We start from the raw sequence: 423276 nt of genomic DNA, 5'->3' as shown, positions 1-423276 counted from the left end.
GCAAGGCACCAGTTACAGGGCATAACAATTTAAGCCAGATAAAGCTTAGCTGGCAATTCAAGCCTTCGCCTTGAATCTTACCTGCAAACTCATTTCTTTTCAAGTCATTACATTTCGCTTTCTGTGAGCCCTTCTCTACTTTGCACCTTTGATCAGCAGAATAAGAGTTCGCCTGGCTTTTGTAGTGGATGGAAAAGCAAAGCACATTGCCATCAATTATCATCCTAAATTCTTGAGTTTTAGAGTTATGGCAGTTTGGGTTGGTTTTTTCTCCCCCTTTGTTGTTGCTGATCTTTTAAGCAGAAAAGTCCCAGAGAGGAGCTGGGTTCTTATTACAGCGAGGCAATTCAGTCCTCAGTACAACTCCACAGCCATTGGAGATTACCTCAAAGACTTTTAAGTCTTTACTAAGGTATATTTCTGTCCATGATAAATTATTCAGAGTTTGGCTAATACTACAGAATTTGTTCTGAAGCTATTAAATACTGCTGCCAAAGACTAACCAGCCAGGGCAATGTTATGGGCCTCTCACACATCAACATCCGTGGGAGGCAAAAGCAGTAATTTCTTTACCTTGTCAGCACAGTTTGTGGAAAGTGATCCATGTGGTAGGGAAATAATACTGTTTTGCAGGACTCTTCTCCCACTCATCCCTCTGTGTCTCACAGCAATGAAAAAATCTTTCAGTGGCTCCAGGAAAGGATCCAAGACAGAAATGTTTGTTTTCAGCGTTAGCTCATCCCACACTACTCACACATATCCTTCCCTTCAGGTTTGGAGGCTTGACACATTCTGACATTTCATGCTTGGAAACGTGCCATCAACAAATCCATTTTGTGTTCCTGAATGACTGTTTGGCTGCTTGTACTTCAGCCCATCTGTTTGGATGGCACCAGGCCTGCTTACAAGGTGATCTTCCAGCTTCCCTTCCCATCCAGAGACACCAGCCAATTTTGGGCACTCGGCACAATACCTCTCCTGCCCTCACTTTGCTACAAAGCCCTGCTGACTCAGAAACACTGCTTCTGTGCTTTATTTGTTGGCACTTGTGTGGCTCTGACCACCGGAACAGCAGAGGAAGAAAACTGGAGTTGTCAGCGCTGGAAACTGCCAAGTACACTTGTTGCTGTGAAGCCAGGGGAATGTTGTGAAGATCAATGACATTTCAGAGCATGAGAATTTTAATTGCAAACACTCTGCAAAGCCAGGTTCACCATAAGAAGAAAGACAAGGATAGTAAAACTGAAGAGACAAGCCACAAACATGGAAGATACAAGCATGTAAAAAAAAGCACTGAGCTCCATCTTGCTGTAATGGCTCCTTTAAAAAATGGACAAATACTAGGACATATTTGTTTTGTGTAACCTCTAACTTTTATCTCAGATCACAGTGCTATGGTTTATGCCATTCACTGAAAAATCATACCAGGCTGAAGATGCTTCTTTGCAAAGTTCTGAAGTGTGTGACCAAGCTCTTCCAGAGCAAGGGACCACTTGTCAGTACGCTTGTTTCAGGCTGGCCTAACATCAGTGCTTCATCAGCCACCTCTTGTGTGCTGCCTCTGGGTACTTACTGCCAAAAAGGGGAGACATCTGCAGGAATCCAGACGGCTGGAGCCTCGAAAGTGGAGGAGGACATCATCTGCTTGCTACATAGCTTGGCCTTGGCCCATATCAGAATTCTACATTTTCCTTAATACCCCCTTGAATTCCTCAGTGAAACAGAGATGAAATAGTGAAGCATTAAACTAGCTTTCTTAACTAGAGAAACTTGCAATAACAAGAGTAAGTCAGTGGTACATCTCACTAATGTTCTTTCCCCTTCTGCCTCCCTTTAAGAAGGCAGTAACAAGCCAAGGAAAGCAAAGACAATCTTTCAACATACCATGTCAGCTGTCATAATGTTTTAGTTCAAGAGTTTTGGTGAAAAATTCTCTTTCTGTGGTTTAAAATAATGTGACAAAAAATTCCAAACAGGCATTCTGACACCTGAAAGAACAGTTTCTTCTTCTTGTGCCCTGTGTTTTTATTAAAGAAATCCTCGGGCTTCTTATGACATGATATATTTAAAAGGAAAATAAATTTAAACACTTTCACTTTACCTAGGAATGAACCCAATTTCTACCAAAACAATGATCATTATGTGTTCAGAAAACAGCAAACAACAGAGGCTATACCCCTCGGCTCTGACATGGCAACTATCCAGTATCAACAAGGACAGCATTAACTTATTTGTCGATCTAAAGCATATGGTATCAGTCCAAGTGAGTTTAACAGCTCCCACACAGCACTTAGACAACCCCTTCCCTGTATTAAAAAAAAAATCTTTAATGATAGTAAAAAAATATATCACTAACATCCTAAATCTACGAACAGCATCCAGATCCTGTTGTGAGGTAAATAATTCTCTTTTCATTGAGTGAAAAAATATAGAGAAATATATGCATCTTCATATGTGTATGTGTGTAGCCATGTAGATACATATACACATACATACACAAAACCCCCACCCTGTAAACACATTTAATAACGAGCTGATCGACAAACACAGACTTTGTCCCACTACTCCCTGCAAGCTGCTAGTAGCTGGACAGGTAGCAAGATGTAACTCTTGCTCATCGTGAGCTGTTTTGTCACCTTCTCCTATCACCCCAGTGGCTCAGCCAGAGACCTTCATCTTCCAAAACCTTTCATTTCAAAGTTCCTTGGGTCAAGACTTCTCTATTCCAATGAAGCCATGGCTTTTGGATTCTTTAAGCATATCCTATGTGCATAAAGCAAGTATTGTGGTTTGGATTTGTGTACTGTCAGAATAAAAATTTTCTTCCTCCCCTGTCTCCCTCCACCTTATTGCTTTGATAAATAACAATAATGCCAGCATAGCTGTTAGTATAAGATTTTCAACTAATTTAATTTCCTGTTCTTGAGAGCAGGATATATTAGTTCAATTCTAGTTAAAACTCAATCCAGTTCCTTTTTTATTTTGAATGATGCAAACTCTATCTTCAATATGTATCACTGATTTAGATTTTCTAAGATTTTAATGAAATCGCATATTTTTAATTCCATGTCCATTTACACGCTCCCCAGTATAAGACAGACATGGGTGTACTGGAGCAAGTCCAACAAAGAGCCACAGAGATGACTAAGGGACTGGAGCACCTGTCATGGGAGGAGAGACAGAGAGCTGGGACAGTTCAGCATGGAGAAGAGACGGCTCAGGGGGATCTTAATGTGCATAAATACCTGAGGGGGTGGAAACGAAGGAGAAGGAGCCAGACTTCTCAGCAGTGCCTCGTGAAAGGACAGGAGGCAATGGACACAAACTGAAATACAGGAAGCTCCATCTAAATATAATTATTTACTTACTAATCCACTGTAATAGTGGTGAAGCACTGGAACCTGCTGCTCAGAAATCTTGTGGAGTCTTCAGCCTTGGAGATATTCAAAACCTTACAATCAGTCCTCAGCAGTCTTCTCCTTCTGACTCTGCTTTGAGGAAAGGTACTGTACTAGATGACTTCCAGGAGTCTCTTCCAACCTCAGCTACTTTATAATTCTGTGAAATTACAAGCTATTACTATAAAAAAGTCTTAAGCATATGCAAATGGTATCATTGATTCTGCATAAAAATAAGTGCTTTTTAAAAACAGAAGATACAGTTAAAAAAATGTCACCGGTAAACTGATTCCCAAATGTACAGATTCATTGTTGGTGTAGTGCCAAATTATAATATTCAGTTTTACTGCAAGAAAGAATTTACCCGAGTTTTCATAATGCTTCACAAACATAATACAGTACTTTTGTGTAGAGGCATTCACACAGACACATAAATAACTATATATACGACAAGGTATGTTGCACATAGCTTATTTGGAACTGTTTGACCAGATAACTGATCTGTAACTCCTCCTAGACACCAAAGTATCTTGAGGGTTTTTTTTTTTTCTACCTCTCACACATGCATGAAGCAGTTTTCTTTCCTCTTATCTTCCTAGAGACATCTCCTTTCCCAAGAATACCAAATCATGAGAAGCAACTGTCTGTAATGGTACCTCTGCTTTGCCAGGGCCTCAGTCTAGATTAACTCAGTCTTAGAAAAGAAAGACCACAGCTCTTTAAAAAAAACCCAATAAAACAAACAAACAAAAAAACATCAAAAGCAGCACCGATTTCTCAAAACTTCTTTCCTTGGTTACGTTATCCATGTTCACCAGCCTTCTGCAGCAATCAGAAGATACTGTTTTGTAGATGGTAGGAATAGGTTCATTAAATGGTAGGCAGAGGCTGAGACTTCTACACTTATGTCCTGTGACATTTTCCATGACCAAAGCAGCTCCCTCCCATTGCATTTTGCCAAGTTCAGGAACACAACAGAAGTTCGCATCAATAGACCGTATGCAGGGTGCCTGATTAGGTGCCACACGGCTGGGAGGTGGATGGTCAGTGGAGCACAGTGTGCTCATGGTCCTCTCAGAGGCTGTGTACACATCTCTATCCACTCTGCATCACTTTCAGGAACTTATTCCTTTACCATCTAACCTTGAAGTCACAATTAAAGAGTTTATTTCACATGGATAACAGGTTGAAGCCTTACACTTGTGTTGCCACACCAGAAACACAGAATAGATATCCTTATGGGCACCGTCCTACAAATAACCTGCCTTCTACTCTCTGTACAGCCAGGAAAGCTATTTGTCTTTTTAAAGCTCCATGGTACTGGGATTTGTGCCCCATTTGTTACCCACTCTCCTAAGCTCTTCTCTGCATTACCAACCTCTAATCAGTAGCCTTGCATTTTATAAAGTGTCACCCTCTAGTGCATTAACATTTATCTAAATTAAAATCTCACCCTATTTAAAATTTGCCTCTTACTCTAAAATCTCTTGATCAATCATTCTGTAGCTACAGCCTGGCCTCTACAAATTTGATCAATGCACGCTTCATTTTATCTTCCAGATTGTTTAATAGAAACCTTAATTAGTGTTTTCATTAATTAATACCAGACCCAATACTGATCCAGAGATGTCCCCTTTGATAGCTCCCTTGCCACTGGTGTTTCATTGTTCATTATTCTGACACTGTAGCCCAGGCAATTCTGTATTCATATTACAGGATTATGAAGCACAGAAAGGCTTTTTTCCTACCAAATTCCTCCTGAAGGAGCTTCCCACACATAGCAACAAGAAGCCATGGTAGAGTTAGATAACACAAATCCACTGTATTTTGTCTACTAAACACATAATATACTGCAGACTATTAACTTTGAATAGAAAAGATCAATTAATTATTCAAATATGTCTCAAAGGAGCATGAAAACGTCTTCCTCACTGTACTGATGGACTGTGGGTTAGTTTTACGGTGCTTGGCGGAGCAGTAGGGCTAGAAAGGCCAGGCTGAAGTCTGCTGCTGCTGAACCTGGCAGCCAGCTGAGCTTTTTCTCACCTCTAACTCTTTTTCATCCAAGGTCCAACATGTTAGACCCTCACAGTCTTGTCTGCCTGACACAAGTGATTTTCCTATAGAGTTGTTGCACAGTAACTATCCTCAGATTTGGCTTCCAACACAGGAAATCAGGTAGGCTATCCAAAAACCCACTAAGCTCCTAGCCAGCAGAAAATGCTTGAAGAGGGGGGGAAGAAGTATTGCAAGGATGGGGGCCTTTTCTCATTAGCCTTCCTTTTCTCAGACACACAGATCTTCCAGCTCTGAAGAGGGCTCATCTGAATGCTTTCCATCTCTTACTCCAAAGAGTCCTATGCGAAGGCACTTTCACAGGAGGTTTACCTCAGGTGGAGAACACTTACAGTACAGTCCTCATCTTTAATGGGCCCACTTCTTGAAGACATAATTGGAGACATACAAGGTCAGATTACCGAGAAAACACTTTTTTATTCAAGTACAAGCTTTATAGAAATTGCATACTGGACATCAAGGACAAGATCTGCAGAGGTACTTAGGGATAAGAGACTCATTCTTTCTAGGAGCTACATAAGAGTCTTTAGATTTTTTTAAAAAACTTATCAGAAGAGATGTAGTAAGAGCCAAAAGTGCTGCTTGCTTTTGGGACATCTGCCTCTTCTTCACACCTAAACAAGAGGAAGGTCTTTCTCAAACTGAGTCTGATTCCAGCAATTCACCCTTAAAAATTTGGCACTGGCCTTTTGAAATATTTCCTACATAACACTAGAGAAAGATAACAAGGAAATTCAACATGCATTCTGCCAGACTTGACATTCAACTTTCTGCTTGAAATCAAGAAGACACTTCACTAAAGTCCAAGTAGCACCTTCTAGCAACTCAATTTTGCTACTCAAACTTGTTGCACAATATACTCTGCTACATTTCCTTATGGCTTTATATCTATGTAAAACTTTTTTCTTTATAAACATAGCTACCCATCTGAAGATAATTCAACAGCTGAGAAACACAACTAACCTTTCTTCCCATCTTCTCATGGCCTGTAATTCTTCTTTTCTGGAGCCCTTCCAAATGTTCCCATGGGAACACCACATACCACAGAACAAAGGAAGGTGATTGCAATACTGCCTTTATGAGGGCTCACTTTGGGGCTTCTTCCTCTCCCTTAAAGAGAACTAACCTAGTCTAGGGCTTAAGGAGAGAGCTGCTACGTAATTCTAGATTTTTTCCTCTTGTCTTTGTGAAGATCTCAGATTTAAGGCTGGTGAAGTAAGCAAGCAAGGATAAGAGATATTGTGAGTGCATGAAATGCGACTTTAGATCCTAGAGTGGAGAATGAAAATCCTGCCCATGACACGGTATAAAGGATGTAATTGAAAGCATGTATGTAATTTGAAAGCTCGTGGAAAGTAAGAACCAAGTGCTTGGCACCTGAAACTCCAGGTGCAATTAATAGTTCAGCTACTTAACATCTACTGAAAAAAATATATCGTACTTTGTAAGAGACTCCATTTTTAAAAGGTCTGCCTCCCAGACCAGTTCATTTATCTATTGATCAGATAAAAAGAAGGATGTGTTGGAAAGCTACATACAACTAAAAGGAAGAATCAGCATGATAGTTTGGAACAAAAGCTCAGCCAACAGGCTGTGAATTTCATGTAGTAAATTGGCAAATGCCTGACTTGAAGCATAGTATTTGAAAGGAAAAAGACACTGAGAAAATGGATTCTGGAAAATTATGTCTGGTTTAGACTTTATCTGTTTATATATCAAAGGACCCTCCTCCTAGTAGCTGCATGTCAATCTGTTCTTTCTGCTTTGTACACTCTCTAAAAATTATTTTAAGATTGAATTAGCTGTCACTTTTGGATAGCCTGGATCTCTGGTGCAGAGGATATACAGCCACTTTAAAGACATCAAGCAGAAGGTTTTGCTAACATTATGAACAGATGATCAAAACAGTATGCCTAGAGAATGAGATAAGGCAGTATTATTTTCTATTTTAGAAACGAAGGATGTGTCTAACTGGGAGCACCCATAGCTAGGCTTATCATCATCTCACAAAACATAGCTGCAAAGACAGGAGACAGACAATAGTCATGAATAGTCATACAAAAGCTTTTCTATTAAGAAGGATTGAAAAGATGCAAACTGTTTAGAGCAGGCAGGAGACAGACACAGAGGGAAATAAAAGACAGTCCAGAAGAACAAGGTACAGCAAAGAAGGGCTGAGCTCTTATTTGCTTTTACCCTACACAGGGGAAGAACCAAGCCACAGCACATCTGAAATGCAGGGAAGTGGGGGGATTTTTGGTTTGGTTTTGTTTTGGTTTTAGATTTTCTTTTGAATAAAATAGGAAGTGATTAAAAGCTGGAATTTTTTTGCTGCAGGTCACCTCTGAGATCAAATGTTACTCAGATTCAAAAGAAGATTGGACAAGTAGGCATATAATGGGAGCATTCATTAGAAAGGGTACGGGCTGGGATAGCAAACTGTATGCTTCAGGGCATAAGTCCCTCGTCAACTCCAAGGAATTAGAAACCAGACTTTTTAAAGCAGTTATCCTGGCAGACAGGGAAAGAGTTGTCGATTTATTTATAATGCTTTTGACCCAAAACACAAGAGGAGGATACAGGCACAAAAGGAAATACAAATAGAATTAGCAAAAATACAAATGAATCAACGTGATTACTTAAGGGGAACAACCCCAGCTTACTCTTTAGAAAAAAGAAAGGGATGAAACTTCAATTAATCAGCCAGAAACAGAGCAAGGTTCTGAGGTTAGGCCCAGTAAGATGGAAATATGAGCAGACAGGAAAAGTGCTCCAGATTTTTGAGTGGAAGAGAAAAATGCATCACAGTTACAAAGAGGGTGAAACAGAACTGCAGCATATTGAAGAGATTAATAAATGCATTTTTTATTAAAACAAAAATTACAGTGAACCACATTACGGAGCAGATGCAATACTAAATGTTTATAAGTTTTGTTTATATAAGTTGATGGTTCTCTGAGGGAAGAAATTTGTCTAAATGATTTTCTATATTTACTTTCTCATCCTGAGCCTGGACATGGTTCAATTCTAGCACAAGCGGAAGGTAACGGAGAAATTATTCTTCCCCAACAGCGCTGAAACTTGTTGACAGGAAAGGGTGATGAAACTTGAATTACATGTTTTGTGCACAGAAATGATAATTTGTCAGGGTTGCTTGACACTATCTTCCTTTGACACTGAATTCTCAAGGAAGGAAGGCAGGAGGAGAAAACCTGCTACTTAATTTCTGTCTCATGAGACAAATTTGATGAACAGATTCCAATTGCAAAGTATGCTGTGTTATTAACTTCTCTCAACTCTGAACACTGCATATGTTGATAAACAATCTGTTGATAGCTGGAGTGTTCTTCATTACCCTAGAATGGCCTCAAGCGTGCCATAAACCATCTTTCAGCCCAGGTAATTTTATTATCTTCTCCTGTTTGAAGTCGAAAGAACCCCTTGGCAAACTTCTTCTATAGAACCCCAGCAAGATATGCCTTATTCACTTTACCTTCTCTTTACCACCATTGCTGTAGTTTATTGAGCAGCCATGTGCGTACATACTCCTAACCTTTGTGTTAGCATGGTAACCTTCAACTTTGTAAATTCTTGGAAGAGAATTTCTGTGAAGATGTAACCAAACTATAAGATCCATGATGTGTGTGATCAAGCACAATATGTCAGACCTATCACTTTTTCTCCCGGTGTGTGGGACCACGTGTGCTAGTTTCACATGGCAAGAAGGCAATGGGATGGGAGTGACCGCTGGGGTGGTGTGCCTGTGCCCCACAGCGAAAGGTGCACAAAAGATGTAGGTGCACAAAACACTAACCTTTCATCAGCTACTCTGTGCTTAATGGTCAATGGATCACAGATTGGGTCAACGACCTGGGCATGGCATATCAGAACTCAGAGTGGGCTACAGAAATTGGTGTGGCACAGCAAAGGAGTGAGATACAAAGCTAAGAGATGGGTATCTGTGAGCCATGGGGAAACTGCGGGCCAGGGTGACATGGCCTGCATGGAGAGAGCAAGGCAGCCCAGAAGGGGCAGCCAGGCAAAGCCTGCAGACCAGGTCACCAGGCAAGTCCACAGGTGATGAGGCAGGTCTGTGATCAGGCTGGGAAGCAAGTTCATGGGTCAGGGTCAGTGTGTGCATCAGCAAGATGCAGAGCCAAGCATAGGCATGGCTGTGGCGAGGCTGCAGTGTAGATTGGTTAGGACCCACGGAGCCAGAGCCTGAGCTTAAAACCAGACCCTGGGTGAACAGGGCACCAGGAGGGACCTCATGGAGTCTTCCCACCTCTCTCCCTGAGACCACCAGCTATGCCACAAGGCACTAGACTAGCCCTGAGCCCAGGCAGCCAAACCCCCAGAAAGGGGGCCCTCAGGGTCCTTACACAAGGAGGGAGACTGTCCTCAGCCATTTCTGCCAAACAGGAGTATTGTCATGTTCTTGTATCACAAGTTACAGCACAAGGAGATCTGGAAGTTTTCTTTGTAGGTTCCACTGTTTGCCTTAAGCATTTTGTACGAGCAGCCATGCCCAGTCAGAGTACATGTCCATTGAGACTTTCCTGCAATGGCCTGTAGAAATGCACGAAGAACCAAACAAGAGCAGAGCAGGCACACAGTGTCGCTTCCCCAGGGTCCTCTCATCAGCTTCTACAGGTCAAGGATTTCCTGCACCAGACGTGGTGTCTTCAGGTGTAACAGCCCAGACAAATATTTTGTTCATGAATTTGTCTAATTCCTCTAAGAGCCCATAAAAACTGCTGGTGTCCACAGCATTCTGTAGCAATGAGTTCTCCTTCGTAGCTTTCCTCCATCTATCGAATTCCTTTATGAATCACTCTAAAAAGCAAACACTACATATATATGTAGCTAAATAACTGCTAAATTCTTATGGGTAACTGAGAACAGACCTTGATCTGGTATAGCTATAGAACTATCAGTCGCTTTGAATGATTCAATACTACTGTGTTCACATGCAAATATAAAATTTCAGGCTCAGAGATACTAGTAAAAGGATTCTTGGGAAGAAATGATACAATGTGTTTGGGTTTTGTAAAATCTGGTGGCCCAATGTTGAGCTGATTAAAAAGGGAAGTAAAGGGCATGTTAGCAAAAATTTGATTGCATAGAGGTACCCCCAAAGACTAAATAAGCAGAGCAATCACGGTGTCAGTGCCATTTATCACAAAGAGAAGACTCTGCATTCCCACTGTAACCTTGTGCTTCTATGGAGAAGGCCTTCTCTTGGCTTTCTCCCCATTCTGATCAATACGATACACTGAATACACACAAATGCTGTTTCCAACTCAGTTGAGTTTTCATGATAGAGAAACAATACACAATTTGCCAGTCAGAAAAGAAAATTACCATACAAATACTGTATTAGGGTTATTCAGTGCAGCATATAACTGAGAAATGCTCTCTTAACTCTATGGATTATGGAGAAAACTTGAGAAGTAACGTTGCAGAACTGGGACAGATCAGGACATCAGCAGATTGTCATCATCCAATGCTGGTATCAAACACAGAGACTTTTCCCTGTGTCTCTGCAAGGGGAACATGCACACTGGGGATGAGCATACTGCACTGTTACACCTTTGTTCCATTGGCTTTTGAAGTGCAGGAGAATTTGCTCCATCCCTGAATATTTAAAGAGTTAACGTTTCATGCTCTCAGGAGATCATTTCAAGACACAGTTTCGAGTGGAGTTGGTGGTGACACTACTGGAGTTGACAGGGCATCTCACCCCCCTCTTCCCATTTTGCTATTTAAAGCCCACATTCAGCACACGGGTCGCTCAATCACCCTATAGATGTTTACAGCACATGTGTAAGACATAATATTATTCTCCTTCCGTTTGTTTTTCCAGAGCATCCCATGAAATAATCTGATACCATTGCCTCATGATTTACTACTATTCCCTTTTGCTTCTCATATCTCTCCATTCCAGAGCAGAGGAAGCTAACCTCCTGCTCTGTTGTCTCAATGCAATTTCCCTTATCACCTCATGGGAGCTAAGTCCATATCTGCTTCATAAGTCCTTGATTCTGCTTTAAATAACAGTCTTCAGACTGACTTCACAAAAAGCACACTGTACTCCCTGCTGTCAATACAATGTTAGAATCTGTAAATAAATGTATTATGACACACTTAACAAAAAATTGTTAACAGTGCAAGAAAATAACATTTGCCTAAACTGTCAATTAACCACCTGGGCAGCCTGCATATAGGAAACCTCTGCATTTATTTTTACTATATCAGAAACTGATTCAACAGTACTGGATTATTTCACTCTCTTGATTAAATTGGTGCACAGAGTGCCTGTTAATGGAAATAAAATACATGCACTGTGTGAGATAGGAGAAGGTTGTGGGGACAGAAACAAGCACTTTTAGTGAAAAGGAAAGCAGTCTTTATATCATTTTTGTGTCTCAGGTAGAGTATTTGTGCATAATTTACCCAATGCATTTGCAAGGAGTTCTCTTACAAGACAGGAAGCTCTGGCAGCTGGAAATACAGGCCAAATCTCACCTAAGAATACGAGGTTCTCTAAGTCCCAGTACCCAGTCAGTCTCCTCATGGCCACTATGACGAAGTGAACATTGATATTCTATAAAGTGGATTTTGCCATCACTGATTCATTGCATATTGATGATAGAATAGCCATATTTAAAAAAAAACCAAACCAACATTTTCTGTCCACTGTCCTTTTTTAACTATTAAAGGTTTGGTAACTGAGCTATTTGAGCTTTTCCTACATATGGTGTAGGACATAGACAGAAGAGACGTGCTTGTCTCCCAGACCTTCCAAACCAAGCCTTACATGACTTTATTAGAGGTACTCTGGATTTACATCAGAGCAAATTCACTGGAAATTGTCCTCCGATACCTCCAGCTTGAACATTCATGTTATTTTATAATTCAATAAGATAGTTATACAAAGAGGCATTAATGTTGGCTGTAGCAAGTAAAGCCTTTTCAGCCAAGATGTGACATGTGCAGTGCTCTTGTAAAATGCCTGGTTTACCTTCTAGTGTCCTTTCAGCTTTTGGTAGAGAGGATCACAGCTGAATCTAAGAATGGAGGTAAGGCTTGGTTTTCATGCTTTTCATGGAAAATGCATCTGGTAAACACTCCCGTTACAACTGTGCCTCATCTATGCTACGTGTATGTACATACTCATCGCTGGACAAAATACATGAGGTAGTTCTGCAGCAGACAGCAAGTGGCTGAAAGATGGAAGCAAGCACATCCTGAGGGTTAATAGCAGACATTCAGAATGATTTGGTTTAAATGTTGAATAGCAGATGTAATTTGCAACTATTTATTAGATCCTTAGAGCACTGCAGGTGTGTTTAATATCCCAGCTAGTCAGTGTAACCATTTTGTGGTTACTGAGTGGTTATTTACCAGGAAGATGGGGAAGCAACCAGAAGAACGAGTCCAAGGAGCAGGTTTGGGAGACAAGCACGTCTCTTCTGTCTATGTCCCACATCATATGTAGGAAAAGCTCGAATAGCTCAGTTACCAAACCTTTAATAGTTAAAAAAGGACAGTGGACAGAAAATGGTTTTTTTTTACATGGCTATTCTATCATCAATATGCAATGAATCAGTGATGGCAAAATCCACTTTATAGAATATCAATGTTCACTTCGTCATAGTGGCCATGAGGAGACTGACTGGGTACTGGGACTTAGAGAACCTCTTATTCTTAGTTTTCCATGAGGATACTATAGGGTGCCATTTATGAACACGGCCATAAATTCACAGGAAAACACTTGTGACTCTTGTGGTATCATTTTCAAGGTCCCAAAACACCTATACAGAAGTTCACTTAGAGTACTATCCTATTTCACTCAAAAGCATATGTATTTTCAGAACTGAAGGACTCCCTCAGTACCTTTTAAGTTCTAAAATGGCGACAATGAGCAACGATCAGCAACACTCACATGCTCTTCCAGCCACAGGACAATTCAATCATTTTACCTTAAATATCATTCATCCAATGGCACAACTGTCCCACTGAGTCACTTCCATCAGGTAAACAGAGCAAACAAAGATTATGCTATAGAACAATGTGTTATGAATAAATATTGTCAACACCCACAGAGTAATTTGACTGAAATGAAAACCAGAAATTCCCTGGCACTAGAAAAATAACTTTCTAGGTAAATCATGGGCATATGGTCTCTACTGTCAGGGAAGTCACTTTGAAATTACATTCCTCCTCTTCAGCATGAAACTCTGATTGGACTCGGTATAATGGAAATGCCCTTCTCAGTTTTCCTGAGACAAGGTTTTCAGCCCAGTCTTTTTAAAGCATTAGTCCAGAATAGATTTGCTAAGTTATCCCGCTTACAGTCTCCCTTCAGAGCTTGCAGGTGGGTGTGGAGTTCTTTGCCCTCGCTTCACCTACATCCCCCCAGGTTGTGAGTCAGAGTTTCCATCTGGAGCAGCTGAGCTATTAATAAAAGTTAGCAAATCACAAAATTCAGCTCAAATCACAAAATTAGAATAGTGGTCTTGCTTCCAGTGCAATGAGTTGTTCTTCTCATTTCACATGAGATGGTGGGCTAAGGTCAGACCTCTTGCCACCTGTGTAACCACTCCTGAATTTTCCCAAGTCTTCTCAAACTCTCTGGCCAGTTTGAAGCATTAACCCTCTGCTAGGCAACAGAAAGGACAGGTTGGACACACCAATGTCAGTATGCATCATGGCAAGTTCCCCTGAGAGCTTTATCAGCTGTTTATTAATGATTGAGGAGAAGGTTGATAAAAACCGCTATGCAGGAAGATTAAATATGTTTCCCGTGCTGACATTCATACTGACTCAGAGTTCACAAAAACCTCATAAAATATTAGCTGTAAAGCAGTATCTATCTAGGCTGGTCTTTAAACAGATTATACTTCATTTTGCCAATCAAGACCTTTCATCAGAAATAAAACAAGTAGAAGTAAATGAGAATTTATAGACAAATCACTCGCCTCAAAATTTGCTGCTTTTAGAAAAATTACAAACAGCTACTACAAGAAAGGTCATGGGAAGAAGGAAATTTGGATGAATGGACTGCAGACAGCAGCAGTAAACATTTCTGTTTGCCTTGGTAGCTTAATGTTGAGTGTAAAAGGACCAGAGGAATGCAGAGGAAGATCTCACATCCTCACTCTTACTACTCCAGAGTGAATGGTGCAAGTTGGGTGCCAGGGAACACCTACTTGCAAATGTCTGGGTATCAAAAGAGTTGTAAAGCAAATGGATAGAAAGGACCTGCAGAAGTTACCTGGTTCAATACTTCTCAACAGGTTTTCACCACTGGTTCATAAGATCTTAGATGGCACATTCACCGAAAGATTTAAAACCTCATAATGTTAGCAAAATATATAGCCAAAAATTAGTGTAAGTGAAGAAATTAATAAAAATCACAGTAAAAAACCTAAAGCATGAATGATCCCATTTCAGCCAACATGATGTTAGTTACATGATAAAACAATTATGACAAAACTAAATAAGATATTTCTTCGCTTAAAGTTTGGCTTGTTCTTCAACTGAAAAAGGCTAAGAAACATTGGCATAGACTACTGCTCTGTCCTAAATTTTGTGTACGCTGTTCCTCAAAGTGTTTGCTCTGTAACCAAAACTTTCAAGGATGTAAATTACACAACTTCCCTGAGTGACATATGAAGCAATCTAGTGGTCAGTTGAGTTGACTGAGTAATCTGTTGGTCAAACTCTGGCCCCTGTGATTCGTTCATCCAGCAATTTCTTAAGAAAATTAAAATAAGAATAGAAAAACCATGTATGACCCATGTTCTTTCATTCTTTGCTGGAAAAGAACACTCATTTTCAGAGAGAATTAAACAAGGAATAATTAAAAAAAAATAAAAGAATGAAATATTGAAAGTCATTAGTTCCTGAGACAATTTTAATGACTCAAAACTCCCCTGAAAAGTCTATAGAAATGTTGTGGTACTAGGATGTTAAATAAAATACTCAGGAACTAGCATTATATGATACTATGACATTATAAGATATTATGATAGTAGCCTTTCACATTTCCAGATCCTTCTTTACTCACAAGCTCTGGAAGGCATTTTCACAGTATTATTGTAGTCCCTATCTATAGGTATCAGAGAAAAACGACTGTTGCAGTTGCAAAGCTGCCTAAGCCCGTTCAGAAAAGGCTTGGCATGGGAGTCAGAGTGATGCTGTACCTCAGGAATTAGGGATCACGTGCTCCTGTTACCAGCCCATGAAATCGTGCAGCAAAATGTTACAACACCTGCCTTCTACTCTTAAGCACAAGCCCAGGCGTCCCATCTGGTTTGCCAAGCCAGCACAGGGATCTGTGCACTGCTGCGCTAGAGCTGCCAAGAAGTGCAAATGAAGGTGTGGTACGTAGGAGGTACGTGCTGCTGGTGAAAAAGCAATTTGCTCTATGGTAATATTATTCCTGTAATGATGCAGTAAAAGTAGCATAAACAGTCATCTCTGGGAGGCAATATTGTGCTATAAAAGCAAATCTTTTACTCTCCAGAGAATATAGCTCATCTTGCCTGGTTACCTGAAGAAGTCCATTAGTCTTTTTGCTTAATTGTCAAAAGCAGCTGTGAAGTTCTTGGTTGCAGGCATCTGGGTTTGAATGTCTAGAGGCTGGGAAGGGGCACAATCAGCGGAGATTCCTCCTTCTGGAATTCATTCTTCTCGTCTAACATAGTCCTGGTGCTTTGACTGGAGCAGGCTGTGAAAGATAGATTATATCAATACAGTTTTAAAATATGTGTTTCTTTGTTGTGTGCACATGAAGTAATAATTTAACATGCTTCAGCACTAGTGGAAGCAAAGATTTGTTACTCGGAGATTCTCTGTGTGTAGGTAAGGACCAACTCTTACTCTTCCTTTTATATAAAAAAAGGAAGATAATTTTCTGTCAGTTTAGCTTAGTGGATATGAGATGAAAGATAAGCAAATGGCTGGTAATTAAGGATGGTTAAAAGGCAAATTATTAGATATGAAAAACATTTTTTCAAATAATTCTCTGAAACGCCCTTCAGTGCAAAGCTTCAAGACTGAACTAAAGGTTGCTTTGCATTCTGTGTAACCTTAGTTTGTGAACCTCAATTAACCAAAAATCTTTCTTAAGCAAACAGGTTAATGTTCCCAGATGCCAATTAAGTACATTGAAAACTCCCTCAAGCATCAAGTCACTTTGTTATCTGAAATTGTTCTTCGGCCACTTTCTGCATACAGGTAGTCAAGCATATGATACAGTACAGATGTCAGCTTGTTATTTTACCCAGTAACTCCAGAAACCAGCACTAAATTGGAAGGAATACTGTAACACAATTAACTACAGTTATAGATAAAATGAAAATAATTTCTATCTTCAAGACCATGCTGCTCCTAATGACCATTTTAAATTATTCCTTACTCCTCATAAGAAATGTCTGACCTACAGAATTGCCACGGTAGCCGTGACACCGTAGGCTAATTAGATATTAAGCATAACAGCTCAAAAAGGAAAAAGCGTTCCTCCAAAATTAATTCTTGAGAGGACCATTTGAAGAATTTGTATGACAAACTGTTCTTGTGCACAGTGCTCAGAGGAAGCCAGAGAAACACCAGCATTGCAGATAATTTGCACTCCGCAAGAGAGCCGAGCACTCTGAAAATCAGGATTCTGCCAAACCTCAGTCTGCAACAGTCACGCATCTCTTTCAGAGAAACACCTGTATCAAACAGCAATGCCCAGAGACCATGACCATTTTGCTGACTTAGCTGAGAAAAGCAATCTGCTCTGTCCCAGGAGATGCTGGTGAGGAGATGCTTCCCTGCCTGCTGTCCTGAAGAATAACTACAAATTCCTTCTCTTAGCTATTGCGCTTGCTTGCCTTTTTTTTTTTTTTTCCTGTTACCATTATATTATTTGTATACAATTGCTGGTATAGTACAAACCCTTTATCTAGGATAGTCTTAACCAGGACATCTCCATGGGTGCTAATTTAGGACAATTATACTTAACGACAGTGAAACTGCCTAACAGGGATGTAGTCATTCAGTGACACAGGGAGTTAAGTATTAGCGAGCTCTTAAATCAGCGTGAAATGCCAAACTTGACTTCCATCACAAACAGAGATTCCAGTAATAAGAAGGAAATAAATGGCAACGAAAAATGAAATGCTGTGTATAATCTCCTTATTGCTGTAGTTTTACTTTGGTGGGTGCTTTATGCCATGGCAAGTCTTTTCAGAAGCATTTTTGTCTTTCCTTATCTGGGTAACTGTTTAATTGACTTGGCTGTCTACCAGTTCAGAGGATTCTACTGAATTAATGTTCAGATTTGCTTAGATTAAGCTAATCACATGTGCAGGTGTGGTGTTCCTGCAGGTCTTTCAATCAGAAAAATAAAGCTCACATGTTGAAGAATATAGGGTAGAGCAATAAAGAAGATATGTTGCAGATATTATACATTCCTTAGTGTACCAGACTGCTTTTCATTCTTTTAAATTTTATATCACTTTTACAAGTCACTATTGGAAGAAATTTATGGTTTCATCACCTTACATGATTATATATGTATAAACGGATGTTTAGATTAAGAAAAATAAAATAACAAACTAAGAAAATAAGTCCACGGTCAATAAGGGGAAACTACCTAAATCATTATTTAAATTGCCTAGCAGCTAGGATGGCTGTATTTTCCAGAGATACACCGCCAATCCAAATCACTCTAGAAACAAGGGCACAAACTCAATTTCCATTTATCCCTGCAGGTTATCTTCATGCCACAAAAACGGAGGAAGAAGTGTCTACTGGATAAAGGAAAAAAAAAAAAGAAAAAGACAAAAAAAAAGGAAGAAGAATAAATTAGTTCTAGAAAGGAATTATACAGTTAATGAGTAGCTTTACTTTAAGCAGCCCACATATGATTTTAAGACCTAAAGCCAAACCTGGCTGTTCCTGTGGAGATTTTTAGGGTGTGCAAGAGCAGGATGGTCCTCATCTTTCCTGAAACACCCACACCTGCCCCAGGGTGCACGGGACTCTGGCTCTTGTACTGAAAGTGTGAGGTGAGAGGGTCTCTACTGCCATGGCCAAAGCTGAAGTGGACATAGTGCAATAAAACCCTGCCTGTGTCATTGTCCCCCACTTCCATGCCCACCCCCCGCTACAGCTCCAAGGAAAAGGCACGAGGTCTGTGCCTGGACACAAACCCTTTCCTCCGAAGTTCTCCCCCTGCCTCAGCAATCTGCTGTATTTAACTTTTGAAGGTGTATTTCAGATAAAGAAAAGGACTGGGAGAAAGGGATATGCCATCGATACTTTGTTTTGTGTTTTTGAACCTCAGAGTTCTTTTTATTTTCTTCTTTTATGGTAGATACTTTGTTTTCCTCTTTTTCGTCACTATACTCTTCCAGTGAGGATATGGAACTTACTTCCTACACAGGGATATCTTGTCTTTTGGCATTTTTTCAAGTAAACCTGCAGGCCCAGCTCTGCATCACTCAGTGAGGCTCTTAAGGTACCACCACCTTCATCAGATAATGGCCTGTTATTGCTGGCTACATCACATAGAAATATTTTTTTAAGCATGTTGAAGCTAGAAGGTAAGTAGCTTTAGTTACATATTTCTGTGTGTTACTGTCTTCAGAGGAGGTATAGGATTATTTTGGACTCAGGCTCTCCAGTCGCTTAGGAGTTGGTTGTCTGCTCTTCACACCTGACTTTCATATTTCTTCCCTTGTTTTGCCAAGGCTTCTTTTAGGACCCACGTTGAGCCAGACCGCTCCTGAGAAGAAATTTACACCTTGGCACATCAGCTCCAGAAGCTGCGAAAGTGTAACAGCACTAATGGAAATGTCTTGCTTTCTCAAGTACACAGCAAACTGTGTGCATTACTTGAGTAAAAAAGATTCCAGCCTTCCTGTAGTGATAGGACAAGGGGCAAGGGTTTAAAGTGAACAACAGAAGATTTAAACTGGATATAAAGAAGAAATTTACTATGATGAGGGCAGTGAGGCACTGAACATTTGCCCAGAGAAGTTCTGGATGTCCCATCCCTGGAAACATTCAAGGCCAGGTTGGACAGGGCTTTGAGCAACCTGGTCTAGTGGAAGGTGTCCCTGCCCATGGTAGGGAGGTTGGAACTAGATGATCTTTAAAGGTCCTGTCCAACCCAAACTATTTTATGATTCCTGTTACTCAGATCTTATTTCAGAATACTTACAGTGTGTAAACACCCCAAAGAATTAGATAAGTATGACTTTCCTGCCTAATACAAAATTACAGAAACTTTCTATTAAAATTGGAAGGCTCATGTACGAAAGAACAGCATGGAATCTTAATATAAAGTATATAGGATCTCCTGAATATTTTCTTCAGCTGAGTTTCTGAACTCCCTGCCAAGCTCTTAATAATGTAAAGAATCTCAAATTATGAACACGGTTCCTGTTGTTTGCAGAAAGAAAACGTGATTTATTATTTACTAGAAGATCTAGCAAATAAGTACTAGACGTCAAGTCATGGGTAGTTTTGTCCATACTGACAGGTTGCTGAGGGTATATACACCAGTTCTGTTCTTCAGTTTATCCTGGATTGACTTCATTCATAACTGACAACTGCATTACTTTTTAAAAATATATTTGCAATAACATACTGTGCAAATAAAATTTGGGAGTATATGTGCAGCAAATCTTGTATCAACACTGACTGGCTGCCAGATTTAGAATCGATTCACTGATTAGTTTGAGAGTGATTAATGTCAGTGCCTAATTTAAATCCCTGGTTTAAAAACACTTATGGAAGGAGAACTGACAGCATAAATAGCACTTCAAAGTACTACAACCGTTCCTTCCATGGACTCTGCTCTCGTGAAGTGTGTGGGTAAATTTTTGCTCAGGTACACCATGCCATAAGGCAACGATGTTCAGATGCCAAATTTTTAAGCCCTTCTTGCAATAAGAAGTGATAATTGCTACCAGGTTTTCTGAAGAAAAAGTGGAAGAAAAAACACTTTTTTTCAATGGAGAAGAACATCAAGAGATGGCTGAATAGGGTACAATGGTTGAATTTTTTATAAACCTACACTTGGAATTTCAGTGTGCCGTATGTGCACTACTTCTTGTCAGGACATGACAAGTAAAATTGCATTTTGGGTTCAGATAATAAAAGAAGTCCCTGCAGAGAGTCCAATGCTTTGCTGGTACAAGCATTAACTTGACTAGAAGTTTCTCCCAGCACTGTCATGTCAGACCTGGCGCTTTCCCTCTCTGTGGACCTCTGCCCAATACACATGGGAAACTCATGGTCCAGGTCCAGCCGTGGCCTTCCAGGCTGGTCTGCTGTCCTGACTGCTTTTGCAGTTCTCCAGGAGCAGTACAGGAGGGATCCTATATCGTGATCACACTAATAGCCAAATGTCAGGGTTAAAGCTGGAAAAGAAGGGGTTCTTGACACTAGGTCTTATTTTGACATTATGAAAAAAAAAAAGAAGTCACAGCATTAAAAAGTGCTCTCTTGCATAGATTATGAAGGAAATAGCCCTAGGAGATAAATTCAATTATTTCTTTTTATTAGAACACAGCTGCATGCTCCCCCTTGAACAGACTAATACATATCCTCTTGCATCTTTGAACTCATCCAATTTTGGTTGTTTGCCATGGAATACTGTGTTCTGATCCTTCTAAGGCACTTCCTTTCTCAAAGTCAAAATCACTGCAGCATTTTAATAGATAATTACTGGAAGCTCTCATGTCTTAATTTATGTACATATACTATCATTGTTTAGTTGACCCTTTCATCTGCTTAAATCTGCCTGGACATGCTGGAAGCAGCCAGTTTTTAACGGAAAATGACAAATGCCCAACTGCATTATAGTTTTTTTTCCATTCTCCAGCTCCTTTGGGAAAGATTTATAAGCTAAATCCACCATGCATGTAACACTGTTCACAAAGATCCAACATCTTGTGTTTCCCAGGCAGATTTCCCAGATATTTGGAAGATACACAGTTCAAACCTGATGTTCTCCTTGGCAAATTTCTTTTTCTGAAGTGCCTTTATAGTCTGTAGCAAATTCCATTCTGTTTCTTATGGGCATATGCAACATGAATAACAGTATAAATTTGTTGTGCTGCTCTGCCTGTACCTTTCTAGGTAAGAAAAGAAAATTGCCTCTTTTTCCTATTCAGTACTTCAGGCTGCCAATAAAAATGAAAAGTTGCAGTAACTACCTATCATGATTTAGAGAGATTCTCATTGTTTTACAGAAGTCAGGCAACACAGAGCTGACCTAAAGTGGTCAACATTAACCTGGATTATATTCAAATAAACAGCTGAAGGGAGAAATCCTTCAGACCTCATCATTAGTCTCTACAAAGCAGCTCCACCTTGGTTTGGAGTGAATTGAGCCCTACGGAGTTGGTATGTAGAACCAGGGGGAATGGATTCTGGCCCTTTATTGCCTTCTGCCAAGGGAAAAAATTGATTACAATGTTAATACTTGACTAATGGGCACATACAATAGTGTAATTTTGCTGGTCTTATTCACTGTTCTTCAAAAACACAAAAAGCACAAATTCTTGTTCCTTAAAAGAAAAAGGACCAAAAAAAAAAAAAGAAGGAAATTGCTCTGCAAAAACTTTTTCTTCATCTTCTGAAATAAGCTCATGGCAATCTGTCTTCATTTAAACTGTGAGGGATCTGGCTTGGGTCCTGGAATAGACTCCGGTTCCTTTTAAAACAGTGAGATAGCTCCTAAATACATTGAGCTGCTTTTTGGAATTTATGAAGCAGAACACAAATCTAAGAGCTGGCAACATTTAATGGTAATGAGGCAATTCTTACATGAGAGAGTTCATTACAGTATCAGCTCATGATATTTTCCAGCAGCTGGAAAATAGAATCTTTTGCAGGCTGGGAATGAAAAATCTTGCGGTAAAATTATCTTGTATATATCCCAGTACAGAATTAGTTTAAAATGGCAGCACAGCAGAATTCATCCTGCTGCTTCTAATGCAATGGGCTTTTTATGGACGGAAGAAAATATGTTTTCTTCATACAGTGCTGCTGTGCCAGCTGAGCTGCAGCACATGGCAGAGAGTGGGTCTTGCCTGTGCCTTGCTCCTCTGCAAATGTATTGAGATGATCAACATTGCCCTTGTACAAGGCAAAAGCTGTCCTTGTATTCCAAGAGCACAAGGACAAGGATTGTGCCTGGCTCCGTGGTGCAAAGAAGAGTCATTTCCTTACAAAGGCACATTTGTTAATCATAGAATAATTTGAGTTGGAAGGGACCTTCAAAGGCCATCTAGTCCAGCCCCCCTGCAATGAGCAGGGACATCTTCAACTAGATCAGGTTGCTCAGAGCCCCGTCCAGCCTGGCCTTGAATCTCTCCAGGGATGGGGCATCTACCACCTCTCTGGACAACCCATTCCAGTGTTTCACCACCCTCATTGTAAAAATTTCTTCCTCATGTCAAGCCTGAATCTCCCCTCTTTTAGTTTAAAACCATCACCCCTTGTCCTGTCACAACAGGCCCTGTTTAAAAGTCTGTCCCCATCTTTCTTACAGGCCCCTTTTAAGTACTGAAAGGCCGCAATAAGGTCTCCCCAGAGCCTTCTCTTCTCCAGGCTGAACAACCCCAACTCTCTCAGCCTGTCCTCACAGGAGAAGTATACCAGCCCTCTGATAATTTTTGTGGCCCTCCTCTGGACCTTCTCCAACAGGTCCATTTTTGCCATCAGTTTGCTTCACAGCAAAATTATGGCCCAAGAGGAGCCTGAAGTCTCTTTCCACTCTCATAGCTGGAGCGAGGTTGCCAGCATGGAGCCCTGTGCTGCATCCTAGGACGCAATTCCTATCCCCAGCTCACTCTTACTCTTCTTTCACTACTCAGATTTTGACCAGGATGAGTTGTGATATGCTGTTTCACAAACTGACTATATTGGTCGTCCAGTGGATGCTACTACAGTAAATAAGTCAGTTGTTTAGTTCCTCATTTTGCATTTTTTTTTCTGGTGGTCTGCAGCGTGTGTGCTGAGAGATTCTCTAAGTGATCTAGGGCTGCAAACACAATCAGCTCAAAACGTTCAAGTCCCATGGGAAATATTTTCCCCTCTAGGTTGCTCCCTGCTGCTCTGCAAAGTATTATTTTCCAAAGATGCTAAGGGGACTGTTTCACTTTACTTGTTACCTGAATACTGTCCCCAAGTTTAAAAGAGACATAAATCAGTTAAAAGTGACAGAGGGACAAAAAAATTTCCTATTCAGCCTCCTTTAAAGACTGCAGAAGCCCAGAGGACACCTAGCATTGAACCTCCCTGGAGGCATCGAGTCAGTCTAAGTCAGCTGCAGTTTCTTACCAGCTACAGAGCTGGTTCCCACTGTTGATGCTGGTGTAGAACGGGATGGTGGAGACCAAGGACAGAAGCTGATTCCCCCTCTTTAGTTGAGCACTCAGTTCCCCAGCTGGCTGTGGGAACTGGCTGTCACCACTATCTCCCTCCTCTCCAGCTGGGCACTATGCAAGGCTCAAATATGCCTTAAGCACAAGGCCACAGAAAGCACGGCTGGAGCATCAGGAGGGGCATGGGGAGAGAACAGAGATGAGGGATTTTTAAAAGATGGACCTCTATCAGAAGGAAATGCACATACTGTCTTGCGGAGGACTGCAAACCTTCATTAGCAGCCTCACTGAAGTCAAGAGATATGCAGCTTGGGCACAAATAGCACTGTCAGTCAACACTAGCAGTTATCATCACACTCTTATTTGTTGTCTCAGAAAATGAATTATAGAGAACTACATAACTTGGGCAATAAGCAGCATTTTTTAAAAACAGGTGGATTGCACAAGCAGAAGTCAAAGAAGCTTGAAAACTCTTGACTGGAAATAGTGTTGAGGAATCACAAAATAAGATGTTAGACTGCAGAACCAAGATACTTTTAGCTTCAGAAAGAAGATGTAAAAGGAAAAACAACCAACAAACCAAACACAAACAAAACAAAACCAACAAAACCCACCAAACAAACAAACAATTAAAAAACCCCAAACCCAAACAAAACCGCAACAAAAACCAACCAAACCAAACCCAAAAAACCACCACACACAAATAAGCTGGCAGGAAAAGCAGCAGGTATCCCAGCTGCAAAGAAAGCCAAACTGTGAGCTAGAAACAGATTGCTGAAGGAAGACACTCAAGTAAGTCAGCCAAGTATTTATCCTGATTTATACCAATGCTTGGCCCAAAGCCCCAAACACTTTAAAATACACTAGACGAATAGTAAAAGTATGAATGAAAATGCAACTTCAGCTTCAGATTCATTTTGTAGCAACTTAAAATTATTGTTTTCCTTTAAAGAGCAACCATTAATGGTTTGGATTTCAGAGACAAGTGAAGTAAGGAAGAGTAAGCTCTGAATGAGATGTAAGAGATAGAAAGAGAAAATATCCTCCAATAAACCAATACCAGTAGCTTTCCTGGTTTGGGGTTTGGTTTTTTTTCTTGGTTATTGAGACAAAGAGGCTGCGATTCTTGGCCTACAGTTCGACCAAGACGTACAAGTTTGCAGCAAACTTCTGGCTGGATTTTTGCCTCTCTCTACAAGAATTCAAACTAGCTGGTAGCAGCAATTTCTGTCCTGAAATCCAATCTATAGCTCTAAGAGACTATTATGTTGTCATGGCTCAGTGAGACCAAAAAAGAATTTCACTGGTGTTTGCAAATAGAGTGATATGGCTGAAAGCCTGGGTATGCTCTTCTATGCTGGAGAAGATATAATTTAACACTCTTGGACCCAGTTTTACCCTTATTATAGGCAACCAAGTACTTCTCAGTGAAGTCGGTGGGCAGAAATCAGACTTCTTACTGTGAGCTGACAGATAAATAGTAATCTGTTACATAGGAGAATGTGATTTACCCTGCATATTAAAAAAGTGATTTTAATAGCTCTATAACATCAGGGATTCTTTAAAAATATAGGATTAGCATATTAAGATGCATAAACAACAATGCATCGATACGAAAAAAGCCAAGAGCTCAGAAAAATTGCAAAATCTTTTGCTGTACACCCTCCCACTCCTGAATGCATTAGAGGTGCTTTTCTTGAAGCAGCGGAGAGAATAGAGCAAAGGAGAAAAGCCTGAAAATGGGGGAAGGGAAGCAGGAGAGGAAGTTTGCCAAAGATGAATCTGCTATTATTTTTAAGACCCCTTTATTATCACCAGCTTAATTATAACTGGATTTGTTAGAGAGGATTCTGTTGTACATAGTAGCACTTAGCCTTGCTCTTTCTTACTCTGTCTCTGTACCCAGAAATGGCAGAGATGTTGCAATCCTTGAAGTACGTGCTCGTAAAAGCAAAACCCATAGGGAAGCCCGGTGCATTTCTTTCAGCGTGCTTTGTGTGCAAGGAGTGAAACCGTGGTTAATTACCTGCCTCCAGCCACTCCTTAAATCTGAAGAGCTTTTCTTTGTATTTGTATGACTACAGTAGCCATGGCAGCTGCTCATTTATTAGTTGCAGGATACGTTAAAGCAGGCTGGGTAACTAGATTGTGTGGAAGGTGAAGATGCGTGCAAATTTCTACTAAAAATAAAAAGCAGACAGTCTGTTTACTGAGAACAGGTAATGGAGAAGCTAATCAAAACCAGAAACTTCCTTGTATTTCACCATAAAGCAAAAATTACTAACAACCTAATACTGCACTGATGTTCATAATTACGCATCTGGTATGTCTAACTATCCCAGGCATCTGGTAATAGATCATTCACTAAAGATGGGCCTGAATCAACCATTTTCCTCTCAAATTTGAATAACCAAAATCTTTGACAATATTAGATGTTGCATTCAGGCTGGGATTTAGAGCTAAACATAATCACTGGCTCCAGTGAGACAGAAGATGCTAGGAGTGGATTTCCCTGATATTTTAGTGTTTTGGTGAGGAAGGGTGAGAGTGGAGGGGCAAGGGCAGTGTTTGATATCACAGTATAAAACATCATTGCTTCTGTCTCTGCCGGAAAGCTGTTACTGAAGGAGCAAGATGCAACCATTTTTAATCCTGTATGTCCACATGAGGAAATAATGAAGAGTAGCGATTCTGTTCTCGCTCTTTTCTCATGGGGACAAACCCAGTGTCTCAGTGGTTGCTCTCACACATGGGTCTGGAGGGCAAGTGTCATACTCACTTATTGGGACCAGCCATGATTATTTCACTGCCTGCTTCCCTGACATTCCCATAAGTAACACCGCTGGTCAACCAGATGTTCCTGCATCACCTCCCCAGACGTTGCCCTCCCAATTCTTCTGCCAGTCATGTGACTCTGCTTTACAACCAAGGCATCTCAGTAGGCTTTCTCCAAACTGTATCTGTTCTCCAAGAGTTCATACTCAGCATCATTTCCTTTGCAAGGGAGGAACCACTTTTAATTTGATCCAGATTTCAGAGCAACCAGGACCTGCTTGCTATTCTTTGCTTGGCAATTTTATGTTCAACCCCAGTTATGTGCTATCTTTTGCCTCTAAACTCCGTCAAAGGATAGTTTAATAAGCACATGCATTTACAACATAATACTCGGCCTTTTTTTTTTTTCAATAGACGCTTGTTCAGTCCCCTCTGTCTCTTGGTAAAATTATTTCCTGCTGAGACAGGAACCAGTGGGGCACGGGAAGCCAAAGCTCTGGAAATGGTGAGTTATAATTGTTTTTGGAAGGTCTCCACTTCCCGTAAAATCCAGGGACTTCCAAACTGTGCTAGCCACTCTGTTAGTCCTTCCCAAATTCTAATCTGCGCACTGAATAAACAGATGAAACACACAAAGCCTCTTAGCTTCCAGCAGAGGTCCGCTTGCTTGAAAATACTTAGTATTTTAGCCAGGTCGCAGCCAGACAGGAGCCCCTGAGCCCTGGGCTGCGGCGAAGCATCCGCCCGCCCCGCCGGAGCCGTGCGGAGGGGGAGCGCTGCCGCCCAGCGGCCACCCCGGGCCTAACGCCTAGGCCGCGCCTAACGTTGGGCCGGGCTTAACGCCTGGACCGGGCTTAACGCCTAGGCTCGGCTCCCTCCGAGGCTGAACCTGCAGGTTCAGATCTTGCTAAGATCAGCTCATTTAGCAGAGAGCTGGGATTTTTATTGAAGGACACATTAAGTATGTATTCAGGGACACACTGGCTGAGAGCGCTGTTTTGGTTTTGTACCCAGGATTTCTAAGGAAAACTAAATAGTCATAGTAAAATAACATAACGTAACGTAACCTAACGTGACGTAACGTAACATAACATCGCACAACATAACACATAAAGTGTTTGGCTGTCATTGGAGCTGACTTAGCCCAAGAAAAGATCATAGAATCATTTTGGTTGGAAGAGACCCTCAGGATCATTGAGTCCAACCATAACCTAATTCTAGCACTAAACCATGTCCTTAAGAACCTCATCTAAACACCTTTTAAACACCTCCAGGGATGGTGACTCCACCACTTCCCTGGGCAGCCTGTTCCAATGCCTGGGAACCCTTTTCGTGAAGAATTATTTCCTAATATCCAATCTAAACCTCCCCTGGCACAACTCGAGGCCATTTCCTCTTGTCCTATCACTTGCTACTTGGGAGAAGAGACCAACACCCTCCATGCTACACCCTCCTTTCAGGTAGTTGTAGACAGCGATCAGGTCTCCCCTCAGCCTCCTTTTCTCCAGGCTGAACAGCCCCAGTTCCCTCAGCTGCTCCTCATCAGACTTGTGCTCCAGGCCCCTCACCAGCCTTGTTGCCCTCTTCTGCACTCTCTCTAGTACTTCAATGTCCTTCTTATGATGAGGGGCCTAAAACTGAACATAGATGGCCATTAACCGACTTGTGGCTAATACAGGAGAGCCATTTCTGAGACTCAGGCAAAGGAATCAAATGTAGCAAGGTGGAAAATTACATAGGTTAGTCCTTGGCGTGAAAGAGTTACTAGACTTCCACTTGAAGCTCAAAATGGGCTGACATTTCTCCCCATGAATTTCCATAGTTCTGTAAAACAAAAAGCAAAACGTTCTTCCCACTCTACTTTCAGTACCAGGGGATGGTTGGTAAGCACTGCTGACAGCTTACAGGAATGTTTAGGGTGTAAAAGTGCTTGGCTTTACAATTTCCCGCTTTCTCTTTTTAATCCCCAAAGTTAAAAGTAGCTGCAGACACAGAAGATAAGTGCACTGTGCACTAGTGTAACCTAATGGCAGGAATGTGTGCTAGTACAATTTAACTCACTGTGTGGCAGAAATACTAAACTTGGCCTGAATGAAACATTAATAGAAAAGTGGGTATAAGTATCACACGTCTTGGTGCTTCTAAGTACATGGTGTGGGAGTGCAAGGGAGTGACATCTATAACACAATGTGTTAGTGACTGAAATCAACTTTGTTTAAAATAAATATCACTTTTTCCTTCCATATGGTCTCTCACTGAGTTTTGTGAAGTGAATTTTGCACATGCTGCTTTGGTGGAAGTATCCAGGAGCAAGTGATTCTCATTCCAAAACAATTAGCATATGACTAGGGAACAAATCTGTCAGTATGGCAGTCTGAAACTAAACACACTAGACTTCAGACAATTCTCCTGCTTTAGGTGCTTTTCAAGAAAGTATTCTGTAAACCATTTCTCTCACTCATTTAAGTCCCTGGGATCACTGCCGTATCTCGTGTGGTGAAATCATGCTAAGTCAGCAGGACAGACTGTCAGAAGATTTGACAGAACAGAATGGTGCTGCAGAAGGCTTTAAAATGTTTACAGATACTAATCAAGGGTGAGATGGATAAATCTCGAATCCCTCTGCAAATTAGTAATGAGAGAAGTGCCATTCATACAAAGTCAACTGATAGATCTATAAACCTTTTTAAAATTAAAAAAACCATCCAAAACACTGACATAAAAATAATTTCAATGAAAACTTCCTGAGACCTTTTTAGTACAACATATGAATTTGAGAGCTTCAGCAGCTCTGTTCTTATTCAAAGATGCTTTAGAGTGGAAATTCATTAAATCAATTTTTTTTTCTTTCCAAGTAGTTTTGGTTTCATACAACATGAATACCTCCATAAGCCCAGGAATCAGTGACATGGGGTTTCCTACAGAGTTGTGTCTCCTGTATCTTTCCCTTCATTGCCTAATCTTGCCCTAGCTCTACTTGTGGTTCACAGACAGAACTCTTCCCACTGTTGCAGACAAACTGCTATTTTTAAATAATTGGAATGTTGACCTGTTCCCACTCATTTCTACATATGGGGTAAATTCTTGGTACTGGGGCAGGAGTGTTAGAGGTCTATAGGACACAACACTGAGCAAAATGAGTTTCCAGGCTATTTCTAATCCTCATCCATGTTTTAAATGAGATTTCTGGTGTGACAAAGTTTTTGCTTTTCTGTATCTAAGCTCAGCTCTGCAGAAGCACCAGAATTCTGACATTTCCAAAATATGATGAAAGGCAAAACCATTTGTGTAGGTACCCATGGAAGTTTGCTTTAGAAGGGAATCAGATTTGGGCGACAAGGAAGAAGATGACAATGCATTTGGCAGCATATTTCATTTCCATTAACTTCAGCATGGTCAACAGCCACTGCTAAGGGTCTCTTTTTACTTCTTGTATATATCTGAATTAATGCTGACCAAAGATTCTCCAGTGAAATGATTGGTTTTCCTTTCTATTAGTTTTTTATTTGGAAGAGCACCTACACAGTATGTAAGTTAGGAAAGGGAGGAATGGTAGGAGGAGAACATATATACGAGTTGCTCTTTTTTTCTATTTTATTGCTCTGAAGCCACAAATGCACCCTTTGCATTTGTCATGGGCACTTTAGCCCAACTAGGATTAACTCCAATGACAGTGCATGAAAATGTGCCACTGCTTCTGTCTCAGCACCTCTGCCCGCTCATGCTGTACGCCTCGCAGTACTGCAGAGGCTGTCACCCCAAGACAAGTGGCTGAAAAACTGTCTTGAACTGTGACCTTAGCCCAGCGCAACCATGTGCACAGATAATACGTCTTAGCTAGGAGACAGTAACTACTGGCTTAGCTGGGAGCAAAATCTGTGTATGGGAGTTACAAAAAGCCCTCAGTATTAAAAAGCCCTACCCTCTTTTGAACTGAACTTACCTCCTTGAGCAGAGGGAGGAGAGCACAGCTAAGCTGCAGGGGCTGACAGATCCTCCTCTCCAGCTAAGTCTGGAGCTTGGCTACGCGGTAGCTGCTGTCTCTTCATGACTGAGAGGGGTGCTCAGTCATGGGGGAAGCATAAGCACCCATGCACTCTGTTTTGGGAGGCAGGGGCTCTTGCATTGTTAGCAGCAACATTTCCTGTTCAGAGGATGAGAGGCACATCACCAGCGTGGGCTGACTTTCTTCTGATCAAACCCTGACAGTGTCAAAACTTCAACTAGGGGCTGCTCTAGCTGCAGTCATAGTTCAATGATTGGAGCAGGAAGTAAGTCACAGCACGGACACAGGTTCTGTTCTTCACTGAACACAGCCAGAGCATAATTAAAGTCACTTTCATGGGATTTATGCTTAATGAACAGCCTCATATACTTTCTTCTGAACTTGTACTCCATGCATCTGATTCAACTGAGAAAATCCTTCTGCTTTAAATCCATTCACTTTTTCTGCTAGAGGGAGCAACACCTATATACACAGTGTTTTGTTTTGCAGACAAGCCAGTGGAGATTTTCTGATTACCCACTTGCTGACTTACAAGACAATCAATGTCCGGCTTAGCCACAGGCTTTCAGCAGTCACTCAGTTCTCTCCCCACACAGTTGTCTCCACCCATGTTATGCCCTAAAAAGAGGGGATGATATTTTAGGTGATTGAGTGTGATCAGAACAGGGCACCATTAGCTTACTGTCTGTTTCAATGTCAAAAAGGGAGCAAAGGGGTCACAATTCACTATTCCCTTCTCTACCCACCATGACAGGAGATAAACAGTGGTGGTCAAGAATATCAGTGTTACAGCATGAAGCCAACCTGCCAAGCCACAAGCAGAACAGAAAATTGACTGTTTTCCTTCTCTTCCAGATCCCCTTTGGCAGCACTTGATGTGCACTCCGCCTGCCACTCCACCTGTGATACAAGCAAAGGTGTAGCAAGTGGAACAGTTATGTCCAGTTCATGGCATCCCAAGGGGGAAAAAAAGGGCATAACAGCAAGCTATGACTCTAGAAGGAACCATGCCTAGGCACTGATCTAACGCCCACAGGTTTCCTTCTTCGCACTCTTTTTACCTTAGTCCTAGTCCTAACCATAACCCCAGGCCTAGGCTAAGAGTTCTGCCCTGGGACACAGAATCATAGAATCATTTTGGTTGAAAAGAGACCCTAAAGACCATCAAGTCCAACAAACATACTGAACCTCCAGGTGTCAGTTGTTGTTGGGAGAGTCCTGCTGGCAGGAAGCCCTCACAAGCACAATCTGAAACACTTTGGAGACAATTATGTGATTAAGTGACCTCGTGTGGTGATAGAAATAATGTGTTTGAGTAAGCTTTGGTTGTACAGGCAGTGGTGTAGGGGACCCAAACATCATTTTTAGTAATGTGTTAGAGGTAGCAAAGAAACAACATGGAATTGGAAGGCTGAGTAAATGCTGCCTTGGGCGTCTCCTTGCTCTCAAGCACTTTCACATCAAACAATAAGAATCAGCCCCTTTTTGTTTCACTCCCAGTGCGCTATGAAAGGCCTCTGTTAAGGAATATACTCATATTTCAGATACATGAAACTCTAGGACAGACCTAGTAGTAATGTAAAAAACCTTCTCCCCACAGGCATCTAATGCTAAGCATCAGGAGGGGAAAGCATGGCAGCTGTTCTCCTGTTTGCTTGGCCGAGAGAAGCTCCTGCCTGATGCTCCTATGGTTCTACCAACACATCCGATCTCCTCCCGGCACCTTCTGATCCCCGCAGATCACGCTGTGCCAGCGCCAAGCTCACAGAACCAGAGACGCTGCATCCCGGTCAGTTTTTCCATGACATTGCTGGACGAAGAGACACAAATAAAAACAGAGACAGCATCACTGCTGCTGCTACAGATGAATATACCCTTCCAGGCAACGTAACCACGAAAAGTAACAAAAAAAAAAAACCAAAGTTAATCCGCAGCAGAGCAGCCCGGACGGCAGCGAGAGCCCCCATGAGCTCACCCCGCTGGCAGCGGCGGGGCCCGGCGCAGGATGTGAGCTCACGGCGCCGCCCCTTCCCCCGCCCGCCGCGCCGTGCCGGTTCCGCCGCGCCGAGTCCCGCCTCGCTGCATCCCGCCGCCGCCGCCGGGGCCGGAGGGTCCCGGCTGTGCCTGGGCCGGGCGGGCCGCGCCGGTGAGTGCCGCGGAGGGGGATCCGCCATCGCGGCTCCGCGCTCCCCCGGGCCCGGCCCCGCGCAGCGCTGCCCCGGCGGCGGGGCCTGGGGAGGGCAGGGGCGGGAGCCGCGGCGGCGGGGCCCGCTCGGGGCGGGGGCCCGGAGGGGGAGCTGAGGGCCTGGGGGAGCGGGGAGTGCGCTGCGCGGGGCTAGGGGGGAGCGGAGCGAAGCCGTTTGGGCGGCCGGTGTGGAACAGGCGCTGTGTTTCCCCGCAGGCCGACGCGGGAGAGCCCCGGTGCGGTGCCTGCGCCCGGGGGGAGGCGGCGCCATGGGGAACCAGCTGGCCGGCATCGCCCCCTCGCAGATCCTCTCGGTGGACAGCTACTTCTCGGACATCCACGACTTCGAGTACGACAAGAGCCTGGGGAGCACCCGCTTCTTCAAGGTCGCCCGAGCCAAGCACCGGGAGGGGCTGGTGGTCGTGAAGGTGTTTGCCATTCAGGACCCGACCTTGCCCCTGACGAGCTACAAGCAGGAGCTGGAGGAGCTGAAGATAAGGTTGCACTCGGCGCAGAACTGCCTTCCCTTCCAAAAAGCGACCCTGTCCGAGAAGGCCGCGATGCTTTTCAGACAGTACGTGCGGGACAACCTTTATGATCGCATTAGTACGAGGCCGTTCCTGAACAACATCGAAAAGAGGTGGATCGCTTTCCAGATCCTCACCGCGGTGGACCAAGCGCACAAATCTGGAGTCCGCCACGGGGACATTAAAACAGAGAACATCATGGTGACCAGCTGGAACTGGGTTCTTCTAACTGACTTTGCCAGTTTCAAACCAACTTATCTTCCTGAAGACAATCCCGCTGACTTCAATTATTTCTTTGACACATCACGGAGGAGAACGTGTTACATCGCTCCCGAGCGCTTCGTTGATGGCAGTATGTTTGCTACGGAGCTGGAGAACATGCGGGACCCTTCAACTCCTTTGGTAGACTTGGCAAATAGCAACCAGCGAACAAGAGGGGAGTTAAAACGTGCAATGGATATATTTTCCGCAGGTAGTTGGAGCCATCAGGAGAAACCATTGGCTTGTTTATGGTCATGTGTCAGGGTGCAGAAAAGCGTAAGACCCAACCCCAAACCTTTCAGTCACAGAAAATGTACAGATACAATGCAGTAAGCTACATAACTTATGTGCATCACCATGTTATCTGAGGAGGGAAATCACAAACTGTTCTGTTATGGCTCAGCTCTGCCCTGGGAAAGAGATGGTTCTGCAAGCCATAGGCCATCATCTTCTCATGGCTGAGGTTCTGGCGACACATAGCATGTGCCTCATGGGACCCAAGAAGAGGAACCAGTCAGTGGTTCTCCTGAGGTGCAGCTGCCTGGGACTGAGCCAGCTTTCAGGGCAGTTTGGCAATACTGGCTTTAGAAGTCCCTTCTCATTTCATTTTCCCCACAGGGAGGAAGTTGGATAACTAAGTAAGCTCCCGTCATAGTCCCACTCGCAAGTACTTAGTAGAGTCGGACCGTGAGAGCCTGTCTTGAGTCTTAGAGTTGTCTTGAGCAGTTTGAAAGGCATAAGTCTGGCCTTTTTTTTTTTTCTTAAAGCGATTGAAAAATCTGAATTTCAAGGTAACAGTTACTTCATTTTACAAGCTGCTTTTATGGCCAAGCTTCCAGAGCACCCCACTGCTAAAGCAAGATGCTGACCGTTGGGAGCAAACTGCAGGAGTGGGACCTTTGAAGAGAATGTGTCATGTACAGAACAGATGGGGGTTGTGTTTGGCAATCATGTTATTTCCCACTGTGCTTATGAGCTTGTGTGAGTGAATATGTGCTGTCTCCCAGCATCGCTCTGGAAATAGAGGTTATTTCTTTACCTTCTGTAAAAGGGCTGCTTAGTTTTGACCTACTGCCCGATCCATGCTGACTTCTGCCACATGACAGTGATGTAGGTTCCTTTTCTGGTGGTGTATTTTCCAGCTGGCAGGTTGCTGAAGTCACTGCCTCGTATTTCGTAATTGCAAACTCGTCTGCTGTTGGCATGTTTGAAATAAAATACTTGGGAGATATTTCAGGGATCAAGTGTAAAAGCCAGTTTTTGGAGCTTGAGATGCTATCTGCTTTCCACAAGTTAATTTGGAAACTCATTTGTCTTATTTTTGAGCTAAGAGTTGCTTAGGGTTTATTCTTGTCTGCATATTGAAAGCAAAGTTAAAGTGTCTGTTTATAATCCTCTGACGTGTTTGACTTTTTTGTTGTTGTTCCCCAGGCTGTGTAATAGCAGAGCTCTTCACAGAAGGTGTCCCCTTGTTTGATTTATCTCAGCTTTTGGCTTACAGAAATGGCCTCTTTTTCCCTGATCAAGTCCTAAACAAAATTGAAGACCGCAGTATCAGAGAACTGGTAAGGATGGGCTACAGCATTAGAAGCATTTGTGTGATCTGTTTGTAGTTTATTTCACCTGCCTTGGTGACAAATTGCTTATTATTTGGGTTTGTTTTATTTTTTGTATTGCAAATGTCTAAACCTTTAATCTTTCTCTCCCGCTCCTTCCTACTTCTGCCTTTCTCAAGGTCACTCAGATGGTCCATCGCGAGCCAGATAAACGTTTAGCAGCTGAAGATTATTTGAAACAGCAACGTAACAATGCATTTCCTGAAATATTTTACACTTTCCTTCAGCCTTACATGGCCCAGTTTGCCAAGGAAACGTTTGTATCGGCAGATGAGCGTATATTGGTCATACGTAAAGATCTGGACAACATCATTCACAATCTCTGTGGGCATGATCGCACAGAGAAAGCCGAGGGAGAGACAAAAGAGAATGGGCTGGTTATTCTAGTGTCTGTGATAACTTCCTGTTTACAGACTCTCAAATATTGTGATTCAAAACTGGCTGCTTTGGAACTGATTCTTCATTTAGCACCAAGATTAAGTGTAGAGATTCTTCTGGATCGTATTACTCCTTATCTGTTACATTTCAGCAACGACTCTGTGCCCAGGGTGAGGGCAGAATCTGTGAGGACACTAACTAAAGTTCTTGCTCTCGTCAAAGAGGTGCCACGCAATGATATTAACATTTACCCAGAATACATTCTGCCAGGCATTGCACACTTGGCCCAGGACGAAGCCACCATCGTCAGACTTGCATATGCTGGTAAGAGGAAATCCAGTCAAAACTCCAAATCCTGGGCTTTTCTTTATTTCCTTAACTGGTTTCTCTGCTCAAAATCATCACATAGCTTGCTGTTTATATTTCAGTAAATCTCCCCAGTTTATTTCAGTAAATCTCAAAATGACTGCAGGTAACAACACCTGTATTCAGTTAAGCTAACTGGTGCAGGTGGTAGCAGCAACCTAATAAAATTAACGAGTTGACTTATACTAAGAGATGAGTTTCCAGTGTAGATCTGTACCCAAAGTAAATAATTACATTTTAAATAGTTGACAAAATGTGTCTCTGCTAGATGAATTAACTTTTTAAAAAATAAACATTCATTCCTCTCTGTAGTTCTGCATGTAAAAGCAGCTTGCAGAGTGTGTACACGTGCTTTGGGCTCAGGCCTGGGTGTAGCACACAGCAAGTCCGCCCACAGGTAAAGGCAGAGTTGAGAGTCTCAAGCCCAGGGATGCAGCCCTGGCTTTATTCCCTGGATAAACAAGAGCATAATGAAGAAAAGTACTTGTTCAGGTGGTCTTTGTGTAGCTAAGTATGTGAACAGGCCTTCCTGAGCTTGCCCACCCTTTGCTGCTTTTATTAATTTATCCTAATTGCCATTTCGTTAGCTCAGATTGTTTGCTTAGATTGGCTTGGTTGAACTGAATAAATAGGAAACTAACTTGAAGCATCACTGTGTTGCTATGCTTCAGAGTTCTTTTCCCACAAAATGAAATTTGATATTCAGGGTCTGAAATTACATTATTTGCCATGTAATGACTGGCTTATACTGTAGCAGATGTTTTCTTTGTACATTATTCAGATATATGAGTACTGCCTGGTTCAGGAAGAAGCTTTGTAGGCATGCCCATATTTGCTATTTACTATGTATCCTTATTTGCTATGACTAGCATATTTTTAAGTGTGGTGGTGGTGTTTTGTTTGGGTTTTTTGTTTTTCTTTGTTTGTTCGTTTGTTTTTTGAGTTGTAAATGCAGAATTCAATTGAAAATGTCCCAGGTGATGTTTTTCTTTTGTTTGCTAAGTAAGCTGATAGAACTAATTATTGAAGACAATGTATAGTTAATGAATAGGACCAATTGGTTTTGGTCACCTTGATATTCGACATTTTAGGGCTTTATGAAAGAACCATTTTTTCATGCTTCAGTTTTATTTGTAGATTAGGAAATAAAAACAACCAAAAAACTCCCCAACAAATCTTGTAAAATCTGTTCATGATTATTTTAAAATCAAGTACTATAAAGCTGAACTTGTTCAAGAAGCTGAAGTGGAAGAAACAAAATGAAATCTATTTTTCTGCAAGTGCAAAAAGGCTATAGGTCTTAGTAGCCATAGACTCCAGTTGCATTTGCTTACACAGAGATTCTATATTTGACTTTATTTTCAAACTGAGTACAGCTAGAATAATTTCTGAAATTTGACGAGGTTATTCGAATGGTAGATGGTTAAATCTTGTTAAGTGGCCTTGATTTCAAATAGCTTTTGTGGTAAGAAAACAATTTAAATTTCAAATATATATCTATACATATATATATTTGAAGGTTGTCTAATACCCGAGTTAACTTGTGTTACTATAGCACACTTTTTGGAAGAGGTCAGACTGGTGACTTACAGGATTTGATCTGGGCTGTGGACTGGCTCCCTTGGCACACTGATATTGTCTTGAATGACACTCAGAATGGCTGCTTAAGTGGGACTTCTGCCTTGACGGGATTATTCCTGTGCCAGCAGTGCCTTGACCCATATAATATAGACTGAGTTGCTTCAGCAGCCTCCAAACAGTGCTGAACGGTGCCAAATCGTGTGAATAGATATGGGGACAAATGTTCTAAAAGTGGAATCCAGCCCTCAAGGGTTAACCGTGCTGTTATTTTCTAGGATACATAACCTGGTGTGGTGGCTTGTTGTTTTGTTGCAGTCTGCCACGTGGGGACATTAGTTAATTCAGGTTAATTGGCCTTTAAATTCTATCAAGTTATTTAGTCATTAGCCTGGGATTAGATAGCATTTAGGGCTAGGTCTAGAAGACTGAAATTAGTCTTTGTTACACTCGCTATCCTTACGATTTTTCCATTTGTTTACATGACAAAAGTACTGTGTGATTTGGTGTATTTGGTAGCTTCACTGGGGTCAAGGTCAACAGAAGCTGGTTGACCACAGCATGTTATATAATTTCAATCCCATTTGCCTATTATAACTGATATTGTCAGTCGTTATAATCTCTCATCAGGGGGATGATCAGACTGCTGTAAATTGGCAAAGTAGAACAATTCTTAACCAAAATGTTTTCCTTTACAGAAAACATTGCATTGTTGGCAGAAACAGCTCTGAGATTTCTGGAGTTAGTACAACTAAAAAATCTGAATATGGAAAACGAACCAAATGGTGAAGAAATGGATGAAACATCTCACCCTAGTGATAACTATGACACAGGTAATGTCACTTCTACTTACCTTGCCTGCTTATAATAACAAATCATGGGCCAAAGCTCCTAGTAAGCATTTGTCTTCCTCATCTCTTGAAGCTTAGTCTTCCTGTTAAATAGGATGAATGCTTTGCCTTGACCAGTATCAAGGTGTGTTACATTACAGATTCATGCAGAAACCAACACCTCTGTCCTGAACATTGTGAAAGACAAAAAAGTATTTAAGTGAGTGCACTTTTCTTCTCCAGAAGCTCTCAAGGTATTTGACTGTGATGCTGGCTGCCTGGTTGCATATCCAGCTTCACTCATAGTCCTGTAAACAAGTCAGCTGCGAAAACATGGCTGTGTTCCAAACATCGTTTCCGTTGAAGTGGCAGGCAGCGTTAGCTTTGGAAAACCTGTCGAATTCTCGCTTAGTCATAGCACTGCATTTTTCAGTCGTTCTTCCTTTTCTGTTCCTGTGCCTGGCAATTCTTGTCTATCTTTTTTGCCTGAAGATGCTCAATGTATGGATGCCACAAGGCAGTGATACCGCTATCTGTGCTATTGTAACTGCAGCACAGAGAATGAGTTAAAATCCTAAGGATGGCTTTTCTTTTCTTTCCCTTGGGAAGAAGGGATGCTAACAAGTGACCTGTGTGTCAGCTCCAGTGCTTTTTACTGATGCACAGATTTCTGTAACAATTCCAGGCAAGTCCTCTAAGCTGGGAAGAGTTTGTGGTTAAAAACCATCATTCCTCTTTTGGGCTAAGTGGAACAATCTCTGACTAATCATAATTGGTGAGCATCCCACACATACTCCATTTGGTAGGGAAAAAGGCATGTTTCAATTAACTCTTAACTAGTTGCAGAATGATACTTAAAAAAAAAAAAACAAAACCAACTATGAAAACCAAACACGATGAATCCCCTTCAAGTTCCTTCACGTAAGTGAGAGAAAGGAAGCCCCATCACACCGGCTGTATTTCTAAAAAATACTGTCCCCTATCCCTTGAAATAGCTTGGAGATGAAAGAAGCAGCACAAGGGAGAAAGAAGTTTGAATAGTTCTATTCTTTTTACCCTTTTAGACACCAAGCATGTGAAATTTGAACCCAGAAGGCAACTTTTTCATGTGACTGACAGAGTCATGCTAGAAAGAAAATTAGCTGATCTTCTGACTGCAGGCAAATGGTAATCGCCCCTGCAAAGCTGGGACAGCAATAGCTGAAATTTTTGTTCTACTTGTTTGAGAACCTCCCTTGTACAGCTTTCAGTAATAGCCGGTGCATTAGTAATTCTGTTATTTCCATTCAACAGAGATATATTTTTAGTTGCACCATGGAATAGAAACCATGGACAAGATCATCTTCAAATTTTTCATTGGTATTGTTAGGGTAACTGCTGATATTTAGTTAAAATTGGAAGCACTCACTTTTTCAAGTATTGTTGATTCCTCCCTGCATCCTTAATGAAGCCAATCTGTCTACCTAACTAAAAATATACTTCTGATCTCTTGTCCACAAATTTTGAAACTGATAGTTTAATAAACATATCAAACCAGAATTGCCTTGAAGCATTTTGTTTGCTCTTGTAACATTGCTGCTGACTCATTCTGATGCTTCTTCACATCTGCATTTCTCCCATATATATATATAATTAGCTTAGTTGAAGTTATGACGAGTTTAGAATATATTGTGATCTGGTATGATCGTCTCACATTTCTATACTCTTCGGCTTTGCCACCACCTTGTGCTTAGTGTGAAGTCTTTGGTAAGGCTTGTGTTGTCCATCTTACCAAGTTGGGTATTCTTCAGGATGACCCATCAGTGAAACTCCTTCAGCAGCACGTAGTACACATGACATATGGCTTCTCACCTACCCAAATGTTCACTTTGTTGTCTCTTGCAGAGCTGCAAGCCTTGCATGAAATGGTCCAGCAGAAAGTTGTGACTTTGCTCAGTGACCCGGAGAATATTGTGAAACAAACACTGATGGAAAACGGAATAACGCGTCTCTGTGTCTTTTTTGGACGTCAAAAAGCCAATGATGTTCTTCTGTCTCACATGATCACTTTCTTAAATGATAAGAATGACTGGCATCTTCGAGGAGCTTTCTTTGACAGCATTGTTGGTAAGTGTTTGGTTTCAGCCAGACAGAGTAGAGAGATAATAATGTAAAGAAATTAATTTTTGCATCACTTGTTAACAGTCATATAAAAGTCCTTTCTTATAAAGATTTCTATAGTTTACAGGAAAAGACTTTGCTTATTTATTGAGTGTAAATGTTTCTTTAGAGAATGAAACAATGTAAATAGAAGTATCTTTTTCTTTTAGTCCAAATATTTAATACAATTGAGACTGAAGCATTTAAGACTATGTTAGATTAACATAAAAAATAAACTTTAAATGCTATTTATTTTAACTTTTTTTGAGTCTTTGCTGAAGCCACTAACTGAAAAAGCCAAAATTATGATAAATAAATGCTAATATTTCTGCAAGCTGTGTCTAGTAGATGCATCACTTCGTGGGTGTGTGTCCCATTAACTTCAGTGGACCTGTTTATACAATGAAAACTATGCCTCTGTGTAGGTTAAAATTATAATTGGAAAACTTTTTTAGTGCCTTAAAACGTCACTTAAAGATTCTTGTCAGGTCAGAAAACTTAATGATTTTAAAAAAATCTTACCAGTAGCATCATGGCTTTTTGTATCAGCTGTTTAGTATAGCTGATGTTCCATGTATGTTGGAAATTATTTCACATGACTCTTGCTGAGAGGCACTGCTCACGATTTGCAGTTCAGTAAAACTTTCTCATAGCAGACTGCAGTACCTGGGAGGGGCAAAAATGGTATATCAGGTGCACGGCACAAAAAAGGAGCATCATCAAATGTCCAGCAGGGCCATTGCAGCAGGCACATGTTCCATTATGACTGGAAGCTGTAAAATGCAGCGCTGGCAAACCCTGCCAAGATATGATGCCGATAACTTGTCAGAATTCGTTTAGAAGGAGCAATGGGGTAGCCAAAGCACAGGTCACAGTGTCTTGGCTTCTTGCAAAAGGCATGTAGAGAGATGTATTTTTAACTCCTCCTCTCCCAGTGCCTGTTCAAAACCTCCACGGAAGAATTCAGATAAAGTTCAATATTTATATTTTTGTTTTACACTGTTTTACACATCTTTACACATCTTTAAAACTGAGCTCTCTAACTGGTGTTTAAGTATGTGCAGGCACTGCTGCCCGTGGCTGTGGGCAGATGCCCTTCTGTAACAGTGGCACTGAGGGGATTTCTCTTACCTGTGCCATTTCTCTCTTCTTCCTCTCTTCCTTTTAGCAACTGGTTGCAAAGCCCAGCATTAATATATGAGCAAGTATAGTGCTTGTTACCTTATTAGAGTAAAAGTGATAAAGTTATTTTATGTTTAATCTTGATTCTGATGGGAAGATATTGAATTTTCTGGGATTTATCAATCCCAAATAACTGGGTTAGAAGCAGAGGAGGCAGTTATGGTGTATGCTGCGTGCCATGTATGACAATAGCAATGATAAGCCTGAGCTATTCAATGAAAAACTGTTTTTTCTCTTGAGAACGATCAGAGGAGTTACCCAGTTGTTTGTGAGAGGGAATGTTAGCCTGATGAATGTAAAAATAGAGGGAAGATCAGAAATTCAACAAGGTTCATCTTCCTGACCATTGCCAGAGATTAATTGTTGTAGTTGGGTCATCTAATCCAAATAAGCAATTTCAGATGATGATTTCCTGTGGACACTGATTAGTTTTCATGTGGGAAAGGAAGAAGAAGAGGAAAGTTTCTTTACTAGAATGCAGTTGATATTTTTGTGCAGCAGCTTCAAAGGAATTACTTTCATTTTGCTTTCGATCTTGGCTTCGTTCTAAGATTTTGTAATATATTTAAAAGTTGGATTTACTTTTGAAACTAGGGACAAGATGGCTTCAGGACTGCAAATAATTTGAGACTAGTTAAGTAAACAGCAAATCTTGCAGCCATTTCAGACTGGAAGAGCTTTAGAAGATTGTTCTAAAAGTTCCTTTTTGACTACTGGTGACTCTTGTGGATACGTGAACGTTTGTTGTAGACTTTGCTTGCTGATAATTAGTCCAGTATCCAGTTGAGTCTTTTCAGGAATCTGAATGATGCTCAGATTACCATCACTGCTAAGCTAATAGACAAAATCCTGCCAATAGAACCTTTCCTTGTTTCTCTTTTGTCCTTTCCGTGTGGGAATGCAGGCACTGCATCCCCTGCTGGTGGGAGCACTGGTGGCTTTGCCTGGCTGTTTCAGACTCATGCTGGCCACCTGTGTTCCAACATCTGTGCCTGGCAGCTGGAAGAACCTCTGCAGGCACAAGGGTCTGCTTTTGTCAAACAGTTTTCAGAATATTGGTCTTAGAATGGAAAGCAGCTTCCTTTCTTTTTAATGACTAATTATCTGGTTTGAGTTGTTTCTGTGGGATAGTAATTTTAAGCTTTAGTGAGGAAAGGCAAGGAAGCGCTACTTTGGATTTTTATGTGTTCCTTTTATGTTTCAGGTGTTGCTGCTTATGTTGGCTGGCAAAGCTCATCGATACTGAAACCTCTCCTTCAGCAAGGTCTCAGTGATGCTGAAGAATTTGTCATTTATAAAGCCCTCAATGCTCTTACCTGTATGTGCCAACTGGGGCTCTTGCAAAAGCCCCATATTTATGAGTTTGCTTGTGATATCGGTAAGTTGGAATACTGGAGAATACCTTGTTTTGCTATTTAAGAAGAGAAATCTTAGTACTACATAAAACTTCACAGTCAGCTTAGCTGTCCAACATGCAAACTTACAGTACTGGTTTAGAATCTACATGAAATTATGTCAATGAACAGTTGCTAGATGGATTGTGTTAGTGCTCGGAACTCTAATCATTTTGCTCCAACAAATTGGAAGCATCTTCTCTGAGTTTACATAGGACAGCAGCAAACAACACTTAGCCTTGAGTCCAAAACCCTTTTGCTTTACGATCTTTCCTTGTTCTTCATGTCAATCTCCAATGAAGAAAAACTCTTGGTTGTTTCTGGAAGTCGATTAGGCCCATAACTTGCAAACTCTTACCCATCAGCCTTTGAGGAAGGGGGGAATCCAGTCCTTCAAACAATATGTGATCCTTTCTTATCCTGTTTCAAACACCATACAATCCTGTTTAACTCATTCACAATCTGTAATAGAACCTTGAATACAGAGTTGATCTCTCTTTCCTCATCAGGCTTATCAGCTTAATTTAGACCTGCCCTACACTCACCAGCTATTCGTGGAAAAGACCAACTGATATTTTGAAATGTAGTCTGCCTCTTCGTAATGTTATGACTTTTCAAATGCACTCAGAACTTGGGGCAGATGATCTGTGATTATGTCTCATGACTGGGTACACTCCCTTGATTACAGCTTCTTAAAACCCACATAATTGAGGTGGACTTCTGAGTCTGATAGATTTACAATATAAGTAGTGACTATTCCAGAGAGAGAGAGGAAGAAGGAGGGAAGGAATAAAGTTTTTACTTAAAAAGAAAAAAAAAAAATCACTGCTATTAGGATTTTCCATAACTGTCCAGAATAACGTTGAGATTTATTTCTGGATTAGTCTCCTTTTTAAATCTGGAGTTGACTGTTAGGGACTGAAATGAATAAACAGGAAAAATATGCCTTTTGGCAACAGCAAGGAAGCTGAGCAGCATAGGCACAGTGAAGTCCGTGAAGTAATTTTCTCAGTGTGAGTGTTTTAACCTTGGTGCTCTGCAGGAGGGAAGGTTCAGTTTGGGCGTAATTCTAGGAGAAGGAATATACAGGATGATCCCCTCTATTTAATACGAATCATGTATTTAACAGCCTCATTTTCTTTCAGCACCTTTCTTGTGTCATCCTAATCTTTGGATACGTTATGGTGCAGTCGGATTTATCACTGTGGTAGCACAGTATTTGAACATTGCTGATGTCTACTGCAAGCTAATGCCATACCTCCATCCTTTTATCACACAACCAATAATACAGGTAATACTTCAAATAATATTAATGTGAATATATCTTCACTAGTCATAATACTGAAGTCTGTCTTGGCCATGGTCCTGGCTATAAGAATATTAGAAATTTTTTTTTTTTTTTCAGTTAAGGTTAGAGGCGATATAGTTTTTTGATCTGTACTGGCAGACATTGACAGAATGGCCATTGCCTTTCATGTTTGAAGGACTTGTCTCAAATTTGTTGCAAATTGCAGAACATTTTTTACAGCCTAAAATCAACAGGTGTTTCTTTGGTTCAAGGCCTTCCCTGCCTTGTTTACAATCAAACTCTTGCAATATTGTGCTGCTTTATAGGAGTCTAAAAGACACAAAAAGTTGGCTGTGAAACAAGTGTTTCTACGCTTTCAGGTCCAAGACTGAGTATTCCAGTCCTGCCCTGCCAACACATTGGACTGTGGGCCTGACTCTCTGAAAACATGAGCAGTTTGTTAGGTCACGATTACCGTGCTTGTGATTTCAGCAGTGCTACTCTTGGGTTTTGGTGCTTTGCTGAGGGTAAGGGCAGAGTGCTCAGCATGAATGAGTTCAGTAATTTTATAACAGCACATGTGTAGGAATGACCTGCATTATGCTGGTAACGTGACCATAGAGGGATCTTTGCATATAACTTTAGGACCTGCAGAATGCATCTCTCAGGTGTTCAAATAGATAAGAAACAGTTGCAGTACTTACCTTGAAAATGCATCATGATTTAACATTTTCTTGTATACCATGCAGGTGGTAACGTCACTAAAATAATATTTTTCCTTGTTCACATCTCCCTAGACACCTTGTGCTGTATTTTAGGCATCGATTGATACATTTCTGCCTTGTTCATATCCTACTTTGTTTTAGTGTATAAATCTTTCTTTGCTATGCAACACTAAGTATAGCAAGCAAGTGGGGGGTAATATTGAGTTGGACTGTAATAGAGAAAGCCTCACTTCAGCCTCATTTTGAAGTTGGTTTTCATGTAGACAGTCACGTATGAGAAGCACATTATAGAAATGAGGTCTTCTGACACTGTTGTGAAGGAAGATTTGTGGTCCCACACCCACCATCTCCCATTACTTATTTTGAGTATTCTAACTCTTATACAAGCATTTATGTCATAATTTTGGGCCAAATTAGGTTTGCCATTTAACTGTGGGACTGTAACTGGGGTCCTATTTAATGAATATGGCTTGCCTTTCCCCCACCCCACCACCTTAAGACCTAATCTTGAAACAGCAAAGATCAAGTACTAAAATAAAAGTATAGACTAAAAGGAGTGTTGGGGCTGCAAGTAGTCTGGACTGTGTACAAGACCTGTTTGTCCAGACACATTCTTTGGACACAGACACTGAATCACCACCTGGGAGAATAGAAACTTGTTTGGGTTTTTTTCTATTTTAATAGTAATGAACAATCTTTATAGGGACTGCCCTAGTTAATGACTCTAAATTATGCCTTAACTCCATGGTTTCTTATGACTGTTTACTAATGTCCCAATACGCCTTTGAATATTACTTAATTACACGCTTGTGCATCCTTATTCCTTTGTATACATAGGAGGAAGCTCAATAATCTGACTGACATAGGAGAAGAGCTCTTGTAGATGGTATTTTTACAGGGTAAATGTAGGACGAAGACAGATGAAGTCTGAAATATCATTGTACTAGTAGTAGATTTTTTAATCCCATCTAGCAATGCCAAGTTAATGTTCCGAGACTGTTGGGAGAACAGGGAAAGAGAACAGAGAAAATCTGATGTGACCAACACAAGGAAAGATATTCTTTTCACAAAAGGAGAGAAGTTCAGTTGAGATTATTGGCACAATCATGTGCAATAATTTTGAAGTACGACATAATTTTTTGTTACTGTAAGTTTGAAAGCATCTTTTTGGGACTGAGCTAGAAACTGGCTTTTAGAACATGCCTTCAGAGCAAGAGATTGATTTTTTTATATTAATATTTGCAGTTGTCCGGTTACTGACTTTCAAGCTAGGGAAAAAAAAGTGCAAATATTGTAGAGATGAGATGACAGCATTTACTGCTAGATTTCCCCATGTCTATACAGATATCATCCTCCTCCATGTTGACTGGTCTCTTTTTGAATTGCAGATAGATAAAGAAATAGTCCTGCTAAGTGTACTTAGAGAGCCTGTCAGCCGTTCCATATTTGATTATGTCTTAAGATCGAAGGATATCACAAGCCTCTTCCGACATCTTCAGATGCGTCAGAAGAAGAGGAGTGGTGCTCTGCCTGACTGCCCACCCCCAGAGGACCCTGCCATTGCACAGCTGTTGAAGAAGCTACTTTCACAAGTAATTGCTTGTTATTTGTACTTTGAAAGTCAGGTTTGAGATTCTTGGGCCCTGTATGTCTCCACAGATCCCAACCTTGCAGTTGCTGCTCTGAGGGACTCCCAGTCTGAGGTTCTGATCCCGCAAACCATTGACTTTATTGATTTCAGTATATGCTTGTAGGACAACGAATTCAGAAGTTAAGGAAGATTTTTTTTTTTTTTTTTTAATAGATCTGCCAGAAATAGGGGAACTGTGTGTCTGGATTTCCTGAGTACAACCTAAGTCTTTAAAAAAAACGATATACGTCTCAAATTTCTGACATATCTGTGATGTAGCAGCATTACAGTACACACGCTGTGTATTGTGTTGGGTTGAGGAGTATGGATTTGTTGAAAAGACAGACATGCAGCACCAAAACCAAACTGAGCTGGAAAGTCTTGAGGCTTATATGTGAAGAGGGGAAGACTAAGAATCACCCACACTAAGTAGAAAGAACTGGGAAGAGGAAGGAGTGCAACTGAGTGTGTTTGGTTTTACCCTGTGACTTGTGGGCTGTATGCATGACCTAGGTGGCAGTTAAGCAGATTGCACCAGACAGTGATCCAGTATTAAATGCTGTTCTGCCCTTTTGCTATTCCTGAGGAGGAAAGATATACTACAGCAGCTTACCTACTGTTTTGTGTGAGTGATAGTCTGATGTCTTGAATTCTGAGGATGTTCTCTCTCCTTTCGCATCTGAGCCAGTTATTAATTTTACTGCTTCTTACATCTTCATGCCTTGATGTGTGTTCTTCTTCAAAAGTAACTAATATTATCTTTTATTCTACAGGGGATGACTGAGGAGGAAGAAGACAAACTGTTAGCACTGAAAGACTTTATGTTAAAATCAAACAAAGCTAAAGCAAATATAGTGGATCAGAGCCACCTGCATGACAGCAGTCAGAAAGGGGTGATTGACTTGTCAGCTCTGGGAATAACTGGAAGACAAGTGGATCTTGTTAAAACAAAGCAGGAGCCTGATGACAAACGTGGTTGGTATATTTTGTGGTCTATATAGATAAAGTATGGCCTTTATTTTAGGGTCAGAGAATTAAGTCTTTAATTTATTCAGCAAGTGTTCTCAATAATTCAGCCCACTTGACTATCATCATCCTCACTGAGTTTGCAATAAGAAAATTACTGCTGTTGTTTGAAATGTAAGGTGTCAGAATGCTCTCTGGATCAGTCAAAGGTGGGGATGTTTTGCCCCGAGAATATTTAAATTAGTTTGGCTGCATTTGCAGTAGTAATATGCACCAATTGTTTAGCTGGTTGTGACAAACAGGACTCTAATGAGCCGTGGTAGTGGTATAAGTTATGAAGGCTACATTTCTGCTCTGTTTCCTCTCAAGAAGTGATGACCTCTTTAGCCTGAAAATCCAGGATGTTTTCTTGAGGTAGCTTGGAGGAACCTGAGGCCTAGGCTTGTTGCTGAAACAGGCTGGCACTGAGGAGGCCCAGCTGTTTTTCACCTATCAAGCACATGCTTTTTTGCCTTAGGGTTCTTCAGCTGCTCATCCACCCCTATTTTACTTTTTTGCCTTCTCCTCTTTCAGCTCAAAAAACCTCTTACATTTCCTTGTTCAGCTTTGAAATCCACTTGCAGCTAACTCTATTCCAAATCTCTGTATCCTCAAACTTATTTTCTTCCAGACCAGTGTTTGAGCTGCTTCTCTGCTCTCTCAAGCTTGTAAGTCCCTCCTCTGTTACACCACTGATAGGTTCTGTGGTTTTAGATGTAAAAATACAGAAATAGCTGAAAAACATGCAGCTATTGCCATCTTATTTCCAGAATTAAAATGCTTGTCTGCAGATATTTTGCACATCATTTTAAAGGAAGGTACGTAACTACAGGATTTTTCATTTTTTTGAATCCTTTGGAGTCAAGAGTGGACAGGATTTTAAAATTAGTTTATGTGAAGTCTCTATCTGAATTTGTTTATTTCACCCAAAACTGTCACCACGGAAGTCTTCACATCTTTAACTTTTTCTTTACTGACTTGGTTAAATTGTTCCATGTTTTTATGGTCCCTTTCAACCCAAACCATTCTATGATTCTATAAGAAAAAAAATTTTCACATGGAGTCTAATCCTGCAGCCTTCTAGATGTAAACTTTCCCTATACTGGAATGATTTATTGCATGAGTCAACTGTAGGATTAGGAAGGTGTGAACACACATGGCAAGTGCTTTGTTTTGTTTGCCTCATAAATCCCTGTCAGCTGACTTAAACAATCTAGCAGTAGGGTTTTCTATATATATAAAAATAATAAACTGGTATGTAAACATTGGACCTGTGTATAGTCTGAAAGTAATGACCAGTCTGAGTGAATGTTGTTGTGATAATGTTTGTTTGGTTGGTTTTTTGCCCCTCCTTCCACCTCCTCCCTCCCTCCTAACTGCTTATAGCTAGAAAACATGTAAAGCAAGATTCAAATGTAAACGAAGAATGGAAAAGCATGTTTGGGTCCCTGGAACCAACGAACATCTCCCAGCCAATATCCAAAGGACACGGGCAAACTACTGATCCTGAAGCCATCCAGGCTGGGAAACCACTTCGTTCAGAGTCCTCAGCTGGTATTTGTGCCACTTTGTCATCCTCTCCACAGGTATTCCTGAAAAATACTATCTTCTTATTAATATCTTAAATGTTTCAATTGTTTTAAGACAAGTGGGACTACAGGGATGTGGCGTTGTTGTTTTATTTGGAGGTTATTTGACATTGGTCACGCTACTCCCTGGTTTCTTTTCCAGCAGAGTAGCTGACTTTCAAGTTCCTAATTTTAAAACAGGAACTGAGGGAGGATGGAAGTAAGTTTAGTCACTTGAACAGAAGAGCTTCATTAACAAACAGATGTGTTGCATGAAGGGATGAGGCTTTGTGGGTTAGCCAATTGTTAGTTAAGCTGTTCTGGCAAGAAAGACTTTTTCCTCAAACTGCATGCCCTGATACTTGTTGTGAGGAAGAGAAGTCATGATTTTAACTTGGAACTGCTGTATCACATCATAGCTGCATGTAGACATCCTGTACCTGTAGTAATTAAGTACTGGCTACAGAAGAATGGGCTGGAAGCCCTGCAGGCTGTGGAGGCATCTCTTGACACTGAACACTGCCTTCTGTTTCATTTCTAGTTGGAGATTCACTTTTGCTAGCTTTAAATGAGTGTCCACTCTGAACGAAGAGGGAAACACTTCACACTATTTTTTTTTTAAAGACCAATATAAACAAATAATCATTCAAGAGCTAACCTGTAATGCTGTCAGTCTTGAGAGCAAGAACTGCTTCTGTAATGATCACGTTAAGAGGTGTGCATGGCACATTACAGTTTCTACAAATAGAATACAGAACACATTAGGCAAACATGGTAGAATAAGTGAATGATTAAGCTTTTCTATAAATAATAATTTTCACTGTTTTAAAGTTTTTTTTTTTCATGCAAGCATGATTTTTTTTAGTGTTAATTCATTGCTAATTGATTCAATAAAAAAGATTTTTACTTTTTTCTTCAGTGTGACCCAGTAATCTTAAGAGCAGGATTTATTTGTATGTAGAATGTAAGGCATATATTTTTAAATGCTTATCTCTTACAGGCATCTGATGGAACAGTTGTTCAGCCCAGGAAACCGACCATGCAGGTACCGAGCAGTACAGCATCCCCATTGGCACACCAGTTACGCATCACCACTTGCAAAACTGAACTTCAGCAGCTGATCCAGCAGAAGCGAGAACAGTGTAATGCAGAGAGACTCGCCAAGCAGATGATGGAGAATGCTGAGTGGGAGAGCAAGCCTCCGCCTCCAGGTAAATCACAGGCCAAGTGAGGTGGTTATACAAAAAAAGCCAAACATGATTTGGGTCAAAAGATCATCGCCTCAAGGAAAAAATGCAAAAGATGAGGAAAAGAGGAAATTAGTAGTTTAGGAAATGTGCCTAATATGTGGAATTTCCCATTCCTGTAACAGCCTGTGGCTTGGTTTGGGCAAGGGGAGAAACACTATGTTGGGAGGTGAGAAATGCACGTATTTTGCTTGGGGTGACTCCAAATTTTCAGCCATCCTGTGAGTGTAGTAACCTCTTGGCCAGGTTTTCTTACCCAGTGGCATGCATACTGGGGCGGGCTGTTTGAGCTGCCCTCGTTTACAAGGGAGCCTGTCCCCTCCAGCAGTGGCGACAGCAACACAGTGCCCATCCACAAAGAGAAGATGTGCATGCCCATACTACGCTGTTGCTTTCAGAGGGGAAGGAGAGACATTTTTACCTCTTTTCTTTACCAGAAAGGAGCAACACCAAAGTTTTGCTAATGAGGGCTCTGGCAGCCACTCTGGGAGAAAACAGTTTTAAATCACCATCATCTTCCTATAGCCTCAAATTTTGAAGCTCTAAATTGAGATTGGGATTTACCCAGATTAGTCTTCAGTATTTTCTGCTGGTGTTCTCCACTCCATGGACTTGTTGCTGGGTGTCCCGCATGGAGAGTCCTGACTGTCCTCTACTAATAGCAGCTCATGTGCTTAAACTCCGGATGTTGAGAGCAGAGTCTGTCCCAGTGAGGCTTGCAGTAATCAACATGGTGATGCTAAAGTCTTTTGGTAAATCTAGCATAAATGCACACACCTGGGCATATACAGCTACCATGTCAGTTTAAGGGAAGGAGTAGAAAATCATCAGGAAAATGGTCCAGCCAGGTAGCATTTGAATATAGCTAAGCTTGACTGAGCTTGGCTAAGCTGTGTGTTTGTCTTCTGAAGAGAGTTTTACAAGCTATGAGATAACATGTTCCAAACTAGCAGCTGACCTGCTCTGCCAGAAAAGTGATTAAGTGCCAGAAAAATGTTTATATTTAAAGTTTGTGTCTTATTCTGAAATTTACTGTGGTCTGTCCTTCATTATCTTAATCTCCTGTTAATCCTTCACTAAAGTAGATGCCTGTTAGAAGCACAGCCATGTACTTCTGCATTTCTTATTTCAGAGGAGGAAATGTATCACACATATGTTGGCGATTCCTTGGCAAGAGTTATTGCATGGCAGGTCAACTCCTCAATTTATTTTTGAAGTTCTGAAATAAACTTTCTATGAGATTTAGAAAAGCTGCTATTCCATTTTATTAGGTACATAAGGCTGGCAATGTAGCACATGGTGCAACACTGAGCCTGTCACTTCAGGCACTCTACAGACAATCAAGGAACTTAAACACTCTTCAAATATGTTGCTCATGTGCATTTTGGGCCTTTATGGATTTGCCATTTACAGCACAGCAATCTGCATAGGCTGACAGCAGGAGAACTGTGCACCAGTATCTCTACAAAGTCTACAAAGAAGGGCTCTTTGTAATTTCACTGAATGTACCTGGAACCTGTCTAAAAGAAAACTCTCACCCAGATCTGCCAACAGGGTTTAGATTAGAATTGAGCAAGCAGGCTTTTGTCGTTAAAATGTGTTAGCTTTGTGTTTTCAGTGCGTTCTATGCTTTGGAGTTGTGGTGACTCTACCCCAATATAGCTGTTGGTGGATGAGATCAGGGGGATTTTCCTGTTCCTATTAGGTTATGGAATCAACACCAAACTTCATGGGTCCTATTTAGGTTATGGAATCAACACCAAACTTCATGGGTTTGTTTTTCCCGGCAGGATGGCGACCCAAAGGATTGTTGGTAGCTCATCTCCATGAACACAAGTCTGCAGTGAACCGCATTCGGGTGTCTGATGAACACAGCATTTTTGCCACTTGCTCAAATGATGGCACAGTGAAAATCTGGAATAGCCAAAAAATGGAAGGAAAAACCACTACAACCAGGTAGCTTTAAAACTCACAGGATTTTGAGGCTGCTGTTTTAGAGTACAAAATAAACTTGAGCTGAGAGCAAAATATGAATCACTTGAGGGTATGCTAAGGATTTCAATAATGAAATGTTGTTCCTCTTGGCATGCAACTATAAAGTATTAGATTGCGTTTGCTAGCATTTTAAAAAATTTATTAACTAACTGAAACATCAGACCAATTTGCAATTGTAGTAATTACAGGCTTTTTTATTTCATTTCTATACATACATAAAAATATTCTGGTGCTGCTGTTTAAAGCCATATGAGTTTTTTGGAACAAATTAGCTTTATGCTTAGCTGTCTCGTCCACTGACAACTGATACAGAAAAGCTGTATTACTGTTTGAAACATGGGTGGTATGGGGCTGATCGTCTCTGAGAGAGATACCTGGGAGAAGAGGATGGCTGTCTCAAAATACTTTGAAAAAGATGTAGTAGATTGCAGTGTCAGTTAAATAACAGTAACTACAGCATGCTACTTTGATACAGATCTAGGTTAGGCTTTTATTTTACCGTTAGACAAATGCAATGTGCTTCTGGAGTTGGAGGCTGTCATAACCTAGAGGCTCAGAGATAGAGAGTTAAGCTTGCAGAGGCAACTCAGGCTTTGTTGCTTTCTGGCTTTCAAATGCTTAGAAAATGTTATTTTCAGAGCTCTCTCAAGAGTGAAGTAACTTTTTTTGCCACAAAAAAAATTATTCTTTTTCTCTCCTCTCTCTATACTGTTTAGATCAATTTTGACATACTCTCGGATTGGAGGACACGTAAAGACACTTACGTTCTGCCAAGGCTCGCATTATTTGGCTATAGCTTCAGATAATGGTGCCATCCAGCTCCTTAGTATTGAAGCTTCAAAGCTCCCTAAATCTCCTAAAATCCACCCCATACAAAGCAGGTATGTACTTAGAGCAGTTAAATCTCACCACAGAGCTCAAGCTGTTAGTATATTCCCCGATTTGCTCTAGGCTTCCTGCTGGCTGAGCCAGGCTGTACTGGACAGCTGTAATCCATCATCTTATCCTGCTTCGTAAAGAAGAGTTGAAAGGCAGCTGTGCAGGGCTGAGGATTGATGGCTTTAGGTTATTGGCACCTCCTGTGTCAGTGGACTCATTATGAGCTTGAAACAATCAGTCTGAATAATTCTCAGTTCTTCTATTTATGCACTGGGATTGGTAGTTTCTTACATCTTCCGTTAATACATTAATACTTATGAAGTAATTTTGGAGATTCTTTTACAGGTCATTAGAGAAATGATTACAAATGTACAACATGTGATTTGGCCTCAGGCCTGCGACTTTTTCTCTCAGGCTTTTAACGTGACTAAGGTGGCAAAGATATGGGGGATGGGATACTATTTAGGGGAGTCTTTAAAGATGGTTTAGCTGTTTCTTAACTCTCCGTATGAGCAGTTTTTGAATATTTGGAAGTGATTCAACAGCTCAGTCTTCCTGCTTGAGCGAGGGACATGTCTAGGCCTCAGCAAATCTGGCAACCATCTCAAAGACCTCTTTTCTGTCCAAAGTAAAAGTAAGGTATCTGTTTCAAATGTCTTCTCATAGCTCTGATTAAATTTTCCCTTTTGGTATACGCTGCATTTATGACTGAAGAAGGTGTCCATTTGCACACTGCTGGCAGTATAACATGGAAAGGGGTGCTCTTGCCTGTAAACTGGGTAGATGAATATCTGATAAACACAGAGCATGAATGAGAGAGAAATATCAAACATGCTGAGAGTCCCAGAGAACAGAACCATGTTTATGCTTACGAAGAGCTGCTGACAGCATTTTACTAGCCTGTAGAAGGCTTGCAGGTCCTATTGGCAGGGAGACTTGAGAGAGCATAAGTGTCTGTACTCAGAAAGTTGGTTTTGGCAGATGACTTGAGAAGTGACATGAAGAGGAAAATGCTGCTCAGCATTAGCTACCGGAAGGAGTCTTAAACATGGAGGGAGTTGTATCTGCTTCTAAATTCATTCGTTCTTTTAACCCAGATCCTTAGATCTGAAGGATGATGGCTGTGTGGTAGATATGCATCACTTCAATTCAGGAGCCCAGTCAGTACTGGCTTACAGTACAGTTAATGGATCTCTAGTTGGATGGGATTTGCGATCTAGCAGCAACGCTTGGACACTGAAACATGATTTGAAATTAGGCCTCATAACTTCATTTGCTGTGGACATACACCAGTGCTGGCTGTGTATTGGTAAGTCTGTATTTCTTGGTAGCTTCTCCCCCTGCTCCCCGCCCTTTTGGTTTTCTTCTACAATAACTATATCTCAAGCTTTTGCTTGATCAGATTGACTAGTATATGCTTTTCTCAAACAGAGGGAGAGAAATACCTCCTGATCTCTTTGTGGGAAGTATTCTGTTCTTTAAGTACTTGAGGCTGAAGTCCCAACCTCCCTTGGAACAGAGCCCAGCAATATGGGCAAAACCCCATGTGTTTGTCCCTCTGACTGTGGGGAGCTTTCTCTCACCAGGAACAAGCAATGGCACCATGGCATGCTGGGACATGAGGTTTCAGTTACCCATCTCCAGCCATTCTCATCCTTCGAAGGCCCGAATCAGACGCCTGCTCATGCATCCTGTCTATCAGTCCTGGGTAATTGCAGGTAAAAGATGATTTAAACTTACTTCCCAGTTGCCAGAGGTTGGGATCAAAGCAGCTTCTGTTTCAGCTTTTGCTTCAAGACCTGGGGGCTTTTTTTTTTTGTTTTTTTCTCTTTTCCCTTGTATTTTTTTTTTTTGTGCTCTGCTTGGGGAGAAGAAAGGAAAAAGGGAAAGTTCATACTTGTGTTCTGCCACTGCTCTTCCTGGCTTTTTGAAGTTGAAAAAGAGGAGTAGTGGGATGAAGTAGTGTTAGGCCGTTATGAAAATGACGCTTTTAAAATTCTCATCATCTGAGCATTACAGCTCTCATGAGGGCCCCTCCCTGTGTGCTGTCTACCACATCACTTAAGGGCAAAATGTTATGAAAGACAAAACCCAAACTCATGACATACATTGAAGTTGATGGGAATTCTGCCACTGCCTTTAGTGCCTCTGTAGAACAGAGACTGAAAGGTTGCCCCATTCCAGTTCCCATCTAACCCAGATGTGTTATAGGTTAGAGCTTTCGAAAATCTCTCAAGATTCCTCATCTGGTATGGTCAGAGCTGCTTCATCCTCACTGCACATAGTACTGTCATAAATTTTTAAGGGTTTGTGTCAGGAACACGTTCTGAAATGGACATGTAGCTTAAACTAATCCTACAATAACAAAATTGATAAAAGTTCCTGTAAAATTAGAGTAATTTGAGTTTCGTGGTTTACTTGCTTCTTAGGCTTCACTTTGTATTTTAGTTATTAACCACCCTGGGAGATAAATTTATTGAAAAACCATACAAATACAGCAAGCTTCTCTGTGCTTTCTAGTTTGTTTCCTGCCTGCTAAAGAATAAATCAGTGACAAAATTAATCACTTTGGAATATTATTAAGAAGTCCCTGCATGCTAGGTTGATGCCAGCCGTGTATACAATCCCTTGAACAGAATTCTTTGCCTGTCTACACTAAACATGGGTGTGGAACTTCACTGTAGCTCCTGAACTCTGTCATTTTGGATTGTTGTCTTACCTGCCCAGGAGTAATCCCCAATGTCCCCGATGACCATGCTGAGCAGACAATCCATCCTTCTCAAAGAAGAATGAGAAGTTATCTAGGGAGGAAAGTGAGATTTTAATACCTTTAAAAAAGGTTTGGAGATTAAAGCAGGTTTCATTTAAACTCTCTTAAACAAGGCACTTTAGTGAAGCTTCTGCTGAGCGGTAAAACCAATGAAACACATGCATGGCTTTAACTGCTAAAGTAAGACTAACACAAATGCTGCAGAGAGCAAGTGGAGAGCATCTCTATGTTATACCCTCTGAATCATGTCAGTAGGACAGGTAGCAAGAGCCAACCGACCTGTTTTACATTTTTTGCATTGCAATATCTTTCCTGTAGCTGTTCAAGGCAATAATGAAGTTTCCATGTGGGATATGGAGACTGGCGATCGACGCTTCACTTTGTGGGCCAGCAGCGCACCTCCTCTTTCGGAACTGCAGGTCTGGTCTTTTCCTATTTCTTTTTTGTAGCTGGGGCTAGAACAACTTGACTCTGTGCTGTGTGTCAGTATGGTTACCTGTCTCCCTGGCCTTGCCAGTTTGGCACCAGGAGCTTGCCCAGGGATTTATTTTGGCACCATAACTGTTCTGCTGTCAAAACTAAACCCACTTTGTAAAACAGCAGTGTAACCTGAATCTTCATTGGTATCTTCCACTATCTATGGAATGTACTTGTAACACTCACTTGCTGTATCCAGTCATGTTCTTAGAAAACAAGTGAGCTGATCAAGCGTGTAAAGATCATGGTAAAGGCAAAATTCATGGTATAGCATCTTGCACTTGCATTTACTTGTTGTTTCTGGGATTGTGTATACTCTGTATGCATATGCTCTTTTGTGCATTCTTTCTGTAATATAATGCTACTACTACCCTCAGTTGTATCTTCAAGGAGTTAATTGGGGAAAGACCAATCTGGAGTATCTCTCTTAAAACACACATACATACACAAAAGTAGCCACAGCTGCTTCCTCTAAATGTTGTCAATGCAGATCTGGAATCTACCTAAACTTGGATTTGTATATGCCGCAAAGATTGCATGTTCAATTCATTTTGGTCACATGCTTTGTACACAGGGAACTTGTGATTCAAGCTAGTTTTCTGTTACATGTCTGTCCCTTAATACCTTCATAGCATAAAAAACCGAGCATCCATGTGCTTTTAAGCATGATTCGCCTGCCTGATTCTGTTAGAAACAATCTCATTTTCCATCATTGATAATGTGATTTCCAAGATTCAAAAAAGCATTTTGCAGACTTAGATCTGTTGCAGTACTCTGTGAAACATAAGGAATAAAAGGAATCAATTTATATATAAAGACGTTAACAAAGTAATTTGGCATTTGTCAGAAACATTTGGAAATTCGATGGATGGGTGGATAAATGTGGTAAAGAATGCATTCCCTTTGTGATGCATGGCAACAGCTATTGATGATAATTTATGTATCACTTTTCCCCACTAGCCTTCTCCTCACAGCATCCATGGAATATACTGTAGTCCAGCATCCGGTAATCCCATACTCCTGACAGCAGGCTCTGACATGAAAATAAGGTAATAAAACCAACAACATTTTTGTTTGACACCTTCCCCTCCATCCCTGCCAGTGTACTAAATTTTGCCAAGCATTGCCTAAGTAAGCTCCAAGAAGTCAAAAGAATAATGCTGAAGATATGTTCATCAGTAAGCATCAATGAGCTAAGAGAATGCTTCTCAGCAAAAATAGTGCAAAATGCAGTGCTTCTCTGAAACACAAAGTGTACCCTTCTGTACAGTTCTTGATAGGCTGTGTGACAAGAAACAAAACGATAACTCATGTAAGGTAAGCTTGATATGAATGTTGATTTCTCTGCATCACACTCTTCGATTAGGTGTAGAAAGCACATAGCATTTGTGCCCACTCATTTACATCCTAAGAGCAAGACAACTTTTTAACTTTTATCAAGCTAACATCTCAACTTGATTTTTTTTCTTTTTGTTTAGGTTTTGGGATCTAGCCTACCCTGAGAGATCATATATTGTTGCTGGCAGTTCTAATTGCCCATCTGTTTCCTACTACAGGAAGATAATTGAGGGCACGGAGGTGGTTCAGGTATTTTGCATTGTTTGCTAGACACCTATTCTGCTTGCTTTTTGGATGTTGCTATGGGTTGCATAATTGCATTATGACTTTAATTATAACTGTCTCACTCTTAGCTTTTATGAATGGTGTCAGCATTGCATTTTCAGGCAATTAAGAAGAAGTTATTTTAAATGAAAAAAAATCCGTTGCTTTTAACAGAATTAGACTTACCAAATAATACTTACATGCAGAAGTCAGACTCATGTTTCTTTTGGGATTTGGCATCTAGCATCTTAACACTTTTGATTTTGATCATCTTTGGAATTTCTTTTGTGTAGGATCTTACCAAGGCAATGTGAGATGCATTGAGACCAAAATAATATCGTGGCAGAACTCTGCAGTTTTTATTACATCCTTCAGAGTGACTTTTGGAACTGGCAGTGTTGCTAGTTGTTGAATAGCACAGGGGGTTTTTTTGGTACAATTGAATAAATGCTACTTCAAAGGTAACTCTTAAAAAAAAGTTCAAGTCAGTGAGGGTCTACCTATGCCTTATGATATTTGAATTTTTCATGTGAAGTTTTAAATTATATTCATGCTGTTGAACCATTTTTATAAAACCCTTGGGAAACTGAGATGTATGTGTTGCTGCAGCTTTTTTTTTCCCCTCGTAGGACTATAAAATCTTAGTGGTTAGTGCCATTGAAATAAATATGAGAAAAAAACCCCATTTTTTCCCTAATCAGAGAGCTGTCATATCAGTACAGATTAAGATTTAGGTTGTGCGTGATAAAATAAATGAACCAAGGAGTAATGCTAAGAAAAGCATCAAAGGGTGGGAGATTTTAGGTTTGGTTGGTTGTTTTAAGAGGTTTTTTTGATCTTTTTACAGCCTCATATGTATGACGTGACGATTCCCCTTTGCAAATGCTTACCTTTCTGTAAACAGTACTTCTCACTTTCTTTTTGTACAGGAAATTCAAAACAAGCAGAAACTGGGTCCCACTGATGAGACACCTCGGAAGGGTCCAGAATCTCTCCCCGTTGGACATCATGATATTATCACAGATATTGCAACTTTCCAGACCACGCAAGGGTTTATAGTAACTGCATCAAGAGATGGAATCGTTAAAGTGTGGAAATAAAAATTGTGCTAATATATAGTATGTAAATATTTGTAATAAAGAAATAGTGTTATAATGAAGTTTTCAAGGACTGTTTCCAGATCATGGAATAGAATGGACTTTAAAGACTATAAAGGCAATGATAAAATCTGTTATCTGTATCCTACCACCCTGTTAGCACTTCTTAATCACTTCTTTTATTAAAGATGCTTGGTATCTATAGCATTTCCTTGAAATACCAAGCAGTCTATGAAGAAATCATTTAGCCTGGTTTTGACTACATTGCTCTTCAAGGCTCTTTCAAAAAATTATTTAAAGATGTCCCACATTACACATTTTCAATGTGCAAAAAGCAAAGAGCTGGTACAGGTACTTCAGTGTCTGACTGCTCCTACACTGAATCTGAGAAATGAGATGTGCACTAATGTCCCTGTACATTCTAATAACTACAATAAAGTCCACTTGAACTTCGCTGTTTGGTATTTGTCTCTTTGTATCTCTTGAATCACTGCAGTGGAACAATAGTCTCAGCTGACAGAGCCATTGGGCTGTTAATTATAGTTTGAGATCAGCTTAACCTTGTGTCAGATCCTCAGCTGCTTTAAATTTGAGTCTAATGTTAAGCTCTGGTCTCCTGGGAACCTAAAGCAGCACCACCAGGATGGTGTTCTCTTTCATTTGGTGTGAATATCAGAAACAGCCAAAACACAAGCTTTCAGCAGGAAGCATTTTTTCATCATGCAACCAATATGAGAAGCAGTTCTGGAGGTCAGAACAGGGGTAGTAAACCTTCTCAAAACTCTTCCACTGTCTGATCCATATTTTCAGATTTCCAAATTCTTTTTCAGTCTCCCTGTGTTAAGCTTTATGCTATGAAGTAACATTCCTTATCCAGGTTCTTCTTTACAGGGGCAGAATGTTATTTAGTCCTAACACAGGTGATTCACCCCCTCTCCATGGATGGACTCAGAAGGTCACTGACAACAAACATATTTTGAGCATGGCTGGGGAGAAATGGAAGCCTGCTGCTCTACAGAGGGTCTGCTGGGAGCAGGGAATGCTCTTAACTTGTGATTTGGGTCCTCTGAGAAGACAATGTGAGAAATGTATGACTTGTTTAAAAAGAGTCTCAGAATTCACGGGAAAAAGCAACTTGACTGAGGATGACTGCTTTTAGAGACTCCACCTGCTTTTCACTAGAGACTGCCTTACTTGGATAATTCAGTGGAGCAGGTAGAGCTTGAGAACAGTGTGACATTTCTGTGCCAGGCCTCAGGATTTCTGCTCTCTGTTGCGCTAAGCAAAGTTTTTTTCTTTGCTTGTATAGAGGAGCTGATACTTGTACATGAGATTAAATATTTCGCCTCTTTATGTTGTATGCATTTAGGCATGAGGTAGGTTTTCTCAGACCACTTAACATTGCAGAGTAGCAAGGCAAAGGGTGGCAGCTTGTACTACTGTTGCATCCATTTGGTGTGCAGTTCTAAATGTTTTTTTTTATACCTGAGAGGAATCACCACTTCAGCTGCATTGGTTGGTTAATGGTTTTGCATTTTGACGAAATAGTTTGATGAAAGAAGTAGAACAGGTTTTATTTTCAGGTATTAGAATGCACTGACACCATATGAAGCTTGTAAGATATTTGAAGTAGTATCAAACATAGGACTGTTTTTTATGGTGGCTATAGTATAAAAAGAATTTGCATTATAATCTTATCTCTATGATGTTAATATATTTTCTAGTGATCATTAAAATTTATAAACTGGGGCAAGCAATGTAGAGTCATAACCAGTAAACTCTACGTCTGAGTGTGGCTTTTGCCCATATATAGTAATGTTGTGGAGTAAACAAATCATTATGTCCATTCTTTGACAAGATTTCTTCTGACTTCAGTGGGACCACTTGTAAGGAAATGAGCTTTTCCCCAGTCATTAGAAATGTCGGTATTGTCAGGCAGCACAATGGTTACAGTTCCAGTAGATCCTTTTTCTGAGATGCTTTAACATCTTTTACAGACTTTTGACTCGGCCTTTTTACTTTTATTTTTTATAAAGAGTTCAGAGACATTTTGTTTAGGAGATGTCAGACTGTTACTAATATCTACATCAAATATGAAGGCTTTTAAAAATATTGTTAGTGAATGCAGACATGGTTGATTCAGATACCTGCTGTTGGGCATGCTCTGCTATCATGAAACTAGCCTCTTGGCTCCAGTAAAACAATTCATACTAATAGAACCACTTGCAAGGATTTGGAAAACTGGGTCAATGCACTTAAAAGCTGTGTGCTCTGAAGGTGATAGTTTTTATTCCCAGTGATTTTATGGTAACCTTTTGACACTTCCTGTATATAGCACAAATATACATAAGGGAAGAAATTCTGTCTCTCAGCACAATCAAGAAACTTTTGGTCACTTCATCAACTATGCAATGAAGTGAGGAAGGGATTTTGATTGTTTCCTATCTGTTTGCAGTATCTCGTCTTGTTCAGTTCAGTGAACTGCTATATAGAAATATTTTCCTCTTCCCTTTTTTTGTATATTTACCAGAATATATCACGTAATTTTTTAACCACTTAAACTCAGAGTCTTTGTCTTACTAGAGAGGCGTTTGTACGTGTGTACAAAAATTCACTAAGCTTTTCAAGAAAAGACTACTAAGAAAAATCCAAGTAAATGGAAGTCACATAGCAGCTTCCAAGGGGTTATGTAGATCCAAACTCCCACGATGTCTTAAGACTATCGAACTATATTTCAAGAACTCAAACTCATACATGTTTTATACTGTAAATTACTAAGTGCTTTCCTCATCCACTTAAGCCAAAAGAGCATACTATGGCTACATCTAGATGTATATATTTTAAACCAAAACTTGTTGTATTCATTGTATTATACGAAACAGAGAAGGAAAGGAAAGCTCATACCCACAGTACTTTTCCTTTGTTGAATGTGCATGTGCCCTCTTAAACCATTGCTTTATTTATCCTGAGTCACTTTGCTGAATTGCCAGTCATTCTTCACAGAAAAAAACACATAGTTATAGGACAATTCATACTCAAGATTCGAATGCCTGCCAAACGTCTTTCAGAGAGCAGAAAGTCAGGTCTCTGGCCAGAGGCAACTCAAGGTTTTTCAACACTATGGGAAAGCATCAGTTATGCAGAGGCGTTTGGGAACTGTGAGTAGTGTTATGCAAGTTAAAGACATCTCTCTCTGTCTCCCTCACCAAGTCAGGCCTCTTCCCCTCCTCTTCCTCTCCTTCAGGCTGCACCCTGGTGGGGCCTCCTCTCCAGCCCAGCTCCATTCCTGTGACCCAGAGTCTGCTTCTCCTCTCTGCTCCCCAGCACTAGCAAAGGTCTTGCAGCTCCTGGGATGCAGGAGGAGACGGAGAAGGAGAGAAAGATGAAGGTATGTTAATGTTGTGGGGGCAGAGAGGGTAAAGAGAGGAGCATGGCTCTCTATGCCTGCTGTCAAAAAGAGGGGTTGAAGATGCCATCAACTGCTGCTGGGAGAGGTGGCCTCAACAGGGTTAAAAGCTGCTCCAAACACCCTGCTCCCCATTCTTGGCAGTGGCTGAAGTCGGGACAAGTCAGCAGCTGGTGCTGACAGAACGGAGCCTGTCTCCTGTGCCACGGGCAATGGGGCTGCTTGGCACATGACAGCCATTTCCCACCACAGGCAACTGCCCACTTTGCCCACAGTCTTAATGGGCTTTTATGTTTCCTGTTCCATTTTCTCCCACCAGAAGTAAACGTAGTTCACCATGAAGGGCCCTAGTGTAAAAAGAACAGCGCCAATATGAAACGTAAAGTATGAGTCAAATCAAGAAGACGAATATCTGGACTCACGAAAGCCTTGAGTCTGTTGGCTAGAGGTCGGGTTGCTGGAGGCTGTGCTGTGCCTCTCGTTAACATTTTTCTGTTTGGTGACTGTTGAAAGAGCCTGTCAAGAAAACAGAACAAAGAAATTAAGTTTACCATCAAATGTATCATTAGAATTTGAACTCACTTTCAAAGGTTTTGATTTTATAGTGTTCATAACATCGATACACTTAAGCTTGAGCAATAACGTGTGCATTTCTCTATTACTTGTTATTACATCGCTCAAATTGCTCTCTTTCTCAAAGTTATCATCTTCCTGATAAATTTAAAAACAAATTTTTTTATCTGCACGCACGGCATTTCTACCACAAATTATTTATACCCATGGGAAGCAATGGTTAGCAGAGCTACAGTTAAATTCTTAATGTTTGCCTAGAGAATAAACTTTTTTTAAAAATTAAAAAGTATTTCTATTCAATGTCAATTTGCTAGCCAGCAGAGAGCTAAGGTGCTGGGTCAGTTACAGTATGTTATTTCCACTGAACTTATTCTATCAAGAATCTGCTGGGCAGTAGATATTAAAGAGTTTTTCTCCTATTTATACATTCTTCAGACCTCTTTGTGGCTTGTGCCATGAAAAGCCTTCTCTGAGATCTTTTTATTAACATGTTACAGGGTCAGCAGTTTCTGTTCATGAATTAAAAACAAATACAAAACCAAAATACAAACAGATACCCCTGGAAAATGGAAATGGAAAAACAAATTACACTTTTAACTGGACTTCACTGGATTCTCCAGCAGATACAACAATGATGACCTTGCAGTTTCTCTGACCGGTAGCTTTTGGGAAAATATTTTTAATTGTCCATTTTATGGCCAAGCCAACAACAGTCTCTCCATTCAGCTGTTGAAGGGATTCTGTAACATGCAGTCTCATGAATTCTTTAGCATTGTAGCTTACAAGATCAAATTTCTAATTCCACTTGGTTTCTCTTTGCTCCTGGAAGACCATGATGGCTCATCACAGCTTCTCTACCTCCACTATGCTGGCAGGAGATCACCAGAGCATCAAATGTTTTGTTCAAGAGGTCTCTGACTTTTTGGAGTTCGTTGCTGATAATTTTTGATGACCTACCTAAGATGACAGAAGCATTTGCGTATTTCTGGAGTGGAAAGCACCTGTGATGTTCACAAGTATAGAGATCTGGCTTGCACTTGTCTCTAAAAGAACATAAATTAATTAGCACTTCTCTGTATAAAAAAGGTTAAAGTACATTAAAATAAAACAATGAAGAAAATGATTTTGCACATGCTTAGTTTCTGACAAGGTTTCGTTATGTTTAGATCCACCCCTGCAAACTAATTCCAAGGGATTAGCTACATTCTGGGCTGTGCCCCCTCTTAATGTTGACATAGGGCCAGAAGCCACATCCACTGAAATTAATGTGGAAAACACTCTCTGAGGTAGTCACACTTGATGGGCAATTACACAATAAAGCATTGCAATTAAAAGACATACCAAATGATGCTCTAACAGCAACCCTATACTGCAACGCAGAGGATCGTTCTGGGAATGGCTCAGAACTCACTGCAACTAAACACACCTGCTGCAGTTTTGTAATTAGTTGTGTTCATGGACTTGTTGACTGGGAAATGGCATATTTAGTAACACCAAGTAGCACTGAGGACTGAATAGGTCTTAGATTGAGCAACACAAAAGTTATGTGTCTAGGCTGAGAGTCTGTAGTTAAAGCAAGCTTCTTCAGTCGGTGATAAATCTGTGCCGACTATAGATGGAGAGTATAAAAGTGTATACTTCATGTTTAGACAGGTAGAAGACAAGATCTACTCCTGATCCACACTGAGCTCTTTCTTTTTGCTACCTGCAGAGGTATTGTTTGAGATTTCTATCTGCAAAGGAAGTGCTCAGCCAAAACCTCCACAAAAGCGAAGGCTCTTTACAAAGTGATGAGGCCCATTAACTTGATGTTTTTGCATGGAAACCACATCAGCTTCACTAAAAGCTTAGCATGTGTAGTGGTTGTGGAATGAGCCAGATGTGCTGAAATGAGCAGTCTGGTATGGTAGGTAGCTTACATCTCTAAAATAATCCTTGTTCCATCAGTGCCGTGTCATCACGTCACACTGCTGACAATGAAACAAATTCATTATCACCTTTCCTTTAGGTACAGATGCTGATACTAAAATCCTGTATGAATAAACTTATTTTGCCTTTCACAGCTAGGAGTAAACTAGCACTGAAGTGAGTTGTGAGGCATAATGTTTTCAATAATCTATACTCTGATGGCTGAGAAATACTGAAGAAGTAACTGAATTACTGTAAGTGAGCTACTAGAGCTATCACAGGAGACAACAGCTTGAAATAGTTCAGTTTTTCAGGAGAAAATCTACTACTTCTGCATGTCTTTGCAGGAAAATACTATGTGCAATACAAATTCTAATGCAGTATTTTGCACAATTTCACCATTATTTGGTAATCTCTGTGAGTCATATATTTGTTTCTCTATTGTATACAATTTTTTACCTAACAAAATCTGATCCAAAACCCACACATCATGCCCCCATTTCATCTTCAGGTAAACCTCCTGTTACACCACTCACACCTAGGATGAATATGGTTCCCACAGTTTATAAATGATATTTTAAAATAAACGATTCTCACCAGATGTTAGATATCCTTTCACAGGAGCTAAAACAGAAAAGAAAGTGGTAATGTGGAATTACCCTATAGGGGCAGAGCTCAAGGTTGTAGGACAAATAAATGTAGGAAAAGTAAAAAATACACTCACCCAGCGAGCAGCCGTGAATCCCTGCAGTACTCAGGACAGCAAATAATTCAAGGGACTAATTTGAGTTATGAGAGGTAGTCAGAGGACAAAGGGGTTTACATAACCCTGGAAGAATTGGCAGGAAGTTGTTAAAAGACAAGGATTGCGAAAAACCTCATAAACACTGTTGTTAACCCACTAACACACATCAGAATTGATTAGGTGTGAGTAGAGAGAGAGGAAGGCAGGCAAGCATGAAAAGAAGCAGTGGGAAAACCACGATTTTTTTTTTTTTTTTTACAATTAAAAGCTTTGTTATTTACTCATACTCTCAACTATCCATAAGGAGGCAGCCAGATTCAAGATATTATTTACCAGATTCCTTACACGGCTTAAGACTTCTTAACTATTGATTCCCAGATTCAATATTTTTGATCCTAGTAATGCAATAGAACTAATTCTGAACAGAAACTTGTAGTTCTGCTCATAATCTCTCCCTTTCCACTTGCACATTGCTTTGTTAAACTGTCAAACCATCCTCTTCTACATCTTTCTTAGCCTGTGTAGGTCTTTTTATTGACTTCTAAAAAAAAAAGTAAGCAAACATTACCTCAAACAGTTTCTCATTGCTGGGGATATCATTAAAAGCAAAAACAACAGGAAAAATATTCAATTCAGCCTACTTCAGGTCTGCGGTCTGCAGTGTTTAAAAGAAGACACATTTATGGTGAAATCTGACTGAAATACGCAGCTCTTTCTTCTGTTAGGACCTCAGACAATTCACTTGAAGAACTTGCTGGCAGAAACCTCAGTGCATTGCCAATATTACATCCACTTGAAGATCTCTGATTTCAGATTTTTATGACCCTTGAGGTGTTTATTCTTGTTGCAGGACTCTGACAAGCAGACCAGGTTGTGGACAACCAATGTGTAGGAGACAACAGTGACTCTGGTTCCTGTAGAGAAGACATTGTTTCTGATTTTGGTGACAGTGACCATTACAGTTACAATTTCTCTCATTCTTTCAAATATTTGAGGTGTATCTTCTGTGTGAAAGTCCGAGGCAAACACCAAGTCAGTTGGAGGCACAAGGCGTGCTGACATACCTGAAACACATGAGCAGAGAGTCATAAATCACAAAGATTAATAAAAGTAGGCATTATTCTTGCATGTTTAATACCATTTTGATCCAAAGACTCACAGATCCACAGTATACTTCAGTGTGGATTCATTGTATATGCTAACATAATACAAAGTGTCCAGATGGGCTCTTAGGAAACCTGGAGAGGGCCCAGTAGTTGAATAAGCTGTGTGGACAGCTATGACAGATTAAACAATAGGAAAGATATTACGGAGTCAAAATTTTGGCTTTTAAAAAGGAGGTAAAGGGCCAGGACTGGCACAATAATATTTTCCAAAGTAGTTTTCCAGAATCATGCACACTGCCAGAAAGAGATGATGTCTTGATGGGAAAATCTTGGAAGGAGGAAGAGCTGAGATTCAGTGAGTACAGGAGAAAATTTTGTAGCTTCTTCAGGAAAGATTGTCTTCCTTTAAAATAAAATGATACCACATTGCTGACAGTTAATATTAGGCAGGTTTTGGCAGAATATTTAAAGACCAGAGGAGTGTAGAATGGATATGAAAGAGTGTGATATTTGCAGCGACATTTCCTCTGGTTTGATGTCAATAAAAACTTTGTATACGCAGATTAAGCCTGGGGCAGAAGTTGGCAAAGCTCAAAAGGAGACTGAAGGGACAGAATCCCATCAAAAGATGAAACAGATTTTCTTTCCAGAAAGGTGATGCCATCTGTGGTGTGTTAAAGGCAGTTACAGAGGCTGCAAAAATGGAAAGCCCAACAGTGAAAGGCTCCATTTAACTACCATGATGATATCCTACTGTTCTGTGGCATTTAAAGATAACACTTTTAGATCTCACATTCACACCAGCATATGAAAGGCTACTGTGAGGTAAAAGAAATCTTCCAAAAGGCGTAAGTTACAGTAAAATGGAAAACAGAGAAAAAGAAACCTTGGAAACCATATGTAAAAATACAAGAAAGTGAGGCAAAATATAGTCTTGGGTAAAAAAAAGTCTGCAAGATATAAAACCAAATAATAAGCACTTTTCAAAAATATCAGGAATGAGAATCTAACAGAGTCCGTATGGCAAATAATTGATGAATGTGTACAAGATTTCAAAGAAAACAAGGCTATGGCAGACAATTAAATGGGTACTTTGTATCTGGGTACACCATGGAGGAGTTCAAGGAGGTTCCTATGCTAGAATCCTGTCCCTTTTCTGCACATGTAGGTGATGTGCAGAGGATCTGCCTGCCTGAAACATCTGCCATGTTGGTAGGAGAAGTTTCAAGCAGTAGTAACTAGCCAAGAGCAGAAAATACTCATCTAAAGGGTGACATGTTTTAAAGGGCATCAGGAATGAAAAAGTTGAAGTGCTAACTATGGTTTGCAGCCTCTTGCTTAAAACTACTGTAGTACCAGAAGGATGAAAATTGGCAGAATTGACATCAGGTCTTACAGAAAAATCCTGGGAAGTTTATAGACCAGCATAATGTATGCAGTAGGCAAACTAGTATGAATTATATTATAAAAAGAAGCAGAGTTGGTAGAGACATCAATAAATGTGCTCTACTGAGGAAGAGTCAACATATAGGGCCAAGTCTTTTATCATAAACCTGCCTTTGAAAGAATCACTAGCCATGTGGGCAATACAAGTCTGCCTGATTGTCCTGGATTTCCAGAAGGATTTTGTCAAGTTCTCTGATGAAAGCCTTCAGAAAATAATTAACATCGTCACTTGATATAAAAACTTCTCGCAGATTAACGTTGTTAAATACAGTTATTAAATTAAAAACTATTTAATACTATAACGGATGAATGATTTAGGGTCCTGCTTGCCGCAGAGCAGTGTTTAGATCACTTAAAGAAAAGTGTGACTTAATAGAGTTTGATGGCAAGGTTCACTCTAGTACTTACTCCATGGAGGAAATATGCCAAGCAGAATTGGATGAGTTGTTTTAGAGTAATTTCTGTGGGGACAGGAGATGTGAAAATGTAGAGGGAGGTCCTCCCATTGAGCCACAAGGTCCAGAATGGACTCCCTTGCTTTCTAAACTCCTTCTCAGAGAGGAGTCTAGGTGCAGCTGGATCCAAACTTAGCCCCAGACTTGATCAATGGTTCATGTCTAAGAGACATAGAGGGTAAGGGAAAACAGGTAAGGGATTATATTTATTTATGGCCAAAGGAATATGTGTGTGCACCCAATTACTTATATTGCTTGGCTAGGATTTCAAAGTTTAATTATTCTGCATGCCAACCTGCTTGCCTCCCATCCAAGGGCCTAGTGTCAGGTGACTCCAAAGTCTGGATCCTAGGTCTCTTGAATCAAACTCTCAGGCATCAGAGTTTGCAGAAATAAATAATTTAATGGAGCAGAACAGCAGCAGGGTTTGCTTGAACTGGGTGCCTTTGCAGAGGTCCCAGCCAAGCACAGAAATCCCTGGGTCTTTATACCCTTACAGACTATTTACCCGCCCGTCTCACCATGATTCAGTCCAACAGCAACATTTGAGTCTGGGGTCTTCTTGCTTCTCACTGGATCCTTTTCACTGACCTCAGACGGGCCTTCATTGTGTTTAACTGTAGATATTTTTCACAGTCAGTAGCGGCTTTGTGCCAGCCTTGAAGGTGTTGTTTTGTCTAAATGAATCCTATTTGTTCAGCAAAGTGCAAAACAGGTCTTGCAGGTGTCCACAATGGTCTGCCGCTTCCTGCTGGCCTTGAAGGCGTTATTCTTCCTGAGTAAATTCTGTTCTTCCCAGTAAAGTGCAAAACAGGCCTTATCTTGCAGGTGTTCATGATGGTCTGTGGCTGCTTTTGTTTTCATTAAGTAGATACAAGTTTGGTGAATATGAGCAGAATTCTACAACATACAGCTTAAGATTCCAGCAAATTCAGCTAAGTAACGTGAGGCAGACAATATATTAAAAATCGCACCACCTTATAATTCTAAGTATTAATTCTATTAATATGCATTTACTTAAGCTAAATGATTGATATGAAACTTAAATTGGGCTCATCCAGAGGTCTGTGAGCAGTAAAAGATCATCACCATACAGCCACATTTGTTTAACAGAGAGAGCTCAAAGCAGGCTCGTCGAGGCTGTCACATTTATGGAATAAAGTGGTTGACTTGCATACAGTGGGAAAGGTCTGCATGAGACTCCCTGCACCCACAGTTTATCACTGTTCAGTGTGTCGTTCTGCTTCCTCGTGGGTTTCCTAAAAGGAGTTCTTGGTCCGGCTGCAGCTCAGGCCATTAACTCTTCTGGAGCCCGTACCAAACTGCTGATGGTTTGGTTGGGGGGGAGTCAAGTGCATCTGTCACAAATACTACTTAAAATATGGTAAATAAGATTAGGAATAGATCAGCTTTTGCAGTGGAGGAAAGCTGTCAGTAGAGACACATGGATTTATGCTTAGACCTGCGTTGTTCACGATTATCAGTGACTTAGAAAAACAAAGGGAACAGTGACATGCCCAAAGTGGCTGAAGACAGCAAGTTACTTAGGACAGTAGGAATGAAAAATGACTGCAAATATGTTACAGAAGGATTTCATGATAGTGGATGACTGAATGATCCCATGTCAAATGAAATTCTTTGCAGGTAAAAGTGGTGCACTTGGCAAACACAGCCCAGTCTTAACTTTGTTTACAATGTGCCTCCTGAGTGAGTCCTGAATACCTTAGGGAATACAGGGAAAAAAAGGTTGGAGTTATAACAGACAGTCCTATGAAAACACGAGCTCAGTGCTCGACATTAACACACAAGCTAGAAGTGATGAGGCTCATTGCTTTGGGCTGTTGTGAGCACCAAAGGTTTGCTGTATTCAAAGAATACTTAAATTCAGAGAAAAAAAAAGAATCCACTAAGGGTTATTAATCACAAAATTGCTATATGCAAAAATGGCATGTTGGAAATTAAAGATGTGTTTTGCAATAACTCTAGCATGAATTTTCTGACAGGGATGGCCTTGAAAAAAAATCATTTTACTTGTGTTCACAGGTTTCTGTACAATGGAAGAGAAAATTATCTTTTTATTTAAACAGCTTCTTGAATGGAATTCAGTCTTTCATCAAAACAGAAGTGTTTCAATGTTAACAAGACTGTTATGAATTACCTGACTATTCTGAGATTTTAAAAATCCAGCCAGGATCACAAATCCCCTTGCCTTCCAACTTTAAATTCTCATGAGGGAGTACATCCTGACCATAGAGAAAGCAAAGAGGCACCTTTGCTCAGGTAATTTGCTTCTTGTCAAAATTAGACCAGCTGCCATAAGGTGGCCAGGTGCCATTGATTCTGGAAAAGAGGGCCTCCCAATGACCAAGTGTCTCTCTGCATTCATCATAATTTTTCATAGTAGATACTACTAAAATGACTTCTCATCTAGTAGTTTTTAAAAGAGACATCATCAGATCATGATTTCAGCAAATATTGCTAATACATTCTTAAGGGACGCTGAATAGCAGAAAATCACATGTGAAAGCCATTTTGTCTCTTCATGGTACTGACGATTTTCTTCCTACAATATGGTTATCTGTGGCTGATATTCACACCTCAGGAAGGGCTGGAAAGCTAGAAAGAATTCAGGAAAAAGTTATGAAGCATGGCTTAACATTTGATTGCAAAAACCCAACCCCCATTCTCAGGAAACTCAGTTCAAGAAAAAGTTAAGAATGATTTGCAGGGCTTATTCCAGAACAAGGTCTGCTTCTTCTAGCTAAGCACCTACTGACTATTCTGATATCTGCTCTGCAGTTCAGTTTGAGTTCACTGGAATCCTGGGAATAGCATGGAGCTGAAAGAAACCAAAACACAGCACTACACTGGCTAATAGGAAGAAAATTATCTCTATCCAGCTGAAACCAGGACACCTCCCAATATTCACATAATTGTGTAATGGACTTACACGTCTTTGGCTCTGAAAGCGGAGTCCACTACACTTTCCCTTGAGCGATTCTGGTGGGTAGTTTTTCTCACCTGTTCAGAAGACAGTAACAAAATTCATCAGGTTTGTGGGATTTAGAAGATTTTGGCAAAGCTTTACCTTTTATCCAAGAATAGCTACAAATCAGACAACTCCATTAATTTTATACACATATCACAAACACTACATATAGAAAGATGAATGCTATGGTGTTCTGATTTTGCACCTACCAATAGGCAAAAGCGCAATTAACTTGAACGAAATAATGAAGGACCTAAGTAAACTTAAGTTTAGATGAATGTGCAGATTATATTTATACTTTGTTTTTTTATTTCCTTAGTAGGTTGTTCTGACTTTTTAGCTAAAAGCCACTAACAAAGGCTATGAATAACATAATGTTTGATGTCTTTTTATGTGGTCTCTATTCACAATTTAACATACTTCGTAGAGGATACAGACAATCATTAGACTGTTCTCATTTTGACAGACAGATTTTATATTTTTACAGTAGCAAAAAAGTTAGGTCTTGGGTTTCCAAATCTGAGTGACGAGGCAGAAGTACCTCGATCCCACTGAAGGTCATCTGGAGTTGCTCACTAATAGGAGCAGGGCACTTGTCAGTATTTCACTCCAACACAGAGCATTTAGCTTCACAGTCAATTTTCCCCTCTAACTTCCTGCAGTGTAGCAGGATTTCCATATATGCATTATAAAATGAATTGTGAACTCAGTTCCCATTTGCATTCTCCATTGACCTGTATTTAAAAAACCTTGATGATGGCTGATTTCCTCCCTAGCTATACGTTTTCCTTGCTGAATATACAATATATGATCAGGACAAAGTCACTCGAAGAACTGCACTGGGGATTTTCTATCCTATTAGAAGGGACAGGCCTCAGTGATGTTAAAATCTAAAGGCAATGGAAAACCTTAACTATCTGTTGGTGAGAGTACTCTGCATGAAAAAGTTAGTGGTGTTTGTGCTTTTGAAAAGAACATTTTTATAACCAAATATTTATTTCTCAAAATCAGGGATATTTCTGGCCAAAGAAAAAGCAGCCATGCTACATGGCAATGGCAATCTTAGCAGAGCTTCCTGCAGCATCAAAGCCACATCCATTCCATCAGTTGTTCCTGGCTAAGCTCTTTGTGAAACTGATAACAAAAAACAGGCCCTTGGACGTCAGTCACCAAAATAAAGACTCCTGGAATGAAGGAGGATGGATATAATCCCTGATTTCACCCAAGAAAAAGGCTGAAGACCTCTGTGAAGGGAGAATGAATATAACCTGCCCAGCAACGCACATCCACAAGTACACCCCAGTCTTATCCATCCAGCACTTTTGCAGAATACTGAAAATTCACAGGGAAACAAAAAAAAAGGATAAAAACCCCTGACACCTATGATGTGATAACTTACTCCTGAGGAAGCATATGAATGGCTTCAGAAACCTCATTACATAGTCAAGTTCAGGCTTGTGGATTCTTCCAAGCTGAATCAAATGTTGTTCCAGAGGAATGCTTGCAAGCTCTTCCAGTTCGTTTCTGTCATAGGACTTCCCTAGTGAAATTACAAGTAGAGCATAGCCTTGGCACTTAGCTTGCAGGGAAATATTTTTTAATGTTTTTTTATCCCATTGGCTTGTTTTTCCAGCAGATATAATGATGATAAATTTGAGAGGTCTTGGATTGGGAGCCCCTGAGAAAACATTACCAATTGTCCATTGTATGGCATAACTGACGGCAGCCTCTCCATTCAGCTGTTGAAGAGATTCTTTAATATATCTTCTCATTCGGTCTTTACTGCGGTAGGTAACAAAGTCGAACTCTTTCTTTACTGGGCTCTTCCCTGTGCCCGCTTTGAAATCTGGTAGTGCGTGGCTTACCACAGCTATTCTATCCCCTAAAACAGATGTTTCTGGATCTGAGGAAATGTTGAATGCAGTGACTGCTCTGCTCATAAAGTCTTTGACTTGCTCAAATTCAGCACTACTCAATTTCTGTGAACTATCCAGAATGAATGCAGCATCCACATATCTCCTCGCTAAACGGGGTCTGGGACGTTCACAAAAAGCATCTGGTTTACATTTGTCTGAAAAAGAATGTAAAATCAATTAGCCTTTTTTTAGACAAATCAAAAAGCAAACGTGTAACAATGAATGTGATCACAGATCTAAAGTGTCAGAATAGCCTTTTTTTTTTTTTAAGGAAAAAAAAGAACAAAACCACTAGAAAGACCTCAATGCATGTTAGGAAAATAAAGGCTGACTCAAAACACATAATTACGCAGCAGGTTCTGCAAGGCAGTTGTTGCTCTATTTCCCATTAAAACAAAAAAGATCACAGGAATAGAGTTAATTACATTATGACTGTTTATTTTTGTACAAGTTTTTTTTAAAAAGCAAGATTTAGAAAAAATGGGAGATCAGGACCTTACTTCCCATTAAAATCAATAAAAACCAAAAACTCTCCTGTTTACCTCAGTATGTATTTGATAAGGTATTTAATTTTTTTTGGTTATGACAGAGACCACTACATACACCAATTGTAGCAACTTTTTCTCATTTGGGCAACATATCAGAATGTATTTATGTGGCTATCTAAATAGAAGTTTTATTCCTAACTAATACAACTGCTGGAAGCTTTTAGAGGACACCTAAAATATTACGGCACTAAGAGGAGAAATCAATACTTTTTGAAAAAGCACTTTGAATCAAGAAGAGAAAATGGCATTTTCAGAATTGCAATTTCTCCCAGTATTGCAGAAAGCACAAGGGTCAATGTTCACAATGATGTGCTTCGCAGAATAGAGTCTTTGTAATATTGGTGACCTTCACCAAACTGTTGAGGACTCTGGTCAGGAGTCAAAGTTGGTCAACATTGCAAAAATTGCAAAACAACTGCAGTCAAGACTTTTAAAATATTTGCTGACCTCTGAAACTATTATAGTTTCTGCGAAAGGTAAATCCAACTCAGACCCAGAACATACAAGTAGGTTGTCCATATTCCAGCAGACTAACAAGCCTTTCTACCAAGCTGTTATGTGCGCTATTGCACAGATAAAGAAGTCAGAGGACCTCACATGCCATGAACGTCAGACCCTTAGCTGAGTCACAAAATGAGATACTCCTTGTTAATACTTCATCTGTCTTTCTGACCACTGTGCGTCCCAGTAAGAATACATAGGGGTACTCTCCAGCTTCACATAGTGATGGAAAGATCAGAAGTTACTTTCTGAAGAATAAGGAAAAGGAAGGAGAGAATGATGTAGGCTCTATCCCTATTACCTGTCTTCACCAGTCTGGGAAGATACTAGCTTCACAGAAGAAAGCGTATGATTATTGCTGCTACGGCTTCTTAAAGGTTAGTAAACTTTGTCATGCAGAGGTTTTAAAGCTGAAGGGCATTGGTAGCCTTGCACTGTTACATTTAATTAACACTTGCTTTTAGGATGCAATTGAAGTAAGTGCGTTCTTTTCAGCCAGGCATTCTGGTCAGACAAGGATCCAAATACCCCAAAATAAAAGAATTTGCTCATGCTAGGTAGAAGGTCCCAGAAAGACAAGAGTAAGGAAATGGCTCTAGATGTTTGACACCACATTTGGTGAAACTTAAGATGGACAAACATGTTCTTCCAACTTAAGTATTTTCCTTTAAAATGGATCTGGCAGCCATGACAATACAGGTGATAGGTTGCCAGTAAATAATGTTAACTGAAAACAGTTTCAGCTTTAGGAATCCAACACATCAACAAGAAACAAGGCCAAATCATTTTGCCAGAGGAATGCCTCAGCTCTTTTGCTTATCTCATTGCTCTTCACTAGGCAATGCTACATAATACTGTATTTCTCCCTTAATGCCAATTCAAAATACTGTATTGGTCTTACCATAGCACAAAGTGCAGAGCTGAAATCTTCGTAATGCTTCATTGTATTGTCCACCACGAACATTTAGCACTTGAAACAATCCAGAATCATCCATCTAGAATCAAAAAATAAAGACACCAGGTGAGTACTGCTGGGTAAGTGCTCTATGATTTCTTTCTGTTGATCAAGTGTAAATTTATTGCATGAACTTGGCCCAGAAGACTGATTGCCAGGGGTTGTTGGGAGTAAAGAGATGCACTGCAGACAATCAGTGCACATATCCCAGTTGTGGCATTTTCATGTAGATTTGTTCCTAATCAAGCCCTAAAATGAGATAAAACCATTTTTCTAGTGCTAATGTCCAAATCCACAAAAGCTCCATGCTTTCTTGTGTCCTTGTGCCAAGACAGAAATCCTTCAATGAGTATGTCTGCCTGGGTTCTCCCGCAGTTTGAAGGAAAGGACAGTGATAAGCAGTGATAACGAACAGTCAGCTTTGTCCACACCAATGACTCCTTAAGAAGTTGTGACTTTAGGGAAGCAACTTCCTTCCTGCCTTCCTTCCTGCCTGCCGTCCTTCTTTCCTGCCGTCCTTCTTTCCTGCCGTCCTTCTTTCCTGCCTTCCTTGCCTGCCTTCTTTCCTTCCTTCCTTCCTACCTTCCTTCTTTCCTTCCTTCCATTCCTTCCTTCCTCCTTCCTTTCCTCCCTTCCTCCCTCCCTCCTTTCCTCCCTTCTTCCCTCCCTTCCTTCTCTTCCTTTCCCAGTATCCATCATTATAGTTCACATTTCAAGAGTTACTTCAACAAGTCCTCTCTTCAGAATAAACAAAGTAAGCATTTTTGTATTCACTATCATAAATACAGGGAATGTGATGACCAGAATACCATCTCTCTGGGCCAAACTCCCTGGGAGGCTCCCAGGTCATTTTGGTACCAGCTTTTTGGATCACTTTCATCCTCGTTTATGAAGTCTGTGTCCGGACAAGTGTTGTTTTTCCTTACAGAAACATCTGAAACTGCAAACAGCTCTTTGTTTTTGCCTATGCCCTACTGGTGTCTGTCCTCTCACACTACTTGCTCTACTCTAACAGATGCATCTTGAAATGAACTTCCTCACATTTACAGGAGGAAGAAAGGCAGTGAACTTCCTATCCGCCTAGGACATGACTCTTCTCATGGAGAGGAAGCTGCAGCAGTGATCACTGGCACCTTGTGGTGATTTTGCAAGGTGAACAAAGTTTAAATCTGTGATGGATCCCAGAGTATGTATACCTTAACTATACTACATAATATTTTATAATGATATTCTAAAGCGAATTTTTTAATTCATTGCTTTCAGAAAGAAGTGACACCTTTTTGGGTGAAGACAATGAATGCTTTAGCAAATAAGTAAAATCTAGTGAATCTGAAAGAAGTGACAGGTCAGATCCTGCTGGGTTTGCTCTCATGAGGAGGCCTGAGACATATGCACAAGAATAGAGATTTTCAGTAAGTTTCAGTTTCTCACCTGTAAACCCCTAAGCTGAGCATGACAGTTGAGGAAAAGGAAGAGGTTTCATTTCAAATAACTAATCTGCAATAGAAACCACAGGAATGGGACTAAATAGTTCAGTCTTAATGAGAAACACAGTCTGCCTTTGGGGTTTTCCACACAAGTCCCATGGGGCTGAATATGGTCTCTTAATAGACTATGCATGGCGTGGAAGTCTTTTTCTCAGATAACATTAACTAATTATGAAAGTTGGAATAAAAACCAAATAGGCTAAAATAATCTTGGGCATTGCTCCATGAGTTTCAACTGCATGTTAGATAAACACAACCTAATCAATTTTAAAACAACAGTTTTACTGGATAAGTTAGGGAAGAAAGGAAGAAATACATCTTTTAAATTAATAAAATCCTTCATGTGTAGCAGTATTGTAATTTCTGCAAGGTCACATTATTTTTGGTGAGCATTAACACAACATAAATCAATAACTCCCTTTTATTGACATAAAAATCTTCCATGTCTTGCTCACAATTATTTTTTTCATATATCCCTTCTGTCATTCCTCATCAGACAGAAAAATAATTTACTCTCAACACAAAATGTATAGTTATCGCACAATCTTTTCTACATAATTCCATAGAAATACACCCTCACACTGTAACATATTCTTTAATGCCAAGTTAATACCTCATCAATGTTTATAAATATGTAAAGGGTGAGTGTCACGAGGATGGAGCCAGGCTCTTCTCGGTGACAACCAACAGTAAGACAAGGAGTAATGGGTTCAAACTGGAACACAAGAGGTTCCACTTAAATTTGAGAAGAAGCTTCTTCTCAGTGCGGGTGACAGAACACTGGAACAGGCTGCCCAGGGAGGTTGTGGAGTCTCCTTCTCTGGAGACATTCAAACCCGCCTGGACGCCTTCCTGTGTAACCTCATCTGGGTGTTCCTGCCCTGCCAGGGGGATTGGACTAGATGATCTTTCGAGGTCCCTTCTAATCCCTAACATTCTGTGATTCTGTGAAGTTTATGTCATTGAATTTGGACCTGTCTAAAATGCAATTGCACGATTTCCTAGGACATTTATAATACGCAAATCACATTTCCCTGTAGGACCACTTGGCAAGTATTAAATGAAGTGCTGCAGTTACTAAATCCTTTCTAACATTTTTTCTTTACAGCAAGTGACCTGAGTATAACACCCTTTCAGAAACTAAACAGCAGAATAATAAAAATTAATCCATGCTCCAGTGAATTTGCAGTATACAGCAATTTATTTTAGAGGATAAAGTCTACCTGCAGCACTTGTACAATATGCCCTATTAAGAGCGATGTGACTACAAATAATTTCAAGCTTTATTATTTAAAATATAAGAGAAAGGTAGAAACCACGTCAGAACAGGTTTTGAATTTTCATTAGCTGCTCTATGGGCACCAACGATTCACCTCATACTTTACAAGAGAAACAGTTTGTTGGCTTGAGGATTTTGAAGTCTTCAGTGATAAGGGCCATCTACCTTAATAATGTAACTCTAATAGTTGATTTTGCAACAATGGATAGGAGGGATTTGCAATGTGGGCCACAAGATCCAACTAAGAAGCCAGGCTACTCAGCCAAATGGTATCTTGCACCTCCAAAGACTTCCTATGCTCATGCAGTTTCACAGTTTCTCCACTGTGAAAATGGTGGATGAATTGTGTCAGAGGCGCTGCCTCACAGTATGCCATTTCCCAGTGTCTCTCCCTGCACTGTGCTCCCAAGGGAAGAGGGCAGAAGCCCTGTTATCAGCCTTCCAACCATTTTCTTTAGAGAAGTGTCAGAGAAAGGGCAATAAGATCACAAGAGGAAAGCACATCGGGTGGCAAAGTGCTACTCAGGCTCCCGATAACTTACTTTGTAAAGTGAGTGCGCATTCACTCATAGGTAAAAGTGGGACAGACACATCTGTTTATGAGAAGATTGCTCTGCACCAGAACAGACAAGTGGAGGCATTTTACAGTTTTTCTCTTGAAGCAAAAGCTCCACACTGCTTCTTGTAACAAGGAACCTCACCCAATACGATGCAGCACAAAGCAAAATAGGACACCTGCCAGGCACACAACCCTGAGACCGAGTACCCTTTTAAAAGGTTTTCAGAGTGATACCTCATACGTTTAACTTCCTAGAAGCCCATGAAAGAAGAAGGGAGGGAAGAATTTAGCACCATTCTTGATCATGAACATCTTAATGAGTGATAGATTACACTGGACAGAGAAGTACCTTTGAGATGCACATCCCCATATGTCACTAACGCTGGCCTGTTTTATACATTTTTTATTAAACATCTACCTAAAGATCTTTAGCAAAACAGTACTGTGCTAGTAAGCCAAGATTTTAGGAAATTATCCCTTCTGCTCTCACAGAGTTCCACACACATTGACCCATAATGTTCTTGCAGACATTTCAGTGTTTATAGGGCACCTCCATGATAAACACGAAGAAGAGTAGACACCTTGAACTGCTATAGATATTTATGTGACAAAACTCCAGCCAATGTCTGCCATATTCCAGAATACTGAAAATGCAATCTACAAACACAAGTCTACGCCTAACTTTGTGTCTCCAAGTATGTGTTCTCATTTAATTGTCGAAGTGACTGTGAGCACAATTGTTTTGCAATTAGGGAAGGAACTTGGAAGGAAAGAGATAATGGAATAGGCAAAGAAGAATCTTATTTGCATTGATCCTAGGTAAGAAAGTGAGATTTAAACTTAAATATAAGCAGCCTCAGAGATAAAACCAGCAACCTCATTTCAATGCTATTTCATAGAAAAACAAATTCCAACACATGAACCATTTTCCACTGAAAAGAAGAGAGAGCTTCTGAAATACTTTTCCAGGAAAGCACAACATCCAGACCTTGGAAGAGATGACCACATTCCTTTACTACTCAGACTGCATTTGTTTCTAGGAAAGAGCATTCCAAAAGGATGATTAAAAGGAGCCTCAGTAAAAGCTCTGAAGTCACACTGGCCTAGAAAACAAAGCTTGCCTTTTAATCTGAGAAACTGGTTTTAGAATCTCTAGCATCCTTGGCAGTGAAAGTGGATGCCCTTTACTAACGTTGCATTTTTTGCCTTGATGAAGATCATTTACATCTAGTAACAGGTCCACAAGAGGGAGGTGGCCTCCCGGTGCACTGGAAGAATTGTCTTCTTCAGAAATCTCCAGTGTTAAAACAGCACATTTTTATCCTCACCAGAGCTGACTCCTGAAGTCCAGGCAACAGGAAAACCACAGATAGTTCTTGCTATTTTAAGTATTCCTGTGGTTAGTTTTCAAAAAAGCTTAGCATGGAAACATACCAATATCAGACTAGCGTTTTACCTAGCGTTCAGTATTTTAGTTCTTTGATTGTTTTTCCTTTCTATTCATTACTACACATATTTCATATACATTAAAGCTATGGAAATGCTAGTACAAAGAATAAGGGGGTTTAAAAGTTTAAAAACTTTTAATCACTTATTATGCATTAGAAGCATTTTCCATAATTCCACTCTTTTTTGATAGCTTCTTTGCCAAGTGATAAAACAAGGAATTTGCACTTAGCCATTTACTGTGCAAGGCTTGCTGATACATTGAAGGTTTTCCTACTAAACACATTCTGTGAGTTTTTACTATTTTAGAGTGAACCATCTAGAGAGCTGAGAATCTGCTGTTCGATGATCTGCTTCATAGGACTACAAGTAGATGGGAATAGTTCCAAAGTATTAGAGTTGTAACAGATGCTTTAATCAGAAGGTTATTGACCCGAAATCTCTCCTCTATAAAGTTACTCATGTATTTTATGGTGTGCACACATTATCTTTATTGTCATCTGCTAAGGTATTCTTACAAAATCTACAGTATTTCCACACGTTTCATTAGCATCACTAAAAATTAACTGACAGGTACTGGTGAACAGAACTTGGACCAAAGTTTGTTTCAGCTGAGTCACTGTGCTCAAGAGCATTACATGTGTGATTAGCATCACCTAATACATCTAATGTTTCTTGTTTTAAACTAATATTACTGAGCATAAAGAAGAAAAGTTTAGTAAATTTCTTACCAGGAAAGCTTGGGAGATGTGGGGCGTGTTTTCAAAAGCAATAACTACTGGAACGACTTCTACTGCCCTCATCTCCAGGACAGCTTGTTTAACGGAAGATGCATCTGTGGCTGGTCCATGGCTGAAAACCACAGCTATTTTTCTCACATTAGGACCTTGTAGAGTTCTCTTGAAAACGTTCTTGGCAATGAATCTCATCGCACCTCCAGTGTCCCGTTCACTGGAGGATGTCTGGTAAGAAATATTTTTTAGTGCATTGAGTAGCTTATTCTTCTTGTGAAACTCTGAGAAGCGGATCAGGTGGTGGGTAACGGAATTGTAGGAAACAACAGCAACTCTGGCTCCCACTGGGCAGTTGCTGTCTCTGATTCTGGCGTCACTCACTATTGCTATCATAATCTCTCTCATCAGTTCAAATGTCTCAGGAGTGAGTGTCCTAGAGGTGTCCAAGGCAAACACCAGTTCTGTTGGGTATACTGGGCATTTCAGTTTTCCTAGGAAAAAAAGAGCAAAAGACATCCCCAAATTATTTTGTTCTGTTGCATCTCAGGCATGGACAGTAATGCACATAAAAGCCATACATAAAATGATATAATGCTAAATTACATCCTGCACTTGACACATGCACAAAGAGAAAGAGACAGACAAAAACCTGCCCAACTTATACTGAAGTGAGGCACAGAAGAGTAGAAATTGCTCATTCTTATGAAGAGCTTTTACAAAGATATTTGAAAAATAGTGCTAAAGTATATTAGCACAATTTTACAGTTGGAGAAGCTGCAGCACAGAGAGTAAAAGCGGCTTTTCCAGTATCGCCCAAGCAGGACAACAACAGGGTCAGAGCAGAAATGATCTTGGGTTTTGTCCAAATTCTGACAGGCTCCACATTCACCTGCACTCTGAACCAGTGGGATGTGAGTCTGCTGCAGTCTGTGCGCCCCTTGATGGGTGTGCCTGCACAGGCAGAACCTTCACGACCCATCTTGGAGTGAGCTCGCAACAGTCTACATTGAGTTGCATAGAAGTATTCTGCATTTCCAGCACAAAATATTCCCTTTTATAGCTCTTCTTGGGCACAGTGTGGACATACAGTAACTCAGGTACTGCTGTGTGGCTCAGATACTGATTTGATGCTATTATTACTATATTATTCTCAGGAGCACTGCTAAGATTTGATAATGCATATGACACTGGAGTAAAACACATTTCATCTTGTAATTACTCCAGCCGCAATATTACATCTAAAAGCAGAAATTGTGTTGAAGAAAATCTGTTGCAGCATGAAGAAAAATGTAATTTAAAAACCACAGGCTATAGCAGGTAACATAACTACAGTAATAATAAGGTCATTTATCTGTCACTCATGAAGAGAGGAGATTACTGACTCACCATTCCAGCCAAATTCAGTGTAGGACAAAAATTCCATTATCATTTCCTATACATAACTGGCATCAGAAACATTTTGTCATGGAACACACTAAATACTGAGGGATATTGTGCCATAATGGAAAGAGGATGGTTAGGGAGAAAGAAAAAACAAAAGGCAAAACAAAGGAGAGCAGTATTGAAACCAGAACAAATAAAGAGGAGAAATTGTAAATTAATAGGTGTGATAAAATTATTTGGCAGCTCAGTGTAAAGCAGTGGAGAAACTGGTGGGAGTAAAGTTAAGAACAGAAATGAAGGTCAGAAAAAGGACAAGGAAGAAAATTATCTGCAGTGCTCAAACTGCAAGATAATTAGAATTATGAAGGGTCAGAGAAGGATAATGCTATGTCTCTTTGGGACAAGTAGAAGTAAACAACAAAAAATAATATGCACAGGAAAGGAACACATAGATAATAGGGGAAAATTACAAATGAGGAACTCATGCTGTTTTGGTATTGTCAATAAGACTCTTACCAATGGAGTTAAATCAAATACTGCTGAAACAAAATTATACAAGGTACTAAGAAGCCCTGTGAACTGTTATTGCAAATAGAAATCTGCGATATATATAAAAGATTCAAAGGAATTGCATCAAGTTCAGTTTCTCCTACCTACCTTCACATGAACCATTCACAACACATTGTACCATCCAAATACATGCCAGCACATGCACAGAGTATAAAACAGGGACAAATATGTCAAGCACCATGTTAATGTGGGAGAATCTTCAGCTGATCAGTATTACACCTACTCTTCAGGGGATGGAAATGAGAGTCCTACACGCAGTAGTGGTTAAGATAATCACCACTATTGGCATGAAACAAAAAGGCTAGGCTAAGTTTTGAAACTCATAGCAGTCAAGCATATCCATGAGAAATTTATCACAAGTAAGGAAATCTGAGCTTTTGAGAAGTTTTACAAAACAGCAAGGTAAGGGGATAGGAGAAAAAGTTTAAAAATAGAAGGTAAGTGAATAAATAAGACAAGTAAATAACATTTATTTTTGGAAGAAGAAGGAAGCAGATGAATTATATGGCTCAGCATATCTGATTTAGGACTGCAGAGTTTAACTTTTTGCTCCCCACAGATTCCCTAGGCTTAGCATTTCTATTTTGTGCTGCTCCACCTGCAGAATGGGAGTAGAACTTACCTAGACGGCAAGAGCATGTATGTGTAGCAGGAGAAATGTCTCTGTTACAGTGTGCACACTTCAGAGCATATAGAAGCTATGAAGCCCTAGTTTGCTTAGGCTCAGTATAGCCAATCACAGAGATGTGCTATTTGAAACCGAGCTAGTGATGGCCAAATAATATCTGATGGTTTTAATTAAGAACACCTACCACAGCTGTGAATATTGACGTGTTCAGTGTCACTGAGTCATTAGTGGAGAGACACAAACTTCAAAGGAAGCATGTGATGACTAAACACTTGCATTATAGATAGCTAAATTAAAAGGGGATATATCCTATCCTACACATGGATTAACAAACTAAAGCTCCAGTTCAGTAAACACCTAACTCTTGATAAAGGATTTAACCCCCATGAAGGAACACACAACTCAGAAAGCTTGGTTGAGTGGAGCCTAATACTACAAAGGCAAAACAGTTCACAGCTTATGAGATCTCTGCTAGATCAGTTTGACAAATGAACTCGACCATTCTGCCTGTCTAGTAACAGTAACATAGGAATAAGTAATACTCACCATCCCAGCAAGCTAAAGAAAGAGAAAAAGAAAGATTAATTGAAAAAATTTGCATCTAAAGAAGTTTTGGTTTTTGTTTGTTTGTTTGGGGTTTTTTTTGGGGGGTGGTGGTGGTGGTGGTTTTTTGGTTTTTTTGTGGTTTTTTTAAGCTGAAATAATTGGTGGAACACACACTGAATTTTGTTTCCCCAGTTCTACAGATTTTATGCGCACATTATTGTCTTCCACTGCTATGTATGCTTGCAAAACTCCCTTTGGTTTTACTGGAGAATGGAGTAAAAGGACAAGCAGGACCTGGCTCTGCTCTAGACCAAACATCTTCATTGAGGGGTTTCCACCAGAGTTTAGAGATATAAATATACCATCAGCTTTAGAAACTCCCACTATTTTGCATAGTCACTTTCTAAGGAATTAGGATAGATCGACTAGGAAAAAATAACGCAAACTTACTTTATGGTAACAGGAACCACTGGATACCAAGACACTTAACATTTCTAAGAAATTACACTACAGTAACTTTGGCAAAATAAATTATTCTAAACAACAACAACAAATTGCATTCTGAGCCCTAACTTCATTTTTCAAGCACCTGCCTGCTAAGTCCATGAATTCATAGGCATGCTGGACACAGAACTAATATGATATTAATAAGACACGGAAGAAATAAAGTGGTGATACTCAGGCTTACTATATCAAAACAAGACTGAATGCTTACGGCTGTGTTTGCGGATGTAGTCAATGAGTTCACATGGCTGTGGACAAGAACAAAAAAGACATACATGAGCACATGACTATCCAATGAGATGGTGCATTGTTTGTGTTTGTAACATGGAGTGTATTAGAGATACGTACAGAAAATAAGGCTTGTCCGTTTGGTCCTTTACTCCCCTAAAAAAAAAAGAAAAAAATTACAGTAATGTTATCCTCATCTCACCCAATTGATCAGATGTTTTACTAATCACAGGGAAAAAAAACCAAAAAAAACCCAATCAAGGCTAAGGGCTGACTGTATTACACATTTTAATATATTTTTTTAAATGTCCGCCATGATTTGGGGATATGGAAAGTCTATAGTAGAACTGAATGTTTCCACTACCTGTTATCTGTGTACCTTTTTATTGCAGTAAGGGTGAGAAAAGATCAGTATTTTTGTTTGCAAGGACAGATCTCTAGTACTCTGAGAAATTTTTATACGTGCCTGTTGCAACTAATTTCAGCTACAAGCCTATTTTGAAGCTGTAAGAAATTCACAGTATATCATTTTATATCTGACAAAGATGTACAGGGAAACTCTCAGCTTAGTATGAGCTGCAGACTTCTTAGCAGTGGTAACAATTAATGAGAGAAAAACGAACCCAATCTCTCTTTTATACCATGTTGAATTTGCAAAGCTGAAAGTCAAAGAGGAAATCAATATTTCTAAAGGGGGCATCTTTCATTTGAGACTTCAGATACACACTGCTGAAGTCCCACAATGGCAATTCTAGAGGGTTTGTTAGAAACACATAATTGCAAAATGTACTGTGCTACTGATAGCCAAAAAATACAGTAAGCGTTGTCCTTTGCATTAGTGAAAAGAAAAAGCTCAAAGTATGAGTCAGGCACACTTTCCAAACATGCAGAAGGTGTGCATTTAGATGGTGACTCTTGAAAACTACATTTATAGGTATACAATTAGCCATTTGCATTCAGAAGTACCTGATTTGTGCTTACATACAGATGAACTCACAATCTTTATTTAATAAAATATTTAAGTTCACAGTGTAATACAATCATGCAATTTACAATATATGCACAACACACCAATGGCAGTCACCAGAACCTTCAGAACATTGCACATATTACCACGCCAGACCATCATAACAGGAAGAAAATGTTTTGCTTCATTCCTTAGTTTCCTTTCAAAACTAAAAGGAAAAAATGTATTTTCCAGTACCAGCAAAATATATGGAGTCTAGGTCTTACCCTGCGTCCTGGAGATCCCCGGTCTCCTGGGTTGCCTTTCAGACCAGCAGGTCCTGGAACACCCTATGGAATAGTAGCATGTTACATATGTGGTATTCAAAGAACATACAAAGGCGACATGAAATTTACATTTTCTATTGGAAATCAACAGATTTCCTTCCTTCTTCCTTTATTTGCTACATGCTTAAGTTCCACTGACTTAAGCGGAAATGAGAAGAAAGAAGAGCATCAGGTCTGACATAATTTTCACTTTTAAGAGATAAAACAACATGGCACCAATTTTCCTCTAGTAGTTCAGCTCATTTTTGTTCAGTGTGTTGTTCATCCAACATGTTCTAGAACCATTTAGAAATACAATTCTCAAAAGATACTAGCACATGCACATCTTTGCTTTTGGTGGCAAGAGCCTTGTTTAATATCTGAACTTTTTGAAAAGAAACACTGAGTTAAAACAGTCCAGTGGGACTGAACTCTTCCCAGTTTGTTACCATTCACAGCTACCAGCTCTCTTTTCTGTAGGGAGCAGCCAGTGCCTCATTAGCCCTATCACAGCAGAGGAGATCTGAAATTAATATTCAGCCATGGAAAAGCTTGGGGAAAAAAGGGAGAAGAAAAACACAAGCAGCCAGAAAAATCAGGGCAAAGAAGTTAATGGAGAATAAATGGGATCATCACGCTGCTTTTAAACCAGCAAATTTCTTCAACAGCAGTTTTTTATCTAAAAGGCACAAAAGGCAAGCGAAGTAGAACAGCAGGTAAGACATTCAGAAATGGTCGTTGTTCTGTTCAGCGTGACATAAACAACGACAGAGCACGACAAGAATTAGCAGCCTTTGAAAATTACAGATATAACATCTAAAAATCAATACAGGTGTGCAATCAGCAAATCAAGGAGGAGCCTATTAAAAAAAAAATCCATTAAAGGACAGCAATGATAAGGTACTTGCCATTCTGCCTCTATATCCTTTTAGTCCATTTTCCCCTGTAGTTCCCTTGTCCCCTGCTTCACCCTAGTTAATTGGAAAAAAAAAAGTAATTAAAATGTGAAAATAGGCTCTTCTGGTAAAAATGCAAACTTCTCAAGAAATAATGACAACACTCTCTCAATGAAACACAGGCATATAAAAGGTTGCACACAAAAAATTAGTCATGTGTTCACAAACAAAAAACCAAACCAAACCTGTACATTGAGCAGCCAATGGGTTTTTTTTTTTTTTAACCAGGGAAAAAGAAAATGTGATGCAGCTGTTACTTTAATGTAGCATCGCCAAATAACAAAAGACATGCAACATATTGTTTCACACGAGTGAAAGAACTTCTCCCTCTAATCTGCCAAAACCATACTGTTGACTATGGTGCATTCTTTCCAAATAATACCTTTTAAGGCAGAAGTGTGCTGCTTCCAAAATGTGATTTACCTACTTGTTTACTAAAGCACACACTGATTTCCCATGGGAACAGTGAAGAGCTGGCAGTTCAATTTATTTATCAAAACTTCTGATCACTCCCTAATTACTGTGTAAGTAAAAAGATCGGAGAAAATATTAACAGGAAATTTCTGTGCATAGAACATCAAAAATGTCCAGTGATATCAACCAGAACAAGCCCCTGTCAGATTTTCTACATGTATGGGGGAATGTATATCAGTCAGCAAACTATCAGAACATGAGGTGCTCTTTACTCTTCTTCACACCACACACAAATGGTCATTTACCAGGAAGGTTTGGGTCAGAGATCTGGCACTCAACTTGCCCACATTGTCTCCAAGCCACAATGTTCAGAAGAATGACTCTACTTTTGCTGTGGCCACAGTTCTGCGTCCAGAGAGTATAGATGTTAGGCATCCTTATTAGCAGAAGCCTGATGTATAATACCAATTTCACAGCTCAGTCCTATTTATACAATCTGATCATCTAGCATTTTCATTGTTTTTAGAACTGGTTGAGGCTTTATTGTTCATAGTCAGCTTGGGAAAAAAAAGGCTCAGTCTTCTTCTGAAAAGTCTGATTTTTAATTTTGTGATCCTGAGTTGGGACAGAACATTTTTTGTTTCACTGAATTGTCATTATTGTATTACTTAATATTGTATTACTTAATACATTAACTGAAGGAGATTCTCCACTTGTAATTTTTTGAGCAATCAATGATTTCCTATTAGGGAAACAGGTCCTATAAAAAACTTCTATAAACACCACTTTTGTTTTGCAAAACAGTGGAGGGACAAGAGATTTTTTTCCCAGCTAAATGTATTTTGGCATTTCAACACAAGAAATATCTGAGTTACACCTGTATAATCACAATGCAGTAAAGAACAGATTATTTAAGCCTACATATATGAAAGTCAGAGAACTGCTGAGGTAAAAAAAATAACATATACCTTCTGTCCAAGATCTCCAGGAAATCCTTTATTTCCCTATAACATAGAGAGTGGAGATAATTAAATTTACAGTGTCACCTCAGTGGTTTTTTTAAATTGGCATTTGAAAGTAATATACCGGTTTGTATGTATATGTATGAATACTTACATGATATGTATAATATACACGCTGCATATGTAAAATATATGGAAAGATACATACACACCTGCATAAAAAATACTGCCAATGAGGATCTACTTATAGCTTTTATTTGTCTAAGTCATGAATAAAGAGTGAAATTGTCATTACACTGACAGCTATAGGGGACCAATCTTAGCACATGAAAATTCTTGAGGTGTTTTTCTAGTAAATCAGATGTAGGGCAGATGCTGGTATTTGCTGGTGATGATATGCCAAGCTGTATTTTTCATTTCCAAAAAAGATACCAGCAAGAGCTCGGTGTTGGCCAAGAGACATTGTCTTGTAGGGACACAATGTGCCATACGAGCAACATATAAGGATGATAACAACTCCTACTTTTTTGAATTCAAGGGACAGGCTCACAGCTCATTCAGCCAGTGCTGGATCCAAAATCTCTTTCCAGTATTTCTCAGGACGAGGCCAATAATGCTTCTGTCAGTGTGGAGGATGACCATTTCTCCAGTTTGCCTTTTCCTTCCTGCACATTCCTTGCTCACAGTTTCACCAACTACTGCCAGAGGATCTGGCTCTTCCCAAGGAAACTGCCAAGGCCACACTGCTCACTTCTCATCACAATCTTGCTGATGACTTTTTGAATGGTATTACTTGTGTTTCAGTTGTTTGCATAAGGAGCTTAATGTCTCCTTTAGACGTATTCTGAATAAGAGACATTTTTTACAGCCAGCAGCTCTTACATATTGTAGGAATGTACAACTAGAAAGAAACTTGCTATGTAATTTGCCTGGTGTTTCTGCCAAAATATCATATAATCCTGCTTGTGAAAGCATCAAGATTCAAAGCTAGTGAATTAGTCATAGTGAATAATTATTAGAAATAAAATCAGTAGTTGTGTAGGTTAGAGTCCTATCCCATAAACCTTGGAAAGAAATTCAAATAGCTATAAATGGTGCCTGTTGTTTGCATTTTGCCCCGCTTTCCCTCTTGTTGTAAATCACTTCTAAATAATGGAGAAAATAGCAATTTCCTTGTGATTCCTCTTTCAGTTTTACCTTTATTCCTTTTTCTCCAGGTGGGCCATATCCAAAAGCACCATCTTCTCCCTGTAAACAGGCCATTTTTATTTAATTATTTGCATTTGTACTCTTGCACCTACCCACACCTCATTTTACTGACCAGGTGTTAATTCAAGTGCCTTGGAGTATGGAATCACAGGAAGTCTGATGTAAGGAATTGCAATACATTGGGGAGGAGCAAGATGACTTCCAGTCCATTTCACCTCATACATATAAAGCTAGACATGAGGAAGAAACTTTTTACAATGAGGGTAGTGAAACACTGGCACAGGTTGCCCAGAGAGGTGGTAAATGCCCCATCCCTGGAGACATTCAAGGCCAGGCTGGACGGGGCTCTGAGCAACCTGATCTAGTTGAAGATGTCCCTGCTCATTGCAGGCAGTTGGACTATATGACCTTTGAAGGTCCCTTCCAAATCAAACTATTCTGGGATTCTATGATATGCACATTGTGCCCCATAACTGGTCCAAAGAGAAGCAAAATTTCTGCAGCCCGTGGGAAATTAAGACCTTAAAAGCAAACACAAAGGTAGAAATTGGTCCTAGCTTGACCTGCAAAGACAGGAGGGATGGTGGGAATTGCTGGGAATATGTACAACATTGTCTCCGAAGCTGACGCAGTCTAACAGAAGGGAAGGTATTATACACAGAGGAAAAAAACAAGTCCACAAAAAAATTCCTCCTGCAATCATTGATTGCTCTGAAAATACTACTGCACTGTCTCTAACTGCACCTCACAGCAAATCTTTAGAAAATCCAGACCCAAAAGAAACTGCATTTTTATACTGCTACCAGAAACCAATCAAACTCTTGTTTCTCCTTTCTTCACAACCAGCACAATTAGAACCATATTCCAAAATCTCAGACAGAAAGTTTCAATTTCAAACCCTGAAGTACCTGTTAATTTTCAATTACTAACTCAAATAATATTTCTTCAAATACTATTCATAGAAACATTGTATTATTACAGTAGAATGTACCAAAGGTTTGGGGTCACATCTGCATTTGTAATTCACACCTGTATTCATCCAGAATAACTCTAATATAATTGTTAGGTGACTCACAGCAAAAAATAGTTTAAAATTTATACTCTCACAGTTATTCTGAAGGAAAAAAGTTATATTCTCTCTGTTATTGCACTTAATATTAGGTCTTAATTGACCAGACTGAAATTCTTCTTGAGTTATACGTCTTTTAGGACAGGACAGGCCTCCTGCTTTAGGTCTAGTGTAGTCAAAATAAGCAGCATAAGGATAAAAGTAAAAGTACAAACCTGCCTTCCCCGCAAACCATATGGACCTCTTTTTCCTTTTGGTCCTGGATCACCAGGTTGTCCCTATTAAAAAAAAATAATTAAGTAAACTATTCGCATACTCATTTGAGTCATGCTTGGGGACACTGTGAATTTCAAAATGAGTTTCTGCAAAGGAAAACTGAAATATTGTATTGGAAGTCCTTCTTCAACTCTCTAAATACAGGTTGAAAGGAAGATTTTCATAATATGGGCAGACAACCAGATTTTTCAAAGAATATATTATTTCCAAACCAAAGAACAAAACATTCCTAGTGTCAGGTCAAATGGCCTCTATTAAAGGATGAGAAATTATAAGTATTAAAGGGGTAAAATCACTGCTCCAAATAGTCAGTTTACAGGCTAACAATTCAGTTTCAAAAGGTATGGAAGAATTTCCTTCATCCTGTGGAATAACTATCTGACTATACCAGTTGACAAACCCCACACACGCATCCACAAATATGAAGGAATTTGACTAATCTGAAAGAAGATATGACAACACTATTACCTTCAAACTACTTTCTTACAATTTATAAAATCACATAGGCAACCTCAGGATTGCAGGCAAAATAGTCCCTTAAACCCGACTTTTATCTTGAAAGCCACTTTGCATTTATCCTTTACTTAGATGTGCAAAAGCTAGACTGAGTGATCTCACCCAAAAGAAGTTTTCTGTATATCCTGAGACACCAGAATTTATGCCTACGGAAATTATGATTGTTTACTTTTGAGATACCCTACACATCCTAAAATGCATAAATAAAGCATTTCAAATATTTTACACTTTTTCACCATAAAGATTGTTACTCTTAATTTTGTCAGGCATTTGTTTTCTGGAATCTCGGCTTCTCATTATTCTGAATGTTTGAGTTAAAAGGGAATACTGAAACTCTATTATACAGTAACACCTTTATTGGAATAATCTTTTGATGTCTGGTTATGTGAAGCCTTCCCCCCAGACTCTCTAATAGCTATTTTAGCCTGGCTGGGAGCTTACAATTTCTTTCAGGAAGAGTAAATCAAATAAACATGAACTGCTAGGTCCTAATTGAAGAAATACACAACATGGTTTACCATGTAGATGACACCAGCCTTGTGAAGATCTTACAAACAGTTGATCCATTTACAGAATTAACAAACTACCCAGAGGGTTAAAGTTACATCTAAAGGTTTAACAGATGAAATGGAATTCATTTAAAATTCTGCTTTCCTGAACTTTCTACTCCACATTTTGGCAGAAAGAGGCTTTTCAAATAAGAGAAAGTCCAGATTGAAAAAGCTTACATTTTAAAAGCTCTGTGCAACTGTGGCCAGAGCCATCACCAACATGCACACTGTGCTGGCTGTGCTTGCTTGTTTTTTTTCAAAGGAATTTAAGTACCATACAAACTGCAATCCAAAAAGAAACATGATAAAGCTTATTTAAACTTCAACACAAAATCGCTTTTCAGATCAAGAGACTGATCCTGCAGACATCCCCTGAACCTTTGCCTGGGAAATAGTTTCAGATATGGATTCCAATAACAGAATAGGGAAGGCTTCAACAACATCAAGGGAGGGAATGAAACAAACAAAAGGGAACCTTACTTTAATTCCTGCTTTCCCAGGAGCTCCAGGAGCCCCTGCCGGACCCACAGCTCCTGGTTCATTCTGAAACAAAGGAAAGGAGACAAATACTAAGGTGTAAAATATGAAAACAGAGAAAACATGCAGATTCTTTCTAAGGTTGGACCTATATTTTATAAAAATTTACTAATGCTATAAAAGTTGTAGGCTACATAACCACTACCCCTCCTTACAGCCCTCCTCTAGAAAGGAGTGCTCAAGGTTCCAGGAAAAAGATTGGTCTTCCAGGTAACACAAGATGACATACTGTTAAGATCAGCTTCTTGTTTGATTCTGGGATTCATCTCCAATCCACAGTTGAACAGAATGACTAAGAAGGAGGAAACTAAATGGAAGAAAACTGTAGGTGCAATTCTATTACTTGTAAGTTAAAATTAAGGATATTGATAGAATTTGTCTTGAAAGTTGGTTAGAGAACATGATCCTATTTTCTTCAGGATTTTAATCCAATGTAGTTATTTCTGGTATAACAAGAGTTTGGCTTAACCAAACTTTCCCACAGCCTTTAGTATCCTCTCTCTGAAATATTTGGCTGCAGAATGACAATAACCAACTGATATAGTACCAATGAAATGCTTTCCTCCAGACATTTGGCAGGGCTTAGTCAGCCAATAATAAAACTTAGCTTCCTAGTTGTAAAATAGCACACTCCACTTCTTCCTTTATTCTGCCTTAAATTGCGGAAGCTTTAAAAACACAGAGGCCATTTTTACTTTTATTGGGATAGCTCATTTTTTCTAGTCTTCATCATGCCAATCTTTTCTTCTGTCAGTCCCAAACAAGTACTGTTATTTGACCGTATACTCTATATTTAGCCAAAATATTTTAACAAAGTTGCTAGCAGCTGTGCATCACCATGGCCATTTAAAAACTTGTGGGGGAAAATACCAACCTTTGTTACAAGAAAGCCTCAGTATTGCATCAGCAGCAATGGGAACTTCGCTTGAGAAAGCCAGGTTAGCATCTTGGCCTCATTTGTAGCCAAAGAGCAGCTGCCGCACTATTCTAAAGAAAGCCACACTATTCTAAATATTTTCTGGAGAAAATCAACAGATGTGGGATTTGGATGATACATCAGAGCAAAGGCAGATCTGCTCTCCCAGCCTTGCACAGCTGGTTTCCAGAGGTTGTGACTGACACCTTCTGTTACTGCGTGTGACCACAGACCTTTGTATGTAACAGATCTTAAAGACCAAAACTAATGTGCTAAGTAAGGCTCACAGCAGTGAGGGTACTGTAGCTAGGGATACTATCCATAAAGCTGTCAAAACAACTTCAGTAAATTTATTTCTTTTACAACAACAACAACAAAAACCCAGCAACACAGAGTGGTGTTCAGTGGACTTGGATGAGGATCTGAATGGTGTAACTTAAATATTCTAAAACACAGAGTAGAAATATTAAAAATTCTCTGTATCTTGTAGATCACCGAGTTGTTAGGGGAAAGGACATCAGAAAGGGCAATGCTTTCTCCAGTACCCAGACCAGCATATCAGATAATACGTGATACAGAAATAAAGACTGGAACAGTCAACTTGAGTGAAAAGATTATAATGACCAGAGATTAGAATCATTGCAGATAATAATGTCATGAAAATAGGAGAATAAAATATCTTTCTGTAATTGTAATTTCAACTGATATGCTTCAAATGACAGTGTAGCTAGCATGGACTATTTGAGAGTATGAGGAAATTAAATATTTTATTTCCAAACAAAAGTAAGTTGATATGGTCAGATAACAAAAGTATTCTTGACAACAAACAGCTTTATAGATGTGATACGGAACTGCACAACCCCATTTCATAACCATGTTGCATTCATTTCTGGGGAAAAATGATATTACCAGAACAAGAGGCAGTTTCTTTGTGGTCAATTATAGTAGGAAAGAAAGTGGGAAAACACAAAGTCTAATGGATTAAGAGATTTTAAACAAACAGGTTTTTCTGTTAATGTGGTTCTGTGACCTGCTCTGTGTTTCTGGGAAGGTCTACCCCTTGGTTTCTGCTTCTGCCTCTCCTTCCTCTGCTACTGCTCAGCCCTGGACTAACTATTTGGATCTCAAGTGGTTTTTCTAACAGGGTATGACTGCACTTCCAAGAATCATGGCACTTCCGCTAAGGGAAGGAATCTCTAGGGACATCACTAAGAACAGAATGGCAATCCTGGGTGTCATGTGCCAACACACAATGTCTCGTATAAAAATATTCTGATATAAGATTTCTTTAAGAAAAGGTTTTCAAATACTGGGCAAGGGAAAAAAAGTGGTCAGAAGTGATTCCCAGTCTCTAGTTGGTGGTTATGACCCACCTCACACAGCATGATGAGTTGAGTGCTAATTGCAAGACAGGAAATCAATTCCCTTTTGGTCACTGAGCACCACACTTGCAAGTAAACACAACATTAACATCTACACAGCGTGTTCAATCAAAATACCTGGGACTGGTCGCAAACCACTGAAGACAGTGAGAGAACTGGACACCTTTTGGACAGAACTGACAAAAATATGTGAAATTCAATCAAGAGATGTGCTTCATAAGTCAAACTGAAGCCTGCTCAGCTCACTATTGGCAGAGAAAGACAAAAATAAGCAGTTTGTTCCCATGGCAAACTGTTTGCTGGGAAACATAGATTTAAATAAGACTGCATATAAAAAATTAATTACCTCTCACATCAATGAAGCATTCAAGATGTCTTTCCAAAATAACAGCAAGCATTCCATGCCTGCAGAAAATTTTGCTTTAAGAATCTTGTTCTCAAGAGAAAAAGACATCTTTTTTTATGGATAAGCACACAACAGAAAAAATATCTAGACTTGAATGTTGAATGGGCTCTGAAAAAAAGCTAAAATAGTTTTCATTTTCCATGAAAATCTTGGAATTTGGCACCAGAATAGCAAAGAGGACATATGTGAGTGATCTACAGGACTTTCACAGTTCAAAAGCAGTTTGTTCCAAAGTTAGTGCTCACATCAGAAACAGAGTAGGGCATGATAGTACCAGTGTATTATATTTGATTCTAAAAAAATCTTTATGGAGGCCACAACTTTTGAATTCTACAGGATGATGCTCTAAAAAATCAGTCATTAATTTTGTGGAAAACACAGATATTAGATAGAGAGCAGCCTTCCACTCTCATCAGTATGACCCCTCCCTGTCATATATGTAATTATATTTTCAACACCAAAGTCTCAGGGAACAACGTTACAATGAAAACAAGACTGATCTCCTATGAGCCACTAACCGACTGGCATTCCAACAAACTGGAGCAACATAAGCAATTTATCTCATACTGCCTCATACAGAGCAACTAGTAGTTTCTCTCTTTTTCACTGTAAATCAACAATTTGTTTGAATCCTGCCAGTATTTATTTTCAAAAGGACAACAGGAAATAACGAAGTGAAGGAGATCTGGGAGGGCTGTCACAGGTAGGAACTCAGTATCATCTCCTTAATTTACCAGACAGCTACTGACCTGAAAAGGGGAAAATTTCTGTGGGCAGGGGCTACACAAAAGAGCTGGGTGAAAAAATGCCTGCATAGAGTAACATCCTTCACTCCTCTCCTGCTTTCCACTCAGTAACCTCACTAGTGAGTTCAGAGCAAGGGCAATCAGAGCCAAAAGCAGGAGGTTGAGCTGGTTTCATGACCGTTGATCTGCTCAGTACAAAAGGCAGCAGCTACACTTCCCGTTAAAGATGTCTGAAGCACAAGGGAAGGCAGCTCATAAAAACATGTGGCTGTGTGGGAGACGGGAGATATTTAGTGGTTGCAAGAGGAGTGAATGGTCATTTCAGAGTAAGAAGTGAGTCAGCAAGGGACTCTTCCTGGGATCTGGGTGTTACTGGGAAGCCTATCACCAGGAAGCCAATAAGAAGGCTTATGGGAACACATATATATTAGTTCATACATACTACTTAATGTGTTTAACCATCAACTTTGAGCCTGTCCAGCCAAATTATTTCACTGGATTGTGAAAAACAGTGTGTTTACTTTGCTGTTGAATTACAGTATTCAACTCCAGTTATACAGATTGGTTGATAATGCACAGGAGGTTGCAGGAAGTCAGAGCATGGACAACAAAAACGTTAATACACTCATAATAAAACATCCATATCATCACTGCTCTTAAAAGCAACCCCTTACAAAAAAAACCCCAAACACACAAACAAACAAAAAACCCCCACAACAAAACAAAAAAACAACCACCGAAACAATCAAAAACCAACCAAACCAAACACCAAAACCCTCAAACAAACAAAACCCCCAAACCAACCACAACACCAAAAAAACCCCCACAAAACCAAAACCAAACCAAACCAAAAACCAAAACCAAACTGAAAAAACCACACCAAGGCAAAATAACAGAAACCGAACTGCTACAGCACTTAGAGCAGGATTTACACCCAGAAAGAAGGAGACTAAAGAGCAAAGGCAGAAAACCTCTCTAAGACAGATTTTTGCCAATGAAAGAACTAGAATTCCTATGAACCAAAATTAAATAAAAATAAAGTAAAATTGTTAGATTAATAACATTGATTCATACTTGATAGTTTCTGCATGACCAAATATGTGACCTTTCTTCTCTTTTTCTGTCTTAGCTTACTATAATAAAATTGCCAAGTCCTTTGTTAATAGCTTGTCATAGATAACTACAAAAATATATTGGGTATAATTGCGGAATTTATCACAGCTTGGAAAAAATACTGATGCAGGAAAGGCGCCTTACACTATCACTTTTTTCTCCATTATTGCTAGCAAGGTGGCATTATTAGAAAGCTAATATTTTATCAGTAATGATTAAGTTTTATGCATATTTGTTATTGCTTTTGTCTCTTAGCAATATGTACCTCATTTTCTGGACAATATCATGTACTCAAAATAAATTTTAAAAATGAACGTAATTAAAAACATTCAGATTGCAATCCTCATTTGTTTACACACCCAGTACCTTACAATTAAACAACATGGGACGCTTTCAGTATATTACTTACTGGAGGACCCTTAGGTCCTGATCTTCCTTTCTGTCCTTTTTGACCATTAATGCCTTTTTGTCCCTAAAAAAACAAAGTGTACAAAAGAGTTCAGTTAACACACACAAACCATTAGTGTCGTGTATTTTTTTTCCTTTTGTGAATAATAATAATAATGTTTACCTGACGTCCTATGTATCCTTGTTTTCCTTCCAAGCCATCCTGACCAGGCTGTCCACGATTGCCCTGTTTTTGAATGACAACAAATCTTTGTCTTGTTAAGGTTCTCTCATGTGCCCTAACAGACAGTAATATACTGGAATTTATTTTATTTAAAAGATTTTTTTTCTTTACGACTTCCTGCTATGGATAACATATCCTCTTGCATTTACAGATGTCAGGAAAAATTCCAGAAGAATATCTAACCAGCCTGATTTCAACATGTTGAACACTGCAGACCCAGAATGAACTAGTAATCAACACAGCAAAACCAATCCAAAGACAGTACTCCAAAACCACACAGTGATAATGTTCTTGAAATGAAATCTTGTGTGCGGAAAATATGCAAGGCATTAAAAATAATTTCATATTGTAGTCTCTGGGAAAGATCACTAAAAGCAGCACCTTCTGCATTTGAATGCCTAATGCCGAAAATTGATACAAACAAATAAGAAAAGAATTTTGACGTATCTAACAGTACTTACATGCAAACGATAAATACCTAAAATTTGCAGTTTTATCTGTACAATGTATGGAACATACTCCTGCAGATGTTTTAGTGTAACAGAATGAAGCATACACATTAAAGTCCGGATGAGGCTCCTGATCAATTAAAAACATGTTTCTCAAACAAATCTAGCACAACTACTTTGAATTCTCTTTCTCAAAATTCTTGATCAAGATCCTACATGGAAAAGGGCAGATGAGAGAAAAGAATCATTCTTACCTCTGGTCCCCGTTGTCCCCTTTGTCCTGGTATTCCCTAAGACAAGGTAAAAAAAATGGTCGTGAGGCCAAGTTAGGTATCATCTGAATGCCGTTAAAAGTGGATAATCTGTAGTGATTGCTTCATTAAAAATTTCCAGTTGAAAGATTAAAAAACCACAACATTTAAACTTTTTTACAAAAAAAAATCCTTACAAAAACAGTAGCAGTTTTGGCCTCCAGCGCCATTCTGAATGTTGCTTAGGAAAATATATTTTTATTTCACAATAAGAGTATTGCTCTTCACCAAATTTAATATTGCTATCAACAGTGCATACAAGGCATAGGATTTTTAGCATTCTCCCAAAAAATCAAGCCCAAGTGTGGGGGACTACGGTGGGTCTGTGGATTCCCTGATGGAGGGTATGGGAACAGAGACTGGCCTTGAAGATATTAAGGTGTATCCGTGAGAAAGAAGGGAGTAAAGGAGTATCTGGAGATACTAAGGTGTACCCATGAGAAAGAAGGGAGTAAAAAAGTAACATTGACGATAGCAAAATTAGCCAATGATATGTTACTATTGCAGCCTGTAACCAATAGCAAAAAGACACTCGAGCTAGTGAAGACTATATAAAAAAGTGTTTGTGGCAATAAATGGAGACTGCTGTTTGTACTTAAGAACTTGGTCTATGTCGTTTGTCCATCCCAACCGCGACACCCAAGCAAATTAAGAACAACTTTTTATTTTCATTGCGTACAAGCGTCCTCAGTTAAAGGAACTTACCGGGTTGCCTGTATCTCCTGATGAGCCACGTGAGCCTTTTTCTCCTCTCTCACCCTGTACACATAAAATTTAATTTTCTTAGCATAATTGCAATTTCTCGGTTCCTCTTTCATTGATTTTCGCATGCCAAATTTTTAAGTCTGTGAAAAACTGTCTTGTGGGACTTCCCCACAACAACATTCTCTGCCCAAGTCTTTCAGTAAATAGCATCGACCACCAAAAGCAACCAGCTACACATCTCTGAATGGGTCTGGCTGATAGCACAACCTAAGAACTGGCAAATACCATTATAGCTCTTCCCAGAAAGACTCCTGAAGGCCCTTTTTAAGAGCACAGACCTGGGGGTTAGAGAGCTGGCAGACTCCTGGTTTTGCTTCTAGCTGGCTCTTTGATAACTGGGAAGTTACTTGCTTGTTCTGTGCCTCACTTCTTTCATTTGTTGCAGTGAGAATAATGACACAGTCTGCTTGTGAGGGCATACTCTTGCTGGGAAGTATTGCACAAGAGGTAAGCATTGGTACTATTGTGTGACAGAATAAAAGGCTCACTCAGTCTTTTAATCTCTCCCTGAAAGCAGTGAGGGATCTACATCAGACCATTTTCTCAAGTCTCTCGTCCAGACAATCAAATCTGGTTTTGCTTCACTCTAAGTGCAAGTTGGGCTGTTCCTTCTCCCTGGAGGCAGCTGAGCTTCCCCCCTAGCTGATTTCTTTAAGGAGAGTATTCCATTCCCTTGCCAACAGTCCAGCCAATAGATCTTAGATGGATTTAGAAGCTATGCTGACATCCAAGAGATCTGTGAATATGGTTGCACTTGAAAATTTAAACAGTTAGGACATGTTCCTCCTCCAAAGAGGAGGAACAGGACTTTACTATCTGTACATATGTTTCACACGAGTTCTGGTAGTGTTATTTGTAGATGCTGCTAAAGGCAGTGCTCTGTGGTAGTCTGTGTGTCTGACTGCACTGGTGTCCTCTATTAATATATCTCTCTGGAACACAGGCTGAACCTCGATACTGGCCAAACCTGCAAACAGGAGCAGCAGCATCCATTGGACTGGGACAAAGACACCTCCTACGCTTTAGAGTGCATTTGATGGGGCTTCAGTGGTTGGGGAGGAGTCTCCATGTCCCAAAGCCCATGGAATGCAGTGGCTATCATAACGTCATCTTTTAAAACTGGAAGATTTAAATGATTGGCACATTGAATCAGCTGCTTATCATTGCCTTGTGGGTTTGATGCTGACAGTGGTAGTAATTCCTTTTCAGTGGTATTTGTGATTAGAGACCTTTAACACCTGTGTTAGCATCACATTTGGTAAGTATTAAGTTCCCATATCTTTGGCAAAGATATATTTAATATAGTGCAGATAGGAGGAGGAAACCGTATTACTGGTAAGCAGAGATTTACAGAAATTCCACATATTTCTAAAGAATTACCTCTTGCCCCCTTTCTCCTGCAAACCCTTTTGCTCCTGCTATTGCACTGTTCAGTCCAGGGCTGCCCTGAAAAAAAGAAACACCTCCTAGTAAGAATTCTTATTCTTACAAAATCTGGGATGTTAAATAAACAAGTCAGTCCTTAGTCAATGTATATGATGACTGTAAACATTAGAAGAAGTTCTGTTTAGAGAAAACAGATCAAGGATTTGGTGGTACTAACTACTTAAAAACTGTAAACATTCTTCTTTAGCACAACAATAGAGAGATTTACATATACGAAGGGTCAATAAAAAGCCTATGTACATGTTACAGTCATTGTAATTTCATGTGAACGCACCGGACAAACATCTCAGTTTTGCCCTGGTGCACAGGAGACTACGTGTAAAGTCTTATGAGTACATATAAGAAGACAGTCTGCATCTAGAAAACAATGATGCATTTGAAAAAAACATACAGGATCTCCTTGAAAGCCCTTCTGGCCACGATCACCCGGGGGTCCTCTTGGCCCTGGACTTCCCTGAAAGCAGAAGATACCTCAGTAAGAACCTGAAGCGCTACTTTCATGTAGGAATTTCATGCAGGATAGGCCCAAGTTCCAACCTTTCAACCTTCATTTTTAAATACTCTCACCCATAGCTTCTTCCCCAATCCCACTCCCAAAAAAACAGAAACCTGGGGGTTCTTAGACAGGAAGCAATATAGAAACAGCACTGTGCTCTACATTTTGTCTATTTTTATTTTGGTTTTGTTTTGTTTTTTAACTAAAGAATGATTTCAAAATACATCTTGCAACAAAACAGAAATTATTCCAAATATCAAAGAACTTTGTTTGTAGACTACATTTTTGAAAGGTGCATGCTAACATACTTTTCATGTTTTGAATGTAATGGTGCCTCATCTATGAATAACCAGAGTCTTCTGAGTAGCAATAAGGGCAGAAAGGGTAAGACAGTTTCTTTTGGAAGTGAGGCACCAAGCAGTTATTTGGGAGTATTGTTTTCCACACTTGAAACAGGTATCCAGTTGCTGTTCCTGCAAATTCAAATGTTCATGCACAGACTTGCACAGTGGCCACCCCCCAGCCTGCCATCCCTAAGAGCAGGCATTGAATTGTGGTGGCTAAACTGTAACCAATCACCTCACCTGAATTATGACCTTGGATCCCACTAAGTATTGTTTTTATTACATGGACCAAGCCAAAATGTTCAGTGCCTACCAGGCTGGGGTTTTTGCTTCAATTAGCCATCCTACAAATGATGTCTCATCAGTGAAAAGACAAACGGTCAATCCTCCAGCTGTCTACTGAAGCTGCCACAAGGCGGTATCTCTATTTACCATTTAGAGTCCTCAGTCACACCTTGTTTCAGACTACAAGGTAACTGGAAAGGCAAACAGGCCTGCTCCATGCTTTATCAAAAACATGTTACCTGACCTTGGCAAATACAGGTAATAAAACAACCTCATCTTGTGTATCTGAACCTGCCAGGGTACTACACAGGTAGGTGGCTTCATATCTATCTTTAGCCCAATAAAAATTAGTCATATGCATAAATTACTTGATCCCTTAATAAATATGAGAAAATGCCCATCTAGAAGACTGTAAGGTACAGATCTAATTATTCTTCAAATTCTCTTTCAAATGGAAACATCCTACAGACCAACTATTTTCTGGGTATATACCCTATTTACAAAAATACCTGCCAGCTATTCATCAGTAGTTTGCTCTTCTTCAGATGTTGGAAGTCCCATAATACCTCTCCTGATAGGAATTCAAATAAAAAATGCGCAAATAACTTTGTGGTACAAGGTCTACTTTTTGTGCTTGAGAGTTTATTAAAGACATTGCTCACAGGGACAGTTTCATGAAATAGCCATACTATTGTTCTTAAATCCAAACCCTGACCAAGAAAAGATAACAAAATATTACCGGATATCCAGCGTCACCCTTTTCTCCCTTCTTTCCAGGAATTCCAGGAGGTCCCTGAAAGACAAAATATGGTATATTGATTCATTTCTATCACTCAGTAACTTTGAGGTCAAGAAGGCAAAAGGAAGAAAATAACGTACCTCTTCTCCTCTAATTCCATCAATCCCATCTTCCCCATTGTCACCCTGAAATAATACAAATATTCATAAATTTTTCACATAAACAAGTGCACATTTACAAACTCTAGCAAGAACAGAGTGACACAGACCAAGATTAAAACACAAACAGACAAAAAAACTCCCAAACCAACAACAACCCCCCCCCAACAACAATAAAACAAACCAAACAAAAAAACCCACAAAACAAAACAAAACGAAGAAAAACGAAACACATGAATGAATGCCTGAAGTTTCGTTTCTTGTATGTTCCCTAGGCACAACCATAAACTGGGCATTGCACCAGACATCTGCAAAGCAACTTAAAAAAGTAACATTGACTTAACACTTGCTGACATCTCTGCAAAACTTTTGAAATCTCCATTTAGTGTAGGACAAAGCCCTAAAGAATACTGCATTCACAAACTCAGACTATCATACTGTACCTTTTTTCCAACAAATCCTCGAAACCCCTGAAAAGAAAAAGGATTGCAAAATTTAGAATAACATGTAATAACAGCATTGAAGGATTATTCTAAATCACAATGAAACAGTATTTCAGAATTTTTGTTCAACCTTTAGACCTCTTTTGCCTGGACATCCCACGTTGCCTTGTCTTCCTTGTGATCCAGGTGGTCCTCTTGGGCCCTGAAAGAGAGAAAAGAAGAATTCAATTTTTTAAATTTCTGTGAGGTTTACACAAGCTGGCAACTAATTTATCTGTTAGAGAGATTTGGTCTTTTATTCCTGGAAAGCCTTCTTCTCAAGAATGGTAGCACCAGTAAAGTCCCTGGTTACTGCAGATTAAAGACATTTCAACAACAGAAAAATGTGTAACTGCAAGATCCTCATAATTCAGTGACCTTCTATGAAAAATCAAATATATCAGCAGTATCTTAGCAAATGTTAAAATATTTTTAGTCTCTCTTGCTATACTTTTGACTTCTTTTCAGCCGTCTGCATTGTTCTGCTAATATTCACACTACATTTAGAATACCAAGTCTTCAGCTACCCTTCTGACAAATCTGACTCCTGTAAAAAAGCATCACTATAGCAGTGCATCTTAAATTTGAAACTACATACAACTACAAAAATATCACAGAGCAGAACCAATATTTGTGGCTCTGGCTAATAGGACTTCCATGAAAAACTTCTTCCTGCGTAGTAAAGCAAATACAATGTGATGATGCCATTACACACCTGCAGGCCTGTTTTTGAACTACTACATCCTGTCATATGAAGATTTGCTCTTGAGTGAGCAGTGATCCGAAGCAATACCTACAAACCATTACAACCTGCTGCCAACACCAACAGAACAGTTACTGCATCCTCCTGAGGACAGCTTAGGCCAGGGTCCTCTCTAATATCCATTACACTGCTATGATACTTTCCTACTGTCACCATAGTGCTTTGAGTTTCCACAAATGGGTCTTTGCTCATTTACCATTTTTTGTTTGTTTTTTAAATTTGAAACGAAATCTATATAGATGAAAACTGTTTGCTCTTTTGGGAGCAAACAAACGTATCCATCAATCTGAGAGGTGGACATAGCCTTGCAGTACACTTCCCAGTCTCTTTCCCTTTCATGTTTTTGATTTCAGCAACCTACCAGGAAAAAAAAAAAAAAAGCATCTGGGTCAAATTAAGAGGATGCTGTTTGGGTGGCCTTCAAAAAACACATCTAATTTGGATACAGTCAAAAATATCTAAAAATGGATGCCTAGGATCAAAGAGCTGGTGGCTTACTAACAGTTTATTCTGCAGAAAATGGCTGGGTTTCTCTCTCCCTTTGTTTACTTCTAGTTTCCCCATACAAGACTGGTTTTGATTTTTCAATAACAACTTAGGAAAGTATGAAAATAAACAAAGAAAACAACAAAAAAATGCTTTTTGTAGAGGTCTTCTACAGGATTAAAAATAAGTTACCAAATAGCTTTGCTGTGTAGGCACCTACCCAGCTGCACATATGTGCTAAGCAGGTTGTTGCAATGTATGTTCATTATATTCCAAGAAATGCTACTGAAAATTTTATGATCTTGTCTCTGTTTTATTCAAGTGGTGCAAGGGAGTTCTCACTTTAAAGGTAATACAGCTTTGTAAGTCCACTATCCAGCTAGTTTAGATGGTCTTTTTTTTTCCCTGCTCAAAATTTTAGTTTTCCCAAACACAGGTTTTTAAGGTGTTATAACTTACCGGTTCTCCTTCATCTCCAGGATATCCTGGGTTGCCTTTAACACCGTTAGGTCCCTGAAGTTAAAAGAAGAGAGATAATGCTATAATATGTGGTCAACCTTCAGAAACTATTGGGAAATTCTGGAAAAACTAAATGGGCCAATATATTCTGTCCCTCTGCTTAATCTGGGCTTCAAACACCGTTGAAAACTTGAGTAACAACTTCTTTACTGATAATTTTTCTCCTAATGTTTCCCCTAATGTTACTAACAATTTAATTTATCACTAATGCATTATTTGTCCCACATGTAAATTTGAAGGTGGCCCAAAGATGCTTCAGGGTGAACAATCTTCTTTCACTGTAGGCTCCAGAAAAATCTCTTTCAAAGTTCTGAAGTGTCTCCAGCAAGTAATTACACATTTCAAGACAACATTGAGATATATCTTAGTTACTGAATCTTTAAAAGCTGATAGAAAAAAAGAAAAAAAGAAAATCTTGTACAAGATTCACAATCTGTCATACATAAATGCTTATTCTGCATTTTTATGATTAATGTTTCACTGGTTTGGGTAGAAAACAAGTGTAATTTGCTTATTCTGCTTCAAATAGTTTCTTTTTTAATGCCTTTTTAATCAAAATCAAAAATAGTAATCAATTGCTCTTTTGTCTTTGCTTTTTGCTTGACTAGATGTTCTTCAAAGGTCCCTTCCAACCCAAACCATTCTATGATTGTATGATTGTATCTTCTCCACACTGGCATGAGATTAATGACTGCACATTTGTCAGTCTGGATGAGCAAGAACGTGTGTTGAGGATGACCAAAGAACAATTGCCACCAATAGGACAGAACATGCCTTCTCCAAGTCATTATTTTGGAAGGAGTTCATGTAACATATCTATATAAGAGTTGAGGGTGCACTGTTCACCCTGGCTTGGAGGCCAGGAGCAAAGAAGGATACTAGTAAACAAGTTGTGGGGATAAAATCTTAAAATGTGTATGACTGGCGAGAACTGTTTTAGGAGAGATCTAATCACCAAAACAAATCATTCTGAATCCAAGGTGGGAATTTCCATTGGCCTGTGATTCCACACAGATGAAAGCTGCACCAGGAACAGCTGTCCTGGGCTTTGAGTCTCAGCACAGGCTTAATGAGTGTTCCTAATTTTTCAGTATTAAATGACCCTTGTTGTGTAGGGTAGAGGATAAGAGAGAACATTCTTTCAGTCTTTCATTCCTGTTCTCCTTATTCATAGGGCAAAAAGAAGCTCCTACTTGAATTCAGAGGCCTCTTTTGCAACAGGATGTTTGGAGAGTGAAAATCTAGCCTGGCAAAACAGTCATTATACTGAATTCTGAGGTAGGGCTTAGTGTAAGTGGTTGTTTTCTTCTGTGTGCCTAGAGTATGCTGCCAGGCAGGGGACACACTGACCCTGGCACAACATTTCCTGAGAGCTTTTTGGAAAGTGAAAAGCCTTCATATATACTCTCTCCCGAGAGAGAGATGGCTAAAAAGAGAGTCTGATCCCCCAAATTTTACCCCACTTAGTCATCAGCATTGCAAAGTACTACTCTGAGAGGGGTTGCTTTGTACTTTGTCTTTTGGAGCACCAACGTTTGTTCTGGTTGTAAACTGAGGCTGCAGAGGAGCACTTTCCTTTACGGTCATTCAGCTCCCTGCAAAAACTCACAGCATTAAGCAAAATATCAGATCACAGATGACATGCTGGCAGGTGACAGAGGCTGTAGTTTGCCCTGGCAAGGCAGGAATCCACCATCTGGCCTGGTAGAGCATCAGAAATAGCAGCAGGGCATAGCTGTCCTGCAAGTGCACCTGCAAACCTATCTTTGACTTTGCTTAATGTTTCTAAAGAAAGAAGAAACGAGGGCAGAAGAGATGATGCTGTGCAGAGCCCAAGATGACCCTGGGAACTACAGACCTGTCAACCTCACCTCTGTGCCTGGGAAGATCATGGAACAGATTCTCCTAGAATCTATGCTAAGGCACATGGAGGACAGGGAGGTGATTAAAGACACCAGCATGGATTCACCAAGGGCAAGTCCTGACTGACCAACCTAGCAGCCTTCTACAATGGAATAACTACATCAGTGGACAAAGGAAGCGCTACAGATTTTGTTTATCTGGACTTCCGTAAAGCCTTTGGCACGGTCCCCCACAACATCCCTCTCTCTAAATTGGAGAGGTACGGATTTGATGGGTGGACTGTTTGGTGGATGAGGACCTGGCTGGATGGTTTTACCCAGAGAGTAGTGGTCAATGGCACAATGTCTGGATGGACACCAGTGACAAGTGGTGTCCCTCAGGGGTCCATATTGGGACCAGCACTGTTTAGCATCTTGATCAATGACACAGACAGTGGGACTGAGTGCATCCTCAGCATCTTTGTGGATGACACCAAGCTGAGTGATGCAGTTGACACACCTGAGGGACGGGATGGCATCCAGAGGGACCTAGACAAGCTCAAGCAGTGGGCCCATGTGAATCTCATGAGGTTCAACAAGGCCAAGTGCAAGGTCCCGGCACCTGGGTCAGGGCAACCCTAGTATCAATACAGGCTGGGAGATGAAGGGATTGAGAGCAGCCCTGTCAAGAAGGACTTGGGGATACTGGTGGATGAAAAACTGGACATGAGCCAGCAATGTGTGCTTGCAGCCCAGAACGCAAACAATATCTTTGGCTGCATCAAAAGGAGCGTGGCCAGCAGGTCAAAGGAGGTGATTCTGCCCCTCTGCTCTGCTCTGGTGAGTCCCCACCTGGAGTCCAGCGCCGAGCTCTGGAGCCCTCTGTACAGGAAAGACATGGACCTGTTGGAGAGGGTCCAGAGGAGGCCACAAAAATGATCAGAGGAATGGAACAGCTCTGCTGTGAGGACAGGCTGAAAGAGTTGGGGTTGTTCTCCAGGGAGACCTTATTGCAGACTTTCAGTACTTAAAGGTGCCTATAATAAAGATGGGGACAGACTTTTTAGCAGGGCCTGTTCCAACAGGACAAGGGGTAATGGTTTTAAACTAAAGGAGGGGAGATTCAGGCTGAACATGAGGAAGAAATGTTTTACATGAGGGTGGTGCAACACTGTCCCAGGTTGCCCAGAGAGGTGGATACATGCCCCATCCTTGGAGACATTCAAGGCCAGGCTGGACGGGGCTGTGAGCAACCTGTAGTTGAAGATGTCCCTGCTCATGGCAGGGGGGTTGGACTAGATGACCTTTGAAGGGCCGTTCCAACCCAAGCTATTCTATGATACGCAGGAAGAGACTCAAGGGAATTTTTACTCCTGGAAAAGCAAAGAAAAGCTACAGGACTAAATAAAGCTAAGAGTGCTCAAAAAATGTATATGAACTAACACTATATAAGCCTGAGCTTCCCATTTTGTTAGCTGTTGGAGGCAGAAAATCTGAATCCTCCAGCAGCAGTGTTGATGGCTGTGGAAACATACAGGTGAGAAAATACACCCATTACAGAGTGACCAGTCAACACGTTTGTCCACAGGGACACTGAGACTGTATACAAAGTGATGTTTCATTTATACAGGAGACATTCTTCTAACATATTTGCACTCCTGATGGTTTGAAAAAGTATATTCTTCAAACACCTACATGATAGAGCATGTTTTTATTTAGATTTAGTGCAGACATTTGACACAACTCTCAATTATTATGGAAGTTGTCAAAGTTTAAAATTGAGTGGAATTACATGTTACACTACCTAGGTACAGTACAGAACTTCCCACTATTTCTTAACTACATCAAATGAAAAGAAGATAAGAGAAGTCAAGATTGTCTGAGGTTTAGAAGGGCTCTGTTGCACTCCTTAACTGGACATCTAGTAGGTAAAAAAAAAATCAACAGACAAATAATTTTGCTTAAAGTATGTTTTGCTTGTTTGTATGGATTAACTTCTAATTCCCCAGCCTGTAGCATTTGACTGGCATCTTTCCACTGACTTTAGTGGAAATCTTGACTACCAAAATGGAATGCAATATTCTTGTGAGATTTTGGTTCTTTCTAGAATCCCTGCAGAAACAACCGATTGCTACCCTATGTTGTTCCAAGACTGTTAAAGAATGCAGTCATTAGGAACTTCCCAAAGTCTCAGAATCCCGATCTCTGAAAGACACTTTCTAGGGAAAGGCCAGCAAGTTGCTAAGCAAAACTAGTATTAGAATCTTTAGATTAGCTCATCAATTACAAAATGTTCCCCCACCTGCATACTACTTATAACTGATGACTGATTCCTCCTCCTGCATCATTGGACAGAGGGCATATTATGATTTTGGAAGATTTACTAAAATCATGCTATAAAACTTAGGCAGATAAACATCTTTACATCATGATTTACAACTCAAACTTAGCAATACAAAGCTATGATATACTCTTACCTTTATGCCTCGCTTTCCCCTATCTCCGATTTCACCTTCTTCCCCAGTACATTTGCAAGACAAACAGCAGCAGGTTCTCTCAGCAATATTGTTCTTAAAAAGAAGAAGTTACTGCAGGTGAAAATGTATTTTCCAAAAAAAATTCCTCATGGCTCTGCTCCTGCTCTTACGGGAAGCACTCATGATAAGAATACAACTGGACTTTATGCTCTATTAATAGCATGACTCCTTTGTTAGTCATATTTACCGAACTTGACATTTATGGTCTGATTGTGCAGTTCTTTCACCCAAGATCTTACTGTGTACATTTATCAAATAACTTACCAAGAACTTGGATAGCCTGCTAGCGATATCTGTCATGCCAATATCTAAGTGAGTTCCGTAATCAAATCCTTTTCCAAACTCAATGGATTGGAGGTTATGAAAATTGGAGGCTCTTTCCAGAACAACAGTTATAAGACCATCCAAACCTAGTTATAATAAATACGAACATAAATATCAGTTCCACTGAAAGCTGTTTTTTGTATCTTATATACACATGCATCATGAAGAAGGTGAATTATATCTATTAGAAATGCCAGCTGTAAAAGCCACACTTTCGATGGTGTACAATTCCATAAGTGATTCAAATGAGGTGCTAGTGACAATGAAGAACCAATAAAAGAATCAACACAAAAATCTTCCTGTTTGAATAACGAATAATGATTCAAGACCATATGGTTGATTTGGTGTCAAAATAAATATTCACTTAATCATTTAGCTCTTTGGAAAAATGGAATCTTTAGGTTCCACTTCTTTTTACATTAAAATAATAACAAATATTGCTGGCTCCAAGTCATCATTCCATCTGCTACAACAGCAGACCTAAAGCTGAGGTAGACATCAGTGAAATTACGGATCTGAATTCTCTGTTTCTCCGGCCCGGTTTTGCTGTAAGAATGCATGTCCTTACATTAGTCTAGAATGACACCAGTGTGAAATTAGAGTAAGCCTGTGGTCGCAAGACAATTCCTCAGGCTGCAAAGCAAGAAGCAAAGATATATCCTATGCAGTAATACCCTGAAGTTCTCCCCTTGAACTCAGATTATTCAAAGAAAGAATGGGGAAAAGTTTGTTTCTTTTTGTAAGGCGAAAAAGCACAGTGAGGCAACAATTCAGTTGAAAATGCAGTTACATCGGGATTCCAGGTCAAGACTTGGGGAAGGAGCCAAACACACAGACAAGTATGCTCATCATGGCAACAGCAACAAGCAGTACTTCTCCAGGCTTCTGGCTTGGTCCTGGGTCTCTGTTATACAGTTGTACAACACAGCTGGCAATATCAGCAGATTCAAACAAACTGAATTTAATCTGATTTAAGTTCTCTGAATCTAGCAGACAGATTCGTGACTCAAACAGAGATCAGAGCTGTCTCTAGCTGAATGCTGCTGCACAGCCCCAGCAGATGAAATTTAAAAAACAACAAACATAAAACCAGTATGTTTTTAAAAAACAGCAAACATAAGACCAAAGATATTTTAAAATGTATTTTAAAACGTAATCCAAAATCACGCTTCAACACCTAATTTGCTTATTGACACAGGACCACTGGCCAACAATACACAACATCGCAAGGAATACAGCCTTCAGTACAGTTGAGTGAGCTGTTGTGCATATCTGTCTATCTTGTCATCTTTCCCATGTGGCTGCCATAGTGTCAAAAGAAGCCTCATGTTCTCCCCATTGTTACTGCTCTGCAGTTAACAGCATCTTTGCTACAAGGACTGTTACGCTCCATTTTACTGCCTGCACTTGCTACCCTTGTACTCCACCAGAGCTCTTCTTGTCACTTGCCTGCTGTTCAGAACAGGGAAAAGAGAGAAAGAGACAATGGACACGAGACAACAGATGTCTGTATGGGAGGAGGCACAAGCACACACCAAAGGGACTGGTACCAGCTGACAAGCCACTTGTATCTCCCTTCAGCAAATCTAGGTTTTTCATCTCCAGTTCTGTTTTTCACTGTTCTTTGCATGGCAGTCTCCTGCACACATCAGAAGAGCTTAGCCTGTGGCAGCTTCGCCATTCCTCCTGCCCTGCCCCACTGACCCTGGGCTCATAAAAATCTCTAAATGGGGAAGTCATTCCAAAGAAGCACTACTGTTTACTTAGTCCTGCTACTAGTTGTTTTCTGGAACATCCACTACCAGCCACAGACAAAGATAAGGTGCAAGCTAGGAGGGCAGTCTTATCTGACATTGTCAATCTTACTTCAATGGAGCTAAGTGGGCATCTGACACTATAACTCCTTTTATTTGCTGCCAATCTCCCTCTGCTCTTGCTGCAGAAAAAATTAAAAAGCTCTTCTCACTCCTTTGCTAGGACACCTGAAAAATTAAACATTCTGTCTTTTCTGAAATACCTTTCTTTTTAAGTTCTTCAGATTTTTGTTCGAGTGCTTCTAAGTCATCATCCACACCATCTGAGAATATGAGTAATACCTACGAAGACATAAAAGAGAATTTAAATCACACAGAAGCAAATAACAATTGTATTTCAATCTTTCTTATATAATTTGATCAAAGGATCACATTACCTTTTGTTGGGTCTTATCCTCGTTCTGAAATGTTTCCCAGAGTGACTGCAAGAATTCAACATTAAGATGGGATGGTCTCTCGATCACAGCATCAGAGAGGTTACGCAGGACAGATTCCTTGTCAATATAGAACTTTGCAGATATTGGAGTAACAGTATTCTTCACGTAAACAGCCACACTGCTCTGTGCCTTGGACCCAGCATTGCAGCTCACATCCCTTAGAGACAGCAGGGCTTGCAAAATGTCAGGGAAATGCTTTTCCAGTTTGGTCTGTCCGTAAAATAAGTGGTGGCCTTCCCTTTGTGACGAGATGTCAAATCCCACAGTGATGTCCACAAAGCAAGCGACTGTTGGGAAAATCATAAATAAATGCGTCAAACGATGTTCATTTCAGGTAAAGAAAAGCAGAAGACAAAAAACTCAACAAGGGGAGACCAATGCACATCAGCTAAGTTGGCAGGAGCCTCTGGAATCTGTCATCTCCAAGCTTCAGCTAAGATTATCTAAAATGAATCTTTAGGTCTCTAATTCAGTGAGACATTTTCATCTTAAACCCACCCAGATGAATTCTTAATTTCTAGAGGAAAAAATGTGGAAATGAAAACCACATTGGAAGCTGTCAAAAATCCCTAAACGCCTTTAACTGAAAATGTGTTCTGTGATTATCCTTATGTAAAAAATCTGAGAACCCTTCTTAACAGCAATGTCAGCATCAGTTTCAGAAATTATTTCACTGGAGGTATTTCTCAGTATTTTCTCAGTTCAGCAGTTTTTGTCCCTTTTTTCCCCTTAATTCGCCAGCAACAGGCAATTGAGCAGGTATAATTTAGAAGATTAGAGGGCTGTTTGTTTTCAACATGTTGTGCTGGAGAGTTAACACACAACTCCTGTAGTATTCTCATTACTTTAAAAGTAATGCTATGTCTAATATTTAAGATTTGGGATGACAACAAATATCTTCTCCCATCATCATGCTTTTTACCTATGCCTGCACATTCAATGTGGCATGCACAGCTCTGCACAGTTAGCAGACAAAGCAGGGGCACCCAACTCTGAATATGCATTTAAGCATAATTTCTCACTGCATGTGAGGTGATGGGAAAACCAGAACTGAAATGAAAGTACATGCCACAAAATGAGAAGTACTGCCACCATGTTCCTTGTTCAATTAGATCTCAGGTTACTCTAATCTGTAGTATGACTTAGTCACTGCATGAGTATTCTATGAGATTAATGTCTTTCTCATTATTATTTCTGTCTGTAACTCTGGAGAAGAGAAAATACACATTTTTAGAAGTACACCTATTGCTAGTAGTACTTTATTTCTGCTCTGCAATCATTGTAATTTCTCCTAACTTTCTCAAATTAGTGTTCAGTTGATACGGCTGTTAACTCAAAAGAAAAACTTATTTGAAAGTGCTAAAGCTGTACTTTGAGTAAGGATGTAGATGAACATTATACACTCTAAAGCTTGGATAGAAATTTAAACAATTAAAACTAACATCCTCAAGCCTCAGTTGTGTTATCTCAATCAGTTCAAATCTGCAGAAATGAGAACTCAAGTACACTTATAAGTTAATGAGGTGTACAGCAGGGCATGAGCTTGCAGTAAACTTGCTAAATTCACAATAACTGTCCACGTGTGTCTTTTACCCTTTCTGACAGGGAGAAAATGGAAACTACCTTACGTACCAGAGAAGGAGAGTATTTGCCTGGGCAGCAAGGGCAGCTAACACAATGTAAACTGACATGGGTGGTTATTTATCAGCTCATATCCTTTATTCTATGGAGGGAGCAAAGAGAAAACACCCAGGTCATTCCTTTCAGCAATTTTAGAGAGACTGGATGTAGCTTATTTGTTCTACAGAGATCATTATCTTCATGCGAGTCAGAAAAATTTTTCTTTTCTGTTTCTAGAGCGTTGCAGAAGATCAGCCCAATGTATTCTAAAGAACCACTCTTAACTGGTAAGCATACTTAAAGCAGCACACAACAATGCTAGAATGGTTTTGGGTTGGAAGGGACCTTAAAGATGAACTTAGAACAGTTTGGTTCAGTGATATTTACCTTTTCTATTATTATCCTCACAAATAACATCAACTAGTCTTTTTTTTATGGTCTTCAAGTTCGAAAAATCATCAACAGCATATTTCCTACTTGATGATCCAGTTATCTGTGTTAGCTGGGACTGATCGACATTTCCCACACCTATGGCATATATATCAACACCTTTCTTCCTCAGGTTTTCTGCTGCTCTTGCAGCTCTACTGGTTGTTCGTCCAGCAATGATTACCAGCAAAATCTGTTGGATATTTTCCTGTATTCTGCTACCCTTTTCTGGTTGGAAGTTGACTTTGACTTTCTCAAGTGCATTTGCAATATCACTTTGGTGTCCTTTAATTTGTTTGATGCTTTGAATTTTCAATTCTAGTTCTGATCTGTTTGGAAAAATGCCTAGTTGGAACTCTTCTTTATAGACACGACCATACAGTGCTAAGCCAATTTTGGTATTTTGAACATTAACAGCTGGTTTGATTACACTTCTCACAAAGTCCATCATTATCCTGAAGTTTTCTTCATCTATGTTTTTGGAACCGTCCATTAGGAAAAAAACATCTGCTTTTGCTGGACAGGCTGCAGAAGATAAAGGAAAAGATATTATTTATAAAGTACACAATTCTATGTCTATCATTAGCAATCCTGTCTCTACCTCCCACTTCCTATTAGTCATATTGAAAAAAAACCCAACAACAACCAAACGAACAAAACCAAAAACCAACAAACAGATCTAAAAAAGAAAGTTAAGCACATAAAATGTAATGGACACAGAAATTCAGACATCTAGTCCCAGAACACGAACCATGCTCCTGTAAGCAGCTATGTTGCAGAGTAACCATAGGTGCATTTTCCTCTTGCCTTCTGAGCAAATAAAGTTACATTGGCCTAAGCAAATGTGCACAGGGCAAGGGCACATTTCACCTTAGCCTCATGCAAATGCCTAAAGAGGTCAGGTGACTCACACACCCAAAATGCCTGTTCCTCTCCATACTGCTTTGAAAGGGGAAACTACAGTGACTAGACATGACAGCTACAGCCAGCTAAAGTTAAGCATGATAAATCCTGTCATATGTTTATATACAAAATTGACACTCTCCAGGCCTCACTGATGAGGTGTCTCCCCTCTCTAAGAACCAAATTGTTCTCAATATGGTTGCCATAGACCCAAAGGACCAACTTGCAAATAAAGCACAGTAACCATAGCTACTTCCAGAAAGATGGCAGAAGGAGAAGGTAGGAAAGAGCAGCTGCTACAAGAGCTGAATGAACAAGCAAGGAACAGAGATGACTGTAATTTAAATCACGTTAATCAGAGCAGAGTATGTTGTTGGTATTGATCTGATAGACGCCTTCACAAGTCTTTCCTTCAAACACAATTGTAAGGGAAGAGGAAGTTGAACACAACAGCCAATAGTGAGTATAGACTTACCCCGTACTGAAATATCACAAATATCATTTGTTATATTTGCAGTTAAGTTCTCAAGTCCTTCAAAGGTATCCACATAGAAACATTTGTCCTCTGATCCAGCCATTGTCAGAAGCTCATTTCTCTTTGCTCCTTCTACTCCAACTGCATAGATGGTAATTCCTTTGTTCCTTAAGCCCTGGGACACATCACCCAGCTTGTCTTTATCATGGGATTCCCCATCAGTTATCACTATCAGCACTTGGGGAACACCTTTGCTCTTTCGGCTGCCATGTTCTTCGGTGAAGAACATTTCAGAATGGACTAGTGCCTCTGCTGTGTAAGTTGTTTGTCCTAGAGGGTCATCTTTCTGGATTGCCTCAGTAATCTCCAGTTTTGTAGTGTATTTATTGAGGTAGAAGAGCACAACTGGTTTATCAGAATATTTTAGTGCTCCAAACTGAACTCCATCTGGGCCGACATTAGACTGTTTCACCAGGGCAATCATGAAGTCTTTCATGGCCTGGTACTGTGAGGAGCTTATGCTTCCAGAGCTGTCCATAACAAATACAATGTCTAAACGTTCCACTCTTTTGCATTCTGTAAAAGCAAATTGAGAAAAGTGAAGTTTTCACGTGTAACGTTATGCAGAATCTTACTGATTATTATAACTCAAGTTCATTTCTCAGAGTTCTATGCAATGTCTGTATAACTTTGCTAACTGCATAGATAACTGTCTTGCTACTATCAATAAGTTGCACATATGACGGTAAATGTTTTCATAGTTATAAAAAATGCTGTCCTTTTGCTCTGGATACCAGAGTACAGGGCTTATAAAGCAAACAGAAATTGTTGTATTTCAGAAATATTTTTATTAGGTTAAAATACCTAAAACTAACCTTCCACAGGGTATGAATATTAGCTGAAATTTCCCCCCCGCTTGCATACAGCGCATTTTGTCGGTTGACACTTAACATCTAGCAGAAAAAAATCCAAACTTTTATTTAATATCTGAATTAAACATAGCAGTGGGTTTGCCTCTTACAGTCTCGGTATTGTAAATTATTTCTTTGAAGAGCTGGGCTAACACCCTTCCTGCAGTTTACTCCCTGGTGGAAGAACAGTCTGGCCCCTCTGAAGGGCAGTGTTGTCCCAGTTGCAGACATGCAGAGCAGCACAGATGATAGCTGGTGACTTGTTATATTTCAGGCTTCCCTGATCATTCTCACTATGTAAGCTACTGACGCCTTTTTCAAACCCATTGAGAAGAAAAAATGATGCTTAGCATCTTTGCTAATTGTAGTAGTACTTAAAAACTCTCCTTATTTACAAGTTTTGTACTGCAGTAACACAAAGCCTGAGCCACATGTCTGAACACAGATTGGTTGGATCTCTTAGGACTGTGAGTAAATCACCATTGAGTGCCCTACGCTTTGCTCTTGTCCCCACTCTCCTCCTCACCCCTTGGTAAAGAAAGGGAGTTTTGAAAGCTCAGAAGCTGGATGCTGGGTAGAATTCAGTACTGAACTCAACAGTTAACCTAACCCCTTTTAAATGTATGCAATTTCCATGATTGAAGCGGCAGCTTTGAATCCAAGTTTCAGCAAGATTGCTCATGCAGTAATAAATTACTGAAAGTGATCATACTTACTATCATCAGGAGATCTACTGCAAATGTCAAAAATGAGGTTGCTTATTATCTGGCTTAGAATATCAAAATTTTCAACATAGAACACCATATCACGCTTCCCACTAATCTCTTCAAGCTGAGTTTTGTTTGCGTTAAAAACTCCAACAGAGTAGATAATAATGCCTTTATCTCGGAGCACTGTGGCAGGGCCTTTAACTTCATCTTGCGATTCCCCATCTGTGATTAGGATGAGGACTTTTTTAACTGCATGACGTGAACCACTACTGGCTTGAAAGTATTTAAGCATGAACTTCAGTGCTTCTCCTGTCAGCGTGGTGGATTGAAGAGGAGATATCCTATCGATAGCATTGAAGATATCTCTTTTGGTGATGTAGGTGTTGAGCTTGAACTCCTCCTTTGGTTCGTGGCTGAACTGGACAACACCAATCTGCACTCTGTCTGCACCAACATCTGTTCTGTTCACCAGCTCTCTCATGAAGTTTTTCATTTTCAGAAAATTCTCATCTCCAATACTTCCAGAACTGTCCACTAGAAACATGACATCGCCTTTCATTTCTTTGCAGACTGTCAAGGAAAAAGAGATTTTTAAGCTTACGGGTTTTTTTTTTTTTTTGAGAAAGAAACCCAACAGCTTAAACAGACAGAATAACCTCAGAAACAGAAAAAGAAAAAAAAAATCCAGAACAAGCCTTTTCAAACTCTAGATTTTATTAGTTCATTGATAAGTTATGACCGTGACTACAATACCTTACCTGCTCAGATCTGAACAAGGACATTATTAATTTTATCAGTTTGCAATTCAAACAGTCAGCATTAAATCACAGCCAAGCAACTGAAGCAGCATCTTAAGATCAACAACGAATTTCTAAAATAAAAATCTAAAGCCTGTTGCTGTTTTAGAGCCTGAGAAACCTGAAAATTCTCTCTCCCTTTTCAGTGTGGTAGGAAACAGCAGCTTATTTTACAGAAAGAGGTGAGCCAAATTATAGATAGGTACAAATGGACACCCTGCACACTGGTGGGTCACATTTAAGCACATTTTTTCATTAATGTTTTATAGGGTTGTAAGAAATAAACTGGGGGTGGGGTGGACGTATTAGTACAACACAACCTTTGCTTGTTTCCTGGTGAATGCTGGCCAGAAAGCTACCATTTAGAGAATGCTTCTTACTGTATCATTACTTTAAATTGTAAAACTGTCTTATTTTGACTTCAGAACATTTCGATTCTAGAATCCTATTTGAAGGATATGCTGTGCCTATCTACACTTGATAAAAGAGACTGGCTTGTTTGAGATGAGGAAAACAGGCTCAAGAGCTAGCTTTAAGAAAGATATGTTCAAAATTAGATACATTCACAGACCTAGTTCTACAGTGGTATGTGATTTTGGGTGTCTGACATTGGTGGCTCAATTTCATAGATTCATGGAATCATAGAATGTTTTGGGTTGGAAGGGACCTTTTAAGATCGTCTAGTTCCAACTCCCTGCCATAGACCGGGACACCTTCCACTAGACCAGGTTGCTCAAAGCCCCATTCAACCTGACCTTGAATGCTTCCAAAGATGGGGCATCCACAGCTTCTCTGTGCAACTAGAGAATAAAGTCTGTAATATACAGGAAATAGATGCTTGGAAATAAGACCTTTTCATGGTATTGCCCAAAATTTAAGCAACATAATAATCACCATCACCCTCTGAAAACTTCAGCTGACTGTGAAATTGTTCAAGCTAGAAAAATGTACCTTACATTATTAATGAAATAACTTCTCTATCAAATCAAAAGGAATCTGATTATTTTCTGTGTTGTCAGGACAAAGTGAAAGCATGGTCTTACCTTCTGTGGTACAGATCTCTCTGGTAACTTCATTTTTTATATCATTCAGCAAGTCAAAATCATGTACAAAGTACACTCTCTTTTTCACTCCTGCAATCTCATAAAGCTGAGTTACATTAGCTTCCCTCACACCAATAGCATAAATGTTAATCTGGTCTTCCCTGAGTTTCATGGCTGGTTCCTTCACACTGTCCTGTGACTCTCCGTCTGTAAGAACAACTAGATGGCAAGGCACTGTAACTCCTCGCTGCCTCCTGGCCTTTTCAAACAATGGCTTCATGTAAGCTAGAGCTCCCCCTGTGCTGGTATTTCCATGTATTTGCCGAATATTTTCAATCCCTTTCATCAAATCACTTGCTGAAGTATATTTATCAAGTTCAAACTCCAGTTCATTGAAATGTGAGAACTGCACGAGTCCAAGTCGAACTTTACTCATTCCTATGTCAAACAACTTAATCATTTCCTTCAAAAAATTCTTCATATCCACAAAATCCGCGTAGTCAAGACTTGATGAACCATCAACAAGAAAATAAATGTCAGCTGCTTCTGTGTCCTGGCATCCTGTGTGGAATGAGAAAGTCTCCGTTACATCGCCATTGTGTGCAAGGACAGATCAACTACCTCCATTCCTTTTGTAATACATAATAAACTAATACACGGATTAAGTCTTCATCTGGTAACAAAAATTTGGCAAACTTAACCTGCTAGGTATCTTAGGTACGGCACCAAGAAACAGAGTACTCTTTATTCATCGTTATATGACTGCTGGGAAGAACAAGAGCTTGGAGTTGTCAGACACATCTGAAATGCTTTTAAGCAACAACCTCCAGTGATTCCCAGACTTCAACCATCAGAATTCATTATGCACCATTACATAGCCGTGTTAAACATTTAACCAGTATGACTGGTTTTACTGTTGCAAAGGTTTCCATGGACCAGCAGCAGTCCACAGCAGGAAACCACTGATTTTTCATGCTCTTGGGCATAAATCCACAAGTAATTTTTAATGAAATATCTAAGGTTACTCCATTGTTATTACTACTTTCAGATGAGTATGAAAACTTCAGACACTTCATTTTGCCAGGACACACACCCTGATGGCTAAGATCCCCATGATGTACACTTTCTTGTCTATTTTCTAGGTTTTATCAAAATAAAGGATAGACTGACTGGAAGGTTAACAATTCCTAGGAAAATCTTGTTCAGATCCAGCATCTTCCAACAGACCAAGCTCTAATGGTGCCTTAAAAGGTTTTTAACTTGCTCTCTAACATGAACAGTTGATGTTTCTGCCAGTTTTAGTCCTTCTTCTTAAATAATGGTACAAATAAACAATCTTTTAATACTACTAAACTTTAGCAGTATGCTAATGAGTAAAATGTGAATCCATGCTCAATTTTAAATATAAATTCCTCTTCTCAAAGGTTCTAACTGAGAAGTTCAATTTGAGAGCATGAGAAGGTTCTCACAACCTCAATCATGGTTGAGTCTATAGTTAAAACCCCTTAACCTGGAAAGAACTAAAGTTATTTGGAAAGCTTTACCTGTTTTGAGAATAATTTTTCTTTCAGGTTGGACATAGAGCTTATTATGTATCTGATTCAATAGCTTCTTTCGAAAAACTGTATTTTGCCTTCGCAGGTCAGAAAACTCTTTGAGACTAGTAACATACTGCTCTTGAGGATAAGAAGCTATCTGGACCAGCTGTGGATCAGAAGCATCTTCTACACCTATGGCAAACACTGTCACACCACTTCTCCGCAGATGAGTGGCAACATCACTCACGTTGTCTTGAGAGTGTCTGTGGGTAACCAGAACAGCTATTTGCTCCACTCCTTGCTTCTTTCTGCTCCCAGCGCTTTCAGTAAAGAGTTTTAGCCTTGTGGCATTAATAGCTGCACCAGTGTTGGCTTTTCCTGACCCAGCAGAAAGGTCCTGTATTATCTGCAGTATTTCAGCTTTGTTTGTGTCTGTGTTCAGATGAGACACCACTTCTTGTCCCTCAGTGTACATCACCAGGCCAATTCTTATGCAGTTCTCCTTCACATCAAATGAGGATGTTAGGTTTTGCAGGAATTTTTTTAGTTCTTCAAAGTTTGACTTCGAAGTACCATGATCAACTGTAAACACAATGTCAGCAACCAAGTCTCCATCACATACTGCAGTGGAAAAAGGATGAGAATAAAGCAATGTTAATGGCCATTTTCCATGCTGTTTCTAGAATTAACTATGGACTGTCGAGTGGGGTTTTTTTGGTGCTGTTTTCTTTTTTTTTCTAAGACAAGCTTTTCTGCTTTATTTAAAGTAAAACAAGTTTGTAAAAATGCTTTTTAGCCAAAGTTGACAGGCTTCTGAAAGGCAAACTGATAAATCCTCATTTTAAGTTAAAATAAATGACCAAAAGATCAGAAAAGCTGGGAGATATAATATCAGAAGTGTTTATAGTTTTCATATGAAGCATATTCTTGTAACTACAACCCTTGCCTGTATTTTCTAGTATATTGATCGAGAAGGTACAAATCTAAGGTTATTGGTCGGACAATGCATGCTAAAAAACCTCAAGTACAGGGGTTTCTATTTATTTTTTAGTTACTCATCTGATATATATAAGAAAAATCCCAGTACACCAACCTATTTTCAATATTACATGAAGAGTATCAGTTTATCAGCTGTACCATTAAGGATTTTATAATGGAATCTCTAATATAATTCATCAATTCATACTTGCCAAAGGTCCTCAAAGACTATTCATTAATTTACTAATTGTGGAGGGTCCATAGCCTCACAAGGAATTGCAGTTCATTAACAGATACTAGTTGTATCTACTACCAATGTGTAAAAGCAAAAAAAGATTACTTCTTCACCTCCATTACTTTTAGTATCAGAGAGTACAAGTGCCTCATACACACCCACACATGAAAAAGCACCAAGTTTTAAGAATAATGACAAGCACAAAGCTTCTTGGGCATGAGACTATGTCCATCTCATCCATATTCCTATTTCCCTATTTTAAAAGATGCTAAGGTATTTAAAACTCCAGCTAACATATCCCTATTCTTCGTTTTTCAGCAGCCGGTGTATCTTAAATGTCACACAAGTTCCTGGAGATGAGAAGGTACATGAGGCCTAGCATAACTAGCATCAGACTGAAGGTCTCAGTCCTTAAACATCTCCCGCATTACCAATTTTCTTACCTTCTGCTTCTTTAATGCTCTCCATTTGGAACTCTGCAATAATATTGGAGACATTTGCAGAAAACATAGGGAGGTCCCATTCCTTAGGAAAAAAATAAGAGAATGACTGCGTAGCCATCAAGTTCAGTTGTTGTATCGCAGCTTCATATATCCCAAGGGCTATCACTTTCACTCCATTGTCTTGTAACATCTTCACTGGCTCTTCCACATCATCTTCAGAAGGTGAAGAAGACAGGACCACTAAAACCCGATTTCTATCTCCTCCATTAACTGGTTCTTGGAAATACCTTTCATAAACATAATGGAGGGCATTGCCAGTGTTTAGTGGCCCATCTTGCAATGTTTGCATTTCTTGCACATGCATCAACATTTCCTTCTTTGATTTGTATGTGTCTAGTTCAAACTCTTCATGAACATCATCATTGTACTGAACAAGTGCAATACGGTATTGGTTAGATTCCAGTGGCAGATTGTATATCAATTTGCTAATAAAGTCTTTCATGTAAGGAAATATATAATTTTCTGTGTCCTGTTGGCCAGGAATCAACAGGACAACATCTGTAGTATCTGCAGAGGTCACAAAAAAGCATAGTATTAACAATTTTTAACTGTCTCCAGACACAATGAACACAATGTTGAGGCAATAAAGTGACACAGTGCTCATTCAGCAACTGTCCTGGGACAGAAATAGAAAAGCTTAAAGAGTTTCTATACTTAGAAGCTGGTCTACATAGTTTTTAGTTTTTTAAAAGCCCTTTCACTATTAGAACATTTAACTAATGGGGTTCTAGACAAAGGCTGACTTGTCCAACATCTGAAATTTTTGCTGACTTTAACAGAGGCTGCCACATCCATGATTCCTCAAGATCAGACTGTAATGTGAATTTGAGGAAAGACTGAGGTCTTACATTTCTTATTAAGGAAATTAATTATTTACATTACTCCTAGTAAAAAAAATGCTTTCAAGTATTCAATTTCATTCAGAATTAATTTGAATTCTTGAAAGCAATTTCTTTCCTGTGCCTTCTTTCAGTTACAAATATCAAAGGCCTGGATTTAGTTCATATTTAAAAATATTTCATATTTTGAAATATTTCATATGTCAAAACACAGCACAGGAGTTCTGCTCCAACTAAATCTTCACAGACCCTTTAATGCCAATTGTTATGGAAATAGAAACAAATTTTTCAATGAATGGAATAAAATGCACAACAAAGCTGCAAAATACATCATTTGGAAGTTGGCAGGTTCAGAACTGCTTGTCAGTGTCAATTTTGCCACCTGTACACCCTGTTCCTGCATGACACAGAGTCCCCATGGGAAAAATCAGAAAGTCATTAAAGACAAGCCTGCAGTTAACATGAAAGTTGCTCAGGAAACTTTCGGTCTACACTTTCCTACCAGCGATGTTTTTTGCGACCTTAACTTCCTCTCTGCGTGATGTTTGCCTAATACAGGAGAATTCATAGTTTCACTAAATATGTTTAGAGTTATCTGAAACACTCTGCTGAAAGTTCAGTGATTTTTTTAAAGGAAATCCTACACATCTTTTTTCTACTGTAGCCCTTTCAGATAGGGTGGGGAAACAGCTTTATCCCACAGAAATTTTATGCTGATTTAAGAAATTCATATACAGCTAAAAATTAGTATTTCTTTTACCTTGCAGCTCTCACCAAGGAGAGTTTAGGCAGCTGGATGAAACAACTGCCAGCCAGAAATGCTCAAAGCAGTAAAAGTCACATTCTCCCCAGAGCAGCACAACTGCACAGGAGTTCCCTGAAATGGGACATGAGATCACTTTCTGTAACCACTCTCTCCTGTAACAAATCATAACTGTTCCTCTCCTTCCCTTCCTAATGTTCCTCTGGATGGTAGAAGAACTCCAGGAAAATGATGTTTATTCCATGCAGGGAATACAGAGTTTAGGACCCACTATCTGACAACTATTTTAAAACTAATAAGAAGCTGCCCTAATCACACAGTAATATCTTTTACTTCCCTGCAAATGCATTCATCCTGTGGAACTCTAGTAGTGTAAACTGAAATATGAAAATTATGCACTCTCATAATATCTGTAAGAAGTTCCCTACACCAGCAAGGTCTGATCTTCAGCACAGAAATTTAGTGTGCTGCTCAGGAGGCCACATGCCTGTTGACTCTCTCACAGCTCTCACTGAGGATGCAGTTAGGGTTGCACCAAAGCTCCTGTGCAGAGTCTACTGCATACGCCAAAACTGTATTTCAGAAATGCAGTATACACACTTAAAAAGTAGGAGTCTAAAGAGTGGATAGAAAAGATTAAGACTACAAGCAGTCTTCTCATTTTATCTGCCACAGAGCTATTGTCTTAGTCCAGCTAAATGGTAACGAGTCTACTCCATTAAAGAAAAGCCCACAGGTGATGTTGTGCTCTTTCCTCTTCTGTCTCTTCCAGCTGCCTTTCTGTACAGACCACACGATATACATTAAAGATCACAAATGCAATATTGACATCTAGCCACAAGCCCAGATTAAATATTTGCTAGCTGATGTTACTTCTTTAATGCTGCACAAAAGTTATCTTAACATTTGGAAATACAATGCAATATAGTCCAGTTTTTCTGATGGATTTTTTTCATTAGAATGCTGAAAATGATCATTACTCTCTATGGGACTGACATGAAGTAGCACAGCTTACCTTCTTGCACAGCTAGGTCACTGAAATCAAGTGTACTTATTTCCATTAAGTCGCTGATGTTTACTTGGATGATATCATCAATGATCTGTGGCATATATTCTGAGAATTTAGGCAGCTCCTCTATCACTGGATTTTTGTAATGAAATGGTGGGGTGGCCATCTCAAAAAGTTCATTATATGAAGCTTCTTTTGTCCCTATCGCTATTATCTTTACTCCAAGACTCTGCAAGCTTCTGGCAGCTTCTTGAACATCATCTTCTGAGGGTGCTGATGTTAAAATCACAATGATGTTTTGCTTTTCTTTTTCATCTGCTGACTTTTGGAAAAAGGTTTCATAAGCCTCATTGAGGGCATCTCCAATTTGCACTGAACCCCCACCCTTAAGTGTAAAGTAATTCCTGATGTGATTCACCATAGGACCCTTTCTTCCGTAAGTGTCCAGCATAAATTCAGTGGACAATTCATCACTATACTGAGCAAGTGCCAGCCGAACTTGGTTAGGCCCTATTGGTAGGCTGTCAATCATACGGATCAGAAATCTTTTCACATACGGGAGAGATGAAGGTTCCATAGTGTCAGAGCTGTCAACTAAGAGGACAATATCTGTAGGGACAGAAACACAGAAAACATAGTTTGCTACATAGCTTTTCTCTTCTGGATCCATAACGTAGTCAGACATTGAAACTGTCAAAAAACGAGACTTTGAAAGAAATTCTGCACCTCAGTTAAGTGTGCTAGTGACCACATAGAAAAATAGATGCCTGCAGACAGGGAAATCTCTAGTCAACTGCACCATGACAAAATTTGCCAGATACTCCATCAAGTGTAGTTTCACTTAGCAACCCAACAACATGGAAATAAAGGAGAGCAGGACTAAGATATAACCTCTACCTTTCTGTTTTGCCTGCTTACACCTAAGTCAGTCTTAGGGAGTCCCTCTAATGCACAAGACCATTATGTATGTAAAATTTTCCAAGAATGGGAGAGTTCACTGTTTCAGAAGAAACATTGAGGAACAGGCTATGAGGTAGATTGCCAGAATGGGAAATTCAGCAAAAAGGGCCACAGCAAACCATGTTTACACATGCCTGATATTGGGAAAACTGGCAGCTACACTATCTGCTGGCATGTCCGTGGGGATGAGTTGCAAAGTGGGGTCATGGCAAGGAGCAGTCTCCTGCAGCCCATTCCCAGGCAAGGCTGCACTCTGGGAAATGGCCAGCCTCACCTCAGCCTTCCTGTCCCCTCAGTGTCTCACTTCATATCTCACCTCATGCTTCAGCTCACATACCTCAGCCCTCACTTCACACTTCAGCTCATATCTTGAATTTCACCTCACCCCCAAAATCTCAGCTCGCACCTCACCTCACACTTCAACTCGCCTTTCAAACCTCATCCCTCAAACCTTACCTTACACCTCACACCTCACCTGAAACTTCACCTCAAACCTCACCTCACAATTTGTTACCTCACACGTCACCTCCCACATCACATCTTACACCTCAAACTTCACCTGTTGCCATACAAACTCAGCTTTGGCTACTCTGTATAGAAATTTCTTTAGCCTCTCAAGCTTCTGGCCAGCATTTAGTGCAAAAATGGTGAGCAAAGATGTTTTTTCCCCACTATGAATTGCATTTAAAAAAGAGATAATAAAATACCTGTGTTCTGGGAAACAGACATGTGCATCTCAAAGAAGATGAAGAACAAAGCCAGCAGCATCTTCATCTCAAGGCAGAGTCCCCTGAGCATCCTCTCTGAGGGAGGTGAAAAGATTGGCCACAGTCAGAATGTTAAACTGCTCTTTAACCACATGTGTGTATCAGGAAAAGCCAGCTCTATTGAGGTCCAGATGCATCCTGCTTTGTAATTATTAAAAATTTGGATGAAAGTCAAAAGCACTTAAATAGCCACTTGTTAAACAAATGGTAAATACTGCTACAAAAATTATTACAAAAAAGTATCTTGTGAACAGCTATTAACCCTTAATGAACAGGCATGTTTATGATTTCAGGAAGGATGGGTATCTTATATTGAAATACTACTATCTTCCATCAAAAGCTTTTTTTTTTTTAAAGCAATGTATAGTGAGAGGCTTTTTACACAATACTGAAAGATGATCCAGCTTTTGCTGATTTTAGTGGGAGCAAGACTGCACTCCAAGGCAGTGTGAACCTTTTTTAGCTGATATTCAGCATCCATTGGGTAATAGCATCCAGATGCTGAAAGCTTGTGGAAATAAACTAATAACCAAAGGCGTGGTAGCTCTCCTGAATTTTGCTCCTGTTCTTGATACGCAGTAGGAAAGGAGGAGGAGAAGTCCCATTTAACACTGAGCTTTTCTATTTGCACTACACTGAATTTAAAGAGCTGCAGGAGTAAACCTATGCCAGATAAAGGCTATTTCAGTCTGGCCTGTGTTGTGCTTTCAGCCCTGCATGTAAACCAGAACTTAAAACATCTCTGAGGGATCAGTCACTCTGGATCCTTTCTATAAAGTGAAGCTGCCTGCATGTCAGTTCAGTTGCCAGCTGGCAGGATTTTAAAAGCAAAAAAATATTCACAGAAATAATTTTGAGTCTTTCTTAGGAAAGTTATCATGTAAATATTCACCCCAATCTTAGGCTATCATCTGTCCCTGCCTGTAAACATCCTGCTTTATGGAAATACTCTGCCCACAGCTGCTCGTGCTTGGAGCCAGAGCTGGTGCCAGCAACACTGTGGACTGGGTCAGGCTCCTGGGAAAACCGCTCACCTGTGGGGAAAAGCTGAGTAAGAAAGGTCCTGGACAAGCCTCACCTGGATCCTCTGCCCTTTGCCTCTGGGGGCTGCACTGCAGGGTGGTCTCTCACCCTCAGTCCATCCCTGTGCTGCACTGGAAGCATGGAACAGCCCAGCACCGTCCTCACCTGGACCCCAGGCCAGGACAAAACTGCCTGGCTCAGCCTTGGACCAATCAGGGACTTGTTGTGCTGCTCTAAGTAATTTGATGCTTTTGCCCCCCAAAATCCTGGAAAGCCACGTTTCCTCCTTTTTCTGACAGCATTGATAAAGCAGTCTCTTGCAGGACAGTGTAGGAGAGCTAGCTCTCAATCCCTGTCTTCTAAGGAGAAACACTGAAAAACCTGATGTTGACAGATCTCTACCATCAGTGGGAGCAGTCCTTGCCCAGAACCAAAGGGAAATGGGCATCTTCAGGTTGCAGGTGATGAAAGTTTTGGCAACTGGCTCTGTAAGAAATCTTTGCTGTCACTTCAGATAGCTGAAATGGGATATTGTGTTTGTATGCCTTGTTATTCTTGTCTTTTATGGCTATTTCACATATGTGGCAAAACTCCAGTGATTCTCCATCATCCTCCATAGATCTGCTCTTGATTTACAGTATAACTGAGAGTATTGTTTGGCCCATGCTTGCTCTAAGGATGTTTTAGTATCAATAAAATCTGAAGTAACAGCTGAAATAATGAGTATAAACTATGCTTCTTTTCATTTGTTTTCATTTGATCTGACAAGTCATAAATGTTCAATCTATTTAATAAAAAATAATAAGCTTATTCATTTAATATCTGATTTTAAATTTTGCTCTCAAGCATAGCAGAGGAAATGCAGGACTATTAGAAATACCTTCAATTTTTTATCGTCTATGAACTAAGGTAATAGTCAAAGTACTCAACGAATTATGCCACTGTAAAACTTCAAAATACTTGTACACAAATGGCTAAAAAGTGTTAATTCATTTAGGAATGTCTGCCCATCTGAATGGACACATAAACAGTGTTAATTCTATTGTTCTTTTAAAAGCTTCTTGAAGGAGAAATTTCATATTACTGAGCAATGCTTTTAGGTACAAGGTAAACTGGGATGAAGAAAGGGACATTTGTTTCTTAAGGGTTACTCTTAAGAAGAGTAAACCCAAAGAAAGAGAAGGGTGAAGGCACACACATGCTCTGAAAGTTTAGAAATCACAGGTTCATACTGTATTTAAGGGTGCTGTTTTTAATCTCTAACTTAGTCCTTCATCCTTTACGTCATACTTTATTTTCAGGGTTATTAGTATGTTTCTTACTAAATATGTATATATAAACACATATATATGTATAAGAATGATTAGGAAACAATTGACTTAACTTGGAAAGCAAGCAGATTCCCCTTGCAAGGGTGCAATAAAATAAGTTAGTCAGGCCTAAGTCACTGTGGGAGGAGAAAGTGATACTCTGTTTCTGCACAACTGAGCTGAAGTTCTCCGCAGTTTTGCACAAGGAATTTCAGGGAGCTCTGGTGCTGCATTCAGGACGATTCTTCCCCTGACAGAGAGGAATAGAAGCAAGAAGCACCATACCTGTGCTGCTCCGCACCTCTGCAGGGGCTGGGTCCGCTGGACAGGACTGGAGAAAGCAACTCCTCCAGAGGGCCAAAGAAGCTGGGAGATGCTCCCTTTTTCAGGAACACCTTAGCAAGCAGGCAGGTAGCTGTTTAAAAAACCCTACTAGTCAGAGACCAAGTCTTTGTGAAGCCCTGTCAGCCACAAGAGAGTACAGGTCTCTATGAGGCATGTTCAGGATGACACCACCAGTGAAGGACATTCTACATAACCTACTCTGCTCTTACAGTGCCCTTGGAAGCAGTATTTTTTCCAGACTCTCCCTATATAATATTATATTTAAGGTTCATTGTTCATTGCTACATTTATATTTGTCCTTTTACAGTTTTTCAGTCAGATATCCTGGAAAGTGATACCCACTACTGATTTCCATATATTGTCATTACATAGACTATTCCTTGTTCCCCCCACTCACAGAACTATTTTTTTTCTATTTATCAAATCTAACTGAATTATCTTTCAGTTACATTTTAAATATTTAAATTTTCAAGAAAAGGATCACCCAGCATTGTCCTCATAGCTAGGCCATTACAGCAAACATTATTAATATCAGTGGATATCATTCATCTCCTGTAATAACATTGCTTTTATTAAGTGTTGGAGCTATGTAAGATTTTACCACTATTCACGCATAACTACATCAGTGTGTATAATATTAATAAAAACTGAAAGACTTCATTTACTAAAGTCACCACCCTTTCAAAATCCTCAGTGCATTGTGTTAGCCTGTGTCTGTATGTGTTCACAACTAAATATGAATATATATGCATAGTACAGGGGGAGAAAGAGGAAAAAAACCCCAACCAACGAACAACCAAAAACCACAAGTGCAATAGCTTTTAGGGAAAATCAGTAGTAATTTCAGAAACTCAAATCAAAGCTTTTGCAGAGCAACATATTAGCAAATGAATACAAAGAGACAAATTTCTCAGAAGGAGAATTTTTTTGTTGCTTTTTTTTCAAAGTAATCCTTTTCTGATAAGCAGAAGAGACAGTTTATAACACTTACCAGACAAAGGGAAAGGTGTCTGAATGGAACATTTCAGATAATCAGGGTCCCTAAATGGCTTATGGAGACCGATATCCTTTTATAGGGTTTCAATTAATTTGCAATGGAAAACTCCTCCCACAATGGCATTACATAGATAACATTCTGGTGGTTTGGAAGCCTCGTAAAAAATACGTATTTGCTGTTTTGCCCTCCTCCCATCCTTTCTCTTCCCTTCTTCACCTCCCACCCCTTTTTCTCTGGCCCAAACGCCAAGCTGACCTTCAGGGCTGAGCTGTTTCAGGCACCAGGAGCAGCAGCTCTGGAATTCACATCTGGCTCCTCCACGACATCTATCTCCTCCATGACATCTGTCTTCTGGGATTTTGGCAGGGCAGTCTCCCACAGCTTCCCTCAGCCCTGTACATCCACAGCAGTGAGGCAGTGGCCAGCAGCTCCTCCAGGGTCTTCAGCATTGCTGGTGCCCTCTTCCCTAGCTGGGACTAATATCCTAACACTTCCAGTCACCATTTTTCAAGTTTTGACCAAAAATGGGGGATGGGGCATTGACACAGTCTCATTGGAATACACCAGGGAAAATAAATGGGCTACTACAGAGATTTGTTGGCTCTGAGTGCCTCATTTCACACCATGATACTTCCAGCCTTGCTATCCTGCACTCTTGGACTGCACTTTCATTGTTTCACTTCTCGAAATTCAATACATCTGTAATATCGCAGTGACTTGTTGGAATTTAAAAAATAGGCTTAGTGTATAGACGATGGTTAGCCAAAAGCTGTAGTTGCTCTGTGTCTATGTAACATATAGAAACCTGTTCATTTTAAGCCTAAAATTAGGTGCTGTAAGAAGAAAAATCCAAATAAAGCCTTATAAATCTATCTAGAGTCTTTGAGGCTATCTGAAAATATTTGTAGACTTGTAGAGTGTTCACAGGCAACTGGAATTTTTTTTAATGCAATTTGTTGTTCTCACGTTTATTTCCACTTCGTGTTGCTAGTGGATGATATTGTAGGACATAGGAAATATTATTTTAAAATAATCCCACAGGCCGATGGGCCTGACAGCGCTAACTACTTACCTCCATTGATTTCAAAGGAAATATCACCATGAGAAGAATTTAATAGCAAATTAAAGCCTTGATTTACCAAAATCCTGAAATGCTTTCTCAATCCAGGGGCAGCCAGTGTACAAGCAAAAAGCTGCATCATGTTCAGCCATAGACCTCACCTCACAAATGGAAATGCATGGAAATATTCTCCAAGATATTTACAGAGGAGATGTAGGTTGTGCTGTGTTTCACCTTCACAGGGCTTACTCCAGCTTCCTTCAAAACCACAGGAGTATTTTGGGCTTGCTCTTTTTTTTTTTTTTTTTTCTTTTTTGTGAGGGACATCAGTATATCAGTCTCACGAGATGCTTGCAAAAACAGCTGTCTCTGTTCCACCTCTGCTGAATGAATCAGTGTGACACAGACTGGAGTCTCTGGGACTCAGAGATCAGGTGTTACAAATTCCTGCCTCCCTTTCACAACATACAGGACACTGACACTTCTTCCACAACAACATGGGCCTCCAGCAAGATCAGCTGGTAGATGTAAATCACCTGGCAGAAGCTGAGCCTGAACAGGCCAGGTATAATGCAGATGGGAGATAAAGGTATCTGGAAGAGTTTGTATCTATGATTTAGTTTTCTTGGATTGACTGTGCGCACCCTTCTTTTTTCAATGCATTTTAGGAATATTTTGGGACTCTTCCTTATCGACAATAAATTCTGATATAACAGCATTTCCTGGTAATGGTTCCTTTCACTACTGCTTGGCTAGGAGACTCTGCTCTGAGCCAGCCAGCTCTGGACAAACTCTGGTATAATCTACAGCAATGCAATATGTATGGATGTAAAGCCAGTAGCTCGTTTAAAACTCCAACAAAGTTACAGCCAAGCACTTCGTTTCCTCAAGAGCTCAGGCTCTGCTAATTTACAGAGCCCAGCAGAGGCTACTGCCCTCCATCACAGATACTGGGGGTAAGTTACTCACAGCTGAGATACGGAGACAGGACCAGAACAGGGATAGGATAATTGCAACGTGGTCTTTCACTGCTAGGACATCTTCTTTGACAGCACTGGCAGTCCTGCACTTCAACAGTAATTATCTAGACAGTTGGCTCCTGATGGCCCTTCAGACCTGCCCTTGGGGCCACAGCTGCTAGCACAGCCTTGTCTTGGGAATTCTGTGGCAACTTAAGAAACTTCTTGTCACCAAAAATGCAAAGAAAAGAGAATCTTCCAGAATTTAAAGCTGTGGTTTAAATTGGCCAAGAAAACTAATTAAAGAAGAGGAATCATATGTTATTTCCCCCTTAGATTCCCCTAGAGAACACTTGATCTTTTTCTTCATATCACTGTTGTGGTAAGCCCTTGCCCCACCTTGCTGTAGATCTGAGTTAACTGGTTGTTCATGTGTTCTCAGCTATTTGTATAGGCTTGCAATAAATATCTGGAAAGACGTAATACACAGCTTCTACCTAACAGATGTTTTAATTTGATAAAGACATCAAATAGTCCCTGGGTTTCACAATCAAACACCATATTTCTCAAATGAAATGGAGATACCTTCCGTTAGACACACTTTGGAGCTAGCAATAAGATTATTTTTTTTTTAAAAAGGGGGGATGGGATTTGGACGTAAGTAATCCTCTGTTTTCCCTAAGGTCTTGAAAACTGCCAACAGATATCCCTGCAGCGTGAAACACGCATTAACCCAGAAAGAAAGCAAGCAGCAGTCTGGACAAAAACAGGTCATACAAGATGCTTCACAATGCTACTTGACTCCAGAAAATAGTGGATGTCTGTGGTGAAGGTGGTCCAGCAGGTGCATTCAGGTTTGATGTGAGCTGGAATCATGCCAGCTGCCTCTAAAGTCATTGGGATCTTTCCTTTGGCTTCAAGTGAGAGACAGTGATGTACATCTGCTAATAGACTGACCTGCAGAGTTGTTGGAGAGGAGCACTGCTATGGGGCTGCCAAGAAACTTGCTATAGAGGTTCGGAGACCATCTGGACTCTGCCTTCTCTCTTCTTTCATTTCACAAGAAAGAGCAGGTCCCAAGAGCACAGCACATACCATGTAGAAAACAGCACACAGATCAGTCTGGAAAGATAAAACAGGCAGCAGACACTGACCTTGCACAGAGTAGAGGTAATACTAATGAGCAGAATGTGGCACCTGGATGGATTTGCATCTGCAGAGAAACTTCCTTTGACTAAAGACCCCAGCGTGGTGTTACTTTGTCAAATCAGCTTCGCGGTTTGTGAAAACTGGATTTGTCATTGATGGACAGCCTGATACAACATTAACATCATTGCCAGGGGCTGGGAAAGTGCCTTCACCTGACAGACCTGACAAAGATCTGGACTATTGCAATATCCAAGCATGAAATTATCAACTTTTTAAAAGTCTAATAGAGACTGCTACCATGTTTCCACAGTAACACAGGCTCTGCTCAGAGATATGGCCCAGCTGAGGGGGAGAAGAGACAGGAAAGAATGTCTGATGACCACTATTGTTCTGTATTCAGTGGCGGCCATCATCATGTATAGAATATATGTCATTATCTCACTTTGTTTCTTCAGTAAGAAACATTTTGTGTGTGATTTTTACAGCTCTTTTTCCAGTTTATTTTTTTATCCAAGGAAGCATTAAGAAAGCTGCTGCTGGATCTACTATAGAATCATAGAATCGTTTAGGTTGGAAAAGACCTTTAAGATCATCAAGTCCAACTGTTAATCTAATACTGCCAAGTCCACATGTCTTTTAAACACCTCCAGGGATGGTGACTCAACCTCTTCCCTGGGCAGCCTGTTCCAATGCCTGACAACTCTTTCAGTGAAGAACTTTCTCCTAATATCCAATCTGAACCTTTCCTGGTGCAACTTGAAGCCATTTCCTCTTATTCATGTAATTTCTAGTAAATCAATGAGGTCACACCTACTACTAATTCTTTTGGCATTACACTTTGAAAACAAGTTTTCCGAAGAAGTGAGATTCAGTTCTTCATTCCTGAAAATGAAACAAATTCAGACCAACTGTGTTCTTAAATGCCCTTTTTGAGATGTCTCTTACTAATTTGTTCGTATTTCTTCTGCTCTTTCCCTCAGTGGCATACCATTTGGTATAACGCTGCTCTGCTGGGTCATCAGGTTTATAAGCACATGGTTATGAAAATGGAATCGGCCTCAGTGCAAGTTAAATACTCTTCACTTCTGCCACTTCCACCACACAACCAATAACCCATCACATTCCCAAGGGATTCTTGCTGCCTTTAGGGAAAGCTAAGGTTTGCCATGGTGCTAGTGGCATTGCCTCAACAAGTACAGACTGCAACAGCTGCACTGCCAAAGTCACAAAGACTTTGTTTTGGCCACCACAAACCATAGGAAGAGATCAGCCTCTACATCTCTCTTCCACTCCAGGGAAGTGTCTCACCCTGCAAGATCTACCAGCTAAATTTCTTACATGACAGCTCCTGAATCCCATCAGGTAAAATGTTCAGGCTTAGCCCTGAGACTTGCTAAACTTATGTTTAGTTTTTTTCCCAAACCAGGATTATTTTGTCAGAAGCGGGTTACATAACCTTAATATCAGCAGCTACATCAGCATATCTGAGAAGGTGAACAGACAGCAAAGGAGAGGCAGTGACCTCCCAGTTAGTACTGCTACCAAAAGACGTGCAAATGACAGGCAAAACAAAGGTTAAGGTACTTCAGGCACTACACAACAATTTATTTGTAGAAAAGGAAGCTTTACACTTGCCCTTGCAAAGGTGGAAGCAGGCAGGGGGGGCTGGTTCAGCAGCCACAGCACTCCCATGGGAAGACAAAGCTACTAAGCAGAGATAAATCATGGGGAAATCTGCCTTCTTTGCAGGAGTCAGTCACGTTCCTCCATCAGACTCTGAGTTTGGCTATAGATAAAAAATAAAACATGATGTGTCCAGCTGTCCCCTGTTCAGAGTTACAGAAAACGCTGCTAAAGCTGGTTGCTTTTGGCAAGATATGCAGAGCACTTTCTGAGTGAAGAGGAAGCAAGTAATGTAAATGTTTTGCTAGTTATAAACAAAAGGTTTTAATTAACAAGATACTTTTACATAACTTTTATGACAGTGGCTGGATACCAGAACGTGCAATTGCTGCTGGAAGCCCGTTTTCCAGCTGGATTCACTTAGGAAAACTAACTGCAGGCAGCAGAGTTATTCTGAAGCAATTAAGAGCAGGGCTGGCTAGGAAAGTCAATGTTTGGAGCTTACCTGTATTTGTACATGTGTTATATATATGCATGTATGATCTGTTAAAAAGCAAGGGTGGGTGGTTGTGTTGCACATCCTTCTTAGCACAACACAAAGTAACTTAATCTTGAAAGCAAACACAGCTCCCTCCAAGCTCTCAGTTTGCTTTACAGGTCTGGGCAGGTCATTCAAAGCAGCCTCTGGATGACACTACCTTGTTCAGCCTTAATTCAATGTACTTGCACATGTTATGGAAGAATTTTACTAGAATGTCCCAAAATAACAAATGAAGCTCTTTCACTCCATTGTAGACATGAAGGACCAGTCATTAAGTAGAACGTATTAGCTTAAGCCTCAGTGAAAGAGGTAGCAGCAGGAATGGCTAATGGGATAAGAGAATGGAAAAACAAGACATAAAAAGGGAAAATATTGAGAACCCTTGTGGTAAAGAGAAAAGGGCTTCCTGACTGCCACACACTGGTAAGGGCTCTGTGTCCAATTAACTGCACAAACTTCTGCTAATGGTTTTGTGCCTTTTTTTTTTTAATGCAAAAATTTCTAATCACAATAGCTGGTTTGCTCTCGTGGCAAATTGTTTCACTGTCTCAACAAGAGATAAATTGCTGTATATTTTGGCAGTTAGCAGAGCTCCCACAGAAGCAGTACCTACACAGAGAACCACAGCATGGCTCAGCCTGAAGGGGACCTCTGGAGGTCATCTGGTCCAACCTCCCTGCTGGGCCCAAGCAGGATCACCTAGAACCAGTTGCCCAGGACAGTGTCCAGATGAGTTTTGAACATCTCCAAGGATGGAGACTCCACAACCTCCCTGGGCAACTTGTGCCAGTGCTTGGTCACCCTCACAGTAAAAAAGTGTTTCCTGATGTTCAGAGGGAACCTCATCTGTTTCAGTTGGTGTCCATCGTCTCTTGTCTTGTCACTGGGCACCTCTGAAAAGAGCTTGGCTCTGTCTTCTCTGCACCCTCCCTTCAGGTATTTATATATATTGATAAGATCCTCCCTGAGCCTTCTCTTCTCTAGGCTGAACGGTCCCAGCTGTCTCAACCTTTCCTCTTACGTGACATGCTCCAGTCCCTTCATCATCCTTGTGGTCCTTTGCTGGTGTTGCCCAGAACTGGACACAGTACTCCAGGTGTGGCCTCACTACTGCTGAGTAGAAGGGAAAGATCACCCCTCTCCATCTGCTGGCAATACTTTAACTAATGCAGCCCAGGACACAATTAGTATTTGCAACAAGGGCACGTTGCTGGCTCATATTCAACTCTGTGTCCAACAGGACGCCCAGGTCTTTTTCTGCAAAGCTGCTTTCCAGCTGGGTGGCTCCAGCATATATTGGTGCAGGGAGCTGTTACTCCTCAGATGCAGGACTTTGCACTTCCCTTTGTTGAGCTAATGTTGAATGGAAAATGAGAAAGGAGTTCTTGAAGTTGTACTTCTTGTTGAATTTCATGAGGCTCCTGTCAGCCCATTTCTCTAACATGTCCACATCTCTCTGGCTGGCTGCATGACCCTTTGGCATATCAGCCACTTCTTCCAGTTTTGTGCCATCGGCAGACTTGCTGAGCATACACTGCCCCATCATCTAGATCATTAATGAAGATGTTAAACTGGACTGGGCCCACTACTGACCCATGTGGTCCACTGCTAGTGACCAGCCTCCAAGTAGACTTTGCACCACTGATTACTACTCTCTGGGTCCAGCCCTTCAGCCAGTTTTCAATCCACCTCACTGCTCATCAAGCCCACACATCAAGAGCATGTCTATGAGGATCTTACGGGAGCCAGTGTCAAAGGCCTTACCGAAGTCCAAGCAGATGATATCCACTGCTCTCTGCTGATCTACCAGGCCAGTCATTCCATTGTAGAAGTTTGTTGAGTTGGTCAAATATGACTTCTCCCTTGGTTAATCCATACTGATTACTCCTGACGATTTTCTTGTCTTTCATGCACCTGGAAAGGTTTCCAGGATGATATGCTCTGTCACCTTCCCAAGGATCCAGGTGAGGCTAACTGGCCTGTAGTTCCCTGGGTCCTCCTTCTTGCCCTTCTTGAAGAAAAGAACGACATCTACTTTCCTCCAGTCTTTGGGCACTTCTCCCAATTGCCGTCACTGATGGAAGATTATCAAGAGTGGCCTTGCAATTAAACCCTTCAGCTGCCTCACAGGTGCATCCCAGCAGGGCCATGGACTTACATACGTTCAGTTTGCTTAAGCATTCCCCAACCTGATCCTCTTCCACCAAAGGTAGCTCCTTCTTGCTCCATATTATCCCCCTGCTCTCCAGGACCTGGGATTCTTGAAGGACTGTCACATGCTGGGAAATAGCACCAGGCCACTACCAGCAACGCTGCAAGCACCAAGGGTCTATGGGTCAGCAAAAATAATAACATTGATTTCTTACGCATTGATAACTGCCAACCCCATTAAAATCCTGCACATGCATCACACCTTGCCAAGATGCAATGGCATTCACCTCATGTCTTGAGGAAGAACATAAGACTTACATTCCATTTATACAGGATCCAAATGATATCCAGGACATGTACCAGCCTTGTTACAAAAGGTAAAATTTAACCCTTACTTGTTTCAGAAGAGCTGAGCTCGTTCCTCATTAGAAAAGCTGGTCAATTCACCTGTCAGATACGCAGACAAATTCTGCAATAGGAGCTAGAAAATAACACAAAGCCAGAAAGCTGGATGTTTTCCCTTAAAACGCTTCACATCTTTCCTTGCTCTAAACCAAGCTGGTCCCATTAAAATAATTAAGATACGTATCACTGGGTATAATTAATATAAGATGCAATCTGAAAGCTTTTACAATTTAGTACTAGATTATGAGCATTTTCACATCATTATAACCCTTATAATAAAAAAATAACCAAATAAGCAGGGGCAGTAAATTTACTCACTCTGATTAAGCAGAACTCAGAGGCAGTGTTTTGGTCCCAGGAACATCTGTTCTCTTTTCATCACCTTCCTTTTCAGAGGACTGGGCCTCACAATTCAGCTACTCTGGATTACAAAACTCTATTACAAAACAGAATATGTGCATTTGGGCTGACATATTACAGTAGTAGCATTAAGTCTGGTATATCTACCTTCTTGCACTTTTTAAATGACAGATTATCTTAACTAAGACCCTCACCAGCATGAGCATCAGACACAGGTTTACTATGGCAAAACTAAATTGCTCCCTAAATAGATTTGTGCATGGCTTGACTCTAAATAGAGCCTCTGACAACATTCATAAAGAAGCCACTTCCTTGTTACTTCTGAGAGGTTCGTGGTTTTTTTTATAGTTTGGGAGGAATTTGGGATTGAGCAGGGAGGGGTTGTTCTTAATTCACCCAACTGAGCAGTGGGTGCATCTTCAGAAGACTGCTTCCATTAGAAGACAGAACATTGCCAAGGGTTCAAAATATGTAGGTACTAGGTACTCCATTATCTAGAGCAATGTTCTGAAGCTTAAGCACCCACAGCACCAAAAGTACATTATCAGACAACATATGAAATTCAGCACCTAGATTTCTCACAAAAGCCTGTTAAGTCATAGGAGCAGCAACACCAGAATATTTAACTGGCATTAGAACTTGGTATTTCCCCCAAACATTCTACCATTTGCTGAACACAGATGTTTCACAACTCAGTGAAATGCAGCAGTCAAAGAAGTCTGGTCAGTTGCCTGCAAAATAATTCTTTTCATATGATACCTTGTGTAACTGATCTGAATTCCTATAATACTCCATATGTCTGAAAAGGAAAAAAAAAATGCCTGCAAATGCTGCTTGTTTGACCTTCTGACACAACCAGAAGGATGAGGGGGTAGACAAGACCCATAAGCATCCTGTGGTAGCTAGCAGATTCCTCCCTTTGGAAAAGAGCCCAGGGGGTTTATGCCAGGGATGAAAGAAGAAGGAAAAACAGATTAGGGCTTTGAGAGTCATTCTTCAAGAGGGGCCAGCTGGCCGGTCTTCTCTTGCATTGCTCCAGGAAAAGGATCCTCAACCAGTCTCAGATAAGAATCACAGAATCACAGGAGATGGAAGATGTTTGTATAGAAAGCATGAGCCAGTTAGTTCACACAGACACAGACATTTCTCCTTATCGAGGAGAGAGGGTCCCATGCAGTGGGACTCATCTCTCAGTGAGAAACTGTAAGTTTGAGCCAGCAGCAAGACTAGCCCCAGATAACAAGGGCCACCTGAAAGAGATGGATTGCAGGCAGCTGAGATCCATCAGGGGACTCAGTGTCTCCTGGGCCAAAGCGAATCCAAGATACCAAAAATTGCTTCTGCTACAAGAACAGACATGTTTGATTTTTTTTTTACTTCTCCCTTCCAAGGAAAATAATTATTTATCTGAACAAAATGAGAACACTGAAGTTCTAAAGAAAACAGGAGATCAAACTGCCCAGCTGTCTTGTCTTAGAGACAGAATTTCTGTGAATCTTATGTAAAAAACAACCTAGTTCTCCAAAAAAGGCAAACTCACTTCTCATGTACACCTGGCTTAAGAGGAGGGAGTCATTGATTTTGAAAGAGGAGAGAAACTACTGCCAACTGGCAGCATCTGTGGAGAAACAACTATAAGACACAGAGAATAGCATTTTGGAAATCCAGATATTAATCACTTCGGAATTAAAAACACTGTGTATATTGTAGTAAAAAGCAAACCCAGGTTCCATTTATTGCTATACCAGTTCTAGCCCCAAAACAGATGGGTAAGGTGCCCTCCTTCAAGTACCACTTTCCAGACACACATGTAGAAAAAGAAGAGAGAGCAGGATATCTCCCACTCCATGGCAGTCTCATTCCATCACTTGCAAGAAAACCCAAAGCTGAAAGACCAACAGTTTCATCAACTCACCCATCCCCACTCAGAGTTTGGGTCAGCAGCAGTAACCCACGAGACATTTTGGCTCTTCCTCAGCTGAGCACTGCCTCAGGTGGCACTGTCACCTTTAGCAGTGAGTTGCTCAGCATTATGACAGCCCTGAGGCTGGCAGAGCCTCACAAGAATCCACTCTGTTCAAAGCCACTGCTCACAATAGACTCCCTCTGGGTGAACCAAAAGCACCAGGCTCTGCAAATCCAAGTTCACGTATGTTCCTTAAAAATTCGTTGAGGAACACTTATCCAGCAGTCTATGCAAATTCATTAAAGATATTTTATCTATTTTGTTGTAGACAAATAAAGAGAAGAACAAAATTCCAGGTGAGTACAGCCACCTCTAAAAAGAGTGGCCCAAGGTGACAAAGTTAAATGCACCATGACTTCTAAAGACATAAAATGGGCAACAGCAGAGTTTGGGTGAGTCAGCGGGGTGTGAAAGCTTAGCTAAGTCCCACCCTTCTGCAGGGCATTGCATTTATTATTTCTAATCAGATGACGTCCTCAGGATTTTTTCTTTCTCTCAAGAGCAATCACAAAAATCTAATGTTCTAAAATGAATTCACGTGTCCAACCTTTAGTAACATGGGAAAGGGACCAATGCTTATTTACATATGAAAAGCGACACTATAAGAATATGTTTACATCTGTTTCAAGAACTAACAGCAGAAGTGAACTATTTGAGAATGATTGATTTTATTCACATCTTGGATTATTCAGAATAATTCAAAAGCCAAGAATGACCCTATAGTTTCAAATCCTCTAAATCAAAGCGAAGTAAGTTCTAGTAAGTCTATATCATTTGAGAGCTAAATGCTTTTGGCATTTTCTATAAGCAGGATAAATGCAAGCAAATGTATAAAAACATGTTGACATTAGTCTCTCGCGTCCAATGTCATTTCATGAAAATCTCTGAGGTGTTGTTTTATTTTATTCAGTACATTTAAAATTGCACATTTTGGTGTTTATGGAAGAAAGTAAAGTTCCAATACTTTTATCCCTTTTAAACAATACCTTGTTAGCTAACAAAAGTTTCTCAACATTCAACATACTATATCAGATCAACTGAGGAATAGTTTTATTTTCACTATTAAGTTACTAGATAACTTCACAAACAAGTATTTGTTTAAACTGAAATGTGGGAGCTGAGTAGCTGTATAAAGCTTTCTCTTTCAACAGGATGGTTATGGTTGGAAGAGACCTCTGGAGATCATCTAGTCCAACCGCATCACCCTGATAGCGTAACTGAAGAATTAAAGTAAATTTAGCGTCTGTGCACTAGGAAGACTCTATGCACAAGAATCCACACTCTTCTTGCGTTTCAAATCTATTTTTATTGCCTCCACAGCCCCCATACCAGAACTGACCACACACTTTCTGCTCTTTGTTGTAGTACCACTTCAGAATGTAATTCTGACATTCTCCACTATCTTGAACAAGGTCACATGCATCTGGAAAAGGGAAATAAGAGACAAATTTAATGAAAGATCCACCTTTCTCAGCATTGTAATTTCAAGGAAAAGTAATGTTCAGTGCAAACTGGCAGATGAAAGAGGTAGCCAGTGTTTAAGGTCTTACAAAGATTCATTAAGTATTCATCCACAAACCCACAGTGCTAGTGTGGTGTGAAGCCCCTCTTCTTATGATTGATTTGACCAGAATGTCTGAAACAACTGGATTCTCCATGGCATAAAGAATGTTTAGTCTTCTGACATAGACTTTTTACTAAAATTATTGAAAAAATGATTTTATCTGGTCTATAGAGACTAGGTAAATAAAGCTTTTCAGAACATCCACTTCTATTCCAACTTGTTATACTGGTATCCATCAGTAAAATTTAATAAATGAACATGCATAAATGGTTAAATTGTCCATGATAGTCTCTTAGCTGATTTCCGGAGTAATATAGATTTAAATTTAATAAATTAGCCCCAAAGTAGGTGAGAGTAGAACACTTCATAGCAATTTCGTATTGAGTAAGTACAGATCTAATCAGCTTTCACCAATGTAAATTCAGAGTTACTCAAATTAAGTCAGAAGAACAGCTCTAGACTTTGGTATCTGTAGAACACTGAAGGACAAGCACTGAAAAGTAAAGCAAAATACTGGTACAACTACCCAACCTTCTCCTCCTAATCAACTGAATAATCTCAAGAAATAGATCAGTACAAAATATATCATAGTTCTGGAACCATGCTACATGTTTTTAGAAGAGAACTGTTGGGTCACTAATTACAACTCAGGCTTGGGAGTGGTATTTCATATGTCTCCTATAAGCGGCTTAGGTCACTGCTCACAATATCAGTGCAATGACCCTGACGACCTCCTCACAGGAAATATTTCATTTGTAAAGTATAAACAATTACATATCATCATGCTACTGAATTTTCTGTGACCACAAAACTGGTTAATGCGAGCACTGATTCAAGACTGTACACATGCAGTTAGGTGACGGGTCCAATTCCACCTGTGCAGAGCAAGTCTGTCATGCACTGTGGACGTATGGCATTCCCAGAGGTACATTAGCTCTTAAAGATCCAATACTTAAACAGTTTTGCAAAAGCACTGGTCCTCTCTCAATAGGGATGGGGCCACCAGAGATTCCCACAATAATTTTTGAGGGGAAAGGGATGAAAAACAAAGGGGTGGCACCTGTAGCAACAAGCTACACACCCAAAGCTATGCAGATACCATTGCATTTTTTTTCAATTAAATTCTCTCCAATTGTAGTCTAAAGAATAAAAACACTCAATAGTATTAGAAGAATGTTGCTGACAAACTATCTCACAATCAGCTTCCCATATCTATCGTATCAAATGGCAAATGTGCAAAGAAAAAGGCATAATTAGGAAGCAAAGTAAAAAATATGAAGATTTTTATAGGATACCTCTGCTGAGGGATCCTGTTCTTCCTACAGGAACAGACTGTAGCAAAGACATATTTAGTTCCTCCATGTTGAGCTAAGTTAGCAGCAGGAGTAACTCAGTAATTATAGTATAACTTGGGGATTTAAAAGGAACAGCTATTCTAGTAAGGAGGGTTAGAATTTTATATTATGTTATTACAAAAAATTACAAATCAAAGCTAAAGTCACAATGACACCTTCAGTTCAGCCTTTAATTACAAATTCTTACTGTGTGGATTTGGACTGAATACAGACATATGGTGACAAAACACTTTGGAAAATGTAATCAATGGTAGTGCTTCATACTATGTGAATATTCAACTGAGCCCTTCACAATTTAGTGTTTTTTTACTAAATTAAAAAATATTTTCATATTGCAAAATCATACCATAATCACTATAGGTAGCTCTAGTTTCTACTGTCGCCTTTAAGTTTCCTTCATTTTCCTTCTGAGTTTCTCCATACTCTTGTAGCTTTTCTCCTTCAGCACCTTCCTCTGTGAAATACTCATTCTCCTCATAAACATATTTCATTTCTGGCATTGTGTATACAGGTTCTGTGGTGGTCTCTCTAATATTCTCCAGGACTCTCCTTTCAGTTCTTTCAAGGTCTTCTAAACTATGATCATAACCAGTTTCATCAGTTCCAGGAAAAGGCATCCTTCCAAAGAGAGGAAAAATAAACGAAGTATTTAAGCACCAGTATGGCCTAGAAAAACACACCTGAATACCATGAAAAATTTTTTTGATCGTGATCATGTTTCTATGAAAACTACTTTGAATATAACTACTAACCCAAAGAGGGAAATCTTATGTTTAAAGATACACACTTAAAAAGTTTAATAGGCAATTACAAACCTTTCAATAATAGACACTTGCTGTTGTGCATCTCCTCTATCTAAGTTTTCACACTCTTGCTGAAGTTCAGGTGAAGGATAACTGTTCATTTCTTCTGTGGGGAAAGCACAGATATCACAGGTGAGTTTTAAAGTCCTCCAAACCCCAGTATGTTTAATAAAAAGCACTACATGATTTTTCTCTTGTGAATTGTAGTTTGCATCCTTCAATAAGTAACACACTGTAGAATGACTCACATTATGACCAGTAAAACGAAAATTATGTTAGAGATCAGCTAGACGAGAGCAACTCCTGAACCAACCTTTTATACTTTTGTCTTGCTCTGTAATACCGTATCCTATAGAAACTTTGACATCTCTAAGTACATGCTTCTCAGGAAGATTTTAAATCAGTGATAATTTCCTTCTTGATATACTCTTGTTTGTACTTCAAAGCACCTAAGACCTGCTAACATGCATGAATGTGTTCTGAAAAGTGAAGTTTTTTCTCTGCTCTACAGAGGAGGAATAACAGCAGAGAGGTTAATGCCAAATCTGCTAAATGTTTAAACTTCTGTCTGCTCCAAAGTCCAAACAGGCATAAACAGCTCAATAAATCTGGAGAAATGTAAGCCTAAATCAGGCATATAACTGTGGACTCTTAGATGAAGAATGGCCTTTCTTTAGTGAAAGGAAAATCAACAAAGCCACTCATTAAACACAAACTTAAGAGAAAAACACTACTTGAGACTTTGGCCTAAGGCACCATCAGAATATAACACTGTTCTGTCATTACTGTCCAGCATCTGCAGCAAACTCAAGATGAAAGACTGGCTAGCTAAATTATGACTAGGAACTGAATGACAGCACATATACCCTGCCTTTTTCTACACAGCATTTCTCTTTCTGTCTGTAACTTAAGCAAACGCCATTGCATGCTACTTACGTTGTAGAAGATTTAGAAATGCCCGACTAAACTTCTGAGCATACACCATCTCAGACATTGAAACCGTTCCCAATGTCAGTAAATGCTGGTCTGTGGGGGAGCTTGACAGCTCCATCAGCTGATTGTCACTCACATCACTGCCAAGTGCAAGAGTGAACAAGGTGAATCCTTGGCACTTGGCTCCAAGTGAAATCTCTCTCAGCTTCTTTCTGTCCCACGTGCTTGTTTTACTTCCAACTATTGTAAATATGACCCTGTGTTTTCTTGGCCTGGGGGCTTTAAAAAATACATTTTCAACTGTCCACTGTAGGGCAGAAGCAATGGCTGATGGCCCTTCCAGTTGATGAACAGACTCTTGGATATGTTTCTTCATCAAATCTTTATTGCTGTGTGTGACTAGATCAAACTCCAGAGCCACAGGGGTCTGGTTTCTGTCAGGTAGGAAGCCCCTGGGAGCCTGCTGCACCAGTGCCACTCTGATGCCTCCATATGTTTCGTTTGGCTGTGAGGAAATGACAAACTGATCTAGCATGTTGCTCACAAAGTCTTTGGCTCTCTGAAACTGTTCACTGCTGATGCTGCGAGAGCTGTCCATAATGTAAGTGATATCCATATCCATCAGAACAGGGGGAGAAAAGGGCACCTCGCAGTTGGTCCTTGGTCTGCATTTATCTAGAGAGGAAGAGCCAATAGGTAGAAAACTATTTAGCAATACAACAAAAGCAATAGTCTGGAAAAAAATTCAACAGTTTTATTAATCTATTTTATTTTTCTTTAATTTTGATTTAAAAAAAAATCAATTTGATAACTTGAAATCTTGTTGTTCTAGTAAGGAACAACAGATGAGTCTTGCTGAACAAGGTTTTCAGATATCATGGGAAATTATTCAGACATGAGAGCAAAAAATGTTCATAAGTTAAAACTTAACAGACAAGAGTTCCCTTGAGAAATTTTCTTCTGTGGAAATCTGAACACTGTTAAGGACACTGGAACAAACCCTGTTTTTCATCTCAGACCATTGTTCAGCATTCTGAAATATTATAATTTAACAGCTCTTCCTTCCTCACAATACAGAATTTACAGTAAATGAGCCTGGTTTCCCAGAATCATAATGCTATTTTAAGTGCATTTCTGTTAAAAAAGAAATGCTAAACACAATAATTTATTTCACATGGCCGAAGCAGCCACTAATTAAACAGCTTTTTTGTTTTTGAGATTCTAATTCTTACCATTCACTGAAGGGGAAATTCAAATCATAACTTCTCACCAGTGGTAATCTGTAACCAAGGAATGATCTGGCATGGAGGGCAAGAAAGCCCAACTGCAGAAGGGATTAAATTGGCTAGAAGTAAGAATGCCAGGGACAGAACAACTCCCTCTCAGGGAGTGAAGTTTCTCTTGATGATAAGGAGAAACAGCTATAGCATTGTCTTGCAGCCATCCTGGAATGCGAGCACTCACGGGCCAGCTCTGAGCAGCAGAGCTGGGCTGAGTGACCCCATGCAGCCACTCGTGGCATTGGTGCTGGTGCACGTGTACACGAGGAATCAGCTCGTAATGCATCTTTGCAGACTCCTGCAGAACCACTTATGGCAGTAGGACTCTACCCAATGCATTGTTCATCAATTATTATTTTTTATATCTAAGCAAGAACATGTTTAAGAGTTACCAAAAAATTCCCCAACACCACACTGCAAAATAAAATCTATAGGATTTGTTATTGAAAGGGTAAAAAGACCAATGCAACAGCTGGAATTCGTAAAATGTCTTACCAAAGCAAAGTGTACAATATGTGATGTTATCCAAACTTTGATCTTCTTGTCTTTCCCAAACAAAGAATTGAAATCTTCTAGTATCATCAATCTGTGTTTTAAAGCAGACACAAAAGTAACATTAAACAGATAGGTAAAACACAGGTAAAAGTTTGGGTTTTTTTTTTTGCCAGCAAATGGCTATCATTTTTATTTTCTTAGTAGTGTGCTACAGAAAAAAAGGCAGCATCTCCTGTCTCAGCTCGTTCTGGGACAAAGAAAAATCCTCCACAGTGAAGTTTTCTTAGGAAAGAAAATTCTAGCATTAGAAATTCTAGCATTAGAAGAACTGATGTGTTGCCTGTGATCAGCTGAAGAAAGACAATCTTCCACAGTAGAAGATTTGACCACAGAAATTTTTGAAGAACCCTGAAGAAGTTCCAACAACATCCTACAATTTCACTGACCATCTGACTCCATCCAAATGTGATTCAAAGGAAAAACCATTTCCTTGCAGACTAAGATAAACAAAAAAAGCTGTAAAATATCATAACATTGCAGGAAATTAACAATATAGATGGATAACCTAAATAGTGAGAAAAGAAATAAATACATCTTGCATTAAACTTAACTTTTTCTGTGTTATACACAACACAATTAACTTCTGATTAATAGCAGTAAAGGATCTTACAGATAGCACTCTTCAAGGGAATTAGAATCAGCAATTACTGTTTATGTCATCTCCAAACTGAGGCTCCTAAAACAAACTAACCCAAGCCAGTAAGTATCTGTGACTACAGGCTGGTAGGATCATGAAGATTGAACCACCTCTCAATTGCAAGGGCAGAAGTCCATTTGAAAGAAAAAGGGAGGTTGTATCTTCTTGGGGGGTGGTGGTGTGGTCAGTTGCCTTCCCATCCCTGTAACCATAAAGGAGAGCTGGGCAGTGAATTTTTTGCCTTTCCCCCTGCTAAGCGGCTTTTTAAAACTTTTCTACTCTGAAAACTCATTTATGGAAAGCAGGCACCTTTGTAAATACCATTTGGATTCACAATCCGCTTACACTAAGTAAACAAAATACTTGTTTATCCTGTGGAGCAATCCAGTGAATAAAATATAAGCTTCCTTCTCATACACCAGCAGAATTTTTTCAGTCTGCTAAATTAACATTTAGCAACGCAAATATGTGTGTTGACTAATGGATATGATGCTGCATGAGACTAAATGTAACACAAAGATTAAAGGGCTGACTTAGATGCTACTAGATCAGAACTTAGAGTCAAAGTTTTGCATTTTTTGTCACATGTAAGTAAACATAGTTTCCTTCTACAAGGATAATTTTGAAGACACAGCAGCTGGAAGGAATTCTATTTCAAAAAAGTTAAAATTGAGCACAGATGATACAAAAATGAATAGAAAAGAGAGAGAACACAGAATTCACATTATGAAACCTTAAAGACACGTAGAATTCTTTTCCTTTGGTACCTGGTAAAATGGATTGCTTATTTTTGTTTACTACCTCTCTCTATATGAAGCCATAATTTAAAACAAAAGTTGTTAGTCTTCTCCTTTGCTAATGGCAATACAGCTACCAAAAGGGGTTTTGCTTAATTTAATTCTCGTTTGAAAAAAAACAACCAACCAACAAAAAAACCAAACTGGTGTACTTGAAGCCTTCTACTACTACTTTTTCTAGAAACTAGGGCCACAGTTTGTTAATTAAATGGTTAGTACACATCACAACTTTAGATGAGAAACAGCATATCTAACTAAGTGAAATTAACATAATGTTATTGAAATTCTGTGATTTGGCCTAAGACCACAAGTCATAAATAATTAATGTGAAGAAAGAGGTCAGATGGTGATCATTATGGTCAAATGAATCAGTGTTTCTTCATTAAAATAGTAACCTTTTATATACCCCTTTCTAATAAGGGATTGGACAGTTCCTGTAGAACTTCCTGGCTTGAGAGCACACTTAACTCAAACGCTAGTAGATACCAACCAAATGGATGACTGCCTCAATTTTCTATAATCTATCTACTTACTGAGAAAGCACGTCTGACATTTGGCACTTCACTGAAGGCAATAACCACTGGAGTGATCTCCAAGGCACTCAACTCAAGCACAGCCGTGTTGATGGCAACATCATCCTGCGATGGACCATTGGCAAAAAATAGGGCAACTTTTCTTGTGAGGATGCCCTGACGAACACGTTTGAAGACATTTCTTGCAACAAATCTCATGGCTGTCCCAATATTACGTTTTCCAGTGGATCTCTCCAGCGGTATTCTCTGGACTGCTTGCAGCAGCAAGTTTCTTTTTTGGAATTCTGAGAAGCGGATGAGATAGCGCGTATTGGCATTGAAAGAAACAACAGACACACGAGCGCCTGTTGGGCAATTGCTTTCACTGATCTTAATGATCTTCAGCAATAACATAACAATGTTCCTCATTCTTTCAAATGCAGCTGGCGTAACATCTTCAGACATATCGAAAGCAAACACCACTTCAGTTGGATAAACTGGACATGTATCTGCATATTGAAATAAAAAAATGGTGTGAAAACCTTTCCATAACTCAAACATTGTTAGGTTTTTCTTCAAGTCTATAAAAGAATGGACACGCGGAGGCCGAAAGAGCTTACCTGATGAGCAAGCTGGAATGAAGAGATGCAGAGTGAATAAATATTCATTAACATAGTGACATATCCACTTGCTTTCACTAAAAAGCCTGACCCAAAGCTCAGATGACTGACAGAATCTGTCAGTGAGATGACAGCACTCTTCTTCCACAGTTAAATACTCAAAATAGTGCAGTTTTACTGGATTAGAATTAAAGAAATTGTTCTGGTTTCTGCTGAGCACACAAGTCAGAGAGAGAATGAACATTCCAAATGTGGAGGTCAGGTGATATACAAATAATATCTTCTCTCAGAGAATTCCCCAAAGGGAGTTTGCACAGTGTCAAAGAATTAATTTAATGTTAAATGAGGAAAAGAGGCATTTGTAACAGTTTTTGTAATTAAGAGACAGGAAAAACGAGCAAAAAGTGTAAGCTGGTTTCATAAATCAGCTGCAAACCTCTCACATGACATGAGTCATCATCAAACTGAACCCAGATAGACACTAGTAGTCTCCAGGGTTTCCACTGGAGCCTATTCCATTTAAGAAGAGTGACTGGGTGGAATCAGAGGTAAAAGATGCTCCCTACTTACGGCAATTTTTTCGTGTAAAATTCACCAGTTCACAAGGCTGCAGGACCAAAACAAAAAAGCAATTAATGGCAAATCTCAGACCATCCCAGACTGGAAATTCTACCAGTGGTCTGAGCTGAAGGTCATATCTCAGTTCCTGAACTAAGTCTCACAAAAGTAAATCCAGAATCACACATTCCAGTTCCTCTGTATTTCAAACAGTACAGGTGCTCTGCCCCTGCTGTAGAAACCAAAGGTTTTTTAGACATGCTCTGCTGGCATTTAATCGTGCTCTGGAGTATTAAGCAACCATTTACCCACTTTTGATTTTGTGTAATAATCTGATCTAGGAGGTCACCAGGCAATGACACGTCCACAGGAGAAGGGGCATTTCAACAGCAACTCACAAAGGAGGAGAGAGGTCCACGAAGGAGGAGAGGACCTCCTCAGGACATAGAACACATTTGCAATAGGATTGCGTGCAAGTAGCTGTCCATGGAAGGGCAGCGTTTATTTTACATGGGATTAGGATTCTGAAGAAATCGTGCTCTGCTATTCCCAGTGAAAACAGTTTTTGCTGAGAAAATGCCTTCCTCTACAAGAAGGTGAAAAATAACCCTAAACCTGAGCTGGTGTGCAAACTGATCTGTATGAAGAAATAAATAAAGGAATATTAATGGTCTGACACTTTGTAAATGTTTGGACATGGCATTAATCCATATACATAACTGTTTCTCATTCCTTGATTATTTGCAGAACAGAACAACCCACTGCACTTTGACAAGTATTTGAAAAGGAAACTGTTTTGTAACAGCTAATTGTGCTCATTGCAGTCAGTGCTTAGAAACAGAAGACAAAAACTGTTAAATCCATGCAGTGTGTAGTTAGCTAGCTGTAAGGTGATTACTTACTTCTATTAAAATGGTGCCCATTGGTCCCTTGGCACCCTGAAACAAATTAAACACAGGTCCAGAAAATCAGCCCCCGATAATGCATTACCATCTATGACTCTCTAGCCCAAAGAAAATGCAGGCACTGTAGTGTTTCCCTGACAACCATTTGTGAATTTGAAATATGAGGAGACATCAGTTCCCAGCACAGATTTCTGTGGACCTTTTCCAAACAGAGTTGCAGACTGCTTCTCAGAACTATTTCTTGGTCCATTTTCCTTAATGGTTTTATAAATGTTCATACTTGTTGCCCTTGAGGACCAATATAATTTGGAATTAGATTTTCCTTCTAAACAGTAATTGCTCTGCTGTGGTTCTCTTATCTGCACCTTAAATCCTTGACAACCTCTGATGTTTAACAGGCTTGTCTTCTTCTCTTGCAGGGTAAAATCCCCACAGTTCTATCTCAAGAGATCCCACAGACCATACACACATCCCGACTGTCCAACCAGTCTGCAGCCTTCTCCTTGGGAGCTGTGAGCAAATGCCAGGATTCCAAGCATCTTTTTTCAAAATAAAAGTATTATTTAATCATTATAACAGGAATAAATACAGGGAAAATAACTTACTTTTTTTTTTTAAGGCAGCTTGAGAGTTTTCATCATGTGTGCAATACAGATGCATAGCAAGCCTACTGAAAATTCTCACTTACTTGCAGGGGGTTGCAGTGAGATATATCAGAAAAATCTGAACTCCACATCCCACAACCTTTACCTTAGCATCTCTCTACCACAACATTACAGCTTACCAAAAATCATATGTGCCCAAATTACAACTCCGTGTCCAGACTTTTTTCCTTCGCCCTCCAATTAACCTTCCATTCCTTCATCTTCTGCCTGAATTACCTTCCTCATTATCTCTGCTGTCTTGCTGGTAGCACCATCACAGCCATTCCATGTTTTTACCTTCTTACACTTCCCATCAGGTCCTAGTTCTTCGGTACTGTTCAGCAAGAGTTAACTGTGAATTGCCTGAGTCCTAATGAATGCTACTTGCAGCAGCTTAGTAGTGGTGACTGAGCTGTGCAGACTTGACGCATACAGATAATCATGCCATCAAGTTAGGAAGGATGGGTAAAACAGGCCTGTTTTGGCTGGCCATGCCTACTCCCTGTACCTCTTCCTGCATCCCTATCTCTTCCACTTCCCACAGAGTTCCCACTTTCTCAGTTCACTGATGCACTGCTACTACAATAATCCCACCAAGCCCATACCTCCCAAGCTCCACTCAGTTCTGTATCTGAAAAGAAAATCTTGAGCTTGAAATCTCTCTGAAGGCTTCTTAGACCATGGATTGGCAAGGCCAACAGCTATCTGGCTCATCAGCACACTAGGTCCGTCTGTCTGTAATGTATGTGAGCAGCCAAGCAGCAGGGAAGCAGAGAGGGCAATGCATTCCAGCTGGTACTCTTGGCCATTCTTGTGCCCAGCATCATAATATAAAGTGGGCCAGGTACATTCACTGACCAGCACAGTCATGGCAGTAATGACAAAACCCCCGTTTTCTAGGTTGTATGTACCTGGTGGGCCATGTTATACAGGTAAATACATCGTTATCAATAATGGTCCACATTTAAACTAAAAGTGTAAGCTTTAGAAAGTCTAACAATAAAATAGTCAGTAGGGATTGTTTCTGGTCACCATGGAGCTGATTTGCAGAACTGCTGCAGTATAGACATGCACAGGGATTTTCCTAACTGCCTACAACGTTAGTTCTAAATCCCACTGAAATCCATAATCCTTTCTCCTGCTTAGATAGAGAGTAAACCTTTTCATTGTATAAAATGCAGATCACAGATACTGGAAAAGGACATCAAGATATCTACTTGTATATGGCGATTAACAGGTTACAGTCAATTTAAGCTTTAAGTAAGTGCCTACAATTGCAAGTCTGACTTTAGATGGCTTTTCTTTTAAAATGAAAAAAAAAAATCAGCTTTCAGCAGAACAATCCAGTTACAGAATCACAGAATCACAGAATGTTAGGGATTGGAAGGGACCTCAAAAGATCATCTAGTCCAATCCCCCTGCCAGAGCAGGAAAACTTAGGTGAGGTTACACAGGAAGGTGTCCAGGCGGGTTTTGAATGTCTCCAGAGAAGGAGAATCCACAACCCCCCTGGGCAGCCTGTTCCAGTGTTCTGTCACCCTCACTGAGAAGAAGTTTCTTCTCACATTTAAGTGGAACCTCTTGTGTTCCAGCTTGGACCCATTACCCCTTGTCTTACTGTTGGTTGTCACCGAGAAGAGCCTAGCTCCATCCTCGTGACACCCACCCTTTATATATTTATAAACATTAATGAGGTCACCCCTCCGTCTCCTCTTCTCCAAGCTAAAGAGACCCAGCTCCCTCAGCCTTTCCTCATAAGGGAGATGCTCCACTCCCTTAATCATCTTTGTGGCCCTGCGCTGGACTCTCTCCAGCAGTTCCCTGTCCTTCTTGAACTGAGGGGCCCAGAACTGGACACAATATTCCAGATGAGGTCTCACCAGGGCAGAGTAGAGGGGAAGGAGAACCTCTCTGGACCTACTAACCACCCCCCTTCTAATACACCCCAGGATGCCATTTGCCTTCTTGGCCACAAGGGCACAGTGCTGGCTCATGGTCATCCTGCTGTCCACCAGGACCCCCAGGTCTCTTTCCCCTACACTGCTCTCTAATAGGTCATTCCCCAACCTGTACTGGAACCTGGGGTTGTTCCTGCCCAGATGCAAGACTCTACATTTCCCCTTGTTATATTTCATTAAATTTTTCCCCGCCCAACTCTCTAGCCTGTCCAGGTCTCGCTGGATGGCAGCACAGCCCTCTGGCGTGTCAGCCACTCCTCCCAGCTTGGTGTCATCAGCAAACTTGCTGATAGTACACTCAATTCCCTCATCCAAGTCATTGATGAATATATTGAACAGTATTGGTCCCAGAACTGACCCTTGAGGCACTCCACTAGATACAGGCCTCCAACCAGACTCCGCCCCATTGATCACAACTCTCTGGCTTCTCTCCTTCAGCCAGTTTGCAGTCCACCTCACTACCCGATCATCCAGTCCACTCTTCCTCAGTTTTGCCGTGAGGATGCTGTGGGAGACGGTGTCAAATGCTTTGCTGAAGTCAAGGTAGACCACATCCACTGCTCTGCCATCGTCAATCCACCTTGTTACGTCAGTTCTACCTTTTAGTACTCTCTTCTTTTTTAATTAGATATTTACGAAACCTTAAGAGATTTCCAAATACTGTGGAAGAAATTCTGCCCTGCACTGTATCATCGCAGTTCCATTTCCAACAGCAGATACTCTTGTTCACACGTAATCACAGGCAAGACATAACTCTCTACAACTGCCAGGCTGTGTAAGCATAGTTTACCACGTGAAACATTATTAAATATTCCATTAATCTAATAGCAAGTTTAAGAGCAATCGAACAGTTGGTTTTTTAAACAAAAATATATTACCATAGGTCCTGAAGGCCCTTGGTCCCCTGGATCTCCCAGGGAGCCTTGTGTGCCAGCATTACCCTAAAAATAGAAATACAAGTTTTATTCTTTCTAATTGCACACATGGGTGCAGAATTTCAGTAGAGAAAAACCTCTGTAACTATATTGTGAGTTGGATCCTGCATTTTCGTAAAGACAGACTACTACCCCTAAGAATTATTAGCAACTAACATCTCTAAAGACTTAGAACTGCATTTTCTCAAGACCTCTTACGCAAGGTTATGGCAATAAAAGATGGGAGTGGAAACCAATTTCAAAACTTTCTGGTGAGGAAACATTTATGACTTAAGGTCTTTACTTATAGAACTCTTCACAGAGTTAGCAGATTTATCATTCTTACTCTTCTACCCCTAACTCCTTTGGGTCCTTCAGCTCCTGGAATGCCCGGATCTCCATCTTCTCCCTGAAAATTAATGAAATCCAGAACTTTATAGGAAAGGAGGAGACAGGGAGAAAGACAGATAACCACTTCCAAACAAAAATAATTTAAAGAGAGACATAAAGAAGGTAGACATGCCCATTTATTCATACCTCTAGACCAGGATATCCTATGAATCCAGATTCTCCCTACCAAGAGAACGGACAAAGACTTCACAAGAGGCTAGAACATTGTGATCTGCTTAGTGTTTGACGTCTTTAAGAAAACAAACACCCCCCCCCCCAAAAAAAACCCAAACAAACAAAAACCCCCAAGCCCCAAAATTATTCTTAGTATTCCAACTCATTCAAGTAACTGTGGCTACTATTCTGGTCTCAAATGACACCATTTTAGACTAACACATTGTTCATCTAAAGGAAGAACATTTAAAAAATTCTGAATTTTCAAGAGCATTCAGTTCTCAAATAAGTGCTTTATCAAAACTTATTTATGCCTCCTAGTAACATACAATGAAATTCATGTTCAGTGATCGTAAGTCTAAAATTGAGAACTCAGTGTTTGAATGCAGTTTCAAAATGTTGTACCCTCCATACTAAACAGTGATACTGTAATATTTTGCTGGCACATTAGAAGTCACTTCACTCAATATTTTCAGTTACTTCAGTTTTCAGTGTGTTCTTTGCGAATATATGAGAAATATGGGAACTTTCACAAAGACCAATAGAATTGAAGTGTATCTTCCCTTGACATTAGAATAACTATTAGAATTCACACGACTTATGTTCTTGTTTTAAAAGTTCTCATGAAAGCAGACATTCTTGTCAAACATCGTATGACTTTATTCAACAGCCTCCAGAAAATAACATGCACATAGGACCCACATTACACCTAAGAAAGTGTAATGTAATTGTGAACTCATATAATTGATAGTAACCTTAAGTAAAACCTATACTAAAGGTTCTCTTAGCTATCAGAGCAAACCAACATTTTCTGGATCACTGTTCCGGGGTGAACTGTTTTCTTAATTTGTTTTTAACTGTCGTAACTCAAGTCTGCCAAACCTTGGGCAGACACATCAGTGTATAAGAAGGGCTTTAAGTCAGTCTTTTAAAACAACGAATGACAACAAGGTGATTTGGCAGAAACCTTTCTTCCTCATTTCTTGTAACAAGGAGGATGTCCCCTGAAATGACTAAGTGGGAGATTCCAAGAGATTAAAAGAAATAGTCTTGCATGTACCATGTGTAACCTGTGAAACTCTCCCCTCAAAAGAAATTGTTGGGGCTAATAAGGTAAGAAAATGGATAAGATAATAAGAAGCATCAAGAGTCATTTAAACAAAAAGCCATTTTAGAAAAAGGAGCTCATCAACTGGAGAGGCTCCTGAGAAGCTTTTCGTATCTTTTCTGCAGCTTCTGCAACATCCTGCTTCTCCTACAAAAAGGGAGAGTGAACTAATGGGCCTCCAGTGAGATCCACTGAACCACTTCTGTTGCACAAGCAACGGGGAAGGACTACAAAAACTCCTTGAAAGGAGGACTGCAGCTGTTCCCAACATCCTGACCACTTTGCTCATGGACTGATCCACTGGTGCCACGATTTTGATCTATTCTTTCTGTATACTTTTTATTTCAGGTGGATTCTTATATGTTTTTACAGAAGTAGGCATTTCACTGCTATTTTTTCAGGGCTCAGGGCTCTGAAGGGAATGATAAGAATTTCTAAACATGCAGCAATTCAGAGGTTAATCCTCAGATCTCATTGCTGACCACAGGAGCACAAGGAAGAATACTTCACATTAAACCAACAAGGATGTTTGGAGAGTTTCATCCTCACCTTGGTAGTCAAGGAATCCTTCCTCTGAAAGAATTAAGAGAGTCCAAGGTGGTTGATCCACCAACACTTGCCAACAAGAGTAGCTAGTCAAGTAGACTGAAATGGGGAGAAAGGACTGTGTGCAAGAAGTACAATCCCCCATACCCATACAGACACACACACATCAAGTGAAAGAATAAGAGAGAGTGGTTCTCAAAAGAATATAATATTGAAGAATTTCTCACAAGGATGGTTGTAGAAAGTCTGAGCCTCTTAATGAATCTCAGAAAGGCACTGTGGCCATGTCTTACATTTCTTCTGCGTCAAACGCAAATGGTCATGTTTGAGTTGACACTGCAGAATGGAGACTGTGAGACCTCCTAACTCTAAGCACTCACCTTTACTCCTTTGCTTCCTTCAAGACCATAGGCATCTCTGCCATCCATACCCTTCACAGATTGAACAGACCATGAGTTAGCTTTTAATAAAGGATTAGACTTACATTCAATTCCATTTTGGAATTAAAGATATCCCACTACAATGAGGTGCCCAGGCTGTTAAGACTGATGAGTAGGGCAAGCTATCACAACACAGTCTAAAAACACTAGGTGGCAAAATCTGTACAGAGAAAACAAGGATTAAGGCCATAGTTCCTCTCCACTGTGTGCCCTACCTCTAGCAAATTTCTGCCTCTCCTAGACAATCTGAGGGGAAAGATATTCTCTCTAGCCCACAAGGAATCTGGTGTCCATAAGGAAACCAAGAACCAAATGCAAAATCATTTTAATTGTATCAAACACAGAAAACAGAAGGGAATGAACTGTACTGATTCAGCCAGATGGGTATTGAACTACAGGGGCCCTGAATTAGGGTAGAAAGACTCACACGCATGCCCCTCTGTCCAGCTGGTCCCACTGGGCCCTTCTCTCCAGGGTCACCAGGTTCACCCTGTTATAATCAAAACATAAAAGGCATTATTTGGGTCATCCAGGAGAATTCTTTCTGAGATATAAGCTTGTCTGCTAGACTGAAGTGTGCTTATACATTTTATAGACTTCTTTATGCCAGTGAAAAGCACTCCATTACAGACCATGTCTCATGAAGTTCCTTGTGGTGGAACTGGAAAGTACTTGGCAAACCAGATTATGTTGAGCATTCATGTAGCTAAACCCAAAAGGCCTTTGTTCAAAAAAGCTCTCATTGTTATACAGAATTACCAGTGAAAAGAGTGTTTTCTGGAAAAAAAATTATATTAATAGTAGCATGATATAGCCTGAAATTCTACCAGCCTGAAGCATCTTTGATAGCAGACAATATTTATCAGGCTGGTTGTCTTCACTGTGCTCTTAGATCTTTTGCAAGTTCTCTTCAGTTTCTCTTTCGGTTTTCACTGTATTAGTGAACTTGCTTCTAACACGAACCCCAATATTAAACAGCACACAACCAGGGTGAGAAAATGTAATGTATGATGGATTAAATTCCTGTGTCTATTCCCAATTTTTGTCACTGCTTCACTGTGTTTTCACAGTGACTCTTTTCATAGTAGCACTTTGATCTTCTGATACCTCTGACACTGAATGTAATAATATACTGAATGTAATAACTCTTCAAAGAGACTGAAAGGCTTAATTAACTGGTATTTTTATGCCTTTTAGATTCAAAGATGCAACAATCCCTAGCATAAGTTATTTTTATTTAAGTCTCCCATATCAACACACGTTAATAAAAGGCAGAGATAACATTTATTATATGTAAGTGAACCATAATGTGGACTACCTATTAGTATAAGCCTTCCTCTTTCACTTCATGTTGATTCAGTTCATCTCAACATTTTCATTCCTGTATAACAGACATTGTAACAGTCAAGGTTCCTTGGACTGGTTAGTAATCTTTAGAACAAAGAGGTTAAAATAAGCAGCTATGCTTCACGGAACTGGAAAGTTCAGATTGGACATGAGGAAAAGGTTTTTCACTGGGAGGGTGGTTGGTCCCTGGAACAGGCTCCCCAGAGAAGTGGTCACGGCACCAAGCCTGACAGTGTTCAAGGAGTGTCTGGACGACACTCTTAGTCCTATGGTTTAGTTTTAGGTTGTCCTGTGAAGAGCAGGGAGTTGGACTCAATGATGCTTATGGGTCTCTTCCAACTTGAGATATTCTATGACTCTGTGAATAACTGGTACATATTTTCAGTGGATTAGACAGATTCTAGGAATCATAAAACAAACTCAAAGGTCAGCACTGTCTTAATCCTACTGTATTTTGTGAGAAGCCAGGCCCCAGTGAGAACCATGACCACAACCGCAATTAGAACAGCAGTCACAACAACATGAAAAACTTCTTAGTATACCTCTGACACTTGTAAGATTACCTTGAACACATGACTTGCCTTCACATGCCATCTAAAAATGTCTATAAAACTTAACATTCTTCACATGTTCCATGGGAACAACACAAGTGTTAGTTCATGCTTCTTCGGTCAGACTCTTAAATGAATTATATTGTTAGAATGCTGCAATCAGGCTCTTTAAAAATCTTTACCTTTGCTCCTCTTGCACCTAACCTCCCAACAGAGCCAGGTGAACCTGGGGCCCCCAGAGTAGCCTGTAATCAGAAGTATCAGTTAAAAGGCGCACACTGAAGAAATCAAGGGCTCATTGCACTCAAGGATTCATTGCCACTTGAAATTCTTACAGAATCAGTATAAATATTAGCACATTAACAGGCTTTTAAGGTTCACAGTAAGAGTTACTGGTCAAGCTATCATTCCAGTTACTTTCGGTTTCCTGTAAAACTGCTTTAAAATTCTCAGAATGTTATTAAATATGACATGAAGGCTATTTTCTCTCTACATAGATACCTAGTGAATACATGCATATGTGCACAAATATTAATATATATAAGCACAAATACACACCAGTGCATAAGCATGAGCATCATTACAAGACTGAAGCAGATGCCCAAGGCTGACAGAGTAGGATGTTCCAGTCCTGAGTTACACCGGTGGAATTCCAGAATCAGAACCCCCAAACATCAACAGCACAGCACAAGCGAGAAGCTCAGCAGGCAGTTTTCATTGGTTACAACCTCATCATATCCTAGCATTAAGTCTCACAGGCCAAACTGTAATGAAATCACTGACCATTATCTAACTTTGCCCTCAACTACACCACTGTACATCTGTATTTATACATGCTGCAAGCCATGTTATTACTACAGAACCGAGAGCTGAATCTAGAGCTAAGGCTTTTCATTGCAATCATGCAAAAGCGTGGTAACACTGAAGTTCACTTCCTATTCACCCACTTAAACTTACTTTCATGGCTGTTATTTTATCTACGAGGCTGTGAATCAGTTTCCTTAAGTACTATACTGAAGAATCCTCAGTTTCCTCTTTCTGTAAGTTTTTTTAAAACTCTTTGTGAGAACAATATCAACACTGAGAATGAAAAGCCCTAATGTACACAGCAGGAATGTATTATTTAACACTAACCAGAGGGCCTGGCATGCCTTGTGGTCCTGGAGGTCCTCTGATCCCTTGCGGTCCTCTTGGGCCCTGATGTAAAAAAGCCATTGAAAAAAAAAAAAAGTCATTCCAATGTCGATAGCCCTTGAACGAAGATTACATTGCTGCAATGACCAGAATCCAAGTGCCTGTTTCACAAGCCTTAATACACAAGTGAAATTTCTCAGTCTTTAGTTGTAAGGATTTGCCTGTGTGAAGCAGCTGAGATGGTCACTGCCCGAGGGCCATATTCAGGAGAGCCACTGAGGTGCCTAAGATACCAAGGGAGCCATAAGCAACCCACTATCAATTAGGCACAATTTCTTCTGATGCCTGTGTCTTAAAACTTAAAATTAATAGCATCTTTAGAGCATCTAGGAGTTTCTTAAAACTGGAAGCTACTCTAAGCTGTCTACCACCATAATTCTCTTCAAAATGACTCCACTAAGCTAATTTTTAAAACACAAAGCTTTCCTCATTGGTTTTGTCAATCGGTATATAAATTTCAGCATTTTAATGCACCCTGGAAACACAGTATATTCAAAAATACAATAGATTTTATGTACTTATTGCTAGCAATTTCTAAAAATTTCATTTTGAAGATAGCTGCTTGATAATATCCTGTAAGCTAGAGATGTGCTGGTTAAACTACTTATTTCTGCTATTGCCTTTCATCTTTTCTTTTCACTAGAAGCTGCACCCACAAAAACCGAAAGAGAAACTTGGCACATTTAATTCCTCAGGGTTACAGAGGAGACTTTCCAAGGAAGAATCTTACTCATAATATTCATGAGTTGAAGTAAACAAAGCATTCCAAAAGAAAAGCAAAAGATCAAGACTGACAACTCACCTTCTCCCATAGCTAACAAAAGAACATCTCAAAAGTTCTTTTAGTTACCTGCGGGCCTGGAAGACCAGGGTCTCCTGGGTAACCTGCATCCCCCAGGTCTCCTTGCTCACCCTGCCAAAAAAGAAACCAAAAATAACCCCAACAACCAGACCAAACAAATTAACACCGGTCATATGTACATCAACAGACAATTTAATATGTGCACAGAGTATCAATTGATAGAATGTTTTTCAATGCTCCCAAACAGCTTTCAAGCACCTTCAAATTCCTGTTGAAGAAAACTCAAAAGGCAAAAGAGTTGCATAGCTTTTTTTGTTGTTTAGGGTGTGAGATGATTATAAAATCTGCAGCACAAGAGGTCAGTTCGATCAACTACTTCTACATTTACTTTGCATTTTGCGAAGTGCTTTTTGCACCACGGTCTCAGTAAGTTTCCTGCATTACCCTTGTCCACTGCAGAAACCATGAGAAGTCAAAGCCAAGGCCACATGGGCACATCCTCTTCACCCTTATCCATGGAAAACTACTCTGAGGGGGAACCATGACTTCACAATTCATCCTAGAATTAGATGTCTTTATACTCCTCATCTTTCACTCTGGTTACTCAGTAAGGCCAGTCAAATCTTCCTGGATGATGGGAAAAAATAAAACAAAACAAAACCCCCCAAAAACGCAAAAGTCCTCAAACATGTACTATTCCAGCTCCCATTTACATAAAGCTGTCATGTGAGGATGAGTCAGTTTAACTGAGTAAAATGGTGATAATTAGCACCACGATATTCCAGGACTTGAAGATCTCTTTTCACAGGAGAAATTACAAACATATGTCTGAAGAATCTCAGCAAACAGATGGTTCTGGAAAGAATCTCCTGAGGAAAAGTGCATTCAAAAGGCTGAACTTCTGAACTCCCATTTTCTGCTACATGAATGAAATTAAAGATAAAAATAGAAAAAAAGCATTTCAGCTAGTTTATTACCACACTGTAACACGGAATATCAATTCGTAGACTGATGCTAGGCTTATGACAGATGTAAAAAAATCAAATAGATTTCCACAAAAATCACTTTGACTACAATGAAAACAGACAAATTCCTTAGGCACGTTCTACTAGAATCCAAAACCAATAGAAAGTTTTCAGCTACTTAAATTAACTTTGAATCAAACTCAGAGGAGTTATTTTTTTCTTTTCTTCTCTCTCATGCCTTTCTTTAGTTTATTCTACTTTCCATCTTACTATTTTGCTTTGCTTTCGGATTACTTCTTGTCCATGACAAACTCCTCTCTGAGGCTACATCACACCTGCCGCTCCTTCTGCCCACTGACTAGTTCTGATGTTAAGAATGGCTAGCTGTGCTTCTTTATTTTTTTTTTTAACTGTTTCAGAAAGTTTCCCTTTTATCACAAAAAGCAGCAGATATTTTGAACGAGAAGCACCAGGAAATTGTCCTTTTCAGGATATGGTGAAAAGTGGTGTGTTCATGCTGACTGTAAGGGAAGTTAACAACTTTGTTGACGAGGCCATTAGTTCAGTGACTTCTACCAAGAGCTAAACCTGCTACAAGTCCTTAGGCATTAGCTAGGTGAATTCTGGCTCACTGCCTGTAATTTGATTATTTGTCCCTGAGTATGTCACTACCAATATTTATCTTCATCTGAAAGCAGGATTAATTTCCATTCTGTTCTATTTCAGCACAAAACATTCCTCTACCAGGAGAACTGGCCATATCATATCTCCTTACAGAGTCAGATCCTGTGGTCCACAGAAGTGCCCTTGAAGATCTTGCAAACATTAAGACTACACATCTCTGCTCCCAGGCCCAGGGACACCAGGAAGGCTGTACAGAGAAGTTCTCACATCTTGTGCTGTGCTCTGTGGCAGCTTTGCAGTTCCCTGCCATGCAAGAGATCTTGGTGGGAGGACACAACACCCAAAATCTCATCCAAGGATGGATGCCAGTGTCAACTTGCAGGGTTTACTATTCCATCTAGTTCCTCCAGGAGACGCAGAAGACAGATGAAGGTAATTCTCTTTGCCATTTGCTTTTTACAGCTCTTCAATGAACAGGTTATTTACATAAGCTGTGCTCTGAACATGAGCTGGGGCCTAGCTTTTGATGACTACTGACCAATGCAAAGTTTTTTGTTATACTATTAGAACTCAAAGCTGGTCATCAAGTAATTAAATGAAAACAGTCTGGAAGTTCTCTGTTGCTGTGAAGTTCAGTCATCTCCCTCCTTCCTACCATATTACAAAAGGGTGGCCTCATCACTGGGGGAGTGGCCCCCATGGAGATGAAGAAGATTGTCTCAAAAGGTTCAACTAATTCTGCACTCTATGATTTTACTACACAAGTTGAACATTTTTATTTGCTAACCACAGAGTTCTTGTGCTTGTTAGTTTGTATTTTATACCCTGGGACAAACAACTTTTCTTTTCCAAGAACATTATCTAAAACTTCATTTAAGAGAAGAGAATTTACAAATTACATCTCAAGAAAGTTTCCTTTCATTCTGGCTCCCTGGAGTATAGGTCTAGGAAAACCAGGGCTACCACCTAACAATGACACGAGAGAATTTTCCACCAGAGGATGTTCCTGGAACGATCAATCAGCACACACTGGAGTTGACTAGGGCTTTTTGCTGCAAGAATGCAGCCTGACTACTCATTCTCAGCATCTTTAGCAATATTCTCTTGTCTATTTACATTCCTGCATTTGCATTAATAATAAAAGTAGCTGTCCTTTTATTTCAATGAAATTTCCTTTCCAATTCTAAATCCTTCAAGTCAGGAGGGCCTCTAGTACATCCACCTGAGATCCAAAGGCTGCCTTGGCTTGAAATAGACTTTTGATTGTTAAACACTTGTGTCTGGGATCACACTGAAATTTCTCCCTTAAGAGCAAATGCTCAGGCTGGACATGTAGCTGCATATCTAACAGATCAGTAGCAGCAGTGTCAGCCACTCACCTTCATACCTGGGGGGCCTCTTCGACCTGCTGTCCCCTAGGAAGGAGTGACATGAGGGATTACATGCAGAACACTGAGCAAAATGTGAAACAACAGCTTGTAATAGAATACCTTATACATACAATCACAACAAATAGAGCTTATAGAAAGCAAAGATTATTTCTAAAGAAAGGTTTAAGGTACAAACGATAAAAGAGTGGATTGGGAACAGAAATTCCTACACAAGTAAGCCTTATGAAAAGAAAAAAAAAAGGCTTTAGACCCTTAGTGAGTGCAGAGGGAAGACACCTCAACAAAATTCTGGGAAACGTATCCCCAGTCAGCTGCCCCTTGGTTTAAATAACAGCCCTCTTCTCTGCCTCTGAGCTAAGAGGTCTGCACCACTTTCCGCTGCACACTGCTCAGCAGCACTAGTGAATGTTACTGTTAAACTTCACATCATTAGGGGCCTTTAGCGTGTTTCAGCAGCCTGACTGAGGACCAATCATCATTCCAGACTCTGGCATTAGGTACCTTTCTGACAGACTAGAAGAGGTGTCTTCATAAATTCCAGTCTCTAATAGATAAAAAAGAGCAGCTCACCTGCCAGTGAGTTTATATATAGGCTTGAACAGGCATACAGAACTTGCAGTCATGAGGAGGAAGAAGGGATAGATTTATCTATGGTGAAATTATGAAGCAATTAAGGCTCATAGAAAAGGTTGCATGGAGTTTACGGCCTGTGACTTCACATGAATCAGATCTGAAATCAAAGTGACAGCAAATTCCTGATTTTAAAAAACACAAAACACATTGCAATACACATAAGACTCTAAATTTGAAGACAATGTGTTTCATTATGAAAATTTTAGAAGATTTTTGTTCCCTCTCGTTGCAGCACTTAAGTGTGGGATAAAAGAAAGAAAAGTTGGTTTTCTCAATGGCAACCCCATTGTATCTTGTATCAGTTAGTTCCACTCTGTATTGATTACTATTCTTACATCAGGGCCAGCATCACCCTGCTCTCCTTGGAGTCCATGTGGTCCTGGGTCTCCCTGCAAAACAAAGTAATGAACAAGCTCCTTTAAACAGTCTGTCTTTTTCTTGTACTTACAAATTCTTCTTTATATGTTCCTTCTTTGTTTCTATTAAGTAACTTCATTGCAATTAGCTGTATCATGCTAAATGATTCATATTTCCTGAAATCATTTACAATCAAAAATTATAAACCAGAGGTATCAGGCTTGCTTTGAATTTCCAATACCTGTTACTAACAGCTGATACTTGGTCAAGGCTTTTGTGAAATCATTTTCGTTTACTTCAGCCTTTCACTTTTACTTCTTGAGAAAGTTTGATGAGGTTTGTTTCCAAAAAGTCAGCAAAACACAATTATTCTCTGAAAAGTGTCCTTCATGGTTTTTCTACTGTTTTCAGCACACTCTGCAAAGGCATATATGCATACACATGTATCTGAACATGTGCACACAACCCAACTTGTTCAGACAGAATCCAGCTTCTAAAACAGTGGATTTTTCTCACATGTTGCTAGTTCTCAACCTCAAGCTTTCATCCACCATCACTTATATACTACTGTCCAACTACTTATCAACTTTGCTTATTCTTTCCAAAATGTGACAGTAAAATGAGCTGTGCTTTTTGTTATGTTTCTTTTCTTGGAGTATTGCTCAAACACCTCTTAAAAATTCAGACATCACCACATAAGCGCACATCCCAGCTTTTATATTTCAGATACAGGTCAAAATGGAGTTTAACCACCACCCTGAGGAAACAGCAGTTCCATAGTAAAATGAGTAAAGCCTTTTGATACCCAATGTATTTTTTCCCGGCAACCTGTTACTAGAAGCCTCTCAGGTTGGTAATGTAAATTTGTGGTAAAATAATATATTTACACTAAATCTATATTTTGCCTTAGCTCTATACTATGAGAATATTTCCACAGTATTTGTTAAAGTTTTAAACTTTTTTTTACAGTACCAAGTACTTCTCAAAAGCTTTCTGTGTTGCAAACATACACTAAAGGCAAAATACAAAGTAAAAGAGCTGCTTAGTCACTGCACAGCCAATAGAACTTAGCAATTACGCAAATCCTCTCTCCATAATATAGAACGACCTGCTTACCTGCTGGGCTTGGTTTCCCTTTTCACCTTTAGGACCAGGAACATTACTGTTAGTCCCAGGATCTCCCTTGAAAAGTTAAGCAGAAAGCTCAGCATTTTCAGCAACCACATCTTTATTACTCTGATTACAGAGGCAGGATATGAAATAGGATTAGTGAGATTTGTCATTGCAGCCAACAAGAAATACAAAGGCTATTTTAAATGAAGATGCTTATAAGAACACTATATAGGAAGTTCTGTGAAGTCCACGGGTTTCTTTTGCAAAAAGATGAAAAGTATTACTAATGGGCAACAAATTCAACCCTGAAAATGTGAAGCTGTTCTGGTGGTTTGGGTATAGTTAACTAAGATCATAACTACTTAGTGAGTTCTAGATTGGGTTACATTTAGCCACTTCATGCTAGACACAGGTGAAATCCTGATCTCTCAAAGAGGCAAGTTAACATTACACCTGTGGGAGTTCTGGGGGTGGTTTTGTTGTTGTTTTTGTTTGTTTGTTTGGGGTTTTTTTAGAAGCATTAGAAGACAAGAGTCAACACTATATTTAACTCTTTGGAACAAAGGTCTTTGAAATATGTGTGAGAAGGCTTAAAGTTAGGATACAAGAAGTGTGGTGTCTCCACCAAAATTTTAGTCCTCAGGAACTGCATTTATACAGGGCTCTGGAGCATGCAAGGAAAAAACTATCAGAATCAAGTAGTAGCATGCCTTTGCATCATCATAAATCGCTAACCAAGAGTCAGTGCACAGGGTTTTCAAGTGATCCAGATATTTCTCTGTCATGTGGGAACCACCAGGGAGGACCGAGTAGCTCCAAAAGGAGTTATGTTGCCCATTGTAAAAACAAACACATGAATAAAACAAAAACATGAGGAACAAGGAGATGACCTGAGGTTTAAACATCTGCTTCCAAGCCACATATCAAAACACAGTCCATCTGCATCTAAAGAGTTCAGGACTCCTGGAACATGCCATACTACTTGCAGAGCACTGCATCATCTAGGATTGTGAAAACCTCTTCAAATCACATATACTTCAGGCAGTTCCATCACCAAATGCGAACACAAATCGGAGCAATCTAGCAAAAATGAAGGAATACACTTACATGATCTCCTCTTAGACCAGATTCTCCTCGTTCACCTGGTTCTCCTCTGGGGCCTTTTCTGCCCTAAATTCATAAAAAGAGCACAAGCAATTCAGGTACATGTTAAATAGTATTGTGTTAGAGGAAGGTCAGATAAGAGAACACAGATTTGTCTAAGTCACTGGACCTACACTAATCTACAGCTAGCACCACATCATATTAGAGAACAGGCAGCTATTAAAAACAACTCATGGGCATTACAGATAGCATTACACTAAGATGGAAAGATGTTCCCATAGAATCTAAACATTACTATAAAGGATACTTCACCTGTTCTCCTCTGTTGCCTTTCTCCCCAGAAGGTCCAGGAAATCCATGTTCTCCCTAGACTCACAAAGAGGGAGGAAAGAAGAAAAAAATTAATGGATGTTCTTTCTGATAAATGTGGTTCCCAAATTTTGCCTGGCAGAATCCAACTTCAATCTAAATTTTAAACTCTAAACAAGTAAACACACTATAAACAACAGCATTTCTGTGCTGGTTTAAAGCCCATTCAAAATGAAAAAAAAAATCTGTACTTTTGAATCCTGAGGTAGGTGTATTTAATTGTACCGCACATTTAAAGCAATGATTACCTGCTCTCCATTAGTGCCATCAAATCCACTCTGACCGTGTTCACCCTGTAGCAATAAGCAAAAAAACCCCAACTCTATTAGCATCAGTTCACTTGCTTCTTTGACCAAGGGAAGAAGAGTTCACCATATTTTGGACACTTGAATAAGAACAGTGGTTTTCAATGGCTAGCAAGAATAATTAAGAATAATAATTATAAACAAGAACTAATAATTCAGATATTTAAGGAATTAATAACTTTTAAAACAATTCATAGTTAAGAACACTGAGTAAGAGCAATGGTTACTAAACTACAGATCTTCATCAGGATTTAAGTTCTGCTTTTTCATCTGTTAGTTTCCAAATCTCTTTCCCAACAACAGCACCTTCAAAATCTCTATATATTCCAAACAATAACTACTAGTATCTGATATAACATGCTGATAATCTCATACTTCTGGTGTCAGCCATTATATGTGTTTGTATTGTGCCTTTTTTTTTTTTAAATAGTTGTATACCATGAACAGTGTATTGAAAAGCTAGAAAGAATAACCATGATAAAAACAATTACAGAAGACTGATGGTAGGCTTTAGGACTTATTAAAGAAACTTCATTACTGTTTCAGCAATGTGATGCTTGCTACATAAACAGCAGTCACATTCCCATTCAAACACACACTGCTCTTCTCTTCCCTTTGTCTGCAAAAACAAATGACCATATTGCAACCATTTATAGAAGCCATTTTCTCACAAAACACCCATGCCAACCTTAGGGAGTTTGCGATGTTACCTTGTTGTTCAGATGAAGAGTGAGGCTGTTGAGCAGAGTTATTAACTGTAAGAATCTTATTGCATTTGTGTATGCTCCACAATGTTTCAGACCTGGTCAAATAACACACTCAATTCTTAAAGGATTTTTTAAGTACTTCAACTGCCTTTCTTTACTAGAATAAAAATGGCGGAATTAACTGCAAAGTTTTTATTTCTAGTAAGAAATGAAATTAGCAGAGACCATTACCCTGGAAGCCGAAAGGATGTGCAACAAGTCACTGAAAGTGGCACAAGAGCATGTTGTAAATGCTACTCAAACCAACAGGAGTCTCACCCCGGTAGAGAAGGCTGATACAATCGCTTTGTAGGTTTTGACGCCAAATTGACTTTTAAAACCACCTAGTCAAGGTTTCTGAGGAAAATTTTCATTCATTTGTAACAGTTTTGTATGTACTACCAGAAAAAATAACTGGCTGTATATTTTGATAAGATTAATACGTCACCAACAATAATTTATTGAATAAGTATTCCAGAAAAAATATTGAGCACTAAGCAAGCAATTTTTCCTCACTTATTTCCTACCTCGGAAAACCTGAGCCAAATTCATAGTCTTAAATATTCAGGATTGCATTTTTTCTCCAAATACCTTTGCAGGCTTTGATAAACTGCCTCAGTCTTACTAAGTTAGCAATATTGAATCACATTTTTAATGTGCTGAAAGTTTCATATTTTTAGTTAAAATAAAATTAGTGGATATAATGACACAACATATGAAGAAATTCACATATTAATTGGATTTCAGCAGGGTTTGTGCTCCTGATAAGTCCTACTGTATGATTCAACTTGGACAAATCAAAATTGTCAGCAAGCACTTTCTTCTATAATGAGATGTTTCAGATACTTAAAGGACAAATTACTCCGGGGAACATAGCAGAAAATGGGAAAAGGAAGAACAACACATATGAGAATTCAAAAAGTCAGAGCTGTACTTTAAATAGAGCTGATGTATCAGAAACATTCTCTGAACTTTCTCACATGTAGAGCTGCTCAGGTTTGGAATTTGTATGGAAGAATTCAAATAGTATTGGGTGCTATTTTAATTGCTCTGGCTTGGGAACTAATAATGCCATTACAGATCATTATCTTCAAGGCTCCACATTTTATTGATGAATTGGTTACAATATCTCTTTGATGAACAAGTATGTTTGAAAAGTTAAATAAACAGAGTTGCAAGATTGGCGGATGACAAAAAACAGCTGAAGAGGTCTGGATATTGAAAGTGTCAATAATGATTCAGTGAAAATGCTGTCCAAATCTGCAACAAATATTAGTCACAATCTTTTTTTCCCCATTCTGCTCTGCATCCTCAACCATTACAGTATGAGATTCAGCTACCAGAATTAACATCTTGACAGATTGTTAATATAAATAAATTCCTTTCCTGTCAATTAGACTAAACCAACTATGACTGCAACCATGCTAAAATACAACACAAGGAAGACTGCTGTTTTTTAATAATGTGATACCTAACAGCTCACTTAAATCCATTCTTATACAACCATAGCAAAAGTACATTAAATACTCTCAAGTTTTTACACTGTTTTCCTTCCTTGTTGATATTTTCATCTCAAAAGGCAACATGATTTTAAAAAGGAAGCAGAACACTGTTCTCAAAGAAAATCGATCACACACAAATACACATACCTGACTTCCTCTATAGCCTCTGGCTCCCTGAAATTGAAAACAAACATAGATCAAATTTGGTGAAAGTATTTTTATTGAGCTTGAGGAGCAGGGCGTGATAGCTTGCTGTGCAGAGGCGTGCTGGGCTCAGTATTCATGGTCCCTACTATAAAATCTCCTACTGCCACAGATGGCATTGACCCCTTCCCTGTGGGAAGACAGTACAGCCTTTATTTTCATTCCTGTTCTGTAAAGCTTTACAACTTTACCTAAGGGCAGTCTGGAGAGGGTGGTGGAAAAGCCACTGGGAAGTTGCTGAGCCAGCAAACTCCGTAGTCATTTGACCGTGCTTTGGTTACACAAAGTACCTCTCAAAAGGAGACAGCAAAAATTGTCTGCTACCCTTAGAGCTGGGTCTTGCTGTCCATCCATGCTTCAGGAAGACACAGGGATTTGTCCTCAGTATGGAAAACAGGTTTGTGAGAAACAAAATTAGGAAATGCTTCGAAGTGACATACTTGCCTTATGGCCTCTAGCACCTGGACATCCCCTGTCTCCTTGAGTCCCATTGAAACCAACTGGTCCTCTCTCCCCCTAAGAAACAAAAGAGAATGTTCCAACTCATCCATATAATGATGGGTACTGATTAAGTCATCATATAAGATTAAAGCAAGACATAATTATACCACCATTCATTACACTAAAGACACAAATGGAAGTCACCTGGAAATTTTCATTCTGGCCATAAAAGAACAGTCAGTCACTAGTTTGAGTTGCACCTGATTCTCTGCTCTCACTATCATGCCAGGTTTTAGACTGCACTACCAATCTCTGATTGAAATCTCCGTACTTGAAGGTAGGCCTTTTGGTGGGTTGTTTTTTAACTGAATATTGAAGTCACTTGTAGGCTTCACACAAAGGAGATGGAGAAAGTTTCTGAAAGTGTGCCATGACTTCTTCTCATCTTGCCACAGAAAAGGGGCGAGAATATTCAGAAACAAGTCTTCTGTAATATATCTATTCTAGAAGATTATTCTCGATTCTCAGAAGGTCAAAACCAGAAATTCAATTTCATAGGCAAAAACAAAATCAAAATTGTTTTCACCCTTTCACCACTTCAAAAAAGGCAAGATTTAATATATTTCAAACCAAAATGCTGCGGTGAAAAAAACGGAGGCATCCCATTTCAATGTGTTCAAGACATTTCTTGTTTTAAAACACTCTCAGGGTTTGAATTTTAGCTCCTACTTATATCATGTCATTCATATCTGTGAAAGGATGTGAAAATAGTTCTATTCCTGAGCAACATACATAAGCCATTCTAGAAATTGATTATATGGAATTTCATCCTATTGCTCAGCAAATCAGGCCATGTGAAAAAAAAAATTCCATGGAAACTGCTCCAGTAGTTACAGCCAGTGATTTCCAAAGAAACTGTAAAATCACCATTACAATGCACCTTTTTGATAATCCCATATGACAACCGTCCTTTCCCCTACTGCCTTTCTCTGAATAGAATGTCATAGAATGTTCTCAGTTGGAAGGGACTCACAAGGATCATCGAGTCCAACTCCTGTCCCTGCACAGGACAACCCCACAGTTCACACCATGTGTCTGAGGGCATTGTCCAGTCTCTTCTTGAACACTGTCAGGCTTGGGGCCATGACACCTCCCTGGGGAGCCTGTTCTAGTGCTCTACCACCCTCCACCTTTTCCTCACATCCAACCTAAACCTCCCCTGGCACATCTTCCTGCCATTAATAGACAGTGGGCTTGTGCCAGGCTGACTCACCAAAGGCAAATTCAGGCTGACCAATCTACTGTGAGAACTGTAACTACTCCAACGTGGATTCTGCAGTTATATACAGAGATTAATCCTTGGGTGGTTCTTGGTTTGCAGGATTCTCCCCTGTATTTAGGAGTAATATTCGTGTCATGGGTGAAGTGTTGTAAACCCTGTTCTGTGCTTATGGTGCTAAGGAAATTATATCTTATTAATTGTGGGAGCTGTTTGTTTGTTTCTAGACAGCAAAAGAAGAAGAAATACTCCTACTGGGTTGCACTATGGCTTATACACATTAAGTTCAAGTTATGTCAGGAACAGCACATCACAAAGGGTTTGGAAATTACCAAAACACACTACAAAATTTAGCTTTGTTAGCCAGTCATAAGATATTAATTCATGCTAAGAAGGGAAAGGATGGCAATTTCTGTAAGAACTAACAGCATAGAATCTGGTACAGTCTGTCACAAAAAGTGAGTATATGAGTTGGTCATAAATGTACCACAGAAGATGCTCTTGTGTGAGTCCTTCTAATTCACTCTGTTTCTGCATTAGAAGTTGTTACTGTTAATAACTATGGTGAGGTGCAGATGCACAGAGGATCAAGTCCATTTATTTACCTTCAGATACACATTGCTTAAACACATTTCAGCTTAACAGTCATGAGCACTGAGAGATTAAGTGCAAACAGGTTCAGGCACCAGCCAACATAATCTTCGCAGGAAGGAATAATGTTTACTTACATCCCCACCTTCCTCACCAGGATGGCCAGGAGATCCTCTGTAACCTGTACTTCCCTGAAAAACAGGAACTTAAGAGATAAGTAAAGCTGTTCTCCAAGCACACTGAGTTCATTTCTATCAGATTACTCTGCACATGGAGAGAGAAAACATTTCCTGAAAATTAGATCTCATTATGTTGAGGAGGGCAAGCTTCATCAACTACATTTACACAGACACTGTGAACAGTCCTACATATTCGACATGGCTGTGAAAAAACAAAACAAAACAAACCACAAAACACATCGTCCCCCCCCAATAATGTTCAATATAAAATTTCAGTATGTTACTTCAGGAAACTGCCTGATCGGTTAAAAAAACTCATTGGGATATTTGGTCAAATTAAATCTCTTCCTTAGTGATTTGGAAAAGGAAGCACTACAGTAATGGAATTCTAAGGTGAAATGAAAAATATAAGGAGTTGAAGACTTGTTAGGACAAAGATATTGCAATACGTCACAAAGACTTTTAGGAATACTGCAACTTTGTATTTGAAGTGATGCAAACCTCATACCCTCAGGCAAAAACTTGAACAACTGAAACTACAACAAACAAAATTTCTAGGAACGAAAATGAACAAAAATGAGACATGAATTCATGCTGCAAAAACAATGCTTTTACAAATGTAGGCTGTATAAGCCAGGCATCATATCTGTCTGCAAAACAACCACATCTACATTCTGAACACTTTTGTCTAAGCACATTAATGGAGACATTTAAATAAAGAAGGGAGGTGTAGAAAACCAACAAGAGTAATACAAGAAATCAGTAAATTGCTTTATGAATAAATATTAGAAAACTATACTTTTGCTAAGAGAGAACCAAAAATGCATTTAACTGTAGCTACATAACTGAAGAGTGTGAACTTCAGATATAATTTACTTAGCATTTTACTGGAATAAGTAGAAATAACAGAATAGTAGTCAAATGGAGACAACATAAGCTAAAAACCTTAATAATGAAGTCTACTAGCATGCTGTTGAAGTGGTGATATCCGTAATACTCAAAAGGCTTAAAACAGACAATATAAAATCTTAAAGGAAATAATGTAAATTAGTACTGTATTGGATCAGAAGAAACTTACGGAAGAGGGTATTTTGAATAACCAGAGGCACAAAAGGATAATGCTCACACTTAGTGATGAAGGATTATTTTCTACTCTCAGCTTGTCGTCTGGAAGTTTCTCATTCACAATAGCTAATAAGCCTCTTGGTTAATCAAACAATTTTTAAATCTCTCTCTATTTTCCATTGAATTGGTGAAGGAGAGTGCTCAATGACTTCTATAGGTATGAATGATTTTCATTACAAAACCACTTTTGCAATATGAACATACAGCAAAGAAATGGTCACATTTCATGTTTCTCCTTCATATGCCCTAACAGCAAAGGTCATGGGCACATGCGTGCTCTGAAATACTACAGAAAGTGAAAACACTTCAAAAATAAAGCAATTCTTAAGTAATGTCTATCTTAGCTCTCCTACCTTCCTTCCAGTACTCCCCTGGCCACCAAGATCACCATTTTCTCCAAGGCATTTACAAACAACCTTACAGCATTTCCTTTCTGCAACAGTATCCTGAAAAATAACACGAAACATTTCAATGTATATTAATAATAAAACAAAGACTGATTTTTCCCCCTTTTGTTTATATCACAGAAGGACTTACAAGGTTTCTCTGCAAGATGCTTGTGATCTCTGCAAACCCAACACTCTGAGGTTTTTTGTATCCAAACCCTCTGCCAAACTCTATTTCCCGAAGTTCAGTCAAGTTCTGTGTATTGTCCAGGCCAACTAATAGAAGTGCATCGAGACCTTCAATATAAGCATATATTTAAATTAGTGAATACCTGAACTATATTATTTAACCGACAATATTTAACCAACTGCTATTTAGTGCCCAAGTAGAATTGTAAAACTGTTTTCACCTCCAGAACTCGGAGTTGGACGTCTAACCTCTGGTGCTACACTCATCAGTGAGAGAGGCTGCCCTGAATTGCCCCAGGTGCTGGAGCTGGACTCCAGAAACCAGAACCATCCCAGGCCCTCTGCACCCCTAGGCATGTTTCTGGCATCATCTGCCAAACAGTGACAAGCCATCATGTACGCTGGTTCACATGGAGAAGCAAACGCTCTCTCAGTGACTCCTGAGGAATGCCATATGAACATAGAAAGGTAATGTTATGCGTAAAAGCAGTGGGGGAACAATACATTGGGCCATTGGTAGCAGGAGGCTGGAGCATCAATGCAGTCCTGTAATACCTTTAAAGCGAAGGGAGTCAGCTGCTTTTCTGAGATCTTCCAGTGAGTCATCCAGCCCATCTGAAAATACTAACAGAACCTGTAGGGAAAGGGAGGACTGACAAGTCAATTGAGAAGAGACTAACAGTTAAGTCTTCGCAAAATGTACAGTTTGCACTGAAAACTGGCTATGAGGTAGGTCAAACTGTACTACACTGTGGTAGATCTGAAACGTGCTGGAGAAAGTGCTGAGGAGCAAGGAAAACAGAACACAGAAGTGACTCTTCCATGACCGCAGTCCCATTTGAGGGATTCATCTTGCTTACCAGTTCACAGCATTGCTATTAGTTATATCTGTCATCTTAGAAAGGTGGAAGGTCAGTTCTCTTGTGACTTATACACTGAAGAGCCTTCTCTGATGTCAGAAGAGTTCTCCCATATCTGCAAGTTGAACTGAGAGCAAACAAAAATTTCCCTTTTTGCAAGAGCAGCTCCAGTTGGCTGTCATCTGAGCCACACTTCGAAGCACATCCTCTCTCAGTCCAATTCTACCTCCCTGCAGATGCTTACGTCCCCTTGTCCTTTCCATATATGCAGTGCGCTCCCCTGCTCCACTCTGCCATATTTTTCCTTGTTAAGACATCAAGCTTAGTGCACATAAGGATGCTAATCATGACCCTTTGTATTGGCTACATTCCCACCTTTTCAGGTCAATATAGTTAAGACCCTTTCAGGGCTCAGGAAAGCACCATTTCTTACAGTTCCTCTTCAAGCTACCAGTCTCTTCCCATTTCTCTCCTCACCTTCCCACTTCTAACCAGCAGAAGTCTTCTCAGGCCCCACTCATCCAGTGGATTAGGTTTCCCGGAAAGAGGCTGCACAGGTCAGCTGTCTCCTGCCCCCAACAAGAACGATTTTAAGTCCTCATAAACTCTCTGACCAACAAGTGGACAAGCACAGCTGGAGCTCCTCCCCTTCCATCCTTCTTATTTTACATTCCCTATACAATGCACAGCTTCAAACAGTGCAAACTCTAGAGAAATACTTCTGTTAAGGTGCACTCTTCCACAGGTGAAAAAGGCAAATTAAGGCACTGTCACACCAAACATCCCACTTCTGTGCTAAAGCATCAAGGAGACCAGAATTTAAGAGCAGGCAGAGTTAACTGGTTCTGGTGGTGTAAAGTTCCCAATCATCCAAGATGGAGGCACTGGTGCTGATTCTATGTTTGCTCAAGCAGAGTGTGATGCAGTGGGGAGCTGAACCATGGATGGAAAAACACACCACAGACTGTTAGAAACCACACTGTAGGCCTGGGCTCGATGCATTTTTTGGCAATCCTTTCATTTTAAAAACATGGAGCTGAGAGAAGCGTGGGGTGTTAGTGTGGGCATTATATACGTTTACAAAGCTTTCATTTATATACACCTCTTGTTGGTACACATCTGAGGCTTGTTTTGTCAAAAATGCTGGAATTAGGTCCATCTCTTTTGCTGAAAAACAAACAAATGATAAATAAAAGAAGAAATGCAAATAACAGAGAATCACTATCCCTGATGGTGTTTACAACTAATAATCTTTACAGAATAAGCATGTTATTACTCAGGATCCAAGGGAGATTAAATTATGATTTCATGTGCATTCTAAAGACTTGTGTTTTCAACTTGCACATTATCAGTATCAGAAAGGAATATTAATCCACTGGAAAAGTGCTGAGATATGCAGCACGTTTATTTCTAGTAATAATACATAAGCAGAAAGAAGCCTTGCTTAACTCTAATCTTCAACAGGATCTAACAGAACTGGCAATTAGGAGGAAAAAAAGCACTGCTTTTACTTGTATGTCACACAAGTTCTCTCTACTGAGGCCCCAAAGAAGCAAAACCATATGTGGTAATGTTCCCCGTTCAGAATAAAATTACATTTTAAGAAATCTTTAGGGAATAAAATAGTATTGAATATGCACCAAATTACCACCTACATTGGCAAGCTGTATCTATATAAATGCTGTAAAAAACCAAAATGCCAACTTTCACCTGAAAGCAGGGGAATTTGTAACAATTTTTCGCCACACATCTGTGATAGTGATGGTATGCACCTCGTTATGCCTTAAACAGCTGTTTTTTTGCAGCTACTGGCAGGAGGAAGAGATGAGCGCCGTGGAGAGAGGATGTATCTCTTCCTTGAGGCCTTCCTATTTGCAAAATGAAGGCCTCGTTAACGGTATCTCTTCCTTGAGCCCTCATTAATTGGGCTGGAACAAAGGCAGGGTCATTGAGCAATCACTGACCAGCTAGGGGGAATAATGATTCACCAGCTGCCCCTAGAGGACCAAACAACTCATTTCTCAGACCACCAACCCATTTCTGGAACAATCTCCTTAATTAGTACAAGGAGCGAGCAGAGGGAGGAGATGAGCCACCCTCTCCTATCTCACATGCAAATGAACTAAAGTATAAAAACTCCTCACTTGGAACACTAGTAGTGAAGTTTCATTGTGCCCACCACCAAGAGAACTACAGAGATTATCGCTGGATCAACTGACCTTTGGAGTGGTGAAATCTTACTTTTCTTCTGATACCTTAATCTATCTCTCTCTATCTTTATTCTGGGCACATTAGGGTAATATCATTACAAGTTTTGCTGTTGAAGTCTTGTTAAGTTTTATGATATAGCTACAAACTTTTGCCAAGCCAGTATTCATTGTAATTCCACTGAGTTTTTAGTAAATTTGTGATTTAATTGAAGCTCTCAAGTAATTGTCATTACTCCTGGTTACCGCACAGAGTATTTAAAAGCTAACTCTGCCCTCACCCCACCGACTGGGATGGGACAACATCAGACTACAATTAACATCTTCTAAAAGTTAAAATAAGCTCCATAGAGGGAATTCCTTATGTATTTTGCAAGGGCAAACCTGTCCTCTTTCATAAGGAAGATCTTCCTGCATGGAGATCTTAGTAAGGAATAATATTTAAACAGCTACTACAGGACATGGTCAGTGCTTTACTGAGTCAGTGTCTTAAGAAAAAAACTGCCAGGACAATAACCCTGAAACACTCCAATGAGATTTAACTTTCTTCCACCTAAGTGGAAAGACTCCCCGCATTTACTTCAGAAGAGATCAGATCAAGTCTTATGCTTCTCCCTTCACCTCACTTCAAGATGGAGGAATTAACTGCAGCATCTATGCAGATTTTCTTGATCATAAGATCCCTGAGCAGAACTCAGCTTTGCTACTGGAAACTATTTGACAAGTTAACTACACAAATAAACTTTTGTAAACAAATTTCTTGGATGATGTTTGTGGTGACTTCCGCTTAGAGCTATCATTATGGTGGACAGAGATTCAGGATCAGGATTTAAGAGTTTCTGAAAGAAAACTGTTTCCACTACTCGAAGTACAAAGTACATGGCAGATATAAGGAGGTCTTCTGTAAGAATACTTATGATCATATGTATTAACTGAAATGTTCTGGGCACCATCTCACTGCAAGAGTACTCAGGGAATTGGAACTGGTATATGCAGTCACATGAATGAAAGAACAGGAGCCTCTATATAAAGAAACACTTTTTCACCACGAGGATGACTGAGGACTGTCACAGGTTGCCTAGAGAGGTTGTACAGTTTTCATTCTTAGAGATACTCAAAAGCCATCTGGACATGCTCCTGGACAGCTTACTTTAGTTGACCCTCCTTGAGCAGAGGTGTTGGACACAGTGGTTCCTCAACCATTCTGTCTATTGGACTGACCAATTCCTGAACTACCTTTTTGTCTCCCCGGAGTACTCAGCATCAGACTGTAAACATCAAACTGCATAATTTTTCCAAGATGTACATTCATACCATTAAGTTACCTTCACTTTAGCAGAGGTCACATTGAAGAACTTCTCCTCAAGTGCCTGTAAGAAGTCTGCATTCAGGTAGCTGTTCACAGTGGTCTGTGCATCTAAGAACCTCTGGATGATCTCTTCATTATAGTCTTCAAAATCAGAGTCAAAGATGAATTCTTTGGTCTGTGTGAATACTTGGAACTTGAATCTAATGTTGACTAAAGAGCCAGCATTACAGCTAGTATTTGGCAGTGATTTCATCTGGAGTAAAAGCTTGGGAAGGAATGCTTGCAATTTCTGTTTCAGAAGCAAGGTGGATGCTAGCTGCATGTGCCTTGATATATCAATTGCTATAGAAAGATCTATGTCGCAATCTGAAAAAAGTAGAAGAAACAGGAAACTATAAGCATACACTATTTGTGATCTTTTGTCAGAATCATGGGAGTGGGACAAAATCAAATATTGTAGATTTAGAACCAGAAGTCAGAATGAGTGAGATAGGTTTTCCGTAAATATAAAATACCATCAAGCCCACCAGTTTCACTGGGGCTATGTGAACTTGCAGGTACTAAGGTCTACATTACTGGTCACTGTTCCCCAGCTGCAAAATGTCCTCAAAGGGTCTATTCCTGCAAATGTTTCCATGAGCTTTGCTACCAATGGAGAATGTGCAACAGCTTGATGGTTGGCTGTGCTTTATCGCTTTGTCACCAGACCAGATGATACATGCAAATGTAGAATAATAGGCCAAAGAAACAAACATGAGATAAAGAGGCAGCAGCACTGCCTACATGCAATGTTATAAATCCACTGTGAATAACAGCTGTTGTAAAGTGAGGGCTGCCTCAGTTATGCTTGCACAGCTCCTGATAATAACAGCAAATACTGCAACATGGTTAATTCAACCCCCCTCCCCAACCACCTTGTCCTCATCAAGCAGCTAAACTACTTGACTTGTTTTGTACCTCAATTTCTCGTGTGTCATGCTGAATTTTATTCTGTGCCTCTAGATGTGTTATCATCCATTGCTGTACCTCTGCAAAGATGTCAGAGGCATGCAATTTTATCTGCGAAATAGCTCTCTCCCTAATTTTGTTCCTTTTTTACCCATTGACTCTGAAACACCAAACACAAAGCTGTTTTCCATGTTTGCTAGTTTGGGCTATTTCCTATAAGACCATTATTCCATATAGGCTTCATTAGGGATTTCTGGGTTTTCCCTCATATAAAAGATGAATGTGTTTAGCTCTTTAACCAAATAAATCCAGAAATCCAGAAATAATTTCACCTCTGAGTGGCCATCATTATGTTTCAGTATTTTCACTTGCAGCACAAACTGCCCCCTAGAGGGTATGACTTGCTGGTAAGCAGCATGAAAATCTTTCCGTGTTAAAAGATCACATTGGATGAGTTTTTATGGCTAAAACAGCCAACACTCAAGCCTCAGAGCAACATAAGAAATCTATACAGGTTTTTTGTTTAGTCAACAAGAAAAAATCTCTCTTAAACAATTAAAGATATCTATATACACATATGTCTACACATACCCCACAGTCACGCCCCTCAGCCAGGTTGTGAGGTTGTAGATCTGATTTCAAGATTCACAGAACACCTGTGATGCAAAGGTCATCAGCAGTTCAGCTAACAGCATTTTTCTAATTGTGAGGGATGTTTCCGATTAAACATTTCCATGAACAACAAGATTTATTCGATATTTCTTCCAGTATGTGTTCATGTCCAGCACACACAGAATATGTTTTCACAATGAGATGTTTCTGAGATCTGCGTCTTTTCAACCACATAATTTGAAGGGAGTGCAAAGGGTAACCATGGACTCAGCATTATAGCCCTGACAATCGGCCAGACACATTGCATAGCTCTTAAAAAACATTCCCTGCCAACTCCTCCGTATAGCAGCAATAACACCAAAATGGCAGTAAATTATTCACTGTAGTGCTACTGTGTTCTGCATGAGAATATGTAAAACAGCTTCTGGTAGGTACTCTATACTCTTTTGATAATCTGTATTTATTTGCAGGAGTGAACACCTCTGTGTAGCTAAGCTCTTTTTCTAATCACCTTGTTCTCCCACATACATCCACTTTGTTAAACTACCCCACCTTACTGCTGCAAAGGTATATTTTTACCCTGTTGGCTTATAAAATCACAGAACAGTTTGTGTTGGAAGGGAACTTGAAGACCACCCAGTTCCAAACCCCTGCCATGGGCAGGGACACCTTCCACTAGACCAAGTTGCTCAAAGCCCCATTCAGCCTGGCCAAGAACACTTCCAGGGATGGGGCATCCACAACTTCTCGGGGCAATCTGTTCCAGTGCCTCACCACCCCACTGGGGAAGAATTTCTTCCTTTAAAGCCATTGCATCTTGCCCGATCACCACATGCCCTTGTAAAAAATACCTTGAATGCAGTTTTTTAAATCTGAAAAATCTGGCAGTTTAAGAGACAGTGACAGGAGAAAGTGGAATTAACAGATTTATTACAGAAAAGAAGGTCAGCAAATATAGGAAAACAGATGACAGTATAAGATAAAACAGGCTTCACAAGAAGTTAGTTTTTGTTGTATGAGACAAATATATGCAGAACTTAGCAATAAATACATGCATCGGTGCGATCAAAGTCAATATGCTTTCCTTAACTTCTCTCTCTCTAAACAAGTGTGCCTGTATATACGTTTACCGCAGTAACTCCTGTTAAATCTACCTGTTCTCTGGCCATGAAACACCAGGAGGTGCTACTGCACTAGCCACAGTCACACTGTTGTTCTTTGGCAGCGGACTCCAGTTCCACAGCAGCCTCCTCTCTCTGCTTTCAGGCCATGCCTTTTCAGATGGAGGTTTGCTCAGCTTTTGGTGGAAAAAACAGGGGGTGGGGGTGCAGAGCTCATAATGAAACAAGCCCAGCTATTCTCCTCTCTGAAAAGCACCTGAGCAGATATAATTTACGTGGACAGTAGCTTCTGGCTTTAGGAGGCAAGGCTCAGCTCTTTGTTTTCGCTCCCAACACCTCACAAACACCAACCAGTTCTGCTGTGTTTAAGAGCTCAGGAGCCCAAGGTGCAGGAGAGGCAAAGTTTTTTGTTCAGCCATTGTTATGAAAAGCCTTAGACAAGCAGTGTGGTCACCCCAGTGTTCCTTTCACACAGTAAGTTTCTGGTCACTAAGGGAATGAAACCTAGAGAACTGGGTACAACCAGTTTTATGGCATAACAAAGATAACAAAGAGCATGTATCCAACACATGTAAAAACATCACCTATAAGGTGAAGACACAAGGAAGATAACACGGAGCTTTAAAGTACAGCCACAGTCCCTGTAAGGACGGGCACAGAGAGAACTGCTCCAGCAATTGTCTCTTCCTGCTATCCCCAATCAATGCCATCCACTTAAAACACAGATCTCCCTTACCTTCAGCAGAGGAAGTGCTCTGCCTTTTCATTTGTCATTCACCACATTTTTCTTTTTGCAACTTAACAAACACATCTACAGTATTATAACTGGCAAGAATATGTAATTTTAAAGAGAAGTTGTTTATGTTTTCTGCTTCAGTCTTCCCACATGACAAGGTGACTGATACCGCAGCATGAAGTCGGAATAAACTCAGATACAAAACCAGCCTCTGGAATCTGATAAAAGTTGCTACATTCATCAAAGCCAATACTGAACCTTTATTTTCTCTGGAGTTGGGAGCCCCTCAGGCTGTGTGGCGTCCAAGCTACCACTGCCATCACGAAGATGTAGTAAGAGACAGCACGTTCTGTTTCTTATATAGGGAAAGCTTTTGGGTAGCATCTCAGCTTACTGTGGATTTGCTGCTCACATCTTTCCAATACCTCCCACATACACAACGATGGATTTTCTCACAGCCCCTCTCCATAGTGCCTCTGTGAGACTTAAGTTTTGTCAACAGTTGCTGCTGACAGTCCCACTGAAGCAACATGGGTCAGCTGTAGATGACAAAGCTAGGTTTTTGGAAGGCTCTTTTATAAATATCACTGAAATGTCTGTTTCTCTCTTTTGATTAGGATACCTTGGGCACATCTGCTCCTTTCAGACACTGAGGAGCTATGGATATGAATGCTAGATGTGAAGCACTGTCTCACTTCAGAAGCTATTTACCATACTAAAGAGTGTAGTGGCTCTTGACTGAAGCCAGGTACAAGTCTAGAAAGTTGCAAGATTGAGTAACCTGAGCAGTATTCTTTGGTAAAACAGTTGCATAGCTGTCCAGCTAGCTCAGGTACTTTCATCAGGAACTGCATGTAGCCATGTGGATATTTGTCATCATGCACCCAACAAAATGTTCAAGTTACCCTGGCTAGGAGGATGTTTGGATTCACAGACCTGATTGACAATACTCCTCTCAATGGTTTTCAGTGCATCAAGGTTTTCCACTGGTAACAATCTCCTTGCAGCACCAGCAACTCAAAGGAATTGATAAGCCCTATGCCAACTGCAAAGACATGGATCCCGCTGCTTCTCTAAGCCATTGCTGCATCCTCCACCCTGTCAGTAGCGTTTCTGTCTATAATCACTACGAGGCCCTTGTAGCCTCCATTGGCAGGCTGAAAAAGGCTTTGGACAAGCTTCAGCCCCTTGCCAGTGAATGCAGAGTACTGCAATTGCTCGATTCTGTTGATCTGTTCCTTTATCATGGTGTCAGTATAGAACTCATTAAGAGAAAGTTTTTCTGAGACTCTTGGCTGTACTGGACTACTCCAACATGTACTTTGTCCCTAGAAATAACAAAGCTGTCCACAACTTCCATCATGAAGGTCTTCAAGACAGAAAAGTTGCTTTTTGGTATGCTTTCTGATTCATCTATCAGGAATACCAGATCTGCCACCTGACTGCAGCAAATGTAGGGAAAAAAAGAGGGGAAAACAAAAACAGGAAAAAAACCAAACCAAACCAAAAACTAGTGTGGAACATAACCTTGGCAGTGTTTAACTCGTTCCTTTCTTTCTGCAGTGTGAAGCTTTAGTCACAGAAGCTGTTCACAGCAAGGCCATGCAAGGCCAACCCATCATCTATCCTACTTCAACTCAGAGTTTCCATGCATAGACAAAATTCATCCTTTTCTGCAATTAGTTTGTAGAAGAAATAACAGATCTTAACATACCATCTAAAAGACCATCTGGGGGAGTCATAACAAGACAGAGCTTGTAACCAAAATCAAACCTTCAGCTGAGGTACCAATGAACCCAAGTCAGATTAACTACCCCACTCACCACACTCATTCTCTTGCTACCTGAAGGGCCACTGTGAGGAAAAAAAAAAATACTCAAACTGCATGACTTCTGCGGAAAAAACCAGCATGTTGGTACCCCCGAAACAGAGAGAATTCTTCCTGTTATTCTCATTGCAGAAGCAAGTTTCCTACCTTTTTTATTGGCAAGTGCATCATAGCTCTGTGCAAAGAGTAATCTTTCTTGACCTTCAGTAATTTCTTCAAGTTCTGCTTTGCTTTCTTTTTTCACTCCAACAGCAGTTAAGTTGATTCTACCTCCCTTCAAAGCTTTTATGGCCCTGGGAAGGCTGGCTCTATCCAATGGTACAGTTGGTTCTTCAGTAAGAATGAGGATCCTGGTGACAGCAAGGAAAGACGCACACCCACACCAAATCTCTGCCTGGCAAAGCTCAAAGTTCTTGCTGTGAAGGGCTGGCCTGGCAGAGGCTTCAAGTTCAATACTGCTGCTCTACTCGGAGATTTGGAGGAGCATTAATTCAGTGAGAAATACATTTCCCACTTTGAGCTACAGACAGAAACACCAAAGTGAACTTTATTCACCCTAACCACTGAGGCATTAACTACTGCTTTTATGAGCCACTTCACATTTTGGAACTACAAGTATGAAATACCAGATGATCCACGCACTACACAGGGGCTATGCGACCCCTAACCGTGACCTCTGGCTGTGACCTCCAATACCTGAGCCTGACCCCTGAGCCTGGTTCTAAGCAGGGCAGCTCTTCCTCTGATGATATTTGGGTCGATCACCACCAGAACATCATAAACGTCACTAAAACCCTTCTGAATGTTAATTTCCTCTTGCATTAATTTCCTCTTGCAGATGGTGCACACACCAACAGCAAGCCTGACAGCAATGAAGTGACAATTATCCGTGTACTTCTTACCTTTTTTCAAACTTATCAACTGTAATGGGACTACAAGCATTTTTGTCACAATTTCATTACAAAGCCCTTTCTTTATTTTTCCATCCAATATTTGACAGCTGTAGAAAAAACTTCAGGGTGGTGACATGTTTCCTTGGGGGATAAGTTGCAATTTTATCAAGTTTGCTACTCTCTGATGTTCTGGATGCCCACAGCATAGACAGTAACATCTTTACTTCTTAGTTTAGATGCTGGTTCAGTGTAATCATCCAAGGACTGGCCATCAGTGATCACCATAGCAATGTGCTGTACTCTTTGTTTTTTCCTGCTGCCTCCTTCTTGAGTTCTTCAAGTAATTCTATCCTTGAACATGCCCAGGGTGAACTCTAGCCTCAGCTCATTACTGTACGGCACTAACCCAACTATTACATTACTTGGACCAATATCCAGGGCATCAAGAATTTTTAACAGAAAAAGCCTAATCCGCTGGAAGTTGTTTGACCCAATTTTGCAGGATTTGTCCACAAGAAACACAATGTCTGCAACATTCGCACCGGAACTCACTAAAAGCAAAGTAAACATAAGGAAGATAAGACAAATGTAGGTCATACCATGCGATAACTGGTGGGATAATCAGAAAAGGTTGCTACAAAAAAGGTTTCTCTCAAGGCAATACATAAGATGGTGCTACAACAAAACATGAAATCTAAATCCCTATCAGTGCTGAAGAGCAGATTTTCACAGTAAAAGAAATCCCTGAAATAAACACTATACCTTAACTGGCCCCTTGCCCACACTACAGGAAAGTCTGCTAGACAGGTGCTTTTCTCACTCTCCTGCAGACTGACTCCTTATCAGGACAACCCAGGATATTAGGGAAGTTGTTCTGTGGTTAAATACAAACTCTCCTATTGCCATTTTCTACAAAAAAATTCAAGGTAAATTTTTCTGTCAGTCAGAACAGGCAATTCCACTGCAGCAAACCCCTCAGACCACTGCCCTGCTCCTCTTGGTTAGTACAGATAATTACAACAAACTGTGCATAGGCAAGTATTGCCACCACGCAGCCAAAGGTGGTAAATATTTTGTCCATATAGCACCCCTGTAAAAGCACAGGTGCCAGCCATTTGCACTCTGTTCTTCCCTCACAGCCACCTGAGAAGATGCTCTGGATTGCCGGTGAGTTAGAAGTTACTCAGGCTGCTGGTTTTGCTCTGGTGATAAATTGTACCTGCAAGCACACTTAGATCAAGGTCACAAGGCTTCTGACATGAGGCTTCCATATCATGGAAAATGTTTTGCTGGAGAAGGAATTAAGAGTTATCAAAAGCATAGCTTAATCAAGAAATAATTCTCTGTTCAACTGTTCAATGACATAAAAATGTTTTCTAAAAAAGGCTCCACCAGCTCTAATGAGACAAAACTGAATGTACTTCATAGAGTCTGTGAATCTGACCCTGATTTTCTTCGCAACACATTAAGGCTCAGCTTATAGAGCATAGGTTACCAAGCTTACCAAGCATAGGTTTGCCTTCACATTTTAACAATTAAACCTCACTGATTTCAGCAGACACTGGAGTGTGTTAAAAAGAACAGGAACATTACCCTGAACTCCAAGCTAACAAAAAATTAGCCCCATTGCTTTCAATCACGTTACACGACAGTAATGCTGATGTTAACAACATCAAAACCAGAACCACTTTTCTACAACCTAATTACACACTTACACAGCATGAGTAACTGAAATGGCACAAGTATAAGGACAACTTCTTACCTTCTCTCTGACTTTCAACTGCAAAACAAAAGTTATCCCAAAATCTTGTGGAAAGATCTTGAAGGTCATGAAAATTACCAGCACTATACAGATATACAGGCTTGCTGGCTGTTTGTTGAAGCTCAGCTGTATTCTGGACACCAATTCCAACAACATAGAGGGAGATGCCTCTGTTGCTCAGTTTCCTGGCAGGCAATTCAACTTCATTACTGAATTCTCAACCAGTGATGAGAACCTGTGGGACACAGCCCTTAGCTCTGCTACCAGCAGGTTCAGTGAAATAACACTCTGCTGACAAAATCCAGAGCTCTCCCTCTGTATGTTTCTCCACTTCTGTAAGGCAAATTCTCAATCTGCTCCAAAACATCACTTTTCAATACATACTGATTCAGCATGAATTCGTGGTAAAACTCACTGTGTTGTGCCAGCCCAACTTGGATTGCATCAAGACAAACAGGAAGACATGCAACCAAGGTGGAAAGGAAGTTCTTCACCTACTGAAAGTCTTCCTGGCCAATACTCGTTCAAGTACCCACTAAAAAGACAACATCTGCCAACAAGGCTTTTCACAAGCTGCCCAATGAAGACCATATAGAAGAAAGAATTACTGCCGCTTCTTCTCTAGCTTTGCTCATGGTCAAGGAAGAACTGACTGCACATTTTATCGTTTATGAAATACATTACAACTGTCACGTGTTTCTGCCTTCGCCTTCCTCCCTACACCTTTCCCATCTCTCACCATTATTTTGAGTATTTTAAAGGTAGACAGGTACTCCAAATTCATCACAGTTATGAGCCGATATTATTGAAAGCTAGTTAGCAATATATGGAAGATGAAAAAAATTAAAACCTGTATTTTGGCAACACAATGCAATTCCATGTACTTCATCTATGAATAGGAAAAAAAATAAAGCTGGGAAGAAAACAACTCTTGCAGGACATATCATGGGCAACATGGGTGACTGGTCCAGCTATCTCCTCTAGCGTAGTACAAGCATCTGTAGAATACTATGAGAGTGTCCCTGCAGAGAAGCAAAATCTTCTACTTCATAGACATGCTTATCAGCTGGCTCACTAGTTATTTCTCAAAGCTCAGACGAAGTAGAACCTTTAACACCTATAGCATACAATGTGATGCCAGCATCCTTGATTGCTGTGGCTGGGTTTTGAACATTATCTTCAGCCTATCAATTTGTAATTACCACAGCAATTTGAGGAATGCCTTCTTCCTTTTGGCTACCAGCATTTGCTACAAAGTGATTCTCTAGCATACACTGGAGGTTCTGCCCAGTTTTGGTGCCTCCTCCATTGTTAGCTGAATTTCTGTAAGATATCATTCTTGTTATAGTAAGTATTCAACAAGAATATGGTATATGGCACATCAGTATCAAAGCAATTGACCACTGTGTACAAGAAGCCTTGCAGAATCCAGCTACCAGGAGGACGACATCTGCCACAGAAGCCTTCATGCAGACTGAAGAAACACTTTGTAACTTTCCCATTTTCCTATGGGACGTGTAATCTAATGGAAGAGTAATTTTGTCTCCTGATTGCTTATCAGAATCCAGGACCTACTGGCATTTTGCAGAAAAATCCTTCCACCTAACCCAGTAAATTCTCAGCGCCCACTAGTTCCTTCTTTTCCTGTGTTCATCACGCAGAGGGTCAGAGGCTACATACTTCTGCAACACCATTCTTAGGCAAATGAAAGATGCTGAAATTCACACCGACACAACTTCCATACACAGCCTACTCAGAACCCATTTGCAGTAAATGCATATGGTAATTGTTGTACACACTTATGTATGTGAACTACAGCTGTAAGAATGCATTGATCTGCTGTCAAGTGAGCTCAAAGGAAAAGTTACTCGTGCACTTTGAGCTTCATTCTGCAAGCATACATTACGAAATATTTATCATCTGAGGGAAAAAAACCCACCACACCAACTTAAACAAGGCTAAACACATCTACTTGTAGTAAATAATAAACTCATGTGTTTCCACACCTTTCAGAAGCATATCACACTAGCAGGGCAAGTAAGAAGCAGTTATTATAATATTCCCCTACCCAACAGTCACGCACTAAACATACTGCAACTGTACAGAATACTTTCTCAAGCAGATTTTCCAGGAGACTTGACTAGTGAAATAAAAATGCTAAATCCCATGACTTATCTCACTCTTGGTGGTCTTACAATTGTGAGTTTTTAATTGTTTTTGAAAATAGAGAAGCTCAACACACATGAACAAAACCAAATTTTATTAAGCTGTTGCATTTAAATTTGCTTTTTTTTTAGGAAAACTCTCCTATCTTAGTTTAAATATCTATTTCATAAAAATAGACCATGTTATCCCTAGTTATATAAAGAATAAACTGTAATCAATTCTTCAACTCTCTCCAGCATTGGGTATAAATGGAAAAAGTTAGTTTTGCTATCAACTTGAAGAAGAATAATTTATTTAGTGTATTACCAGTCTGCTGTGCATCTACAGAGCAGAAGGTGGAAAAAAAGAGAAGAACAAGAAGTGATTTCCAGTCATCCATTTTGAAAACCTCCCTAGGAAAGAAAAAAAAAATAAAGACAGTAAGAAATACATGCATAATTTCCTTAGAAAGATATATTTAATCATGGGAGAAATCAGTAAGTGCGTTTTATTAACCACATGGAGGTTTTCTAGCTGTATGCAATTTAAAGCAGCACTTTACATTCATATTTTCTTTCCTCAGCTTTTAACATACAGACTTTGAACACAGCTGTTAAGATTTTGACACTGATGTACAGCATATAACCAAAATGAACTGCTCACTGCTCAGCTCTCACACAATCATGCCTTGTTCTGATTCACACAGCTATACTTACTATGATCCAAAATTCAACTATTAATACAAGCAAGCTATTCACAATGTAAGATTAATGGGAGTTACGCTTCTAAGATTCCCCTCTAGCCTTAAAATTCCTCACCCACACATGTATTCAAAAGAAATTTGGTGGTGGTATCTACATAAAACAGGCACAGATAAGAACAAGCACTCATTTACAAATGAAATATGCTAGTTGGCCTGTAACAAAGACTCTCTCTATACAAAAGTACCAGAACTCAATGCTATGGGAAATCAGAATGAAAATCTTTCAGCAAGAAAGTAGCAAATTTAGCCAGGCTGAGCTTAAGTACACCAAGCAAGTGAGAACAAAACATTTTTGAAAAACTTTCAATTCTAGAACACACGTACACTAATTAGCTTAAAGAATAAAGAGAAACAATAAACCAGAGCCTTGGAGGCCAAGCATGCAAAAAAGGACAAATACGAAAACATTTCATATAATGTTGAACCTTGAAGCTGCTCCAGTTATCTTTCTGTTCTGACTAGCTCCAGCTGCTTTCCTCCTAGTTCCACCCTCTCATTCTGTCCCAGGTCAAAACTGAGCTATATAGCACAACACTGATGTCAGCAGGTGGAAGAAAAGATTTATGGTAAAATTTATGAATATAAAGGCCAAAGCTTCTGCATGGTGACATGAGTAGCAGAGAAGCAGGCTGGCTGGGCATGTCCAGCAGAGAGGATGAGAAAATGGGGTATAGTGCTCACTTATTCTACAGCCTTTGGTTATTCAAGTATTTAAAACAGACAAACAAAAGATGTCCTCACTGCATTTCAGCCAGCCTTCTCACCAGCCCTTTGTAGCTGGCCCTCTGCCAACCAAGAGCATATCTCTTCCCATCCTAGGGGAACCAATAGCTTGACAGAGCTGCTGTCCAGGTTGGACTGCTTTCGTGTGGATGTGCATGTCAGAGGTAATGTTCAACACTGTGTGCAGTCTCTTCCTCAGGCCTCCAAAACACACCTGTTAGCAACAAAGATTCTGCAGAAATTATACTGAGGAATGAGTCGCTGAGGAGGCTAAGGTAAAATTCGGCAACGTGACATAACTAATATATTATGCTTAAAAGCTCGGTGACTGAAAAAGACATCCCACTGGGGCTACCCTAAGAATCTTATATTCACACACTGCCTAAGTTAGGAAAAGTCAGTAGCCATGCATCTTTCATGCGCCATGACCTGTTTATTACCAAAATTTTATAGAAAGCACTGTTAAACTACCAGTAATATAGAAAAAGCAAAATACTGCTCTGTCTCAGGCCATCTTTTGAATCTGCTGTTTGATCCTGGCAGATGCTAAGATCAGAAGAAAAAGATAGCTTGAGCCACTTATAGTCCAGGCTTGGGTTCGACCCAAGAGTGCAACCTCAGGAAACCGAGGATCCTGGCTCGTCATTTGCCCTGCCCCCATTCATTCACCCCACTAAAAAAAAAAAAAAAAAAAAGGTTTCAGGGCTTCCGGAACTCAGATGAGAACAATCAGTCTACAATTTCATTTTGGAGATGATTTGCATACAATTTCCCCAGTATGTGTCTGCTGTTGCTTAATGCCTAATAATTACATTTTTATGAAATTGCCTAAACTTACAAGTAACAGAGAAGGAAATGTATGTGAAGACACACAGAAGCAATCAGATAGAGGCAAAAAAACAAACTAGTTTTTCCTTCCAGCAACTAGAAGGCTTCCTGAATATGCTTCTTGGATCCCAGGAGCATGCTTCTAAGAATCACGCAGTCTCAGACACAGGTAAATTCCTCTCGCAGAAGGATGTGGAACTGAACCAGTGTAGTGGGAGAAGATATCCAAGTGATGGCTACAGTGCAACAGGTTGATCCACATATTAGTCTTTTCAGTATCTTGAAAGTATGTGCTAGGGGCAGGGTATCTACCTGTACATGCAGATGGTTCCTCTTCTGTCACTTTTGTTAAAACTTCCCTTTGCCACTAGTCACCAAAAAAGTTCTAGCAATCAGAACAAAGGTCCATCTTGCCTAATCTCCTATCTTTGACAATGGCCAATAGCTTACGGAAATAGCATGAAAGGAAAGTTAAGGAATGTAGGAATCTTCTCCCTTCCATACAGACTGATTTAAAGGTTGCTTCTGGGTGAAGACCATACTTCCATAAATTACTCTCATTTCTTTTGAAGCCAGCTATAGTTTTATATTAAAATCACAAACCAATTAGATTGTTTATCACATTGCAAACATCACTTACATTCTACTGAAAAAGCAAGCCAAGTATCTGTGAAAATACAGGCTGAGGATCAAATGCTGCTGTTAACAATTCATTACACTGGTTTGAAAACTGTATCTTGGATCTGCAAAGACAATATAGTGGAAAGGTTACAGCTGGTCTACTGTAGCACAGGGTTCGGTTCCAAGCTCTTAGGGTAACAGTACATAATATTACCCTAAGTTTTGTAAACAACAAAAAGCAATTAATAGAAATCTGCTTGACTATATTATACCCTCAGGCAACAGCAAAACTTCATTTCCAAGTATTACCACACCAAGCCTCATTGTAGCTCTTGAAGGGTTCTTTGGAACCTTCTCCTGTGGGAAGAAAAAAGCCACACTTCCTATATTTCAAGACATGTATCGCATATGGGCACTCTTTACTATTATTAGTACTGCAGCAACACAGATTCCAGATGTAACTGGGGTCCTTATACAAGAAAAGGGGTTCCAGCTACTATGAGGTCCTTAAAAAGGTGGCAATGCTACCGTTTGTGCATTGTGGAAACCTTCTTCATGCCTCTACGCATTACAGCTTTTGTTTAATAAGCACTTATAATGGAAACTGTGGTATGTTTTATATGAAACTATAGCAAATAAACATGTTCTGCAGCCATCTTAAATGGCAACTTCACAAATAAATTTTGTCTTGGATTTAATTAATTTTTCTGTATATGTTCCTGATAGTTACTGAACATTTTAGGAGCTCTCCTTGATCACTTTGACAGAGATTTGATTTCCAGTTATCTGTTTTCACTACTATGCCTCATGATGTCAGCCTCTTTTAGACGTTAATAAGCAAAAACTTTATACTGAGACATAATATTTTAATGTTATTAAAAATAAAAATAATCACAATTACTAAATTTCATTACTGTATTACGCAGTACCTACTTTGATAATGCAGCTATAGTGCCAGAGGAGCTGCAAGTGTCCTGAACTATCTGGTTTTAATAAATTGACACAGATCTCTAGATGAAGCTAGAAACATACATATTCAAAGGCAGATAAGTAACATACCACCAGTACTTCCAAAACCTCTAGTTATAGTGGTGGACATTTTTAGAGCAAAACACTGAGCTTGTGAAAAACTCAAGGACACCAATATCACCATGAGTCTGGGGTGTATGCGGTTGCGCACAGTCAGATGAGCAAAATATAGTTGCTGTTTTAGCAAGGGGCTAGACTTTCCTCAGTAATGTAAACATTAGAATTTCGTAACAAAGCCTAGCTCTTACTGTTATATCATACACAATAACCAGTCACTACTGAGCTATGCAACTATTTCCATACCTCCTAAGAGCTGCAGTCTCTGTGCCTCCTTCAGCTTCTTTCAGCCTCACGATTCAAGAATGTTCCCTGGTCATAGGGTCAGATACCCTACACCTGCAAAATCTCTCCCACTCTTTCTAAACAGGGAGTGCAGATGGGAACGTATTTCCCACTTGCTCTTTATTTTTCCCTTCAGCAGCCTCTATTGACATCAAGCAGCTTCTTTAAATACGCAGTGACACTGCAATTTAAAAATGTGTGCTGACTAGTTTCCCTACTTGTAGCATTTATTTTTCCCTATCTTCACATTGGAAATTCCAATCACACACTACAAGCTGCATAAACAGAGGTACTTTATGCCTTCTACAAGTATTGTCCATTATTTGCTAAAGTAAAATGAAAGAAGTAATTTAATGGAAAACTCAGGTCATACAGGTTATAGATACTGCAGATCAAAGCCTAAATAATCTCACTCAAACATGCAGTGTTACAGAGCATTAACAATTCTGCATATTAAGCTAGCAATATGTTAATTCCAAAACTTATTTGAACATAAAACAGTATATACAGGCCCTAGCATAAGTTACTTAAAGATGCAGATCTGTAGTTGTTTATATAAATATATATATGCATAATCTGTGTAAGATGCTAAGACAGCAATTCTCAAAAACCTAAGACTTCTTTCCACTTTAACGCTATTTTAGGAGACAACAGTATGAAAAATATTAAAAGCCCTTCGAAAACAGTATAAAAGGATACATATTTTAAAGCTTATTTTACTGCCAGCATTTTTCCTTATTTGCTCCCAGAGACCCACCAATATGTATACAATAACTCTCAAGGCAGAAAAAGATCAGCAGTACTCCTGAATTCTGTAAATGCTTCGCAAATATTGCTTGCATCTATTTTTTTTCTTTTTTAACCAACTAATGTCCCAATTTTATCTTAAGCTGCTTCAATGTTTTACACAGCTAAAAGAAAGACATTCTGTAGATGTTTGCTGCCAGAGCAAAATGCACAGTCAAATGTTAATAGACTTCTTAAGCACACTATTAAAAGTGTGGAGATTTTGAGGCAACATCTGTTTTTCACCTATAATTTATAACTATGTTGCACGCAGGATTTTCCTGCAAACCCTGGTTTGGGGACATTTTCCCTCTTCAGTTCGTATATACTAAGAGAAGGAAGACAATCTTTCTTATGACAACTTCAAATCCCATTTCTACCAGTGCAAACAAATGTGATCATGCAGATTTCTCCTACCTAATGAAGAACTCCAGTTAGATTTCTTCCATTTTTACATGCTGATTTCATTCCTTCTGAAGTCTTTAGAAAAAGCCCAAGCCCTGGAGTGTAGCAGACAGACAGCTTCAGCTCACATGCCCCAGTTTGTTATCCCTTTCCTCTGCCACCCCCTTTTCTCTCACTAATGCAAATTTAAAGCCTGGATTTCATCTGTGGAACTTCCTGATTTCACCAAACAGTAAAACCAGGAGAAATCCATCCCACCCTCCCACCTCATCACTCTCCTCTTATGTCCATATACTAAACTTTCACCACTGAGACATATTAATACAAGAAGGATAAATGTTCCTGTAAAAACAATGTAAAATATTTTCTAGGTGTCAGCTTTTTCTGTAAATTAATAAATCTTTTTATCAGTTATCTCCTCTCTACAGGCATATTTTTTCCTACAATTACATTATCTTTTTGTTAGCACTGAAATGTCTCAGGAAGAAATTTGCAGCTTTACTTGCAGCAGGTTTCTCAGAGAAGTTTCCTAATGTTTCCAGGTACAATCACATGGCCAGACACTGACTCAAGCAAGGAGACCCTGGGTGACTTACCTGACTTAGGAAGCCAATGTGATCAACATGAGGTTCAAGATGTTCCAAAGAGTTGTTTCATTTAGAAGGGCAAGCAGCCACAGCTGGAAAGGACGTGGCCACAAGGGTAGGAACAGCCCCACATACGGACACACGTACATACAAGCACACAACCAGCCCATTAGGTGTCTACACCCAGCCTTAAATGGAAATATTGACTGACATTGAAAGTCAATTTCATTTACTGTTAATTTAGTGTCTGCCTGTCTGCAAGCTAGTGGGATGGATGTTTACACTTGCTGACTTGATTTTAAAGAATGGACATAACTATTTTCCATTTCAGTATTTGGTGCACCTTTTATAAGTTTATTGTCTATTTTTCTTTTCTGAGTAAAGCTTTATAATTGGCATGTTGTTATTCTGTAAGCCTTAAACATTCATTGTCATTCATACTCGCATCTCCCTGCTGGCTTAAACAGCGTAAATTGCAATGAGTACACATTAACAAAATCTAGAAAATGGACTCTTGGTATCCTCACAGACTCAAACAGTTCTCAACCTACCCTGAAAGTAAAATCAAACTATAGTTTCTCTCTGCAGTCAAGAAGATCCCTCAAAACCAAAGCATCTGTCAGAGAGCCCAGTTAATTATGATGTCTCCATAACTAAAGTAACCATACCCATGTAGTCCCTCCTGAAGTCAATTGTGTTGAATTTATTGAGTATATATTTATATTCCCTCAGGATCAGGACGTGAACTCTCAGCATCCTTTAACCTGCTTTATCTACTCACCTTCCTCTAGCTTAGCATGACCACTTAGCACTTCCCCCATTGCTTTGTAGTCTCTCCTTCCCAAGGAGCAGATAAAGCAGGTAGACAAGTGAAGCTGTCCTGGCTGCCTGTCAGGTATCAGAACTAAAAATTCCTCAAGATTCAGATAACAGAATTTCTGAAACTGCTCTGCTGCCTGCCCCAACCCCCAGTACTTTTCTTTTGGGAAATCTTCAGTGAGAAGTCATTTCTCCCCCCACCTCCGAAAGCTAATCTTTATTACAGAACAAAATAAAACAGTTTAAAACCCAATTAGTTGAAAAGAAGATCTAACCTGAATACTTATCACATCTACCTAAGACTACAGCTGGCTATTCTGAGAGCCTGACAAGCTTTCACTTCTTCACTTTGCACACTCTGTAAATAGATATTTATTAATCACACCCTATCTTAATTGATATACACAGCTGAAGTTTAAGTTTGCCTTTAAGCATATGAATTCAATGAGACTATCCCATGTAGTCATTAAAATATGTACAGTACTGCACTCAGGACCATGGCTTTAGACTTTTCTCCTGGTTTAGTTTCTTCGAGAAAGAAGTCAGGCACAATGTTACATTTCCCCTTTCATCCCAGATGGGGGAAATAATTTGAAAATCAAACCCCATAAAAGGAGTTGTGAAGCTGAAGAGCCTCTTAACCTTGTTAAACAAGTTCTTACCTAGTAATGACTCATTCTGACCCAGAACAACTTTGCTTTCAAACTCCTAACCATTTTGCTCTTTGGCATGAATAAAAGAAGAGTGGAAGGGGACCCCATATTATAATTTGAGATCGTAATCAGTAACATGTATACTTATATATTTCACAGCAAGGTGAGTTTGCCTCCTACTAAGGGATTTGTTAAAAGAGAGTAAAGGAGGTCCAAAGAGATCCTTGGTATGAGAAGTACTTTTCCCAAATCAGAAAGTCCTTACTGAGCAGGAGATACATTTGCTATGATTCTTCTCTCTCTCCTATCAATCCTGGCTTTAGACCTACTTTGCATAAGGCACATAGCATCACGTCAGTACCAAGGATCAAGTTTGTTTGCTTACAGAAAGGAATACAAAGGTGATCAATAAAAAACATTAAAGCAGGAAACCAAAGCCTTTTGACAAGTCTTGTAAAACGGGCCAACAAAATAAACCCAGAGGATGATACAGGTAATTCATCATTTTCTTGCCAGTTCCTTTGACTGGAAAGTAGACAAATGTGAACAGCACAAAGGCTAAGAATATCAGCCTTACCCATCTGTGCTTCACTGACTCATTTGGTAAAGGATATTAAGCAAACTAAACACAAACATTTCATTCATGAAAGCAGCTTCTCAAAGCCAAAACTGCTTACGAAAGGTAGCAGATGTGACTCTCCTGCTCCTAGGAATACTGTGTGGGAAACCATCCTATACAAAGGAGTAAGTACTTAAACCCATCTCATCTGGAACAAATTATTGTTATAATAAGTCTTGCTTTAGAATAAAAATACTGTAAGTCACCTCACATGGAATTACCACAAAATGGGGAATTCAAAATTGATGGCAACAGTTTACACATAATGTTACAGAAGTTTTCGAACCAGCAGTACATTATCCACTAACATATGCTAGACATACCTTTGAAATCAGACTCAAACAATCTGAGCTTACTGGTGGTGGCAAGATGCAGGTTCTTGTTTCATGAAAGCTTTATAGAAGAAAATTGTGACCTTGCAACAGTCATAGATGTAAAACTTCTGCTAACATCACTTGGCTAAAAGAACCTAATTGTCCTCTTATTTTTAATGCTGGAAATCATGCACAGTTTTACCAGAATCTACTACTTTCGACAACAGGAAAACATGAGCTAGAAAGAATCAAGGCTTTTGCTTGTGAATATCTTCACAAGATCTGCCCTGAAAATAACTGGAAAACTCTCATTTTGTAGCTAGGGATGTGAGGTATATCTCCTCTTTCTTGCCACTTCTAGGCATTGCTTATACTAGTCTTTTAAAGAAAGTAAGTAAAATTTAAATCAATCTTTCACTAAGATGCAAAATATATATATATTGTAATAGGAAATAAACAAAGCAGGATGCTGTTCACTTTAATGTCTCCTCTGAAACTTTCCAGTGCTTTTCTCATTGCCATAAGTCTTGGAAAACTGAAAAAGCAACATCACCTTTTCTCATCCTATCTTTCCTTACCGCAAACCACTAAAACCATCTTTTCAACTACAGCTGTGTAAAAAGCAATGAAAATTAAGCAGCATATTTTATATATTGCCCCATTGTGAGAACAAACCAAAGTAAATGCTGTAACTATGGAAACCTGACACTTTCTCAGGTGTCTAGAGTACTTAGGCAGGTAACTTAAAAAATGCTTTCTGTAACACTCGCCATGCACTAGATATAAGGTCACCATGCATTAGATATAATGTATATAATGTATAATATGCAAACATTCATCAATAATCCTCAGACACAGTATCACTATATTAGAGTTCTTTAGAACTAGAGTACTAGTAGGAAAGACAGTTTTGCAAGGAGCTAAGGAACTTCAAAATGTGGCTTCACACTGAACCAAATTAAAAGCCCAAAATTTCAATTTCTCCTTGAAGGAAAATCAATTTGAAAATAATTTGGCATCCCTCAAAGTACAGCATTTTTCAAAAAGTAGTGTCCACTGGTTTTTTGGAAATACTGCATTACCAAGCTTTTAAACACTGAAATGAACTATAACATTATTTGCAAAATGAAGGTGCTTTTGCTTCATTTTACAGAGGGAAGCCAAGGAACCAAGTTGTTACAAACACAAATATCTGCTAATACAGTGTACTTCAGATGTGGCATTTCAGAGTAGCTAGCACTCAAAGCACAGCTCTTCTCAACCTCAGTTAAAAAAGCTAGACTCCAGCATTAAGAAGAAGAGGAGAAAAAAAAAAATCAGGCGTGCAGAAAACAAAAACCCCAAACTCCTAGAATACTAATTAATTGGAGAATACCTGTGAAAAGTTTGTCATATATGATTAGTCTGTATTACACAGGACTACCTTGACAGATGCAGGAATATCATCTGAGTCTCTAGAGTGGCACTGAAGGTGCTGAGTTCTCTTCCTTCAAAGTCCTGTCACTTTTATCCCAATAAATCCAGCAAGAATCATGCACAACCTCCTTTACATTTTTTTTAATCCAGAAAGCCAGTTCTTCATGCACACTAAAAAACCTATGTAGGAAAAATACTTTGAGATATCATACAACTAAACACTGGTTCATACTGCACATGCACAGGGAGTCAGTGATAGCATTTGGCCTCTACAGCATCATCTACAAAAAGAATCCTCTGTTTCCTTAGGACAACACAAAAGAAAACAACAAATATAGCACCAGTGTTTATTCCCTGAGCACTACTAAGATTTCCTGGCCAGTGTTTCAGTTCAAGACTACCATATGCCTTTATTTACCAATTGAATTCATACATGAGCGATTATGTTTCACATTCTAATTTTGCTTTCAAAGGTTCTAGGTTCAATTCAGTTAAAAAAGGACTTCTAAATAAATGCTTTTACTTAATCTGGTGTCAAGAAAGTTAAAAAAGTAGAATCTTACACACTATATTATCCAACATAATGACATTCAGATAATTTAACTGCAGTTCAGTCCCTTTTTAAAGCACGTTAATTACTTCCAAACACTGAAATCAGAGCTCTTGGGATCCTCTGAAAGCTGAGGATGGAAGTGGGTCCCAGTACCACCTGGTGATGCTGGACTCAAGAGATAGTAAATATCCCTTCAATGAAAGGGAGACAGCAGCAACTATGTAATCAAATCTATTTGGACTTGTTCTTGGTAAGAAAAATGCCTGTACATGCTGCAGAAATGTTTGAGATGTCTCAAACTTAAATTGGAAGGAAAATGCTGAAAGCTCCCTTGCCCAGATCAGAGATAACAACTAAGGACAAAATTCCTTTAGATTAACCAAAGGGGAGACTGCACAAAACCAAATCCTAAGGAGAAAAAAGTTACTTTAACTTAATTAAAAATACTTAACCTTGTGTGGTATTAAAAATAACAAGTCTTCCTAGGTACCTTCTCACTTACATATACAGTACACCAAGCTTGTGCTCATCAGCTATATATAGCACAGCTACATCTGGTGACAACTTCTCTTTCATGAGCACGGCTAGAGCACTTACTGGTGAAGACCAAGGCAAAAAAGTTGTTGAGTACCTCAGCCTTCTCCACATTGGTTGCAGCCAGGTCTCCGATTTCCCTCATTGGAACCAGGGGGTGTACAGTTTCTCTCTTTTCCTTTGCAGTCTTATGTACCCAAAGAAACCCTTCTTGTTATTTTTCACATCCTTAGTCAAGTTCAGGTCCAGTTGTGCCTTGGTTTTCCTGGCCCCTCCCCTGCACCTTGACTTTTTCTCTTTAGTTTTTCATTTTATTTTCAACATGCTTTAACCTACAGCTGTGTCATCTTTTTTTTCCAGAAAACATCTTCTATGTACCACGCAGTCTCAAAATGCACTTTTTGTTCTCTTCTGTTTTATAGCAATCAGCTGTTTCAGGAAAGACAGGTCACAATTTTGCTTTCTTTCATTTTATTTCCTATCCAACATATCCCTTGGGATATGAACCAGTAAAGCACCACTGACTTCAATACCACAGTTACAGTAGATAAGGATCTGGCATACAGATGAGGCTTTCATTCTGACCTCTCCAGTAAACTCTTTCCTTAGAAGGAAAAAGAAAAGCTATTGCACTTTAGACTGCCTGGCATTGGCACTGGCCAGCTATTTTAAGAGTGATTCTAATGGCCACACTATTTCAAGGTAGTAGAGAGATCTTTTGGTTCATTTCCAGTGAAAGAGAGAAAAGTCCATCCCTTCTGAACACAGTAACTGAAGAAGGTGTAAAAAACATGGCGAGATGCAGCCATAATGTGGATGAGCTAGTAATACCACTGTAAGCAAGGCTAATGCTGGAACACAGATCACATAGTTCATGTTTCCAGTGAATCTATCCCTGCTCCCATCACAAGGAACTCTACACAGTGTGCACTACAGCACACTTTTTTTTTTTTTCTTCTAAGAGAAGACATAGTGGTTTTAATGTAGAAAAATGCATTCCCTCCAGTTTGCTGGCAGAAGCATGATAGTCTCTGCAAGATGACAAGTGATATCAAGTCTTCTACTTTTGGATTATGGAGATGCAAAAGAAATAAATTTCTTATGAGCCAGAAAAAAAGCAATAAGTCAAACCATGGTGTTCACTGCTAGCAACAGATTGTGAAAACAATCCTATCGCAACACTAATTCCAGGCCCCAAATTTTAAGTTGTCTTTCTTCATAACTCTTCTTTTATTCTGTACACACTCAGTTCATCAAAACTAGTGCTGTTATCACTGCCAAATTAAATTTGGAAATTTGCATGCCATGGGCAAAGCTACTACTAAACTTACAATCCTGAGGGCTGGCCATGAGAAAAATTAGCTAATTCACTTGCAAAATTTAAGAATGCAGTGAGAAAGGACTAAATGGCAGCAAATATACACTATCTCTGATTGAAACATCCTTCTCATGGCTGCACATTCTTACAAACGCACTTCCGCAAGTCTAGTATTTTCATACTTGATTGACACCATCGTATTTTGTCATGAGACTGCAGATCTGTGATGAAAACAGCTTTCAGGGTAGACACACACAAACACCTGTAGTACATATACTCAACAATGTACATTTAAGCAAGTTTTTGTGCCTTCTGCAGTTTTTTTTTTTCAACAAAAAAAAAGTCACAGCAAGTGAGGTGAATCTGCTCAGGATTCTGCTAAGAAGTTTAATATTTGACTTAAGGGACACTAGTTGCCCAACACTGTTTAGGATCTGCATCAGAACCTTTAACTCCAGCGTGTACCTTTAAATGCCTTTCTTTTTTTTCCCCCAATGGACAGGATGAAAACACATCAACCCAGCATCTTAAAGTGATAAATCATACACATTTTAAGTTGGATAGAAGTTGTCTCAGTTTACCTGACAATAAGCAGAGATGTGAACAGATTAATGAAGTAAAAATTTTGTTACTAACTTCTACATCTGCCTCGGAGGGCAGCTTTTGTATGTTTTGCACCATGTATGGTGCAAATGCATGTAAAGACAGGGGCTGTCAGTCTGCCACAATTGCTTTGCTTTGAACATCTCAACCTTAACATGAACTTTAAAGTATCACCAAGACCATCATTAAGCTCGCCTAACAAACTCCACGAGGTATAGCTTCTACTATAGTTTCGTCTCATTAATTCTATTTATGGAATAAATAAAATCTTGGATAAATTAAAGGATAATGGAAAAAAAAAAAAATCTTCCTTTTCCTGTAAATTAGAAGTACCAGTCTGTCAGAGGTGGAGAGGTAGGCCTATAATGCATTCACTAAATGCCAGTTTCCTACAAAACAATGAAAACACTGATACAGATTTGAACTGCCAACACTACAGTGAGATGTAAAGTCTTCTGAATGCTAATTTTAAATTAAAGAATGGATGAGAAGAAGTAAATTATAAGAAACTAGGCAGGGCTGACTCCCACCCTTTCTAACACAGACAAGCTACCATGCCAACACTCTGATGGCTTAAGTGGCTACCTGTTTCAAGTAGAAGACAAAAGACAGTCTCTTAGTTTCAGAGGTCTGAAGCCATCATATGAATATCATTAGAGGGAGCTTTAAATCTGCTTTGCAGAAGACAGAAAAAGGTGAATTAATACTCTGTATTAATAAAGTGAACATATTCTTACAAAACAAATTATTAAAATGTTCACTCACAACCAAGTCCTAGGACTAAACCCATTCCAGTCTAACAAATCACTGCATCTGTATACCCTTTCATAATTAAGGAATAAAGACTGACCTTGCATTTAATTAAGTCAAAGCACAATATTGTTTTCTGGGTCAAAAGAAAACTACTATATAATTGATTTTCTTATGATGAATAGCAAAGCTTTTAACTACATCTCTCGGGAGCCTGGTTTCTTTTTGCATACATTGCTGGAAACATTAAGGTACTTCATAGACAGAAGCAAAATGAGGAGGGGAGAACCAATAGGCAGGCTTACTTTGTTGTTAGGTTTGAGCCCAATGCAATTTTTGTGTGATTATTTGTGAAGGGATCAAACTCCGGCTTATTGTGAAAACTCAACTGCCCTTACTTGCGCACTACCATGCTGCCCTTGCATCATTACATTTTCATTCCAGCTAATTAAATCTTCATGGTGTCTTTAGGATCTTGATCTGAACGCACATGCACTGTCTAGAAGAACACACATTGAGCTAATAAACTAAATTTCCACTTGATTAATTTTGTGTCCCACTACATATATTGAAAAGTCTGAGTATTTCAGAACAGCAAGTATAAAAAGTAAAACCTCTACAGCTTTAACAGTGAAAAAGTCTTCTAAAATTTATGGGTATACATTCTGTATGATCTCTAAACTCTTGGCTTTTGACATAGGTAATTACTTAAGTCAAACCTTGCTGTGGCAATTTTTGGTATGTAGTGACAATAAGAGGGAATTCAACCAAAGGACATGTAAAGAAAATACTCAAACACGTCCCCACCTTTTACCAAAATATGATTTCCTCCTCTGGCAATCACTACTTTTCATACAAAAGAAAGGAAATTAGAACATCTGGCAAAATGACCTCTGCAATGTTCCTAAAAATAGTTTACTGAGCTCTCTTATATAAACTGGAATACTTCCCTCTTGATTGGTACATAAAGATGAGATCAAGTTAATAAAACATTCACAACTACACAACCTTAGTTCCTTTTTCATTTCCCTTTAGTGTTTCATAACCTGTATCATCCTCACCTAAACATTTATTTTCCTTGGTTTTTACTTCTGTTCTTGTGATACAGTTTGGTTTTGAAATTTTGATGTATTCAAGAGCCTAAGTTTATTGAAGGTTGTCTTATGAGAGAGAAAGAAGCAGCAATGTTTGCACAGTTGCCTCTAATTACAAGAGAACTTGACTGGACAACTCAGACCTTTCAAGCCCATGTATTCTTTTTCCTGCTCTTTTTTTTCCTCCCATGCTATCAAATCCCCATGTCCTCATTGAAGTATTAATAACAGTAATTTCAGAGACCAGCAATAACTCATCAGATTAATCCAAGCACACAGCAGGGTAAAAGGTCTAAATGAAAGGTATAGAAAGACCTCTGAGTGTAAAATGACTATTTGGTCTAGTGGAAAAAAAGGCAACTGAGTAATGATATGACAGATGTTTATAAAGCCATGAGCAGCTTGGAGACAATATCTCTTCAAAGAAAGGACAGGGCACCAAATGAAGGTAGATGGTGGCAGATCCACAGCCAGCAAAACTGGAGGCTTATGTATTGGGTGCTTATGTTGTGGAACACTTTGCAGCAGGATGTCGTGAATGCCAAGACTTCAGATAAGCACAAAGGAAGAGTTGAGAAATTGAAGATAAAATATACCAGAGGTCATTAAATATAAGGATGTCACCTTTTAGCTCTAAGAGTCCCTGATCCTCAAGTATAATCACATTTCTGCTGTGTTCTTGTACTCTTCTTTCTATAGCTGCATTTGTTTGTCAGGGACAGGATAGTAGCTTAGAGGGACATTTGGTCATACTGACTGTTGCCATTCACACTTTCACAGCTAACAAATGCTAACACTGCCATAGAAAGATAAGCAAGCCACTCTACGGATGAAGTACAGCCCTGTTGTAGGATTTTACTTATTGCCCCTGAAAAACAAAGATTATGCCTGTTAAAGAACAACACTATTTTTTACCAAATGACACTCATACTTGCCCAAGGACAAGAGCTCTTCAAGCAGCACATCTCTCACACAGACTTCCAGGGAGGAGAGAAAAATAATTTGAAAAATTTTTGCTAAACCAAGGATCTGACAAATTTATGATAATAGAGAACACAAGGATTCTTCTCAGAACTCAGGTTAAAGATCATTGCAGAGAGCCTAAAGTTAAGCTCTAACAGTAGGATCCACTTTATAAAAGCACAGGCACGAGTTGCTTGTAGAACAGAGCAGAAACACAATTTCCTGCAAAGAACACTGGGGATTTTGTCCTAAACAATTATAACTTCCAGTCTGCTCCAGTTCCAGCTCTGAACTGCTCCTTTGTCTGTTTCTAGGCAGCAAAACAGGCAAAGGAGTGTTCATCTACCAATACTGCTAGAGGTCCCAGTTCTGGTTTCCAGATCACGTTCATTGCCAACTTCCCTGCTCACAGCACTTAAAAAATAAACAAACTGCAAGAATTGTCTTAGTTCTGAGGGACATTTCCATCATCAGCTTTCCATTCAGTCTTGCGAGGTAGACATTATTTAACTGAAAACCAAATGAATATCCTATTGGCTTTAAACTTAAAATATTCAATGCATAAGTAAAAAAATGAGACAGTCATGTGCAAAGCCACCACCAGGTGGAAAGGTTAAAAGATGACAGCCAGACTGGAAATGACATTCTCAGGTAATGTCTTTCAGTCCTTAATTCCTTTCAATTGTACTCACTCGTTATATTTTGGTAGTTCAGAGCAAACATCCTGTAACAATGAGGATAAAACCCACTACACACTAGAGTCTACTCAGTGTTATTTTATCACACAGTTAAATACTGCACAGTTGTCCCACAGGACTAAACTGAGGCTCTGGCTACTTACAGAACGAAAAAATAATAGGTGGCTTTTCACTTGAAAAATTGACCAGATTTTTTGGCATGCTTGCTTTATTAATAGCTGTAGAGTTATAGCTAGGTTAAGGGATTCAAATGTAGTGTATATATAATTCCTTTTTTTTCTGGCTGTACAAACGCTTATGTACACGAACAACTTAATCCTAGTGAAATTTTCAAGGATAAAGTTTAGAATATGTAACTGAATGAAATCCACCTTTGGATACACATTTGTGCCCCCAGGACTTCAGTGTCATTATTTTTTCTGTTCCACTCCTATGTAGTGCAAATGGCATTATATTAGCAGACGTTGTAAGATCTGCCTGCTGCCTGTCTACTTACCAGCATACAATAGTGTGTCTGGCCTCCTGCAAAAACACAGACTCAAACAAATCATGTCACTTGCCTATACTTAAAAATGGAAATATTCTATAGTAAAAAACCAGTGTATTTATGCACACACAAAAAGACTGAGGAAAGCTGAAGATGTAGGCTTAATATTTACTCCAAATTATATCAAATTAGTTCTTTGCATTGATTCATGACGGCAAACTTTCTCAGTAGAGTGACGATTACCAAGATATGTCAAAAATGGTCTTGGAGCAATTCCTAGGCATCCTCCCATTACAGTTATTCCGAGCAGTTCTTCCTCATTCTCTCATATACTCTTCCTCATTCCTTTCCACTTAAACTTTACAGCATGAGGACACGAAAATGTTTTTACCAAAAAGGTATCTCCAAAATTAAGTGGAATGTCATCAGTACAGTAATGAAGTTCATTCATGAAGGAAAAAGATCTTCAACCATCCAATGTCTTGCTCACCCTGGAAGACAGTAATAAAGAGTGTGGATATTTGATGAAATCCTGCAAGAATTCACTTTATTAAGAAGCAACCTTTTAATTAAAGAAAAAAAAATTGTTTCTTAATTAGACTAAGCATATGTCACGGTCCATTCAGTGACGGACTCGTGATGGTTCGTTTACCTTGATTTCGACGCGCAAAATTAAGGCGACCAAAATGCCAAGGGGTTATAATTCAATCAAACACTGTAACTTTATTATTTTGCCCATAAAGTGGCACGCGATAGAGAAAGTGAAGAAAAAAGAAAGAAAAAAAAGTGAGGAAAGAGGATTACAGCTACCACCACAGGTCCAAAGGCATCCCTATGGTCCCAGGTCCTGAACAGCATCCAGCTGGTCCTCCATCATGCTCCATGCTCCTTTGGTGGGGAGATCTCTCCAACATTTGGTTAGGAACCATCTTTTATGCTAAGCAACAGCGCTTCACCCCTCCTCTCTCCCACGGATTGAGGCCAATCTCCACCTTTGTTTCACAATCCAGACTTAACTGCGCAGGCCCAAAGAGTCCCCGCTTCGCTTGCCAAAACTTGTCTGCGCCTGCACCGCCTCACGTTCAGGGGTCTCTTACTTGTCCGCTGGGTGACCTCAAGACCCTCTGCGCATGCTCCTCTTCATTGGCCTTAGTAACATGGAGGAGGTGGGGCAAGTTTGGCTGAGGCATCAGGTGAAATCCATTTTCTGGGCAGCAGCTACTTGTAGTCCCAGGTCAGAGAGTTCCTGTAGCACACAGTTCTTTCTCTCAGGTCATTTGTTTCTTGGTATTTCTCCAAGTTCCTGATGGCGATGTTGAGGCAAATACTGTTCTTCGGACCGACTCTTACAGCATATCAAGCAAAAAACATCAAGATGTTTACAAGGCAATGTTTATGGATCAACTTTATCATCAGTATCAGCAGGAGGAAAAGCTACTTGGTCTTCTATCAAACCTGCTTACTTGTGATCCACAGAGTCCATTAGTGTGATCCCAAGGATTTCCCAAGAAAAATCAGTCTCCCCAGAGTCCACTCAGCTGAGCTTTTAAATTAAGTCAAAGTGTTGTGAATTTTCTTCAAACCTTCAACATTGATGGGCATTTCCATGCCTAAATGAAAGTTGAAATTCAACCCATTTTGATATACCTGCAATCTATCAGGAGTGTTGAACATGCTATCAAATCAGAGACAGTGATCAAAGCCTGAGCGCTACATGAGATTGGTCTCTTCCTAAAAGGATATGATACCAGTCTTGCAACTGGATGTACATAAAACAGACCAATGAATTCCACCTGCCCAAATTCCACTGAGCACTGTGATTTTATATATATATATATACATACATATATATATATGCATAAATAGCACATGAAGGTCTTAGTTAATGCAATAGCTCATGGTGTCATTGGTGCCTTCCACTCAAACTTATTTAATATAAAGTTTTATTCCATTATTAAGCTTCTTTTCCCAGTCACCACAGTCAGAAGAAAGAACCTGTAGATGTACTTCCCAAAAGACGCATGCTTACTAACAAGGAAGGTGAGGAATATTGTTTCTACCAACACACATTACTCACTTTTCTTCCCTCTTTCCATGGTTAGGATCACAGTCGTATCAACATGACCATTTGCTTCCACACAGATGCCGCAAATTACTAAAAAGTTGAGAATCAGTTTTTTAACTGTGTAAGGAGGAACTCTTTACTTTTATAGAATCATAGTACTTTTCATAACAAAATAATTTAAGAAATTTTAGCGGACTGCAATAATCTCTGCCAAAAGAGTGTTATTCAATTAAAAAATTCAAAACTACGGTAATGTGATTCTGTATTTCATACTGCTATTTCTCTAGTCTTCAGGGTGCAGCGGGACTCCACATTTTTGGCCAGTCTGGATACTGGATGCTTGCAAAAAAATCAAATCTAAATCTCTGTGACTGAGTCAAGAAAACTTCAAAACCAAAATGAACCAAAGTACCTTCAACCACACTTGTAACTAAATCAGAGCCAAACTAAGAATGTATTTGTTCAATTTCTGGCCTTTTAACCGTGCAAAAACTTCTGTCTTCAATCTAATAGTAGATGGACATCTAGTGGTGTAATATAATGGACTACTTTTTTCAAGTAGCTTCATATATTCAAAGCCCTATCAACGGAAGTGCTTTCCAGCATATAATTAAAATACCATATATGCACTAAAAGGCTTTATTTTCAGCTGTGCTTTACCTCCCTTCTTAATTTCATAAAAATACCATCAGTAGAAATCAGGGATCTGGTTTCAGATTCAGAAGTCTTCAATCAAGGAAAATTTCATTTTGTAGTGAAAAGAGCTTAATATAATCAATAGCTAAATGTTCAGCCCTGAAAATAGTTAAGTACTTGATGTAACAATAAATTGTTGGTACTTAGCATAAAAATAGGTCGAGATCATATAGTCTAAGAAAACATCTTATGAATTAGAGAATTTATATATAAAAAGTCAAATCATCTGTTAAAACAGATTTGCTCTTAACAGCCAAACGAAAGCAGGCCCAGAAATATAGATATAGAGAGTCGGTGCTACATAGCTGACAAAAATATAGGCAACATTTCATTAAATTATTGTGGAAACCGTTTAACAATTGTGTATACAGATTCAACAACTTAGTGATGAAACAGGTATTCATTTTCATCAATGTTCTGAACGAACAGCAGTCATTGTTTAGTGAGCTATTTGGCCTTCCTTAGCTTCTTGTCACTTTGTTGTATGCCTCTAAGCCTAATGCCTGCCCAGGTCTTTAATATATCAACCACTCCATGTCTAAAATAATTTTACCTGGTCCTTACTGTACTGAACCAAGCTGGATAACACAAATCTGTAATCTTTTACTGTAGAAGATATTATTCAACATACTTAATATGACTAAAATAATAAAAATGACATGAAAGGAGGGGGTCCAATATCATAATTAATTTTATTATTTATTTTACAGTAGTAGCAGCTATCATAGTCATGCTGTACTTAGAACTGTAAAAATAGAAGGAACCTATAGTCTCACTAGACATAAAACAGTACAGTTCACAGAAGCTATGAGATAACACTGTCCTGGCTAACCAACAGGCTCAGTGTATAAACAGTATCTTGTGTACAAGGTTTTGAAATCACCTTGTGAATGAAAAGCACTAGGGAAAGGATAATCTCTTACATTGTTCATAAGAGACTAAGAATTTGGAAGGCAGTTCAATACAGAGGGAATTAAAGGTTCCCATACAGTGCCCTTCTTTAACAAGGAGATGGAGGAAAATGTAATCATTGGCAAAATATCTGGGATGCCAGTTCTTAAAATGGCAATGGGGGCAGTCTCTGTAGAACCTGAACACAGCATACCCAAGTTTTATTTCTGAACAAAGTGGTCGACTACTATAAAAACCCAGAAGTTATCTGAATATGGCAGAAAACAAAGAGGTGTGCCAGTGACACAAATAGTCTCATTTGGGAAAGGCTACTACAGAAAGTTGTGCAAGGTTCTCATACCACTGTGTATGTAATAAACAGCCTGTGAAATTAAATGTTGTTAAATCACAGGGGAGAAAACACAACATTAAGTACATAATGGCAGATGCAAAACTATCCTTTCTCGGGAAAGATGAGTCATTCTGGAGAGTTCTCAGAACATCACACAATGCTCAGGAGTGGTTAAAGGGACAAATACAGTGTTAGGAGTCATTATGAAAGAAACAGAGTAAAACAGTACACCAGGATACAAAGTTAATGATAAAACTCTAATACTGCACACCATTCTGATCACCCCATCTCCAAGAAAACACAGGGGAGAAAGAAAAGAACCTCAAGGATAAATCAAAGGTATCGCAAGGATTCTGCTCAAACAGAGATTAAATGTACGAAGAAAGAAATAACTGAAGAAAGAGATAGCAAAGAAGAACACAAATTTATGGGCAACCTAAAAGATGCATGAGATGTGATTGTAATTTCTCATAAGCAAGGGAGAGGAGGCAAAAAAATTAACTGAGCAACAGGGGGTTTTGGTTTGGTGGTTGTTCTTTGTTTTGGTTGCGGGGGGCGGGGCAATGCTGGTGTTTGTTTTTTCAAAAAGGGAAAGGTCCCATACAACGAATTTTAACTATAGAGCACATTCCCACAAAATGTTTTGAATGTCAATATCATAATGTGCTAAAGAAACAATTAGTCTAATTCACTGAAAATAAGCACAGCAAGAGGCATCCAAAGCAATAGTGTGAGTTCAATCCACAGGCTACAGGAAGCTGAGCCAAAATACTATACTGAATTTGCCCTATTCTTGTACTCTTTCCACAAGCAGCAACAAAACTCCAGGCAGAGGAATACAGGACCAGAGTGGCGGAATACAGGACCAGAGTGGCCCATGTTCTGACTCTGTATTGCCATGACACACAGAGGGCAAGTAACCATGGAGGAATTCAAGCACAGACACCTGGTAGCAATCCACATGGAAGACCAAATTATATCAAAGTTTTGGGTCTTTGTTTTTTAATGCCTAGGAGCATTAAAAGCTATGGCCGTAGTCAAATGAAAACAGGTAAGGCAATATGCAAAACTTGGGTAATAATCATCACCAACATGCAAATGTCTACTCCTACAGCATATATATGGAAAAACAAAGAGAAAAAGAGGCAAAGTAGCAAGAATCAAAATCAAGAGGCAGGAAGAGGAGCTGGAAAACAGTAAATTATAGCATTATGGGAGATAAAAGGAAAAAAAGGGATGAAAACATCTCAAAGAGGAAGGACAAATGACAATGAGCTGATTCTGCCTAATTAGCAGCAAAGAAGTATGAAAGAGAAGCAGAGACCTGAGTTTCTTCATCCAATATTGCCTCTGCAAAAAAACAAGAGCTGAAGGGAACAAGATAGAGACTGAAGCAACGAAGCTCCTGCCCATCATCATCAGCCCTAATAGTGTTTGTCAATTTCCTATTACTGCCTTTGCACAAATAACAACATCATGTTATATTTAACAACCTTAACCACTGAAGTAATTTTCTGCACAGTGTCTTGGAAGATGAGAGTTAACCATAGAAGCAAAAATTTAAATGCCTGGGATACATCAACATGGACGGAAAGAACTGACACTTCTTCAGTTAGAAACAAAAGGAGTAAATTTTAATATCTAGCGGCAAAACTAAAATGCTACTACAAACAAAAAGCAAAAAATTATACATATGAAGTCTAAGCCATAGTCAAGAACTAACTTACTCCATTTTGTGTACATTTAAAAGCTTGTAGAATTTTAGAGCAGATTCATAAGAAACACATAAGTACTATCTGAAGAGAGCCAATCACTAGTGACTGCTAATTAGTGAAAAACTAATTATCCCAAGTGACATTTCTGAAGCCCAACTGGCTAGAAGAGATGTTAGTTTATGTTACAGAAGAAGTGTTTTTGACATGAAGATTTAAATAAGGAATTATATTATTTTGTCATTCTGTCCAGTTCAGTCTCCTTTTCATTATGCATGTCACTCTGGATACTTCAGAGTTGCACTTGATCTGTAAATGGTTTCGTCTGAGGCCATGATACACAAATTAATTTTAGGCTATACAATTTATGCCACTAGTCTGAATATTAAATTGAAGCAGACCTTGACTGAAATTCCTTGTTCATCTTCACAGTATCATTAAGGGAATGTTGAACCAATATATCTTTATTCAGAAAAATCCTTTAGTGTAATCTGGATCTTTCCTGAGCTCATATAAGTAGCATAATACATACTTCGAAAAATAAGCAAACAGAACCAAGCAGCCTTATCAGTAGCACAACCAAAATCAAAGCTATGAAGGTTACAAGAACTTCCCTCTACATAGCAGATCACAAAGGCCAAGTCACCTTTTACACAGAATATTACTGCATTTTATATCAATGCAGTCTATAAAGCACAAAAGAGATAAGGAAGAAGACAGAACAGGAACACTAGCTCCATACATGAGAAAAATCAGAGAGGGAAATTTGTACATTTTAGTATTTCAGTACCTAGCACTTCTGCATTTAGTTGTACCTCTTCCTAAATCTACCATCAGAAAACAGGTTGAAGAGTCACACACTCATAAAAGTGAGCTTCAGAATAAGTTGCCAAGCAGTATTTTTACATCTCATGAAAACAATGTCTTGCAATAAGTTGTGTTTTCAGGCTGAAATGAAAGCCTGTAGAATCTCAGAACTGGCCAGGCGGGACCTCAAAAGATCTCCTGGTCCAATGTTGCATAGCAAAAAGAGCATAGAAGAGATTATCTAGTCCCCAGTCCAACACAATCTTAAAAACCTCCAGCAACGGTGACTCTACCCACCCCTGGGGATGTTGTTCCAATAAATGGATGTTCTTACTATGTTTCTTTTTCTTATATAAAGATTAAACCTTGCCTGGTGTATCTTGGACCAATTGCCCCTTGCCTTCTCCATGCGCCTCTTTGTGGAGACACCGCGCCCCTCCAGTTAAGTGGAAACTCGGAAAGCATAAAGATATAGCTGGACTGGTTTTCACACTAGTGTCATTCATGAATTCACAGACACAACCCTTCTAGGGCAGATCGCTGAAGACACTGCTTCCAGAAGGCTACAGACAAGGCCTCCCAGCCCAGGGCTCTCAGAGCAGCTCAGCCTCAGGAATTCATCCTGCAGCACAAGCTGGGGAGAAGGGAAAGCAGTGGCTATGATGCAAAAAAGAAATAAAGCACTGGCAGCCACCTCCCCATGACAGCAGTTTGCCCCTAAACTGCACCTGAGGAAAGAACAAAAAAAATCCTGAACATCCTCGATAAGAGACCTAGGTTACAAAACTACCAACCTAAAGCACACCAGAAGCATAGTGGTTTTGTTTGGTTGTGGTTTTTTGTTTTTTGTTGTTTTTTATGAAGGGGCAGTAGAATACACCTTTTCTATTTGCTTTCTACTTCACAATTGTATGACACACAGATATGCACTGAAAATGCTCTAAGGTAAAAAAAAAAACCAAAACACAACTATCCTCATATGAGTAAGGACTAAAACACCTGCCTCTATGGCTTAGGACTCTGAAGAAGCTACTAAGTAGTTCAAACACCTCTATTAAAAAGTGAGAGGAAAACAAACAGACAAACAAACAAAACCCCAAAACCAACCAACCAAACCAACCACAACCAAACCCCCAAAAGCCCCACACGACTTTATTTTAAAATACAGCAGTAACAACATCCTTGGGCTTTCCCCTACCCGTCCGGCGGCTCAGCTCACCTCTCCAGCGCCTCACAATCGCGACAGAGGCGGGCTGGGGGGGGTGGGTAACGACCGTGCGCGCGCTCGGCCTTCAACCGCCACAGGCAGGCACGCGCACCCGCCAAACGCGAGGACCCCGCCCTCTCACGCGCCCCCGAGCATGCGCAATACAGCCCTCGCACCTGCCCGGCATGAGACATGCGCCCACACCTTTTAAAAAAAAAAAAAACTGCGCGCGCATGCGCGCTGGGCCACGGCGGCGCCGGGCGGGGCGCGGCCGGGCGCGGGTGTCGGGGCAGCCGCTGTCAGGGCAGGGGGGGCGTGGCCAGGGGAGAAGGCGGCTGGCATGGGGGCGGGGCCGGCGGCCGGGTCAGGGAGGCGGCGGAAGCGGCCCGGCGGGCGCGGAGCCGACGGCGGCGGCGGCGTGGGCTCAGAGAGGCGCGGCTGCCGGTGGCGGCACCTCAGCGGGAAGCAGCCATGGACGCCACCACGCTGGAGCTGGACGCGGTGAAGTTCGCGCAGCTGGCGGTGCAGCGGGACCAGAGCGGGCGCTACCAGGAAGCGGTCTTCTACTACAAGGTATGGGGGGAGGGAGGAGGGGGTGCCGGCGCATCTCGGTTCCCTCAGGGCGCTGGTGTCCCCTTCCCCCTCGCCGTCCTGAGGCCTTTTAGCTACCGGTGGGTTTGCGCTGCTCCTCTCAGCCCCGCCGAGGGCCGGGGGAGGGAGGAGTGGCCCTGCCGCGCCCCTGCGGGCCGGCCCGGCCTCACCGGCGGAGGGAGGTGCGCTGAGGGAAGCGCTGCCCCCGCCGCTCCCCCTCTCCGCCGGTGCGCTCCGCAGACGGAGCGCTGCTCGGCCCCGGGGAAGCCGTGGCGGTTCCAGCCGAGAAGAGAGCCGGAGGCCGGGCGTGCGCGTACGAAGTTTGTCTGTCTCCGGAGGAGCAGCGTCCACCAGGGCAGGTTGCGAAATGTATTTTTCCTGCGTGTTATTTTTAGGTGGGAGCAAGCACCGCCCGTGCGCTGCTGTGTGCTGGCGGGCTCGGAGGCAGCGCTACAGCTGTGGTACTTAAAAAGTGGGTACGGGCGTTCTTCTTCCAGCTGCTGGAGACGCAGCCCCTTCGGTGCTTCTCGGGAATCATCAAATCGTTTGGGTTGGAAAAGACCTTTAAGATCGTCGTGTCCAGCTGTTAACCTGGCACTGCCAAGTCCACCTCTAAACCATGTCCCTAAGAACCTCATCTACACATCTTTTAAACACCTCCAGGGGTGGGTGACTCAACCACTTCCCAGGGCAGCCTGTTCCAATGACTGACAACCCTTTCAGTGAAAAAATTTTTCCTCATATCCAATCTAATCCTCCCCTGGAGCAACTTGAGGCTGTGTTCTCATGTCCTGTCACTTGGGAGAAGAGGCTGATACGCACCTTGCTACAGCCTCCTTTCAGGGAAGCTTCATTGTAACCTAAGAACGCCTCTGACCTACTGGTTCTTCACTTTCATTCCTGGCCTCTCCTCTACTCCTGCCAGGCCTGAAAGCCTGTTCAAATTTATGTTAAGAGATGCAAGCGCTGGGCATTTTGGAGAACTGCAACTGGAAACAACTTGGTGTATAATCAATCATCAAATAAGTAGAGAAGTACATGGGGAAATACAAGATGCTCAGCAATGAGCTAGCTTCAAATCACAAGCTACCAGTGACACGTTTTTAACCACATATGAATATTCTTTCTGTTAGCGATCTGATTATATTATTTTGGTACAACTTTGTGTTGGTGTAACCAGGGGTGTGATGAGGTCAATTCAATGTCTTGCTCAATATTTACAGACTTGCTACTGGTATGTAGTAGCATTAGTGCGACCATTATGCATTTTTCTGCCTGTTTAAGTTGTCTTATTTTGTTGGATTTATATTTTGCAAGGTTACATTAAAGTTCCCTATCCCACTGGCTTTACTGCTAACCCGCGAGAAGGGATTCCTTTGAAGCCTATGTTTATCCTTGTTGCAGTAATCATTCCACATATTGCATTATCCTGCCAAAGTAATTCTCTTCCATTAACTTGCCAACAGCTCTGTAGTTGGCCATTTACTTCCTGAGTACGAGATGTCTTTGAAATATGTAAAAAGCATAGTGTTATTATCATGGTGGTCTATGCATGTAAGTGTGAAAGAACAGGAAGAGGAGTATCTTTTTTTATGTAATTGCTAATGTAGGGTGAGCTAAGTTTATATATGTAAAGTATATATATGCAAAAGTTACAGTTACCCATAATAATGCTGATAAGCCCTGTGCTTATCAGCAACAGCATGCGCACATGGTCTGATAGCTGTGTGCAGTACTACTTTATTACACTACATTTTTCAGTATATCTGGAAGAAGTTATCAAATGCTCTTCAGAAGAAAACCATCTTTTTGTGCAAATAATCACTCTTGTACACTTTTGTACAGTGTACGGAAAATCTTTTTCACTTGCTGCATATGGGTGATATCCGCATGAAGTGTCTTGGTGCACTTCAAGCTACACATGACAAATAATGTAATTTAGAAAATGTCTTCTGGTACGCAAAAGCTAAGCCACAGAGCAGCATGATTATGGACACTCTTTCGTGCGAGGAAAGCTTTGTATCAAAACTCTGCAGGTAGGATTTTTGGTATTCGGACAGGTGACTCTTGGCAGTCCAAGATTAGGTATCGGCTCTTGTGTCAGATTGCATGTGAAGTTGTTGGTTTTCAAACCTATTGTGATCAGGAGGAGGGAGAGGAAACTTGGCGGATATTGTTAGAGCAGAATTGTTTCTGTATTATTTGGCCTAGATAGGTTTGGCTTTCTGGATGTTGCCTGAAGAATCACTGTCAATGTTAGATTAAACAAGAGCAGTTACAAAATGCCATCTACTATTTTGGGGATACTTTACGCACTTTTTGGACAGTGCAAGTAAGCTCTGGTCTGTCACCAACTTTCTTACCAACTCCTGTAGGCAGTTCGGAGCCCACTGGTGCAATTAATAAGCATGTGGGAAAGCTGAGTGCTGAACTGGATTCTGCAAGAACTTGACCTTAGGGCTGAAGCATGGGAAATGCTGCTGTTTGTTACAGATAGGCGACAAACAGGCCTGTCTGAATGGAGTTTCTAAGGCTGGCAAGTGCTGTTCGCTTCCTGCTGTCACGTAAGGTTTATAGATCCCTTGAGGAGAGCTACATGTGAACCAGCTGAGAGTAACTTGCTAGTGGTGCTCTACAGAAACATCAGGAACATATTTGGGCACCTGAGGACTTCAGCAAAACTGCTGAAGACTGTTGCTAAGTCCGACCAGCACTTAGCAACTTCCAAACTGGTGACCAGTAGTTAGCTTAGTGTGACTGTGGCACACTACTCATGCTCAAGAACAGTAGTGGCGTCGAAGAGATCATAAATACTAGCTCTGAATTGCATGTCCATCTTGTTGCTGGAAGCAGCTGGCATGCTGGCTTTGCAGACAGTTGGTCAACTGCTTCAGTCCCTTAGAGCCTTAATTTCTAAAGGACTGTTTTTATTATATCTCTTTTATCTGTTTTTATTACATCTTAAAACCAGGCAAAATAGTTGTGCTTGAAATCACAGAAGCAACAACAGTTATGCGTTGGTTTTGCTGTACTGGTTTGAAAATCTACATTCATTCTTTGCGTCCTATGCATATACATATATGTATATAGCACTTGTTTTGTCAACCTGTACTTGATGTATGTCACAGACAAATACATACATCCTTTGAACAGCTATCTGTAGTGCATGTTTTTCCCCCACAAAAAGTAGTTGTATGCTAGACCTTAATGGTAGGTAATTGCTACGTATAGACGGGACAAGACTTCTTTTTACCTTTCTGTTGCTGTGGACACTTTATGTGATGTAATATGGTGATGGATGTTGACAGGGAGTATATGGTACTTGGTATTGTGATGCTTGTCAGTGAAAATTTATCCTGATAACAAGTACAGGCTGTATCAGGATCAGTTTTAAGCTTGGGCGAACTGGGCAGATGTGTACGGGAGCAAACTGCTAAGCTCGACAAAAATGATGGTCACGAAGCACACAAGAGACCTGCTGGCCATGGCCCTGTGCCTGCCCTCTGCAGAGCAGCCTCTCCGAGCACCATCGTTGTGGAGCAGCTCTCTGGTTATTGTTCTGCTTCCCACATACTCAGCTGCTATGTCACCACCACCTTCTCTCTTCTGCTGCTGCTGGGAAGACGAGCACTGCCACAAAAGTGTGGTTTAAGTGTGTTTTGGTTCTGTTGTTGGTTTTTTTTTCTTTTTTTTTTTTTCCATGCCAATAACAAGGACAAAATAAGGTTTTTAGCTGCGTTTTTCTGAGTGACAGATTGCAGTTCTCCATGTGCTTCTGAGACTGTCAGCTCTGTTTATTACAGCCCTGCCAAACCTTAAATGTTTTTCATAAATTTAGTGAATGGACAGGCAGCTTATGAAACTGAAGGCATTTTTTCTAATAGATTTCTGCAGAACAGAAAAAGTCTTAATGCGGATAATATACTGTGCTTCTGAGCTGGAGACCTAAGCTCCCTCCTGGAAGTAGACTTTCCTCAATAGCCAGTGTTTTGTGTACACAAAAATATGTAAAAAACAAAGTTTGAGGAGCTAGGAAACCTTAAATTTGTAGACTTTCCAGTTTTGATAGCTTTATGTGAGTAATACTAAAAGAAAAGGCTTTCTAAATCAAAAATCTATGAATTTGATTTTGAAAAGCTTTTATATTGGTTTAATATCATTATTATTGGCTTAAATGCGTGTAACTTGTGAGTAGCTTTTTTTTTTCCTAACCTTAAATCTGCAGCTTTAAAAAGAAAAGGCAGTTTGTGGCTTGTGAGCTTTATTTAACTGATTTCAGTGCATGCTTGAAAAACTTCACTTAAAATCTCCTAATTCCATGCATTACTATACAGACAGACCTAAGATCTGGCCTTATATAACCTCAAAAGGCTTTTTATAGTCTTCTAGGTTGTCTCATGTGTGAGAAATTGGACATGATCTCATTTATAACTTGAAACTTATTCTTTCCAGCAGAATTTCCCTGCAGCCATGGAGTCTTTGCAGATGTAGGAGCTTGCTTTCATGCAGCTCATGGCTGCTGTAGGCCCTCTGTTTATGGAAGGTAATTTTCTAGGCAGCAAACATTAACTTTGTCTCAAATTCTTTTCCCTGCAGGAAGCTGCACAAGCCTTGATTTATGCTGGGATGGCAGGGTCCAACTTGGAAAATATTCAAGAAAAAATAAATGAGTACTTGGAGAGAGTTCAAGCTCTCCATTCAGCAGGTGGGTAAGGAGCCTTCTAATTAAACCTCTGCTTAAATTAATTGAGTGGAAAGCTTTTCGGTGCTGTGAAATATGTATCGATGATGTTTGCTCTGTTTTTCATTAATCTAATTTTCTTGTACTTTGTGAAGGACTACAAATTCAATGAGCACATCGGTGTTCTGAATTCTGAAATACATCAGAAGTGAAGCAGAGACTTACTTCCTAAGGACTTGGGTGTTTTTATTCTATCCTTTTAAATATTCTTAGGAACCACATCTGCAGAGCAAACCTGAAAAAGTAATGAAATATAACAATAAAAATTGATCAGGAACAAATCAAAACTTAAATCTAAGCCTCAGCTGCAAAATGGATTTGAAGCAAGTGGGTTCTGGTATTAATGTAGTATTAATGTACTAACTTTGAGAGGGCAAAGAGTTCTCATAAGGGTTTCCTTGTATGATCCAGTTTCAGTGTTTGTGCTTCGACCAAAATCTCAGATTTTTGCACTCCTGCAATTGTCAGTTAGAATCATAGAATCACTTGGCCGAAAAGGGACCTTGGGAGGTCTATAGACCAATCTCCTACTCAAAGCAGGGTAAACATTCATTTTTGTGTGAGGTTGCTCAGGTGCAGTTGGGTCTTGAAAACGCCTAAGGACAGAAATTCCCCAGGGCCTCTGGTGCAGTTGTCTTTCTAGTGTTTGGTTTTGTGGTTGTTTGTTTTTGTTTGTTTGTTTTAAATATACCTAGTTGGATTCTCTCCTGTTTGAATTCTCGGCCACATGGCTCTCATTCACTTTTTTTTGCACCGCAGTGAAGAGGCTGAATCCATTTTCTTGATAACCTCGCAGTTACTGGCACGTTGCTATTAGATCCCCTATTAGGTCCCCCCAAAGCCATCTCTCCTGACTCGACAAGCCCTGCCCCTTCAGCTTCTTCTCAAAAGGTCAAGTCCTCCAGCCCCAACCATTGCTAGGGACCCAAGATTGGTTGCAGTATTCCAGATACAGTCTACTAGAGGATGGTTATTGCTTCCCCCATCTCCTGGCTGTGCTCCTGCTGACACAGCCCAGGGTGCTGTTAGCCTTCATCACTGGCTTGGGCTGACCTAGATGTCCTCCAGGACCCCAGGCTCTTCTCTGCAGAGCTATACCTTGCAGGGTTTCATTCTGTCCAAGATTTGTCCTGGTCGAATTTCCCGAGGTTCCTGTCAGCTCATTACTTTGGCTTGTATATGTCCCTTTGAATAGCAGCTGTGTCCTTGAGTGCAATGGTTTGGTGGGGTCTGCAGCCTTGATGAAGGGGCACTCCATCTTCTCCTTCAGGTCGTTAAGGGTATTAAATGAGGTAGACACCTAAGGAACTTGTATATTGCAACAGGTGATGTGTTTTCAGATATGATGCAATATTTTACATAATTAAACTGCCTTGTTCTTAGTGTAGTATGAAAGAGATTTTATGTATGTTATTTGACAGGCTGCCCAGGAAAGTGATTGAGTCACCATTCCTGGAAGTGTTTAAAAGAAGTGTACGTGAGGTTCTTAGGGACATGGTTTAGCGCTAGAGCTAGGTTATGGTTGGACTCAAAGATCTGGAGGGTCTTTTCCAACCAAAATGATTCTATGATTCTATTCTAAATAGCCGGAGAGTGTATCTCTGCTTCAGGGGGTGGGAGTGTTTTCTTGTCCTTGCGAAGATGTTTTTAGCAAAGTTTAGAAAGATTTGCTTTCCAATAAAAAAGTAGATATTACCTATCTGATTAGAACCACTAGTGTTTCAGTATCATGTTAAAAATGTTTTTACATGTCTGCTGCTGTAGAAAGCTAAACACTTTCTTCTTCATTTAGTTCAGTCACAGAAAACAGACCCTCTGAAGTCAAAACAACAGTTGGACTTGGAGCGTGCTCACTTCCTAGTTACACAGGCTTTTGATGAAGATGATAAAGGCAACGCAGAAGAAGCTGTAGAGTTGTACACAGAAGCGGTGGAACTCTGTTTGAAAACAGTATGTTAAGCTACAGGTTAACTTGGTAGAATTACGTGATGGTAAGAAATTCTTCCACTTACACAAGTGACTGACCCTTAAAGGCTGGCTAAAAATGGAGTACCTGTATTTCTAAAAACTATTATTTTAATCTTTTTTTCCATTGTTGTTTTTTGGGGGTTTTTTAGTGTTTCTTCCAGTCTTTGTTATGTTGCTGTTCAACACTAAATTTATGGGGACTTGCGATTTATGTTTTTCCTGAACTGGATTATACTAAAAACTAGAAATATTCTGGAACCTTTTTCACGTTAATTTTTGCCCTGGAGCAAATGCAACACTAAAACAGAAATTAAAACCAGTTAAAACTGAAGATGACTTGCTGCTGTGTCAGCTATATTACTTTCTGACTACATTAAAGGAAAATTTTGCGTGTAACACTTTCTGAAAACATAATGGTGTGCTGATGCCAAAACTAGTAAAAATGCTACTATATTATTCAGTGCTCAACAGTAAAGCTGTTACAAGTGAATTAAATTCACACTGGAATTGACGGTAAGGATGAATTGGCCATTATATAAATGATGGAGAATATAATTACAGGTACTGCTTTTTTCCCTTAAGTCCAGTTGCCTTAACTAACTCATTACAGGAAGAGCTCACCATCATAATGTAACTCCACCAAGCCTGGTTTTCTTTTTCTCTTCTCTTCCCTTTTTATAATATAAACAGATGGGGGTTCTTGGGAGGGGATTGTTCTTTTATGACCTGCTGGAGTAAAATATTTTCTCTGAATTCTGTAAACTGGTTTTATGTAGGCTATAAAACCCTGGTGATACAGTGTAACCAGACCAAGAGAGTAGAACTGCTCTAGTTTTTCCACTTGAGCTGTGGGAGCAGAACATCTTCAGCCTATTACATAAATCTTACTGCAGCAACGTGCTGTTTTTCCTCTGTGGTGTTCCTCCTCCTGTTCTGTCAGTGCATGCAAATATTACTTACCTATATTGAAGTTAGCCTGAAATTAGCTCATATAAATAACTGCTTTTATCGCGTATTTCATTAGGTACAGATCCTGCTGAAGTTTCATTTAATCTTGACTCATATATTATTTTATTGAGATGACTGTAGGCTTTGTCCCTTGGGGTAATCAAAAAGTACCTTCTTCTCAGGATGAAAGAAGATTGAAGAAACTCTTCTGTCTTGAAGCTTTTCTTCTGTCTTTCTCCTCAGTATATTCAGGTGGAGAGATTTGTTTCTTCTTTACCCTTGAAGTATTCGTAGAGTAGCCTTTACTGCTTTTCTGTGGCTGGCTCCTAGATGAGTGTGCTGGTGTTCCATCTCCACTGCTTACCTTCATACATCTTTCAAAGTCTTTCCAACTGGGAACGCCACACTGTAATTTATTTGCAAATGAAAATAGTTGCTTATAGAGCATGTTCCTAGTTTTGTTTCTTGGGGTGAAAGTAGCTTGCTTTTTTTTTTTTTCTCAGTTGACCTAGCTGACCTCGGAGAATCAGTCAAGGTACAAAGCTAGAACCTGAAACCTGCTTGTGGGTATTGCAGAAGAAGCCACACCTCATGTTCTTCCCCTTGCAGATTGTTTAGCTGCAGTAGCCAGGCTTCATCTATAAGGAAAACAGAAGTGTAAACTGTCATAGTGACCTCCCAACTGAGAATGGAAGTTATCACTCTTGATCTCTGTTTTGATGCCCTGTCATAGATTATTTTATGCCTTAGATGTGCAAGAACAAGATTTTTAACATGCAAGATATCTTCTTGGTTTGTATTTTATGAAAGTGATTTTTTTTTCCTAAGTTACCATGATTACTTTTTATTCATTTGAGGAAAAAATTGGAACACATCTGTTGCAGTTTATTGCAGGGCAACAATAAAGTGTGGCAGATGCTCTATACTGACCCCCCCCCACCACTAAGGAAAGGTTGGGACTCCAACTTGGAGACCGCAACAAAATCAGGACAACATCTAAGCTCAGTAGTATATGTAACATTTGCTTTTTTGTCTTCTTGCTGCCCGTTGTGGTTTAATATGGTTAATACCTCTGGCAATTTTTTTGTGTATACAGTATTTCACATGCTGAAGAATTTTAAATATCACATTTGTTCCATGAACATTCACTAGAACAGGAAAATTATATTTGCTTACTAAGTATGTTTTTTTTATGCTGAGATTTAAAAAAAACCTCATTTGCTCATTTCAAACGAGAACTGGAAAAAATAGCTAGTTACTGTTCCTTGTAATGTATAAGTGTGGAATTTGACAAACTGAGATTATAAAACCTGTGGGGTTTTTGGATGCGTATCTCTTTCTTTTATTTTGCACTTCAGGCTACTGAAACTTCAGAAGCAGGTCTCCAGTCAAAACTGAAACAACTGGCTCGACAAGCACTAGATAGGTGAGTATTGCCAATGTTAATAAACATACTTACTGTCAGGTCTAAGTGCGCTCTTTGAGTAGGATTTTCGATCTAGCGTCTGTTCTGTACTGCGTGGATTCTGGGTAGACCTTGCTCCTCTGGAGTTCTCCTGGCAGATAGCTGCTACACCATTGAATATAGCAGCTGTTGTGCCAACCCTCTGGGAATTTTGGGAAATGCAGAATTAGGAAAGGACTGTGTATTCTTAGTACTACTTCAGTCTTCAGAGATATAAATCAGAGTACTACAGTGTTTGGCTTCTGTAGAAAGGCTGAATTCAGGCCAGCACTATGTCAGGGTGTCAGCATCCCTTCATAAGGAAGACAGGTTGGAAACGAGGAAATATTTATCTTGATGGTAGCAATTTAATTGTATGGGTAGATCTAGTGGAATGGAGTCTATATCTGAAACAAGTTACATGAGTGTAAGTTCAGTTTCTTCACGGAAAGAGTTGTCAAGCGCTGGAACAGGCTGCCCAGGGAACTGGTTGAGTCACCATCCCTGGAGGTGTTTATTATAAAATACCTAAAGACATGGGACTTAGTGACATGGTTTAGTGGTGGACTTTGCAGTGTGAGGTTTATGGTTTGACTTGATCTTAAAGATCTTTTCCAGCCTAAATTATTATATGACTATGTTGAGCTAAGTTTCAGTGTAAGCTGGTTTTCAGCACTTCTCAGTCTGTGTTCAAAAAAAACCCTGTATTTTGCATATGTGTGAGCATTCAGCAGCAACAAAAAAAGAAGGCTCCTGAATACACAGTCTTCAAGCAGTTGAAATGTTGGGTTGTGAGAACGCTAGTGGGTTTTCACTGCTATTGCAGCTGGTAGACAAATTAAATCCTGAAGGTATGAGAGGATGCAAATCAGTCTTCCCTCTGTGTTTCAGTGATATTGTTCTGAGGTTCCAGATAATGAGCACTTACACAAATTCTCCTATTAGCATAATTTATAGGCAACAACAGTCTAATGAGTTCTGCCAAAAGTAGTTCATATATGAATTGCAAAAGTATTTTAGTGGGTTCTTGAACAGGAAAATAAAGAAATGCTGGCATCAGAAATTTATTTTTCATAGGAAAAGTATTGGCCAGCTTTGGTTCATTCGATTTTCACATATGTAGGAACATTTACCAAGCAAATAAATAATTGAACTATAACTATATTTTTATCATTGTCGTAAACAAAATGCATTTTTATTTGCTTTAGAGCAGAGGCACTGAAGGAATCTGTGTCAAAGTCATCTCAGAAGGAGAAGTCAACTGCAGCTAAACCAAATCAGCCAGTCAGAACGTTCTTTCCATTGGGACCCGATTTTTCTTTAAATGATAAACCACAGACAATCAGAGCAGTACAAGCGAGTGAACCTCAAGGTCAGAGATACACTGCAGAGGAGATTGAAGTACTCAGGTAAGTTGAAGACAATTTTTTTTCCAAAATGTTATCATTTGTGCTCACATCCTTTGTGCGTCTTACGCAGTAGATTGAAACAGCTGAAGCATGAGGTATATAAACAGAGGGCTGGAAAACTCTCTTACAAACCCTATCGCTAGTGTTACCTACACATTAATACATTGCTGCATTCTCTATGGTAATTTAATTAGTGGCTTTTATTCACAGAATATATTTTCTAGAATATACTGAGAAGACAATTTCTTGTAAATGACCGCCAGGATCATTTTTCATAGCATTATTTTTTATGTTACACATAACGTGCCACCTGAATGAGTTCATGAAAGATCAGAGATCCCAAGGTGCAAAGACGTTTTTGCAGGTTATACAACTACTACTTCACTGTAAACTGAAGAAGCATAATATGTTGTAGGGTGGTGACTTCTGTTACATGCAGTTCCTTTTGCTTTGCTCTTTTTTTATAGGTGGAATAAGCTAAAAGTAATTAAAAAATCCATAAAACCTTCAGTCAAATTCATGAATTTTGTAAACTTTCAAATATATCTTTAAAAAAAAAAAGCATTGTCTGATAGGTATTTCAACCTTCCTCCTCCTCCCCATACAATAAAAAAAGATTGTGACAGAGGTGATGCTCAGCACTGTCCAGGATTTGATCATAAAACATTTAGTCTGCTTGTTGGCTTTAGGGGATTTAAATGGACTGAGCTGCTGAAGATAGACATTTATGTGTGTTTGAAAAGTTGCAGAGCATTAAGAATTGCTTTATTAAAAATTCATTTTCTTTCTGTTGTAGTGGTTGTGCAGTAAATGTTTCTGGTTTTCTGGATGGTTTGGGGGTTTTTTTCTTCTTTGTTTTTTTGTTGTTTGGGTTTTTTTAAGTCTTACAAGAGAACCTCCAAGTTTTTTCACATCTTTAATCATAATTTTATTTGAAAGCACCTCACATAGCTTTTTCAGTAAACTCCTTGTTTGAAACTTAAATTACATTCACATTTAAATATGATTCTTGTTTTTAAAAAAGTGTTCTGTGCATTTTAGTAAAAAAATTACTGATAAACGTGCAGTATTTTTTTATTGTTGTTTGACAAAGCATTCCAAAATACTCCTCCAGTTAGATGAAATCTAAGTGTTGCTAAGTTAAGTGCTGTCAACTTATGCTAAGACTCTCCTAAATGAGAGGCTTAAGGGACTTGAGAAATTCTGTTTAGACAAACGTATTTTTAAATGTGACTTCTAGAACTATGAAGAGGTTTGTGGCTGATAATAATTTCTATTCTGGTACGGTGACTTGTCCAAAGGTACATACTTGCAGGATTAGTGACTGAGCCATAATGTACTGCGCATTTCAAACCCAAATAAATACAGTGGTTGTTTCATTTTCAAGAGGTAGTAATCTTGTTTTCAGAAGCACTGTGTATTGTTAAGTTTTAAAAACAAATTTTGTTGTTGCCTTCTTGAACTTAATCTTTGAAAGATGGTAGATAGGTTCGTAACTATATTTTTTTTTTCTTATGACTTGCAGGAAGACTTCAAAAATTAATGGCATCGAATATGTACCTTTCATGAGTGTTGATCTGAGGGAACGTTTTGCCTTCCCTATGCCATTTTCGTAAGTGTGATTCAATTATTGAACTTTACTTCTTATTTCCAAAGCTTTCCCAAATTTGGTACTTCTATGTTCTCTTTTTCAGGGTTTAAAATTGTTTAAGTAGGCTTTTAAGCATATTTCAGGCAGTGATCTTTAAATACTACCACATTCTTTTTGTAGTCTGATCTTAAAACTGTTCAATGTAAGCTGATCCTGCTCTGCAGAGCTTTTGCCAGTTGTGTCTTCTGGCCTATAAGGGCAACATCACATTTGGCTTTTTGGAGTATTGGGCTGGGTTGGCAACTTGGGTCCATTTCCTGCTTCTGCTGTACACTAACGTGTTTAGCTCCCTCTGCCTTAGTTAACTCTAAAATGAAGGTGACAGCCATTTCCTCTTTAAAGAACCATTCAAGAGCAATAACAATATGTTAGGATTACATAGCCATAATAGACAAAGACACCTGGGGTTGGTTTGGGTTTTTTTTTTTTCAATTTTCCGCGAAAGGCTTGTCTGATTGACAAGCCTCAATATTTTCAGAACTAAAGAAACTGTTTATTATTAGTTCATCATATTGAAATAAGGTGAAGAATTGAAGTTTCTGCTGGTCTAGATGGCTTTTTGGAATTCCTCTCTCCTGTTCAGTCCTGTATGAAGGAAGCTCTTGGGTTTTATTTCATGTTTTTTAATATTTCTGCTTTTTTTACCTAAAAATCACAAACTTAGCAGTAGTGTTCTTTGAAATTGTTTTACAGCTCTGTATACAAAGGTGTGTAATTGTTCTGCACATATTTTGTACCATATATCAGAGACATATGAGATTGGACATACCATGAAAAGCTTTTCTAAACTGCTATTGATTTATTTCTACCTTTTTCTCTCTTACATCCAGTGATAAATGTGGGAAGTTACCATTATCCCCTAAACAGAAAGCAATGTTTGCCAAGTGGGTGCGACCAGATGACATAACAAATAACCCTACGATGATTTATACTGTATCAAGTTTCAGCATAAAGCAGGTAAATTGTTCTTGAAGAGAAGTGTGTGTTGCTAGCAGGGGATGTAAGACCTTCTTGTTCAAAAAGGAATTCCCAAATGTGAGAGTCCTTTCCTTGGCACTAATGAGATTGAATAAAGAAATAAATAGTATCACTTCAGAGTCCATGCAGAATAAACAGGTGTGTTAGCAGTGAAAGTGAAAAACAGAATTTGAATTCCAGCTGAAAGTCATATTTTCCAGAAACATTGGTACGGTTAAAAAGAAAAAAGGCAAGGTGTACTCTGCAGCCAATTGTTCACTTAATTTACTGCATGGAAAAAATAATGGGCAAGATTTTAAAATTTTTATTTGACAGGAAACAGCGTGTCCCATTGAGAACAGTGGAAATGTCTCATTCAGTGTCAAGTTGCAGGTGGCCCAAGCTATTCTGAAATCAGCAATAGATTGTGCTATTGGATGTGGTTTACATTACACAGCATGTTTTGGGGCAAAGGGAGGAAGTGCGAATGAATGCTGAGGTATCTGCACTTGCGCCTGATTGTCATTTATAATTGTAACTCTGGCTTGCTCTCTAGGGGCCTCATGTTGATCAAACATACGTTTCCTGCCTTTTAGTTGTAACTTTGCTTCTCTTGGTTCAAAGACTTTCCCTTTTGAAGGGAATTACTAACTGACAATTTTCCTTCCCTCCACACACCCTGTTTGTCTTTCACTATCTAAGTTAGTAAATGTCCTCACTGGTTTTCTTTTCTTTATAGACAATAGTGTCAGATTGTTCTTTTGTGGCATCACTAGCTATCAGTGCAGCATATGAAAGGAGATATAACAAAAAATTGATCACGAGGTAAGTAGCTGTTGTTTTTGAAGATCTCTTCAAACTTAATACTGTTAAGCTTTTGCAAAACGTTAGATGACAGTTGGACACAGTAAAAACTAGCATTTGTCCTGTCTCCCTGGGACTTGCGTGGCTTCAGCACTTCTGAGAGGGAAGCCAGCTTTGTATAGATATGAATACAGACATTGGAGTCTAACTTCAGATGTGCTTTGAGGAGTAATAAATAGTTTGGAAGGTTTTGTGTTGTTTTTAATAGAGATTTTACTTACAGTACTTTAGAGGTTTGTTGTCCTACCTTGTTATGCCGACTGCTGTGCAACAGGTGGTCCATCTCACATCTATGTCATTGTAGAATTGATGTTAACAACACTATCTTAGTTCTACTCGACTGGCATCCTGTGATAAATTGGGCATGGAGCCCATTGCCAGACCAGTGTGTGATCATTGTTCCTGGATTTTCTAATTTTAATTTATACTCGTTAGAACTGAACTTACATTCTTCTCAAGAGAGGGAGTTTTGCACTGTCTTCTCCTTCTTCAAGTGTTTGACTTGTCATTCAGGCAAATACTGTATTTATACTACAGATGTGTAAACACTATTTGCTTAATGGTAAGATAAATTTGTTTGCCTTGCTTCTGTTGGAGAAACTATTAGGTTACTTATGTTCTTTTTTGTTGCTACAATAAGCAGAGACCTGCAGCAAGATCCAGGCCTGAAAAATAAAACCTATTTTAACATCGCCGTCATTTTTTTTAAATTCGAGTTTCTCTTTCATAAAAAATTCCATATTTATGTTCAGTGTAAATTCCAGAAACAGGCTGTGTTAATCACAGAATCACAGAATGGTTAGGAGATCATCTAGTCCAACATATAATCCCACTTTTATTGTTATCAGTGTATATACAGCCAAGTAATTTAAGTCACAATTTAATCTTTTTTTTTTTAAACAGTATAATTTATCCTCAGAATAAGAAAGGAGAACCAGAATATAATCCATGTGGCAAATACATGGTGAAGCTTCATATCAATGGTGTACCTAGAAAGGTAAATGGTTTTGAAGAGACTTCATGCTTTTACTGTTTAAGTCATATATTTTAAAGGCCTGATCTGCTTCACTGTGAAGCTATGCTTGCATAGCAAAAACTTGGGATATGTCTTGTTGGAAAGTGGTTTCTAATTGCTAAACCTGTTGGAAAGTGTGTAATGGAATGTAGTTATTTCTTCTACAGAGGTTCATGAAAATAGCCTTGCTCACATTAAATTCATTAAAAATCCTTACATTGCCTAAACTAATTATGAAAACCATACAAGAACAAAATTATGCATCCTGTATTTATGAATAGGATGCGTCAAATAATCCACTTTTCCACTCTGTCTTACAAAGGAAGTTGCAGAACTGAAAAGTAGAGAGGGGAGCATCCAGGAAGAGTATAGGCATTGCATGACCATAGAGGAATAACTCAAATGACCACAGATATTTAGTAAGGAGAGGAGATGCCTGAAGATATACGGTAGAACTTTGTAAGCTCACAAACAACTTCATTTTCTTTGCAGTGCAATAAATAAGGACATAAAATAATGTATTTCTTCATATAGTACTTAACTGTAGCACCAATTACTGCAGATTATAGTGTCTGGTGGATGTCTATGGAGTTCAAAAGTTGAGTGGTCATATTAACAGGGCAGGGGAGTAAGGGGGAAGTCCTCAAGGCTATTAATTGCTAAAATGCAACCTCTGGGTCAGGAAGTCCTTAAATTGCAAAATTCCAGAATCTGAATGTTTCAGGAAAGTATCCTTTGTGTGCTTGCCTTGCTCTTAATAGTCTTTCCAACATATCTCCTAATGGCTCCCTTTTCTTAGGATGAATGGCCATTTGCTCTTCTATGAAAAGGGTTATTCATTCCACAACAGATAAGATTTGACCAGAAAATGTGCTGCGTTGGTGGCCTGTATCCGTAACAGGCTAATGCCAATGTGAAACTGAAACATCCGTTCTGGGAAACTGTTTCAGATGGCTACAAATACTGCACTAACAATCTGTAATAACACCAAATGTATTCTACCTAATTTAAATAAGAAGCATTAATACTTTCACAACTGCTGCTTTGCGTTGTTTTTCCTTTCCAGAGAGAAGAAATTTAAATCTGGAACTAGAGACTGTGAAAGTAATTTGACATAGTTTGAAGACAATAGTTTGTTTCCTTATACATAAATAACTGTTTATTTTTCTGCTGGCTACCAAGCATAGTCCACGCTGTTTTCTAATTAGGTGAGGAAAATTGTTAGGCTTTTCTTCACTTTTTTTGCTGGTAATTACACTGAATTTTTCTGCAGCCGCCTTTTTCAATATATACTAGACAATTTACAAGAGCATACTGTCATCATCCCCATTTTACATAGGGAAAAGCGATGCGGGTGCTCACCGGTCGCCCAGTGGACTAGTGAAAGTAGGAGCTGGCAATAGAATGTTTTTGATCACTTGGGCAAACTGCTGCAGGATTGGTAGAGATGTCCACGTGTGAGAACGATGGTCAGGTCTGACTGTGTCTGAGAAGCTGTATAATAAGAGGTTTGTTTTATTTTTTAAATACTTCCCAAATACTTTATTAGCTTTCTGATGGTCTTTCATTTGTTTCTTTTATACAGGTCATCATAGATGACCAGTTACCTGTTGATCACAGTGGGGAACTTCTCTGCTCGTATTCTAACAACAAGAATGAATTATGGGTATCGCTAATAGAAAAGGCTTACATGAAGGTCATGGGAGGATATGATTTTCCTGGATCAAATTCTGTGAGTACTCGATTATTTCTAAGAGGCAGAAATTCCACTTAGATAATCTTGGGTCAAATAATTTTCCTTCTAGTGCGATCAAAGTGAATTGCTTGGGGAGACAAGTATCGGGTTTGCAGTTTTTTTAATTTTTTTTTCCATTTCTTTCTTTCTCAAATATGCTTAGCTGTACATGATGAGATTTATTCCATCAAAATGGAATGAGCAAGACATCTTGATGGGCAGTTCTCTGACTGCAGGATTGCCACTTATGGTTGGGAAGTATATAGGTTGTATATAGAGTCTAGATGAAAGTGTTGGGTGAAGTAATAAATTTTTTTGCCCATATCAATACTGCTGATTTTGGTTTCTAACTGTCGTTCAATAAACAGGGCAGTTCTCCCTCCTTAGGTAGGGGAGTCATTTTGGAAAGGAACAGGCTAGACATTTAGTACATGTATATCGATGGGGCAAGTACTTTGATCTGTGGAAGTTTATCAGATTGTTCCACTCATTTACATCAGTATGTAATGGTTTCCTACACTGTGGTTGCTAAAGGAACAGTCATCACACAGCAGCTAGGCTGACATGCAAATTATTCTTCAAAAGAGGGAGGGTTTACTGAAATGATTAGCCCACACAATCTTCATTTGTTACTTAGGAAGCATTTCTGATTTTAATTCAAAATTCTTCAAAATTTTAACAGTATATTTTTTTTTATTTCATGATGCTGTTTGCATTCTGTTTCATGTCTTGATAATTGCTTGTTTGGAGGGGTAACCTAGTTAATCATCACCTTTTGAATAATCATTATGGAGACAAATGTGGCTTTGTATAAGGGGTAAATGTAGCATACACTTCAGCATGTGTTATGTCAGTGTTGGGCTGCTTTGTTTTGGAGGACAGAAGCTGGTGAGAATAGCTGTGTTTTATTCCCATGGTCATCCTCTAACTTGCTATCTGGAAAACCAGCTTGATTTGTGACATTTCATCTCCACCTTTCCTGCCCCCTCTGCTTTCAAGTGTATTGTAGCTTCCTGCCTATAATCAGGGTTACTTACTGGCAGCGTTGTACTTGTAATTCCTCAAGTTCCCACCCACCAGTGCTGGTTACTGACACTTCAAGCATTTATAGTCTCTGCTTTTGCTTTGAGGAGTACAAAGCAAAAGAAAAAGGGATAAGCAATATTTCAAGGAGATGAAACAGGGAGAATAAAGCCTCTTTTTATGGAAAGACATGTCAGTGTCAGCTTCATCAAAAAGAATAAAAAACCCAAACCCTGAGCCTTAGAAGTGAAACTTAAATTATTTAAAATGCATATATAATAGCAAAGTTCCAAACAGTGCTTCTGAAACTGCAACAAAAGTCTGTGAATCAACGAAATAGAATCATAGAATTGAGCACAATTGATCACTGTCTGAGGCCTCCACTCTGTTGCTCTGAAATTCTACTTTGTTTCATCAGTTCACTTTCCAGCCTCTTTTTTTTTTTTTTTTTTTTTTTTTTTTTTTTGAGAGAGAGAGGCTGTTTGGAAGTGTTGTCCTAAAATAATCAAATAAGTTTTTATGTGTTTGGGTTTTTTAATATAGTCTTAATCTTGAGCCTTTTATGTGTAGAAATATATTGTTAACTTGTGTATACTTGATTTCTTTGAAGGCACTTTTATAATTTGTGTATAGGTGTTGTATGTTTATAGATGGATTATCTATTCTAATTTCTTTTGAATGCTTGTATTTCAGAATATTGATCTCCATGCACTGACTGGTTGGATACCTGAAAGAATTGCTATGCACTCTGACAATCAAGCTTTCAATAAGGATAGTACTTTCAGAATGCTTTATCAGAGGTAGAAGTTTGTTCTTTCCTAAGAAATTAAAATGCTTGCTGCATTACCACTGTAAAAGCAGTACAGTCACCACAGATCCTTCAATAGCACTTTGGTACTATTAAAAATTGTGCTTTGTAAAACCTCCATGTGCTTTCTGGAAGATGAAGGATTGAGGTATTGGTGGCTTTGATAGAACAGAAGAGTAAAATATTGATTTTGTTTTAAGTGATTTTTCTTTTTCACATTTGAGGAAAAAAAAATAGCCCATTTCTTGGTGAAGAAAATAAAATACAGAGTCAGAGAAGAGCAGCTTGGAACCAATATACAAATTAAAAGTGTTTAAAAAGTAGAAGGAAATGTGTTCTGTGTTCCTGCGCAGTGCCTAGGACTTTGGAATTGATCTGCTGTCCTTAAGAGCAGATAAAATACAGTATTTCTAGTTGTATCACAAGATGTTGCTTATTATGCCCCATTAGTAAATCTCCTGGAGGAAAAGCAAAAGTCTATCAAAACTGCAGTGCTCATCTGCAGACCTACCATAACAGTTCTACTTCTGGTGGAAGATATAACTATAATTTATAAATGTCAGCTAGCAACTACTTTGATTTCTTTCAAAATGATTTTGTGCAACCAGTTCCTTGTGCATTTCAGTGCAGTAGAAGGGGGATATTGTGTTGACTGAAAGATCTGCATTCATGATAAAAGACTGTTACTCTTTCTACAGTGCTTTCTCTGTAGGCTGGGAGCTCTAGTTGTCAACAACTTCCCAGGTATTCTGGCATTGCAATTTGAAGGTGTGACTGCAATTAGGGTGGGATGTAGCCACTATAGCATCACTATTGTTCAGCTGTGCTGGACTGAAAATATATCAGTCCCCAGTCCAGTGATCCCTTAAACTGTCTAGGGATGCTGGGTATGTACTTGGATTTTAGCATGGACTGGGAAACATGGTAGTGCGTCTTCACAATGATAATTGTTGCAAAATTGAGAATTGTAATTCAGAACAATTGCAGAACTCAGTTGTTGTGAATTGACAGTTCAGACCCAGTAAGGCCTATGCTGGGGGACACAAAACTTTAGCGTAAACACCTGCAAAAGTATAGAAGCATGAACTCCTCATTCTTTGGGTTTTGGGAAGCTCCTTCAGAATCCTGGGAGTGTGACAGTTGTTAATTTGCTATATGCAGTGATTGATGAAACCAGAGTTGTGTTCAGTTGAAGATCTGTGAAGAATTTCTTTAATAAGTGACACAGATTGAACTGCAGGTTGATAAATCCTGCTTTTTGTTTTATAATGAAAATATTAATTTTTCATGTAAAGCCTATAGTTAAATGCTGCAAGAAAATAATTCCACTGTCTCAGCTTTTTCAGAAGTGATTTCTACTTACAAAAAAAATGTATTCCAGTTTTTATAGAGCCAGGTCACACTAATGGACAGTGTAAAAACATACAATTACAGTGTCTGATAAATGTTAGTTTCCAATTTGCAAAATTTTTGTTAAGCTGTTTTTCACCTTTCTGGACAGATTTCACAAGGGAGATGTCCTTATCACAACAGCTACTGGGGTGATGTCTGAAGAGGAAGGAGAAAAATGGGGTTTAGTTCCAACTCATGCATATGCAGTCTTGGATATAAGAGAATATAAGGTATCAAGTGAAACTGAAGATGCCTTCAGATGCATGTTTGAAACCTGTCTGTGATGGGGAGCTACTAATTTTTTTTTCTCTAATGGCTTATATAGTTTATTTTGTCTTGAGTTCCATTGGGAAATTCCAGAAAGCTTAATGATGCTGTAATTTCTCGAGCTACTGGTCTATATGCCATGTTAATATAAATGTAACAATTATCTTGACAAGATGAATCCAGCGTTTGTATTTCTTTAGGGACTTCGATTTCTTCAGTTGAAAAATCCCTGGAGCCACTTACGTTGGAAAGGACGATACAGTGAAAATGATACAAGAAATTGGACCCCAGATTTACAAAAATACTTGAACTTTGATCCCAGAACAGCTCAGAAAATAGACAATGGTAATGAAGTTTTTTAAAGTCACTATCTCTTCAGATATATCTGGTATATCCCTGCAGGAAGGTGGAAAGAAATGCTTAAGCACAGGGAGAGGGAGAGTAAAACAAATACTAGAAAGTAAATAGCCCAAAACTTTAGGAAGTATTTGTGTATTTAAATATGTCATTTCAGGTTTTTCTGGGGTTTAAGTAATCTGTTAATATCTCAAATTCATTGACAAGAAATTACCTCTTTGCTTAAGTGCTGCCATCTCAGTATCTGGCATGGGGGAGTTCAGCGCAAAGGTAGCATTTTGACATTTTTTTCCAGAAACCTAGGAGAGGGGAAAGCAGGTCAATTAATTAATGATGTCTCTTTCAATACAACAGATTCCCTCATGCCTTTTACTTAGTGCTTAAGAATGAAAAGCATCTTGACAGCTTCAGAAAGCCCCTGATGATAAGCACAGACTAACTTGTTTTTCGGGTAAAGTTTAAATTTAGAACTTTGGGCAATGTAGACATTACTACTAAGTTTTACAGAAATGTTGGTTTATATAAGCTATACCATTTGCCTGGAAATAGACTTTGGAAAAATAAGTTAAATCAAGGTGTCTGGTAAGGAAACAATAACAGCACTTCCTTTTTAGGCATTTTCTGGATTGCCTGGGAGGACCTGTGCCAGTACTACGATGTTATTTATTTGAGTTGGAACCCGAGTCTCTTTAAAGAATCTACGTGTATTCACAGGTTGGTCCAAGGGAGAAAACTTTTGTGTTGATATCTGACTAAATGTTCTGATGTGGTGTTTCCTTCCTTCCTTCCATTCTTCGTAATTACAGCTGAAGAGGTTGGACTCCAATCATGCTCTCCTGAGCCTGACTTTACACTTTTAAATTCTCAGCCCAGACTTTGTTTTTGATGACTTCTGTAACACCGTTGAAACTCCAGTGACTTCTGTGATGTTGCTGTGGACCTAAGATTGTGTAACCAGATTCTGACCCCAGTTCCACATCCCTGTTGGAACAGAAATCAGATTTTTGTGCAGCCTGTCTTTAAGCAGTGACCAGACAGTGCTTGAGTGACGTAGCTTTTCTTTGGAATTCCTTTTCCTGAACAGCTGCAAGTCACTTGTGCAGCGCATGTTGTCTTCATAGGGTGTGTTCACTGATGTCAGAGTAGTTTAACTAATTCTTTCACCAGTTGTAGTTACCACAGGTAGTCTTCCTTGCCTGCTGATTTCTTTCTGAACATGAGTTTCCTACCTAGTATCCATTACATTCAATCTTTTTGTCGCCTAGTTTGAAGATAAGTGTGTCTCAGTTTCTGAAAGCAAGAGTTTCTCTATTTTTCCACTCCACTCCACTCTGGTTCACTGCACTTTGCCACTGTTTCCACACTGTTGTGCGTATGTTAGCCCCGCACAAGCTCCTTCATCCATAGTACAACTGCTGAGTTTATCTGTCAAGGCTCCTTCCATCTTTGTGTCCAAATTAATTCTAAAATATGCTGTGGTGATGTAGCAATGTGAGGTAATGTGTATGCTAACCTCAAAGCTCATCTACTAGCCTGGCTTTCCTTTTATCATTAATGATTGTAGTGTCTCTGTGTAGGGAAATGCCTGGCACGGTGGAAACTGCCATAGAAAATGGAGTAACGATGGTGATAATTTGAAGCTTAGTTGATAACTCAGCCTTCCACATATGCTGTTCGGTTTTACAAGCGTGGGAGAGTCAGTGGGACTTATGAGTAACTTTATTCACTCCTGTTCCCAGTGTGCCGCGTTTTGCATTCAGTCATCAGCAATTTTGGGGTTTTTTTTATACCTTATTTTCTTTGCCTAGACAGTTCATGAGGCAGCAGGCAGATTTTGCAATAGGGCACCTCACAGATTTTTTTTTTTTTTTTTTAACACTTCACACGTGCACTCTTCTAAACATAAACCAGACCAAATTTTAAGCTAAAAATTACCTCAATAAAAAACTGGAGAAAAAAAAAACCTGGCAAGCTTTTAAAACTAACCATAGCTTATGTATGGATTTCTACAGTTAAAAAAGCATAGGTGTTTTTCACTTAATACTGGTGTCTGCAACCGTGACTATAATCGGGTAGCCAGGCTACTTGAGTGGTTCGGCTTTTTCTGTGCTTTGTGTGGTTGTTTGTGTGTAGCATTTCTTATTATCACACTTGCATCGTAGCAAAGTAATTTATAAAACCAAGTTGTAAAATAATGCTTCTGATGCGATTGTAATATGTAACCCCTGTCACAGATTGCAGTAGAAAATGAGTGTTCAGTAACTTTGTTACTGATTGCTCTGTTCATGTGCAGGATTTGGAGCTAGTTTTCAAAGCACAAATTAGTGTCTTACTCATCTAGTAAAGCGTCTGCATTACTTGTAGCACTTGGGATGCAAAGCAAGGTCCGGTGAAGGATGCCTACAGCCTGGCCAATAACCCTCAGTACAAGCTGGAGGTCCAGTGTCCTCAAGGTGGTGCTGCCGTCTGGGTTCTGCTGAGCAGACACATCACCGACAAGGTACCAGCTTCTTCTTACACTTTCTATGAGTTCTATAACATCTTCTGTAAATCTTTTTATACAGCTTTTTATGTTATTGGTACATTATTGCTTATATTTTCATGTTCGAGTATGTAGACCTACGTATAAAGTTTAAATTCAGCAGGTATCCATAATTGTGTATGAGATTGTTGAAACAGACCCAGAGTAAAAATTGAGTGAGGTGCTGATATTCACCACCATAAAGGTAATGAAGCAACTCTGAGCTGTTACAAGTGAAATTAGTGGCAGTTTGTTTACTTCAGGTATTTTTTTAAAGAATTGGATCTAGTATCTTAGTAAATACAAATATCGGATCATACCATGTGGCGATCGAAGGGGATGATGGAGTATGTACTTGATTCCGCTTAAGCATTAGTTACGTTCCACAGGAATGTACAGCTCTACTTGGTTTGTGTTTTTTATAGGATGACTTCGCACACAATCGGGAATTCATTACAATGGTTGTATACAAGACTGATGGCAAAAAAGTGTACTATCCAGGTTAGTGTACTTTAATTGTCAAGAAGATGAGGTCAGAAATAAATAACGAATTGCAAAGGATTTTCTGGAAAGGAAAGGCACTGTTTGCTTTAAACCTAGATGCTGCACTCTAAGAGGTCAATCTTCTGAAATAGTTATTTAGCCCTGTTTGACCACTCTCAACAGTCTACACTGAAGGAATAAATCAAGCTGTACATGTTGGAAGCATGCTAAGAGGTCTACACCATCCTGCTGACACTTATTTTGGCACAGCATTTTCTTTATTGTTCTGTTTATTTTGCAGTGGCAGTAGTTCATGCTTAGAGTTAATGGATGTTGTCCTTCTGTTTATCTGATAGCATAATTATTTGCCACATTTGTGAAATTATTTAAAGGTTTATGGCTTCCACTAAATGAAAATAATCAAGGTTAATTGTTGTGTGAACTTGGCTTAGTGAAGTAGCTAAACAAGCTCTTGAGATACATCTGAACACTTCAACATATTTCAAAGTATCAGGTATGGAATGTTTAAGAAAAATATTTAGCTGTTCAAATTTTATCAAAGTATTACTCTTGGTCATTATAGGTCAGATTCTACTCACCTGAAGAAGAAGGGTCGGGTCTTGGCTTTTGGAGCTTTGTTGTAGCTGGGAAAAAGCCATGTATGTTTTATTTCAAGACAGATAGCAGATCTGGAACATAGGTTGAGACACAGGAAGTAAAGGTGATGCCCAGGTTGGATGGATAGGGTAGACTGCAACTTTAAGGTAGAGCTAATAATATAATCTTTTTATTTATTCTTCACATCAAGTTAGAAATCTCTATAAATTATTCCTTTGAAGAATTCAGTAAAGGTGCATCCTAAGACACGTAGGATTTGGCCTGTTGCTTTTACAGATAGGGAACCTCTTTAGAACCAGGGTTGCGTTCAGGTAGCTGCTCCTGCAATACGTAATAGCAACAGAGAGTAGCTTTTAAAGCTGTTTTCACCAGCAAGTGGAATTTGCGGGGATTTTTCTATTGGAATGGCTGGTAAGGGTTGCATTGTTCATGTCTGGTCTTGTTCAGTGAACTCTGCCAGCCAGTTCCCCTAGAATCCAGGCTGTCTTTCTGCGGAAAGCACCTGTTGAGACCTGACCAGATCATCTGTTTTCTGCAAGAGCTGATCTTGTTAAAGCATCTGCTTCTCCTTACAGCCCAAGACATGCTTCCAGTGTTTCTAGTACTTGTAGCAGTGCTTATTTTGCCTGTGTGTGTTACTGAAAACATTTTTGAGTAGGCAAACCAGATGCATTTGTATAGCGGCGGGAATTGTTTGTTTTTGCTTGAAAAAGACATTCTTCCAGCAACACCACTTGCAAGAGCTGGATGATTCATATGTTTTGTCTCACTGCCCAAACTCTTTTATAAACTTTAATCTCACAAGCTCAAACTCATTTAAAACCTTTTTTCCATGGAAATAGATTGGTCAGGCTGCAGTATTATTTTTACCATCTGTTAAAATCAGATCAGTACAAAGCAGGTTAATCCTTTGGCGGTGAGGCCAGGATTTGCTGTTCCTAAGCTTCTCATTGTTTTATATTAATCCTTTCCCCTGTCCCATGTTGCTTTGTGGAAGAAAATAAAAGGACCTGATCCTGGGCTTACTGAAGTAATTGGCTAGACTTGTTCCTGCTTCACTGAAATTAAAAGAAGTCTGGAAAGAACCAATTAGAGGCCAAACAACAAATTAAATTGTCTAATTGTAAAAGCAAATATTTGGGATGTTTATAATAAGTACTACAAGTGCATTGGTACTGGGATGCAACTACATTTGTGTAATGATCACAAGGATTTGGAGAGAGAAAGTGTGTGTCAGTTACTTAAAGCAATTAACATGTTTTAGTCTTGATTACCCAGAAGCCAAAGATTTTGGCAGCTTGCATTCTGGAACTCTCCAGCCAATGGAGAAAGAACAGACCCCTCAGATTAAGAGTGCTCAAACAACTCTCATCTTTTTCTTTAAATTTCAACATAATCACAGTCGGTCTCCTTTGAACAGTGACATTGGTGGGACATGGATACGCAGTACTTACAAGTTATGGGATTTAAGCTGTACTTGCAAGTGCAGAATTTGTGTCTTGTTATGTGTGATGTACTTCTCCTGAAAATAACAGTTGCTCCTAAGATGATCTGTCCTTTTAATGAGCAAATCTTGAGACTTTATTATTTCAAGAGCACTCAAGTCTGCTTGCAGTCTAACTGCAGTACCAACAGTCAGACTTTCCTGGCAAAATTCACTGATATAAAATGGCTAAGAAGTTTAACGAGCTGGGTGACTTTTTGATCCAGGGAAAGTGTTCATCTTCTTCTTTTTCAGCTGATCCTCCTCCGTATATTGATGGTATTCGGATCAACAGTCCTCATTATCTGACCAAGATAAAACTGACCTCTGCAGGGCCCCATACATTTACCTTAGTGGTGTCCCAGTATGAGAAACAAAACACTATCCATTACACCATCAGGGTACGTAATGCTGATTTCATAACAAGTGTAAACAATTAAAGTGTCCTTTATTTGCAAGTTTGATGAACCTTTTTGAGTTTGATGAACAAGTGTACTTCTGGATTGATATTGTTATTTTGGGGAGGGAGACTATGAATGATGGAGCAAAACCACTGGATGAAGGTCTTGATAAAGTTCTCCATTGTAGTTAGGACAATATTGTGTGTGTGGTTTTAGTAATGAAAGCAGCTGAAAAAATGCTTTTATTTCCTAGAATAAAAAATTAATATCTGTGTACAGGCAGAGATCGATGTTAGATGGGGGTTTTTTTGGTCACTGAAAAAAGTAGATGCAGATTGTTTCCATTTTGCTTTTTTAAATAAAAAATAAGTAGAACTAAGTCTAGTTAGTCTCAGCACTTTTCTGGATTTTGAGTTTCAGACAAGGTTATCTGATGAGTAATACAGGCATGTAGTTAAAAAGTATCTAAAGATGATGTGTAGGCAATTCTGCTTTTTTGAATGTCATGATTTCATATGAAAAGTGCAAAATGAATATGTGACCAGCTTCTTCTTTTACAACACAGGTGTATTCCTTGTGCAAGTTCACCTTTTCCAAGATTCCTACACCTTACACCATTTCCAAACGGGTAAAGAAATATTTTATTTTATGGGTCAGTGGATAATAATTCTGGTTTGGCTTTTCCATATTAGAGATGTGCAAGATTTTGAAATATATTTTTATTCTACTGCTCCAAAATGCCAGCTTATGCCATCTTCTAAGAAATGAAACTTCTTAACTAAAGCCTAATCACAGAATCACAGCATCACAGAGTGGTTGGGGTTGGAATGGACCTCTGGAGATCATTTAGTCCAACCCAGCTGCTAAAGCAGGTTCACCTAGAGCAGATCGCACAGAAATGTGTCCAGGTGGGTTTTGAATGTCTCCAGAGAAGGAGACTCCACAGCCTCTCTGGGCAGCCTGTTCCAGTGCTCTGGCACCCTGAAAGTAAAGAAGTTTCTTCTCATATTCAGATGGAACTTCCTATGCTTAAGCATCCATCTTCATTACGGAGTGTGTTGCTATAGCTGCACCACTGCAGATGCGCTGTAAAGCCTTTAGAGAATAGACTGGCCTTTAGAATAACAACCTGTACCCTAATATGAAATTACTCTGCAGAGATCAGATTGTGTTAGTGCTACTGCAGAGTAAAAACCTTGCAAAAGCATTGCTCATTTTCCCTTGAGAGAATTGCATGATTTTCTTGGAAAAAGTCTTGGTGTGATGGGACAAAATCAACAATGGCAAACCAAAGGCACCAGTAGCAAGACTGTGACAAATGGACTTAGGATGGCAGTATCACAGTATGTTCCTAAATTTTGGTAAGACATCTCAAAGATCTGTAATCATTGGGATAAGCACTCATGCTGCCGAACAGGGTCAAGGCAGTATACATGTGGTACGTTTCCCATAGAAATGCTCCCTGAGAGCACAGCAGCAGGAGCAAGAGCAAAAAAGTTGACTGAAATTAAGTCAGAAGCCCAGGCAGTTTTGGGGCCAGCTGCTGTTCGTATTTCAGCTTTCAACATGAGCTGCAGTTATACCTCAGCTGAAGTGTAAATACAGCCAAGAGCTCACAGAATAACGTGACTTGCATGTATTTTTATGTATTAACAATTTTATTCTCAAGAAAGAAAAAGCCAGTGGTTGTTAACTTCGATCTCTGTACCTCCCATGCATACCTTGGCGAATTGCTGCTGTGGGCAGAAGTCTTCTCGGCTCTCGAGTTCAGACGGTATTTCATACCAGCTATTATTTCTGCCACAGCCCCTTGAAGCTGGCCTGGTCTGGAGAACAGGAAGGGGCTAGAGAGATTCCTGGGAACAGCGAGATGATTTGCTTGGTTCTTCCAGAAACCATTGTCCCTTTTGCTCTTAAAAAACAGGCTTAGTTTGGAGGAATGCTTTGAGAGGTCACAAGCTCATTGAAGGGGACCAGCCTGTTTGAGGCAGAATACCTGCTTTATGTTATGTTTCAAGAGAAAATGAAGTGGAAAACCTCCTGTTAATTATTTGATGATATCTGCCTAGTATTCCAATAAAAGGCATGTTTTAGCTATCTAAGGCCAGCTCTGTCTTTATGGTTAAACACAAAAAATTAGTTGCCTCTGCTTGGTGCTTATTTGGTGCTTGCTCAGCAGTCGTCATGCTTAAAAACAAGCAAGTACCGAATTCACAATTTACCAGTAAAAGCAAGTTCTGTTAGATGTCTTACATTATTGAGTGATGACCTCTGGAGCTCACTGAAACCTCAGGAGATTCCTGGAACTAAGTGCAGCAGAGGTGGAAAAGTCTCGGAAAGCTAACAGCACACAGCAGCGTCATGTTCCCAGGTGGTAATATGGCTGGAGGAGAAATCCCCCTGGCTTCCAAACTTGCCATTTTTGAGGTTTTTGGACACCAAGTAAAGTAATTAATTAAATCACATGAAAAAAAGATCTTGCTCCTCACTGATTTGACAGAAAGGGGAGGGAAGTCACAGGAGAAATGGATCTCAGCTGTAAATTTCTGTGAATGCCTGGCATGTCTTACAAGTCTAACCTTTCAGTGGAATGACTAGCAGGAGGAACTTGCAAACAGATGGCCTGTTTCTTGAAGTCTGAGCAGCATTTTTCCTCTTGTATATCTTTGTCCTTGTGGAATCTGTCCTTATGGATATCTCGTCCCTGTAAATGCTGGTTCTTGGAGTGAATCGAGAAAGCAATTTCGAAAGGAAAAGCTAAAATACAAGGGGAGTTGTACTTCCTATACTGCTCGTTTCTCATTCAGCACAACAGAGGAGTGTCTGAGCCAAAAAAAAATTATCCTGCATAGCCCAGTAGTTGTGGGATAGACAGGGATATAGATCCTTCATTAGATGCAGTTTATCGTAGTCAGAAACAGGCACTCAGATCATTTATAACAGTGTATTTATCAGCTTATATTAAATAAGTACTAAGGCTTTGACTGAGGTGGGTGGAGGACTGCAGTGAAACTTTCTGAATACTTAACACAGTCTTTCACTGGCACTTGAAAAATTAGGACAGATTACTAAAGTCTGTGACCTCTAAAATAAGAGGAGCCTCTAGTCTTGTTTGTGCGTATGAATAAGCAATACAAATCCTCCAGATATCAAGTATTTTCTATACTTTTGACTTCTTTCAGGTTAATGGACAGTGGAAAGGTCTCAGTGCTGGCGGATGTGGAAATTTCAGAGACACCTACAAAAATAACCCCATTTATCAATTCCAGCTGGACAAGAACGGGCCATTACTAATTGAACTACGGGGGCCAAGGTTTGTAGAGAATAAGCGGGCACCAACACAGCGAGAATATTACATGCTAAAGATAAAGCTTGGTCAGTTTCTTCCATGGGGAGGGTGGGAAGCCCCCTGAAAATTTAGAAGATAAGGTATGGGAGGTGTCTCGGATTTAGCACTATTTATGTTCCTTAACTTCACTATCGATAGTGATTTAAACCTGCACGTTTGCTACTGATGAAATCCTTGACCCACAAGGAAAGTGGGAGCTTTAGTTTCAGGGTCTGAGCAGAGCTAGGCCTTGCACAGAAGGGAAGAAGGTGTAAAGGATTTTTTTCTTCCTCTTAAAACTAATTACAATCATAATTCCTTTTGTTGTAGAGCAAATACGTAGGATACTAACCCCTTACAGGCTCTCGAATAATGGTCTATGCAGTAGCTTCAGCTCTGAAAGTGCATTTACTTCACCACTGGCAGGCCAGGAGAAGCCTTGGATGTCAGTGCCCTATGGAGCAGAACTACACAGGTCAAATTCCTTTGGCAAAATTCACAATTTATCTCAAAATACCACTATACAGCACTTCTAAATAGCAACACCTGACATGCAGTCAAGTGTTCGTCTTTTGCAAAGCTGTACAGTGGGCCCCACAAAATGGCAGCACTTCTTTATCCATCCTCCTCACTTGGAGGGAGCTCCTCTCATGAAGATGAGTGCAAAGGTGTGGGTGGCTCCACTGTTCCACTAATTGAGCAGGTTTTTTGTATGCTTTTTTTCCTGCGCTTGCAGATCATATTTGGGTAGTTTGAATGACAGGGGCAGTGGTGCCTGTCACGTCTGTTAACAGGTAGTAGACAAACTATGCCACATTATAGTGCAACATGAGAAATTCTGCTGAGATCACCAACGTTGATTCCTCTGACAGCCATCAGATCACAGCCCGGGATCTGTACGATGTGGCACAGGAATTTGTCACCGCAAGTTTTAACTGCTTGAAATCTGCTTGAATGCAGAGGCAGACTTTTAGCAGGCATTTTCCTTGTAGCCTAGTTGTGAACCTGAAATGTGTTCCCTCTTCCTCCAAATTTTACATTAATGTCATGGTAAGTTTGACTTAATGTTCTGTCCCAAATGCGACAAAACTTTTAGATGTCTTCCAGTTATATTGTGTAGGTTTTTAATAAATAGTCCTCTTTGTGGTAAACTTGATGACCCAAATAACTAAAATAACAGTCTGTCACGGCTCTTGCAGGCAATACAGCGTCGGTTTTGAACTCGTCACGGTCTCGACAGTAGGAGATCCTGGTTCCTATGGCTTTCAGAAAAAGAGCAGTGGCGACTACAGGTAATAATCACTTAATGAAGTCTTAAAGGTTTGAAACACACTTCAGATCTTAGTTGTAACAGGTAGTTTCTTTTATCATAGGTGTGGATTTTGCTACTTGGAAGCGGAGAACATATTTGCTGGAGTTTACAACATTATTCCCACCACATTCCTGCCTCAACAAGAGGGTCCTTTTTTCTTAGATTTTAACAGCACTACTCCTCTTAAGGTATCACAGCTGCAGTAAGGAGGCACATCTGTGCAGTACTGTTTCAGGAGGTGGTTTTGATCTGTCCTACAGTCTGAGAACAGGTGAATAACTGTTACTACACATATGCATAGAAGAAAATTAAATTCTAAGCTATAGCCAAAAGCCTGGAATTGCGGATTGGGCAGTTAATTGGGACAGATTGCTGCTGTGGTATTGGAGTGAGCACTGTTCAACGGGCTTGTGAATGGGCTCAAATGCTTAGATGCGAATGAACTGGCAGAACTCTGTTGCAATTTTCCCACACATCAAATCAAAGTCTAGTGAGCTAAGAGAAAAACTAACATGGAAATTCTCCCAAAACACAGGATAAATGAGTTCAAGATTTTATTCTTAAAAGTAAACATATAAGAAAAAAATATTCTTGCGTATTCTGCTTATTCAGTCTCAGGACCAAATAGCTTTTAATACCTATTTGTGCTGCTGTCTTGAATGTTTTCAGCATTGAACTAGTTCTCACATCTAAGTGTAAATCTACTACTGCTGAGCATGTAGTATTCCAGACTATCGTGCTCAGCTTATCATGAATATGTACATAGGAGTAAAGGAAAAGGAAGATTACTGCTTCAGTTATTTCTAAAAGAAACGCAATGGCTTCACTCATGTTATGTGTACTTTGAGAGCTGTTATTTCCTACCTATATTGCTTTAATACATAATATTACAGCACAAGGTACTCTATGGCTTTCTTCCTACTAGGTGCAAGACCTAGCTCGATCCAGATCAGGAGTAAAACCAGCAGATTAGCCAGCAACAGCGCGCAGACAGCGCAGCACCCCCTTCGCTTAGCAGGCATGAAAGGTTTTCATCTCAAGGTGCGCTGTAAGATTCTCTATACCTGCTGAGGTAGGGAACTACCCGCCATCAGAGTCCCAACAAAGAAATAAAAATGTCAAGGACAAAACATAAGTATTCAGCATGTAGGGGAAGGGTCATTTAAAGCTCTCTCCCCTTATACAAAACATCTTTTAAAAGGTACTTTTCTCTTTCAAGTGGAAACCAGTGAATGAATGGAGCGTGTGGCCGGTGCCATCAATAGGAGTAGACACAAAGTTCTTATGAAAAAGTGGAAGTGATATTAGTCCAGAATAAGATTTTTCAGATGCCTACTATCTGGCGCTCTTCCTCCAGAAGATCTATGTCCATTGTATCTGAAGAGGATCAAAGATAACCAAGTTCTTCTTTTTGATTTCAATAGGAACTGCCTCACTGATCCTAAAATGCATTCTTTCTTGTCTTCTTACAAATGGCAGACTCCAAATTCCACTATGTTTGACAGTTGGGGGAGAGGGGTGTTTTTAAAACAGCCATAGGAAGTTCTTTGCCATTCAGGCTGGTTTGGCAGTTTTCCAAGCAAAAGAGGGTAGATTTAAATCTTATTTTAGACCACAGGTGCCATTTGGTCATCGGGAAGCTTAGCACATGTGCTAGAGAAACACCAGAAATATCTGTGAGCTAAAATGACTCCCACAGGAGTCTGCTATTAGCCCTCTCCACAAAGTACAAGATCCTTTTGTTTCATTTCCCTCATCAGACAGCAGCTTGACAAATGTCTGGCTTTAAAAGGGCACTGAAAACACAGGCCTTTGAAAACACAGGCCTTTCTGACTGCAGCTCTCTCCAACACCATCTGGCCTAGGAAATTCATGACAAGTTTGTCACAGCGTGACTTGCCTTCTTTTGCAGGGAAGTTTCTGATGATTATTGCAACAAATCAACAGAGGGAACAGCTGAGCACAAAAAACAGATTAGTTGGCGGTATCCTTGATTTTTGGAGTATGTGCCAAGGACCGCTTCATCCCTACAAAATAAAAATTTTCCCAACAAATCTCTGTTAAAGTTTTAGCTCAGGCTAAACCAGAGTGGCAATGGAGCTCTGCATGTATCTCATCACGTATGAAGTTAGAGGTAGTTAGGACACCTCAACCGAGTATATTTTTGACAGTACAAAAGGCAGAAGCCAGACCTGCCAGCTTTTGGTTCTACGTTCTTGCCCATCTGCTGTTTGAGATCCAGCTGATAGACTTGTCTACCGTGAAGTCTGTTGTTCTTCCTCTGTACTTGGTTTCTACTCTGCAGGAAGGCAATTTTCTTTCCCCCTGCCCCCCCTGCCCCGACAAAGCAGAAGCTACTGCCAAAGCTTATGCTGGATGAAACAAGCACAAGGCTCAGCTTCCATACTGTGCTAAACTAAAAGCAAGAAACGTTCTCACTTCCTTAATGCCACACAAAGGATCCTGTCCCCACCAGGACACACATTTCTTAACACATCCAGCACAGGCAGTGGATTGGGCTCATCCCCATGAATACACAGGATTTAAGCGTAGTATCAGTGGCCTTTGTAACACAAGTTCTAGTCAAATATTGTACCTGCGTAGGCTACTAGAATACCATTGCTGTACATTTCCCTTCAGATATAGGGCAGAACACTCAGGTGGAACATTTAAGAGGAAATACAAAATATTCTTAAATTCTAGTCCACATATTCTGGTTGTGCCAAACTAACTTTACGAAATTTTATTGGCCTTTTTTCTTAGGAAAAAAGTTCATGTAAGCACTTAATGTTTGCTTGGATCATTTATGTCAAATACATACTTCAGTATTTTTTCCACAAATAAATCAGAAAAAAATTTTTGGAAAATGAACTGATCTTTAGATTTTTAACACAGCTTCAGGCCAATATCTGGGTTAAGCTTTGCTTTTTTCTTAAGCTCTAAGTGAACCAGCTTTGTTTAGCAGCGGCATTGGACTAGATGATCTCCACAGTTCCCATCTAACCCCAAACATTCGGTGATATTTTTGTTTTTCTATATACCACTTAGCATTTTCTTGATCCGTATGACAGAATAGTGGATGCTGATATAAGTGTGGAGATGTTACGCAGTAACAAGGCCTGTGTATGCAAAAATTGAAATAGCTGCACAACAGCTCAGACTGTAACAAAGGTACATTAGTCACGTTACTTTACTGCCAAGTTAGGATATTCATCCACCTCTCGAACTTGAAGTCTTCTCTGCCTGTAAACACACAATTGAAGCTTTTGAACGTTAAAATGCGAAGTGTCATAAGATTACTAACAAGCATCCTGCTCTCCTAAGTTGGTTGTCACACACTGTGCAGTTCTGAACTGCTGCCCAAGCCAGAGCACAAGAGGGATAAGTGACAAAATGAAATCTGGTTGCTGTGAGGGGCTTTAAGAGGATTTACACTTGCTTTGATTCACTAAGGGAAGACTATTACAAAGAAAGGATTTTTAATTCTCTGTCAGTGGTGCAGAAGGATAACTGTATATAGGCTCTTCAGAAGTTTTGACATTCTCCTTATTTATGCACTGCAAAGCCTTTCCTGTGTATTTTTTGTTTTAAATCCTACCTTAAAGCTCCAAGCAGGATCCCATAATGCTCCTGTTTATAGCTCAGGGTGAGATACCCCCCAGACGCACACATCCACGGTTGGCTTTGTTAGCAAGACGCAGGTTAGTCCTTGGTTCATCTGATCCATCAGTTGCCGACGGCTCAGCAAGAGGTGGTACCTGGCTGAGTGGCATCCGCGGCTTCTGCCCCTTGAGCCTGTGATTCAGTCTGAGTTCCCTGATGCGAGTTTCATGTCACTATTTTGTACAATAATCACACGCTTCACCGTACAAACTATGCGGCATTTGAACAGCCGACTACCTGGAATTAAGTTTGTGTATGTACAGTAGAGGTTTTCATTAGTCAAAAAAGGACATTTAAGTTGTTTGATTAAACCAAAGAGCAGCAGAATGCCCAGGTTAACATTTGCTTTTATACACTCTCACTTCAGGGCAGCTGAAGTGATCACATATAATACTTTGATACACCAGAGGCTTATTTTTATACCCATGAAGGCAGCTACCATCCTGTTACACTTCAGAATGCAGCAAGAGCTCCAACAGAAAAATAACTGCAGAAAGCTTGTTCATTTGCCGTTACTCTACAGTGATGTATGTTCATTTAAGTTGGTCATATTTGTAATTATGGCTTTTATGAAGTTTAAAATAAAATGAGTTTTCCATTTATTTATTAGACCCACCGTTCTGCCTATTTGCTTCCGTGTTTGAAGGGCAATTTACCTGCCAAGTCTGGGGGTCACCAAAGGAAAGTGGCTGCAGCAAGATCTTTAAACAAATGTTGCAGAAGCGTGGTGTAAAAGTGAGGATATGGTGGGTTCCACACCTTTTCGTACTTCCTGATCAATGGTTTTACCCTGCTGGGAGCTGAACCCACTCAGGAGACATGCAAGGCAGCGCATACAACTACTTTTATATTCTGCTGAACATTAATTAATCGCCCAAGTGCAGCGAGTTTGGGTTTCCATTCGGAACTGGCAAGATGAGAGGAAATTAGACAGCGAAGAGAGGTGAGAGAAGAAAGAAAAGAAAAAGCAAGACCCAGACAACCCAGGAAAGTGTAGTGGGGGTTGACTGGTTAAGTCTGCAAAAATAAGATATTCAACCACAAATACCTCTGCTAATTTTTCTAACTGTATGCAGCACAGACAATAGCTTCACTGTGAAAGTTGAAGGAAAAACATCTAATACAATGTGACACTTCTGTACTCCTTTTCATTTTGTATTTAATACTGTCACTCCCTGCTTTTCCCTGACTGTCGGTCACAGCAGAAGATGAAACCACCAACTTCTTTCCCGAGCATTTATTGGGCTGGGAAATGCTCCTAATGGAAGAGTTCAGCCTTCAGCTCTTTGGAAGATGTAAACGTATATATATTTAAAGCTGTAACAGCTTAACAGCTATAGCATCTTGAATCTAATTTTTATGAAAACAGGTTTTCTACCTCCAGTTCTGCATGGCTGTATAGCAAATTACAGTAGCATGAAGTACAGCGGTGTTGTGTAACACAGTACCTTCCTCTTCTCTGCATACTAAGGGATTTTGGAAAACGTGACTAAATCTCTGGTCTCATGCAATTCAGAATAAGAAGTGACTCGTGGATGAAGGGATTCAAGAAGCTGGAAGGAGGTGACAGTTGTCCACATACTGCAAAGGATTCTCATACCACAGAAAGCGACAGCGGCTGCAGTCTTTGACTGGAAGTGAGTATTTAAAGACTGAAGTTGCTGCAGGAGAAGATTCGGTTCTTTAGCGCCTGAGATACACTTAACTTGCACAGACTTGAAATGTGGAAAACAAAAATGTTTACTGTAGTGTGAAGAATTTTACATTAACTTTGAGAATAGATACACAAGCTGTGGCAGGGACGAAATACAACAGGACTGCGAAAAAACATAGAATAGAAAATACTTCGGGCAATACTAAAATTCCCATCAAATTAACAGTATAAACTGACATCTTAGATAAAATGGTGCTTTCAGAAACGCTTAGCCACCAAAACTGAAGAGTTCTAGGATTTTTACTACCACTTATTAGCATAATTACCAGATACTACTACTGCCTAACAGCTGCTGGCAAAACATGCCCATGCCCTTTCTAGTTTTAGGGAACACTTTCTCCAGAGCAATACTTAAATCCCAAGTCCCTTGAACAGTTATAAAACCCCACACAGTACAACCTACAGAGAAGCTTAAGAACACGTGGTCAATCTACACTGGCAATTCCTTTTCTTCATGCATAGTTCAAGGACAAATCCCTTATCGTAACTGTCCTGAACACATCTATGACTTCCATTTTCAAGCCAAAAAAAAAACCCCAAAACCAAACACTTAAAGTGCTGAAAAATAATACTTCACTTCTTGGGGGAGGGGAAGGGCAAGGGGCCAATCAACTCTTTTTGGTCACTGGAATCACCCTCAGAGCCCAAGCCAGACTCGGGAAGGTGGCTACAAAGGGCCGACCACCGCTGAGCGTTACCGTCCCCTTTCCGTCCGTCCATCTCTTCACACCGGTTTTTATAGGTGTGACTCATCTTCATCCTTTCTGTGAGCACCAAGGGAAGAGCGAAGACTTTTCGACCCCACACATGCAACAGCTTTCCTGTATACAAAATACTTCTACAGTTTCAGCATAATACAGACAAATAGAGAGGTTTAAAGAATATGCCACTGATACTCCAGAGATCCACTGTATCTAAAGAGCATTTCATTCTACAAAACTGAAGCCAAACCGCTCTCTGCAAATGTCTGGCTCGAATTTCAGACCCCCTACTGGCACGAATTTACACGGGAACGTTACTAGTTATTGCTTCAGCCAGGCTGCTACAAAACAATTTACAAAGTCTGTGAAATATGAGCACAGCTTAAACATTTGATAACTTGTCCGGCCTACAAAGGATTTACTGCATAAAAACTCCAGCCCTCCACATCAATTAGACTTCTTAGTGCAGCTTTAAATTCTTCGAGTAAACGCTTAAGATTTGGCATATATTATTGGCACAATGTTCTTCAAACACTTAGAAGTTCATGTATAAATATTTATACTCCCATTAATCAGGACAGGGCGCAAGGACTCAGCCAATCTGGGCAGCTTTTCTGCCTGCGCATATTCCCTCTTTGATTTTCATGCACTGAAGGGAGAGCTGCTTCATTCGGTTTTCCAAAGCCAGCCCCTCAGCGGAGCCGCTCCTGGTGCCACTCCTGTTCTTGTTCACTCTGTCGCTTGTCTTGTTCTCAGCCCCTTCTGCCCTGTCCCCTGCAAAGAAAGGATTAAACTACATGTTAAACCCGGATTTCATTCTGCAGCTTAAGCTTCAAGTGAGTGATTCTGCAGCTTCCTTTGTCAAAGCGTGGGGGAAAAAAAAAAAAAAATAAATAGGAGCAGGAGCAAGATGCTTCAATGAAACCGAAGTTGGCTTTCCAAGCCACGCTGGTCTTGTGCACCGCATCAGCAAATTACACTGGAAAAAGCCTTAGGTTGGAGTACACAAGAGCAGTGAAAATCCTCTAGTCTGCATTTGTCAGGAAGGGCTGGCAAAGCCTGCAAAAGGTTCCTTTTGGCACCTTAGTTGATTTTTTATTTTTCCTCAGAAAGCAGGATTTTCAGCAAGCAGGACAGTAATTAAAAACCAAAACAACAAACCTCAGATTTTCCTTAAAATAAACATATGATCACAATCCCACTGATAAACTATTTCAGGAGGAATCTTGAACTCCTTCACTGAGACAGGACTGGGGAACCTCCCCAGCCAGCAGAAGAACAATTAAAACATTTTACATGTCATCATTAACTGTGGGCCTTCAAGAACTGCCTTCCCCAGGGAAGGGGCCGGCGGGTGAGAGCTCAGGGAGCTGGCTATCGGCCTAGGGGAGCTGAGACGCTTCTCCTGCTCCCTTCATAAAGCTGAAAAACACGGGCCCAGGGTGTATCCAGCTGTGCGTACCTCTTTCAGCTTCGCACTCGGGGGAGGACGCCCCGCTGCATTCACTTCGGGGGCCGAGGACAGGGAAGATCATCCCGAACTCCGAGAGGGACATGGGGCTGGGCAGATCCAGGCTTCCAGGTCGTGTCGCAGGAGGAAACTGAGCGGGCACCTCGCAGGGGCTGGTGGGACCAGAGCTGAAGCTGGACACTGACTGAGTTTCCGAATCTTCTTCGGATACGAAGCTACTGCCGTTGTCATCCTCAAACACTTCTGAAGCCACTGCAACGTTCAAAGAATATTCCAGTTAGCAAACCTACACCGCTCTTGGACCTTCCCAGGCAACAGTTTCTCATGTTTGCATCTTCTGTACCCACATGCACCACCAACCCAGGGGCTGCCTCTTCTCCTGCTCTGCTGTGTTTGCAAAGCCTTAACCCGGTATTTCATACATGGATCACGAAGGCCTGATTCTGCTTTGAGGAACAGCACACCTGGAGCCATGTCCTGTGAGACCAGCTCCACACGAGCTACTGCTTCTCATGCCAAGATGCTCTTGGGTTTTTTATGTTCCTGTGGCCCCTGCCCAGCTGGCCTTGTTCACTTTTGATCTTCAGCATGTAACTTAGGCCAGGGCTTAGTCCCCTGTGTCCACCTCAGCCAGCAGCATCTTGATCCCAGCACAAATTCATGGTCATTTTAGGCACTAATTAGAAAGACATAGCTCCAGGGGCAGATTGCTTCCACCTCACCTTCCCATCTCACAGTTAAAGTCCAGCATGAACAACCAATATCTCTTGTTGGATGAGGATCACCAAGCAACATCAAATTTTAAAAAAGCCCCACCCACATAGACCATTTTCCCCTGCTCATGTTTACTCAGATCTGAATTCTGATTAAAACAAACCAACTCCAAGCTGTCTGGCTATATTAAGCTGCAGGCTCTTTGCTAACAACAGAAGGAGGACTCCATTAAAGAAGGTTCAATTCTGTGCAACGTAGGGGTGTAGATTTTGCGAAAATTCAATCTTTTTCAACCTTGGCTGATTGTGGGATGGGGACCTATGAACCAAAGATTTGCACACAAGTAGTCCCTCTGGGATCAGAAGCTTTCTTATGTGCATCAGCCTCTACACAACAAAACTGTGTGCTGGAATCACACTGGTCTGAAGAAGTCCCACGAACAGCAAGACATTCGCAGCGACCTGAGGTTATCTTCAATTACACCTCCTTGTGATTCCTGTGATTCCTGCCATTGTTAGAGGCTCTGAACGGCCTTGAAAGAGCAGCAGGAGCAAAGCAGCAGCGTTAACTAAATGGCTCAAAGGAGAAGTTTCAAAGCCGTTCTTCTGTTACGCCGGCAGCCTGGGGCTCCCGTGCACCACTCAGACGTGAAAGGTGCCAAGAGAGGCAGCTGCCACCACGGTTATTGCAGAGATTTTCAGCCTCTTTCTGCAGTATTTGCAGATTGCACAACTGTACCTACACACTGAAGAATTGATCTGAAAGGCTTCAAACATGAAATGGATAACAGCACTATCCACCTTACTGAGCCTCCTCCAGGGCACTTTGTGCTCAGAGACTATTTGTTGTGGTTTGGGTTTTGGTGTTTTGTTTTTAGTGATGTCAAATCCAAGACTCCCGGAGTGGCCTTTCTTCTTGCTTGCTGAGCAATACAGATAACTTTGCAGTGGGTGAAAACAAAACAAACAAACAAACAAAAAAAGGCTGGGTAAAAAAAGATGTTTCCAATTACACGAGTCCTCTACTTTGCAAGAAGCTCTGACACCAGCCAGTCTACAACAAGCACAACTTAAAGTGTAGCTTCCTTATCACCATCTAAACTTACCACAACACACAGGAGCATCTGCTAGGGCCAACAAACTCTTGTTGCTGATGAGATGTTTTATTCCACCTCAGCAGACACAAATCAAGATATAAAACGGCCTTGGTGGAAACCCCCCCACACGTTACAACACATGAGAGCTTAACCTGTCAGGCTATTGCGGTTATTATGTCTGGCAGGCTGCTAGTCCTGCCCTGTCGTAACCCAGTTCTGCACTGGCACTAGACACAACCTGGAGTCCTTCCACTGCGGTCAGACTGTGCAACTCAAAGAGAAGGATGAGGCCGTGCCCTGGTCCTTGCCTGAAGCCCCTGCAGCGCCCGGGAGAACCAGCAACTGGCTGCTCGGAATTAACTTTCCCAGCTCTTTCTGCCTCTACACACCAGGCCCCTGAACTCCTTCAGCACAAGAAAACTCTCAGCTCAGTTGTACCTAAGGCTCTTGGATGGCTTCTGCACAAGGAAGGGGGACTTGTGCGTGTCCAAAGAGGTAACCTCTGCCTAACTCAGAAAGGCTCAACCTTGGGACTTCAGGGTGGCCGAAGATAAGCAGCCGTGCCGAAACCCCATTGCATCAGCTGGCCCAGACACCGCGCTCGCTTGCCATGGCAACTCGGATCGCAGCGGCACAGTGCGGAGTGACAGAGCTCCGGCACGTAATGCGAAAACTCCCACCGCTGCAGGGGACAGAGCCCAGCCCAGGGCTGCCCCAGCTCCCACGGCACAGACGGGCTGTGCCACAGATCCACGAGGCCTCAGCACCGGTACGCACCAGCGTCTATGAGGGAACTGCACGTTCGGCCTTTGGGCACTGGGGTTGTGTAAATATGAAGTCCTGCAATCCTGACCTAGACTCTTCCCTGCAGAAATGGAGCTGAAATACAAATTAAACTGGGATCTGTGGGACTGGCAGAAAACAAACAAACAAATAAACTTTCTGCATCAAGAACAGGAGAAGTGTCCAGGAGGGAGGAAAAAACAGGCCACATGCAATGTCCATCTATCCACTTTCACACAGAGCCAAGACAAAAGCAAACTCAACAACGGACCGTTCCAGGGTCCTCGTGTGCCACCAGAAAACGGAGGTTACCTAGGCTTGGAGCTTGCTCGGTGGTTGTGGCTGTCACCCAAGAGAGATGTCTCTCATGCAAAGCCTCTCAATATACTGCACTAGCACATTACTGCTTTTTCGCTGCCCTTGCTCACAGCACACATGCTCTGCCGAAATCACATATTGGCAAAAGATCCTGTAGTGCAAAAAGATCCTTCTGTGCAAGCGTCACACCCTTCCGTACTACTGCAGCTGCAGCTTCAGGCTCTTGCCACAGCCCCAGCGCTGCGAGACGAGCTTGTTCCAAAAGGTCTGTTTCACCAAACAGCACTGCCGCCTCAGCCACCTGGCTGAATGACCTGCAATGGCCTGCGAGAAACCCCAGGTAAGTCACCGACAGCAGCATCACTGGCTTAAAAATTAGAAACGTGCTTTGAAGTGCCTTAATTTTGTTCCTTTCATACAGCACTGTACAAAATAACCAACAGTGATGCTAAGGGAACAGCTGATGCACTTCGACTCTTCCCCTTGAAAACTGGCTATTAAAGAATACAATCAACTCCTGTAATAATGAGAAGCGTAGCAAGTTATCCACAGTCCCACAACAGCCAGCACATTTCAAACTGCAGAATATGCAGAGCAACCTTCATCTCAGCATTTCTTACAATGCCTGTGAGATATTCCCAGGCACGGGAGCGCTCTGTACTCACTAGAGATGGTGTCCGACTCCGGTTTACTTGCTGACAGGTCTTCCACAGAGGTATTGCTCCCTTCAGCACCCACACCACATCCGCGGGGCCCCATGGCAGCAGACCGTCTCCTCTCGTGAATCTCATCTGAGATCATCTCCAGGTTTTTCAAGGCAGTCTTATACTCCCCCTTGGCCAGGGCCAGTTTCGCCTGCAGGTCATCCACTGTTTTCTTCAGGTGCTAACAAGGAAGAAAGGTATTAGATGTGTTTTCATTACAAACAACGCACAGTGTGCAGTTCTGCCCTATGTGTCCACATGACTTGGCCCTGCACAGGCAAGCCAGCATGAATAGAGTAGAGTAGACTAGACTAGACTAATAGAATAGAAGAATAGAATAGAATAGTTTCAGTTGGAAAAGACCCTCAGGATCATCAAGTCCAACCATAACCTAACCTAACTCTAGCACTAAACCATGTCACTAAGAACCTCATCTAAATGCCTTTTAAACACCTCCAGGGATGGTGACTCCACCACTTCCCTGGGCAGCCTGTTCCAATGCCTGACGACCCTTTCCGTGAAGAAGTTTTTCCTAATATCCAATCTAAACCTCCCCTGGCACAACTTGAGGCCATTTCCTCTTGTCCTATCACTTGCTACTTGGGAGAAGAGACCAACACCCTCCATACTACAACCCCCTTTCAGGTAGTTGCAGACAGCGATCAGGTCTCCCCTCAGCCTCCTTTTCTCCAGGCTGAACAGCCCCAGTTCCCTCAGCTGCTCCTCATCAGACTTGTGCTCCAGGCCCCTCACCAGCTTTGTCACCCTCCTCTGCGCTCTCTCTAGTACCTCAATGTCCTTCTTATGATGAGGGGCTCAAAACTGAACACAGGATTCACGGTGTGGCCTCACCAGTGAACCATGGTTGGTATCTGGGTGGTGGGATGGTTCGTAATTCAAGAGCACTCCAGCTCAGTGCCACTTGTGAAGGAGACAGCAGCAACATAAGCCACAGGGGCCAGGGCTAGGACAGCCTCTGGAGCATGGAAATGGCCCCTGACGCAGCACGGAGCATGGGTCTTCCCGTTAACACGCAGGATTTCTCGTTAACACAAATGCAGCTCTCAACAGTACGTCACATATTTGACACAATTACCCTGCTTCAGCAGGTTTCTTGAGTTTGGATTTTTAGTGCAACTTTGCTCTCCCACCCCCGGCAACTCCAAGACGAAGGGCTGTAGTAGCAGGGATTACCATCCCATGCACAACTGCCATGCTCACCCTGGGGCCGCTGTGTCCTGTGTCCAAGCACTGGCTGGACATCGTGGCACCACACACAGTGCAGTGCAGAGGGGACAAAAACAGCCCCGTCAGCCTGTCCAGCCAAACCCCAAAATCTCACTTCTGCCAAACCCCAAATCAGAAATTCACATCTGTGTGATGTTTGAGTACTACAAGCAGGTTACTTGTTCTGCTAATTGACCTAATCAGGGAACAGAAAAGAGCACCCCAATCACAGCTTAAAAAAATCTGATGCATAAAACAGAAAAAAAAAAAACCTACAAAAAACCACCACCAAACATAACCCAGACCCCAGAGACTTCAAACTACAAGATGACAGTCAAACTCAATTTGTTTGGTTCTGGCAGTAAGCAGCAGGGCTCGAACACTCTTATTTCACACAAGGAAACAAAGCCTCTCTTAGTCTTTCATCTTTAAAATGTGCTTAGCAAATTGCTCAAGAGGTTTTGAACTGAATTGGTTTTGTACAGAATAGCACCACAGTTGTCAGAGCACTTCAGATGTAATTTCAGTATTTACCATAAGCAGTAAAGCTTGAGATGGATCTGAATTACATACGTACCTCTAGTTGGACATAGTACTTTGCCTTGAGTTCAAAATAAGGTCTGTGGAAAAACAAAGAACAATTGTTTACATTCACTGGGACTGAATGCAGAGTACTGGAGTGGGAGTTGTTCTCTTTGTAACATTAAAATAGCTATTTTGTATTTCACTGTAATCCCCAGAGACTACTATCTAGATGATAGAACACCTACATGTGCTCTCAATGTCTCTCTTTCCCCTCTCTAATATTTCTATTTCCCATGGGTCTTTTGACCTAAATACAAATTGCAAAATTCCAGTTTTTGGAGTTAACAGCATCATTTCTTCAGGCCTAGATTCTGCAAGGTATTTAAATGCAACATCCAGCTTCAGGCATAGGCATCCTCTCTGCATCCATCTAATTTTTCAGCCCACAGCACGTGTGAATTCCCCACAGAACCTCAGACTCCCCCATGTTCGGACGTGGGGGTGGAGAGGCAGTTCTCAGGTTGTTCAGTGGAGGAGAGAGGATGAAGGGAGGTCAGGGCACCACGTGCAAGGGCACAGTACTTCCCACCAGTGACCCACCACGCACTTCCCTCCCGCTGCACGGCCCCCTGACAGTTTGCTGGGACACCGAGGACAGTGTCACACGCTCTCCCTTTCCCAGTATGGACAACAAACCTTGCTTATTAAGTTTGCAGGAGGACAGGGGCACAAGAGGTGCAGTGCAAAGCCTAGAAACCACATTCCAGCTTTGAAGTTTTGAAGCCCACAAGCCAGTGTCATCTAGTGCAACACTGGGCAGCAAAAAAGAAAAAAAAAAGCCCTGATTTTTTCAGCAGGGCTCATTACCCTCCTCACCTCTCAGAAGCTCTCCTGGAAAGTATGGGAGAGATAAACAATCGGATACGGGTTTACATGAAGTAGAAGTCATATTCCTACCATGACAGCAAGCTTCTTCTGAGCTGCAAGTCCTACTGCAGCGACGTTTTGGACTGTGCACCAGAACTCAGGAGTGTAAAACTTCCTGATCCTGCACGCTTTGAAGAGCTGAATTCACTACACACTCATCCCTAAAATAACCAAGTCGCATTTCCCCGAGACTAGGTTATTTCGCAGCTTCTATGTTTTTAATCAACCTCCCCTACCATCATTAGAAGCGCATGGCCAAGCCTGCCGCGTTTCCAGTCAAAGTGCAACTCTGCCTTCCCTCACTGGGACACAACCCTGCCAAAATCTGCAGAGACGGACCTGCCAGGTGTGGTAACACATCGTAGCTGGGAGTCTGGATCCAACAGTTAGAAGACTCCTACAGCCGTTCCCTGAAGCAATGGGAGGGCAGAGACAGTGACAAAGCAGCGCTGCAGGGAAACACATGCAGGGAAAACAGTGAAACCCACTCACCTCAAAATGACCTGATTCTCACTCTTCCTTACCCCAGTAGAAGGCCAAGTGGGAAGGAACAACCAGGCCTGAATCCTAACCTCCCATCGGCTTCCACAAGCCTGAGAGGAAAGTCCCCTTTCTGGTTGCAAACAAGTACATGTATGTTTGCATGGTGTGGAAAAAAATTATACATATATGCATGTATGTATGTGTGTATACACAAATACATATGCATGCATGTACGAGCAGGCATATTTACAGGTAACAGACAAGAAGGATGCCACCTAAGTCAGGAGAAGGAGACGAGACCAACAGCCTGACGCGAAGGAGCTCAAACCATAAGCGTTCTTCCTCACTCATCGCTAACACACAGCCGGGCATCCGATGCCAGCAGCAAGTGATGCATCGGCAGGGTTGGGACTCGCTTCTCCTCAGGTCACCTCATCCTCTTACATTCACGACCCTCTCACTATTGAAACCCAGCCCATGGCACAGCAGGGCTGGCGAATCGTTCACTGATGTGATTGGTGTCCCACATCACCAGTTGTCTAAGTCCACGACATTGCATAGTCAAGCAAAGTTGCTTTTTAAGTAGATGACAGGAAGAGCAGAAGGTACTTTGCCCAAGTCACCAGAGCAGAAAGTGACTTCTACATACCAGCTGACACAGGCGAGTTCATTATCCTACAGCTCAGGGGCATGAAGCCAGAAGATCAGGCGACTGTTAAGAACATGTGGCCGTATGCACATTCATAGCTTACAAGCAAGTAAGCACCCAGCAACAAAATTAAAAGCAAAACCAAACCAAACCAATAATCATCTACTCATCAACTTTACACAGCAAATCATCCAAATGACTTCCCTCCAGGCTGTCCCAGTCTTGCTTTCAAATAGCAATGCTTTAAGCATCTTAATCCAGTCTGAAGCGAGGAGCAAATGCAAATCATTTTTTGCATGGAAAAGAGCAACTCATTCAGCATGTCCACCCACGGATTTATGGAGAGGGAGGATGGACAGCATGAGCCTGAAAGGCCCGGGCGTTACAGCCAGCCCTACTGTACCACCCAGGGAGAAGGGCAGAGCAGTTTGCTGGTGTTAAATCCTTCCAGGAGGGCAGTCAGTAGCCAGTTACACCCTGCAACACAAGCAGCCACAAATTCAGCAGCCTCATTTCCCAGTTTTATGTAGCCACTTGACAGCACTGATATTTTCAGCTCAGTTTCAATTTTCCTTTATGTGAAAACTGCAATGCTGAGAGATAACTGACCTTTGCAACATTCCCCTGCACTATGACTTCAAATACATCCATGATAAGCCCGTTGGTGCCATCAGGCATCTTCCACTTTAATACTAGGTTAGAATTGGCATTTCTGTACACCCCTTATTAAAGGATCCTCAAAACACCCTACCTAGGCAGTTTATGCTGCACTCAGCCCTGCTGTGAGACAAAATACGACAGAATTCTTCCGTACACAAGTGAAAACGAGCTTGTCCTGAGGGGAACGGCACAAGACAACACGCCCACAAGGGTAGTTTCAGCAAGCAAATGAAGACTCAGAAGGCAAACCACATGAGAGGCAGCTGGGGCATCAGGCTCAGCAGCATCGTCATTATAAAAAGGTATGTAGGACCCCACTGACAATTTATCAGGGTCTTAATTTGAATCTTATTGTAAGGAAGGAACTCCTAGCAGCCAAATAATTTTTCAGATACTGCTCTTATCTGGAAGGATCTGTCATTTAGTGATCTGATGATATTTTTCACAGTCCCTGTGCAGTGCTAGACAAACAGCATGCGGCTCATTCTACAAAGCCACACTGCTACGCTGTTTTAACAAACATGCTTGAATCTCCCTTGAGAAGTGCTAATCCTTTCTTGAGTTGAGCAAATACCAATCAAAATACATATTTAGTTGACCGATTTCACTAAAAAGTCATTTTTAGATGGAGGGATTAAAAGCTAAATACAGCAAGCAGATTGTTTAGACAAGCTACAGTCTGGAAATATAAAGAAAACAAATGTGAAATATAGAGAGGATTAAGAATTGGTTGTAAACAGGGCCAGAACTTCAAGAAGGTTCTGAGCAAAAAGCTGTTTCGCCTCTCCACAACAGAGCAAAACTGCACATCAAATGCAGACACATTTATTAACGATGCTTGCTGTTTCACTACGCTCTCTGAAGTGCGTTTCCTTCCCCAAGAACGCTTCTCGCACAGCTCTGCTGTGGCAGCATTAGGAAGTAAACGAGTCTGATGTGCAGTCTCGCACTGTTCAGGTTTCTGTCACTTGCTTTGTTACTCTCCTAACTAAAAATAAGAACTAAACTGCAAACAATCCTAAGCTGCAAAGCATCCACACGCAGAGCTCTGCAGCTCTGTAAGCAGCGTCTGAGTCCCTTGAGCCTTCCTCAAGTTGCATGCCACCAAAGGGTTCGATGCCCTAAAACAAGACTAAGAATATGCCCAGAAAAAGGTATTTTATCCCATTTAGTTCATCAGTCCGTAAAGTCAGGTGCTTTAAAAGACAGTTAGAAGGACAACAAATGCAAATACAAACATTCCAGTACTAATTGTGTGGAGCGGTACAGAGGGCAACACACTTTCACACATTTGAAAAACCCCACAGAATTGGTCTCTCCTACAAACAGACTTCACCAGTAAACTCATCTCCAAACATAAAACCTACTTTGATTTATTGATGGCTCTTTTCAGCTTCTTCTCCAGCTGTTTCATCCTCCCCATGGCAGCGTTGTATTTGGCTGCAGTCTCCTTGTGCACCAGCTCGCTTCTCGTTTTGGTCTGTTCCGCCTCCATGACCTTCAAGAGGGAAAGTACAGGTTGAGTGGCAAGACACAATGATCCATTTCATACCATTTTAATTAACACCATCCTCATAATCTCTCTGATCAGCTTATGTTAGGAAAGTGAGGGTATAGAAAAAATTACTCGAAATGAACCTACCCAAAAGTCTTTCCTGAAAGGAGCAGCAGTATGTCAGATTTGCAAACACTCTGTTAGTTATGACACAGGTGTTGCAGCTTCTTGCATAATATCTCTTACGGGAAATTCAGAAGAGCCTCATATTTTAGGATCATCCATTTTTTAACCCAGTTAGATATTCAGGAGCGGAGCAGCGCTACCAGAAGTCACCCAGTTACACTTAACAGCATTATTTCCATCCCCTCCTGCTTCTCTCGCAGGAGCTTGCCTTTCCCAACAGAGAGTGGGGTGGCCGCTCAGCCCCCGGCTGCAGCCCCACCGCTCTGGAAAGGGCTGAAAACCAACCACAGCGGTGGGAGGACTGAAATGCAGTTCAGCCTGAATCACCCAGCACCAGAAAACAGTGTGTCCAGCGACTGCCTCTTTGCAATCTGGCCAGGAAGCTGGCTTGTCTCTTAAAACAGCTGGCCAGCCTTGAATCACAGAATCATTTCGGTTGGAAGAGACCCTCAAGATCAAGTCCAACCATTAACCTAACACTGGCACTAAACTCTGTCCCCAAGAATGTCATTTTTGTGTCTTTTAAACCCGTCCAGGGATGGTGACTCCACCACTTCCCTGGGCAGCCTGTTCCAGTGCTTTACAGCCCTTTTCTGTGAATTTTTTTTCCTAATATCCAATCTAAACCTCCCCTGGCACAACTTGAGGCCATTTCCTCTTGTCCTATCACTTGCTACTTGGGAGAAGAGACCAACCCCCTCCATGCTACAACCTCCTTTCAGGTAGTTGTAGACAGCGATCAGGTCTCCCCTCAGCCTCCTGTTCTCCAGGCTGAACAGCCCCAGTTCCCTCAGCTGCTCCTCACAGGACTTGTGCTCCAGACCCCTCACCAGCCTCGTCACCCTCCTCTGCGCTCTCTCATGGTTTCGACATCAAAAATGCACAGAGGTTCGAGCCCTGGGCTGACACCCATCATCAGTGGTGCCAGGCCCAGCGCATCAGCCGCTCTCCACGGCCAGCCCAGGCCTCCCCCAGCCAGGCAGGCCGCAGCCCCGCACACAAGCTAGAAAATTCTTCAAGCAATCGTTTGTTCAAAGCTTTATGAACAAACGGTCACTGCCATGGCATTCTGCAGCAATTAGGAGCCTACAAAGGCAACACGAAAAATAGATGTCCCTCCACGAGCTGCTCTGCTGCCGTCCCATAGTCGCGCTTTGCCAGTAATTCTATCCAGGCTACTTTTATTGTGCAAATTTGAGGTGTCAGAGGTGGAAGTCAGAAAGTTTGTTTTCTTTAATGCACTAGCAGTCAAGATCCAGACAAGGAGGTAACTGATTTGTTTAAAGTAAGATAAGTGGTGACACCTCTCCACTGGTCTGGCAATCAGGAGAAAAAAGGCAATTTTCAGGCTCCCTGTCTTGCAGCTATGAAGGTATTCATACAAAAAATGGCAGGACTTTATTTTCTCCAGTACTGGATTTTGAAATGTTTCAGCTGTAAAACCAACTACTCCACAACTACAAGCAACTTTGCCCCAACTGGCTCCCACCACCACCACGTGCATCTGAGCTCTCAGGTCCAGAGAGAGAGAATATTCAAGATATCTGGATTTTAAACAACCTCACCCACAAAGCTCTAATTTCTTGAAAGTGTCCTAGCACTCAGGCGGAACCAAACAGTGAAAAGGGCATGGTTAACTTTGACTTGCTTCTCTCAGGAAAACTGTCGTGTTGTCCTTTCTGACGCCTAAATGAAAGTGTCAAACTGCTACACGCCAAAGCTGAGCAGCATCAGCATCAACTAGAAGCTCTCGCGGCCACAACTGGAGGCCACGTTTTGTTCATCTGCACACACCACTTATTATTAAACAAAGAAGTTGCTACAGAACTTCAAACTACAAGAAAGAAAGGCTTCCAAAGGCTCTTTTGATTAGATATAAAATTGTATACTCAACTCCAACGCCTTTCAACTATTTTATATATAAATAAGGTACCCACTTTTGAAGAATGGTCAAAAAAATAATTTATCAGATCCATAACAGGCTCTCTCCTGCATCCTCAAAACAAGCTGTAGCCTCTTATCTCGAACAACTGTTTGAAAGCTAGGTAGATGCAATGACATTCACAAGTAAAATATGTCAGACAAGGCCGGTTTTAGCACGGAAGCATCTTAAATTAAAACGCGGTCTCCAAAGGCTGCACGGAAGCTGGCTCGCCTTCTTTTGTAGCGTGGCAAGGAAACTGCAAATTTAAAATGCTTGAAGCTACAAAATAATAGAACATCTGGAATTTGCCAGTGATCAATTAAATCCCTCCCATCCATTCTTGGGCCAAAATTAGCATCAACTTTGATATCTGGGATGAACCACATGCTGAGTACTACCAGTATCAGGGCCGTAAAGCAGGTTCGGTGTCCAGTATCGTGTTGATTTTGCACATGTTCCATTTCAATCATCACAGAACTGCTGAACCCTGCAGAACTGAGATTTCAGGATGACAGATGATAAAGAACTCAAAAGATCTCACAAAATATGGAATTTGCTGCCAGACATTTGTACCCATGTTCATTACCCTTTCTAGAAAGAAAAAAAAAGAGGTTGTATACTTCAGCCTTTTGAGAAATCAGTGATGTAAGGAAAACCATCTCCCCGCACTCCCTTGTTTTCCTGTGGGTGTTCCGTCATCGTGCTCACATTATCCATACAAGTCTGTGGAGAGGCCAGAGACAGCCTGTCCCCTTCCCCTGGGACAGCAGCTCAAGGTGCACGCCCGAGGCTGAGGACAATACCTTGAAGACTGTGATGTACCTCTGTGAAGATCCATCACCTGTCAATATGCGTTTAAGCACTTCATTCAGACAAGAAGAAAGAAAAAGATCATTCACTCCTCCACAAAAGCCAAATGGTCTTTAAATAGAGAAGCTGTCCATCAGGGCACACAGACAGAAACAAACTGCAAACCACGCTGGCACCTCTGCATCTGGGAGGTTCAACGTAAGACCAGCTAGGGAAACCTCTCACCTTTTGAAAAGGTCTTAGAAGACTGACAGGGCTTGTGTGGGAAAGCAGTTCTCTTTATCGGACCTAATAATACGGTTGGGGAAAAAGCAGTCTTATATGGACTGGTAAACAAGCTGGTTTGTCTCATAAAAGTCACTGAGCTTCTATCACCAACTTTGCCTTGTTGATGCTCCTAAGCCATCACAGACGCAACAGCATCACTTAGAAAAAGGCAGAGACATAAGTGAGGATGTCACCTCTGCTCAAGACACCTCCCTCCCCCTTACATTGGACCTGCCATTCATATCCTGGGGGTGAGCGGGGGACATACTCTTACACAAAAACATCCAGAGCGAGTGAACTTCTAGGATGCCCACACGAGCACAGGATACAGGATAAAACCATTGGAAAACAAAAAAAAAAAAAATCAACACAGGTATCAATCAATTCCTCTTCTCTCCTTCCCTCCCCTTTCACTTCCAACGTAGATGTCTGGGAAAGGAAGATCAGTGTAGAGTATATATTTTCAGTGAATAAGTCTGTAGAAGTAGCTTTGCTCCCCCCAAAAGATTTGCGTGATCTGAAGCCAAGGATGGACTCCAGGCAAAATTTCAGTAATCATTTTTTCTTTTGCATCTGTTGTTACCAGTGAAATTAAGCAAAGCTGACCATCTAAACCAGAGAATTACTCTGGACAATTGTTTCTTTCTCAAAAAATTAAATTGATGGCTCTTCTAGGCGAAGAATTAGAAATCAAAGTAGTAAGAGACAATGCAGGATCAGTCAACCAGGAAGACAGAATCAACAATGCAAGAGATTGCATTTAACCCCTGCATTTCCAGGGTGAAGCAACAGAGAGATTAGGGCAGGGAAGGATGGGGATATTTTTGTTGTTTCTTCCACAGATTTTTCACCCTTTTTTCTGCAAGTATTTCTATCTGCAGGAAGTATCGCTTCTCTCTACATCACAAAAGCCCCCACGTTTTTTTACACTGACAGATGGTACTTCATGGTATAATATCAAAGGGAGCTTCACAAGCCAAATTAAACCAAGAGGAAACATGCCTCCTCCGTCTTCACTCCCTTCCTCTTTAAAATGTCTCATGATCAAGAGCCAAAACATTTCTTCTCCCTGCCAGAATTTATGAACTGAACATATCTCAGGAAAGGCTGTAAAAGCAGAACCTTTTCAAGATTGCAGATTGCATTGGCAATTAGAAATTAGCTGTTTCTCTTGAAATTCATGAAGGATCTTCCTTTCTGCTCCAGCTTGTCTCAAACTTGAGGTAACACACCTGTCAGCACTTTCCTTTCATACGCATTTATGAACGATTTTCACGAGGAGTCAAGATCTCTCTCCGTCAGTCCTCCAAAACTCTCCATCCTTTCATAGCCCTGCTCTCTGCACCCCAAACTGCAGCATTATAATTCAGGGTACCAAAGATGGGCACCACACTTCCACTTCCCAAAAGCATTTTCTTCAAATTTTCACGACAAACCTCAGTTACTAAAAACCTGGTAAACCAACGGCTAACAGGGAAAAGTACTTTTCTTCTCCGGGCAGCTTAAGAGCTCATCAAACCTGCCTACATGCAAGCTACGTTATTACAAATCCATTAGAACCAACAGATAATTCATCTTATAATGAACTTGTCCCTCTGGTCACATGAGTTGTTTTCCAGACACCACCAACTTACTGATCAGACCTCCTTTGACTATAATGGAAGTAACTGGGATGTACAAAGTAATGTTCTAGACAACTGAAACTGATGAGCTAAATCCCAGCCCACATGTCAATTATACTTATCTCAGATGTGTGGAGAAATGGACATCTAGGAAAAAAAAATAAAACCACAGGAATTTACCCCAAAATACACATCAAGTTAAGAGTAGAAGCAGGTAAAGCCTGACACTGAGGATCGCATCACAGTCCTGTGCTTCGCTGTGGTTAATACACAGCTCAAGCACAGACTTTTACAGGGATTAGTTGCATCTCCCCAAGCAGGCAGGTGGGCATCCAGCTCCTATTTAGGCACCCAGCTTATCTTGGAAACATAGCTCGAACTGCAAGGTGACAAAAATGGCTCAGTGACAGCCTGTACTCCCTGTACCTATTCACGCTGGTCCTGTCTGCCCTGCAAATAAAAACATCTTCCACGTGTTATGCTTCCAGCCCATCCAGGATAAGCAAAATTTCAGTAACTCTATTATGATTTTCTTCAACAGTGGCTACCAAAAGCCTTATTTACAGTAACCCATTAGACTGTCACATTAAAAATACTGTTAACAGTTCTTCAGTCTATGAAGAAATCAAAAAGCAATTACAACAGGAAACCTTTATCTCTGTTTCCTCCCAGCAAGGGCCTGCAAACAGCATTTCCATGGAACTCAAGTAATCCAGTGGGTCAAGTTCAAAAGTAACCTGGCAGCATTTCCACACACGTCTGTACAAAAATATAAGTGTCTCATTTGTTCTCTTGCCTACTCTTTTCCTTTACACTCTCTGTTTGATTTGTTTGTCAGCTACCAAGCTGCTACAGGGTTCAGGTTTTGTTCCCAATTTCTGATTAATTCAATAGTGTGCTACCTCTGTCTAAGAATAGCAAATAAGGACCCTTTGCTCTTGGCTGACATTTCTACCAACAGAGAAACAAATGCTCTTGCCAAGAAAGTTTGGGCCAGATGATCCTGAGGTCCCTTCCAACTTGGTATTCTTGATTCTAAGAATTAGTAGCCCACTTCTAACATTTGGCACAGCGGTGCTCTTCTGCACTTGATTCACTGCTGTACAAGACCCAGTGCAAGATTATTTTCTGTCCAATACATTTGTCAGTTATAAATATACACACACAAAAAAGCTAGCAGATCCAAACAACTAGAGGGCAAAAACTTTCTCCAGGAGTAAGTAGTAAGAAGTAGAGGAATTCTACTTCTCAGCCCTCAGCCTTCATCCCCAGAAACATTTTCTTCCATTAGTAATTTCAAATTTTATTTATAGCTAATGATCTGAGTTAAAAGCAACACTGTGGCAGTCAGGGAGAAATTTTGTTCTAGTAGGTCTCATCCTCCAACCTGTTTTCATTCATAGCTTGGTAGGGAACAATGTTTTTTGCTCCTTGAGACCCCAGTTATTTTGTTTACCTCAGTGAACCCCGAGCACTTCACTAATTGCATGCACTGAAACCAAGGAAGTATTTACTCTGCTCCTAAAGAAGTTCTAAAACTTGGTCAAGCCCTCCAAACAAACCAATGTCCAGTCATGACTTCCAACTTCTTGGCTCTGGCCTTAAAACCTCCAGTATGGCCAATGAAAATCGCAAAACAAACTTTCACGGAACTCTTTCAAAACCTTCTGTACGCTGGAAAGGTGCAGATAGGTGCTTTCTGGGAACTGAGCTTACCCAGACTATTTTAAGCACTGGGAAGAGTTGGGTAACATGCTCTCAATTCAAGAAGCCATCAGCTGCTCTATACAATCCAGTCTGTGCCAAGGAGATTTTATAACTGCAGTAAATCAAACTTAGGTTCCTAATTACTGTTCAGCTGTAACCAGAGACATTATGGTTGGAATCAGTCCTCTGACAAGCAGATATTCTGCATTCAGAGATGATACATACCAACACTGCCAGCGTGACTCCAACAAACCCTGCCAGCAGCCATCTCCTGCTCTAAATCATTGAGTTTGCTCATACCAGGTGTACTCCTCTTGTAGCCCGTCAGGGAAGGATTAAGGGTTGTAGAAGGACACAGGAATCCCCTTGAAATATCCAAGGAAAAGAGGAATCCATCTGATGTCTCAAAATTGCCAGCACTTCTTTCCTCAGCCACTCCAACACAAAATTTCATTATGCCAGCGAGAGAGAAGCAGCTGAGACGTGGCTGCTGTCAAGTCTCCACCAGATCTCAGCAGTTCAGCAGTCAGGAGCTCTAAGCAACTCCTTCGATGCCTCCAGTTCTCGCACATATCTATTCTGAGAATCAAAAATTGTTGTATGCATGTCTGGACTTTCCTCATTTCGAACAGGGGTTCAAACCAGGGAAAATGAGGGCTGCTGGTCCCCTGGCACACATGCAATGGTAGAGCTGCCTGCAGAAACACACAGAGATCTGCAAATACCTAATGATAACAGGGACAGTAACACAACAATACCCTGGAGTTTGTTTTCCCTTTTTTAATATATACCAGGTTTTCCATCTCTTCCCTACACAGAGCCAATACCCTTTTTGTTCACTGTTTCTTCATAGGGCAGCTGGTTTTTACTATTCACTCTGAAATAGAGGCTTTTTTCATAACTGAGAAGCTTCTGCAACAGAACAGAGCTGCTGCAGTAAAGACTCCAAGACAATACGAACACTGTATGGCACCCTAGCATATTTGGAATAATAAGTTCAGCTTCACTGGCATATTAAAGGAACTCTGACAGAACAAAGGTTTTTAACTTCCATTTTTGATTCTTTCATGTTAAAAAAAAACCCTGCCATTTTTTTTTAATAGACAGGGAAAAAAAAAAAAAGAGACATGGCAAATGACAGGAAAATTCTTCTTGACAGCTGCTAAAATGAATACCGCCTTTCATTATTAGACTGTGCATCTCTTCTGTAGATTTTAAAAGACTTTAAAAAGGAGGTAAGACCTCGTCTAAATTTGAAAGTTGATTCAGGATACAGCAGCATTCCAGCTTAAAACACAACACACATTTTTTAGTAATTCTACATTCAAACACACGTTTCTGAAGAGAAGTGCCTTGTTCAACTTCCTCCGTACTGAGAACAGGTTATACTACAATTGGAACATGTCCCTGTTTTTTTTCCAGAGTAAGAGTTTCCATAACACGTGTATTCAGGAATAGCCATCCCTATGCAATTATTCTGGCATAACTCCAAATGCAGATATGCTTTAAGACATCGTTTATCTCTATTATATAGGCGGCAATTTCTTTTTCTTTAGAGAGCTACTTCACTAGCTACTAGCACAGCCAGACAGAGAACTACAGTTGTCTCAGCAGCAGCCCAAGGCCCAAATCACTTCACCTTAGGCTTCATAATTTCCTGTACCTTCATTTCTTACACACCACGTATCTGGACCAATACAAAATTTGGTCTTTCAGAAACTTAGCCTCATACACCACAGGAGGACACAAAATGTAGAAAAGACAGATGCTGGGGCAAGTTTGCATTACCCTCTGAGTAGCATGGTTGAGCATCTCTTGCCAGGCAGAGTCAAACTGACGTTTGTCATCCTCCAGCAGCCTTTGCTCAGCGAGCGAAATGGTCTCTTTTGCAGCACGCAGCACTTCAGTGGCCCTCTGGAAATCTTGAGTCGCCCTCTGAGCTTCCAGCTGTGCCTAAAAAAAAAAAAAAAAGATAAATTGGGATCAGAGACAAAGGAGCCCTCACAATCACGTTTAGAAGATCTACCACACCAATCCCAGGACTTCAAAAAACACCCACACCAGCATTACTGTTTCCCAGCCTTTTACTTGGAAGTGACACATATTTCCTCACTGGAGTAAGTACTGCCAAGACAGCAGTTCCCACCCAAATAGGTAAATTGCAAAGAAATGTCTCATGGTGTTCGCAGTCCAAAAATGCACCGCTGATGGTCTACAAATAAGCACCTGAATGACAGATAAATACCTTGTGATGTAGGTTTAATCACTGAGAAAGAAAACATAATAGTAAACTTGTAGCAGGTGGAGAAATCATTGAGAATGACACTCCCTGAGTTTAGTCAGTGGGGGTTTTTACCTGGTGCAACATCAATCACGCCAAGGCAATTTTTTTGAAGCATTACATTGCTATAAAGCACAAACACATTTTCCGAGAAGGTGGCTGCTAATTCTTTGGATATTCTTCTACTTTGCTATCGCCAGGACACGAGTGGTGCGGCAAGTCCCCAGTACAGAGACACGAAGGTAACCAAAGGAATTTGCAATGCATGTAAAAGACAGATGAAGACCCTGCTATGTCCTTTGGAAACTGCTGCTTCTTTTCAGCAAAATAACACCGAGTTTGAGCTTGAAGGAAGTGTGCGTGGAAGCAAGGGAGAACAGAGTCTTCTGGTGAACTATTAATACGTGGTTCTTGCTGTGAGAGCAAAGACTCCTCCAAAACAACACACAACATTCCCAGCAAAGCGAGCACAGCTTTGAAACCACCTAATCAATGAGCTGTAATCTCTCTTATTCTGGACCAAAACAAATTTCTCCACGATATTTCATCTACAGACCACTTTTGTCTCTCCTGAAAGTTTTAACAAGGCTCTCGCAATATCTGAACCCCACTCTAAACAGTCCTCAAGTGAAACATTCACATCCCATCTCGCAGGCTGGAGCCACCTCTGATTTTTCACAGCTGAGCGTCTGCCCTCCAGGGTCCCAAACCCTTACCTATTCACCCCAAAAAAGGGAGAGCAGCCAATAAAGCAGAAATGATGCCAGCCATACTGCAGGTTTCAGTAGTACCGTGGTGACAAAAGTCATCACAGAGTTCAGCGCTCTGCAGTGCTGCACTTGAGTACTGGTGATGTGTCTTAAATGTTCAAAATGGGTGACTCTACAACAAATAGACAAAGATTATCCACAAACAAATAACTAGTGTTGGCTGGCATTTGGTTGTGCCTTTTTTTTTTTAATAAGATGGAGATATCCTCTCTTTTTATAGCTATCACTGAATGGTCAGCAATTTTAACATTCAGGCTTTCAAACATGCGCATTTCACATTGTTTTCCCTCACGAGAAATTTTTAATTCTGAAGCTTTTATGTTCATTTGCTGTCTCTATCAGCACTTTACTGCTCTAGAGCCCTTTTGGGGTTGACGCACAAATACCTTGTTTAGCTCAAAAGTAAAACCTCTACCTGAACTTCTCTAAATTATATATTTCATAAATCTCTGTTTAAAAGTAATATTTTGAGCTGTTTTGCATTGAAACATCACCCTTCAAATGTAAACTTCACATTCAGTTAATTGAGCATCCAGCACTGTGAAGACAATTTTTGTTTACACTTCAATGATTGTTTTAAAAACTAAACTGGAATTGCTCAGTTTATACCTATGGGGAATGTCTTCGACTAGACATGACTGACAGAACAAAATAATGAATAAAACTTTACATGTCATGATGTACAGGGGAGTCTGAGGCTGAAACCAGGGAAAGGACTCTGACATACAGAACACTAAATTGGGGAAAATGAGGTCTTATGAATAAAGGAAGAGGTTTTAGTGCGAAGAAATGGTCATCATTTGGGAAGTGGTTAAAAATCCTTGATAAAAAATGGAAAATAAGTAGAACAATGGTGCATTTCTCCCACAACACGAGTCTCAAAAGGAAATCAAGCACATTAAGTTTCCCTTACGATGTCCTAAAATAGCAGTAAGCCCTTCTTACTTCCTTCCCCCTATGACACAGAGAGGTACTTCACCCCAAAATGACCATGGAAAAATAGGAGTTATGTGTCAGAGGTCCTTCAGCTACTAGCTGGGGAGGGAAATCAAAGGCATCACAAGCAGTGCAGTAATTTCCTTCCGACCAAGGTCCTTTATGCATTTTCTTCTGAAGTGGCTGCTGGTGTTTTCCACAGAAGAGAAATTCATCTAACCGTGCCCTTTGCTGCAGCATCCTGGTGTAAATTCATCATTAGTATGGCCTCTTAGAAAGTCTAAGAAAAAACCCCACACATTACATCTCCTCACCACCCCAGTCCCCAGCTGCTTGTTGCAAATGTATTAATACATTTTATAAATTCAGAATAAGCCTGACCAAAGAATATTTAAATTTAGCCACTAACTAACCTAAATTATGGTACCCACCAAGCACAGGAAAGCCATCTGAGAATCCTTAAACAAGGTACAACCTAAGCTTCCAATAAACAACACAACAAAAAACCTGAATCCTATCCCCCCGAAAATCCTCTGCTGAATTCTCAAAAACTTCACAACTTTTTTTTTTCTTAGAGTGAGCTTGATCTATGCTAGTAAAGGGAACAAATACAAATAAAGGCCATAAGTTTTCCATAAAATGATTTGAGATGAGATTTATTTTAAGCAAAATAAACCACAAGAATCCAGTAAGAGCCTGCACTAAATACTGCACAACAGTGCTGAGGGCATCAGGAGGAAGAGCGGGACTGATTTTCAAGGAACACCCTACAAGAGGGACCCAGGTCCCAGTAACTTCCAGGCAATAAGGCTGTCAAAGCCAACCCACCGTGAAAGCTTCAGCTCCGTGGCTGCCCCGCTGCAGGAGTGGGCCTGCCCGCACAAGAAACTCCGTACAAACCCAGGAGGACAGACCGGCAACCTGCTCCTGGCACAGGCAGAACCGCACCAGCAAGTACCTGCTTTCGACACTCCAGTAAAACCGGATCCCGGGGGGCAGAGCGAGCATGGGAGAAGTGCAGCTTTCTCACCGTAACTGCATCAGCACTTGAAAGTTTCTGTTGGCACCGATACCCCAAGTCAGGGAGCAACACATCTAAGCCCACAAAAAAGTCTGCAGAGCATTAGGAGCCAACTTCCTAAATCCCCAAGGAAAACAACATTTAGGGGTAGCTTGCAGTGCTAGTAGCTCTTCTGATGAAGCCTCTAAAGCACAACTGGCTGCATAGCAAGAAAAATGTTCTTTATGATAAGAGAACCAGAAGCTAAATTTACAATTTCTACTTGCACCTGGACCTGCAGGACATGGAGAGCCAAAGCTGTTAACAGGCGGCCCACAATTCTGGCCACATTCAGCCTCATGCCCCGTAACCGTGTGGGCAAATGGAAAACTGAAACAAAACTGTATTTAAATACTCTCTCCCAGCTGTATTTGTTGAATGCTACTCTGCAATGGCAGTTTGGAAACACTGTTTTGGAATGCAAAATGCTTTTTGGTTTAAGCAAAAAAGTTAGTCCAAACAGCAATTCAGTTTCAACGGTTAACTGAAATTAGTCTACAGTCTTATTTTAAGCAACTGAGAGCCTGGGAAAGAAAAAGAGCCAAATGCTGGGGTGAAGAATGATACAGTAGTCATTAGAGAAACATCAACAGGTTTGTGGTTCTGCCAATGTGAAAAGGGATAATCAAACACTTTAGTTAGTACAGTTACTCAATAATTAGCCTTCATTTAAAACTGCCTCCAGCTCGAACAAGTCATTCTGCACCATCACTGACAGATTGCTCTCAAGTCTCAAGCCTGCAGATCACTCAGTTTGATGGAAGAGAGAGTAGCCACGCTCTTCGTGGGTTTTTAAAATCAGAGAGAACCACAGGAGCTCACATGTCCATCCAACCTCCTGACATTGCATGTTAACTTGATCATTTTAGACGGTGGCTGTTTCTCTCAAAAGTCCAGAATTCAAAATTCAAATGAATAGTTGAAAACTGGGTTATTTTGCTTTCAAGCACAAACTGGCATTTGAGTCGAGAGAGGTTCATGCTACCTGGGGTAGCATGAGGGGAAAAATGTACTAGGGATGAGGACAAAAATCTCTGAGGGAGGTTGGAGAGATGTCAACTTTCTGCCTATCCCCTATATCTCTGGTGCCTGATGGAGTCTACCCGACATAAAAGTCAGAAGGAGCTAGGCCAGTGAAGCATCTTATTGAAAACGAGAAAGCCTTGACACCTTGGGAACTGGGGAACATGTGTCTCAGCTCCCACTGCCACAGTGACCAGGAGCTTGTTGAGCTTCATCATCACCGTTTTCTGCCGGGAAACTCAACTGAATGTCTTCACCACTGCATGCCCTTCCCCTATTAGCATAAAATAGAAAATGAGACTCCTCAAGAAATACAATTAAGCAGCCACAGAGACCTCAGCTCAGAAGTGACAGGCAGCAGCAGCACTCGCGGAAGCAAATGGAGCACGACGATATAAAATATGTCAACTTTTAAAACAAACAATGATGTAAAATTAAAGGGGTACTGACAGAGCCAAGAATTCCAAGCTATTAATGAATTGCTGAAAGGAGCTCAGTCCTGATAAATCCCTTTTTGGGGGATAAAGGCTGCACTCTCATGGGCAATTCTCTGCTTAGCCTGCACAGGGCCCTTGCACAGAAGGGAACCATGCACAACAGCTCGATTATGTTGTTAGCTACAGATAGGGCTGGAAACAAAAAAGCTTGGCCATGGCAAGCTGGTAGAAGAAAACAAAACCAGGCACTTCTTTAAATGCAGTCATTCTTCTGGGATTGGCAGCAACACATAGATTTTCAGGCCAGCACAGACAGCCCTGGACTTGTTAATTATGAAACACAATTTTCTATGCAGTCCACATAGCCTTTATTGCCCCAATCCCCCTTCGTAGTAAAAAAAAAAATAAAAAGCCCAGTTGACCTAATGGAGGATTTTTTCCACCCTATCACACATAGCTTGAATCTTCTGTGTTAACGTTGACCAAGACACATACTCCTCTTCCTCATCTCATCTAATCTCCAGTTTTTGTTTTTGCCTACCTAGCCATACAGGACTGCACAATACCGGGGACACCAAAACACGGTAGACCACAGCTATGGTGTTTTTCCAAGGTTAGCTGACACCTAATCCACCCTGGTAGACACTGCCCAGCCTCTGACCCACGAGCACATGTGCATGCAGATAACGGCCAAGCCAGGTTGCCTGAAATAGATGCAGAGGGTACATTTTGTGGGGTCAACCCTGCGACAGAATTTCACCCCTTGGCCAGCTTCCCTCACCTGAGGGCCAGACAACGAGTGGTGGTAAATTCACGAAAAGGGCATCACTAACACAACTGGCAAATTTCCCATTAGAAATGACAGTCAGCAAAGAGTAGGTTTTTTTCAAATATTTTAAAAAATTGGCTTCACGTTTAGCCAGGTGAACCCATCTCACACCACACTGCCAAGGTCTCGACACCCACTTTCTTTCAGCATCTCTGCGCTACTGTGAATAGAAGGCACGGACAATCTCTGTTTATAAAATCACTGAAAGCTGGAGTGTGAAGGGAACACGCAGCTGCTGCTCAGAACAAGGCACCAGCACATCACATGCTGGCCCGAGGCCTTTGCTCTAAAAGGCGCTTGTTTGTTAATGTGAAACCAATGTCTCTCCCACTCATTAATCTTTAAAACGAATAGTTTAATTGCTACCAGCAAACACTTACTTGCTTACTACCAAATAGATAATGATTAACGAGCTTCCAGTCGCACTCTTCAGAAGAAAGCAAGTTTCAGATGTTTCCATTCTCACCTCCCCTTATTCATTTAACAACATCCCACAGTTAATTTGCTGGTACAACAGGGAACGCATTTTAAAACAGGAACTTTCCTCCACCAGTCGCCCACCAGAGCTGCTGCAGCGCTGCCAGGCTTCGGGGATCACGCTGATGGTGGTGACCCCACTGCAGCATCCTGCACAAGCTCCTGGCAGGGATCAGGACAGCGGGACCACCACCCCTCGACCACATCTTGCCCACCGCTGTGGTGGGTTCAGTACTTTGGAAGCCTAGAAGGTGAAGGCAGTGAGCGCTTGCTATGGAATTCACAGTACTGAGCCAGAGTGCTGCTATTTTGGCTCCTGTTTTCCCTCACCCTGTTTCAATGCAGCTGGCAGCCCAGAGGTTGACATGAGGGTCCATAATGCTCAACATCCTAAAAACAATCTTGACACCAGCACAAGAAGAGCATCCCAAATATCAACACAAAGACCCATAACGCTCAGCACCCCAACAACAGTCTTGATACCGGCACAGCTGCAACCCCCGCAAATCTGCGGATGATGTTAAGTTGAAACCTCAACTTAACCTCAGCCCAGATGGACCTTGTGAAACTCGACTGGGCCAAGAGAAACCTCACAAGGTTCAACAAGGAGAAGTGTGGAGCCCTGCACCTGGGGTGAAATAATCCCATGATCAGCACTGACAGGAAGCTCAGTTCTGCCAAAAAACAGCTGCACCTTACAGCAGGTGCCAGGCTGAGTAAGCTGAAAAGGTGGACTCTGGTTGTAAGGCAAACCATGTCCTAGGCTACATGCAGAGGGTCAGGGCTGGCCCATCTTGGGAAGCCATCATTCCTCCCAACTCAGTGCTCGTGAGGTTGCACACTGAGTACAACATCCAGGCCCCCCAGTTCAAGAGGGATGTCAAAGAAGGGTCCAGAGGCCTACAACAACTCCTACGAGGAGTGCTGAGGGATGTAGGCTTATTTTCAGTCTAGCAAGGAGGAGACTAAGAAGTGATCTAAGTAGCTGCTAGCCAAAATTTGAAAGGGGAGCTGCAAAGATGACAGAGTTGAACAAATGCTTCTCGGTAGTACTGGATGGTATAACATGGAGCAACAGCCACAGATGGCAGCTTGGAAGTTCAGGTTGCACATAAAAAAAAAATCTTTCCTACTAGGAGGACAGTGTGATCCTCAAACAGGTTATAAATCTCCATCTCTGGAGGTTTTAAATAACTGGCAAAGCCATAGCTGATGCAATCTAGCAATGGTGACAGTTCTGCTTTGAGCAGGAGCTTAGATCGGATGACTTCCAGAGGACCAGTACAAGCAGCATTTCTATCAAATACCATAATTTTCCATTTTTTTCTTACAGTTTATCAAAAAACAAAGAACACAGTTGCAAAAAATTTGCAGTGGTGCTGAATGTTCTCCTAGATTCTCAGATCCATGTGTTTATTTTCTTGAATAATCAGAATAGTGATGCGGTTGGGGGGTGGTTGTTTTGCTTGTTTTGAGGACCACGACCTTGCTTTCCACTCTCCCTACAGACTAAAAACTCCAAGCCAAACCAGAACTGAGAGGCAGTAGAAAACAAAAACTCCTTCTTACTACAGGCTATGTACAGGTGCTTATAAACAACTTATAAAATCCAAAGCCTCAGCAGTGATCTCATTTTGCCAGATCTATGAGGCTTCTTGTGAGCTATATGTTAATCTGTGGTGATCATTTGCATTACTGGCAGAAAAGAGAGTCTCTCAAGAGTCTGAAACACCCTTGTATATTTTAAGCTGTTTATTGAAAGCTATAAAGTTGTACACAGGTCAAAATTTGCTTTTTCAAAAGCAGATTTGAAGATTTTTATCTGGGTGGAGAAGGCGAAGGGGAAGAGAAGGCAAAAATTAGCCGCCTTAGAGCTTTTTGGAGCACAAACTATTTCCTCCCTGCTGTATAATTAATGCAACACCTGTGGAATACAATGACCAGATGTGCCTTAGACTCTGCTTTTGATGAGGTGTCTTGTTCTTGTGCTGGGCTTTTTGGTCCCATCCATGCATCCACTCCTCCTCTTCTGACAGCTTGATTGTTATAGAACTGACCTGACTTCTGGCTCGGCTTTATTTTCTATTAAACCTGTAGTCTATAAAAAGGCCCGGGAAATCAGAGTAGATCTACAAAGCGTGTTCTGAGAGACATCTATCTCTGTGCTAAAGTTAGGCGATGTGTGTAACTCCCTTAAGACAGGATCACAAGCCGTATCGCAAGAGTCAAAAAGTTCAGGGCACGACAAACAGCTCGCTTCAATAGCTACTTCTGCTACCAGCATACAGACAGTTGGTCTCCTCAAAGACAGAATCCCACCCCGCTTCCTTAGGAGCTACAGAAGGAAATGGAAAAAAAAAAAATCTAAGCGTACAGTTTCCTTAAACACTGTTAATAACAGTCCCGGACTGAACAATCAGCTGACAGCCCTCCTCTGTTCTCCAGCGGCTCCAATCTAGGCTGTAAATTAGCATCTTGTGAAATGAGGGCAAGAATATAACCTCTGAGCCGATTGTCACCACTGTGCACTCAGTCATTTGAAAGTTACTGGTCTCCTCGCTGTTTCTAATCAATCTAGCTCCTTGCCTCACGGGAGTAGGGAGGCGATGCTCATTTGGGCGCAGAGACCGTATGGAAGACACTACACCAAGCCTTTTGGCCTTCCCTTGTTTTTCGTGAGGTTGTTGTGAGATGCTGGTCTGGCTGGAGCTACTCACACTAATTAATGAGTCTATGGCACCAGAATATGACAAATTGTTCATCCTAACGCCATCCAGTTACAGCCTTCTTGGGCACTCGCTGCCATCTGCTTGGTAGTTGTGCACTTGTTCGTGGCCAAAATTATAAAGCTGCAGCGTTCTTGAAGAAGGGATCAGAGAGTATGTCCAGGTTTTTCTCTCCAAGGTAAAATATCTTAATAAGAGAGAAAAATATCAAGATAACCCTCCACCCCAGTGTGCCCCTGTATTCTCAGGGATTAGGCAATAATTTGGCAAGTTTAAGCCTTACAGCTGGTTTCTATGTTTACAGAGTCTCTGCACGCTTGTCTGCACCTGGCAGCAGCCTTCTTTGCTGAAATCAAATACAGAAGCAAGGAGCAAACTCCCACAAACAACACGTTGCAAGATTTACACTGCCCGCCTTAGTGGATTTTGCTAATTATCCAAGATAATAAATGTTCATACAGATGCAACGGATATATCCAGGAGAAACACCAGATTGTTGTGTCACCTAATTGCCACTAAAACAGCAACCATTTGTTCACAGAAGTTTCCACAGGGTTCGCAAGGAGATGGCAGGCAGGTTCTGAAAGCACATCTGTGCACACGTGGATACCGAAGCAAGCAAAGAAAGGTGCATAGGTAGGAATTTCACCTGAGTGATGGGCTGCTCTGGACACATTCCCCCAGTCCCCAGAAAGCCTCACACCCAGCAGCAGCTGCCCATCCTCAATAGCAGGGACGTGCTCCAGGAGAAAGGCCCAGGCTGACCTTGCACGTCTTTGACTGCATGCTCACAGCTACTTCTGAGACAGATACTTTCCTAAGGGACCTGTTGAAGAGAATTAATCTATTGACCCTTCAAAATTTTTCATAGTGGAATTATATGACTCCAAAGCACACGTGAGTAACAGGCTGGCTTCACTTAAAGGAAAAAGTTGGGGGTGGTGTCCTGGACAAATGGAGGGCTAAGTTTGTTCCTTGAAGGAAAAGGTCTAGGTAGCAACAGGGATAAAATTGCAATTCCACTTCCCAGCAATAAAATCCTTTGAGAACAAACCATTAGCACCCTTTACTAAGTGGCGGGGGGCAGGGGAAGCAAACAAGCATAAGAAGCAGACATAGTTAAAAAAGATGGGCATTTCTTCCCCATCCTGGCAGAGAAATGTATTTTCTAACAGTAGAACTGCAAGTTTGATGCAATTAAGAGAGATTTCTCTTACGGAAACTGAGTCAATACAGAGCTGTTCCAACATATGCTACAAAAGAATTAGACTCTTCAAACAATCTTTTCCAGCAAGAATCAACAAGAGCTCATAAATTCGTACTGTTCTACTAGAAGTCATAACGAAACACACCCAGAAGACAGTAACCAACATCCCTATCAGATTTGTTTTGGCAACAGCCCCTAGCATAAGCATTTATCATTTCATAATAAACATCCACCGATTAAGACCGCTATACGCAATAAAGATTGGGGAGGCTGAACAATTTCTCCAAAGTTGCAAGACTTGTGCTGCCTTCAGCTGTCACCCCTGAGCTATTAACACCCAAAACAGGTACACAGGACATCACCCCGACCTCAAGTCACCCAGGCTCAAATGCCAGCTACTATTTTTAACATATGATCCTGTCTGTGGCTTACAATCTCTTGAAATAGCCTTTACTAATGGTGAGAAAATATTAGAAGGGGAAATGGTAAGAGAGAACAAAGCAAGGCGATCTTTCCATTAAATTACCATTTTTTCAAACACTGTAGATTTGCCTTTTGGCGAGAGCTACGCAAAGTGCTGCAGCTATACAAAGGAACCCACAATCTAAATCTCTTGGGTCTTTCCAAATTGAAAAGGATGCAAAATGATATTTATGAAATCTTCAGGCAACAGCAGAGGAAAAAGGAATTCATCTCTGTTTGCCCATCCCAGCACCCTTTCAGAACTGCTTGCACCTTCCCGCCAGTTCCAGCATCTGCTGCTGCATCTGTGGCTAAGCATGATAGCCAGATCACCTAGAGCGCTTCTTTTTGCCTAAATCAGCTGACACCTAAGAAAAAAAAAAAAAACAAAGCACTAAACTTTCCCACCCTAGCCCTGTCCCTTTTACTTCAAAGAACGGAGGGCATTTCTACACCAACTTACCCCAGTATTCCAGTATTTCAGACCTACTTGCACAACACTTCTAGTATTTCGCAACAGAAAAAGAACAAGAAAAAACATTCTTGAAGGGTAAGAAAAATAATTAGGTCATTGCATTGTTGACATTTACTGGAGAGGAGTTTGAACAGGTAGCTGGCTTCATATTGTGCCAGCCAGAAGAGCTAAGAGCTGATGGATGCTTTGTGAGGTAGGAGAAAGAAACACCAAAAAAAGACAGTAATATTTTCCATCTCTTCTAGATAAATTCTTCAAAACACTTAGATGAAAACAGTATTTTCTTCTACTTCCGGCAAGAAAAGCAGAAGAGGGAAGAACCTCTAATTTACAGCACACAGCTAACAAATTTCAATAATGGAGCCCTCCAAGGCATGTCTTCTACTACTGATGAGAAGACCAATTACAGTTTTTGCATCAATAGCTTATACAAACAACAGAATAGTGCTCACATAAAATGAAAATGTAGGATACATAAATACCAACCCAAAATAATTAGACCCGTTCATTGAGGCATAGAAAGCAGAGATAGGTACAGGAGGTCTAACTTAGATAGAGGAGGCACATATGTGCACAGAATTTATCAACAGAAGTGTTTCAACAACCAATTGGCTAAAAATTCGTTCTTACCACCCAAACGTGCCAGGAACATGGCATTTGCAGATGGTTTTGCTACAGATGCCACGTAACCTGCAGGAAATATAGGTAACATAGTACTAAATATGAATCAAGTAAGGATTTTTTTCTGTTCACCTGTGAAGTAGAGGCTGTTAGTGTTCCCAGACGTGGGGCAGACTTCCAGCTGCTCAGGATTAAAAGGGTAGAAACCCACCAGTCACACTGACCTACTATCCCGCATTAGCAGGGTTTCTGGGAAGACAAACACATTAAGGAGCTTTCCTTCACAGATCGGATCTTTGGCACAACTTTCCAAAATCCTACCAGGCAACATCTGTTATCTTCTCAGCAGTTTAAGGACAGCTGGTTTGAGACACTCAAACATCACACTGCTCAATCAGATGACAGAGCCAGAACATCAATGTAAAACTGAGGTCTTTAAGTAAATAAATAACAACGCTAATAAATCAGCCAGGCAAAACCCAGCTGGTTGACCCAGGCAAGTCTCTCTGAGCTCCCTGCTTTCCTAGGCTTCATCACAACTTTGGCCTGAAGGAAAATGCAACATAATGCAAGACTTAAAATACAGTTTTCAGGGTTTAAGCATTCAGGTGGAGCAAACACAACACGTCCAGCACAAGCTCCATCCGGCACCAGTGAAACACTGAGCCATATGAACCTGAACGCAGAGTAGTGACTCCTATACAGTACTCACAGGGTTTCAATCACAATTGTGCAAACATGGTGAGAGCACAAGAGGGACTCTATCCAATTTTGAGTGTGGCCCAACATTTTCTTTCCTTAACTCAAAGTGCATCCCACTTTTAGAAATAAAGTTTACAAAACTCAGTGGCTTCCCTGCTGGAAGTCCAGGAAGTGACTCTTCGCCCTCAATAATAAAATTACTGATGTCAAACTCCCTTGCTTGGCTTGTTCCCAATTCAGACGGGTGCCTGGCCCCACAGCCAGCCACGCACCACGTGGAAAGGCAGATTAATATACTGAGAACGCCCCTTGGGATCACAGCAATGGGAACTCCACAGTTCACAAGAGGACTGACGCCACATCGACATGGTTTCTCCAAGATTTAATGATGTGTTTTGTAACAAAAAAGATGAAAGAGGTCAGGTCTAGAGCAGGTCCACAGGGAACAGAAAGGGAAAATAGGAAGAAGGACACACACACCATCAGGTACAACCCACAGCCTCCGTGCTTCATCCTTTCAAGCACCACTTGTTGCACTGCTCACCTACATGTCATCTCCTCACCATTTCTTCACAGCACTGGGCTCCCCGATTGCCCACATGGCAACTTCCCTGTCTCCTTTCCCTTCAGAGCACTCCAGCCATCTCTTCCAAGCCAAGGCTTGTGCTGCCTCCCTCCTGTGCCTGGCCTGTCCCAGCACCAACCAAGGCCATCACGTCAGCCTCCACCCCACTGACAAGTTTCTTGACCACCAAAAGTTAAGTTCCAGTTCGGGAGAGGAGCTGCTCCCCTGCCTCTGAGCAGCCTCTCCACCCCAGTAGCCTAAGTCATCCAAAAACCAAATCACAGCCATTCCCGTACTGCTGACTTCGGAACCTGGGGAGCAAAAGCTGCTTCTCACACCATTCGCCCCAGGTTCCTAAACCAGAAATCGCTCCCTCCTCTATCCACACACTGCTGTGAGGTTCCCCAGGAGCCACCAGGGCAGCTGTAATAAAGCATCTTCAATTAAAAGGACAAACTATCAGCATACCCAGACCACAGCTAACATAGCCTGTATTGCCAGCCTAGACTGATTACTGACAACGGCCGGAGGAGTAACATCCACACGAAATACTTTCTGCTGGCTCCGCCATCACAAACATGGGTGGAAATACTCTTAGAAGCATATGGCAAGTACTCACCCCTCACTGACAGGAGTTTGATAAAAGGGACACTTTTGCACACACGGTTTTCTACTGCTTTCTCCATGCACAAGATGAAGAAAGTGTAAGAGAGGCTGGAATTAACAGTCCATTAGCAGCAGCACTGCACGGACAATCATGACTTACCAACGTAAACACAGCACTAAACTATAGCCATGGAAAGCAGTCAAGTGTTATAGGTGCTTGGGTTTTTTCTTAAACAGTTGGAAGGATTTGTAGAAGGTTTCTCTAAGTCAATTGTGAAGTTTCTCTATCCTTGCTTTGAAAACGTGAATCCACTAGGTAGTATCCTGGTTTCTAAACAGTTAACCAGAAACACTCCTTCAGCCAGGCAAGGTCAGTTGTTTGTTCCACTGTAACTGTGTCAATAATTTTGCTTTTTACTAGCTCCATGGCAAGTTGCCAAAGAGCAATGCATGTCTTTCACAGTTCTGCTGACATTTAATTTTTGCTTCTCAAGCTCCCTCTCCCTCCACCTTTTTTGCCAAGATAAGCTTACCAGATAATATGCATCAGTCTTAACTCCTTGTTGTCTTGAACACAAGCACGAGGACTTCAGCCCAAAAAAACAGGATCGAAAAGGAGATTCCTTATGACATGGCTACCTCCAATATATCGATGGATAACACATCTTGTGCCTAGGAAGCAGAGGGGAAGACCTGGACATCCACCACTGTTGGATCTGGATCCGGGAGCTGCCATCCGCCCTCCGTGCTGCCCTCCTGCCAGCTGGTGCTGTCATCCAAGTAGCTCTCACTCACCGAGCAGATTTGGGTGGGAAACTTGGGTGCTGCAGGAAACTTGGGTGCTGAGCTAAAAAAGCTACCACGTGTAACTTTCCACACTACTTTGAGACATCTCAAGCCTAACATCTAGAAACTGAAGTGCCAACGGCCACTTTGGAAAATTTTGTTCATTTACAGAGACTGCAATCCTGACCTGCAAAGAATAGTATCGGCCTCATCTGCTGAGGAAGACAGTCTTCCATCTAGGCAAGTGTGCTTTAATGTGCTTACACTCCTCCCACCTCCAACATCAAGTGGCTCAGTTCCTGTTCTGCAGGAATAACAGTCGTTACTTTTCACTTCGGGTATAAGATTCGTTGAACCACTCGATGCAGGATTCACCCAACAACTTTCAAATGGCTAAACAACCCAAGACAAGGTGTCTTACTACCCTCTGCGTTTAAGGAAGACGTATGTACCTCGGGAGTCTTTTCAAATGCACCTACCTCTCACCACCGACTACGGTCAGTGATTAAGGGCCTCAAGTTTTGCGAAGATGGGCAGAATGGAGACCCAGGCTCTGAATATCTGAGAACTCACCCCTAATAATTCTTCGCCCTGTCAGCTGATTTCTTCAAGCAGATGTGGCAATCCAGTATAAAGTATTACATGAGAGAAATAGTGAGGTGAGAGGAAGGAGCTTTACTACATAAAAAGTTGCAGTGAAGGGGACAGGTTAGCTGTCCTTGCTGAAAACAATCTACTTGTCCATCAACTGCGTTTCCTCTCAGGGGGGGCCCAGACTTCAGCAGGGATGAGCTGTTATACATACCAATTCCAGCCTGGTTTTCCAAGCCTTTTGACATAAAAGGGTGCTGCTTTAGAAAGTATGCCAGCAACACGAAAAGGAGAATTAGTTGTAAAGCTGAACCAGGAAGAGTGACCCAAGAGGAAGCAGAACATGCATAGTCTTCAACATCTTGCTATCTGAACACTTGCTACTTAGTGAGAGATACATATAGATATGACCTAGCATAGATCTTTCATCTATTTTTGCCTGAAGCAAGTTTTCTGACACTCTTTTGTAAAAGCTCAATGACACATGGGGGTGAGGGAAATATCACAAAGCTAAACCATGTCCCTCTCAAATAAGCTCAGTAGTAAAGCTGAGCAAAGAATTCACACCTACTCCCAATCTGAGCCAGTACTGGGCACTAAAATGTAACTCCTCATTCGGGAAACAAACAAACAGTAACAGGAGCTAAAGCTTAACTAAAAGCAACACTTTACAGGGCTTTTATTCAGGCTAGGGTCACTACAAATGCATGGACTGTTTTATTTGTGGGGGTTGGTGGGAACACATTATTATCAGATTTCTTTTTTTTTTCCGGCAGAAGCAAAGCAGAAAGGCAAGTCCTTCTGTTTGGTTTGTCCCTGGGTTCACAAGCAGTGACGTATGGATAAGAGTGTTTTAATGGCACCTCTCACCCAATGACCCCAAAGTGCTTTTACTTCCCTTAATGAACTGGGCTTCAGAGCAGCTTGACAGCTCCATTATACATGGGAACTGAGAGAGAGGCAAAGTAATTTATCTATGCCACGAAGCAGGACAAAATCGGCTCCTGCCAGCCCAGTGACTTATGCACTAGACCACGCTGGCTTTTGCACAGCATCCTGCCCCAGAGCATGCTGTCACCAGGGAGGTGACACACTTCTCCAACCCTATCACCTGCCTAGATACTATTGCGTAGGCACTTAAGAGCCCCAGCCCTGCAAAATGCTAAGTTAACAGTGGCTGAAGACACTCCTTACCTCAGAGGCTCAAGACCTGCACTGCTGTTTGCATTATTACTGTTTCCTGGCAACTTCGCCCTTCTTCTCCATCACCTTCGGGCAAGAAAAGTCTAATTCTCTGTCTAGTCAACCAGGGAAGCAGATTTCTATCAAAAACCAAACGAAACCAAACCAAACAACCAGACATGGGAAGATTGGTCTTCCTAAGACTTTGAACCTGGACCACCTTCTGGATTACAGGAATTTCATATTGCTGCAATGTGGTCATTGCTTGTGTAAATACACAAATGGCAAGGTTTGTGCCAAGGTTCTTCCACTGAACATGTGCATTATGGCGTAAGTTAAAGAACAACATGAAAAGACAATATGCCAAATAAAAAAAAAGTTCTTGCGGCAGAACTACATAAAAATGTGATCAAACAACAAATTTGGATCAAAATGCTCCAAACCAGCAAGGTGTGCCTGCAATCAACACAAAAGGACTGCTGGTATACCAAAATGAGGAACCACAACGAAGTTGTCTTGGCAGAATTTGCGTGAAACCAACAAGGGCAAGAATATTAGACAACTCTCACTTCAGTTTCAGCAAAAACTAAATATGACTGCGTTGGTGCCAACGGAGAGCATCCCGGTTCCCTGTGCCATCGCTTCAGAGGACAAAGCACTCAAATCCTAACGCTAAGGGACCATTGTCCTGTTAAAGCAAAGTTTCACCCTGAGACAGGCCAAGCTGAAGTTCTCTTGGCATACATTACACCAACAAGATGGCACAGGAAACTCGCATGGGAGAATTAATGTGTTTTGAAATCACTGTTTTCTGGCAGCAGAGGATTGCACAAGATGGGCATAAGGGTGAGGAGACAAAGGGCTCAAGGTCCTAAAGCTTCTCCAGGGAAGTACTTGACTCAGGGACCCATTTTTGGCTGACCCCACGTCAGTGCCCTCATACCATTTTAATGGGTTTTATCTTAATAAATGAAACATGTAGTTCCAGAAGAGAATCATGCTGGTTCCAAGTGAAAACAAGCTCCTTGGTATGACTAAATACAGCTTGCATCAGCCAGCTTATCCTACAACTGACATCTTAAATGCAAGTAACTCCGGACAACTCCTGAATGTTTGCCAAACTAGATGTCATTCATTATGCAACTCTTCGTTCCCAGAAGAGATCAATTTACACGTCATATTTTTACTTCCCTTTACTGAGAACAACAAACAAGAATTTACACTTCCCTTTCTCTTACAAGCCCAGTCATGCATTTTTCCCTTATTGTTTAATTAAAGCCGTTTCAACCACCGAGAACCTCGTGCCTATGTTTTCAGAGGCAGCCTAATGGCTCTAAAATAACTGTAAAGACAGAAGGTGGAAGACAGTCTTCAGAGGTTAGATGCTTTTATAAAGTTAAACAGAAAAATATCAAGCTATTCCCACGATATCCCTACAATTTTACCAATCAAAGTATAAAAGAAAGATGCAAGCTAGCGCCTAAACATATTAATATTCTGGTATGCTGCTCCAGTTTCATATTTTCCTACCCACTCCTTTACCCCGCTTTAATATAGCAAATTTGCTCCCAAACTGAACTTTTCTAGACTAAATTAAGACTAGAAAAACTCTTTAGGCAGATGCTTTGCTGACGGTACTAATCTTTGCAGTCTCCTGGGTTCCAGACAGATTCGCTGTCCTTCAATGTCAATATTCCTCTTGGCCCTCACATTTTTTATTTCAAGATTTTATCAGACAAAGAGCCAAAGGGAAACCAGAGACTACCTTCTAGCTCCGCCTGCTGAGCAGACACAAAGATGGAGTTCTGTTCCACAACTGGCTCCGTAACACAAAATGGGAAAAAGTTAAATGAACAGTTAGAAGGGGAATCCCTGCTTTAAAAAAATAAAATGTTATCAAGGAATTAAAGGAAAATTGACTGTGCAGCAAATTAGCACATCTGGGATAACTAAAATTTAAAGCTACCCAATTACAAAACAAATTGGGATAAAAATATGGTTGTCTCTAACAAGCCCAATGCCAGAGTAGCGATTCTACAAATCTAAGGACCTTCAGTGGCTGGGTTTCGCAGTGGTCTTGCAAAGCACCTTTTAGTCAGCATGATGGAATGGATTTCAGGGGTAGCAAAGACACAACAATAAAAAAATTCCATTTTCAGGACACAGTCTGCTGTCAACTTCTGACAGAGGACAAAGTTCATTGCTCTTAGTGCCTGATGTTACAAACCTCAAAGTCATCTGATTTTTTTGTACTGCAGAGTATGCATTTTCTACCATTGACTTTTCCAAGTATAACTCTTGAAGTCCTATGCATGCTATGCCTTACATAACTATTTATAGTAATAGCAGTATAAGATCATACTCAAGGTAGGGTTTGAGGGACTTTTTTTTTTTTTAAATTGGACATACTAATTAACACAATATAAACAATTCCTTGACCTTATTTTGTTACTAACTTCCCCTGTCCCTCTAGCTCACTACTGGTTTATCTCCAGCACACACCATAGGCCCCACGAGCAGGGATTGCTTCAGAGCAGTTAGAGATAAGCAGCAGATACCATGCTTTCTGTGCTCTGAAGCAGAGTTTACCTATTTGCCACGCTGCTTCTAGCCTGCAGGATTAAGCCTAACAGCCCCTACACATTGTCCTCACTGCCTGAGACAATGGCTCCAAAACAATGCTGTGCAATTTGAAGGATCAACATGGTCACGTATCACCTTGCATGGCACATCCCTTCAACCCAACTCCTGCTTCAGCAGCTTTCAAACTGATGAAGCTTGTGTTCACACCTCCCTTCCCCGTGCCTTGTTCTGGGATGTGTTCTCTTTCTCTCCCCTTCTCTTACCCCATGAGTTTACTTTCTCCCTTCTGGCGCACACCTACACTACTTTTCTCACCCATCAACTCATCCCTTAGGTAGTTTTACAAACAAAATCCTTCTGTAATGTTGATGTATTTCACATGTGCAACCCCATCTCTCACTCTCCCCTTAAGCACAATCACGTCCTGGCTGCCCAGCCACAAGTGCCAGCCCTCACATCCTTCCAGCCGAGCACAGAAGCAGCAGCTCTAGGCAACTCTTCCTCTACTGCTGCCTCTCCCTGCCTTGAGAAAAAATAGAAGTAGCACCCAGGAACAGCCCCCTCCTTGGGGGAGAAAACAAAAAGCCTCAGACACCAGCAAACCCCACGACAGACACCAAGCAGCAGCACTCCCTAAGCCACCACACGCTCAACTCTCAGCTACCTTTTCCCTAAAGTGAGAAGCTGCCTGGCATCTCACAAGCCTTCTCGCCTTCCCTGCAGCCAGCAGCTCACACCCTTAATTCCACACCTCACCCTCCCTGCTACAGCCACAAAGGCCTGTCAGTAATCAAGCAGTAGCTGGGGCAATGGAGGTAAGGTCCTGGTGGCAGTACAGAAAGCAAGAGCTCAGTTCATTTAGGACATTCTCGCTTCAGCACAAGCTAATCAGCACCAAACCCTGCAGGTTTCCCCAAGTCTGCCCCACTCCAGCCTCTTTCCCGGCAGCTCCCAGTTGCAGCTATTTAGCTGCTGTGCATTTTGGTTTAAGAAGAAAAAGCAGATACACAAAGTCCATGCTGTATTTTCAAATAATTACAGCTACTGCTAGGAACAAGCAGGGCTCTGAAAGGCCACTGATAATAAGAGAACAGAACTAGTCTTCTGCTATTGATCGTTTGTTCTGCTGTAGCTGCTCCTGGGCTGAAGAACATGTGCAGCTGTGGCTGTGAAGAAACACATTTTTGCCATCGATTCATACGGCTGACACACAACTCAAGACATTGACCAGTGCCAGCCAAACACATACGCTTAAGATGTTATTAATAGCAGGAAAGCAATGCAATCAGCATGTGCCCTCCAAGCACCAGCACGGGCTTGTAAGGCAGAAAGTTCTCACCTGCCTGGCCACCCTCCGAGCTTCCCAGTAAGGTTTAGAGTCTTCTACAGCTTTTCCAATCTTCTTTACCAGCTCATCCAGTTTTACTGTTGCTTCGACCAGCACGGAGCGGAACTTCTGGCGTGCATCCTGCAAAATGTTGTGGAAATGAAAGAAAGGACAAAGATAGATCAGAGCTTTAAAATCTGTTTCTACCTGTTTGCTCCTACCTTCAGGTCGCTCTTTAGATTCACACATGAGCTGACACATTCAGAAGAGTTACTGGCATTTGGACCAAGCCAGAATTCTTCAGCAGAGGTAATAACAGGAACCCAGAACCGTATGTGAAAGCTAGCAGCCTGGACACCAAATCTTTGTCTTTCAGAGACAGCTTTGCTAGCTGTGCTAGATGTCACCTCTGGCAGAGTTTATCAGAGAGGAATAGCTTGTAAACTACTCGCTCGGTGAGGAGGCAAAGAGCAGCGTAACAAGTTCTGATAGGGAGTTCAATGGCAAAGACATCTCAGCTAGACAACGCTAGAACAGGGCTAGAGGGCAGGCAAATCAATCAGCATCTCATAACCCTTACCATCGAATCACAGAATCATAGAATCACAGAACAGTTTGGGTTGGAAGAGACCAAGGCTCATCCAGTCCAGCCCCCCTGCCATGAGCAGGGACATCTTCAACTACGTCAGGTTGCTCAGAGCCCCGTCCAGCCTGGCCTTGAATATCTACTTCACATTTCACTGTTATTATTTACTACATTTCAAAAAGTAAATTCCAGCTACTTCCAAACTGCATGAGTTGCCCTCTTTACATGATTAGCTGAAGCAATTAAAATATTTTCTCTGTAATTTCCACACCTCTAAGCAAAGTTATTCTGATTTCGATCTCAGCATCCAACATAGACTCTAAATCAATGGAATTATTGCAGAGAGATGCAAATTCAGGCTGGGACCTGGCCCAGGATTTAAGGAGATGAAGAGGAAGGGCCATGTGAGCTCTTGACAAGCCTTATAATTCTAATTAGAGAGCAGGATTTACACGGCCTGCTGCTAGAATGACATGTTGATTATCAGGAAGCAGCTGGCTTGAAGAAGTGCTCTAATTCAGGAGGCTTTTGTCATTATTGTTGACGATTTCTAGAATGCACAACTGTTTTATTAATTGGAAGAATTGAAATACACTGGAACCTAGCACTATGCTCTCAGAAGGGGAAAAAAACTGCAATAATACGTTATTTTTTACAGAAAAAGCAACATAGATCTGTAAAAGCTTTACTTCCTTTTTGGTGTTACCCAAAACCTTAACCAGCATCAGTAATATTTTAGCGCAATGCAAATAGCTTTAGATTCTTAAGGCACTGCATTTTTTTCTAAGGAAGTATTCAAATGGGTAACAAGGTCAAAAACAGAGAATTAAATGCACATTAACTTATTATTTTATTAATTCCAATCCAGTCAATGATCTCATTTCTTAATGAAAGCCTGAAATGTATAATTCAAACAATATGCATCGAGTCAATGATGTTCTCAGTGAGAAGAGTTTGAATATTTCCAATTAAAGTACTGGACACTATATGGTTCACTGCTCAAAACGAGTTTCACAAGTAACTGAAATACGATTGCAAGCATAGTGACTATATTGCAAGAAAACCGTGAAGTATTGAAGTATATTTAACATTTTTTTCTTCCTACAGGTGCAGGAACAAAATAAAAAACTCATTTCTAAATGAGCCTGAGCTTTCGGTTTTTACTTCCATTGTGAAAGCTGCATATTAGGATACTAGTTGAGGAAAGCAAATAGTTAAAGAAAAACATAAATGTACACACGTTAAGAAAAAAAGCCCTATGCAATGATTCATCAAAAAATTCAGTTCCCGTGTTAGCAAGATAAGCACTCAGAACAAAGAAACCATCACTACCAAATCCATGCTGAGAGACCTACCCTAAATTTATTCATGTAATAACTATGAACACTCTTATCCAACAGGAAAAAGAGGACTAACCTCTACCTGGAGCTTAAAAAAAGAAAGAAAACAAACAAACCAAAAGACACCAAGGACAGAGTAGTCAAACGAACAGCAACTTTTGTACCCATTAATCTCCCACCAACTTAGAAGAAGCACATACAAATTACTAAACTGCAACTACTCCTATAACTTGGCACCTGAGGCACAGGTCTCGCAAATGGTTAAGCCCACATACTTACACAGGATAGGGAGCTCCAGCTGAAGAATACACTGTAGTCAACTTCCAGTTTATCATTTTCCCCAAAAGATGCCTGCTTCCTATTTTCAGGCTTTATTTGGGTCTGACCACCCTCATTTTTTCCAGTGAAGAACAATAATGAAAATCAAAACACCCCAGAACTCTATACCCATGTCATCCATCACATGGCTTATTTTAAATGACATTTATTCTCAGGCTCCTGACTGTCAGGAGAACAAGCCTGAAGGCTCCACCACCTTCTGCATGAGAGAATAAGCAGATGCTCGCACTCTGCTGGGGCCAATCCCTCAACCAAAGGCTCCCAGACATCCCCTTCAAACACAGCAATAATCATAGAATAGTTTGGGTTGGAAGGGACTTTTAAAGGTCATCTAGTCCAACCCCCCTGCAATGAGCAGGGACACCTTCAACTTCAACAAGCATAGAAACATTTTGGTTGGAAGAGACCCTCAGAATCATTAAGTCCAACCATAACCTAACTCTAGCATTAAACCACGTCCCTAAGAGCCTCCTCTGAACAGCTTTTAAACACCTCCAGGGATGGTGACTCCACCACTTCCCTGAGCAGCCTGTTCCAATGCCTGACAACCCTTTCAGTGAAGAATTTTTTCCTAATGCCCAATCTAAACCTCTCCTGGCACAACATGAGGACACTTGCTCTTGTCCTATCAAGAAAATGCTGAGGTTTCTGAGAAGGTGTAATGCCAAACCCATGCCCTCTCCTGCACGACCCGCACAACTTTTACTCCTCACTACCCCCAACGACACCAGAAAAGCAAACGATCCCACATCGCGTATCTACACCTACAGCAGCCCAGTGCATTCACACCACCCAGCCTCCCTAATCCAAACCGATTCAGCTCCCGTGGTCTCGGTGACCAGGGGACTCCTGCCTGGGGGTTTTGGCAACACCTCCCGTGCGCAGGGGCACAGCTCCCTCCTGCAAACACGCAGCCGTGCTCAGCGCATCGGCCCTGCCACGTGCTGGTGGAGCACCTGGAAAAGCCAGCACGCTCGGGACAGCACAAAATTCCCCGGGAATTCCCCTGGGGAAGTCTAAATAAGAAATACAGGTGCAGCAGCTATTTCTACTCTTCCTGTGAAACTGGGGAGGTCAGAAGCACCAAGGCAATCACACCGAGAGCGCTGGGATTGGTGCACTTGCTACTTACGTGGCTTGAAAGGCGCATCTGTGGTTCATGGGACGGATGGGCCTGCGGTCAAGGCAGTAACTTGGGAATCAATTTAATTCACTGCTCTATAGCTGGCTTCCTGTGTTACTGTCAGTCAGACACTTTGACCCACCTGTCAAGTGGTTCAAAGCTATAAATGCTCTTAATGGTGTTTTCTGCAAGAACACTCACATCAAAACCTTAGAGGCTCAGGAGCAGCACAGTGGTGCAGCTCATCCATGGTCTCCAGCTTGTGTTAGGAGGACAACTGCACCACCTTCAACCTGGGTATCAAACCCCCTGCTGTGATGTGGCTCCCTACAAGCGTCACTATTTAACTGCCAAACTCCTGCTTCATTCCGACCTTCACCTCACACACAAGGATAATAAAGAACGGAAAAGATGACAATTCCTGCAACGTGCTGCCAGGAGCCAAACCAAGACAGTGCAGCACATACCATGCAACTTTTCTAGCACAGTCCTCAATTTCTCGCGTCTGTATCTCAGTTCCTTGAAGGTAATGCTTCCCCAGCAGAAAGGCTAGTTATGGATAAAAGCAAGTATGCAGCCTTAGGTATAAATGTTGTGAGTCACACTCACTATTTCTGGGTGTTTTTTAGGGGAAAACAAACAAAAAAACAAAACCCCCACTAGTTTATTTCTCATCCCTGCACTGAATACCTGCACAGACCAGATAAACTTAACAGAAGCAATGCAACTGACATCAGACATCTCAAACAACATTTCAAAAGCCCTTTTCCCCCACTACTCGCTCATAATCTTCTGTGATCATTTTTAAGAACACCTGTTACTGATTTTGCAAAGAGAAAGGCGATACTGCAAGCTGACTGGCTAACATTTCCAATGTTTTCTCCTTCTGACTTTTCAGATGAGATGATGATAAACCTTTATAAATCTGGACAAAAGCTGATGAAGGCACTTTACCCTCAATGCATTTCGCAAGGTGCAAAAAAAAAAAAAAAATAGCACTCAAAACTTCTCACTTAAGTTATAGTCTTAATAACTAGACTCTCACTAGCTCGGTGTTTGCCATCCACACACTCCAGCAGGCGCAGCACTTGGTGCATCACATTAACTGCTGCGATTTACTTTTCAACATCTTGTTCTATGGGTACAAGAGCTCCACTCTCATCAGCTTTCTTCCTGGAAATCCTTCGCACCTTTGTCCCAAATGACAGATTTCACAAGCACATTTTTGGGGAGGGAGTATGCCAGACTGCTACTCCACAAAGGCCTTTGCTGCAATAGTTCATTTTTAAAAGCAAACTTTGTTTCCAGTAACTTGCTGTTGGGCAGCTATCTGCTACTGCACCAGAAGAGGGACCACACTTGAAGACAGGCCATTCATACAGCAGCATTTTGGAGATCCACCTTGAAATGCAGAAAGGAACTAAGATACAATTTTACACTTAAACGGTACCTCTTGTAAGATCTAGTATACTTGTTTTCCATTCTCATGAGTGATGGTGATGAGCTGGTGCTAGATGCCAGATGACAGGCAAATAACTATTTCTGCCCATCAAATTAAGCATGTATTTTCAAATAATTTTCTTTTTAAAATGAACTTAACACATCAACCGGATATGAAGCACATCTAAATTTCATTTACAAAGGTTGCGCTATGACCTTTCTGACAATTTGGTGTGCAGAACATCCGACAGCCCATTAAACCAGCGTGGGAGGTGCATGGAAAATGAAATTGCTGACTGAGAGACAGGCTTCGTCTATCTGCAAGAAGCAGGCGGTATCCACACCTGCCTTCCTCTGCAGCAGAGACCTACCAGCTGCAAAAGCTCATTTCCAAGTTAAAATAGTATTGGTATCAACAACGTCCAAGTGCGAGAAGCAGGAGTGCTTCCCAGTTACATACACACCAGATGCATATGCATGTGCTCAGAAACCTACCTCAGGGCATCAAACAGGTTAATGACATTTTTAACATCTATTTGGTGCCTGAGCCGTTCATATAAACCAGATTGACTATCAAACCTTAAAAAGAAAGTGCAAGGAAGGGGTTAAGTAACTTCTCATTTAAGCATGGGGAAAAGTCTTTTTTTCCCCGTGGCTACTAATTTGCCATTTAAGAACAATAAAAATTGGTATTTGGAAATTGCTCTAGCCTCCTGCTAACCTCCTGCTTGCAGACAGTTACAGATTGAGACTACAAATACACTGGTATTTTTAGTCCTCTTAGAAGAGGGGAGAGGAAAGTAGGCAGGGGAAGGCACTGGGTGCTCCTTCCAAAACAGATTTCTCTGCCTAACCCTTCCTCCCTTCAGCTAGAAACCCATCTCTGCCTTAAGAACGTCAATCAAGTAAAGCCCTTTGACTCACTCGGGTGACAAAATCTTTCCAGGGCCATAGTGGAGGAAGGAACTTTTCCTTACTCATCCGTAGATGAAAGTGGAAGGCAAAAAAAGCAGCACAACACGCAATCCACACACAGGAGCCATTTCCTACGGAAAAAAATAGATTATAAAGAGATATGGGAAGATTTGTTGTGCTAGTGCTGGGCAAATCCATTGTGCGTGTATATCGCGCTCCAAAAACCAGCAGGAACATCAGCCAGTGAGCTGCTTCCCCCTTATCTGCGTACTCTTTTGTGGACACTGGAAAATGCTGCGCAGGGACGCTGATAAGACAGCGGATGTTTCTACAGATAAGCGTTTCCCCAGGCCAAGTAGCCAGGCTCAGAATGAGGTTCCTGCCACTGACAGCTCATTGTTCTAAAACTTGAAAGATTGAGGATTTGTTTTTTTTAAAGTCTACTTAAAATTCTTGCATGTGACAGGGTCAAAAGCATGAGCTTTACCCCAAAATCAAGTATTTTAGTGAGGAAGTAAGAAAAGAAACTCTAAATAAAATAGCCCTTCCTCTTCTGAGAGAGGTTCAAATGCTGACAAGGCTCACAAGTGACAGAGCGCCACAGCTGATCCATCCCTTTCCTTTGACTCTACCCAACACCAACCCAGGGTGACCTTTAGGATAAATCCGGGGCTAAAAGTAACACAAATTCTTGCAGATCAGGACTAGAGGATCTAGGCAAGCATGCAAGAAGGATCCTAACCAGGCCCTATTTACAACAAGCATGGCTGAAAGCAGCCCTGTTCAGCTCCGGTTTCCACGTGCAATCATCTCCTCTCTAACAAACACGGGCAAGCTCGTAGCTCCAGCGACACAAAAAGCTCTAACAAAAACCACATGTGGGATAGCTGGGATTCCAGTGGTCATTTTAATGGTATGTGCTGTATTTCCCCTTCCCGCAACGCTGCCAGAGGGTCCCTGGGTGAATTTGTCACATCTGAATTGTACTTTCAGCAGCCAAAGACACGTACAAGTCAGCTGGACAGGCGAGTTGCGCACACTTGTTACGTACATTTGCAACTCCTGATGTGAGTTCAGGTGGAGATGCGTTTCCAATAAACAGGAAAAAAGCTCAAGTAGCAAAGGCGCCGCTCGAACTTGCATTTGGCCAAAACATACTTGTATCTCCACGGCAAGATGTTTCCCCCACCTCTTCACAGACACTTCAAACATAAACAGGCATGTTAGCGAAGTCAAGTGTTAAATCCCTCAGAGGACCCTTTCATCCTTTGGCTGTGTCAGTAATGCTCAGTGTTGCACTTACTATGAGCAGCATTATGGATTTTAAATCAAGCCTAATCAAAGATTCATTAACAGGCAATACATTAACGCGACATATAACTACCAGCCACTCAGTGCCCTTTAGCAGCTCCACAACTCCTGAACAGGCTGTGAGGATCATTCAGGTCAGGGTATTTCTCCAGGGTTTAACAGGATAGGTCAAAAGAGAAAAAAAAAATGAGTAATTATACCAAGGAAAAGAATAGAATTAGCCAACTTCAATGTGTCCATTCAATCATGCCACACATGCAAATCCACCCACCTCAGAGACAGTTTGGGTGCACAACTTCTTTTAAAGGATAAAAAAAGGCAGGCTGATCGATCAACTTGAAACAGCTCACATGGCAGGCTGGGTGCAAAACTTTTTTATTTAAAAAAAAAAAAAGGCAGGCTGATCAACTTAAAACAGAATTCCCCATTTCATCACCTCTGTGAGTAGCAAACGCCAATATTTTCTATATTGTTCAAACACGGACACATCTGTGGCTACACCAAGAGATTGTAGTCTTAAAACCCAAGAAGCCTCTACTGATTTCAGTCCCACAACATTTCCATCGGGTAAAGCTGCATTTTTACTTCCAGATTGCAGGTGCTGACCTGAAGCACAGCAAGGACAAGAACATGGGGTTTAGAAGCATTTAACATCTACAGCCTTTTTTTCCCAGTTAATGGGAACTGGAGACAGCCAGCAGTCCCATTTAAAGCCACTCGTGCGGAGCTACAAAGTCCAGAACTTCAGGTGCCACAGGGTTATTCTTTCTGCTTATCAGATAAGTACATCAAGTCACAAAAACATGGGTGTCTTTTTCTGAACTTCCTTCAGATAAATATACCTTCCACTCAAACGCTCCCATTGCTTTTCCAGATTATTCTGTGAATAAATTCAACAGTGGGAATGTAAGGATTGCAAAGTCATGCTGGAGGAAGCTGGCAAGCAGCATCTTGTGCTGGAAACAGCCTAATGATCCTATGTTCCCACTAAAGCCAACTAGGATCTGATATTGAAAAGATTAAGAAAATCATAATAGAAGAATAGGATAAATGTAACTCCATTGTCTGGTTAACCAAAAAATCCACATCTTTCTGCTAATGAAATATCTTGCAGTAGCGGCAACACCACAGACTAGGAAATGGTAGCAAGAGGGACTCAAAGCGGCAAATAACAGCGAAAATAGCGAATCTTCAAAGGCAAACTCAGCCTGGCTCTCCCAGCAGCCCACGTTTTCAGCAGCATTCAAGGATTCTGGAAGTCTTTGAAGCAGAGTGATCCTAGTTCTAAACTTTCCCTTCCAAACTCTGGATTTATCCTAGCAGGCTGCTTGGCAAAGCTTTCTTTTCTTGTCTAGAGTATAAATGCAAGGGTTTTCTTCTAACCACAAGTGTTGGGTGGGGTTTTTAGTATCTTTCCTCTAGAAAGGTCTTAAGTCCATTTAAAATGCACTTACCAACACATACATAAATTAAGCCTTGCTTACATCACCCAGCTGCCTTTGTCCTCAGAATTTAAGCAGATCAAAAGTAATGAAAATATTTTCAGATTAAAAAATTATGCCATTGCGTGACACCACTAACTGGCTTCAATCCAGTAAGATTTTCAGATGAAAAGCGAAGAGAAAACATTCATGAGAGCACACTGTTGATGATATTTGAAATTAATTCCATCAAACACTGTGTATAGTAAGTACTACAGACAGATCTGCAGTAAACCTTTAATGACATAGAGGTAGAAAGCACCATATGATCATTCTGTGCACTACTGGACACCTATTATTTTCTTAGACAAAGTAAAGTAAGCAGCAATGTGAAGAACAAGCTAACGTGGAAACATCATTCTTTTATTTACAATAATATATCCAGGAGCCTTTTGAGCTCATCAGCACGTGTCACACACACAGTAGCTACATATCTCCAGGCTCTACAAACACTTGAACACATGAATAATTTTCATCAAGGAGTAAAATCCCATCTTAAGTCACTGGGACTTATTTCATGAGTATGCATTTGCATTATTATTACTATTCTATCTGCTTCATAATATGTCCTCAGTGCAAGGTTATGATAAGATTAATGAAATCCAGGCAACTATCCATAGCACCATCTTTCAATTTCAGTACCTCAGCATGAAATAAGGAGACTGAAAATATATATATAATGATTTTTTTTTAATATATGTATTTAAAGAGTCCTGAAGTCCATTTAATTGGTACTGTTGCAGAGCAGCATACTGGTTTTTAAAGTTCACTCATAAAATTTACATCAAGCTAGTGACACTGAACAGTTGTCACAGCTGAAATATAGTTTAATTTTGCATAACAAATAGTCCCCCATTCCTCTAAGTTTATTTGCCAATAAATTCATGATCTACATGCCACAAAGCACAGAAAATGCAAACAAGCGGGAAGAAGAAAACAGCCACATGACAAGGCTGCTTTGTTTCCAAAGAAGTTCATAACCCTGTATTCCATTTGCTGCATATAGTAGATACTCCAATAGTTTAAAATACTGCCAGGAACCATCCTATGCTCCAGGTACCCATTTCATTAAAAACAAACATACCAAAAAAAAAGAAAATAAAACAACAAAACAAACACTAAACCAAACCACCCCACAAACAAACAAGCCAGCCTCTGACATTTTGAAGATCCAGAACAGATATCTATAGATGTACTTTTAGAGTACGTTCATCACTGCAATCTCAGCATGCTTTGAGACAGTATTCAAAATACTGTAATGTTATCAAAATTATGTAGGATGTAAAGTAGCATTTTATGCCAGTTTTCCTTTGGCAGAAAACTCATCTTACACTTCTCCTGGCTTTATCTTCTTTGTTTTGCAGTTAACAAAAGAAAATTTAGACATACAAGTAAGACAGTTTGTCATTTGTTATTAGATAAATAATGCTGAGCCTTCCAGAATAACTACCACGTAGTTGAAGCTCAAATTTATGGCTTTAGAAACAATTTCTTGAGAACTTTCTATTAGAATTTTCAGTGCTTAAGAAAACCTCTTTCTACTACTAGGAAGTATTATTCCTTCAACTTTCCTTCATTGCTTTCCTTACTCAAAGTAATGACAGAAAAGGCAAAACTAACAAGCTAAAAAAAATAGCCACGAAGGAGGAGATCCCGGCATGTAATCGTATGGCGAAGACGTCTGAGCCAAATGAACTTTCACTGTCTATAATCACAATGACACAAACCCAAAACGGTCACTTGTAAAAACAGAACTTCGCCAAGTTTAGTTTCAAAACCTAAAAATAAGGTTTGGCAGTGGGAGGGTGGAGTTCTCCGCATCGGGGTTTTACAATGTCAGCATTCCTCTACCTTCTCCCTTTCTGTTCCAGCTGTTAGCTCAATTCACACCATTAGAAACATCATCACCAGACTCCGGCTGCCAAATTACCATTCAGAATAGCACAATTCAGGAGGGAATCTACTCAAAAATACTCTTGAGTTGCTCACAAAATCCAACATGCACAAAAGGAAAATACAAGCGTGAATTCTGTACCTCCAGCTCTGTCTCTCTCCGATTGATATCATCTGTAGATTGATTTAGTTTTTCCAGCTCCCCCTAGAAAGAAAGAAAGAAATGTCAAACATATATTAAGAAATCGAGGGGGGGAAAAACGTGTCTGAGAAGGCTCATTCAGCATCCCCACTGAAAGCTCACAAGGGCCGTGGCTTACAAATTCAGCAAAAAGAGGAAACCTTTAGACATTTAGAATAACTTCACCCCTGGTCTTCTATTTTGCTACTTGCAAGAAAAATAATCAGAGAAGCTCTATAGTTTTATTTTAAGGTGGTACATTTCCTGTGCTGGCTTATTCCTTGCTATTAAAAATAAACATGAGGTACAGTAAGTTCTGTCTTGTTAATCAATACGGCCAGTATCTGCTAGTTTCCAGTGAGACACACACATCCCAAAAGGATTAGCATGAAGTCAGTACTATCACAGGAGACGTACCGTGGAAGCACAGCGTCGATAAGAAACATGTAATGCAGCACGCGAGGCATTTTACTCTGGACTTTGGCAAACCATTTTAGAACACAATCAGTCAATGGGACATATGATTATGTTTACTTAGTCTGCCTTTGTGCCAACATTTTTGATCTCTTAACACCAAAAACAAAGGTGTTAAATCCCTTGAATAAATATTTACTAGAGGTGGTGTTGGCGTGAAGTTACTGTAAAAACAAAGCTCATTCTTAATGACTTTCTTACTACAAAAAGCAACCCTCAGGAGCAGACTCCAATAGCCTTCTTTATTTGAGTAACATGTTACTCCATGTGAGACCCTACCATTTCAACAGGAGTGTTCTCTAACTCAAACGTTATTTAATTTTCAACTGGTGTAACAGAACCCGCCTGGAAATGTTTAGCTGTACAAGCCGAACACTGTAAATTGATTGTCACTTCAGTGATTTATTTCCCAGTGGAGTACAAGAATGACTCTGGTTACAATCAGAAAGGAATTCATTTCAACAGTTTAGTTCTCTCATCCTCGGAGATCAGATTTCATTTCCAGCTCCTAGGATTTGTAAGATACATATTTGCATACCCATGTTTTCCAAAACAGACACTCATACAGAAATTACCTAATTGCCTTTTAATGTAAGGCTAAGAACCGTTAGGGCTCCCACTAAGGCCAACACAGGAGCCTGTTTTTTGCAACCAAACAGAAAGCTCAACAAAACCACTGTTTCACCAACAATATTGCAAATCCAGTACGTGGAAACATGTTGCAAGCTGAAGAACCCAAGGCCAAAATTAGATCAATAGGCACAAACAGCTCGGCTTCTCAAAAATCAGGGCAGTAACAGGCTGGCTTTTGGCTGAGGGCCTCGCTCTGCGTAACCATGTTCTGTGAATTTTGCAACTGCTCCGCTCGGCCCTGGAAAAGAAATGCTCACGATGGAGAAAAGAATGACAATTACAGCAAGGAGGGCCCTATGCCCGGGATCCATCCGCTCAGCAACGTACACACATGCTTATATTCACTCATGACAAACGGTCCCAGCAATGCTGGAGGGAAAAGCCGTAAATCTGCAGAGACCTAAAAATACATTTCATTTCAGGGACCACGGAGCGGCTGAAGTTTCCACCAGGCAATTGGTCAAGGCATGATTTTGGGGAGAAAAGCTTTGCTTAGAAAACACGCAAGAATAAAGAGCATCTCGGATGGCATGCATGGAGAGGAAACACCGCCTCCCACCAAAGCTCCTTTTTTAAACAAATAATTTAAAAAAACCCAAAATATTTTCCCCCATTTTCGGATTTCTGAGCATCAACCCTGTTTCACGAGCAAGGTCACGCCGTCATGGTCAAAAATCCAAGGGGAGGGGGATGGCAGCAGGAGGAGAAGGCGGGATGCCCAAGGGAGCCCGGCAAAGCGATCCCCGGGGCCGCGGGGTAACAAAGGGCTGGGGCACCCCGGGGCCGCTTCCCCGCCACCCGGGGCTCCTCTGCACAGGCGAACGTATACATATGTGTATGTACGTTTATAGCTGTGCGTGAACACACGCATCAAAAAAGCAAAAATAATCCAACAAAATAAAAGGCAATCATTACAACGATTATTATACACACGTTAAATTACAAAATCGCCCCCCCACCCCCCACCCCGTCGCCGGAGAGGCGGGCGGCCCTCACCTGGATGCGGGGGTCCACCTCCTCCTCCTCGGGCCGCGGGCCCTCCTCGGCGGCGCGGCCGCGCCTGCCCCCCGGCTCCATGGCGGCGGCTGCCGGCGCCTCCCGCTCCGCCGCCGCTCCGGCTCCGCGGCCGCCCCGGTCCGGCCCCGCCTCCGGGGGAACCCCTCCCTCCCTCCCCTCTACAGCACACCCCCTTCTCTTTGTGCATTCGCACCGCAAGGAGGAAACGAGTGCAAAATTGCGGGGTTTCCTTTTTTCTTTTTTTTTTTTCTTTTTTTTTTTTTTTTTTTCTTTTCACACACCCCCTTCTCCTTCCCCCCACGACGCCCCTTTTTTATGGAGTTACTGCACCTCCCCGCCGGGCTGAGCAACTGCAGTGTGTGAAACCAAAATTGAGTAGTTTCAGGTGGAGGGAAATGCCAACGATACCTTCCCTGGCTTTTTTTTTTAATTTTTTTTCCCCTGCCTTCTCTTTTCTTCTTTCCTCTTTTTCAGGCCCCACTGGGGGCTGACACGTCTATTGGAGAAGAAAAGGCGAGAGAAAGGGAGGAGATTAAAAAAAAAAAAAAAATAAAGGCACTTTCAACAACCTTGAAAATTCGAATGAAATCCAGATTTCTATTGTGTGGCAGCTGAGCAAGCCACTATTGTACCTACCGGGTGCAGCAGAAAAAGACCTACTAAATACATCTCCTTTTGTTGGCAGTAAAAAGTAACTTCTTGCAAGAAGCACAGATGCTGTGTACATGCGTGGCCCCTGGCTAGCACGGCACTTCAGATTAGGATCTCCTTAATCATGGGGGCAGTGCCGACACTGGCACCCAAACACTAACAGGAAAAGAGTGGGGAACCCTTGAGTGTACGAGCAGGGATGGGCACCAGCCCCTCTTCACCTCACTTCAGGCACAGCTGAAACCCCTTCTGTGGGCTGCAGTGAAGACATAAAATTTTAAACAACTCCCTCTTCTCACAGCGACACCAGAGAGAGATGGACAGCGTGTTCCCTTGTCATTGAAAAGGAAAAACATTGTGCTTTGTCTTTACACACAGAATCACAGAATCTGATAGTCTCCCATCAGTTTCAACAGGAGCGAGATCCAATGCAAAAGTGTTAGTCTGTACTCAAAATAAGGCCTTAGACAAGAGGTGCTGCCCTGTGAGAGCCAAAATGAGACCCAAGTGCCATTCTCCTCTGCCCAGCCTGACAATTCAGTAATGCTTCTGCACTGGTGCGGATACATCACTGCTACTCCGTACAAAACCACCCACCTTCATCTTTTATTCTTTACACTTAGACATCTATGCAAACCACATTTAAAGCATTAAAGAACCACCTATAATTTCCAAATGACATTAGCCGTGTGCAAGAATACACCTCATTTTTCCAGCCCTTTGTTTTCGTAATGTTCAGACTGATTCTATATTTGTGGCCATTTAAGTGCATTAGTAAGTATCTCACTGGTAGATTTAAAGGAGAAAATCCCCTCAGTGGCCTCTTGCCACCAGCCCACACTGCTCATGATACCAAACACAACACTGATCGATGAATGCAGAAGTCCATGCAATGCGGCATTATGAAAATGGAAGCACCAGCAAGGAACTCCAGGTAGCGAAGCTCCTGTGGGTTTGGTTCAGGGTATTCATGTGTCCAGTGCACTTCGGGGAGAGCCACAAATGTTCTCTTTCCCTCCTCAAGACGTGGAGAAGATAGTCCCACCAGAACGCATGGGCTAGGCTACCCATGAGGAAAAACAAGGCAAGAAGTGGCAACTGGCTGAGCCAAGGCCCTTCCTCAAATCACGTCAACCACACTGAACCGCTTCCTCTCTCCCTCTGGGTGGATAACAGGTCATTTCAAACAGATGAGGAATACATCTCCACCTTTAAAGTATCACTTTTGATTTAACTCCATTTTTGTTAGAAGACTCCTCAAAAGAGAAAAAAAAAAAGAAACAAAAGTTTAGATGTGGTAAAGAAGTTTCTTTTGTGAGACTGAAGATGGAAAAAAATCTCAGCAAAGCACAAGAAGATAAAACTTCATGTTCATAAGGTAAAAAAGAAGGCAAAAGAAAAGCAGTCATGCTCTTCCAAACATCATAAACCAACCAAAAAAAAAAAAGACAAAAGAAAAAAAATTAGGAAGAGGAGAGTGGCACAAACATTTGAAAATAGTATAAACATGGAGAATGACACCAACAAGCTAAAATAATCAAGGAACAGAGGAGGTGTTGCAGAAACGCAGATGGGTTGTTTGCAACATCTTCATTTCTCCCAGCAGAAGAAATCTTGTAAAGGGGGAAAAGAAAAAAAACCTGAATCGGCCAATGCCAAGTGTTTTAGCCTTACTGCTGTCCATTAAGGGAATTCAACGTGTACACACTGCCAGAGGTTCCCAGGGCCCTGGCGTCTCTCATCCCTGGTGTGCTGTGGCTCATGCCAAGGCCATGGTGGTCAAACATCCAAAGTTCTCATCACCCTAAAAGAGCACAGAAGACACAAAGCAGCATAAGGAAGAGTTAATGCTGGCAATCCCGCTGTTATCACTTACATTTCTAGAAAACAAAGCTACATAAAACAGCTACTGTAGCTGTTTTTCTCCAGGACCCACGCAATCTGACCCACGGCAACCTCACGCAAAGCACTGCCCGCTACTTGGGGTACGGGAACACTCCCACGCAGACATTGCTCTCCCCAAGGGACTTGTAACATGCCCGTGAGGACCCTCTTGTTCCACTGCCACCACGACAGTCCCCACGATTGTCACAGCTCAAAATATCCTCCAGCCAAATTCATCAATCTGCTGCCACCAAGGCAGAGCAAGCTGTTTCTTTCCTCAGCCGTACAGTGGAATTAGCATGTTGGAAGAGCTGCCTGCAGCGCTCAGCGCTGGGGAAGAGACGCTATGAATACACAGGCCCCTTTCCCCATGTCTCAAAATCCCACACAGACCCCCCAAGGCCATTGAGGTCATTTTATATCAAACCAATACATCGGAAAGATTTATATATAAAAAAATTGCTGAGTAATGCACAGGTCATTTGTCATCACTGCAGACATCATTAAGGCATAAACAGAAAAGTGGCCTTAAGGGCAAGATTTGACGGAAAAGGGAAGGGGACACTATTCAGTACACATAAAGATCAATAAAAGACTCAAGAATATTATTTGCATGCTCATTTTTTTTTCTCTTCCCCATGAAACAGCTTTGCCTGAAGCCGCTGTCACCTGCAAAGCGCGGCAGAGCCCCAGGACTATCCGAGGAACAGCCCTGCAGAGCACACAGGCAGGCTGCCTGCTCCACTTAAGTCATTACGGTGCAAGACATCAACTGCAGACGATGGCATTTGGGTATTACTTTTGCCAAGTCACGAGCGATCTCACCCCAGCAAATTTCTCCTACGTGAGCTGTTAAAAGCCAGACACCTCCCCAACCCCACCCCGCTCCCAGAAAGCCATCCTGACCTTTCCGCTTCCCCCACAGGTCCCACACACGCCAAGGCGGCTGAGTAAAGGCTGAATAAGGTTTGACCGAGACAGTCTGTTCTTTCTCCTATATCAATATTTCAAAACCCTGGTCCGGAGCATTCAATATTTGAAGAAAGCACTGTGCAGTTGAAGCGGGAAGCAACAGCTTGCTCTTTCACTAATGGAATTCCAGAGCAGCTGTAGCAGAGGATTAGCCCAGACCCACCGGGCTAGGCTGCAGCTTGACACAAGCTATGCTAGAGATGGTACAGGTCACCTAAGAAACACGAGGAGAGGTACCTGTGCTGAAAGAACCATGATCCAAGTCACTTCACCACCCAATTTAATTGCACCAAGCAACGCCTCTGTGTTGTGACATGACAGCAGGAATTTGGGGTACAAGCCTTATTGCTAACAGCACATCCTGGAGCGTGGAGACTCCTGTGCAAGGGGGATGCTCTCGCCAAGAGCTCTGCCACAGTCTTAATTTTGGGGGGAAGTTGCTAAGTAACCCCGTTTTTTGGTCCCACAGAAATCCTCAGTGTACAAGCAGCATTTGGCAGGGCAAGGAGGGAAACGTCTGTACTTTGAGGGAGGAGTACGGAGAGGAATTCTGCCCCTCGTTCTGGAGGACGGTTTGCAGATTAGCTATTACATTTTTGAATAGACATTGGGGAACTAGAAGTTGCATTTTAAATGAAATCATCTGGGAGGAAATATGCATCACTGAAGAACGGCTTGGGGAAACACATTAATGACTGTACTTAATTTAGAGGGGAAAAAATCAAACTGAATGGATAGTGTCATTTTACATATACTTGATAATGGTAGATTCTGAATGGATTTTAGGGAAGGGCTTGGTTTTTTTTCCAAATCTCATCTTACATTCAAATTTCTGCTCATACTTGCCCTCAAAGCTTGCTTCTGCCCAAGCGCTACAGGCAAGGGCCTAAAATACAAATCGAAGTTGCAGCTCCTTGCTCAGAAACAAGTATCTCCTCTTTTTGAACACTGATAGCACATTGAGCAGAGTTCAGGACTAATTAACACACATTTTATTACTGAAGACACATCTGCAGTTCATGGAAACCTTTGTGGAGAAGACAGCCTGAGAGACAGAGCCTTGCTTACAGAATACTGCCGCTCTCCTCGAGGGGACTGGAGAAATAGTTCTGCTCTGAAAAATTCTCCTGCTTTCATTGATTATGGTGCTAGAGGCTAACTTCCAGTTGATCTAAAATATTTAAGCACTGTTGCAATTTGGTTTTGAATAACTTACCATCAAACAAACACGGAAGTATAAACACTCCAGTTCTAAGGAGGGAAAAAAGTGTATAAAACATGGTCCCCAAAACACACTTATGGGCATAAAATCCTCTGTGTAATTTCTTAACTGAAGTAATCCTGAAGACCAGTCTACTACACTGACTTTTGCAGAAATTAGTTTAGCTCAGGGAATTTCTCATTTAAAAACAAAGCCACCATCTCCCTCTTCGGAACAGCAGTAAAGACGTTGCTCTAGCAGCATTCAAAAACCCCATATGCTTTCCTGGTTTTCAGAAGTATGCTGCACATGTTCAAAACATTTTTAAACATTAAGTAGGATCTCGCCCACAGCCATGGTACATTTGAAGATCTAGTCCTCCATATCTTAATCTTTGATAAGAGGCTAAGCGCATACATTTTTTTGAAGATATGCACTGCGTTTATGGAAGATTTTAAATTCCCTGGAATTTATTATGCAGGGTATTAAACACTTAAGAAGTGGTCAGAATCAAAACTTCCTCTGGCTTATTTCTCAAGCAAATTTTCATGCTTCCATACTCACAATGGTTGTGGCATGCTCGTGCTCTGCATTTTAGGAAGCACTAAAAATCAATTATCTTTTTTACACCAGTTTGTAAGATGCTATCGCCTTATGAACTTGCATATGAATGATGCACACAAAGACACATTAATGGAGCTTGAGCAGCTATGGTGCAAACAATTGTAATTTCCCCACCTACAAGGAATGTATTTAAAGAAAAAGCTACATCCCCAAATACTCCTTAATTTCACTTCTTTTTAACAAGCACCATTTAAGGATGATTAAAAATACCCTCTAGGCTTCACAGGGCTACAAAGAAAGGAGGCTTATTTAAAGAAGTACAATCTGTTTTCTAGCCACACTAATCTTAATATCTTTCATTAAAACTAAATACAAGGATTATTAGCAAAATTACCTGCTGGGCCAGTTTCTATTGGATATACATTTATATCCCATGAGCTACTTTTCTTATTATTCTGAAACCTGATATTGATGATGTTTTATACAGATAGTATTAGTGCAATATAGTTTTTATATACATAGATATATATACACACACACGCATACTATGAGATATATGTGTATATATATATAAAAATACATGACTAACAGCTTGATGGATTTCCCTGCTTCTTGTTTCATTGGGAAAGAACCACCATCATCACAGGACTTATCTTCTCCTCCTCCAAGCTGCCTTTCGGCAAGGCGGGTGGAATTTCCCCCTGGAAACCATCAGTACAACAACACTACATCTGCAGGGGAGCACAGCAGAACCGCTGCTCATCTGGCCAAAATACAGACTGTCTTGCTTTTGCAGATGTAGGAAATAACAGAAGAACACAAGACTCTTCCTCAGATCTGCTGATGAACAACAAGGAAGATCCCCTTTACCAGTGCTTGATACTTGAACAGGGAACACCCTACACCGCAGCCTTTTAAGTTGAATATATCCACCCAGGTTCCCAGTCCTGCTGTCTGCTTTCCTCGATAAATAAGTCTCCCATCAGTTTCAACAGAAGCGAGATCCAATGCAAAAGTGTTAGTCTGTACTCAAAATAAGGCCTTAGACAAGAGGTGCTGCCCTGTGAGAGCCAAAATGAGACCCAAGTGCCATTCTCCTCTGCCCAGCCTGACAATTCAGTAATGCTTCTGCACTGGTGCGGATACATCACTGCTACTCAGTACAAAAACACCAACCTTCATCTTTTATTCTTTACACTTAGACATCTATGCAAACCACATTTAAAGCATTAAAGAACCACCTATAATTTCCAAATGACATTAGCCATGTGCAAGAATACACCTCATTTTTCCAGCCCTTTGTTTTCGTAATGTTCAGACTGATTCTATATTTGTGGCCATTTAAGTGCATTAGTAAGTATCTCACTGGTAGATTTAAAGGATAAAATCCCCTCAGTGGCCTCTTGCCACCAGCCCACACTGCTCATGATACCAAACACAACACTGATCGATGAATGCAGAAGTCCGTGCAACGCGGCATTATGAAAATGGAAGCACCAGCAAGGAACTCCAGGTAGCGAAGCTCCTGTGGGTTTGGTTCAGGGTATTCATGTGTCCAGTGCACTTCAGGGAGAGCCACAAATGGTTCCTCCAAGGTGGCGGTTTCCACGAGCCCTTCCCTTGCACAGGTTGGCTACTCCAGGCACTCAGCAGAGTCATTTTCCAGCTCACCAAGAAAGGGGCTCCTTGCGCCTCCCGGTCACGGGCAACGCTCCTTCTGAGGTGCTTTGTGACCGTGTTCAGGGGCAGCTTCCCACAACTATGAGGCATCTCCTACGGAGCAAAGCTACTCCGTGCATGCAGGCTGGAGCACAGCTCTGTGCAAAGGCAACCTGGTGACCACTGAAATCTCTCTGACCACAGATTTCACTTCTTAGTAATCTTGCTACCAGACAGGAAATTCACCCATATCCTATTTTAAGCTGCTATGCACAAAACATTAACACCTTAGGCCTCCAGAACATCTTTTGTGAGAGGACCTCAGAACATTTCTTCGAGCATCAGCTATCCCAGGAAGCTTTCCCTTTGGTTTCCTGCACAAATCCCATCTCTTACGGGTGCTAATGGATTAAATAGAGGGAAACACCACAGACATTTCCACTACAAGGATGGCCCAGAGGATCAAGGGAACAGACACCTATTCAAAATGAGCTTTCAAACACAGGGCTGGGTAGACCAGGTAGCTACGGAAGGATTTGGGACCTCATTATCATCATGACCAGCTCAAGTGCAAAGAGAAAAGGCAGAACCCTGGTCTATATCTTGAGAAACAAAAGACAGCGGCTGGCAACCAAAGGGGAACTCCTGCCTCTGAGTTCTGAAGGCAGACTGGCAGCCGAGAGAGAAACAGCTGGGAAGCCCAGAGATGGGAACAGGCCCTTCCATAGCCAAGCCTCATTAGCAAGGTATTAAGAAAGGTCGTTGCACAGTCTCTTTGCTTCCTAACCACATTTGGCTAACCCATAAGCAGTGAGAGGAGAAACAGGAAATGTTTTTTTCTACCTTCCTCTTTAGTTTCTTTTCCAGACCATTTAGAGCCTAATTTACCTTGTGCCAGAAAATATGAGCTTATCAAGTATCCAGATACAGAAACATTTGTCAGATTACAAAAACCTGAGTTTGATGCCTGCAAGATCCTAAGAGTCCACACTTCAAGTGTCCCCTTCCAGATATGTATGGAAATCCACAAGCCTTTAAAATATTCAAATACCAAAAAAATCTGTCTCAGCTTTGTAAATATTAAGTGCTTCCTATCTACAAAGCCCCTTTACCCCTCTCCTACTATTAATAGTGAGATTTTCTGCCCTCCACCCACTGCCTGGCAGAATCATACTCCTCAGTGCTTCCTGTTACATAAAATCCAGTGACTGAGCACACTGTGCGTAGGAGTGAAGCAGAGTCAGTTTTAGCACCCAACTTTATATATCAGGATAAGAAGCAGTGATTATCCATGCAGGGACACGCTGCTGCAGAGCCACCTCCCCGCACTCCCAGCTCGCTGCCTGGCAGCAACCCAGAGCAGCACCAAGGCTGTGAAACCTGCCCCGATCCAAAGTCGCTCACAGAGGGCAGGTTTTGAAGCCTCGCTGCCACAACCGTTCTGCCAGCGGTACCTGACCGAGTGCTTCACGTCTCCAAGAGCTGAATAAACACTTTCAGACTACAGTGCAGATAACAGGCTCTCCCTCTCACCGCTGCTCCACACTCCTCAGCTCTGTTGTCGCTACTTCTCCCTCACCAGCCAAGCTCAGCCTCTTTTTTTCCCCACAGTCTAATACCTTCTTTCTGCCATCTCAAGCATCATTTAGCTCATTGCTTCCCTCCTTTCTTAATTTGTCTTCATCCTTCATTTCTCTTTTTCCCTTCTTCCAGTCTCTCCAGCTTTACATCCTGGAAATCCGTCTCCTAGGGACAGAATTTGCTGTTCACTCTCCCCAGCTTAAAATCATAGAATCACAGAATGGATTGGGTTGGAAGAGATGTTAAAGATCATGTAGTTCCAACCCCCTGCCATGGGCAGGCACACCTTCCACTAGACCAGGTCACTCAAAGCCCCGTCCAACCTGGCCTTGAACACTTCCAGGGATGGAGCATCCACAGCTTCTCTGGACAACATGCTCCAGTGCCTCACCACCCTCATGGTGAAAAATTTCTTTCTTATATTTAACCTTCCTCTCATTTCTCTGTTTCAGCCCCTCTCTCATTCACTTCCCCACGCCCACCAACTTTCCACCACCAAAACACAGTCTCAGTAGCGCTCTCTCAGCAGTGCAGCCCAGAGTAGACACCAGTCCTCAGGCTGACCTTCACCCATCCCACCCGTCATCGGCTCTTCCCCACAGGTCCCTCAGCCACACGGACAAGGCATAAAGCAGAGGCTGTTGGGGCTGCCTGAGGGACCAGGGCAGGAACAGAGGCAGCAGCAATAATACACAGTGTAGGTTCTGCCAAAAAAAAAAAAAAAAAGAAAGCAAAACTGCCCACTGCTTTGGAGACTTCTAAGAATTAGGGAATATCCTTATAGCTTCTACAAATTGACATTATGTCTGGAAAGTAGAGCACAGATACGCAGGAGCAGGGTGGGGAAAGGGTCTTCAGAGCTTTGTGACACTGAGTGGTTCAGATCTCCATCAACTGAAGAGCTCTGAAGGCACAAGACCAAACCTTTAAATCAGATTAGATACCTGCACCACATGCTTCTGGTCTCACTGTTAGCTGAACTACTTCAGATTTTTCTCTTCCACTGGCAGGTGCAGGCAAGTTCCAGACCTAGGCTTAAAAATATTAATTCAATATACCAGCAAAAATCTGTTCCCAAGGCCAGGCTAGCTGTGGTCTCTCCTGCATGGTAAAAGCAAGTGCTGTACCAGAGAATGCCAACAGAAGTAACTTTGGGTAAGAGACTGAGAGAAGACCTGTACTAGTATTATTATTATATCTACTTCTCAGGCAAAGCTATGAAGATATAAAGAGGCCAAATGACTGCAAAATGGCACGTAAGAATCTTATGGCAAAATTCAAAAGCATCACAAAATTCAAAAGAGTCACTTTTTAAATTTTAGTTTAACCTCTTTTCTGGGCTCTCCTTTTTGGCATGCTTCATCCTTGTTCTATTCCTCTAGTGCTGCAAAAGGCCTTTTCCCATTTTGAACTAGAATTACCTGTGTAGGAGACATTCTCTACTGTACAGTCCTTAAAAAAACCTCACTTGGATTTCCATAGCACAAGTTACATAACTAAAAAAAAATTAGTTCTTGCTATAGTAATAAATTCTTTCAAAACCAGATTTCTTTTGTTTATATGCAAACTGTTCCATAGCACTTGCAATTAGCTGTGGTTCAACGCCAGTGTTTGTCCAAATGATGCAGCTACATCATTTCAACTCCCACTTTGGGGTTGTGTTTCCTTAGCTGTTGCAGAGACTGGAGAATTCTTGCAGTATCATCTGGAGTATGTTGATCCTCCCCAGACCAGACGAATCTCTTTCACCACAGAAAACATGCTTAACCCCAGGAAAGACTAACACATGGTGCTGCAAATTCTTCTCCACTGAAATATCTCCAACATAAGGGCAGTTTTACAATCCCACTGAATAACAGTTCATAGGGGCAGAAATGAGGCATTTCACTTTTGGAGTCCCTGCAACCCCACCCACCAGTCAGGAAATTCACTTTTTTCCCTTCTTTTTTTTTTTTTTTTTTGAGATGCCCTCTGGACCTCCAGAGGGAGAGGTACATAGGATTGATATGTGCTAGGTATAACTACTTCAAACGACTAAATTAAAGAAACGCTCCCTTTCATCTCAAAAGGTGGTTCCTTGTTTTGTTGGCCTTGTTCTGTCAACACAAGCAGGTGAGGTGACATTTCCTTTATTCTCAGCCAGTGACTATATCAGAACAGCACTTTTCTAGCTCAAACGTGCAGGCAGGGCATCTCCCAGCTATAACAGGCAGTGCCCACCCCAGCAGCAAGCTCCACAGCAGCAGGAAGACATAAGGGAGCATGTTCCAGCCATCCAAAAAATCCTGCCCAAGGTGACCACAGCAAGCCTCACAGATTGTCCCTCATTAACACGCAGATGAACACAAATCACTCCACACTGGGGACTATGTTCCTCTGTTCTAAAATGTGTCCCCTGAGCCTCCCTTTTAGTCCCTTTGGCCTTTCCTCCAATTTCCTTCCACCTTTGCGTTTCCTACCCTCCCACAGAGTAACTCCTTGCAAATGAGCTGCTGGCACCAGAAGCCAAACGTACACCCCTGCACCCGCACTTCTGATGAGCTGCCAAGACACAAGCAAGTCCCCTGTGATGCAAAGTATCTGAATTCCCTGGAAATGGTAGACATGATGAATACCTTGGGCAGGCTTTGGGTAGGATGGTGGGATTTCACGTGCCTGAAATTTGATCTGAAAAAGTACCTTTGTTTCTCTAAGTTTTTCACGTTGATTTCTGCGAAAAAGAGGCGTTCAGGTGCTAGGAAAGGAAAGGATGCTGAGGTGATTCAGCAAATGGACTGAGGCTCAGGAATCAGCACGGTCACCAGCCAAAATGCAGACAAGGAGAAAGGGAGTTGAAGGGGTTTGTGTTTGACAGCTGCGTGAGGATCATCCAGCCTTTGTCTGGAGAAGGATCCAGGTATTGCAAAATATTCTGAGAACGCTTGACACGTAGATCTTCTCAGGAGCAAGCTGACCAGAAAGAAGATGGATCTGCCTCCTTGGTCACCATCATAAGAAAGGTTTCTGTGTGTTCAACATCCCGGGGACTCAGAGGCTTGTCTCTGAGATTTGCCAAGCAAATCGGAGAAACTGCAGATGCAGTCCTGTCACACGGGGGGACAAAAGTTGCTCTAAGTCAGTTTGGCACCCACACTGCTGCTCAGCCCCAGCAAGCAGGACTGGGAGGGAGTACCAGGGTAACAATAGCTGCAGTGGAGCCATCGGCCCTCCAGCTGCCATCGCACAGTGCTGGAGATGCGCCGTGGGATGCAAGAAGAGGAACACCCTCTCCAAACAGCAGGAGATAAGATTGATTTTCAGGGGCAGGCGTTTTGCAGAGTGAGCGAGAGGAACAAAGCAGATGTCGGGCGGTCTGCAATACAGCTCTCCACTCACAGGCAGCCCTTTGGAGCAATAATTCCTTCAAGGGGTGGAAGGGGAGAAAAAACAACCACCCAGTAGGGTGCTAATCTTCACAGACAGAGCGGCTTTAACGCTGTCTAACCCTCCAGAGGGAGGAAACAGCATTTCCTTTGTGCCAAGGATATCAAAATGGTCAAAGATTGCAACCTCCACTGACACGACCTTTATTAAAGGACGGGTATTTCCACAAGGCCTGAGAGGGCTTGGTCAAGAGGCAGCTGGAGGCACATTGCTATGTAAGCTGCTACTCATAATGACAGAAAATAGCAGGCAGTTGGGAACCCCTGAAAGAATATATAGGCATCAAGCATGCACACAAACGAGAGTTTGCATATCATAGCCACACACATCAGTTACACAGCTATCAAACTACAGCATGGCAGCAGTGATGTGAGCAATACGAGCAGCTAATAATTGCCTTTTATTCTTTTTAAATCTGGCTCGTGTATTATTTTGCTGCAGCTATATAATTAACTTGCATTCTGAAGGGGGAAGCGGTGCCCCTGGGTTGTCATTACAAGAATGCCAAACCTTCTTGAGCCACTTCCTCAGCAGAGAATGATTTTTCTATGTAAATTGGATGCAGAAGTGAAAGAAAGGAGATAAGCAATCTCAGTAAAATTCTGCGTAATAGAAGCCTGCTTTTAATTAAACCTTACTTTAAATAACAGTAGGATTCTCATTCTACTCATAGACACTTTCTTGCATCTAAATATCAAACAACTGTCACTTCACAATGGCACTGAATACAAAATCGGTTCCTAAACACCTTTAGGTAATGTGCAGGAAACATCATCTCGAATTCACAATGGTATGTCTATGTCTCATCCAGCCTTGCCTAAAACACCTTAGAATAGCAGCTTGCACTGTATGCCACTGCCTGAATTTTCAGAGTCTCATCATAGAAATCAGCATAGACCTAAGTTATTTTTTTTTAGGATCAGGTACTTTTGTTATTTATATTCAGTCCTACAGAGTCTCAGAGGTGTTCAAAACAGTTGCACGCATTGCCTCCTTCTTGTGCAAAATGGACAGTTAAAACTCTGAATCAAGGATCTGAAATACAAAGCTGTAGCATTGTAACAGAAGCAGAAAATACCAATGCATTCATCTCTCCTTCCCAGAGAACAGTTCAGTTATAATCATTTCCCCAAGCAGATTTTGCACCGAATCACTGTGACATCTGCTAGGGAAATGAACTCAAATCTATATCTGCATACAGCAAATACATTGGCAAAGTTGCAAGGGGGGGAAGGGAAATTAAGTGTCGCTTTTCACACAAACCAGAAAATGACAGCTTGTCACATCCATGAGTAAATCCTAGCAGAAGTGACAGGAGGCAAGATGCTTCTTCACCTTTTCCCTCCACCACAGCATTGCAAAGATACAGATTAAGGACAAAACTGTGGCTTCGTATCCCCTGCCTACAGTAACAGCATCTGGACACGTATCACCCTCCGGGAACACGAACAATAATGGATCATATCAGCTACTCACATATGTTAGCAGAGCTGCACTGAGTCCAAGAGAGCTGTGCCCCTTTCCCAGCTGAAGAGCTGGTCCAACATGCCAGAGCTTTGGGGACGGAGGCCGGAAGAGCCCCAAAATGTGAGGGTGCAGAGTAACCTCCTGCGGGTCACTTACAGAGAGAAAGGATTGCCCATAGCTTTGTCAGCAGCAGGGACAACGTTACGATACAGAAGCAAGGAGTTTAGTCACAATTTGCCTACATGCAAAAATGATAATATAATGTAGTACAACTCTCTTTGTACAGACAAAGACACCCAGAAGAAGGGCAGAGTTAGCTCAAATTCCCCCGTGTTTCCCCAATGACAGGTGTATGCCCAGGGACAATTGCCACAGAGCCACCTACATGCTCTAGCTTGCTTGCCTGTCGGAGCCCATGAAGCTGAAGACCTTTCCCACCTTCTCTCAGTGCAACATGCAAGGCTTCACTGGTTGCATCACATGGCAGGACACAAGTTGGCTCCCAAATGCAGGACGGAAGAAGGGCCTGATGAAGCTACTGATAGAAAATCACCTTCTAGCAAGAGGCCCTTTGGCTCCAAAACCTACCCAAGCTACACCACAAAATTGTGGCCTCTCCTCCACACAAGGCTGGAGATGAAGGTGACACAGCAGAGCATGCCCAGGACTCAAATACCTGAGTCTCATGCAGGATGTAGATGATGCATCTGACCTTATGCCCATATGGGAAACAGCAACATCTTTCTAAGCTTCTTTTAAGCTAATGATACCATTTACACAGGGTTACAGTAACTGCAGCTGTTTTGGGAGGAAACAGGCTCTCTAACAAAAATGGGTACAAAAATTCTGCATATCACACCTTCATCTGTAATAAATTAATTGCATTAATATTTAACAGTATCTCTGCTCTCAGGGCAGAGCAGCACAGCACCTTTCAGCAATAATGGCTTGTTATCAGGTGCACCATCCCCACACCAAAAGCCTGTGTTCAAGATATTCTATGTTCTGTGATTTGTATGGTGAGATTAACATGACTGTAAAAAGGGTATTATTTCAGTTCCTTTTTAAAGAGATGTACAACCTTCCACCCACTCTCCCTTGTGCTTTTACAGTAAGAATTTGTTCCTAATTGGTATCCAAGTATGCAGAATCAGATCAATTCCTCTTCAAAAAAGAGTGCTGCTTTTTATCCTGATGAAAACAGATACTACTGACTTCACTTACAGGATCTGATTTTTAAAATTACTATAATTAGGCTTTGATATAACGACTCTGATAACGGATGTGTGGCTAATCTGTTTCCTAATTTTATGATAGTTCCACTACAAAGTAAATAAATGGCTTAAAAATACACAAAACTTTAGGAACTTGGACATTGGTGATGAACACCAAATTCAGAGCTCAGAAGTCTCCTCGGGAACGTTATTAATCCACATCCTCCTACTTCTGCACAATCCTCATCTTTAAAACTTAAAAAGATAAATGCATATAAAGAAAACTTTTTGACATTTGGACTCCTGAACTGAATTTGTTTTCTCATGCAAGAGGCAGATAAACTTTAAGCTTTTAGGAGTTACATATTTACAGTTTGATTTCACAACAAGGAACACTGATTCTTCTATTCAGCAGAAAAATAGAAACACTTTCTCTAAGAAAGCTGTATTCTGTAGTTTACCACGAGAAACTGCTTGGGAAAAAAAGAAGTAGAACAGGAACAATAGGGGTTTTTTAAGCTATCTAAAGAAAGGTTATTCTTAGAACTGCAAGAACTCTTTACATTGGATTCATTTAGTAAGAGCACTGAAATACTTTTTGTCTAAATCACGATTTTCAGCCAGGCACTTTCAGTTGATACTTTCACAAATCCCCACCATCCACCTGGAGGACCGTTGTCTGGAGCCATCCCGCTGCCTGTTTCAACACCGAGGCGGAGGACAAGGGTACGAGCTGCCAGATCCCTCCTCCTGTGCCTGACTGAGGGCCAAGCTGCTGCTGCCACCCCTGCCTCCAGCGCTGAAATGGAAGATTGCTATATGAGCACACACAGCGAAGAAACACCTGAATGCCCTGAAGGGGTAAAATAAACACAGAGGAAGAAAGACATAAAATCTGAGTTTTAAAGCCACTCTTTCTTCCAAAAGATGTATTAAAAGGATTTCATAGCTGTTTTACACATAGACCGACAAGCAATAAAAAGTCGGTGAGAAGTTCAAAAGACACTGATTGCTTTTATCTGCCATGCAGTTTGTTTTCCAGCCTACAGCCCTGTGTGGTTTCTCAGGTGAGCACATGTCTCTTCTAGGTGTTCCTAACACAACTATTGACTTAGATTCCTATCCTGCAAATACTAACAGTCATTACACGCATGCATTCTTGTCTGCAGTATCCAGAATATATTTTATCTGTATTATACCTAGGACACCTTTAAAAACCACAAGCACTGAAGAAAGACACAAATTAAACATGGCAGAACCTGGTGAAATATTACTTTCAAAATACAAAAGGCAGTTTTTAAACCAAGAAATCCTAAATAGATTTCCCCCATCAACTCCAGGTAATATCGTATGTTTCCCATATCTTCATCTACAAGAACTCCAGATGGGGGAAGATAATTCTGCAAGCTCTGTACAGTTTAGCCACCTTTGTGCACCAAATCCTCCTCCTCCGCACAAAAGGTCTTAAAATAGGAGACTTGGCGTACAGCCTTGTTGGGGGGGGTCTCACTATCTTATTTATGCCATTGTTTCAAGCTCTGTAACTCAGAGGACTTGGAACTGAGATTCCACTTCTGGTAACAAGAACTGAGTTTGTAATATAACAGCCTGAACCAAGACTTCAATAAAAAAGGAAAATTATGAAAGTGGGCTGCACATTGGGAAGACAGCATAGACAGCTGAGGATGCACACAAAACCTTATTTCCACACTCCTTGCTTATTTTCTCTTCTAATGGTGGCCAAAGTGGGTGCTGGCCCTTCTTGCACCGCATTTGCTCCCTACTTTAAGGATAGCTGAACAACTTTTATATTTTTAGGGATCTGAGGAACTCAGGGCAAGACAATGAAAGCTTTCTTGAGAGCTAAAGCCAAGTCTTACCAAGCGAGCAACCCTCACTATTTACACCAACTAAGAGTTTGAGCCTCACAGTACTGTACAGTGTGTTATACCAAGAGCCCTGAGGCAGCTAGAGATGCTTGGGAAAACAAGAAGAGGGGAGTCACCTTTGACTGCCTGCAGCTCCCAGCCTAGTCTGACACCCGGGTTCTGCTCCTGCCCGAGAGCACAGAGAACCACCAAGCTGAAAACAAGGAAACACAGCCAAGAAACTCCAGCCTCAAGGAAAACCAGAGCCTACCTCCCTCTGGTCCTCTTCTCATGTCCTTAACAGACTGTGAGAGGGGCCAAAATAGATCCTTCAGGGCTGCCTAACCCAGCATTTCATGCCTTCTCCAGCTCCTTGTGGGGTGGCACAGCTGGCAGCCAGGCAGCCCTGGCCAGTCTCAGTACACAAACTCAACATCTGCTGGGGAGCCTGGCCCATCACTCTCTAGTGCTTGATCCTCCCCTGCCTCAAGAAACAGGAGCTGCTATTTAAGTTTCTCCAAACAAATTTTGCGTAAGGCACTACCCTCCATTTGCTAGCCAGCTTTAAGTTAGTTAAGCAAGAGCTGGGATTTATACTGCCCAGGGAACTCTTAGGAACAAAGCAAACTGTGTAGAGCACAGCTAGCAGTAGCACTTACATCATCTTGCACCACAGTTGACTTTTTGCCTGTGTCCATTTTGTGTTAAGGACCCTCACCTGAAGCAACCCTCTAGGTAATAACTAGCTCTGCCCATGCTTCTCTGATGGTTGCAACATCCCACTTTTGTTTTTTGGAATGAAAGCAGAAGCCCACCAGCTTGTGTGCCTTTTTTCTCATACATGCCAGAGCAAATAATTCAAACAGGCTTCTCCTCTGTTTTGCCAAACAGCTGAAGCTCATCCTCAAATCTCTCACTTCCTCTCTTCAGTGGGGCTGCTCTTCCTCTCACTCCTACTTTCTGAAGAGAACATGACCCAAAATTGGGAAATAGGCACTGGTCCTGGCTCTACAGAGAACAGGTGCTTTCTTTGCAAGTATCACTTGGCTGAAATAAATTAGAACATAAACTTACAATGAATGAAGTTTCTTCTCTTTCTGTGCAGCCTCACAAACCAAACTGCATTACACATAGGCTCACAGATTAATTAATGCAATTTAGGACCTTTAGTAGCCTAAGAGCTTGCTGAGATGGGAAAAAATGGCTGAAGGGAAGAGGCTGAATGACGTACTCTGCATAACTGTGTGTGAAGAGTGACATGAAACTGTTTGAACTCACTAGTCAGCGTAAAGAGGAGCCAGAGAAGGCTGTTACTGTTCATAAAAGAAAAATAATCTGAATTGTCAACATTTTTGTTAGTGCTTAATAGGAAAAGGATAAATTAGACAGAAAAACAGAGAGATGTTGAATAAGGATATAATAAGGAGCAATTAACCCCACGTTGAGTGCAGAGCAATTTCCTCCAGTGATCCTCTTAGCAAATGAGGCACAGCTGGAACTGGGACCAAAGGAGGCAGCAGTGCTTTTGCCAGAACATTTACCAGTAGAGCTCGTCTTCTACAAATGATAAATAAGGACAGGGGCAACTAAAACCTGGTAGTGCAAAAGGGGAAAAAGGGCTGGATAGGAAGTGACTTGCTATAGGCTTGATTTCCTGGTGCAGTAATCCCCCTGAGCCAAGCAGGCACAGAGCTCTGCCCTGAGCAGCCCACGGGTTGCAAACATGCACCCCTGTGTAGCATGAGACCCTGCAGAGGACCCTCTCAAAAGATGCAGCACTGCCTCCCTTTCCAGATGTGCACAGCTGGTGCTCATCAGCACCCACACACTGCATGGGCCTGATCACTGACAGAACTGAGTTAATGAAATACCTACCTCACCATGTCTGTGGGAGAAAGAGATCCATGCAGTGACGCAGGCTGCCAAAGCATCACAGGAACGCAGGAGGTTTGAATACACGCATGCACATTTTTTAGGCTCGGAGCATGCTTCAGAACTTTGCTGGTGTGCTAAACTTAAGAAAAATATTTGACATTTTCAAGCATTTTTCTTCTAGGTCAGGGGAAAAATGCTTCCTTTCTACATGCTTGTGAAATTTCTTTGGGTTCATACATGAAGTGGGTGATTCTGGGGTTTTTGCCCTCTCTCAAAATAATGAGCAAATAGGTATCCATTCTGTTAGTTCCCCCACTGATTTTGTGATTCCCAGCATAATGAATCTGCTTGTCTCTCCCCAAACCTCAGCCTCTGGACAAAGACAACTTTACTAAGCGTATGAATTACGGGACAGTTGGACTGTCTCTGTTTGGTGCTGTGTAACAAATACTGCTGATCTATGGACACACTCTCAAATTCATTTAGCGCTTTTTTTTTCCCCTCCTGCCTCTCTAATAGGTATATCCACACGAAGAGGTCAACAACTGTAAGTCCCACATTCCAGTAATGATTACTGTCCTCCCCTCTCCTGCCCCCAGCAAACTGTAATAGTGCTCACTTAACTTAGCAAGATAGTCACTTCACATCTCTTACCATCATCACTGAGACATTATCTGTTTCTCTTTAGTCTTATTGACACTGTTTCAGTGTCGATATTCCCATTTCTGATGTTACATCAGCTTGTGTCCCACTGGCTAACTCAGTAGCACACATCCTATTTGCTTTAGAGGAAACTAGTCTATATATAACTTCAGCTCCAGCTTTATGTACTTTTCTTTCATTCCTGAAGCTCGCTGTCCTCCAGTTCAACCTATACTCACAGCTGCCACTAGCAAATAATACAACCAACAGATGTTCTTGTATCCTTTTTTCAAATGCTGCACTGTTTTGGCTCACAATGTTCTCGAGTCTCTGTATGGTCATGTTTTGTTTCCTGATAATCCAGTTTTTGCGCTCTGCCATGCTCTTCTGCATTAGATCTCCTTACTCATAGTTGTCATTGTCTAGTACCTCCACAGTACTGGACACAACCTTCATAAATTTCATGAACTGGTCTGGGTGTTTTCCTCTGTTTTGCAGATTACAACTGATCAATATAACTGGTCTGTTTTGTGTTCTGTGGTAATAATCTTTCTCTGATTGCATTGTCTCAGGTCCCAGTCAGTGTATGGCAGTTCACCAGGGCACTACATTATCTCCCCTGATGGAAAAAGCTGGTGCCTCAGTTTGCATTTTCATTCTTCTAAAAACAAAACCAAAACCAAACCTCTCTCCCCCACTTGTCTTTCTTTGGTTGATGTCATGGAGGGTGAAGTATGCTTCAAAAGTCTGAGAAGTTGATTGATTCGGAATGCAAGAAAAAAAAAAATCTCATGACTGTTCATTTTTGCTGGTGCCCGCTGTCTGCATAAAAAGGCTTTTTCAGATTGGCCTCTGCTTTTCCAGAGAATGTCAGCTGTGGTGGCATTTTTAGCTGTGACATTTTCCCCACTCAGAATATTTTCTTAGTCCATTATACTCCGTGTACCATCTGCCACACAATAGTCACACGCTGCCAAGAAGCTTGGCCACAGTCCGCTTTATTCAGTGGACGAGCCCCGATTGCTTCGCCTGGCACAACGTGAGCCACCGCACAGCACGGCATCCGATCCCAACTGCTTGTGCCACGGTTGCCTAGGGGTACAACACTCCACCACAGTCCCAGAGGCAGCTGTGACCACCGATTAGTTCCAACACAGAACACTCGTGCTTCCATTCAACTTCTGTGAAGAGAGGAGGGAGCGACCACTCCGTAGGTCCTCGGGATGCCTTTTGTTCCCAGTTTCACGCTGGGAACGTGGCAGAAAGGAAGGGGCTGTGAGGCTGGGAGCTGAGCAAAGCACTGCACATCCAGGATACAAATTGTTCGAGTCATTCTGCTGTTCTGCCTGGTGCTAGGGAGTGCTGGAGGCGTGGGGAGCAGGAAGGCTGGAGTTGTGGTGTTGTCTCTAGCTGTGTATTTCACACAGCCTCAGAAAGTACGTGCCAGGATGGTCCAACCTGTTGAAAAAAGGGCAGGTGTCAATTTCAGTACCCCTCTTGTGGGCTGTATGGCTGTTGGTTCTGAGCACCTGGCTCGGTGCAAGCACTGTAGAAAGCGAGCATCCAGTCTCATCCTTCTCCCTTCTGAGTTGGCCATGGCACCTCTAAGCCCCAGGCAGTGACACAGAAACACCAACAGAAACACCACAGTCCACTCAACATCCCTGCTCTGCTGCTCTTTCAGCATCTACTGAAAAGAGATGCCAAGGCTGAACACAATCTTGACCTAAATGGGGAAACTTCACAGTCCCATGGCTCAGTGACACCCCAGCAGCCTGTGTGAACCAGAAAGGGCAGAAGACTTCTTGTTGTGCCCAGCTACACCAGTACACTCTCAGCTGGCACTGGGTCTGCTGCTCTCTCAACCTGTGCAGACTCATTAATGTTGACATGACAATGACACATTTTGATCACTGGCTATTTAGAGAGAAAATGGTAGGCCAGATACTTTTACACTGTGGAAATGTGGACAAGCTTGGTGGACTGGGAAGGAAGAGTAATGTGCTGGGACTCCAGTACCACACTATTAATAATAATTGTAAACCCCTGTTGCGGTTCCCCCTCATTGCCCAAAGTAACCTTTTCTTGAAATGCCTCAAGACCCAAACCTATGGGATGCTGTGGTCCCTTCATGGAAGTCAGTCAGTGTCTTGTAGGGTCAGGCCCTTGGCAATACATAAGAAGGCTCTGAGCAAGAAAGACTTAATAGGTAGGCACACTGCTTGGAGAGTGGCGCTGCCTGTGGGACAGAGTCCTTTGTGACACTTCTCCCAGGCTGAACACACCAGTTAGTCCCACTCACCACTGCCCTCGTTAGCAGGAAAAAGCAGCTCTCAGTCTGCTCCATTTCTGCCTGTCATCACGTTGCTGGATCTAGGATACAGCCTCTGTGCTTTGCTTGGTGACAGGTTTCACTCCAAGAAGCCTTTCCATGGAGCTCCTCATTTTGGGGTTGGCAGATCACACTCACTTGTGCAAAAAGCAGGGGTAAGCTAGTCCTAAACAAAAAAAAGGGAAAGTGTAAGAACGAAGGAAAGGAGCTGCATTTCTACAAATTGGTTTCTGCACTGGCAGATAATTAACATTTACACTAATTCAAATATTTAATATCCAAAAGGATTACTGTTGCATAAAATGCAGTTGAGGCAGTTTTACATGTAGCTTATTAATACTGTCTTGGTAATGGATTATACTAAAACACACAATGTTTAAAGTGAGATATAAAGCCAGCAAGTTGTAAATGTAATTTTGTTCTATTCTTCCTCTTCCCTTTGAAACGAGGTGGGCTTGCTGGAGACAAAATGAGGATTACTAGAGAAGGAAAGACTGTAAAATGGCAAACTAAACTACAGCCCAGTTCACAGAGTAACTAATGAGAAAGAACAGCCTTGCTGGTCATGTGCATCTTATGCAGCTCAGCTTGAACAGCTGCTCAAGTGGAGAGCAACTCAGCTATAAAATAAAAGATGTGGGACAAAACCAGAAGCAGTTCATATAAACAGAAATTGGTCTAATATTTGAGGAGTTAAAAAAAACATTGAATTAAGGCACTGCATTTTGAAATCCATATCTTAAGTCACTGCAGTTTCTAAGGCAACAGTTTAGTGAGACTCAAATTAAACAGAAACAAACTGCAAGTTGTCAGTGCAACAAATTATTGCCTCATGGGTAGAGGCAATTAGGATCCCAGCTGTCACTAACAGTAATAGTATTTCACCTTAGTCTCCCTCACATTGTGCTAAGAACGTTCCCCCTAAATAATAAGTATCTCTGAGATGCAACATTATTTTCTTTTAAAAAACTTTTGGTTTCTTTCTTCAAGATACAAGAGCTATTTAAGTAGACAAAAAGATGACTTAATTGCATATAAGACTCTAGCTGTCTTATCTATAGTTAATCATTCCCAGCTCTTCCTACCACTGTGTTAAAAGACTATTTAGTGCCAGGGCTAAAAGGAAGGTAGCGCTGGTTAGTGGCTAGTGCCCTCTTGTGAACAAAATCCCAAACACCCTGCTTCACCCTTTTTAGTCAAACCGTACCTGTGCAGCAGGGTAGAGGAAAAAAAAAAAATCAAACTTTTGACCAAATAAGTAACTTCATTATAAGAGTTCGACATCCAGGCATAAAAACCTGAGATTAAGCCTCCAGCCAGGCCAGATAAGAGCTTGACAAAGTAGAGACAGTCTAGAGAGAAGGAAGTTATTTTACAGTACAGCTGATAGCAGAAGCTATTCCTTTTTCACTGCATTGCAAACAATACCTAATGTTACCCTTATTCAATAAATACACATCATGTCAGCTGCAGACTTTGCTCACCAGCACTGACATACACTTCTCTTCCTTTTTTAAGTCAGTTTCTTTTTTGAAACCATGTTTCTTCTGCGCCCGGGCTTCAAACAGCAGTGGAAAAAAAAGACTGCACTAAAATTTTTTAATATAAAGGGATTTATGCTATAAATCCAGCAGGCTGCCAAACACAGGGATCACTAACTCTCCAGCCTCCCTATGGAGTGGGTTGGATTTGCTCTGTTCTGAGCAGGAACAAACCAGAAAAACAGGAGAGATCAGGCAATAACATAGGAATAACATAGGAATATTTTTATTATAGTATCTGCTTCTGGCACCGTGCAATTGTAACTGAAACACTTCTGCTTCCAAAAAAATATTTATTTTGCATCCCTTATCAAGGCACTTTTATATCTTTTTCTCTCCTCACCCCCCAGTCTCATGGATTTTGAGTACCCACTTCATCAGTTTTTATGATCAGGATTGACAGGATCAGTGGATCCTCTTTTCCCAACATCAAGGGTCAGCATGGGGAGGGATACATTAGATCTCCCATCTTAAAGTATGATTCCTTTTGCTATCGAGGAGTTGCTCTCAGGGAAGTCAGATGAAGTCTTCCTGTTGACTTTGACAGAAGAATCAGCAGCCTTTTACCATGGCCATTTCCCATCCGGGAAAGTACTTCTCTGTGTTGCCCTTTTACACAATTCTTTCCTTTTCTAAGGATGCATTGAGGTTACCTCTTCATCTCCTAGACTTTGAAAAACTTGATGGTTGTAGCAGGAGAAAAAAATAGGAAGACTAAGAACTCACACTGAGAGCAGCTACTGGCTTCCAATGTACTTTTTTTTTTTCCACTCCAAGCTCGTTCTCTCCTCCCTACTGGACAGAAAGTGAGAAGCAAGGCTTGAAATCACCAGGACTCCAACAGTAGGGTTGGGAATGGCACAAGTGTGGTTCAAAGTGCAGTGACAAGACATTGAGAAACCATGTTTTTCTTCATCACATCTAGTATAATATCTCTCATTAACAGAGGATCTGCTCTGCAGCAAGATGGCTTGTTACTTAGGTATTGAAAAAAGATATGGGAAACAATTTCTTCAGTCTTGTTTTCACGGTAATTTAAAGTAGGGAAAATATTAATCTCCTTGTCGTGTCACAAACAGGATAATGCCCTTTCTTCCTTTTCTTACCCATCTTGCGTAATTGAATGGCTAGAGCACCCAGAACAATGTTGTCCCATTCCTGGGTCTCCAGACATTGCCACAACAAGCATGCAGTGAACATCTTTAAAGTGATTTGTTCAAAAGAATCCTCTTCAGAAGAGCCCGTATCTTAAACTTGATATGTGGGCTCCATTCACCCTGGTTACAGAGACTCTCCTGTAGTGCTGTACAATCTACCATTTGAGCACTTTATATGTCTTTCCACCTCCTACAATATTCAACACATTCACCAAAAAATCAAGAGCAATAAAAACTTAGCTAAAGTATGGATATAAGATGTTAAAGGCTCCAGGAAATGACAAATCAAGTGACAAAAGGAAATTTCACATACTGTACTCACACCTTACTCATATTTATGACTCATACTTGTATTTATGACCGTTGTCAACAGTAACATATTTCCAACTCTCTACAGGGCTACATGAAACAAAACCATACCATCACAGCAACAGACAGTCACACTGCCGCTACCTGTGCTGCAAAAGTATTTGAGTATCCTGGGGGCAAAGTCTGGCATTGCACATCTTTTGTATTTAAAAACAAATAATGCCACTGTTGCAGCTACAGTTTTAATTGCAGGCTTTTTGAGCATGCCAGGCACATTCTAGCTCCTCTAAATTTTTGAAAGTTTTTTTTTAAAAAAAGGGTATAATCTTTGGATTTTTATTGCAGCAGTACAAAATGCTGCCTGTCATTGCCTTTCCCACCAAACAACAGGGTAGCCTGGCTCATGAACAAACCGCGTTGCTGCCAGCATTGACAAAGCAGTCTTGCTCCTTCAATTCATGAGTTGCTCACAAGAAGCTTTACTTTTCCAGAAGTACTAATCCATCTTAAGATCTGTTAGAACTGCAAAATCATTCTATCTTACTAAACTACTGCTGGTGACCAAATCAGACGAAGAGCTCCCATAAGAAGTTGTTTGTATGAATAAAGTATAAGCTGTGCATTATGGAATGATGGTAAAAGCTCTCAGTACCAGTTGACAAGCTTACCCTGTCTTCAGTGGGCTCTTCAGAACGACACAGCCCTACTTTAAGAGACACATGCAGTTCACGTTTTGTAGTATTTTTCTTTGCCTTTGAGGTTTGGGTTTTTTGGTTTGGTTTTGGCTTTTTTTTTTTAACTCCGTTTAGTGGCTTGGAAAGGGTCCTTTGAGTTAAAAGGCAGGCTAGTATTTTGTATAGAGGAAAGTATGTTTCTAACAGGAAGACTTTTCCCTATTTCTAAAATACATTCTGGCTCTGCATCAGTTTGATTGTTCCTGTTTACTTCAGAATGGGTTCTTCACTCTTCTGAGTTTTATTCTTATTTCTAACAGGCTTTCTCTTGGCCATCACGTCCCAGCCAAGTACAGATCAAGAATATACAGATGGTTGCTGATCCTTAATTTATTAGCTACTTTCAAAATCAAAATCAAAGCCTGAAACTGTTACTGGAAGTTGATCCAAAGCCAACAAAAGACGTACAGTGTTGGCACACACTGTGGGGCAGAGGGTATGCTACTGTATCAGGTGAAGACTCTAGACCAGAGGTGTCCTACATTTATACAGTCCTAAAATTACATTCAGCCCTTTGAAGGCAAATGCGAGGCTGACGTGGCCCCTGGTGAAAATGAGTTGGACACCCCTAGTCTAGAACATCTGCATATTCAATTTCCAGTAAGTGATTCAAATTCATCCAGACCAGAGGTGACAAATATAATGTTCCCTGGGGCCAGGTCCTAAAGGACATCATAGAGCATCCTCGAAAGCTGAATGTGAAATCTGTGTTTAGGTACTTCAGCCAGCTGGTCACTGCTAAGTCTAAGAAGTTGTACAGGTTTCAGAACTTTCTGACAATAATTCAGAAAAAAGCATGGTGATAGTTTTGTGGCTTCTTCGAAGTATTTTTGTGTTCCTATGAAATTTGCTTTACTAATAAAACGAGCAGAACAGAACATGCGCAGAAAACAACTCTCATTCCCCTGTCTCCTTTCATCCTGCTTTGATTACTCTGGTTTTCGCATCACAGCAACAGGTCTGGTATATTTAAAAGAAACCGGCTTCCGTTAGATAATAAAAATTCCAATTAAATGTAATCTTTCACACGAAAGCTTGAAGTCAAAATTAGAAAAAAAAAAAGACCAAAAAAAGTGTGTTAAAATCCTTAAATTTCAGATGCACAACAATCCCATATGCATGAAGACATCATTACCACAGTGGTGCACAACGACAGGATGAGGGACAACGGGCACAGACTGAAACATGGGAAGTTCCATCTAAACACAAGGAGAAACTTCTTTACTCTGAGGGTGCCAGAGCACTGGATCAGGCTGCCCAGAGAGGCTGTGGAGTCTCCTTCTCTGGAGACATTCAAAATCCACCTGGACACATTTCTGTGTGATCTGCTCTGGGTGAACCTGCTTTAGCAGGTGGGTTGGACTAGATGATCTCCAGAGGTCCCTTCCAACCCCAACTGCTCTGTGATTCTGTGAAGAGCAGCGTCTCTACTATTCAAAATCTACTACAGAAATCCAAGGGTCCAGAGAAGTTGACTGTAGAAAAATACTCAGTAGAGCCTAGACAACAGGCAGGCTGTGATTTGTCTACTCTCTGACTTTCCCCTACAGCTTCCCTCAGTTATTCCCATTCTAAGTTCTCTGGATACTACAAGCAGCAGAAACCTGAGCAGGAGGTGATATGGTGCATCTGGCTTGAACAAGGATAACACAGACACCCCAGAGGGGGAAGTCTAAAACAGCACTGAACTGATGGTAAAGTATAAAGCTTCTTACAAGTCAAGGGAGAAAAAACAAACCTGGATTTATATTTTCAGTCACACAGCTGCCTTTCCAAATCTTTCACTTCACATATTCTACAGGCATGTATTGGTTATATCAGTGTTTTTGGCAAAGACCTTCGAAAGCAACTCAGTTTTCCAAGAATGAGACCTAAGACTTGCTTGAAAAGCGGGTAAATGTTCCCAACTCACAATCATTTAAGTAGAGGTACACAAAATCACTAGTCATTTGGGGAAAAAAAGGAAGGAAAAAAAAAATCACACACTCTTTTCCTTGTGCCCCTGTCTTCCCTGATTTCACAGCAGCGGTATGAATGGTGCACATCAGCCTGGGAAGTGGGACTGAAAAAGTTCTCTAATGGAATATCTTTCCTGGCTAATAGCTTTTATCTTTGCAAGCAATGCCCATGTGTGCCTCCCCACAGTACAGGTTCACCATCTGCCTTTGTTGTAATAAATGAACTCACATTACAAATACAGAGCACAAACATACTCATATCCTGAACCTACTGCACCCAAGGGCCAGCTGTTTTTGCAGAATGTATAACTACTAAATGTTTGCTCCCAAATGTTTGAAATGGCTCACAATCTTCCCTAATAACATGCATAACCAGTGAAAAATTCATCATAGCTACACTGTGGGAGGCAATAACCCATAAACAAAGACTTATTTTCACAAACTCTATCTTAACACTATCTTTCCAATATAAAATTCTGCTTCCCAGATAGTCTTGCACAAATTACTAATATTGCACACAATTAGATATCACCCTTCTGCCTGCTTAGTAACATTAGCCTAGTTTTGGAAAATACAAGCTTTCATTTGCAAAATTCCACGTTTTAGACGAACAACTTATTCAATTGTGTGTCACCCCCGGCCTACGAAATTCAGAAAACTTTTTTTCCCCAGAGGCTTAAAAATAATCTTACCTTTTTTCCTTCAAATACTGATGCTCAGCACTGATATCCTCTCCAAATATATACATACACATCAATTAACTCTTCCAGTAAAACTCATCCTAATTGGTAATTTGTCTCAATATTTTCAGATCTATAAACTATACAACAGATCAAGAAAAAAACATCAGTTAGGCCTATACATGACCTTTCAGATTTCATATACCAGTTTTCTCCTATGAGACCAAGGATGTATGTTTTACAGTTGGCTGCTGATGCTTACAGATGCTAGTTCTAGGTCCTGCTTTTGTAGCACTTGATTTCATAGAAGTGATGCACAATCAACCATGGGAATAGTGTTGTATTAACTGCCTAAATATTCTGCCTTTGGGACCCAAGGAACTGTTCAGTACCTGAAAGATGCACAGAAATAGCCTTTTAGCTATCAAAGGAACCATACAAAACCTGCTGTGGTATCACTGCTTTAAAGTTCAAATAGATTTTTCTCAGTAGCCTGTATTTCCAAGGAAAGAAAGTTTACCCAGGCATACAGTATGTGCACAACACTTGTGGATTTCTGTCTAGTCTCAGCCTGTTGTCAAACACATTGGACAGTATCAACTGAATTTGACAGAATCATAAAGGACATGAAATATCAGAAGCCTCAAAGACATCATATTTCTGTACCTTTAACGAAAATAGCCAACAGACAGACCTTACTCAAGCCCTCACTGAGACACTGCTCCATTAACATGATCCCTTAATAAATGCTGTCTAATTCCAGTAGGAGACATCACGGAATCCCACACTGGAAAGTGACATTTAGGATTCCCTAACCATAAGGAAAAGCTTTAACCAGAGTTCATACTTTATTAAACTTCAGAGAATGTAATCTCGGCACAACAAACCATAAAATAAAATAAAAAAATAAATACATTCGCTTTTCTTAGTCCCGTAACTTCAATAATTACCTGCTTCTATTCTAAATATTGCTCACAACAGAATGATAGCATGAAGTAACTTCCTACTTATGTTTGCCAGAGAGAGCAGCTGGCTCAGCTTAAGGGAAACCAAAGGAAGGTCTTCTACAGACAACTGAGTCAGTCTCAGCAGCCCCTGTGGACTGAAGACAACTTAAAGATTAATCAAGACATTTATTGCAATCACAACATAATAGCTTGTTTGTGCAACATGAGCACGACCCAGTTGCATGTATATTTTTTCCAAGTCCTTTTGACGCTATTTACCCTGATATCCACATCTCCCTGGGGACAGTTCTTCAAGTAAGGATGTCAAGCACGGGTATCCTCAGCGTGAGCTTACCTGAGCTTGGAAAGGCTGAAGGGTTGGGGTGGAGTTTATCCACTTAACTCAGCACTACAACAGCCACATGCACCCCATCAGTTATTATGTCTCACATGATGAGGCAAGGATTTCTTAAAGCTGACTCAACTTCCTCAAACTTTACCACAGTTACAAAAATTTGCAATGATTTAGAGTTCGCAGAAGCAGAGGCACAGAGACAAGATAAAGCTTTCTGGTCATTTACCTCAAAATAACCTCTGCTTTATGACAGCTGTGGCTGAAGGCCTTTCTGACAGGGCCACTAATGCACGCTACTTTACTTTTCAGGTCTGACTGGAAATGAGACCGAATGGGAAACAAAAAAATTAGAACCACTCCATTTAATGTGTTGCTATACAAAAAGTGACAGTAGTTCCTCAAGCAGAAACACACAGAAACACTGGAGCTACAGCTAGAAAAAGATGTATTATTGTTCAGGCAATAGTTAGTTCAGGGTAAAAAGGAAGTCAATGGCTGTCTGCAGCTACAGGGCTGACTCAAATCTTCCAATTCATGTTTTTAATACTTGCCTACATTTCATTTCCTTTTTGGAGATGCTTACTTTCATGCACTTGCCTTCACACATGCTGACAATCATATGCCAAAGTGACGAGGAGCCACTCGAGGGGATCCTTCAGCCTCATTTATGTGCTGTATACTCTAAAAGGACCAAACGTTCAGTCTTGTAAGGGAACGTGGTGTTACAGGGTTCAAGCCCACTAAAAAACTCAACAGAGCTCAGACTACATGCAGTCATTGCAGAACTGCTGTACTAAAGATGAGTATTTGGGAATTTTGGGAAGCCACGAAATGATGATTGCTCAGACTATAATAATGTTATCATTGTTATACCCTTTTAAACATATTTTTTCATTTATTATGAACGTTACTTGAAATTTTTTTCTAGTATGGCAGAAAGTGCTAATGGGTTGCACAGCAGTGGTCAGCAATGCATAAATCCTCAGGATGATACTCTCCATAAAAAAAAAGGAGCTGTCATGTAATAACCTTCCTCAAAGAGTCGTTGGGAGAACTGTGTGGCTTAATTTCTTTTTCCTCTGAAGCCAAAGTTTGATGATACAATAAATCCAGCTTTGGGGCCCATGGTATCAGACCCAAAAAAGCTGCGGTGCCCTGGCGCGAAGCAATGATCTGCTGCAAATGTATTCATAAATATATCAACTGAATAAGACCTCTGGCAGCTCCAGTTTGCTCAAAAAATTATGACTAGTTAACTTTGTAACATTAGGTTTTTCTGCTGGAAAAGTTATTATTTCTTTATCTCCATGCACACGCAGCCAATGTTAAAACTGCTGGGAAAAAAAAAATCATTATCACATCTTATGGCTAGTTTGTTATAAATGGAGGCAAATACTCAGTCTGGTCTATGCCAGATGTGTATGACTGGGTCATCTAGTAACACATAAGTCCAGTGAAATGACAGCCTGAGTCCATCAATCACATACTAATACACACTGCAAGAGATGAAACACCTACTCAGAATAGGGCCACTCTCAAATAAAGCCACAGGTTGCTCAAGTCTATTTCCAAGGATGGAGGTTCCACAACTTCTCTGGACCCTGTCCCAGTGTCTGACCACACCTTACACACAAAAAATTAAAAAATCCTAGTATTTCATTGGAATTTCCCTTGTCGCAACTTGCGCACATTACACAAGATCAGCACAGCCCGTTGCACAAGTCATCGGATGCTTCTGAGCTTCCTCTGCTGCAAAGCAGCTGTTCAAAATCAGGTTCAAGATACAGACATGTTTCTGAGATTATATCATCTAAGAACAAAGAGGTTCTGCAGTGCAAAGCGCCGGGGCTGTTGAAGGGAAAGGATGAAGTTCCTCCAGGCAGTTAAGTCTGTGGCAGGATCTGAGCCACAGCATCAATATGGTGGCTTTTAGTGACAGGAACAGCAAAGACCAACAGCTTTCCTGAGAGTGACAGAAAATAATTAAGACCTCTGGTCAGGAAAGAAGCAGCTGACTAAACCTGATATAAAATAAAGTACTTCTGGCTCACTGATTGCAGTTCCGAATGGGAAACCGACTTGCAAAACTTCAACTAGTTCTGCTCATCAAACGAAGAATATCTGAAATTAATTAGGGATAAAGACAACCTGATCCTCTAACAACTTTCTTCAAGCATGCAATCAGATAAATTAGGATCTTATTTAGAATATAAACATTTGTTTACAGACCTAAATTCTAAGCACTTTTAAAAGATACCATTATTAAAATACCAAAGCAGGTTACATTGTACCACTCACTGAGTCTGTTTCACTCCTGTTTCTGAGAAATTATACTCCGAAGTCCTGCAAGTACTGAAAGCAGAAGAAATACTGTAACTTTAACAGGCCGCAAAAACCGTAAGTGACAGGAAACACAGGATAATTATTTTAAAAATAGTTTTTAATAAAAATGGAAACAACAATTATGATAATAACCAATGAAAACCAGTGCTTAAAATTAACCATATTTAGTGTGCTTTACATGATCCTCCAACAATGCTGCACAGGATTTACTTTGGAAGCAGGAAAACAAATACTCAACAGGTTGTCTGCATCACTAACCCATCTTAAATTTGAAATAGAAAGAGCATTCATATTTCATATCTGATAATGAAAACCAACAAGAGGTACTGGATGCAGTCATATCTGGTTTACCAAAAAGATGAGCACACGTAAGGAAAAATTACGTGCTAGCTTCCATTTCAAAGAGGCAATGCTGTTGCAAATCAGTAAGAACTTATGTCTTGCTGAAAGGCTTTTGAAATTTGCTTTGAAGAAAAACTCTTGGAACACGCAAGTCTTCTTTCCTATTCACTGTTTCGCGCTGCACATATTCATTGACCACTTGCTCATATCCCTCAGCCTTGAAAAGCTGAGACAAGAACTCTGGAAGAGAATTTTAAAAAATAAGATGAAATATTATGCTCAAGCTATTTTAAAAACACTACTCAGCGTTTATATAAGCATATGTTCTTATGTGTTACAGCATGAAGATCACACAGGCCTTCAGATTTCAAGCTGTTCTATGCAGGCAGACTGCTGAATAAAAATCAATACAGATCTCCATTAGAAACATCAACCTAAACAAAAAAACTTGCAAAACTGGGGCTTAAGCTAGTTACTCAGTTTAATTTCCAGAACTTGCCACATCTCTTATTTTTATTGAGCCATGTCATTGTCCTTGTGCCTGACTCCAGTGCATTTTCACTTCATGCAGCTGACCTTTGCTAGCTGAACACATCGCTTATTTCAAATATTTCAAAGGTAATTCAGCCTTGTAGATGCATCTTGGTTGACAGCACGTTGAACATGAGCCAAGAGTGTGCCCTGGCAGCCAAGAGGCCGACCTGGTCCTGAGGAGCATCAAGCACAGCATTGCCAGCCAAGTGAGAGGGGTGATTGTCCTGCTCTGCTCTGTGCTGGTGTGGCCTCACCTGGAGCACTGTGTGCAGTTCTGGGCAACACAGCATGAAAAGGATATAAAGCTACTGGAGAGTGTCCAGAAGAGAGCCATGAAGTTGGTGAAGGGTTTGGAGAAGAAGCCATATGAGGAGCGCCTGAAGTCACTTGGTTTGTTCAGCCTGGAGGAGACTGAGAGGAGACCTCATTGTGGTCTACAGCTTCCTCACAAGGGGAGGAGGGGCAGGCACCAAACTCTTCTCTCTGGTGACCAATGACAGAACCCAAGGGAATGTCAGGAAGATGTGCCAGGGGAGGTTTAGGTTGGACATGAGGAAAAGGTTCTTCACCCAGACGGTGGTGGACACTGGAACAGGCTCCCCAGGAAGGTGTCACGGCCCCAAGCCTGACAGTGTTCAAGGAGCATATGGAGAACGCCCTCAGACACACGGTGTGAACTGTGGGGTTGTAATATGCAGGGACAGGAGTTGGACTCGATGATCCTTGTGGATCCCTTCCAACTCAGGACATTCTATGATCTCTGCTTGAGGAAGAATACCACCCCCCTATGACACCAGACGTTCACACACCATTGCTCAACAGAGAAATGGACAAAATGGCAAAGTGGATATGGTGGTACCAAGCCTCCACTAAGTCCAACTGAAAGTATTTTCCACAAAAAAAAGATTCTTACTCATAGCACATCTCGCAGAATCACAGAATGTTAGGGATTGGAAGGGACCTCGAAAGATCATCTAGTCCAATCCCCCTGCTGGAGCAGGAACACCCAGATGAGGTTACACAGGAAGGTGTCCAGGCAGGTTTTGAATGTCTCCAGAGAAGGAGACTCCACAACCTCCCTGGGCAGCCTGTTCCAGTGCTCTGGCACCCTCACTGAGAAGAAGTTTCTTCTCAAATTTAAATGGAACCTCCTGTGTTCTAGTTTATACCCATTGTCCTTTGTCTTATCATTGGTTGTCACCGAGAAGAGCCTGGCTCCATCCTCGTGACACTCACCCTTTACATATTTATAAACACTAATGAGGTCACCCCTCAATCTCCTCTTTTCCAAGCTAGAGACACCCAGCTCCCTCAGCCTTTCCTCATATGGGAGATGCTCCCTTAGGGAAGGCAGAAATACCTCACAAACAGGGTGACCTATGCAGCAGAGAGGGCTGCTCATGCAATTGACTTGTCATGTTAATTAAAAGTCATCACTTTTCCTTTCCTGCACCTCGTTTCATTTACTCGAGGAGTTAATTTCACAATGAAGTTAAGCCATTCTACACTTGTGCTACATTTTTTTCACTGCTCAGAAGAATGAGCTTGATGAAATGGCTGATCAGGTGGGTACAGGAACCTCAGCCCTAGAAGAGGTGGTGTGCTGCAGAAGGAAGATGAGACCACCCACTTTGGCGGTAGTGCAGGCTTAGATCAATTTAAGCCCATCACAAAGCCATATGCACTGGTCGTAAACACAATGTGTTCGTGTAAAATGGGAGACCCACATCAATGAAATATAAATAAACTGCACTTAATTGTGGACCTATTGCAACCTCATTGTGAGGAAGTTGCACATATTTCATAACACAAAATTACAATCATGCATTCCTCTGCAAATTGAATATTATTTCAAACAGTGGAAGAATAGATTATTTTATTTTCCATGGAAGAAGCTCAGTGTTGTTATCTGAGGCCAAACATATTATAAAAAGCATTGTTCAAATCATCCTGTGCAGCAATTACTTGGTGTACCAGTGTAGTGCTAAACAAATTTTAAAAAGCACGGGTTGCAAACTGTGTGGAAATGATGGGGAGTCATATTTCTAGCAACAAGAAAATTCTCAAGCATTAAGCAATATTTATATGAAAATCAGTGAGAAGAATGAGATCATAATGCTTAAAAATGGGAGCAGAGGTGGTCCATGAGACAATCACGGACCAGCCCCAGGCAAAACGATTGCTAACATGAGTAATACAAAATAAATTCTCTCTTTTTTCTTTCCTTCCTTCTTCTTCTTCTTCTTCCTCCCTACCTCAATTCTTTCCCCAAAGCAAACTTGCATACTAGCAAGGAATTTATCATTCAGAAACAATTCTAACACATAATAAAAATGGGATTTAAAATGCCACAGCTAGGTCAGTCTCTTATTTGTTCCCTTTAGTATCCACTCCCTTTGTAGGATCTAATTGTTCAAACAGAACTAAAGATCACTCAGTAAATAACAGTTCTAGAAATGCTTCAATGAAGCTGTAGCACAGCCTGCATTATTTTAGATTTCATCATTGTCCTATAAAGAATAGAGAGAGCTCAGACAAGATTAATGGTTTTTATATATCAGAAGCAATTAGATAACATGTTATGTCATAAAATATGAATAACATTTACTTGGCTCCAAATTGGTCTCTTCAGTGGCTGTATTTTGCTTTAGACTAAGAACAAAGAGCCCCACAGAAATAAACACACAGCTCTTCTTACACAATGCCCTGTAACTGATAGAGGGAAATGATGGTTCACTGAAGTTTAGCATGAGGAATTGGGAGTTAGAAGATGAGCTATAATCCCAACTCACTGTGAGAGTCTAAGCAAATTCCTGCACATCTCTGTGCTTCAGATTCTCCACCAGTGAACTGCAATAATTACCTTCCTTCCTAAAGCATTATGAGCACTGAACGAAGAACTGTTTAAATACTGTATCATGTGGAAATGTTTTTTGCATTATCTTTACTAAAAAAACCCAGAAGACAGAGTGACCGCGGCTAGTCAGTGCTATCTCAGCAGGATTTGTGCACAAGCTTCTCAGCGCTGTAGTCATGGTTCTGCTTTAGAAGTCACTGACTCCTTCAGTAGATCCTATCTTGCACTCCAGGAAGAGTATTGCAAAAAGAACAGCGCCAAAATAACTGCTTAGCTGCTTCATAAAGATGATCAACTCTGTTACTGAACACTGGTCTTTTCCCATAGATAACGAACCTGAATTAAATTCAGCAAATTCAGAAACTGCTGCTCTCGGAACATTATAGCACATACAAGAAGCTCATAAACAAGAAAGTCCTCCAAAAGTCCTGTCAGTCTAAATATCCTCTTCCTCCCCAAAAAGGACGGCAAATGAAGTACACCATGATTTAACAGTTCATCTGTGTAAAACAAAACTTCCATGGGCTTGTTGGCAATTCCTTCAAGCAAGTTCAAACAGAAGATTCACAGAAAAGAAAGCACTCTACAGTATGTCTTACTCTTACCTTCAGTAAAAAAATATGATCTTGTCCCATCTTGTCTAACATAAAAGTTTTCTCCAAGTTTGCTGCCAGATTTAAATCTGAGCATTGCGTGATCATATAGTCCATAGTCTCTGAACAAGACACACTTGCCTGGTTTTAATACCTGTCACATAATACACATATGCTTTAATAAGCCAAATGGAATTAGTCATATGTATATTTATTTATTTGTATACATATACAGACACATACACATATAACTAAGACAATGTATCCTAACACATTCAATACAAAAGTGATTTATATATTTAATTAATTCCTTGTGCAACGAAAATGTTGTCTATAAACTGGATTGTCCACTCTTAAAAATGCTTCCCCATGAGGAGTAGATTACAAATAGTTTTAAGATACCTGTGTGAGTGCTGATCAGCTAAACGAGCTTTTTGCAACACTCTTCAAACACAGAGGAAAGAAGAAAATATACAGTTTAACAATAAAAATTGAGTTCTAACAGGGCATTTTCTTTGTTGGGTAGTATACAGTCTAGCATCTGACTTTGCTTGATGATTAACAATAAAATTTAGAATACCATGACATTTCTTTTTTCATGTGAGAAAGAAAAATGTTGCAATGTAATAAGAAAAAAGTAACAATTTCAGGAAAACGTGTTGAGGGTTTGTTTTGTTTTTTAATTGCTCTTTGGTAAAGAAAACAAGCAATAAAGAGTTTGAAATTTAGAAATACATGGCCAATGGCCATGCTGACTTTAGGCATTTGATGCACACAACTTTCCTACCTCATCAAGTACCAGCTGTATTTGTTAGAGGAGAAAAAGAGTACTTGCCACTTGCAAATTTATGCAGAAACCTACAAGTGAGTTAAATGAGCCAGGCATCTCCACAGATAAAACAGTAATTAGCCTTTAATGTGCATGAGCTAAGAATGAATCCTGACTTCGGAAAACAGCTGGAAATATACCCAAAAAAATCTAACATTTCCTTTCAAACTACTAATGATAAAACAAACAGGATATCTGATAATACAACCCCCCAAATACACACATATGTATAAATAAAAATATGTTGACTATTTCCCTCAGGGAAATTCAGAACAATCACAATTCAGATTGTTTAAACCACCCTCTGGATGGGCTTGTCCTGGTCTATCAACTAACAAAGGCAGCCCAGGGAGATGAGTCTCTCTAGGTTAATGTTGATCTCTGAACACCCCACTTCCAAATCACCACAGCTCAAGCGTGTTTAATAATAACAATAACATCCTAACTGCAAGTCACTGTATCTTCGAAAGTCAATTTTGGTTCACTGTCATTCACTTCTTATCAATACAGACATCTCTGCGATCCACGAACATTATTTGTGGCATACAACGTAGGAGCCCAAGTCACAGGTTCAAAATATCTTGTTATGTTGATGGTATGCATTAGGGCAGAATCCAAACAACCACACAATACCAAGAGAGAAAAAAAAAACCCCAAAAAACATTGTAAGACATATTTTAGTCCCTTAAACTAGATGAACTAACTAAATACATCCATGGAATTTAGTATTAGAGATCACCATTGCAAGAGGGGTTATTTTCTCAGGGGGAAAAAAAAAAAAAGTACTTTCAAGCTAAAAAGAAGGTACGTGCTTTAAAGGCTGCAAAATAAACTGGTTTTACCTTGTAAATGTTCTTCAAGACAAGATGCATTTTGTCAGGATGAATGGCAGAAAGCACAAATATAAGCATGACGACATCCACAGAATCTGCTGGTATATATTCTAGAAGATCATCTTTGGTAAGGTCACACTGGAATACTTTACATCTTTCAGTACTGTATAAGGCATTTTTCTAGAGAAATTAAAAGAGTACGCTTTCAATGAAAATTAGCAGCATTTGTTATTGGAAAAAGTAAAGAAGTTGTAAAACTAACAAGTAGAGCAACACAAAACATGGTGGCAAAAGAACATTAACTTCCAACAGGTGACTAAAGCAATCAGAAATTCTTTGCTGCATACTAAATAGGGAAACTACAACTACTAGAATAGTCTATTCTCTGGAATTTGAGAAGGAATGTGTGTTAAGACAGTTCAGAAAACATTTCAGTTTTATCCCTGTTTCTACTCTTTAAAAATAAATATTATTAAAAGAAATTCTGTATTACAGGGTGATCAAAGCACAGCTCTTGAGCTACAAATAGACTGGAAAGAGTTCAGGTTCATGTCACGTAACCTGCAGCTGGGCTGTTCTACCCCACGGTTTTGCTGGGTAAAAGGAAACCTGGTCATGGCAAGAAATAAGTTCAGCAAAAGCTGTGACGGCACACGCCACTAATTCATCCAAAATCCAGGGTAGACACTCAGCCCAAACTCATCTTGCACTGCAGATGTGGCACCCGGGGGAGCTGCTGTCCTCTCGTGTTTGCCACATGTATTTCTTCCCATCTTTCCCATGAGATCTGCAGTATGTGTCTTGTGGTTCTTGGTCACAAATGTCCCACGAGGGAATACTTTCAAATAACAGATATATAGAATTTTACCGGTGATTACAAACTTAATAAATGAGGAGACTCTTAAAGGCCAAAGCCCCTACCAGCCTTCCTGGAAGACCTAACTTTGGACTGCAGTACCGCTTATCTATGAGTAAGTATAAACATACCTATTTCTAATCAGGATACAAATTTCCTTAACAATAACATTCATGGCCCTGTTTCCAAGATTCTCCTCAGGACTCCCTCTGCCCCACAAATATCAAGGGCAAGCTTCCATCCCAAACACATTTTGCTTGTACTGCACAGCCAGCAGAGACACAGCGGCGTTCCCAAAAAACCAGAGTCTTCACAAATCATTCAAGTAAAGTAATATACACATACTACCATAATGATAGAATTTGATGCTGAAAAACTAAGTCTTGAGCAATGATTCACCTTCTTGCATAGGAGCTCCACTGAAATGGATCAGTCTCCATTTTTTGGCAAAAGCTGTTCTACCCTTCTTACAAAAAGGAAGGCAAGAGAAGTCTGTTGTTCCAGTCACTTGTAATTTCAGAAGCTTCAAAAGACACTCTAAAGGAAGTTTCAAACATCACACCAACCTTCACATACTCAACAGCTCTAGGAGAGAAATCACAGGCATATGCAAAAATATTCAGATCTTCTTCTAAGAGTGGAAACAAGCAGTTCCCAACCCCGCAGCCTGCTTCCAGAATGGTCAGTTTCTGATCTGCAAACTGGGGAGGAAGAAATCCAAGATAAAGCACATCATTTTTGTTTTCCTCATGATATGACCAGAGACACTGTTCTATCAGCATTTTAAAAGCTACAATGAATTTTAGTTACCATTGATTCGAAAACTGAAGTGGGTATCCATTGGATAATCTGACACCACAAAACACAAATCTTCATTTCTGCAAAATTACAAATCTTTTTGGAATATATTAATATTTCTTTAGTCATCTACCTCTTAAGTAACTAACAGATTGTTGTACCGTTTCTGTCTTGTCTTTCATTCAGCTGTAATGAACAGATGCCTCTGGCTATCCCCCTTAATAACATTTTGCAATTAACCTGTAATTCTGGATGCTTCTAGTGCTCTGAAGTCCACTAACTTGCATCTGAAAATGTCACATCGCATAGAGACAAGTTGTTTATTTAGGACACAAAACGAATATTTCAGATTTCATTCTTAGTACCCAGTACGGGTCAGTTATAAACTGAAACCAAACTGATGCATCTGATTCTGAGGAGGTATCTTTGATATTAAGAGAGACTACATGGGGCACTGCAAACTTAGCATGCGACAGCTCTTACCCTAACGGCTTTGTTAGATCTATTATTAAATCATTTGGAAACAAACAATCCCATGTTTTACAGAGGAAGTGTATAAATCTCACCTCCCGACACGCTTTCAGCTCTTCAAACTCTCTGGTTGTCCAATGCCTGTCTTTGAAGAAGTTGGTGCTGTTTCTTTTGTAAAATAGATCCCAGTTCTTCTGTGCCTCTTTCTCCAGCTTGAGTTGTTTGAACTCAGACACCAAAACCTGATCTTTTGCCAATCTCTCGGCTTCTTCTGGGCTAAGGATTCTTGCACTATGGCCTTTTTTTTGGAAAGCACCATCTTCAGTAGATGTTGTTATTATATTTAAGCAATTGGCTGATGAGTTTTCTTGGAACATTCTAGATTCTTTCACACAAATAAGAATGCCAAAGACTCAAGGGTGATTTTTTTTTCTTTAGTGTATGTTCCCATCACTTAACTCAGGCAAAATAACCGAAGATCTAGAAGTCAAAGAAAAAATGAGGAAGAGTTACAGAGTGTACTTATTACAATTTTATGGTGATCTGTCCTACCTGATGAACTGCAAAGTCACCAGATTTCTCTTAATTTCAGAAATCTTCCACCCAAACTCACAACTGCATATGACATCACACTGATGTCAAAGTTAAAGAAGACACTTAACAGAGTCTGCTAGTCCTCCCTCTGCATCCTAGAAAGCTGCCTAACAAGAGGAAGATGATGCAGGTCTAACATTATTTTCACTAAAACTGACTTTGAAAGGAAAGCAAGAGCTTTGTTTCTTGTTAACCGCAGTTAGAACACCTCAGAAAAATCATAACTGAAAAACAGGTGACACTTAAAAGTCCCACTGAAGTTGATGAAACAAACTGTATTCATGTTAGGTTTTCTCCTTCCTGCCCTCATCTCTATGGGAAAACACTGGTGAGAACCACGAGCATTTATAAGACCACATCACCCAAACGAGAGCAAAAAAACAGCACTGTGGCCAAAATGCCCATAGCCGGCCTGTGTCAGCATCCCTTCCACTGCCTCCTCCTGGGGATCCACCTCACTTTTAACAGTCACGGGTAGTTTTATTTTCAGAAGTGAACAAAATCAGAGCAATGAGGGGTTCTGCGTACGCTGGAAGGGATCCAAATCTTTACTCTGATGTTAATCTAGTTCTGACCCCAGCCTTACCATACACATCCAGATCCTGGATGACGGCACAGGAGAATTAAATCCTGCATGGCCCAGGAACTCCCAGGGAAGCCGAGGCAGCCGAAACGTGCCACTCGCGTATGTCAGCGCTCAGACCCAGGCACTGGTGTCATTTTACCAAAATGGAAATGAGAAAAACCCAATATCCACCTTAAAGCATGAAAAGGGTAGTGCTTCACTTACGTATTTTATCTTACGTGATGCAAATAGAAACGTAAAATGCAAACGTGTGCAAATGAAATAAAGAACTGTCAAAATTTTCTCCAGCTTTGTGGGAGGCAGACACTCGCTTTTACCTTCAAAAACAATGGAAAAGGTCACGGACCCGAGGGTCCCTTGAAAGAAAGTCTCCTCGAGAAGAGCATATCCTCAAAAAAGCTGAATCTGCAAAAGTTCTAATATGTGCCCGGCGCACTGCAAAAAGATCAACGTTTATATTTCTTGATAGGACAAGCTAGGAAAAAAAAAAAAAATCCAAGCTAGTCCTTTTACTGACGCATTTGCGCTCAGAAAACGCTGTGGTGGGTTGCTGGCACAGCGTGTGTTTAGGCTAAAGAGCCTTTTACAGGTGTTTAATCCACCCCTGAGACCGCGAACAGCTCACACCTCGGCGCCAGCCCCCAGGGAAACCACCTCCCCACCCAGGGCTGTCCCCTCAGCGGGGCCGCGGCCGCCACCGCCGCACCGAACCCCACGGCAGGGGAGGCCCCTCCGGCCCGGCCCTCCCGAGGGCGGGAAGCGCCGGGTGCCGCCTCCCCTCTGAGAGACGCCCCTCCGGGGACCCGCGCCCCCTCCGCCGGGACAGCAGCCCCTGCTCGGCCCGGCGCCCCCGCCTCGCTGTACCTGCCGCCGCTGTCGCTGTCACCGCCGCCGGCCCCGGAGCAGTTTCCCGGCTGCACTCGGCCCCCGGAAGGGCAGCGGGCGGCAGCGCACGGAGGAGAGGAAGGGACCGGGAGGGGAGGGGACGGGACAGGACGGGCCGGGGCCGGGGACATGAACGGCTCGGCGAACTCGCTGCTGGACAAGGAGGAGCACCCGCTGCAGCTGGGCGAGAGCTTCGAGCGGCGGCCCAAGGCCTCTTTCCACACCATCCGCTGTGAGCGCCACCCCCTCTCCCCCACGGCCGCCCCTTCTTTCCCCCCATCTCCTCCCGCTCCCCGCGTCCCGTCCTCCTGCCTCCTGCCTCACCCCCCTCCCGCGGGCGACCCCCTTCCCCTCGCACCCCTTCCCGCCGGCCGGCCCCGGGGCGGGGGGCAGCACCCCCGCCATCCTCACCGGGGTTTCCTCGCGGGGTCCCGCGGCGGCTTCGGACTCGTTCGGGGCCGTCCCGTCCCGTCTCGTCCCCGCCCGCCCGCGGGGGCCCGCAGCCCGCCACGAACAAGCCCCCCCGCCCCTCACCGCCTCCTTCGTGCCGCCGCCCCAGCGCTTCGTCCCGTCGCCTCTCCCACGAGTGCTCTCCCCACAGAGGTGGCCGTCCCCGGCGGGGCAGCGTGGGGGGACAAGGGGAAGGTGGATGCCCGGCGATAGCGCTGGTAGGGAGGAGGTTTGAGCCGGGGAGGACGAACAGATTGTTAAGTTTTTCATAAAACACGCGTGAAAATCGCTTAGGAGCACAGTCAGAGGATCATAGAATGTCCTGAGTTGGAAGGGACCCACAAGGGTCATCGAGCCCAACTCCTGTCCCTGCACAGGACAACCCCACAGTTCACACCGTGTGTCTGAGGGCCTTGTCCAGTCTCTTCTTGAACACTGTCAGGCTTGGGGCTGTGACACCTCCCTGGGGAGCCCGTTCCAGTGTCCAGCACCCTCTGGGGGAAGAACCTTTTCCTGATGTCCAACCTAAACCTCCCCTGGCACATCTTCTTGCCATTAGCGATCCCCTCCGTGAGGGGGTGGCTTGCCATTTTATTTTATTTTATTTTTTTAGTGGCAGTTGGAGGACAGGTCACCGCAGGCCCCAGCTTGGCGGGAGTGCCAAGGAGAGGAGCGCGGCTGGTCAGCAGCCCAGATGCCCGCAGTTTGATTTTTGACTGGGTATTTTTGTGATGAGGCAAGGTGTAACTCAGCAGCCCTGTCCCTGGCTGCCCCAGCACCAGCCAGATGTAATAAGTTGCTTCCCAGTAAAGCGAGCAGTACTGCCTAATTAGTGTAAGAGAAAACCTGAGGAAGGGTCTCAGTAGGGTTATGCAGTTTTTGAATAATTGGAAGAATATGTGGGGGTTTTTTTTAAGACACCAGATATTATTCGAACTGCTCTATTCTAGCACTGAGTACTTTTAATTTCATATTAGAAGATTCTTTTGAACATGAGCTCACTGTATCTCTGTACATGAATTCTGTGGGCAAGAAATTGCTTTTCCGTCCACTAAATGAGTCCAGGATTTGAACTGAGTAGTAAATCACCAACAGTAAATGAAAGTAACACTACGTTTATATTTCAGTAGCTTTCTATTGAGATGGGGAATTCATACAGGTAACAGTAGGATTTTTTTGTTATTGTCGATGGTGCTTAATTCTAAGCCCTGTCTCGGGGCCCGTATTCATACACTACAAGTAAGTAATTTTGGTGATGTTAGTCACCCGAGTGTGACTTGAAAGAACAGCTTTCTAGACTGAGCTGTTACTCCAGCAGATTGCCAATGACTGAGGCAAAGCTATTTTCAATAGTAAACTCTATATAGTGGATTAACACTTAAATTTTGCGTGTATCACCCCTCTGGTTATACATAATTCCACCATGCTAACACATACTATACCATGCCATACCATACAATATATTTGGTACATTTAACTGTTTATACATAACACTGAACAGTTTTATCCAGCGCTAGCATACTAGCAAATCTCCGTTTAAAAATTTAAAATTTTTAAATAGCCCAACTTTCAAATGAATGAGGTTGTTGTCTGATAGTGTATGAATTAAACCCAAGCCATATTCAAATAGAAATACACTGGATTTATAGTATTGAAAGTGCTTCAGTAATCAGTTTCATAAAGGATTGCAAAGTCAAAGCTCTTCAGACTACAGCTGAAGGAATGCAGTTTTATTTTAAGAGAGCTTTCTGTGTGCTGGATTTTCTATCCATGACTTTAAAATGAGATCTCTTCATTTCCTGGTTATAAATTTTTTCTCTAACTGTTGATCTGGAATGATTTATCTGGGATCCAAGCATTATATTGTTTCTGTAATCCTCTTCACACAAGCTACAATAAGAGGATTTGTTAGGCTAAATTTGTTTTGGCCTTCTTAAAATACTTCATTCCTTTCCATAATGTTTATGAAATACTGTGCTGAAAAACTGGTTTATCCTTGGAAAACACATCGTAAAACCATTTGACTTTTGAAAGAAGGACTGTGGTCACATCTGGAGTGACATCTACAGCAAGATTAGCCAAGCATGTACGTGTATTAAGCTAACAAAATGAAAACAATTTGTTGAGTGTTTGTTTAAAGTAACTATATTTTGCTGATACCTAAGAAAGAAGCGCAAGAGTGATATTCCTTTTAATTTAATGACTGCGCTGTTGAAACTCTTGATCCCTCTTTGGCAAGGACACTAGCTCTTGTACAGCTGATTTGTTTTATTTAGCAAGCTTGCACATAAAGTAGGTGGGAAACAATAGCTAGAAATAGATTGCTCAGATGAAAATGAAGGGTATGATTTGGTCTGGCAGTTAAGGCATGAGGACTAAGTCAAGTGTGCCTGATTCTGCTTGTTGTGCTGTCAAAGTAAAACTCAGACGTTAACATCCTCTTAATGAGAATTTATTACAAGTTGGGGGGTTTTTTGTTTGGTTGGTTTTGGTTTTTTTCTGCAAGTGTTCTTTTCATAATGGAATTACATTTGAATTTTGTTCTGAGATATTAATTTCTTAACTAATGCAGTAATTAAAAGCCTTGATCGTGAATATGATTGTACCTCTTCATATCCAGAGATGCTAGAATTGAATGGAGGCTTATTTTAAAAACAAATGGCTCATCAGCACAACAAAATAATGAGGGGAAAATACTTTTAAGTTAAAATGTTCTTAGTTCAAATAAAACCACTTAAGCAGAAGTGCTATGTTTGGGAGACAAATTCTTTACAACGCAGCGAAAATACTTAAAATGTCACCTTGGTCATGCTTTCTATCCACAGTGACTTTGGACTATCATGGAGCCTGCTGAAGTAAGATCAGCACCTGTTTTTCCCTCATAAGTGAGATCTGAGGTCTCCTCTGCCCTTGAGGAGGTGTTGTGGAGGCAAGACGGCGGTTAAATAGCCAGAAATATAAGTAAGGCTAAATGAGTCAGTGCCACTAAATTAGTCTTTGTCACAGAGAGAGTCCTCAGGTTTGGAATTGGCAGGAACCACTCATAGCCCTGGGTCTTCAGGTTGATACTCTTTGGAGATGCACGGTACAGTTCTATGCTTGCCAGCAAAATTAAGTGTCACTCAGAGCCTGGGGTTTGCATAAGTCTGTGTTTGGTCTTCAAACACAAGGTCTAGAACCTTATTTCCATTTTGAAAAGGAAGTTCAGAATCTGGTACCATCATATGACTGGGACACTGAGCATAGACACATTGTACTGATGCGTCATTCCACCCCTGCTGTAAACTCTAGCGTGTTATTTTAGCGTTCCCTATAATCACAGTAAATGTGCAGTGACTTTTTGCAGGGCAGGATGACACTTCTAAAGACTCTTAAGAAATGTAAGTGCAATTGTTTTCCTCTTTAGATGATTTTAAGCCAGCATCGATTGACACATCTTGTGAGGGGGACCTCCAAGTGGGTAAAGGAGATGACGTAACAATCACTTTGCCACATATTCCAGTAAGTTTGTTATATATGTGTCCTTGTTTACTCCCCAACAAATTTGCAATGTCGTTGCAGTCTAATGTAAATGCTATTTTCACTTTCATCTTTCTGACTATAAGTGGGTTCAATACTGAGCAGCCAGACTTGTAGTGTTTTACCTTAGGAAAGGACTGTACAGTTGAATCTTTGTCAGTGGTTACATTTGTAAGGTTGCAGTCTGTTCTTTAGTTTTGATTCCTTCCTGCTCTTCCTTGAGTAAAAATAAGACTTTTACTGTTAGCTGAAGCTCTGTATCTGGTTTCAATCCATTTTTGGTGCTACAGATTAATGAAGAAAGGCAGTTTTGGCGTTCAGAAGCCGCAGATAGGCCTGTAAGTGTATTCCTCCCATTACTAAAGCATAGACACACAGCATAGAGGGTTCTCTGCCTTTAGCTTTATTAGTGGAAGCGAGGGGGTTGGTTCTAGTGAGTGTCAGTGAAGCGGTTTCCCATCCACTTCCTCCTCAAATTATGCCATAAAGATTTACTGTGTGAGGATGACGGTCGAGCAGCAATAAAACAAGTGATCAAAGTGTTTATAGGTGCAGCTGTTTCGTAATTGAAGGTTCAGTGGTTTCCTCACCAAAACAAAAGAAAGTGCTTGCATGCTGGAACTGGGTTTGTTTATTAGCTGAAGTTAATGCTATGTGTCAAGCCAATAAACCGGAATTCACAGATGCTGATGGGTTTGGTCGTTGCAGGGTGGCACCAGTCAGGTTAAAAGCTGTGTGTCAGATCCTTTTGGTATTGTTTATTTCAGCAGGTTGGTGTTTTTAATTGGTAGGTGATGGTCCTGTGATAGTTCTCACTGAATGAGGCTTTAGCCTGCTTCCCCCAGCTCCTTTTTTTATAAGGCTTGGGTGCTGCAGGAGGTCGCATACTGTTTTTTGTCTATAAAAACAAAGAGCAGGGTAGTGCTATTTGAGAGCAGGTAATGATAGGATTAATAGCAGTGGCATTTGTCTTGGATTGACTTGGAACAGTGTTGTTCCGTTCGCCTTTTGTGTTGACAAAAGCACTTGTAATGTCCCCTTCCGAATCTCTGTACTGATGAGTTAAGTTTGATTTTCTTCCCATGAGTGAGGATGAACAGCTTTAAAGCTTATAGTATCCTTCGGAGGCTTGGGCAGCTGACTGCCCTGCCACTGTGCGTATGTTGTTCCAAGGCAGCGCTGTCTGCATTCCGGACAGAGAGCTGTGAAGCACGGAGCATACTGGAAAAGAGTGAGAAGTTTTGAGACCGTTTCGTCCTGACAAGATTTACTGAATTTCTTGGATCTGACTTTGGTTCTCAGTTGCCCAACGATTGGATAGGATTCAGATTCTAAGCTGTTTTTTGAAATTGCCCGGTCCCTGGGGATATCTCTGACAATTTGTTCAGTGGAGATATTTTGGTGTCCCTTACTTCTTGGATAAATTGTAGTACTATTTTTAGATGTGAATTTAGTGGCTTTAATATTTGATAAACAGTCTTGGTTGGGAAAGTGAAGAATTTTGGTTCATTAAAAAACCCTCATGCATGAAAACAAGTTGATTAAATGTCACCTGTTTCGCCTGCCTCCTTCTTCTATCCTGTAATCAGCAGAATCTGTAAGCCAGTGTTATTTAGCCACTAAAATAAAACCTAAACATTTAATTTTAAGTAAAAGGGTGGGACTGTTAATTTTCTTAAACAGGATTTCAATTCTGCTTATTTTTTTTAGCCAAAATCACAGTCTTTGCTGATTTAGGAGGCTTCTGGGTAGCAGAATGATAGCCAACAAACTTTGAACAATTTTCGTTAAATATCTGCATTATATGTTTTCTGACTTAATTGTCAACAGCAAGCAGGATTTGACTTCCAGCTTGCTTTTCATTCTCTTAAATGTTGCTTTCTTCTTTTAAATGTAGGAATGATAAAAATGTAGCATGCCTTTGAAGACTAGACTTTCTGGAGACATCTTTTCTGAATTGTATCTGTATCTCTGACTGCATCTTTGTTGGGAAGTCAAATTTTTCACCCTTACTGTTCTGAAGCCATTTTAAATTCAAACATACTCTATTTATTAGCAATATGGAGAATAGGAGTTGCATTCTGAGTGGTTAAAATATGATTGTTCATTTTTGCCACTCAGAATAATATGTAGAAGAGTGCATTTTTTCATTTTCTCCTTGATTTTGGTTGCTTTCCTACAGCATGTGCAAAGGTGCACATGAATAAAAATTACTTTTGTACAGTAGCTATACATTACAGAGAAGTCTGAGAAGGTTTCATAGCTGAGAACATATTTCTGCATATCCCCTTTGAGTAACATGACCTTTTTTGACATGGCCAGGTGTATGTCCCTGCTGCTGTGTGCAGATAGACCACAGATCCTGCCTCCTATAACCCCAAACCCAAGTGTATGAGCCACCTGCACATGGATTAAGTACAGCTGGGCATAATCCCAGCAGTATCAGCCATTGTGTACCACTACATGTGTTTGTCTTTATTGCTTCTCAGTGTAAGCCATTAGACTTTTATGGCTCTATGCAGCATTGTGTGGATTTAGGGACTTTCTGGAAGGTGTCAAAATAACCCATTTCCTTTTGAGAAGACGTCAGTATAATTGCATGGCATTGACATGGTAATCTGACTTTGAAGAAGGCAGCTGTTCTTACATAATTTCTGGCAGTTGCTTGTAATCCACTATGAAAATACTGCCTTTTTTTGATAGATTATATACAAAGCAGTGTATTTATCAATTGATCACATATTTCTTTAGGCAACAGTTCTGCTACATTAATAATTAGAATTTTATTTCTTATTCAAACCCAAGATTTCCAGAGCAGAAATGTCAAGAAGATTTCTGACACTTGTCAGAGCCAGCTATGCAAACTGTGATGCTACCGTTTTGGGAATGAGAACTGTAAATAATGGCAACCATGGAGAAGATGTTTTGTCACTGCACAGACACTTAAAATGATGAAAGGCATAATATTGCTATGAGGAAATGTCTGATCTACTGTGTAAAACTGTGTTTCTTCCGTTTTCTTGAATGAACATTTTCTGTAGGAACTAAACATTAACCACTTAGCCTCTTGGACAGAACAATATATGTATTCATTTATCTTAGTGTTTGTGAACTTTTGGGTAGGGGAATATAACAAAAAAAATTGTATGCTCTTTCTTTGATACCAGGGTTCAACTCCACCAATGACTGTGTTTAAAGGAAATAAAAGGCCGTATCAGAAGGACTGTGTGCTTATTATCAATCATGACACTGGGGAATATGTGCTGGAAAAACTTAGTAGCAGCATTCAAGTCAAGAAAACAAGGTAAAGCTGGGGACAGGGCTGTTGGTAGGGTAGATTCTTGCTGAAGTGTCTTCTTCAGACTGTCTTTTGAACTAGAACTCAATTTTCTTTTATTTTGTAGTGATGTTTAATTAGTAACCATTATGGGCTTTACATGGCCAATTGTCTTGCCTAAAATGAAAATAGGAGTGTGAAGCCAAGAGTAAAGTACTTGTAAATTCTCCACTGCTGAAAGGACTTAATTATGGTTCGCAATGCAACACCACTGACAATTTGAAGCTTTGGAAGCTGGCTGAAGGATGGGATGTGTTTCAGGAATCTCGAGTTAGCTGAAAAAGGCCATGGAAATATTAGGCTGTCAGAAGGATTGTTGGACTTCCTAGGTTTGTTCCCTAAACCTTCCTGTGGGAGTGATGCTTTAGTAATATACTCTTAAGGAACAAGAAACTTTCATCGCAGTATTGGGTCAGTGATATATAAAGTGGAACACAAGCCCAAAGCCTCCAGCTGGCAGGGGGGGAGAAAACTGTAGAAATAATGGTTGTGAGGTTTTGCCTAGAAGAATTGCTGAGGCCAGAAATCCCCTCTGATTCAATACGCTTGCTTCACTGCGCAAATGCTGGAAAGTGTGCAGTTGGAACATTTTTAGTAGTCTTGCTGCTCTGCAAGTACCTGGAATCTCTGGGTGATGTTCTTTCAGCATCAATGGACCATGGGTTATTTAGATCTAAAGAGAAAGCTAAAGAGATCTTAAGAGAAACTCAAATGCCTCGTGAAGAAGAAACTCTTAAGTAATTTTACAAGTTTTACATTTAAAAAATAATGAAAAACCACTTTACTGCAGTGTAGAACTTTTAGCTGCTAAAACTACTAGAAATGTGGGTTGCAGCTCATCAGCAGTTGGCTGGAGGCTTGCCAAGAACACCTTGAGTTCAAGGTAAATGGACTGTAACACTTCTCCGAGTCAGTGATGTGAAAACTCATCCATCGGGCGTTCATCTTGTCCAGTGGATATGAGCATGTCATAGATGAGATTTGAATTCCCAATTGAAGTTCTGCTGGCCTTTGTGCAGGTGAAGCTTAAGCTTAAGTCGGAGAGGATCAAAGAAGTGCAGGAGAGCTTGGGTTCAGCGAGGTGTTTACATCCACTGAGTTTTGGCTCTGGTGAGGTGAAAAATGTTTCATCTTTTCTCATGCAGAGGCAGGACAGTAAAAAATGGAGATCCCTGTTTTGAGGAATAGTACTTAGCAAAGTCCTTGAGTTTTCTGGATCAGAAGTGTCATTTATTTTCATGCCTACTTTGATCATTAACGACTAGTTGACACTCTGTGGGAGCAGAGGTTTTAGTGTTAATGTCCTGGGGGAGTACTTGCACTTATGCTATGTAAAATCTTCTGTAGTTCCAAGAGCGTAATTAATACTGAAAACAGTTTTTTTGCTTTTACTTGTCATGTGATACAATAAATGTATTCCCAAATCCTCATTTCTGCTGTAAATGACTGTGTAAGCGGTATTGATGTGCCTGCTAATAGCTGCATTTCAGTGATGAATGAAGAGGTGGTTCTGTGCTTAATTTTTGAAGAAGCATCTACAATTCAATGAGGCACAGAGATACTTGAGTTAGTGCTTAGTGTACTAGCTCAGGTACCAGAAGTGGTTTAGATGAAGTCCCAGGAGATTCCGCATGGGCGAGTTTAACTTGTTTCTCAGTGGGATTAGCTCACGGGCACAAAGTGTCACCTTGCTGAGCTGGGACCCTCCTAGAACCGAAACTGAGCTCTAATACCCACATAAGCTGCTTCTGTGCTATGCTACATAAAGCCTTACTGCGAAAGGCTTTGATGTTATGTGATAAATACACCACGCACTTAAACCTCATTATGTTGTACCACAGAGGGACCTGAATAAGTATTTTGTTTTGAGGCATTTTTTTTGCCAAGGATATTGACTGTCCTACAATCTGAATCACATCATTGGTTTAGTAAAAGCAAGAAATACCTGAATTGAATTTAACACCTAGGCAAAGCATTGTTCTGGAGGCTACTTCCCACTAAGGAAACGGCTTAAACTATTTTAAAGGGATAATAGCAAGTGAATGAAAAACACAAATTAAATGCTTGCATGCTGTATTTAGCAGTAGGAATGATTGCTCTAGTCAGGTTGACCTCTAAGAGAGTTCAGTTTGAGATTATTTAATTGCAAGTGAGAAGATAGTTTCTTTTGCTGTGACTGTTTTAAGCAGGATTTTGTTATGAGTGTTATGATTTGTTTTATCATGTAGTTACTTTAAATTACTATGATTGCTTATTCTTTTTTAAAAATACAAATACTAATCTCTAAATTAAAGCCTTTATTGTTCTTCAAGTAGAGAATTTGGCACCACTGAGTCACAACTGGATTTGAAAATACATTTTGTAAGGGTGTTGCAGTGTAGTTGTATATGAATATTTGCCATGGAAAGCAAGTGTTGCATACAGAAAGCTGTAATTCGCTGTTTATAAAACAAAGTAGAGATCTGTGCAAAAGGAAGTGACAGATGATGCATTAGTACAAGGATATTGAAAAGGTGGAACACAGTTGCACGGTACTGCTGAATGTCTCTGGTTGGTTTTTTTTTCAGAGCAGAGGGCAGCAGTAAGATCCAAGCCCGAATAGAACAACAGTCTGCCCGAGCATCTCAGCCCCCGGCACAGTTCAGAGCCCCAACCAAGCCAGCAGCTGGACCTAAAACTTCTCCTTTGAAAGATAATCCCTCGCCTGAGCCTCAACTGGATGACATTAAGAGAGGTAAAGAAGGGTTTGTAGTTTCCCGAGTTTTGGTTGGTTTCGTCTTTTTTCTTTATAACAAAAACTGTAACCGTGCAATTTATATAAACGTGTTAAAATGTTCAGGGATTAAAAGATGGTACTTGACAGCTGATTTGTCATCTTTATATTTCGTTTTAAGGCATCTTAGTGAATTATTTATTCTCTTCTGCCAGCATAGATATTTCTCTGGCATGAGAGAACTTCCTCTTTGTGGATAATCTTCTCTCTGCCAAACTATTTCTCTGTTCTGAAAAGAAGACAAAATAAACATGAATTCGGAAACCAGCAGCTGAATGCTAGATGAGTTGAATGGGTGTCTTAGGCAACAACAACAGAAGCTGATGGTCCAAGATCTAGTTATGCAATCACGTAGCTTGGACGAAAGTTATTCCTGCACCACATGGAAGGGCTGGGTGGCTCTGTCCCTGTCACAAGACATGGAGTTTGTGCTGTGCCAAGCGGTCCTGGTTGGGGAGGGATGAGGGTGTGAACAGCCCTGCAGCTTCTCCTTCAGCACAGACGCTCCTCTGCAGCTTTGATCACATCTGCCATATAGTTACTATACTACGTAAGTGGCTCAACTCAGTCTCCTGCTCAAGCAACGCCTTGGCTTGGTGTTTTGCTGTGGGCACAGCGCATTTTCTTTACCCATGTCCTTCGTTTCATACTGGTGTGATATCTGGTTTTGTTGTAGATAACACAGTCAGAATGAGGAAGACTTTAAATTTAAATTTTTATTTGGTTCTCTTCTGTTTCTTGTCTGGCACCAGACATGATTTTATTTTAAGACTGTTCTTTCTGTCTAGTATTTTTTTTTTCTGGGTCTCTTTTTCTTTCTCTTTCTCTTTTTTCCCCTCTGTCCCAAATAGCTATTTTTGTCTGTAGACTTAGCCTATGTTAATTGCCCAGACTATGTTAATTACTTAGCAGGGTATTTTTTCAGTTCATGGTAATCACTAAGTGACATTTTTACTGCTAAGCTATCTGTGTGTTTGCATAGGTGCTGACTGGTCTCACTCTTTCGCAGCAGTAGTATTTTCAATACCTGGATGCTGGTCAGCAGGCAGAATCAACGTCTGAGAGTCTTTTAGCTACAGTTCCCTTAGCTGCATTGCCATTTTTATTTTCTGTGTAATAGGTAAGGAGAAAGATAACAGGTGATATATCAATTTAAAAGTTTAATCAGTTGTGGATTTTAAACGTCATTTCTTGCAGTGTGTAATAAGTTACTGAACCGTTAGGGCACTCTTTTGTATGTGTTCAACAATTTGTAAAGCTCTTCCTATAGTAAAATAGTTATGTTTGTCTGGTGTGACATGTATTCTACCAAGAGCATTTTCTAGTGGTCTAAAATACAAGTCACATTGTTTAGAACTGCCTTAGTAATTTTCCTGCCACCTGATTGTATTTTACTGTAAAATACCTCAAAATAAATAACCTGAGGAGTTTTGTTTCCAAAATGAAGCAAAACAACACCTGACTTGTACTGAAAACAGGACTTAGAATTGGTGTTTCATAGAAAGAGTTGTTCAAGGCCCAACAGGAGAAAGCACAAATACCTGGGCAGGTTTTTTTTTTTTTTGCTTACAGTATATGCTGTTTATAACTTTTTTCCAGCATCCATTATCTAGAGCATCACTATTACTAAAGCATTTCTATTGTAAGAACCTACTTGAGAAAGGTAGAACTAAAATGGCACCATCATACGTGAAAATAATAAATAAAACTTAACTATAAAAGCTGTGAGATAGTCTTCAGTCCTTTTATCTTCCTTTAATGTGTCTTTTTATGAACAAAGGCTTATAAGTTCTGAAGAGACTGTGTTCTTTCCATTCAAGCAGTAGCTTTCCTTTTGAGTGAAGTACCTCCTTTGCACAAAAGAAAGATAAATATAAAGCTGAAATTCTGTGTTTTTTCTTTAATGGATGCAGCACAGAACTTACAGTCCCCAAAGGAGGTGGCTGGAAGCATCTCTGGTGCTCTCTTGCTCCCAGTATGCCTTACTTAAGGGTGTGGTAAGACACACAGCCCTAGTGGTGGTTAACAACAGATTTAAGGTAACCTCAGTGCAGGTTCCTGCTTTCCCCCAGTACCCTCAGCTGTGCATTCCTGTAGCTCCCCTTACAGATGAACTGGGAAACAAACTTTCAGGTAGGTCAGTTCTGTCCCGTTGCACAGCTGTCCAAAAAACAGGGCCCAAGGACAGAGTTAGAGTGTGTGGGAGTTGAACCAGTCCTTTCCGTCATGCCAAGAGGCCTTTGGGAGGCCATGTCTAGGGTCCTACACCAGAGGGATCTTTTTCCCTGCAAGCTTTTATATTGTCTTCCTGTCTGAAGGGAGCAAAAGAAAGGATAAGAGCTTGTTCTTTTGAATACTTGGCAACATCTGATAACACTTCATTAAGCAGTGAACATTTGTACACACGTACCACAATACAGCCACTTATGTGCATGAAATAATCTGCATTTATCTGATATATTTGACCACAACAGAAATGTTTTCAGTAACATTGACATAATTACAACATGCTGTACTTGGGAAAAGGGAAAGGCAAGGCAAGGAAAGGAAAGGAAACCCACAAAAAACCACAGAAAGATCTTGTTTACCTAAAATGCAGCTGTAGTCTGTGAGGATTATGCTATAGCACTGTGTTTGTCACTCAAGAACGCCTCAGTCAGATTTGTTGCACTTCAGTGTAAGATATTGCCTCTTCTAGCTGCCATCTCCACATATTCAAAGCACCAATATCAAGCTGTTTTCTCTCCACCTTGCATACCATTATTAACAATAAGCATTCTGTTACGGGCCTACAGCCTTATCCTCCCTAGAGCTGAATTATTCTATTTCCAAAAGTCATTGCCATTCTTGCAGTCCAAGGTCAGGGCTTTAGTTAAAAATTCTGCATAGCCTATTGGAATTGAGAGAAGTGGTAAGAGCACTTAGACATGGTTATGGAAAGAAATTAGGGCATTTGATAGTGAATATATACAGAAGACAGCCCTGTTGAGAAAAGCTGTTCTGTTTGTATAGTGTTTTCTGACCTTGCATTTTTTTTACTCTAAAAACTGCATTGCCTGCCAGTATAAAACAGTAGGCTGTTTGGTTTATTGAAAGAAAGCCTGCAGTTGTAACCTGAAATGTGCAAAAGTTAAGGTTCCCCTAGCAACGTCAGCCTTTTCAGATGATGAAGACTCAAATGGGAAGCTTTCTTAAAAGTAACTGCTGCACATCCTGACTCTTGTCAACTTTTAAACCTTAAAGGCGCATCGACATGAGGTGTTTGATCTTATGGCACAGAAAGATCTAGGAAAGGTCCGACTTGTTCAGCTTAGCAGATATGTACATGTATACACACACAACTATTTTACTTGGAGGAACTGCAAGGAAACATTTAGCCAAGGCTTCATTACCTGTAACTGCACTGAGCATAACAGGCAAATAGGAAAATGCAAAATTGGGCAATTTTAAAGCAGATGTGTTTTTTCTACAGGGCTTTGGTGTCATCAGTGGCTTAGCCACTGTCTTGTCAGGGTGACACAAGAGGCTTTTGAACAGACTTCCTTAGTGGTCCTGCCGGAGTTCCACCTGGCAGACTTTCAGCAATGCAGCAGCCACCATAACATTAGTAAAAACAATTACTTTTTCTCTCATCTGCACAGATGAGATATTTAGAATTCTCGGCTCAAGGAATTAAGAGACAAAGGAGACCTGAGGGGAAGCTGACAGCCTGTGAGGCAGAAGTCAGCTAGAAGATGGGCTCAGACCGAGTTTCCCCCAGTGACCACTGTCACTGATGACACCCTTAACTTCCCAGTCCTGGATGCTTGTGCTGTTGACGCTGTTTTGCTTTTCCTGCCTGTATTCAGCATAGCGGGCCTTACTAGTTCTTCCAAGGTGTTTCCCTCCTCATAACCAAACTTCTTGCATAGCTCTTAGTTTTCTGCTTCCCCAGCAGAAAACCCTCACTTTTCAATCTGACACTAATCTCTAATTCTATTTCACATTAGCCAGGCTAATCTTCCTTTCCCATTCATCAAACTGCATCACTTCCTTCCTCCCTTCAGTTATCTCCTCACCTACTGTGTCAAGTTCAAACTTCTTTAGATTTTTTTTTTCCTAGTTCTCTGGAGTGCATTTCTTGTTGCATGTTTTCCCTTTTACCACTAACACCTTTTGGATTGTTTCACCTTCTTCCCGCTATTTTATATGCTGCTTTCCAGGCTGCTGTGTTCTTCTCAGCCCGTGTGTCAACACTTCTACATGCGTATTTCTCAGATACTTGTCCTTCATTAGACTTGTTTATTTAATCTTTTTGCAATATGGACTGTGGTCAATGGGTGATTGTGCTTGCTACAATCCAGGGTATTCTAACAATGTGTTATTATCATCAGGATAACTTACAGCTAATAACTCCATCACTAGAAGTGTGTGGAAATTTTACATCATTAAAGTAGGGGAAAAAAAATCTGGGCATTTTAAAGGGAAAAAACAAGCGAGAAAGACATTACCTTACAAAGTAATATCTTCTATTGGCCTAATCATGTATTCTTCCTCCCTATTCCAATAGTCTCTTATGCTATGTCTTCAAGATGAAGGAATAAGTTTTACCTGGCATGCTAATTAAGTGTAGAGGACACAGGCGGTCTAGTCAGGGATCTAGATTTAGGAATTAAGTTGGAGGAACAACGTCACTGTCCTTAAATACCCAGCCTGAAGTTAGTCACATGGTTGTTCCCTTTCAATACACCTTCCTTGCCTCTGATTCAATATAACTATAGCATTTGAAATTGAGCTCTGAACTTTGAAATCAAAACCAAACAGGTTTAAAACCACCAAAAGTAAACTTAATTTCTCAAACCAATACATGCTGAGTTAGAGGAACTCTCTCCAGCAAATGTGGAGGCTGAAAACTTAGTTGCTACTCTCTAGTGTTAAGCAGCCCAAGGAAAATGGGTCTTATTAAAAAAGGCAAGAGTTCCAGTAGCTTAGACTTACTCCTGCAGGGGCCGAAGATAAGAAGGGTTAAAATTGTGACGTTTTTACATAAAGGAGAGACTCACTTTACATGATTTGGCTATGCCATACACAAGAAGGATGTCCCTAGCTGAGGAGCTGGGATTCACCTCCCTCTGACACACATCCAACCTAAGGTGAATTACTCCTGCCATCAGTTCTCCATTTGTCAGGTAGAGGTGATAATACCTCATCTATCCCTTCTTTCGTTCTTGTCCCTTTAGCCTGTGACTTCTCCAGGGCAAGTACCGAGTTCGGACGCTGTGGGTGTAGAACTGCTGGCACAACAAAAGCCGAAATTTTGAGAGTTTTGCATCCTATGCTTGATGTGTGAACATCGTTCTCTCATGGAAACCTGCCTAGGTGAACTGAGTCATTAGATACTCAGCTTTGTGGGTGGATACAAAAGAATTGTCCTCTAATAGTGTTTAGGCCACTTATAATTATGACAAATTTAACAATATGGTATGAATTGGGATCACTTACCTTAATAGCTGTTCAGTAACCAGTCATTCAGCCAACACGAGCTGCTGCTGATGCAGCTGTCATGATATTCTGGTGTTTCTTTGCACTGGAAACCATGAAGTGGGGTGTGTCTGACTTGAACAACTTCCCAGTTTCTGAACAGTCTCTGTATTTTCCTGGCTACTTGTAAGCTCTGTAGCAGGTTAAGGCATTATTACCTCTCTCCAACATGTGAATATTCTCATCTGTTCTCATCTGCCCCACTGCAAAGTTATCTTGATGTCATCCATCTTCTGAAGTTTGCTTAAAATTAATTGTGTGACTTTGTGCTGGAGCAGTTTCATACATTATCTGAAGTAAAGGCAGTTTCTGTTGTGATCATGTACCAAGCCCACCCTTTTTGTGTTTTTCAAAAGCCTAAGTGGCACTGCCATCTAACAATTTAGGTTTCTTCATGTTAAGTTGCTTTTAAAAAACGGGCTGGCCGTTGACCTGTAAAACTCAATCAGGAAATGTGCTTACTTTCTATGTAGAGCATATAGCCTGTCAAAAACAATGAAGCAGGAAGTGCTTTCAGGAGTGTAAAGTATATAAATAATAATAGTGCAAGTGAAGGTTTTATGATACTAACCTATGCTGTTGCTTCTTTAAATTTGTCTATGACAACTAAGTAAAAAAGTTTTCAGAATTTTTTGGTTTTCCTTCCTGTCTCTCTCTTTCATGTGAGATGTTTTGATGTGATAAATTATACTTGACAAAACTATTGCATTTTCACACTTTTCCAAAATTCCATGGGGCCCTGCTTATGGTTTCAAGTAGACAAATGTCCTTTTATTTCAGAGCTGAGAGCAGAGGTTGAAATTATTGAGCAGATGAGCAGCAGCAGTGGAAGCAGCTCGTCCGATTCAGAAAGCTCATCTGGGAGTGAAGATGAAAGCTCCAGCAGTGAGGGGGAAGAGCCAGCACATGTTTCTCCTTCCCAGCCACCACACCAGCAGTATAACAACAGGAACGCTGTCCCTAATGGCACCAGCAGGCCACAAGGAAGCAACCAGCTCATGAACACGCTCCGTAAGTAAAGGCTTGTGTCTTAGAATCATGAATAGTTTGGGTTGGAAGGGAACTTCAGAGCTCATCTAGTCCAACCCCCCTGCCATAAGCTGGGACATCTTCAACTAGATCAGGTTGGTCAGAGCCCCGTCCAGCCTGGCCTTGAATGTCTCCAGGGATGGGGCATCTACCACCTCTCTGGGCAACCTGGGCCAGTGTTTCACCACCCTCATGTAAAACATTTCTTCCTCATGTCTAGCCTGAATCTCCTCTCCTTTAGTTTAAAACCATTACCCCTTATACTAGCACAACAGGCCCTGCTGAAAAGTCTGTCCCCATCTTTCTTACAGACCCCTTTTAAGTACTGAAAGGCTGCAATAAAGTCTTCCTAGAGACTTCTCCAGGCTGAACAACCCGAATTCTCTCAGCCTGTCCTCACAGCAGAGGTGTTCCAGCCCTCTGATCATTTCTGTGGCCTCCTCTGGACCCTCTCCAACAGGTCCATGTCTTTCCTGTGCTAAGGGCTCCAGAGCTGGACACAGGACTCCAGGTGGGGTCTCACCAGAGTGGAGCAAAGGGGCAGAATCACCTTCTTTGTCCTGCTGGCCACGCTCCTTTTGATGCAGCCCAAGATACGATTGGCCTTCTGGGCTGCAAGTGCACATTGTCGGGTTGTTCCGATCCTTCATCCACCAGCACTCCCAGGTCCTTCTCTCAATCCCTTCATCCCCCAGCCTGTATTGATACCAGGGGTTGCCCCAACCCATGTGCAAGACCTCACACTTGGCCTTGTTGGGGAAGGCTGCTCGAGACCACTTATTCCTTAGCATGTTACGCTAACTCCATGAAGTGCAGGGAGTTGCACTGGCTGAAATATGTGGGCAGGTTTTTGAACAGAAGGCCGAGACCTGTGTGAAGGTGTGGAAGTTGATTTAGTTTGGTCTAGAGCCTGCAGGCATGAGTGCAATGGCCCCCACTGACCATGCTGAGCTTTGATTCAAGCCTCCAAGTGGAATGAGCGGGTAGCAAAGCATCAGTGCAGGAGGTTCTGACGCATCAGAGAATGGGAATTATTTTAATGTGAGAAAACAGATCAGACATAAATAGTGAGGTTGTCACATCTGTCAGTTAAAGGTCTGTGAAGAATTGTGACACAAGGCTGTCCCGTGGTCAAAAATGCACAGTTGCTGTGGCCTTCGTTATTAGCTGTATTACATTGTCAGAGTATTTGTATTGTGGTGGTCTTGGCTGCATTTTCACAAATGTCACATTTTGAAGGGAAATGTAAAGTGCCATGTATTTGGTTAAAATATTACAGCTATGGCCTTTACAAGCATTGAATCAACACAAACTCATTCCACCATTTAAAAAGTGTAACAAACCAAAACATTTTTAAAGCATAATTTGTCCCTTGGGACTCTCTGGGGAGATGGTGCACATCTGTGTAGCTCTTTCTTTATGCTAGATCAGGTATATTCTAACTCAGTGGAGTTAAAGTGTTGCATTTACAAGAGACTAGAACTTAGTTATCATAAATTGTTCTTAATTCCTCCTGAAGCATGTTTGTATACATCTCTTGGTACCCACACATAGAGAATTAGTGGAGTTTAAATAAAGATTAATGCAGGGTTTCCACCTTCCAGAAGACAAGTGTATTATAGAGACCATACTGAAAGGCCAGCAGGAAAACTGGAGAGGCCTGTCAGTCTTCCTGTCAGTAATGAATGCCTAAGTGAAATCCAGAGTTCAACAGTCAGTAGGACTCTTTCCATTTCCCTGTTTCTTGTTGTGAGCTGCCTCTTCCCTGCTTCTCCTGGGCCATGACAACAATACTGAGTAAGTCATTTAATGTCAAGAAGCCTCTGACTCCAGGAGGATTTGGGAACAGGTAGGGTAGTTCCTTTTTTTTCCCGGCAATGATTATTGCGTTTGGATTTAAAATTCTTTTGGCAAGGATTAATATGTCCTTGAGCATTCAAGTCACTGGTGACCATCTATATGGGGAGAATCACCCCTAACCCAAGTTCTTGTTTCATAAAAGGGGAGAAGAGATAAATCCATGACATAGCTGTTACATAGCTGCTCTGACAGGAACCAGTGTTTGGGGCAAGGCCATGGGAGAATGCTGGATGAGCTATGTTGGGTTACCGGAACACAAGCGTGATTCTTGTCCCCTTTTATCCCCTCCATCTCACCAAATCACAAGTGCTCTGCAAAACATGGTCTGAGACTGTAGGTTTGATTCCTGTCCTGGCTGATCTCTCTTGGCACTTGGGAGTGGGTCCTTCACCGACACAGCATGTGTCAGCCTAGTTCAGCCGACAGCCTCGAGTTGCGATGGCTTTAACATTCGTCTTGGTTTATCGACGTGTGGAGGCCTTGCCTTATCTACTCAAATGGACTTCCAAAAAAAAAAAAAATCTATTTTGAAAGGGTTGTGAAAGCCAGGGAATTGCCTGGTGCCTTGTCCCAGAGCCACGTACGGGAGCTGGGTTGGGTGGAGGCTGTGGAACGCTGGCGTGGGGAGCACTGTTCTCCCACCAGGGAGCAGCTTTGGTGGCTTTGGAGCCCAGGACACTCGGTTTGGTTTGGCCCGGATCTGAGCGTGTATTAGCCCCATGCAGCTCTTAATGCTCTCGGGCATGGGGAACAGTTCCATTAAATGCCAGATTATGTTTGCATTCATTTCTTGTGCTATTCTTATTTAAATCTTCCTGCGTAAATGGGACTGTTCTTTGGTTTGATTGCCATGAAGTGTGAATTAACGCCTACCCACTTATTGTGTTTTGTTGGTTTTTTGTTTTCCATAGGGAATGACTTGCAGTTGAGTGAGTCTGGGAGCGACAGTGATGACTAGAGGCTGAGCTTTTGCTGTTTCTGCCACATATACATGAAGAACTAATCTACCTTGAAGTGATCCCATTGCTTACGAAGAGGAGCTGGCACATAGTTCCATGTGTGGAATTTTAATAGGAGAAATGCATAGCCCTACAAAATAGCAGATGTTGAGGGCTGTTTTACTGTGTGAATTAAGTGTATATTTTGTGTATATTCTTATTCTTTTAAAGCTTTAAATAGCTATGTACAGTGGGTAAGCCAATGTATGTTCCTGTGTTCCTGTCCATCGTCTGTAAGTTTAATGTGTAACTTCATGACGTCATGTAAAAATTCCCTTGTTTGTAGAAGATATTCAGCCCATCATGACTTTAGGGAGGAATTTTGTATATAGGGTGAGCATGAGCCAACAATGAGTTTAAAAAAACATGCAGGAGCTAGTGTGTGCACTGAAGTGGGACTGTCACAAATCAAGTTTCAATGCTAAGTTGATTTCTTGGGTTTGGGACTTTTCTGATGTCTTTTTATCGCTATTTATGGTTGATTTAATTGACTTACTTTTAAAGAGTTGGAAAAGAGAAATCATAAAACCATGTTCATCACAAACCTTGCTGCACCAGTGCCTTATAAGCAGGTTTTTTAAAGAGAGCTTCAATTCCTGCCACCTTTCCTATAGGAAGCAATACTGAAACCTCTTCAGATTGCTTTTGCAAATGAGAGCTGTATTTCACATACAGCCAGCTCTACTCTGAGGGTAGTTACTCTAGCAAAATAAAGGACAGATATCAGTACCTGAACACATCCAAGTAACAACCAGATCAGCATTTTCTTGTGCAACTGAAGTGTCTCATTTAACTTAGACATTCAGGCCTAGTCTTTAGAAATATTTAGGAGCCCGATTACTGGTGAAACTGCAACGTCACAAATACAAGATATTGGATTTACTGAAATTGTAAGGCCAGAGCCCTGTTTGCAGTTTCCTAGAGAATGCAGAAAGAAGAGATGACTAAACGATTGCGAAACAGCAGAAGTCTCTCTCCCACGACAGCTGTCCAGGTAGACTTGAGTTCATACTGTTGCGTGGACAGGATCTCTGTGCTTGGCAGGATTATGCAGAACATGAAATATTTGCCTAGGGTGAAATTCACCCCTGTTCAAGGGGGTTTAAAGGGTGCTTAGTTGGATTATCATTAACTTTTTTTGCTCACATGGAAAATGAGCGCCACAGGAGGCCTCTTATAGCTTGAACACCAGGCTGACTTTTTAAAATAAAAATTTAACTGGCATAGGACAAGTGGCACTGTAGTTGTGTAATCCAGGGGAATGGTAAGCTGAAGTGGATGCCTCTCCATTCTGAAGTGTCTGCTTTGCACTGCTTTCGTCTGTCACCCAGTTTGTGTTTTAACTCTTGTTTGTTGACTAAGCTCTTTTGGGTTTTTTTAAGGTGTTGAAGAGCAAGGGGACATTTGAAGGGAGATTTTATTAAATGGTTTATTTTTTTGCATTAGATACATATTTAGGCATATTTTTGCATTCTTGTACATACATTTAAAATACTTGGTTTTTTTAAAGTGTTTTATGATGGGGTACATATTTTAACATACAATTATGAAATATACTTGATGTAAAGCCACAACTGCTCTCCTCTTTTTCCTCTTTTTTCTTTTTTTCCTGTTCCTCCTCCAACAGTAGAAGTGCTCTGTTCTAACAAGCTTGTACCAATTTGGGATTTTACATTTTGCTGCAGGAGATCTGCATGGTAGTTGGCAGTCTAATTAATGCTAATACTGGTCCTGACTTTTCCCCAGCTTAAGATTTCAATAAGCAGAGAGACATTTCTCTGATGCCATTTCCCTGTTACTGGAGCTTATTCCTGAGTTCTGTTGACATTATTTGTACTTAAATGTAAAAGCTGCAGTGCAGCATTTTCATTGCTTATCATTCACTGGCTGCTCACGCATTCTGAAATCCAGGACATGTCATAGGAAGTTTACTAATGATGTGTAAATAAAATATATGAAACTTAAGAGGATTGGACAACACCAGGCTACATTGATTTGAATCGCCGATTTAATTGTGGTTTAGACCAGCAAGTGGGAAGGCTTCCTTCAGATAATCAACTTTTGCCTTGTTTTATGTTTGTACTCCAGGTCACCTTTCCCTGCAATCCCTTCCTAAAAGGTTTCTTCCCCTCTCTGGTGGTAACAAGTTTTTGCACACAATTCCATACAGCTTTTAAACCACATTTAGCTATCCTTTGTGCCCCCCAGAGACGATTGTATCAATGGTGGCCAACCTGCTGTTGTTGAGCTGTTCACCTGCACATCCCGCACCCCGACTACACCATCTGTCCATCTGCGGGGCTGGTGAGTAACGCGGTGGCGCGCAGCCTGCTGGTGGCCGTAAGGACAGTCCCTACGCGTGTGACCAGCCTGTCCCCTCCCTGCCCCGTGTCCTGAGCAGCTCTCTGGAATCTTCACCTTTCCCACGGCTCTCACACGTGCTTCGTGAAGGTCAACCACGAGGAGATTTCAGTAAGCAACTCGTAGGGTTGGAAAGGGTGGCTGCTGCTTTTTTTTTTTCCTTTTTCTAAATACATGTGAGTGTGTTTTAAAGCCATCGCCAGCCTGAGACGTTGATTTGGGCTCTTAAAATTTTATGTTTTGTATATTACGAAATAGTAAAAGTTGTCTATCCACTTCTATTAGATGGTTGTTCATTTGTTCATGATTTGCAACAAGTTTTATTTAGATGGAAATTGGAATTCAAGTTGCTTCCGGAAAAAACAGTTATTTAGAATTCTTTTAATTAGTTGGCAATATCTTTAAGATGCTAGAGAAATAAGTTGACTAAAATACTTTTTGATTAAACCTGGTAATGAAACAAAGTATTCCTGTTTATTCCTGGGATTCCGTCGGGATTTCAGGACTAAAAGATCTTCCCACCTTACACTACTTCTTCCACGTAAAGTAGGAACATCTTTTATATGCCAATTAGTTTAAATGTGAATTAACAGTGCATATGGAATGCAATTATCTGAATGAGCTGAAACTAAATATTTCTCTGCATTCATGGGAAGGCTGCCTGCTGGCTATGGCGAGGTTAGCGGTTCAGGACAGCTTTGGTTTCTGATGGTTTCTTCTGTTCTGTGGCTTCATCCATTTCAGTGGTTTGACTTTGCTTAAAACTTCAGCAGCAAACACGGCCTGCTTACAACTCTTCCCATAATTAGAATTGCTCTAGGAGTAAGAGTCAATAATGATTTAAATTTATTGAATTAGGTTGTCGTAATTTCAGCTATAGTTACTAATTTTTTTAAATAAAAAGCTTTGGTTTCAAAAAGGACAGATTCAGTCACCTGCTTTGTGCATCTTGAACACCTTAAAATATGATTGCAGCAATGCCCATGCTGGTGTTTCAAATTCCAGTCATGTGCAGAGACGCTTCCACCCACCTCTGCCCTTATTCCACCCCCCAGGGCTGACCAGGCCCTGCTTGAGTCACTCTGGCTAAGCCATGGGGACGGTCACCTCCAGGACAAGGGTGTCCCGGTCCCCTGATGAGAGTCACACGTTTGTAGGAGGGTGCAGCAGCACCAAAGCACCCCCTTCCTGGCAGAAGCCTTGGCTGAACCGATTTTGTTGAGGAGGCAGACTGACAGGAGGATGTTTTTCTTCAGTGTCGCTTGGGATAGCTCAGAGCTTAACTGTGGTTAGTACATCTATCATGAAAAATCTGTGCCTAAATTGATTTGCAGTTTGCTTTATTATAGGCTAGCTATATACCTGTTTATAGCTATGTATAGGAACAGTTTGCTGTGCAAAGCTTAATAGTTTTTTTCCTTCCTTCAAAGTCCATTTATTTGAATAAAATAATGAAGTTTAACAATCCATGCATGTCCTTTTTTTTTTTTTTTTTAATTTGGCAACTAGGAGAAATGTAGCTTGGAATTCCTTGTTATGGAGAACTGTGCTTCATCATCCAGCGTGCTGTGCAGTTCCTGACAGCTGCTGACTCAGAGACGTCCCGTGGGAAACACTGCGGCGCAGCAATGGGCATCTTGGTGGGATGAAGGCTTCTGCTGGGAACTCTGAGGGTCTCAGGTTCAGCTCCTAGTGACGAATGTTGAATTTACCTGGTTATTTACAGGTTTTTGTACACGCACAAATACATGTAGTGTTGAAGGAAAAAGAGCGTTGCCGATGCTTGCCTTAAAAACAAAAGCTGCGATGTTGGGGAATCAATCGTTGGGACAGACATGAATTTAAAGTAGTTGTGATGTTGCACCCAAACCCTGTTCTCAAAAGATAAGCTGATTAGCGAACTAATAGTTAGTGGATAACTACCTCGGGTTCATGTGAGAAGGGTGTGTATATAAATTGAAAGGAATCTGTTTAGCTATTTCTTCCTATTCCCACTGCTTACACTCCCTTCCTTTCTTTCTTTTGTAGTTCCATTATTTCTAGCACACGAATGCTTTCTGCAGCCAAAGTCCTGCAGGAATTTACAGGAAAGGGAGTGGGTGTTGAAATGTTACAAGTTGTATTCACCCTTGCTCTAAATTTATGGTAAATTTATTGTAAATGACAAAGACCTTGGGAACAGACCCATCTTCCTCCCTCTTACTTGGCTTTGCCTTTACTGGGACTAAACACTGTTCCTGTGGACAGCAAACAAACAAGTGGTGAGATGCAAGAGGGTGAAATACCTCAAGCTGCTGCTGCCTATATCAAGGATGCCCTTTTGTGTGGCCATGACCTGAGCCAGCCTGGCTTGTTCCTGCAGCATTGTTGTCAATAAAACACAAAATTCATTGCTACCATTGCCTTGTGGCTGGGGGAAGTGGAGTCTGGAGAAAAAGTGGGTTAAAAATATCTCGCTAAAGGGATTTGTGTAAGAGTTTTGGTGAGATGTTTGGCCCTGCTAAATTTCATTCATCTCTGCCGGGGACTTTTTGTGTGCTGTGCGTAGTGGGAATACCCATGTCTCCCTGACTTTTTGGGCAGAAGCTGGTGGAAGCAGGGGCTGGAGCGAGGCTGACTTGCTTTTCTTCTATGTGCTGTTGGATTTAGTTGAACTGTGTGTTTTAAAAATGATACTGACAAGCTAAATGACACAACTGGCGGGATATCTTGGAAGGGATAGTATGAATTTGACTTGAAATCCCACAGAATCCGTAGGTTCTGGTACATCTGCCAGTGATTTTAATTCTCCCAAACTTTTGTAAAAACAGGGCTTTCTGAAGGGCGGGGTGTAAAAAATGCACTAAATATCATGTTGAAGGTTTTGCATGAAAATTTTGACCTGTGTTTCTTCCCAGATCAGCTCGCCGTGTAGGACCCTGTGCAAAAGACCTTGGAGGCACGCTTGCACAGGGCCTGGGCTAAATGAAAACATTCCCTGCATGTAGCAAGTGAGATATAATTGTCCACTTCTTTGCAACCCCAGCCAGCCCGTAAATTCTGCCATCACCCCTTCATAACTTGGGAGTTGCCTTTTTCCTCCATAGCTCTGATACCTCCTTAACATTTTTCTACTGCCAGACATTATAATTGCTAACAAAAATAAACAAGCATCTGCTCAGGAGCCCAGCACAACCAACGTGATGGGTGACTGGCATAGTGGAGAGGCGTTGAATGCCCTGAGAGATGCCGGGGGTTGTCACCCCCTCCTTCATGATGCGACACATATTTTTACGTACACAGTCATTGCGTAATTGGGGAAGACAACTGGTTGCTTGGGCCTGGTTGGTGGACAGCGATGGCAGAAGGCGAGGGTAAGGGACCACTCAGCAGCAGAAGGCTCTGGTGGTTCCCTGCTCTTTTCAAAGGGGAGCTGGTGGGCCTTAAGACACAGGAGATCACCACTTCCTACTGGGAGAAAAGATACTAATTGAACCTGACCCCCAGAAGTGAATGGGCACTTCTAAAATCCAGCTGAGGTAATCCTGTCTAACTCCAAATTAATTCTTTCAGGATTATGCAAAAGACTAAGGTGCTTTACCTCGGGAATGGAGCCAGATTTTTCTCCCATGCTATGGAGGCCAGATCCAGCATCATAAACAAACTGGTATAAACAAGAAAATAAAGCCCCTCATTAAACACTAGCCAGTCAAGATACCAGGTTTGGTGGTTAGTTAATCCAACCAGTCAACTTGCTTCCCAAATGCCATCAAGAGATTTTAAGGTGCAGTAAATACGCTGTAGGTGCATCTACACCAGCAAGTAATAAAGGCCAGGAGCAGATCCATAATGCAGAAGAGTGCTGAGGTTGCAACGTGCGTGCTGTGCACCTTTCATGTGAGAGGAATCCACCTCATCTGCCCTCTCCGTGATGAAAACCAAAGTAGGGTAAGTGGGGATGATTGGGGCATTCACTTTGTAAGTGCTGTCCTGACCTGACTACTAATGTTTAGGCACCTTGCGTGAACTGGCCCCATTCCAGCTTTTCTGCAAGAACACTGGGATAAGAAACACATTGAGAAATACTGCTTAATCCCAGAAACATAATATTAGGCTTTATAAAGACATTCTCAATATGGTATTAATGTATGAATCATGCTGAATAATAACACATGATCAAATATCTGAGACTTAACTCCCTTTAAAAAAAAAAAAAATTCCACAGGAGAAACTCACATTTTCACAAGCTTTAAGGCACAAACAGCATTCCTACATAATACATACAAATCTCCATCTTATAAGGTGCTAAGTGACTATGCCAAATCCAAAATGTGGCTGTCAGCAGCAGAGCTAGGACTGCAGATTTTGTCATCTAAGCCTAACAGCAGCCTCATGCCCTCAACATCAACGCAGGGCTTGTCCGTGCAGGGAGACGTCCCAAGAGACTGAAGCTGGGAACCAGTCTGACTTTCAGAGAAGAGCTTTTAATTGCAGATGAATGATCAATGCTTTTTGCTCTTAGAAGCTTAAGCTGAATTGAGGAAGGGGGGGAGATCCTTTGCCACGGGGTGTTGAACTGATCAATGTCATTGCCATCACTCCCAGCGCTCGGTTTTTCATCCCTCTTCCCCTGAAGCAAGTGAGTGTAACAGAAGGCAGTGATGCTTCTAACATCAGCGTGGACCTACTGACAGAGCCATTGCAACAGAAGTTAGGGCAAGGTCTGGGTCAGCGTCCATATTTGGGAGAAGACCCTCAGGGTACAGTGTACCACATACTGCCCAATTTGTGTCAGGTCACACCAGTGCTTGTACCAATATTTTTTTTTCCTCTGTAGATGATACAGTCAATTTTCCGCTGTTTCTCTCAGCCTTTAGAAAGAAAATAAATCACTGTAGTTAAAATCACAAGTCCTCGTAAAAACCTGCTTGTGCCCAGAAAGCTAAGTATCAGAGCTTGCCTGAAGCTTAGCAAGAAGTGGCATCTCTTTCAATAAATTTACATCTCTAAATAGATGAGAAGTGTTGAATCAATTTCCATATGTTTAAAATAGCAGAGCATTAAGGATTCTGGCACTTCAAGCAATCAACTAATTTGGGACTATTATGAGAATATCTTTTATACTAGTGGAGCAATTCATCTGAAAATCAGGGACAGTCTTCAGCTCTGTGCCCTTTCAATAACATAAAGGATAGCAAATTGACAAAAAACTCCTGTTTGTTTGCCTGAAGGCATTATGGTGCCTTACAACACTCAGGCCTTTGCAAAATCACCTTTCAGCTCTTAATAAACCAGTTCATAATATACCCCTGACTTGGCTTGCCTGGCCACAGAGTCTACTCATGGTTACAGAGATCTAACAATAAACAAGAGTGTTGGCAGACGCCTCCTGGTGAAAGAAGAGGGAACTAGGGTGTATCAACCTCTATGTCCAAAAAAAAGATGCGAGGGCAGAAGCTGTCCAGTGCTCTCCTCCCAGTTTCTCCCATCCCTGCCTCCAGCCTGTGCTCGCTAAGCCCCATGTCTGTCCACGTCTGGCTGGCTGCTTGCTGACCTTCAGCTGGCCGGCCCTAAACAAAGTTCACAACTCTCCATTTCTGCCATCATGCCTATATTTGAGATGAGTCACACCATTTTCAAAAGGGCACTGAATATTAAATGTGTGTGTAGCCTGTGCTTCAGACAGTTTCAAGGAAAATAAACTTCTTTCAAAATCAGCTGGTATTTGTTTTGTTTTGTTTTACCTGCATGCAGTAGGATGAAGGCTTCATGCTGGGCTTTGAGGGTCAGAACAAAAGGAGGGTGGATGAAAATATCTACAGAGCTTCAGCTGAAGTGACCCATGGTGAATCCAGCCTCTTGTGTCACTCTTAGTTTGCTGAGTCATCAAATATTTCCATTGTATTTCAGTACACTGCTCACAAATGTAACGTGCCATTGCGTTAATAAATGCATAGCACTGTGGAACCTGGAGATCCTCCACTGTTACTGCACAGCACCCAGCAATGCGGTGTGATAGTGCTGGTCTAGGTGTCAAGAGCAATAGAGGTTTCAAAGCTGCCTGCCTGCAGGACCAGGAAGATGACAGGGCATCTCTCTTGGAGGAAGACAGATTTGGGATTGTTTGATGACTTTTTAAAATTTAAGTTCATATTTCGGGGCAGGCAATGCCACCAGGGAAAGCTGCTAATTACAAAGTGGATTTTGCATAGCCCAGATCTTCGTATTTATGTGCTTGATTTCTTATTGCCAAAGCAACGGGATGTTCTACCATTGACTTCAAAAGGAGGACGTCAGGATTTGTGGAAGCAGCAGGATCTTCATTCTGTAGATTTTTAACTAACATTTTTTTGTAGTTTAAAGCTTAATTGAGAAATTGTGTATTTGTAATTTACCTTCCCTCTGCAACACCTTCTTGGCTTGGATCATTTTTCACAGTTTTCTTGTTCTTTTCTCAACTCCATTTACCATGGCAATGGGTTTAAAAAAAAGGCAACCCAAAGCAAAGATGACAGCCACAGCTGCATTCCTCATTAAATAGAAGAAAACCACAAATCGTTGTCTAGACGGTCTGGAAAGCTGAGTATGCTCAGGAGCAGGGAACTCAGGTGGGGAACAATTTGTAAGACAGCAGCGTGCTGGCTCCCAGACTCCAGCCTCGGAGGATGATGTGGCTGGGGTTTTGTGTTTGGGGAGGATGCAGCACTCAATGGGTGCGTTGGAAATATTTCAGCGGCCAGGAATTTTTTGCTTTTTAGTAACCTCAATGTAGATGCTCAAGCAGTTAAAAACCAATCTGCTGGGCAATGGTCACTCAGCTTGAGTCCCTGGAAGAGCCCACTGCTGCTGTGCTGCAGTAGGACGTTTAATGCTGTTACAGGCTTGCTGAAAACATGTGTAGTGCTGTGATGCTGCAAGCACCCTTGGAAACCCTGCACAGACCAGGCTTTTGCAGGGACAGCTGTTTCAGCACCTCTCTCAAGCTATTACAATAGTCAAGGCTCTCTGGACATGTGAAATGCACATTGTGAATGAGCCAGTACTGATAACAGTAAGAAATATTTTCAAGATCCATGGTGTAAAGAAGGTCTACGAGGGTTTGGCCATGAGGGGTTCAGCCCCCCTCACCCATTTTTTCCCCCCTAGGATTTCTCAATCCTTTTTTCTTTTGGAGCAAGGGAACCAGTCTTTCCTTAGGAGACCAAACTGCAGAGGCAGCATAGAGATGCAAGAGGACAAGCAGAAGCAGCACAGCAGTTAAGGGTGTATCTCTAATAATTTACTGGAGCTCATCTTCCTGACCTTTCTGTATTTAGATCAGCAGGAATAGTGTGTAATGAGGGCTGCGGGAGGGCAATTGGGTTCTTACAGCTGGTCAGGCAAATTAATGTGAATTGCTTGGCAGTTCACCAAAAGCAGACCAATGAGGGCTCTTCACAAGGAAAAAAAAAAAAGAGAGAGAGAGAAAAAAGCCTTGAAGGTGGCCAGTCCATCGAGATTTGTCAGATTTCGAACCCACTGTAGGGGAGAACAGTGGTTCAGTGTTTCGGAGAGACACCACAGCCATGGGCAAGTTGCCCTTGTCATTTCAGAAACCCCTCTGCTCCTCCACCTTCTGCAGCTTCCCACTCCCCCTCCCTCGTGTCCCTTTTCCCCATGTCATTTAATGTCACTGTGTCCCGGGGGAGTAGGGAAATAGTAAACACCCAGCTAGGTGCTCTTCCCTTCCTCGCTTGAGCACAGGGCTATCGAGTTTCCAGCCTTCTAGACCACGCTCATCATCAGGCATCTCAGAGGCTTTTGTAAAAGTAACACCTGGAAGCCAAGTACCTGATACTTTAAAAACCTTCCCCTCCGCACCTTCTCCAATCCATGCAAATGGCAGAAAATTGGTTTATTCAATGCTGTCATTCACCTTTGACAATTTAATTCCTGGGAAGGGTGGAATACCTGCATAAAACCAGAAATCATCTGTAAAATGCCAATATTTTCACTTCTGATCCAACTAGCATGGCTATGGCAGTGCACGTGCTCTCCCTTCCTAACACTCTCCATATGCTCTTCAAAGTGAAATGCTGTTTTCAGTAGACAATAGTTACCGGCTAGAGGCATCCCTCTGACAGGATCTCGCAACATGTCCCCCGCCTCGCGATGGCCTGGATCAGGGCGATGGAAAGCACTGGAGCTGCTGCGTCCCAGAGGGAGATGGAAATGGAAGTCTATCCCCACAGGGTAGGGGGAAATACCTTCCCTCTGGTGCGGCTTCCCTTCTGCAAGCCATCCTTGGCACAGCAGACAGCTTCTTGACCTCCCCTCTCCTTCTCTCCCAAGAAGTCAGCTGCTACCTTTATGTTGCCATCCTTCAGGGCATGGACACTCATGGGCATTCGGAGCAAGCTGGAAGCAAAACCATTCACAAGATTTATGCAGTATTTTGGAAAAGTTGAGGCACCATAGAGCACTGCTGGCCAAAGAATCATAGAATAGTTTGGGCTGGAAGGGACTTTCAAAGCTCATCTAGTCCAACCCACTGCCATGAGCTGGGACATCTGCAACTAGATCAGGTTGCTCAGAGCCCCGTCCAGCCTGGCCTTGAATGTCTCCAGGGATGGGGCATCTACCACCTCTCTGGGCAACCTGGGCCAGTGTTTCACCACCCTCATTGTAAAAAATTTCTTCCTCATGTCTAGCCTTAATCCCCCCTTCTTTAGTTTAAAACCATTACCCCTTGTCCTACCAATCTATCCATCTACCCATCTACTCAAACAAGCAGTGGGTGCTTCTGTTTTTGACTTGCAGAGTGGCAGAAGGGTGTCACGGACACTGCATCTGCCTCATGTCTGCATTGCCGTCCCTCGGCTCCTGGCATCTGCACGATGGCCAGGGCAGCCCAGCCTGGCTTGCTCTGCAAGCAGCACTTCTGAAGGTTGCTGTCTAGCATTGCCAAAATTGCCGTCCTTTACCAGGTTGTCTTCATAATCTGCTTTTGGGGTACAGCTGTAAGGGCAAAGAGACTTGTCACATGTCAATAAACAAAGAAGCACAGCTGTCTGGTTTGAGTGGCCACGCTGTCAGACCTAACAAAGGATTTCGCATTGCGTGCTGCAATAAGATACTTAAAATCTCATTCGAAACCTGTCAGCTTCCCTACCCCACAGAAGGGAGATAACAAACAAGCACATACTTCAAAGCGACATTTTAAGGACTGAAGAGATGTTTACATGGCGTTTTGAAAATGCACATAAATAATAGGTTTTAACACTGAGACTCCGTTTATTTGAAACTGTTGCTGCTTACAGTGCAGCCTTGACCTCCTCTTGCTGCCACAGGCCAGGGCGCTGCCAGCCGGGAGGACACATCTGCCCAGCTGCTCACCTCGGGCAGCCCCAAACCCGGGTGCCAAACCCTGTGCATGGCCCCGCTGGTGAGAGGCGAGGCCAGGGCTTTGCTCCAACCACCGCGGCCTTACCCAATACCGACACCGTCTTTGGGAAGGACAGAAAACAAGGCCGGATCTCAGGGAAGCACAAAGAGACAGCGGGATTGGGGTTGGGCTTGGTGGCTGAGCACTGTGGCCGGCGAGATGTCTGCCTGGGTGGTGGCACCCTGCCCACCGGCTGCAGGCAAGCCGACAATGTCACGTTTTAGGAGAAAGGGCTGTATTTTCCCATGTCGCATTTTCATGCTAATTATGTAAATACATTTGGAAAAAAAGACTCCACCAAACACCTGACAGTGAAAGAGTGTTGAAGTCACAAAGCCCTGCACAGGACTCACAGCCTCGCCAGTCCCCGGAGCCCTGACAGCCTGTGGTCACGTTTGGGTTTCTGCAGAACTCCTTCCTGACTCTCTCAGGAAATGGCAAGTGGTTTAGGATTTCCTTCCTAGCTGTTCAGCACTCACTGCTCCAGCCCCAGGCTGCCTGCAAAACCACGGGTCTTCCACAGGTGCCCCCCACACCGAGTGTTTTGCTGGTATCACTGCACCCACCACCCCCTAGGCCTGTGCAGTAGGCAAGAGACTGACGTTGCCTCATTTCCCCCGGTGAAGGGAAGTGCGGCCAGACCAGGGTAAGTACCTGCAGGAGCACCCCCAGATTCTGGGATCTGAGACACCTCCTGGGCCAGGAGTTTTGGAACTTGTATGATTTTTACCATGCTTCACACAGTCAGAGCACAACTCCAACCGCAGTGAGGGGTGCTCAGCACTTGCCACTGTAATAATAGCACCCCAGGAACAAGGGCAATATCCAAAATATCTGCACGGAATAAATGAAACATCCTTTGGTGGAAAATCCAGCAGGCAATCACATCCCACATGCACAAAGGGGCCAAGTTGCGGTTGCATGAGCGCTCACGTCGCTGGTATTTCCTGATACCTCAGTGCTCGGCTGTGACGCCGGTGGAGGTTTTTCTCTGCGGTATCATTAGTACCGAGCTGGGTGAAGCCGAGGAGCAGGAGACGATGACTGTGGGACTGAGCACAGCAGTGTGGGTGCTCGGAGCATGCTCTGGGTGTCTCAGAGGCTGGGTGGGCGCCTCCTTGCCGCAGCCTTGCTGGCACTGCCCTGCTGGGCCTCATCCCTTCCACAGCTTGGGACCTCAGCAGTTACTTTGGCAGCAGTCAAATTATTTCTGTGCCAACTCGTATGTACCATCAGCTGGGCATTTGGTACCTGCAGCAGAAATGCGGTTGAACACCGCACCAGAGGCAAGCAACAGCCGCTGGACATTATTTGGATGCCGGTGTTGCTTTTGTCCATGCAAACTCTTCTACCTGCTGCCATGTGTGGGCTCTGTGCTACCTGATCGCCTCCACGAGATCCTGGGCTTCCAGCCAAAAACCCACCCAGGTCTGTGGGGATTTGTTTTCCTTTGTGGCACAGTAGACACTGATGCAAATCTAAGGGCCTTAATAAATGCAGATCAGCTCTCGTATCCCATATGCTTTGCCAGACGTACAGATAATCACTTGGGATACGCTAGGAAGAGTAATATGAACCTAACTGCAAATCTATTGGTCCCCAGTGTCGTTGATACAAACTGTAAAGCTTTCCAGTGTCATGGGATGAATCTTTCTGGGCCTATAAGAAAGATGGGGACAGACTTTTTAGCAGGGCTTGTTGCAACAGGACAAGGGCTACCGGTTTTAAACTAAAGGAGGAGAGATTCAGGTTAGACATGAGGAAGAAATGTTTTACAATGAGGGTGGTGAAACACTGGCCCAGGTTGCCCAGAGAGGTGGTAGATGCCCCATCCATGGAGACATTCGAGGCCAGGCTGGATGGGGCTCTGAGCAACCTGATCTAGTTGAAGATGTCCCTGCTCATGGCAGGGGGGTTGGACTAGATGAGCTTTGAGGGTCCCTTCCAACCCAAACTGTTCTATCATTCTATGACAGCCCAATGTCTTGCATTTGGGCGTCTTCCACGAAGCTCAGCACAAGAGGTACCCACCGATTTTATCCAGGCAGACTTTCTCCTTGCTAAAAGACGAAATCCCGGATCGGCTCCGGAAAGAGAGGAAGCGCAGAGCACAGCGCGGCACCGCCTGGCTGACAGCGGGGCCCCGGCTGGGCTTTCCTCCCCCTCCCCAAGTTGCCAGAAGGCGCGAAGTCAACGGTCCGCAGCAAATCCCAGCCCCGCTCCCCGGCCGGCGGAGGGGGCGCCGGGCGCTCGCGCCCCGGAGCGGGGCTGGGGGCGCGCGGGGCGGCGCGCGGCGGCGGCGGGGGGCGGCGCGCGGGGCGGGCGCGGGGCGGCGCGGGCGGGCGCGGAGCGGCGGCGGCGGCGGCGGCGGCGGCGATGGCTTTCGAGGCGCTGGCGGAGGCGGCGGAGCGGTGGTGCGCCCGCACGCCCTTCCAGCTCATCGCCGCCGAGGAGACGGAGCGGCGCATGGACTTCTACGCCGAGCCCGGCGTCTCCTTCTACGTGCTCTGCCCGGAGGCCGCCTGCGGCGACAATTTCGTGAGTGACCCGGGAGGGGACCGGGAAAAGGGGGGAGTGGGGGTGGGGTGTGGTCACGGGCGTGCGTGGGTATCCGTGCGTGTGCCCCTGCACCGCTCTGGGACATCCCCCTCCTCCGTCCGTGCGGGTCCCCGGTGCTTGGGGGAGCACCCGAAGAGGAGCGCTGGGGAGGGGGGCGGAGGACGGGGCCGTGCCCCGGAGGGGCGGAGGGATGCGGGGATGCAGGGTGGTGGTGCCGTGGGCTGCAGGGGAGCCCGGCGTGTGGGCCGGGGGTGGCGGGGACAGGGCGGGGGGCCGGGGGAGATCCTCCCCAGCGCGCACCGCAGTCCGCAAAATGGAGTCCGCTGGCGGTGCGGGGCGGCCCCGCGGGTAGGGCTGCGGGCAGAGACCCCCCCGCCTCCCCCATCACCCCAGTCCGGGGAGGCTGTGGGCTCCGGGGGGAGGAGGGCTGCGAGCCCCCCTCGCTCCTCCAGCGCCCCGCGGGGGCTGCAGCTGCCGCCCCCGCCGCGGCCCGTCCATCGTGCCGGGGTGCCGGGGCACGGCGCGGGGTCGGGCGGGCTGGCAGGGCTGTCGCGGCAAATGGAGAACGGGTAGGAATAAAATGGAGTCAGGATGACAGGAGGGCCGGGCCACCCCTCCGCGCCCCCCCGCGCCGCCCCCCAGGGCCCGCCGGGGCTGGGGGACCCGGGCAGCTGCCGGCCCTGGTGCCGCCGCGACCCCTCCCCGCGCCTCGCGGAGTTCAGCGTCAAGTTTGCGCGGAAAAGGCACCGGCAAAACAACCCGCGGCTTTGGGGTGACGGGGGTGGGTTGTTCACCTTCCCCCCAGCCCTCTCGGTGGTGAGCAGAAGTGCAAGAAGAGTAATCAAAAAGCGGCACCTCTCCACGGGGTTTGTAGCCTGCAAACCTCCAGCTAACGGCAAAGAAAGGACTTTATTTTTTAAAAAAAACAACTCCCAGCACAGTCCATTATTCTAGGAATGTTGTAGGTCCTTCCCTTCCCGGAGCAACTTTCATCCCTCCACCTGCTTGACAAATGTTTGTTGATTCGCTTTCCAACAGGTAAGTGCAGTAAGAACCCATTTGACAGATGGACTCATGGAAACAAAGAGCAGTGAAGTGACTTCTTCAAGACCACAAATCCTGGCAAGCAGGACATTCATTTATCGTGTCAGGCAGATGGTCACGCTGAATTACGAAAGAAGTTATCTGGAGTTTAGTTATGCGTCTGTCCATGGATACATGAGACCTTCAGTCGCAGTCGTGGCAGTGGAGCATCTCAGGGTGTAGATTCTCCTGGTCCACGGTGGGACTAGCCCTGCATATCCATCTCCCAGCACCTATGAGCCTCTTGAACCTGGGCGCTTGTTCCCTTCTAGAGATGCCTGTGCCCAGAAAGGCCCGTGCCTGCTGGACTCTTAAGCAGGGATACATATGGAACCAATGCAGGACTAGGCTAAAGCTGTGACTGGATGCTAATGATAGTGGAAATTGTGAAGAAAGCTCATTATTTTTCTTAGATATGTATTGTTTCTTTATACGCTGCTGAATAATCGAGCAAACACTTTCAAAGCAAAATCTAGTCAACTTAAAAAAACCTTAAGCAGTTTTAGACCCTATTCCCATGCTTCCAACACTGGCCTTTTTTTGTGGGTTTGCAACCACATTTTCCCTTTCTTTTTTTGGCAAATATTTTCATTCCAGGGTTGCTTTGGACTTCCCGTCCAAAGCTACCAGTAGTAAAACTCAGCAAAAAGGCCAACTCCTGTCAAATGCAGAACGCAAACAGTGGCAAAACAGAGGCAGTATTTTCTTCTGTCTGTTTTTTTTGGCATAATTACTTGAGGCACTTTTTGTAGTAATAATACTTTTCAGACAGGCAGATAGGTGTCATTCTTAATTCTTTTCATGTTGATGGTGTCTCTTTAATGTGATTAAGAACCACTAATGAGCTGATTCAACGGCATCGTGTTTTCTGCTCCTGGTGCACTGTGGGGCTTCATTTCTGCTCCCAGCTTGGCTGTCTTTTTTATTTTTTTTGTCCAGTCATTTTCTTCTTTTATGTTCCAAAGGATAAGTTTCCTTTCTCTGTGCAATTACAGGCTAAAGTTTATTTTAAAGAGACTTAATGCAAGCCAGGGGACTGATGCTCATTCGCACTTGAGCCTTGTTGCATGGCTCCAGTAACACAATGGAGTGTGAAAGTGAGTAAACATAAACAGAATTCACAGTGGCACACTTACAGCCTTTTTGCACCCTGTGATTCTTATAAAGGAGCCTCATATTTAATAAGCATCTGGTGCCTAGTATTCTTGTTCTCTTTCTTTATGTCTTCATTTCATAATAATGCAACTTAGAAAGCTATGTAGGAGGTGCCAGAGAAGTCCATGATAACCACTTGTAAGGAGGAAATGATGGGCATGATGAACTTAAAAGGAAGGAGGAGAAAAACATGGAAAGGTTGCCAAGATGCAATCTGGGGGAGAATAACTCAGAATTTTGTATAAAATCAGAGATTCCAGATCGCAACAATCATATAATTTTAATTTCCTGTAAAGGAATCTTAGGGCTAGGTTTTTAACATGCTAGGGATGCGGAAGACCCATCTTGATGCCTGTTGGCATTTTCAGTATCACATGGACACTAAAGCTCTCTAAATCAGCATTTTAGACAGCTGAACTATGTATAATTTGGCTCCTGAGGCTTGTGGTGGTCTCAAAAAATTAATTGGACTTGTATAGCCATAAACAATGAGAGCAAAGGTTGCGATGCAATTCCTTGTAGTCTGTCATTTGTTTTGTCACTGTGTTACTGCTTGCGTTCAGAGTAACTGATCAAACAAAAATATGATGCCACCTTGATGCAAGATTTCCCGTAAAATTTTTTAGAACAGAGTCAGTGAGTCTGATTATTTTCTACAAGTCGAATTGTCCTCACAAAGAAAAAGAAGTTTTGCTGCCATGCACAGCAGGTGGGCTGCTTAGAAAAACGTGGTCCAGCAAGTGACTCTGTCATCTAGCAACACCGAATCATCTAAAGGCGTGAGGGAAAGCAACCCCCTCCAGGAGCAACCCTATGAATTACCTCAGCTATGTGCTGTGTGTAGATGCTGAACTAAATAATTCAACCATGATCCTAGGTTAGCTGATGTGGAAATTAGTGGCCGTGTGCTTTTGTAGCGACACAAAGCAACTGCGAGCAAAACTGGGCAAGCTTGGAAAACACATACTCAGATGATGAGGTTAATATTTTTTTAATTGCGCAGCCATGGCTGAACACTGTGGCCCTCTGGTTTGCCAGCAGCCCGCTTATCCCACTGCAAAGAGCTTCTCAGGCATCAGGGTTTTTCCAGGAAAAGCATCTCCAGATGTGCAGCCTCACTGACTGCTCTAACTTTCTAAGCAAGAGCAGAATCCTCAAATTATGTTTGTTTTTAATTTGAGAGGCCAAAATTCCTTTTGCAGGTTCCTCTGGAGATGCTTGAGTCAGTGGTGAGACTCAGTTCCTGCGCTGCCTCGGTGCAGAACTGAACATCCACCGAGAACTGTAGATGCAGCTAAATATGTAGGTGTTATAAACCAGGTCTTTATCACAGTTGAGGATTTTTCTTGGGAGGGAAAATGAAATCAAGGCATTTCCAAATGAGATGCATACACTAGTGGCACGTGAGACCTTTCATAGTCTGTTTGTTGCTACAGCTAAAACTTTTAAATCTTCTGCAGACCTGGCAGTTGTTGGAAGCCTTACTTGCTTATTGCGTTAAGATGCTGTGCAAAAAAGTGTCTTCAAAGGTTCAGTGACCAAGTGACTCGCTTATATTTTCCCTTTGTGCTAGATGATCTTATTCTGCGCTAGTTCTGACAAATTCACACTGGAGTCTAAAACGTGGTGCAGCTTGAAAAGAGACTGTAAAAATGCGATAGGACAACATGGGGTTAACTTTCCCTGGGGAACAAACTAGCTATTATTTGCAAAAGGGCAGGGCCTGATTTTCATTTCTGTGGAAGCTCCTGTGTATAGCTCTGGTAGTCAAAAGAAGCCACAATTTAAACAAGAATCAGGATGTTAGCAGTCGTAATCATTTTATACATATAAACAATTACAGCAGGTTTAGTGTGAGCCATGAATTGCCAAGCTGCAACATCCAGCTCTTAAGTTTGATGCTAAGATTAGAAGTAAATAAGTGGTAATTGCTAACCCAGGTATTAAGGAATAGCAGGCCAGACCTCCAGAATCTTGAGGCTGTTGTTAAAATGTTGCAATTTGAAAGTGTTCATTTGACATTTTAAAGAGGAGTCATTTGGGTTCACTTCATGTACCTTCTGCCTTTTTAGGCCATAGAAATCACGAAGTGCAGACTTTTTTTTTTTTTTTTGGTAAACAGAAGCTGAGATTTCGTTGTATATTTATATAGGACTACAAGGCCTGCGACTCTTAAGATGGCATGAAGTATCATGAGACTTGTGGTATGTGCCTTTGAGAGTTAGCAAGACTGTCAAGAACTTATTTTTATTGCCAGGCTGTTTAAGAAATTACTCTGGTTATACGGAAGGAGCTGAACCTACTCAGTAAGGCAGGGCTCTTTTCATAGCAAAACATTTCTCTATGTTTATGCTTGTAAGATGCAACAAGCAGCAAAGAAAATGTAGGTCAAGTGAGGCTCATAGCAAGGCAGTTATAGTTTTCATCTTAAAGATGCAGCTTAGGTGATGTTAAGTAGTGTTTTCTTTTGATAAGTGTGAAACTGCATCCCTGGCAGGTATTTGCCACCGAATAAGAAGGCAACATGCAAGCCTTATGTTAGGGATTGAAACATCTGTCGTTCTTGCTCTTTCCCTGAATGTTAGTTAAGCTTCAGAGAGACCCTCCTCTTTCCTTGTTTAAGCATAACCTACTGTTTATAGCACAGTAAAAAAGCTGCACGACACTTTAGGGAAAAGAGCTGCTGTGCAAAAATAGCGGTATAAGAGCCTCAAACCAATTTAGCAGTATTACACTTCTCTGTGTAGCAGATTGCCCAAGACAGTCCGGTGCACAAAGTCTTCAAAAGAAGGTCTTTAAAAGTGTGCAAGAAGGATTGTTGCCTGAGTGCTTGCACCATCGCTCACCAGCTCTCTTTCAAACAGCCTTATAGCAGCAGAATAAGGCTTCACAAAACCAGGCTGTAGAACCAGCATCTCTGAAGTAAGAGCAAGATGAGAGGAATATCCCAAATAGTTTTAAATGTGCCTGCCTAGGAAAAGAAGATTTGGCTCCTGGAGGAGTAAACCTCAAAACAGGGAGGGAGGCATGAAGTGTCAGGATGTTCCAAGTGCCCAGAAGTCTCTCCTTTGCTCTGTGTCTAACCCGCAGGAATATTTTGCATCTTCTTCATCGTCAAGATAATTACACATCAGGTTCCACCTCCAGGGTTGCATCACGCTTGCACTAATGCCAGGAAGACAGAGAGATGCTTTAGCTCTTGCTGAGAGCTTCGTTGCAGTGGATGATGCAGAAGAAGAGAAAACCCAGCGTGACTTCCAGGTCTGAGCAGGGCTGATGTCAAGCAAAAACACCTTTACTCATAAAACGTGTATGTGCAAGGCGTGCATATCCTTTGTTGCCGGTGCAGTCACAAGGTGTTTTCTCTTCTGGATCGATTTCTCTGCTTTCTGATGCATCGTGTCAATAAAATCCAGATTTCTCCTCAGAAGCGTGGTGTCTGGGACAGCCCGCAGACTCCCAGTACAGGTCTGAAGCACAGGACACCCCATGTACTTTGGCAGATGTTTACAACATGTCACCTTATAAAACACATGGAAAGGCTGGTGTGAATTCCTGTTAATGCCTTTTCTTTCTTGTGTTGCTGTTGGCTTTCAGCACGTGTGGAGCGAAAGTGAGGACTGCTTACCTTTTCTGCAGCTCGCACAGGATTACATCTCCTCCTGCGGGAAAAAGACGCTCCATGAAATATTGGAAAAAGTCTTCAAATCCTTCAGACCCGTAAGTACCTCTTTTTTCACTTCTAAACATTGACAGTTACCTGTGACTTTTAATAGGATAGCGCCGGAGGGAGCAAGACAGTTGGGTTTTCATCTGCAGGGACTTACATCTCCAGTCAGCTGCCTGGGCGCAGGGGTGTTAGCACGTAAGCCACTATCAGGCAACTAGAAATTGTTTCTTGGAAGCCAGCTGCCTCCCTGTTTCGGTCTCTTTGAGAGGGTGAGATTCCCGTGTGGGGCGGGAGGCCAACTGGTGCAGCAGCCGTGGCAGCGGCCGCGGGGGCTCGTGTCCCGCTGATGCAGCGCTGACTCCCAGGAGCAACGGGGTGCGAGTCAGCGCCGCCGGGCTTTGTTTGTGGCAGAGTCGTTTCCTGGCGCTGGAACTGGGGAGTTTTGCAAGGATTTGAACAGCAAAAGTAAACCTCTGGGAAGCTGGAAGTGCGGTCTCTCCTCAGAGTGGTTTGTTTTATTTTAGGGGTGGCTTTTTCTTTTCCCCCTCCAAGGTGGTCCAGGTTTTGCTGTTAGGGTGGTTGCCACTTGATATCTGCAAACACCAGTTTGGTCACTGCTAGAGAAGAAGCTGGAGCAGAAACTGTGTTTTTTGGGGAGGGGGCTTGTATTTTTCTGTTTTGCTGCTACTCGGCTTTCTCTGTTCTTGTTTAACACTAAGATTTGGGTGAAAGTCTGGGTTTCATCAGGGTGAGGTGACTCAGGCTGGCTGTTGTCCTTCATTTTTGCCAAGTCCTCCCTTTGCACAGCCTCTTCTTTTGAGTGCCTGGGGCTGAGTAAGGGGCTGGTGCAAAGTAGAGCACAGAGGTTCATTGCCAGAACCACACTCCCATGATGTCCATGCGAAAGTTGACGATGGATGATTTTGTGCTCAAAATGTAGACCGTTTTCCCTCCTCTCTCTTTCTGGCTGACGAGTCGAGAAGACTGAAAATGTATCCCAAGTATTTTAGAGTGAAAGGGAGGGCCTGGAGTGCCAATATGAAAACACTGGCCCTCCCTGTGTTACACCCTTGCTTTTCCTTGCCATGCACCACCACAGCTGGTCGACATAAAAGAGCATCGTTTTAAATAATCCTTTGAGAGACTGGAAATAAATAGAACAGATGCACACTTTTCTTAGAAAGGACTGGAAATCTGATCCGTCAGTACAGCTGCTTGTAATTGTGAAAACATACAAAAATATAAATATGTTTCCCAGAACAATATTCAGCTCTTGGATCTTCATAGCTGTTTTCTCCTGCTCAGAAAAGCTGTGTCTTTGAGGAGAAACTTCCATTGGTTTGGCTAAAGAGGACTTCAAAAAGACTTAATTAAATTGGTACAGATCACTTATTTCATTTAAACCACATTTATTTCAGCATAGCTTAAGTTACTGAGAAATTTGCTTCCGTCAAACCAAGTTAAGCTACTCTTCAGAATAAAAAGGTTCAAAGCAAGGGGAACCATTATGCTCATTTAGTCAGCGCCCTTCATTAATACATCACATTTCACCCCATGATTCCCACAGCCAAGAACATAAATTGTGGTCAAGCCTGGAGGGTGTCATTTCCAAAGACATCCAGTCTTGATGTAAAGTCTTCAGGTGACTTAAAGGATACAACACTGCTGGGCGCTTTTTCTTCTCATCATTAATCAGGCTACTGTGAAAAACTCTTTTATTTGCAATCTGCATTTTTCTAGTTTCGTGTCCTAGCTGTTGAATTTCATTATGCTTTTGTCTGCTCAAAACCAGCATCCTCGGTTGTCAGAGACCTCTTGCAGATTGTAATCAAGTACCTCTTCGTTTTCTCTTGGATGCACCACAAAGATTAAGTTTCTCAGATTCGCCTTTGACCTAACACTGAGAGATTTTCATCAGCATAAGAAAACTGAGTTTATCATTTGAGGTATGGTTGTGTGTAGACTTATAAGGAACATATTGACATTTTTCCCTTATTGTAATTATTAAAAATAGCACGTGCGTGGTAGGATAGATTTTTTAAAGTGAAGGATGTCAGAGTAGATGTATGGAAACAGTTATTTTGCACCCTCGGACCTTTGCCAGGACAAAACCACTTTTCCTCAGTTTTGGGAAATTATTTCCTTGGCAGTACTTCACGCTGTCTCCCATACTTTCTCTGCTCGACCTGTTTTGCTGCTGAAACCACCTTGCTGTCAGCTTGGAGGTCACAGTGCATTTGGAGGGCATTTCTTCTCCGCTATCCCAGTGGAGTTTGCTGTTGGAGACCAGATTGGCAAATTTCAGTTTGAAAAATGGCTATTTAGGAAAAACTGCTGCTGAACATCAGCGTGTTTTCTGGGCATAAACACAGTGCCAGTACAGGATATTTATTTAGATGAGGCTTTTTTAAAGTGTTGGTTAACCCTTAACAGCTAAACTGCATCTCTAAATCCTGCTCTAGACAAAGTCAAGCTGTTTCTTTGCTGAAGGTGGTGGGGGGCATGTTGCCTCTGCCCATTAGTGCCTTCCTGGCTTGGTTACCACAAGACTCTGTGTTTTGCCTTATTATCCACTTGTTCAGGGAGCATCCAAAAGTGCCAGACACCATGCAGGTACATGAAGTGATATCAATAGCACTGGGCTCAAATACCACTATTCGCCTCAGAGCATCGCGGCTCCTCTGGTGCTTTTGTTTCTCTGGTGCCAGAGGTGTCCGTGCTGGTGTTTGTAAGCACATCTGCCTGGAGACCGAGCCCTTCACACTGGGATTTGACAAAACTTTGTTTTCTCTAGTGTAGCACTGTGTGGACGGCTAAAGCTTGGTCTTGTACTTGGCTTATTTTTCAGCATGTTTCTGCATCAGCTTTTGGTGGGAGGCAATGTCACTCTGCTTTTGTAAGTTTGGAATTTAAAAACTACTACGTTATTTGTATAAAATCAGAGTACTTTGAAAGAGTTAATGAAGACAAGTGAAAAATAAAAAATGCCTGAGGGACATCGCACCAACTGGCAGAGTGTGCAGAGAAACAAAACACGAGTTGTACAATTCAGCAGCAAATTCCAGGGTTCCTGCATTGAGCTCACCTTCAGCATAAAAAGCCTACATCCCAGCTGGGGAGTCTGCATTTTAAAAGCCATTTATCCCATATTAATTTAATTCATATGGGTCCCAGTGACCTGTCCTTACCTCCAGATGGGTACTTTGGCCAGCAGGAATAAATAGGTGTAGTTCAGGTGGTGCTGCTGCTGGTTGCTGTCCTTCCTCCTCATCGCCCTCCTGTCCTCCTCCTCCCCATGTGTCCCCACCTGGCAGTTTTGTTCCCCTTGCCTAGTTGGCCGATGGATCGGCTCTCTCTTTCTACACCCTTTTCCTGGTTTACCTCTTTGTTTTCACTCTCCATTAAAGACCTTTCCAGTCTGCCACATAGCTGATACTTCAATATATAGATATGGACTAGAAAGAGAAAGTAGTGTGTTTGAAAGAAGACAAGGTGGGAGTCAGTCCAGGGACAACTCAGGCCACCTTCATAATCTTACTTTGTCCTCATCTTTCATACCGCTTCCTTCTGCTTTGGCCCAGTGTTTGTAGAACTACCTGCACTTTGCACCCTGATTTTCCCTCCTTGGGTCAAGACGTTGGCTGATTCGTCAATCCAGAGAGCTGTAAGGGTTTAACAGCAGTGAGGGACCATAGTCCTGTGGGAAGCAGCGAGATGGGACCCCTAAAAGCAGGACTGGCATGGCTGAGGTCCTTGGTGCCTTGGAAGATCCTAAAGTGTCCATGAGAGAACAAAACTGTGCCTCTTTTGGAGGAGCATCCCGTCCCGTCCCATCCCATCCCATCCCATCCCATCCCAGTCCTTCCTACACTCCGTAAAATTGCTGACATCTGCAGCATCACTCTGATTTACACTGCACCAGGGAGAGGAGAGCTGGGCAAAGGGAGAGGGGATGTGTGAAAAGCAGGATGTGCTCCCCATCCTTTGGGATCACATGCGTCTTTGCAGTTCTCATGGTATATGTTGTGTTCTCCATGCTAATTTTGCACGGGAAAGGCTTATGGTGTACCATAAAATGAAGACTCATGTGGCTCATTTCCATGTAAATCAAGGAGGAATTATAACCAGAGCTGGGAAAAAAAATGTGATCAACAGTCTTTCTGCCAGGCGATATAAAAGGAGCAGTACATCATTCACATTTAATTTAAATACACTCCATCAGTTTAGTGAAAATAATACTGGTAGATAAGAAAGTCTAGAGACTTTGCTTTTGCATTTTAAAACTGAGTATTTTAATTTTAGCTTCAACATGAAACAAACCCCCACATCCTGGAAATGAACCAAGTAGTTTCACGTTCAGTTAAGCATAGTAATATTTACTCTTTGTGCTGCTCACAAAACAAGGACATTTTCAGTTTGGGGTCTCTTTGTAAGTATTTTTAAAATGCGAAGGATGGAGTTTAGTCAGCAAATTCTCTTTCCATTTCCCTGCTGAAGAAACTCTGCAACTAAAAAACTGGTTTTCTCCCAGTGACAGAGGGGAATTCATACTTCATTGGACCCAGAGGCTAATTTTGTGCATTGTATTTGTGTCCACTGAATAATTTTGAATGTCGATCACAGGCTAAATTAGTTTAGGTCCCTAAAAATCTGCCTGGTCACAGCCTTCTCATTTTCATGCCACCACCTAGCGAGTATCGCCCTCCTCCCGATTTTTCTGGGCTTTGCCTCTTTCAAGAGCTGACAGCTGCGTCACTCTCCAAACAGGGTGTTGCATGCATCTGTGCTGCTCTTCCAGCCCTGGTAAGCCAAATACGTGGTATTCCCAATAATGCCTGGCATGTGATTTTGCTTTGTGGCTATTAATAGCTGCTGGTGTAGGATTCTAATATGAGATTTCCACAACAGATGCATTATTTTGGCTGTTATTTGGTTTATCTGCCTTCCCGACTTCTGTTGGCTTGGCAACCCTTTGGAGGAGAGGGGAAAAGTTCAAACATCACTGTTTGCTCCTTTTCCTGCAGCAAACAAGTGCCCTTGCAGTGATTGGAGCCGTCAGGTGGAGGCATCTAAACATTGTCCAAGGAAGATGGGCTGGCAGTTCTTCGCAAGCCCAAATCTAATTTGGAGAAGTTTAAAGGAACTTTGGCAATTTTGAGTTGAATACACAGTATTTCTCACTGCGAGGGCTTCACCCAGCATTCAAGGCTTCGTCCGGTGTGATGGAGTGAAGGGTTCAGGAAAAGCACTTAACACGATGGTATCTTTAGGTTTTTAGGGTCTCCTTGCTTATTCCATACTAGCCAGTTCTGCATGAAGATGCTTTCTTCTTTGGCTTTTATAGGGTTGCCGAACACGATCTTAAACTGAGGTAACTTCTGCTACAGTATTACCATGTTTTTTTCTGAAGTTAAACCATGCTAAGTCTAAATACTCAACAATTCGTGATACGACCTCAGGGAAGAATGCAAAGCTTTTTGTAAGTGCTTTGCTTTGGTTTTATTTATCTTCCAGTCTCTGAGCACTTAATTTGGTGTGAGGATGAATTTTCAAATCTTTCTCTCTCACAGGAGGGAGAGAGTGAGCACCAAGGTCATTATGCAGTACTATTATTCCAGAGTTTGAGGCTTTCAAGAAGTGGCACTTAGGTATTGTGTGAAGTTTTGCAGTGAAGCTGCATGAGTGCGTAATTCACTCTTACACAGTATTTTCTCTTCTTTGTAGTTACTTGGGCTTCCAGATGTTGATGATGATGCATTTGAAGAATATAATGCAGATGTGGAAGAAGAGGAACCAGAAGCCGATCACCAACAGATGGGTGTCAGTCAGCAGTGATTCCCTGAGAAGCTAAAAAAATTCGGAAGCCTTTGATACCAGGTGGGGTCAGGTGGTCCCACATTAGCCTGTTTGAATTAGCACATCACATGGGGATATCTGGCTCCCAGGTTAAAAGTTTTACAAAATGGTTTAAACAAAAAATTAATAACAATAATAATAATAATCTGTGATGAGCTTTGCTAAGAAGTGACCTGAATTTTGCTCCTGCTTCAGTGGGTTTTCTATGGAGTTGTCTTGGTAGCATTCTGCCATTATCAGTCTAGAAGTAGTTTTGTCGCTGACTTGTCTCTTCGATTTGTGTTCGAGAGTAGCATTCACTGACACGGATGTCGAGTACCGAGAATGTAAGAAGCGTATGGTGAGAGTGCTGAGTCCTCACCCGTGACCTTTCCGCGGACACCAGCGCAGAGAGCAAACGTGACCGGCACTTTTCTTTTTAGTTCAACAGCTATGGTTTTTGACAAAGTACTGAACTCGGAGAGACTTCTCCCAAAAAACACTAGTTTAATAGTGGTTGGTACTGCAGAAGTTCACATGGAGGCTTAACAAATATAATGAGAAATGAGAAATCCAGGGGAGTGTTGGTGTCAGGAGTATTAATGTTGTTTTGCCGACACCTGAGTTTACAAGTGCTGGTTTAACAACTGGGAGTAATTACTATCAGCAGTACATGTTATAACCAACCCTGGTACTCCGACACCATTTGATCCAAAGCCAAATGCTGCTTTTGTGCAAATCAATTAAAAAATAGCCATCGCCTGTCTTACTTCTGCATGACAACCAACTTTAAGCTTTGCTGTTTTTAGTACACTGCTAAATTATTACACAAACCTTGTGGCATTGTGAATTAAAGTGCAACTTAACTTTGAAGCCATAAGGGGTATAAACCAGCACCTGGCTCTTAAAATCATGCTGGACCTGTTCCTCTCCCAGCCTTTGAGCTAGTCTAGGCACTTACACCTGGTCAGAGGGGAGCTAAAATACTGTTACTTTGGCTGATATAAAAGCTAGTGAGGTTTTACTTAGCTGGAGACTTGCTCCCCAAAGGGGGTTGGTAGGTTCTTGGTACAAAGGGGAAGAAGACCTCTCCTATTTTCTATCTATTTTACATATATTTAAGTGACTCGGATGAGTGCCAGACTGTGAAGATGCAGGGTCTCTTTGTTTACTTGCCTTTTGTACTGAAAATAGAAGAAGCAAAGGGGTTTCTATTGTAATACAACTGTTTTCCACAATTGAGCAAAATGTTTCTAAATTTACTCCTTTTTTCCAATTTTTTTACATCATGAAATGAAGGTCACATGCTTCAAAAGCCCTTTTATACAGAATTAGCTTTATAAAAACAAAAAGTGAGCGAAGAGAAAATACTTGGACAACTCCCAGAAATAACTCGCATGATTTTGAAAACCCTGCTGTTAGCGACGTCTCCTTTTCAACAGATTTTTTTAAAGATTTTTTTTTCAAGGGAGTAAGATTTCTTGGTGGTTTACATTTCTGATGATGGCTTGAGAGATGCACAGCACTTGATTTTTCCAATCTGGGGCAAAGACCTTCCGTAACTGTGACGGTGTGTGATACCTGGGTATGCACAGGAGTGTCTGCAACACTGTAAAAGTTGGAGTTTAAGAACACACAAAAAAACAAAAAGTGAAAGAGAAACAGAGCTTAATGCAACTTTGTACATTCTTTCGGCATGCAGGCATAAACATGATAGTCGCAGCACATTTTTATGGACTAGTGACGTGAGAACCGTGGCAGTTCATTGTATAACCCTGTACAGCAGCAATAGGCTTTTTGCTTACTAAAATAAAGTGTAAGACCAGTGGTTTCCATCCCTGCTTTAAGTCCCTAAGTTTTTCTTTCCTCTCCAGCTAAAACAGGTGCCATAACCATAAACAGAGCCTTGCTTCGGGGGAACCTTTCTTTTTGTAGCATCCCATCCTTTGGCTGCAGCTCGCAGAAGTAGATCTTTTGGGGGCTGACTTTCCTCTGCTGTAATGTAATGCAAGACGTAATTTGCAGTAGCGCAAGCTGGAGGCGAAGTCCTGCTCTTCAGGTTTGCTGGCCACTCGGACCCGTTTTGCTTGGGTGCAGGTGTGCACACCCCCGGGCGCATCTGCACAAACCTCGGCCACGGCTACGGCGTCGTTCTGGCTGGGAAATAACCCTTTGCCTTTTTACGGACAGGCAGTTTTCCAGGCGAATCAGTCCCACCATCTGGCTCCGCGCGTGGCTGCACAGGCGAGTGCTGGCGCAGCAGCGGGGAGGGTGCAGGGGTGGATGTGGGTGGTAGCTGAGGACCCGCGGCCAAAAGGCACCTTCTGCACCCCTTGCAGTGTCCGGTGGCGAAGGTGCGGATGCAATCTGACCCGGCCTAGGTGCTGAGAAGGATTTACTCCACCAGGCTCAGTGGAGAATTGGGCTCTGGGTGGCAGCGGGACAGGCAGGAATTCATGAAATGAGAAATGAGTGTAAGATCCAGTGCGTACAGGAGGTTGTAGTATGTTCTGCACTCTGCTGCCTTTTCCTGCATATTGATGGAATTGTTAACAAGCAGCTGAGCATTAATATGGTTGCAAGCAAACATAGCACTGTAAGTTATGTAGATATATAATTTTCTGTATTCATTAACTCACTTTTTTTTTTTTGGAATGCCATATGCCATTTGAGTGACTTCCACACCAGACTACAAGTGCTGGACAGCCGGGGGCCCTTCTGCAGCACTCACCCCTGCAGAATTCCCACTGAAGCCAGCAAGATTTTGTTCATACAGGACCTGCAGGACCGGGCACTCCAGGGGATGCGTGAGGCTTGGTCCTGCAGAGAGCTGAGTGCTCTTGTTTCCTCTCACTTTGCTGGGAGAGGAATGGTCTGGGCCCTGCTGCTGAACTGAAGCATGACCAGGCAACACTGAGAATAAACTGGAGTTTTATATATAGAAAATTTAATTTACATGTGTATTAAATGTGAATGAGCATTAATATAGAATGTATTTTATCAAAAAATATTTATTGCTTACTTTGACCAAATACATTTCTGTATTACTGTGTTACTTGTTCCATACTTACCAAACAATGCAAGACATGGGGAACTGCATTAATTGTATTACAAAGTACTTTTGTATTTTATTTGTATTTTATTTTTCCCTCACTCCCGCCACATATTGAGGTTAGTAGTCGTTCAGTAATTAACCAGGGGTAGCATGACCCAGTGTCTAAGCTGCCAGACTGCGACACAAGATTTGCGGACACATGCATAAACGCTTGCGAGCCGGAGGACTCAGTGAGAAGATGTGGGCTCAGAGCTCTGCCATTGCCTTGCCCTGAACTTCAGGTGGATGTCAGCAGCTGGGAATTCAAGGCAGGCCTCCAGTCATCCATCCAGGCTTCCTTGAAATTCAATGGGAGCTGGCTAACTCCTTTGAAAGTCCCATCTTAAGCCTTTTACAGGCTGTTAGTATTATTTGCTCACCATGGTGTGAAGTGCTTTTAGATCTGGGGGTGAAAAGAGGTATGCCTTATCATTGCTTGTCCTCAAAGCGAACCATTAGGGAAAGGCCACAGAGTCGTCGTCTCCCCTTTCCTTTGCTCTTCTCTCATAGGCATTTCATGCTTCGGCTAAATATAAATGTGCCAGAGCAGAGGCTCTTGCAAAACTGTTGCTTCTGTATATGAGTTGCATGAATGCAAGGAGCAGAGTACTGCTTGGAGCATGAGGAATACATGGGATGCCAGAGGGAAGAGCAGATTTCGGAAGTGTAACAACTGGTTTGTGTAGCGGGGGCAAGAGTGAGAAAGACCCCTTTCCGAGAAATGCTGAGATTTCTGAGACAGCCCAAACCATCCTGCCAAGTATCTGCTTACTGAACCCATGCAGTTTATAAAAAAGCTGCTCTGGACATTACTGGGGCCGTGAGCCCGGTTGTACTTTTCTGTCAGTGGCCTGCCTGATTCATGCTTTGAGATGGTTCAGAAAGGATGGGAAAAAGGCAAACTAAAGTCTTCTCCTCCTCTCTTTCCCAACATTACTATTAATGATATTGTATAAGCAGGTAGAAGCAGCAGTCAGGGAGCATAAAACTGCTTTATTAGGTGCACAGTACCATCTCTTAAAACGACTTGCTCATGGGATAAAAAAATAAGCGAACTTCCCTTGCACAAACTTCGGGAATAACACACCGCTGAGCATGATGACCTGAACCCTACCAGGCTTCAGCTCCACGTCCTGCCCTGCTCTGGGCTGTTTTCCCAGCAGTTCCCCTCTGTGCATAGTGCTGTGCTTTTGCAAGTCGCATGCTTGTAAGAATGCCACTTTGGATGGGAATAGCCAGACTTAGTTGGGTTAGTTGGGTGACCTGCATGCTAGCTACTGCATCTTAGTGCGTAAAGTGTGCTGTGTGAGATGGTGGCTGGGGGCAGCAGCGAGGAGATTCTGCTACAACATCGCTTAGTAGGTAACTGCCCTTTCCCCCTCTGCAAGGTGGGATGTGAGACTGGGACAGTAAAGGTGACTGCAGTAGCATTATGGATATTACTTTGGAAAGCTGCCATACTCTTTCAACATGTTTCCTGAGCTTTCACTGGGATGCAGGGCTGAAGCCTGTGGGTATTTTATGGTCAGCTTTAGCTGTGGCAGGAGGCAAGGTTACCGCTTCGTCCATCCTCATCTTTTGTCCGTCCTTACCCTGTGTCTGTCCATGTGTCCATCTTTACCAGGCTGTTCTTCTCAGAAATTCCCACTCCTAGAAGAGAGGAAGCAGAGGAGCGGGGAGAGAAACACCTTTGATCTCCCACAGCTTGCAAGCCAGGTGCATCAGGGAGAGCTGCAGTTCAGTGCAGTGTGTTACTGAGCCACGACGTCCTCTCTGCACAGGCAGCACAGGGGGATGAGGTGGCGTGGAAGGTGGGTTATCCCTTGAGGACCCATGACTGGTCCATGACGGACAGGGGTTATGCAGAAGAGAGCAGTCAGGTGCCAAACCCAAGATCTTTTCACAGGGAGCGATGCCTAGCTAAATAATCCAGTCTCTGAAAGTCATGACCCATTGAGGCTTTCCAGGCTGGGCTTCTGAAAATGAGACCTCTCTGGCTGCCGGTCGCTGGGGAGCTTGGCCCAGCCTGCAGGTCTCTTTGCCAGTGCTGGCTGGTTTTGGTCTGGCCACAGGACATGGGAAATCAGGAAGGATCCCTTGAGGGGCTCTAGCTGCATGCTCCTTTGTGTAAATTGCTGAGCAGAAGGAAATGCTTTGTTTTATGTGTTCAATTCTGGCAGGACCTCCCCTCCTCCCCAGCAGCCTGTGCAGCTGGGAAGCCTTGGTGTGACAGCCGGGCAGGAGTGACCCTGCAGCAGGCTGGGCTTGAGGTGGTCCCTGCAGCGTCACCATGGAGCTGAAGGCTCAGGGTTGTCACTTCGGAGGCAAATACTAAAATAAAGAGATTCCTTAAATTTGGTCCGTACCACTGATGGGAAAGACTCTGAGGGCAGACCCTGTCACCTTGGGTTTTTATTGGACTTCTGAGACTTACTTAATTGCATTGTTGGTATCTGGTGTCTGTGGCAGGTGTACGAGGGAAACCTCTTCGCTTACAGCAGTCACCCGTTCGGTGAGCCAAATTATCGTTTACGTGCTCTATGTTTGACTTTTTCTTAATTGCTTTTTTTTTTTTAAAAAAAAAAGGACAGTGCCTAAAGGAGCATCTGCATTATTGCAAATTCCACTTTCTACAGAGCCACATAGCTCTGCACTGTCAGTATGAGCTCAGTCATAAACAAATATACAGATTAACAAAAAGGGTGTTCATTTGTCTGCAGAAAAAAAACTTTGAACTAGTTACTGCTGACTACAGCAAAGCTCACTAGTTTCATGTAAAAGACACTGAACTTTGAAATTCCGTCTGTAACGATATGCTGTTGCTTGTGTAGGCAAAGATCTGTGGTAACACTGCATGTAAAGGATGTCTGCTTTCATCTTTGGGGGTGGTGGTGGAAATGTCAGCTCTGGATTTCAGTCAATGCAATTTTTTTTGTTGTCGTCAAGTTTTCCTTTACGAATGCAGGGACCAGGCAGACCTCAACATGCCAAGCAGAAACCCGTGTTGCGCCACGCCATGCAAACCTGTCTGTCTTTGGGAGTACAAAGCTGTGAAATGGGTTGCCAAAAGATGTTGCCCTTTTAATCGATGCTTTAAAAGGTGTAAGTCTTCAGTGGAGTCCTGCCTTTCTTCTGATCCTCCTTCCTCTCCCACCACCGAGGCATCGAATCCGGCAGCGTTGTTACACCATGAGCTTGCCATTAAAGAGCTTACCAAACTGATGACCGATGGAGTCTTTTCTCTGTGAGCAAGGTCAACTGAACAGGGATTTTTGAGGGACTAAAGCATAACTACAATGTGTGTGGCAAAGGGAACGATAGGCTTACATTTCCTGGGCAGTGTTGGTGCGTGGTGGGATAAACGTGGTGTTTGCAGCTGTAAGGAGGAGAAAAGGATTTCATCTGAGGTTTGGGCACTGCAGAGTAAGTCTTGCTTTGCAGGACAGAACCCAGAACTGCTGGGGTAGTTCAGTTTGGCATAGTCTAAGGTGGTGGATTTGCTGTCAGAAGATGGGAATTGGTGGTAGTATTTGTGGATGAGCCAGTACATCAGGCTTTCCAGGTCCCCTTCTGTTTTGCACAGGTGAGGGAGGCGTCTGTTCTCATTAAGAGACATGTAGTGATGCTGAAATGAAAATTGGTGGTTCTTTTCAACTCATTTGTCTCATTTCTTTAAACACTGCACTTTTAATTGCCATTTTGACATCTCCTCACCCTGATTTGGTTGAAGGGATGCTGTCAGTCATTAGCTTTTGTCATGAGACTCTGTGGGTTGAACATCTTCCAGCCTGTGGAAAAGTGCTTTAACTTAGCACTTTGACTTGTATTTTCGGCACTTCCCAGGGCAGAAGCTCTCAGTAGGAGTGTGCCAGCTACGTGCACTGTGGTGTGTCCAGAGCCCTCAGTGTTGGCTCTAAAGCAGCAATGCAGAGTTGCCCCCCTTAGCAGCTCCATGTGCTGTTTTAAGGAGCACATCAGATTTTTGCTTTCTTTCTACAAGTCTTCATGTTCCTTTTTCTCTGTTACAAGGTTCTTCCTTACACCATTTGCTTGGTGAGTGATGAAATGCCAAAGCAGCACATGTAACTTTATTTCCAATCCCTAGGTGTATGCGTCTGTGCTTTTCACTGAGCAGTGCTGTAGTTGTAACACCAAGGCAAGGTTTTTATACCTCTTATTAGACAAACTGATACAGAAGAGGGTGAAAGGCACAAGCTCTCAAACTCCCAAGTGCTTCATCATGCTGAAATAAAACCAGCGGTTATATGGGGCAGGCTGATAGCAGGTAGTATCTCTCCACAACAACCTTACCTTGCTTGTACGCTTTTCTTAAGGTACTGCTGCTATAATGGTGCGGTGGCAGGGGCAGTATTGGAGGCAGGTTTTTATTTACAGCCTCTAGTAGTGCTAAAGGGCCCAAGAGTAGGTGTCAGCTGTGATACCCACCCCAGAGCTCCTTAAGAGCATGTGAAGAGCTGTAGCATGCCGTGAGTTTGAAGCCTTTCTGCTTTTGGCTTTGTAGCAGTCCCCTAGAGGTCAGCAGAGCCTACGTTTTGAAGCAACTCAAGCAGATGGTAGCATCGCAAGGATGATGAAAGCAAGTTTGCTGCTGGCCTGCAAGACACTGCTTTTGCTCTCTTGCGACCTCAGCTGTTGCTGGAGAAGGGGTCAGATGAGGAATCAGGGCATGGGGCAAAAAAAGTCCAGCTTTGGAGACAGATGGGCTGAGAGCTTGCCATGGAGAAAGACTATGGGGAGGAGGGGGCAGAGCAGCCTGCAGATGGATTCCGGCATTATCGAAGCTGGGTGGGGCAGTGGGAGCTGGTGCCAACACCTCTTGGTGGGTACCCAGTCCCTCCTGGGACCGCGGCTGGACTGCGCTGCATCAGGAGCAACGTCATGTCAGGACTGGGGGTGAAGCTGGTTTTCCTTGGACCTTCTCAGCTTCTGGTTTTGGAGTGGCCATGTGAGGGAGCCAAGCTGTGCCGTGTTCAGATGACGTGAGGCTGACAAGCAGGACGTGGACGGCCACCCCATGTCCAGTCAGCTCTCCACAGTACCAGGACGTGGACGGCCACCCCATGTCCAGTCAGCTCTCCACAGTACCAGGAGAGGGACAAGAGTTTGGGCCCAAGGCACCAGCACAGATGTAGGCTAAAGGGTGCTGAGATGACAAATGGTGAGTCCTACCCAGCACGTGCCAGCAATCAAGCCCAAACCAAGACCCTAATTCCTGCTACCAGCCTCTGGAAACACTCGGCCCCGGTGGGGAGACCTGAAACCAGCGCTGCATTCGGCTATGGGTCACTGTCAGTGAGTGCATTACATTTCTCACTAATGAGAAAATGAGTTACCTTGCGTGGATGTGAGCTTGCATTCACCCTACATGCTGCTCTCTCCCTCCCCAGCTGTAGCTGCAGGCTAAATAACTGGGAGTGCAGTTGGCAAAATATGCCTCTTTCTCCCCAGTTTCTCTTCTTGTCAGTGTGCCCAGGACTGTGGCTGCCCTTTCCCCTCTTTCCCCTACTGTTTAGCTGCTCCCTGCCCAAGCGCAGCTCTCTATTTTGCTCTGCATCCTTAAGGACCATACACTCAGCTCCAGCAAAGGCGTTTGATGAGAAGTGAGACTTGGAGGCTTCATTCAGGAGGACACATTGTACTGGAAACGCAGCAATTCACACAGAAAATCAGTGCCAGTTTGTGTCACTTCATGCTATCTCTTTTATTCAATGAAAGTTAGGAAGTTTTTATATCGGCTTTTTCTTGAATTTCTTCTTCTTCTTCTTCTTCTTCTTCTTCTTCTTCTTCTATTACTTCTTGCTTGCTGTATTTCTTTTTTTGTTTCTGCAAAACCTTTATCAGGAAAGGTTTTCAGCTGCCTGTGACTCACGTAGCAGCAATGGGGAGTGCCAGCACAGAGCTATGGGAGCCAAGAATGCGAGTTTGTGCCCCCTTATGTCTCATGACAAAGGCTGCTGGTGGGTCACCCAGCTGTCAATGGACCTCTAGACTGCAGTGGTCAACACTATACCAATCACATCTCTCCCCCATGTGCTGCTGGCTGTAGAAAGTGTATGCCTTAAGCTTGATGAATCCAGCTCTAGTTTTGAGCTTTCTCGAGCCTTCTGAAGTCAGTGTAGCAGACTGCAAAAAAATTATGCAAAATTATGCAAAATTATGCAAAGCCTAAATTATGAAGCACAGATGCATGGACTCTTTCTCACCTTTGTGAAATGTCCGAGCCTGAGGACAAGACAGTTTTATGGATGCAACAAGCCATGAGCTGAAGATATAAAGTAGGATAATGAAATGCTTGCTGAGGCCTCTCAAACTGTATGGCAGGACTTCCCCCAAGTCCCAGAACATGGGCGCACGTTTTTCCAGCTCCGCAGGATAGCAGGAGACACCTTTCTGGGAACCACCATAGCAAGGCTCTTGCTAAATTCCTTTTGGCTTTGTCAATGTGCAGTTTCGTTGTCATGTCATCCAAAAAAGGGAGGGAGGGCACTACCTGCAGAACCAGCAATGTGATTACTAATGGGCCTTCGTCAGCACTCCCTGAACCCTCCTACACACACATGAGCAGTTAATTAGATAACTGGCCCCATGCAGTGTCCCTTGTAAAAGATAGATTGCAGCGCAGCAGCAGATCAGCAAAGGTGCATACTACCAGCTGCAGGAACCTGCTGTCATGCATCAGCGCACAAAAGAGCTCAAGAGGGAAACTAGGGATAGACTTACCATCTCTGGGGTCTTCAGAAATGTGCAAGAAGTGCTGGAGATAGCATCTCAAAACTGGGATGGGGGGTATTTTTGGAGGGGGGAAAAAAAAAAAAGCCATTTTTGTTACTGTGGAAACGAAGCAATGAAAGCAGCTTGCTACTTCTCTTGCTTCACAGGGGGGATGCTGGCACAGTGAGCCCCAGAGGAACACCAGCAGCGAGCTGGGACAGCAGGCTGTAGCATGAGGCAAAGGGAAAGAGCCAAGGAGGAGGCACCTGGGAGGTCACAGACCCCACCTGAAAGTGGAGCTGGTGGCATATGTGAGACAAGGAAAGAGAATGGTAAAGAGGAGATGCGAGAGGACCGGGACCAGGAAGAGGGCATCATAGCAAGGGACTGGCGGAAAAGGGGATGGGTTTGATCTGCGATGGGACTGGAGAAGGCGTTGTGGCAGCTGAGTGCAGCCTGGCTCAGCCAGAGCAGGCAACAGAAATGGACGTGGAGACGTAGCAGCATCTGGTGGAAAAACACACAGGCAAACGTGGCTGTAGCAGGTGCCTCTGAGTGGCAATTGCTGCACCTCTTCTTCCTCCTCACCATCCCCCAGCGAGGTAATGTGCACCCAGTCCTGCACCAGCTATTATGGGCTCTGGGGGCTGCAGCCCACCCCTCACACCCTCCTCTGTCACTCAGCTGCTTCTGCCTTGTCAAAAAGAGCATTGGCAGGACCCCAAATCCTTGTGACTAAGCACCGGCTTGCTGCCATGGTGCCCCACACCCAGCTGGCCAGCACAGCAAACAGCAAGGGCTATTTGCTGCTGTGTGAGGCACTTCTGCGGCTCCGTGGCTGACATCCCCCCTCCCCTTGGCACAGCTTGTCACCATGTCCCTTTGCACAGTTCATGAACTTGTACGTGTTATCACGCCTTGGGCGCTTTCACCACCAACTGTTCTTTCAGAACAATAAAAATCGTGTTTTCCTTCCTAATAAAGTTTCTTTCCTCCCACTCGCCCCGCAGCAGGGTTGTTTGTACAATGCATGGCGAGCCTTGCCTGTAGACGAGGGACCTGCCCAGGCCTGCACGGCCCTGTGCTCACCCACGCTCAGGCCTGGGAACTAATGGGGTGACAATGCTGAGAGTTAATACAACCGAAGCAAAGTCACCAAATGCTGCCATTCAGTTGTATGCAGTGGCCTGACGGGTGCTGTTGTATCGGACATTTAGACATGCAAGCAAATTACACAGAGGAGATGAATAACATGTTTCTGACTTCTGCCACTGAAGCCAGCATGTCCGATGGGCAGCTCGTGTGGTCTTGCAGCTCCCTGAACCTCTGCTCTCCTTTGCCTTTGCAGCTGCTGCTCAGCAGAGTAAAGCTTCCAGCTAGTGCCCATCACCTACTCTTCATGTCTTAAAAAGCATGTGCCATGCTTAGCTGGCAGTGGTACTTAAATAGTGTAAATCTGCAATCCCAATATGCCATTAAATGATTCGTTAGCCATGATAACAGAGGAGAGGAGCTTCCAAGGAGAAGAGAAAGACTGCTGATGTCCCCGATGTCCTTATTAGCTATGCTGGCAAACGAACTTTTTACATTGAAGAAAACAGATGAGAATTCCTGAAAACTTTCAAGCAGCCTGAATGTCTCCAGATCCAGCTTATTTTGCTTTGTTAAACTTATGCTAAGCACAGTAAAAAAAAATCTGTTTCTATAGGTGACCACAGAGGGACAGCATGGAGTGCAGCTCAGAGGAATGGGGATGCCCTGTGGTGCTCCCATGCAGTCCTAACCACCAGCAACCACGACTGCTGATGACTAGTGAGTCTTACAACATGTGGTAGCAGCAGAGTATACAACCATTCCTCACCTGTCCAGCAGCCAGCCTGCACAGATGAAGTTGGCCAGCATTGGCCATTTGTAGCTGGACCTGTGGGTTCCATGGCAGTGGTGGCCACATGCTTCTGAATGGACAACTACATTCTCAGAGTTACGTGCTCTACTGTCACCTCCACTGTCCACCCCAAGAAATGGTCACAGTTCACAGCCTCCCTGAGGACCAGCACAGCCCCTCCTAGCTAAGATGGACATTTTTCCATGAAGTCTCATTTGAAAGGTCCTCTGTCCTCTTCCCCTCTCTCAGCTGCAGCTATAGCAAGCTGTAGCCAACACAGGCTGGCAGAGCAGGCGTGTGGCTCTCCAAGCCATAGGCAGCCAGAAGAGCAGGTCAAACACATCGTCAGGAGCCACTGCCTGCAAACAGCGAGCAACAACATTGTGTGTGGAGCTGTCTTGGCCACAGCAACACATCAGGACTTTGCAAAGTCCCCGTCAGTCCCTCAGAAGCAGGAGAAACCAAACAGGGCTTGCAGAGTTTGACCTGCCAGATATGCCATGTGGATCCTGCTGGCTATTTTATCTTTCATATCCTATTGGTACCATATGAAAGACTCCATGTGAATTAGGCCTGACTCACCCCTGGAAGAACACACTATGTGGGGAGGAAACAACTTGACCCATTGACTATGTGGAAGTAGCAAAAGCCTAGTTTAATTTCCCTCCTAAGCCGTGACTGTTTGCATTCCTTCAACACCACATAACATATTATTGCATTCACTCCGTGGGGATTACCTCAGAAATGCAAGTACCTTCTTTATTTCTTAAAGTAAAGAAACACATGCTTGGTGGCAAAGTGCAGGGAGTGGAAGTATCCCAGGTCTGCAGGGGGGCTGTTGCTGGGGACACCCACTGGGTTTGCATCCCCTGGGAATACTCTGGGCAGGACAAGCTCAGTTCCACTGCAGTGGCTCTGACCTCCTGGCAAGTTGGCATTCAGGGCATTCAGTAGCACCACTGGGTTTGTTTACTGATAAACTTGCTGAGATATGAAATCTGTGTGAAAAGACAGCACGTGGTCAAAGCTGATTTTACTGACATAGCTCAGCGGTTACTAAGAGCCTCATAAAAGAGCAAAAACCCAATCTCCTCTTCAGCTTTATCAGTGAATCTGAGAGCTGATTTTCCTCCAGCCCCTGCTCTTTTTGTCCGTCTAACCAACTGCTTTATGGCTGCATAGAGAACTCCTAAAGATGTTCTGATGAAGCCTTTTCCTTCTGCCTTCAAGGTCTGCTGGGTCATGGAGTCCCCTGTCCTGCTGCCCTGGCACATGTACGTGACTGCCAGAGGTGCCTCGGAGGGCAGACAACAGGGATGCCCCTTGGATGACCTGGTTCTGCTCCAGGAGGACTGGGCAGCTTGCCTCCGAGCCTGGGCAAAGGCCTGGGTGAGAAACCATGTGCTGACCAAACCCTGTTGGAGCTGGCAGCTGGGCAAGCTGCTGCGGAGGCAGAGCTCACCTGCAGCTCTGTGAGCTGGTGTCACCATGTGGAGGTGGCACAGCCATGCACCGTGTGCCAAGGCAGGCACCCTGCCAGGGCTCCATGTCCTCCGGCTCTCCTGCTCCCTCCCATGCCAGCGTAGGAAGTTTTGTCCCCAGCCCTGCCCTAATGGCTCATTCCTGGCCTCCAGCCACAGTTTGCTGCTCCCAGTGCCGCTGGTACAACTGTGTGCAGAACTGCACTGTGAAATGAGCTGGGTTAAAAATCAACGAGGGTAAATAAGCAGGCTTCTGGTTTCTTCTGAAGGGCTGTTTGAAGCCTGTCCTTCTAGCAGCTCATTTACAATTGCTTCAACTCGGGGAGCAGGGCACAACAGCACAAGGGGACAGCATGGGTGGGAAAATCTTTGGTTGGCTTTGCTGGCAAAGCAACATCCCTACATCCCAGCCTCGCTAGAAGCTCGCCCCACTCTTCTTGGGCTCCCATCACTTTGCTGGCAGATTCCTACGCTGCTTGAAGGAATTGTATTTCCCTTTAGGGAGTAAATGGTTCACGTAGTTTGGCATTTATTCTGTCATGGCATATGTGGGACTATCATTAGCATTAACAGGAACGACACATCCATCCAGCAGAGAATAATCTGCCTAATGGCTAAATAGGAAAGCTGTGTATGTTACATTGCAGGCAGATAGTCAGCTTCATGATGTAGTTTTCCTGTTGATAAAATTGAAACTCATTTCAAACCAGGAAATTAATTTTCCCTCTTTATTCAACGGGTGCCATAAATACAAACCTGCCCCTTGACAACTCATAGAGGTCTCCACTGTAAGTGATGTATTTATAGGAGCAGACATGCCATAGATGCCTTAATGTAACACCAGCTTCTGGATTTGTTGGACTGATGGCTTCTGAAGTGACAGATAGCCTGTGACAACATTTGTCTCAGCTCACACCCTGTCCCAACCCATGAACAGCTTTCACAGGCTGAACTTAAGCATTCAGAGTTTCTCTGCTGAAAAATGGGAGTGTGAGGTGATTTGAAAGAAGGGTGAAAAAATGCAGGTGGATGATAGCTACTTGATGTGTAGAGGTGTAAGTTACCTCAAAGTAGTTAGCTATTCTAAAGAAGAGAGTAAAATCTGGGTGCTTTTCAGCAGAAAATTCAGATCGGTTGGACTTAAGCCCGTGCTATTGTCTCAATAATGAAAATTCTGGCTACAAATTTGCATGAATAAGGGTAGAAGTTCTTTGTTATGCATTTTAATAGATTAAACACCTACAGAAAAGAGAAACTTGGCAAAAGAGTCACTGAGGACCCAACAGCAGCATGGCTTGGGACTATCATTTGAACTGCTGCCTTCTCTGTTACACATTCAGCTCTTCAGTAGGTGTATAGCAGTTGCTGGTTTTCAGTATTTACGCTGCATATACCACTGCACTGCCAAAACAGATTTTGAAGAGCGTGTGCAACAGGCAGCCCCTGCGTGCACAGCAGCAGCAGCATTAGCAGACAATAGCACCTGGATGGCATGCACAGTTTGGGGGCAGTCTGTCCTCATCTTTCTTACAGGCCCCTTTTGAGTACTGAAAGGCCATAATAAGGTCTCCCCAGAGCCTTCTCTTCTCCAGGCTGAACGACCCAAACTCTCAGCCTGTTCTCACAGCAGAGCTGTTCCAGCCCTCTGATTATTTTTGTGGCCTCCTCTGGCCCCTCTCCAACAGGTCCATGTCTTTCCTGCACTGAGGGCTCCAGAGCTGGACGCAGGACTCCAGGTGGGGTCTCACCAGAGGGGAGCTGATGGGCAGGATCACTTCCCTCAACCTCAGAAACCTCAGACCATCAGAAACCATCAGAAACCTCCTGACCCCCACCAGCCCCTTGCTAGAGCTGTGCAAGCTCTCACACATGCTGGCAGTCTCCTAGGAACATTAATTGTAGTTTGGGTTGGGGTCTTGCAATGTAAGTGCTCGGGGAACTATTTCTTTGTCTGGATTTCTCTGCTGCCGGCACAGAGGGGTACTGATCTCTGCCTGCGAGCCCTGTGTGCAGTCACTGTGTCAATATTTAATCATGGTAATTAGTAATAGGCTGGGTGGCTCAGGAATTCACAGCTCAGCATTTACCTCGTTCACCTCACCCATCTTTTGGGCACGTAAGGGATATGTCTATGACAGAGAGAAGCAAAACCTCGCTTAAGTGTAGCTGCCCCATATTATTATTTTTTTTTTTTGTAAACATTTTATTTACAGACTTTCACAAATGCATCTTCCTTTTGCTCTGGTGGCACATGACACTGTAAACCTAGGAACAAAGGAACTGTATTCCAGGTCAAAACAATTTTTTTTTTGTACCTGAACCATGGGCAGCTGCCCTTTGCTACCAGTGTTTTAAAGCTTTTAAATACCACGGCCTGGAGGCAGTGCAGAAAGCAGCCTCTTTCCTCTGAAAACTGGAGTAAGACAAGACCCTGCATGCCTCATGTAGCTCCATCTCCGCACTAAAGCAGAGCAGAACATGCATCTAGCTATGTCAAAAAAATGCCCTGCACCTCTCCCAAAGGCAACGTCTACTAGAAGTGGGTCCTCTTGGTTTTAAGGTGTGAGGCTCCTCAGTCAGCGGACTGGGGCTAGCTGGTTCTGAAATCTTTAGGAATTTCTGCTCAAGAGAGTTATAAATTAAGCTCTCCTTGGGGACATTGTAAATCAGATGCAAGGGTGCTTTCTTCAAAGCAGTTTTCCAAAACAGCAGAAGGACTCTTGCTTGTGGTTTACATGAGTTAGGACTTCAGGATATACTGATTTTCGGCCCTGAAAGTTCAAGTTAAGATGTGTACTAAAATGAAAACCGAATGCAAATAGTTGCAAGGGTAATGGGCAATAAAACAAAACTTAACATTGATAAATGTTTCTGGGACTCTTTTTCCTGCAAAAGAGAAAGCACATAGTGGGATACTAGAGGTCTGTAAAGTCGTGAGTGATGTGAAAGTGGAGAATGGGAAAAACGTTTTAACTTTATGCTTCAATACAGAATGCAAGGGCGATTAAACAAAACCAGCAGGAGGCAGGTTCAAATAAGTGATAGGTGTTTCTTCATGCAAAACGTACTCAAGTGGTGGAATACTTTACTTAACACAGGAGGACATGGGTGCCCAAAGTTTAGCTCAGCTAGGCAAATTCATAGAAGAACAGATTTATGGGAGGACCAGAAATGGTTGTAGCATCCCCTCATTCTTTTTTTAGCTCATTCTCTTTTTAGTGGCAGCGGAGATGCTGGATGCAGCTGTCAGAACAGGAGCTGCATCAGGTCCTGAAAGTGGAGAGAACTGTAGTCCAGGGAAGCAAAATTCACTGTTTGTAAAACAAAACAGTGGTGGACTCACAATGTACATCTCCATCCGTATCAAAGCCTCTATTGTCAGCACTTACTGCACAATAGAAGAAAGTTACTGGGTCAATGTCCCCTCCTCATTCATCCTCACCCTGTCCCATGTCTCTAGCAGGGCACTGATTGCACCACATCAGATGTCTAGGATATAGGATTATTTGATAGGAGATAAAGGTTTGAGTTGGACACACCACTCACCAGTCTCAGCTCTCCCCAGAAATACAGACCAGTGGACAAAGTACTGATAACAGTGCTCCAAGACACATGGCAAACTGTACTCCTGCTTTTTTAGAGTGCAAATAGTGCCAAATCTTGCAAATACTGCAACATATTGTGAATGCAGGGTGATCAGCTTCTCTTCTGTCCCTGCCGGAAGGTGCTGACCCACAGGACAACAGACTGGGAGAAGGTCTATGGCATTGTGGTGTAGTAAAGAGAGCAGCAAGGCAGGGACTATCCGTTAGGGCCCTGTGTGCAAGGGGACCAGCTACCTGGTTTTGTCCCCTTGTGCATCTGTACTGAGCTGTCTTCTCTGTGTTGCCTGGGGAGATCCACCAACCACCATCTCACCAGCCTGTGCAGTGTCCTGCACTGTGCAGAAGATAATTGGGATACATTTATCACCTTTCTTTAATGCCTGTGTGCACATGCTACTGCGTATACATTAATTACAGTCATGTAAATACCTTTCTGTGCATTTTTATAGAGTTATGCAGAGTTATTTTGGGTCCGCTATTTTCCAAAGAGATAAGGATTTTGAAAGGGTCTTTTTTTTTTTTTTCCCCAGAGGAAGCAATTAGGTGATCTACCTATTTTAATAAGGGCTATATCCTGCTCTCCCAGTGATCAGTGAGAACGACTGCCACAACAGCCAAGAAGGGCAGCCGGCAAGCATTTGGCTTAATCATTTTTTGACACGTCTGGTCTCTGTGGAACATTCATAAATAATTAAGCCTGCTGGGGGGGTGGGAGCTGGCTCGTCACTGCAGACCTTCAACGAACCAGACAACAAAACCCCAAGCAAACCCCGAATTTTTTCTAATTGGTGGTGTGAAGCTTCCTCCTAAACAGAACTCAGAACAGAGCTTCTTGTTCATGTTGCAGAGGAGCGTGTACGGCATTAGCATCCGCTGGGGCTCAGCAGTGACAAGGAGAGGGAGGGGGAAATATCTGGAGCCCTGATGAGCACGGATGGCAGGAAGTGAGTGAATAGGGAACTTCACTCAGAGCGTGACAGCTGCAAGGCTCCACATCCCCTCTGCTCCTAACAGCAGTGCCTCCTGGAGCTTTTGTTTCTCTGCAGCCAAGATGACAGCCTTGTGTGTCTTTTCACCAGGGTACACCCTCCTTCCAGACATGGATGCTGTGCACATGGCAGCGAGCATTGTCAGAGCCTGCCAAACAATAGGGCATTAAGGGAAAATAAAAGATGCCTTTCTTCAAACCCAGACTTTCTCCAGACCCAGACTTTCTCATTTCCAAGTGATCTGGTTTTCAATGAGAGCATTTTCCCTGACTGCACCACTCCTTACTGCATGAAAGGAGAAGGAAATAGTCGGGAAATATGCCCTGTGTTGGCAAGGATTAGAAAAAAAAGCTGCTTTCTCAATGCGAATGGAAATTGCTAACAAGGGAGCGATAAGCTCAGAGCTTTCTGGGTTCTGCTTTCTCATCCCCATCCTGTTACCCACTTTACACATCAAGACCTTTCCTGCATGCTGACCCTGTGCTGGTGCTGTCATCACACTGCTGTGACCTCTCCAAGTCCAGCACTGCACCTCCCAACCTAGTGCAGAGTCAGTGAGAGACGGAGGGGCTGCGTGTAGCTGTGAATCATGCGACAGTGCAGCAGAGATATGCGAGTCAGGGCTGACATGCCCCTGTGGCACAGCAGGGTTTGCTTTGCCAGCAGGTTTCACTTCTGAACTCCACTCCAGCATGGCAGAAAAACACCCGTGGAGGACTGTGTGTATCTGAGTGACCCAAAGTCCCAATTTAATGTAATACTGTAAAGCCTTCATCACTTCACAGACTTCTTAAGGCTGCAAATGCTGCAATATCTGCTTTGGTTTTGTCTGGAGCAAACAGTGAAAACTCTAGGTTGGGCTGGGATGCAGGAGGATGGTTTGGGAACTGGCTGCAACTCTGACAATGAGAACTCCTACAGGCTGCCTGCGAGCTTTCCTTTGAACCCCTGCCACTTGCATTCCCATGTCCTTTCCCTGCTTTTCACACAGTTCTCTAAAAGCAACCTCTTCTTGCCTGTTCCCACCCCTGCCTCTGATCCAGAAGAGGACTGCACAAGCCATTTGACATCTGTGGCTTTTGGTCTTCCAACCCAGCAGATGCTCTGCAGAAAGACCTAAGGGTGATGGTTCCTGATTTAATCTGCATGGACAATACCATGCAGTGGTGAAAAAAGGGAGACACTTCATTCACACAGGTGAATGTCATGCATTAGACACTGTGAGCACCACAGAGCTGCTGGAGTCCTGTATTTGGCATCTAACAGCACACCATTAAAAAAAAAAAAAAAAAGAAAAAAAAAAAAAGAAACAAGAAACAAGAAAAAGCAGTAGATATATTTCAGTAGTTCAGCAATGACCAAGGAGAGGAGGGGTGTCAAGATAACACCTCTGGTGAGAAAAGACTGTACATATGGACAATGCTCAGTGAGGTGAGAAAAGAAAGCAGAAGATTGACAAGAACAAGGACTGCAGCGCTCAGACATGCTGCTGGTGATGTGCAGGGAATAATCTTTCCACCACAGGCAGGACAAGGAGAAGTGAACTTAAAATGCAGCACGGGAGACTTAGACCAGAAAGTTAAGTTTCCTAACTCCAGGCATTGTGAGACAATGGAGGAGCTTGCCCGGGGTGCTTATTGAATCCCTGTCACTGAAGGTTTCTAAGAGCAGACTAGGAAAATGCCTGTCAAAAATGGTTTCAATCTAATTGTTTCTGTCTTAGAGCAGAAGGATTGACTAGATGGCTATTAAAGGCCTGAGGCAGTCCTATTTCCCGAGGTGCTTTTAGATATGCTAATGATCTAAACTGTTCATAGGAACCAGGTATTTGTTTTTAATACCTACCATACCTGGCATGTTTGGCATGCCCTTAACCATGGTCTGTCTACAAAGGGAAACTTCTCTTTCAGTCAGCTAGCAACGTCTCAAGCAAATCACCTGTATTAAAAACACCATTCATCGCACATTTTTAAGAGCAGCATATTGATCACGTTACTTGCCAGCCAGCTTCAGAACACAGAGCACATAAAACCCCTGGCTTGCACATTCATGAAACCTGTGTCTCCATGTCCTCCTTAAGTCAGCAAAGATCTGTGATTTATGACAATGAACAGCCTTGATTGGATTGACCAGGGTTGGGAGCACTCACAAGAGCATGTAAGGTGTCAGGTTAGAGGGGCTGGGAACCCCCAGCACAGGCTGGAACAAGCACCAGGTACATTCTGCTCTGGGGATTTCCAGTTACTTTCCAGTACAGCGTGAGCTAGCCTGGCTTGGCCTACTGTACTCACCAGAAATGCACAGCTCCAGATGAGGGAACATGCTAAACACAAAGATACCTGCTTTCTGAGGATAGACCGTACCACCAGCTGAGATGGCGTGCCCACCTGTGGGTGACAGGCTTGCCTCCATGTAGAGTGGTTTTGCAGCAGCTGTCAACCAGATCTTGATGCAATCTGGAAAAAAATCTCAAGTTTTCACTAACCCCTGTGGTGCTGGACTTGGGGTCTCTGCAGAGGAAAACCTGCCAGGAAAACCTTGACATTACACAGGTTCTTCATCCACTCTCTCCTGTAACACATCCTTCACAGATATTAATAACATCCATTTCACACTGCTTCCCCAGACTGTTTCAACTCCAGCACCATTGACAAGACATGGAGAGGAAGGTAGGAATCTGGAACAGAACTGCCCAGGGTCACTGCACAGGCAGAGCCAGCCAGCTGTGCATTGGTCATAGGTAAAGCTCGCATTTTGCCCATCATTTTGCCTGCTCTGCTAAAAAACAGCTCTAAGCACAGTCCTGCCTAGCTCGTGAACACTTGTGAACAGCCCATGCTGTCCATGTGCCTTAGCGTATCAGAGACTCCAACCAGCTGTGGTCTGCTGAGTCTATGCCCTTGCAGGGGAGCTGGGTCTAAAGGGTGTCCATGAGGTGAGGTGGATCTGGCCACAAAGATGAGCTCTGCAGTCCATATTCCTTGTATGCTATTCTGCCTGCTGCCAGCTGAAAGCTGAGGTGCTTATTCAAGTTACTCCTGTAGAGAAAAGCACAGGAGAAGGCCAAAAAGCTGGTGGTTTGCTGCAGATTACTAATACTTGAGACTAAAGAAGGCCAAGTGCTGGGTCCTACACTTGGGTCACAACAACCCCAGGCAGCGCTACAGGCTTGGGGAAGAGTGGCTGGAAAGCTGCCTGGCAGAAAAGGACCAGGGGGTGTTGATTGACAGCCGGCTGAACATGAACCAGCAGTGTGCCCAGGTGGCCAAAAACATCCTGGCCTGTATGAGGAATAGTGTGGCCAGCAGGACTAGGGAAGTGATTGTCCCCCTGCACTCGGCACTGATGAGGCCCCACCTGGAATCCTGTGTTCAGTTTTCGGCCCCTCACTACAGGAAAGATGTTGAGGTGCTGGAGAGAGTGCGAGAAGGTCAACGAGCCTTGTGAGGTGTCTGGAGCACAAGTTTGATGAGGAGGAGCTGAGTTTGACTCAGCACTATGCTGTTTTGCACCAAGGAGGTGCAATGTCTGCACTGGCCCTCAAGGCTGGCTCACCGGTTTATTGTGTCAAGGATGGAAGTCATAGAAAAGGCGACAGCAATCTTACACTTCTTTTGCTGCAGGGAGCCCTGGCTGCTGCAGCATGGGTTGAGCCCCTCTGCCTTGATCATGCCACACTGGTTTGAGCCCCTCTGAGTGGTTTTGAGCTCACTAGTGCTCTTACAGGGTGGTGCTCACGATACAGATTGACCAGTTGCTGACAGCAATCGAGCCTGGCACGTGGACTTAGCTTTAAGGAGACCTTTGGACAATACGCTCCAATGCCCTTATCTCATCAATAAAATTACAGCTGCTGAATAGGTGCATGTAATATTTCCAGTGGATAGGACACCCACTACAAGAAAGACAGTGAAGTACAGGGGATTGTTCAGAGGAGGACAACAAAGCTGATGAAGGGTCTGGAGCACCAGTCTGATGAGGAGCGGCTGAGGGAACTGGGGCTGTTCAGCCTGGAGAACAGGAGGCTGAGGGGAGACCTTATTGCTCTCTACAACCACCTGAAAGGAGGTTGTAGCATGGAGGGCGTTGGTCTCTTCTCCCAAGTAGCAAGTGATAGGACAAGAGGAAATGACATAAGGTTGTGCCAGGGGATGTTTAGATTGGATATTAGGAAAAATTTCCTCATGGAAAGCGTTGTCAGGCATTGGAACAGGCTGTCCTGGGAAGTGGTGGAGTCAGCATCCCTGGAGGTGTTTAAAAGGTGTTTAGATGAATTTCTTAGGGACATGGATTAGCAGTGGATTTGGCAGTGTTAGGTTAATAGTTGGACTCAACGATTTTGCAGGTCATTTCCACTAACACATTCTAAGATTCTATGAAGGATGCTGGGCAGAGGGGCAGCAGGTGGGGCTGCTCTGGGCAAGGTTGCACATGGGGGGCTCTGTCACTTCCATGTTACAGGACCACCACCTGGCAACGCAGAGGTGACAATGCCCTAGGGCAGGATAAACAGGAGCAGCCTCCTGTGTCCACTTCTAGAGCTGGCCTAGGGGCAGCCCGAGGACATCTGAGAGGAAGTACTTGAGAAGCCATTGGAATCACTTGGCGGGGGCTGAAGGAGGAAGAACTGGATGAGGCTGCTGGAGGTTCTCTGCTGCAAGGCCAGCTCCCAGCAGGGCCACCTTCCAAGCTCATTTGATGGACAGAAATTGTTTTCAGCTGGATAGCAGTGGCAAGACCAAGGGAATGACTTCTTGAGGAGTGCTGCAGAGCTCACCATCCTCGTCCCCTGTGGATCAAGGAGCAGCAACCGTAAGAACTGGGTTGCAGAGTGGTTGCAATGGGGCCCAGTGCTTTGGAGCACACACTGGTGTCCTATCAGGCATGGGAAGGATCCTTGCTCCCAAGGTCAATCAGGCCAGGGGCATTTGGGCACTCTCATAAGTCCCTGAGATGGCTCCAAGTTGAGGGAGAATAGATTTTCAGGATCCGATGAACAAGACTGGTAAACTGGTAACAATAGAGGATGAGAAAGTTGAGGTACTTGAGAGCAAAGGCACATAAGTGGGAACATCGTCACTGCAGACCTCAGTCCTTCCTAGAAGATCTATGAGCCTGGTGGTTTTGCCTGTGTATCAGAGATTCACATGGACACAGTTTAACACACTGATTTGATCTTTGCCTGCAGTAGAACAGGAATTTCAAGGGTGTTTGATAAGGTGCTTTTAAGACTTTCACAGGCCTATGTTGTCTGAAGACAGAGGTTCTACTTCTGAAGCACACAAGGCTGACTTTCTCCTAACAGCCCTCTGGACAGGGCCACTCCTGGCAAGGGAATTTGTTTCTAGCCTCACTCTGCCTGATGATCCATCAGAACGACGGCTGGAGACGTGCGAGGGCCCGTTGCTTCACACGGAGCTGGCACCAAAATGCTGAGATTCTTTAATGGAATAGACATAGGCTGGCAGCTTCCTGCACCCATTGCAGTTTTGCAGACCCATTCATTACCAAGCATGTGCTAGAGGATATTTTTCACAGTTTCTTTGAGTAACTTGAAAGGAAAAGAGAAGAAGTTCCTTTGTATCTGAATAACCACCTCAGCAATTTCATGCCACCGCCATTCCCAGGTGGTTTGAGCCGTGCCCAGTGCATGGCCAGCAAGGGCAGGGACAGCCCTCTGGGCCTCCTGGGCACAGGGACTGCCTCGGGGCCAGCAGCACCCCAAAGGCTTCCTGCAAAGAGTGCTGGGTGGAGGGGCAGCGGGCGGGGCAGGACACTGGGGACCCATGTCACCTCCATGTCACAATGCGACCACGAGGCAATGCTGAGGTCACAATGCCCTGGGCCGGTATAAAAGGGAGCAGCGTCCTGTGTCTGCTGCCAGAGCTGGCCTGGAGGCAGCCTGGACAGGGGAGCCAGGGTCAGCAGCTGTAAGAAGTGGAATGCAGAGTGGTTTCAAGGGGGCCCAGTGCTCTCATCCCTATCAGAAGGTACATGCCTCCTTCCCACAGGGTGACAGAGTGAACGCCTGGGCTGAGACGAGGTTATGAGTATTAATTGGAGATTTCCTCAGCATGTACTTCTAGTGAAAGGAGGTAGGAACAGAAGGAAAGAACAGGAGAGGCGAGGCGAGGCGAGGCGAGGCGAGGCGAGGCGAAGAGAAGAGAAGAGAAGAGAAGAGAAGAGAAGAGAAGAGAAGAGAAGAGAAGAGAAGAGAAGAGAAGAGAAGAGAAGAGAAGAGAAGAGAAGAGAAGAGAAGAGGAGTTCAGGCAAGACATGAGGAAGAAATGTCTTATAATGAGGGTGGTGAATGACTCGAACAGGTTGCCCAGAGAGGTGGTAGATGCCCCAGCACTGGAGACATTCAAGGCCAAGTTGGACAGGGCCCTGAGCAACCTGACCTAGTTGGATGTCCATGCTCATTGTAGGGGGGTTAGATTAGATGGTCCCTTCCAACCCAAACTATTCTATCATTCTATCATTCTATGATCTCCTGGAGGCATGACCAGCCTGTGGGCCGAGGAGCCAGGTCTTGCTCACATGCTCAGGGAACAGCCGATCGCCAGTGCTGGGGTCAGGAAGGAATTTTCCCCCGGGGCAGATTGGCCCTGGTCCCCGGAGGTTTTTTGCCTTCCTCTGCAGCATTGAGCATGACTACTTGTCAGAGCTCCTCTGGTCCCTTCGGCTCAGTTCATGCCCATTGCTCTTGCCCTCCAAGACACCACTCGTGCCCTGGCTCTCTTGGGCTTTCTTGCCCAGGGCAGGTTTGCAGCAAGAGCCAGCTCTGCTCTTCCCTGGGCTCCATTTCCCCAGGGGTTCTTGCTTGTGCAGAACAACTCATGCTTGGAAGGGTTCCAGGCTCACTGCACCATCTGCAGCTGCCACTTGTCAGCCCTCCCTGCATGCAACACAAGCACTGGGCAGGCAGGATAGTGCTGCTGCTGCTGCTTCTTCTTCTTCTTCTTCTTCTTCTTCCTCTTCTTCCTCTCACACAACAGAACACCAAACATACACAATACACCACACACAGCATAGAACATGACAGAACACACCACACAACACCACCACACAATACGCACCACAGAACACACCCCACATCACAACACAAAACTCCACACAATACACAGCACACCACACTACACAACAAACCACACACCAGGCAACATAAATTTCACAACACAGAGCACTAAAACCACAACATACAACACCGCACAAATTCACAAAGCACAGAATGGTGCACCACACAGCACACAACACACACCTGACAAGAACACATACCACACGCCACACCGCACAGCACACAGCACAACACAGCCTGCAACACAACACATCTCACCACATGTAACACACAACCCAACACACCACACAGAATATGAACCAACACAACACACAACACAAAACACCACAAGACACATACACACAGCACACATAGCACCACACAACACACTTCACGCCATGCACTGTACACCACACAACACAGAGCACACAACACTGCACAGTACAAAATGCACCAGAGAAGATGACACACCACACCATTCCACACAATAGACCATACACCACACTACACAGATGACACAACAGACCACAACATACACCACACAACACACCACACCACATTGGACACCACAACACACATGACAGCACACACCACACTGCATATCACATGCCATACCACAACACACACCACACAGCAGACAACACATATCACACAACACACACCACAAAACACATAACACACCAGACCACCTAACACAGCACTGCACCACATAGCACACCCTTCAACACAGTAAAACCCATGACATACAACATATATCCCAACACACCACCCAACACACCACAGTACACCTCACACAATAGACATCATCACACACACCACATACAACACAACACAGCACATGACACACCACAGCACACACTACATCACACACGACACACAACACCACATAACACACCACACTACACGAGACACACACAACATACCATACACCACACACTGCACCACACAACACAAACACATAACACAACACACACACAACACCCCATAACACAACATAGTACACAACACAGAACACACAGCACACCATACCACACACCACAACACACGCAACACAAAACACCACACAGCACACCACACACAACACACCACACACCACAGAACACACACCACACACCACTCCACTGAACACACCTCACAACATAACACACCACAAAACACACACCACCACAGAAAACACAACACATCACACTCCACACAGAACACACAACACAACACCATACCACACAATAAACAACACGTCACAGAAGACCATACACCTCAACAAACAATACACCACACACCACGCATCTCACACCACACACAGTAGACAACACGTCACACAACAAACACCACAAAACACAGAACAAAAACCACCACACTATGCCACACAACACACAACACTGTGCCACACTGCACACCACAACGCACCCTAGAACACAATACACCCCACGACATTCAACACATAACCCAATACACCACACAACACACCAGCCAACATACCACCCAAAACACCGCACAGCGCAACACAGAAAACATTCCACACAACACACAACAGACACGACACAACATAAAACACAACATACTACAACACACCATACACCACAGAACATGCTGCACAACATACCCCACAACACACTAAAACACAACACACCACATAACACAAGATACAAGACATGACTCCACACCATACAATACAACACAGCACACCACACACCAGAACACTCACCACACCATTCAACACAGCACACACATCGCCACACAAGAAACCACACCACATGCCACATCACACAACTCAACACACACAAAAACCCCACACCACAACACACCACACAAGATAATATAACACACACCACACCATACATCACACACTGCATCACACATCATACCACACAACACTGTAAACCACACACCACACACCACAAGACACAGAAAACACAACACACAACACAATGCACAACACACCACACAATCTGCAAGAGAACACATCACACCCCACGCCACACCTCACACACCACAATACACAACACACAAAAAATATACCACACACCATACCTCACACCACTCCACAACACACTACACAACTCACCATATATAACATGACAACGTTACACGCCACAGCACACACTACACAACACACCACACACCCCATCACACACCCCACAACACACTGCACAACACACCACACGCCACACACCATGCCACGGAACACCACACAATATAAAATGCAGCACACAACACCACACCATGCCACACACCATACAACACACACCACACCACACAACATAACACAAGACAAAACCACACCACAGAACACACCACAGCACACACCACACCATACCTCACCCACTACAACATATATAACAAAACACAAAACATTCCACACACCACAGACATGCACCACGCAACACACACCACACCAATACATGATATAACATACAACATGCCATGCACCAGACAACACACATGACACAACGCAGCACACAGAGCACCACACACAACAAACAACACAGACCAAACAACACACCACACAACACGGCACATACCACAAGTATAATAAAAATATATATATATAAAATAAAAATTGAATAAAATCCTGTTTTCACTTGTATAATTTATGATATGTGTCCTTGAAATAGGTTTTGGATCTAAATTGTCTCTGGCATTTCAGTCAAATAGTCACATCTTTATTGGACTCGTGAGTGTACAGCATAGAACAGCGTACTACAGCACAGCACAGCATCGTTGTGCGACAAGTTCTGCATGACGAGCTCTGACCGAGCCCTGAGGGCTCCATGCAGGAGAGCTGCTCTCTGCAGGGCAGGGCCCAGGCCCAGCCAGGAGATGGGGCAGAGACGGCCACACACACCGGAGGCCCCAGGCTGAGCTGAGACATGTCCCCTGAGCCCTTGGCAGGAGACGGTGGGGGTGGGGGTCCCGGGGGAGGCCGGTCCCAGCCACTGAGGCCTGTGAGCAGCCCCAGGACCCTGGCAGAAGAAGAATTGCACTGCTCGTGCTCTCCTGTAGACAAGCATGGTTGGCAACTTTGGAGACTGAGTATTGGGCCAGATGGACCTTTTCTCTGATCAGTGCTCTTGTTCTCAGGCTATTTGTTTAAGTGTGTTTTTTACCAAGGGAAAGAGCTCAGGCACTTCTAGAAAAGAGTACAAGAAGAAAAAAAAATCTCCAGGGAAATGAACAGTTATTGCTCACCTGAAAAGGATTTGCAATCATTCAGCTCAGCAGCATGTCCTGCTTCAGACTGAGGGCTTGATCTGTGAGGCAGGCTAGTGTGAGAGATGTGGGGATTTGCCATCCAGTGGAAACCCAGCTGAACCAGTTGAACAGAGACAACTTTCCAAAACCACACCTCACACTTACTTTTTGCACATTTGTGCAGATTATGATCATCCTGAGTGCCATCACTCAGGTCCTGCAGGCAGGTCCTGCTTGACTAACCTGATCTCCTTCTATGACAAGTTGACCCACTTAGTGGGTAAAGGAAGGCTGTGGATGTTGTCTACCTAGACTTCGGTAAAGCCTTTGACGCTGTTTCCCTCAGCATTCTCCTGGAGAAGCTGGCAGCTCATGGCCTGGATGGGTGTGCTCTTAGCTGGATAAAAAACTAGCTGGATGACCAGGTACAAAGAGTTGTGGTGAATGGAGACAAATCCAGTTGGCAGCCAGTCACAAGTGGTGTTCCCCAGGGCTCAGTATTGGGGCTAGTTCTGTTTAATCTCTTTATCAGTGATCTAGACAAGGGGACCAAGTGCACCCTCAGGAATTTTGCAGATGACACCAAATTGGGTGGGAGTGTTGATCTGCTGGAAGGTAGGAAGGCCATACAGAGGGATCTGGACCGGCCGGATCATTGGGCTGAGGCCAATTTTATGAGGTTTAACAAGGCCAAGTGCCGGGTCCTGCACTTGGGTCACAACAACCCCAGGCAGTGCTACAGGCTTGGGGAAGAGCGGCTGGAAAGCTGCCCGGCAGAGAGGGGTCTGGGGGTGTTGATTGACAGCTGGCTGAACATGAGCCAGCAGTGTGCCCAGGTGGCCAAAAAGGCCAAGAGCATCCTGGCTTGTATCAGGAGTAGTGTGGCCAGCAGGACTAGGGAAGTGATTGTGCCTCTGTACTCGGTGCTGGTGAGGCCTCATCTCAAACCCTGTGTTCAGTTTTGGGTCCCTCACTCCAGGGAAGACACTGAGGTGCTGGAGAGAGTTCAGAGAAGGTCAGTGAAGCTGGTGAAGGGGCTGGAGCACAAGTCAGATGAGGAGCGGCTGAGGGAACTGGGGCTGTTCAGGCTGAAGAAAAGGAGGCTGAGGGGAGACCTTATCGTTCTCTACAACTACCTGAAAGCAGGTTGTAGCATGGAGGGTGTTGGTCTCTTCTCCCAAGTAGCAAGTGATAGGACAAGAGGAAATGGCCTCTAGTTGAACAAGCGGAGGTTCAGATTGGATATTAGGAAAATGTTTTTCACAGAAAGGGTTGTCAGGCATTGGAACAGGCTGCCCAGGGAAGTGGTGGAGTCACCATCCCTGGAGGTGTTTAAAAGATGGATGGATGAGGTTCTTAGGGTCATGGTTTAGTGCCAGTGTTGGGTTAATGGTTGGACGTGGTGATCTTGAGGGTCTCTTCCAACCAAAATGATTCTATGATTCTATAAAAATGCACAATACAAATACTTATGCCCATTGAATACAGGTACATGGATTAACTACGCATCGATTACGTGTACATTGGTTATACTATTGATGAGATCCACCCTGATTAATTAGCAAAAGCACAGCACCCGTGATATGGGGGTGTACACTGGGTACTCATGGTACTACATGTTGCTGGCTGGTGAGCAGTCATAGGTTGCTCAGCAGACACGGGAAGGCAACAAACATGCAGATTGCTCCTCGCACAATAACTGTGCTTCTTGTACAATAACTGTGCTTCTTGTACAATAACTGTATTCCTTGTATAATCATTTCTGGGTCCCCCCCAACACACAGAAAAACAACTAAGCAAGTGGTTGGCTCTCCATATGAAACCAAATTAAGTCAAGGAAAAATAAAAATAACCAAAATTCTTATAAAGCTCCACATGCTCAAGGGCTCTGGGCTCAGGCAGCTCTGCTGGACCAGAGGGCATTTCTTGCCACTTCATGCATACGTGTGAACTGTGCCTCTGTGAATTGCTAACTTGTCTTTTAGGAATGAGTTAGATGAACGAGATTCCAATATCAGAGCTAATGCCCCTTTGAAGTGTCGCTTTGTCTTTGTGCGCTTCTGCCTCTGCATTGCCAGAATGTCTTCCATGAAGCTTTATTATCATTGGTAATGAAGAACTAAGAGGAAAAATTTTCTATTCAAGGATTGAGTAGTTAAAAAAAAATATTTCCCCGGATACTGGAAAATCAAATAGAAGACTCTAGGGCAGAAGGGCTAATTAAAAAAAAAAAAAAAAAAGCAAGCAAGCCTGCTTTACTATGAAAACCCTTGAGGGGAGATAAAAGCTGAAGGGAGGTGCATGCTTGAATAATAAGGCCTTAATAGCTTTGAGTCCATGTCTAATACAAAGCATTGATTTTGGCTGCTTGATGAAGTTAGTTATTAGATTAGAAAAATCTAATTTAAAGGGATGCTGCCCACTAAGATCACTCTGTTGGAGAAGTATATATTGCTGTCATAAGTAACTAATATTTTTTTTTTAAATAAAAGGGACTAGAGTGAAAAACAATCCTTTGGGTAATCACTTTATTTCATACAGTTGGCAGCATTAGTGGCATGTATTAGCTTCTCTCTTTGCTGTGTCCACTCCTTGCATGCTTTGTTTCGTCTCTCAGCAGCTCATCGGGAGTAGAAGGATGGAGAAGTTTAATTTAAAAAATAACAGGAAAACGTGACTGCAAAACAGCAGCAAAAGATAGGAGATGGCTAGATAGAAGCCAAGGTCAGGAGGCATTTCCATAAGATATTTTAAACACTTTTTTTGAAACTGGGCTATTGCTCATTTAAGCAGTTGGGAATAAGACATAATTCTCCGGGTAAATATATTGTTTTATTTAGAAATGACAGGTCAGGAGTGACACTGGGCCACTGACACACCTCAAGATATCAAGAATAGTACTTGACTCATCTAACTTTGGACATTACAATATAAAAGTCTTTATCTGAGCTTGAGGTTTGAACTTCCTTTGTAGCTGGGAACGGTGTGAATCATCTCACCCCAATGCAGACATCTAAAAGAGGGCAGGTGACTCATGCCTTACAAGTATCTACTTCTCTTCACTGATGATAAAGGCCAGCTCGTGAAGACATCTGACGTGAGATGACTCCCACCCTGACCAGCCAGACTAGTGTAACATGCAAAATATGAAGTTAGACAAAGAACAATGCAGGCCAGCTGCTCAGCCCCTGCATGTTATGTTACCCCAGTTGGTGACTTGATGCAAAATCTTGTGTCCAGTGGCTTTCTCACATTGATGTACATCAGCTAGAGGAGAAAGTCACCATTCAATTAGGACAGTCCTAGTATGCTGCCACCTCACAGGAATGACAGCATGGGTCATTTTAGCAAAGTTGTAGGTTAAACCCTGTGAGCCAGGTTATGTGGTTGTTCACACCGGGTGGCTGTAGTGGTCAATTTTAGTCTGAGCATCTCTGAGAACCATGCCAATGGACACAGAAATACATGGTGGAGGAACACAAATGTCAGCAAAGCAGCAGGTTTGCGGTGTTAGGCAGAGCCAGGCAGTCACTCCCTTTTTCAAACCCCCTGTTTTCAGTCATCTTGCCTTGTCCTTCTCAGACTGTGACAAATGGTGACAGTGGCCACTCGTTCATCCATGGCTGGTGAGATCCAGCTGCAAGTGTCACTGAAGAGATAATCCAGAAACTCCTGTTTGTTGGTGACTGTAGCACTGTTGCACGCTCAGGAAGCAACCATCCAGGAGCTCAGCCTATCGAGCTCAGTAGCTCAGTATCGAAAAAGCGGGTTTTCCCCCAGGCCAGTGTTATAATCTCCCTGAGAGGCCAACTAAACAGCAGTTGGCAAGTTTATCAATCTTGGTACCACTCCTTCAGATCAGCAGTAATCGCTGCATTTCAAAAGCAAATCTGTCATTTAGTCGTCTACAAAGCTGTCTTTGGAATGAACGAAGGATTCAGGGCTCAGCCAAAATGACTGTGTGTCTGACGCTTGTTATTTCTGCTCTCCTCCCTGGATGGTAATCTTGGGCTCTGTAGAGTTGCCTAACCCAAATTCTGCAAATGCTGCCCGCGCTGGATGCTGGGTATGTGCTGCATGGACACCAAGACTCCACCTTTTAACAGTTTCCTCAGTGCTACAATCTGATTATCAAGATCTCAACAGCATTGGGACATGTATCGAGTGAGGACAGGCCACTTTGGGCTCCTGACAGGTACTTTCACAGCTAGGTAGCCTGGGCCAAAGGACAGCTAGTGGCCAAGATAGCGCTTTCAGGATACCCTGAAACCATCCCGCAGAGCTAGCCAATCAAAATTACTAACTGGAAGGGCAAAACTTTGGACACAGGCATCTAAAGACAAATCTGTGACCACAGGTTTTGAGGCAGAGGGTATAAGGCAACCCAGAGGGCAGAAGAGAGGAGGACGTGCTTAAAGAGAATCAACCAGTCAGCTGCTTCTGTGGGCATCTAAAATTCACGTGCCCAGCTTGTAGCTGTGCGTGTTCCTCATCATAGACATTGTGTTTTCATGTGACTGCACAAAGAGTCGATGCATTGGCTAAAATTAGCTACAACATGTCTAGGAAACGGGCAGTGTTAACAACACCCATTAATCATAATAATACTTGTCATACTTTTTCTAGCTTCCGAAACAAAACCTGTTTAGCCATTCAAACGTCACAGGGAAAATCTGCTATTAGGTCTCGTCATCATTACAAAGCAGAAACTGGTGCCAGAGCTCGCTGCAAGGGTTGTCTCAGTAAGCACATTACTCTGTGACCAGCAGAACAAATGGATATTGAATCCCTACAGATTTGTGTCCTATTTACCTTCATCTGCCTCTTGCTATGACCTCC

General features: G+C 41.6%; 8 protein-coding genes and 1 pseudogene across 14 annotated transcripts; 4 read left to right on the top strand and 5 right to left on the bottom strand.

The window, feature by feature from the left end:
- Positions 1 to 32724: 32724 nt before the first annotated feature.
- On the top strand, positions 32725 to 59848 carry PIK3R4 (phosphoinositide-3-kinase regulatory subunit 4). The gene is made up of 20 exons (XM_065628039.1): positions 32725 to 32802; positions 33058 to 33840; positions 35061 to 35194; positions 35365 to 35947; positions 38266 to 38400; positions 40282 to 40503; positions 42923 to 43096; positions 44258 to 44403; positions 46514 to 46717; positions 47529 to 47730; positions 49147 to 49346; positions 50329 to 50539; positions 52366 to 52531; positions 53287 to 53451; positions 54547 to 54758; positions 55036 to 55167; positions 56538 to 56638; positions 57657 to 57745; positions 58175 to 58283; positions 59228 to 59848. Exons 2-20 carry the CDS (start codon positions 33111 to 33113, stop codon positions 59396 to 59398), a joined length of 4086 nt encoding a protein of 1361 aa, XP_065484111.1. The 5' UTR covers positions 32725 to 32802; positions 33058 to 33110; the 3' UTR covers positions 59399 to 59848.
- A 3349-nt stretch (positions 59849 to 63197) lies between these two features.
- Positions 63198 to 82877, bottom strand: LOC135984991 (collagen alpha-6(VI) chain-like). The gene is made up of 7 exons (XM_065627913.1): positions 82835 to 82877; positions 81446 to 81939; positions 75890 to 75983; positions 73423 to 74094; positions 66895 to 67091; positions 63384 to 63512; positions 63198 to 63317 (listed from the first exon to the last, which is right to left on the bottom strand). The coding sequence occupies exons 1-7, from the start codon at positions 82875 to 82877 to the stop codon at positions 63198 to 63200; spliced, it is 1749 nt and encodes a 582-aa protein (XP_065483985.1).
- Positions 82878 to 85149: 2272 nt separating this feature from the next.
- Positions 85150 to 126970, bottom strand: LOC135985091 (collagen alpha-6(VI) chain-like). The gene is given in 32 exon segments (XM_065628038.1): positions 85150 to 85281; positions 85283 to 85327; positions 85428 to 85463; positions 86541 to 86603; positions 87488 to 87550; positions 88918 to 88953; positions 90109 to 90159; positions 91405 to 91467; positions 93013 to 93075; positions 98042 to 98104; positions 98204 to 98266; positions 98967 to 99002; positions 99729 to 99782; positions 101169 to 101234; positions 101626 to 101688; positions 103099 to 103152; positions 103239 to 103283; positions 103700 to 103726; positions 103830 to 103901; positions 105447 to 105500; positions 109825 to 109917; positions 110149 to 110294; positions 112226 to 112304; positions 112400 to 112746; positions 114467 to 115033; positions 115887 to 116462; positions 117514 to 118077; positions 119348 to 119908; positions 120892 to 121506; positions 122542 to 123108; positions 125219 to 125854; positions 126880 to 126970. Coding segments are annotated over 32 exon segments (5991 nt in total).
- Positions 126971 to 141945: 14975 nt separating this feature from the next.
- Positions 141946 to 214168, bottom strand: LOC135984990 (collagen alpha-4(VI) chain-like; annotated as a pseudogene).
- Positions 214169 to 214360: 192 nt separating this feature from the next.
- On the top strand, positions 214361 to 249555 carry CAPN7 (calpain 7). 3 transcript variants are annotated; one of them, XM_065627286.1, is made up of 21 exons: positions 214361 to 214547; positions 219162 to 219270; positions 221099 to 221256; positions 223581 to 223648; positions 224875 to 225075; positions 226601 to 226687; positions 227557 to 227683; positions 228423 to 228508; positions 229451 to 229544; positions 231148 to 231294; positions 233014 to 233120; positions 234630 to 234750; positions 234988 to 235132; positions 235759 to 235858; positions 237509 to 237644; positions 238091 to 238166; positions 240505 to 240650; positions 241216 to 241278; positions 243833 to 243963; positions 245178 to 245270; positions 245352 to 249555. In XM_065627286.1, exons 1-21 carry the CDS (start codon positions 214446 to 214448, stop codon positions 245494 to 245496), a joined length of 2442 nt encoding a protein of 813 aa, XP_065483358.1. In that variant the 5' UTR covers positions 214361 to 214445; the 3' UTR covers positions 245497 to 249555. The 3 variants fall into 3 exon arrangements, with proteins under 3 accessions (XP_065483358.1, XP_065483361.1, XP_065483360.1); XM_065627288.1 differs by lacking the exons at positions 214361 to 214547; positions 219162 to 219270 and having other exon boundaries at positions 221228 to 221297; XM_065627289.1 differs by lacking the exons at positions 237509 to 237644; positions 240505 to 240650; positions 241216 to 241278.
- A 1120-nt stretch (positions 249556 to 250675) lies between these two features.
- Positions 250676 to 303437, bottom strand: SH3BP5 (SH3 domain binding protein 5). The gene is made up of 9 exons (XM_065627292.1): positions 303295 to 303437; positions 301153 to 301215; positions 290595 to 290723; positions 270725 to 270889; positions 262293 to 262423; positions 258259 to 258301; positions 256416 to 256635; positions 252831 to 253091; positions 250676 to 252142 (listed from the first exon to the last, which is right to left on the bottom strand). Exons 1-9 carry the CDS (start codon positions 303373 to 303375, stop codon positions 251961 to 251963), a joined length of 1275 nt encoding a protein of 424 aa, XP_065483364.1. The 5' UTR covers positions 303376 to 303437; the 3' UTR covers positions 250676 to 251960.
- Positions 303438 to 324741: 21304 nt separating this feature from the next.
- Positions 324742 to 344895, bottom strand: METTL6 (methyltransferase 6, tRNA N3-cytidine). 3 transcript variants are annotated; one of them, XM_065628893.1, is made up of 6 exons: positions 344830 to 344895; positions 342881 to 343265; positions 342083 to 342217; positions 340670 to 340840; positions 339011 to 339152; positions 324742 to 324814 (listed from the first exon to the last, which is right to left on the bottom strand). In XM_065628893.1, exons 2-6 carry the CDS (start codon positions 343160 to 343162, stop codon positions 324783 to 324785), a joined length of 762 nt encoding a protein of 253 aa, XP_065484965.1. In that variant the 5' UTR covers positions 343163 to 343265; positions 344830 to 344895; the 3' UTR covers positions 324742 to 324782. The 3 variants fall into 3 exon arrangements, with proteins under 3 accessions (XP_065484965.1, XP_065484963.1, XP_065484964.1); XM_065628891.1 differs by lacking the exon at positions 324742 to 324814 and adding an exon at positions 334790 to 335254; XM_065628892.1 differs by lacking the exons at positions 324742 to 324814; positions 344830 to 344895 and adding exons at positions 334790 to 335254; positions 343966 to 344044.
- On the top strand, positions 344792 to 368162 carry EAF1 (ELL associated factor 1). Its single transcript, XM_065628894.1, has 6 exons — positions 344792 to 345082; positions 348707 to 348801; positions 351987 to 352123; positions 354724 to 354890; positions 361230 to 361460; positions 364250 to 368162. The coding sequence occupies exons 1-6, from the start codon at positions 344980 to 344982 to the stop codon at positions 364294 to 364296; spliced, it is 780 nt and encodes a 259-aa protein (XP_065484966.1). The 5' UTR covers positions 344792 to 344979; the 3' UTR covers positions 364297 to 368162.
- A 10297-nt stretch (positions 368163 to 378459) lies between these two features.
- Positions 378460 to 400472, top strand: MTURN (maturin, neural progenitor differentiation regulator homolog). 3 transcript variants are annotated; one of them, XM_065630135.1, is made up of 4 exons: positions 378460 to 378638; positions 384495 to 384617; positions 390292 to 390444; positions 400396 to 400472. In XM_065630135.1, exons 1-3 carry the CDS (start codon positions 378477 to 378479, stop codon positions 390400 to 390402), a joined length of 396 nt encoding a protein of 131 aa, XP_065486207.1. In that variant the 5' UTR covers positions 378460 to 378476; the 3' UTR covers positions 390403 to 390444; positions 400396 to 400472. The 3 variants fall into 3 exon arrangements, with proteins under 3 accessions (XP_065486207.1, XP_065486208.1, XP_065486206.1); XM_065630136.1 differs by lacking the exon at positions 400396 to 400472 and adding an exon at positions 396462 to 396691; XM_065630134.1 differs by lacking the exon at positions 400396 to 400472 and having other exon boundaries at positions 390292 to 393958.
- The last annotated feature ends 22804 nt before the right edge of the window (positions 400473 to 423276 follow it).

Source organism: Caloenas nicobarica, chromosome 2 (genome assembly GCF_036013445.1).
Source record: "Caloenas nicobarica isolate bCalNic1 chromosome 2, bCalNic1.hap1, whole genome shotgun sequence".
Lineage (NCBI taxonomy): Eukaryota > Metazoa > Chordata > Aves > Columbiformes > Columbidae > Caloenas > Caloenas nicobarica.
The sequence above is the reverse complement of the archived record's forward strand: the minus strand, read 5'-3'. Positions and strand labels throughout refer to the sequence as shown.

Coding starts and splice junctions, on each gene's coding strand:
- MTURN (XM_065630135.1), top strand. CDS start 378,477: ATGGCTTTCGAGGCGCTGGCGGAGGCGGCGGAGCGGTGGTGCGCCCGC. Junction 378,639..384,494: donor CCGCCTGCGGCGACAATTTC/GTGAGTGACCCG, acceptor GTTGGCTTTCAG/CACGTGTGGAGCGAAAGTGA. Junction 384,618..390,291: donor TCTTCAAATCCTTCAGACCC/GTAAGTACCTCT, acceptor TCTTCTTTGTAG/TTACTTGGGCTTCCAGATGT.
- CAPN7 (XM_065627286.1), top strand. CDS start 214,446: ATGGACGCCACCACGCTGGAGCTGGACGCGGTGAAGTTCGCGCAGCTG. Junction 223,649..224,874: donor GCTCGACAAGCACTAGATAG/GTGAGTATTGCC, acceptor TATTTGCTTTAG/AGCAGAGGCACTGAAGGAAT. Junction 237,645..238,090: donor GCAGACACATCACCGACAAG/GTACCAGCTTCT, acceptor TGTTTTTTATAG/GATGACTTCGCACACAATCG.
- SH3BP5 (XM_065627292.1), bottom strand. CDS start 303,375: ATGGAGCCGGGGGGCAGGCGCGGCCGCGCCGCCGAGGAGGGCCCGCGG. Junction 301,216..303,294: donor AGGTGGACCCCCGCATCCAG/GTGAGGGCCGCC, acceptor CTTTCTTTCTAG/GGGGAGCTGGAAAAACTAAA. Junction 258,302..262,292: donor AGAGCCATCAATAAATCAAA/GTAGGTTTTATG, acceptor GTTTTTCCACAG/ACCTTATTTTGAACTCAAGG.
- METTL6 (XM_065628891.1), bottom strand. CDS start 343,162: ATGTTCCAAGAAAACTCATCAGCCAATTGCTTAAATATAATAACAACA. Junction 340,841..342,082: donor GAGCTGTTGAGTATGTGAAG/GTTGGTGTGATG, acceptor TAATTTCTCTAG/AAAAATGCCTTATACAGTAC. Junction 339,153..340,669: donor TCTTGAAGAACATTTACAAG/GTAAAACCAGTT, acceptor ATTATGTGACAG/GTATTAAAACCAGGCAAGTG.
- EAF1 (XM_065628894.1), top strand. CDS start 344,980: ATGAACGGCTCGGCGAACTCGCTGCTGGACAAGGAGGAGCACCCGCTG. Junction 354,891..361,229: donor ACTGGATGACATTAAGAGAG/GTAAAGAAGGGT, acceptor CTTTTATTTCAG/AGCTGAGAGCAGAGGTTGAA. Junction 361,461..364,249: donor CCAGCTCATGAACACGCTCC/GTAAGTAAAGGC, acceptor TGTTTTCCATAG/GGAATGACTTGCAGTTGAGT.
- LOC135984991 (XM_065627913.1), bottom strand. CDS start 82,877: ATGATAATGGAATTTTTGTCCTACACTGAATTTGGCTGGAATG. Junction 67,092..73,422: donor ATTCATATGCTTCCTCAGGA/GTAAGTTATCAC, acceptor CATGTGTTTCAG/GTATGTCAGCACGCCTTGTG. Junction 63,318..63,383: donor TAAAATCAAAACCTTTGAAA/GTGAGTTCAAAT, acceptor TTTTCTTGACAG/GCTCTTTCAACAGTCACCAA.
- PIK3R4 (XM_065628039.1), top strand. CDS start 33,111: ATGGGGAACCAGCTGGCCGGCATCGCCCCCTCGCAGATCCTCTCGGTG. Junction 43,097..44,257: donor TGAGTTTGCTTGTGATATCG/GTAAGTTGGAAT, acceptor ATTTTCTTTCAG/CACCTTTCTTGTGTCATCCT. Junction 49,347..50,328: donor CTTTGTCATCCTCTCCACAG/GTATTCCTGAAA, acceptor TATCTCTTACAG/GCATCTGATGGAACAGTTGT.